Source organism: Lonchura striata, chromosome 3 (assembly GCF_050655825.1).
Source record: "Lonchura striata isolate lonStrDom1 chromosome 3, ASM5065582v1, whole genome shotgun sequence".
NCBI classification, from domain to species: Eukaryota; Metazoa; Chordata; class Aves; order Passeriformes; family Estrildidae; genus Lonchura; species Lonchura striata.
In genome coordinates, this window is record NC_140705.1 from 52,889,994 (window position 1) to 53,365,537 (window position 475,544).

At 37.1% G+C, this 475,544-nt stretch overlaps 2 protein-coding genes and 1 long non-coding RNA gene across 14 annotated transcripts; 1 reads left to right on the plus strand and 2 right to left on the minus strand.

The window, feature by feature from the left end:
- Positions 1-6,279: 6,279 nt before the first annotated feature.
- On the minus strand, positions 6,280-382,672 carry PTPRK (protein tyrosine phosphatase receptor type K). Of its 12 annotated transcripts, none has more exons than XM_077782214.2 (35): positions 382,424-382,672; positions 300,186-300,308; positions 255,329-255,600; positions 211,797-211,878; positions 209,862-209,977; positions 195,644-195,818; positions 164,315-164,608; positions 95,843-96,145; positions 87,327-87,436; positions 85,952-86,153; positions 82,997-83,102; positions 75,906-76,179; positions 73,429-73,465; positions 44,411-44,546; positions 43,258-43,299; positions 41,090-41,119; positions 37,298-37,458; positions 35,189-35,224; positions 32,734-32,745; positions 31,382-31,566; positions 29,572-29,659; positions 28,668-28,744; positions 28,458-28,475; positions 26,035-26,071; positions 24,123-24,220; positions 23,317-23,433; positions 22,432-22,586; positions 21,176-21,311; positions 17,806-17,955; positions 17,076-17,249; positions 14,367-14,498; positions 14,010-14,135; positions 11,883-12,046; positions 10,546-10,681; positions 6,280-8,182 (listed from the first exon to the last, which is right to left on the minus strand). In XM_077782214.2, exons 1-35 carry the CDS (start codon positions 382,533-382,535, stop codon positions 8,129-8,131), a joined length of 4,470 nt encoding a protein of 1,489 aa, XP_077638340.1. In that variant the 5' UTR covers positions 382,536-382,672; the 3' UTR covers positions 6,280-8,128. The 12 variants fall into 12 exon arrangements, with proteins under 12 accessions (XP_077638340.1, XP_021402837.2, XP_085432650.1 ...); XM_021547162.4 differs by having other exon boundaries at positions 44,411-44,549; positions 382,424-382,670; XM_085576524.1 differs by lacking the exon at positions 382,424-382,672 and adding an exon at positions 381,748-381,886 and having other exon boundaries at positions 44,411-44,549.
- On the plus strand, positions 381,984-426,637 carry LOC146767899 (uncharacterized). The gene is made up of 3 exons (XR_014954256.1): positions 381,984-382,119; positions 383,519-401,428; positions 405,779-426,637. It is a non-coding gene; the product is annotated as an uncharacterized LOC146767899 (long non-coding RNA).
- A 5,173-nt stretch (positions 426,638-431,810) lies between these two features.
- LOC110479693 (vesicular inhibitory amino acid transporter) lies at positions 431,811-457,273 on the minus strand. The gene is made up of 3 exons (XM_085576217.1): positions 456,965-457,273; positions 438,559-438,701; positions 431,811-433,142 (listed from the first exon to the last, which is right to left on the minus strand). Exons 1-3 carry the CDS (start codon positions 457,271-457,273, stop codon positions 431,951-431,953), a joined length of 1,644 nt encoding a protein of 547 aa, XP_085432343.1. The 3' UTR covers positions 431,811-431,950.
- Between the last annotated feature and the right edge of the window lie 18,271 nt (positions 457,274-475,544).

Sequence of the window (475,544 nt, forward strand, 5' to 3'; positions counted from 1 at the left end):
ACAAAGGCCACTGGAAGAAGCGGAAAAATGATCAGGTGACAGTATAAAATCTTGTCTGAAAAGCATATGGGCTTGAAAAGAGATGAGTGTCTTCCTTAAAGTGTGCCTGTGACACGTTCAGAATAGGCACCTCCTGGCAAACTCAAAGTAATGAGCAAGATCAGGACATCATGGTACTGTGAGGGTCTTTGCGGAACCATGCAGGTGTGTTACTTAAAGTCTTAAAAGTGAAGGTGAGGAAAATGCAGACTAGTAGGTGTATATCAACAAAATAATTGTCACATTCTAGTCTCTGTTTTTCCCAGGATCACCTGATAATTCAACTTTTATTTTGGCATGTAAACTCAGACCAACTTGCAGGACATGTGCCCCTCCCCAGTCCAATTTTTGTAGCTTTTCCAAATACCAAATCATGTAGGACTCTGAAGCTATTCATTCATCAAGGTAGCTTCTGTTTTCAAGACATTCAGAATTATTTGCACTCTGAAATCTTCCTTTACTTCCCTCCTCCCTAGAGGATATAGTAAAGTACCTACCTCTAAGAGTGACCTCCCATAAAGTGCTCTCCCCTCTCAAACCCCATCTCAGATATTGCTTGTCTCAGTAAAAATCTTTTTCTTCTAAGAAATGAAAATTATATATATATATAAAGATATATAATTATGCTAAAAAACAAGCATCAAAAAGAAGCCTGCAGTGTAGCATTTGGCTGTCACTTAGCAGTGAGGTGGGGGCTGAGACCATCCCTGTGAAATCTCACCTGAGCTATAACTTCCTGTCACATTTGCTTTACTTCTCATTTGTTGATTGTTCTCAGAACAAAGATGAATGACCATGTTCAATGTTGCAGCACTGTTCCTTTTTTTGGTCAGCATCAACCAATATGGTATCACAAAAATTGAACCTTGTGGCCTTCAAGCACAACTCCAGAAACATACTGGAGCTCATAGGTCATCAAATGAGGAATGTAACCAGATCCTCAAGTTTCTTGCCTGTGCTAAACCTGGTTTAGTGGCATTACTATTTTTTTAGTATTTCACAATACCTCTGCTGAAATGTCCTTTATTGAAGTATCTGCTCACTTAAATTGTCCATTTCTTTCTCCTTGGCACTGTCCCTTGCTCAGCATCTTTTATCGTCAGTGGCCTAAATTAATTTTTCAACCTTCCTTGATCACAAATATGACATTTACTCAGTATTTGAAACCTTTTCACTGACTGAAGCAGTCAGTGAAATTCCATATATTTCATAACTGCATGCTTTTTGGGAAGTTTCAATCTTGTCTAGATTTTTATATTTCCCATCCTGCCTATTCTTACATCCAAAACCAGTACTTTCTATGCTGTTGCCAAATAATGGGTGAACAAGATTCCTATCTTTGTGCTGATCCCAGTCAGTTCACTGACTATTTTATTCTCTGTCTCTTGCAAAAAGTTTATAAAACCCTCAGTGCAAAAGATAAAGGCCTCTGTCCATCATAATCCCCCTCTGAATATTCTATAGGACTCATCATACCTGTGCCTGCTACCTTTAATCCACACACCAACAGCTTACTTGTATTTAGAGATTGCTGCAAGCTGTGATTCTGAATACTTAAAGGACTATCATCTAAGAAGGGGTCTGTGTAAAGCAAGGCTAATATTTGAATTAAACAAAGTGCCTGAAAGGAAGGCACATTGAAGTAGAAACAAAGCCTGCACTTCTTCCCTATTTTTTAAAGAAATTTTTAGAAGCCTTTGCCACAGACAAAACCACACAGTTATTTTCTCACAGCTCTAATTACAGCTCACTGTCACACTAGCTGAACCACCTCATCTGGCTGGAAGAGTAATATTAGAAGAACCTATAACATGCCGAGTGCTTTTATATTTTATTTTACCCTCACCCCTGAAGAAGTCTGACTTATGAGAACTGCTGCTGTATTTCTAACTGCAAGGTAAACTGGAAACCTTGATCATTTCAGGAGATGAAACCAAGCAGCAACCGATTTATACAGTTTAAACCACACCAACCGAAGCTGCAATGACAGATTTTGTGTAATAGAAAAGCATCACAGCTTCCTATGATTTTCTACCTAGTTTAAAATGAACACATACACCCCTTGAGCAGGGGGTTTCAAGCATTTTCAGTACACAGAGGCAATTTTGCAATTTAATCTGGATTATCAGTGAGTTTCATAACAACTTCAACCTGAAAGTGAGGAAAGACACTACAGGACTGTAGAAGAGACTGCAGAAGACAGTTCAGACCATGGGTCCAGATGGGCTATTCATTGTACATGTTCATTGATACAGCAAGTGTGTGAGAAAGACTAACAGAATATTAAGTAGTTTAATGCCTTTGATCACAAACAATTATTTCAGATGCTGGGACTTAAGCAAAACAAATGTCTTCCAAAACTTTTCTGAAACTTACAGTTCAACTTTATGGCTGCTACAAAAACACAACTCACTCTGGTTATCTTGAGAGAGAAACCCCAAAGATACTGTAATTTTGGTTTCATGTTTGTTATTGGAATAAAAAAAGACATTCACTTTCTTCAACATTTCAGGACTGCAAAATATTGTGTTGTTTCAGATACTATTCTAGAAGCTTAAATACACAAAAGAAAGATTAAAGTTTTGCACTGAGAAATGGAAAGAACTCACACCAGTTTGCACCTGGCAGGAAAATGCAGAGATATTATCACAGTTTGGAGGTACTGTGTTTTGCCAGATGCCATTTCTGTGCTCATTACCGAAGAACTTCAGGATACACCAAAGCTTGCAAGAAAGATCAGGTTTTGCTTCCATGTCCAGCAGATGGATTTTTTTGCTTTTTTTTTTTTTTTTCCAACATAGATCTCATTTTTTTTCTCTTTTACTTAGAGGAAATTTGAAAACAATATCTGAGCACACATGGACTTCAAATTTATCTTGATGTAATTTGTGAAGTAAAGGACTATTTTCTGATCCAGATGGAAGCTAGAAGGCGTTACGAAAGACTATTGAAATCAAGCTGTTGTATCTCAACAAGGCACAAAAACATCTGTTCTTTGTTGGCCAAGACACAGCTAATAAACATTATTATTAGCTAAGCATCCTATTGTGCCTGTCATCATACATGCCAATCTCTGCATAAATTAGGACTCCAAACCCAACAGCAGGGAAAGAATTAATTTCTGAGAAGCGTGGGCCAAAATAACATTTATGTTTGTCAACCACCACCACAATCTCACATCATCCTTTTAGTCAGACAAAGAAAAATCATCCAGGAAGCTCAAAATAATTTAGAAACACTTCTCTATTCTCAGTATCTCAATGTTTGCTCAAACAGAGCCCCCAGTTAAAAAACAACCAAAGGTTTTTCTGCATAATGTTGAAGGAAAATGTATGGGACAAAACCTCTGCATATTCTGAAAGTCTTATGCTCAGTACACACTATCTGATCCCAGCAGATTTTTCAGCCCTAGAAAGTAATGGCATAGGTGAATATTCACAGATACCCTTGACTGTCTGGGATTTGCAGAGGTTACAAGATCTTTGACTGTTTAACAAAGTCTACTAGCAATAAATCACCACAAAGGTTCTTTTGTGAGATTAGGATCACTTTACTCAATTCAGACTGCTACGTGACACAGGAAGGTACAGCAGAAAATGAGTTACTTTTCTTTTCAGTACAGATCAGAGCACTATTAAAAGCAGCTTTTACATTTATTTCAAGATCTCAGGGTTTCTTCTGACACTGCAGCAGAGTGAAATTTAAAAGAGGCTCTTTATATAGTCATTTGTTAGTCCAGGTGGCCTGGCCAAGCAATGATTCTGCAATGTTTTTTCTCAGGCTGTCCCTTCCTTGTACTTCAATTCACACTCGAGGCTCAATGACAAAGTACTTGCCTACCATTTCTTCCCCAGTCTGCTTTTTCTAGACCTTTTGATTTAGAAATAGTTTGATTTTGCAAATTGTTAATCAGTTTGAAAGAGCAGGCTCTTGCAGAAGCTTTGGCTTTCATGTTTCTTGAAGGAATATTCTATTTTTTAGTGTAGTATGTATGACAGAGCATAAACTAAGTAAATATATTAACTGAGCAACTTCCCAAATCAAATAAGTCCCAGTAACTGCTTGCATACAATGAAAATACTAAGTTTCATGCTTCAAACTCCTATGCCAGTGACTGTTTCCCAGGAAGGTAATGTCTCTTTCCAAGTTGTTTCCCAATGGCATCATTTATCCAGGAAGCAGAAAATGTAAATGCTAGGATCTCATGGACCAGCTGGGTCTGATCTCTCAGGACTAAGATAAAAGGTCAAAATCTGAGTCTCTTCACACTTCCTTCTGCTGGAGTTAGGTGACTCTGAACAGGGAAGGAAGATTCAGAAGGCTAAAAGAAAAAAAGGAAGAAAGCCTCTCACTATATGGGTGCTGAGGTTTAGTAGGTATTCCATCTCAATGGCACTGCTTTAATCACTTCCAAGGTGTTTGATGCCTTTTATGGTTATTCAGTGTTGGATCCTAAGATCTGGTTATTCTGGGAAAATTTAGATAATTTCAACAATTATGTCTTTGATTACTGGCTTATAGAGAGTGAACCAAAATCATCCAAGTGACTCACAGAAATCCTTCCATTAACAACTATAGAGAGCAGGACACTGGTGCCATCACTTCTCAGTTTTAGAGCAAAGAAAAACCTCTTGCACATAGCAACCATGTTTTTGGGAGCTTGTGCATTCCTTTGGTTACTTTCACTATGTGGTATTAAACCACTTTCAGCTTCATTAACTTAAAATTTGAATAATTTCACGTACATCTCCATGGATGTAGCTTTTTGTGCTTCTTTGTACTCTGACTTGATGCTTTCTTTCTTCTTTGTACTCTGCTTTAATGCTTTGCCTTCTGTATTTACCACACGTGTAAGTCCAGCCTTTGTTTTTTGCTGTTGAGGAAAACAGAGACAATGCACTCTGCAGGCTTTAGCCACTTCACTGAGTCTGTGCAACTATTTCAGCAAGGATGATAGAAATCAGAAAGATTTTGAGGAGTCTTGAACCCTACAGACCAGTCCAGGTTAGGAGCTGCTGGCACATTATGATACTGGTGCCAGTGGGTTTTCACCACCTCAGGGAGTGAAACATTTCCGTATTCAAGTGTCCAAGGTCAGAAATACTTCTATTCTTCTACAGCTCACTCTTGTTGTGATAAGTACTTGTTTTCTGTCTGGGTCAGGTTTCAATCACCTCATTTCCCTTTCTTCTGTGTTGCATGGGCATAAGAAAAGGATAGTGGAGCAGCATTTATCTAGGGTAACAGAGCTGGTACCCTCAGAAAACAAAGATGGCATTTGCTTACAATGAGTGAGACAAGGGAAACAACTGCACAATGAAACAATGCATCTCTTCTGACTTTATACTAAAAATCACATTCTAATATTGTCTTTTGCCTAAGAGACCCTCAAAAGATACCATTACTGGAGAATATTTGTCATCTGCTTCTTACATACCACATTCCCTCTTTATACTTTTCCCTGACCTTGCCAGGAAGAATTTCCCAGAAATGTTTCAAGCATGAACTATTGCAAGAACTCTTTAGATCACCACAGTCATCAAGAGTTACAGAAATTATGAGACTCTCAGACTACTTGAACTCTAACAAAGTTCCCCCCCCACTGCAGAATGACCAGTGGCAGCTAGAATCTCTTCTAGCCAAGGGGGATGCTCCCAGGGAAGACTCTTGTAGGCTCAGTATGCTGCAATGCCAGGATAAATACTGGCACTTGCACCAGTCATGCTTAACATCCAGGGGAAACTGGACTCAAGGGTCTTAACCAGGATCATGAAATTCTGATGGGGATGGACCCCAATGTCCCAAACACAGCAGCTCTCTGTGAGAAAAACTTTACCCAAAACATAAATATCATACTGGGCAGTACAGAATGTGGCTTTTGCCTTCCACAACCCTAAGAGCTACTCATCTCACCTGTCACAAAATTAATCCAGACTTCTAGACTAGACTTCTCCACATCCTCTCAGACAACAGAGGAAGATTTTTCCACAGTCAAAATCATTTAGGGCTAGACAGATGTCTAACAGGCAGGATGCATCAGGCATGTTGTTTCCACAAAATGTGGTGACCAGACAGTCAGCTCTAGGTAACAGACCCACCACTTTCTCTGCCAAAGTTAGTTGAATGCCATTTCCTCACAAGGAAAGCACAGTGTTGCAAAGCATATAATTTATACTCCAGTTTCCATTACAGCAGATGAAAAAAAAAGGGGTAATTTGAGTATTAAGAAGCCAGACCCAGTACATGTTTCAAACCTTATTTATTTTCCTTGCCATTAATAACTAGGAATTAACAGTGGGTGACACAAAACAAAACAAAAAAACCAACCCCACAAACAAACAAACAAACAAAAAAAAACAACCCAAACCAAACAAAAGAAGTGGTGTAGATTTGAAAGAAGTGGAGCTATGTGGTACAGATGGAGGCACTGAAAAAAATCTGAGAAGCAGTGTTTCCCTGAACATTTTTCTGCTGTTTATAGTGTTGAATGGATAATTCCATGTATCTGAAGGAAGAAATTTTGGACATACAGATGACATGGAGTCTTAGGACATACTCCATGAAGCACCAGGGTGAAAAATAATACAATTTCCTTTTGAGATTTACCTTATCCAGGTATATTGATCTTCCAGACAAGAATGACTCCTTAAAGAGGACAGTAAATGAGAGGATATCAAATAGGAAAAAAAAAATCTTTAAATAAAAATTTAGTTCACTCTTACTTTACAGAATATTTAAAAGCACCATAGCATTTTTCTGCCCATTTTAAAAATGACCAAGAAGAGACTAGAATGATTTTCGCTGGTAACTTCAGAGGAAATTTTGTGAAGAAACGGATGCAAGCTAAGTAAAAGGAAAGTAATATTTTGTACACCACAACTATAATCAGAATCTGGCATTGGTTTATTCAAATTTTGCTTTCTTGGAAGCAAAGCTTACATGTTTGTAAACATCAAATTAAACATTGCTTAATTTTACAATTTCCTAAACAAATACTTTTTTACCCTGAAGGGCATATGCAGACCCATTTATTTGTGTCACAGTTCTCCTGTTGATCTGTGCTTCTATTTCTTTAAAACAATTGGTTCCTGTACAATTTTTAATGGATCTTAAAAATTTCTTCCAATATTGTGCAAGTCATAGGCAAGGCCATTTTTAAGTGTGCACTTCCTTACATTTCTTTTTTATCAGTACTTAACTAATGCAACTGTGAAAAACTATACATTTTCAGGAAAATGTTTATATTTTGGTCCTGTACTTAAAGACCTTCTATAATCAAGTTGTTTACATGAATTTGAACCACAAGCATGTACACAACAAAACCACTATACCAATGTTTCTTGGTCTATGCATAAAAAGTATGTCTTCTACTTACACTGAAACATACAAAAAATAAACTACAAAAATTGTTTACACTTGATTTCAGCAAAAAAAGCTTTCTTCAAGAAAAATGATTCTTCTTTTTTTCAGCCATCAAAAAAGGAATGCAAGTAAATAATAAATACATGTGCTTTCTCCATATAGACATATTTACACTTGAGTCTTTGGCTTATGTTTAAGTTTCTTTATAAAGATCTTTATGTGATCCAGCCATCATTGCACATTAAAACAAAATAAGCCAGTTTTTCTTTTACTATATATAATATATATATGCAACACTTGAAACGTATAAAGAATGAACCTTACTATCAATCTGCACTGTTATTGTACTTTAACAATGTATCAAAAAGAAAAAAATTAATACCATATAGGAAATATTGATACATGCAACAGATGGTCGCTCTACTGTATCTGAGAGACGGCTGCATATACACACACGAGAAGGTCCTAATCTGCGCAAATCTCTTCTGGTTTTCATTAAATAGTATTTATGTGGCACTAAATGTTGTTACTGTATACAAGCATAGAAACAGATTGAGTTCTTTTATTAAGATACACAACTTCATAAGAAAAATACTTTGCATTTAAAATTTAAAATCCCTCCCACCCCCCTCTTCCCCTAAAATCTTTCTTCACAGGATCAAGCACTGTTGTCAAAACAGCTTATTGAGATTCATATATTTGGTGAACTTCGTCACATCCTTTCCGACTAAGAGGATTCCAGGTACTCCAGTGCAACATCATAGCAGAAACGATATTGCTCCTTTAAGAGGAACAGAAACAGAAGTTACATTAAAATCTAAAATCTTAGCAGCAATATCTATAACCAAGAACATTCTTTGCTAATTAGTAAACCAGACAGGCTTGGATTTTCTATTTTTTTCCCCCTATTACACAAGTATATTTCCAGCTCTGATTTAAACATTCACCCTAAACAATGAAGGGGAAAAGGAGCCTGACCATGGAAAATAATGATGTGCTTCTTTGATTTTTTTCAGCTTCTGAACTGGTTTATCAAACATGAAAAGCTCTCCTCTCAGTCAGAGCATTCTTGCAGTGAAAGCACCTTGACTCTGATACACCACTTCTATTTGAGTTAGCTGATATTGAGCAGTAACTGGTGCAGGACCCCAAGCAGCTCTGTGTCTAGAGCCCATTGGTACAGTCCTGTTGATGTGGCATCCAAAAGATCAGACTAACATTTAAAAAGAAGTTCAAAACCTCATTGTGGTTATTATTTATCCTCAACAATACTGTTGTTGAGAGCTGATACTGGGAGACAGGGAGGAAGACAGAGAGAGAAGAGGGAAAGAGAAAGAAGAAATAAAGCCGAGGAAATGAATTTGATGTCTATTGTCTTTATGACTTGAAAAATGAAATCTGCCCTTGTGATTTATTTTTGTTTTCACAGGAAGACAGTGTGATGCATTAACAGGAAGTTGTGGGGATATCTTAAAGGCTTTATTGCACTTCTCGTTGTTATCTGATCATGTTGCCGAAAGTAGGGCACATGACACTGCTTTATAGTGGATTTCCTGGTTTGTTTTCTAACTAAAAACTCAACAGCTCGTGCTGTTCAAGAGTTCTGAATAAAAATTCATACAGCACAAATACATAACTAAAAAAATATAGCAACTTCAGTGTAAAGCTACAGTGGAATTCAGGACTATTTTGCAATTTATGTTTGCAGAGCATTTATCAGAAACAAACACAATCTACCTCAGCCTCCCTTTACAGAGATAGAGAAAATTTTTCATATGATCTGACCTGTTTTCTTGACAGCAGTGAACTGAAACCCAGGCAGCAATTCAATATGTTGTGTCTCAGATGTCTATGGCATGGGAGAATGCAAAGCATTTTCAGCAAAAGCAGCAATACCTAGACCAGCGTCACTGCTGCCACAGGATGTTCTATTTGTTAACATATTAACCACCTTCTTCTCATGTGGAGGCAAGGGATGGAAGTGATGCACTATGATTAAGAGAATTATGCCACAGAAGCTATTTGATATTAAGCAAACACTGACACTTGGAAAAAATGGGAATATGGGAAGAGGCAGATACAGCCATTTTGTACAATATGCAAGTTCACAGGGTCAGAAGCAATTTCCACTATGTGTTAACACTATGAGTTTATAATTTCAATTGGCATCCCTGATTTTTATGCTGTAGGCAGCCATCTGTCTGAAAAGTGACACTGGCAGCTGGCAGTGTGAGACTCAAATGGCAGGAACTCCCAAACACTATATAACCTGCCTTCATTCACCTACAAAAAAGAAAAACATCCATGTGGAAGAATTTTTTAAGGATCTTCCAGTCCTTAATGTTCAGTTTTTGCTGGAGAGGCAAATGTTTGAATGGGTAGGCACCCATATGGGTGCATAAAGATTAACCAGAAGATTTAAGGTCATTTTGAGTTCTGGCAATGTACACGCAGGTATTTAGTCTTGCAGTTTTGCTAATTCAGGCTCATATTGTTTCTATTAGTTTATTGTTTATTATTTAACTGTTGGATTCAATAATTAAGGATCTCTTAATTGAAGAGACACTTCAATTAAGTATCTCTTCCAACCTAAATAATTTTATATATTCATTTGCAAAATACTAGATCCAAATGCTTGATTTTAAAGTTCTGAGGTATCATTTTGACTCCCACAAATCTGAGAAACAAAGATTGTCAGTATTCAGTACAACTTCCAAAGCAGCAGTTTTTACTAAGGAGCAAAATATTCACAGATCCAGCTAGGAATCTGTATTTCACAGCTTCATCCTACCAAGGAGAAATGCCTCACTCTGTAAAATTTCAAGACAGCTTGTGCGAGTGCAGCCTGCTGCAACTTCCTTTCAAACAGACTGGGTTATTTTGGGAGATTAAAGTGTCTTCTGTTAACTCAGAATGCTTTCTGTGGAAAGCATACAACCACTACAAGAAAAGTAGTGTAAAATGCTAAGCCTGTCCTCTCATGATGCTGACTTGCATTTACACACAATAGATGTCCTTTCTTCTTCTGGCCCACGGTAGGTTTGCACAGTTTTTGTGAGCACAGGACTGAAAACACAGCTCACACAATGAGGCAGCCTCAGACTCCTTGGATGTTTGCAGCAACTCTGCAGGTGTGGTGCTTACCGGAGTTTCTACCATGTTGGGCTTGCTGTTCCGCAAGGTCTTCACGGCGTGGAAAACATCCACCACATTCTGCCTTTTCACCATCTCAACCACGATGCCGATGGCGCAGAACATCCCGCTCCGGCCACCGCCATTTCTGTACACAAAGAAAAGAGAGAGTTAAATGACACTGTGGCCTAAGACATCACCCAAAACACATTTATGTTCTTTCACTCTGTAAGCACGAGTGATTCCTGAGTCCCAGAGGCAGACCAGACTTTAACAATCTCTTTGCAGCTCCAGAGGGTTTGGTCTAAGACATTTTTTTTTCTGAGCTTCCTCTCAATTACTGCTTTTGAATTATGTCCTTACAGCCCATCATGCTGCCCAACTATGCTGTAAGTCTAAATTACATATGCATTAGAAATAAAAAGAAAAAAATGTAACCCAAGTTCAATGGCAAGTAGGACATTAGAAATAATAAAAACAAGTTCAATGCCAAGTACATTTTCCACTTACTTCTGGAAAGACACTCACTTAACTTATGATGTGAAGATTATTCAACCAAATATGCTAAGGCATCACTGATTTAATAACTTGTTGACCTTTGGGGACACGTCTGAATTATTATTTCAAAGAAATAAAGGTAGGTATTTCTTCTTATTAATTTTGAGGTGGTGTAGGCAGAAACAGGTCACTAGGTAATACTGAACATTTAAACTGAGGTCTTTTTTTCAGAGTAAGAAGACAGATTGATTACTCTCTGCTTAGGGAGAAGAAGATGCTGTCTTTTCAAAACTCCCAGTTCAGCTCCCATTAAAGTATCAGATAAGCAGCCAGCAGCCATTTACCAACAATAGTTTTAGTATCATGTACTGTAATAGAGCTTTTTTCAGATTTCCTATATCCATAGTTTTCAGTTTAAATCCCTCAAAATACTGTAGGTCTTTCTATTGGGAAAAAATATATCACATTCTTTGCAAAAAGGACACAAAAGCCCCCTATTTGGCACTCAGTATAGAAGACTTCCTTACTGAAACCAGGCAGAAGAAACAGATCTGAATATGTCTTGCACCTGAAAAAGACGCTATTATGTACAGATGACAGTACACGCGGTATCAATGTAGTATCACGCTCAAAATACTCATTCCTTCACCTGACACAGAAAAATCTAAAAGTTGAATAAAACTAACCTACAGTGGTAGGCACTGGTACTTCTTTATGTTTTTTTATTAAAAAAATAACAGGCACAGGTGCAAAAGAATGTATCCATAAGAATACTGCTTAAATTAAAGCCAATAATTAATTTATAAGAATTTATTTGAAGAGCAGCAATTGACTTTCTCCAAGTTACTCACAGGCAATGGATGATGGTTCGGCCCTCCCCTTCTTCACATTCCTCTTGCCATTTTTCAACCTGGAGAATCAACTTCAAGAAGGATCTCTTGGAAGCTGGTACATCTCTGTGAGAAGCCCATCCCAAATACTGGAATTGCTGCACCATCAGGTAGCCCTCTTGTGGCTGAGGGAAATCAAAGGGCTTTAGGTCAAAATGGCACCTTTACATCTTGGTTTAGGAAACCAAAATATAAAACTAATGTGAAACCTAGGTGTTTATATTATGGAGGTTCTAATGCGTATACACTGCATGGTAGGGCCTCCAGTAATTCCTACCACGTGAGTTCAAGGAAAATGTGAGAAAAGGTAAAAAAGGGAGCTACATAGAAGACCACATCACAGTTTATCAATCACAAATGTAACTTATACTGAATTCTAAATCAACAAATACCCTAGATTCTGTAGATTCTATGTGCCAAGGTTGCTTAGCAGCAGTAATAAATTTAAAACATCACTATTAAATTCTTAGAGTCGCAGAAATAGAGAGATACATTTGGCTCCTATTCATGAACTGACCCCATTATAAATGAACAATGAGTAATACTGGTGCACAAACATGACTACTGTCCTTGAAGTCTTCCCTTTGTGCCAGACTATGATAATCATGACAGCCTCACTGCCAGTCTCTGAGCCTTCCACGTGCTAGATGTGACACAGAGAAAGCTTTGAATAGAATTTGACTGTCACAAGAAAGGCCTCAATAACAGGAAGAATAAATACTCTCTCTAGTTTCTTGAAGCTGAAGATGACAACTAGGAATGTGGATTTTAGAAAAGTAACAACAGAGCAGAGAGATTTTTAAAAGCAAAGCTTATAAGCAAAAGGACATAGAAGACAAAGAGAAGTGGAAGAGTAATAAATCAGAGCATCATAAAAAAGGAAGAAATGGAAAAAATAAGAAAAAAAAAGGGAAAAAAAGGAGGAAGTCTCAAAATACAAGAAAAAAGCGCTGCAGCATAATATTTGCCAGTATGCCCACACCTTAGTTTCCTGTAGTTTCCAAAAAGAGCTGAAAATTTTTTTTTTTTTTAAATTCTGAATATAAGCAAGGAAAAAAAAAAACCAGAGTAAAATGCTAGCCACATGAAAACTGGTTTTTGCCCTCTGAAAAATGAAAATGTGACCAAAATAAAAGAAAACAAAAATAAAACAAAATACATGAAAGATCTTTGTGTACACAGTAATTAATTTCCCCCATAGTATCTTTCAAGATTAATGATAGTTAAACAAATACTCAAGATACACTAGAAATTGTGATAAATTGAATATTGGATGGAAGACAAAAAGCAGTCGTGGTAAGGAAATAGGGATTGTTGGTTAATTGCACATAGGTGACAGGTGGCACAAGTGTCTGTAACTCTTTTTGGTAGGCAATATAAACAAGCAATTCACAGAGGTGAGCTAAGGGGGAAACACTGTGTGGCAAGCAGGATTTAAGAAGACACTGCAAGAGGGTGGAACACTATGGGACACTAAAAAGATAAGATGGTCAAAGGTATGAAAGAGCTGACAAGAATGCAAGACTGACACTGCTACTGAAGCTGAGAAAAAGATGATAACTGTAGGTTGAGGCACAGTGGTGGCAGAACCCATTAGAGGCAGAGGAGTTTTCAGGGTTTTTTCACACCCTGCTTTGCAGGGTGCCACAGTCTGAGTTTCCTGTTGTGGTTTTCACATCTTAGGCTGAGAAGTGCTGGTTGTATAAGCAGCCTCAGTGTTTCTGTTCGTGATTCACCACAGAAAACATCTTACCAAAGCTATGAACTAAATACACGTTCATTACAGGGATATTTCTTTTACTGCACACCAAATCAAGAGAACACAGAATACTTCTCCCACATCAGGCAGAATGCCTCCGAACAACATCTAATCATCTTAAAACTCTCTCTGCTTATTGTAGAAAAGTACTGCAGCGGTAGAAAAGTACTAGAAATCGGTATTAGATACTGATGCTTAAGGAATCTTTTCTGAGTAATGTCTTATGAACATTAGTACTTTACTATTATTCAAAATTAAAAAGCACAAGAGCCTAGAAAGCATGAAAAACAAAATATTTTTCTGTCACATATTGCTAGAATAATCCTTACTCTTGTTAGATTGCATATCCTGAAAATTCTGTTTATGACGTCACAGTCCATTGAACATGACATGCATTCCACTTGGATGGGGCCGTACCGCAGTATCCCTTCCTCGGGCCAGTATTGTGGGCAACCCTGTACCAGAGCAAAACATGCATAATTAAAAGGCAAATTACAACCTGACATTGCCTTATTCCACTGCAGACATCTCACCTAACTTGAACTGAGCAACTAGTGTTGATTAGTCACTGTAAAACAGAGAACAATTGTAAAGTCACTGCACTGCTCTTCATTTTCATCATCTAGTAAATCCAGAGTGATTAAAGGAGTGTGATAGTACATTGAAAATTCAAGCTCCAAACTAACCTGTGCTAAGTCGACTTCATTTAACATCACAAGAGAAGTACAGCCATAGTCGTACACTAATCTCCAGAAATCTTTCACAGTGTTTGGTAAAGGATGTTGTGTGACGATAAAAGCTGCTGGCTGCCTGTAGCTCTGTAAAGGTAAACAATTTTATTAGTACCAGTATGGGAAATACTTAAATTCTACTGAAACAGAACAAAACATAAAAATAGAACAAAGGTGTGACATCAGTTACTTCATATATCACTGAGGATGTAAACGTTAAAAACACATTATCATGTCCAATAAGAACAAAGAGGTTACTCTGCTCAGGTCTGCCTTCTTCTTGGTTACAGAACAAGCCCTGCTTTTACACTCAGATATGCTCCAGGCACTGAAGATGTTCTTTGTCGCTCTGCTGAGCTGAGGCTCAGGCAACTCTGCTCTAGGGTCTGTGTCCAGGAGCCAAGCAGGGAATCTTCACCTCATGATACAGAGAGGGGTGCAGAGGTCTCAGATCACCCTCACCACAGTAGGTTTTATGTGAACTCTGCGATTGAACTGGGGACTAAGTTCAATCCCAAACTCTGTTTCATAGTGCACAGCCACAGGGACACCCACAGAACTGACTTTTGGGATCACAGGGACCCATTTCCAGCAGAAAGTATAAGTTCAACAGTAAAATCCTATTTCCTGCTATGACTGAAGGTTCCATTTTCTGTATGCTGTGTTATACACAACTGCAAATAGGGACTTTCAGCCTTGCAGAGTAACTGAGAGGCAACTAACAGTGGAGGGGCTCCTTTCCTGCTGCAGATGTTTTATGAGCAGCAAGCAGAAGAGAAGTGATTGGAAGTCTTTTGCACGCAATTTAAAATCATCCATGGAAAAGTCAATTAACCCAAGAGAAAGACCTGGTAGGGCAATAAAACACTTTTGCTATGAAAACTTGCTTATTTGAAGATTGATCTAAGTGATTGTTATGTGTAATATATCAACATACATTCCAATAACTTGTTGTTAATGTCTTTAGCATCAGTACTTGCTTGACAAGAGATTAAGGAAGTTGCCGATTTTTTTAACATGGATTTTTGTTACCTTTTCTAATGCAAGGATGTTGGGGTAGTAGCAGCTCATGTCCTACTTCCTAGAACTGTCCAGGGACAACCAATTTTGATTCTTCCCCTGTACTTTTAAGAAGTAAAAAAAGTCCTAACTAATGTTTTCCTACCCCTCTTTCCCATAATTTATTGTGTTTCTCAAGAGAAAGATAAGGGGTAAGTTCCTCTTTCTGTTTTGTTATTGAGAGTCCCTTTTTCTTGTCCAGGAGTCGTTCCTCTTCTCTGAATAAATCAGTCTTTAAAAAAATGTCCAGAAGAGAAAAGGCAAAAAAAAAAAAAAAGGTTGTTACCTAAAATGTTAACCTTTTATTTATAACCTTGTTATATGCCTTCACTGTAATATAATACCTTTTTATTTCTGCTGCTATTTTTCCTTTTATTACTACCATTTCTGCCTTTTCTAACTTGTCTCTGATTGCTGATCCATTAATATATTGCTTGGTTCATGTTCTACCTGCCACATGCTGTTGCACACTCAAGAGTCCTCCTGCCTCCCAGAGCCTGTGTTGCCTTTCTTTCACCCCAAACCACACTCCTCAATGCAGCTCTGTTGGTTTGTTCATAGCACATCAATTTTATCCAGGTGCTTAATGCCATTTTTACTGCAATTCTAAACAATTTTTGCTACCAGAATTCTATTTACTGCTCTAATTCATCTTTTCAGCCCCCAGTGACACCCTAATACATTGGTACTCCTCTATTTTTTTTTTGACACAATCAGTTGGTTATGAGATTAGGAGCTGCATTTTGCTATCAGTGTGTTTTCTGCACTACCTCAGGCAGAACTCAAGGATGACTATACCAATCAGTGTTGATGATTTCTGCTACTATTTGCCATTTTATTTCAGCATCTCTCCTTGACATGGCAGTTTCTGACAGCATTTCATTTTTGAAGAAGGGGAGATGCTCCTGAAAATCAGGCCACTTCAATAAGTATTTATTGTAAAAGTGGCTTTAGAGGCTTAACTTTGGAAATGCTAATGGGAGGCACAGGCAGGTATCTGGCAGCACATGAACTGCTTTATTGATCAGACACATATAAGCAGATTCAACTCTATTTTTCCCATTAATTCATCTTTCCCCCTGACAGTACTTCTGTTACTCAGACTTCAACTTTAAAGAGCTGCAACTCAAAACATAAACAACAAACTCCCCCATCCTATACTCTATACCCAAACATGCCAAGAAAACAATTTTTTCTTCCTCTGTTGCTTCTACCTCAGTATAGAAAGACTTTTTAATGAAATAGTGATAGTAACCTCATGTTCAGAAAGATAACATTTACTTCTTAACAAACAGCAGATTTTTAAAATCTTGCTGAGATTTGAGATTTGGAGGTCAGGACACTAGAGCTTTATATAATGCTGTTAAAAAGGTAAGATTTCCAGTGGGTCCCACAAAGATGCCAAAGACTAAAGATAACTAACCTTCTGAACAAAACCATAAGCTGGTGGGACTTCTTACCTTCTCCCCCCACCCTTCTTCATTAGGACTGTTTTATTAGGCACTGCAGTAACAGAATTACCCTTTTATAAATCAGCAAGTGCTCTCTCTCACATTACAGAGCTTTGCATGGCACACTATGCAGACAAAGAAGGTAGTCTCTTACGTCCATAAGAGCAGCATTGATGTAGTTGCTGCTCTCCCCATCAATAGTAATTAAGAAAGGCAGACATCTGTCAGGTGGCAGCATATCCATGAAGCGGTTCTTGTCGTGGTTCCTTGGCAAGCAGGCGATGCTGCAGTCCTCTGCCTGCAGGCGAGGGGTCACAGAATTCAGGGTCTAAGGGAAAAAGGACGCTTGTTTTAGCACACTGAGCTAACACACACAGGACTCGGAAGCCCTGAGCTTTACTGTAAAATACTGCAATATGAGAAAACATGAGGCATTAGCAAGAAGACATTAACAAATGCAAGATCCTATCTGTTGTAGGACATTCTGGGGCTTTGCAAGGTGGGTTAAGTTGCAGGCATTCTACATACCACTGAACACATTCCGCATTACACCACCCCTTCCAAAAGGAATAAGACAAAGAGGATCCTTTGGAGCTCTAAAAAGTTATGCCTTTTATGCAAATGCAAGCCAAAACTGTCTGGCTCCTACTCATTGGTCTTTTTTTCAGACAGTTATTTACTGCAATTTTATTAAAAGGAGGATATTCTGTATTTAAAACAATTTTGCAAAGCACATAAACATGGATGCTTTATTTTGTAGACAAAATGTTAAGGACCAATTGCTATAAAAGTCACATGAAAAACCTTCTCCTTAAAATAAATTAAATCTATCTAGAGGCAAAAAAATTGTTGTCACATCAAGAGTTAGGTGGAACTGTGAATACCTGAAACTCATCTTTGAGATGTGAAGAGTTTGTCTGAGAGTCTATTCTAATCATATCAAAATAAGCAGCTTTGAATTCACAGACAGGAATGGCAGTTTCTCCACACAAGCAAGCTTCTAGAATGGCATCGTGAATAAAGATGTACTGCTCCTGTCAAATTAGGAAAAGAAACAAAAATTGTAGCCATTTAAAACCAACAGATCTCTCCTTTTAGGATAAACAGACCTACTGCACACTCTTAAACCCATTCAAAGTACTCAATACATTAAATAATGTTTTAATACAAATAGTCTTGTTCTTATTGGGGTGCAGTGAACATGGATGTTTTCCTCAGGACCAATTTAAATTCAGTAAAACTTAACAGAACAGGGATAGTAATTTATTTAAGATGAGATTTTCAGTTTTCTTGTACTGCTTGCGAGTTTCTGTGCATATACCAAAGGCTTGTTTGCTTTATCAATTTTTTTTTAATAGCTTTCAATCTTCTGATGTTAGCAGAAATTTCAAGCACTACCAGTCTGATTAGCAAGTATTTGGCACGTTGCATTCTCCTTATGCATGTGCAAGCTAGTGCATCAGTTGCCTCCTACTTGGCTCTAGGCCAGTAATAAATTCCAGTGTGTGCCAATGGAAGCACCAATTTTTCCAATTTTTACTAACTTGTCTTAAGAGAGCCTGAATCCTAGATAACTGCGTTACTATTTCAGTCAGGCCTTCTGTCAGTTTTTACACAAAATGCCCATTATATTTACTCACCCTGAGAGTAATAGATGTAAACCTTTTCTAGAACTGTGCCAGCCTCACGTAGCTACTGTGAATACCAACAAGGTTCTTAAGAGCACAAAATTTAACATGTGCTGTAAAAGCAGCACATGTCCAGGGACCACAGTAATCTTCTGGCCCTACAGTCTTACTCATACAGCTATGGAGCTACTGGCATCACTGTTGACTGTATGACCATCACAAGAACTTGATGCAATGACAGCTTTGTTTTGCTATGCAAATATGAGCCTCTGAGAGAAGGTGAGACATAAGAGAGGTAAGAGGCAGAAGGGAGAGAAAGGAATAATAGTAGATATGTTAATTCACATGCAAGTGCAGATCAGACTGGGAGGGTTAAAGTTACACTGAAACACTCCACCCCATGCACTTTCCAAAGATTAGTGGGCTTGTAACAGGAGGAGTTGACCAGGACTGTTTATTGTTCAACTGGCAGAAGTTGCAGCATGTTATGGTTTGACACTGGTACAATGTTAGTGCTCTTATGAAAATGTGATTTCTCTCTTGAATGCTGTGAAGTGGAATTTAAAATAGAGCAAAGTAGGCTTAAGCTTAATAACAGGAAAAAAACTTTATTAAACTACTATTATAAAAGAAAAGAGAAAACTAAAGAAGGGAAAAAAAAAACACACAAAGATTAAATGAAAACTTTGTAAAACATTTCTCCTCCCTACCACCTAACTCTAACAAATCACAGTGAGACACAATCTAGACCTTAATCAGGTTTCTACCTTCTAAACAACTAATACTTAGTCTATTGAGGGAACAGAGTCTCTCCTGTGCCACAGACCCCCCAAGAAACACAGCTCTACATCCTGTGTTTCTATGTCACACATGGCACCGCCCGGAGAAAAAGTTTGCTATGGTGACTCTTCTCTTTTCTATGCACAGTGCTTTCACTACTAAATGCATGGATGGACAGACTACTTTTAAGATTTTTTTCTTTTTAAGGATGCCCTGCCAAGAGGGGAGAAAACAATAGTTTAGTTTTTATTGTTTGGGACCACAGTCCCCCCCCATTTTCCCCTGGGGCTAAGGGCTCAAGAATAGAGATATTTTTCTCTTTTTTTTCTTTTTCAAGACAAGGGGGCGCTACCACAAACTCCTTAACTTTTTCTCTGTTCACTCTAATTTTGTTTTTTTCCCAGCTGAAGCAGGTCTTTTGACTCACTGGCATCCTCTTAAAACACAGTTTTTCTTAAAAGAGAAGATTAGTTTAAGTTGTGGCTAACACGGAAAAGTTTAGCCAAAAGCTACTCTTTGTCCCCCTCCCATCCAGAATTCTTCCTTCCAACATCTCAGAGTTTAAAGTGTCCCTCTTCTTTTTTTTCAAACTAAGGAGGAAAAAGAAAAATTCACAAAGCTTTTATTTTTTAAAGAAAAGTTAAAAGTCTGAACTCCCAAGATAGCTCAATGCCTGGACATTTAGTAACTCTTACGTAACTGGGCACTTTAAAGCTCCCCCCCCTCCCCGCTCTTCCTTCCTCACAGCTTTCTCTCTCCCTCTCGGGACAGAAACTCTAGGGGGTTGGAATAGAGATATCTCAAATTTCTTTCACCCTTCCATTTGCAGAGGCCAGCTCAGTTCCAGTCCTACTACCCTTAAAGCTTACTTTTTAAGTTATAGGAGCTTCCCCTCCCCCCCCAGCTCGTAGCTGGGCAGGGGAGGTTTGCACTACACGCTAACCAGAACTAAAGAAAGCAAGTTCCCCTGAAAATTCTACTTTCAACCCCTCTGTGTTCTCAAAAGCGTGTCTACTTTCAATTAGTCAATATCTAAATTAACCTCTTCCTTCCAGAAAAAATTCTCTTTCCGTGTCAAACCACAACACAGCATGAAATAAAACTGCACCAAATTACACTGACATGTTTGGCTGGCAACTGTAGAGATTTTCATGAGGTCACAGGTGAAATAACATCTCAGGAACATGTCCTTATGGAGGGCAGGAGAGAGAAGTGGTGAACCACTTCAGGTAATCTGCCAATATAAAACCAATCAACTGTGTTTTTTGGAAGCTCAGTGGTACTCTGGTGGTAGAGTGGAAGCTATTAGAACTTCATTCCTAAGGCAATGATATTATTGTGAAACTGCTGAAGGTGTGTTGAAAGACTTAAGAGTAAAAATACGGAAAAGATTCACAGCAAGGTTAATAAAACAAACAAAAACAAAATTGAAAAGAGCACGTGAAATGGACATAAAGTTCACCAGTAAATTTATAGATAAAGTGACTGAAGACTGTCTAAAACAAGTGTCAGCCTGCTAAAATTCCACCTTTGGGATTCTGGGATTGCAAATACCAGAGCTGGGGAGACACATCCCAGACATGACCAATGTAAGGTCTTCCCTGAAAAAAATCCTTCTTTCTTTCCTTTTGTCACCTAGTTAGGGGGGCACTTGTTTCTGTGAAGACTACAAGAGTTGGCAGATTTGTTGCACCACCCTGGTTCTGAGTGCTTTTGCACTCAGCAATGGTCCCCAGTGGAGGCACCTCCTTGACAGGGCCACCACCTGCTCACTTTGCAGAGTCACAGTGAAATTCACCTGAACGTTTCAAAAAGCATCAGGTGCTTCAAAGGCAAACTGCTGTACCTCAGTTTGTACCATGTTGATGCGCCGGGACCGCAAAGCTTTGACACAGTTGTAGATATCCACAACACCTTCTCTTTCTGCCATATCCAACATAATATCAATCACGATATAACAGCCTGTCCGTCCAGCACCAGCACTGAAAAGAATCAGTAAATACTGTTAGGAATAGCCTCAGAAAAACTCTACAAACTTTATAACCGTTATTGAGAGCATTCTTATAAAATCATTCTGCTTTTTATCACAGCCACTATCTAATTTTTGTCTTCTCTCCTTCTCATCATAATGTCCTTTAAATCTTTTGATGTGTTCAAAACAACATTTTTCCATCACATTTGATCCACTAAGTAACAGCAAAAATAAATGTATTCTTTTTATCACCCAGATCAATACTTTAATTAAAAAAATAAGTTTGTTTAACTGATATCTGAAGACTGATTAAACTTATGCACTTCAGAATATTATAGATCTTGTTTTTCTTTAATAAGACTATGAATAATTTTTAAGTGATCTATTACAATAAGAAACTCAAATGTATGTTTTACCAGCCAAGTTCCAAGCGAGCTCAGACAGTACATTTAATGATACCTAGAAGATTCACTTATGATTTATTTTGGCTTTACATAAAGCTAGTGACAGTTTTTGCACAGTGAATTATTAAAATCTGTAAAGGCTGAGTAACTTCATCTACAAAATGTAATTAAGCATTTGACTAAAATACTTTGATAAATCACACATTTGTAGAAACCAAATTCTATCTATCAAAGGATAGTGTCCCAACAACATAACATTGCAAAATCTGCACAGGAGAAACATTCTGTATTTGTTGCCACTAACCTCATTCCATCTTTCTTCATCTACTTGCTTACTTTGCTTTAAATTAATAATCTGTTCAGACATTATATGCAACACCAAGCTATCAAAGCAGATGCATCTACACTCATTCTCAAATGCTGTCACAAAATTTGTTGAAGCTACCTAAAATGATAGCCTGGAGTATCATGATTTAGTATCATGGTTGCAACTGTTGTGGGAAAAGGAAAATCTCACATTATACTATGAAAGAAAAGTGTACAAGAATCTGGTTATTTTCAAACATTGCTGTAAACAGCCAAATCCTACTGCAGTGTGAATCAGGCAATTCAAAAAGGCAAGAAGAAAACAGGGCACTTCAAAATGATGGACGCTTCAGAAGAGACTGCTGTAAATAACCATATAAATAGTTGTGAAAAATACAAATCTACGCCTTTGGTACACACCTGCAATGGACAACAATAGGCCCTGCACTAGGAGGGTTGGATAATTTGACTCTCCGTATAAAGGAAAGCAGTCCTGTGGCATTGTAAGGAACTCCATGATCTGGCCAGCCAGTGAAATGAAACTGTTTAACTTCACGGATTTCATTGTAGCCCCTCTGTAAAAGGCAAAAAAAAGGTTATGAAATTCAAAGTATTTAATAGACTAGATATTATCTGTCTCAAATAATGATCACATATATTGATAGAATCTACATGCAGTTCTCATCAATTCATCAATTATTTAAAGCAACAACCCATAGGAAGCTTAGAGATGCCATTGGGTTATTTTAATTTTTAAGTTTGTAGTTTTTACTTTAGACATTAGTTTTGCTGCACTGAAGATTTTCTTAGTAGACTTTGATGCATTTCACATTGATTGTCGGAAGTTTTGCTAACTAGGGCAAGGGCCTGCTACATTTAAAGGCAAGTATGATTTAGCATATGACCACAGCTGTATCACATAAAGTATTCACAGAACTTGTCCTTTGATTGAGATTGACTCAGCAGCGGTCAGAACAGAGGGCTACGGGATGAACAGCAGGCATGACTCATAATCTGGTACTTGAGTTTAGCTCAGAAGTGTGGCTGTGGAGAAGAGGTGACTGTCAGAGAGGAGATGGCAGCAGTTAACATTTCTGGGGAAATTCAAAGTCCCACAGTGAGATGAATGCTTGGGTAGCGCTGATGCAATGCATAGCTCCCATGGTAAGCTAAGGCTGCCTACACTGCAGCCCAGCTAACAAGACAGAGGTACTTGGCATTCCACAGAAACATCAGTGTAGCCTCTTTCATCCTCCTTGCTACCAGGAAATAGTAGTTTGCTAAGCCCTTTCAAAATGTGCTCACCCTTCCCAGAGTGAAGGTCCTGACAACATATTCCGCGAGGGGCTCCATCTCTACACAAGTCACTTTGAAGTCCCCATAAACTTCAGTGTCGTCAGGCCAGTACTTGTAACATTTGACCTAAATAAAAAATTAGTATGATTTTACACAAAGGGAAAAGAAAAGCTTGAGGATACAGTGCTGCATGTAGTGCATTACACCACATTTATTTCCAAAATGACCGTGCATTCATGTGGCTTGTCACGGCTAGTGGCTGTTATGTCAAGTTAAGCACTAGCTACAAGGAATTTCCACTGTTTTACACAACTGCATTTAGGTGCCAAATTCACTTCTAAACGAGCATTTGTATTTTCTTTAGTGCTGAGCTGTGGAATATATTTCCACTTATGCTAAATTGTGATGCATTTTGCATGCATAATCAAACTGTTGCAAGTAATCCCAGATACTTTATAGACTTCCCTGAGGTATGTGTTACTGCTAAACTGTAAATTGCTAATTTCTAACCACTGATATAGAAGCACATTTCCTCTACTACTCTTCTTATTTGAGTAACACTATACAATCTATTCTGCTGAAGTATGAATTTTGGATTCAGACAATTTTCCACTGCGCATGAAAGAAACATAGAATCAGTTTTCAGAAGCTGCTTTTAGACAATACCATAACTGCAGCATTGCCTGGACTCCTTCCCTTGCCCTTTCAGGATGCAAGGCTGCCTTCACAAGACCCTTCTACATTCTGTATGTCTTGTCAGCAGTTATTTTCTTTACACTTGCAGCATTAAAAGAAAAACAAATCCAAAAACTTACTCTTCCAACTTCCACTAAATTTGTGACCATCACAACACAAGCTGACTGCTCCTGCCATATCATTCTCCAAAAATCATAAACAGTCTCATGAACTGGACCTGTAAAAACAAAAAATCCAGGTAATAGTCTGCAAAAAAATAACAGTCAAAGTGAATGCTAAGAAAAAAATCCAGTGGGTTTCAGAGCTTATGCATGTGAGCACATTTGCTCAGAGAAGAAAACTTTGTGAAACCACATCACTGTGCCATTGCGCCGGTTTCCAGATTATACTGTTACTTCTGACCAATGCTGGATATTCCCAATTTAACTGAATTATCCACTTGAAAGAAAATAATGGCAGGTGTTCCATGCGGCAAAATGACAGAAGTTGCTTGAGAACTACAAGGACACAGCAATGTGTAGTATAGTGCACAGCAATCTGCATATATAGTTACACTTCCAGTTTTGTTTTACATTTGTTAAATATAATGTGCTGAGAACGAGTTTCATCAGGTGCTCACCAAGGAGACGCCCATGCCAGAGTGAAGTATCAGGCAGGAGGGTGCTGGTACAGATACTCTGCACTTACTATCCACTTCCTGGCAAACATGGATGCACAAGCAGGCACTGAGCCAGACACTTCCCCCTGAAGTGTATTTCAACTAACTTAAGTACTTTTCTGTGAGGCAAATGAGAAGCACATGTTTACATTTTGCCTCTTGCTCTGCTGCAGAGACATGTTCAGCTGAGTGACAGGCATTTATCCTGTTACAATAATTTCCAAAACAGCTCCTTTTCCACCATCCAGCAGTGCTATAAATATTACTGTATATAACAGACATAGAATTACAGAATTATCTGGGAAAGACCTTTAGCATTATCAAGTCCAACTATAAACCTAATATTGCCAAGTACACCACTAACCTTAAGTGCCACATTTGAAGACTCAGACATGTTCTTTCATGTGCTAGATCAAAGGCTGCACACAAAAGCAGCAATAATTTTTTCTCTCCTTTCCACAGTACTATGTGCAATGATTTGCATAGTAAAACAGAAATAAAATACAAATGTAGACTTAATGCCATGTAGGCACCTATTTAGGCAGCACTTATACAAAAATGAAAAACAAATGTGGTCAAAATTCTAAGCATCCTGCTTTGAAATAAGTCTTTACTTTGACTTTCCTGTGTGCATCTACAATCAACTGAGGGACAAATAAGATATTTCCAGACAGCTATCTGATTATGCTGACAGATCAAATAATAGCACACCTAAATCTAATTATTTTTATTTTAAATCATATCCTCTGATATTTCAGTGCAATCTTAGACTAATCTATTTGGTTTTTCCTATTGTGAGGAGTTTTATCAGAAATACAAACCAAAAAACAATTTTTTTTTCTCTAGCACCTCTTTTTATTAGTAGGGTGTTAGATGATAAAGATTTGCCTCACTCCTTTGTACAAAAAGTCTTTGTCCTCTGGCCTTACTTTACCCAGGTTTTCTGAAAGAGTTTAATTTATCATTACTATCTTCACTGCATCCAGGACTAAGTTGTAGACAGCAAAATAAAACATTGTAATATGGAAAGAAAAATGCCTCAAGGCAGGTTGAAACCTTCTCTGTCCATGTCTCTTTTCTCTATTCATCTTCATAATTGGAAATCATGGTAGTAGGTTCTGACTTTATCAGCTGAATTTATCACTGACAGATTTGCTCAATAGCTAATTAACGATAATGATAATGATAAATTAGTACAATTTTTGAATTTATTCACAGTCTACCCAAACATACAATGTTAATTTACCATAACACAAAATGACAACTCCCAATACTGGGTACGCTTTATTTTCATCTGCTCCTATTTTATGAAAACACTATGGAACTCTACAGAGAACAATTGTCTGATTTGATTAAAGCTGGCAGATCCTTACCTTGGGTTGCAATGTAGTGACTTGGTCTCTGATATCCCTAAAACAGCAATATAAGTTGGTTTGAGTACCATATTAGTAACAGAGAGTGGAAAATAAAAGCAGAAGGATACTACAGAATCCTTATATCTAGACAACACTTTCAGAACAAACCAATATTTAAGAGCAGCATGAAGCTCAAAACCTAAAAAACCAGTTAATATTGAAAAGGCTTGAATGACAACAGATAAAATGAAAATAAGAACATCTGACTTGAACAGACATTGTAGTGTACCAGGAAGGAGTACTCTAGATTGGTCCCTTGCACCTAAAAATGAGTCCTCTATTGACATTATTTCCCTAGCTGTATATATTTGGGCTTTTATTTTAAATTTAATAAAAATTCTCTGCCACCATATTATCTCACAGCTGATCTGTGTTCCCAGTTTAGTCAATATGAAAAAAAAAAACATCTTTTGTCTTCTTCTAAACAGAGAATCACTGTAAGGCCCAAAGAGGAAAATGCCTCAGCCCTAACTAATGGGGACAAACACTCTGGTGTGTGCACAGAATCAAGGTCCTACTGCAGTGAAATCTGCTCGACTGCACAAAGTGTGCATCGGTTACAGTGGGCATGATACACACAAGTATATACACAGTCTTTTACATACACACACACACACATATATATATATATATATATATGCATAGGTAAACAGATAACCCTACACAGCCTAAGCCTTTCCAGATAGCTGGATCTATGCCAATTCTAGCAGTACTAATTGTCCACATAAAAGCTACAAGACAAAGAGTTACTGCTCTTGAGGAAATAATTCAGAATATATTTTGACCAGTGCCAGCAATTTAACTACAAAGAGGAAGGAAATTTTAGTGTTGTTGGTGAGAAGACAATACTGAGTTTCACAATGTGGAAATGTTCATAACTCCAATTATTCTCCAGGTTAAGTTTTATTAGGCCACTTGCTGGAAGTATTGCATTACAGGAGAGTACAAGGCCTAGGATTCCTGGTATTCACAAGATGCTACTAAAGTGAAGGATTTCAGTGTACCTAAGGACTTTATATTCTTTTCCATAGACTGCTTCATTATTCTATCTAGAGTGAGAGCGCCTTCCTCTGGGACTTCTAAAAAAATGTTTGAATATCTTATTCTTGGCTTTACAGGAGACCAAAATTGCATCAAATGACAAAAGAATTTCTCCTGATGTCCTTAATATCAAGTCAGCGCTTAAAATTGTGGAAGTAGAACCTGTGCCACATGGGTTTACACTCAGTAATGCTTTCGAGAAGAAGATAAAAGTGTCACTTTAAAATTGTAAAATGTCAATTTTAACTTGTAGCTTTCTTGCCTGCTTCTAATGAGATTCAATTCACTCCTAAATAAGAAAATCAATATCCTCAGGGAATTATTAAATATCTGTGAGAGTTTTTTTGTTTAAGGCCCCAGGCAAAATATCACAGGCCTATCATTTCACAGAGATTGACATGTTAAAACATCCAAATAAAAAAGACAGCTATATATCTGGAGCTAAATCTTTGTATCCTGGAAAGTCAAAAGGGTCTTAAATAACTCATCAACTAAAAGTGGTCAGGAAAAACTACTGTGGTGCAATTATAAAGAAAAGAAATCAAAGCCATGTATTTCAAAAACACTTGTCATAGCTATTCCACTACCTTTCAAATAGTTTTGGAATTAATTTGAATACAACAACTTGTTTATTCCTAAGGTGTTAATTAGAGAAAATTCATATTGTGTCAGTCAAATTGCCTGGTACAATTTGAATCAGTTTTTAAAATTTATAAACTACTTTGTATTCTAATTAAAGTATGGAATTTCAAATTTTAGAGATTTTTTGCAGAAGTGAAGAAATTTCTGTGTTAAAAAAAAAAAAATATATATATATATGTGTGTGTGTATATACTTTCTAATACCTAAATTAGCACCTTAAAGCAAATGCCAGCTAAATATTGCTTGTCTAAAACATTGTTAAAAACAAACAAACAAAAAACCCCAACCTATAAATATCATTATCCATCCTTTTTTTTACTAAATACATATTTATGACTACTTCACAGGTATATTTTCAAACAACTACAGTGCAGCATACTATCTAGTTTCTTATATATATGTGGGAAGGGGAAAAGAAAAGCTAGTGGCCAAAATGACCACTAAAAATGGGAACAGATAGGCTCACCGGAGTTACCTAACGTCCAATAATATTCAGGACTAAGCTAAAAGTTAAATTATCTTTTCAAAACAGGTACAAAAAATATTCACACAGAAAAGAAACTTTTTAAAGGAACAGATGAGATAAATTAGATGAGGCATGCATAGTTATCAACTGATAAAAATAGAAGTAATTAATAACAATATCTATATTAAATATTTACAATAGGATGCTGTTATTCACATATAGTGGTACTTACATCCCTGTACAGCCAAATCTACAGCCCAAACCAAAGTCAGATGTGAAAGAAAGCACAACAATGTCAGTGAGTACTAGGACGTAGAACAAGGAAAGTGTACATTTGTTCTTAATAAAATAAAGCTTTTAATAATTTTGTAGCATAACATGCAATAATTTCACAGAGAGAAGCTGGCAAATTGAGAGGGAGAAAGCTGTGCATTCCACTCACATCTATGTAGTTGGCATTAATGTAATCTGAAGATGGATCATCTTCAACAGGTTGCAAAATCACCCTGGAGTGGTCATCTGCAAAAACCAAGTGGTTACGGAGCCTTTTTGAAGTGTGATTTTTAAGATAGATATTAACGATAAGTCATCTAGAGAACCAAAACTGGCACAAGCGCCTCACAATTTACAGTCCTTAAATCCAAACTGTTTACACAGAAATACAAAGAACCATTTTGTCTGAGGTCTGCAATTACTTCAAAAAACCTTCACTACATTTCACTGAGTGCAGCTGAAAGGTATTGGCACTGTCACAAGTGGTTAAAAAGACACAAAGAAATCAGGTTACTTGCTCAAAGTCCCTTTCAACATCAGCTCCAGTGTTGGTAGTCTAGAAAACCAAAAATGCTGATTACTGTTTCCTCACTTCCAACCCAAGCCTGCTCAAGTTCATATTGAGACATTAATGAAATCAAGACGAAGGAGTTAGCAATGAACTTGGGATTCAATGAAGAGTTAATTCTACCCATTCAGGGACTTCTCCAGCACGGTGATTCCTGTGTGTTCAACTGCATGGGTAAAACAATACAAATTGCAAACAAACAGAATCAACATCCAAATGAGTGCCAGCGTCTTGCTTATATATGCTTACCACAGATTGTACAAAAGAGATGCAAACGAGAAATTCAGCCTGAGTTATAAAAGGGAGAAAGTTGAACTGTGAAGAAGAACAACAACAGCAAAAAAAAAAAAAAAAAAAAAAAAAGAAGCTGAAAAAGGCACTGTTCTGCTTCTCTGCTGCAGGTATTAAGCAGCTGTGCCGCCGGAGACTTGCAAAGGAAGAGAGAGCACTGCCCGAGTAACACACGAGTAGAGCAATTGCTCAAACCGAGGACACCGATACTCACATGCTATAATGTTTCCATAGCGGTTCTTTGTTCTGTTTTGATCCTTCTTAGCGACATCCCAAGAAGCTGACTGCCCCTCAAAGAAACTCTATAAATAAAAAATGTTCCGAAAGAAAACATTCTGACCATTAATTTATCTCCAGAAATAACAGTTTAAAAGAACTGCCCCACATAAAGTAAGTTCAGATTTGTTCGCCTGCCCTGGTCACCCAGGCAGTGCCATGGTACAGAAATATCTAGAGAAGAAGGGAGCCTCTGTCACTCTGACTGCTACCAGTAAATGGGCATCTCACTGAGGAACTCCACAGGGATTTCAAATCCTGTAATTGCCAGAAGGCTAAACTTGCTTACACATCCTTGCTATGGAGGAATGACAGTAAACTGAGAAAGTACAGAGAGACTGATCACTCTTTTTACAAGACAGTGTAATATATATCCTGTTTACTACAACATTACATTGCTTTCCACATATTACTTAGTAAAACATCTTTCCCTCCTACAGAGACACCAGGAACTCTCGTCTGCCAATGTTCATTGTTCTTTTTGTCTTTCCTCATATCCCTCCCTCTAGTCACTAGCAAAATTATTCTACAGTTTTGAACTCTTAAAACTTTGATCTCTCAGTATTGACAGAAGTAGTTTTTATTTCTCCTTGGCTTTCTCTTCATTGCCCGTAGATATTTTACTGCTGTTGTAGGTCTATGCTACTCCTTCCTTCCAGATGATCTCTTATCCTGGGTAAGTTATCTCCAGAAAATACACAGTAGTCATGGAATCAGAACTTTAATGCACAGTCAGAAGCCCAAAGCAGGAAATAGATGTCACATATAGAAACAGAAGAAGCAGCAAGCAGGAAAACACCTGATATGGCATCAGGGACCACCCTCCCCCCAGCAGTGGCTGACACTTGGTCTTAGCCTTGAAGTTAGGCAGAGCATAACAAAGCATGTTTAAGTAAAAGAGAGGAAAAGAGCATAATATTCTTTTAAAAACCACACATTTATTTATTCCAATTCTTATGTTTACAGTAGAGACAGCTGCAGAAAGGAGAGAAGGTTGAAAACTGTGTCAGAAGAGATTGCTTACTCAGAAAACTCATTATAAACCTAGCTGTACTGTGAGCAACTTTGGCAATCCCATTCCCATCTTTGCTGTGTGTCTTGCCTGACATTCTAATCCCAAAGAATCACAACAGATTCAGAGATCAGAGCCGAAATGAATCTGTAACCATCTTCTACCTCCAGGGCTGGGAATTTCTTGCTTCCATTTTAACATTAAAGTTGCAAGTAGATGTGCTCAGGGAGGTTTAATTAGAACTTCAAGATGTTTCTACCTTTATTATCTCTTTACTGCTTCTCAACTGGAGCTAAGTCCCAGTACTCCCCTACCAAGATGCTAAAATAAATCAGGAGAGTGCTTCCAGTCAATGTTTCTTGGAAAACCAGCAGCTTAAACTCTTTACTTCAACCTAATCCAGGAGATCTGCACTAAAAATAGCTCACATAACTTATTATAGCATTTCCACTAAAGATCAGCAACAAAAGAGTGACAACCTCCTACAATATGTCAAAAAAGGTTCTTTTTATACCCTAGGGAACACACAGGGATTTTTTACCAGGCAGTTGTAAAGGCCCAAACCATTGGACTCCATTTACTATTTCACTTTTGGGTTACATATATAAGAATCTTATGTCTGTTAGTTTTTCAAACCATGACATTTAGTTCCATCCTTCTGCAATACAATGCAAAAAAAAGGCTGCCCATTTCTAAGGGATTTTTCCTAGCAAAGCCCCACCACTGGAGATCTCACCTCATACTCCTCTTTAAATCCATAGCTGTCAGAGGTCTTCATTAGGTTAATATGCTGCAGGAGATCAGCCACCCTGATGGCAGGGTGCAGCTGCCCAGTCTGGTACGGGGATTCTGTGCCTTCGCAGAGATAACGAGGGACATCCAGGAGTCGGCTGGACTCTGCTGTTGCACTGTGATTTTCGTCTGTATTCACAAGAAATCAGTGCATTATGTACCCACAGAGCAGTAAAACCTGCTGCTATACATATCAACATCTATTTTGAACCTCTTCCTTCAAAAACATCTCTCATTTCTGAGAAGGCAAAGCACTTACTCTCCAGCACATAAATACTGTGAAGTACATAAAAGAATTTAACAGCAAACACATACAAAAGTTTGCAGTCCTTCATCCAATAATAAAGATGTCTGAGGGTCATTTTATTTGATGCTACAAAACTTTATGACATTAATGTACTTGGAAATTCCAGACTCTACCAACCAAAGTAACTTTTTAAGGGCTAATACATATCAATAGCAATATTACACCTTAAACAATAAATTAGAATAACTCCACAGTAGTAACAGCATGTAATTTGTCTAAAGCCAACTAAGAGTAAACTGAGAACCCAGTAAAAAAGAGAAGTAATTATGCCACCATTTCAGAACACCACCTTCACTTAGGAAGATGAATCAACACAGCAGAGTGGTCATTTTAAATCAGGTATTTTAGTAGAAAAATGAAACTTGAGTTCAGTGTGCTGTTTCAGTCACAACTTTTTGCCCTGTATAAGCAAAGAAAAGTTTCTTTTAATGCTCTCTGTGCTACAAGAATTCTCATATCAAAACCAAATGTCAGAGAGGTGATCATGCATGAAGTGATCACATTGTGTTAATCCCTTCTGTGAAATAGTAATTTTATTCAAATTAATAATTATCAGATCAAATGAATTTGAACAGAAAGCAAAATTCTAATCTAAGTAGCTACTGAAATGAAAAGTACGTAGTCAACCCTCCTAAACTTCTTTAAATCAGTTAACCATTTTCCTTGCAAGGATCTAGATTAGGAGGCAAAACACTCTATGAAACACTCTATGAAAAAATTAACTCCCCAAGGGTTGGATTTTGTACAATTATACCAAAATGTAAACACTATTAATGTCTTTTGAAATTAAATCTCCTGAGAAACCCGACTCTTTGAACTGTCACCTGAGTTACTAATTTCAGTACCAAATTTATGCCTCACTAACCTGCCTAACAAGATGAAAGACATGCTGCAGTCATTTTTTATTATAATATTACCCACACTAAATCACACACATTTCAAACCACTTCAGGATTTGTAGTTCTCCCCGTTGCTCATAGAATACTTACCAGTAATAGGCACTTTAACCCATTGAAGCAGCAAAAAACAATGAGCGAACAGAACATAAGAAATTTATTTCAGGACTATATTAGAAAATGGCTAAAAAGAAGTGACATTCAAAGTTGTTAAATCTTCTCAATAGGTAACAATGAAAGCCATTTAAAAAATGTAAGGGCTACATTATTATACTATCAGTGTAATAATAGGGACTTGGGAAAAGCAGAATTGTCATACCAACTTAGTGCTAATGTACACAGAATGAAGAGCAGCATTAATAACTTATACATGAAGAAAAAGAAAACTAGCAAAGCTACAAAGTAATAAGAGTTTTATATAAAAAAATATGTTCTATGATTTAGAACCCTTAAAATATTCCTCTTCTCTATATAAGGCAGAAGAAAACTGTTTTGTCATGCTGGGCCAAGAAAAGACTATATTAAAATGGAGTAGGCCAAATGTTGCAGTTCCAAAGGAACAAGGTTACAGATACCCACCTTTTACTATATGGTGTGCCCAAAAGCTTGTACACTTCTCTCCACTATTTCAGTCCACTCTATGAAAATTAGTACCTCTTCCAAGTATAAATAGTTCGCTTATATGAGGAAATTATCATGCCCAGAATATCATTACCAGTAGATGAAAAAGCAGACAGGAACTATTAAGCTGTTCTTCATTTAGTTCCTTGCCCTTGGTATTCACAGCTGTCTGTGACCATGTCTGCCACAGCAGAAAACACCATGGCAGTATGGCACTGAGTTCCTACTCATGGTACCATGAGCACTTCACAAGCACAGGATCAAATTCCAGAGTTATCTTGATTATTTGGGAGACCATGCAAAAATCAACAAGGTGAATTGAATGGTGAATGCAACAATAGTGTGTTTTGGAAAGGGAATCAAATATATAACTACAAAATGGAGTAATGGACTGGAAAATGACAACTGTGAATTTAACATGTAACTCAATGCAAAATGAACACAATAAAAAGGAGAAAATACAGTTCAGTTAACATAAACAGTAAAAGGGGGGTATGGGGGTACCTATTCCACTCAGCTCAGCATTAAGACTTCTTGCAAGAATGCTACCTGATTTGAGGCACTGCAATTTAAAATTCAACTTATGAGTTGGGAAGCTAGAAAACATTCAGAGGAAAATAATGACAACAAATTTAGAAAATGTCTCCTACATGATGATGAGTGAAAGAATTGGGTTAAATTCAACTAAAAGAGAAATAATTGAGGACATGAGCCTTTCAACATAAAAATGTCGGTTCTGAAAGGACAGAAATGTGCTACTTTTCCATATTTTTTATGAGTCTCTCAAAAGGAAATAGCTCAAGCCACAGCAATGAAAATTTAGTCTAGATTAGCCTAGTTAGGAAAAACTAGGGGTGAGCATTAATAATACTTAGTAGCAACACCCAATTAGTAGTAATTAATACTCAGAAGATTGACCTTTGGATCCCAAATATTACTAATATGAATCTAAATTTATTCTTATTAAGGAGGACTGAGGCACTGGAACATTCCACTGCAAGAGCAAAATTCTGTTTGCTACAGATTTTTAAAACATAATAAGACAATTCCCAGAATGAATCTGTATTATATGTATAATATCCCTCCTCAAAACAGAGAAGGGATTTCATTGCTCCCAGGTCCCTTTAAGATTTACTGCTAGGAATCTAATTTTCAGCATGTCTAATTCACATCTACTTTCTGATTTTTGTCTTTTATGCTAAAATAACAGCAGCAACTGACTGAAACTCAATACTGCACATTGAGTATCCAACCAAGAATTTGGGTACAAATTATATTTTTATCTTTTTATTTTTAAAAAACATCTGTAAAACCTGCATTCAGTATTATCTGAGCATAGACATATTCAGCCATTTCAATGTATGTTCTTCTTTTTAATATAAGTACAAAGCTGAAAAATTTACTTGTTAATGCCAATTGAATGATGTGATTTTATAGGTATACAGAAGTACTTGTTCAGAACATGCAAAGAAAGTTCTTGTTTCCTCTTAGATATTCTAAAAGTTTTTCTGTTTTCTGTTTTTCTTTTCATTCTTGTTACTTAGAAAATTGAACTTTAGGTGCCAAAAAATGTTAATGTGGACCTGAATTTTGTTTTTAATGATCTCTTAATAAAGCTCTAGTTTCACATGTCAGTTTATTGGAATTTAGTTTCAAAGCTCTGGGAAGAAAAATTTTAGTATTTTCCATTTACATATTTCCTCATTTAATCTTCAGTTAGCAATGACTAGGAATAACTTGTTAATGAGGACATAAAATAATTTTTACTCTAAAATTGTTGTCAGTCTAATTCTGAATTGATGAACTGAGTGTAGAAGTATTTTCTGGCAACAGCATAGTTTTACATAAAACAAGCTGTTTCAATGTTCAACCATGCAAGGAGACAGAACTCATGCAGGAACGGATAATGAAGGACTAGGGTCCTCACCTAACACAGCTGTCGGCACAAGTGGATCATTGGGCACTGTAGGAAAACAAAGCCCATGAAGAAACACATTACCCTTAATTTGTGTATTTTTAAGAACAAAACTTCAGAGTATGACCAAGTGATAACTAAACTCCATTAATTTTGTTACAAGAGAAAACCAGAATGAATACAGTTCCAGAAAACATCATCAATAAAAGAGGTATGCAAGGCAGTGATTTCAGACTGTAGAAATGTAATGATAAGAGCCAGGAGATCCTTACTGAAATGAAATAAAGAAGACATTACATGCAATTTAGTTTTTGAAAGGACTCCTCCTACACTATTGTTTTTTTTCACTTCACAATAAAGGTTCACTTTCATAGAACTCACTTCTTTCATTTTAAACCCATCCTCTCATGTAATACCTGAATAGCTACTCTCAAAATAAAATGGTATTTCTATAAAATTTTCCAGGTAATTAAAAAAATTATATATATTTCTGCTGTTAATATCTTTTTCAATGCTCAGTATCAAAGAGATTGCTCATAATGAATATAGGAAAATCACAGATACACAGATGCAGATGTCTGAATAAAATTAATATAATTTTATCTTGCGTTATCACAACTAGAACCATGCAGAGATAAATGCACTGCTTTGGACAGAAATGTCAGAATCCAGGATCTGTTTTGTTCCAGTCTGGAACAAAAAATTAAAACATCAAAGTGTCTGTTACAGAATTAAGCTCTAGTTCTCAAACAATCTGCCTGAAAGTTTGTCACATAGCAGGAAACCCTGAAAGCTTGGAAGACTTGTCTCAGCACAGACAATGGTCAGAAGAAACAAATCCTCCAATACACAAAAAATCACATTCCTAGGATGCTAGAAACTGGTGGTGTCCAACTTCTTTGCCAACCAACCAGGACAGCTGTGGTGACAGGGTTCTTGGAATCACATCAGGCCATCTGAAAGGCTGCCTGACTGCCTGGCAGCCCTGGATCACTAACAGCCATGTAAATTCCTGACAAATTCTTAGTCTGGGATCCACCATCACAAGCCACATCAAATTGTCTCTGCAATCCTGCCTCAACAAATTTCAATGCCAATAAAGCATCATACTTGGGAGACTTTTCAAGCTGTTCCAGCCAAAACTGTAGAAAAAACACCAGGTTGATATTCCCATTTATAACTGGTTACAAGACACTTAAAATGTTAGCACTTAGAAGTTTGGAAAGCTTCAACAAACCAATCAATAAACCCTTCTCTAAAACCCATTTTGCTTAGAACAACCAGAAAAGAGCTTAAGAGCCTTAATGGATGTATTTTGCTAAAGCATGGTGAGCAGTATGGGAGATGAGAAGAGACATGGAGTGTCATTCACAAAAGGTGGCAATTCAGAAGCAGCTTATACTGCTCAGATCTGTTTAAAGCCAAGTCCATGGAGCTGTGAGAAGCTCAGGTTCCTACCAGCTCCATGGCAGAATTGTATGCCCTTGCAATTTATAGACTAGTTTTGAAATATTCAGTCTGCCAGTGGAGTACCTTGCTTTTGGCAAGGTATAGTGATGATGTTGGGAGTCAAGAGTGCTAAACACTGGCAGCTATAACCCTTAACAGTCAGAAACCCAAACTTTTTCCAAACTAGACAGTCGGCATATCTACAAAAAATGAATACAAATATGAACCAATTTGCAGATATATTAACAAGCTTGTTCCTAAATTCACAAATAGCAATGAAAATTGTCAATGTTTCCTTCTGTTGTAATGTCCTTACTGCCAAAAAAATAGAAATTAATTTGGACCTCATATTATTACTTATTACAGACATGGTGTTGTGCAGCAATATTTAACATGCTGGCATTAAATAATCTCATGAGGGAAAACTCAATTTCAAGTTTTAGCTAAGGTATTCTGGAAGTATGATACTTTCCCTAAAACAAATATAATTATGAAAGCACATGCAAATATTTAATTAAATAATTTGCCACATTCCAATAATGACAACATACAAACATCCCTATTCAACCTTTTGCTTTACCATCATTCCTGGAAAACCCAGAGCATAAAACGATTTTTCTTAAAAAGCAGAATTGTTTTTACACTCTGGAGTATCTATCACTGCCTACTTACATCGGGGGCTGAAGTTATGTGAGTCCATGAACGTGATAGACAGAGGATCCTCTGCATGCAGAGTGCTCTGGTCGGCGTAACTCCTGTCCATGGCATTCACCATGTGGGTCATCTCCTGACGGGTGGTTCCCATGGCATCCTTGCGCTTCTTTGCAAGTTTGCTGCCCAGCCAAAAAAAAAAAAAAAGTAAACCACCTTAATATTAGATGAATGTTAGTGTCTACAGTAATCATTCTCTATAATCCTGAGTGACTGATAAGTTTGATTTACTTCCCTGTGTGCAATTTTTTCAGTGTATGATAAAACTGTGCACCCTGCTATGAAACAGTCATGGTCTTGTGTTTTCTGTACACACACAAATGCTGTCATGGAAGTGCTTACTTCTGTACTCTGGCAATGTTTTTTTTTTCCTGTGGAGTAATTACACTAATATACACAAATTAGAGAATATAATTACATTTTAACTGAAATGACAAATAAGAAGCATCGTGCATGCAGTTTTATCAACCATCTCCATTTAAATATCTATTTTGATTTTAAAAATGGATAATTCATTCCCCTTGCTTGTGTTGGGAAAGAGTCATGTAACCTGCTAAATTACTTTGTTAGCCAAAAAACTGATGAAGTAACAAAAGAAGCATAATCATTCAATACATATTTCTATTAAATATTTCTATTAAATATTTATATTACGTTTTATGTAAAAGGTTGTATTGCCCATTCAATACACAAGATACGAGAGGATACCACACTATGGTCCTGGTACTTTGGTTCTTTGAAAAACAAAACCGCTCATATCATTCTACCTTCTCATGCAGTTTGGGAACATTGCAATTTTGACATTAGCAGTCTTACACTCTGAATGTATCACAGTTAAAGATCAACCTAATCTGTACAACTAAGCCCCTCAAAGTAATAGCAAGTGCTCTTAAAGTGCATGTTTCGGAAATATCACTCAATTCATCCCTTTTGAGAAAGAGCAGGAAGTGATTTTCACTGTCTCCAGGAGTCAGATGGAAGCAGATAATATATTTTAATTGTAACTTCAAGCATATATCTCAAGTAGCAGGAAGTATGCAGAGCAGCATGAGGTGTGCCTTGGTTCTGCAGAAACCTGTAACATGTATCAAACTGCTCTGAAATCTCCCTGTTTTCAGCTGAAGCCATGACTATAGTACAGTAGGTAGCCAACCTGCTTAATTGGATAAATCTCACACCACATGGGAGAGACACAATCATCACTTAATATACTGAGTTCTTGAAAATGTATGTTTAAAACACAGCTTATCTTCATAAGGTTTTTCTGCATAGAATAACATCAAATGCCCTGGTAATTGTTTATATAGTGTTTGTCCTAAATTTCTCTTTACTAAAAGGATGGCCAACTTTAAATAGTCCATGCACATTCTAAGAGCAGACAAGGATAATATTAGGCACTTATTACATATTATAATATTAGATGTTAGGAAGAAATTCTTTACTGTCAAGGTGGTTCGACATTGACAGCAGCTGCCCAGAGAGGCTCCCCTCTTTAGATGTGTTCAAGGCCAGGTGGGATGGGGCTCTGAGAAATCTGATCTGGTGGAAGGTGTGTCCCTGCTTACAGCAGGGGGTTTGGAATTAGATGATCTTCAGGGTTCCTTCTAACAGAAACTGTTCTGGGATTCTGTGAAGAATATTAGTGTAAATTATCCATTAATTTACTTGTCGAGTCCTGGGATAATTCACACTGTTGCCTAGGGCAAGAAGTACTTCATGCTTTCACATATTTAAGAAAATCTTACAGGGCTGTTTCTTAAGTTAACCATCATGGTTCACAATGAGGTACCATGGTGCAGAATATGGATGGACAAAGCTCTCCTGTGAATAGTAGATTCTTCCACCAATCAGACTCAGTCCTTATTTTGTCAGATTCCTCCCCCTTTTGTTCCATCCTCTCCTTTGATGGAACAGTTGGAAAATTACTACTCAGTAACATTCTTACTACAAAAATCCCAAAGGTGGTCTCTAAACCTATCTTTGTTTTTCATGAAACTATTGTTTGATGGGTTCCTGTATCAATTGTTACATGAGAAATAAAAATCTGTTGGATGTCCCCCCTAAAATGGTTTATTTAATACATTTACTCCACACGTTCTTTTCAGCTTAAGAGACGCTGGTTTAAATGATGCTCTGGTTGAACAAATGAAGACCATAAGAACTTCCAAGAGTGAAACTGCTTGAGCTTTATAACTGGCTCCCAATGCTATCAAAGCCTTCACAAAACTAGGATTTCTAGTTCAAAGTAGTTTTTTAAGTTTCAAAGCCTTTCAAACCGTCTCTATACACTGAAGATCACCTTTTTCTAACGTCATCTCAGAAACAGAACAAAAAGACTATTACATCTCATCTCTTGATGATATTAAGTTTTTCTTTGAAGCATCACTTTGTAACAAAACCTGCTAGCCATGCTAAATAAATCAACAGCTATTAAGGCTTTCGTGTTATTAGCTTATTACAGTAGCTACTTTCTAATTCTTATTCTCTGCTTCAACTCCTAAAAAGGCCTATTGTGTTCTAGCACTGCAACCCAGAGCTGCTGGGAAATGGGAGGACAGCTTTATTGTTCAACAGCTCTGGGCTCCCTTGGGGTTTGACAACTTCTTTTTCCTTTCCTTTCCTTTTTTTTTATCTTCTCTCACTCAGTTAAAGCCACATGCAATCTATGCTTCGTGATAGTTAAGCGAATCATTAGGTTAAAGAACTTGAGGCTGACAGAAAGCATAAATGATTCTCATTATCTGCTAAAGGATTCTGTTAGATGAATCTGCTCAGGTGGGTGTTACAGTGGCTGGAGGGGAAAGGTTCTCCATCATTGGATGAAACTGTGTGGTTAATTATCTTGAGTAGAAGGAATTGCTATTTAACAAGGAAATTATAATTAGTCACAATAAATCAGAGAAAGGCAGTTAGCTAAACCAGATTATCTTTTTTAATTTATTTTTAAGGTTGTTTAAAGAAGTAAACTAATTCTGCTTAAAAATGTGGGAGAACATTATTATCAAACACCAGCAGTTCATCAAAGCACTCAAGTGCATCCTCAGAACTCCTCTGAAGTCAAGCATTTTATGCCTTTATTTGAAATGAAGGATGTGTGTAACTGCTTGCTCAATCACAGCCAAAATTGTCAGAATCCTCACAAAAACTCATTTGGTCAACAAGTATAAAAAAGCCAGTTTTGCTTCAATGAAGCAAAACTTTTATGCAAACCAATGCCATAAAGTAAGATCCACAATTTAAGATGTGTATGCAAAGCACCTGGAACTCAAAAGAGACAGACAGTAAACTATTTATAGAAGTTTGGCACCTGCCTACAACCTGCATAGGAAAATGGTACACAAGATCACTCCTGAACTGCTACTCCAAGAACATATAGTTTGTGATTTACTGGCACATTTCACTAACTAGGAAATGGGAAAAGATCTTTTTTTCCTTAGTGTGATGTGTTGCTGTGCATCATAATGCAAATTAAATTATGATCATAATAAATTAAAATGATAGTTATGGAAAAAACTGTAGCAAAAACCTAAGGTCTCAATATACAGTTAGAAATACAATATCCCTTTAAAAAAAGAAACAACAGGGTAAGAACAACAGCAACAATGATACAAGCAATTTTTCAAGCCTGAGAACAAGGAAAGATAACTATCAATAAAACTCTTTGGAAAAATTATAGAGACTCTTTTTCTTTTTAAAAAGGGATACTGCATCTTTAAAACAGATAAAATAGTAAGTCACCCATATTCTACTTACAGATAGTAGGAGTAAGAATAGTAGCTCCTCCTGGCAAGCAAATCATAGACAGTGGAAAAAGAGAAGCAATGGTGAATGAAAAGCGTGACTCTGTCACATCCAATAAAGCAGAGAAATGTGCGTTTAAAAAAAAAGTTGAAAAATTCATGTTTCTTTGGTTAGCATTTCAACTTGCTCATGCACAAACTAGCCTTACAGTGCCATGCAATTAAAAAAAAAAAAAAAAACCAAAATTAAAAAACCCTAGCGTATAAAAATAATTTGTTTTTTAGGAAGATCACTTGAGAAAATTACATGCTGATATTTCACTTATTGCCAAAAATTTTGAAAATTAAATGGATTGTGTAATTTCAACATGCAGTTCAGCATAATATAATGATTACCGCCTAGATGTCATGACAAATGAACAGCTGTGTACAAATCTTGTGCAGCAGATATGCTTTTTACTTTTCAGTCACAAAAAATAAGATTCCATCAATAGATACATTTAATCAGAGAACAATTTCTTGTCATTCACTTTAACATATTTGTCAGTACACAGTTGTATACATATATGTTTGTATGCGTACTATGTGTAGCTATATGAGTACACACATTTTAAAGAAAACTGCACATTTCCAGATATATGTGTACTGGCATATCCACTACACATTTTCTGAATGCAAACATATGCTTTTATTTTCAAATCTTACAATTGAAAATGCTGATGTAGTCATGCTAAGCATTAAAAACATGGAAGTTAAACAAATGGAAGGAAATGAAGGACATTTGGAAATAGTCCAACAATGATATAGGAAATAAAAATGGCATTGCTTGTTAAAGATGCAGTATCCCTTTTCTTAGCTGGTTTGATTACTCCAGTAGAAGTCTTTAAAAGCTGTTAAGAGCTTCATTCAGGAAAACTTCAAACCAATTTGTACAAAATGATCAGGCAAAGCCTAAAACATCTCAAGCTCATGAACAAAACTGCTTAGTACTCCATTTTTCAATAAAATGTAATGCTGTATTTAATCGGATTGAGATAGTGGTGGCTGTGCATATGACTTAATAAACCAATAAAAATGCAGAAACCATGGTTTTATTGACTTTTCCATCTAAGAAGCTGTGGTCAATTCGGGTACCAAAAGGGATACTACATAATGGATCACTGAATAGGTACACTACAGAGGGTGATTCAGACGGATCGGTTTTCAGTCCCACCACAACTAAGTGAAGTGTTTTTGTATGTGTGAATGTGTCAGAGTTTTTGCAGCTGTTTCTGCCTTCATTATATGAATTGACCTGGTTCACTAGACGGACTGATTTAACTCAGGAACACAGTTTTTCTATGCTTTTTGTAAGTGACCTTGACTAAAGCTGGTATAAAAAAGTGCCCATTTTCACTAAAGGCAGAGAGGGAGACACCTACAACATATGCAATAGACAATCAGTTAAACTATTGTAATGGAAAATTGCCAAATATTCAAGATTCATTAAGCAGGTTAATTTCTCACCTATTTAGAATAGAAAATAGTACAGAAGTTTAGAAATATTATGTGCTATAGAATGATGTTAATTTCTAAAAGGATACTACCTTCACAGGTTCTGAGGAGGGAAAGGGGGAAAAACGGAAATTTAAAAATATCACTTCACAGATATAATTAACTTACTTTGGTCAAACAATTCAATAGTGAGAATTTGAGACTAAAAGGACTCTGAATGGAAGAGGCAAAATTATAGGAAAAATGTGTACATGGATTTGTTTGTTTGTTTGTTTGTTATTTGCAAAACTAGTCAATCACATCTGGAAGTGACTGACACACTGTAGTGTTAGTTGGTCTCTCTCTCACACACAAACACAAGTGCACACAGAGAATTTTCTATGAAGCGTAAGGGAACCACTGTAACACTCAATAAGATGGTACTTCCCAGCACATACCATGCTACAAAGCTACAATATAGAGATTTCCTTCTAAAAGTTGAAAAACAACTTTACTTTTGTTTTTCGAGAGTCATGTAAATAAATAAAACTATAAAGGCTAACTGTATGTCTTTTCTGTACATGATGAGTTGGACCTTTTGCATATGTGCAAATTCTCAGCCACAGAGGTAAACAACAGAGAAAAGTAAAAGCACTTTTGGGAAAAATCACATATGTAGCTAACTAACACAGAACACTATAAGCATACCTAATGTTTCTAATGCAGACGTTTCTTCTCCAAGTTATATATCTCCAGGGATAATTGTAAAAAGGCAATAAATTAAAAAAATCTAATGCAAACCAGCAATGATAACATATAGAATGATCTTCATCTATAAAAATAATAGCAAGCTGCATTTCAGAGGAATATATGCAACAATCACGAAAATACTTTTTATTATAACTTCTGAAAAAGGCAAGGGAACACAATGCACACCATGGGAAGGCAAAGGGCTCATTCTATTCAAGAGAAATCAGCTTGTGCCACGTGAAGGGGAACTGCCAGGGAGAGGGTGCACAGAGAGAGAGGAATTAATTTCTATACAATAACTACGGAATTATAGAACATATTATGGACTTCTATGCCAGGTTAAAAGAGTTGCAACTACTGGGAAGGCTAGGCTTTGAAACACTGACCAAGCAATAGGATAGCACAAGTTACTACAGGTAGGAGGATTGGGATGCAGGGATAGCATTGAACAATGCCAGAAGATGGCGATATTGCTTACTGTCTAAGAAAGCACTGAAAAAAATTTAAATTCACTCAAATTAATACACTTTTAAACAATTTCATGCACTAAGGACTCACTAGATAATTTTACAGTGATGCAGTATGACTTTTAAGAAAAAAACTCCAGGTTTACAAGAGTATAAATAGAGGTATAAAATTACATTATTTTGCAAGTTGGGTAACATACAAATACAAATAATTCATTAGAGCTGCATAGAGAAAATAATATTCATTAAGTGGTTAAAACATGAAAAGTGCAATAAGCTATTAATTTTTCTTTACTTTAAAAAATAAAAAAGGCACCATGAATTTCAATTCCACCCACTTTAACAATCTGTATATTCTTCCATCTCCAACTTAAAAATCCTTGGAAATAAATAAGTATGAGAAAATTTATAGTTATCAAAATCTTAAATATAAAGAGATCCTGTCTTTAAAGATATCCTAAGAATCACAGCAAAACGGAAAGAAAACACAAGGAACTAATCCAAAAACCAACCAAATGGAACAAATCAACCTACCAGTCCCAAAACTTTTTTTTTTCCTAAAGACCTGTAAAAACCCATTTTTTAAAAATTGTTTATAGGTATGGAAAAAAAAAAAGACCATTCAGCACAGATAATTTTCTTACCTTTTTTTCACGATCAATATGACAACAAGAAGAAGTAGGATGAATACCAGAATCCCAGCACTTATTCCTGCTATTTTCACCACTCGATCTGTTTGTTTAGCGGGATCTGGAATCACCTCAGGTTCTTCTGTTGCTGCTGCTAAAATAATCAAAAAAATAAGTTACTTAAATGTGTAAGCACTAGAGACAAAGAAATAATTATTGATGATAATTTTAAAATATGTGTGTGTCTTAATAAAGTAGTCAAAATATAGATACAGGCATCATGTGTTTAAACATCTACACATATGTATGTAGACACTGTATAAATTTAACAGAACCATAGAATAAGCATAATCGGAAGGGACCCACAAAAATCATCGTGTCCAACTCTTGGCCTTGCACAGAACCATCCTCAAAAGTCACACCATGTGCCTGAGGGTTTTGTACTAACACTTGAGCTCTGTCAGGCTTGGCGCTGTGACCTCTCCCCTGGGGAGCCCATTCCAGTGCCCAACCAGCCTCTCGGAGAAGAACCTGTTACTAATAACCAACCTAACCCTCCCTTGACACAGCTTGAGGCCATTCCCTCACATCCTGTCACTGGGCACCAGAGAGGAGAAATCAGATCCTGCCCCTCTGCTTCACCTCACAAGAAGCTGTAACTGTAATGATGTCTCTCCTCCATCTCCTCTTCTCCAGGCTGAACAGACCAAGTGACCTCAGCTGCTCCTCATGTAGCTTCCCCTCAAGGCCATCACCATCTTTGTTGCCCTCCTTGCAAGTGTATGTATACAGCTGAATAAATATGTGTATGTATAGATATATATGTATATATACACACCTCTGCACAGGCAGAAGAAGTGTTTATGTACCTGAATTTCCAAATAAGTTACTGTATTAAAATGCAGAAGACAAAGCAGAGACAATCTATCAACTTACCACCATTATTTCATTTATTGTTATTTTTTTCAGATACTAAATATAGAATAATTAACACTGAATAGTAAGAGAACATTTACGCACAAATAGGAGAACACTTTTTTCCAAACTGCAGTGTGAACCTTAAGCTGCAGAGCTCCTGTGCTCCACGCAGTTTCAGTCCACCTTTGTACATTAATTCACCTTACAGCATCTGGTCTGAGATCTGCATTCTACTTGGAATTTTGATTCTCTAAATAAGGTCATTCACAAAGCCAAGCATAAAGTCAGCAGTAGTTTTATTTCTGTTTATAAGCCCTGAAAGATACCCCACAAACCACTGTTCTACAGAGAGATGAAACCAGTCCAGAACACAGCTGAGTGGGCTGAGGCTACAGGTTACAGCAGAGAGAAAAGTAGAATATACATGAAAGTGCACAGCCATTCAGTCTGCACCTCTTTACATAACAGCCCAGTGTAAAACGGGTCAAGAACAGGAGCTTTTCCAGCCTGGTAAAAATACGAAAAATAGAAATAGGTTTCTGCAAGGGGTGAAATCACTTGAGATGTTTACTTGTAGAATAGAAAGTGGCTTTCCAGTTCTCTAGTTCCTGCTTTCTAAGGCTGTGGCCTTTCCTCTACTCACTGGCATGAACGGGTACGTGTGCTTACTCTCCCTCTGGCCCTTCTTCTCTCACTCTCCACCCGGCCTGCAGCAGATGCCACTTAACCTCTCCCCTCACGGCATCTTCATGTGGAATAAGTTACAAGCTGTTGATACCACCATACTTATGTCATTACACAGAAAGTGTCCTTTGGTCTGAAACTAGGATGCTTCTCAACAGATCACCAAAAGCAGCAGAACAAAAACCAAAGTGAAGTCATATGAGAGAGAAGCTTCTGCTCCCTGAAAATAGACTTAATTCAGGAAGCTAGTCATTATCAGGGATAATTGGTAAATTATACTTTCTGGGTTTAGCCACGTTACACAGATCATTTCTATTCGTATTCCATGTGCACGAACCCATAGTACCTTTTGAGGGAAGGATAATGCTGTTGTTTAAAATTACTCTTTATTACTTATTTGTGCAACCTTCATCTCTGCAGTATCTGAACCACGTCCTAACAATTTGTCCTCAGAAAAACCTTCTGAGTTAGGAACGTGCTCTCTCCCAGACACCCACACAAGAGCTAGACAGACAGTGAGAGATCTGGCAGTGCTTTAATCATAAAACTTAATCATCATCATAAGAATTCATCATTATAATCATCTCTCTCACCTACAGCTTGAACTCTCTCTGCTGAGAAATACTCAATGTTTCCTTCTGTATGTAAATTCATGCCTGCATGCACACTTGCATACATAACCTGTGAGGACTGAATACTATACTTTTTGTTTGTATTATATGTGTTGTTGAGGTGTCAAGGGATAAAAGTAGGGATCAGGCAGGAGATGTCTGCATGTACAACACACACTAGCTAGAATTAATGTTGTATGCACATCTGATGTTGTCTAACAGAGGAAATGAGGGGCATGACTTTTGAGGCAGAACTGGAAGATGAAAGTATTCAACATTCTCAATCAACTCCAGTCCAGTATTAGTTGGGCTGGATGTGACAAATGTGAATGAACATTTGATAAGCAGTAGAGACAAAAGGCCAATCAGTAGAGTCAAAGGACAAATCTAAGATAAATATAAATGGCTTTATATGCCAATGGGGAAAAAAAAGTCAAGCTTGCTGTATGGAGTACTGAGAAAAAGCAGGGACATGGGAAGGGTAAAGAGGGAGAATGCAGGAACAGGATATTTCCTGTGTTTGGAATTGTACAGTGTGAGTGCAGCTGGACAGCTCTGACCTAGCAAAGGTAAGAACTACTCAATCTGCAAAATAACTAAGGCTGGAGCAAGAGATTTAGTTGTGTGGATGGAGATTTAAGGCCAAGTCTCTGAGAGATTTCAAAACATGAATGATAGGGATTTGACCTAAAGATACACTTCAAAACTTGAAGGCTAAAAATGCATCCAACAGTACAGGCTTTGAGCTTGGATCAGGACAGTGGTATTTCAAAGGAGTATTAGTGATGACAGAGTGAAGGGGAAAGAATGACAGACCTTTTTCACACTTCCTTGGAGAAACACAGGACCCTTATGACTTGATAGAACAAGCTGCAATATATGTGCTTCTCATAGTCATATTTAAAACTATTGCATGATCACAAACACAGCTGTTTCATTCAGAAGAGTTAAATTAGAAAAACAACCATCCACATCTCAGAAAATCTGAAGAAAAGGTTACCAAGGGTGTTTACATATTTGGCTAACTTAGGAACAGGTGTTTTATTATATACAGTCTAGGAAATAACTGGTTTGGATTATCAGTAACTTCAAGATGAAGCTCTCTGTCAAGTTTTTCGAGCAACAGTGGAAAGCCAGGAGGATATCTACTGCTTGACTATTTGTTCTTGTTTCCTTACATTAAGGGTTTTGAAGCAAGGGACAGTAACTCATTCCATGAACTTTAAGGCTACTTATGAGATAAAGCTGGTGCCCAATAGAAATGCACCACAGAGTCCTAAATTAGTTGAGGAAAATGTCATTGAATAGTCATACACTAACCAAGTGTATAATCAGTGGATGAGCCTCCTATACCCAAAATGCTAAAATCTACTGGCAAAATGATACCTATCTTGCCAATGTCAACAAAAAAAAAAAAAAAAAAAAAAAAAAAAAAAAAGCTATGAACTTAAATGAAGATTGGATTATTACACATATATTTCCAGCAACAGATAATCTATGCATTCTTTAGACTAAATGCTACATTTGAGGACTATATGAAAGTAGTCATAGATACAAATCACACTGTAATCTATGTGTATTGCATGCAATGATTATTTTGAGGGAGCTATTGAATGTAGCATAAAATAATTTAATGAAAGCTATGATTTTGAAAGCATTTCCTATTACATGTGTTTTAACTTTGATAGCTCAAAGTGTATTGTAATAACCATGTGTGATCTTACCTGTACATAACCAGAGACAAAAAAACAGAGAAACCTTGTGTCTACATGTTAAACCTACACATATACATGAATATCTCCTGGCTGCTGATTGCACAAGGATTACAGCAGCAAGTAAACTTCTGCTTACTCTGAGAACTTGTTTTCTCTACCCTCTACAAGGCAACCAGGATTTAGCTCTCTGAAGCAGCTCTTCTGCAGGCTGAGCTGCTGGTTTTGCCAAATAAAACAACTCAAGTAACCAGGGATTCACATGGAACAAATCTTGCCTAACCAATTGAGAGACCTTCTATGATGGAGTGACTACATCAGTAGGCAAGGGAAAAGTTACAGACGTCATCTATCTGGCCTTTTGTAAGCCTTTGACATGGTACATAACCACATCCTAACACAAAATCTCTAAATTGGAGAGATACAATCATTTTGACAATTGGAATTAACAAGTGTGTATTTCTAAAAAGGGCAAAAATGCTCTAAAATTATTTAAGTTATAAAAACACATGCTTTACTAACTTTTAATACTAATTTTTAGTAATGTAGTCCTGCAATGCTCTCTTATATCTTGAACATCAGACTCTATTAAAAAGTAATTTATTGATCTGAAAAAGAACCTTGCATGGTAACAGAATCATGATCATACAAAAATGAACTCTCTATTGACTACTAATTCCTTTGGCCAGCCTTACTCTTATAGATAATGAATTAAGTGTTAATTTTTACTATGACTTTGCCTTGCATATCAATATATGCATTTTGCATTTTGATCCTGTAAATCTGAGAGGAGATAACCCAACAGTTTTCAATCCATGCAAACTCATCTTCCATAAAATTTTCAAGAAGAGTTTCTGACCTGAAACAAAGCATTAACTACATGTTCCGCCTGTACAAAAATAGCTGCCTACACCAAGATTTATGAGCTAGACTGGGAGGTGAACACTGGATTTTAGCTATTTATCTACTTGTCTTTCTTCTGAACTAATCAACAGCAATGATAATCATATCCCACAGTCCCACTCACAAAGTTCATAAAATAACTTAATCCAGTGATTCTGACTCTGCACATAGCCAGTAACAGTTACCATATAAGAAGTTGTTCTTCTTGTTTTCATAGATAGTAGAGGAGAGTATTCAATCAGTCAACTTCCATGATTAATAGCATGAAGTTCAACTGTGAACAGCACTAAATTAGACTAGTATAGCTAACTCTCTCAGGGACAGTAAAATTCTGAACAGGTGAGGTAGAGTCCATCTTCTCACAATTGCCTGATGTACTTAATTACTCTAAATTTTTTAACCACATTTTTAATCAAATGCACACAAAAAAAATCAATATCTACTTCTAAAACTGAGCACATGCGTATTAGTTTCACTTAAGTTTTGAAGTATACTGTGGCATAAGTCATGGCATATATTTCTTTCCTGTCTTTTCCTTCCTTCTGTGGTTCAAAATTTACACAGAGCCTTGCAAAATTGTCAGAGAATTTATGACACTCAGCACAAAATCTATTCACCTATACCTTCCCAAGAAGATTGTGTAGGAATCGAGATAATGATATTCTACTTGCTCATCCAAACACAATTATTCAAGCAGAAAATTCTGGTAGGATTTTGCAGGGTTGTTTGCATGGTACCACTAAGAGAACAGCCAGCCTTCCAAATGACAGCTTTTAAATCAGAAGTTTTGAACAACATTTTTATACTTAACCTACTCACCATACAATTTGACTCTCTTAACATTCACAGCATTTTATTCTGGTTTTTTCTTTCTGTGAGCAAGGGAAGAAACTCAATTTTATGCATGATTAAAGCTGCTATTTTATTACACTGCATTTTCTTTGAATGTTAATTTCTGTTTATGGCAGATCTTTGAATTCTCACAAACTAGTGTTATTGCTGCATAGCTTGATATTCAAAATAGCTGTGCTCAAGATAATCTGTTCTGCACTTTTGTTATGTGACATTCAAAAACTTTTAATTAAATCCAGGAATGACATCTGAATGAGTTCAACAAGGTAACATCATGATAACATCAAATGAAACTGAAGGTATCTCTGGAGATGTCAGTCTACCACCTGAGAAAAGGGCTTGTTGAAAAACCAGGTGAGATTCTCTGACATATTTTTTTAGATTGGTCTGCCCTGTGTTTTAATCATCTGCCCAGAAAGCCTGTTCCATCTGCATCAGTCTTGTTTTTTTTTACTGCTTTGCTACAGTGATAATCATCGTGCAATTAAACAAATTTTCATAAGGCTTGAATTTAATGAATAAATTCAAGTTCAGTGAAAGATCCACAATCACTTTTAGCTTTATTAAGTTTAAAAAAAAAGCCTGAGCTGATTCTATTTGCTGAAAATATATTTTAATGTATATTTGCAAGGATCAGGGGACAGGATGTGCAACTTGTTCTAGCAGACTATGCACATGATTCATGAGGTCTTAGAGATATCCTCACATGGGTCACTTTGGCACAGCACTACTGATTTTTCTTTCTCAAGTTGAAAGCTGAAGATTTATTTAGTGGGAAAGGAATCTCCACAATTCTCCCTTCCCTATAGCTCCTAAAGAATTTCTCTTTTGGACTACAGCTTCTGGGAGATGAAGGCATGCTAGAAATTTACTGGGGTTTGGATTCATATAAGTTGTTGCTTCCAGGATTCTAAATTACAGATTTTTTAGATGGCATTATTAGAAAGAAAAATTGTACATGACTATGAACAGAAATTATGATTCCCTGAGCTGAAGTGTCTGGTTCATCCCAGTCACCATAGTAACCAGGCTCCTGACTGTCCCAAGGAAGAGAGTTTAACAGGCTCTGCCAGTGAAAAGGGGGATCCCAGCCACCACCAGCCTCTTCTCTGAACTTGTCCTGAAAGGAGAGAGTAGTGAGGTGATGCTTAGATAAAATCTGCTGTCTTACATTTGTGTTGCAACATACTGTGCAACACATGCATTATCCTCATGTGTCCCGTGCTGGGGGAAAGGGAGAGGTGTCACCACCTCCAGATGCTGCCAGCTGACCTAACAGAAGAAGCCCGAAAGGCCCCAAAGCTGTGTGATATTAAAAGTTAAACATTATATGGACAAAATGATATATGACTATATTCTCCACATAAAAGTTCATTGCTGCAAAAATTGATACAGACACTGTTTATGGGCCCCTTCTGATAGTTAATGTGCAAAATCAAAATTAATACAGCTTCAGGCTAAACTATGTTTAGTCAGATTTGGGATGGTGTAAGGAGCTGTAGAAGTTAGGCACCGGGAGACTCAAAGTTGCTGTGCATACAAATATGGTATCAAGTAAACAGGTTACACATCCTGCTTTCAGATAATGCAGAAAAATAGCCTAAGCTTATGCTACTGGATACTTTTAAAATTACGAACACGTAGCTTATAAATATTCATATACATTTTAATTAAATAGTCTAGCACAGCATCTCTTGTCCTACAATAATGATAATGCTCCCTGAAATTCCAGTATAATATGTACATTTATGTATAAAAGACCAGTTCCCGACTAGCATTGATAAGCCCCCTCAAATGTTGATAAATGTTGCTTTGATAAGTAATATACAATAAATAAAAAAACCAACCCCAAACACATATCTACAACTTTCCAAGACTTTCAGATCACTTAATTGATGGTACTACTTTGGTAGGAAACTAAGGAAAATGGAATCATGTGAACCAAGCCTCTGCTGCTATAATGGACTGAAATGAAAATTAATGAGGGCTCTGAAATCAGTAATGTCCATGAATTTATGACCAATTAGCAAAGAGTTTACCTTAATAGATTCAGAAGTATCAAGTGAAGAAAGTGCTGAATCTGTTTGCCTCAGGAGCTGAGAAAACTTGGACATGAGCAAATGAGGAGACACAGGAACAATGCTGAGGAGACAATGTTCCTGCAGTACTCTGCCCTGCTGTCCATGGGTCACATTGAAAGAGAAAATTAGTGCCATTAATGTATTTCTAATACATTTGCCACTAAGAGATTGCTTTTGGAGCTGTGTACTTTGCAGGTACTTTAATATCTTTAAAACTATGACAAGGATATGATTTGGTTATGGGGAATTAGGATGTTCAGTGAATGTCATAATCCACAGGTTTTACAGCTTTTGAATTGCAGGCTGATATCCTCTGCCAGAAAACAGCTGTTTGTGCAGAGATAAACCAAGTTAGCTTTAAGGGAGCTGGGTCAGTGATGCAACTGTGCCCCCCGGACATAAAAGCTCTGGGCCAATACTGACAAGGCATTTTACACAGAGGTGTAAACCGAAGTTACACTGTCAGCGTCTAGTTCAGCTGGGACAGGACACAAGATCAACATGTGGGCTAAGGCTTCTGAAATGGCACCTTTCAAAGAAAAGAGCAAACACAGAGGAACATGGCCTGTCCCCATCTCACAATATCACTGCCCAAGAGAATGGAGACTCCTCCTGGTCACAGCCCATGATGAAGCGCAGGTAGCTGAGCTACCTTTGGAACTTTCAACTCCAAAACATTCAGAACAAATTACTTTGCTGACTTTTTATGTGGATAAATTAGAGTCTAGTCATTAGTCTACTTGAGACCAGAAAATCCATGACACAATCTTTTTTCTCCCTTCCCATTCTGGACTGCCTTAGCTTCAAAACAAATAATAAATATTTGAAATGGATCAGGATACCATATTTCATGGGTCTGGTACTGTGTTTTTTCAAATTTTGATGTTCTCTTTCAGGTCACAACAACAGAGCAAAGTCTGGAGATTTACATTAAAAAATCTGTGTGTCAACCCTCATAAGGTTTTAGAATCCTATAGATCTTCTAAAATATAAACTATTGGGCATATTAAGTTCTTGTTATAAAACATCAGCTCTCATTGTGCAATAGCTGCATGTTTGAAATATTGAAAAATTCAGAGAAATTTTATTTTATTTTTTTGGAAATCTGGTTAGTTGTCTGTGCCTTGCCAAAAAAAAAAAAAAAAAAAAAAATTCAAAATAAGATTTTCTCAAGCAGTTTGATGTGTTTCTTTTAGTAGCCAATATGGAGAGATCTAAAAATTCAAACAAAATGTTTTCATGGCATGTGTACTAACAGACCTTGAAAAGGGTATGTAAAGAAACGAATGTAGAAATACATAACATGCATACTGTAAAGTATTGGACTGAAACAATGAAATACAAACAACTACTGCTCTCTGATTTTCTGGAAAGGGGTATCAGCTAAGAACGATCCTCTGATCTACCTCATCAACAAGCCATTTAAAAGTTGCTTGTTGGATGGACTGCTACCATTTCTTAAGGTCACTGGGATTATTTCCCTTTTAAGCACAATGGACTTGTTGTTAGATCTGTTGCAGCATTTTTTCTTGGGAACATATAAACGCAGTCAGCCTCCTGCTAATGAGATAATTTGTTAAGTTAGTGTTTGGCTACATTACAAATCAATCAACTTTCAAGTTTTACTCTAAACAAGCTGCCTTCAAAAACATGTGTTTTTAAAGATAAAATCTCTCTTGATGATATAAAATTTCAACTGTGCAAGACACTGCACTGAAAAGCTACCTATGCTGACAATTAGTCCTCTATGGCTTGTTAGCTCAGAATTAATTATGGCTTGTTAGCTCAGAATTAATTCTTAAAAAAAATTTATTTAAAAAGCAATGTTTGGTAACAAATATACAAAAATCCCTCATCTTTCCACCAGATAGCATTTAGGAAGTTAACAGAGAAAGTACATTATCATGATCATTATTACTTATATGACATGGTTTATGTGAAAAATATTACTCTCAAGTGCCTGAAGTTAAATTTTGCTATATTTATTGGAAATAACATTCTATGAATAACTTCTGCTAATTTAAGCAACTATAAAATTACAACTGAGAATTTACTGGTAGTGTAGGAGTTGCAGAGTTAATGCACAGCTGTGTAATTACACTGAGGGAAGTAAGAACAGCTTAACTCTTCTCCACCAGAAAAGTGCAAACTCTCACTCAGAACAATATCTCAAAATACAGAAAATGAGATGAAAAATTTTCTTATATCAAATGCAGTGCTAATAACATTGTAGATGGAATCAAAAGATGGAGGCAATGAAGAACAGAACACCTTTCCTTTATTCTTTCAAAAAACCCAAACCTATACAAATTAAAGCTTATATGGTACTAAATCTAGCCTTTGATAGCAGCCATCAGTTGTTATTTGCCATTCAGAATGGTGAAAGGTAAGAAAATAAACAGAAACCTTCCAAGAAAACAAGTGGTTAATTCTTCCTTTGGAGGTAGGTCCTAGTTTTTCCAAACATGCATAGATTAAATTTTATACATAGCATATATATATATATATATATATATGTATGTATAGTTTATATGAAATCTTTAATAGTACCCATCTGTTCTTAATATCCTAGATTATTACTGTCAGGACTGCCAGCCTTCAGTATATTTTTCCTGTAAATTTTGGTACTTTTTCAAATAGTGAAAAATAGAAAGAGAAAACACATATATATATATATATATGTGTGTGTGTGAGTGTGTATGCATATATAGATACATATATACTCTAAAAGAAGAAGAAATGCTTTCTTTCACAAGAGTTATATTCTCCCATTTAGAGAAAATTTTCACAACTTCTTCAGTTCTATAATACCTTAATGACATGGTGCAGTGTTTGTAGGAGTCCACCAGGCTGGCTGGTAAACAACTGCACCAGAAGTGCAACCGCCATGACAGAGAACCTTTTATTTTTTTTCCCTTTTAAAACCTTCCCATCTGAAGAGCATCCACTCACAGAAAGTTGCATGGGTCAAAACTCTTGAGGTTCTATGGAACCTTTTAGCACTAACAGGTGTCTTAAGCAGCTGGATGGCAGGGAGCATGAGGGAAAGGCAAATATCCTCTTCCAAACCAGTGGGGGGGTATCACCCAGCTGCACATCACAGCAGGCTGCAAGTACAATCTCAGCCATTACCCTAATTATGCAGTTGCTCCCAAATCTGCTTATCCAAATAAATCTGAAAGGTCTTATGTCAGCACTTTAAGCTCAGCCACCTGATTTTGGACTGAAACATCCAAAGCCATGGTGCTTATCCATGCTAGTCTACCAGCTGTGATGTGAGTGCAACAGCCTTTAGCTGGCTAAAAGCTTTGTCATCTTCTGCTACACCGCCATTTCCAACCCAAATATGTTACCTAAGCCTTAAACCCTGTGTAAGAAGTCAAGAGCCTGTCCACAGGCTTGTTTACCACATCTGACCTCTAGAAATGCAACCATAATGACACTGCAACAACATGCAGCAAATGCAATGACACCTGTATGAAAAACACATCAATAATCACAGCTGAGGCTTGACTGCCATTGACTACTGAGTTCAGATCAGGATTTGTAATGATACTAAAAGCCTTTCATACCATGTTGTTGCCTCTCTTTCTATATATTCCTACATTATTAATATGTCAAAGAAACTTTCAAGTGCAAAGAAGACATGGCAGTCCTGCAGACTACAGGACAAAACATGCCTGCAAGAAAACAGACTTAAAGTGTATTGCCACTTTCTGAACCTTTGGGCCTACATTTTCACATTTTTTCCTTTTAATACTGAAGTTTTGTTATCTTCAAATCTTAAACTCCAATTAATCTCCCTCATCTGAAAAAAAGAAAGAGTTTTTTTGTTATTTCTATTACTCAAGGAAATATTCATACAAGATGGTGATGGGGAACTAGATATAATAGAGAACTTCTATGATTAAAGACAGATGAACATTTTATATCTGTTGTTTTACTGGTTCATATAAAGTAAAGGAAAAGCAATTTTTAATTTCACAAAGCACAGAGTCTGGCAGAATACAGTGAGGCTGTAGGAAAAGTTGTAATGGGCTGTACAGTGTGCAAAACAAAAAGGTATCAGTTTGAAAATGACTTTGATGGCCTCTCAGGTGCTGATGTTTTACACAGGTATAGAGTGTTTGGTTGTTTTTATCCAGAGGATGAAATTACCAGCTCTGCATTGGATATGCCTTGGGCTGCTGCTTTCTCCACTAGTTTCTACAGGAAAATACAATTGTATCAAAGGAAAAAGCCCGAACCATATATTTAACACAAGTTTCAAATGCACATACAAGTCAAAATAAATGAAGCCAACTATAACATGCAATATTGTATTATGATTTATGTAATGGATTGTCAGCAAAGAAGATTACTGTTCTGGTATTTATGCTGTAAATCTGATTTTAGGGTTCTCAGTCAGTTGTGATCTGATTAAAATGTGACTGATTTGGAGGAGAAAATCACCTTAAACTGATGGAGTGCCAAGAACTCTTGCAGATGAGGTGGCAGAAATATCTATACAGAGGCCCTGAGCTATGTTTAACAATGACCAAAACCAAATTTGCATCTTAAAATGAGAACAAGGATTCTATTAAACAACTGACATCAAAACAATATGCTCTAGAGTTGAGCACACAAGCTACAACACATCTGTATATACCTCATTTACATTGTTCCTTTGGCAAAGGAATTGCATTTGTGAATTGCATTTTGAAACATACAGGCCACTCCATACTGTGAGTTCCCATTTATAACCAGGTATTCCTGGCCATTCATGGCAAAAATGGTCTTTCTTCCTTTCAAGGAAGGGCAAAATGGCTTTCTTCATTCACTAACTTGGTATGACTTTAATGAATGGTTCACTTCAGCTTCTTATTGCTTACAACCCAAGTAATGATATCAGCTTTCTTAGAGATAGATGGGCACAATTTTCAAACTTGGGTTGATATTCATCCTCATATATTCAGACAGCATCAATACAGGAGATGACTTCCAGATTGCTTGAACAGCTCTCATAAATCAGATGAATTGTCATAATTTAACTAATATGTAAAAAGAAACACCTGGGAATATGTAAAAAGTACACCTGGGAAATAAACTAGCCAATTAATGGAATGACAATATCTGGTAAGACCTTTTCTTGCCTGATTCTGGTGTAGTGATAAATCTAGTAAGTACTATATAAAAACATAATGCAATCTGATATGGTCACGCCTGTTATCTACCAAATACTCAAAAAGTAAAATTAAATACAAAATTGTTTGCATATTTCAAGCATTTAAGAAACACAAAGTGGAGAACAATAATTTATTTCTGAAGCAAATATTAAACAACTTGGGACTACATAAAACTTCCTCAGAAAACCATAAAAGCATTTTATATCACTGAAATACTTCAGCAGGACAAATGCTGAAAAAGAAAAGTAAGAAATGTAAATAAAATCAATGATTTGTGATTGTAAAATGATGGCTTAAATTGGACTGGAATTATATCCCTAGCTACATGAATCTGAGAGATATATGCCAATGAAAAGAGAAGCTAATCTGAATGTGGATCTCTGTGAGTGAAAGAGGTGGCCTATTTCTTTCCTTCTCTCCAAAGGCACAATCCGGACTTGCTACAGATATTATTTCACACACTCTAGAAAGTCCATCCCTTGTGCTGGTTAGCAGCGGGAACTCTTCTGTGCTGCTACCACAGAAAACTACTATTAATTCTGCATAAATTGCCTTCCTTTTTGTGAGACAGGTGGAACAGGAATGCAAATAGTGCTAGGAATCACGACTGAAAGGCACTATTAAATCTGCTTGGAGTCATTTACAGATCAGCCTCCTTGGGTCACTGCTAGTAAGCCATCACCTTTAGCTGGAGCAAGTACATCCTCTTTCCTACTGTGCAGATAGAAAAAACCAATCAACATCACTGAAATGAGGGAAGTGGTGTTACCTTCTACTTAACAGAAAATATCAACAAGGATCCTGTCATTCCCTTACCTTTGCCCCTGCTTCATAGTCAAACAATTACAGTCTCAAAGTACTGCACTGCTTTTAGTCTTGATGTTTCTTTTAAGGTTTTTAAGTCTGTACACCTCTTCCTAAGCTTAAAGAAATTACTTATAAAAGTACTCTACTGACCAAATGAATTAATCCAAATCAGATTAGATCTAAAGATAAGCACAGTAATGACTAAATTTCAGTGTCTGTTTACTATTAAAAAAAAATTATTAGCATTGTGGACTAGTGTAAACAGGTTTTTAACTAAAAAATGTTCCATTTTACTTAAAATATTTTAAATATTCATTACATTCAGTTACTCTCTTGAGACAAACATCTCCATATGCATTTGAGAGCAGGACTTCTACAGAAATCAAGGAGGTTATGCCAGGATGGACAAACAAGGAGTGGTTCAATCACTCTTAATGGAAACTACTAAAAGAAAAGCCTTATTTCAAGATTCTGTCTTTTGCTTCATGAAACATAGTGAACAAAGATGCCAATTTAAGGACTATCAGTTTACATAAAAGCAATACTTACTGAAACATTTTTCATCAATTAGTTAAATTCATTTACTCTGAGCTTCCAGCAGAATCATATGCAAAAAAAGTCTTATTTTCAGACATTTACAGCAAAATGTATTTATGCCCAATAACAAAAAAATGCCTTATTAAACATTCATAGACATTGCAGGTATTTATTAAATCAGTTTTTTCACCAGAAGGTATTTTTTTATATAATAGCAATTTTCACTCTGTTTATTGAACACTTGCAAAGACTCTTTTAAGAAACATGAAGTATTTTACTTAGCAACAATACACTAAATTTCATTCTCACTCAGCTCATTGACTTAACAATGTTCACTTAGTGAATGTGAATTTTAAACAACTTTCATCACATTGAACCATCTTACACTAATCTTGACTTTTGGCAAGGATATAAAGTACCATTAATATTCAAGAAATTTTAATTACAAATGCTGATTGGAAATCCACTGACAGCAACAGCCAAATTCAAACAAATTTTTTTGAAAAAGGCAAATAATTCTCATCCCATAACTCAAAAAGAAATAGCTGTCTATGCTGTTATGTACTTCCCCATTAGACCCAAATATCCTCCTCCCATAGCACTTCCACTACACCTGTGCTGCTGCAGGTGGGTAACAACTCTAAGGAACTCCTGCTCAGAGATTTTTCTCTCATGCTTGGCCCATCAAATAATCTAGTAACAGAATATGTCATCTTGGATTTCATTCCTGTCTTTAACACTGGATCAGGGAAGATTACAGCTGAGACTAAGCTGAGTTAGGTTAGAGCTGGGTTTTCCCTCCCTCTTCAAACTTTGTGCACAAGGGTCTGTTTCAACCACAATGAAATGAACAGAAATGGTTTGAGAATAATTTCTAAAGTTAAAAGAAGTTTTTTCACCTTAGCTAATACCTTAAAAGTTTCAAGAGGGATGTGGGCAAAACAGTAAGACAGAAGTAAACAGAGACTTTTCAGGGAGGCTGAACTCTAGGAATTTGGGGGAAATGCAGGTGTGAAGTAGCACAGACTGGGAATTAGAATTTTTCTCCTTTTCCCACAAAGGCCCTGTTCCTAAATTCCAGTTAGTTTCAGGTATCTGACAGGGAAAAATAAGCAGTTCATAATATGAATCATCACTGCAAACCTACAAAGGGGAAGAAATGTTACTGAAAATTTCTCCATTCTCAGTGGAAATATAATATGCTGAAAAGCATGACCATAAAGTCCAAGCACTGTTAAGGAATCTGTCTGTCTGAGGATGGAGTAAAGATAAGTCTGGCTAAGGTGAGGTGAGCTGTTGTTGAGCAGTGCTTGCACAGCAATGAGACTTCCTCATTTCTCACACTGCTGCAAGGGGTACCCCATGTCATATCATGCTCAAATAAAAACTAAGAATTCTATTTTTCCAAAACTTGGAGATGGTCAGGGTATGGGACTGGGTGTGGGAGGTAGTGAGTGACTGCCTTTGTATCCTTTTTTAAATAAAAAATTAATCATTTCTTCACTTATTAAACCATTCTTAGCTCACAGGTTTTCTTACTTTCCCCCTTCTGATTCTCTTTCCCATTCTGCTGGTGAACAGAGAAGCTGAGTGGGTGCTTAAATGCTGGCTGGGGTCAATTTTCTACCCTCCAAAAAGTACACAGAAATGAAAAAAAACAAAGCAACAATAAAAATTGTTCCAAACCTTAAAAAAAAACAACCCACAGAAGAAACCCAAAAGCTACTTATACTATTGTTCATTTATTTTCAGAATGGTTGTCTAAAAACAAGTAAGCCATTTCTTATTATTCAATTAACAAGACATATTTATAATGCTCGATTCAGTTAGTTACTGCACTGCAATTGGCATTGCATCTCTTCTCCTAGTTGAACCTTTACAAGTCCTTTCAGGTATTAATTTGAGACAAAGCACTCCTATTTAACAGCTAAAAGGGTGGAAATAGAAAATAAACAAGCCTGGGGGTAGCAATGATCTCACACTTGAGCTATAAGAGTTTTCAGATAATGTTTGGCATAAGTCTTACTTTCTACAGCATCTTTTTTTTCCTCCTTCCTCACTCTGCTGCTTTTACAACAAGGTAAGATAAGGTCCTACCATGTTTAGCAACCTTAATCAAAAAGCAGCCTATACTAACTGGCACTTTTTCACACTTTTTTTTTTTTTTTTTCTGTACCTCTCTTCCCACCCCCCTATTTTTTTTCATACAGTATTTAAGGCAGTTAAAGATTAAATTATTTGAATGTCAGACTTGAAAGGTAAAATACTCCAGTTTGCCACAATTTTTTTTTCTCTATAGCAAGAGAGGATGAATGAAAAGGAATAAATGACACAGTAGTCCTTTCATACCCCCCTTCATCTTTCAAGAGCATTCCTTTTTATTTCCCTCACTTTCAATTCAACCCATTCACAAAGGATTAGCATAACACATCTTTTTATGCTTGTAAGGGTTACAGCTGTAATCGCCTCACCTCATCCCTTTACTTAGAAATCCTGTCTCCAGAGGAGTAATTCGATTACTCACAACAACCCAACTTTTGCCTAACCAAATAGGAATTCATTATAATGCTGTGCTGCTTCATCAGTTTACTATGAGTGGATGGGAAAAAATATAGCAAAATGAATAGCTGGTGTGAAAGGAAGAAAGCAATTGTCGGCTAACAAAAGGCTACCAACAAAAGACAGGACGACAAGGAGAAATTCAAAGTCCCATGGGCAGGGTAGCCTCCAAGCTACAAATGACTTGTAGCTTTTAGAAGTCAGGTTTCAATTAGGTACGAAAACTTTGTAAATTGATGAGAACACCTGAGTGCTTCAGTGTGACTAGTCTTTAGCAGGTACTGGGCAAGTGTGTGTAAAACCTGAGGAGGTTTTCCATCTGCTGAAGAATCACCATCATCCTCTGTTGATGTAAAACATATTCATGCTAGTCCTTACAATGGCTTTTCTTGTCCTTTTCTTCTAAGATTCAAAAATGTACATGAAGTAATCTTGGCTGCATACTACTTCAAAGTAAAACTAGTGCTATCCTTAGCAACTGACAGTGGATAAGGATAAAAGAAAAATATAATAATGAGGGCAACTGGCATCTCCAAATGACTTCCAGTTGTCCATATGCCCACAAGCACAAATCTAAGAAAAGCTCATGCTGATTGTGGCACAGAAGGACAGCACTTGGGGCAGAAGCACAGATGCCAGGATCATGCCTTCTATTTAGAAGTAGAACATTTTATTTTGTTTTGTATTATTTCTGTAGAATGATTTAAAATGCTCAGATATAATTAGGTAAATTCTCAAGGGCAACATTTGTTTTGCCAAAGGTTTAGGAGCATTAGGATACAGCTGACAAATCTTTAGCTGCTAGACTGGCTTAGGTTGGTTTTCAGCTTCTGGAGCCCAAAACTGTCTTCTTGAATTTTATTTTTACAAATTCCTGAGGATTTCAACACAACATATGGGCAGCATTAAGGGCATTAAGGATTTATAAATTCACATCATAGTTATAAAAACATATGAAGTCCGAAATATACTTGGGGTTAAATGGAATACATGTATTACTCATGTCAAATTAAATATTGATAGGTTCCCATCTGCATAAAAAAGAACAAAAGAAAACATTGTTTTTACAGTAGCCATATGAAAAAAACATTCCAGACACGAAGAAAGCAGTTCACTGCATTTACTTTAGTCTGATTTCTTTTTAAGCTGGAATTTCTTTTTACTTAAAGTTGCTGCTCTTTTACATTCTTCTAGGAAGTTAACCTTTACTGCAATGTGTGTGTACTTTACAGTGACTGGAAATCAATAATAATTCTGATACCAAGCCCTTTTTGTCCTGAAAAACTTAAAATATCCCTAAGACAGCATATTTCTTCAATACTACTCATGGGAATTTACTAATAATTACATTGTTAGATGTGAATGGAGAAATTGAGTATGTGAAATAAAAACCAAACTTTAAAATGAAAAAAGTCCTCAGAGCATAGGAAAAATTGTCAGTTATTGTTATTATGCAGATTTTTGTTCAACATATACACAACTGCAATAACCATGTTCACTCTACATAGGCAAAGTATCTGTATTCTTTCTCTTTATTCCATAGTTAAAAATCCAGAGAGCAATTCCCCAACAAAGACCTCTTGCTCTGATCCTAATGAGACTTGCAGTTCCAAAAGAGAAATCTACAGCTTCTCAGAGAGATGGGGCAAGATACAGCATCCAGCCTTGAATCGATGACACCTCAAAAAATACAGCAAATTGTTCAGGTACAAGAGCACACATTTTGTTTTGCCTCCTGACAGTTTTTGATTCACCATGGTTTATTTGCTGCAACTGAATTTACAATACTAATTTTATTTGAGTATGTCATTTAAGAAATGAATTACCCTATTTGCAGAGAAGCAGCTCTGATACATTCTGCAGAGAGCTCAGGAATGGTTAGGCAATGCTGTATATCCCAATGGAAACTAGATATTTCTCTTCAATAGAGAATTCCCACCAGAAAAGTTGCAATACCTTACATTAAACTGGCCAGTAATAATAGTAAAATCGAAGAGAAAGTGGAAAGGCCTCAGCAGAAACATGAAACCATGCATTATTGCAAATGTCCTGCCCCAAACCAGAAAAACATCCTCCAAGTTCCTTAAACAAGATAAAAATATGTTGTGGGACTGTAAATATCACAAGGGAGCCATCATGCTTACAGATAGGGGACTGGATAGTGTTCATTAGGGTGATAACGTTTTTGTCTTTTTTGTAAAACAGCTAGTTAGACACTTAATCAGGAGTCAAAAATTACACAGTTTGCAAAACTAATGCAACACAAACACCAGAAGAGTACAAAAATAATCGAGAGTCTCTGATCTCATAAAAAATAAATTTAAAACACAATAGCCAGTTTCAAAGCTGACAAATGAAACGTATATCATAACTGTATTAGCTTCCAGTTTAGGAACGTTTTATTTATGCTTCTGTCTCAAACCCTTTTACCACAGTATAAATTGGTTCTAAGTACCTTAAGTAGCTACATCTTGAGAAAGAAGAGAAAAAGATCAAAGACTTACAGTCAGCTTATCCTGCATGACTGTATTTCCCCTTTAGCCTAACAAATGTTAAGACAATTTGTTGCTAATCCTACATGTCTTCTTATGTCATCTCCAGCTATGGCAATGACAAAATTCAGCTTGATTAAAATACTTCAGCATTGGGTAGGACTCCAGGCCTCCATACATGGCTGAGTGGAGTATGCAGTACAGCTGATATGTTTTGCTTTGACAAGAAGTCCAAGCAAGCAAGTCACATGTAGAAGGAGTTATATTAGAAGAAATTTTACCATTAGATAAAAAGAAGCTGCCACTTGATCTTAAGAGTTATGAGAAGCTAGTCAAGTGCCTTGTTCACCATAAGATGGTGGACATGTCCTCATTTGTAACAAATTTTGTAGCAATCAGGGCTCTCTTGCTCTGGCAGTATGACCCCACCTCAGCAGTGACATGGGCTACATCCTGCAGTCAGCTCCCTGACAGGTTCACAGGCCCTTCAGGATTAAATCTTTATGAACTACCAGAAATGAGAAACGATAAAGAACTGTGAGAGAATCTGTTTACATTTTCAGAAAATAATTACAGTATCTTCAATTACCAGTTCTGATAAAATTTGTTACAAAATTCTAGGGAATGCAGCAACATCATTTCAAAAAAGAAAAGGCAGACTCAATTCAGCAAAATCAGTGAAATTAGAAATAGATCAAAGATTTCAGATTTGCTTGGCTACAGGTTTTCTATTGTAATGGGCTAACGAAACAAGCAAATTCACACAATCTGGATGGTGCTAATGTATGTAAAAATTAAGATTCACATTAAAAATGCCTGTACTTGGGCAAATCAATGCCTTCCATAAGTTAAGGCAATTTGAATGCCAATTACAGTAATTGTAGAATCCTATCCCTTCTCTCTCTGATACAGAGAAAGGGTCATCTCTTGTTACAAGTATGGAAAAAATCTCTTTCAACGGTTCTAGCCAATAGTCAACAATTTGATTTTTCTGTCGTTACATAATGATCCCAAGAATAAGACATACAAGCAGGATACACATCTTTATAACAGAATAGTATTGGTTGAAAGGGACACTGTCACCTAGTGCAATTTGAGGCCACTATAGAACCTCGGGGGTCTCCCACTGGACCCTGTGCCACTGATTATGACCCTCTGGAATCTGCCATTCAGACAGTTCTCAATCCACATCACTGTCCACTCATCCAGTACACGCTTCCTGAGTTTGCCTATGAGGATACTGTGAGACAGTGTCGAGGTAGGTAATATCTGCTGCTCTCTCCTTAACCATCAATGTAGTTGCTTCACTGTAGAAGGTTGGTCAAGCATGATTTACCTTTAGTGAATCAATGTTTACTACTGATCATTCATCTTCTTGTCATTCATGTGGAGAGAGGTGGCCTCCAGAATGAGATGTTCCATCACCTTTCCAGGGACTGAGGTGAAGCTGACTAGAAAGTACTTCCCTGGGTCCTTCTCCTCGCTCTTTTTGAAGACTGGGATGACATTTGCTTCTTCCAGTCCTCAGATACCTCTCCATGACCTTTCAAAGATGATCATAAGTGACCTAGCCCTTCTTGTTGTCCTTAATACCCTTGACCAGATTTAATCCCTAGACCTTGGCTTTCCTTGTTTCATTTAAACTTGGACAGTTTATATATATTTATTCCAAGTGGCCTGACCACTTTTCCATCTCCTGTGTATTTTCTGCTTATGTTTAATGACAGGAGTTCTTTATTCATCCATGCAGGTCTCTTGCTCCCTTTGGCAGATTTCTTATTCATTAGGATGCATCATTCTTGAGCCTGGAGAAATGGCAAATTCAGAAACACAGTAGCACAAGGGATGGAAATAGTGATTATGACTCCTGTTTTCCATCAGTACAAAAAGACCTGGTTTCATTGTCCCAGGAAGACTCACATTTTCATTATTCTATGAAGTGTGCATATGTAACCTTTTTACTACCATATTCACTTTTACCATACACTGCCATTCTAATTTGATTTGAATGCTGTGATGGCATAAGTAGCCATTCTTCACCAGAGCAGGAAATCTTCCGATTTAATTTCCCACTCTGTGAAAATGATGACACATAAGTGAGGATTTGCCTTAAACTTACCCATTAGCCACTTCATTATGCTGCCTCTGAGCTTTACTCTGCATTTTAACTACCCATAGAAACCAGTTTTGGGCAATCTGTTTTCCAACATAAAAATCAGGTTTGGCATAACTGGGTGTCCTATAATTTTGCTTCAGTGCTGACAATGTGACATCAATTTAGGAATGTCTTCAGGGCAATATCCTGCAGTTTTATGGCAGGAAGGGCATGAGAGCAGAGCATCAGAATTGTTTTGGATGCTACATGTGGAGATGAGAAAATGTCTAAATTTTGTGGCTATACACTACAAAATTTGTAGTGCATAGCTACAAAATAGAGTGACAATAACTAATGTACAATAGATATTTACTTTTAGTTGAACCCCTTTAACATCCTAAATACTTCATTGGCATTTGCTCTTCTTCCCTGCATGCCTTTGATATTAACATCGGTGTTTTGAAAAAAGTATGCTGGTGAAGGTAGCACTGCTGTTCTCACAAATTTCAGTAGTGTAGCATCAGCACAGACTACTGCCTCAGGATATTTTCCACCACAGCAAGGTTAGAGCAGGACCTCTTTTTCCCCTGTACTAATGGCCTGGCTAACCTCTTGGCAGAGTAGCTGAAACAGTCAATAATATGTAGTCTGCTTACAAATGTTTGAGTAACCAATACTCAGTCAACAGCACAGAGCAAGTAACACAAGTTAGGAGATATAGAACCTCTGATTTAATGTTCAGTTTAAGTATTCTGGCATCTATATGGTACTGAAAGTGGTTATCTTTCCTGTTGACTCAACAAAGCAGATGTTAAACAGAAGTGTCAAAGAATGCAATTGTATTTTGTGACCTCTTTAACAGTAAAGGGTTCTGGAAGTTCATCCTGATCAAGAACCTTCATCACTGTGCAGATTGGAGTCTATTCCCAGTCCTTTCTGAACTGCTGAATTTGCACAAAAGTCTCAAGACACTTCCTAAGTAGACAGCATTGAAACCCACACGAGGATTGTATTTCTGTTCCCTATGCTTTGAATTCACCTAGCCACAAAAATTGTTTTAACACTGCCTGTAAATACCTCCTGCTGTGACAGACAGATGTGTGAGAACCACATTATTTCTAGAAGGATCATCCCACCTACAAGGTTCATCTGCAAGCACTTCCAGCTGGCATCTTTCCAAAAATAGCCTGGTTAGTACACAACTTCCCACTAGAGCAGACAGCAGCGTGAGCTCCTGAACTTCAGAGCCATCATCTCCTTATGCAGCTGACAAAGCATCAGTCTCCGTATTCGAATAATTTGGCAGCAGTGCCAATCAACCATACTGACTTGCTCTGCAACACATTGGAGTGTTTAGGAAGTGCTACTACACTTGGCAACGCTGCTCCTTGTTTCTAGATGACTCTGTAGAACTTCACTTAGAGTTCTGTCAGAGATGACATGCACATAGTATAATAAACCTTTGTAAAGTTCATGACAACAAAAGGTGGGACTTCTTTCCATTTAGTTAAAAGTGTTCAGTTAGATTCAGAGAAGCATGGTGATACTGATTTCAGGGTCTTAAACTGTATGTATGAAAGTAAATAAGCATATGTCTGATCTAGATGTTGCTGAATCTCTTCTGCATTATTTGTGCACCATTCTTTTCTGATATAAAGCTCTTGTGTCCTTCCTGTCCAGGTGCACAGTGATCAGTCTTACTGCTCAAATATATTTTGTCCTCTATTCAGAATATCTCAGTATTAGGCAGCTATTAATGCTAGAATGAATAATTGCACAGATTACTTCCTCTGTGGTTAGGTGTTGCATACTGTCTGTGCTGACATGCTTGCCAAAAGTCTTATTCTGGCTGAAGAATACTGTGTGCATATAAACACAATTTATAATTCCTAGAGACTCCTTTCTCCTTCTTTCTTGAAAACACTGCTGTCCCTTCAAAGGACTGCTCTTCATTACAGCACACGAGCCAAATTCTTGTTGCTGTGAAGTTGAACGTGCACATGAGATGCCTGTGGCAGGCTGATAGAGGTAGCAATCTCTGCTTGATCTTCCTCACACACTCTTCAACTTGAGGCATTGCAAGGGGCCATTTCAGCCAATGGAAGCGTTAATCACAATAGAAAATAAAAGTGTACACAGGCTGCCTGCATGAAAAGGGGTTAATGTGATCAGTCCTATCAGGGGATAATAGAGTTTACCTTCTCTAAACACTTGTAATTTTAAAATTACCCAAAGAAGGTAGACACATGAAAAAAGACAAATGGGAGATGGTGAAACAACAGTAAGAAAAGAGGAGCTGAAATATACCCCTGTCCCAGCAGTATTAGCAAAGGGTACTTTTAAATTCGTCTATTTATGTCTATTATATGTAGAATGAAGGAATTTCAATTGTGGTAAAAATATAATGAGCTTTGTAAAAACCTTTGATTTCTAGCTTTATGTCTCCATATTCTCTGCAATGGATGCAAAACAGACAATGATTCATGACCCACATTCTGATTCATGAAATAATATTCATAATAGGTGAAGAGACCTAATAAACCAAGCATAAAAAAATAAAAGAGCATATATATACTAAGATGTTAATCCTGGTAATACATCAGTATTTTTTATCTAATCTTTAAATATAAACTAAAATATTCTACCTGAATTCTTACTTCTAAAACTCATTTTTTTAGGAAATCTTTAAGGTCACTAAGATTTTGATCTTTGTCCTAACATGAAAACACTCACTTTACAGGTTTTGTGTCTGGGTATCTGGAGGTGTCCCTCACTTAACTGTTTTTTTAATAACCATCATCAAATATTCTATCAAGAGATCACACAATTTTTTATTTACAACCAAAGGTATTACTTATCAGAACTAGCAGATGTGGTTGCTCAGTGAGCTACTGCAATTTCATATACAAAAGAGAAAAATATGCCATGCTAATGTTCTTTTCCCATCTTTGGAAAGCTCAGCAAGTCAACTAAATTCTCCTCTTTCAGTGATAAAAGACATTATGCAAAAGACCACTGAAGTTTAAACATATTAAATGCTTTTCCTATGAATAAGTGAAAAAAATTGATATGACTTAGGAAACGCCTGCATTCTTCTCTATGTTTATATTGCCACTTGGGTCTCCAGTTCCTATTGTGATGGTACGGCTCAAAGTCATTGTAGCAGTATTGATACAAACACAAAAACAACAGTGAGAGAAAATTCCTTTCAGATACATTTAGCATCTGACATATTCCCTTCATTTGTGCATTAATTGGTAACAGACATTTTTGAGCATCCTGCAACAGGAGGTGATTTGACTTTCACAAATTTCCCTAAGAGCAGAAACATCATCAGGAGCAATTTCAAGGAAATAATTATGGTCTAGACAGATTTATGACTTCTAAAGACCTAATCCAAAGCACATTAATGTCAGTGGAAGGACTCCCATTGACATCAAAGGCCTTTGGATCAATCCCCAACTGCTGTGGGAATGAATTCAGAGCAGTAATGATGGTGGACTAAATGCACACTTGGAGTTGAAATGTTACCACCCAGACCTCTTTATTCCTCAAATCAGATTAAAAAGTAATTTTCTGCAATTTCACAATTACTTCCAGATGCGCATCATCTCAAATGGCATTTTCCTCCATCTGTATGAACCAAACATGCTTAGAGATAGAGAGGTTCTATATTGTCTGAACTAATAACACAAATGAAAACCACAAGGGAAAATAATGTTGGAATTGATGAAGTTCTTGTTTTAAATGTGGACTGAGAAACCCTGGACTTCATTTATTCCCTTTAACTATGTTGTGATAGAGCTGCCAGGCCCACCACTTCTTTATTTACTGCCACAGTAGATTTCTTCTAATTAAATTTTCAATATTTTTCTCTAGCCCACTAAGCAAAACAAAGGACTACACATGAATCAGTGTTAGCCTCAAACTTGGCAGCCTGAGAACTGTCAAAAATGTCAGCTTCATATACTCTGCTTAATAACAGTTCTGCTGTCCCTTCTGTCCTCTTAAATGTATATTTACATGCTAGATAATTTGAAGCATCACTCTTCTCTGACCGTGTTAATTCAGTTTCACTCCCTTAGCAGTCAGTAACATTTTAGACTGTAAAATGAAATGCCAATGTCGTGTGTGAGTGGAAACCCACTCAAAGTTTTACACAGTCAAACTGAGCTCCAGGATATCACAGATCACCCACCAACATCAAATATTACTCTGAAGCGCACACACCTTCTATTTACTTCAGTTTATCAATGCTTTGGTTAGGCTAGTTTGGTTATCATGTATTCATTCTGATATGTGCATTCTCAATGGTCTCAAGTTTTGCTGGGAGGTCTAAATTAGATATTAAGAAAAAATTCTTCATGGAAAGGATTGTAAAGGGGATTCAGCTTAACAAAGGAAGGAAGTATCAGTTAAAAGTGTCCAAGGAATTAAAACTGTTCATGGTTAATATATTTTCTGGGCTATATCTGTAACTGGAAATGGTGCTTTGGGTATGTTGCACTCACCATCTATGGTGCAAGGAGTTATTTTTAACATTGTTCCAACTTGATTTCCTCAAGAATCAAAGCTTGTGAGAGCAGTGTGTAACTTTTCATACTCTCTCATCACATCTAATAATCCAGCCTGGCCAATTCACTCCACTGTGCAGAAGGGCAAAAGTTAGTCATTAAGCTCCCAAAAGTGCCGTGGAAGTAGGTATCTAGAAAAAGGCGCAATCCTACTGTTAGTCTAATTAAGGGCCATCAAAGAGCATTCATCCGTTGGCCACAAGTACACAGGAACTGCTCAGGAAGCTACTTTTTAAACAGGTTCTGCTCCAGTATTTTCTACCATGAAAAATTTAACTCATTGTATTTCAATACACCAGACACTAGTATGTCTCTCTGTTTAATCAAAAGCATTTTTTCAAGGCACACCAAGAAGGAGCAGCAACATACTTTAGGCATGATTTGGCACCATCTCTCAGATGACTTGACACTTCAGTGTATTTGTTATCAGAAGCACATGACAGCACTGCACCTGGACTATACAGACCAAAAAAAGTAAAAGTGCTTCAATTTAAATTTGTTGGCTTTCAGTTTAATACTGATAAACAAGTACTCCATCAATTCTCAAATGTAGAAGACAACCTTGGAAATCATATGGGTGAAACCCATAATGCATTAAAATACATGTGAAGCATGCTGATAGGGAATTATCAAAAGAAAAATTAGTTAGGGATGAATTTCTCCAGCACATTGATGTCATATTTTTTCCATCTTTACATCTTATTAGTGTGAATATTCACAGTAGATAAACCAGATCCTTGAGATAGAACTAAGAAAGTAACTTTGCTGTAATACTGAACTTCACTATCAGGGAGATTTTGTCTTAACGTGTACCTTTTCTGTTGTTCCTCCCTACTCCCTTCCACCACAGCTTTTTAAAATTTTTAATGTCTTTTCAACACGTTCAAGGCAAAATTCAGTTCGCCTACCTGTAGGCTGCTTTAAGTCAGAGGACATGACATAGAACTACACTCTATATTCTTAATGGAATACACAGTTTAGACAATTTCCCAGATTTTAAGCAGGTATGTTTGTTTACTGGAGTGCATTAGGTGAGACAATCCCTTCTTTCCTATGAAAATATCAGAAATGCAACCAGACATCTCCTACACCAACAATTCAATGCACTCTTACACACTACAGAAAACCAAACAAACAAATCAGCTAACAAGTCAGGGTAACCAGAAAAGCATATACATAAACCAGTACATTAAATATACTTTTCTTCAAATACAACATATCATGGTATTACTATTATGATGAAAATATGGGAAAAAATCAGTATGAACTTTGAAAAAATATGTTAGAATAACAGTATAACTCATTTGAGAAATGTGAATTACATAATGTGTATACAATGTACACAATATGACTCTGAAGTGATGATTCCTTATAAAATGCATTCCTGCAGAGGAAAACATTTGCTCCTAACATTGCCTCCCGCTGCAATTCATAGCCAGCAATTAAAATAAGTCAGAGAAAACATTTTGGTTTTTAGGTCCACTTTCAAGGAATTTAGCACTGATATATCAGGCAACTCAGTTACTTCAGGAAAACCTGTCTTCAATCAGAGTGTCAAGGGCGATATATAAGGCACAAAGGTAAGAAAACTCATACTTCTTTTGCCTTTCTTTCAGACTACAGCCATCAGGAGGAATGTGACTGTGCAGCAGAGGAAGGTGTACAAGCTACCAGCAAGAAGCCTCTTGCTATCACGAACATTGCTTTGAGATTGGGGGAATGTGTGTGGTTAAGCAAAAATTAATTTCCTCATATGACAGGTGAATTCACCATCTGTTTTATTATTACTATCCAGAAAAATTATGATGAGAGAGACTATTGTTTTCCTCTTCCACAGTCCTGCAATATTTTAAGTTATTTCTGAGCCTTTCAAAACTCTCCCTAGACCCAAATAGTAGCAATACATGCTTGTGGTACATAAATATTTGTTTCTGCAAATATATTTTAATTCAAACATTTAATCTTGCCAGGTAAACATAAGAAACATAATGCTGATATACTTTTTACAGAAGACTTAGCTCATTGTTTTAATTTCCTGTTTATATTAGCTTACATCACTTGATGAAAATACTAACACATCTTAAGAAGTACATTTTTTCTGGTTTCTCAAGAAAACATTTGATTGCCACCATCTCATTAGAGACATCACCTTTTCATTTGAATGAGATTTAAATTGAGGGAAGCTATTGAAAAAATGGGGCTGATGTGCCTCTGCAGTACTGTAATACCTGATTCCTCATATCTAAAGCTGTTTTTATGCTGGATATCAATATGCAATTAGAAAGAGACAACATAAGTGCTGGGTCTCTGCAGAAGATTCTTTGGGCATTTGTAAGCTCCTTGCTTGTTTATGCTGCCAGAGTCCATCAAACAACTCTCATGTCGGCACAATCAAGCCACCAAAACGAATGGCTAAAAATACAGCCAAAGCAAAAGATAACAATAAGCAGAACAACTGAGTCCTCATTTGAAGATGAAACAATGTTTTTGAGTGAGCAGTATGTGATTAACCTGCTTTATATGGGGTCAACATGATTTATTCTCACAGCTATGCAGTCAGCCTTAGTCCTGGAACTCACTTGCTGTCAGAGGGAAGCTTTTCTCAAATCAACCCTCCCCTATGTCTCGCTAACACTTGGAGCTCATACTTAGGAAAATTAACTGTCATGTCCTTCATTTAAATTATTTCCACCCCTGCTTGAAAATAATTGTTAGTCTAACAGACAGTTTACCCATGTGCACTTTCTTCTTTCCTGTCCATCTATCTGCTGCCTGCAATGCTTCAGCACTCTAAAAGTAGATCTTGAAAGCTATTGACAGAAAGGGGGAAGAAAGTTGTCCTGATTTTGTAAAAATTCTGAGTATTGCTAGAACAGTACTCTCTTGGCTCAATACCAAAGAATAAAAAGCAGCAGACCATTACATTGTAACACAACTGTGTGGTTCAAAATAGAGGGATAGTAGTGGCTTTGCTTTGAACCTTTATTAGCAGCACCACAATTCATTTAAAAAGCTACTTTGTGTGTGGGGACGAACCTCTTACCTTTGGTAGCTATTCGAACACACTGAGTTTTGGTTTCCTGTTAAGGAAAGAAAAGTAAAGATAACAGTCAGTTCAAGGGATTTTTCTTGCCCTCTCCAGTCCACAAGTTCATCTTAGATCTACTGATCAGCTGGTACAACCCAATTAATTGGCTCAGGGCTCTGGGCTTATCAGGGCTGGAGGCTGGGGAATTTTGTCTTGATTGGACTGTGCTGTCCAGGATAATAATGGGGAGAAAAGGTGCAGGAGAGCCCAAATACAGCAGGAAGTTCAGGTTATTCAAATCAAATGGAAATCATGACATAAGAATACAAACAAAGGATGCAGCAGGAGGAAAAGGGAGGAGTGGTGCTCCTATTTATGTCACAGCACAAAAATCCTGAGCTTCTGTTGATCTGAAACAGCATTGTGCAGCAAAGATACATTTGCTCAGCACTGCCTCCAAAATTATGTCTTGCTGCATCCTCTTAAGGAATCACCTGAAGCACATGAGCAACATGCTCCCTCATCCTTCTGGGTGTGGAATAAGCACAGATGCAGCTTAGATATCCCTCTACATATGACACAGTTAATTTACAACCTATACTGTCTGCCCAGGAGACAGTGATTTGACAGCAGCGTGCTTCAGAAGATGCTGCACATGCAAAGCCAATTTGCATGTAATTTACTACTCTTTCCCCTCACTAGTTTGGTCAGCAATTAAAACAAATGAACAGAGAAATTACTTGGTTATGCAGAGTTTGGACAACTTTAACAGACAATGATCAATCATAAACGGGGTTTCTGACCTTACTGTACAATGTGCAGTCATTTTAAAGGAAAACATACTGTAATAGCATAAGTTTGTGTGAGCATAAGGTATTAGATCACTCTAAACAATATTAGCATGTAATTTGAAAATATAATAATGACAGTCTCACTCTTAAAATATGCTTATCCTCCATCCCTCAGCATTCCATCCCCGAATACATCCCCTGGCATCTGTCTCCTCTTGAAGATTCAAAACCAAAAGGTAAAATATGTCGATGCCAGTTTGTAAACACAGTTTGTAAAGAGCTAGCAAAACGCTAAATTGAGGCACTGTAGGTGTTCAGTAAGGACAATTTTTCAATCAAAATGAAAGCCCTGCAAAGTTTACTAACATAATCATACCCATTCTCCCTAGTTACTGGATTTACTTGTCTGTTTCAATATATCTGTGAGGATCACAGAGTAACCTCCTCTCAACCCTACCATGTACTTCAGAGCCTTTACTTCCCTCTGCCTATTTTGGATCCCACTGGTTTACAGCAAAGCATCTGTTTAAATATTCTGCAGTTCAGATGTTATCTTGCAACCACTAGATCTGTGTCCTGGAAGAATGCAGTACAGTTCCCCTCAAAACCTCCCCCTAAATCCCTGCAGGAACAGAAATTTGATCCAAAGTTTCAAACATAATGAAGAAATATGTTTTAGGATTAAAATCTCTCACAAACTGAAATCAAGTTTAAGCAAAAAATACTCCAAGGCAAGGCTGCCTATTAGCAAGGATTTGTTTAGTCACCAGAGTGACCCAAGCATAAGGAAGAATAAATGCCACTTCTGCTCCTTTCCAATGGTTCTTCTGGATATCAGTGATTATCAGTCTAGCCTTTCTAGTTCCTGTCTGAACTGCCTGGACACTTCCATTTTCTAAACTATATATCCAAATATTAAATTTTAAATACCTAAAGTTTCTCTGTCTACCACATTTTCCCTTCTCACCAATCCTTTCCCTCGCCCTCATTTTTCATTTACAAGAGGAAAAGCCATTCAAGAGCAACAGCCTGGGGCTTGCTGAGCCACAGTTGCTCTTTGCACCTGGAACCTTGAAACCTCTCCCTGACACTTCTCCTCCTTCCATATGCACACAGAGCCAGTAGCAGCACTCAGCAGCAGAGTTAAAAAGAAGCACCAAGGAGGTAATGAAGGTAAATGTTAGCCATAATTCTACTGCACAGCAGTGCTGCAAAACTGATGTACACTTTCTCAGAAAGACTTTCAAATTCGTGATGGCCCAGGGGTTACTTTTGCTCAAGAAAATGTTTCCTTTTTATTTGATGTCCAGTGTGATAGTCTTAAAATTTTGCAATGTTTTACTAGCCTACTGAGCAGCCCACATTCTCTTTATCCTGCAGTAATTTAATCTTCTGAAGAGTTAAGGTACTGAGAATTGGGCAAAGTACTGCAGATGTTATTTACTGAGGATACAGTCACAGTCCTGAAATTACTTCCCTCAGACAATTACTATGAGATGCATTAAACTCTCATCTAGTAGCAGTTTCTATGACACGAGGCCGATGTGAAATGTGAATGGCACACTGCCATGCTGTCACAGCACCAAGGGGATTTCAGCCACGCCACTGCCAACACCTCCCACGTCCGACTCCAGCAGCCCTAGCTGTCACCACAGGCACGTCTGTGCCTCCTTCCAGGAGAAAGGTGCTGTCAGCACTTGCCTTCTCGACGCTGCTCATGGCCTGGAAGTAGATGTTGTAGCCTTTCCGAGGAGCCAGTGGCGGGTTCCAGAAACCTTGGTACGTCCTGTTGTCACCCACAGTAAAGGGGGCTGGCTCTGGCAGGTTTCCTGGCGGCAGCTGAGCAGCAAAATAATATGGTGACCCTCCACTAAGGGCAGTCTGATAGGTGACAGGAATTTGGTAGCACTCCATGGCACCAGTTTCTCTCTTTGTTCGGTGTGGGTGCAGCTCTTCAACAACAATCTGGTAGGCACTGGTGAGACAGAGGAAAAAAGGACAAGACAGGAGATGGATGCAGAGAAGAAACAAAGGCCAGAAATACAGCAAAGCTATTTATTTCAGCTGATGGAAAGAAGCAGCATCCATTTTTTTCTTCATTAAAAACAGCAATACAAATCCATACATGACCTCTTATTATTACTTTCTTTTAAACCTTTTTTTTTTTTTTTTTTTTAAGAAACACAGGAAAAAATGTGTTAAACTACAACAGATTAAACTCTCGGCTGATCAGAAGCAATCTGAAGTTAGCATTTTCCTTTGAAACAGTATTAGAGAAAGCTGAGCTTCAAGACCCAACATAATGGCTGCCTCCAGGCTGTGCTTAAAGCACCAATTTGCAGTTGTCATATCATTAGAGACAGAATGTGCTGACAGGCTTCTCCACCTCTTGACCTTGCTGTGGCTTCTATCTTGGCTCAGAGCTATGCAGATCTAAAGTACAAGTGACATGCTGCAATACAAGCACAGATGGACAGAAATCTGTCCATTCCACTGAAATAGACTGCCTCATTCCTTTACAGTTGTCAATGATAAAATGTTATGAATTGCTGAAGCAGAGAGTATTCAGCCCATCAAAACACCATCTCAACCTCCCAATACCTCTGTTGAAATGGATCATGGCTTGGCCACTTTTCAAAATCACCTGCTCAAAATAGAACAGGTAATTATAATTCTTCTTTCTTCTTTAGGGGAACTACCTAACTGCAGGATGTTACCAACTCATTATCAGCTTCCTCTGCTTTTCAGAAGGACAGAATTTACATAGTGAGAGTAGAAGGCAATCCTTCATTTTATAAGAAAAAGAGGTTTGGGGATTTTAAGGCATGTAGTCAAGAAACCTGAAGCTTTTGAATTAAACTGGCAGACTTGTCTGTCTTGGGTTTGTTATAAAGCTTTCTGAACTGAAAAGGTAAAACTGAACCAAGTTCTCAAAGTGTCACTGCATTGCTGCAAGGACTCTGAAAGGCAAAGACAGTCCTCCTCCTTTCAGAAATTGTGCGGCAGCATTAAATTATTTTGTCAATTTTCTCTGCTACTGCTGCCTAGAAAACCCAATAACTGCAGTGGCAGAGATGAAGTATGATACTGGAGAATGGAAGAAAGAGGAGAAGAAATAAAATGGGAAATTAGTTTCACGTCTTTCTTAAGCTGAAAGAAGATGTTAGCATCCCCTTTTCCTAGCATATAAAAATTAAGCAGGAATGTCCCTTTCTTCCATTTCAATGTACTCAAGAAGAATGTAGAAAGTCATGTCAGTTTTGAAAGTCTAGGTAGAAAGGAGATTGTAAAAAAAAAAAAAAAAAAAAAAAAAAGTTAGATCTGGGGATATTTATTTCTCATAAACTGACCATGAACTGACCTCAGTTATACATCACCCTCTGTGGTAAACTCTATGTATTAACAACACTTTCCAGTTGATGGGAACTGTACCAACAAATCACCTACACAAAACCCCTGCATATCCAGCCTATTTCTTTATGCCTCAAAATAAATATACTTGCAAAAACCCCCAAAAGCACGGATATTTAAAAAACTTGACAGGATGAAAAATACTTTTAAAATTTTTATTTATAATGTCCCAAGCTAAGAAATTACTACTGGCATTCATTCCCTCTCTGGCCTGGCCCTGGACCCAGGCAGAGTAAAAACACTGTTTCAGAATTGGGCAGACAACCAACTGGAGAGCCTTGGGACACAAACACCATGTCTCTGCTGCCTGAATTCTGCAGACTTCTCTCATCAGCTGCCAGTGGTCTGGGACAGACACAAATTCTGCTCTCAGAAGTGACAGAGGAGAAGGAAACTTGTCTGTGGCACCCTGGGAGCTTCAAAGGAGAAAGACAGCAGGGAGAGAGGAAGGACAGTGCAATGCCTGCACGTGACGAATGCAACAGTCCCCCTGGAACAGCCTGGTTTGTCATACAGCTCCAAAAATGAGATGCACCACAGCTACCAAATCAACCCCTCTTTCCCCCTCCATTTTACAGAATAAGGGATAAATGGGGTATCTTAAGGCACATCTCTTTTTTAAGGGTCAAGTCTCTTTGTAGACCAAAACAAAAAATTTAAGGTGAAGGGCATGAGAATCAAACTGGTTTAAAAGTCTCATTTTATAGCATTCTTTAAAAGAACACTGATTTTTGAATGGGATATAAAAGATACAGCAAAATTTTAAGCATGAGACCACAATAAAATGTGAAGGTTCTGAAAATATTTCAAATAAATAAAAAAATGCTTTTTGGACCTCTACATATGAAAAGCCACAATACATGGAAAATAAGACATAGATATACATATTGTAGTCATCTACACTTACACAACAGAAAAAATAGGAAATGACAGAAACTGTTTTAAGTCTCCAACAAAGCTTTATTTTTATTTTTTTTAATGTAGTTCCAATAAGTACGTTTAAATAAAAAATTTGCCTATCCTCTTTAGATAGTTGATCTGGCAGTATTTTTCTTGCAGCATTATAAGACTAACAAGACATGGAGGAATACAGACATTTACCTCTGGGCCCTTTGTGATACCATCTGTTTAAAGCCATTTACAAAACACTGCAGTGGCTCCAGAACAACACTGTTACTCTATGTGCACACAACAATGTTCAGAAAGGACACCCTGCTGTAACATGCAACGAAACAAGTCAAAGCTAAATTTGCAATTTGAAAAGTGGGGTGTTCACTGGCTGCAAATGTGTTTTGATATCAGGTATTAGTGAAAATTTAACTATGTACTCTGCTTATTCCTGTGTCTTCACATATAATTAATCCTAGCCTCAATTATCTTAGGTTTTATATATAAAATATATATATATATATATATATATATATATTTTTTTTTTGTGCTGGTGAGAATTCAGTTATTGGGAGAGATTTTTTTGTGACGGGAACTGAGAGAATTCCTAAAATAGCATTTTTTTCCTGGTCTTTCCATACAGCAAAGAAGGATTAAAATAGGGAAATAAAGAGAGAGGAGTGGAAAGCTTAGACGACAATATTCCTTCTTTTTGATGACTAAAATAAACTCTGAGCTATTCTGAAGAGCAATAAAAATTTCAGAATCTGCTACATAAGTCATCAGGATCATAAAGGCCAAACAGTTGTCTGAGACAGCCAGGTAAGCAGAGAAATTTTGAAGATAGAGCAGCTGAAGATCTCCTCAGCTGAAATTTTCCATGAAGAAATTATTTGTCATGACAAAATCTTTTTTTGTTAACTTAAGAAAACCTGTACAGTACCTTGCTATTGACTAAGAAAATTGCAAAAAGGTGAAGGAGATCTCTGACAACATCCTCCTTTTTATCCCTGCCTAAAATTTCAGGCTCCCAAAGAGATATGGCAGTGGTGAATGTTGTTTGTACTTTAGCCCTATTCTGACTACACTTTAAATACCCACTAGACATTTCTCTCTATGTGTCTACTGAGATACATCTTCTCTCTTTGACAGGCACCAGACTGACTGACGAACCCAAGTTTTAGTTCCACCTCTTGGAATTCTAATTGACAGCGATTGTTTTAGTTGCTCTCCACCATGGTGCCCTTAATTAATCTTGCTGCAAAATGAAAGCAACCTAATTCACGTTATGGAAGCACAAGAAAAGCACTTTAACAATCAAATGAAATAAATTTAATCATTAAAAATGAACTCTGATTCCAATGTACACTCTTTGTAATCCTCATCTGCAGTAGGATTTGAAAACAAAAAATTGTTTTTCTGGTACTCAGTTAGGAACCTTCAGGAAAAGGTACAGCAACAAATCACATCTTCAAATGAATCACCAAAGCACCATTGATTCTACTGACTGGAATCTCATTCACAAGATTGATGGTGAAACTATACGTGCTTCAAAGTGAGCCTGAACCATCCAGCTCTTTGTCTCCCTTTGCATTTCTAGTTTGTAATTTTGTTTTAAAACTCCAGGAGGCCATAAAGAATGCTAGGGATTGCACAATAAAACCTGACAGTGAAGGTATGATTAGAGTCATGTTAAAACTGTGACAACTAGGGCAGACAGGCAGTGTCTTAAAGAAATACAGCACATAGATTATACTTAAGATATGGAACACCTGCTTGCTGAGGGGCTCAGTTTCACAGTGAGGGGCTGTGCTGATGGGGAGGCTATGATGGAAATCTGATTATAGAGTAAATCAATTTGTAAAAGCAAAAGAGTATCAGACTAAACTTTTTCCCTTTCCCTATTTTTTAACTTTTCCTATTATTTTAATGTTTTTAACATGAACCTACTGATCTGAAATGAAATTACCATCTACAGGTACAGAGACTACAGGACTGGGTAGAAAAAAAAAATTCAAAAAGCCAGCTGCATTCTTCAGGGTCAGGTTAAAGAACAGCATCCAAGTCTCTTCTACTCCATCACAACTGCAGGCACGGTGATCCATTTTTTCCCCACCTACCTAGTAACACTCATTATGGCAGTAATCCAGCTTCTAGAGGAAACAAAACTGCAGTATGGATGGAGTGAAGTTTCACTAAAATGTATCATAAAATTTAGAAAAATGCATTGAATCAATTCAGAATTTCAGTATGCTACATTTATCTCCCTATTAAGAAGCTGCTGAAAAGTGCCTGACTGCAACATGCATAGCTTCAGAAAAGGCAATAACACCCTGTCTTCTGCTTCCCCTGGAGAATGCTTCTCATTCCAAGTAAGGAATAAAACACCTGGTTGATTTTAAGAATAAAGCCCAGGTCTCCAGTTATGGTAAAGGACTTATTTCCTTGGCCTCTTGATGTTAGGTTTTAGAAATTAATTCAAGTGGAAAGGCAAGATGACAGAAAGGAAGGAAGAAAGAAGTATGTTTTTTGAGAACACAAAGAACAGTTATTATTACTCTGTGAAACTATCACTATCAAACCATCTATTAACATTTAGTACATGGGTCCTTTCTGCCATCTTCATAGGCCACAGTGACAAGCTCATGCCATTGAACTGACGATGCTGTGAGGAAAACCAACAGAATAAATGTGAGGTTTACTCTGTAGCAAGTTCCTCATCTGCAAGTACAGAGCAGAGAAACCAGAACTTCTTGAGCTAGGGTAATTTTCTAGCAGCATGAGTAATTCTCTAGCCACATCCCATCATGCTACCAGTTCACAAAAGAACCATCCCTCCAGGAGAGAAACCCAGCACCCAGGAATGACCTCCTGAAGATGTGTGGTGGGATTGAAGGTGGAAGCCCGCTGCTGTCAGCACAGGAGTGCCCTGGAGCAGCTTCCGCAACGAAGATGTGCACCAGTGCCATCAGTAGATCCCAGTGGTGTCCGGCAGGCGTGCTCTGGGCAAGAATCTGCCTCAGCTCCCTCAGGTGGCCAGACACAAGACTGAAAGGATGTGGCACGGATTACATGACAGACATATCACACTTCCTAAATAAGGGCAGCTTCATTAGGGCCAGCAGCAGGACACTCAGAAGTCTTTAAAAGCACCTACAAAGGCATATAGTGAAACAAGTTTAAGCACCTGCAGATTTGGGAGCATTTTCAGACCACAAGTCTGGAGTCCATGGTATTAATTAAAAAAAAATTTAAAAAAAAAATCCCTATTTTAAGAATCCAAGTCCCATATTGAAAGCAGCCCTGTTTGCCAAAAATCCTAGGTTTGCCCCAGAGCAATTTCTCAGAAATGAATGATATGTGGGATTACAATTTTAAACATAACACATCAAAATCTCCTACAAAGGGGATGAATCTGGATTATCATCTATGACAGAATATAAACAAATAACTTGATAATATCAATCATAAGAGTGACTATATGATAAGCACATAAAAATGTATATAGATATGTGACTCATCCACCCCCAATATTCATATAAAACATACATTCCTCTTAATGGAAATAGACTTAAGAAACAGTTAATTTTCCTCTGCTTTTAGGGCTTGGGCATGTGACTTGGCATCAGCTGAGCCTTGATAGCAGACTTAATGTAACACAGAATGAAATGCATTAGCCAGTGTTTCTCTAAAGTGTCACAAGGGTAATAGCATGAAAACCTTCTGATGCTCAGCAGCTAATTAACCCCCAATTAGTCAACCCTGCCCCTGAATATTGCTGATGCAGCCACATCAGTAAAATACAAATGGAATCAAATAATATCATAAAATTTTTACACTAACAAGTAGAAGTAAAGAGCAGGATGTGAACTAATCTTTGCAAACAAAATTAAATTATCTCTCAACAGAGAACAGAAAGGGAAAGACCCCTCAAAGTTAACATAAATGAAACATTTTAATATGATTAGAGGACATGCCAAATAAAATTTAATAGCTTGCTACATGATTCCTAGTAAGACACACTCTCATAAGAAAAAGGTCAAATAGTTTGTATTCATCACTATTATGCTCCCATTTCCCCATAGCTTACAATTTTCCAATCACACATACATGCTACAGAGTAGCTGACTTTGAAGCACTGGAGAGGAAGTGTTATTTTGAAATCTACCTTCTGACAAACACCTTTCAGCATCATATTTCAGAGGCACTGTGAGAAAGTAAAATGAAATTATAATGGCTAGAATGTGGTTCTGGGGACCCTATATCAAAAAGGTCAGGTAGCTGGATGATTCAAGTTGTGACTATCTTTGAAAAAAACCCTTCTAAATGCAGAATTTTTAAAATTACACATCTATTGGCAAACTAGGTGTAGGTAAGAAAAAAAATAGTGATGTTAAATGAATATCACTCAGAAATGAACAGCTCTATATACACAACAAATATTCAACTACTGATTTTTTATATATATATTTTGTTTTATTTTGTTTTTTTACCTGATAGGTGCACCTTTGGCCTGTGCAGGTCTCAAGAGTACAGTTATTGTAGTAGCAGTTTCATTGAGAGATGCATCCACTCCTTCATAGTCTGGTAAAGTGGGAGCTGATTAATGTAGAGCGGGGAGGAAAAGGACAGGAAAGAAATCAGTTAAAACATTTAGAATTTTTATGAGTTTGTGGCTGCTTGGATACAGAACAAAGCCACAATCTTTATCAGCCATGTGAGTATTTTTAAACAGTTGTTCCAGTCAGGCAAAATTTTTTACTGGGGCATGAACTCCCATCAAATCATGACACCTCTCAACTTGAAACAGTTTCATTCAAGAAGGACAGAAATGGAGGAGGTGAATGAGAAGAAACCCTAAACTACAAAAATCCCCACATTTTTGGCCTCAATTTTTCTACCCTGCAAATAACGACAGTCACCATGTCAAAGACTCAGCTTCTACCATCCTCCTTAAACAATTTAAGAAACTTCCATACTTCATCTTGAACAGCATGGGAAACAATGCTAATACCAGCCAGTGTGCAGGAAAGTTGGACTTTATATAGACATGCATCTGTGGGCTAGAACTGGATCAGGGAATCCATTCCCATGCCCATTCCTATCAATGGATGGCCAAGCTGCTCATTAATCAGCTTCAAAACCACTATGAAAGAACAAAATCAAAGTCAAAACCAGAAGTAGTTCAGGAATTGATTCACTAATGGACTGTCAGACTGTCACGCCTTCATGGCAGCAATATTTGTTGTGGGTGGGATGGCTTGTGTTGGGAATTACTTCAACCATCCAGCTTTAATCTGCTTCCTGTTACAGTCCTCACTGGTAATATTGCTGCTGACTTCAGCCCCAGTGCAAGAAAAGAAGCAGGATTTTCTGTGAATCAGAAAATAACAGATTTCTAATAATTACTAACTTTTCATAAGTTTGAAAACTATCTGCATGTTTGTGATTTTTTAAATTATATGGCTGTATCATTATGAAATCATTAATGAAGCCTGTATATTTCAAACTAAATTTTCAAAAAAAGATGTTTCCTAGCAGGATATGAATCATTTAAGTCATAATAATTTTACAGTACTATGCCAATAGATAGAAGAGCTCTGAAAGATTAAAAGCCTTGCTTCATTAGTCCTAGATCCTAGATGAACACAAAACATGCTCTTATTTCAGGAAATAATATTTTATAGAATTAATGTTCATTTAATGTTAATTTAAAAATTACTGCTTACACCATGTTCATTAGAATCACAGTAACCACTTGTAAGATTAGTTGAAAGGAATAATTTCAGCCCTCATTAAACTAAAGTTTGCATTTTCTGAAACATGCATTCCTTCGTGTTATGTACCAGCCATGCAGAGCAGAACTAGACAAAAGTTCAGCAACATAAAGCAAGATAGAAAGAACAGGCTGAAGTTCAGATACAAGGGTGTCACAGCTTGCCTTTGAGCTTTTCTAGCATTAACCATGTCTTGCCAATTAGCAAGATACATACTCTGTCTAGAAAGTTGTGCTATACTGGATTCGGGACATGATTCCCAAAATTTCTATTTGGAAAAAGAGGGCATATCTGAAGAAGTCTGAATTCACTGTAGTCTTAAAAAATCCAAACACATTAAGGAACTTTTTTCTCCTCAAAATACTGAAATATCAGACATGCTAGCAAGACATGTACCTCTTTTCTTTCCTTCTGCAAAGAGGTTAGAAGACAAGTATGCAAGTACTACACCATCATAAAATCTGAAAATTTATGAACTACAATTTGTTGTGAAAAAACACAAGGACCCTTAAAACAACCTAAATAAAATATCAGGCTTCAAAACAATCTAATAGCCATATAAATAGAACAGAACACATAATTTGGGTTTTCTTTCTGCACTGGTTGGGTTTTTTTGAAGGGACAGGGATATGAGGAGTGCTAGTGCTTATGTGCTGGGGTGGAATCCCACAAACTCTTCCAGTTAGCCATGACAACTATAGCATTTAATTTGCTACATAATTCAAGGCGTTCCGCCTTGAATTTTCTCACATCTTGATTAATGTGTGTGTTTTCATGTACTATTAGGAGACTACATGAACAGACAAAAATCATAGGTGCATTCCATTACATAATTAACTTCTCTTTACAGGACAATCTGAATTTAATCATGACAGATAACAAGGAAAATAGCCTGCTTTGTGTTCTTTAAATTTGTAAATTACTGACTTGCTTGATCTCTGCCAATCTCTAAAGTCATCATGTCACAAAATCAAGTTTTTCTGAATATAGCATTAACTTACGTTCCACTATCAACTGCATAAGCCACTATCTTATTTTTTGAGGATAACACTGAAATCTAAGAAAATAAAAATACCAAAACATTTCATTCGACATAACTGTCTTCTAGAGTTTACAGTGCATTATTAAGACAGATAATGTCTAAGTTGGTGCACTGAAGAAAATTAATAAAGGCAAAAGGAAGAAGACCTACATGAATCTGGCAAATGAAATTCACACACTGTCCCAACTGCCCTGACCCTGTTACAGCTGTGTGCTGCTAAGTAGTGTCACCTTCAGTAAGTCAGTAATTTTCTGCACCTGACTTTACTAACCTGCAAAACAGATGCAGTTCTTCGTGACCTGTGGAGTGTTGACATGCCTAATTAATTAAGGTTTACACAGCACTTCAAAATCTTTGGATGAAAGATTACACAGATTACACAGAAAAAACAGTTCACAACTACAGCCGAGCAATTTTCACCTCATGCAAGGATTAATCCCTGAACGTATGCTACCCTGTGGTGAGTACACCCAGAAACATTTTTAGTAACATAATTTCCTAACATGGTAGGATTTTTTGTGGGGGTTTTCTTAAGCATGTCGAAATTTCTTGAGTCATATAAAAATATTCAAAATACATTTCCCCCTTCCTCTTCCCTGTTTTGTCTTTATGCTGTTGTTGGTTTTTACCTGAGATGTTGGTTGTTACATTGATGGTAGTTGCTGGTCCAAACCCTTTGACGGTGCTTGCACGTATGAAGAACTGGTAAGTAGTCCCAGGGTGCAGGTGAGAAAAGACGTGGTGTGTGCTGTTCCACAGCTTGGATACTGTCTGTGGAGGTCCTGCCACTGGAACTGCAGGATCAAATGACTGTATACTGCTATAGCTGACCTAGGGAAACAACAATTTTTATGACAACTCTTAAAAGTTTTGGTGCAAGAGATTTAGGTTAGCTTGGCTGGAAAGGAAACAAAAGACACATGCTCATCTAGCTACACATTTATCTTGGGGATACCACAGAATCACATAATTATTTAGGTTGGAGAAGATGCTTAAGATCATTAATTCCAACCATTAACCCAACAATGCCAATCCAGCACTAAACCAATGAGGATTTCATGTGTACTACTGAAGAGTTTGCCTTACTTGAAAGGCTGTGCAGGCACCCTTCATCATTACTGTTGGATGACACACTCCCTTGCTGGTTATAAAACCCCCATCTAACATTTTGAGCAAAACAATTTGAATTCTCTGTAGCTGCTTTCTCAGGGTTAATGTCACTGTTAATCCACTGCCTTTTGCATCTGTTTCCAATTAAAAATTAAGGAAGCATTTATCTGCTTTAATCCTATTCATCAACTGCTTTTACATAGTTTATCTATGGAAAATTTCACTGTTACATTCCACTGAGCAGAATCCAGCAAATAACTGAGTGGGGCTGAGCTGCCCACCTGGTTTTACTCACACTATTTAGTGAATTTAGTCTACATTAAATAAATAAACAGATTTTTAAGGGGTTTTGATCTGTTGGTTTGCCTTCCTATAATTCAGTAGTACACAAAATTATATCTTTTGTTCCTTTAAAAGAGGAGTGCTGGAAAATGTGGTGTTTGTTGCTCAAATCAGATTGTGTTACCTGTTAACCTCCTGTGGAGGTCCTGTGGAGGTCTTTACTTTATGAGAAGGCTCATAAAGTAAACAGAATTTATAAGAAGATTATCTAAAGATCTAACAAAGCTAAAAAAAACATTGCTCCGAATTTATTAACCATCTTACTCTTCATATAACCTTTTCTTCTAATGAATAAAATTTTGCAGATCATGGCTATCATGGCTTTGGAATGGTGTCTAGTAACAATAAAATATTTTTAAGGCACTTGACAGGGATAGACAGTCATATGCACCATAATTACATATTTTGAGTATCTAACCACTCCAGAAAATTGTGTATTCAGTAAATGAAAGGAGCATACTATTGAATAACTGCTAAAAACACTCACTATCAGACACCTCTTGATGCACCTCCCTCACCCCGTCCTATGCTTGTTAGGTGTTTAATGATTACCTCATACTGAGTAATGATGCCATTTGGATCCACAGGTTCCTTCCAGTTGAGGAAGATTTTATCTTCAAAAGGAGTTCCTTTCACTGATTTGGCAGGTATAGGGCCTGGCACTACAAACAAAATGGAAGTTTTAAAAATAGGAAATTCAAGAGATAGAAAAACTAAAGAGATTACAGAACATCCTATTAAAACCAAAAGTGAGCATGGGCCTATTTTTATTAATATTCATTTGCATGCAAAAGGCAATAGTAGAATGTGTGAAAAAGCACTTCAAAGTATATTTTGTCATTTGCAGTGCAGAGAGAGCATGAAGTTGAAACATTAACATTATCCCCACATATGGTTTTCAAAACTCCATGCAAAGTCAAATTGTCTCACAGTATAGCCAGGGGAAACAGCTCAAGCTAGATTACAGCTTCAGGGAACATCACTGAACTCTGTAATAAGCGTATCTTAGGACAAGGACTACATGGTTCTAAAATTCTTTGAAATTGAAAAAAATCATTTTTCCAGGCAAGGAAGAGCTTCTGTTACACAGCTTCTTCCAAAGGAGAGAAATTCTTATGAAATAGTTCTCAATCACATCTTCTTATGATTTATTGTTTTAAAAGAAATCCTCATTTAAAAGAGAGGGTTAAACATGGGGAAACACACCAGCTCAGCTGCCATTTCTTTCAGCCTTTGACCTCCTCATGTGCAGAAGGATTAAGACTGCTTACTTCAAATCTTTCCAATAAGAGATGTTCTCAAAGCTTTGAACTGAACACCAAGATGACCCTACTTTCTTATTTGAAACTGAACTAATGTCCCTGGTATAATATCCTTGGTATAAGTCTGAAATGTCACCTCACCCCTCTTTGCCCAAGTGATTCACAGCACCTGGTAATCCCATCAAGACTGGGCAAATGCATTTTGTTATCTCCCATTACAGCTTACAAGGTATTTTTGCCTACGCATACAATTACTTTTTATCAGAGCAGCTCACCTAGATTTGAACACACACATACTGAAAGAAGCGGGTGAGCATAAGGGACTGCCTGAAGAAACTCTGAACCCAATGATACACCTTCCCCCCTCAAAGAGACAAGGTTGTTCAAATTTGCAGTCTTTCTATATAAAATGTCATTTCTATTTAATATATTGACATATATTTCTGTCTCCTAATAAGCCTATTTTCTTCAATGAAATTTTCAGTGAGCCTTATGCATGACACTCCTTGGATATTCATTATCAAAGCAGACTGAAGTTTTACAAAGAGCAGAAATAAATTAAAATCCAGTGGATCAAAGGAAGCATCAGGTGCTGTGCTAGCAGCAGAAAAGAGTGAGTGGTCTCTCATATCAGTGAAATTTATTTCAGTCTACATGCAAACTATAAATGATGATCTGACCCTCAGTACAAGCAACATAACTTGGCACATTAATAATAAATTCAGGTAGCCAAAAACGCCCAGAAATAGGTGAGAGCTTTGCAGAACATGTTCATCTAACTGTCATAAGAAGGCTTAGGAGAAGTTAACTAAAATCTCAGGCTGGTGCTTTTCTTCACAGTCCCAGGACATACCAGGCAGTGGATGAAGGCTGACATGCAGTGACAGCCCCTCTGTGCTGTTTGTGTCATTGAGAGACTTCCTGTATGCAATGTTTCATTTTTCATGGGAATACCCTACAGTATTTCTTTACATCTCAAAAGAGGTATGAATGTATCCTGCTGCACATGATATTTTCCTTAGAAGATGCATGCACTATTTTTTGTGTGTGCATGTATATCTTGTGTTTGGGAAAGAACACAGGTACACACCAGGACATGTACACAGTGTATGAAATTTGACATTAAACCACATCAAAGTATGTGAGGTAAAAAGAAAACAGATATGATTGCTTAATAACATGCAAAATACTTTTTGTGCGGTGCCTAAAAAAGGAAGTGTTTCATATTCAGTTGAAAATGGGTGTAGGGCTCTACATTTGATGGTTGCATGAATCCTCCTCCACCTTTGGTTTAAACATCAAGGTGGGAGAAGCCTCTAGGCTCATCTCATTACACGACTCTTTTCTTCTCCTGAAATACAAAATTTGATGCTTAAGGCAGCAGAAGCAATGTTAAAGTGACTTGAATTACGTGATCCCAGTATTCCCCCAATTCCTTCTCCCTCCCTTAGCTTTTACATCTGACCTGACATCATATGGCATGGAATTGCTCTTTGGTTAATTTGTGTCAACTTGCCTGGCTCTGTCTCTTCCCAGGATCTTGTGCACTCCCAGCCTCTTGCTGGGGGAAAATGCTGGGAGTCAGCCCTGACGCAGTGCCAGCCCTGCCCAGCAGCGCCAGAGCACCGATGTGTCACCAGCACCTTCCTGGGTACCAGTGCGAAGCACAGCAGTGTGAGGGCTGCTGAGGAAAAATGAGCTCCAGCTCAGCCAGACCCAATACACCTTTGTATGATATTTAGCAAGGACTTGGGTCAAAACTAGCCAGGTAAATGTCATCCCTGTGTTGATAATCTCTTTCAGAAAACTCACAAACAGCAGCAAAGGCTTTCTTCAGGCTTGTGTGAGCATTTCCAGAAGCTCCATCACTCACCACAACACATTTTTGCTGACTTGCAAGCTGCCATTCTTTTCCTACATGAGCTGTGACTCTTTCCTTTGCACTTACAGACAGTTTACACTTAAAACACACAAGACTATTGCAAGTTTGTTAAGGTGAAGCATGTTACTTAACATAATCATCTGACTAACTCAAAAAGTATAAATAGCTGCTAGAGGAGTAGAACTCAGACCTTTTAGCCTCTGCACCCACTCTTGAAAAAGATTCTGGTCTGCTGACCTTGCGAAGTGTGACCCCACCATCTCGCAGTGACAGCAACAGTAAACACACTTTCTTTCCCATGCATTATTCTATGCTAATCTTCCCACAACTCAGGATTTACACTTTTCTGAAGAAGTGAAATAATTTAGGTGTTTTAACTATATGGCTATCAGAAGAGATTTTGAATTTAAGCAAAAACAAGTCAAAACAAGCAAAACAAAAAACAGTAAAAAACGATACAAACATAAAATGCATATATATATTAAAAAGGAATATAAAACAAATTCAAAGGGAATCTCAGCAAGGATTTATAGTGCAAAAAACACAAGCTCTTCTTTAATGATTTACATGCATCTCCAGAACTCTTAATTAAAGTATATATTCATATAGTGAATAGCTGATAATCTTTTCTTCTATATGCATGTGAGATGATGGACTTTATAAATACTATGCATAATGAAAGTACAAACCATCAATCTGACATCACACTAATTCATTTTAGACAAAATATATTTACATTGAATTATTTCACAGTCACAAATAAATTGTTATTCACAAATAGTGTCACTTAAATGTTGTTTTACATGGACTTAGCAGGAAATTTATATTACAATACATTACTTCTGGAAAAACAATGTATTAACTGACAACAACCACTATAAAAATGAATTTATATTGCTTCAGTTTTCCTGCTACAAAATAATGAAAGTGCATGTAAACAGAGTATTTTTATTATTATTACTATACTCCATGAAAGCCATGCACAGTATTACTATGCTCAGTGGCAAAAGCAATGTGCAGAAATATGTAGGGTTATATTGGGAAAAATTTCTTTGTTGTAATCAAAAAGGGCAGCATATTAGCAGCAATCTTACAGCCTTTCCCTCAAGGTAGATGCTCATTTTCAGGAGATGTTGACAGTTAATCTCTCCTACTTTTCAAGTGTTACCAGAAATTAAAATGGCTCACCTTTCTATTGACTTTTTTCTGAGGGATTTGCCACTTTACTACAGCTGGAGTCTAAGTTTTAAATAAAAGCAAATTTTGTCTATTATAAAGAAAAAAACAAACCAGAACTGCTCTTACTGGTCTTTATCATAAGAGCTTTTGCAGAAAAGGTGATGACAAAAATTACTTCTTTGGAAATCCCTCAAGTTGGACTATTTGTAGAAAAAACCAAAATATTATTGAATGTTATTGGGAAAAAACCTGATTTTATATTGACAGTGTACATGCTCCACTTGACATTTCCTTTCCAGCCTCAGACAGCAACTAAGCTCCACCCAGCCAGTTGCTCACTCCTCTCTCAGCAGGTGGATGGGGCAGATAAAATGAAGAAAATATTAATAAGAACAATTATAAAAGAAATAGAATATATGTAACAAATTCTGTGCATTGCAATTTCTCACCACTCACAGACTGATGCCCAGCTGTTTTCCCAGCTGTGAACCCTGGTCAGGTTTCTCCCTAGTTTATACATTGAGCCTGATGTTCCATGGTATGGAATGTCACTTTGGACTATTTAGGTCAGTGTGCTGCTGGCTGCATCCCCTTCCAGCCTCTTGTGCCTTCTCACTGGCAGGACATGAGAAGCTAAAAAGTTCTCAACTCAGTATAAAAACCACTTAGGAACAACTCAAATATCAATGTTTTACCAACATTATTCTCATCCTAAATCCAAACCTCAGCACTGCACCAGCTACGAGGGAGAAAATTAACTCCATCCAAGCTGAAGTCAGGACACACATTTGGACTGTATGCAAAGCATCTCATTCTTCCTTTTTTTTTTTTTTTTTTTTTTTTTTTTTTTTTCCTTTTTCTTCTAATTATAACATTTCCTCTTTCTCTGCTGTTCCCCAGAGTGCTAGGCCTGCTGGAGTTCTTCCAGGAGCATGAGCAATGATTGTACAGTTGGTGTCTTAACCCTGCCTCATAGCTCTCAATATCTCTGCATGGGGCAGAATGAGCTAGAGCCTTCAAAAGATCAGGGGACCTCATTTGTGCCCAATGAGCACATGCTTTGCCCCAGACCAAAGCTCTCTTATACTTTAAGCCTCCAGATGGATACTTCTCCTATTCCAAGTGATCCTTTTCAATTAGTTGTTTGCCTACTGTTAGATGACACACTCCCTTTACTGGGTACAAAATCACCATCAAAAACGTTGAGCTTCACAATTTGCTTTCTCTGTAGCTGCTCCCTCAGGGCTAATGTCACTACTCCTGTTAATCCACTACCTTTTGCATCTGTTTCCAATTAAAAATTAAGGAAGCATTTAACTGCTTTAATACCATTCATCCACTGCTTTTACAAAGGGTCCCTGTGAGCTGGCAGCACTCTGGTCAACAGGCAGCTCCAAGAACATGTGTACGCTGATGATTGATGCTAAGTTACAAATTCACTGCTGGTTCTTGTACTTTGTCTCAAAGTGCCAAACACTGTCTTTGCCTAGCCCCAGGTTGCATGAACCTTCCTCTACTTCCTTCACCAAATTCTTCAATGTCCATCTTCTGTACAAGCCAGGAAAAGCAGCGAGTCCCTGTTGTAGCACAGATAATGCCAAGTGCCTGTGTACTCAGAAGGGCTTTCTTCCAAACCTAAGTAGCTGTGTGGTTTCTCCCCAAAGTGAAAGATGTTGTTTTGCTTTTAAAACACACACAAATTTCCTTGTTTTCATCATCTTTTTGCAAAACTTGTTTAACAGTGTCTCATTCGGGAATACAAGAGCAAAGCAGACTGCTTGGACATGGACCAAATACTGTCTCATGGAATACAACTTCCTGTAAGTACCAAGTTATACTTTAAAGGTTATTTTCATCTTCCTATGTTAAATAGAAATACTGAAACTACCAAGTATTCAGATCTAGCTTTGGTCAAAGAATTACTGTTTTCAGACGGTCATAGTATTCCTGGGTTTTGCTATCTTGCAGATTTTGAATTACAAGCTATTAAAATTTCTGTCATTTGTCAGCCATGGCTCCAAAGATCTGAAGAACAGCTTTTGAATCTTATGTCATTCTTCTGCTAATTGTTTCTGGAATTAATTCTGTTCCAGGTACCATATGCAACTGAGTTACCACTCAGACAGATCATTTCAGACCATTTCTGAAAGACCCCCAGCCCAGCTGCACAGCCTTATATAAATGTGAGCCTTTGTGAAAGACAACCAGAGATCCTCCCTGTCTCACAGAAGAGCCTCATAAAAGTCCAAAGTCCTCTCCTTTTAGAAAATCCTAGAAGTTCAGGAAAGTGTAAAGAGCTGGCAGAAGGAAGGAATTGACATGAAAGATGTAGTGAGATGAAAGGAAAGGTTAAAACATAACAGCAACTGAAGAAACAAAAGGGACAGCGTGGAAGCATGGGTAAGTATGACGAAAAACTGAAGATGAGGGCAAAATGGTGGAAGGGAAAAGAGACAGGAAAATGTGGTGTAGGCATCTCAAACTCCAAGAGTCTATGAAGTTTTTGCTTGTTTAGCAACAGTACCTTGTGAAAAAAAAAGCAGCATTGGAAAGAATCCCACACTATGGAAAAGCTAACAAAACATTAATTATCAGTTGTCAGCTGGAGTATTCGAAGTTTCTATTTATGAAAGGTATACAACATGAGTGCACAGTTTCAGATAATCATGTCGTCAGGGGCTATTTCTAAATAATGTTATTTGCAAAAATGCAGAGCAACCTTCTATTTCCTCTATATTCCTTCTCCAAAATGAATCACTGATAATGCCTGCATGATATAATTAAAATTCTGCTTACTCTAGAAATCTGCAAAAACCATGAAGACAATGCAGCTTCACCTGACCACATGTGAAATGTAGGGCACAGAATCACACACATAATTGGACTTATCTTCATAGTTCAAGTCCTCCTTTAGGCTTCAAACTGTGACTGGAAATAGTTTAAGATACTTGATCACTCAGATTGGAACTAAATTAGCATTGTACACATAAGCAGTCAGCCACAGGATTTAGTTTACTATTGCAATGAGAGCTCAAGGAAAGACTCAGGTGTGAACCTCTCAGTATTGTACACTGTCTGCAAGCCCTGAACTTTGAAGTCATGGCACACAGACTTTCAATCAGTCAGTAATACAAAATTAAAATCTCAATTTTTTCACACAGTAAAGCTCACAGGAGGCTATTTTCAGGTCACAAGTATTATTACCACCAGCGCAACTAAATATAAGATACCCTTTGAAACATATTAGTCCCTCTGTGAAAACAACATCTGCTTCAAGCAGTTTACCCTGGCAACTTCTGTTCACTGGGTGAGGCTCCTTGTACACTTGTGACACCAAAGCCAACTCGAGTTTGCTGACAGCACATTGGTCTGTTATATTGAGACCAGAACTTGCCTTACGTGCACCATCTTCCAAGAAAAATCCACAACAAAACCAGGAGACGAAGTTTTCACTTTACCCTTGACAAGTACTGCCACAGTGACCATCTGCCATCTCCACACATCTAACAAGACAAAGGCCATTGGAAACCACAACCTTTCTTGAAAGCCCAGGTAAAAAGAAAAGAAATCCATTTTCCATGGACTTAACAATATCACTACCACTCTTTCTAAGTCCAAGGAAAGTAGCAACCATACAGTATGTGTCAATAAGTCTTCATATGATGCATCTATGTGTCTATAGTTTTCTACAGCTCCTCACATTCTACCTATATAATTATTTTTTTTATTGCAACAGTAAATATATCCTTCATTTATTTCTCATAAAATTTAAAATATATGGAAAAACAGCACTACCAGACTTACTGACTGTTATATAAAGCTGTATTTCCCATTTATACATTTGGCAGGCAAGTAAACACACTACTTTTTTCAATTTTACATTTTTATTTATCTGCAGTCCCACATTAGTCCAAGTATTCTATTTTTGTTATCTATGGATGTTTCTATTTTCATTTTGTTGTTGTCAGTATTTTCACAAAATGTAAACATAAGAAAAATAAAAAAAAAATGGTTTTGTAATGACATTTTAAATATTAATAGGGAACAGTATCATTTTTATTTTCATATCTTTGATACCAAGATTCAGAGCCTAACCTCTGAATGTGTCACCATTAACATGTCTACATCTATTGTTTATTTTTTCACAACTGAGGTAAATTCAACTGTCTTGTTGAAACTTGGTTGAAAGCATTTTAAAGAAGAATCACAGAATATCTGGAGTTGGAAAGGACCCATACAGATCACTGAGTTAATTCCAAGTTGTCAAAATAATACTTTAATTTGATAGGGGGCTTTCAAATAGTAAACAGATACTATATTCTGTGATCTGCAACATAAATTATTGCTCAAATATATTTGCTATGGAGGTTTAAAATACTAAATAAAGTCTTTAAGCATTGAACTCAATATTTAAATATTTACAGAATTAACTTTCAAATACTACACCTAATACTGTGAAGATGTTTCTTGTTACCTGCATTAACACAGTATTAGAGAGACTGGGAAACCATCCCCCTTTTTCTGGAGAAAGAGATCCAGTTTGACTTGTGATGCATGGATAGTTTTAGCTACATATGTAGGGCGACAGCTATAATACGTTCACAGCTGCCATTTTGGGGCTAATTAATACATTAATAGAAGAGAACATCCACCCTTCGTGATACATATTGTAACACACAAAGTAATTTCCTTCCACCTGCCTAGAATGGACTTGGATGTAGTTTCAATAAGAACATTTAACTCACCATCTTCATCTGTCTGGATAATGGTCTCCTCGCTTTCCTTCCTCCCTTCTGGGTTGGTTAAGATCATCTTGAGGCTGACATTTGTGTAGGGAGGCAAACGATCCACAACATGCTGGGGTGCTTTGGGGTCCATGTCCAAGCAGTCTGCTTTGCTCTCGTTGTGTCCACAGAAGTAGTGGTAGCATATAGTGACATTGAAAGTATGGCAACGAGTGATGTTGTAACCCAGAGATTCCCAATCCACAGCGATGTGTCTGGCCTGGATCTCAGCAATCTTCAGTGTTTTTGGTGTTCTCATAGGTTCTAGAAAATAGAGCATAATGAAGAAAATACTGTTAACATTCTTCATCCAGCACTGAACTGTAGCTGGTAGATGGTGCATTCAGGAATGTGAGAGTAAAGGAAGCACCCAACAAACAGGCAAGTATCATCCTTTGTACAGGAGGAAAAGATCTCTTTAATTTTTTTACTTCATTCCACTTTGTCCTGTCTTTAGTCAGTGATGGAAACAGCAGTAGTGAGAAAAAGAACAGTTAATTATCAGTGGAGCAATTCAAAGCAATTGAGAATACAGGCAACAGATGCAAGAAGAGTGACCAAAAGCCACCCAGCTGTCACTACTGGCTTCCCTTCTTGATTTCCCCCTTACCCTTTCCATTTTTTTTACCTGTGTAAATTAGATAATACATCATAATGGTAAAGAGTGAACATTTACTAAATCATGATTTATCATGCCACCAAGCAACATTGTATACTAATTATACTAATTACCTTACTAAACTAGCAGTTACAAAAACGATGCAGATATTAATTAGTGTTTATTATTTTAGTAATGAAGTTCTTCATTCAAGCAAAACCCCTTGGAAATAGCACAAAAAAGTGCTTTTGGATATTCCCATTGTATCCTTATTCCTTCAAAACCCCAAAACCATGATTTCTCTGAGCAGGTAATCTCTGACCTGCTCCCCAAGCTCAGCTGCTCTCCCCACGTGCATTTCCACCAGCAGAGTACGTGATGCTCCCCAAGATGTCATCAATCTTTCGCTGTCTCTCTAGTGCATTCATTCCTCATGCACGAGTAACTTTTATTGTTGAACTTAATTAAAATGATTACACAATGAAAATCATGACCATGTCTGTATATACTAGAGTTTCACTGAAAATATACCCTGCTAGTATATGCTTCCTTACCAGAGAAAATAAAGGCTGTTGTTGATACAGCTTCAGCCTTGTGTCCTTGCTGGTTTAAGGTCAAAGCACTCAAAATTGTTCAAGGAAGTGAAATATAGTATTTCTCTTTCTGAGTATAACCGTTCTTTGTAACTTGCATTGATGAGTTCCAACGAGGCAAAAACCAGCCAAAAGCACAGATGGTATATTGAAATAAGGAAATGTGAATCAGTGTAATGTATTCATCATGCAGTTTGCCAGACAAACTGCAAACATTTCGTTTCAAACATCAAAACAATGGAATTCTAAATATAACGTAAAGGTATTCCTTGTAACAGGATGAGTGTTGAGGACTAAAAATTACACCTATTTGTTGCCATGATCTATCCTTTTTACATTTTGAACAAGCACATATATAACCTTTGCCATTAAGTACTGATTTATCATATACAGTGAAAAATGTAATTAAATATGAAGACTTCCTGGGTAGTAGCTCCCTGAACACACTGTGTACTGTAACAATGGAGATTTGAAACTGAAAGATAGCATTGAAAAGGTCCTTGAGAGATAAGAGACTTGAAGAAAGGGAGAAAAAACCAAGGTTTTATAGAGAAAACAGCGCCTTGTGCTTTAGCAAGTATAGAGAGGTGTGAGGTGGTCATCAAAAGAAAAAAAAGTGGCAACATAGTAGATCTCCTAAAGGAGCTGATAAGGGTCTTCAAAGAATGAGTATTCCCTCAGCTACTGCAAGCACTTGGGGAAAAACTGAACACACTCAAGTGCCATGTAGGAAGAGAACTGTTAAGACAAATACATAAGTACATATTTATGTGTGTGTATATATATATATATATACACACAAAAGATCAGCCCTTTTCTCATGAATGACAGTGTAAATGTCATGTATTCCTAAGAGTTATACATACTCTAATTTAGAGTTTGAGGCCTAGAAGAGTAAACATCTCCTTCACCAAGGAAATGTATTATAGGCTGCTGTCCTTCTGAAATGGAATGATTTTTCTCATTTTAGTCATTTCCTCTTTGTTCTCCTACTCCAGTTTGTGCCTCTAACCACTCTCACTAGAGATAGAATTCAAACCTGAATTCAAAACTTATTGGAATCAAAACAACATAACACCTGGTGTCTGACCATAACATCTGAAACTATTAATGTTTGAAGCCAACTAATCAGTAACAGAAAACATTTTCATTTTGGATCTCCCATGACAAGATTTAAACTGCATTTACACTATATAGCACAGCACTTTCAAGAGAGAAGAAAAAAAACTAAAAGCTTTGTTAAACTTAAAGAAAAATTATTTTACAATTCTATGCAAATTTTACAAATGTGTCACAGCATCAAAGGAGATAATGAAAAGCATCCTTTATTCACCTGTCAAAAAGGAAAGAATGAAAGACAGAGTGTGATCTCGCTTTTTCACAAGTATTCCCTTCTTTGGCAGAAATTAAACAACTTCTGCAATATTGAGATGGTAATTAAAGTCTGCAGAGTCTCTCAACAGCTTTAGTAAACTCTGCCAACTGTCCCACTGCTCCTAAAACGATGCTTTAAAAACACAATTTTACTCTTTCTTCTGGGCAATGTTCATCTTGGGAATCTCTAGAGGTAAAGACCAATTGTTTTAAACTACCACACCACAAAGTCTCCATCTGTAACACCTCAGTAAAAAGCAATCTTCGAATAATTACTTTTCTCAGATAAAGCGCTATTGAATTTTTGAGTAGGCTTCCCAAAGATCTCAACCATCTCATTAAGAATAGCCTTGATCATGATGGGAGCAAATAGTGTTCTTTTTTTTTTTTTAATTTCCCATCACAATTTAGGGTTTGTGTTTCACTGAAACATTTCTTTAGTCCTACAGGGATTTTATTTCAATTAGTGCATTCTCATTTATTGATACTCTTTGAGTACTGCTAATCTAAATAATTCAATTCACATCTTGTTTTCCCAGTTTTCTTCCCATCTTTCTTCTTCAAGTCACATCTAGAACTTTTATCCAAAATACAGGGAGACTTTCAAGCACATGAATTCTTACTTCTTTGTTGAATTACCCATGTCAAATAGGCACCGTATGACAAAGAGGGAAGAAATAAGATGCCCTCAAAATACCTTACACTCAATCCTTAAGCTGTCCACTGGAGTGTCAATAATGATGGCAGAAGGCACTTAATATTTTTCAAACATTAATTTAGCAATTACCCCTATGAGACATGTAAGTGGTGTTAAAACTTTTCTGTGAAGAGAAAGAGGCACAAAAAAAGTTAATAACTTGCTCAAAGCTACAGAGCAAATTACTGCCAGGGCCACAAGAAAATGGAACCCAGCTGCCAGGTCACTGGTGGCCATCAGACACCAGGCTGCAGCAATGCAAAAAGCTCATGTACAAAGCATGTGCCAATGCTTCCACATTCTAACTCCAATCCTACACTCCAGTCCTTTTTAAAAAACAGGCTTGGTGGGGTTTTTTTAAAGGTTTTCTTAGAACAAGTTTGAAAAAGCATAACAGTGCCCAGACACTAATTGAATATCTGAGCATAAGGACATGGTATTTGAAAAACAATAATTTGGCTTATTCTTTTAGAAAGATTTCTTGATTGAGAGCTTCAAATTTGAATGAAACAGCTTTTTTTTTTTTTCATTAAATCTTGTATTTCAAATTTAAATTTTTTTGGGAGGTGATATTCAGAATTTATTTATCTTTTTCAAGCCTTTTTCTCCATCAGATAAAAGGCTGGAGGGAGTTCTGTGGTGACAGCAGAAAGTATGCAGGACTTCTGTTGTTGCAGGAAATTCAATATCCTGTGACTGCATCAAGCTCTTAGAACATCCTGACTGGCAGAGTTAGATCTTCGAACAGAAACCCAACAACAAAGCATATGGAGGATTTGGTGGTGATGGTGGCAGTGGCAAGGTTGACCTTTAGAGTCTCATGAACACCTCTAATGATGACAGGCTCCCTTCTGCCAGACTTTGCCTGCCCACGGGATGCTGCTATGACCTCCACCCCATTTCTACCTCTACTTCCAGCCAGCTTCTCCCTCTGCCCTTTGCTTTTAACACCTGGCAATACCATCTCTGTTCTCCTCCTCACCCCTGCTTTGTGTCTTGGCACACAAATACTACCAAGTGCTTGCTGACTCATATTTATTATCCAATCTGACTGGTTTTAGCCTCATTGAGCCAATTAAAAACAGAGGCATTGAGGGAATATCAAAACAACAGAAAAAACAGAATGATAAGAGATCTGTACATTTGTACAGATTACTAAATCCTTAATCCTTATCCAGAAACAATGCAAAAGAATTACATGCATGTGGCACTCGATCACAACAATTTCTGGATCAAGAAGATTTAACCCAACATTATGTGATAAAATAAAGAACATTTTGGTAATTCACCAAAGCTAAACAATAGAGGGATAGATGGTGAAAGAGACAGAACCTGTTGACCCCATACAACCTTTCCAACTGCAGGATGATTTAATAAGACTCTCCAGATAGAAGATAAAATGAAATTCAATTTCTTTAGTGCTTGATAAGCAACACATGATATGACAGGTCAATATCAAGCCTCTTTGTAGAGATTATCTTCACTTACACAGAGATGGGAGTGAAAACAAAAACATTCACAGCTGTAGAAGCAGTAAGGTGAGAGCATGCATTTCATCTCAGAATCTCTTTTTAATGATTATATGTATTTGTCTGCTGTCAACCAGAGACAAACAGCTGTCCCAAAAGCTGTGAAAAAATCCCATACAAAGAGGCTAGCAAAGTGTGGCATGTGCTCTGCTGTTGCTGCCTTTTCTCAGAAATCCTAAATATTGACTGTAAGACAGTTTAATTTCCATGTACCTGGCAGAGGTAGGGAAATGAGATCTTCTGACAAGCAACCAGATTTGTTCATATGAAATGGAAAACAGTTGGACAAATTCTAAAGCACAAACATTTCAGATAAAGATAGCGCTTCTCAAAAACCAGCATATCCTGTTATACACTGTCTGTGTATTCAATCCTTTAACTGGGGATGGCTTTTGGATCCTTCCTCCCCATTGAACTCTTTCTAGTCTGTCATTACACTGAGGAGCCGACTTCCAATTTCTTCTTTAACCACATTGACTGAAATTCTTATCAAGTTTAAAAGCAACCCAGGTAGCCTTCATTGGTGACACTTCAGGTGAAAACTAACTGGACTTGGAAGCTGCAATAATGCACAAATTTTTGCATTTGAAGGAACTGAGGAGAGATGTGAGGCCTATGTTAAATGAAAACTCTCATATAGAAAAGCAAATCTATGACAATTGTTTTAAAAGTACAGGTAATAACCCTATACTTTAAAGCACACTGTTTCTTACCAAGACTCCTTTAATTATTTTGCTTTTTAACACAAAAACTACACAGACTAAAAAAAGCCCTTATATTTCTGCCAATATTCTCAGTCTGAACAGCCACTGGAATTTCCCCAACATTTGTTCTATTAGAACATGAGCCTCCTTGTCCTGTGGCTTCTCCTAATCTGTCCAGGGTAACTCTTTCCTTGGCATGTGGGAAATAAAAGAGGATTATTCTAAGATATCACCGTGGTTGTTGCTCCTTTTATAAGACCTTGCAGAACTTTCTCAGTTCATGCAAGGTCCTATAAAACCAAAATGTTCTCAAAACTTAAAGGGGAAAAAGAAAGTTACGGTCCTGTTGCTGTGAAGAATTATTCTGAAAGACCCCTGATAAGCACCTCGAAGAAAGGTAAGAGAGAAAAGCTGAAGAAAGCACAACCCACATAGGAATAGCTGTCAGAAGTGCAGTAAGGAAACAATAAACAAAAGATTTCTTGCTCATTTCAGCTGCTCTGCTCTCAATTATTACTTCTGTTATTAGCAAATGATGAATCAGAGAGAAAGGATTTTTTAATATAGCTACTAAACTCCTGACATCGTAAACTTGGTTAAGACTGCTGAACAGAGAAGTTTATGACTCATTAAAAAGGACCAAACTAGAATTAAATATTTCAAGACACAGCCATAGCCTCAGCAAGAACTATGCACATCAACTTCGATCACTTCTGCACTTCTGGGGGTAATGTGCTGTTGTCAAAGGAGCAAACTGTAATTAAGTTATGTTATGAACAAAGCTAACAAAAATCCCTAGGTAAGGTGAGCTGTACTAGAATATCCATGCTAAAGCCCCTGAGTTCCAAGGATTATTAACCTACAAGTCCAAGAGAATTTACTTCAGATTAACTCCCAATAACTCCATTATTTAACAATATGATGATAATACAGGCAGATCCTTCAGTCATCCCTAAAATGCCATGCATTTCAGACTGATTTCCATAAACCAGTCTGTATGACAAAATAAATCTTGCCAATTCTATTCAAGTTTCTTGTCTGTAAATGGCAGATTTTTGACCATTTCTAAGTAGGGTTAAAGACAGCTTAGAAGTAAAAGCATAAAATAATTATCAGCATTGGCCCCAATTTTTACTACATAGTGATAGTTCATGAACTACTTACCTTTAGTCAGGGATTGTCTTCTTCTTACTTGATCTGTATTCCAGCCCTAAACCACACCAGATTATATTATCAACTGGATCAGTATTGATGCAGGATGATATAAAGCATCAATATGCCTTTTTCATATGTTATTGGAATAAAATACTATCATACTGTTGGAGTACCTGAACTCCCTCATTCTCAGAACCTACAAAAACCAGGACATCTGTCACGTAGATAAATGCAAGTTGGAAAGCCTAACAGAGGTACTTGCTTGTAGGGCCTTTTGTTTGGTTGCATTGACTTCATTTGTTTTGGGTGGTTTTTTACGGTTGGTTTGTTGTTGTTTTTTTTTTTAAATCTTGTTACACATCAGCATATAAACATCTGGTTTTAGGCAGCCACATTTGAAAACTCAGCCTTTCAGTCTTTTTAAACTTAGAAGCATTAATAAATACCGAATACCAAAGGAAGAGAAGTTAATGAAGTTGACATAAGTAGTACAATTGGAAGTCTTTCCTGCAGTCTGACAAGAAAGAAAAAATTAACAGGTACTTATTCCCACAACAAAAGTCATAGGGATTGCTGGGCATCTCCCTTCTCAAATGTGTGACACATACATAATACAAAACAAATATTGATGCAAACATAGAAAGAATTAACTTTTTGTGTATTAGCATGTCCATCTGTTTGTCATGTGAAATATGAACCCAGAATAAATGAAACTAACATATTTATACTCTGTTAGCATTACAGATTTATTTTGGTGCAAACAAATGTTGTAATACAATTGCACGAAAATCTATGAGTTTTTTCTTCTTTCACTTCATCTAGTGACTGATTTATTAAGCCAGCTTACAAATTTCTTATTAACCACATACTTCACGGAGCTAAAGAAAATATCTGAATTATTACTTAGATAATCAGCTCTACTACACTAGTTTCAGTAGCAATGAGGGGATATTCAATATATTTTTAGAACATATCTTTTTGGATGCAAAACACAGTTGTCCCTGCATCATAGGTGTAGTAAACAGATAAATATAACTGCACTACTGACAATTATTTGCCCATTTTCTCTTGATAGTACATTTATTCTGTTGCCTCCATGCATGATTAACAGTTTATGCATCCTTAGCATGTAATCAATAGCTGCAAAGTCTTGTATTAGTTTGAGAGATTAGACATCCCTTGATAATAAATTCTATTGACTTCTCTAGTTTAGCTTAGCTCCAAAAATCCACTTTCTTTTTTCTTTTCTTTTTAAATCTGAGTTTAAATAAAAAGTAACTATAGCATCTAGGAGAGGAGAGGAAAAGCTGGCATGTTCTCTTTAATTTCATTCTTCCAAATGAACAAAACCTATCTGATAGTATAAAAAAAATCAGCATATCAACAAGCATCAGACTGCAAGAGTAAACACAGGGGAAGTCTGACAGTACAAAATGCCTAGGAAGCCTGTTCAGGACTACAATTATCAATAAACAAATTTACAAAACTATTACTGATAGGGGAAAAAGTGAACCTTTGACTTGAAATATCAGGGCATGATTATATTAAAGCAGAATGAAAGATAAAATCTAAAGCAATAATAGTTATATTATAAAGAACATGTAGTGTGTATTTATACACACATGTATACACTTTTTACCCATCTTAACAGTGAACCTAACTATTCAATGCTATGAAGAAAGCATTTACAAACATTTATTTGAACATAAATTGCTATTATTGCTCTAGGTGATATATTGTTAATTTCTCTCCAATACACATTCATAAACATGTTTTTTATGGTTTTGTTTACAAACTATATATTTGGGAGCTTAGGATGTAATGAGTATTAAGCAAAATGACTTAAGTTGGAGCAGTGTGAATAAGCTAAACAAGAATTTTCTATGGATAGAGTTTAAGCTTCAGTTCCTTTCTCCTGTGTAGAAAACTTTCAGTCCTCCAAGTTAGAAAGCATAAATACCATCACGTGAAATAAATTTAAAAATGTGGAATGCAGTCTATAATAAACAATAGTAAGCACAAAGTACTTAGACTAGGAAAAAAGGCCATATTCACCTCTGATAACTAAGAATTGAGAATTGCAGGCAATTCTTATGATACCCACTTAAAACCTGTATACAATTTGTATGTGTGCATGTACACTCAGACCTGTGCAGATAAATTCACCTCCTCACAGGCAGGTAAAACATCCACCAAAATTCACCCTCTTTGTCTCTTCACACCTACTGAAATGGTCTCAACCCGATTTTGTCCTGTTTCCCTATTGCCTCACCTGGTTCCTGCTGCCCCTGGGGTCTTGGTTGAAACCATCCATCCTCCATCCCACTGCCTGCAACCCACAAAGTCTTGAGTTTCTACCTTGGTCACAGCCCATGAACTAACACATCCAATGTTGTGCTTGTGTGGCAAAACCCAATAACAACTTTGTGTTGCACCTTAATCTAGCCCCTTTCACAAATTCAATAACACAAGACTACATATCATGCAATGTATATATTGTATAGTGAAAAACATCTTTATATAATGCATATTATAAACCTTGGATGAAACACAGATTCATTAAGTTGTTTAAAACCAAAAGTAACACTGTAATATACAATGCCTCTGTTGCATGTATTTTGTCCCATAAGTGAAAAATCCAGGTAATTTATTTTTAAATGTTGAATGACAACACCTGTAGCTTCTATTGTAAAGAAAAGTTTTCTATAAGCAGTTGGAAATTTATTTAATTAATTGTCTTCTTATTCTTCATTAGCTCATACAAATTTAAGAACACAAATTGATAGTATAAGCAAGTTGTTTTCTTCAGGGGGAAAAAAAATACAGAAACAAAGAATATTTCATCTAACACTAAAATTTTGAATAAGATCAGAAACCATTTTCAATGGTATGAAGAATTCTAAAAATGCTGGTAAGGGGCCACAGGGAAAATTATTTTCTAAGCTGGTTACTTGCCTACTGTGAAATGGTACAATTTTTTAATTTCAATGAAATTTTATTACTTAAGTCACACAGTCACCTGCCAAAGTTTGACTAAACATGACTAAGAAAACTCCTTAATCATTGGTCAATCACCACTGCCAAATGACTACCACAACTCAATACTTGTACCTGTATGAATAATCTTCTTAATACCTTAATTTTATATTTCTTTACAGATATCTTAGACAACCTTCTGTGCATTTTAAGTGTCCCAATTTCAATTCAACTGTCCCTTGACGCGATGTACGAGTGAGAAAAAATTGCATTCCTGCATCAGCAGGCAAAGTGTTGTCCATGATTTGCTAATGGAACAGTCATGACATTTTCATTAGAAGATACAGCCCTAAGTTGAAATTTGCAGAGAAGAGCCTTTTTTTCTGAAAAGTTCTTTAAAACTTTCTTATAAGAAAGGAAAAGAATGATGAAGGAATATTTCCTTTTCATATTGTCTTGCTGTCTGGGCAAAATTGACATGGTATCAATGCTCTTTCCTAATCCCATGTGGCTGCAAAATCTGCAAGACTATTTTGGGAAATGGGACTGAATCCTGCAACCCTTTTGCTCCTGGAGCTGCTTCAACATAAGCAGGGCTCTGCAGAAGTGAGCTCACAAGCACCTTTAGCCACTGTGAAAGAAGGTCCTTGCAAAAAGAACATAAAAGCAATGAAAAGGCCTTGCTGACAGAGGTTCTAGCAAGTTGGGGAAGCGTTTTCTAAAATAGGTCATGAAAGTCAAATAATACTTTTCCATTTAGCTGCATAAAATGCTCTCATGAAATTGCCCTGTTGCTTCATTTTCAGCCATTTAGTGTTCTACCAAGCTGCTCTTTCCTGTCTAAGCAGAAACTTGGAAAACATAAAATAATTCACCTACAGTAAAAGAAATTAATGCATTTTAGAAACAATTTTCTCTTTGCAAACTTCCTCTGAACACTTCTGGCTTCTTCATTAAAAAACAGTAATGAAAAATGATCCTAAAGAATTTTCTGTCAATAGTAAAGCTGGATGAGTTGCAATACAAAAAGGTGACAAACCCAGCAAATGAAAAACAACCCTAGATGCTGTGGATAATAACTTACTGTCTTTTCAAAATCAGGTGATTTTATAAAAAGTCAGTAATTAATGAGAAAACTATTTTACTTTATAAAGAACCGATGGTGTTGATAAATGCAAACAAAACAAATCTACTTTTCACTCACATGCAAATGTAAAAGATCAGCAGGAGTCATCACCATTTACTACGTGCTTTCTTGCTCTAGACACCCATCTAGAGAGCAACCTACTTCAAGCTGTCAATCATATTCAATAATTTTACCACATTCTGACTTTCAAAAAGATATTGTACTAGAACAGTTGTCTTGGCATCACTGTTACAGCAAAGCATGTGCCAACGTGCTCCCCCAACCAGCTCTATTGCAGCAGCCACCCAAGAGAGTGTCAATCACGCCTGCTGAGTAAGTGGAGCATTAAATTATTTTTTTATGCCTGTGTTGTACATGCTGAATCACTGTCATCATACCTTCACAACAGAATGCAAGGAAGAAAAGACAGCCAATTAGCCAAGTCAAGGCCGCACAGGCAAATGCAGTATTAATTTGGAAGTGCAGGTTAATTGCTGGACACCAGCATTATACTGTCACTTAAACCAGATTTATTGCTGAGTCTAATAAATGTTTAAAAATAAACATAAGAAAAATCCCTTTCTCTCACCTTATTACTGAAAGACTTAAAAATTCCCCTGGGTATCTGCCAGTTTTTTTTTTTTTTTTTTTTTTTTTTTTTTTTTTTTAATTTTTTGGCACCCCATTTTACTGCTAACCTTTTGGAGATCAACATAACAAGCACACATGCAATCTACTACCATCCCCTCTTGTCACCACGATCAAGCCACTAGCTCATAACCCTTATCAACAACAATAATAATTTGCAGAATTAAGCATCTACAGAATGCCTAAAAATAGACTAATGCCTAAAAAAGCTAAAATTCTTCAGAATTTGTTTAAAGGTTTTTATGACTAGCAATGGAAGTTTTGGGGTTTTTTTCCTGGCTTTTTGAGCTAATTCTATTTATATCCATATCCATATCCATATCCATAGCCTTATTCTCCTACTGGCCATATTCTCCATAACCACCTTCTTCCCCTCTCCTTGATTTGAAACTTGAAGTTATGGCTGCTCTTGCCTTCCAAATTTCCCTTGCTACTTTAATATTCAGGCAAAAATACAATATTACTGTTAACTTGAGCTGAAACAAGGACATGTGCTAACAGTCAAAAAAAAAAATAAATCAAAAAACACCAAGAATGTTTGTCTTTCCCAGCAGCCATTCATTCACTTGTTGCTTTTGACTTGGATATCTGGAAGGCAGATTAAATCATGGCACCACAGAACAATTCAGCTTGAAGGAGACCTCAGATGGTCATATAACTCCATCTCCTCCTCAAGGCAATTGTATCAGATTGCTCAGGAACTGATCCAGTCTGTTTCTGGATATCCCCAATGAGGTAAATTCAACATTCTCTCGGGACAGTAGTCATGTCAGAAGGAGAGGAGATATGAATGTGACTTCAAGGCTTGAGCTGATTTCCAAATATTTGGTGAAAGCAGAGAATTCCACAATTCCCTAAGAAAGCATCCGATTTTTTTTTTTTTTGATCTTGCTTCACAGTATTTGGCACTGACCTCTGTTAGATGACAAGGCTCTTCACTCATATTTCACCAAGCCTCACTTTCTTTGACACACAACTTTACAGTTCGCAGAATACAAGAAGCATCTTTTCCTATTAAAAATATTATTTTTAACTGCAGTATTTAAGATAAATGACCAAAATAAAGTTGAACAGAAGAATTCAGTTCTCCTCTTTGCAAACCACATGACTGTGGCACTTAGAGCTGTGGTTTTTATGGTAGACTTGTCAGTGTTAGGTTTATGGTAGGACTTCAGCAGCCTAAAAATCTTTTTCAATCTAAATGATTCTATGCTTTTATACTAGAGAACAGAGAAAATCACTGTACTTTAATCTGCATATTTTACACCACTATTTAAAGATATTTGGCAAGGGGCAGACATCTAAACAAAATGAGTAGGGGTTATCTTGTTTAATAATCCTTAGGCTATCATACCTATCTACTAGAAATTTGTTTTTGGATATTTTGTTTTGTTTGTTTAGAGGGTTTAGGTCAGATTTTACTTCTACTGAACATTATAATAGAGCCCAAGAAGAGAAGTGAATCATCATAAGTGTGCAGTAATGCATTTAAGTGCATTACTTTTACTTCTTAATCAAATTATAAGATGGAAGTGGCCAACAGTTATATGAATGTACATGGCATAGAAGCCCATTTTAACATCTAGGAAAAAATCAGGTATGTTAGAGTTCTATAAGAAATTGACTAATATCATTTTGCGAGCTGTGCTAACATTGCAATCACCAGTATGATTAGTGAAATTTATGCTTTCAGTCTTTTCTCACAGCTATAGCACCATGGTAGTACAGTACTTTTTCAACATTATGACAAAATTACTAATCTCTATTAATTGGTTTTGAGCAAAGGCTTTATACAGAGACTGAAGAGAGCAACAGAGTATACAATTTTCACAGCTAAGCATTTAAATCAAGTCATTTGCTAAGAGGGTGAACTTGTTTACTTAATAGTGAGGTCTATCTACCACTGGGTATTTCTGCCAGGGCTGCAGGACTGGCTTATCCAAGTGACACACAGTCTGCAGGAAAGGGGGCCATACAGTCTGAAAAGAGAGAATTCCAAGCCCAGCTCCTAAATGGTTTCAGAGAAAAGTCACCACAGCCATAGAAATTTCCAAGCAAAGAATGTAATCCATGCTCTACTTGCAGCTTGGCTCCTGAGGAATGTGTCCCTCAAGTAACAGTTCCAGTAGGCATTCAACCCAAAGGACAACAGACTGCTTGTCTTCTTTTGGACAAAAACACTACTGCCTAATTAAGCAGTGTGTATAAAATGAAATTTACTTTGGTTGCTGGGGAGTTTGGCAAGAGTTTTTTCTTCAAGCTGCTCTCCATTTAAATTCAGATTTTTTGTTTCAAGACTCAATAATTCTCAGAAAAAGGAAATTTATTTGAAATGTCTGGTTGATTTCTTTATTGTTGCTGGCTTTGAAGCCTCATTCTTGCTTAGCTATTTTGATCAGGCCATGACTGAATATCTTACTAGGAAAACTGCTATCTCTCTTAGAAAGGATTCAAAACACTCTGAGCTGGTTTTAATTCTTTTAAACAGAATTAATAGATCCTTCCTAAACATAAAATATTGGAAGAGGAAGTAATCTACAGATTTGTAAGAAATTAATTTAAATTACATAGTCCACAGAAAAAACAGCTTTGTCTTTAATAGTACTGGTTGGAAAGAAAGCTTTATGCAACCTGCTATTTTAGAAGCCTCATTATAACAATCAGCATTTGGCATTTGAGAAGGACATTTAATAAAACCAAAAGATACCAGCTTATATTGACAGCAAAATGATACTGAGTCCTTGCAAAAGTAAGTGAAGCTGTAGAATTTGTGTTTCCCTCATTTCCCTCTGAATATGAAAATCTAAAAACCTTAATTTCCTTAACATTCCTTGAAAAAAGACAATAGGATAACAAATCACCTTAATGATACTGTTATGAAGCAAAAACAAATGATGGAGCTGTAGCTATGTTTACAATTATGCCTTTGCTTTGGTATTACATAGCTGATAATATCCAGCCTTATGTGTCCTGTCTTACTTCTTGAGTTCAATTTCCTTCAGATAATGTATTTGGGTTCCATAATATGCCTCTCTGGTGAAACCAATAACTGAATCCTGTGGTAATTCCTCAGGAAGTTATAATTTATGGCAATTGTCTGTTCCCACCACTTTTCTCAGTAATTTGTTCCAATGATTAATAGCCCACTGTTAAAGACAGATAATTGTGCCTTACTTCTAATTCAAATCAGCCTGACTTCAGCATGCAGCCATTTGAGGTTCTCACATTTTACCTCCTGTAGAGGAAAGAGGTGTTTTGTACCACATAATATTATTCCCCTCTACAAATACTGTATAATTAACTCCTTCTCTCTGATAGACATGTATGATTGAGATCTTTAAGTCACCTTTTTTAAGTCTACATCTTAAGCCACAACTCTGTGGCATTTTTCTCCATTCCTCCCAAATCTGCAGCTGTGTATTGAAAGCATGGACACCAGATGTGCACCCAGTTATCAATATTGGTCATACTCACAAAATCACATCTTTTCTCCCAGTGCTGACCCTGATTTTTAGCCCTACCACTACACAAAGAACTTTTGGTGACTGCTGCTCAACATCCTCCTAAACTCTTTCTCTGTTTCTGTACTACCTCTTCTAAATGCATGTATTTATTTATATTCATGTGTAGACAGTAAGCCATGCTATCTATTATATCTCTAAACTATCAGAGGAGGAAAAAAGGTAAAAATGAAGCTTCAAATTTAAATCTCAAAGCAAGTACACAATTCTAAGTATAATGTCATAAACCTTTAATGTGAGATATCTTGCCTTTGCAGGTTCTCACTTCACAGCTCAGAAGTTTGATTGTATTATGTAATCAAAAGATGCAAAAAAATTAGATCTAAATATCACTGGTTAAAGGGTGATAAACTTTATCTGCAAACATATTTACTATTTCACTTTGCTCATGGCTCAAAATAAAGACTATGAATACACACATTAGTCTGTATTAAAATATTACAATTACGAGCAGCAGAGAAAAAGAAAACAAAACCAGAAAAGAATGCCAATGCAGGGAGAAAGAGTGCTATGACTTCTCCCTGTATAAACACTTTAAAAAATGCAGTCATGCTTGACTGCAAAAGACAATCATACAATTTTTTCTCAAAAACTTGTGCCTTGCTGAAAGTCACTGAAGATTCCCCAAGGAGAACTTGAATTAGAGTCAAAGGCCAAACATAAAGACACCTCTCTGAAACCTAATCCTCTTGCCCATTTAAAATGTTCCTGCAGCTTCTGACCAGAAAATCACAGCACTGGGGTTGTACTGTCAGTTTTACTTGTTTTACTTTTCAACCAAATAACTCAAATATCTGAACAAATATCAACACAACTAAAATAAAACCAGATAACCTACTCGTTTTACCACTCAATGTCAGATTGTTCCTCCCCTTCCAAATTACACTCTTCTGGCATTACCAACATAACAATGTTTAAACTACAAGTAGGCATTAGAAATTTTAGTGCTACTTAGTGGGTTTAAATGAAAGCTGATTGCTTTTCCACTGTCCTTCCAAGATATTCCAGTGGAAGCAAGGGTTTAGGTAGAAGAATGAGGCCTGTGTCTTTTCAGACTTAGGATGAGCCTGAAAGCATGGCACATTTGCTGACATCAGTAGCTATTAAAAAAACAGCCACATTTGTTCATAAATTAGCTCTAAAGAAAAATTTAAGCAGTAAGTAATAAGGGCAAAACAGGCATTTTTATGTTATCTGGATAAAACCAAGAAAGTGTTCATTCAGGAAGCTATTTTACCAGAGTCTTTGTCACAGAACAAGAGCTCCTCAGTGTCTATCTTGACAGATCTGACAGCTCACCAGGGCGTCCAGGAGGCTTCATGAGCTGCATCTCTCTGCTTTCTCCATAGACACTCCTCTTCCCCCATCCTACTCAGCTCTCTTAGATCTTAAAATCCAAACCTGCTCTATTTTAAAGCCTCAGGTGCATTGGATTCTCCTGTCACAGGTAAGAAAAATATCTTCCTGCTCTTTATTTGATCTAAGAATATCATCAGCAACTCCAAATACAGATACAGCAACATCAGGTACTTGATTTCAGCACCAAGGCAAAAACCTAAGGTATTTTGCATTTATTACTTGCAAACAAGAGATATAAAACTAGGGCACTCACTGTGAACATAAAGGTGACACAAAATGTGTTTATAGCCTTCAAATCAGAAAAGGATTTTAAAAATCAGGATTAACCTTCTCTAGAGCAATGCCAGGACTTGTCTTACTTGCTGTTTTTCCCGGGCTTCAATTTAAAAGGGGCATCTCTGAAGAGCTCAGGTTTTGTATGGAAAAAAACAGATGGGACACAACACCACCATAAATTACACCTGAGCTGCCAGCCTTCCATTACCCTCTCCCACCTCTCTTCCACATCAAACCAAGTCACACCAAAAGCAAGGAAACATCTTTGGTTAAGACAGGCTTGTGCCTATGCTGCGTGCAGGAGTGGATTGCCTCTTCATCTATTTTTCTTCAGTCTCGCACTTGAATACTATAAGTCACTAAACAAGCTGTTAAATTATTTTTTTTTTTTCTTTGGTCAAGACATTAGATGCTGAATTTACAAAGCCTGAAATAAAACTGAATTCTAGTAGAGGAAATTTCACAGTCTGAATTGAATTAACACAGTAAAAAAATTCCCTGAATTTTTCCCCTCTTCCACTTTACTCTAGGAGCTGGAGTCTAGGATTAGTAATACAACATCTGTAATAACAGCACACTAAAAACTTTCCAAACACCTCAGGGAAAATCCTATAAGTTATGGTTTTAGCTATTCATAACACAGTAAACAAGTATTTTAAACTATTCCTTGTACTTTATTCCCCCTCCTCAGAACTTCATTAGCTGATATACAGATAAACAACTAACATTTAAAGAAGCTTTTATAATTCTTGTGTAGATAATCAGTATATTGAACACTTATTATCACATTTATTAATTATCACATTTTAGATTTAACTGAGGTATGTATTTCCATCTGTATCTTTTAGCTATTTAACACATGTCTCCTGTCACAATTATCAAATGCCCTGGAAAGCCTCCTTCAATACACTTTGTATGCCACTGGCAACATCATCCCCTGGTTTGTGTACAAATATTATGCAGTTTGCTTCCTTTTCAACTCTGCTACACACAGGGTAATTCAGCAAATAAGGAAGATATCAGAATCACTTTTTTCTTCCCTCAACACACAGAACTAAATACACAAAACAATACTTTGTAAAATAGTATAAAAGGAATTATAGATTTTTTTTTCAAAAATGCAATCAAGTTTAAAGCACACTAAAATCAGCAAGGCACAGCATAGACATAGTAATCCATATTAAATAATTTTTACAGAAAATTAATTATTTCCTTGCAATGGTGCCAGAATTAATAAATCACTCTTAAAACCCTGATGCAGTATTTCTAAACTGGTTATGTTTTGCTAGCCAACTCTGTCTTTTACAAGCAGTCCAATAAACCCAAACAAGTAAAACTGTGAATGCTATTTTAAATTGCAACAAATCCCTACTTGAAATATTAAAAAAAAAAAATAAAACTACAGTCCATATGTGAAACATGCTCCAGTTCAATTCATATACAGAACTCAAAATTAGCTTCCCAACCCTTAAAATGGTTCCAGCAAACTGACTCAATATTAAAATTAGGGGAAACAGCTGTCACTTTGCACTGAAATACACAAAAATCCAAGTGTTTTAAACTAAGATTTAAGTGGTTAACTCTACAATGTACCCACTGCATACTGAACCACCTTCCCTTTCAGTTTATTATCACTTGTGATAATAATGAATAAAATTTTTAAAAAAATCCAAATATTTAATTTCATACCCTCCTAACAGAAAACAGAAAAAAAAGAGGGAAAAGATGGGATTTTTTTCTGGACTTTGAAAACTAAAATGTTTTGCTTTAAAGTAATTTCCTCATTCTTTCCTTCTTTTTAACATTGCCCTATACCTTTAAGCTTGCAGTACATAACACACAATTCCTTCCATTCCCTCAAACATATGGGATCGTTACCACAGCATTGTGCTATTTTCACATATATGACACTTCTGAAAGAAAATAGCAAAATCTCAACAATCCTGTTTGTCACTAATGCACAACTGGTAAGCCAAGCAGCATTTGTCAAAACTGCTTCAAGAAGATCTAATTCTCTATTCTCACAACAGACATTCAGTTTCAAAGTATGTCACATTATAAAACCATCTTGGTCTAGAACTTCTTTTTGCTGAAATGGTACATTTCCATACTCTTCCATCAGAATAAAAATTGAAAAAAAATTTTTGAAAGTTATAAAAGAAAGAAATTATGATATAATCAAGTCACACTTGCAGAGACTTCAAAACTGTCAGATATACATAATCAGAGATGGAAGAGATAAAACATCTGCTGTGGCAATACAGGGATTCAAAATGATTGAAGGAGCAAGAGCAACAAATCCACAAAGTGAAAAAAAAAAAAAGACCCAAACCCTTGCATTCCTTTCACATTGCATTTGTTTTGCATTTGATATTTACTTCCCAGCCACTCCACTGAACTATTATTAAATAAAAGCCTTCACATTTGATGTGCCATGAAACTGCTACAATTACTCTCTGATAATCTTGACAGCTACCATTGACCTTTTGCCATTTGCTGTGATTTTGCATAAGAAGAATAATGTGAGTGACATTTTTAATACAAGAAAACTCATGAAGGAGATAAACATTTTAATGATGAGGAATATTTCTTTGTGCTTCAGGTCCCAAGGTTTTAGCACTTATCAAGGTGGGCATGAGCCATGCCATGCCCAGCACAGGCAGCAGAGCCCATTGCTGGAGCACTGCAGCCCACCCAACTCTTGGAATCACCATAGCAGCTTTGATACAGCTCAAAGGTGTGTACCCTGTGCTTCAGCATCCAGCCAGCAGTGCTTACAAGCATTAACACTTTCCATTCTATTCAGGTTTATTCTGAGAGAAGTCTCTAGACTCAGTTCTTTCTGCTCTTCCACACCATTTCTGCTCCCTCTCCCCTAACATCTCTGAATTGTCTGAAGAGGATGATTGCTGTGCACCCTAGCAAACACTGCTGAAAACCATGATCAGCATCAATGCAGGAACCACCACTGTATATAAATATGATTTTCAATATAGACTTCCAATATTAAGTGTAGTCTTGGAAGCTAGTGTTTAAGCTGCCTAAATGATTTAATAAATAACAATCTCAACTGAACAGCCTTAATCAAATAATGCAATGCTGAAATAATAATATTATTGGTCTAAGGTTTAGCTCCTTTTGTTTAAATCAAATGCTAAATATAATGCATAAACCAAAGGAACTTCAAAAATTACAATTTACCATTTTACATATGCAAGTTATCATCTTTTGCAACCTTATTATATAAGACTTACAGTGAATAATCACTTTTGGGTTCTATTAAAAAAAAAGTTACAAAATGAGCATAAACTTACCACCTACTTATTCACTTTTACTTTTCTGGCTACAGGTTATCACAATCTGTACTAGAATCTAACCCAAATGACATGCAATTTACTCTTCTACACAAGGGGAAGAAAAAGTAATTTGGGGAAAAAACAAATAAAACCCAAGGAATTATTCCAGCAGATGTCTCTTCATCCCTGAACACCTATTTGGACTTTGTATTTCTCAAACATTAAAATGAATTTAAACCCATTGTATTTCTCAGTGACTTTTATCTACAAATCAGATTATTAATCTCCTTCCCTCCACCTTCTTAGGTTTGGTATTGGACTTAGGAGCTGAATTTAGCTTTACAACATCACGTGCAATAGGAAAGCCATTAACCTCCTTGTAAGTTCATAACCAGAAGTCACTTTGCTGAGTACCTTCAGTGTTTAGAGACACCTCATTTCACGATAAAGGGCAGTTAACACCTGTAAGGCAATTATATCTACCAAATGTTGTTGGCCTGAAATATGAATATATAATTGTTCCTGCCATCTGTTAATTATACTAGTAGAATCACTTATTTAATCATATACATTTACTTGACATCTACAAACTTTTTAATAGCTTTCACAAATGCTAACCTGGCTCTCAGGCAGAACTAAGGCACCATTCATGCGTCCCACAAGGAAATGACACCATTATATGAAAGACCAGATTTTGCAGCAGCTCTACAAGATGAGAAGGTGGTTTGTGCCAGGCATTTTCCCAGCCTGTCCATGCTGGCTAACAGCCTCAGCAACCAGTGGGGAATATTACTGCTTGAGGCAGGGACATTGTTTCCCAGCAACAAGAATAGTTGGATTTAAGACTGAGGGAAGAGAGCAGGAAGATGGTGGGTTCAGATATGGAGGGAGCAACAGTACAACCTGATTTACTAAGAAAGCTGCCCAAGTGCTCCTCAGGTTAATGAATGCTGCTTCTGAATCTCTAAAGATAAGGAATCCATGCTACCATATCACAGCTTTGGCACTGAGCTTGCTCTGTTTCCACTAGTACATCCTAAAATACCTACATTCAGTGAGGTTGCTTTCAACCATCACAGAACTGCAGACAGATTGGACGTTTGCCCTTCTCCAAGGATAAGAGGACATACAACTTACATTAGTCTTGCTGTAATGGTGGAGGTGATCTCTGATGAAAACGACTCCCACACCTCAGTGTTATTCCCCTTAGCCCTCCTACAGCTTACTGACACGTGTGTTCTGCAGCCCAAATTAGCTCCATCCTGCCTCCCTCTGATTCCCAATAGTACTAAAAGCATGAGCAGGGTAGCAGAAAGGAAAATAAGTCTGTGACCTGTTTCCCTCAGTCTAGGAGAGAGAAAGGACAAGAGTTTCCTGTCATTAATCCACCCAAACTCTCAGCCTTGGATGGAAGCTAAACCAGAAGTGGGAATGATGACAGTAAGTCCACGACCACATCAGGTTGGCAGACATCTCACCCAGCTTCCCAGTCTGCCTGCAGCCACCTGCTTGCTAGCAACTTCTGCCCAGATACAGTGAGTCTAGGAAAAGTGAAATAACTAAAGTGAAACAATTACTGGAACATGTAGCATGATTGCTTTAATGACAGGCTTGGGATTAAATGGTGCTGTGCATGCATATTTTGAAAATCAGCAACCTAAACTATTCTGAAACTTTTGATGAAAATTTCAGTGTCTCCAAGACTACTTCTCTGAATTTCTGTTGCAAATACAGAGCCATCTAAATGCAAAATAAAGCAGTGCTGCTAATCCAGCATTACAAGCAAAGATGTCCCTAAGTTAAAAAAAAAAAAGGTCAAAAGTTAAGGCTAGTTCTTATCATTTCCATATTTAAATGTCTATTTTAACAGCCAGTATTTTCATGCATCTGGACATACCCTCACTTCTTTCTGTCGTGGAGAAAAAAACCCTGAATTTTAATTAGGGAAAATATAACTTTTTTAAATAAAACCTCTTTGTATCAGTGTATCTTTAAAACTAATAGTAGGTAAGATTCATGCCTAAAAATTTATATAAGACTATAGCTGTCATCTCATACAAATAAATTTATTACCTGGTACAATAAAACCAGCCCCATTTTATCTCTCTATCTTCACCACTGGTTAATATCCGCATTGCTCAAAACTTTCCTAAAGCTGCCTGAAAACCTCCTCTGCTGCTTGAACATAAATCCAGAACTCACAGTGGAACCCTGCTGGTGACCAAGTTGAAAAAGCTATAATGATGTTACCAGCCCACCGTGGTGGTGGTAGGATGGCAGCTGCACAGGCACAGGGAATATAACCTGGTTGACTGTAGAAGCCTGGGAAACACTGGGAAAGATGCAACTTGTGGTCATCTCTACCCTACAAAACTGCAACTCTGCCTAACTGGGAAATAGTGAAATAATTGAGATATTCTTATAACATAAAGGTATTTTTTTCTAACAATTCAATTCAAAATCCAAACAATTTAATTCAGAGAAATTTGCTTTCTAATTTGCAGCTACTTTGCACATCTGCTGGTTGATGAATTAATCTATTGAATCCTCAAGAGAAAACACAGTGAATTATTTTATTGTCCCTAGTACCCAGAAATGGGCTACAAAACTCAGAATTTTGCTTAGATCAGGGCTGTAAATGGACAAACAAAAGTATGGGATGCCTCTTTCATTTCTTGTGAAGATCCTGCATTTATCAAGCTGTCCCCAGTTCTCCTGGGAAGCAGTTGCAATTCACCTTTGTGCTTGCCAGGCAGAAATGTGCACCTGGGGCTGGGGCCAAGGGTCAGTTGAGACATCCACACATCCAACCTTCCTCCAAGAGAAGGAAAAGGATGAGAAAAGGCAGGATGGGGGATGTTCTCTTTAAAAAAAAAAGTCAACAAAAAGCTGTCAGTGGTCCCATCAGGATGTTATGGGGTTTGGGGTCTGTCTGGGGGCTGGGAGCAGGAGAGAAGTCCTGTGGAGGGCTGGGCAGAGCCTCACAGTTTGGATCCCTAAGTACACAAATCCTATCCCTCTGCAAACACCATACAGACACCTTTGGAAACTTCTTCAGCTATGATAATGAAGTCTCTATAGAAATTAGGAGAAAATCAAGTATGCTTTATTTTAATTAGTTATTGTTAACTCAAATGTTGCAATTAGTAAAGAGGTCAGAAAATAACTGAAAAATATTTAAGGAATATGAAAAACAAAGCCCTAGACCATAGTTGTCTCTCCCCACTGCTCAGAGGTTCCCTATGTAAAGACAATTTGCTAGAACATGAAACATTCTCTACAGAATTAGGAAATAAATTGAAATCACACACTGTGACTTTTTCTAGCAAAGAGTAGAAAAATTAAGTAGATTTCATCTGGTTTCAAAATATATCACAAAAAGCTATGGGCTCAAGGTCTAATGTTCTAGCTATGCCTGTATTAACCTTGCTATTTATTTTGATACTAGTTTTCCCTTTTTCTTAATCAAGTGTCACTTTAAAAGCACGTGAATGGTATTTGGTGAGGACAAGCACTTCTGGGCAGTCTGCCAAAGACTATGAATGCTCAGAGACAGCTGAGAAAGAGAAAAAGGCAATGGTCTGAACTATGATTCAAAAGGAGAAAAAAGAAAACTAGACCGAAACTGGAGATTAAGGGGGAAAATTGGCAAAAATCAGTGTGGCATGGGTAGGGCCAAAGAATCTACTTAAATATACTTACAGTACACACAATCAGATCAAGTGCAAGCAGGCAAGGTTTCATTACCAATCACCATAGGAATATTTCATATTGTTAAAGACAATAAAACCGTAAATTAATTCAGGCAAAGATACTGAACTTAGAATTTAATTGCATTCTCTGCTTAGACATCTTGGTAATTAATAGTTGAATTTGATATTTATTTCCCTATGCCAAAGCAGGTAACAATGCATTATTATCACATTTGCCAGTCACACAGGCACATAACTAACCATATCAATAGTGTATTAAACACACTAGAGCAAAATGTATTAATTTTCTAAGTCAAAAACTCCCTTTTCTCTAGCAGAGGCCTCCCTTGCCTCTCACACAGGCTGAGCTCTGCCTCTTACCCAGCCTTGGAAGCTGTACACACAGTCCAGGGACTGTTCAGCAAACAGAGTCATTCATTCTCAGCACGAGCCCATATGCCCTAAAGTTTGCTTGCTTATTTTTCACGTGTACCACTGGGTCTAATAAATTATATCATTTCCCCCCATACAGCTACCTTCTTATATCATTGCCTGTCACAAACACAACAGTGCTACTATTCTTAAATATTTTGCAGGGCAAAATTACCACTCAATCCAGTTGTAGCTGAAAAAAATGAGCAGTTCTGTGGGTTGTTCCCCAGGACCCAGTGCAGGGGCCCAGCTTAAATTCTATCAATAGCCATTTGTGAAAGAACGGGTTTAATAAGACCTACCTAGAATCACTCAAAAATTTAATGAGAATCCAGGTTTTTGAGAGTGGAGCTCAATTTCTTCCATCAAAAAAGGTTTCTTTCCCTTCTTGAACTGTTTTGTCTTGTTTGACAAGGAGTTTTAACTTTCTGGAAATCCAGTAAGGGTCTTACTGCCTAGGAACCCCTTTACAAAATAACTGATTCTTTATGAGACACTTTGGAGTACAATCATCCTCTTCAATGAATGAGCTAAAGATTATTGCTAATGAGACAACTGCACATTATCTCAGCACGCACCCTGAAGAAGAACAAATAAGAGCCTGCACTGGCAATCAAAATCTGCATTTCTTAACTAAAAAAAACTTAACTTTCTGATGCCTGTGTGTAACTTTTCCTTCACCAACATTTTGTGCTATTATACAGAAAACTACCAGGATCATCAATAGCTTTTGTGCTTTCAAGTCCCCAGTGGAGACGACTGCAGCTTTGAGGCAATGGGGCAACCGGGAGGGATTGACAACCTAGCGACATCGAATATCATTTAGCAGGGATGACTTCGTTGTCACTTCTGCAGCTTTATGCTGGCACTTACAAAACAGTGAGATGCAGACTACATTTCAGGATCCCTTCTCAGGTTTCTCTAAATCTTATCCTTTCTTATCTATCCGGTAGGCTTTCTGTGACCCACATGTAATTTTCCCCTTACTTAACTCCCCTTGCCAGTATTACTTCTCACATATACTTTTTTGTTTTGTCTCCAGGCTTCTCATTAGAATGCTTGCATTCCAGTCTGCCCTAGTCACAGAATCACACAACAGCTGAGGTCAGAAGGCACCTCTGGAGATTGTCTAGACCAAACTTGCAGGCTAAAGTAGGGTCAGCAATTACAGCAGGCTGCTCAGGGCACAGTCAGGTACTGAATATTTCCATTGAGTGAAACTCCAGAGTCTGCCTGGGCAACCTCATTCAATGTTTGACCACCTCCTTTGTAAAGTTTCTTCTCCTGTATTTCAGATATTTCAGTTGTGCCCACTGCCTCTTTTGCTTTTTCAATAGGTATTTTTACATATGGATAATTTTCGTCTAAATCTTTTTTTGTCCAGACTAAACAGTGCCAGCTCTCTCAGTCTCTCCTCTTACGGCAGATATGCCAGTCTTTGTGGCACTAGTCATCCCACAAGCTTCCCCTTTTTAGTCCCATCTTTGCTGTCTGCCCCAGCTCTAAAAGCCCTTTTAGAGGGCTTGCTGCTCCCCTTGACTTTTGTCCAGTTATTTCCAGCCTCCATTCTTGTCTCCTCTGCACTGGTGCTTTACAGCTCCTATTCAACCTACACTCTGTCGAACTTTCTGTCTGTGCTCCTGCCTGTTTTCCCATTTTCCAGGTTCTTCTCTCCTTCCTTTTTTTTGCACTTCCTTCCTGTGACGCCAGATTACCAGACTTTGAAGAGCAGAGGAACACACACTTGTGTCCTACTCTGTTCTGTTGTCTAGATGGAAACTACTTTTGGCAATCCAGAACAACAGCAGAAAACATTCTCAACCTCCAACAGTATGGTCAGCTGTATTCTAATACAGTCAGAATCTATGGGGGTTAGACTTTGAGGTCTTAACAAGTCTCTGCTGAGATGTGATTTTTTTCAATGGCTTACAACTCCAACAGGATTCACACAGGAAAAGAAAAAAACACTCCCTTGACACAGATTTCTTGTGAAGAGTTAAATCCTTTCTTGAAAGTTTAGGGATATCATATTTGTTCTGTAGTTTTGATACAAACAAATATATAGCACTTAGTCCTTGCATCTAGAAATCTCCAAAGTCTTCTGATATTTTTTTCCCCATGCAAAAGACAACTAAAACTCCTAGCAACTGAGAACAGGGCAAGCACAGACAGTTCTGTAACTAAGGGTTAGTGGCAGTCAGCTTGGTAAACACAGTAAATCCCACAAAACTGTTCCTCCACGTTTTTTTCCTCCAGTAAATCCCACAAAACTGTTCCTCCATTAAGTTTTACTCTTAATCTGCTAAGGAAACAGTTTCAATTTATAAGATTGAGTTTTATCTAGTTCTCACAAGACTTATTGGCATTTTGGGCACAGACACCACCAAAAGCAACTATAAATTAAATTTCATAATCTTTAATAGAAGACTGAAATGCTAGGAAATGTCTGCAATTTTTTTTTAGGATCTCTTACACCTCTTTTGCCCATCACTCTCTTCCCTTTGTATTTATGTTTTCTGATATAAGACAAGTTAATAAAATACATTAATAAAGTTCACATACTGAAAGGAGAAGAAGACCCTCACTCAAAGGAAACAATGAAGCATTTCTTCATATCTTTTTATGTGTAAGGGTTTACTGAGTGTCAACAGTTAACTCCAAACCCAGAAAATTGGCACACCAATCCTGAATATATAGCTTGACACCAAATGCACTGTAAGAATTTTCAACAAATTCAGTGTTATTTTTCATCATAGTGAAGTTTTTAACTTAATTTTGCAGAATAGATTTCTAGAGTATATTTAGGATAGGAACTCTTTTTTGTCTGTCTGTTTTTCATTGCCACTAAGGATCCATTTCTATCAAACTCACATCACAGTTGAGAACGACTCTTTCTAAGTATAATCTGATCAGTGGGAAGATACTTTCCAGTATGACCATTTAAGAAAGTGTAGAATGGATTAGCCCACAATCTACTTTTTTAATTTAGTGTCAGAATAAACTGCAAGAAGCAAGGGAATGGAAGAAATTCAGAAGTGTGAGAATATATGCTTAAGAAATAACAAGGTTTTTATGAATATTTTGCTTATATAATCTCACAGATTCGTACATCTGTGTTATTCACAGGACTGTGGGTTGAAGTAGCATTTAAGAATAGATGTTAAAGTAACTTTCATTTTTTAGCTTCTTTCAAACTTGTATAAATAAATCCATTTATACTTTTACTAAAATGGATCACAGTAGAATCTTACTCACTCAGGCTACATTTTTGGGGATTTGATCCTAAAAATAATGAAACAGCAGGGAAATTCATCATAAAATGTACTGTTCTCACCGGACAGATATAACACAGCATAAAATTCCTAAGAAAGTTTCTAGCATATTTTGGAAGAGCCAGGAAATCTTGCAAAAATGGGAACTTTCATGTCAGTCATTCTCTATTAAATCTTTGTTCAGAGGTAAGGACAGATTGCTACTCTGCATGGATAAATTAGGAAATACAATGATGAGTAAGGCCTCCTCCTCTTTGGAGAAAGTCCATGATTCTACTTGAAAGTAGAATCTACAATGGATAAGCCATGCAAAGCATGAGGCAATTACAGCAGCCATTGCATAATTAAAAGCAGTTCTAATTCTGGCATTCTGTCAAGCCCTGGAAGACAAGTAAGTGTTTGTGATTGGGGCAGTTTTCCAAATTCAAGATGTGCATTACAGGAGCAACGCCTTGCCTTGGTAACTAAACATGAGCCACTAATGGAGGTCCTTTGAAAAGAAAATCTGACCTAATGGAGTTCAATAAGGAACTTTGGCAGATTAGGTATGCATTGTCCTCTGTGCCTGGACAGGGTGGAGAGACATTTAGATGCACAAAATTAATTAATTAGCCATCACATTTGAAATTCACTGGTTTTCTCCAGAAAGCTGCTTCCAACAGTGACCTCTGTAACAGATAATACTATTTCCATCTCATGGAAGCTGTAGTTGAAAAGCTTCCAGTTACTGAGAGATCAAAAAAAAAAAAAAAGAAAAAAAAAAAAGAAAAAAAGGGAATTTGACAGGAAACACAATGCACCCTTCGGTACAGTTTTATGATAAAAACTCTTATATAGGGATACATAAGAAATATCCATGCAAATAACTGAATTTTCTGACAGAGGTTTAACATCTGACAGTCTTAAACTGTAGCTTTTAAAATCATAACTGCATGGTTTTGGGTATGGTTAAGGAAAGACAGAGAGGAATGCTGGTTAACATTTATGTTCACCCACTGGTTAAACTCCATAAATGTGGTTTTCCTGCAAGTTAATGTTTGACACCAGACCATTCTATGACTAATGAAGAAGAAACAAGTCTATATGGGGACTCCAAGATATGCAGTCAACACAACAAGAACGTGCAGTGAAATGCCTGAAAAGCCTCTTGTTGATATTTACAGTGCAATTATAATGAGTCCAGGGATGATAGATATGCAAAAATAATATTTGTAATTATTTTGACCAGAGTGAACTTGCCTTATCATTCTTGAGAAAAAAGGCAGATTTTTTTTTAAAGGGGCAATTTAATTTTTCACCTTGGAGTTCCACCAGTCAGCTGAAAACTGAAATATTACTAAAATAACACAGAGCTAGGATACAGAGATATTAAGCAACAGGTCATAAGAAAGATGTTAAGATTTGACCCCATTCCTCTTCCTGCTGTTTAAAAGGCAAGCCTAGCATGCAACATTTGAAGTGCCTGTGGAGCTTTCCTTCTTGACAGAAATGATCAACAAATAGTACAGCTCTGCTACACTTTGAGAAGGTGAAATGCAGCCTTCAAAGGTCTTGTAATAGAATGATACAAATACAGTTCTTTTTAGTGAAAATGTGACTACAGAGAGAGAGAGAAACAGTGTTTCCTTTATTATCTTTCTTCTCATTTATTTACCAGGCAGAAAGATCTCTTTCAATACGAAACCGGCTCATCATGATGCCAACTATAAAATCGAGGTAATGCTAGGCAAAAAAGTCTAATGCTGGACATATTTCCATAGATGTTCCAAAAGGAGTCCTTTTTTATTCAAATACCTGCCATCTAAGCACGTTTGCATTCCTAAGAGAAAACATGTTGTCTCTTCAGGGAATAAGCAGGAGCGCACTGGGAAAGGCAGAAATCAGCCTGGACCTTCATTGTCAAGGCACATGCACAGCATTGCACAGCAGGTCAGAGGGCACACAACTTCTGATCAGGATTCTTGAATGTCGTGCCTGTGCAAATGATACACACCTGCCTGCAGCTGCCATCTGGCACTGGCCTGCCCAACCTGGGTTTACTGATTTTAAGTTCACTCTCTCAAAGTGCTGTATTTCTTTTTTTTTTTTTTTTTTTTTTTGAAGGCCAGAGAATTTTCGATATATTTTCAGTCTAGAAAAAAAAAAAAATCTTGTGACACCTTACCTGTGGCTTGTGTCACATCCAATTTATTTTACAAACATCTGTGGAATTTGTTCCCCAAATTCTACATATCTATTAGAAAGTGCAAGTCACAGGATTCAGAAATTAAGACCTAATACATTTTCTTCCAACTAATGTAAGGCATGGGAAGCAACTAGCAGCCAGTAGTCAAAACAAAAATAGAAGGGAAAAGAAGGTATCAATAAAGTCACATCACTACTGTGGACAGCTGGAAAAGTCATAATTCTGTCCACTTAATTTATTTAACTTTTGGAGAGTGTTTCCTTTTATAAACCTGTTTAAGTGCAGAGTGCACAGCTGTAAGCAAATCCTGTAACGCCTCTACTTTCCCTTCAGGCATGCTACATTCTGCCTAATCAGGATAAACAATTCACTCTAATGAAACTTAAACATATTAGTGACAGTCGAACATGTTTTGCATTATATAGCTAGGAAAATTACATATCTCTCCCATATAGGAATTAACTTCTGTAACCCCATGAACAATAATTACAATCAACTAACATGAAAACACAACATGACAAAATGCACCCTGCAATTTATCTCCTCAACAAAATTACGCTGTACAGAAGAGAAGGTATTCCATCACTTTACTCAGTACTGGTGCATCAAATGACTAATGCAGTTCCTTTACTTACTGCAGATTGCTCCAAATTCCTAGCCAGTTAAGATTAAACAATCATAGACATAGCTTCTTTTAGCTATTAACATGAATATAATCCAGCTGATCTCAAGACAGTGAATTGTTTCTTTCTGCTTTCTGCAATAGAAAAGAAAAACTCAGAACAAGATACCTGTTTTTCTTTTCTTTTTCACACCTCAAATTGAATGGTATGAGTTTCAAATGTGACGGAAAAGAAATAAATCCAAGCACACCTTTGAACACATTACTAGGACCAGTTAAAACAACAAGAAATATACATAAACTTCCAAGAAGAAAAACTTAGAAGGGCACCATCAAAAGAGTTAAGATTTCATTAATAGTGTTTGCTTTCATCTTGACATACCAAAAAAAAGTAAGAACATCACTGGTCATCGTATGTAAGTTTATCCATGACAGTAAACCAATTTAAATTGCTAAAAGAGATATGATTTGAGCAGTACAATGAAAAAGAATTAAAACATATGAAATTAAGATGGAAAATTCAAGGCTACATCCAAGAAACAAAAGCAATCTGTTCAAATTTTTAACAATTGTCTAGAAATGCCTTTCTTCTGCCTTTCCTGCAAGTACAAGTGGCATTAATTCCATTCATTCTAATAAAAAGACAGTAAAGTTACACTGCATGAAAACACCTTAGGTCATAGTCAGATCTCTATTTAATACAGCTTTGCCATGTTAAGAAATAAATACAGGTAATATAAAAACAAAAATATATTTCAAAATAAAGGATGCACTACTTAAGGAAACTGGAAATATTAAGCCATGAATTTTGCAGTGTCAAAATGTACTGGACAGAATATTTAAAGATAAAAATCACTTCTACCTAAATGAAAAAGCAATTATCTCTACCTCTGTATTTCATCAAGATATTACAATTCCCCATTAAAAGAACAGGATGATAACTATGCAGTCTTTATTTTTATTGTATATATTCTGCCTGCTCTCTCTGCCCCTTGTTTCATAAAGAGACTCCTAAAAAGAGATGATAAAAGTGTATTTTGTGACAAGGGAAATCAAAAGAATGGACTGAAGAAAATTTTCTACTTCAATATCATCCTGCTTTACATGACTTAAAATTTTTGTAGGAAGAAAAGCATCCTCTAGTCCACATAAGGAGGAATAGTTTGAAAATACTTCTTCTGATATTGAAAGGGTGGTGAGACACTGACAGAAGTTCCCCAGAGAAATTATAGAGGCCCCAGCACTGGAAATCTTCAAGTTCAGTTTGGATGGGGCTCTGAGCAACCTGGTGTATCACAGAATCATATCATAGGACTGACTGGGTTGTAAGGGACCTTAGAGACCAAGTTTGGCACCCTCGTCTCCAAATCAGTGAGACATTTGATGTGTGAACCACTTAATGGATAAGAAATTGGCTGGACAGTTGCACTCAAGGAGTTGGGATCAAGGGCTTGATATCCAAGTAGACCCCAGTGACTGGTGCCATTCCTCAGGGGTTGGGACCAGAGCTGTTTAACATCTTTGCTGGTGACATGGACTCTGGGATTGAGCACTTCCTCAAAACATTTGCTGCTGACAGCTGCCCGAGTGACGTAGACAACACACTGGAGGGAAGTGATCCACAGGCTTAAGATGTGGGCTGTGTGAACTTCATGGAGTTCAAGACAGCCAACTGCAGGGTCCTGCACAGGACCAGGACAATTCCAAGCACAATTCCAGGCTGGGTGGAGAATAGTGACAGGACAAGGGATAACGACTTCATACTGAAAGAGGGTGGATTTCAATTAAGATGCCAGGAAGAAATTCTTTCCTGTGAGGATGGTGAAGCACTAGCACAGGTTGCCCAGACAGGCTGTGGATGTCCCATCCCTGGAATCATTCACGGTGAGGCTGGATGGGGTCCCAAGCTACTCAGTCTAGTGGAAGGTGTCCCTGACCATGGCAGGTGATTTTTGCTGATTATTAGCTTGAGTGCATTGTGATACATCAACAAGTTAAAAGAAATTAATGCATTCATAAATTGAAACAGATATGATTTTTAAATCATCATACAGAAGATGTAGTAACTCAGGATTCCAAAAAGAATTTAAATTATATTCAACAACTTCTTAAACACCTACCTGTCATGAAATCCATGTGTGAGTTAACATTTTGTCTTAGAGGATGATGAAGTTGAATCATTTACATGAACAGTATTCCTACACTTGGGCCTAGACTTTGAGTCTATCTAAAATTGAAAGTATCAATTGCTCTTGTTCTCCCTGATGTCTTTATCCTAGCCAACAAATCTCAGACATTCTCCTAAGCGGAAAGAGGTGGAGAAGTGCAGAAGTAATAATGGTAGAAGTAGCTTCTGATCAGAATGAAATCATAAACCCTTCAGCCAAAATCAACAACACCCTGCAAGCTTGATATCCCTCAGTTATCACACCACTAGGAGGGTGCAAGGGTATCTCTGTGAGAAGTTGAAGAAGCAGCACAAATTCATTCATTTTCAGTTTTAAAATTCAAATTGAGCTGCCTGCAGAGAAGCTGATAAGCTCTCTAGTAGAGTATAAAGTATACACAGACCTTAAGATCTAGCACAGGTGGATTATGTGTAATGAAGTAAAAGGAATAAATATCATCTAGGGTGAACAAATCCATCACAACTGTTATCCATACAAGCAAAACAAAGCACAAAATGCAGCTAGGGTTATGAATATAAATATCTAGAAGAGTATGTAAATATTACATTTACAAAAATATGCCTTGGAGTTCCTAGTAAAGTGAGCTTCCATGGTACACAATATATTTTTAGGTGAACATAAAGCAGAAGGCAGGGAGCTTTCTCCTTCAACTGTTTGGTTAACAAAGAGTGATCAGAATCAAAAAGGAGATTTTTAAAAGGAGTTTCCTTCAAGCTAACAAAAAGACTTCATCACACTTTTGCTTGAATAAATGCTTATTTATTGCAACTCACATACACATTCAAGGTTGTTATGCACTATCTGCCATGCAGCATCTCCATCTCTTGATGGGGCCACAGCTGTCATGCAGGTAATAGTGCTACCCAAGTTCCTGGGTGCTTTCTTCTGTTGGGTTTGGGCCATTTTCCTTTCCTCCTTATTCCTTATCTAGAATCTCTCCTGAAAACAATGCCTCAAAAAAAGCCCAAAAACCAGCAAAACAAAGCAAAAAAAATCCCAAAAACCAACAAAACAAACCCATTCATGTAAAGTGGTTAAGCCAATAATTCCCCATGTTTCCCTGACTTTTAGTTTATGTCAGTGTCTTGTTTTTATATTTTCTTCCAACTTGTTTACAGCAAGGACTGATTTTTGTTTTTCCTTCAGACATGTACTGGGTCTATCAGAGAAGAGCCCTATGCTATTTCAGAGAAAAATGGATGATTTTCTGTAATACATAGGAGATAATTTTTTAATTTCCTAACACTGGAAGCAAATGAGTTAAAAGGCAAATAAGTGTGTAACTGCTTGGAATAAACATTAGTGAATGTTGTTCACCATGGTAATTCACAGTATATTAGCAAATATTCTAAAGCATTTTGATACTCAAACTATTTTGAAAATAGGAATATATTTCAGGAAAAAATTATATGGTAAGTGAGCCAGAGCACAAATTAGTATTGGCTGCAATTCTGTTCCATGTAATTTGTTCGTTTGGGCTCGCTACATATGGGCAAACTCTCAGAGATCTAGTGCTTCTTTACTGCTCCATTTGCAAGCATGAACTAGGGCAGTGACAAGTTGTAGAATTAATACTTCAATATTCTTTCTTACTAGTTTCATATCTTTTTTGCTAACTCTACACACAATGAGCAGTTGCTTTAAATATTAACATTTTTGCAATACAAATTAACATCCTAAAAAACATACACCAGGGGGGCACAATGGAAACATTCTCCTTGGGTTGTTGTAATTAGCAAATTATTTACTTTAGGTCAGTACCATTGTTAACTTTTGAGACCGTAGCTTCTACATTCCTTCCACATAAACCAAATTTTAACTCTTGCATACAAATGAGCAAACAAACCAGGAGGTTACTGAAAGATTTTTTTTTCAGACTGTCAGCTCTGAAGTAATTCTGGTTTAGCATATATTCACAATTTTCATTGCACTCATCAACTCCCCATTTCAAATTACATATAATGTAATGGTAAGGTAAAGGTACCAATAATATTAAATGTAAAGGTACCGATAATATTTAAAAATACCTGTTCTAACATTAAAATCACTAACTTAAGAACAGTCAATTAAAAGATTTAATGGCCAAGTAATAAATACTGAAAAAAAGAATAAAAGCAACAAATACCAAGATAATATTGGCATTAGAAAGCAAAATGTTAGTATTATAGAAAAGACTCTTTCAGAATTTGAAATTGTAGATGGAAGATTAACATTGTGAAATTTCTTTCAGAGTCTCAGGTTATCTCACTAGTTTTCATATAAAACACTGATGAGAGCTCATTTTTATTTGAAAGCTCAGATGACATTCATGCCACAGTTAACCAACCACATGATGCTGCTTGGCTACATCGTGGTTTTATGTCAGCAGCACAGGTACCTACACTGACATAAGACTGAGCTCAGAGCAGGCAGGGGCTCTTTGAGCTTGTTCAGGTACCTGGGTTGTTTTTTGGTTAGTTTATTTTTTTTTTTTTTTACTGCTGTCTGCTCCTACCAGTAGCTTAAGATGGCTAGTTTAAACTTGCCCAGGTTTACACATAGTCCAGCAAGATTTGACTCTGACTTGCATGTCTGCCAGGCAGATACAACCTGAATATGAAGTTGGAAATAAATCCCTGAATTCCACTTAAGTATGTGTATCACTCATTGATGCTTTAGCAAAACATTCATTTTAGCATGTTATAGTTACCTTTTCTATGCAGGTTAAGAATTTCTCTCTACTTAACACTCAATACTTCTAAGAGAGCCTGAAGGTTTGGTGATGCTTAAGTTACCCTGAAATATGTTGTGGTCAATAGGGGCACATAGTGTGCTTTGGATCCAGGCTTATCCTTTCTCTTTTCTCCCAGTGAGCTCAGTGATCTAAATTTTTTTTTTTTTATACCAAATTTTGGCTTAACTAACAGCTTTAGTCATGGTGAATACAGCTCTGCAGCTCACTTAGCAAGCACATCCATCCTCTTTGGCAGAGCAAATGACTTTCAGGTGCCTGTACTCTGCAGAGGGGCATTAGGGCTATGCTGACAACCTGGCAGCATTTCTCTGATTTCTGAGAGCAGCAATCCATCATGGCCTTTACTCACAGGACAGCTCTGGACTCCCACCTCCACATGCAAAATAGGGGTCAGGATATCCCAAATACTACTTGAAGGCATAAGCTCTGCTTTGCTCTGGCTGCCTGTATGTGACAGCTCATTCTCCCTAAAGTAACCTCAGTCTTGGTTTCTGCTTTCCCTTGAGAATCCAAGTCAGAAGATATTGATAAAGCAACTTAAAATGTAAACCTGAAACTCAAGTGACACAAAACTAGCAGAGTTACCACCCTGGTGTGATAGTGAGGCAAGACAGGTATTTCTGAAACTAAGGTGACGGGAAATCTCTGTTGGCCAACAGCAGCAGACCATGGAAGCTTTGGCCAAAGCTGGGTTGTGTGGTGGTCTGAGCTGCCATGCATAACTAGCCGAGGTTTCTTATACACAGCCATACAGAAAACTATAATTTACAATATAGGAAGGAAAAAGAAAGAATGCTAGACATCACAAAATTACTTAGTTGCTCCCCAAATGTTACAAACTTAACAAAATAGGAGGACATGCTTCTGCTGTGGAAAGGCTGTATTTTGTAAGGGATAATGAGAGGAAAGAAGGAGAGACTGCCCTATCACAGATATTTTGCAGTTGCAGTAACCATAATGAAAAACATCAACACTTCTGAACAAAGACTATGCCTGATTCCTCCCAGTGGGCCTATTTGTAACTACAAAGTCCAAAGCATGACCATAAACTGTATTCAAAAACAGCAAAGTGCAGGAGGGAAGATGCACTCAAATTATGAATCTCTGGTTAAGACAGACAAAATTCTCAGCAGTAAACCAACAAAATAGGTTAAATAATCTAAATATTCATTAAGTTCCATATTTCTTTCCCTCTTCTTATTCTTTCCGCTCTTTAAACAAACATATAAGGAAAGTCAATGTAAAACATAATGTTAAAATCCTTCATAAAATGTATTTTTCTGTGCCCAGTGGTATCTGAATTCAGCCAAATGGCATATTCAGTAACAACTGTACATACTAAAAAGGTAGTTTAGGTTTTATGTCTGAAAAAACTGTGATTCTATCCTTTATGGATCATCCAACCCCCTAACAAGAAAATTCATTCTGTTCTTGAACTCTATTGGAGCAGAAACTACCAAGCCTGCTGAACCTTAAGCCTGATCTACAGGGCTGTTAAATTATAACTGCAACCCAAGTCAGGCATGGCTCCAGTACAGGAAGTTCAGCCTTCCCTTGGGTCTCATTTCCTCCCCTCTTGCCACAACAGAAGCAGCTTGCTCATTCTCTGGACTCTCACTTCACAGAATCATTAGCCTATTAACCAGATGGAGCTGAGAAGCAGGCTCCAAAACTATGGAAAAGCCAAGGGCATGCTGAAGAAGAGGAGGCATGTTTCACCTTGTCCCTGCCAGTAGCCCTGCAACAGAGCTTTTCCAAATATCCAGTGGAAAGGATGAGGGGCACAGTGGAATGGATTCTGGACAGACTGAATAGACCAGAGGGGAGTTTCCGTCTCAACCCCACAGTACAATCCCTGCAAAGTCTGACATTGATGCTTCAAATTTACCTGGGCTACTTAAACCAATTTAGGAATAGCAGCTCAAAAGATACTTTAAAGTGCCAACGAGACATGTAATCTGGGGCAGAGGAGAAAGAAGGAAGCATGCCCTAATGCTCACTTCCAGCAAACCAAGCATCATATTGTATTTATCATCTTTTATACTTTCAAAATTTTATTTTATCCTATAAAGAGTTTAAAGACAATATTGAAATACCATGAAAATGTAATGAAATGAATACCATGAAAATATTGGCAAGCTCAGATGACCCTCCATTTCCTTTTCCCATGAAAACCTCACTAGAGGTATTCTGTCCTCTCGTAGTAGTAGGACAAGAGGAAATGAGAGGGAGAATTCCAGTGGGCTGCTCCTGTCCCTCTGAGACAAAGCTGTCCTGTCTCTCAAATACTACACGCTGTTAGAAAGGAACATCACAAAATACAGGGTTCGTGGAAGATGATACCAGTTAGTCACTGTTTTAAATAACTTCAGTCATCATTTCATGTGCAAAGCTGAACAGTGAATAAACTTGTCAGTTTGGCATGTAGGGGTGGCCAAGAAACAGAACAAAAAGCTAATGCTGCAGCATGAAAAATAGATTAGGAGCTAACTGCTAGTTAGCATCTACCCTTTCTTCTTTTCACTTGTTAAGCATGTCCATATTTTCTTCTTCTTTATCTAGGTTGTCATTCAGACAACCCTGACAGGATACTAAAAGGAGGCTTACCCTTTCAGAATCCATTCCTCAGTCTCCCTTCAACATGACTAGAAACATCTTCAGCCTCTTTGGGCTTAACTTTGGATGTGAACACAGTTCAGGCAAATTGCTGTAATTCTGCTGAGACTACTTAAATGAATAACTACAGACATTTTTATTTTCAGGGCTAGAATGTAATGATAATGCCACCTGAAGTTTTAGAATTATCAGGGCAAATGCTAGAGAAATTTTGACAGACATGAAAAAATATTTCAAAAGCAGTTCAAACACTTTGGGCTTTGGAGTCACTAAGGGTTTTTTTCATCGATCCTACAGCTTTTGTATTAAATTCTGTACTTTTTCTTTATATGAAAAAGACCACATCAAAGTTGCCCGCACTGTGAAAAACAGAATCAGTTAGCAACAGCTGAGATATTCAGTAACAAATAACACAAAAGATATGTCATATCCCTGTAGTCTGTATCACATTCTAACAGGCTTTGCAATGACTTTTTTGCAATATTCTTCAGAAGGTTGTCAAAAACACCACCCACTCAAGCTAACTCTTCATAATTAAGAAACATGAAGTAACCAGCTACCCTAGTTTCTCTAATATTAGCAAGCATTCAAACCACACTCAAGCCTCACTGTTAGTAGCCTTAGAAGCAGCCCATGACTGCCAAATAAATTACTAAGAGGTGTTTAAATCGCATTCAAAATCCTGCTAAATGCATTATAACTATTAACACTTAAGTAAGCGGGTTTTTTTGGGAATGGATTTCTTTTTTGTTTTGTGAAGGGTTTTTTTGGTGGGAGTATCTCTATTTATTTTTTTCTCTTTTTTGTTTTTTTAAACTTTTTTTTTAAACTGTTCAATTTAAACAAGAACTATTTATGTATTCTACTTTAATGACACAGTTTTTCAATGTCTCCTCAAAAGGTTCAACGGAGAGGTGTTACACATTTTTGTACCTCTAAAAGTTTGCTCAGCCAGAGGGGGTGCTAGAAGCAAGGAATTACAGGGCAATCACCCTTAATAAAGTTACAGATGGAAAGATAACAGAAGCCTGTTAGAAAATGAACAGCCACAGAAAGATTTGTAATTCAATTTGTTCAGGGATTTTCAGGGTTTGGAATAGCTGACAACCTGACAGGAGGATCTATCAACAGGACCAGATTTAAAAGTGAAAAACAACTTTTTAATTTTTACAAGGAGAAATTGAAGAGAGTGAAAGCAGCCCATACTGACATTCCAACAAAACCCGAAGACTTAATAAGGATGAAGAACACATTATAATTTTGAAAGACCGTTTGTTTCCAGGATCAGATTGCATGTATTGCAAATCACACAACAGGATATAATTAAGCAATAACACATGCCAGGCATAAGCTTCTGAACAGTCAAAAAACACTATAGATTTCAGTGCAAAAAAAATAACAAAAAAGAAACCAAAACAAAAAACCCCCACAGTTTACTTGTTACTCATCACAGTTTGTACAGCTTTCCTACTGCTGCACTCAGCACACACAATATATATATTCACTCTGGTGTACAGACACATGAAACTGTGTCTGATCATATCTCATAAATCCTTAATTAGTTCTTATTTATAAATCAAGGCCACTTCTGAAGACAATACAAAAGGCAGAATCTTATCTGTTGAAATCCCTGTAATCCTTTTATTAAGTGTTATGGATGATAAAAGTTAACCTTATCATGTACTGGCACATTTTTATGGTTAACTCCTCTGTCCTAGCCTGTAATCATTTTGTGATTTTACTAACAGCAGATGGCCAGCTGACCATGCCACACACAGGGGAAAACACCAGTGTTTTCTTCATAGGTCTAACTTCAAGGATGAAAATAACAATAAGACCTTTTCTTCATGAAGTGTGCTCAGCGTTATGCCATGGAGTTTCATTTGTTACAAGTGAGCAGCAGTTCATTATAACTCAAACAATTTATATTCATCTGCAAAGTTATTACTTTGTGTGTTGAAAATTAGATTTAAGCTTTCATAGCACTGGCATCTTCCTTAAGAAAAGTAACATCTTAGCAAAATGAGATCAAGCAGCAGCAACATAGCACCAACAGCTTGTAATGTGCTTGTAAGTAAGATCACACTGCTCTCAGAATAAGGACCTCTGAATAAAAGAAGAAAACAGTTTTGCACACAGTTTCACTGAGTATTTTGGTACATAATTGCTCTGCAGGGATGTACTAACAGTTCATTGTTCAGCTCAACTCTGAAGTCTTCAGTCACCTGAAAAAGGCATGAGGAGATATCCACTCCAGGAACACTGCTCCCAAAGTAGGTGATGGAATCCTTAAAACATACCAACCATCACAACAGAACAAACCATAGGTGAAAAACTTGTTCTTTATCTGCTCATTAGAAAGATCTCTCTTTTGACTTACAGCCCTCCACCTGACTTTGCCTGTTCTACATCAGAAATACAGGACTAACACAAATCAGTTTCTTAAAACTTCATTTGCTTTACAAGAAACCAACTGAATATGCAGGTCCCCTTCCCCCTCAGAGGAAGGATGAGCCCTGGAAAACCTCAAACCAATTCCACCTGGACAAGCACACAAAGCTCTGAGCAACATATTCCTTTGATTCTGGCTTATGCTAATAGGCAAGTTGCTGTCTTCCTGCTGAAAGTCAGGGATTTCGGGGGCAACTACCCATGGAGGGGACCCTATCAGACCATTCCAATAATTATTTACATCTCAGGAATCTGCTGGAAGCAGATAAGCTGAAGACTTCAGAATGATCAGTTAAGGGAACAGCACATGCCTATTTACAAATTACAAAGCCACTTCAAAAAAATATGGCTGGAAGCCTGAAACTCACCACAAGTTTTCCTTTGCTCAGCTCAAAATCAGCAGCCTTCCAAATACCCAAATATGATATATGCTCAGTATACTGTGCTGTTTATTAATAAGCTTCTCAGTTCCACAAGGGACCTCAGAAACAAAAATGTTGAGCTGCAGGAAAGACCCAACCTCAACCCCCCCCCCCCCCCCCCCCGCCCAAAATATGGGTTACAGCAATTGCTCTTGTGCAAACAATATGGGGTGCCTGCTAGCTATAAAACAATTTTAATAGTGGCACTCTGGTCTTAACTGATGTGAAGAATGGCTGCTTGCTGCTGCTACATCAAATATGTTGTTCACATGTACATAAAATACATCATGTGCCAAATGTTCATGGCAGGACTAAGAATAGAAAGTATATTCTATGTCTGGCTGATACATATTTTGCAGCAAGTGAATTTAATTTCCTTCCTTCTCTGCCTCCCACTCCTCCCCCTTCACTTCATACAACTAATCTAGTCCCTAACCTTCGAGTGCCTTTTTTCCGCTCCAAATGAGGAAAAGTTTTCATAAACACATCCTTTGGTCAAAAGCAATCAAACCCATGAGGACTTTTTTTAGAAAGAGGAAATGCAAAGGATTCTGAATTCCCCTGTCCAGCCAGGCATGGATGCAATCCCCGAAGTACCCATTGTAGATTGTGATCTGTGGATGAAAGATAACATCCACTTGCCAAATTCTATTATAAGTCCATGTTTTTATGTTAGAAACTTGCTCGAAGCTCAATTTCTGCTACATTTAGCCTTTATGTATCCTCTCTGAATAAGGAAAGAGGCAGGAAATACCTACTTGAGATTTCTCAAAAAAGGCAGCAGATTTCTACACTGTATCATCTCTGACCTTGCAAGCTCCCCACATGCATCTTATTCCTCAGGGCAGACATTTAGGGTAGAGCTCAGAAATCAAATACATTCAGTTTTGGAAAGAAGAAGCAACAGCATAGTCAAAATAGTACTTTTACAAGACTTAGTAACAGTAGTTTACAGAAGAGCTATGTTTCAGTCCTACTTTTAGAACTGAACAATCAAGACAAAAAAAATTTAAAAATGGAAGAAACCAAAGGAAAAAAAAAAAAAACCAAACAAACAAAAAACCAAACCCAAAACCTCCAAAGCAAATAAAGGAGAAAAATAAAAGATTAAAATGAAAGAAAAAAATAATCTGAGGGTGCCTCAGCATTATCAGTATAGTAATCCTGCCTTCTTGCTCAAGAAAAGGATAAGTCACTGTCACATAATTCTCCTTCAAATACTGGTTGTGCCCCCACCCATGTCTCATTCAGATTAACTTTTCAGGACAGAAGGTAGTTTTCCATTATCTCTCTTTATTTACACAGAGCATCTCTTGTGGGCAAAGCAAATTAGGTTCTCTTCTCTTATGACCCTTTATTCACAGCAATTCCCTGTCTGGATAGCAACAGGGATACACAATGACAAAAAGAACAGGGAGAGAAAGAGACCTGACCAGCACAAGACAGGCATTGGCTAGGAATGAAACAGCTTACTGAATGAAGTCAGCCTGGGAGCAGGTGCTGGTTCAGGAATATGTGCATCCAAAAAAATCACCACCCAGAGGTCTTCTACGCAATACTAATATCCCAGTGAAAGTAGCTGCTAAAGATTTATTTTTCTCTTTAGAAGTTAGTTCCAACATACATCTCATGACACTATCACCCCCAAGAACAGTTTCTCACAACTTACAGACTATTCCAGAAATTTCTGACTGAGGACACGGCCTGAATAAATGATCAGCAACTATTTGAGAGCTTTCTCTCAAATATTCTCTGTATTCCTCTGGATTTTAACTACTTTGGTTTTTTCCTAGCACTCATCATCAGAGCTTTCTTCCGCAAGTTTTGGTCCACTCACAGCATCCTATTTTGTTTGACACATTTGCTGTTTTATCTGGAGTTAATTGTAAGTCTTGCAACAGTTTACCCATGTAAACTGTCCGTGGTCTGTGGTTTCTATTCAAAACCTTTTTTCCTCCTGTGACATTCCTTTTTGTTCATCAGGAAAAAAAATAAAAAAGAAGTAGACAGCCAAATACAGCCAGATTTACCTTGTTTTTACCTTTCTCCTGAGCTCTCTTGTGGAGATGCAACACTTTTGATGTGAGTGCTGTGTACTTCATAATTCTGAAACACATATTTCCTCCATAATTCTCTGGCTTTTTTACAACAATTTTCTCCTGCAATTCTTCACTGCAGGTAAAGTGCTGGAAATGTCCCTATTTCCATTAGCTTTCAGCTGTGCTGGGCTTTTAAGATTTGAATTCTTCTATTCCTAACACTGAATTAGTTCATTCATATTTCCAATTCTATTTGAACAATGGGGGAGAAATAGACATCATTTAACGCTGAAGTTTAACTGAAGCCCTGTCTAACATACGACATTTTATAACATGACTTTTTCTAGTAGTTGTATTAAAAGCCAAACATCATTACAAGCCATTAATGTTTCTGCTGACTCAAATGCTGAATAGCAGTCAAATGCACTAGCAAAGTAGTTAATCACGTATTAAAAGTCACAAAGGAATCCAGAATTAATGCTGAAATTCGTCTATTAGCTCATGTGAAGAATAAAATTAAAAATAGTTAGAACTGGTATTACACAGAGCACTAAAAATCACATGTAGCATCTAAATGCAATGAACTTTTTAAGAATTAAAAATAGTCATCCTAAACCCAAACTTTTAACAATGTCTTTCCCTCCCCCCTCTTCTTCATAAGGGATGTTTGTATTGTTTGGGGTTTTTTCTACCATTTCTCCCATCTGAATCAGTCAACAAATGCATAAAGCAAGAATTTCTGGAATAGCCTTCATTTCCATAGCAATAGATTGAGAGATCAAACACAAGATTTTCAATTACCAGCTAAATTTATACAGTAGAAGAAACCATAGTACTCAAAAAATCCCTAATCAAACAAAACCACACAAAAATAATTTAAAAATAATCCACAAGGCCCCTTACTCAGATTCTGCATTGTGGAAAAACAGGATAAAAACACAAAGACTATGATAATCTAATCAACTTCTGATTTTCCTTTTCTGTGTGCATGAGCAGTAGGTCTTATGATAAAAGCTTTCTTTTGAAGGCTGACAATTTGTATGATATATTTTAGAAAGTCCTAGTTTGTAAAGAAATGGAAGCAAAAAATATTTTTCACAGTTCTCACTCACCCTACTTCTCCATATATGCCTGCTAGATAATTATGTGTTTTATGATTATAGCAGGAAGCAATTTAAAACACTACTTGAATTTTTATTTAAAATTATATAGTGTCCTCATTGCTTACTGGGTTGTGTTATAATTATTTAGCTTAGCACCAACCATTAAAAAAGTACATCTATTACTTACTGAATGACATGAGACAGATGATTTGCTTGTTAAATACTGTTTCTAACTTCTTCCTTTTTTGTTTGCATTTGTACTCACTGTCGTACTGCTCTTGAACACCAAAGTGTTTGTCTAAGCACCAAACAATACAGACTGGTGGGCCTGGCATTATAATTCAAATTAATGTATGTCTTCCTAGATAATAAGCAGATTTCCCCAAAGTTTCATAACTTCACAAAACAAAAAGCTTAAAAATAACATACAAGAAAGAACATTTTTAATAGGTCTTTACAACCCATCAAGAAGTAGTCAATAGCGAAATACATACTGCTTAAAACCACAGGATTTTTTTTTTTCATGCAGTGGCAATTTTTGAAGAAATCAATGATTAGGCAAAAGCAGATTTGAGATTTATGATGCAAATTTTCTTTCTGTAAATTTTCCTTTCCTTTCCAGACTACAATTCTGAAAATGGGCTTCAACTGTTCTTGCTTCATATGACTTTTTTTAGCATCTGTTAAAATAATAGCACTTAAAAATATGGCTTCTAACAGGCAACAGTCCTTCACAACTATTTAAAGTTGTAAAATTTCAGATAAAATACTTCATCCTCTGAGGGTGTCAGATCAAGCTACCAATTAGTTATCATGGAGGAAACTATTCCAGATCTACATGGAAGTGCCAGGTTTATACTATCAGGTAAAGAGTGGTTTGGTGGTCAGAAGCCACTGATGGACTGTCCTGAGCTGGCCTGCATACATTGTCTGGGAGTGCAGTAAGGTTTACAAACATAGAACAAGGAGGAAAATGAGTTGGTTGAGCATAAGCTGAATGCCTCAGTCTGTACGCACCTTTTCCCTGGGTACAGAGTCTCTGGTGCTGAAAAACCCTTTAAGATACAGAATGCCCAAGATTTCCCCAAGAAAGGGTCTTTCTTTTCCTACCGAAAGCACTGAAATTCAGTATCATGCAGGTCCCCAAGAAAGGGTCTTTCTTTTCCTACCGAAAGCACTGAAATTCAGTATCATGCAGGTACAAGCAGTGCCCCGAGCACACAACAGCAGGAGCAAACATCATGTGACTCCACAGTCAAGCTCAAGAATTCAAGGGCAAATCTCAACTTCTCATCCACAAAACTGAGGTGCTGGTGAGGGACCAAATAACTGGAAGAGCTGTTCTGCACTGGCAAGGTTTCCTGGGGATAATAAACCTCACAGAGCTCATGGCAAAGCTATGCAGGCACAAGCAAAACTTTGAATCTGAGGTGGAAGCCAACAGACTTGTGTAGCATTCCGTTAGGTCTCTTTTTGAAACACAATAGGTGATTTCTCAATTTCCTTTCAAAAAAATCTCAAAAGCCCTGCTTCCTACAAATTGATCTATGTAGGGCTTTTTATAGTAAGTTTCAGGTGACATCTTCAATCAGAAACATAGAGGACTGGGTTCCGAATGAGAGGAGAATGCTTTCCCCAGAGAAAAGTGCTCGTTCTCCTCCTCCGTATTTTCAGGTCCCCCGAAAATTATCAGTGGCAGTAAAGTGTTCCCTGGCTGTGCAACACAAGGGAAGAAAATAAGGTACTGAATGTAAAATGAAACAATTCTTTGTATGTTCCCAAGGGATGCCTACATACAGAGCTGTAAGGTATTTTCAGTTCAAAATAAGAATGATAAGAAAAAATAAAAGATGAAAGATAGGACAGAAAAATAGAAAAAGGAAAAATTAGTTTAGAAAAACTGAAGTAAAACTTTTTCTCCGGATGCCTCAATATAATTGTCGCCAGGTACTTTTTATCCTTTATACAAACCAGCTTAGCTCAATTTGAAAACAAAACATTGTGTCAAAATCAAAGAAGAGGAGCAATTTCATTTTGAAACCACTGAAATGAAATATTTAAGCTCCCAATATTTCTCCTCAGCAGAAACTACTGGATGAATTGCATCAAAACAAGCAAATAGCTTTGATCAATACTACACTGTGTCTTCCAGTTAATACACTATTTGCATAAGCAATTTCATAAAGCATTACCACGAGTGCAATTGAGACCACAGAAATAAGTCAATCTGCCTACTGGGTAATTTGCTGTGGGATGCAAACTATGCCATTGCTTACAGTCAAAGACAAGAGACAGAGTAGCCAAAGAAAAAATTACATTCCCACAGGTCCCCCCACATCTTCCCCCAGCCAGTGATGTGGCACTGCCATGCATATCTGCTGAAACAACAGGATGGAAAGCTTTTATGGCAAAATATCTGGGATGTATCTACTTTTCCTTCCAAGAGAAAGATAGAGCTAGAGCCTATGGGCAGGTGGTCCTGTTACTGAAGATTGCCCAGACTAGACATGAGGATCAAGGATAAGAGCAGATTGTCAGCCAGGAAAGGTTGAAAATGCACAAAGTCACAATGATTGCAATTCCCCAGAAGCATAACCCAACCTAAAACTGCATCATTATGTCCCAGTTTTGCATTCTTTCCCTTGGTACAAGCATTACCCCAAGAGAGCAGGCGAATCCAGATGAAGCCTGGTGAGGTAGCAGGGCTGCCCTTCAGCTGCACCACATGGAATGAGTTTCTGCAGGCAGTCAGCCACACCTTAATGGAAACAAATGCTGTGATGCAGCTATTCGACCACTTGCCATGAGGAACAACTCCATTTCACATGGAGGGCAACTTCACTCGAAAACAACAAAATGAGCTCTCCTTCCCCACAGACAAATGAGAGGAGCCTGCACACACCCCGGCATGGCGAGCAAGCGATGTGATTCTCAGATACCCGAGTCCAGGAACAAAGTGAAATTGTTCTGAAGCAATTGGTTTCTGTCATAAAATTTCTGCAGAGTAACAAATTGAGCTTGGTCTTATAATTAACAATTTCAGGGGCTTTCTAGAATATGAATCAGAAGGAAGCAAAATTTGAATATTGCATTAGGGAGAGTTCACGTTCTAGTAGCCCTATGTGGACTGTCAGTGTGCCTTCTAGTAGCTCCTTATGATTTATCTTCAACAGCCATGGGCTGAAATTACCAGACTCCAATTACTTTGCTTCCCATGTTCAAGAGAAAAAAGAAAAAAGTTACGTCAGGCCTACCACAGGAGATGGTTTAAAACGCCCGAGGTAGAGAAAGTAATCTACTGTTCTCTGACATTTGCTGCCTGAAAGTCATTCACATTAACAACCATTCAAACTTGTTTAGTGCAAAGCAATTGCTTCTATTTTCCTCTTGTCAGTAACATTAGCTTCAATTCAAATTTAACTCTTTGAAAATTTCCAAATGTAAAATGAAATTCAGTGAGGCTTGTCAGGGACATGTAAGGGTCTTGACAGAACATACTGTGACTGAATTTTTCTTCCTTAATCTGTTAATTTTGAAATGTCTATTTTTGAGGGAAAAAAACCTGATGATCTACACTTTTTTTACTGTCACAGGGTAGGGAATAGATTTATGATGATGTTTACCAGACTCACATTTTAATACCGCTCCTAACGTAACAAGGACTACGGAGGCAGAAAAATGGATGCGCTCAATTTAAACTAACAAATTAAGCGATTATTTATGAGAACAACTCGAGGTTTAGTTACATAGCAAAATACATTTAATAACTTAATATCCCATCACTGTGAGTAGACTTGTATAACAGGCCATTAACTTCTAAAGACTTTGGGCTTATAAGGTTAATATTTTCAGTGAGAAGGGGAAGTAGCTTAGATGGTTAAACAACAGTAGCTGTCACAGAAAGATCACATAGACACTAAGGACACTGGCTTTCATCAACATTCTTTCTTCATATGACACCCACTCAAAAAAAGCTTTTTTAGTTTCTTTGTAGTTAAATAAAATAAACAAACAGACAAAAAAACCCACAAGATATACACACAGCCTCAATACTATATTTTTGGCATAATGCTTTTAAGAATAAAATTCTCTAAAGTAGTATTACTGATGTGTCTTCTGAACATGCTCATATTGGCTGGGGAAGTAGGGACTGCAAGATCAGAGGGGAAAATTAGTTTTTATTTTGTTTTCTATTTGTGAAATCAGGAAAAAAAACCTGCGTGTAAGCTCATGTTGTCTATGATAAATTCAACCATATTTCAAGCAAATTAGCACTGTTAGAGTTCTTTATGGTACAGCATAATTCAAACCAAGAAAAAGCCAAATAATTTCTTACATGCTAGAAAATGAAAGTAATAAAGCTCAGTATTACATAGTTGATTGCTTCTAAGCACTGTACCTTCATTATTTTTAAACTAGTAGTAAAATAATTGTCAACAATAATTAACTTTGAACAGTTTGGGGGCAGTAGCTGGTTTATAGGCTAAATCAGATGGGCTGATATGAGTCTGATAACTACAACTTACACATCAGATTAGACATTACACAAACATGGCATTTCTTTACTCAAACAAACAATTTTCTGGGTTTGCAGTGCATGTCAAGATGCCAGCTCCCTTGGGAAGACTGGGCAGTTACTTGAAGGTAGGAGGCCAGACATCACTATAACTGATCAAGACCCCAACATGGCAGCTAATTGTTTTGAAAGAATTTGACCTACTGCCTTATATTAACAGTAATATCACTATCTTTACTGAGGGATTCAGCATGAAACTGGAAATGTTCCAGTTTTACTGTTTGTGCCACCTATGGCACATGGCCTATGTCACTGTAGACAGTTTGATCAGGGGTATCTTAAAATATTCACATTCTATGATCTAGGCAGAATATATTTTTGTAGATATACCTCCAAGGAAAGGACAGAGAGATAATCAAAATCCTGGTCCTGCCCTGAAAGCATTATCAGTGCAGCAGTTAGTTAATTAATGCCTGTCTGCTGGCAATTCTCTCCCCAAAAATCTCCACCAGTACAATGAGTAGATCTCATTTCCTACAGTGAAAAATTCAAGCAGTTCCAATTAAATTGGCAAAAAGGGTGACTCCCAGTCATGTGCATGGGTGACTTTGTGTGGCAGTAGGCAAAGGGGCCTTGTGTGATCTTTTCTGCTCTCTCTGGTGAAGGGAAGGCCAGATGGTAACATCCAGGAGATACACAATGATAAGAAGACAAAGGACAATAATGCCTCAAGCCATCTATATGCAAAGCAAAGTTTGCAGTCAGAACATACCAATAAAATTAGGTAGAATTACTGGAAGGAAGCTAAGTAATGCAAAACCTGGTTTGGTTTTAAGGAAAGAACTCACCCGTTCTTGGAACAATATTCTGTTGTAAAAACATATATAGGAATGCAATTGCATTTTCTGAAGTCTTAAGACAGATAATTCTAATTATGTCTATACAATTGATAGACCTTCAGACTTCTGGGGGAAAAAATCGTCACACTGAAGGCCTCTAGAATGATTTTATTGTCTTGTTCTTTTGTGTTAGTCTTTCTCAAGAAGTTGTGTGACAAATCCCACATTACTTCTTGCATTACAAAACTCAGGGACCATTTTATGTGACATAGATTGCTCTGCTGTCATAAAGCTTTGCATAAAACTCTTTGGGACTGTAAATGGAGAAAATGAAAAGAAAATATTGTTGATTAAAAAGCTCAGAATATTAGAGTATTTAAATTTTCAGACATCAGATACATCTGTACAATAATATAATACAGTATTTTATTGCTGATTTTCCACTTATTCTAGGGCATCAAATACTATTATTCTTATGCAGTGATAATACCTTGCAAGTTGATTATTCCAACTAATTTATTTTTATGATTCTTGATAATATACTTTTTTCATTTTTGACAAAAAAAAGGAGTATGAATTAAAGATGCTGTTTAATTTTTGCCATTTTTACTTTTCAAGAGAATGAGCAAACTTAGTCTTTCAAAAAGTAGATTTATTTCATAGAAAATGATTGCTTTCATTTATTAGCTATATCACATTTATAGTAATTCAATATGTTCTCTTTCAATCAATCTATACTGTTAGTTTCTTGAGATATCTGAACTTCAATGTTATTCTATTCTCTTTTTTCAGCTATTTTCCTTTGGAATTGCACTGTAGCTATAGGAAATTTAGAAAAAAATGAACTACCTATCTTTATGATTTTCTTTCAACTACATGAACTGAGCTATTAAGAGAGGCAAAACCAGTTTTGTGGAATTTGTCAGCTTGATACAAAGGTTTTACAATTATAAGCAGCAGAGACAAGGATTTTTCAGAAGCAAATTTTTTCAGTGTTTACAGAAGTAAAATTCATACCATTACAGAGTACCTTTTCTAACAGAAAACATAGGATAATACCATTCTAGAATAACCCTGGTGGTGTAGACTCTATGTTTTGAGAATTTACTCAATTTCCTGAGCTCAGGTTTGCATGCTGAAAGCTGAACTGCTGAACATTTTTGTATACTAAGTAATCAACTTGAATCATCAGCTCAACATTCTACCTAAGGAATGCAATATTCTCCAAATACTGAGTTTTCTAGCTAGTCAAATAAAAATGAGAACGTGTTTCAATTTTATTTATAAATACCAGTGGGTCATACCCCATGGCACTTTTATGCACTGAGGTTATTCCAATTAGCTAGAGCTTTGGTTCCACCAAAAATTCTGTGGCCACTGTGGAGCATAAAGTGCTTAACAGGTCTATGTCAGATTTTAAGCTGAGCATGTGGTTTCATTCTATTAATGCTTAAAGCAAAGGATAAAAATTATATAAAGTCCTGACAAAAGGTCAGAAACCTGTGACTTGGGAAGTCCCTTCTCTTCAGTTTCAACAAGTGCTGAACACATCCTTTAAAAATCACATAACCTAACAAAATTCCATAATAAACTGAAACAGTAAATCACTGTTCGTTGTCTTATTTTGGATATGTTAATTTCCTTGTTTCTTTTGGATCATTCAAGAGTCCAAGAACAAGAAATGAAAGGGCTGACTCCCTGTGGGAACCCAGGGCAAGGAGAATATCCCCCTATCTGCCCTGGGATGCTCTGACTCCCAGGAAAACACTGACTTTGACCTTCATTCATGGAGAAAACTTCCAAAGCCTCAAGGTAAACTAGAAACCACAAAAGTGTGAAATAGATTGTAGAGATTGTAGAGATTGTAGAGAGTAGTGCAGTATGTCACATGGGTGAATAATTTAGGTTTCAGGATTTTTAGTATGCTATAGATGGGTTCAAGATGGAGGACATAGGGTGCTGTTTCAAGTTCCTTTCTTCTTGCTTCTTCTTTCTCTTTCTTTTGGGTTTAGGTGGTATCTTGTAATTGGGTAGAAAAATCTGCATTGTGGGTCTTTAGGGGTCAGCTTTTGGGTTAGAAAGGGAAAGAATTTAGGTCTCACTTCTTAACTGGGTAACTTAGTTTTTGATTAGACTTAAAAAGACCTTGCAGCATGAGGTTGTTGGCCATTTTTGTGCTGTTTCCACGCATGCAAGGTCTGGGCACAGAAAGTGTGCTGATGTTTTGATAAGATAACAACAGAGGCTGAAGACCAAAAAAGTCCAATGTGTCTCTCATTCTTGACACAGAACTGCTCCAGAAGGGTCTCCCGTGCCAGGGGAGTCTCCAGGGAGTTGCCCAACTTGGGGCCTGCAAACTCAAAACTCCCCATCTTCTTCCAATAGTTTGTTTTTTTCTGCCTTGTCATCAGACAGCAAAACCCACATAAAACTAAAAAACCAAAACTGTAAGACTGTATTACAAAGGCAGTTGGGATTGGTGTTAAGGAGAAGAGTGACCACAAGGGAAATAAAAGCAGGCACTAATGCTTACAGGACAGAACTACAGCCTTCCTTTGATTCACAGTAGTTCACATGCCCAGACCTATTTAAATTTCCAGGTCCAGTATCTGATTCTTAACTGGAAATTGAAATACTGATATAAGAGAAAGGTGGAAACCAAATACCCCGGAGTTGAAGAGTGGATAAGAAAAATGAATGAAGTGGTAAAGCACATCCAACTCATTGCCATCAGCACTAGGGAAAATGTTTGAAAGGAAGAAGATTAGGAAAGTTCCATTGCATCCTATGCTATGGTTTATATTTTCTGAATAAAATTAAAAATTCAACTTCCCTCCAAAATCCACCAATCCATCCATCACAAAACACCTTTTATCATCCAGAAAAAAAAGAGACAAATGACTGCAAGTTGAAAAAGACCTTCTTAAAGATATACTTCTGTAATTTACTTCTAAAACTCAAATCTAAACTTACAAAGTGAATAAAACTACAATTAAAAAAAAAGACGTTTGAGGATGAGGAAAAGGCTGACTGATAAAATAAACACTTGAGAGGAGTAAATGGTGAAACAAAGTAGAGATGGTTTTATGTTATATCCCTTCCTTTTGGACCAGCAGAAGTTGAGTAATATTTCAAATGTAGGATATTCACAATGTTGTAATTTAAATTACAAGAACAAGGAAACAAAATCCATACAGAATTACTTCTACTTAATAATAAAATATGTAAAGCTAAATTTTTTTCTAGTGTCAATTATACTGGCATGCTTGGTAGCAAACATTTTTAAATTAAATGAGCTTTTCAACTTAAACAGTGTAAGAAAATGCAGCCTTATAGGCTGTCATAAGAAATAACTTGAAGTTAGCACTTTACTTAATTATACAAATGTGTAATATGAAATCGATTTCTTGTGCACTGTATTAGTGCCTTGTTTATTGCAAAATACTTTTGTATTGCTTTTGTCAACATAAATTAGACTTACACAATTTTTTCTAACACTGTTAAATTAAATTATGTGCTTTGCAAGTATAATATTAAACCAATGAATTAAGCCTCTAAATTCCATTAAATCATTGTATTTCCTTTATATTCTATAATGGAGCCTGAAAAATCAAAATAGTTCTTAAAAGATACCTTCCATAAACTGCACCAAGAGCAACTGAGCTTTCAAATTGAAATAAAAAAAATTAAAAGGGGAAATTTGCATCCCATCTATAAAAACTTTAAAATTTTCAGCAACTCTTTATTCATTAAAAATCAAACAGCAGAGAGACTGCTACCTGCAATTAATTTTCAGCACAGCTTGCATTATCATTCCAAGGTCAGGTTTCATTGGCCGTGCCTCAGTGGGAGCTTGGTTTTGAGATCACTAAACACTGCTCACAAGGGAAACATCATTAAACGTGTACTTGGAAAAGTGAAATTACTTGCAATAGAAACAACTGAAAAACTCTGCTATCCTGTCTAGACCCTTTTACCTTCCAGAGAGAAACAGGTGTCTTTCAGTAAGAATTCATGAGCTGCCAAATATACCTGTGATGGAATACTTGAATCTACCCTTAAGAACAGTTTGACCTTCTGACCACAGATCTAAATCCAGGTCTTATGACATCAGATGAAAACACAAAACCAGTGACCAATACTTTCAGGAAGGATTAAAAGTAGAACACCTAAGAGGCAAATTATGCACCTAGGGGGCTGGAGGGAAAAGAAAGAGCAGTGACTCTAGGGCACTGCAGAGATCAGCAGCAATCTTGACAGACAAAATTACTACACTGCATGCATCAGGCAAGGAAGTCCAACCTCTTCAATATCAGTGGTTGGGATACTGAAATATTCATGCCACAAGTTTAATGTCCATCTTCAACTGGAAAACCAAATTTTTCTACTTCTTGGATGCTTATATTTTTTTTCCAACTTTCAAACTGCATTTATTTATAATTTATATTGCTTTTCTATCCTTACTTTTATCTTTACCCCCTAATTTAATTTCTTAACATAACTTTTAAGATTAATAGTGCTTTCTCTCACCATAAGCAATCCTTACAACATAAGGACCTCCAAATAGTAAGATGAATTCAGGTTGCTGCAGACATCCAGGTAGCTGGTATCATTTATGTAACCCTCTCACATGACCGACTGAGACAAAAAGACTACTATGATGACAATGTAGAAAAATGTACTGAAAATAAGTGGCTGCTTCTTTGCAAATGATACCTTGGAGGAACATACAGTTTTGTCTATTTTTTCAAATTCAGAAAATACAACAGTTATGGATTTTTTTGCCTTTGTATCTATTGTAATACACTAGGAGAGAGAAAAATACTTCTAACCATCTGCCTGGTTATTAAAGACACTAGAATAATTTACAGAAAATGTTTCAGTATGTTGAAACTATTTTATTCTTTACAATACTATCAGAATATTTTTCCTGAAATTGATATATATTTCAACACATCTATGTGTTTATGTTCATATACACAGTTTTAAATCTCAAAACAAAGCTTTCTCTATTTCTTTCAAATACTTCTTCAGAAAATACAGCCAGCAACACCTATGAGTGGTGATGGACATTTGCTAGCAATTTCTGGATGTAATCAGGGACTGCAAGATTCCAATTCAGTGCTGCAGTCCAAACTAGTTAGATATTTTCCTTTCTTTGAACATAACAGAGAATATCAGTCTGTCTTTGCTTTTTCTTTTTTCCTCTGTAAAGCAGCTAAGCAAGAAAGACTGATTTTGAAGTATGTATTCCACCATGACTCATTCGGGAACTGTTGATGTTGGTTCTTCCATCTATGCCATGAAAAAATTCACTGCAAAAGGTAGACGAGAAAACATATGATCCCTCATTGTTCAATGCTGTTCCCTGACCCCAGCCTTCAAGGATGTCTTGCCTACTCCTACCACTCAGTTACAGCAGCACATGCCAGACTTTCAACAGCAGAAGTGCAGCAGGGATTTGCAAGGGACAGGTTGGTTCTTATGTCCTGCAGTGCCTCAATCTCTTCCCTAGCTTTACAGTACATTAGATCTCAACTGCTACATCGGTGTCTCACTACTTTCAGCTCTTTTGCTCCCTTAACCCACAGGAGGCTGCACACTATGCATTTTTCCCTGGAGGACACAGGAAGCCAGGAACAGCCTCTGCATGTGAGCAGCCTCATGGAGGAAGTAACAGAGTGCACCACCACCTTCCAGGCTACATGAGCTGAACAACATGGCCTAGAGGCAGCTGGGAGAGGAGAACATCAGTAGCTATTGTGGTGGTAAAGTTTTTCAACTAGCTCATTCCTAAGAAAATCTAAGATAGCTTTTCAAGCCCTCTCTTGCTTTCCCCTACTTTTTATTTTAAAATGAGAAATGGTCTCTTCTTGCATAAGGACTTAAGCTGTTTCCCTATAGTAGAGGATGGGGTGAAGGGGCTTTGGTAAGCAAATGTTGGCTTCATCACTTCTGGGATTTTCTCTGCCAGTGTGTAATTGTCAAGGCAGCAGCAGGATCCTTCAGAAAACCAAAAGGTCTGAGGGCCAGCAGCTAGAAAGGATGAAGTCAGCTAACTCTTGGCACACACAGTACCACAAACACAAATCAAGAAGTTACAGAATGTTAGAAAGAAATGGATTTTAGAGATGCTCTGTGAGCACCACAGAAACAGCAACAAAAAATGTATGGATCAATGAAAAGAACACTGATGGTGCAAGCCCTAAGGATAAGAACACACAGGAAAACAAATTTGGTAATGGCTGTCCTTACATCCAAGATCTTAAGTTGAAGGGGAAAGACATTAGATGACAAACAAAATTTTGTAGCCTTCTCAAGAGTTGAAGGGCTACTTCTAATGCAATTTCTACTTGCAATTTAGCTTGCAAGACAAAGGTGACGGTTGCTACAGAGAAAACTTCCACACAGGCAGATTTAGGAAATGTCACAGTAATGCTCCAAAATGTGCAAACTCAATTTAAGAGTTTGCATCTTTTATGCATTTTAAGGGAAATAATTCTCTTTTAAATGTCAAAACACATTTTTTATTAATTTTCTTTTTCTAGAACTGCCAGAAGAAACTTTCAAGTGAAAGAACTTGAAGGGTCTTCATGTCTACTGTTGTTGATTATAGCAAATTATATTCACAATAGTGAAATATTGCAGTAAAAGAGCAAAATAAAGTATTTAAAAGTTAAGAAATGCCACCTTTGAGATATCAGTAACAACATTCATTCAATTTCCTTATGCACATGCATCATATTATTATTGTCCTTGAGGCAAGATGGACAAATCTGTACATAAAAATACAATGTCAACCAATGTAGGTGGCACAAGATGAAAAAAAAAAAAAACAGACTATAAATAAAACTCTGTACTTCTGTACAGAGCTGTACTTCTGGCATAGAGCTTTTGAATAATCAAACTACATCACAAAAGGCACATCAAAGAATATCCCTTACTGAAAATTGTAGGCTCAACTAAATGCTGCAGCACTGGTGTCTTGCTGTACGAGCCTTCACACATATTTTGTACATAAAAGCACATGGTCCACCAGGCATTCATCAGAGAGCATACTGAAAGGTTTGCCTGGCCTGTAAGTTACTCATGTTTGCTAAATATGAGTTTAATAATCTACCATACGGTCCAGAATATTGTAGGGCAATTTATCAGTTTTCTGTACTGGTGCAGTCAGCTAAGGAAAAACTTACATTACGTAAATGACTGCTTTAAAATTAGAAAAACAGAAACAGAAGCATAATAAATAGATACTAAGTTACTAAAAAAGTTTATATGAATATGCATAAGATATCAAGTATTTAAAATGTTCTTATATTTGACTCAGATCAAGTATTTTAAATTTTCGGATACTTCAGTTATGGAATTAGTGGGTTGTCCATTATACCACAGATTAAGAAAAATCAGCAAGTTCCAGGATAGTACTAACAATAAAGAATGTTCTTTATTTTCCTCATTTTTATACATGATAACTTAATTCCTCCTTATAAGAATTCTAACCACTGCAACATAGTATTTATCTACTCATAATTAAGAGAAGTTTACTATAAAATATATTTCACCAATATGCAGAATACCATAACGACAGTGGATATTGTAATTGACAGGCAGGACCTGATTAATACAAAAGATGTAGAGATTATCAGCTACTGCAAGTACAGGTTCCCACTGAGAAAAAAAAAAAAAAAGAAAGAAAAACCAAAAAGAAGCACAAAATCCTGCCATAAAACCCAGCATGTGCTGGATTTCCACACTCCTGGGAAGACAGTTGAAAAAGAATGATTGCACCTCTCCAAGGTATTATGGGAGTTAGTACACAGCTAACAGGGTCAGACTGGAAAGGGACTGCAAAAGAGGAACCAGTTTGAAGAACTGCTTGTGGTTTCACTGATTTCCTAACTGGCAATATGTTACAGGCTACAAGAAACAAAGCCTCTCTCTTCTAGCGTATCCTCAGCACCTCTGCAGCCAGCAAAGGAAACTGGATAATTATTTCCCCATTTCAGTCAGTGTACAAAGCCCATTCACTACACATCAGCTGAGCTTGAGCAGAGAAACAACTTGACAAGACAAGCTGAAGCAATATGTGTCAAATAGATTGAATTCCAGTTTCATATTAGTACAGAAGAAGACAGTGCATGATTATTGCTTGGAGCGTGTGGTTGTTTAGGGGATAATGGTAGTACCTTAACACTGAGCAGTAATGGAAATTGTCTGTCTTGTTCTCATTCTTTCTGAGGCAGTCACTTGTGATATGTCTTGTTACACTGCCAGGTCATTTCTCTCTTCAGGGTCCTTAAATATCACCTGTCCAAGTTGACAATACATCTCTCCAGTGATGGCATTATGCTTTGTCCCTTGCTAAATATCTAGACACTCACTTTACTGAGGATGAAAAGTAACACATTACTTGCAGAAATTAAAATTAGAGGCTGGACACTATATTAGAGCTCTGTTTCCCAATGCTGCCTCTCTGCAAGGATGCTCAGACCTCAGTATCAAGACATCTCAATGTGCCCAGGCCAATCTCCTCCTTTATGCTCTTGTTTATCATAAAGGGGACTACTCCTAATGTTGCTAAATTCAAAACAATTGACCGAATTATTAAATTTTCAAACAACAAAATGTATATACAATGACTTTCATATGTTTTAAATGCCATCATGTTCACAGAGAGGAACTTCTATTACAGAAGCTGCAGTGCTTCCAGCACCAGAAACTGTTCTGTGCAGAAAACAACTCAGCAAACCCTGTTCCAGTAAACAGACCTTTAGCACCAGAGACAAAAGAGTTTCTTCATGAATTGTCTGTTCTATATTTAACTCCCACTAAAAGTCCACATCAGATGGAATAAGGCATAGCATGAAACACAGAAAGGATGGTGAGAATAAAAGGATATTTAAAGTCAGATTTTGTGCAATTCAAGGCTGAAAAAACAAGAGATTAGTTTTACGACAACAAAATGCACAACGAAGCATCTGATGTTTTCTAGTTTAAGTCTCTCCGTGAGGTAGACTTTCAGAGTGCCCTGTAAGATTATAACTTCCACAGAACCTGCACCCCATGGGATGCAGCAGCCCAGTTGAAGCTTCCCCCATGGGAACCCACATCATATCTATTTTTAACAAATTTTTAAATTACCTGGAGTCATTGCAGAAATTATTGTACAGACTTAGAATTCCCACCTTAAACTTGCAAATCCTTTCTTAAACACAGAGACAGTAAGCTGATTTGTGAAAGCAATATTGAAGAGTGATAGCACTTTTTTCCCCACTGTGGGACTGGATGAAATTAACACAGGAGAAAAAACCCTACATTTGTGAACTGCCTTAATTTAATGCACATGACAACTAGTAAATTCAGGACTAAATAATTCAAAGAAAGGCATAAACATCATGGCTTATTGATTTCTACACAATCATACTGTTGTATTTTTTCTCATTATATGAAGTACGTGTATATGCTCTAAATATGCCTCTCAGTAAAGTGACTATGAAAAATGTCACCATTTTAACTTGTCTTTCAAATACATATTCCCCACCTTTTCCAAGTACTGCTAGGCAAGATAAGCCACATCAAGAAAACTTTTTACTTGTTTCTTTTCTGTAGAGGTTCTTATACTATATTCATCACCATATGAACTGCAAACCTACAAGCATATTATGCCATATGAATAATTTCTACAACATATTATTCATTCCCTCATCCACTGTTTAGACAGAAGCATCCATATTTGCTTTAAATTTTTAAATTCTGTTTCAAGGCTGAAGGGAAAGAATAGCTGGGGTTGAAAAGGGAGGTATGGTCTTGTTAAAAAAGAAGCAAGAAAGACCAAACACAAAATGCTGAGCATCAGAAAAAGAAAACTTGGTAATGGCAACCTAAGAAGTCTTCGAGGTTAAGTGGCAGACACACACAGAAAAAAAGAACATGCTCAACTTTCATGATCCTTAATTATGGCTATTCAGCTGAAAACAGATAAGGGCTAAGGCAGAAAAAAACCCAAAACAATAACTTCAGGAATAAAATTATCTCCACTAATTTCAATACAGCATGTTTGTTGCATTCTTCCCACACTCTCCATCCACCCCTTATTATATCAACACTAAAAGTCAACTCTGCACAGGCAGACAAAGAGCTCCTGGTAACACTAAAAGTCGAATACAGACACTTTGCCAGTGATAAAACTTATCACAAAATGAATAAAAATTTCTCCCTTTACATATGATCTTCTTTGCATAAGATTCTCATTGCAAAATATTTAGCGTTCAGACAGATAAATCCAAGATCTCATTGCAGCTAGCACACAAAAGTAAGAAAAGTGCTTGCTCGGAAAAAAAAAAAATCATGTGAGGTAAATAAATTTGAGAAAAATTGCTGGGGAAACATTCATAGCCAACCCTGCTCTCCAAATAGCAATGAAACACCAAAGTGAACTTATTTGTCAAAGGTGATGCCAAAGGCCATAAACAAAGAGCAGGTTTCTTGAATTGCAGTTCTGTACTGTCTTCAAAGGTCATTACTTTAAGGAAACATGGTACAACTCAACTGATTATTTATTTGTAATCATCTAAGCTACTACAGGTTGTGAATTGTGAATAGAGCACATCATATTCCCAGTGGGTGGTCATACTCTAACATTTCAGCCTAATTGTTAGAGTTCATTTTGCAGACAAAAGAAGGTACATTGTCAAATATACTTTCACTAGTCCCTATCATTGAGCACAATTTCTCTAAAATAAAGGTAATAAACTGCAAAATATGTACTTATGGTACTGTTAGAGTATCTGAAATGTTTAATTATCTGAATGATAATTTAGCATGTTGCCTTTTCCAAGGGTAATGAAATAGCTTTTAGCAATTAATGACCTGAAAAACAGAATTCATAAAATGAAATAGTTTTCAAAGGTAACCTGAAATGAAGAATAATAGTATACAAAGAAATAAAAGGCTTATGCAGTTGGTTTGGAGATGCCAAACAAGGAAAATACATTTCAACACCATGAGGAATTACTTCCTAAATCACATCTGTATCTCTAAACTCAGTATTAATTCTGGTCACATCACACATAAAAACAAGATTTTTTTTCCAGATTTTAACTTTCTGCCAGCTTTTTTATTTTTGTTTTCTAATCCAGCTGAAAACAAACTCTTGCACAATGCTGTACCTTTAATTCCATAGAACTGGATGCTACACAGATTTGGAGAGAGGTTGGAGAGATGGGGATAAAAGAAATGGGTCAGAAGAAAAATAATTTGGCAAGCAGTTTCAAGATTAAAAAAGCTTTAAAACATACTCCAATGCTAAGGAAAGAGTGAGAAATTTTGTAGCCAAGGACTACAGGACTTCTAGTTCCAGTGCCTAAGTCTCAACCCTACTGGCCTAATGGTCCATGACTCTCACATCTCTTTTCCCTCTCTGTACATATAACCTACTTGTTTCTATTGCACTGCAAATGTTGTACTTGAAACATAGATAAGATTCAGCCAATTCAAACCACTGTAAATTGGAACTCAAGTCTTTTTTCAAGTGGCTTTTTTTCCTACAAGTTTCATAATATTCTGTAATTTGTCAACTTTATCATAGTTACATCTCCTTTATAAATTACATGGAACTGTTCCTGATAGGGCACAAACAGAAGTGTTTATTCAATTAATCCATAAAACCAATTTTAGATATATAAGCCAGTTCCTCTCCATTTGAGTTGATTTTATTTTGGTTTCTTAATCAAAATGCCTTATATCAAATTAAATGCATTAGAGAAGAACAATATCAGCTTTATTAACCAAAACTGTAATTTAATTTCTAAAAAATCAAGTTATTCTGACAAGAGCATTCTATAAATCTCTTGACTGTCACTAATTATATTACTTCCTTAATTCTTCATTAATCAAGTTTGGTATCGGCTGTTCCATTATTCTGTTCAGAATAAAAGTCAAGATGACAAGCTTTTAATTAGGTGAACCTGAGCCTTCATGTCAGTATTTTTAATGTTTTTTTTTCAAGTGATCTGGAGCTTTCTAGGACTGCTCCAGACCTTTATTTGAAAACAGCAAACAAAACCAGATAACATTAAGAGCCTTTAAAGGTCACTTTTAGGTTTCTGGACCTACTGATAATTTGAGGCGTAACTTGACATCATTGCTGCTTAATATGCTCCTCAACTCATTGTTAAAATGGAGGTTATTTCATTATAATTTCATACAAAAGCATCACATGGTCCATTCCCCCTCTCACTACCAGCAGAAGGATTTACTGAAAAATAAAGTGAAGAGAGTGAAATTCACTCAGTTCTGCTTCATGCAGTCTAGGTTCAAATTAAGTAAAAAGAATTATGCTGCTCACTATTAAAATGAAACAAAGTTTAAAAAAAATAAAAAAAGCAAACAAGAATTAAATAAAAACCAAATATTTATCTAACAGAAGAAAGACAAAAGAATTGACGCCTGTTGGAACCAGGGCTTTTGGGAAGAATGACATGATATCTCTTTGTAATGACTTTGGAGAGAGGGGGCACAGGAAAAATATTGAATGAAGGGGAGAGGAAAAATATTGAATGCATTTGGTAAATCTCATCAACATCCCGTGCCACAGCACAGACTGCTGGTACTGCTTTCCACTTCCACCCTTCCACTCCTGCTACTCACAGCCCTCCGTATCTAATCCACACTACTCTGCCAAAAGTGCCAAAATAACTTAAAAATTAGTATGCTTCAAAAACAGTTTAGTGCTGCAATGATCAGAGCAACTTAAAAAAATCTTATTAAAATTTTACCTGATTAATTTTTAATAGACTTATAAATGAAAATACATTAAAAACCAGTCCTATAAAAGTTTGTTTTATTTACATACTTACCAATTCTCAAATGCTATAAAATTAATATTGCATTCCTGAACAGTTGAGAGACCTTAATTATGAAACCAAACTGATGTATCAAACACACTAATCAATCATGATAAAAAAAATATTTATTTCAGCTGAAATTAAAACTAGAAGTCACAGTTCAAAAAAAGAAATGCAGTATTCTAAAAGGGAAAGACTATCTCAACCTGCAGTCATGTTTTTAAGAAACAGGCACAGATCAAAAATTTGTTGACATCAGTTCCCCAACTTTGCAGAAGCTCTAATCAGGCTATGAGTTATCTGGCCTGGGTGCACCCACAGCACTTTCAAGTGCTGCAATATGAATTATTGCCCATATCCATTCTTTTACAGCTGGAATGGGCACTGTGGATTAATGTACTGCAATATATTTTCTTGCCACAGACAGTGCTCCTCTTGGAAGTGTGATCTATTGACTAGTTACATGCACTTTGGATAAATCATGACTGTCTCAGTGTGCTGTGGCAGGCTCTGCTCTGGGAAAAGCCACCAAACAAACCAAGGTGAGGCAAGAGATGGAGAAATTGCTCCAGAGAGAGGGGAGCTCTGTGTGGTGTTGGTAGCTACTCCTATTCCTCCCCCTGCCTCACCACACCATGAAGGGATATCCTGACCTCATGTCCTTCACCAAAAAGAGAGCCAGTAACTTTAACCAAAGTCTTTGCACCAAACCCTTGACTGACCAGTGTGTCAAGTGCCAATGACCACAACCATGTCTTGCTGCAGGTTACTCATCCCTGCCCACTGCAAGAGACTTCAAAGAAGGGAAAAGTGGCCACTGCACACAACAGAGGCTTTGAAATGTTAGTGGCCATGTGAGAGGAGTCCCCCTACCCAGGTCTGCTAGCCTAACTCTTAAGCGAAGAGCATCAGAGTGATTTACTGCTGAATATGATACAACACTATAAAAAAATAGCCATGAACAAAATTATTCCCAAAAATGAAGCATGAGAGAATTCAGGGAACCCATATATTGTGTAATATGGCACTTGCAGTGATGCAGGAAGGTTTCCAGTTAGTGCAGAGGGAACTTGCAGATGCAAGTATCTTATAAATGATACTAAGCAAGGCTGAATACAGCAAACAAAAAAAAGTTGAAAACTAATTTAGGGGAGGTCAGTGTCTGAACTTGCAGTGTACTGCCAATTCAACTGAGTCATCAGCATTGCACTCCTTTGAAAAAGATAATACCATGCTTAATTTACACAATCTGACAAGAACTTGGCTGGGCAATCTGCTTGGTCTCTTGCCAGGTAAGTCAGATGAACTACAGTCCTTTCTTATGGATATAAGCATCATTAGGATTCTGTATGTGGTACGAATATCTCAGCAGTGGTAAGCAGAACAATAAGCAGAGCGTGGTTGCTGGTGCCAGGTGATGGTCCAAATCAGATGGCTCTTCTACAGGATGCCTTCTCAATAAGAATTCTAGTATTCAGTCTTAATGGGAATATGATGAAGTTCCTTAGTCCAGACTTTGTCCATTGTTTTAATATCTCCCTGCTCCACCTCCCCATATACAACCCGGTTGGTAAACCTATATGGAACAAGACTCTGGTGCATTTAGAATCTGATAGCAAGATCTTAAATGGTTCCAATTACTACCTGGCCAAAAGCTCAGAAACAGTCACAAGTGCCAAACATATTTGTAAAAGCAACAGCAACTTATAAATATTGGTGTAATGAGGGCTCTTCTGGAAAAACAAATGTAAAATAATTTTTTGAATATCATTAATTTAGTTTTATCTGTTCAGTGCTGTATATTGCAGGAGCCTCCTGTGATGTTGACTCTACCCAATTTTATAAACCCACTGCCTCATATTCCAGCATCCTAAATTCTCTTGTGCAGCGCATCACAAAGCCTACAGATCCAGATACCCACCCTGAACCCTCTGCCTTGGCTCTGCAAGTGTGAAAGGCAACAAACACTGAGTGAAGTAACACTGTGCACATCCCCCATCAGCACATGCAGATTCTATACAGCAATGTCCTTCTCACTCCATTCATTTAAAAAATAATTTACAATTTTTATGTAACTATAACAACATTTTAGTTCTCCAGATGGCCATGAAGGGTTACTTTCTCAATGGCAACCTCTCTGGGGTACCTCTGTTATAAATCCCAAAATTTATAACAATATCCCAATGATCAAAAGCTTTTGAGCTTCCTTTTGTTTTTCAATATTTTTCCATGCTTTGCTTTTTTTTGTTTGTTAGAGGAGAATTCAGCAGTATCCTGCACTCTGTGTATATTGTTTTTTAAATTAATACATGTGGAAACTATACACAAACATTCTGCACTTGAAAAGGCAGCAGAAAGCAGCCCAGCTCCCAAGCCTTCAAGTGCAGATGTTCATGTGCCAGAATTGCATCGCTGAACCAGCATCTCCTGCTCTGGTGCCTTGAGGCTGACTGCTACCAATAGCAGGTCTCTGTGACAGATAAAGATTTTGAACAATAAAATAACAATAATGACAACAGCAATAATAATAATAATATCATTGATAAATATTTTTCCTTTCTCAGCTCTGCTAAACCTATAAAGCTTCCCTTCTGTCCTTACTAATTTTATTATCAAGACCAAAAAAATGAAAACACATAGCACTCCGTTCTCTAACTGTTTTACAATTCTTCATGTTTTTCTGAAAAATCACACCCCTGTGCTGAACTTCAGTAAAGTAGGAGCAAGCAATTCCACTGTGTACATATATTAAGCTCTGGACAGGCTGAACTATTGACCTCCTTTGCTGCCAAAATATCAGTTAATCATAAAGCTGAGCTGTGAGCTGTTACTCAGAAGCAGCAGCCAACATTAAGAGAACAGCTTCTAATTTAGAGTTGAAAAAGCAGGCTAAGTGGACAATTTTAGATTATCACGTATTTTCTACACCCTGCCCCTCTCCCCTACCCCCTCAAGGGAAGAAAGGCGATAACAACTCAGAGGATAAGCTCAAAAAGACAACACACCAAAGCCACAGAAAACAGCCTTAAGGATTACTTCTGGTTAACGTGTTACTCTCTGCCTTTTGTTTTGGTGTTAGAGTCCTGGAGAAGTGAATAATCTGAGCAATGACCCCAGGCAAGAGGCGACGTCAGGATGAAATAAAGCTCAGGTGCCCTGTGAGGACCGAGGGGGAGGCAGTACCCTTCATCATCAGCCCGTGAGAACACAGTCCTTGGTTATACCATCATGGGTGGTGCTCAGAAGAGGAAATAACAAAGCATACACCTGGCTCTTACAGAGGGTAATGTAAGAAAATAGTGTTTTGCTTCAGATGTTTCAGGCTTCAGCCATTTAAAAAGACTCAGTGGTTTCATATATTTGATTGCTCAGCACTATCTTTAATCACAGACTGATAAAACAACACATCTAACAAAATGCTTTAGCTTCAGCACAGGAAAGATTACCTGGGAAATACCAGGTAGACAAACAGGCTGTCAGAGGACCTAACTAGTGGAAGAATTATCCCTTCATTAAAGAACAATTTTGTTTAGCATTAGTGGAAACATTTAGTAAATGAGTCACCAGACACTAGTTTTGCTATGAGGAAGACAGAAAATGATCTAAATACCTAATAATACAAGTGCATGTATGGCAATGAGGTAAGTATGATCATCATTCAAATCACTAAGGAGTAGAAATACATCTCCAGGAAAGCAGAGGACAACTGATCAATAATATGTTATTAAGGAATAGCATGAAATTATAAATACTGAATGAATTAAGAGGAAAAGGTATTATAAACTTCATTTGAAAACAATGCTGCTATTTGCTTAAGCATTAAACAGAGAGCAGAATAATAGCTTATTCTCATTGTTTTTTCAGCAAGTTTGCTGTTGCTGCTTGGAATGTAAACTTTAATCCTTACAATCTCATCAGATCAATGTTCACTAATGTATACTTTTAAATCTGTATAGAAAGCAGTCAAACTTCATGTTAAAAATCCATTTATTTTCCACCATTCCATATGATACTGAGCAGATAATCAATTATAACTTGTTCCAGAATTTGAACTAATATGTATAAAACTTGTAGAAAAAAAAAAAATTGAAAAAGAACATCGACAAAAAAGAGAGTACCTGTCTGAAAAATAAGTGAGCCTGTCAGAAATGAGAATTAGGAATAATTGAAGAAACTCCAGAAAGAAGATATTCCTGCAGAGATGTCATCTAATATAGCACAGTAAATCACCTGCCAGTCACTGGTACAATACCAGCAGCAGCAGATACTGCAGGGTGAGATATTCCATTATTACCTTTGCCTTTTCTTATAAATCTTCTCTTTGGAAGAGACTAATTTTGATGTTTATAATTTGTCTTTTTAAAGAAAAATATAAGTATATAAAACAAAAAAAAAAAATCATATTGATGAGCACTTGCAATTATCTATCAGAAGCCTTGGGAGAACACAGATAAAGAAGGTCTGTCTCATTTTCCAGACAGGTGAGGAGGCAGCAGGGCGTTCAATCTGGTTCTGTCCCTGACTCATCCCTGATGATGTGCACAATATTTCAGTCTTCACAAACCCTTGCTGACACACCTTATAACTGAAACTAGATAATAGTAATAATTATTTGCCTTCACTTTAATGAAATAGGAAGAATCAGTCTTACTGCAAGGTAAACAGCTTGAAATTTTATTATTATTAAAATAACGCTGTCACAGCAAGTTCAGAATTTTCTTCTCAAGTATTTTTTGATGTGCTTAATTTCATAGTGGATTAAATAGAGTTGATTTCTTTCCTCAAGCCAGACTAGATTTTGGAGCCTGACATGTGAGTGTTATATTAAAAAAAATTAAAATAAAAACCCACCCACAATAATATGATTTCCCCTACCAGGCTTTGAAAAATACGTCACATAATTGCTTCCTTTCCCACTAAAAATCTTACTTCTGCAACAACCTGGGTAAATTAAATTACATTTTTTCAAGTGTTAGGAAAACAATTTCAATTTGCTAGTCTCAGCTCAGTCTCTTTAAAACAGAAGCAGTTTTCCAACTCCTACCTTTTCAGACAACTGTCTAAGCCAATTCTGTGCAAAAACCAATGCTTTAACCTTATGCAGATGTCAAAGACCAACACCTTAACTGAGATAGACACGTAGGTGTTTCTACTTCACTGGAAAGACAGACAATTATAAATACAATCACCAACTCAAAAAAGGTGCCTTCAGCTAGATCTTAGTCTAGCTTCATGTATCAGCTTCTGACAGTACTGTGAGCAACTTTAAAACAGATTCTCTAATTTTCTGGAATTCATACCCACTGCCCTAGTCTACTGGAATTCCTGGTTTCTGGTCCAAACCCTGACACTCTTCCTTTAGTAAACAAAGTGAGTGTTCATCCATCAGACATCTGTCTTCAACTTGTGAAAAACCCTATTTCTATTTCTGATTCACATATGCACATATATACATGACACGTGGAAACCTGAGATTCCAGCTTGTCCTTCTGATTACTTTAATGTAATTTTGAATAAATGGCTATCAGCACTCTTTATGAAATCAAATACTGTGCCATCTTTAAAATACTGTCAGGCCCTAGGAGCCCTGAGACTAGGAGGGAAAAACCCACAATTTAATTTATGCTGATTTTCCTCACAGTCTGAGATTCAAATCTATAATCTTTCTTTCCTGCAACTATGAGACGTAGGTATTATCTTTCTTCTTGTGAAAGCTGAGATTAAAATAACTTTAAGTAGCTTTAGAAGGAACGGCATATAACACAAGTTGACAGTGCTTAGTCTTCTTGGTGCTGGCCACTCAGGGGCACTCCGAGAAGCAGGAAGCAGACTGCAGGGCTCAGCAGCACATGATTTTGGTAATAGAAGTCAAAAATTGAGAAAACATTCTATTTGTATTTTCAATTGTGTTCTCCAATTTAGAGACTCATAGAGTGTCTAAATTGTCCAGAGTTGGAAGGGACCCGCAATAATCACTGAGTCCGACTCCCAGTCCTGCACAAGAGAGCCCCAAGAGTCACCATGAGCCTGAGAGCTCAAGTGCTGTCCAAACACTTCTGGAACTCTGGCAGGCTTGCTGCTGTGACCACTTCCCTGGAGAGCAGTCATACCTATGGATTTTAGTATCTGTATTTTAGTTCTTGGAGATTCTGTCAGGCCATATGTAACTGCTTGGAAAAAGACAAATTATGCAAAAGTACACTACTTTTTTTTTTTCTCCCCACTATTCTATTTCTTAAACATAACATTTTTTCCCAGGCATTTTGCCTTATGTGCAAGTTAACTTAAAATGTAATTGAAAATATGAAGGTGAAAAAACAAGGTCAGGACTTTGCAGAAATCAAGAGGTCCTCTTCATTATGTGATGAAAAGTAAAATGTTTTCTTAGATTTCTAACTTCCCACCTCCTAATCTCCAAGGGTTAGCAATCTAGACAATGACCAGGCAAAGTGGAGGACACAGCAAATCCTTACTGATCCAGAAACCTGGGGATCCTGTGTGTGTGTAAAAGGGAATGCTTAAGTCCTGATACAAGTTAATTGGAGCCAACAGGCCTGCCGATCAATTAAACCACAAACTAAACAGTTTTTGATTTTTTGATAATTTTTCCAGGACAACACTCACCGGCACACTTGGTCCTGGTGATGAGCGGTGGTCCTGGCTGCCCTGTGCCGCCTTCGCCCGGGCGGGTGAGCAGGACCCGAATCTCATATTCGGTGTCAGGGTCCAGGTGCCAGAGCTTGTATGTTGGTGCATTGACAGCGTGGGTCTCGGTCCAAGTCCCGGACGTCATCCGGTACTCCACTTCTTTCAGGATAATGGGGCCATCCCCAATGATGGAGTTGGCATTCAGTTGGATGAGCAAGTACGTGGGCCCAACGCCCAGCAGCTGCGGGGGTGCTATAGGCCGAGGCGGCTCTGCAGGGGAGACAAAAAACAAACCATAGATAAAACAAAAGCTGGAAAACCCACTAAGAGGAGGGCTCTCTACACAGGAACTTGTCAGAGTTTGGTCAGCAAAGATTCCAAACCTCAGAAACAAATTCAAACTGACATCAGTGAAGAAGAGCTGAGGAGAATGTCAGAGGATGGAAGTGAGTGGTGCATTACTGGCATCTGCTCAATGCTGTATTTTCCTTTTAAAAATCTGAGACCACAAAATCCTGTCTGATTTATATATTGATGCTGCTTGAGACTTTTTTTTCTAAAAAAACTATGCCCATTTATATAATTTACTGTACCAATGACTTGAGATTTTATTTTATTGACTGAAGCCACATTTGCACTTTCCTTATAGAAAGAGCTGCAAGAGATGATACACTACCCCTGCACAGAATATTCTTAAAAATGAGTATCACTGCAGTTAATCTGAAACCCACTGGATGTAGTTAGGGAGAAGGATACAGACGCATATTACAGGCATTCAGAATACTCAGAACTGAGCAAAGCTGCCAGAAAAATGACAAAATAAAGACATATGGCTACAATGTGTAATATTTTATTCTTTAGTAAGTTACTACTGATTTTGAGACTTGAACAATAGGATGTGTGCTGTCTTTTGTCATCCCCTCTTCTCATCAGCTTCTGCCTGTCTACATATTTCAATGCAGCTGCAAAGTGAAAAAGGTAATGACAGACCAAATAGAAAGAGGTAGTCCCCCCTACCCTGAGAAATGTTAACATAGAAACATTGCCTCAGCATGATTTATTTTAAAAAACAATCACAAGCAACAAGTATATTTCTAATAAAATGAATTCACTGATAAACATGGAAGGTTCATTTTCATTCCAGATGGCTCATATTTCAGCTAATTTGTTTCAGTTAATTAGGCAACAATGCTAAATTCAGTGCACACAGGGGTTTCACATAGCAGTGATGCAGAACTAGCAAATCAGCAACTCTGAGCAGGTAGACAGGATCTCATGGCCAGTACATTAAAAATAACTTTTAACCCCAGACCATAAGATTTCCTTAACAGGGAACCCTTACATTCTACACAACAGAAGTTAAGATACATATACATTGCACCCAGGGATTTTACCTCCCAGGGATGATGCCACCAAGGCAGAACACATGGTGGGGAGTGGTGGACCTCCTTTGACATCCCATCCTCCCTGCATGATAAAGTTCCGGTTATGACTCCCTGGTTCTGTCTGCTTCTCAATTTCCAGCAGCAAAGCTTCCCTTCCAGGTACCACAGCTTGCTCCAAACAGTATATTTACCAGCTTTAAAAGCAACCAAGTTTCCCAGATTTTGGCACATATCTTGCAGGCCTTTTTCTAAATCAGCTGCTTCTCAAACCACTCAGTTTGGAAACCAGGGAGTCTGTAGCCATGCCATAGTGGCTGCAATAGGAGCTGATTTTTTCCTCCCAGAGTGAAAGGTGAGTGCTCCAAGGTATTTCCATTTCTGCTTCAGGACATATAAAACTATAAAAAGCACCTCAATTAATTATTAACCTTTTACCCTTCTTTGGCAATATATGTGCTTATGAATTAATTTAGATCCCTACCTGCATCAAAGCTCAGAAATGCAGATGGCCATAATGAGGGCAGTTTATTTGCTATGGAGCTAACATATTAAATGTCCAACTAATGTATTCTAAGGTCACTGCAGATTATAGCAGTGATCATCATCATCATTGATGAGCATGATGCACTACCAACTCCAAATTATAAACTTCTAAAACATATGGCTACGCTTAGAAGTAAACACTTTGATTAAGAGCTGGATTATCACAAATAAAACCTCACATTAATGAGAACGTTGCCTATTAAGTTTTTATGTTAAGAAGTAAAGCACATTCTTATATTAGCATACGCATTTTGTTTTTAAGCTCTTCAGGCCAAGGAGACTTATTTATAAAGTCTCTCCCAGTTCCAATAAATTATGCATGAATTTTAATCAGTTAGCAAATGAACAAGTAATTGTTCTGCAGCATTATTAATATTCTTCATAATATAATATACTATCAGAACTAGAGGTGAGGTGCAACCAGAAATCCCAAAAGTACACTAAGTATCAAGTGAAGCATGCAATCCCAATATACTAGGATAAACTTTTCTGATGTTACCCAATTAGCTTTCCATTAATTATTCCTATTCATTATTCTATAACCATATCTCCAATTATAATTCAAAATCACAATTTCCTTTTGTATATAAAGCAACCTGAAATTTTTACAGTTTAAAAATTGCCATTGATAGCTAAAAAAGATAGAACAAAGCCATTATTAATGTTTTGGGTTCCATTCACATAGAAAGTATCACACATATCAACAATACTTTTCTTTCAGTGAGTTTTAAAACACAATTTAAAACCTTCAAGGAAGTATATGTTGCTGGCTTTTTTACCCCAGCAATCTGGATCTACCTGTAGTAAATAATCCAGTTTCAGAGTGCCCTGAGAAGACAGTCTGCCAAAAATGAAAAACCTCTTACATGAGGCATGAGAAATAAAAGGAGATGCATGAAAAAGTACCCTAAAGAAAATCACTCTCTCAGAAGTTTGTTCTGGCTTATAAACAACATAAAAACTCAGCTTCAGCCAAGCCACGTGATGGCTTAGATGTTCAGAGCTTGGATTGGAAGTAGAATTGCAGGAAGTTGAGGCTCACCAGGTACCCACCACAGCAGCTTGCCTCCTGCCTGGCCCTGTCAATGTGCTCCAGTGCAGGTGGCCCCTGCTCAGATGCATTTTGTGGCTTCCAGTCACCCAAACCCAAAGCCAGGTGAGGCAGCATGGTGATGTCCCTCCACCCTTCCCTGCCTTGATCATTGCAACCCAACTGGCAAGCTGTGTCTTTTATTTCTGCCAAAAAGAATCAACCTTCTTCAATCATTATGAGTAGATAATGGCTAAGGTACACAGTATTCCCAGCAATCAATTTTCCTTGAGCTCAGTTCCCCTTTCCTCAGCCATGAACTCTCTGTGAAAAGCTATAAGATTCTAAACCATAACTTATGAAAAAATATTTCATTCCTTAGATGGTTTAACTCATCAGTAGAATCACAGTTTTAATAGGTATTTAAGATACACTAAGAAGTTTGATCAAAGACCCTGCAATGGTGAGTTTCATTTCTTCCTTTGCTAAGCACAAAATTAAAGATTCCTTATCCAATGTAGCCAGTTTAATTACTGGTTCATTTTCTGACTATATTTTTAGCCAATGTATAAAGGTGTTAAATCTGATTAAATCCTTTCTAGTTTTCACGGCCACTAACATCTCAGAAAGACTATATTGAAAGACCACTTGTACATCTGCAAGACATTAAATAAATGAAAATGTTTTCATGCATAGCATGTTGCAGTATTTGGTCAGCTCTTGTTTTGACATAAAATGCCCACAGCTAAGGCAATAAAAAATTAAGACTGACATTTCATCAGTACTAAGTCTTCATTCTGCTGAGCTACTAGCAGTACATTATGCTCACATCAGTATGTACATGACATTGTATATTAAATGTAGTGTGATATTTAGGCACCAATGACTAGAATAAGCATGCAACTTCAACCTCCTCTACCAGTCTTCCTACAGTTAAGTGGTTGTGTCATATTTTAATATGAAACATTGTATGCAAATAATTATGCATTCACAGGCAGAAAAAGCAACCAGAAAAGGTCATTAGTGTTATTAGTATAGTAACTAATATATATGCACACTATACTACATTGCCTTCCAAAATGAAACACTTCCTAAGTTTAAAACGAAGGTATTTTTATTTGTATCTTACTGGCAATCATATACTGTTAACGATCAGATCAAAGCAAAAAATAAAAATAAAACAGAATTCTACGTATTGTTCCATTTTGGAGGAAAAGATGATACTGGATGCATACCTGATAAAATCTTAGTTTCAAATCTTATTTACATGAGTCATGTTTTGCCAAGCATATCACGTACCACTCACAAGAGCCTCTTGCTACACGGCAGAAGGGTTTGGAGAGGTGGGGAGGAGAAGGCTGGTCAGCACATAGCCCAGACACTCAGAGCAGGTGCGTGCCTTTGTCCACGCTCATTTCACTTGTGCCTTGTGCAGGACCTGCACACATTGATGCTGGGCAGTAATAGCTTGCAAGTTCCCTCCACTCATGCACACACTGTGCCTTCCCTCTGAAAAGTATGTTCAGCTTGCTCTGTGAAATATCTCACACCAAGCCATACACTTGGTATGCTGATGAACATTAACTGCTTAACCCAATACAAACAGCAAAGGTAATCATAAAAAGTTTAATTTTTACAAGTATAACAAAGCATTAATTCATTATAAGAAGACCAACATCAGCCTCACCTCCCCAGAAGTTAAAATTGTTTTTTTTAATTACATCATAACTTATCAAGGAAATAGGTCAACCAAAAGAACATGAAGTTCCTTTAAAATTTGTCATAATTCAAAGAAACAAAAATATAAAGTCATGAAAATATAGCTAATACTGGATGTTCTAGGAAGTATAGCAAAAATGTCTCCACAAATTAGTCAAGATTGACTCAGTTCCCACCTAACTCACTTCCTCTTCTAGGGAAATTTCTTGCAAAGCTATTTAAGAATGTCTGCATATTTCTTACAAGCTCTCTGGTTTTCTAGTTGAATTCAGCTGAGGTTCAGTGCCTGACCCACACTGGCTATGCCTCGTTAGAGCACAATCTTTGTCATACGAAGCCCTGTGGAACCAGGGGCCCTAGGTATGAGACACCCAGGCAATCTGAGATACCCAAGGCATAGGGGGGTAAGGAGAAAATCCCTGTTTGCCAGGAGCTGGACCTGTGGAGAAGCATGCCTCTGTGCTGGGCTCCAGATTGCACATGGAGATATCATGGCAAAGTTGCATCAGAAGACCCATAGCATGGAGAAGCAGGTTGCCAATTCCTTGCAAGAGCTACTCTACTTCAGAACTCTTTGTGTACCTGAAGATTACATAGTGCTCTAGACATTCATGTGCTTTAAAAAGTATTGAAAACCAGAAGAAGTAGAAATATTTGTTTAAAATTTGGAAAACATGAATGACATTTAGAAGAAAAAGATGGCAAGGAAACAACATTCTTGGTCTTAAAAGCTGGTTAATCCTGAAGAAAAAAAAAGAATTAACAAGAAGTAGTAATCAAAAACTTAAATTTAAATAGAGTATTAAGCCACAAATGGAACAATGAGAATAGTAATTGAAGAAGAATAACAGTAGGAAATTCTGCATTCTATTAATTATAAATTGAGGGGAATATAGAAGATATTTCTCATACCTACAGCTCTGAAGAAGCATGACTGAAATAAATTATGTGGTCATGAAGGTGGTAACAAAATGAATTATGAAAGGTTTGAAAATAAAAACAAACCATGGAGGCTTTGAGCCCAAAGACTTTTTTTTTAAATTTATTTTTTCAAAAATCATTCTGCATGTGGCATATGTTTAATACAGACTTGAAATATTTCACTCAGCTCTCCAAAATTGTAAGGAAGTACTGTTCTGACAAGAAAAAGACCACCAGAATTTAAGACAAATAAGTTTATTTTGGACTTGGCCTGTCTGCAAGGACACCTGGCTGTCTCCTACACTGATAACAGCCTGACAAGACCTGCCACCCCTCAGTACCACTACAAAGTGTATTAACACAAACCACAAACAGGGGACTTTGTGAAAAGTCCTTTGTGGGAAAGCATTACAGCAAACAGTACCTGCCTGATAAGAAATTCTTCTGCTCAGTTAAAAATAAGGTTAAATGCAGAGGACTGAAGGATGCCAAGCTGAAAGCACAGACCTGGTGAACAGCAGAGGCATCATGAACCTTAAAGTCACAGAAAGCCTCTGCAGTTTATTTTAAAATTTCTAACACGATCTTAAGTTTTCTCTTTCTGTGCATGACAGACTACACTCACAGCTGACTCTACCACCCTATACACTCCATCTCTAATGAGTAGTTTGGTCCTTAGTGGTTTTGCTGATAACACATCGAAGACAAAATATGCCTCAAAAGTTTGTGCAACACATTGAGGACACTTCATTAATGGGAGATGAGCATTCTCCGTGACTTCTGAAAACTAGGAAATGCAAAAAGACTGAAAAAACCCCAAATAATAAAAAAAAAGCAAACCAAGAATGTGGCATATTTTCTTTTCCAGCATTATTAAAAACACACCTCTAGGTCTACACTGCTCCAAGACCTTCTAACCACTAATCAGACTTCACATAGTAAGTCCAATAAACAAAATTATATCAGGACAATATTAACTACCCAATTCATAGCTGGAGACACACAGCCAGCCTAAGGTGAGAAGTGTTGCCATGAGGGACTTAGTTAAAGAGATTCTTGCATGCACACCACATAGTGGTATTTGCTTTTCTCACCTCAGCAGCCCATCATATTCTTGTGACAAAAGAGAAGAACAAGTGCAAGCTTATTCTCAGCCGGACATACTATAGATCAGCTATATAGATTACTCCTGCCCAAAAGACACAATGCATCTGAAAAACATCAGCATAAAGGAGGATGAGCTCGACTGCTGGGCAGGGCACATTGCAGAGGCTGTAGGAAGGCATGCTTTCTTAAACCATCTGCAACCCTCAAAATACCTCACCTCAGAGAAGTTTTACAATCTCCTCCACTACTGCAGACCAAATGCTGAGAAATTAACACAATAAAAACTCAACCAGCTGCAAGTCCTTTGGAGCTCTCACAAACCATGGCCATTTAATTAATAATTCCCTAAGCCATCAGTTAGCTTTTCTATTTGGTCATAAACTTGTTTACCATTTTCTTAATAAATTTATTTGTTTCTTTCTTTTTTTTTTCCTCCCAGTGGATAAAAATGTCTCTCTGCTTATGAAGTTTAACTCATTTTAACAGGTGCTTTATTTTTCTACATTGTTAACAATCGTACATTGCCATTTTTTTTCTGATAGGAAAGTTTCTATTGCTCCCATCTTTGTCTTCTGCAGCTCACTTGGAGAAGGCACTGTACTGATAAGAAGGCAGACATTTTCATAAAAATAACTAACTTTGATATATTACACCACATAATGACTTCTTCATGCAGAAATCAGAAGGATTTTACGGTGAAGTGTTACATGTAGCTACGGGCCTGCTTTCATTTGAAAAAAAAAAAACAAAACCAAAAACTAAACAAAACAACAAAAATAATCCAAAGCCAAAACCAAACCAAACTCCAACACAATCAAAAACTAATTCTGACTTATCTCAGCTGCTGTCCTGTGACCGTAAGTGATGGTGGCTGCATGGAGAAACTGAAGCAGCTCATGATCTATGATTCTACTATAAAGGTTTTCCTCAAACTCTTTTGTTTTCTTTCTAATTTCACTTGTGCAGACTTTATTTCTGTGACTTCATAAAATTATTTCTGTGACTTTAAAATAAAATTTATCACAACTGCACAGTATTTGGAACTAGCCGCTAGTCTAGAGGTTGAGACACAATACCTACAAAATGTTACATTTTAATTAAGAGAGTTAGTTGTCTGGAACAAAAGAACTCATTCTATGTAATGGTGACCAGGTGTTATCAAGTGATTTATCCAAATCTCTTCTGAGAGTTTGCAAGACCATTGTCATTCCCTTTTATTAATTGAAATGGAAAAACTGAAAGTATCCATTTTAAATAAACATTAAAAATAAATATCTATGACATTGAAATTCAGGTAACTACCTAGAGAATCAGTCACTGGAGAAAAAGCAGCAACAAACAGAAATGGCAAACTGAATAGTGAGCTCACAATACTGGGTGAGGTAGGGTACTGACATATTTCAACATAATATCTCTAATTTGGGGTCTGTAAACAGGAATAGTATGTCACAAGCTCACTTCAAGCTAATGTTTTAGCTTTAAGCACCCAATATATAAAGTTTGTGTCTTAGATACAACAAAGTCTGCAAGCTCATGCAGCTAAAATGTATTTAATTTAGGTGACGTGGCAGTTAGTGACCACCTGAAGTGCTGAAATACGAATTATTTCAGCAGCAAAAACTGCTAACTTCTGCATAGTGGTGTTATATCCTATGCATCACCATGGCATTTTATTCACCTTGATTTGAAACACCACCACATTCTTTTTATTATCTTCCTTTAAAATAAAGGAACAGTGTGCAGCTTTAGCATTGTCAGCAGAAACTGTAAACAAGGTTAAGAACATGCCCAGCTCACATGTTAAAAAAAAAAAAAAAAGTCTAAAAATTGGAATATGTCATCTCTCTAAACAATTTATGATCAGGACACATGCCTAGTTTTTGAATGATAGTAGGCTATGTTACTATGGGAATCAATTACAAGATTATGACACATTTTGTCAAAAAGACTGTATTGTGTTAAAGACACAGATGCAGCACACTCCTAGAGGAAAAATGAATAAATGGAAGAAAAAGAGGTGCCTGTAATGAGAAGACATTCAAATTTTAAATAGAAAAAAAAAAAAAATCAAACCAGTCAGCTAAATGACTCAGCTGTAGAAATATCTCCAGCAAAGACCTGATTACAATGACTTCATTATCCACGTGTATCAGTAATGCCCTCGAGATCTCAATGTTGAAATTACTGTTGGAAAGAAATATTTTATCTGCTTCATTGTCAGGAACCAGCAGGTTGAGAACAAAATTGAATACCTTCTTCAAAATTGGTGCTTCCCAAGAAAGCTCAAAATTACTCTCAACTCTACAAGGCTTTGCAATTTGACAATACTTCAATTGCATGCACATCCCCATGCTGTCAGTGGTGAGAAGGAATAAAATTAGAGATTGCAGAAAGAATGCCTGAAGAAAAACAAAATATTGTTTTAGAGACTCCAATTTTTTTTTATTATTTTTTTTTTTTTACATGGAGATGCAACATGAAATGGCAATACATTTATTTTCTAAATACTTGAAATATTTTAATTTTTATTGAATATTAAATCTGAACTAGTCCTGTTGAGATTATGACGATTTTTGCTGTAGAGATGCTCACACAGTTTACTGCCTAAACAACCCAAATATAGAAACTTCCTGACAGACAAAAGTTACAATGACATATTTATAATCAAACTCAAAAAATTCAAACACCTGCAACAAAACCAGAGCATTTCAATAGAATTCAGTGAAGCAAAAATAAATCAATAAATAAATAAAAATGAAAGGGGGGCGGGGAGTGGGACAAAAGAAAAACGAACACAGATTTCCACCTCACTAGCTCTACCTGTCTACAAATCTTGAAAGCTAAAAAATTCACCCAGACAGCACTCTTGCCTGTCCTGGAATTCTCCTGTATATCTTATTTTGGAAGTCATATGCCAGTACTACCACAAATTTTTATCACTAGCTCTCCTGCATGCCTTTTAAATGGCAGGAAAAAAAAACGTGTCATGTGCTGTTGGGACAGTGAGACAGAATTCAAAACCAGATCATGCTCTATAAATGGAATGAGCTGTAAGTGTCCTTGTACCAGAAGGGTACTGAAGTCTAAAGTACCTGCAGATGAGAGGAAGAGCTGTCATGGCTTTGGCTTCCAAGCATTTACAGTTGCATTTAATACCAGTTACAGAAACTTAAGCGTGTAAGTGGTGAGACTAATTTTACTGTAACCATTAACTCAAACCATGGGTTAAATAATTGATGCACAAAGGTGGTGAAAAGAAAAGGAAAAGGAAAAGGGAAAGGGAAAAGGGAAAAGGGAAAAGGGAAAAGGGAAAAGGGAAAGGAAAAGGAAAAGGAAAAGGGGAAAAGGAAAATGGAAACAGGAAAAGGAAAATGGAAACAGGAAAAGGAAAATGGAAGTCACATACTTTTTATTAAGGCATGACCTTACAAATGAACAGGGGGCAGAGATAAATGGAAAACCTTCAGACTTGCAAGGCATTCTGCAAAGTTCTTTCTCAGGTATCCCATTTCAGGTATGGTAAAAGCTTTCTGTCAGCACTTGAATGCTACCATCAAAGGAAAAACTGATACAAGGTAATATAAGGGTTACACATCAATGATTATCTAGAGGGATTTTGTATGTGCTCAGCCTATGCAAATCTACAGGGAGAAATGACAGAATTCATCACCACTTTTGAGCAAACCTATTTTTGAGGGGCCCTTTTCTTGCTCAAATCCCCCTCTTTCTATTCATAATCTTTTCTAAGAGACATATAGATGTTCCCACCAGCAATGTCTTCACATTTCTTATTACAGCATGTCCAAATATTTCTTGCCAAAAATGCCAGAAGGCAGCCCACTGGAATGACAAAGAAGAGGACTATTTTAGGAAGCACTGAGACACTTCCTTCAATCTATGCACTGAACCAACAGACACCAAAATGGTTTTTACATCACAGTTTTACCTCAAAGATGTGAAATACACATAATCTAACATGCACCTCAGAGGGTAACCCTGCTCCTCCACTTCCCACCATCAGTGTTGATTACAGTGCCACTCCTCTACACTACATTCACAGAGGTTTAGGTTTAAAACTGATCTTGCAGGACTGTACATGGAGGTTCCCTGCTTTCCTAGGTCCCTGCAGCAACTTCCAGTTGTTTTCCGACAAAAACCAGTGTCAGCAGAGAAACAGAAACACAAGATCACCTTCTTGAGAGAGGAGAAAAGGGGCGGACAGCATTGAGACTACCTTTTAAGAAAGTGCTGGCTACTACATCTCCTTTTAACATGAAAGCCAGCCTCAGAAAGGGGAGGGGGATAGATGTGGCCAAAAGTAACCATTGTCCTTGCCTTAGCACCTGAACAGATGTTAAGAAATACCTGTGAAATGAGAGTAACAAAGCAGCTGCCATCTACTTCATTGCCAAATGGATTCTGAGTGTGATGAAAAGTCTGAAAGAAATTTCTAGAAAAACAAATCAGAACAGAAAACCCCACCAGTTCTGCATGCTAATAAGATCTTTATGAAATATGATTTTATATGAGTTGATAAAAACCTGTTTTCTTTGTTTTGTGGCAAAAAAGGTTCAAAGTTTCAATATGAATCTAGAATAGAAAATTCCTGAGTACAGTAAAAGAATCTAAATTTTTCATCTTATTTCAATTGACATAAACATTTAGTTTTTAAAAAAATCTGGTTTTTTTTGTTCCCTTATTTTAACCATTCTAAACTATCTTATAATTTTTTTGATGAGCAAACTTAACAGGAATACACAGTTTCTTATTCTGCTACTGCATATGTTAATTCTAGAATATGATACAAGGCAACATCTCCTTAAGCTGGGCTGGCACACTGAAAGTTCTGGAGCCATCCTTGTGTATTCATGAAAGAAAGGCAAAAAAAATCAACAAATCTACAGAAAAAATAAGAGAAGAAATTATTAGGCTAGAAATTGCATAGTACTGCTTTTCTCTCCAAATCCAAGATCCACTGGTAATAATATAGTATATAATAATATTCACCATCGTGGAAATTGTTACCTTCAAAGATTGCACAAGTAACCTATGTTGTTTGTTATGTTTAGATGGCTTTGTGCATAACAGACATTTTGTCGAAGGCTGGGCTTTTGTTGGTTCTGCATGTTGAACCAAGCACCTAAGAGCACATTACAAAAGATTTGGAGATAAAAATAAATCATTTGTCACCATATTACCAATTAAATAGACAGTAGCAATACCTTAAATTAGCCACATTTTACATAAGTGTTGATAACAAAAGCATGCCATCATGGGGAGAAAAACTTGTGCAATTTTACCAGCAAGCTCTGTTGGCCCTAGTACCCAAAGCTGGGAGCACTTTTTCAGAAATTTTAAGTACTGTTTTTGATGAAGATAAGGAAAGCCATGATTTTTACTGCTGAATTTTGAAGTTCTGCCACAAACTTTTAATGTGTGAGTGTTCTTTGAAGAATTTGGCTGGTTTGTTTGCTTTTAAATGACTGCAAGCACCAGGAAATTTCTCTCATGGGACTTTCTATTCCTCTGATAAATGTGAATTTGGGGCATATAAAAAAGCAGTTTTGTCAACTCAGTCAGAGGAATGGTGAAGCTGCCCCATGGAACTCCATTTAGGCTTCTACCTCTCAATACACATAATCTTGCCTGCTCTCAAGAAAGTCTTCACCAACTGTTCCCCTTTCTCCCCAGACTGTAATGGGAAAGGCAAGCTGGACTTATAGAAACATTCAGAATAGATGCATATAACTTTTTTTCCAAGCATAAGAAGCCACAACACAGCATTTTAACATTTTAAAAATTCCCTAAACCTTCTCCTTTTCATTTAGCATAGTGTTTTTCTTTCCAAAATTCACTGGAGTTTTACTCTAAGATGTTCTTCATCACTGTACCAAGAAGGTAATCAGCAAGATTTGTATCTCTAAGTTTCCCCCACTTGGCACAGCCTCTATTCCCAACTTCTGAGGCACATTCTCAGGGTGCAAATCCTTCTCCTTGGTACCCACATTCAGCCAGTGAAAATTCAGGGGCTAGGCAATCCTGAGCATGAAGTCGATTCGGACTTTTTTCCAGTGTTCAAATAATCCCTTTCTCAGGGCCACACAAGTACAGGAAACCTATTTTATAGTTAACTTTGGTTACAGTCAATAATATAGAGAGACCATAAACCAATCTCATGCACACATATTTTATACCTTCCTAAGAGCAGTGACTTATAAATTGAAAACAGAATAACTCCATATATGCACATAGAAAAAGAAAATCTTTCTCCTTTGGAAGGAAATGGGTTAGAGAGGCTGAGGTTGGGGCTGCATTTCTTTATGGAGAGGAAAGGGTGGGTGTGTATGTGTGAAGAAAAAAAGATGAGAAGGTTAAGATTAAAAAGTTCATCCAAATTCAGAAAACAGCTGCAAGAAAAAACATTTACATTAGCGTTTCCAAAATGGCATTTTGATTTTTCAGCCTAGTAGCATGTGAAGCACTAGATAAAGAAAAAGGACATTCAGAACATAATTCAGGATTATAGAGAAAACACTTAATCTCTCAGCATAAGGACATTCCACATCCATTCCTCTTGTCTGACTGGAGTAATAATTTGTTCAGAGCTTTTCCATTTCCAAGGACAGCACCTTACCATAAAGGTTCAGAGATTCCAAGAGGAGTCTCTACAACCCTCCTTATGAGGCTGGACCATTTTTCTAAACATTCACTAAGTCATATGTCTTACCTACAGTGACAGTAAGAAAACACGGGGTTTTAGTGATGGCTCCAATTAAAGCAGCAATAGCCTTATCTGCTGTGCTACATAGCTGCAGGTATTCTGTGAATAGTCACACCCAGCTTTTCTTGATTTCCTTAAGACACTGCAGAATTAAGAAATAAAATGGCAAATAAAGTCAAAGCTGATAAATGCAAAGTAGTGCATTGAGTCTTATGAATCCCTTATGGAGTTTAAATCACTATAATCGGACAGGAATAATATTTCTGCTGGGAATTTCAAGACCACATCAATTCAGACAAAAGGATAGCATATCAGTGATTATTCTGAACAGAACGCAAAGAAAGCATAGGATCTTGTGGGACTGTGTAAACTCATAATGTTCTCTCATCTAAAATAAATTATATAGGTTTGGTCTTCCTATCTCCTGCCAGATGAGCTAGAAGAGAAGACACAGAAAAGACCAAATAGAAGTTATTGAAGACCTAGGACAACTTCCTCTGCAGAGACATTTAATTGATCTGCAACACTCAACATGAAAAAGACATGATTGAAGGATCACACGCTAGATGTTTATGAAATGACAAGTGGCATGAAATTGATTAATATGGAATGACTTGCTATTTCTTGGAGTGAAAACACAGGGCAGCTATGGAGGGAAGTATGTTCTACCTTTAATAACTGGAGCTAACTGTGGGAACTCATTGCTCCCAACTTGGCAAAGACACAAGTGAAGAAATTATCTGACAAATTTGTAGAAGGTTTGTCATGGATATTACACACATGATTCATTGTTATAGTCTCTGGCTCGATAAATCATAAGCTATAGATTGCTAGATGCTCAGTGATGTATGGAGTGCCTCTCTCATTCTTACATCTCTCCCTAAGCCTATACATTAAATAAAGAATATTTTGACCCAGCAGCAATGTTTTCTGAAGTTACTATCATGTTCTCTAGAAGTAAAAAGAGCCAAGAAACTGCTGCTAGTTGTCAAGCTACTCATTGAATTTTGGACAGTACTGGAAATAACCCATAGGCTTCAGTCCATGTAATCTATATAGATGAGTGCCCTCTGCATAGAGCTACTAATGATTCAACTATACTCTTCTTTCAGAGTGTGGATGGTGCATCGCTGTGTGGTCACATTTCCTTCACATTTAATTATAAATTATCAAGGTTTCCTTTTTTTTTTTTTTCCTGATGCCTGAATGGAGAGCTCTAGGTTTCAAAACAAAAGCTACTTTGCAGAGCCACAGCAGTTGGTTCAGTTGGTTACAAGCTAACCAACTGAAAAGATAATAATTTTCTGTTGATTTACACCCCTGAATTGTTAATATAATATAGATGCAATAAGAAGACCATAATTATGTTGTACCTTCATTAAGTCATTCCACACACATCTTATGAAGCTTTTTTTTTCATATCCCATCATTGCTTTAATGTGTAAGGAAAATGATCAGCAAAGGTAAACAAAGTCAGCAAGTAAAATAGCTTGTTTGAACTCCCTCAATTTTTCTGACTGCAGGCCAATCCATGAGTAATACTAGGGCTTATAAACATTAAAATACCTTAAAAGAAGATAAAACTACCACTTTTCTACACAGCCTCTCCTTCCAAAGCAAAATATTTTGCCCTGCTGTCTGCCTTTGTTTCATAAGTAGTTAGAATATTTATCTGTACTTCTCCCACAGGTAAGTATTCTAACTCTGGTGTTTATACTTTCCTTGGCCTTCATAGTCTATAATTTCTTTCTCTTCAAAAAAATGGGTAATGGAAGCACGCCAGTAGCATTGCTGAAGCTCAAAGTACCCTTTCAAGCACTAAAGAGACCAAAACATTTTCCCTTTGATATGTTGCCTAATTTTTCTCAAGTTATTTAATGAAGCATTTCTCTTCATGCCCCATTTACACCATATAATAATCAATCATTAAAAAGCCACAAAACACCTGTTATTCTATCTACGAGTCCTCATGGCACTTTTCTCATCCAAGTTCATAATCTTTTGCTATTCAATATACTATTTTTGCCTTTGCGTTATCTTTTCTATTAATACCTTATAGTGCCCTCTGGTTGCATCACTCCTCTTAACAAGTCCTTTCGAGAAACTTGAATTATATCTGATATTGCAATTAAGTCACTTTTTCTTCAGTGAAAGAATATTTTTCATTTAAATTCAACAAATCCTTTAAAAAGAATGCATTTTGTCTTTTTTTCTCTGGGTGAAAATTTCAAATACTTTTCAGAACAGCACATTGATGCGTCCATTGCTGTCTATCTCATTATTCATTTAATACTGCTGATAAAACAACCACACTGATATGTTTGCTTTTCCATGCTTTAATTACACCTATACAAATAATAATAGTTTACTTCATTAGTATATTGCTGAAAAGCCACTCCAAGTGTTATTGTATTTATGTATTTAAATGGCCTGATTAGCATTCTGAAATTAAACTAAATGTCCAGTTAAAGATAAATATTTTACTTATCTTTATGTTCCTTTTTATTCACCTTTCTTTTTTCTCATCTATTTCTTCCTCTTCCATATCATGCCCAGCTGTTTTTTCCCATAACAATCCAAAGATGAGGTTTACTGTGGGTTTTTCTATTCAGGCCTAATACATTAGGGCCTATCATTCTGGTATCTGGTTATCTCGTCAGCTATGACAAGATAATGTGGGCTTGAGGGAACATGCTTGTATCCCCTGTCAGCCCCTTTCTGTTATATCAACTCCTCTAAAGGCACATTCATACAAGGAAGCTGCTACCAAAGAAAACCCCCAAGACAACACCGTTTATCTCAGGAACCATTCCGTGCCACAATTCCCTGTGGGCACAAAGATTTTTGCAGCACAGTGTAATCCACCTGCAAAGCAGACTGAGGATGCAGTTTAACATTATATCTAAGCCAATCCAAAATGACCACATCATTGTGGGGAGTGAAGCACCACCTCTTCTCTGGTCACTCCATTTTTTCCAGACCAGTGGTTCTACTACTTGTAAATTAGTCTGACACAAAAACACCCACTTCTTTCAACAATTAATTTTTTAAATTAAGCTTCCCAGTCAATTCATTGGAGAGAGGGCCAAGTATCCTTCTGAGGTAAAAGAAGAGGAAATAGTAAGTGAGATCAGGAGAGAGAAAAGAGAGGTAGGCCCACGCCTTTTGTTGCCTCTGCTGTAACATCAGATGCTGTTGCACATAAACAAGCATTGCCCATTATTACATATGTATCTTCAAGGAAGGGTCCAAGAAATAAATAAACAAATAAATAATTGGTGTATGAATCTGGTCATGAGGCGCAGAATCAAAAACAGGGCATGCAAGACATTCCTTTACAGATTAGGAAGCTTCAATAAATTATGGCAATATGGAGATGCATTTTCCAGAATTCAGGTTGAAAACAGACAAAATGGTGAGTGATAGGTTTCAGCTCTTTACTCAGTTCAAGTCCCTCTAAAAGGTTTCCTCCATAACATTATGCTATGAGTCAAAACAGGATTCTTGTCATGAAGAATTGCTTCAATTATTCCACTCAATCAATTAAAATTCCAGAATCCTGCGAAATTTTTAATCTACCACAGGAGTCCCGTGAGCTTTGGTAAGCAGGTGATAAATCCCAGAAAATTTCAATAAGGAAACCTCAGGTGCTAAACCCTGAAAGTCATCTGAGCTGGAAGTGCAGGAAGGGCAAGGACACTGAACTGACACCCACAGGAAACAGACTGTAGGTACCTGGTCCATTAATTTCTGTTAATTGCCTGAGAGATCAACTTAGCATCATTTGCTTCCACTTGGCATCTGCTTAGTCAGTTGGCCAGAAAGCTGTCTTCTTACTGAAATATAGTTCATCTTAATTATCAGAAGTCCTAATGATGCAAATGTCTTAGGGGATAGTCTCCTTAACAGGGTGACTGCACATACTGTTCCCCTGCCTGTCCCCTCCATTTTTTTATAACATAAGCAATAGCACCTGTACAAAACATTCTGTTTCAGAGTAAGAACACTGTCCTTCTTTCATGACACATTTCCACAAAATTCTTTGTTCCAGCCTGGAAGCACTGACATACCACTAAATTCCTGCTTTAGGGTTTGTTTTGGTAAAGGACATCAAAATCTGGACAAAACAAAACATCAATTAAGCTACCTTTATCTGTCTGCAGCTCCAGAAAGTTGCTTGGTCAACTTCTTGAAACATCACTTGATTTGGCCTGAATGAAAATCCACCCTGTGTTCTCTCTATCAGTTCTTTAACCTCTTATAGTATTATTCAAATAAGAGTCTAAAGCTGTTCCTGGAACAATTGAAAGTAAAAAAATGAGGAACACTGTGTTTCTAATTGTGAAAATGTCACTGATAATGACAGTAATTTGGAGGGGAAAGAAGTGTCACTAGAGCACAATTCTTTGTGTTGCATAGTCCACATACCTAGTTAGAGGTCAAGTAGATATTGGAGGTGTTCCCAGGAAAAATAAAACTAATTAAATATTTCTTTAGGCAGCCATGTTGAAAGAAAAATGCAAGAGGAAGGTCAAACAGATTCCTAAAATGGCATTAGGAGACAGCTGAAGATAAAGAACTTGAGCAACAAAAACTAAAAATTAAAAGGTGGAGGCAGCTTCCAACATAACACAAAGACAATTCTCAGGAAAGAAGTCTGTAAGCCTAGACTCAAAATACATCCTAAACATGTCTGCAGCCAGCCAGATTACAGACACAGTACAATTTTTTTCTTGAAGTTTCCAATTATATTTCTTTTACAAAATCTTTTGGAAAATGAGATACTCTTTCTAGTAAAACAGACCATTTTATCACCTTTCAATTACCTCATTGTCATTTATTGGCACATTCAACCCAACAGCATTTTCTCTGCTCCACTGATAGAAGTAGCAACCAACACGTAGGGCACAAAAGATGGTAGATTAAATCACATTGCAGAAAGTCCATAGGTGCAAAATAGGAAAAAAAAATATAAATAGAGAAGGCATTTGCAAAAGTGAGGATTGCAGCATGCTGTATTTGTAAGAACTTGCAGATGTCTTCTCCTCTTCAGTGCATGAAGATGGCCAAGTACCATGCTGCATACATTCAAATCAGAAGCTGTGCCTCAGTATCACACACTAAAAAAACAAAGTAAAACAAGCCACCCTGTAATTGTAACCTGAAAGTATCAAGCTGCTAAAATGAAGCTGTGCTTCATACACTGACAAACAGCTGCTCCTTTCTATCCCCAATAAAAAGAAGGGGGAAGTATTGCAGTGGCTGGTGATGCAGCCCATGGATCACAAGCATGATCACACTAAATGTATCTTGTTTATTCTAGGATATGCAGGTCATCCAGTCCAAGGGAAGTGGAAAGTTGAAGAATAAATCATTAGTCAAGACATTTCCAACTGCTGTCAACATAATTCAAAGTCAGAGTAAAGTTCAAAGCAAGCATTAAAAGTCATGAGACTTCAATCTCAATTTTTAAAGCCAAAGAAAAACATCTAGTTTACCCCATATCCCTTCAAAAGTGATAGCCTTTATATCTCCAGCTGTTAAAAAACACAATTTATGTTACCATGAGGATGTCAATAAATATGAGATTTTCACATAAACTCAGAACCACAACTTCAGGTAAAAAAGTAAAACAGAAAAAGAATATTTGAGACTTAATCCTGATTGGATGGCAAAATAGATCAGGTAAACCATACAATATACTATTCTTGATTTTCTCAGGAAATGAGTAAGCCAGTTTCCTAAAGTAAGATAGCTTTACTGAAAATATCTATGCCATTGACGCTTTGTAGTATTCTCCCTTGTGTCCACAAACAGGTACAGTTCCATATGGCTTAGGATCCACCACCAGATAGGCACAAGGAGCAAAAAGCTAATATAAAGATTGAAAAAAATGAATAAAAGATTCATCTATATTTCACAATCTATAAGATGCCTGGTACATTCAAGTAAAGTTCAAACTCATTTACCTTATAATCCATTTATTTATGGAAAATTCCAGACAAAAACTCTAAATTAGGCAAAGTATTTTCCCTGGCATTTATTTATTCCAATTAACAAATTCACACTAAGTTAGAACAATCATTATTAATAAAACTAGAACTCATTGAAAATTATCTCTGCTTTAAAAGCCTTGAACAAACACCATACCATGTCTGCACCTTTCAGACCACATTGATTAGGGAGTGTGTTCAGAAAAGAGCATCCAGGCTCATGAAAGGTCAAGAAAACATGTCTTATAAGGATCAGCTGAGGGAGCTGGGTTTGTTTAGTCTGGAGAAGAGGAAGCTCACAGGAGACTTCATCACTCCCTACAACTCCCTAAAAGGAGTTTACAGTGAGATGGGGACTGATCTCTCCTGCTGTGCCCGCAGTTAGAGGACCACAGGAAATGGCCTCAAGGTGAGACAGTGGAGATTCATATTAGATAGCAGAAAAAGGTTTTATCACTGTTCAGATGGTCAAGCATTAGAATAGGTGACCTGGGAAGGAGGTGCAGTCACCATCCCTGGAGGTGTTTAAAAAGTTGCCTGGATCTGTCACTGGGTGATGGTTCAGGGGTTACTGTGGTAGTGCTGAGTTGATGGTTGGACTTGATGGTCTTAAAGGTCTCTTCCAACCTTGAAAATTCTATAATTCTGTGATGTTTTGTACTTACATCCTCCTTTCTTGAAGGAAAAATGTAACTTTAAATTGACTGTAAAGAGGCTTTTCCCTACCATCCCTACTGACCATTACCCTTATTAGTCTGTAAGGTCAATATGTCAAAACTAAGCAATTTTTAATTCCTAAGAAGGTGCTCTCACTTTTTCCTAACACTGTTCACTGAGTTTTGTTTCTGTTTAGTCTACAAAACCATCAATAGAAATTTTCTTTTTTGTTTAATAGTAAAGAAGTCAGGAAAGTGAAAAATTTCACTTTTTACTGCATATAGACATCAACTGGGATGGTACACCCAAATCATTTGGCAGTACAAGACAAGCCAAAAGGCTAAGAAAATGGACACAGAATAACTATATGAAATGTTATATAGGAGGTCCTGGAAACAATGAACTTTAAAAAGAAGTAAAATAAAAATCTCAAAAAAATTAGGGAAGTCATGAAAATTCGAATTCTAATGCAACTTTGTCATTCTTCCTCATGGAGGAGGTAGGACACAGACTCTGCCATTAGCACTGTGAACATAGTTGGGGAACTGGGGAGAGAAACACATTCATTTTCCTTGTAACACTCCTTAAATGTTCTCCAAGACATGCCTGTTAGCAGCTCCATATCAATCTCAATGACAAGCTCTCTAGTAAACCGACACATCCAAATTCAACATTGCATCTCAGCAGGAAGAAATCTATCTTTCTGCATGTAGCTAACCTTCCCTCTTCTTCAGGAGAGGCAGATATGTTTCTCACCACTTTCTATATAATTCTGCAAATATTCCAGCAGTTAACACTGCAGAAAAAATTCTGCAATATGAATTATTAAACAGATAAATATTTAAAACTCTTTAGGAAAGAAAAAATCTTCTATCCAAACTACTCTGAGCAAACTTTTTGTAATCTTTTTAAAATTATCTTCAAATAACTCCCCAACCAAGATGATTAAAGGTCACTGGCACATTGCAAAGCATATTTTTATGAGATAAATTCCATTGTAATTGCAACAACTTTTCCAGCGACAATTTAGACATAGAATCAAATTATCCATTTCATTTTCATTTACACCTCATAAGCTAGATCATTTATCATGTTTCATAATAATGATCAGAGGGCACATAGAAAGTGATTTCTGGAGGTAACAAATTACCTATCATATTAGCACAGCTTACAAGATCCTGTCAACAGGTACCACACATAAATAAGAGGTAATTAAATTCACCATGTGCAGGAGCATTTGATATGCTGCTTGTTTTCCTAGAAGTTGGCAAAAAATCTAGGTTACTAAATTCAACATTCCAAACTAGCTGCTTAAGTACAATAGTTTAGCTCTTCATAACACATCAGGAATCATTCTGCCACTAGAACACCAACAGGTAGACAGCATGCAGTGGGCTTAAGATCTGGAGATGAATCTCTCATCAGTGGGTATTATTGCTTCTTGCCACTGAATCATCCATCATGTCTCTGAGACAGCTTGGAATGATAGCACCAGACCCTCACAGTACTGCTCCTTGAACTCTGTCTCATCCATCTTTTGCATCATTCCCCATTTGCAGCGAAGTATCATCTCCTTGCTGCAAAACTGACTGTGAACCTGTAATGCCTTTAACCTGCAGTGCCACTCTAATAGTAATTGATTTCTTTTTATTGCAGGGACAGGGCTCACTGAGGCTACGTACAGCTGCTGAGGATGAGAGATGGTCAGAAGGGTACAATGCAAGCACCTGTGTCTTTAGTACTATGACCTGTTTTCAAGGAAATAGTTATATTTTCATTGCTAGCCATTTTATAATGTGTGTACATTTATCAATATATAAAATTGGTATAGGAATATATATGCAGTTTGTTTTCCTGCAGTTCAACTACAATTTAATAGCAAGATTCACTCAAATGCAGCTGAAAAAAAATGTCGATGTGCCTTCATTTTGTATTTTTGTTAAGTGATTCAGCATTAGAACACTGTTAGATTTTTAAATACATACTAAAGCACACAGGTGCACCTGCATTAAAAAAGCAACTTAAATTAACTCCACATTGATCATGGCTAGACTTCACTAGCATGATGACTTGTGTACCATAAACCACCCAAGACTAAGCGTTTTAATTCAGCTTCGTCTGAATGCTGTTATAAAAGTTTAATAAATCAAAATGATCAAAATGCCCCCAGTGGCAGGTTGGGATTCAGTTTCCAATTCAAATTCCCTTTAATATATGGCTTCTCTGACATCCTGCATTTTCTGCCACCTATGTTGAATTCCAAATGCACTCCTTTCCATCATTACCATGCATCTACTCATCAGCCCCCTTTTTAACAACTCTGCACAATACAGAGATGTCAAACCTAGAGGGGTTTTCCCCTCCCCAAAACTGGAAAATGATGGCAAGTAAGGGAACTTTGTCTATATTTAAGTAAATATTTTAACCTCCGTGGTAATGTCAGTGGCATTTAAACTGAGAAAGACCATCCAGAGCTGCAGTATTCAAATGAAATATTTAATTTAAATAAATGTAGACAGACCAGATACTGGAAGGGAAATTATCCAAGTGAAATACAACAGTGATGTGGTGGGGCAGTCTGGAGACATCTCTAATTAAGATGAGAAAAATCACTTTACTGCAAATGATCTTCATGTCACTGTACTTGGATAAAACACAGATATTAGAAACAAAGAAACCTCTTATTTCCTCCCTGAAGTGACACCTGCCAAAAGCTTTTCCCTTGCCTCTTTTTTTCCTTTGCACTGACTCTTATCAAGCCTAAAGGCCAACAAGAATCCCACTATTCAAAGTGATTACATTTTAATTTCCTAAATGCTTTATTTTGTGTTTGGATTCACTTAAGTAATTTCACAATAAGGAGGCACAGGAGAAAATGGCAGAGGTATAGGAGAGCATCTAAACAGTCATGCAATCACTGATGATCTGTGGTATCACCAGCAACACCATTTTGAATCAGGCTGAGTGAAGCTGCATCGTGTCTCGGCTTTGCTGGATTAGGCAGAGCAGGTGATACCCAGTTTATGCTGCCTGTAAGGGGGCTGATAATACCTGGTCTGCCACAGAGGCAGGAAACCTGTGAGGAATATTACCTAGAGCCAGCACAAAGCCTGACAGCACAGAGCTGACTCCTCTGCAACTGTGAGCCCTTGACCAATCTCTCAGTCAAGATCATCCCAGGTCACCACCCATTACAGGCTCCCACTGATTTTCATTGACCGTGCAGCTGTATTTATTTTGCCAAGCCATGGCAAGATCTCCGCAAAAGCTGACAAGAACAAGTAGCAGTCCACTGCCTGGCAAGCAGGGAAGAGCCTTTTTCCTGGAGATTTGCTTTGAAAGCACATTCCTGCCTGAACATTTATGTAACATGGTCAAAGATGGCCATCAGAAAACCAGTCAGGCCTGCTACATGTTCATTCCTGGACACAAAGTAGTGTCACACCTAATGACACACAAAGTAGTGTCACACCTACTAATTAGAAATGACAGAAGAAAAGATATATGTAGTTCTAGATGTGATCAGATGCCTAAAAATGCAACAATATTGAAATATAGAAAAGCAGCTTTCAGAAAAGAGCAGAAATAGCTATGCAAACATCAATCCAGCTAATTGTCAGTGTTCCTAGCCTTCCTCCTCCTCTTTTTTCTTTTGTTCTGATTTCCACCCAGAGCATGTGAAAAGACTATTCCCATCATGCTTCTTGCCACTGAGAAGCAAGCAGAACAGACAGAAGAACTTCCACAGAAGCTATCCCATGTGCTCTCATGCAGGCAGCATGAAGCCTTGCAGAAAACACAAAAAGAATTCATGCTGCTTGGACTCGTGAATCAAAGTGCCATAAAGCATCAACATCCATCATGGATGTCAGGGAAAAACATACACCAGGCAATGAAAACTATAAATAGAAAAAGGCCCTCGCACCAAGCGAATTAGTTAATCATTAATCTGTTCTGGTTCCTGCATGCTTATGAGTGAGAAACTAAGGCACAATACTTATGTGCAGGCTGAGAGGGTATTGCCCTTCACTTAGACAACATCTGAACCGTGGACCCCTGGGAAAAACTCTTAAGTTGGCAAAGGATGCTTCTACATCCACTTTTCTCTGATACTCTGCCCAATGACTGGCTATTGGGGCAGGACACAGAACTATAGGACTTGGGTTTTTGCTCTGATCCAGACCAGTCATCTTTACATTCAGAGAACACATTAAGAAGATGCATATCAACACTGAAATTGCTAGTTTTTGCCTAATGAGAACATTAATTTAGCCTATATCAAGCAGTACAAAATTCATGTCTTGTGAAATAAAAGCAAAACGTGCTTTACCTTAAATGTTTCAGGTTTTCCTGAAGAACACATCAGAGCTACAATTGAAGAACACATCAGAGCTACAATAAAGCATCATCTCACAATACAAAAAATTTCAGAGAGTCAGCTGGAGATGAGATAGCTCGGGGGATATTGCCAATGTGTATGAACACCTGAAAGGAGGGTGCAAAGAGGACAGAGCCAAGCTCTTTTCAGTGGTGCCCAGTGACAGAAGAGGAGGCCCTGGGCACCAAGTGAACTACAGGAAGGTCCCTCTGAACAATAGGAAACACTTTTTCTAACTGTGAGGGTAAGAACTGACACAGGTTGCCCAAGGAGGCTACAGAATACCCACCCTTGGAGATTTTCAGAAGCCATCTGGAATGATCCCGGGCAACTGGCCCTAGGTGATTCTGCTTGAGCAGGGCAAGTTTGGTCCAGATGACCTCCAGAAGTCCCTTTCAATCTCAGCCATCCTGTGATTTTCATTTCAAATGTAAACCTGTGTAGCCAAGATTGCTCAACACAGAAAGATGGAATGGAGCCTATGCCAAATACCTGGAATTTCTGTTACCTCACGTGAATCAGTCTCTCTGGCTTCTTTGAAAAATCCTGTCAAAACTATTTTCTCCTGCTTCTCCAGCAAACACAGCTTTCCTGTACTTTCTGAAGAAAATGAGCAATGCACCCCTTAATTATATAAACCAGAGACAAATATTGCCTGAGCAACGGAGCTGAGCAGAGTTACTGCCACACAAGAGTTGCCTGAGCAGAAAGTGAAGCTGCTATGCTTTCTGATATTTAGATGAATGACGACATTGAGACTCCTATCTCATTCAATTTATTCATTATGAGCATGAAGACTTTCTGAGGCATTTCATTCTTTTTTATGTAAAGGAAGCAGGATTTGACTTCAGGGTGAAACCCTCTCTTTACCTGCTGTAAGAAACAGGATTGAAAAATAGGAAGATTCACATGTTAAATCTACTTAAAGAGGATAAGATCTTAATACAGGAGAGAAATTAAAACCAGAGAATGCCACAAAACTATCAAGTTAATTGGATCCCTGACTCTCTGATGAATGCTTATACCTAAATACACTCAAAACACAATTTGTGTTTTATTAGCAAGGTTTAGAAAAAGTTCACAAAGTAATTTCCTTCTTTTTCTAACTACTGCAAATTATGACATTGTCATCTGCTCTTGCCGGGATTCAGCCATGAGAGAACTAGGCTACGACTAATGAGGAAACTTAAGAGTATAAAGTAATTTTGAAGATGAGCTGAGTGTCTAAGAGAGTACCAGTATTAATATCAATATTCCAGGAATGCATCTTATGAACCAAGCACAACAGACACAGGGGTCTTCTGACACAAATTAAATATTTGCATACCTCTATTGAAGTCTGCTGATGATTCAAAAGGAAACTTAGCCAAGGATGTGGAGTTGCATTATTTGTATGTTTTATTATCCCTGTATTATGTATTGGTTTATTCCTTTGTACCCCCATGTACAACTTGGTTTATCCCCAGTTTTCCCGCCTTGTCCTCCCTTCCCGCCTTTCCAGTATCTATCCATCACCCTGGAAGAGGCACAGTCTTTCCCTTTACCCCTCCCAGGTGCCTTGTCTGTCACTCGGTGTTCCTTCCCATCCATCCAGAAGCTTCTACTCAGGGCAGCGGGTGATTGGGCGAGGACCTGGGGCCCCTCTCATATCCTTCCCCCATTAGACCACGTTATATCACCCCATCTCAGAGCCACCCCCTATCCCTATCCCCACTGGTTACTGGTCTTCCCCTCCCTTACAGTTTATAAGCCGGTGCACAAGGTATTGATGAAAAGCCCACAAATTTCAATAACTTGGACTGTAAAATCTCTCTCCTCAATTTCCTCTCTGGTCCGAAATTCAGTGAGTTCAGAAAAACACACACCAAAGGCCCTCCTCAAGACTTTTCAAAGATACAGTCCAAAGCCACTGTCTCTTCGAGACTGAACTTCTGAACACATTACAAAGCATCACTAATAACCCAAACTGTCTAATATTTATGATGGTGGGTAATATCACCAGAGAGGATTTTTTTTTTAAACAAATTTCCTATTTATCTGAGAACTTAATAATGGAGGACAGAAATATGGGGCATTTTGCAAAATTGGTATAAAAATACTTCAGTCCATTTGCAAGCAGGGAATATAAATTCATGCTACCTGATGTATTTACTTTTTACTTGCCACCTAGTGCTATCCTTGACATATTTTTAAGTCTGTTATTATACTGAACAAATAAACCAAGTCACAAAATTGAATACACACATCTGAAGCAAGCTTAGAGATTTCACTTATTTTTCCAGACAAAACAAGCACCAGCAAAATTTGGAAAGTGCATTTCAGTCCACAGCTTTCTCAAATGGAAATATTTCAAAGCTTTCTTATAAGAGAAAAAGATATAATGCTCCCATGAGAATTACTTGCCAGGGGCAAACTCCATCTTCACAGTGTTCTAGCATCACCAGTAACGAGCCAAATTACTAACTTTCCTATATAAAATCCCTAAAGACATTCAGACAGGAAGGGCAGAAAAACCACTGCCAGGCTTGCGCAACAGGAGCTGCTTCTGATGACAAACTCAGCCCAATAAGGCTAACAAAGTCAAACATAATCACAAATCCCACCAAAACTTGAACCTGATGACTTAGAAGAGAGACTGCTAGCAATGTCATATCAAACACAAGAAATAATGATATCCAAACAGGCCAGATGCCTAGAAATAGTCCAGTTCTTAGAACTTAGGATTTTTGGAAGAACATTCAGAAGACAGCAGAGGAAAACTGCTTTTGTCTGTTGTTACTAACTAGGACTTATCAGGTGCATGAAGACAATTCCATATTGAAACTATAATTCAAGGCAGAGACCTCCACTTGCTTTGAACCCAGCACAGATGTTTTGGTTGGATGAAGAAATGTTAAAAAGAAAAAAATCATGCAGTAAAAACCATTAAAAATTGCTGTAATTTATGGCTCGAATAAAACTTATAAACTTATCAGTAGAACCAGAACTCTCCACATTATTATTACTATTATTATTATGATTATTATTAACAAATGCTACATTTGACTTATACATTTCGAGGTTTTTATCCGTTATTCTACTACCTTATCTTTCATTCTAACAAACATTTTCTTCCAAATCATATGTGCAAGATCCACTCCATAAACTAAAATGGACATATTTCCTGCTGATTTTGAAGCATGTAATAGCACAATATCAAGTTGTGTACAATTATTTTTCTAACAATGTGCAGCTACTTTGCTAACTAACCATATGAGAATGCAACATCAGCTTCATCCCCATCTCACAGCCACTTTTAACACGCCATGCCAACTATGAAGTTGATCACAGCTGCTATGTTGGACACTGCCTCATCTCTTGATGCACAAGGTAACTTTTCTGGCAAATACTGACAACTTCAGAGAAAGATTCCAGTATATTTTTAAGAGCACAGAACAATGAAGCAGTACAAGAACTGATTATGGGGCAAATTTCTCTACTGATTGAAGATCAGAACATTTGTAACTCAGAAAGACTACACAGTTGTATATATCAAATAACACATGAGCCAGGGTACAGGCGATCTCTTTGGGCACTTCATTCCTACAATTGCACACTAAGCAGCAGAGACTTTGAGATACACTTGCTCTCAAAAGCCAGTAAGAAACAAGTAAAAAAGAAAGAAATGATCAGGGGCTTCTTGTTCACTCCTACCTATCACAAATACTACAAATACTGTTCCTTTCTCCCAGCATCTCCCTCAAGTTCCAGTGCAGACAACCCTGAAGACTTAAAGAAACTCCCTTCCCAGAAATTGCCAATTTACCAGGGAAAATATAAATAGACAATTAATCTGATGGACATATTCAGGAGGGTAAGTCAACTAACCGTAACGACAACTTCCTGTCATTACTGTAAACTACCAAACTTCCTGTAAAAGGAAGGGGAAAGGAAAAACTCCTTCTACATGCATCCAAGAATAATAGCAGGGCCATAGAAACCATGTAAAAAAAATCAATACAGTGCAGCCACTGAGCTGGAAGCTGAAGACCAGCTCTAAACAAAGGTGAGACTTTAAATCATTGACTGGAACTACTTTTGGTAAAATCTCATAATTTAATTACAAATCCTATCCTAGTTCAATTTTTCTTCAGAAAACTAATCAGAGTAATTGAGTTATCCCTTCCAGGGTCTTGAAATGTATACAATCCCTCCCAGGTAACTACATTTGTAATAGAGTTTAGAACTCCACTTAAAGTAATTCTTCTGCTAAAGCTCAGAATGAAATAAAGATGTTTCAACATAATGTACATTATAGAACTGAAAACTTTCATTACTCATCAAGACTAACTTAAGTTTGTTCATCAGGAAAGTATCAGATGCCTTTACACCTGTATTATAGTATCAGATATCTGTATAGACATGGGATACATACCAAGATATATCCATATCTTGGCCATGATTTTGAGTTACTGTGCAACAACTCCTGTTCCTCACCCTTCACTCCCTAATAAACAGTGTTGTCAATAAAGTTTGGCTTCTACAAACCAAAAACCCTATCGTTACTCAGAATTATCTGGAAGCAATACTAAAACCACGACAAAGTAAATTGTGTTTCATCCTTTTTTTCCCCTCCTCTGGCTGTGAGAACACACAGATCAATACTCTTCAGTATGAGAATTCTGCAGTGAAAGTTTCATTTGTTACAAACAGCAACAAAAGGGCCCCAAGCATGCCTTGTCACTTCCAGTTTAGAAGGAAACGCACTAATAAACTCTTCCCCCTGGGTCATCTTTGACAACGGGCAATACTATGCCAGCTCTTATTAAAGGCAATTCATATCAGTGGCCCAAAAATTTCTTCTAAAATTATCATCTTTTGTATCCATGTAGCAGGATGTCAGCTTTAAAGTGCCACTGAGATATAGGACCTGTCATTATGGTTAATTTTCAGTACAGTTTTAACACCAGGGTAGCTGATCCCTAAGGGTATGGCTATGCATTTTTGGCTAACAAGATTTATTTAGCGGTTATCCAGACAAACAAGAAAATATATTACTGTATATTGCTTTTCAAATACATCATCAAGCAATAAATCCAACTATAAAACATATACCTTTGTTCTCTACCATGATGTCAAATAGAAGAAAATGGTCTTGGATGATTTATCTTTGAGGGCATTTTTTAATACTTTTATTTATATATGTATGTATATGTCTGTATATATGTATATATAAAAAAAAAGTTTATATTCTTGGACTTCCAACAAAGAGCACACAAAAAGTAAAATTAATATCAAAATTAAAAAATGTCTATAGCTGCTATATATATATATATATACATATACATATATTATATATAACTAAATATAAAATTTATGTTTTGAGACATAAATATGGTGTTTTCTATGAAATTGCCTAAGTTTTTCAGCAGGACAATATGATGCATTTTAAAAGATGGTACTATGAAACTTTATATTCTTGTTGGGTTTTTTCTGAGACAAATACTATTCTTAATACCATTTTATTGCAGTTTTATACTAGGAAAAAAAAGAGGAACTTAATTTATTGGATAAATACATTGATTTGCCCTGCCTTTCTAACAATTGTCTGTTTTCATGCCTCAACAGGACTTATTTCAATTTATTAGGATGAAGACCATCTTGCAGTTTCCTAGACAAAAGGTGCATCTAACAGAGTACAAAGAAGCTCTTAACATGTTGTCTAAATCTTTTGTATAGTCAGCAAGGCCTATTTTTATTGATGTTTTATAGCAGCAATAAAACCTGGTTGACCTCAATCAACTGGTCTCCCAGGGAAAATACCTCTGCCAGCAAATACCAGACAAAAAATAGGTCAGGGCATTTCTGACACAGCTTTAATTTCTACAAGCTGAGGACAAGCTTACCTGCCTTGTCCCCGTTCCAGATGCAATGTCTGACTACAAGGTGCCAAATTGAGCACAGCCTGCTGCTCCACCAACGAACCGAGTGAGAGCCCACCAGGTATCGGAACCTTGCACCCACCTGGCCAAAACAAGCCCTCCACCAGGCAGCAGCCCCACAAACAGACTTTGTACACCACTCCTTTTTTCCCAGTTAAAAAACGAAACTTCACCACAACTAAGAATGAAACAGGCAGTTTTGGAGGTAACATAGTTAGGTAAGGAGTGGTTCAATAGCTTATTCTAGGCCATAGAGCCTGGAAGTGAGAACTGAACTTCTATGTTCAACCACATCCTTTGCCAGTCAAAATTGCATGTTTCCAAAACAAAATATTGCAAAACCAAAAAACTCTCCAACTTGATCACACCACAAACAAGCTATGGTTGGACACCAGCAGGCTTTTGAATTCATTTCAAACAAAAAAATATTTCAAGGTGGAACAGCAAATTTTCTTTTCTTTCCATTTATTTCTGTATTGGAAATCATCACAGAATATCTCCACGATGCTCCCAGTAGTCCTTGGGTAGGCAAAAGTTTACAAGTCTTTTAATCTACCTATCTCCCACGTAACAGACCAATGTATTATTTGCTCTACTAACAGTATGCTCAAGGCAATAGATTTTAAAAGGGAATGGTCATTATGTATTGGTGGAAGCTGATTAGCACTTTAAGTTCAACAAATTGTATTCCCAGAAAAGCATGCAGGCACATTCCACACACTGTGGGATCAGGGTTTTTCACAGGTGCATTCCATGGAAAGCAATTTTAAGAAGCTTTGCAAACCAGTCTTTCATCTTATGAGTTTCACTAGGCTGTTTTGTAGGATCGTTTCAGATCAAGGTATATGTAGGCTAAATAAAAAGTGTAAGCAGAAAGCACTGGTATTAAAAGCATTTAAATGTATAAAATGAAAATAAATAAAACTTTACCTCGAACAATAAGTTGAGCAAAGTTTGAGACTCCAGAACCTCTCTCTGACTGAGTTACACAGCGGTATAAATCCTGGTCGGTTTTTGTCACCTCTTGCAACTTAAAGGTAGCTGCAAATCTTCTGTGATTGATATTTTTAGTCTGAGCAACCGGAATATCTTCCCCATTTCTTCTCTGAAAATAAGAGTAGCCAAGGCAGAGTTAACTCAAAAGATATAAAAGACATTTATCATTACCATCATACAAAGAAGAAACAAAAACCCTCAACCCAAATGCATTCAGACCCTGCTACCATGCATTTCCATGGTGGAAGAGCTCAGTACTGAGGTCCCGTCAATAAACAAGCAGTACTCAATATAAAATCAAATTGGCAGTGCAAAGTATTATCAGGATTTTGCACTGGCACAAAAACATGACCATCACATACTCAACTGCAACCACATTACAGCTGGAATAATCCTAGGACAACCCAGCAGTAGCAGTTGTACTCCTAAGAAAATTCATTCAACTGTAAGCAGATTTACAACACATACAGTGGGTGCATTGTAAGATATATTTAAACAAACCTGGCATTGAGTTATTTCAAAGGTCTGCCAACAGCTCTTTTTCACCAACCAACCAATGTTTCCTTTTTACTGCTACCTTTTATCTGTCCAAGTTCAATACCTTCTAAAATTTTAGCTTTGTTATACTAAGCACCACATCTAAAGCTACCTGAAATAAAGAGTGGAGGGCAGGAAGGCATTAAAAGAGACATAACACAGATCTCATTTAAAGAAAGGAGCTTAGAGAGTTCTTAAAAAAAGCATAGATAGCACAAATCACTGAAAAATCTAATCTGTCTGGAGATGCAGGGCCAGGTGACAGGTCAGTAAGACAGAAACAGTTTGAGCTCTTGTGGGATCCTTTTTCCTTATTACCATTCACATTAAATTCTCAATGTTGATTTCAGTTGAAGAACAGACCCTCCTCCAAATGTCAGCATTAAAAACCACCCAGAAACATACACAAAGAAAACAATGTGACTGCTCTCTCCCACGGATCAACTGTATGTTATTTCCTGACCAGGATACAGTTTCTGAGCACTCAGCACTCCTCAGTCCCTGGAAAGATGGCAGCATTTGCTTGTAACCACTCACTCTGCTCAACACATAGCAAAGCGTGACCTCTGTGAACATTTTTAGCTCTAATCAACCCCTGGAATAGGAAACTTCATTGGGGTTTTAAACTCCAAGCTTTCTAACACCAAAAGTACTACTGCTGAGCCACACAATTTAATAACCTGAAAGCCTGTGGCAAAACACAAAGGGCAAAAAAATAAGGAGATGATTTAATGCTGCATGTGTATATCAGCCAGCCTCCTGTCACAGACAGGAGTACATCATAACATTTTACATTTACCCTTTGTCATCCTAGCATGGGCTAGTCACTTTAAAAGGTTTGTGGTAGATTAATCAGGGCTCCATCACCACTGAAACAAGCATTCACTCTAACTATTCAAATGTTTAAACAGATTATTTCTATTTACACCAAGCAGGCAGATTTCAGTCACTCACATTCCAGTACATGCCAGACCATGCCATTATCTTTACCAACTGTGGGTTTATTGGTGTGATTTTCTCATTGCAGGAAGACACCATCCACTTTCCCTCACCCAGCCACACTCTCTGTCATTTCCTCAGGTGTCAGCTCTGTCTGCATGACTGGGCCAAAAAAAACCCACAAGATACCAAGAGCAAAAACAGATTTCCAGAACAAAAAGGCACACGTGACACTTCCAAAAGGTGTAAGAATTGCTCCTTCCTAAAACTGTCATCATCTCGTAACAACCACAATCAATCACAGGGATGGTCTCTGAGAGGCTGTTCCCGGGACAAAAGCAATGGATGTTGGGCTGTAGGACACCTGGACCAGCTGTGGTGCAGCCAAGTCTCCCTGTGACAGACACAGGCTCCATCCTCCCCTCTGGGGATATTTGTCTCCAAGTTAGAAAAGCTAAGGAAGCTTTCTGATGCCTGCACATACTCCTGCACATGAAAAGCCTTATTGAACTTCAGGAGTCAATGAAATTATTAAATTCCAATATCAAACAAATGAGGGATGATGTTAAAGGCTTTATTTCAGTGATGCTTAAATAACAGGAAAATTATTTTGTGGGAAGTACACCTTCTCCTCCAGCTAGCTGGCTTCTTTTGATAGAAAATACTGGATCTGAAAACAGGCTTTTCAAGACTTGCACTCCCCACCCTCCTCCCCTCCTCAGCCCTTGCCCCCTCCCCAGTATCAACCAAAGGTTTGGACTGTCAGAAATTTGTTTTTAATTTGTTTATTTATTTAATATAAACCTTGGATCTAGTGCCTTGAAATAACCAAAATAAACAAAATTAATGGTATTTTCTTTCTCTCAAGCTTGTCCTGATGGCCTTGTCACATCATAGCCACCCAGCAGACAGAAGTCAAACTCCCCCCACTAAACACAAACTTGCCATATGATTGTCAAAATTACCAAGCAGCCAATAATAAACCAAAGGTGTATCTATAAACCTTATATGATAGCAGGCTTGACAAGAAAATCATGTCATGCAGTCATTCTTGTTCTGCTATGAAGGGAAAATACATATTAGGAAGTTCTCTAAAATGTAGGACTCCAGTAAGTCCACTGCTTTAAATTGGAATGCCAAATGCTTAGTCTGCAGCAGAGAAGCACATCCAAGCTACATTATATAAAATAATTTACACTCTAAAGATCAGAACTTGCTTACTTAAGCTCATCTGCATGCTTCAAGTTGAGAAACAAAGTGAATTTGTCTTCTATTTAAATGAAATATTAATTCACTTCCAGAAAAATTAATTAAAATAAAATTTTACAAGCTTTACAATTCTAGAGCAACATCTCAGATCTTCTTTTTTTATTTATATCAGTGATTTCCTATCATATTATCTTACAAGGCTTGGAGCAGTTGCTCTAATTTCTCTGTATTAGAATTTGTTTCTTCGGAAATAACTTCACAGCTACATTTTCACAGTCCTTCTTCATATATAGATTATCCATTAGACTATTTTTCCATCATTAAAATTATGAAAAGTTTGAACAGATGACAGTTCTCATTTAAAAAATGAATGTTAAAGAAAAAATCCTGCATTCATTTCAGCACATATCCCTTACACTGGTAACCCATTAGCCAGTCAGAGTTCAGATGCACTGTCACGATCTCTTAATTAAATTCTTCTTTTTAATGTCAGAACATTACTACTGATTTTAAAGGAGAGGAAAGAAAGGCAGCAGTGCTCTCTGCTTATTAAGAGTTCCTGGTACATACTGTTTCAATTTATGTCCTGCTCACACTGAACAGATCTTGAAAATGCTGCTCAATTAAGTTTTAAAAATTCAATTTAAAATTAATGTGGAGTTATACTAATGGGTAATGGCTGTACCCTGTGTGATCTTTGGTTCCTCCAGTCTCTTGCTGTCTGATTTGATAACCCTGAATTGCTCATTTAAGAGAGGTCATCACCAGGCAGTTCTCCTCTTTTGTGAAAATAACTCCGGGCTTCACAAAGAACTACTCTCTCTAAACACTTGATTAAAAGAAATATTAGCCTGTGAAAAAACCTCCTTAATTCTGGCATTCCAGGCATTTAAAATTACAATCTTAAATAAATCACTCTGACTTCAAGGTTATTTTTAATTTGATAGGAACATGATTTTATTAAACTTTCCTCAGGCAATGAAATTAGATCATCTATATTTTAAATAAAGTCAACAGCAAAGCCTACACAGCTTAAAAACAATCTTAGGTAAATTAACAATTAGTCTTAAATATCTCTCATTTGCCTTATGAAAGAAATCAAGCATTTAATAAATATGAAATGCAATTTTAGTAGATCTTTTAGAACCTGAGTGGAACGAAAAGAATCTAAACTCCAACATCATATTTAATTTGTAGAATTTAAGTGCATATCTTATACAAATTAAAAACTTATCAGTTTTTCTCCCTTAACTTTTCAGGTTGAAAAGTGGTAAGCTTTGCTTTTTTTGCTTACATAGCAATGAGATACCTCTCTGCAGTGATGCTCCCTCTAAATTTTCCAGAACCCTTGTTTTCACACCAGTGATTTTTATAAGCCTGGACAGTTCAACCTTACACATCCCCATCCTTTTTTTACTGTAAACACCTTAAAATAAGCCTGCTCTATTGCTAATAATTACAGTCAACTCTGGTTGCCTTCTCGGGCTCTCGGCTGGATGCTGGGATGCCTCCAGAGATCAGAGGATGTCAACGCTTCGGCTGCAGTGACACCCGCGTTACTCCAGCAGCACTGCCCTATCAGCTGCCCTGCACTTGCCCCTGCTCACCTTCCCTCCAGTGCTCATGCAAAAAAAAACAACCTGGGATATGAAAAATCTTGCTGAATACTCTCTCCCTGCCCATATATTATCATCACCAAACGGATCAGCTTGTGATCGGATTCACTGCACGGCCACTGGCAGCAGAGGAGAGGGCAAGTTATGCGTGGTAAGCGGGGCACAAGTCCACAGCTGGTCTGGGCAACCCAGTCCCCAAACTGCAATCAGAACTTCACCAGCAGCACAAGGGCTGCAAAGATAACCCCACCAGCCCAGGGCATTACAACCCCTGCTGCCTTGAGGAAAGGGCATTTGTAAACAACATGTTCCAAAACATTCCTGGGTTTATTCATTATGTAAAGAGAAAAATATCTCCTTTTTACGGGGAAAAAAAAGAGAGGGGGTTGACTGTGGATAGTTAGAATACCATCTATAATGCACAATCTCTGCCAGACGATATTTTCAAAAAATTAAAAAAAAAAATTAAAAAAAAAAGAGGGGAGTAAAAGACACAAATAGCTATAGCGTTTAAATTTACTTTATATGCACCTGTTTGTCCCTTTTCCACAGACATACATATTCTTTTAGAGCATTTATGACACAATTTAAAAATGCAGAAAAATCTAAAACCATTTATTATTATTACTATTATTATTGAATTTAAAATTTAAATTTTCTTTTACACAACTGAAAATAAAAGAAAATTACATTTTCTTTTACACAAATGTCTCAATATATTCTTGGCATTTTGAAATTTATTAACATACTAGGAACATAACAAAGCATGACATATATTTATTGTCTGAAATTATAAATAAAATTTTAATTTTTCCCCCTACAAAGGATTTAATTACTGAAGAAAGTGAGATTATTTTTCCAATTTTATTTATAAGTACAAAATTTAGACTAAGAAATCATTTTTTTCCAAGCAGTTAATGAATAAGAAATATAGTTTAAGTAATATGCCTAAATAGTCCTATCTTCTTAGAATAAAAGAAGGTGAACTAGCAATTTCTTTTGTTTGATTAATAAGGGGCAGAATTAAATATTATTTTAGTAGGAAATTAGTAGGATTTGCTTTAACTTTCTGGTCTCCTACATGGATAGCAAACCAGAATAAGATTCTACTTTCCAATGTGCACTCATTTATTAGCAAGAAAAGCCACTCAACTTTTCCCATGCCAACATACACCGAAGATCATGAACAAATGTAACAAGCCAAGCTTTATCCTGCATGCTGCCCTGCAGTACAGAAAAATCTTCAATTACTTAAAATGTCTTGGTATCATGCACTGCTATTACTCAAACTTGTTCCCTTTGAAGTAGGGGACAAATTTCTATCACACTGCACTGACCCTCCTACTGAAGAAATCAAGGGCTCTGATGAAATAATCAAACTAAGAGCCATCTGGCCCTTTAGAGGTGGCTCTTCTAATTTATTTTATTATAATAAGAGCCACCCAAGGCAAACTAGCAAAATTCCCAGTACCATGTCCCTAGCCATGCCACCACACAAATAAAAGCCAAACTCACTTTCTCTGAGCATTTTAAAGCCTCTTACTTTGAGCCTAATCAAACATATGTTGAACATTAAAAAAAAAAAAAAAGAGTTGTGTTTTTTTGTTGTTGTTTTTTTTGTTTTGGGTTTGTTTTTTTTTTAATTGAACTTTTCAGAAAGCTTTGGTTCTGGAATGCAGTGTTCTTGATTAAAAAAAAAAAAAAAACCAAAAAAAAACCCCAAAAAAACAACAAGCAACCAAAAACACGTAATTCACAAAAGTATGGATTCCAGACACAGTGATTTAAGGTCTATGCAACCTCGAGCAGTGCACAGTGAAATACAGTATTTATCCTGCAGCACAAAATATAAAAATCTGCTTAGAAGACAATGAAAGAAAAAAGATGCATAAAAACCCACCACTGAGGGCCAACATACCACAAGACAGCTCCTTAAAAATGTCTATGCAGACAATTTTACCCTATTCTAAAAGCATCCAAGCCTACCTTGGCTACTCTTATTCTTCTGTATTTCATTAAGTCCTGCAGTAATTTGAGAAAATTAGGGCCTGGGATATTAGGCTGCCTACCACACATCACACCACTGAGGAGAAGACAACCTGAATGCAGGTGGTAACAGACAAGAACCCCAGGACAGAATGGCCAAGGAATTTATAACTACACCTTTTATTTCAGCTGTCTCATTTACGTGGGTGTTTCAGACAGTGGCTGACTGAGGAGTGACTACCAGGACTACACAGAAGGACCAAACTTCCACGGCAGCTGTTCCACCTGTAAAGTACAAAAAGGCAGGAGGGGAAGGAGCCACCACTGAGGCCACAATCAGCATCACAGCCCCCAGCACCAGACGCTCCAGTCACCACAGGAGCCCAGGGAAGGCCTACAGGGAGGGCAGCTCCAAAGGCTGCTTTGCAAACTAAATGACTGTTAGCTATGCAGACCAGAGGACTTAGCTAACTGGGGCAGAATTAAATTAAGACCAGGAGGATTACAGTATTTCATGTTGTTGAAACCTAGGATGACCGGGCATCTAGGGGAAACTGCCATATTTATCCATGAAGCTGATAAATGAGGCAGGAGAGAGGGAGAAAGGTTCATTCAGGGTTAAATGACATAGATAGCATCAAAGGTGACTAGAAGGGGAAGAAAACAGAGGAATAAAAAAATATTTGTGAAACAAACAAGTTATGAATACTGTAATTTTCATAGGTTCAATATTCTGTATAACCATGTCTGAATCTGGAGTGTGTGATACAAAATAAACTACAAGTCAAGAAATTTACAAGGAGCCTTATAGATCACTTCAAGGCAGCTGTTCATACAAATTTGAAAAAAATGTTTGGGAAACCAGAATGTGTATCACAGACCATAAACACGATGAGGTGAAAGTGAAGGCAGAATAGATTCGTCATTGCAAAAGAGCCCACTATGCCTCCTTACACTGTCTTTTCCTTTCAAAAACATATTTTCCATAAGTAAAAGCAACCAATATGAAACAAATGAGGAAAGTGAGGTTTCTGTGCAAACCTGAAGCACAGCAAAAAAACACAAAAAAAAACCCCACCTTATACCCTGCCTAGCCACTGTCAGTAATCAAGATAAAGGTAAGATGATGTAGATTTGAACAGGATTTTACTGGCTGAGGAAAGAAGGTTTGGCACAAACAGCCCAGTTTGCTGTGCAGATTAGCACTTGCTTTAGGCAGATGATGCTGATAATCCAAAAAAGTCTTCTGTCTCCCCAGAGGCTCACCCACTGCTACCCAGGGAGAAGTGCAAAACCAGAGCCATAGGCCTTCTCTCTTCCTGCAGCCTCCACACAACTTCATAGCTCCCACTCCTCCTTAGGGCAAGCAGGCCTGACTGGCTTATTTCAGTTCAAAACCAAAAAGCATCAAACTTGACAGCTGACCAAAACCAAAAAGGGGATCAAAACTCTCCATCACAATTTCACGGCTGAAACCCTGCGGATGCTAGCAAGACATCTTCTCTGAACTGTCTCTAGGCAGCACTGAATTAAAAAGCAAAATAATAAAGCTTTTCCTAACATTCAGAGTATACTCAGCTCTCCTTAGCTTTCAGGGATCATAAAATTAGTGCAAACCAACAAAAAACATTCTTCCAATGCAATGAACATGGTGAATAGGCAGATGCACTGTAACAGCAAATGTTTTATCATCAAACTAAAGAAAGGGTATCTTAACCAGCTAATTAACTGTATCAAAATGCAATGTTATCTCAAAAGGCAAAGTTACATTAGAAAGCTCATAGAAAGTAACATGCAAACAAGGTAAAACAAAGCTAAATTGGACATGACTCTCCTATTAGAAATGCATTTTTTCTGAGACCAAAAGCAATCCTCCCAGCACTCACTGTTAGGTTAGCTAAATGGTTTACCCAATGACCCACGGCCCACACTCCAACCCTCCTGCTGAATGCTAATCCATGTCTTCACCTGGGAACAGCAGAAGGAATGGACTTCTATTGCACAACATCTCTCCTTTGAGAGGAAATAGCCCTTTCAGAAAGCAAAACAAAATAGTCAGTGTTTTGTCCCTCAACCCTTTGCCAGAGGCACAAATTCTTATACAGCCTTCCTAATCTAAATTCCCGGAATACTATGTCGGTCTTGCACAATGCATCATCACAGGATACCATCTGCAGTCCAAAGACTTGTTAAACAGTGCATATATGCAGTACCTAGCAAGAAAAATGAATGATAAATATAATATCCTATTCTGTGACAATCAGCACCAAAACCCAAGATGATGGTGAACAGGGCATTGGGGATTATGGCAGTTTCCTCTACAAAAGGATTGGGATGCAGCCAGTTGTTTGAGCCCGAACAGACGCTTGCTCATCCTCCACTAACAGTTGGTACCGCTGGGAGGTCAGCCTGACTCCATTGTTTTTACAGCAATTTGCATTTTATTTTCCATAATGCTGTTTAATTTCACTTTTTCAATTATTACTCTCAGGCAATTGCTTTAATTATCTGTTATTCCATGAGGAAAGACACTTTCCTCTGGCAGAGAGAAGGGCTGCATCAGACCGTATTAACGCTGACGAGCCTCTCCACGGGCGAGCGCGGGGCTGCCGCGCCAGCCTTGGCAGCCTGAGTGGAGGGCGGTTAGCCAGCACCCACAGCTATTGCTGACAGATTGGCCCGCTCGCCACCGCTCAGATGGCAAATCTGCCCAGGATTACAAGGCGCATATTAAACCTTTAAATGCGTGCAGCCGGTACCCCTTTGAATTTCAGATTCGCCAAGGCAAATGGTATCACCGCAGAGCGTGGCAAAGCACATCTGACTGCAAAGCCAGAAAAAGCCGCTTCCCCTAATCCAATGCTATGTTAATGCAAAGCTCAGCAATGATGGATGGACTCATTAGTGCCGCAGTTATCGCCATCTGAACCAGGTGCCAAGACATATGGTTTAACAGATGTTCCAGCAAAAAGCTCTACATGCTGCACTGTACGAGTGTCCAGCTAAACCGGACATCGATAAGACACTGAAAATTGTATTTGGCTTCTGGGAGCCACAATGATTCCCAGCTCGGGAAGCCATTAAACACAGCCCGATTATGCAAAAAACCCTATTGCTCTGATATCCCAATTAGATTGACAAAACAAATGCTGGACAATACATACACTGCTTTCTGGAGTCTTGGTGTACCCAAATGTTATTTAATCTCCCCATTCAATTCTATTTCTCTACTATCTTCGCAAAGAAATGAAGCTTTCTTTGAAGAGAAATTGTCAAATGAAATAAGCAAACTCCCCACTCTTGCATTTTCATGTCTAGAATGCCCTGTGTGCACTATTCTTTCAAAAATTTAATACATAACACATATCCATTCTGAGCAGAGGATTACCATGCAGAAGTAACTTGTTTGCATGCTTATTTACTGACACAACTCCAGTGGAATGCCTGACATTTCACAGGAAATAAAGAGAATAAAACTGGGGTCCTTCTTACACTAATTTAGCAAATCACTGTGCACAAAGCAGCAAGATGCATCAAATGTGAATAGAAGTAAAATTCCTTATTCTTTAAGCATCTTTTCAAAGAAAGAAAATTCATAGGCTTTAGAAAGAAAATCAGCAGTAAGTGGACAAAAACCGGTTAATCATTATATCTATCTATACACACTATATTAATTTATTTAAGACTACACACACAGTTATGGTCACTGCCTACAAGAAAGCATTTTTCAGCAGGAAATTCTGCTAATTCCTAAAGCTTAGAAATCAGAGCATACCAAAGCATTACAGATGGAAAACCTAGGTTACCACCTTGGGTTTAGGAACTCCTATCACACAACTCAACTGCTTCAGTGTGGACAATAAGACCAAACTACAGCTGTTGGTGTATTCTGTATTACAGTGGAACTTCTAAGAGAAGCTGGAAAATACTGGGGAAAAAAGCCCCCCAGCATTACATTCTGAAGGGAATGACTAGGAAAAAACATACTAAGCACTGTGAATGACTGAATGTATTTCAGAAAAAACATCAATGTTAACATGTTAACATTTAAACAAAACCTAAGGACTTTGAAAGCCTTTCAGAATTTGCTAATAATTGCAGGTCATAAAGATAATCCTTCAGCGCATAACCACAAAAGATTTGATAGCAGATCAGGTTGAAAAGGTGAAGAACAAAAGAATCTGAGCTGCATTTCTGTCCTGCTCCCACACCTACTATTCACACTGTCACAAAGGTGTGTTTCAGATCATCTTGTTCAACCAGTTAAATCTCTTTATCTGTGCAAATATTTATTCTCTATTAATGCAGCCTCAACTTTTGAAAACTTCTGTTATCTTTACTGCTTATCTTTCAATAACAGAGTTTCAACTGCCCCAAACATTGAGGCTGCAAAATACAAGGGTGGCAGGAAAGGGATATCAAAGGGGACAAGAGACCAGATACAATCCAAAAACAAACAAACAAGAGCAGCATCTGCAGCCATGAAAGTTAGGAGAAGTTCAATTCAGTGTTAATCCCTGTTTGTCTGAAATGTTTACAGACATATATTTATCGAAAATGGTGTTGATGAAAATACTGTCATTACAGCAGTAAACACATAGGAAACCGTGTATTGAAATGCTGTGCCTATTTTTGTCCATTTTTATTTTTAGGCACATAACACTATGTGCACTTAATTATATATACACTGGGAAAAAAATAAGCATGGAAATGTACTTGCAGATAGAACATCTAGTACACAATCAGGGCCCAATAACTAAAACAAAATTTAAGTTTACATAGGTCTACAAGGAGACACACTACCATAATCCCCACTTTTATATCATGTGGTTACAGTCTTTCCCTCTTCCCTGCTTCTAATCAAACATCCCAATCTTTTTCCACCTGCTGACATTATTCATATGGGTAATTTAGACATGAATCAAGCTGGGGAAAAAGACACACACAAAAAAAGCCAAAAAAACAAAAGAACATGCAAACAAATTAAAATAAAACAAAAACAAAATCACAAAAGCAGAAAAACATGAAGAAATCAACAAAACCCAAACATGAAGAAATCAAAAAACCCAAATAAAAAAATTCACAACAATACACAGTATCCTCAACCCTCCTCCCCACCAACACAAAAATCCAATTGGAGTCAAAGTCTTTTTCAGTCAGATCACTTTCCTGAACTGATTTACTGGAGAGCTGCAAAACTCCAGATCAGTACAGAGAGGGATCAAGAGTTGATACCAGAGCAGCTCAGACAGAGCCTGGCTGAAGCAGCCATGGTACTGCAGGACTTTGAACACAGAGCAGGGTGGCTGCTATTTTTTTGTATGTGCTGCTTAATTTACTTTAATTCTTCTCAAAACAGAAGACTGCACAAGTCAGAGAACACTGATAGAGTCTTCAACAAAATCTCTGCCTGCACATATTTACTACTTCAATGCAAGCATATGAAATCTTGGATCTCCTCAGATGCAAAAAAGCCTGATGTCCCAGATTGCTCCTCAAACTTTTCCTTATCAAAGAATGTGTTTTAATAGCAAATTCTTTGCTGGTTTTATTTTCTTTTTTTTTCTCTTCCTCCTCAGGAAATAATTTTTCTTTTTCAATAAGGACATAACCAAAAGCTATTTTCTCTAAAACTATGTGCTTGGCAAGTGTCTTCTTCCCCACCATCATCCACTTAGTTTTCATTTTTGCACTTTGTATTTTTTTTTTTTAATGGCCTTTCTTGTTATGAGAAAAATACATTCCTGGAATGCTTCAGCTTAAGGCTCTCAAAAACAATTACTTAGGCATTTGATTTGATCTGCCAGTTCTTCCTTTCAAGCTATTTGGGCTTTATGAATCCTGAGTTTGGTCAAAGGTTAAAGCAAACCTTTTCCAAGTTACACTCCAGTGTTTCATGAGGCCCATACATATCCATGCCAGTTTTTAAGGATATGGAGTAAATTCACTATTAGCTATGTACAACAACAGTGACTTTGAGTGCAATCTAAAGAAAATTATCCATATAGGGAAGGTTGCCAATTCACACATATTGGCAAAGCAGGATTTCAAGGTGGAATGATAAGTGAAAAAAGTCACCCTTAAATTGGTGAAAATTCAGTACTGTTTACAGGAGAAAAAGGAATAAAAGAGAAGCTCAAGTATCAAGGTATCTTCAAGAGTATCAGGGCACTTCACAAGCTGAGGCAAGCAGAGTTATAACCTCTAAAGTGCTTCATCTATCATACTGTGAGAAATTATCATATCTGTGATCCATATACACACACACAAAAATAAACTACCCATGAAGCATATGGAGGGACAAAACATATGTTTTCTGAGTTGATCTGGCTGCTAGTTGGGTTTCTCTGGGGAGTGAAAGTTAGAAGGGATAATCTGTCAGAGTTATCTGCCTCCAAGGAGCAAGTGAAAGGGAAGATTTCCAGCTGGCTGTCTCTACTGGGTCTTTCTGACCCACAATCAACTGAAAGTGGCGCTTCACAGGTTTGCTGGAATGCTCTTTGTGCTATTGTCTTGCCTTGGCTATAGCAAAGCCCAGGCCAGTTTCATTTTTTGTGCTTTGTGTGCTCCATTTGGCAAGTCTGAAATCAAGCTGCTTTTTCTGAATTAATGCATTACATGTCTACTCAATTTAAACAAATTACTGCTCAAAGACATTAAATACAAATCATTCCTACTGCTGTGATACCTTTTCACTAAATGCAATGCAGTTACTGCTTGTGTTCCTTTTTAATGTTGCAGCATATTTGTCTAATAATACATTTTGCATATCAGATTTTTAATAATCTTTTTTAAAAATCTCTTTACAGTTTCAAGCTTATCACATGCCTATATGCAGCAGTTAGCCAAGGTTCATCAGCTCCACTATTTAAACAGAAATCAGGTTGAAATAACTGATTATATATTACTTCAAAATACATTCGGCCAAAATTACATATTTTAAAGTTCTAACTATAAGTAATTTATAAGTGTTGTTTCCCAAAAGTTACATTGTTTTTAGTTCTGAAAGTAAACAGAACCATTCCAAATGGATGTTGGTGCTTAAGGTTTACATATAAACCAAAGAAAGCACAGAAGTTTTACATGTACCACTTAAATGATTTTTAAAAATCCTTTTGAAGTGGTAAAATTTAATTTTTTTAAGAGCAACTGGAAACTTTGCCATCATTCTACTCAAACAGTGGTCTTAAATGTAAGTACCCCATTGACATAATATAGAGGAGACTGGGTATTCTGGAGGTGGTGTTAATTTCTTTTTTTTCTTCTCTCATATTAAGAAGTGTTATATTCTAGTTATAGTCATATTTTAAATTCTGACATACATACTATTCACAATTAAACATGGGTAAAAGTTAAAGTTCCTCCTATTATGGAGACAGAGAAAAAAGATGTGCAGCAGTCCTTTTAGGATCTTCCAATTAATATGCTACTGAGTAAAACTGAAATGCACACAGAAATACAGCCACATCTCTCCAGACTGCTTGGACAGGTAATTTAGGTGATTAAAAAGTCTTCAAAATTCATGACAGCTGTGTTACAGCTCTGTATTACTAGATCCCAAATGCCAATTATTTGCATTTAATTATAGTAAATTTTTAAAAAGAGGAGTTGATTTACAAAGAGAGAAAGCACACAATGCCTTTAAGGGCCAACCTTATCCCAGCACCCACCCCAGTTCTTATTTTCAATTAAAGCTTTAGAACATTGGAAAACTGATTACAAGTTTCTCTATTGAACAGATATAAAACTCCATTTAAACTATATATTTTACATGCAGAAGAATAAAAGGCTTTGAATTTTAAACATTTCATCTCAAGAAAGCAGCTTGTCCTCTCACCAAATAGACTTGCATGAGTTAGCCTTACCTGGAGCCATAACTTGTTATTCACTGCATCTCTCCCTGTAGCAATGCACTGAAATGTAGCATTCTGGCCTGCATTGACCTCTACATCCCCCAGCCTCAGAAAATGTGGAGATTTATCTGTAGAGAAGGGAAATAAAAATTTCAAATAAAAGTCATTATAAAAAAATAAAGGTGCCAGAAGCATTATTATCTCCCTCAACCTCCCGGTTTTAGCAATCTTTGGCTAAAAAAGAAACAGAAGAGAGAATATTATCTGTCTCATCTGTGTTCAAGGAGTGCTTTCAGTACTTCCCCTTCTCCCCTGGTGATTCTACTAACTTTATGTTATACATGTGTTCTAATAAAGTCTTTTTAAAATAGAAGCCAAAAGAAGGAGATCAGATGCCAAAATGTCAGCAGCACTTGACAAGAATTGTCCCAAAGACTTCTGACTGTATGAAAGCCATCATACTGAAAAAAACCCAATTAGCAGCATACTGCTCAAGCAAATAGATACTCTTCATGTTATTTGCAATGCAACTCAGAGTTCTTGCTTTGGAAAACAAAATCATTTGTGGCATTGAATATAATATTTCAGGAGCTGACAAATCTATTTCCCACACTGAGAAAGGCTGTAGGAAATCTCAACCACCTGAAGGATTTACTAGACCTACAAAAGCCAACAGAAACAATTGAGGAATGGGTACATTACACAGCTCATCCACCCTTTTTTCAAGAACGACTAAAGAAAACTGTAGCTGAACTGTTTCTCCTTTGTGTTTACTAAAAAAACATGATGTGCAGGAAAAACCATTAAATCGGAACAAACAGGGTTTAAACATCAGTAACAAAAAGAGCTTGTCTGAATACTGTAACGTACTGATAATGCACTGGGGATGACTGTACCCAAGTGCTTTTTGTTTTGGCACTTCAAAACAAAAAAAAAGAAGGGGAAGAAAATACACATACAATCCAGATATCATATCCAAGCAGAGTACAGGCTGAGTACAGGCATCAGATAGCTGGGGTGGCTGAAATATTAAAAAGGTAACTCACTCAAATACCCTGTATTGGTAGCTCCCGAGAGCTACAATTTTAAAAGGTTTGGAGTAGAAGAAAATAAGATGTGAGGTAGCCATTGGAACGTTATTATTTGGCATAATTTTGCGAAGTTGGAGCAGGATATTGTTATGCTCTGGTCATTTCAGAATGCGATTAAATTATCAGCCATGTGGTACACTAGAATGAAATCATATTTTAGAGAGGGTATGTCTAGTGGAAGATGAGAAGAGTTTAAAGAAAGAAATTGAAAAAAAAAAATTATAACAAGTGCCAGAAATGCACAGTAACAATTTCTTCCTCACAACCTTTTATTAGCAGAATATTCTCATTGTCATAACTTGTGTTTGCATGTGTGCAATTATTCCCCAGGATTAGCAGGGAAAAGCAAACATAAATGCCTGAAGTCTGTCCACAAAAAAAATAAACAAGATGCAATCTCTCAGTAGTTCAATAGCCAGAGCCTTTTTTTCTTTTATTTTTTTAATCTATTTTGTCTGTTGAGAAAAATATTTTTAAAAAAGAGAAAAAAGAAAAGAGGTATAAAATCTGATGAACCTCCTACAAGCATCTGCCAATTCAGTTTACTTTAATCAGTGAGTATATACATTAGCATTAAAACCCATTTTGATTATACACACCAACTGCGTATGACCGAAAAGACTTTGAAGAATGTCCCCTTTTTTTTTTATCCCTGTATAATTTACTTCTGGCAGAAAAAGATTTCACCCAGGTAAATCACTATTGCAATCACATTTCTTCCTGGAAGCTGCAACAAAAATACTATTGAAAGAACAAAGAATATCAGTGATCAAGTGATGAAAACTGAGCAGTCCACAGCAATATCATATATGTCCTGAAAAGACAGAGAAAAATGCAGCTCTTAATCATTACTTACCGCAAGGGTAACTCAGGACCTGGATGTCATCAATGGCAATGTAGCCATTTCTTCCATCTGAGACTTCAGCTTCAAATATTACCTGTCAAAATAAAAGAAAAAATGTTCACAACACTCATTTCTACAGAATTCCCCCGGTGGCAAGTGTGCAGATATAAGACACATTGCCTTTTTCATTTAGTTGAAGTTCCTACAAGGTTTGACAACTGAATGGAATATTTATTACTCAGTTTGGTGCAGTTCCATACTATTCATGTACATGGCTTGCTTTGGATTTGCTGCTCATAGCACATCAGAAAAAAACATGTTTAACTGCATACTGCTTTATCTCAGATAAATGTGCAAACATGATTCAATTCTGAAAAAATGCCATTACTTTCAGGCAAGTTAGGCATCACAGCACACAAGTGATCAACCAATTTTAAGAACATTTGTTTTCTTCCTGGGGGTCACAATATAGTCTCCTGTAACCTTCTGCAGCACAGTTGCAGGGGAAAACACAGAAATATTGCGGCACTCCCCAGTGGCAACAAAAAGAACAGCTGTAGCATGAGATTTATGCAGTAGTCATTTGTTGGGAAGGATGAATAAATATAATTGCCTGGCAAAAGATTTACGATAATACAGCCAGGATGAAAACAATCCTCCCTACTGGCTGGACAATACCCTTACCTACAGATAGGTCCAAAAGTCAAGTGGACTGTTCCATCTCAACCCCCAAAATGTATGGTTCACCCCACACCTGTAACCCTCCCCTGAAACATCAGGTGTCTGTGACCCCATTGGCCCAAGTCTTGTTCCAGCCCACCTTGAAGCCCCTTTATAAGGCGTCTCTGAGGGGTCAGATGCCCTCTTAGATCTTCCCCTCTCTTGGAACCCCCACTCTCTTGGAACTTCCACCCTCTCCTGGAGCATCCTCTCTACCCCTTGTCTCTCCCCTCCCTCATCCCTCAGGCCTTGCCACGTGCTGCGTCTGGCAGCTCCAAGCAAGACCTTTCACCATCCCTAATAAACCATATATCCTAAGAGCACCCTTCAGAGATCTCTTGTCTCCATTCATCAAAGCCGTCCTGGAGCACAGCGTTCCCTACAGTCATTAACTTCATTCTTCCTTCTTTCAAGGCAGTGAGGAAATTCCTATGCATGAAGAAAAAGAAGACACTGTCTTCATATGCAGTGTCTTGTCCCACCCCAAATGGGCAGTTAAAAACAAAGAATTGCTTGGTGGTGCTTCAGAGAGTTCCTGAACTTGTGCTTTGACTGCAGAAAGAGGATGGCTGTGGGGAATATATATTTTGATAGCACTGGACTACAATCCATCTCCTAGTTTCTCCAGACATTCTTGCTAAGACTGCACTTCTAACCAATTTCTTTTTTTCCTCTAATTTTATTTGCAACCAAATGGAATTTAGTTACAAAACCCACTTCGTTCTCTGCCTTGGCCAACAACAGTGCGATGGAAATTAATTTAGTGTCTGGGAGTCCTACTTTCAAAGTGTGCCTTGTCCATTGACATTTCTGACTAGAGCATTGTTTGACAATGTCTACCCACTCCTCAGGCATTTTCAGAAAGCTGGCATTTGTTCCCAGTAATGAACATCAATATAAATATCTTGAATTCTTTAATAATTTCAATTATCACCTTTTTCTATTTAAATGGTTGCATGGTATGGAAGACAACTCAGTAAGAAATATTTATATTTTAATTATATTTAAAGTCCTTCTGACAGACTGGGGTTTTTACAACACAATACAACATGTGTATGTTCTATAACATACACAAACTCTGAAAACACATTGTTTCTCAAAATCTAGTTAAGAAATTTGAGCACCAATGCTAAGAACTGAGCTAAATTTGCACCTCACTCTAACTGGGTTGTTATGAATTCACCTGGAAATAACTTAGATCCAGTTTTTAGGAAAGCTCTGCCTATAAAAGTATTGATACCTTCTTACATCAGGAGTCAGAGAAGAGAAAGTTACATTTCTTGGGATACTGCTGGAAATTAATTTACTTCAGTTTTTTTTTTTTTTTACCTCTGCTAGATTAATTTTAGTACTCTCCACCCAACAGGTGTAGGAAGTCCAAGAAAAGGAGAAATCCACAGAAAATCGAAAGATAAAGACATGGAGAACCAAGAGAAGAAGAAAAGAAGAAAAATATTAAAAAAAAAAAAACCACAAAAAAGCCCCCAAAAAAAACAACAAAAAAAAAAAAAACCAGAAAACATGGAGAAATATGGAAAGGCAAGGAGTCTATGAAAAGTTATAAAGGACAAAGTTTACAAGGTAAGCAAAAGAAAATACCGTGATTAAAAAGACAGATATTAGAGAGCAATGATTTCATAGATATAGTATCATTTTTATATTCATAATTGGTACAAATGCAACTATGAAACATTCATAACTATAGATGTAACATAGCAAAAAGTGCTGCTCAGTTTAAAAAATTATCATGCTTTAATTTGAGAACATCTGTTCACATTTAAAATGGGAAATGGAAAAAGGGAATTGCAAATATATGTGAAAGCAGGAGTTCAAAATCCTGACAAGTTAAGAACCTGAGGTAGTTTTTTCTTCAAAAACACAAACTACTTGAGAAAAAAGAGACTACTGAGCCATTGCTTTCACCAGAGGAGGCTTATCCTAATAAGACACAAGTCTTTGGGAGTGAATCCTGCACTTCATCTGCACTGCTGTTCAGTTTACAGTCCTAGAAAGAATGGCTTCAATACTTTTGTTTAGCTGAAAAATAATTCAGATTATGACTCTCGTCAGAAAACATTAATTGTCTGTGCAACCATAAATGTCCTTCCACTTATTACAATTCAATTGCATGCCCATATAGTGTACTCCTGAGACATGCTCACTTTCTTTAATGGAGAAGAGAGAGAAACTGTTTCCAGGAAATGAATTGGGCTGGCACAGAGCAGGGTTATGGAGACAACTATCCTGTCTCATTTGTACTAGAACTGACACAATGAAGGAGAATGGGAAGTGCTCAATATCTCAGGTAATTCAAATGCTACTCAAGGGAATCAGACTCGATCCTAGAATTTTCTACATGGTTCCAAGATTATATACAAATAGCCATTTACTTCTCCAAATCAAATTGCATATTCTTGTTTATGAAGTACCTACATTCAATACCTACATTCTGATACAATGAAGATCCAGGGCCAGAACTCCCTGAACTGGACACACTCCTACATATTTAGCCATTCCTAACACATTTCTTGTCCATATAGCTGGCCATTTTCTCCCTAAAAACATGCAAGCTTTTAGTGAACACAGTCTCATTTGGAAAAATACACGGGCTTATTGTTGACAGCATTAAGAGACCTTTCCACTTTTATGGTTTATACCAGACTTCATTTAATGACCCAAATCAGTGATGAATTGATCCCAGATAGCCTTTTATATTATTCACAACTTTGTAAACCTCTAGCATGTATCCCAAATGTAAATGTACAAATAATTTTGTCTCAAATGTGAAGAGTCAAAGATTGTTCAGACAATCTCATATAAAAACCATTCCCTTTTCTTTGATTATGCTCATCCTTCTCTCTAAAGTTCTACCAACACTATATTCTTTGAAGATAATGGGAGCAGAGCTGGCACACAGTAATCAAAATATGGATGAGTCATAATTTATTCAACAGCTTAACACCATTACCTAATTTATACTGAACTTCTTTAACCATTCTTAACACTTCATTTGCTTCTTTTGGCCACCACTGGGTTCTATGCTGATGTTTTTATGAACCCCACAATTCTGTTGCAGAGTGGCAACAGCAAGCTTCAACTGAGTCCATCACTCTGTGTGTGAAATTTAGATTTTATGGAGTGTGCATTTTTTTTATATCTCATTATCAACACTAAAATGTGCCTGTCATTTTATTTCTCAATCACTCACAGTTGGTGAGTCCTTCTACAGAAGCTCATAATTACATACTGTCCTTGCAATTACAATGTAGTTTTTACCTACAAACTTCTGTACTTGCACTGTTTTTTGGCACCCACTCTGGTCCCATATGAACATGATGACACAATTCTGTATCTAAGGAACTATCTCAGAGAATGGCAGCTTAGCTTCACTAGAAGTTTGTAAAGAGGGACAGCTGGCAATCTAACTAGATTCTGTTAATCACATCACTCTTACCTATATACTTGTCAACCTGTAAAGGGCTCCAAGCTGAAAATTCGGTGGGAGGGAAGGAAGGCAGGCAGGCAGGAAGGAAGGCAGGCATGGAGGGAGGGAGGGAGGGAGGGAGGATGAAGGGAAGGGAAGGAAGGGTGAGCTGTTTTGATTTAGGTACTGGAAAATAACACATCCCTTTTCATATCCCAGCTCTAAAATCCAGAAGATGGCAATCACTATTTATCTAATATTATTCCAGAAATAAACATTTTGACTAATTTAAATACTCAACAGTGTTTGAATGCAATGGAAAAAGTCGTAATTATTACAGCAGAGACTCCTACAGACACTTAGTTATTGAAGTTTAATGCTTAAGAAGTACTTAAACCTCCACATTCCTTCACAGTCCTAACAATGCAACCTGTAATCACCATGAGCGTTAAGCCTGCACTTGCAGGAATATAAGAAATGTACTTCTTCAGGACTGGCCTCGCTGAATTTTTATATCTTGTCAGGATCCAAAAGTGTATGTATCATCACCAGAAGCTCATTTGAGGCACTGATCAAAATAAGCACTCCCAAAGCATACCTAGTAAATTTAAGCACAAAATGCAGCCAGGAAAGAGGGAAACAACTCTAGCCCAAAGCCTATCCTTAGGAATACAATTGTTCCTAGGTTTTGTAAATGCATTTTTCTTGTAAGCAATGCACCACCAGCAAGAATGGTCTTTTTAGTACAATGTGGAGACCTTCTTTGTCCTTTCTCCACTTGGCTAGTTCTGACCAGTCATGGTACTGAAGGAGACACAATCTCCCAGTTGTGACATCAGTCCTGCCACATCATCATATATAGAAAGCAATGTCTCAGTTAGATAACCTTTTACCATTAAAATGTTCAGTTAAAATAGAAATGTAGTGTTTTGCTGACAATTTTTTCTGCTAGGCTCTAATATGTATAATTAGAGAGAGGTGAAGAGTAATTGGAGATGAAAATATAAAAAAAAATTAAAGGAAAAATTTAGATACTGTAATTTCCATAAAGCATTCAACCTACAACATATTTTTGTTTAGGCATCATAGGGCTTCAGCTAGCCGAGTTATCTGAAATCCAACCTGTACATGGATGATTCCAGTGCTTGGTGGAAAGGTGTACTAGAGAGCTGTGTGCAGACAGAAGTTAACACATCTGTGATAAACCACAGTAAAACCACAGTACAGCACAAAAAAACCACCCCAAAAACACTGAAAAAAACCTACAAAAAGCCCAAACAAACTTCAAACCAAAAGAAGCCATGAAGTTATATCAACTAACTTCATCAGATGTGTTATATTAACCTCATCAGATATAAAACTTCAATCTTTCATAGGAATATAAAAAGAAAACTTTAAATTTTTTTTTTCAACTTCATACACACCTCTTTTCTTTCATTAATTTTCAGTTTGTAACAGCAGAGTAAGTTATTGCAGATATACTCAAACCTAGTACTTGCAATAGAATTGATAAAGGTTAAACAGTACATAGAAGAAAGTTTGTTTTACAGTAAAATAATTCTCTGAAGATGAAATGCCATGCAGAGCAAGACCAATTATATAGAAAACAGTAACAAATCCTATTCACTGACAAGTTTCCAGCCCTATTCAATGCTTTCACAGTGTTAAAGGTATTTTAAAACACTGAATCAAAGGTTATAATTACCAAGAAACTAAAAATTAATATAAACATGAAAACAGTGTCATGTTACAAAAGAAACACTTAATGGAAGCTAGCTGAAAGGGATAGTTAAAGAAATTTTATCTAATATACAAAAATTTTGTTGACATAATAAAAAACATTTCCCTTGTGACAGCTACAGACAATGTTGCTGAACTAATTTAGAAATCATGAAAACATAATTATTTCCACTCGAATGCTCAAGTAATGCTGTGAGGCAGTCTTTGCAGCTGACATGACCCAAGAGAACTTTAGCACAGCAAATCAAACACTTGGGTGAAAACTTTGTAATCTCAAGTCTGCCAGGCCAGCTAACACCCAATTACTTCTTTTTTCCTCAATAACACACCTCCTGACATTGGAAACCAAAGGAGTTAAGGCTATCTTCTCACTGGTATCCAGCTGAGCTGGTCATCTCAGATTCTTTGACCATTTCAGAGTCAGCTACAAGGAACCCTGACATTCACAACTGCTCTCATCCCTAAAGTTATATTCAAGTTTCACTTGACATAGGGAGATCTGTACGCCAAGATTCATCTCAGTATGTGCTCTCTGGTGAAGAATCACACACAAAAAACATGCCTTCAAAGGGTCCTATAGTGTGATCTTTTAGAGAATTTATTAGTGGCAAGTGACCTAGCTACATATTCAATCCCTGAAGAAAAAAATAAACCAAACAAAAAACAAAGCCACACCAAAAGTGTAAAATCCTCTCTTTATGTGAAAGCAACTGTGGGTTAGGTTTTGTTGAGCTAAACAATTCAAACATTTTGAGATCTAATAACAATATTTTATTTCCACAAAAAATATACATGTTTCAGCAAAACAGATAATTAACATGAAGCATAATAAGACTTTGGAAGGACCTGTATGACAATTGCCTGATGGCAGAAAAAGCTAGCAATTAAATTCAGTGACCCTGGAAACCACTGTGTTAGTAACACAGTGAACACCAGAAAAAAAAAAAAATCACATCTCTGCACTTATCTTTGCTTACTTCTTTCAAGTTGCTTATGTCAAATGTTTCTAGACTCCTGCCTAGAAAATGTCTGGATGAAGCACCACACATGGATGAGTTACAGCTACTCTGGCTGTGGAGCAGTAGTAGTTTATCATGTGGGAATACTTACAGTTTTGTAAAATCCCACCCTGCTCTTGACTGACTGAAGAACTTGAAGAAAAAACATCCTTATGTAGCCCATAAACTAAACCAAAAATCAAAATACCATACCACCCTTGTTTAAGGGTGAAAGCTCTTACATGATTGAGATTTTAAAATAGCAGTAACACCATGTACAAAGGCATGACTCTTAACCATGGGCAACAAAACACTGACAGAACTGTAAATCATGACATTTAAAGGCTAAAACTGGGAGACCAGCAATAACAGACAAGCTAAAAATCCATATGAAATACTCAATGCTTTGCTTATTTTTGCAATAGACTAAAATCTTAAGGAAACTCTCCCCAGTAGCACAGAAGCAGTTCCTTGGAACATGGGTAGCTACCTGAAAATGCAGCAATACAAGCGTGGCATAATGCCACCTCTTCAAACCTAGAGTAGAGGTCAGTCCTTTCTGACTTTCAATGACCTTGGGAATTCCCTATCATGTGGGAAAATTTTGAGCAGGACCTGATAACCCACAGAGGTGCCTTTCAACTTTGACCATTCTGATTTTCTCAAATTGTTGACCTACAAAATAGTTTTATTTCACTTACATTAAACAGAAGGGCTTAAGTTCACTTTTGACTATCTTCCAGATACTTGCTATGGGTTGGATTGAATACAACCCTTTTCTCTTTAGAAAGTGTTAATTGAAAACTTTTATATATGCATTTTTTACAGCTTTTAATATTTACTAGATGTATTCTGCCAGAATGCTGGCTACCAACTAACACCTGCTTGTTTTACGATGATTCCTGCCTATGAATCATTTGTGGGATGATGGAAGCACTATTTGTATAAGTCACCTGGAAAGGTTTGCTATCTCCTTACCCTAATTACCTAGTAAAAATATACTCTCATCCATGGAGCTGACTCCATAAATTGTCTTGTATGTTTTTTTGATACTTTCTTCTTATTATGGTCTTTTTAGTGATGACAGTTCATCAGCTGTAATTACAGATCCAGCAAATATATATATTTATCAAGAATGATCATAGGGCCCTAATTTACAGGTAAAACAATTGCATGGAAAAGGCAACATAAACAAGTTCTCCAGAAGCACATTACTGCAAAGAAATCAAGTATAAAATGGCTTTTGTCACAGTGAAGCAATGCAAGCTAAACTTTGTTAACCATTATTTATTGCTCCACATTAGCTTTGAACAAATCAGTTTGACAGGCTGCACCTTTACTTTAGTGTAAGCAAAATAAAATTCCACATAGGGTTAAAATAGAAGAACAACCCCAAGCCATGCCTAATAAGTGATTCAATTCCTTTATTTTTTATTCCTACTACAACTGAAAGAAATTAATTCCTCATGGTAGGTAAAGAGACAGCAAAGCTGACAAAATTCATATTTGTCAATGAAAATACTGAAGAACCAAGTGGTTCTCGAGAGCAAGACACATTGAAAATGAGACCCTGAAGAAGAAAGACCTTAAAGTTTTGCTTCTGTTGTATCATAAATTGATACATCTTAAAAAAAAAAAAAAAAAAAAATACAACCAGACTGCATTTCCATAGATACACAATGGTACCTACAGCTTTTCACACTAAAATTTAATTTTATAAACTAAAAAAAAAAAGAAAATAAAAAAAAAAAGGGCAAACCACAAAAACTAAACACAAAACCAAAACCATCCCACAAACCCCAAACAAAGAAAACTAACTGAATCTTTCAAAGTACATTAACTGACATCCTTGCACATGTCATGTCTAGTATGTGCACTTGGGACCAGGTTGCAGTGATTTTGCCTTCACTACCAAGAGACTACCAAGAGAGCTACAAAGAGAAAGACCTTGAAAAGGTCTCTAAATACACCAGATATGCTAGGCCTCCAGATACCAAGATGTAATTTCAACAAGTCTTTCTGAAAATTATCTTCTTACTTCTGAAAACATTAGACAAGGAACACTGTAACCATTTAAACTGTCACTACTACTTGGTTATACATAATATCACATGCCTTGCTTAATGAAATCAGACAAGTCAGATTAATTCCCTAATTTCCTACTTAGAGCAGAAACTTGCATTTGAGATTGTGACAGTGAAATATTTATTTTTCAGGGTACTTCTATGTTAGAAATGCATAGTAAAGAAGGTGAAGCAGCAAAAGTAATAGCTGTGGAATCTGTCTGTGATGTTTAGTAGATAAACATCAGTCAGGAATGATACCAGATCTACGCTTCCCCACCACTGGCAATGACCAATATGTTAAATAAACTGAGAAGGGATTCCCCAGGTACATTTTCCTGGGATATTTTTAGAGCTTTCATGCATTATATTATTAACACTAAAAGAATTAAATACAGAATTGCTGTCATTTCTTCCATTTATTTTGAGTAGAAATCTAAGGGTATTCAGCTTATATTCTCAGTTTTCAGGGAGCAGTATGAAAGAGGTACATACTATTAAAGGAGCTCAACAAATGAAACTGAATCAGAGCAGAGCAGACAAGTTACTGACAAGTCAAGTCAGTCACATCACCCAAAGATAAAAATTAACAAGACAGAGACTTGGGGGCAAAGAATTTCCTCTGCCCCCCTTAAAACCCTTAACTTCAATATATCCACTAAAATCTTATTAGTAGTTTTCCTTTCCACCTTTCCTCTATTATCAATCTGCAAAGACATCTGATACTTCAGCTAGCATTTGAACAAACAAGCTAAACTGAAAAGTCAAACAAAGGAATGATGAATCCTAAATTCAAGAGAAAAGGGTCTCTCTGTTCTCAAAACAAATCCATTTTCATTTTTTAAGTGCTGAAGATTAATACTGAGCAGACCTCCTTTGTTTCTTCTATAGGAGTACCACATAAGCTATTTCAGCAATTTTGTCTACCAAAATGAGTAATGTTTCTGGTCTCTGGTATTGCACTTGAATGTATCATTTTTCTCCACAGAAAAAGGAAGGCAGAAATACTTCCCAAATTAATATTGTCTCCTGAAAGAGAGAAATAACCAAGAATAATTCATAATCACATTCTTTGAACTTTTTCAAGATAATGCACCAACTTGTTTTTTCCTAATTGTTCAGAAAAATAGCTGTGAAACACCAAGCAATTACTATTCTTGAAACAGCTTAGGTTTCATAATGAGCAGAGCAAACTTACCATAGCTTCTTTTAATTTGAAACACATATTTTTAACATGCCTATAAAATAATTTTGTAACAGATGGATTATTAAATGGCAGGAAAAGATTGCATAGATGAGTACTAACCTTTCACCTCGTAAAATTACAAATTTATCTACAATGAGAAGATAAGAGAGAAGGACATCCTTACCAGTAACCTTCAGATAGGTTAAGATAAACTTAAAGCCCAAGACAAACAAATTTTAGAATCTCTGCTCTCAAGGTTCATTGTTCATTATTGTAAGTCATTGTAAGTTATTAAAGACTGTGCCACTGGCTATTAAAGGAAAGTCATAACCTATATTTAAACTGCCCTTTTTTCCACTGATGGGGCAGGGACATTATCCCACCAGTGGATCCAGTTGATATCTGTATCACAGCACTCTGCATTATATTCAACACAGTGCTTTTTCTACTTATATGACATTTTGTAAAAGACGACAAAGGCAATTCTTAAGTGGGAGTAAATTAGGGCTCACAATTGGAATGATGATTTCTCTCCTCACCAGACTGAGGCTTCTGCAGTCACAGCCAATTATCATCATGTTCAGTTCACAAAGGTTTGCAAAACACCACAGGCCACAAGAAATTCCCAACATTAAAATACAGCTTTAACAACCACAGACAAGTAGCAGGCAAAAGCCAAGAGTACATTGCTCCACCACAATAAATACTGAGAAGGCAGTGCCAGTATCTGTCACAAATTCTGTTTTGTTCCCTACTGGAAAATCCATGTAGATTTAAATTAGCAAAGTTCACCACAGAATATACATTTACTTTATGCTCATATTTTAAATACATGTGCAATAATATTTATTTTCCCAATTCTAAAGATGAGCTACAAAAATTATTCCAAATCCGTCTCTGTGTTAAAAACTACAGGCCTTGATCTGTTTGCACTACTTCTTCTGCATATCAATTCTCAAAACTCTTTGAAATAAAACCACAAGCCTAAATGTAGTAAAAGGTTCAATTATATATACACACATATAGATCTGGTAACATATACGTAACTTCCAAAGGAGACACTAGAGACACTAGAGACAAAAAAGTCATCCACTTATAGTATATCAAAGTATTTCTGCATTTACTAATTGATATAAAGATATGTGTATGAATGTGCTTACATGTGCCAATATATACTTTGAATTTGGATAAGGTATTGATTACACAGAATGAACAAGGCACTGTGTCTCAGCAAATATTAACTATGTTTTTATCCAAAGACTGCTGCCAGACTGTCAGACTCATCATGCCATTTTTAATTAGCAACATTTTCATATATTTTTATAAGTTCCACTTATCTACATAGAGTTACCAGATTCCTTTCTGCTTTCCCTTGCTTAACACAGACCCAGCTCTTTTCCGTGTAACTTTTAGGTTCTCCTTTCTACATTTCCTGGCAGCTTTGAACTAAGAATACTGATTGCAATGTGTAACACCTGTACCTGACATACAACACTGAGTAAGCTCTTGTCTTAAGTCAGTAAAAGAAACATTCTCTTAAGTCAAAGGTAACTTGTACAACACTACCAAAATAAACACGGAGATCCTAAAACAACTTTCAGTGTTTTTGCTCAATGTCAGACTTTCCAACACCCTTCTTAGGAAATAAAAATAATTTCAAGGGAAAATTAACATGTAACATTCTCCTTATGCAAACTTCATTTCTCCTCATTTTTCCTTTCCTCAACATAATGTTCCCTTCTATCAGGCATTTCTTGATAGCTTTGGGTGTTCCAGACCCTCTCCTTTGCCATCTTGCATTATCTTGCTCCCTTCACTCATTCCCAGAATACACTCAATTTGCACATGTGAAAACAAGGCTTCCTGCAGCTACAGCTGCATCTTCCTTAATTCTCTGTCTCTCTTTTCAATGTTGGCATGTCCAAAAGAATAATTTCTCTACTCCATTTCCTTGGTTCATCTTTCAAAGCAAAAGTACCAACACCAAGATGAATTCCTCAATAAAACTAAGATTCATTTCCATCCTCATCCTACAAGCTTAGTGTCTTCTCTTCAAAACTTGAGTACACTTAGCTTCCATAGCACAATTTTCTTTTAGGTCTTCTATTTAGATGTCACCTGAGGTTTCTCTTGCTCCTGTAAGCACTGAGGCTTCACAGAAGCTTTACAAAAAGCCTAAGTCTCATTCTCTGCTTCCTCATTGCTGACACCCTCAAACACTAAAATATTTATAAACCAAAATTTATTTCTATACTTTTGAAATACAAAGCTAAAATGGTGGGGAAACTTCTGGTGAGGTAAGCGTATTTTTTCCATCTAAGACAGCTGATTGAAAAGCCAGTGCACAAATAAAATAAACGAAACAATGAGACTGGAAATACAAGCATCTAGGCATCACAAGGCAACAAAAGCACCAAACTAATATTCAGTTGGTACAAATTCCAAACTCCAGATGATTACTTTGTCACAGCTGGTGTGATGGGCATGTCTGGTGGCACCCACTGTTGTCATGAAAGTGGGTATCACCAAATAGGGAGGAAAATCCACACACATAACGTCCCTAGATCACACTACACAGTCCTAGATTTTACCTCACTTCCAAAACATCTAGCAATACAAGAGGCAGTGCCCAAAGAATTTTGGAAATAAAATAGTCACAGATTTCATGAGTTGTTTGTATTGTTCAAATTCTTCAGATTTTCTTCCAATAATCTGTCTCTAATCAGTTTGGAAATTGGAGAGCTGTACTTTTTTTTGCTGCTGCTTTTGCAGCTGATAGTACTTTTCTAAGTTATTTTGCCTATTTCCATTTTATCCACAGATATAAATTGTGCTCACACACACAGAGAAGAAAATTCCACTCTTCCTTGATATGAACAGGCCGTATGTCTGTGGAGGCAAAACTTAACATGACAGAGAAATATGTAAAAAACCATTTCCTAAACAGAATTTTGTTTTGCTTTCAAGTGCCTCAGCCATGCATTTCAGACCTTCTCTTCCTGCAGTTTCAAGCCAGATATGCCAACCATGTCAGCCAAACCTCAGCCTGAGGTTTCGAGACTTTCCAATTACAACACCCAGCTCTTTGGATTCCAGAATTCTAAACAGATCTAATCTCCCCACAGTGTTCATACAGCACCAACAATTATATTCTCTCAGTGGAGTGTGTCGGCTACATTCAGGCAATCCCTGTCCTGTCACTAACCAAAGCTTGAGATGTGGCAATTGGAGAAAGCTGATAAAGTCCCCATTATTGGAAACTAGACACTAGAACATAAACACTCACATAAAAAACTTGCTGTCTCCTCCACTGCACTTTCTCCCCCACTATGGCCTGAACTGGCAACCATTAAATTTTGTATTTAATTGCTCAGGCAGGTAAGTTATACTTTGGCTAAGGATGCATAAGAAATAACATGAACTTATAAAATACTTATAAAATATTAAATAAGAAACACTTGTGATATTTAAGAAAATTGGTGTGATTAGAGCTTGTATCATGGTGGTGTAATACCCCAGAGAGGTTCAGTTAATCATGTGTCACCTAAAGCAGCAGATTATTTCTTTTAAAAAGCAAGCTGAAACAGCAAACCTGAACAGTAGCTTTAATTCAATGCCTATGTTTACTTTAGACCTCAACATGTGACATTTGAGCACAGAAGCTCTACCCAGATTTAATTATTTTAAAATAAACACCACACATAACCTATCCTTTTTAGTTTGCTTCATAACATTTGCTAAAATTACTTTTGCACACCTTGCTTAGAGAATCAGAAATATGATTCAGTAACTTTTATGGCCAGCTTCTTTATAGGCAGTAAAGAGAAAATGTTTCACTAACTAACACACCAAAATACTATAAAATATTCAAAGATCACAATTAATTTACCAGCATTTTCTGATAGCTACAATGACTGATATCCCAGTGAATGGCTTCTCCTCTGTAATAGGAATGGGAAATAAACAGTGTACCTTGGCAAAGCAGACTTCCATTTCGATCAAGGTAAACAGTGATAGGACAGGGCTATTCAAATAATTTCTGCTCCCCTCCCTTACAGTGATTACTGTTTAAAAATGGCAGGTAGGACAACATGAGTAATAGTCATTTTGTCCTTTGGCATATCTCGCTATCCTTGGCTTAAGTCAATCCTGTGCACAAAACCAAAGTCAAACATCACGGTCCTGACAAAAGTAAGTGATGAATAAGGACAATACAAACTAAAGAAAAAAACCTGTGTGATCCATCTCTGTGCTGCAAACAGGTCTCTGGATTGAAAAAATTCAAGGTATTTGTAGAACAATAAATTCAGTGGATGTCAGAATATCTAGGGAACTCGGGGGCTATTCATCTTGTCCCTGAGAGATATGGAGAACAATCCCTTACTAACAGTCATGCTTTCTTTTCCTCCTTCCTCTTCATCTTATGCTATCTCACTGTAAGGTACTGAATGCCTCAAAACTTGTATGCAAGATGGACTTCTGAGGACAAAATGCTTTCATTGTGAGCTAAGCAATTTATTATGGACATGTCAGGGTATTAACACACACCTGCATATGCACATAGGATTTTTTCCCCTTGCTGTCTTAATTGCCACTCTCCCTAGCAACATAAAAAATTTCAAGACACTGTGAGAGAGCTTCAATAAAAACTTCTGTTTGCTGTAGAAACTCCATCCACACACTATATACAGGTCCAGAGTAGAAAAGGAAATACGCTATTACCATGACAATTAACTCTGAGTATAAGGAAACATGAACAGATGGTTATAATATTCAAGCTGAATAATTTATTGTTTAGACATTTAGACATGTCTGATTTCAACATAGAAAATAATTTATATCTTATTTTCAAAGTAAACTTTTGATGAGAAGACTGAGGCACACAGTAACAAAAAAAAAAAGTCATTAGGTTCCAGGGTTTTAAAGCACAATTCTATGAAGTGCAAAACACAGAGATTCAGCAGCATCTTTCACTATGCCCCAAATACTTCCCAGCTACTATTATGAGTTAAACAAATACAAAAATAGATAAACTAGACATATGTTAAAATGCTATTTTAGATAATTTTGAAAGAAATAACCAAACATATCCTTACTACAAACTTGTGATAGTAGAATAGTCCTTAACTGAAATGGAAATACATATGACATACAAAAAAAATCTACTTTTTGATTATGAAACATTTTAATTTCCAAGGGGGGAAATCCAGAAGTACCATTAAAGGGAATGCTTTTGACCCTGACACAGGGTGCTTATTTCTAGACAGTTATCTTCAGGAGATCCTTGTGTCTCTGTGTGATTAAGTCACTACAGAACCTCATGACTTCACCAGCTTACAGACCCCTAACATATTAACTACCACACAAAAAACAGCTCATTCATTCTAAAAATGCTCTTTGAGGCACTTCCTCCATGCTCTTATACATCCATACATCAAAAACTCTGTTTACTTTGCAGTTTCAGTTGTTCAATTTTTATTTAGCTTCAAACTCTTCTTCTGCCCAGTGAATAGTGGAGAAGCTAATCAAGGGATAAGACAGAAAGAAACGATCAGGATTTGAGTTTGGTTGGTTTTATGTTTTTCCATTAAAAAAAAAAAAAAAAATCGCTGCTGCAAGAGTTCCTAAAATTGATGCAATGTGAAATTAAGCTCACAGCAGTTAGCTGAAATTAAATTTTTTAGTGCATGTAGCCTGAAGAAAGTGAAAATAAGGAATGGAATATTACACCTATAGAAACTTTCATGCCCTCTCTAAAACCTAACCAATGAGGGCTGTATTCCAATATTTACATGCGAGTAAGACTGTTACTGAGATGTCAGACAAGGGTAGCTAGACAAGCACATGCCATACTTCATACACAAACTCTTCCAGGTAAAAGTTGGGAAAGACACCATTTTAATAGCCCAATTTATAACAAAAGCTACCTTGGCAGGTCAATACAAATAATTTTATACTTAAACTAAACTACATGAAAGTAATGACTATAATTTCTTCTAAAGTTTAAATAAAATCTAGCACACTTAAAATTGAACATTTTAATACTGAGTTCACACCATTCTTAATAGACTGCCTCTTTTAACTTAACTGCCTTTTTGATCAGTTAGACTAAAGAAGGAAAAAAAAACCCCAAACCAACACAAACCTCCCCATCCAGGCCCTTAATGAATATATCAGACAACAAAATGAGGTCAAGTCAAAGTGTTTTTCACTGACAAACCAAAGGGTCGCATCCCTTTTCATAGATTATTAGCCAAACCAGTTGTAGGAAGTCACTTAATGAAAAAGACACTCCATTAAAAAATAAATGTAACACTGTTTCCAAGATGATGTCTTCATTTGTAAGTTTGCTCAGTTTATCAAGTCAGAGTACACAAAAAAAGATGTGCAATTTTTCTTTTTCAGGAAAATATTATTTCCCAAACAATCATCTTCTTTTTTTCCCCCCTCCAGTCTCTCTGACCATCTCTTCTTTCACTGTTTCTTGCCATTTCTGCAAAGGATAAAATGATTTTGCTATCTCCAAAAGGAGTTTCAAGGATAGTAATTTGATTCCTTTCATTTAAAGTGCTCCACTTCATTAATCAAAAGCCATGAAGCTTCTATTCAAGGGTATTAATATATTTTTCAAACAGCTACCTGAAAGCTTCCTACATAAACAATATCTTCATTTATGAGGTAGTACAGTAAAAATAAAGTCAGATGTTGAAAGTGTCCCATAGCTGGCAGCACAAGTCTGAAACAGAAATTTAAATTAGGTAAAGCAAAAAAAAAAAAAAAAAAAAAAAAAAAAAAAAAAAAAAAAAAAATAGAATCATAGAATCATTTAGGATTGAAAAGATCTTGAGATCTTGAGATCATCAACTCCACATATTCTTTATTCACATGCTTATACCTGTTAATGTCCTTTTAATTCACTCTTGCAGGAGTATGTGTATAGAAGTTAAGCATACTAGCGAGAAAAAAAATGCCTGAAATCTTGCTTCTTAACTACTATACACTATTTTCTCCCTGGGAGGTAGGAAAGTCTCTTAACTTATTTCAAAGTTGTCCCTGCCAGCAAAGCATATGCTTACTTTGATCCAACCAGCAAGATCAATTTACCTGAAAGCCACTTTTCTAAAACACCTATGGCTACATACTCCACTGAAACAAAAAATCTTCAGTGTTTACTAGGGCAAATTTGACCGATTCACCAACTGACTTCAGCAAATCCAACAATTACATACTTCCTTAAGAACAAAGCACTAAATTAACTTCTAAAAGACAAAATAAAATATATGTGAAACAAAAAGCTGTGTTCACACAGTATTTCTGAACAGCAGGCAAGCATTTCTTGGCCATTTCCCTGCGCTGTCAATAGAAGTTTCTTGCTAAGCATAAAAATCTTGTCCAACTACAACAAAGTCTCAAAGGATATGAAACCATGTTTTCCCCTTCTCTTACAGTGCTTGTTGTGTGCCACCAGCTAACACAAAAATTGTTCCTCCTCAGTGTTCTACAGTCACTTATTCACTTACCCATTTACAAGTCAAACCTTAGGATCCTTTGCCCATGTCTGGGATAAATTTGCAACCATCATTGGTTTGTTTTCTAGTCTTACCTTCTGGAACTACACACTTTTGTACATATAGGGCTTTTCTATCTCTTCTGATTTTGCATCTGTTTTTCATGTTCATATACAACAAATGTGGTAATCCTCCTTAAGAGAGGTCTGAAATCTGACTCTCAGCAGGACAGGAAGCAGTTTGCCAGGCTAAGGTTTGAAAATGCAGCCTCATACACTGCTGCTGATAGATGGGACAGTACTTGCTAAAGGAGCAGTTCTGCTGTTTTGCCCACAGACATAGCCAATGTACATGATCTGTACTAGGAAACATGAATCCAATTGTATTCATGGACCATGAAGCTTTACCAAAAGTACATAATTATTCTTGAAAACAAAGGATATTTTTATCACAGATTAATTCAAAATGTCTGTATCTAAGACAGCAGCTATTTTACCTGGTAACATTCACCTGTGTGATCTAATTTTTATGGTGCTATACATATGTGTATTAATGACTCGATTATCAGTTAGGTGACTGAAGTCTGTTCAGTTTTTGGTTTTCTTGAAATAGTAGTTCATAATCTGTCTGGCGTACCACCCTCCTAGAATGATTTCCCCTTACCCAAGAAGGTTCAATGCATATGCTTCAGCACATACTGAAAACAAACATATAAACATTTATTTTACTGACATATCAGACTGCTCACATTTCTAAAATTATTCTTTTGACTCACTGTCATTTGCATTACATATTCTCCCTTTGTAAATAGCTGCTTGCTGCTGTAAAAATGTGCTTGCTATGAATCAATAAAATATAAATCTATTTTATACAAATCAAAGACCCATCATACGTCAGTAACTGCAAAGAGCACTGTCTAGCAGTTATGTTTTCAGCCCACCCAGAAAGATCACACACAGCTTATACTCTGCAACCTCCTATGGTGATCAATTCAAACATATTTGTTGTAAACTTCTGCTTTTTAGGAGTCAGGAAGTGCTTTGCACTTGCCTCTTTTCCATACATAGAGAGGGGTTTCATTCCATACACGGAGAGGGGTTTTGCCTTCATAATTTTCCTCCTGCCTGACTATATTTCAATCCATCATGCCAGTGCAGAATTCATTCATTTCTTTTTCCTGAAAAGGTCCAAGTCATTCCTCTGCAACTAAGAGCAGCTGTTTTAGCCCACGTGTCAAGAGCTGACTCTTGGTTTCACAAGACAAGTAAGCTATGCTCATGAAATATCTACCAGTGATGTGCTCTATCCATAGAGTCAGGATGGTGTGGAAAGTGCAGACAGGGAAATTAATAAAGCTAACTATACAAATGTTGGTATGAATGGTAACACCAGTGCTTAAACACTCATTTTTTCCCTACATCCAGTCAGGTTTGTATCTGGTGCCTCTTACCTTGTTGCTGTGCATCCCTCAGAAGAATCCAGTTATGTATTCTCTTGAACATCTTCTAGGCAGTAGGCTCAAGGTCAACACTAGGAACTTAGATAGTTTTATCTATTTGGCTTGCAACTTGCTTTTCCACATTATTTTGAAAAATAGGTTGTGTATCTATATGCTTATTCACATACACATACAATTCATGAATGCCAGTCAGAGAAAGAAGAGGAAAGGATCAGAATGTGATTCTACCCACACAAAAAAAGGAAACCTGCTATCCAGAGGTTTCTAATTATTAGGAGGAGAGAGATCAAGCTCTAAAAATTCTTTAATACCATGTACCATTTTAAGCACAGTGATTGCCATCTCCTAGCTAATGTGATGTATGTTTCCTTAGACAGAAAATGCTGTCAACAAGAGGACGGTGAGAAAGATGATGCTAAATAATCCTTTTTTTTTCCTTCTCGGAAATGATTACTTATAGGACACTAAAGAATAAGAACTTCCAGTTTATTGTTTGCACTTTCAGAATGAAAGATGGTTAAAATGGAAGACCAAAAACTACAGCCCTCAAGAAGACATCTTCTTTAATGTACTAAAGAAAAACATCAGGAAGTAAGGGTGACACTTAGCAACATGAACACCATTTCATATCTGAAGAACCCTTTAGATTAGAACTTATTCTGAAGCATATGAAAGCTGAATGGGTTGAGAGTAGACAACTTTGCCTTTCCTCTAAATGGCTTAGAGCCAAAAAAGTACACTAAACTACTGTAACTTGTATCATTTTACTACCTACAGCATAGGTCTCTCTGGCCTCTGTAAAAATGCAAGAAGTTTATACAGGTGTCCTATTAGGTTCTCTCCAATACAGAAGCTCCAAAATTCTTGTACCTTTTACTTGCCACAAAATATAATTTTTCCTGTCAAAATGTGAGTTCGAAAATTAAATATGACTCTTAAATTGCTCTTTACATTTTGACCAACTTTACAAATTTTCATAAACATATGAATGAAATTGCTGTAAAGTTAACAAATATCATACAGACAGAAAAAAATCGAATCAAGTTGTTCTGCATTGTATAATACTACACCAAAAAATACTTACAAGAGTATTTACCTGATGTACCATAAATGGCAAGAAAATATCATTTTCTCCACTTGTTGTGAAATACATGTAATTAAAGCACATATTCACCATTTTCTCTGCTCTTGAAGGCTCTTTTCCTAAACTGACAGTTTAGGGAGTTGTTTTTCTCTTTTAAACTGCCTTTTTCTTTTATTTAACCACAGTTTACCTAGCTGTATGGCAGGCACCATTTCAGAACAGTCAAAAACTGATGCTATTAGGACTAATCACAAAAAGCTTTCTGCTTAATTCTTTTTGTATTAATTCTATCTTTGAAATTTTTAATGTTCTATTTTTCTTTATGATTACCTTTTTGAGCAATGATATTCCACAATCCCTCTATCAGCTTTTTCTTCCTGGCAAGTTCCTTTCCATCATCCATGATCATCATGAGATAGTAGTAGTTGGAATTTCTCCTCAAACACATCATCTATTCTGTAACATTTTTATCATTAAATTTATTTGGCTCAGTATTGTGAGTATCCCTTTCTCATCCTTTCAAAGGCAATTTGAGCTTTGACTATCTATCTAAAACAATGTTGAATTAACTGGAAAAAAATTACTCTTACTTAACCATCAATTTTTTAATTCATTTGTGAGGATGCTGAAGTGCAGAGCTTCCAGAAGGTTTCTTTTTGAAATTCATTATTGGGTTTTCCCTCATTTTCCTGATCTATGACCACAAATTTTGCTCCTACCCATGATTTCTTTTTTTATAGGCAAACAAACTGCACATTGTCTTTAATATATATATATATTTTTTCATAAGAAAATTTAGGCCTTGATAAAGAACCTTTACTCAAAACTTTTCTCACTGAATCTCAAAAAGTATCAACTGAATCATCCTTACACTTGTCCTCACATATTTCTTTTCCGTGAACTTAGAGGTCTAAGAGGAACAATTTATTCACATGAAGGGGATAAAGATCTCTTATACTCAATTTTTGTACATTTATTCATGTGCTGGTTTTAGAGAGGATGAAACTAATCTTCTTCATATGATGCTGCAATTTGGATTTGACTAAAACAGTGCTGAAACCACAGGGATGTTTTATCTATTGCTGAGCTGTGCTTGCACAGCATCGAGGCTTTCTTGCTGCCACGCTGCCCCAGCAGTGAGGAAGCTGCAGGTGGGCAGCAGGTTTGGAGAGGGCACGAGCAGGATGGCTGTACCCTAACTGGCCAGAGGGACACCCCATGTCATACTGCATTGTGCTCAGCATTAAAAGCTGGAGGAAATGAGGAAGGGAGAGAACCAGGTGGGGAGGGACAGGATGGGGGCAGGGGGAAGTGATTTTATTTTCATTTTGGTCATTAATGCTTTAAGCCTGGTGTGTTACTGTTTTACATTCTCACTCCCTTTTTTATTACTGTCATTAGGATTTGGCTTGCACTGTTTAAAAGACCTCCTCCTCCTTGTAATCACCATTGCTTTGGTCTTAAATCACAACAGCTTTTGGGTTCAGTGTTGTTGGGATATTCTTGGCCCTCTTACGCTTATCCTTCCAGACCCCTCTTACACAGGAGGGTAGGTCCATGTTAGCTGAAATTGCTTTAACCTTTCAGCTGTTCCTTTGGATGTACTTTTCTGTTTTGCCATAGAAAAATCTCACTCCTATGACTGCTCCTATGGAATGTGACAATATCACTCCTGTGAAATAGCTACCAAGAGTAGTAGTAGTAGTAGCAGTAGTAGTAGTAGTAATAATATTTTTTTTTTCCCAAAACTAGACAGAGATTTCGCTTTAGGTAAGTTTCCTAACTAGTTACCTAGACAAATAACCATTCATAGCAGTGAAACCTTGCTCTCCACATTGTTTCTTAACATTTACCCCACCAAAACCATATTACCCCACCAAAACCATATTACTGGCATAGTATATCCCACTAAGAGTAACCATCCCAGCAAGGCTGGTAGTATAGTTCTATCATAACACTTGTAGGACAGTTATATTAGTCATAGCATAACTGTTCACAGTATTCCACTTTTTCACAGGGGTTCACCAAAAAAATCACATTTTTCATTTTTTTTATGGGGCTGACTCAATTTTGAAGAGACTCCTTAAATGAGCTATTTGCTTAGGAGCAAAAGATTCTAAAACCTCCATAATGACAGGGAGAATAGTAGAGTATTTCTTAAAGAATTAATTTTTTTTCCTTCTGCATATCTTACCATTTATTAAAGGAAATAAAAAGTAGTAATGAACCTACATATTCAGCAGAATAGAAGATTCCAAGCTTGTTAGAAGACTCAGAGAAAAAAAAAAAACACTCATTTAAAGTCACACTAACTTTAAAAAAAATACCTAATTAAGTGTACTTTATTCTCATTTTAACAATAAAAAAAAAAATCTCCAATTAAGTCTACTTTATCTTCATTTTAACAAACCCCTTAGCAACAAAACATTGTATGGTTTGGTTGCTATGAGAAAAATTATTATAATTAATATGATTGGAAGCAAAATAAAAACTGCTGTGCACAGGAGAAGGTATAACAGGCCACAATGAGAAAAGGTCATTAGATACTATAGCTAATAATCATTAGCTGCTCTGAAAGGTCCCAAGAGAACCTTGTTTCAGTTTCTGTAGTCTCTAACATTCCTTGAATCACAAGTGAAGCTTAAGCTGAAGTATGGACTTGACATCTCATCTACCAGAAGCCAGACAAAACAGCTGTCTAGTGCAAAACTCTGGTTTTCAATCCTTCCAGTATCCTTCAAAGGGCAGTAATGCAATTTCCCCATATTTAACAAATTGGCTTAAGCAGTGGGAGTTGTCTCTTTTTAAATTCTAATATGAAAAACATACTTAAAGCTGTCTTTTGAAAACAGAAGCAGCTGTTAATTATAGCTTATTCCATATCAACTTTCCCATCTTTACTACATTGTAAGTGCTACTTTGAAATGCTTTTAAGGGTTTTCAGATTCTTAAAATTAATTTTACATACATAATTTTTTTAATAACCATCTTTAGATAGTCATGATTACTATTAGAGTAGTTACTAGAAGATAATGATAATTTGACTATCAAAGTGGAAAGTGAAGGCTATGTTTAGAAACCTACAGCAAAAATTACTTTTTCAGACCAATAAACAAAATTTGTTAACATTTTGACCCAGTAGATTTAAATTAAATTTTTTAAGTAACCGAACTGCTTTATAAAGCCCATTTAAACTGTGAGCAAAATATTAAAAGTGAGCACTCCGAGATAAATAGTGACTGACAGTGAATCATGAAAGGGCTCTCTGTAACACAGCTCATATAATAGTTGACTTTTTTTCCAATGGTAATGCAGAATGCTCAGTTTTTAATACATAAATCCATAAAAATTTCTTTTTATTTCACAGCTTCAAGAATAGATCGCTGCTTGTTTGGAAAACAAGGGTAAAAAATGCTGAAATCAACATAGTATATTCACAAGATTACTTTCAGATCCCCAAGTATTGCAGTAATTTGTAATTTCCAGCTTTTGATCATAAGAAACACTAGGGATTTACAGATATGTAAATATAAGTAAGTGCTTTAAATGAGCTAATAAATTCCAAACAAAAAAACTTCATGGACGAAAAAAAAAAGATTATTTTTCTGAAATTTGGATCGTTTTCACAACATATTAACAAGCAGCTGACAGTTTTAGCACTTTCCTATTAGCAAGGCTGTTTTCCTTCTTAGTCTCAGCTGCTCCTGCCTGCCCAGTGCTGCCTCTTAACAGCATCAAAGCCCATCCTTCCACAAGGCAAAGAAACTCTGCTGACTTTTACTGAAGGGTTAGGTTTTTCTGCCTGGCTCAGTGGTTAAGCCAGTGGGTTGGTCCAACGAGACCTAAAGCACACAGAGTGGGTGGAGTGGCCCTGCATACCCACAAACAGGAAGGAAAAAATTAAGTTAAATAAATATGAATTGTAGCAAGTTTTCTGGGCAGTAACAAAACTGAAATCACAGATGAAGCAGCCTCATACTTTCCTGTGGCCAGGTAGTGCTTTCCCTACGAAACCCTGGGACGCTGTGTGGAGCCAAGCTGATGCTGGCTGACCCGTGCTGGGAATAGTGGGGAGAGAAATGTTCCTAATCTCATGTGAAAATGCAGCCAGATTTAACAGCCTCATTTTACAATCATGCCCCAAGGACTCTCCTATGCGTCCAGTAAGTAAAGTTTCCAGTTCAAACTGCAGTTCCTCAGATTTTCAAATGTCAGTCTTCTGACAGCTTTAATCTGTCTGTACTGCTTGCTTGTAAAACCTGCCCACCAGATTTCTTGCTCTTTAGCTGGAAAAGTGGGTGAATGAAGTCTTCCAATGGAAAAAATAGTCAGTTCTCTGAAGGTGCTGTAATTCAGGCAACAAGCTGATCAGAGAAATCACTGAATGTTTCCTACCATTTTTATCCAGTATCATATCATAAACCCACTGTTAAAAGTTATAAAAGTTATCATGGGGAGAGAATAACAAGGTAATATAAAGCTGAAACACTTCAGAGAAAGCAAACAAATCTCCCAGTGCAGTAGAAAAACAAAAACTACATAGAAGCCACAGGATTCCCAAACTTCACTTCTGAGAGCTAACTCATGCATCCTGATTATCTGCACTTTAACATAACTTAACAAGAAGGCAATAAACATCAGAACTATTTGCCCTTTCAATTTCCTGTCACCATCAGTCACTTCCAAATATTTCCTATAAAAAAAAATAAGAACTTGCACTTCCAAAAGACCAATGGCCTTAGACATACTTCAAAAATAAAACAAAAATATTTCCCTAGATCATTCCTGGCATAAATATGACAAGGGAAAAAATAAAGGGAAACCAAGTATTCAAAATTGTTAGAGGATTCAATTTAACTACTGCAAGGTACAGAAAAAAGTGACCCTTTGATCAGTGTGACTAAGGAGAAGTCATATTGCTCAACACACTTCAAGGAAAAAAAGTTTCCTCTTCTTACAAAATCTAATTAGGGGCTCAAGATTCTGTAAGTCGCTGAAAATCATGTTGAAAACCAGCGTTCTGAACAGTAAGTTAAGTATTTTGAGATTTTATAACATCAGCAGAACTCAGTATTTCTCTATTCAAATGGACAAAAACACCCCACTTCAAATACTAACATTCTGTCTTGCAAATATCTATGTTCTGCTCTAAAGAAATGACAAGGAGTTGCTCTGATGTTTTTTTTTCCAAAACTGTTATTTAACATTTTCCAACTCTGCAAAGGCAGGAGAACATTAAAACTCTTTTGTTGGAAGCAGAGTGTTTGAAAGTTCATTGGCAGAGTAGTTACATCCACTTTTCAAGAACACATGATAATTCTCTCTTTGGTTTCCCCAAATAGAGGAGGGGGAAGAACATAGAAAGAAGGAGCAGCGCACACAATATGTTTTTACTTCCATCTGCCATCTGTTAACAGTTTCAGCTACTTGGATAAATATGTATTTATGCTCATCAGGAAAGACTGCAGTCTTGTCTACATGCAGTTACTCAGTACAGCTGCTCATTAACAAGTCCAAGGTGAGGGCATTCTGACAGAACCAGTAGCTAAGAGCAAACAGAAATATAATATTTTGAAACAAGAATAGCTACATAAAGATCTATTTAATAACAGGTGCTCACAAATTACTAAATATAAAGTAATCCCCACAATTCATCACAATAGGGTCTACTTACTTGTACACCATTATCTGCACAATGCAGAATTTGCCAGCACAGACTTGTCCTTCAGAAATCAGAGGGAGAGGAAAAAATTTCATGTTGAGCAAGTGTAGTTACATGGACAGATGCAGAAGCTTTTTACTGCTATGTTTCATATTATTTAGGAAGTTGAACTAAACCACACGTCTATCAAAAGCTTCTTTTATCTTGAGAAATATAATTGCTTTTCCACTGCAGTTCAGTTGCCTCTTTGGCACACAAAATGTAAAACCTTTGCAGCTTTGATGAGCTCACTTAGCACCACTGCCATCTCCCATCCTTCCCACCTAGGCCTCTTGAGTGAGTGAAAATAACCTGAACTAAGATGACATGATAGTAACTACACATGGGAAGTAATCATCTTTTATTTCTGATGGAAGTGATTTAAAGATAAAAGAGGGCAATTTAAGTCTTTTTCAGTTTTCCCCTGAATTGCCTGGTTTTCAGTTTTCCCCTGAAATAGAACTGTCCTGCAACAACAAAATCTGCACAACACAGGCTGCTGCTAAGGCAGACTTGTCATAAGCAGAAGCAAGTCAATATGGGCTCAACTTGCAAAGTCAGCTTCTTCTGAAAGCAGCCCAGAAATGCCTTACCTGTGCCAGGAGGCTGTTTTTAACATGTACATGTTCAAAAGCCACACGGGAATATGAGGCTTCATGTTAGTTTACAGTATACATCTGCTAAGTGTGAATACAATTTGTCTCAAATGTTCATAAATGGGGAACTTACTACTGGTAGTAGATTAATACAAACATATATAATTAAACTATTTTTTTAATCCTTGTATTAGAAATAACCACTGAAGACACCAAAAAAATGTTAAGCCTCAGCACTGTTAGCTGACATTAGATACAGCAGTATTGGCTTTGTTCCCCAGCTCCAGAGCCATAGAGAAGCTACATATACAAAACATAGTCATCATGTTATTTTGAAGTAATATATCTCATTAATTCTCAATGCTTACTGTATGAAATGCATGCTAAGCTAACACTGTGTCCATCACAAATCTTCCTCATGCAGACTGCCTTTGTAAAATTAATAATTTTTTTATTCTCCAGCTGCTCATTGCTCTCACTACATCTCTATTTGTGACCTTGGAAGGACTAAAATGGGCCCAGCATGGACTGTGTCTCTATCTCCACTGTGATGCCAGGCAAACTGGACCTGGTGATTGTTACAAATTTGAATGGGAGAGGCTGAAGTCAGTGGTACAGTGGACCTTCCCTGGGGATTTCTTGGACATGTTGTTCCATTGCACAGCATTAGTTGTCTATCAGCAATCACACTGTACTGCATTCTGGCTGCGTTTTAGTGCTGATTTGGGCTTCTATACACCTAAGTTGTCCACTTTGATTTCACAGGGAATGAACCAGAAGAACAGTTTTTTAACACACCCCATGCAAGTCATCTCTTACTATAGTTAAACATGCTCAGTTAACTGGCCTCAATCTCTTTTCTGTATAACACTGACAACCTAGAGCTGCCACAGTGACTCATAAATACTGCATGTGTGCTACCAAAAACTCTAAACAGGCTGATTTCAGTGATGGGTACATGCCTGCAAGACATGACAAAGATTAGTGTGCACAAAATATCTGTATCAGTTATCAAGGACCAGTTCTTAAAAACTGTTTACATTCCACTTCAGAAAATGCATGTCCTGAGATGCTGCTGCTGCTAATCAGAAGAGACAGAGCAATTCATGCTCAAACTGAGCATGAATTACTTTGTTACTTGTTTTCAGGACCAATGTTTCCTTTGGCCTGCACCATGCCTTAGCATGCCGGCTCAGCATCAATCATCCTTAGAAAAGGCAGCTTACAGCCAGCACAATACCAACAACTCATTTACAGGAAAGGAAACAACCATGAAGGAGCAAATTACTCCTTTGAGAAAAATCACAAAGATTCATTTATAAAATTAAAATACTAAATGCTGTAATATGGGTGATGAATTTTCAAATTAGGTAGAAGGTGATGATGGAATACAAGGTAGAAAAAAAGCTGCCAGAGGTTTGAATCTTAGGTAATTTGGTACTTTATGCTGCTGATATAAAGCTACCAATGAACTCGGTGGAAATGAAGGGATAACACAGCAACACACAATCAGTGGATGGAGCATAGAGGGGTATTTTTCATTTTAATTGGCTTGGGAGAGAAAACCTGAAGGAGAAACTAAAACACCATATTTAAAGATGCCTTTAATTACTGCTATCTGCCACAGTAATAAGAGCAAGAGGAAACACTATTCCCACATTTATATGGGAACTTGCCTCCAATGGCAGCCACCCGATACATCTTAATACTAAGAAAATCAAAGCTTAGGTACATTAGCTACCAACAGAAAAAAACAATAAGCAAAAACATATTAAAGCCCACTAACACCCACATCTGATTTTCCCAGTAAAACCCACAGATCTAAGTTTTATTTCAGCTAGGTTGTGTAAAAATTCTCCCTGGAGAATTTCAGAAGGATATTAATCCCTTCCTGAAAAAAATTATACCATAGTAGCATCTAGAATACAAACTTATTTAGCACTCTTTTTATATTGTACAAAAAAAAAAGCCAACAAAAACTTTCTAGAAAATATTCTTTGCTGAATATTTAGCATATTTCTGCAGGTAATCTTTATCAGTTTTGCAACCAAATTTTATTCCTATTCCCTACATAGCCAATTTAACTTTGTAATTGCATTAGAGCAGAAATACAGAAACTTCTATAGCCCTAATTGTTGATGTTTAATTATATATTAAATATCATCACTCTGGAACTAGAGGAGGACATACCTGTAAAAACTTCAACACTAAATAACATTGGTATAAATTACTTATCAACGTAAATTCACAATATTTACATGGAATTGAAGAATTTAGAAATGCAGAAATGCAATTAAGATCTGCAATAAGGCTCCTTTGTACACCATGAAAAAATACTACATTTAAAATTATAGTAATTGAACTGATAAAAATGAAGCAGTCAAATGAAACCAATTTTCGTGTAAACACAAACTGTGTCATCTTTTTTTATTAAACTCATCAGATTTGAAACTATATGGATGATACTAATGGAAGATCAGGGGTCCGCTTTCTGTGATTGACAAATTTTCCTGGATCATTTTTCAGATGTTCAGAGTTAGCTTCCTCTAGCACTTTCAGAGAAGTGTTCGGGAAAAAGTAATTTCATCTTGGAGCTTCTACAGAAATGAGTTCCATTTGCAGCTGCACACCTCCCCTATGTGATCTTCAGAGGCATCAAGTATATAGCCCTATTCTCACTCTGGAATTAATTGACTTGACCAGACAATACTGCAATTACTATAATTTACACAGTGATATGGCTTGAAATTGATCTGGTTTTACATTTTTACAAAAACTGCACTTGATATTTTTTTTCTTCCCATTTCAAAAGAAATTACTTTGGATTTTGCTTTGTTTTGCAAATAAGCACACTAAACTTATTGATTACATTTTAGGAAGTAGATTAAATTCTCACTTTGACATTATTTTCTGAAAGCAAATATTTAATCATTAATATTTTTTGTAAAAAAAAAAAAAAAAAAAACAAAAAGAAAAAAACAACTCTCCCTAGAACTACTGCTGGCATTCACTTCCTGCCACTATTGGCTCTTCAGAGGCAACTTAACTGGCCATTAAATGATGCCTCCAGAAAGATCTATGCCAAGTACTGATATCCGAGTTCTAGGAAGTTGCAGCTCAAGTGACAATTTTCCATTGTCCTCAACTTTCCATTATTCTCCCCACCTTTACCCTCTGGTGCTGACTGTTTCAGCAGCTTGTGCTCTGCATTTGGAGCCTTCCCTGCAATTTACCCCTTCATGATCAGCTGCAGATTTCTGGAAGAAAAAAAAAAAAAATAAAAAAAAAAATAAAGGCCTACAGGTATTTTGCATTTGTCATGGGTTCAGAGACTTCCTTTCCCCAACACAAAGGCTACAAACCTTCCTAAAGTAAAGCCAAGTCTCCAAACAGCACTGCAGCAAGATTTTGTGCCAGTCAGCCCTGAGAAAACAACCTCCCTGGTCTTAAATACAGCCTTTTGTTCCCAAAAATCAATAAGGACTGGTTTGCTGAGTGCAGGATCAAGTTAGAAGTCCCAGGTAGTTTTGACACAGCCCAGGTTAAGCAAACAAAGGTCTCAGCATTAAAAGCAGCACTGTGCTGACCCACAGGCTAAAAACCTCAAACCACTCCCCTGCATCCCCTCCTGCTCTGCTATGCAACCCTGCCCACCACACCCAGCAGGAAAGCGCCACATTTTTCAGCAAACTTAGGCTACTTACCAGCCCAGAATGCAAAGATTTGTTTTTTACTGTGTGATATAGTTAGGTTTTGTTTTGCAGAGCTTGCAATTTTTTAGTATGTAATAGATTTATTTTTTTTACAGCTACAGCATGAACCTGCTCAGAAAGGATGTAAACTGCACCAAGGAGGCTGCATTTGCAAAATAACAGCATTAACTTATTTTTTCATGTGCTATGCTTTGTTCCCATCATGGCACAAACTAAAGTAGCCTTCCCTCAAACTTTTCAGAAAAGATTGCTGAAAAAGTACAAGAATTTGGAATACATCAGGTACCAAGGTGCTTTCTGCAGAGTTTTGGTTGAAGGTCTTTCATAGCAGGGAAGCTGTCTTGAATCTCAGCCATACACAGGACTTGCAGAACCAGTTTTAATTTTGCAGTAGTCTTGCTGGACTATTCTGGATTTTAAAATGGAGAAACTTGTTTTCCCAATTTAAATAACAATCTAACTAAGATGGAGAAGAAAATTACTTACATTTGTTATGATTTTACTTCTGAGTAAAATTACAACCCACTACATGATTATTAAGAATATCTGTAAAAGAAACTAAGTTTATTGCTACTGATCCTATCACTTCTTTTTCAGAATAAGATATCACACTTGGTCAAAATAAAGCTCTCTCTTAACTTCAGAAGTGAAGGCACTTGTATTTCAGCAGACTTTGCCATTGCAGATTTGACCACAGCCAACAACGGTCTGAAGCAGCTGCACTTTTCAGTGCTATCTTAACACACACAATACCCATGACAAGGGGAGAGAGAGGGTGGAAGAAAATTTTAAAAAAAGAGGGGGAGAAAGAAAAAAAAAAGGGGGGGGGGGCAAGTGGGAGATAAATTCCATACTCTTACAATTTTAGAAGGGATAAAAAAATGGGGCGGGGGGGAAAAACCGTTTTAATTTGGGGGGCAGTTCTTCTTTATTCAAATGTGTTGAACCTAAACAATGGTTCTGTAAAGCTACAGACAGAAAAAGCTTGTGTCTGATTTAACTGTTTTGTTGTGACAAAATACCCACTTAACACATTTTTCTGTTTCAATGCGCTATGCCACATTTATCTAACATATGTAAACAAATAATACATTAAAATGCATGCCATGTTCCATTTCAGTAGGATTTCTGAAACAAGACAAACAAAACTGAAACTACTTGCATAGCATTTTAAAACATATTGGTTATGCTACACATTATACTTTGGACAAACAGTAGTAAATCAACACCCAGAAATGTAATTCAGATTGAATTCAACACTACCCAGATAAGTACATCTGACATTCCAGCTCTTTTTGGAAAACCAGACAGCTGCTGCTAATTTCCATTTCATTGTTCAAATACATGGTCTGTTAAGACCTCATAACTAAGTGCACAACTGATCTTCTGACTGTGACAGAAAACAATGTTTAGCAACCTGAAAATGCATTGCAAGCTGCTTGATATTTTAACCTGTATAAAAGCATAACCATATTTTGAAAACTTATCACAAATTTCACTACATTACAAATAGTTTAATAATCCAGTTCCTATAGGGATCAACGTGAAGGGCTCATCTCTCTCCCACAAAAAAAAAAAAACAAAAAACCAACAAAACAAACAAAAAAAACCCCAGATTGCTACTCTGCATTTAAGTTTTACATTAAAAAACATTATAAATATACAGGTATAGTAACAAAAACTTGTTATCCCCTTGGCTAACCATTATGGAAAAAGGGAAGGGTTTGATTAAGGTTTTTTGCTGCTTGCCTGAAGCTGTGGGTATAGCAGGAGGGGAAAGCAGGGAACAGAATTAGAGAAATCCCAATGTTCTGTTCATCAAAGTTAAACATGGCAATTCAGGTGTATCATGGGCTGATTTTCTTTTAACTACTAAACCTATGAAGGAGCAAACCAGTTGCCAGTGCAGACACACAACAAAGCTATTATATTGAATATAACAAGTAACAAAAAAAAAAAAAAAAAAAAAAAAAAAAAAAAAAAAAAAAAAAAGAAAAGGCAGGGGAAAGACAAACTATGCAGGTTGTAATTGTTTCTTAATTAATTAATTTACTGGAAGTTTGAAAGTTTACAGTAATCCCCCAGGCATGGTGAAAAAGAAAAGGGTGAGAAACAGGGGATCAACTCATGTGAGAGAGTGTGGACCTGAGCATGTGCATCTTTAAATTGTCACAAAGAAAGAAGGAAAAAAAAAAAAAATCAGACTAAGTGAAGGCTATCTTTCTATTCTTGCCTAGAAGTACACAAAGACAGAAAATGTTCATTTTTGAACTGTTTGGACATTGGGTTTGTTTCTTTGTTTCTTGGGGGCTTTTTTCATTTTCAGATGAAATCTACTTGTGAAGTGAACCAGTCAGCTGCAATACCTGAAGCTAATCTGGTCCAAGCAAATCAACCAATGCTCAAACCCACCAAAGTTACATGACATGAGCATAATGCTCACCCAAAGGGCAGACACATACACTAGATCAGTCTGACAACTGGAAGATGCAGTATCATCACTCATTCCATTCTCCTTGTTTTCTATGCCTTGCAAGGTGCACTGGCAATGCCCTAAGCATGCATTAATCCCTAAAACACTTTAGGTGTCTGCTGCTGGATCTGGCACAACTGCTGTTTCTTCTCCCTTCCACAAAACTCAGTCGTAGGATGATACCCCCAGAAAGCCATATCTCCACTGAGTTACAAAACCCTCTTGTTCTGTATGGTGCCTTAAGGCCACCACCAGTTGAGTGCTACCACAAATTCCCTAATATTTGATTTATCTTTCGGTAATTCAACAATGCACTATGAAGACTGGAATTACAGGACTTGTGTTATTTAATTTATTTAAAGGCTTATCATAGTCATTCACATTGAACAAATATGCTTTTCTTGCTTGTAAGTAATTTCATTCCATAGATAGCAGCAAACTGCTACTACCACTTCCAGGTGAGAATTATTTTCTTCTAACAACCACCACCTACTGAATAATGCACAACCTGTGAGATACATCAATTGCCTGGAGAACATAGCAAAGGCAGCAAAACTGACAATTATGGAAAAAAAAGTAACCCAAGCCAAAAAGCTGACTCTAGACTAACAATTTACATTATGAAATTTCTAAAGGTAAGTCACACACAACCACCAAACAGGCACACACAACTACCTCCAGTAAATATGATGTGCACACCACAGCAGGTTAGTAAAATAACACTGCAACAACCCCATTAATTCCTCTGCCCTGCATTAGTAGGGGTGCCCACACAATCAGTACATGAGCAGGGAAAACATGTCTTTGCTCTGCCTTGCAGCTGTCCAGCACTAACAGTGCTCTTGGGCTTCCATTTGCTGTTGCTTGTCTGTGACACAAGGAGACATGCAGTCATCTTGGCAAATGCGTCAGCAAAGCCACAAAGGTTTCCAGCTATAGGACACACTCCAGCAAATGAATAGTACATGAAAAAGTCTCATGGAAGGCATATAAAAGGCTTCAGAAGATACTGAGGCCACCAAAACCCAAAACAAATAAATCAAAAAAACAACAGGAAGAAAACAGCTTAGGTTGCACTTTTAGGTAGTTAGGATACTTTGCTGAAGGAATCCACTCCAAAATATTTTATAGCAATTCTTTAGCTCTTCTAGCACCTGGACATAAATATATTTAAAGAATATAGTGAAGGAGCTCCATAACTGACTAGGAAGAAGGGGAAGAATTCTCTAAGAGGAAAATAACATGTCTGTAAAGACACCAATGCAATCATTCCTGGCTTGGAGCCTGGAAAACTATGTCTGACTGTGCCATTGCTCTATCTCCCACAGGGCAATTGCCTGTTTGCAAATTTCCCATCACTATCTTAAGGCCAGAAAGTTGTTCTACTTCAGACAGTGTTTCAGAACTTCCAGAACAGGGGTATAATTTACTTCACTCTGGTAAGAGAAGCAAGGAGGGTGACTTTAAAATGCTTTGTAATATCTTCTGGACAAAACAGAAAATTCAATACCAGTTTGTTTAAATACATGGACCTTGTACATTTGATCAGAATGTGATTCTAGCACAAATAAATTTATACATTTCCCCCCATCTTTGAATTTTGATTATTTTCTCCTTCAGAGCAACTATGTCAGTTGTTTTTCCAATGTCACTTCAAACGAAGTATAAACTTCAGAAAATAAGCACATGCAGGGTAAAGAGACTTATAAAGGTATGAGGTACTTATTTCTCTCTGAGGAGGTCATATCACCAGTCAACATGGGATTCCTATTGCATACTAGTCTGGATGAAGAATACCTTTTGACTTTACTCCAAGCCTCAGGCTTGTTCACCATTTAGCATTAGAAAAAGAGAAAATATTTTAAATAAAACTATCAAAACAACCAATACATTATAGTATGATGTGCACATACTCAAAAAATTCTTCTTGAGCATTTCATCTTGCCCCAAATAAAAAGTCAGAAAAGGACAAAAGAAAGTTAAGGTGCTGCATAATTCTCAGTATTATTTTTTTTCTAACTGTACTGGTTTTGGCTGGGATAGAGCTCATGTTTTTTCATAGTAGCTCATTTTTTTCATACTAAGGTAATGTTTTGGATTTGTGCTGGAAACAGCGTTGATAACACAGGGATGTTTTAGTTACTGCTGAGCAGTGGCTGCACAGAGCCAAGGCTTTTTCTGCTTTTCACAGCACCCCTCCAGTGAGTAGGCTGGGGGTGCACAGGTTGGGAGGGGGCACACCCAAAACATCTGACTGCCCAACACACAAGTGACCAAAGGGATGCCCACACCACATCATCTCCCATCTTTATATGCTAGCATCATACTCAGCACATAAAGATGGGAGAAGAAGGAAAAAGAGGGGACATTCAGACTCATAACATTTGTCTTCCCAAGTCCTGTTACATGTGATGGAGCCCTGCCTTCCTGGAGGTGGCTGAACACCTGCCTGCCCATGGGAAATAGTGAATTAACTCCTTGTTTTGCTTTACTTGCACTCACAGCTTTTGCTTTACCTATTAATCTCTCTTTAGCTCAATGTACAAGTTTTCTTGGCTTTGCCATTCCAATTCTCTTCCCCATCCCACCAGGAAGGTGGAAGAGAGGAAGGGAATGTGTGGGGCTTCATTGCCAGCTGGGATTAAACCACAACACCAAAGAGGCCCTAGGGGTTGATCAGGGGAAATACAGACTACTGGCAGCATACAATGCTTCACAGCAAAAATTACCTAAAAATATATCTTATCAGTGTTGAATTGATGAGTTCATACTTTTAAACCCAAAACCCTGACTTTCAGGGCCCATGAATGTAGAGACTGACTGGTTTGCAACTTTGAAGTACAGAGATTTTAGTGAACTTTCTGATAATGATTCAATACTGCACTATTATATTTTTTCTTTTATTCTCTTTCACTTAGGGGTAGTCCGAAAACCCCTAGCAGAGCACAATTCATTACTCAATCTTTTCAGAACCCATATAATGAAATGAAAGTATTATCAATTTCTGCTTTCTTTTAACTATCTACTTCAAGCATATATCACTGATTTCTGCCATAATCCTCTTTCATTCATTTCACTTTTCATGTGAATAAAAGAGCCAAGTGGAAGAGTATATCATTGCCAGCTCCTTGATAGTGTGATATTCACAATTTTTCTTAGAAAGGGATAGGAACTTGCAGAAGCTGATAAAAATATGACAAAATCTGAGCTTCTTATGTAACAAGTAATTATGCTTTTCAATTATAGACTAAAATCCTAAAAAAGAATAATCTCTACAAAAGGAACCATATCCAGAACTTCTTTATTTACACACCATGATTTAAGTCAATCTTGTATTTTTGAAAAAAAAAATGAATCAGATGGCTGATTAGCAATACTGTGCTTTCCACTTCACTGCCTGACAGTGCTTGCAGTATGACAGGGAGGAGAATGCTACAGGCTTTTCATAGTCTTGGTAATCAAGGTTAATACAAAATTTGCATACCACCTTGCAGATGCAAGGAATGTTTTCTGAAAGAACACTGAGGTTAAAGTCACATATATCTCCTCAGTAATTAAGCACCAGCTAAAATTATTATATATTTACCTCAAAGTAAGTCCTCAGGAGTTTACAGCCAATAGTGCTCCACTTAAGATTTTTAGGTATTATTAAGGTAATTCATAAAACAGATTCATATGCCATACTAACCTCCAAATCATTCACTGCTTTGGAAAACACCTAGCATCTACTAAATTTTCATCACTTCACTCTGAAGATAATCACTATTTTGCAGGGAACAGTGAAAAAAGGTCAAAATCTTCATCAGCCTCATTGGCACTACATTATTTGATGGAAAGAGAATTGAAGAGTCTTGTATGTAGAGCTATGCAATTCCTTACAATACTTCAGTACTTCAAGTATAATATTTCTACTCTCCTTTAAGTGCAGATCAGGAAAGTGCAGCAAATGAAACCCAGAGCACAGTACAACAAAAGAAAGCTCCTCACAAATTGTAATATAACAAAGGAAAGCAGTGGAAAAGATAATAATGAAAATTTTAAGCAAAGGAAAAGGGAAGATGTAAACTGCTGACATTTCTTTTTTCAGAATACAAACTCTTCATCTTCTAAATTCTGTGAATTCAGTTTTTTTTTGTAGGACTAAGAATAGAGCCACAGAAACAACTGCTCAGCTTCTACAGTTCTCTAGCCTGTAACAACCAAAGTAATTTATTCTACACCCTACTGGAATGGAGTTCTAGGTGTTTTGTGGAGGCAGAGCCATCTCTGCTTACAATGATGAAGTACAGCTTGGATCACTGACCTAGACATGGCAGACACATTTCATCCTATGAACAGTAATTTCTGCTATTTTTAATTTTAATAATTCCTTGATACTAATTAATCAGCTTGGCTCTTATTTAATGCAGCAGACCCCAGAATAAATTAGGTCTCATAAAAATAGGCTAACAAAAGTCAAACCCACCAAGCTAGGAAAGTTATTATATACATCTCCTTAAGGCGATTTTAAAGTTCGTAAATAAAAAAAGAAAGGTGGTGGGCAGGAGGAGACAACACAATAGGTGGGGAAAAGGCCAACAGCATATATCATCATTTATCTGCTTTCCCACCACCACCATTCACCTATCCCTCAGGAATTTCCTGTGCCCATAAATGAGCTAACTCTGGAAGGAAAGAAAGCACATTGTGTCTGGCCTGCTGAAACAATGCCACAGAACTAACAGTCAAAGCCTGCTTGTTGTCTCAAAGGAAAAATAAAGAGTTTCCAAGAAGTCTCCAATGGTGTTATGGAAAACCTAGATGCTGGCACTTCAGCTGTGACAAGGCTTGTTTGGGCAAGGCTCACTTTCAACTCCGTGCACTGTGATTTCCCAGTTTGAATACTGGAATAAGTCAGTACTTGTACAAGCCCTTTGAGAGCTGTGAGTGCTTTGTGATCTGCAAAACTAAATTATTAAAATGGTTCTGGTAATCACTCTATTGGAAGTTATGTGGTTTGTTTGTCATCACCAAATCAATAAATATCTTGGAAGAACTGAGAGAGAAATGTGACAGATCTGCTTGCACGCATTCATGTTTATCCTAGCAGTTAAAAAAGCTGGTGTTTTGTTTGTACTAGCAAGCCTTGGAAAAGCAATAAGAAAGTTCATTATTTAAAAAGTATTTTGCTAACTAACTCTTCAATTAACTGTATAAAGAAGAAGTCTTCTTTTTAAGTGCTGCCTAGAAAGTAATAGGAGAACACTTAGGGGTTTAGAAAGTGTTTCTGATGAGAAAGCAACATCATTCCTCATTGGAGGTATTTTCAAACATTAGAGATAGTGATACATAGTGAGACAGTTAAAAGTGCTTTCATCTGGGGAAACACATGAAGGAAAGAAGGAAGACAAAGGAAACAAATCTATAAGCCATTTCATTGTGCAGTAATGAACAAGAGACAAAATAGTTTATTGTCACTCTAAATTCTTGAAAGCTACAAAGCATTCTCAATGGAGTTATTCCTCAAACAGAGTGCTAAAGGATGATGCACCTCACAAGGAATATTTCAGTGACTTGTACTACCTGCAAATACAACCTGTTCCAAGTTTAAGAAAAAAAAAAATCTCTCAGTTTATTAACTATTACCTCAGATTTCTTTAATTATATAGCTAACTCATCTTTCACAAATATTTTAAGAAACAATTTTTATATCTCTACTAGAATGAAATAGCAACCATCTTTCCAGAAGGTTCTAATTAATACTTTATTTTTAAGAATACTTAGAAACTTGAATAATTTAAAAGGCTTAATTTTAAATTTCAATTTAAAAAAGTATAAAATATTACGCTACTCTAAGTGAGATTGAAAGGAAATGGTGGTAGTGGCAGACAAAGCCAGGTCTTATTTCTACAGCCAGTCAAAAACTTACACAAAATATGACCAAACTGGTTTAAATAACCACAGAATAAAAAATTAGATTACATTTAGGAATCCAGAAAAAAGTTAAGCACACATCAACTTGTGGGGTGGAGAAGACTGGGCATCCATAGCAGGTATTTCTGTCAGGCACATTCATGGGTCTGAAGCCGGCAGTGTGACCAACCTCCACTCACTTTTTTCAGTCTGGTTTACCCACCAGACCAAAAAGGCCCCTAATTCTTGATCTGGAAGAGGATGTCCCTTCATATTAGTGAGAGTTTTGAGAATTCTATCATATGCCTCTAAATTAGGTCTTTTTCTAGGCCAGATAACTTAGCCTACTTCAGTATTGCCTCTCACACAGTGTTACAGATCTCTCTCCTCTGCCCCTGAATTCCTCCTCATGATGAGATTCCCATCAGAAAATTTTCACTGTCTTGCAACTGAGCATCCAATACTTATACAGAGAGTTGTAACATTAACTGGTTGGCTGCTTATCAGTGTTGCTCAAAATTTTCAGGAAAAGCACTTTCCATACTACATTGTTACATTCAAATACTCAAAAAACTTACACTAGCTCCAAGTTTTATTTTTAAAGTGTGTCTTTAGTATTATTATCAGTAATTTTCTGTATTCCAAAATATTCTAAATAAGGGCCTATGAAAATATCAGCCATTTGGAATGGTGCTGATTTTTTTAATATATTTTTGTACTTTCTTGATGTTAATATTTCAAGGGTAAAGCACATATATACAAACAGGACCTTTGCCTTGTAAGTAGAAAGATGGAGTTTGGGAGGGTGGCTTTCTTCTAAAATTAGCCTGTAACTCAGTTCTACACAGGTACTTTCCATTTCACTTGTATCTTTCCTTTCTTAGGTATATCAAATGACTGAATCACATCTAAGCCCCTGTCTTCCTAAATTTTTCTGCATGCAGCTTGTTTAGAGTCTCACATGTCTACAAGTTCAGAACAGTGATCTTATACCCAAAAAGGCAACAAATTCTCGTATTCCACAAGAAATCTGTTTCCTTCCTTATGTGGCATATGGCCTTACTTTATACACTATTACTCAATCCTCAGTCTACCATCCTCCTGTTATACTTCCATTACAGTTCCAAGACCTTTCAAGATCATAAAGGAAAGTAATTTTCCAAGACGTGTGAGCAATTTAAACTCTTGCAAATCCAATAAATCATCAGTATTATAATAAAGAACAAATTAATTATCCAAATCAGGATTCACAATTCTGCAAGAAAATTATTTGGCTTTCCAGCATGTTCCTGCAGTATTTCTGAACTGATTAAAGACCTGCTCAGTGCAGTTCAGTATCTTTACTTTGGCAGCTATACTTCCAAGTGCAACATCACTGCCCGCACATTTGCTAAACTACAGAGCACCACTACTGTATGGTGTTTTAAAGAACCATAAAGAAACCAAGTAATTGTTGTTTTATAAGTTTGAAACTTATGGTTCCAAGTCAAGAGTTTATTTACCAGTTTCTGATACAAACATCAGATATGTAATATAAAATCAAAACTGAAAAGCCCATGGTTCACATTTCAATAAGGACCTCATATGTGCGTGACCACAGACGTGATCCAGTGGAAGCAAAACTAATCTGCTGAGGGTGAGGGGGAGACCATACAAAAAATAGTAAACAGGGACTTTTGGGAGACAGTGTTAGAAAAACAAAATAAAACAAACCACAAACAAAATCAAACAATGAAGGGATGACATAGGTAGGAAGGAAAGTGGAGAAATGTCTGTGACAGAAGCAGAAAGGGACAGCCCTCAGCAGTCAGATAACCCCTACTGTGCAAAGCAGGAGAGAACTTGAGGAAATTAACAGAAGCATTAGATGAAACAATTCATCCAGACAGGAATAAGCATCTCAACTAAAATAAATTAATTATAGTAAAACCAAAAAAGAAAACAAAGAGATGAAACTCCTAGTCACTTAAAAAGTTTAAACAACAAAAATCCCAAAATAGTTTTATTTTGAAGCAAACTTGAAGCAGGTCAAAGGTAGTATATTTCCAACAGAGTGATAAGAAAAATATTCCAGAACTAACGTACCAAAATCATATCAACCTTGATCCCTAGGGATTGTCTAATCAAACCCTTTTCTTCAAGAGTCCATCCGCATGTTAAACAAGCAGAATAGTGGTTGCAGATGCCTTGCTAGCAGGAGACAGGAGACAGATTGCATCATTACAGGACTTCTGAAACTCCCCACATGCAAAATATGACAACTGAAGAATTACAGGCCCCAGGCTAGGCGAAATCCCCAGAAATAGTTCTAACATGGAATTTACATCAGAATTCCTTGTCATGTATACTGTAGACACTAGAAGCTTAAATCACTGCAAAAAAAACCCAAAAAAAACCCAACAACAACAACAACAAAAAAACCCCAAAAACAAAAACAAAACCAAAAAAAAACGAGGAATACAGAAACACAGAAGGGCACCGCTTAAATTCTTAAGCTCAAAGTGCCTGTTAAGGCTGGAAGTGCATTGTGGGGAAGGTATGACCATGAGTTTGTCCTGTTCCTGAACTCTTCTAGAAGCTTCCACTGCTATCTGCCAGCAGAGACAGGGTACAAAACTAGATAAAAACTTTTACCAGTAAAGCTATTACAATAAACTGTACTATGTTTTGTCAGAAAATAAATATATAAATAATTTCCCAGCAGAATACAGTTAAAGAAAGTTAAGGAAATGGATTATTTTAATAATATATTCCTGTAAATAAAAGGAAATGTTAAATTAATCCAAAAATGCATAAACTGAATAAACTACGGTGACATGCAAAACATGATAGTTTTGAACAGGAAGCAGTAATGTTTCAACAGAACACAGCAGAGTACACAAATGCTGTTTAAAAGCTAATTAGCCAAGGTGCAACACTTGTTATTACAGCCTACTTGGCCATGCTGCTACCTCCAGGTCACCACACAAGACTTGCTTTAGAGTACAACCTGTGTTATTCAGCTGCTGATAATCTCTACTCTCCTCTGTCACTTAAAAGCGAAGGAAACAGCAGTGAAGTTTACCTGATTGTAACAAAGTACATGCAAACAATTGTGCTCAGCAGTGATCTTTAATAGTGACCTTGCTTGTACAGGCAAGGATCCAATTCCAATTCTTGTTATAGAAACCAGTGCAAATTTTCCTCAGTGCTAGCTAAACTCATGGACCAGCAGGTAGATAAAAGTGCCAAGATCACAAGCTACAAGTGTACAGCATGGAACACATATGAGAAAAATCTCAACTGAAAAGTAAGGGGAAAAACCCCAAAAAACCCCAAAAATCTACCAAGAGTGATGTTAAACTAGAATCTTGAGAGCTGAAAGAACTGAAAGCACAAAAATTCCAACCACGTTTGTGCAAACAAGCAGCTGTGCATATACAGCACACAGATTTCCCTCCTGTTCATAAAAGCAATTGTGCAAGTTGGCCACAAATCACAGAAGGTTGCATTAGCAGTCCTCCTGCTCTACTCCAGGTTTATGTTTAATTTAAACATAAACTGGGTTACACATTATTTCAATATTCTGTTGGACGACCAAGCAAGGGAAAGAATGAATTTAAGCAGAGTCTATGGAGAGATAATGTGAAGGTTATAACTTAAGTGAAAAATGGCCACATTGCTAAGATAGGGCTCCAACCACCAATCTCATTGTCAAGCCTGGCCATCTGTCAGCAGAAACCTGATTTACTGCATATAATGCTGCTATACTTGATCACTACTGTTCTGTTATTAAAGGCTCCCGAGGTTTGTTTAAGGACACCAAATGGTTCTTTCTAGCAACATAAAAAGGGTTAATAAAACACCTCCTCAAAAGCCAAGTTTTTTGGAACCAGGCTTCAGAACTTTAAATCAAATTTTACCAGCTTCAATGCCACTGGTAGATGAAACAAACTTCTTTATAAATAAAAGCATTAAAACCGGGGAAACAAAACCCAAAAAGAAAAAAAAAAAAAAAACTAAACAAAAATGATCATAAATTACATAATTTTTATCATATATGCAAGGCTGCTTGCACAGAAGCTTGTTTATGGATGTTATTTTGATGGTAGGGAATTGCAACAAACTTGAGACAAAGGCACTTTAGGATACATTCCTATAATACCACTATTCAATAAAACCATTAATAAAGCAGCCACTTTCTTTCATTTAATAACTACTCTGGATATACAATCTGTTTGCAAGAACACTAATGACAAATATTTAGATAGGGGCCTGTAAGCACATTAACACCTCATGGTGTAACAATTCAGATGAGCACATGTAATCCAACGCTTCCCACTCTTAAACACCAGAACAAAAATGCCCATGTATGAGATGGGCATTCACACCATCCTTCACACCAAATACCCACTGAGTAAAACAGCTGCAGGTACTTTTTCAGGTTAATCAAACAAATGAAATAACAGCATCCAGTAATAACAAAACATTTTTTCCCTCCAAACAACAGGCCTACACTGCAGGTGGTTTTGTCCCATAGTAAGCAAACAGGGAAAAAACACATCCTGAACAGCTGCTCATTAGGTGAGCACCATTCTGCCTGCACAGCAAATGAAGCAAATGTCATGTGGAAAAAAACACAGTTACGGTCATGTAATTAGATACGGTAACAGAGGCATACACAAAAGAGGAGGGAAGACAAGTACAAATTACAACTGTACAGGCAATTTATTTCTGGGAGCTTATAATTTTTGATGTTCCTGGACCTTACCACTTCTTTTAACAAGGTTTTTTTCCAGCTAATTTTTTTTCCTATTGTACACTAACAGATAACTATGGACATCTGCTATAAAAACATATCCATTCCCATACAATTATTTATACTGAATGGAACACTTCACTTGAAGACACTGGGAAAATACTACATCAGAACAAATCAAAACAACACAAAGTGAATAGGACCTTGCAGTAAATACTATAAAGTGATGTAAATTTATTGTACGTTTACCTGATACTCATTGGGCCAGAAAGTGCTGACAGCCAACTCTGCTCGAAGCCAGTCTTTCCCAGTGGAACCAGTGACATTCCAGATGGGATTAGCCAGTGGTCCTTTGTTCACCCTAACAAGGATGTTCAAAGTGCCTGGGTTTCCTCCATTCTTGCTGTACAGGAGGTAGCTGAAATCGATGCAGTGAGTATCATTTTCTTTCATTGTTGGAAGCTGAAGTCGAGTCTTTTCTCCAGGGTCATGGTCTGATGAAATCACTATCATATATGATCCTAAGAAAGGGGGGGAGTGAGAAAGGAAGGGGGAAAAAAAGTGGTATTAAGGAAAAAGGTAAATATTGAGAAACTGATTGTTCACTGTGAAAAGTAATGAAATGCACATGTTTTCTTATCCCAGAAACTTCAAAATTCAAGTGGCATGAAATCTAAAAGGCTATATAATGGCTGGACACATGACAGAAGTAGTACCTACAGAAGATATCACATATCTCTGAAAACCCTTCTGGATGTTTCCACCTACAAACTTTTCTTACTCTGGTTTTAGGATCAGATAATTGGAAACAGGATCACAGATGGGAAAAATAACAAAAGTAAAGGATCATCATTATTCTGAGGTCACAGAGGCCAAAATTTTCTCAACATGCTCAGCAGATTTGCTGAAAACAAAACAAAAAATAAGGTCCACATTCCTCAATTCAGTTTTATCGCACCCTTTTTTACCCAAAAAAGAGGCAGACTTGAATTTGACATATATTAGCAATGGAAATAGCTGACTTAGGACACCAAGCCAAATTTATTTGGAAAAGTTTTGTTTGCTGCTCCATTTGCCAATGAATTTAAGAGGATAACAGAAGTTTCTACAGATAGAAGAGTGTCCATCTTGAAAATGTGTATGACAAATATACACAAGACAAAACAGGCTGTGCCTGTCTAGCTACAATGGCAGAAAGTGGAAATCATATGTTTCAACATGCTCTACAGGCTGTAATAATGAATCAGTCTGTCCTGCTGTCCTGCAGAATGGATGGTAAAGACAGGCTGCCATCTAACCTAGCCCAGAGCTAAATTATATCCATTCCTTCAACAGTGACAACTCAGACCAGGTACGAGCTAGTGAGTGAACCCCACAGAAGAAAACTTGCTAGACAGGGTATGCCAGGCTGAACTTCCCGACCAAGTGAGAAAATCCAATTCAACATACAATCTGAATCATTGCCACAGGAAAATTTCCTACCCTAAATATACCTACCCATCTGTTTAATGAGTCCAGAATCTTCCTGTTGACATATTTTTCTTTTACTTTCAGTCCTAAAGGGCATCACAATAAAGGGTCTTTACTTGTGAGGAAAGTTCAGGTTAAATCTATCAAAAATAGATTAAAAATTTAACCTAAACTTTAAAAAAAAAAAATGGATTTGTGAATGTTTGCCCAAATGAACAGTGTCACAGAAGTCCTGGGAGTATGTATATGAATACTGGTGAAAAATCTTCTATAAAGTATGTATATACAAATTATTATAAATTTATGTTGAATTTTATCCTTTGCTTTTTAGACAACAAGGAACTATTGTGTTCTACTATGTCCTAAACAGTTCTATTAGGCATCCTGAAAATTGTTCACAAGCTGTTCCTCAGGAAAAGACGAAAATTTATGTACATGGATTAAATGTACCAGCCTGTAAAGCAAGTCTGTGCTAAAAAATTTCAGAAAAAAGAGAGAAAGAAATACTATAGAATGAAAGCTGCTTTTATTAAAGCACAGTGCATGGAAATCTATATTTTTAATAGTCGTCTTTAAAAGAGGGTTTAAAGAAAACTACTAAAATGCAATGCAATTTAGAATTATATGTAGAATCCATTATTTATTTTTCTATTGAAGAACTTGATAAAGTAGCAATTCCTAGTTAGTTCTTCATTATTAAAAGCCATTTATTAAATCACAAAGGAATCCTATTATACTGTTTAGGTCTGCTGGTACTTTAAGTCTTTAAAGATTATCATCTAGATTCAGTTGATGACTGCCTGAGAAAGCATTTGTAAACCACATCCACTGGTGTGCAGTTTTTATGCCCCTTGACTCTAGAATAAACTTAATAATATGCTTGTTTGTAATCTCTATTTCAGTAATACATATGTTATTGTAAGCACCTGGTTATCAGACTAGAGAATAAGATTTTCAAAAGTTTTGTTACTGAATACTATGCATGTGGCAGGGGAAGGCTGTACTTCAGCAATTTGGGTTTTTTTCCTTACACATAAAGAGTTGGAAAACTAAAAAAGTTCAGCAAAAAGTTACAGACTGCTTCCCACAATTAGCACTAATTGTCCATGGCCATCTAAATTGCCTCTTTGCCTTTGTTACTTGTATCTTGCAAATATTTTTAAGCAATACGTGAAAAGCATTTCATTTTTTTTCTAAAAAAAAATATTTCTAATATTTCTAAAGCTAGGATACAGAAGATAAATCCTCCAACATTTTCTGAAAGTGAATTTTGGGGGAGAAGGGTGAAAAGGAAGAAATAGAATATGATAACTTTTGCAGATTTTTTAAAATGTTTCTCTCAACTTCTCTCACGATAAGACCATTGGAAGGAAAATCAAATCAAACTCAAATTTTAAATAAACTAGAAGTATTTAAAGATCTTGTTTCTATAGTAAGGGATTCTGCTATAGCCTTTGGAAGCTTCAACATACATTTTTAACATATCAACATATTTTATAGTACTCCACTTTCTCAACCTCATTTTTCATAATTTAAAAATACTTAGCAGTGAATTTGCATACATCTATCTACATGTTCGTCCTACAGCACTTCATAAAATGCTCCAGACAGCATTCATAGACCATGTATCACAAAGCCAAAGAATCTGTTCAGCTTCTTGGAAAATACTTCCCTTCTCCTTTTTTTAAACTTTAGCAGCTGTATTCCACAAAGGTACAGAACCCTGATACCTCCTCAGACACACACCTACTCCAAGAACATCAGAAGCCAATTCCAGAGTAAACTATACAGGAAAATTTTATCTTTGGAAAACATACAAAATATTTTCTTACACCTTTCAGAAGGAAGTCATTCTTTACTTGTAAAGAAATACAATAGGATTGAAAGAGTTAGGAGTTTTCTCCCATTTATCTTAATATCAGTTATTAATAATTATATTATTGCAAAATCTTAATAATATCTTAAGATATTATTGGACTTGGCAGAAATGCAAAGTATAAACAAGGGAACTGCTCACAATCTCATTAATTCCCAAGATTAACTAACTGTCTGAGATTTTCAGTGAGAGGTTAGAGCAAGTGTTACAGCTAACTATTCACAGTGGTGCTCCAGGCTGGAGCAGGGACACAGGGAGAGGAGGAAGGAGCAGTAGACACCAAGACTGACTGCAGTTCCCAGTTCCCATCTCCCTGTGCACGGTGGAAATTTGGTTAATTTTTTCCCCCAAGATGAACCTGTTTTGTCTTTGACAGTAACTGGTGATTTACAAAATTAGTGATCTCCTTATCTTCGTCTCAACCCATGAGCTTGCCCACACTATTTTCCCCCTTGTAATGCTGAGGAAAGGACAAAAAAACGGCAGGGTGAGGAGCTGGCTAAGGTCAACACATCAGAGTTGCCAGCAAGGTAAAGAGCAGCAGGTAGTGCTAGCTAACACTAGTACTAAGTGCTTTATTGAATCCCAGTAGAGCCAGGCTCCATGATTTTTCCCATTGTTACTGGCCTAACAAGGTCAGGCACAAGCAGATATAAAACAGTAGTTATACACCTACTTCCCTTGAAAACAAGGAAGGAAAAACACACTAAACTGTGTTGTTTCCCCTAAGATTTTACAAGAAATAAGTCAATTGCAAGTGAGTTACTCTATTAAATCCCAAAATGGTAAAAAAATTAAAACTTAAATTAAATTATTTAAAAAATGAAAAAGAAAAACTAAATCTACATATTTGGGGCAATGGAGAAAGAGAAGAAAGAAAGTTCATTTTTCTACTTAAAAGATAGAAAGGACAAATTTTGTCTTTGGATGATGTTGTAAAGAAATGAAAGAAGAAAAGTATCCAAAGGCATCATTTGTGCGTGGACAAAGATCCATTACTCTTAAATATTCCTTTTCACTCCCTATTTTTCACCATGCTCCAGTTTGATGTCTTCTGTTACTCTGGCAGTTAGTGCAGTTACAAAATGCACACAACTCATCAGTAACATTTTTCTTGAAAATTTTTCTTGTAGTTTGACAATCATTATGTTTCATCCTTCTTTCAGTAATTCCCAGAAGAATTTTCTCCATTCTTGTGAATTCACAATCTTTAAAATTCATAAATATATTCCCTTTCCCCCAAGAAGCTTAAGTGCTATTTTTTTCTACTTAAACGTAGTTTAGATTTCTCCAAATCAAACTCCATCGTCTCATTTAGCTTTTCTTCTCTGAAGTGCCTTCTATCTATTTGCCAGTTAATAGCTTCTAATGCTATTCATGATGTAAAAGTTCAATCCAATTCTCTCCTACACAAAATGGAAACATCAGATTATGAAACAGCTAAATGGCACTGCCTCTTAAGCTTTGACCAAGTTCATGCAAACAGTTCAATTTTAGGATCAATCTTTCAGGAAGATTTTGATGCTTACTTGGCATTTAAGTGATGATCTTGCTAAAAGGCATCTCCACAGCTGTGGAGTAAGAGCTACTACAATTTCCCTGAGCCATGTTATTAAACATAGCTGTACATACCTCAAATTTTTCACTGCCTTTTATTTATTTTGATAAGCATTAAACTTGATGTCCTAGTGGCAAGGACATATAATTTCAGAATAAATTAATTCTTTAACTAATTAATTGTGAAAAGTCTTAGATTTTATCCCCTACTGAAAACCAAGCTCTCTTATCACCTAGCAGTTAATCGAAGCTAAGAAATCATGCTAAGATTTTTAAAAAAAGTCCTTCTATAAAATAAAATGTGCCCACTGTAAGGTACCAATGTGACAAAGCAGTTTCCTGATCAAATTATTTTCTCTCACTTCCTTGCTTCCTGAAAAACGGGTTTGTATTTGAAGTGTGAAACTTGTAATTTTCAGCAGGCTGGTTTTCAGCTCCCACAAATCCTCTTTCCTCCAAAGAAGAACTAACTATCAAACCATCTCCATTTTGAGGACATACTATGGTAATTTCTCTGCCTGTGAATGGCAATGTCAATTACACAAACTGGAGGGTCCAGGCACTCATGGGCCTTATCCTGAAGCTTGAGACTACCTGACCTTTTTATCTTTTAATAATGACTGTGTAACACAGTCCCTGATTACATTTTGGGCAACATTTATGAGAGACTGCAGGCAAAGAACAGGCACTGAAACAGAGAAATACACTTGCAACTGGAAGCAGACTGCAAAGAAAAGTTCAGAAACATCTATATATTAATTCACGGAAAATTATATTTCACAAGCAGTAGTATTCATGCCTATTTTGTTCTTTGGAGAATGCCTTCCGCGTGACAGTTTGAGACAGCCCTTTACTTGTGTTTCTGTAATGTGCAAGAAGGCAAAAAATAAAGGCTAATTATAAAAAGTCAAAAGCTCTTAAATTTTTCTTCTTGCAGGGAGGATTCTCTTCTCAAAAGAAAAAAAACAAAGCCTATGAATACATTAAATATACTACGGGTAAATCCCCATGTGCTTGGGTTTAATAAAACCTCAAACCATTACAGCCTGATGCCCTCTGTTACCCAACATATAGTAAAGATCTGCAACCCTAGGGCACAAAAAAATAGGGAAAAAAAAAAAAAGAAATTATGAAAAAAAAAAAACCTATAGATATTGTTAGGGTTTTTAATTTTAGTGCCCTGCACCATCAGTTAAGAATACCCCTTAAGGAGTGTGTCTAGAGAAAAATGTTACTTTGTAACACTATAATATTACTTAAGATACATTATTTTATACACACGTAAAATATTCAACACAGTTATATCCTGATTTTACCTTCTTTCATTCTAAAATCTTCAAAAACAATGTTATTGGTGCAAACAACAAAAGATTTTTCAAAAATTTCTTTAGATGGCTACAATTCAGAGGTATCTTTCCACTTACTTCTCTTGTTTACAATATCATTCCCTATATAAGACGCAAACTGTTGAAAGCTTGTTTCAAGTTCTTTACAGATTGTCAAAGTGAAAGCGGGGGTGAATCAGGATCATGAATTTCAACTTCATTGCCTAGTTCAGTTCCAAGGCACCACAACTCAAATGCAAGTCAAGATAAGATTCTGAATTTACTACAAAGATTAAAAGTAGCAACAAAATACACAATACAGACGGGAAATTTTTCTGGAAAATGCAAATCATTTGGGGGGTTTCTGACTTCAAAGAGAAAATTAGAATTATTAAAAGAACAAACCCAAAGCAGGTTATTAAGCTACACTGTAGGAATAAAAGCAGAGCACTCAGTTTGAACAGAAACAGCCTCATAGACTGCAAAAACTCATCAATTCATCAATTTCACACTGACATTGCAATTTCACAGGAGGGGAAAAGGTGTCCTGCCCTCCAGGCTGTACTTGTCGATGCCAAAGCCTTGTTCTACAGCAAGGGTCACGCAACTGGGATTCCCCCATTAACCACACCCATGGGGATCAAGCAATAGGGACACAGCCTGACAACACTGATCCAGGCAGGGCAAATAAAAACAGCATCAAATCAGCCAAATAATTCATATTATAGTCAGTATGACATTTTACCAGCATTTATTTACAACTGTCATACTACTGGCTTGATACTAAAATCACTCATGACTAGTTCAATTCCATGAGAACATGAAAATGTTTGCAATTTAAAGGGAAAACAAGAAACAAAAAACCTCTATGCTTCAAAGGCATGCAGTATTTGCAACAAAGTTCATTATGAACTTCTGACTAAAAATTGTTCCTTGGGCTGGTTGTAGCTACAAAAGTTTTGTTCTCCATACTAACATTTTCAAAATGAATAAATATGAAATATCTACACTCTGGAAGTGTTGGAATTCGTAGTTTTCTTATACATAACACCAAAATCCTGTGGACTTCTCTGTAGTGAGGCAGAGAAAATAGACCATGATAACATACCAGTTTTTGAGGTATGATAATTTCCCCCCACTTTTTTCACGTGATGGACCTTTAGCTAACACATAGACATTAGGAACTCCAAAACCTGAGACAGAAAAAATTCAGCAACTGAAATTTGCATTGCAAGCTTGTAGTGTCTGTACAAGAGAACATTTATAGTGCACTGCGCTCCTTTGAATTGCCTCTTCTAGCAAAACATTCAGAAAATGATGTTTGATACGGTGTGTCAGGCTGGCTTATGAAAGGACAGTGTTACTGAACAGTAAGCTGCATTTCAGTGAGCAAAAGGCACATGGAACAGTTTCATATTCATTTAGGGATTAAGCGAGGTACTCTGTCATGAATTTTTTAACATCAGTGTCCATGAATGGATGGCTAAGACAAAAGTAACAGCAGCTCTGAACTGTGTGAATTTGTGCTGCAAACCCATAAATACCCCACGGATGGCAGTTTAGTGGCTCCAGGATGCTTCTCAGTCACCCAGGGGCTGACCTGGCTGCCCAAAGAGCAGCACACTTTGGCCAGCTTTCTGCCTGGAAGAAAATGTCTTTTCTAAGCAAATTTCTAAGAAACTCCCAACTCCAGATTAACATCAGCTCGGGATGAAGCTATCCAGTTGGGATATCGAATAACTGGGTACCATTTGTGCCTGTCCAGCCTAAAGCCAGTCAGATGTTTTAATCTGAAGCTGTTCCCAGAGCAGCAACTAAAGTTGCCAAACTCCAAGGAACTCCTGCACCTCCTGGAAAAATTTCAGTCTCGTGAAGACACCAACACCTAAAAACACTTGCAACAATTTTACTGCACGAAAAAAGCAGCTGCAGAGAAGAGTTTAAATCCATTTTCCTTCACCATTCCTGTTAGCTCCTCTGATATTACTTGACTAGATAAAGTGGGCAGTAAAGCACAGACATCTACCTCTGTGTTAGCTTTGTTCCACCTATTTTTGTGACAGACTCCCCAGGATGAAAGACCAGTGCTGGCCCTTTTGTATCCACCTACAGGTCTAGGATGCCACTGTTTCACTACCACTGCTGAACATTCAGCATTTAGATGTTTCAGATGCTGATAAAAGAGACATACATTACTGAGGATGTCACAACGGGTGGGGATCAAATTATCTGTATCTGTAGATATTATTCATTCGGATATAAACTAAAGTGAAAAATGAAAATATTTAAAGTAGTTTAGGGCAGACAGTCTTACAGAAAAGGTCAGTTCTGAGCAATTGCTTAAGACTTTGGTGTGCTGTTGTGTGTTTGCTGCAGTGCACAAAAACAAGTTCACACAGAATTCACAAATGTCAGCCAAGGCGGCCTGAAACCTCACAGCCACTGAAATTCACAGGACTTTTACTCCTACCCTATGCCCTCCTCCATCTATACTCATCAGACCCTTGCAAAGCAACACTCAAATCCCATAATAAAAGGCCTAGATCTCCGGCACCTTCCTCTTGAGAGAGACAAGGCGACAGAAATGTTTGATTTCTTCCTAGGTGAGGGAAATTAACTGACTCCTGGAAAAGTCCAACAAGAACCAGAGCCACATAAGAGAGAAAACTGAAGACAAGTGGAATTTTGCTCATTAAAAAACATAGTTATAAGTATCTTCTTTCAATTATTTTGAAAGTATTTATAAAAATGCATCTTTAAAATCTATCTTTATGACTATTTTCTGTTGTTGTTTCCAGATAAAAAATACTCTGCAAACACTCTAGGCTTTTTTCCCTTCCTAAGTATTGTGTCATTTAGATTTTAACTGAATGTGAAAAAATATAATTTTTGAATGTGCATTCATACTCAGAGTGTTCTTTAACACATTAGTCATTCTTTCAAAAACAACAATATTAAAAAGTGCATTGAGAAGACACTTACTCCTATCACTGAAACTGGAAACAGAAACAAAACTGGTCATTCACTGGACAAGCATGTGACAGGAAAAAATAAGAATCTGCTGAGAATACTACTCCCAAGTATCACCAACAGTTAAATAAAGGCTCATTACCAGACATGATAGCACATAACTGCTATTACAGACCTTTCAGAAGAGGAAATTAAGTGTCCTGTATTTTTTATAGCAGTCTTAGAATTTATTTAAAGCACAGGAGGTTCATAAAGCATTTTAGTTGGATTTTTTTAGGGTTTTTTTGGTAACAGGAAGAATATTCATTCCTTTATTTTCAATCACTTTTTCTTAACACCAAATATTAATGTTTTCTGTTATGAAATCAATTCTTCTCAGAACATTGCTTTATGCAACAGTGAGCTGAAGAATCTCTATTTCCAGGTTTTATTGCTTTTACAGGTGTAGGACCTACATTAAAGGAGTTCCTTGATTAAATGCAGAACATGAGTTAAGAACCAACTGCTGGGAAGGATTACCACTGACAGGAGTTTTGGAAAACAATTTAAAATAATATTTAAATAGTGGAAATAATATTCATCCTATGCATTCAGAAGACAGATTTAGTTGCTTTTCTTCAAAATATCATCTGACCTCCCGTCTGAATGATATACCTCACATTGTAGTGCCTCACACTCCAGTTTAGTATAACCATAAGTCAAGCTTTTGTCAATAAAACATCTCTACTCTCTAGTGAACTCAAGTACTTGCTTAAGGAAAAAAAGCTGGAAACCTTGAAATTTATTAAGTTCCAAGGAAGTCTTCCATCTGTCTTCCAGACCATCAACACATGGTTATGCATATTTGTAAAATAAAATCTTGAGCAATTTAGCAAGTGTGGTACATTGACACTGAATGCCCCACAAAGAGCTTAATATTACATAGATGGAAAGGAAGAGGCTAAAAAAGGATCATACACAGAAAGCTTCTTTTGAAATTATTTTGATTTTCCATTTACTGATGGTAATGTTGATCTCGCAAGTGCAAGCAGTCCTATAATGCAAATCTCTATGAGAATTGTAATAAATAATTTAACAACACCTAAAGAGAACAGTCAAAATCCATGAATCATACTTAAGCAAAAAATGCACTGAGGAATGCACTATCCAAGAATATGGGGATTCATACACCACTATATTAATTACCACAGAAACTAGATTAAAACCCCTAAATACACATTGCACACCAGAAAGAATTAATACAGACAATAAAAATAACAAAAATTGAGAAAAACCCATGCCAAAACACAGTTAAAACATTTGTCTTGATACCGAGGAAGGCTTACAGAATAGATTAAAACCTTAACTTCAGAAATTAGAATTCCTTGCTCTCCTAGACGCTGGAGCTTGCAGTTGAAACAAAGACATGGGGTTTATGGTGTGTGACAGCTCTTGTTGTCGCGCTACACATCGTGCTAACAGCCCTCTGCTCCACAGACATCAACTACTCTTCTCTCCCAAACACTGATTAGCATTAAGACATCACACCCAGAGCAAAGGCTGTAACCTGCACGTGGCTGGATGCAGCAGGCCTGCTGCATCTCCATCAGCCGTGGTGGAGCCTAGGATGCCTGAGAGGTCATCGTATTTTCCATCCAAACTGGCTGCTTTAAAGCAAATGGATAAATAAGCTCTCCCTATAAAACCCTTGCCTCTCAAGTTATATTATCAGCTCAACTGGTTTTACACTCTAGTACACACCAGCTTTCTTCTAGAGGAAAATACTCCTGAAATAGATGGAAACAACCCTATCTATTACAAAAATCACTCAGGCTAGCATACTAGCATTTTTTTATAGTGTTTTGAAGGAAATAATTTGTGTCAGTGTCCAGCAATATGAGAACAAGGAGAAAGACTGCAGATAAACTAGAACTGCTGTATCAGAGAAAACTTGAAGTTCCACAGATACGAACGGGATCTGGTCATTTTTCTTGTTGTTTCAGGGATTTTTGTTTTCATCTCAGAAAAAATCTCAATTTATGAAGATTCACATCTTTCCTCCTGACACCAAACTTTCCAATTCACAAAAATTTGAAATAGCTTTTTACTTCCAAATAACTAGTTTATATGTGCTGCTATTTAAATCCTCCTCTATTTTGAATACTAAAGTTCACAATGCCAACGAAATACTAAACATATTCATCACAATAGCTGGGAACTTCATGCAGGTGGAGCATTTTCTTGGCACCAACTAATGTGATTAACTTAAAGTTCTAAAAAATACAAAAAAACTGATACATCTACCCAAATATATACCATATGGAGGATGACAACCTTGCCTCCATTTCAGACAATTGGTGAACTTTTAACACCAATATTCATTACACAAACATGGTACTTAATTCTTAGGTCTGTTAGGACATCGAACCCATGCTCCACAAGTAACTTAATGCAAGTATCTCCTGTGATTTATTTCCCACTTCTGTTTTCTCCAGAGACACAGTACAGATATCAGAATACCCAGTCATCTAAAAGCAATTTTCTTTTCTTTTTTAAGCTGTAATTAGGCTTTTAAATAAAAGTCTTGCAGTTGTACTTTCTAAAGGAATGCATAACTCATTCTGAACTAACAATATAATTTCAGACACAAACTTTTCTTTCAAAATTAGAATTTGCTGAAACCATAAAGGAAAACTGAAGTTGTTAACAACCATGAATCATAATACTGCCTTCAAATGTTTTGAATGTCCAAATAAGATATTCAGGAATCAAGTAGCATCTCAGAAAATGAAGAGACATTAATCTTAAAGTATTGTCTTCTAACATTAAACTTTTCTTTTAAAAAAATCTCTGTGAAGGAAATATTAAACAAAGTTAGAAAATAAACACAGCTGTTAATCATGACAGAGTAGTTACTAAAAAAGTTGGTTTTTTTAGAAAAGATAGAATATTTTTTTCCTCCTATGTTTTACCTATCAACCCTCTTGAGACTGACCAAGAACTAACTAGAATTTCCCTATATAGAATGGAAATGCACAGCAATTAGGGGAAAAAAAAGAATTTTTATTCTTTCCAACTGAAAAAGATAAAAATAGGCAATAGATTCTGAGTACATTCTTTTCTCACAAACTGAAGACACAACTGTTCCTGGCATTTATGCACATAGAAACATTTCAGGACAAAAGACTGTGACGGTAGATAGCAGAACATTTCTGACTCTGGTAAGAGACAGTTATTAAGCACTCAATCCCAGAATTCAATTAACATTTTATCTAATCATGAACCTGAATCTCTCTTACTGCAATTTAAGATTATTACTGTTTAACCTATCACCAGCCAACATGAAGTTTAGTTACCCCTTTCTTTGCACCAACCTTTAACTTCTTGAAAATTTTTATTTCCTTCTTCAGTCCTGTAAAAGAGACAATCCTAATTTTCTTCAGACTTTGTCTGAATGACTGTCATTTCTGCTGCTTTCCTCTGAGATTTCCCAGAACAGGTATTCTCCTTCCATACTCCAAACGGAATAAAAGTGCCTATTCTTCTAACTGCACTAAGGGGAAAAAAAAAAAAGAAAAAGAAAAAACCCCACAACAACCACAAAAAAAAACCCACTGAAAATATTATTTAATGTATATTTACACAGAACATTGTTTGCAAACCAATTCTGTCTACCTTTTTCACAACAGCATAATAAACCTGAGCACTTTCGCCAAATAATTTCTTCTTCATTATTTTTCAATTCTTCTTGATGAGTACTGCCCCAATGCATCATCATAATTTCTGAACCCCAGATTACCCTGAAATTGGCTCACAGGAACAGCCTCAGCCAAAGAACATTTGTTACTCCATCATCCATGGCACTAACAAAAACAATAAGAAAGACTGATGCTATCAGTGTTTTCCAAGTGGTTTTTTACCCATCAAAAAGCCTTTTCCATTTCATCAAGATATTTCCTTCATAAGCTTAATAAAGAATAAATATACTGTCAGGATGAGGTTATGGAGCCAAAGGTCATCAGTTCTGGTGGACAGAAGACACTTCATTCCCATGCCTACTCCTAAGGTGCCCAGATCAGCAGCAAGAGCAGCTATTCCCTGGCCTACAGGGGTCAGAGAGGACAGGCACTCACAGATATCTCCATTCGGGCCATCCAGACAAGCCAGGCAGCCTCTGCACCCCTGAGTCCTGTGTGTCACCTACACATCTCTGAAACAGCCCTTTCCCATGCCACTGCCAGGTCTTTCTTAGTTCAAAATGATGGAAATAGGAAAAGAGAGGCAAGGCAGCACTTTCTGTAGCATAATGCCAAGGCTATTGATGGCTACCTCAGGCTAGACTTCTGGAAGGAGAAGACACAATGGAACACTGGTGGACAACACAAGGCATGAACTGGAAGACAGCACAGCACCAGTGCTGGTGGCCAAGCAGTGTCCAGGACTGCATCCCAAGGATTTGGGCATCAGGTGCACCTTCTTGAACTACAATGGTGTGCAAGCAAGCTCACAGTCCCACAGCTCTGGGAATGTTTTGCCCCTATTAATGCAAAGTTACCCATGACACAGCAATTTCTATTTAGAGTGTTAATTCATCAAGCAAAAATTAGACACAAACAACAGAAATCAGTTAAACATGTCCACATAATTACATAGGAATCAACTGTTTGGGTTGTGGGGGTTTTGGGTTTGCTGGTTTTGGGAAGGCTGCAAGTAACCAAGTGCATGATCACAGATAGTTGCGAGGTGGAAAAGAAATCCATCAGTTATCAGTGCAAGAAAGCATTCTGCCTCTATACAAATGCCATCTCACATTCCCTCCTCCAATGTTCTCATTATTACATAAAAGATACATAAACACATAAAGAAATGGATTCATAGACCCACAGGAACAAGTAGGCTGCTGCTTCATCTGAAGAAAAAGCAAAACATAAAACGAAATAAATACCTTCAAAAGCTGAAAATGCAGCTAATAAAACCCATTAATTTATTTTAATGCCAGGTACAAATTATGATTTTAGTTGGAAATTTACTGAGAAACTTAACAGAATAAAAATAATGCTTTGAGAGATGTAAGCTATATTTTGAAAGAAGCAGTATTTTCCTTTAATATTATCAAGCATTTTTGAAACACTCAACACAGCAAGGGCAAGGCAAGGCTTGAAGCAACCATATGGCTCAGTCATTTAGCAAAACAGGAATTAAGGCAGTGCAGGTGGCTATGGAAGTATTCAGTGATGTTTAATTTTAATGAACTAATTTGAACAATGTGTGATAAAATCAGCATATAAAATGATGCATATTTCTAGAATTATCAGGAGAAATGCCTCTCTCCTGCAAGGCTCACTTGTTCTACACAAAAGGCACCTTCAGACATTGTGGGTGTGCAGGGATATAGGAGGGTGAAGCCAAAAGAATTAAATGAAAGTATGTATCGAATACACATAATATTTACACATATGTAATACCAGACACCTATAGCCTATCTAAAACAATTACTCCAAACTCTGCCCTCTGTTTTGCACTTCTCTTTTGACAGAACTTAGTTCTGTATCATAGCAACGAATTGTCAGTTTACTTTTGCAATTTATATTCAGTGTATATATTAATTTTTGCAAATTAACATTTGCTTGAGATTGCTAATGCTTTCATATTACATGAGATCAAATTAATCAATAGTTTCCATGAAAAAAAGGAATTACAATATTATGTAAACCATGCTGCTGAAGTTTAAAATCACAGACAGGTATAACTTTTGGGAAGAAAAACTACCAGCAGGCCATAATTTTTAATATCTGCCACAATTTCTCCTTTAATTCAAAGGTCAGTAAGCACATTTGCTACTGTGAGTGATCAGTGCCTCACTGTCTTTATAAGGCACAATTACTCGGACAGCTATTAATCATTTCTAACAATTAGAAACATCGCTCCTGTCTTCAAAGAAGGGATGGTCATGAAGGTTCGCCTCCATTCAAAGCCTTAAAAATTGGACTACTTACTCTAAAGTGACAGGGGCATCACATTGGTATGAAAAGAGAATTCTATACTGATAAATCATAAAACAATTGAAAGTGCTGTGCTGCCAGAGAGACTCACTTTAAGCAACATACTGGAAAATTTCCATTTGATGTGAGTTATAACAAGGCTCTTCCTCTTACCCTTTCATTTTAAACTGAACACACATGAACCTGTGGTACCCAAAGTAATGAAAAGCACTGGAGTAATCCTGCACCACCTCCAGACATGCAATTTTTCCACTGTATTCAATAGAAACCACCTTTGCCTTCCATGAATCACTTTGGGTGGTGCATAATTCAGCTGAGAAAGGGGCAAGACAATAACATGTAAACCTAAGCACAATAAACTTCAATATTGCTCTGAATTATTTCTGAGAGTTAGCCAATAAACAGACTTAATACTACACAAGTCTCTGTTTGGTTTATTAATTTCTACTCAAGACCACTCATCACAAGGAGATAAGTAGGCAAAAACATTCTTCTTCACATTGAAGCTCTATACTGCTACCTAATTCACACTCCTATGACAAGAAACTTATTGCCCAGGAAGAAAGTAAATATAAGGAGGAAGAAAGTTTAAAAGAACCAAACAAAAAAAAAAATCTCATGTAAACAAAACAAAACAAAAAACCCAAAGGGTAAATTCAATAGAATATAACATATAATATGGATCACCCTGAAACTCCACATAAAAAAATCACATCAAATATGCTGGTAAAAAAAAAAGTACTACAAAACCAGATGGAACAGCAGAGATGAAAATTAATATAAGTGAATGGAAAGCATAGCTAGACATACACACATAAAAAAAACCCCAAAAAAAACCACAAACAGTTTTTAAAAGGCACCCACGGGGCTGCAGAGAGGTTAATGACAGAGTTCCACAGGATCAGCTCTAGAATACATCACAGTACAAAAAAGCAGTAATATTCTGCAAGACATCTTGTGGTACAAGGCTGTGAGACATCTCAAAGTAATGGAGAACAAGAGCATTACAAACAAAGGTGTATTAAAAGAAAGGAGAATAAAGGGCGAAATATAGTTGTAACACACAAAATGCAAGAAATTTAAGACTTTAGATGCAAGACTATGATAAGTGAAAAGACAGAGAAGCAGGAGCAGAGGGGTTCAAATGAAAGACAGCAATAGGCTAAATAAAGATAAGCAGTGTGGAACTTGACCAAGTCCAGCAGCACAGTATGGGCAGTTGAAAAATTAACCTCCCAAAGTCCAGTTAAAATAGAGCTTTAACTAAATTATTTTGTACATTAAACCTGTGAAATATATTTTTCCCAAAACAACACCTTGTAATATTATATTTCAAGAATTCCAGGATACGTCTTTCTTATACACAGGTCTTCTCCATGTTCAAAAAGTAAAACCTTCCACTTTTAGCCTACCAATTAAAAAAAAAAAAAAAAGATTGCTAATAGTAAACGTCTGGTAACACAGTTGTTCAGTGGATAGCTTGAATTTAGTGACCTCAACATACTTAAGGCCAGTATCTGCCTCATAAAAACCTCTCTATTACTTGAATTTCATAGACAGCATTAAGGGAACAAGCAGTAAAAATAAAGTACTTAAGGGTTTTGTTTCATCTAAGTAGGCACACAAGTAACAGAGAAGCCTAGATTGCAACTCTTCCAGTTCTTGTCTGTGGATAACTAGATAATTAGGCTTCCAGACTACAAAAAAACTTCAAATATTTTGTGAGCAATAAACATAGACTTAAAAGACCCAAACAAAGCCTGCTCAAGGCTCTCCTCTACCTTCCCCAAGGAAGGACTGAATGCACACATTGAGGCTGATGCAGGTTTTCTGAAGCTCTGTCCCTCTGTAAATCTCTGCAGAAAGGTTGTGGAAACCACTACTACAGGGCTACTTTGAAACATCTCATATGAAGATTTTTTTTCTTTCTTTTTCTCATGTGCTTGATCAGCTGCAAACAAATAAAGTCTGCAACATCCACATAGATTTATTTCAGAGGCACAAGTGCAAGAGAAAATTTTATTATTGATTCTACTTCTAGCTCCATTTTAGGGGAAAAAGAACCCAAATAATTTTCCATCTCTCATATTAATCAGTGCTATTATATATCTCTTAAAAGGGCTCAGCTCAGGTAGGACACTGAAACAAACTTCCCAGAGAAGCTATGGATGATCCATTCCTGGAAGTACTCAAGGTCAGGCTGGACAGGGCTTTGAAGAACCTGGTCTAGTGAAGGTGTTCCTGTCTGTTTGGAAAGTTTGGAAATAGATGATCATTAAAGTCTTTTCCAAATCAAACCATTCTATCATTCTATGATTCTATAGAGAATATAAAAATGAATGATGGTATGGCTACTTTTCAAAGGAGTAGGGAAGGAATAAAGGGTTTAAAATTGTGGAAGTAAAACCACAATAATACTCTTAAGTGTCTTGCTTCTCTTATTAATATATGATAATAGTACAAAATAAAACTAAGTCTAAAATGTAGAGGGACAGAGAAAAGAAATTATTTCTAAGGAGTAGAACAGGCTAGAAGAGAGAGCAGAGAACAAGAGTTAATTGGATGGTTGAAGATAAATTGTTACTTCATTCAAAAATAATTCTGAGCATTAGGGGAATTAATAATAATTCTGAAGTCTCAGAAAGACTAAGTGCCACTGGAAAATAACAACAACAAAACCACCCTTTTCTCATATATTTGATGCAGCAGTAATGTTCAGTATTAAGTAAATGGAATAAAGAAAATAGTATGCTTCTGTGTGATGACTATTTTCTTCAAAAACATGCAGTTTTAAATTCTTTATTTAAGACCCTATAATAAATCAGATTTTGATGAAATGCTTTCATTTACTGTGTTGAGGGGTAGGGGAATGACAGGGGTTATTTGTTCCAACTTTTTAAATTAAAATATGCCTCATATCTAACCCACATCCATAACAAACCCATATCAAGCTCTGAATGAGGATAGTGGTGATGAAAACACATTTTTATCAAACAGCCATACTGAAGTACTACCAACCATTTAAAATATGTCATTATTTACCTTCTACTAAAAAAAAAAATTCTCTGCAACTATGAGACCAGCACAATACTTGAGAACTGCAGCTGGAGAAATGGACAGTACAGCAAACACAGTCCTGGACCCCTTAACTCACTTTGTCACCAGACCTTTGACTCTTCATGCAACCTCTGTCACCTACTCCTACATTAACTTTTCATGAGACAGAGATGAAATCTCTTCCACCACTGACAAAGTGTCAGTTTTATCTTCCATCTTCTTGCTCTCCAGCATGTGTACTGTGGTGTCTCTGGTGCCAAGCAAGGTTTTGCCCCACTGCTGAAATGATTCAACCTACCACAGGCTCCTTTCTGGCTCATATCAATTCTGGGTCTCCCACAGAAATATTTTCCCCATGCACACTGTTTCCTTAATACAGTCTGCTTAATTTGCAGTGCTTCCCTTAGGCAGGGAAATGCAACATGGCACTAAAATGGGCCTAAATATCAACCTCAAATAAATCAAATTATTGAAATCTCTGGGAAAATGTGTTTCACAGAAAATGAAAAAAATTAGCCCTTGTCCATCCTAGCCATATAATTAATAGAAGACTACTTACATTAAACTAAGCTGCTTTGCCAAACCTAGCCTCACCTCTGAATTTCAAGTCCCTCTGAAAAATAGTTAAGAATTTACTAATCTCAAGAATATCTAAGAAATTACATCTCCTTAGGAAGTGGGAACAGAACAACACCAGAGGCTGGCAACAATGCAATGAAAACAATTTCAGTGTTTATTTCACGACACTCACCATTGATCAAGTCTATAAAACCTTTGAATCTAATAGAAGAACAGATTACCACTTAACTTTATTACTGGATAAAATCTTCTTGCAAAACCAGCAAAAACTAAGAACCTGTGAAATGAACACTTGTAACAAAACAATTCTTGTCTAGCATCAACACCCTCCAGACTACTACAAATGGCAAGGAACCGTAATGCTTAAGTTTTTCAAGTACTCACTGAACGCAAAAAGTGATGCAAGTTTTTTTAAAATTCAGTTTTCCATACAATTTAATTCTTCCCATTGACCAATGCATTTTAATAACTTAAGAAATTAGAAACGTCCTTCAAAACGTATACTCATATCTAAAAGCTGCTTGAACTTAGATGTTCCTGCAGAGGTCTACCAGAGAAACATCTCCAGTGAGTTACATGCAGCTTGCTGGTTCTACACTTTAGATTTTGGGAGACGCATAGTAAGGGAAAAAGCATGAATGGAGAACAAAAAGATAAAACAAAGAGATTAAATGTTCTTTAGGGAGACACTTTGTTTATTTTCTTAGTGCAAAAGAATAAGTAGTATATACACAAAAGACTTCACCATTTTTGGAAGCTTATAAAGGCAGATGCCTAGGACACATGAATGAGCCATGCACAGCTTCCTCGAAACTGGCTACCAGACTCCTCTCCCTTGCTACCACTCTATCACTAAAAATGGTGAGACTGAAAATGCGTTCCCCTCTGGCATTCCAATTTCAGAAGCTGCCTGTTGCTGCATAAATTTTCCACAGGAAGCAGAAGATATGGGCAAAAACAACATCTAGAATTTTTCCTGCATAAACTGAGACTATCAAATCAAATCTTCTGTGTAGTAGACAGGAATGTGAAAACATGGTTGGTCCAGTTGTCTGTTCACAGCTTGTCAACACTTTTGTTTGGGTTATTTCTTTATAGAATATTTTTATCTGAACTAAAATTCACACCTTAAATGAATGAAAACCAAAGCTGAATACTGCTTTCATACTTTCCAGTGCAGAAAGAGGATGGAAGGCAAAAAGAAAATGCTTTTAAATTTGTTTCAATTATACCCTGTATAAAAGTATATTTTCATAAAATATAAAATATATTTTCATAAAAGTATATTTTCATTCGCTTCTAGGCAGAAAACAGTATTCTTGACTATATAAATAACTTAATCAGTGATTCATACTTTTTCACTTACTCAACAAATATTCTCCCAGCTTCAAGACACCAAAGAAATATGTAACTCACCACTCAAAAAAAAACCCAGGTTGTTTCATCAAATGGTTGCAGACTTAGAGCTCCTCCTGAGCCACCCCCACTTCAAGAATCCCTAATCCAAGATGTTGAAGGTGTTATATAAATTAAAGAATCACTAAATGCAAAAAGGCCCCACACCTTTCAGAAAGTGTAACCAAATAACAACAGTGTTGCAATAAATCATGTTTTCTCAAAAGAGTAGAATGAGTCAATTCTCCTTGCCTACATGTAAAAGCCAATATTTTAAGCAATATCCACAACTACAAGCTAGTTCCCAAAACACCTCTTCCAGCTGCTACTAAGTCTTGCAGCATGAAACAGAATATTCAGCTCCTGTTATTACCCACCCCAGAAACAATCCAAAACAATCAGAGTTTTACAATAATATTCATCCCTATTGTTTGGAAAAAGGTCAGACTTTCAGGAAGGTATTTAGAAGAGCAACTTCACAAGCTACTTTAAAGCTGTCTTTCATACCCTTGGATCTATTTGTGAACCACTTCAAACCAGGTCCACTTCCTTCGAAATTTGAATACTAAACTGTCATGCCAATGCCCCTTCTTCCAAAAGGCAGCGAATAACCACTTTCTTTCCAAATCATGCCAGAATAGATCTGGAAAAAGCAGTAGGCAAGAGCTCCTGAAATAATCTCTCATAATATTTCATGAAACATTAAAATAATAATATTTGTGACCCTGGCCATTTGGGATGTTTAAGGAACAGCACAAGAAAAAAATCTAACTTTCTCCCATGTTCATTCTTCTAACAAGCAAGACAGAAATTACATAAGCCATTGTATATAACCAAACTCTCATGCTAAAAGGCCTACCATTCACAGGTTCATCCAGCACTTTCATCTGTCCAAAAAAATTTATTACACTCAAACACATCCTTCATTATGTTGTGCTGTTTGTTTTATAGTCACACCCTACTAAAGGTATTCTAAGAAAAACTATTCTGTTTTCATATACACTGTTTGGTTTTTGGTTGTATGCAATGTCTGAAAGCACACATGCTTTGCTTTCTAACTTCTCTTGCTCAAGCTCCCCTACACTTCATGCTGTTTTTCAAAATTCATCATCTTCAAGTAGAGGTAAAAACAAAGCCATCATTCTTTATCCCTTTTTCATTCTTTATTCTGCTTCTTTATTTTTTAGATTTTCTATATCCTTTTAGATAATACCCAACCCAGTCCTGATCATGTGAAGGCATGAAAGCACCATTGGTAAAGAAGATTCCATCAACCCAAGCCCACCAACTGAACACACTCTCTTTAATTACATAATACATCTCCTGTGTGCTTACAATAGCACTTCAAGTTAGTGAAATCAGATTGAACAGATTTGTACCAGCATGGCAATGTAGGTATGCAGAGGTAATGCTAGTAAAACTGAGTTGGACTGGAAGATCGTGTCACCTGCACAAACATCAACCACTGATGTATTCATAGAAGAACCACCTAAAATTGCCTAGGACAAAGAAGCACTAGTAAATATTGGTGTTTTCCCACTGCATTTTAACAAAGTAGGCCCTAATAAATGCAGTGTCTCTCTGTTGCATTCACATGCAGCATAAGACTGCAATTTTCTTGCAGCCTACAAATGCTTTCCACTTTCCCCTTCAAAGGTTTTCACAGTAACTCATTATTTGACTATTTGCCAGGCACTTCTTGCAGTAAGCAAAGACTTACTCCAAAGTTTGAATAACTAAATTGCAGCAAAATTGGTGTAGTGTGCTTCACACACTTTAGTATTTTGATATCATCCAGCTCTCTGGAATATGATGCAAGTTTCATGCTCCTAAATAATTTTATTTTACAAGGAAACCTTTTAGTCCCAGAACTTACCTCCTTTCACAAAATATTTCTGATGTGGAACAGCAAAGATCACAGGATATATTGTGGAAATCCTCCTGAGTGCTTTTCCCACTGTGATGACCGGCTATTTTTCCATCTTCCTACTCCAGCCCTTCGTAAAGGACGGCACCAAAGCTTTACACTTTGAACTGTCAGCAGTGGTCAGATTAATACTTCCACAATTTCAGACTTTCAGTTTCTTTTGAATTCCCAGAACATTATTCACTGCTCCCAGTGATTCCTTGCAGTGGACAGTACTCAAAGGCTTCCTGTTAACATAGCCATAGATGTTCTTATACAAAAATTCCTCTACTGTGTATATGCTTTTAAAATAACATGTTCATCTTCCCTGTAATAAAATGACCTGGAATTTTCTTTTTAATCCTTCAGTATCTGTTGTCCTCAACAGACCCCTCCAAGCTCTTAGCTTCTAACATCAAAAGCTTCTCACAAAAAAATTGGGGCTTCAATTAAATTTTAAGCTTTTAGCAAGTTCCTACTAAAATTCTGTCATGGACAGATGTGTTTGTAGAATTGCAATTAATATTCCAGGCTTTGTACTCTTTTCCATTTTCCTCATTGATACATAGTTCATGCTTCCAATATGTTTGATAGAGAAATAAGAGCTTGGGCATTTCTGGGAGCCTTATTCTTTCATTACAGCTGACAAAGCTTGAATTCACAACTCAGGCTGCCAGCCTTCTTTCCAGCTTAGTTCACTACTTCCCAAACAGCCAGAAAACATGAAACCACCGTTTTATGCACACATACCCACAGTGTATCAAACACCACACTTACCTACAGCAATTGTCTTCATCTTATTTTATATATGCCCTTACTAAAAAGGCACAAGAAGAAAGAGGTTTTACTATGTTAGACTAAATAAAACTTATACCCCTGAACTCAGGAGTGTTTAGCAAGTGCTTATGTTTGTCATGGTACAAATGAATAAAACCCAACCATTAGGTGACATTAGTGATGATCTTCACAAATCATAGAAGAACACAACCCAGTCTTCTTCAACACTACAATTACTTTATGCAACACCTGAACAATTTAAGGTTCACTGGTTTTCCAAGCTACCTGAACAAGCCTGTCTTTACACACGTGAAAAACTGAAGGGTTACAAATCTAAAAACACACCACCATGGAGTTATCTGATCTGGCAGAAGAATTAGCTCTACCTGCATAACTTGTTTCTTAGTCAAGAAAAACTTGTTAGCCAGTGAGTTTAATTAAGTTGGGAGGAAAATTTCAGTTTTTGAGATGGACAGAATAACACATTCCATAAATATCCAGTGCCTTACCACAGCTCCACCTGAAATTTAGAAAGCTGTACCTAAGCACATCTTTGGAGAAGTCTACTTTCTTTGAGTTGTCTTCCAAATTTCACAGTTTTTCCTAATAATTGAAGTTACTTCAGCTGACTTGATTAGAAAAATGGCAAGTCCTAGATTACAACTATCTCCTCTTATATATATCTCATCCCTCTTGCACAGATGATGCAGGAAGTACATACATCAGGAAAGGGTAAAAAAAAGGGTAGAATTCTGCTCCCTTCAAATTAAAAAAAATAAAAAGCCTAAAATGAGACCAATCTCAAGGTAGACTACAGGTTGCATTATGACCACTCCAAGGTAGCTTGCAATTAGTGAATGTGTGTTTGCCACTATAATTTTATTTTCATTTGAAAAGACTTGTGTTTATACAAAATCTTAAAATAGTGCTGTGGCATAGTTAAGTCCTCACAGGAGAAGACAATCCTGCTAAGAAAAAAATCCCATACTTAAAATTCTTCTTATCTCTTGGAAGATAAGAAGACAACTTTAAGCTTATTATATCTTATTTGTCATAACATCTACTACATAGGCTTTCTGAAAGAAAACTTGGATTCCAGGGGTAGAAAGAACAAATTAAATTTATTCCCCTTTGTGGGACAGTTAGGACAAATAATTAAACTATGCCTTCTGGTTAGCAATTGATTATTTATATATATTTTCAACGGTATTCCTACAAATTTTCATAGAGGAAAGAATACAGCATTATTATCTTGATTTTAAAAAGTTTGAAAAGTCCTTGATTTAAGTTTAAACTAACAAGTAATACTAGGTTTTATATCTTTATATCTGTTTTTCAGGTTTTAGGGGGTAAAAAATGTGTCAGTAACAAAATCAGACACAGCTTTCCCCTTCTTTTTTTTTAAGATTTATTCAATTAGGTTTTGGAGTTTTATTCAACATAGTTGTACAAAACAGAATGAAAATATGTAGACTTTCAATTGTCAGACAGCCTTTCAAAGACTGAATATTTTAGGCAATACTTCAAGATTTAAAAAAAATATATTGAAGAAAAACATGTAACAAAAATGCAATTTATGTAGGATTGGCAGCATTGTTAATAGGTAATTATAGGTCTAAAATGTTGGTTGCCATAACAACTTGGAACAGTTCTATATCCATTATAAATCTTTTGCTCTCTCTTCATATGTATGCTTATTTTTAACCCTGACTTCCTCCTGATGCACTTTTTGCTAAGCAACCTCATTACCTAAACTCCTACTGTGTCAGATTGGCAGATAAAATTGCAGGCATTCCCACAGCCAAACAAACATTTTATCTTCACACAAGCTGCCAGATGTGCCATATATCTTATAATAAATGTGGGTTTACACCTCCTTTAATTATGCTCTCTTCTCTTGGATAGCAAAAAATCTCCAAAATCTCTATCCCTTAATAGAGTGCTTAAAGATTTTAAACTACTATATCATGCCAGTTAAGGGCACAATGCACTGCAATTTATGCACGCACTTAATAACATATGGCAAGTCATAAACCTCAAACTTGAAAAACACTGAAATTATAACTACTTTCTGCAATTTTACAAACTTGTACTATCTCTGAGGAGATTAAGTCTTTAGAAATCATTAATTTTACAGCTATATTTTGATTTTTAAAAAAACAAACTTAGGCAAAGTTTGAAGAAAATTTGAACAAATCTACATTTGCCTGTTCTCTCCCTCATAAATCTCTAATATTGTCATGCATGCTATTTATTTGTAGAATTTTCAATATCATGAAAAGCCATAACAGTAATAAAACTATCTGTGTTGCCCCAGGAAACTGTATATAAATTAACACTGACAACATGAGAAATCCATCAGAAAAATCAAGCAAATATTGTTATTATTAAAAAAAATAAAGTGGCATAAGATTAAGATGTTGTGCCAAAGTTAAACTTACTCTGAGATCCAGTGCCAGTATCAGATAGAAAAAGTAACACAATCATCATAACAGCTGTGCAACACTTGAAAAGGAAATGTTTTCTGCAATGAACCTCCAGTCTGTTCCTAATAGAACTGTAGACAAAATCAAATCTGCTTTCAAATGCACAGAACACAACAATTAAACAGATGGACAATACCTTCACAGCAGGCAAAGCTCCTTTGTCTTGCTGTTCAGAAGCATTAAATCTTAATAAAATTATCCTACAGGTATAGAAAATAAGAAAACAAAATTCAGAGATTTCACAGAAAAAGAAAAGGTTGAGGTTGGAAGGGACTTCTGGAGGTCATCTAGTTCAAACATCCTGCTCAAGCAGGGTCACCTAGTAGGGTCACCAGGACAATGTGTCCAGCAGTTTCTGAGTATCTACAAGGATGGAGACTCCACAACTTCCCTGAGTAACCTGTGCTAGTGCTCAGTTATCTTAACATTAAAGCAAAGTTTTCAGATGTTCAGGAGGAATCTCCTTTGTTTCAGTTTGTGCCCATTGGTTCCTAAAAAGCCTGGCTCAGCCTTCTTTACACTCTCTCTACAGGTATTTAAATACATTGCTAAGATTCCCCAGTTTCCTAGTTCTGGGATGCAAGACTGTACATTTACTCAGATTTAGAAGCACCATTGCGCTAGTGTCAGGCATGGAGCCTACTGGATGAAAGCAAGCTCACAAGTAAAAATGAAGCATCTTGTAAGAACTGTGTATTAAAGCAGGCCTTCAAGAGAAAATACTTGGACAAAGGAACCCTTAAAATATCAGTTTTCCATAAAAACATCTAGCTATTCTTATTGCTGATATAGCCTTTCATTTCTGTCAGAAGCAGAAGATTGGCTGTCATTTTATGAAGCTCAAAGCATCAATAATTTGGTCTTCATCACAGCAATTTTACCCTAACAAAATGTGAGTCAAAGTAATTCACTTTCTCTTCTCCTACATTATGATAGAACCTCAAATTCCAAATCAAATACATTTGACCTAAATTTTGCCATTTACTATGGCAATAATAACTCTCTATATGCTCTGGCTTGTAAAGCAATGAGACCAATTCCCTAAACGTTATATGTTAAGTCAGCCTTCAGTAAATAAAAAGCAAACAAATCATCCTGCATACCCTAGGTCAATTTACATACTCCTTGTTTACACTGCGTTCCAACATACCCACCTACTCTAGAAGGGCTTAGCCTTCAGGACGTCTTTTCAGAAGAAATAATTTCGTGAATAACTCCTTGATTATATTTCAAAGGTCAATTAAGAATTCTGGAAACAGCTTGCATCTCATCAAATTGAGAGAAGATTAAAACTCGAGTCATTAATTTTTTTTGATAAGCAGTGCAAATATGTATGAAAAATGCTAGTTCTTTTGCCTCAGGCTTCCTTAGTGCATCACTTAGTCTCATTTAGCACATAGGAAGGTACTTGAGGGAGGGAGAGAAATGAAAGAAATAGCAAGATCCTTGGGATCTTGTGCATATGTATTAATGTAAGCAAACAAACTGATTGTGAAACACCCACATCATGTGTCTGCAGATTCAGATGTACTTTTATTTTATGACCTTGTGCCTATCTGTGCAAGGGTAGCTAAAAGCATTTCAGAAGAGTGGGAGAGAGATGGAGATAAGTCAGAGCAAAAAGGGGAAGGGATGACTATGAAATTACAAAGTACAAAATCAATGGTTTTCATCATTTTAGACAACGAAATAAAATGGTAAGTATCTGTAGTTCTTATTAACCTGTAAGGTCAAAGACAAATATCATTATGTGTAATTTTACTTTCTATCATAAATTTCAATAAAGTACAGAGGCATTAGGGAACCATGCAAATTACTGTATGTTTTTTAAAATACTAAAATTAACTTTCTTATTTAACACAAAAAAATATTCACTATCCTATCAAGTCTAAGGGAAAAAATTAATACATTTATTTCAAGTTCAGATCTTTGATCAAAGTTTTTTTTTTTTTTTCCAAGATATATAGTGGTTTAGATATTACAGGGAACTAATATGCTGATGATATTGCAGAACAAAGACTTTGCTGTGGTAAATGATAAATTAACAGCAACATTAGGTTTATGTTTCACATTAAACATTCCATAATATTTTTAAATTATCTGAGAGCAGACCAGTATAGTAGTCTACATTTAAAAATATTTGCATTTTAGATTAGATCATGCTTTTGGTTTTTTCCTCAAACTTTATTTTAAAATATGAACATTTAGACAAAATCATAAAATATTTACGAAACTTGCCATGTAATTTAAACATTCAGTCCCTTAGCTTACGATCTTATGCTTTTGTCAATAAACTTCCTTGACTACAACTTTCAGTTTTATATTAACAGTGGATTTTCTTTTTCTTTGTAACTGTACAATTGTAGAATTTTAAAGAGAAGCGAATCATGAGACAAAGAGCCTGTAGTCCCAGTTTACAGTTTATATTTGGAGGAAGGGATGGAAGGACACAAGAGATCTTATTTTCAGCTGACACTTTCAGTTCTTTCTTTTCCATTAAGTCAATTTTCTCGATTGTAATGCTCAACCACCCACAAAAGATTTCAGTACATTTCTAACAAGTCATGCTGAGTCTCACAGGGGAGGAAGACAAACAGGTAATGGGGATGTGGCACTCTCCACACCCCCAAAGCAGCTGTTTTACAACTTAGGGATGGTTGTTTCCATAAAAATCCATCTGCAACTGGACTAACACAGTGAAATATGTTCTATAATGATCCCTCTTGCAAACATGTTGAAGTATCTGGAGCACTTACCTAAAGGACCATGGGTAGGTAAATTATAAAAGCTTTTACACAAATCATTAAACAGGAATTTTCTAGGATATTTCAAATGTATTGTATGTTTTAGTTCCCCAATATTCCAGCATGCATAAGTTAATTTTGTCCAAGATACTAATTATTTTCTTCATTACTTTTACAACAAATATTTTTTTCTACTTTATTTAACTGTGTAAGTAAAAGCTAAATGCAGGACACATGAAAAAAAAAAAAAAAAACAATATAAACTACTCCACACTTGAACAACATCAAGATTACAGTAAAAAAACATTGTTTATCTGTTAAATTCAATCCTACACATTAAGGCAAGCATCAATTTTGTTGCATCTCACTCAACAGTGCTTTTGCTGAACTAGAGAAAAGGTGAAAAATACTTTCTGGTTCACTCTTTTACACACTTAACCATGAAATTTGATTCCCTGTACAGAACAAACTTCTATTAAGAAAAGAAACAAGTAAAATTTCAAATTTACCTTTTCAAATATTGCTGCAGAAATGTTAGATCCTATATAAGTGATACCACAGTTTCCTTGGGGAAAAATGATAAATGCTATCATAATTAGAATTTGAGTTAAGGATGAAAGAGATGGAGCAGATGGAATGCAAGAGATAAACATTTACATGCAAATATCTTTGTTAACAGGAAATGTTTTAGGAGAAGCTATCAAAGCACATGGAAGATAAATGTTCATCTATTTAAGTTAGATATATTTGAAAGTTTCTCCTAGCAGCAAAGTCAGCTAAAGTCTGCAAGCAATCCAGAAACAGCACATGACTCAAAAAAGAGCAGCAAAGATTTTTTTTCCCAGTTGCCTTCTCAGAAGTCGATAGGAAACAGCACAGATCTGAAAGAATACTGCTTCCCTCCTCTTGGTAAGGGAGCTTGGTGCCCAAGTTAAGCAGAATACATTGAATGGAGTGTTTGGATGTGTTGTCTCCCCATGACACCACTATTTCTGATTTAGTCACGGAAAAATTAAAGCATCTATTAATTCCTAATTTTCACTTGTTATCTTGTAACCAATCAGCTGACATCAGGAAGCCTACCTGAGGTATCTGTTCAAATCCCTGGCTTAACAAGGGCCTGTTCACGAAATACATACCTGCCACAGCTGTCGTGACAAAGAAAACACTCTCTTGCTCTCTATCTTAAAAGGCTGAAACTGTAGAACATTGCTAGCTCTAAAACAAGCTTTAAATAACACATGAAGTTTCACAACCAAGAAGCTGAAGGTACAGCTTGGGCAACTTTGTATCTTTGTATGCAATGCTTATTTCTGAAAATCTTATTGAAGCCTTCTTTAAATATATAAATGTTATATTAAAAATATGCAACAGTATACAAATACTGCAGGTCCCTCAAGGAGGCATTGATATGACTCTCCAGCAGTGCTAAGACCTCTCACATCTGGGGATCACACCTGCAATGGATCAATGGATCAAGGAGAAAGAGAGGCGAAAGAAGAACAAAGTTTCAAGGTACATATGGTTTCAAGAGTGACCACAGCCATGGCAGCAGGTCCCAGCTCCACTCTTCAGACCTGCTTGCTGGTGCACAGAGCAGGTGGGGTCAGCCCCTGAGATCTCAGATCTGAATGAGCCTTGGAGCAAAAAGAACCTGTCTCAAGGAAGTGGGGGAAGAACATAGAGAAGGTAATTGATTTTAGAAGATGGGAAGGACAGGTTAGCAGACTGGAGGAGCTCTGGGCTGGTGAGGGGAGATGGTGCCAAACTTTTGACCACACCACAACTTCCCAATTTACAAATCTGAAAATTTTGGCAATCTGTGGTACAAACTTTAAAATGCTGCCATACTCTGAAAATATGAAAATTAATAAGTAAATAAATCTTTCCACTGAGCAATTTCCTGGCTGAATAAACTACATTCTTCCCCAGAGACAGGCCTAGCTGCCTTCAGGGGTTTGTATTCCAGCTCATTACTCATTTTGCACCTTCATAACACACATTCATGCAATCATTTCTCCACTTCAGACTGAATAAATAGTTCTTTTTTCAGTTTCACTTGTGGAAACTAATAAATACATAAACAAGCTACAAAACCAGGATCTGAAGTAGGCCAATTACAGTCACTGAAAACCAAAAAGTGACAAAACAAGCAACAAGAAAATCTAAAGTAATCCAAATTGTTTTAATGTTAACTTCCCTCAGCAAAAAAAGAAATGTTTCAAATAGGGCAGAGAAGATTTTATATGACTTCTGCTTGCAGTCGCCAGACACAGTGTCTTTGGTGGCTGGGTACAATAGCCATCACCAATTAAACCTTTTTCTCATGCAGCCACTCTGGCCCTTCCCACAAGAGTTGAAATTTCTTCCAGGCTGACTCAACAGACTCCTTCTTCAGTCTCAACAAAAGGCACTTTCCAAATCCTTCACACTGTTGACTGCCCCCATTTCTCAGCATCTGGTTTTGAAACAGACAACATCACAAGGGCAAATGCTCTCTACAGACGCAATTACATCTGCCCACCAACAATTTATACTCCAACTGTATTTATGTCTGTACACAGCTGTAAAATTTCCTGTCACTCCCGAAACCTTTTAAGTCATGGTTTTTCAACCTGCAGTCCCAAAAACAGAGTTAGCCATAAATGGCTGAGCAGATACCAAAACAAAAATTACTCTGTGAATAAAACACTACCTTCATGAAACAATGACAAAATCTACTTATGCTACCGCCTTTAAGCCTCATTCATCCCTTGATATTACTCTACTGTCAATATCATATCAACTGCTTCCCAAGCAGATTATTTTAAAAAAGAACCAAAAGTTTTGGATAGTCTGGTCTTTAAAAAATCCTAGGTCATAAAATGACAACATCACGTCAACAAGCTCACCATCACATTGAAACATGAAAAGCACAAAAACTTGGAATAACGTCTTCAAAGTTATTAAAGTCTTTAAAAAGTTACTAAAGTCTTAAAAAAAAAAAAAATCTAGGTCATCTTAAATGACTCTTAAAACAAGGGTTTCATGCAAAATGTTCTGTATGGATATTGTCCTGTCCTGCCGATTTAACATGTATTTCTTTTTCAGCAGTTGCCATTTGGTATCCCAATTACCCGTGGGAGAAGAAGATACATTATCACCCAAAGCAAATACATTCTTGCTAGAATAAGGATTACTGCACATCTTCTATTCCTGAGTAGAACTTCCAGATCCTACTACTGATTTGTGGCAGGCAAAAACCCACACCATTTTCCATCTTGTTCAACTCACTCTATTTTTCCTATTTAGTTTTCATCATCTTAGTTTTCTAGTTCTTAATTTATATTAATTCCTAATCAACATGCTTATAAATGTTTTCATGAAGTCAGAGTGGTTCAAGTCAGAAGGCACCTCTGGAGGCCATTTTAGTCCAACACACTGCTCAGATCAGACTACGTAGCAGGCCTGTCATGCCTCTGGGCATCTCCTCTGATTTTATCACTCATTAAAAAGAACAAACCAAAATTTTCCATATTCTGACTTGTCCCCACTACCCCTCATCCCATCACCATGGGAAAAGTGCATGGCTCTACCTCTCCTGTATCTTCCAATGAGGCATTTCTTGACCACAAATAAGGTCCTCTTCAAGTCTTCTGTCCTCCAGGCTGAGCATACATAGATAGTCCTCTCAGTCTCTCCTTGAATGTCCTGCGATCCAGTCTTTGATTAGCTTGGTAGCCTTTTGCTGGACTCATTCCAGCATGTCCATGTCTTCCTCATCATGGGGAGCCCAGAACCAGGCACATCACTTCAGATGTGTCTCACCAGTGCTGAACAGGAGAGAAGGATTAGGCAATCCAGCACTCTAGCAAACTCAGGAGGCTGCTAGCCTTTCTTGTTGGGAAGATGTCCTGCTGGTTCAAGCTCCACCAGGACTCCCAGGTTCTGCAAAGCCATTGTTCAGCTACCTAGTCCAGGACTGTCAGTCTCATTCTTCAACCTGTCCATGACCCTTCAAGGCCTGCCCTGCCCTCCAGCACACTAAAGACATAAAACTGACCACCAGAAGGACTTTGCACCCCTGATCACAGCCTTGCATCTGGGAGTTCAGCCAACTTTGCACTTATTATCTATTTGCCGAGCTCATATATCCCCAGTTCAGAGAAAAGTAAACTATGAAAGACAGTGTTGCAGGCCTACTAAAGCCAAGATATGGGACACATGCTACCTGGTTCACTGCATACTACAGAGAACAATACCCACGTTGGCTGCTCCCTTTCTTGCCTTTCATGTGTTTGGAAACTGTTTCTATAATGATCCGTAGTTCCCTGTATCCTTTTTCTAATCCATTTTAAGAACTGATGTGATGCTGTCATTTCCCAGTCCTGCAAAGCTTCCCACAAGTGCCATGAATTTTTGAAGATAAGAGAAAGCTGTATCACAATATCTGCCTACCAATGGTTGCATTCCACCTGGTCCCACAGGCTAGTGAATGTCCAAGTGGTTAAGTGATCCCTCTGTCCACATCTCCTCAGATACAGTCTCACCCTCAAAGACCCTGAAAGGTTTGGTGATAAGTCCTTATCTCTGAAAACTGAAGCAAAGAAGGCATCAAGTACATCCTTTCTGTTTTGTCCCTAATCTCACTAATCAGTGGGTCTACACTCTCCTTAGCCTCCTTCTTGTTGCCAGTGTACCTATGGAGGAAAGCTTTCCTATTGTACTCCAGGTCCTTTTCTAGCTTGAATTCCAGCTGAGCTTTGGCTTTCCTGACTCCATCCCTATTATGAGCAGGCAATGTCTCCATATCCTTCAAAGTGGCCTCTCCCTGCTTCTGTCTCTGTGAACTCTTGATGCACAGGCTCTGTTCATCCATAATGCCATTCCGCCATGCCTGTTTAGCTCTCTGGAAGGCAACAGTCTATCCCTGTGCTTCAAGAAGTTGTCCTTGATCAACCAGCTTTCTTGAACCCTTTTGCCCTTCAGGGTATCTCCCAACAGGATCCTTCAAAGCAACTGCCTGAAGAGGTCAAAATCTGCTCCTCAAAATTCAAGTCTGTAATTCTGCTGTTAGCCCTGGGGACTTCTCTCAAACTCAAGCTCATGATTGTTTCAGCTGAAACTGCTGCTCTTAACCAGACTCAAACAGCTCTTCCTTGTTGGCGAAGGTAGCGTCCCTCAGCGTCTCTGACTGTGAGGCTTTCACCAACTGCATAAAGAGGGCTTCATCTGTTTCCTGCTCTTGGTAGAATGTACAAGACACTCATAGCAAAATCACCTGTGCTGATTTATTCTTTGATCCTTACCCATAAGCTACGTACACTGTTTAGCAACTTTGCTTCTTTCACACTCCTTAATCAAAAACTTCATATCAATTCCATATGAATATTACATGAATATAATTTTATATAAATATAAATTATATATGCAAAATAAATTGTGTACCTTGTGAGTAACATGAATTTCATACAATGTAAGTAAATTTACATAGTAATTTTAAGGATTTTTTTTCAAACTAGGTCAGCTGGTTGAGTTGCAAAATTCTATCTAGAGGGAATCAGACTTTTTGTCTAAGAAGTTAATTGTACACTTTTCCCATGGTTTCTTTAAGCCATTGCACAAATACCTCATTGTTGAATAAGCTTGATACAGCAGCTGTCTTCATGCAGTCATCTGCTCCCAGGTGGCCAATATTTCTCACTTGGTGGTAACCTCCTCCTCCTTATAAACTAAATGAATTCCAGCAGAGGATGTTTTCCAACAACGTGCAATCAACATATTTAAAAGTATGTACCTGTCTGAATCCTACAAAGAAGCTGCTTACATGGTTCTCCACATTTGGAGAGAGCACTTAGACACAAGTGTGAATATCCACTGTCTCATAACAGATTCTTTCTTGGTTCCAAGAAACAGACTCTTTCTTGGTTCCAGGATCTTTCTTGGTTCCAAGATCCAATACAAAGGCATCATGAAAGGAAAACCTTGGGGCTGACAGGGTGGAAATTAAGATTATATTTATCACAAAATTCACAACACAAACTGCTGTTTACAGCTTACAGGTGACATGACTTAACAACTCCATGTGTCTGCCTCTCCTCTTGTTTTTATGCCACTCATCCTTTCAGCTCCTTCATTCCCTTGTGCTGCTGGCTGTGATGTTTGTCAGACTTAAGTCAAGTCAATTCACTAAAACAGATGAATCCAGAAAAACAACAACATTTTCTCAGGGATAATGAGTTGTATCAGCTCTCCATGAGCTCTGACAAGTAAAGCTAGCTGAGGAAGCTAGCTGAAACATGAGGGCAAGGGAGGAGAGGGAGTAAAGATGAGCAGAATAATCCCTTTACTCAACAGTAAGGTATTAGGCTGGCTCACTGTGACCTGTGAAGCTGCAGCCTAATTGGAAACTTATACTGGCTTAATATCTACCTTCAACTGCAGTCTAATTGGAAAGCAGAGCTCTTACTGCCAGTCTGGAGGAAAGTGATAAGAGACCACCTACAAAGCCTGGAGCCAAGGCAACCTGCTCCCATGCACTGTAACCAGCAGACACAAGAAGCCATCTCTACTGCAAGTACAAGGGACACTTGCTAATGTCACTCAGCTGCATATTTTCTTTATTTCTTTCAAGGAAGTTCACAAGTTGGGACATTTCAAAGCCAGCCATAAGCCTGGCACACACAATGGAGAAGGTGATAGAAGGTAAAGGCTGTATTAGCAGATGTCAGCTATACCAAATAAGAAAAATTAATGACAACAGCTTCTTCTGTTTGTATGCCTTGTGCTTACTGATCCTTCATTCATGGGAATAAGTTGAGAACACAAATGTACGAGAAAGCTGCTTAGTTCATACTGTTTGTTGACTTTCTCTAAAAGAGTAGAGTATGTCTGGTTCATGTTTATACAAGGCTAGTTTTTTGAAGCTAAGAATAGTTCGATCCCAAACAGACTAAATAGCTGTCAAATCCTCAGAATTGTTCTTTAAAGAGATAGAAGAACACAAAAAGTTTGGCAGTTTTGCTAACTCAGCAACAGATGGAGAGCTGGGTCATCTCTCCCACCCGACGAACACAAGGTTAACTGGAATACCTTGGGGTAGTCCAGCACTCTACATTGTAAGCGTACTTCTAAGTTCCACATTTTTTCCCCTAAAGCTGCAGAATAGACTGGGAGCTCTAAAAGCTGTTTCCTCTGAAACAAATAAGAATCAAATGTTTCTTTTCTTCAAGAAATAAGAAGCAAAATCGCCACCAAAAAAAAAAAAAAAAATCACACCCTTGAGCTTTTATTACGTCAGAGTATTACTTAATTATAGCTCTCCAGCCTAGAAGAGTCTGAATAGAAGTAGGGTTCTGATAAAAGACAGGTGCTTTTCCAGTCTGCTGAGGTGATGGGGGCGGGGGGGATAGAGGGGATGGGGAAAATATGCTTTTTTTCTCTGCAAGATAGACAGTACGTAAAATGCCAAACAAATTAAAAATGTATGATCTAATTCAAGTTTTCCTGCTTGCTGATTTTGACTACAGTTTAAATCTGAGAAAAGTCCACCCCTCTTTGGACAGAAGCAACATGTTTTGGAATGAAATAACGTATTTCATTTTAAAAGTAATATTTTTCTACTGGGTCATGTACTTAATGGATTTCATTTCTTAGTAATATTTTAAACTTTACTCTAAAACATACTTAAATAAGATTGCTCTTTCAAGCCCAGGAGGAGATGAGACAAAAAATAAAAAAGACATCTTTGAATGTCGCTGTGAGTGTGGAAGCAACATTACACATGCTAATGATTAAACAAGATTCAGAAACAAACACAAACATCACATACAAGGCAAAGCAAAGCAACACAGCTGAATCTGTTCCTGTACCTGACACAAACCTGCTCCTTCCCTAATAAGCACCACCTCAGCAACTGCTTCTTCACAGCCTACATGCTCAGAAATGAGATTTGTGTAACCCCTCATAAGATAGATTTTCCTTTTCAAGATGTTTCTATGTAGCAAGGTGGGAAAGGGAAAAAATAATCCCAGCAAAGAGGCTCGGGTGTGGGAGAGAGTGACAGAGAAGAAAATAAAAAAGGAAGAAAAAAAAGGAAAAAGGGATTACACAAACCTTACTAACTAGCTCAAAAAATCAAACTGAACAAGTATCTACAAGTAATGATAGAAATGCACAAATTAAATATTTTGCAGTTTTCTGATAGTAATTTTCATTTGCTTACTACAACATAAGAAAAGTTTGAACCTTCTCAGTTGACTCAAAATCTGTTCTGTAAAATAATAATTTTATTAATACTGCACTTGTAGTCACTATTAACAAACATCAATGACTGCTGCATCAGCATCGACCTGCAGCAAAAGCACAAGGGAATATGGGAACATATATTACATGCTGAGCATGTAATATAAAAAAGGGAATATGGGAACATATATTACATGCTGGAGCTCAGAAATCAATATTTAAGCAGATAGGAAAATTTCAGGCACTGTACACAGAAAACATTCAGTAAAGCATCACTTCCCTTTGATTTTTTTGTTTGTTTGTTTTGGTTTGGGTTTTTTTGTTTGTTTGGGTTTTTTTGGTGGTTTTTTTTTTTGTTTGTTTTTTTTTTTTTTTGCTATTATTTGGCTTACTGAATTTTATCTCATCTTATTTACAGGTTTTTGTTTGTTTTAATAGGCATTGCTTCTTCTGTTGTTGGGATTGCCATTGCTCAGGTTATAGATTTGTAGGTAATTCAGATATTAGTTTACAGTTGCATAGCATATCCTGTACTAAATTGGGAATGCTCTTACTCTGCAGTGAATTCAAAGAATCCCACAGCTTCCCTTCCATGAAGACGCTTCGTATTTGCTGTGACCAAAGTCAGAAGTTAGCCCAGGGAAGGGGAAGTACCCATGCACAAAGGATTACCTCAGCACTCTAGCAACAGAAATACATGGCATTTCTTTCTGAAATTTACTGCTTTGGAATAATATGCATTAGCCACCATTGTACATTACTCATTCTATCACAGGGCTTTTTTCTGTCTTGTCTGAACACCAGTCTTTTTCATACATCAAGTCCTTCACTCTCCTCCCCAAATAGTTCCTATGTGCTGTTTTTACTTATCCTCTTCCAAGTAGTAAAATTATTTTACTTTTTTCCTCTACTTCTAATCTGGCTTCTTCTCCATCTCCTATAAGTCAAGATGTGGTATATTACTGCTAAAAAAATTACACACAGGTGAGTGGGAGCTGAATGCAGAGCAAAAAGGTTTCCAGCCAGGGCAATCTACAGAAATGTTAAAGCTAAAGAACAGGAGCAGACATAGACAGGGACAGAGAAGGATGCCACCTACACTTACAGCAAACAGAAGCAGCTATGCAAACATAAAATAACTTCACATATGCTAGTTGTCTGTTTTTTATCTTTTCTATGAGAGGGTCCAGCCAAAGGGTGCTAAACAGAGGTTTCAAAGTTACCAGATGTGCTGACCCTATGCCTTCTTCTGTAAACAGAAGCACACAAACATGCTCTGAACTGAATGAAGCCATGTGAAAAGCAGCAGTACATTAACTTGGGTCTGACCCTCCACTGCACTCCAAAATAGCCCAGAAAATTTGAAGGTGAGGCAACTGCTATCTTCAGGAGAAAAAAATAAATACATTTACACACACACACGAGCAGGCTGAGAGTGAAAATGATGGTAGGACAACTGTACAACAGGCAGATACAACAGTCAAAGTAGGGCTTGTTCCTCTCCATGCAGGTAAGCTGTGAGAAACCAAATAAGCACTTCTCCTTGCTGCGCTTTGGTCTTCTAGCTTTGCATAATCTGAATGCTTCTAAATGCTTCAAATAACCTGTAGCCCCTTCCAGGCTACCAATGTGCTATTCAACACTGTTTTTCCATCAATTCTGAAAGGCCAGCACAGCACCATATTGCTTTTTGTTCACCCTTCACATTGCTACCAAAATGGAAGTTCCAGGTAAAGCCTCTGACTGGCATTCACAAATATCGAAGCAGCAGCTGACTTTATACAAGCAATGAAACACTTCCACTTTACAGCCCAGGCTTCTGACCAAGAGTAGCAAGAGTTGACCAGAACTGGTCATTTCTCCCTGCCCACAGTGCTGACCAATCCCATTTGAAGTCCTTGAGATACAGATACCAGAAGCTAGAAAGCTGCAGCACTCAACAGAAAACTGCAACAAACAGGAAGACTGCTAAAAATGCTCAGGATGGCAAAGATAGATTTGTCCAAGATTGACCTACTACTTTGAAATTATCTATAACAAACAGATTTCTCCCTTTGTTTTAATTTAGTAGTCCAGACTCAGAGCAACATCCTAATATATTTCAAATATTGAACTAGGAAAAAAAGAACAGAAAAAGGAAAAAGAAGGAGCAGTTTCTCAGAAGGCTGAATTTTATACACTGGATGGAAGGGATAAGGCTGAACCAAATAGTATTGTAACTTAGAAAAGGAAAAGAAAAAGCAAATCCAACCAAATCAGTGTAGGTAAGCAGGTATAGTAGTTGGCCTTGAAGGTGAAGTAATTTATTTAGTGTAAATTCAGCAAGAAATCTGTGTCAATGAATGAAAACCCAACACATTTGTTACTCCTATGCCAAAGTTATTGCTATTACCACAAAAACTTTACTGTTACTAAACTCACACCTAAATTTTTTGACAAAAAAAATGGCTTATCTAAATGTACAAAAGTACTGATACACTGTGCAATATCTATAAATCCTTCCCTGTGCTCCTCCACTGTTCACTTTATACCAAGTGTATCTGCGAACAGGGAATCCTTGGAATTGGTCAATAGATGGATAGTGCACTGTACTGAATGAGCCAAATAGGATCAGGATGTTTACACGTGTTCTTTAGGCAGACATTAATTGCACTGGACTAACAAGGTAGGTTTCTTTCTGTTAAAGATGCTACTAACAGACAAAAAAAAAGCAAGCACAAAGCTTACTGAACAAGGAAGGCATGAAAATATGTTTTTCGGATGAAGGAAGTGCTTCAAATAAATTGAGCTCTGCAATGCATTGACAAGTTAAACAGAAAATAAATATCAGTCAACATTTGGGGTGAAGGAGAATATTAAGACTTAAGCGTCGAAGAAAAAAGAATAAAGCCACTTTAAATAAAACATATATATCCTATCACATAAAGAACTGTAAAAAGGAGAACGACAATCAGAATTTCTTAGCAGCCCCAAACACAGACCCAGGATTTTGGATTTATCTTACAATGTAATGACCCAGATAAGCTTTCAATTATCAAATTCTAAAACCACTACATTCCTGGATAGCATTTGCCAATCTATGATCTAGTCAAAAAATTCCCTTCCTCAGTTTCTCTGATCTTTACACCAACAATGCAAATCATAGGGCAACAAAATATTGAAAATTCAGTTCTCAGCTACTCAGTGGACTAGTAAACTTTGTTCACCTGCCTATTAAAAAAAAGGGATCCAGAAAGAGACCCTGCTTGAACTTCACCCTTCTGTAGCACAAAACAGCAAGCTGCCACATCATGTGTGGAGCAGCAGGGCTCGGTAACCCAGGACATGGTGAGGGCTCTCCTGCTGCTGAGATCTCAATCCTATCCATGCCTCAAGAAATACACTTTTTTTTTCACTAGACACTGCTTCATGGTTGGCTTTCGTCTGACTATACCCTTACACATCCACATAATTTAAATTTATTCATGGGTTAGTGGATTCATTTTTACGGGAGAAAAATTCAGGTTTAAGTGAAGTAAAAGGCCAGAAGTCTCATCTGTAGGACATTTACATTACAGCTTTCCTTCCTGAGCTACATCCATATGAAATCTATATTAAAACACAGATTTCATGACCTTTTGTCTCCCCTCTCTCAGTTATACATTTCATAAACGCTTACATTGGTCCTGTGCTGAAATTCATTTTGCATCATGCAGGTGACACAAAACTTATTTCCTTTCTGTACAAGGCAGAACTTAAATAGACCACAACTGACCTTTCAGATCACAACAAATACTCAACACTATTTGTACAGGAACATTTAATTTTCACGCAAATCTAAGGATGCAATTTTCATATTTCTTTCAGGTGCCTTAGAGGTTTACACAAGCCCTGTACCCACTCAAGCCACCAGGTCCTCATCAGCTGCAGGAGCATAGCAAATCTTTTTACAGATGCACAATGAACTAGATAACCAATAACTGCATACTTTTTTTATTTTTTTTCCAATCCACACAAGTACACAACCATATTCATAGCAAAACAACTGAGAGAAAGTAGAAACATGAGAATGCCTCTGGGTATGACAGGATGTGGTAATGAGCAGTCAGACATTCTACCTAAAAACCATAAAAAAAGGTTCATGTATCATGAAAGTACAGCCTAAGATTTTTTGTCAACACATTTCCTCCCATCTCCAATACATTTCACCATATACATGCTCCCTTCTGAAATAGCTGGGTAGGCTTGCCCCAAAATACCAGCCCAAACCAGAATGTGTTGTTTTACTTTTCAGGATTGTTTTGTTTCTTTTTCTTTTTTTCAGAGTAGTGAATTTAACTTTATTCTTCAATGGGAAGGCATAAAAGGTTATATACAATTTCTGTAAAATAAAAAAAATATTTCTGCAATCTTCTTCATTGTAACAAAGTTGTAATTTGCAAAACTCTATATTACTAAGGAACACCTTTAAAGATTTATTCTGGGTTTTTTTAGTCATGCTAGATGACAAGTGCAACTAAGACTTCCCTTGCTGCTGTTAATTTAGTTTACTCATATTTCTATAAAATCAGTTTTAAAAAATTAGCACACATCCAATCTAGGCACATTATCCATCTGAGAGATCAGAAATAAGATGTCCATCTCAGCACATCAGTATTTTCCACTATAATTTAGACATTCTTCAAAATGCTTCTGTAACCAGGAGGGTAACAGCCCTTACATTTAAAAAATCCTTCATTAAGTGGCTCCCATCACACAGCCCATTACAAGCTCTCATGCCCTGACCTTGCATAGCCTCAGAATAATGTTGCTTTTAACAGGCAAGGCAAACAGGGTAAATAAACTATCTCCTCTACCTAGGGGTAAAACCATCAGTAAATGTATTATTAATACAGATAAAATCCCTATTTGCACATCTCCAGTGGTATAAGAAAGTACTATTATTTACTCTGTCTACTGCAAAATTAAGTTATCCGCACACAATGAATAATCCCCTAAAATAACTGGAAAATATCCATAGACAAAATTGGATTTCTGCTTAAGAGCATTCTCCAATTTCTATCTTGTATAGCATAATATTAAAAAAAGCACACATGAAAACATAATACATGCTCTAAAGGGTTTGTTTGAACCTCTATAAGATGTCTTTCTTTAGATCGACAAAGAACACAAGGTAAATATTTGGACTTCATTTTTTGTCACCATGTCTACAAAAATACAACACTTTTTTACCAGCCCTGCCTCCCACAAAGTGCAAGTGTACAGCTGCAGAACCATTTTCACTTATGGAACATTTCAGTAGTCTTGGACTATTTGACCTGGAATGATGGCCTGGAGAAAAGTCTGTGTTTTATTTAAGAGGTATTTTTTTAAAAAATGAATGGTGGAGTAGACCACTAGTACTCAACTTTGCACATTTCCTGTTAATAAGATCAACAGGTTTGAAAGAGAAGTCACATGCAAGTCCAAAAGAAAAGAGGTGCATTTTCCCATGTTCCATAACAAAACCTGTTTTAGCCCAAAGCAGATACTAGAGCCTTCAAAGAGCCTACATACAGTAAGACAAGACTGACAGGGCAAAACCATAGCCTCCTTAAGAATATTATAAATAAGGACTGTTTCTAGTTGAGAATATTTCTAAATGCCAAACAGCTGGAAAGTACGAGAGCAGTCAGGGCATGGATCAGCACTTTTTTGTTACAACTTCTTGCCTAGGCAACTGCTAATGGCTACACTCAAAATCAGCAGATCTTTAGCTTGATCTAGCACTGTCGCTTTTATGTGCTCTCAGAAAGCTAATATGGGAAATCAGATGTTTTTCCAGGTCTTAATAAGTAATCCAAAGATTTTATCATGTACGCTGCAATTCAGACAGTTACAAGTTGGTATTTAAATCTGTACTCAAGCCCTGCTTTAGGTGTTCACTTTATTTTTAAACCATTTTGTACTGCATTTATTTTTCCCATAACAGAAGATAAGTGGCTTTTGCCTTTGCTCACAGCTTGAGAAATACAATGTAGGTCAGTCTAAAAAAAAAAAATCTGAAGTTGTGTTAATTACTCAGAGGTAATTACACTTGCTTTACCAATAGCATTTACTACTGTACACTGGTATAATGTTTTCCATTAGGAGAAGTTTTCATATTTTCATAGCACTCTGAAGCACATACCATTAGGTCTGAAATTTCCCATTATTCATCATCACTCTCCAAAGCACAACATTGATTTTAACTACCACCCCCCTTGAATCAAAAGTAAAACATTGGCGCTTTTCAATTTAGCACTTGCCATAACATTAGCAATTGTCAGTTTTCCCCCTATTACTATTTTTCACATGTCCTGTTCTCTCTTGCATGCTTTATTTTGGGGGGTCTTGTTGTTTGGGCTTTTTTTTTTTTATCTGAAGGTATTGAAGACTGCAAACTGTCATTTGAAAACTAAGTATAATCCTCTATAAATGCCATGATTCTCTGTGATTGTGGTGAAGTTAGAGCTGCATACTCACTCTTGTTATCACAGTGGTAAAACAGTGCTCCTCCCAAGACAAATCTGTACCTGGAGCCCCACTTTACTGTATTCAAAGAGATGTAAAAGACAAGGGCCCAAAACACTACAAAAATGTGCCATGTAAAGAAGGAGCCCATCAGAGGTTTATAGCTGAAGGACTATAGATTCTGAGAAGAAGAGATGGGGAGAAAACAGCCCCTACCCTACGACTTCAATTTCTTTGCTGCTTAGTTTTTCTGGGTACTCCTTCCCTTCTCTGCTATCTGTCACAGACGGAGCAGGACAAAGTGATCCCTAAGAGATTCCTACCTTCTTCTACAGGTTGTACAATAGAGCATTTTTCAATGTGAAAACTGCAGTGGTATTTCACCTATACTTTCATTAACACATCTAATTCTACTTCGGTAACTTCTTCATGAGCAGTAATCAGGGTCACCAATGTTAAAACACTGCACAGCAGATGACTGAATGAGTTATTTCTCTTATGCTTTCCCCTAAACCTCTTGTTGTTTGATTTCCTGCAGATCCACCAGAAGAATTTGACACTCATTCTAGACCCATGTTACCTTTTCAGACTTAATTTAAAACCATGGTATTTCAAACACAAATGAACCTGAATATTTATGCATGGGATACATCTTCACAATCTGAAGACTCTGAACTTCTTAAGGGGAAGCTCATCAGATCAGAACAGATTTGAGGCTTAGTTTCAGTCCATATCTCAGTCACCAAACATAAGCTTGATACAAGAATTCTAGCATTCTAACCAAGGGAAGAAAAAATAACCAGAATTTCTTCTGTATCTCTTTTGGTCTATCTTTGAAAAATTCCTTTATTCTGATAGATTTTATTGAGCAGCCACAATTTTGCATATAAATGAAAAAAAGAATACATGTGCTCTGAAAGAATACATGTGCTACTCTCAGAGAAAAAGGAGTCTATAGCAGAACTGAGAAGAAATCATATGCCAGAGAGCACTGTGTCATTTAACTCTGAGAACTCCCTAAGGATGACAGATATGTTATTTGGAATAAGCAAGAAGCTATCTTGTCATTTAGATTCATTCAAAATACAATTCCTCAAATTGCTCTTCTTCCTGTACAAGATGTGCCAAAGGTCTAAAAATACCAAATTTTTCTCAAAATGGTTAAGGTACCTCCAGCCTTTATAAAAAACATGTACATTCTGAAAAATGCAAACTGAATAGTAACTAATTTCAGCCTTACTAGGGGAGATATTGTTTTGAACTTTTTTTAATATGAGACCATCACAAATGTTGCAGTTCTTTAATTTATTCTTCCTTATGCAAAACTGAAGCACCAAGAAGTCCAGTAAATAAAGTGTGGGTCTTGCTTAATTAACCTATTTTGCAAATTATTGGGTATGGAAATACCTGCTCGTATCAGTGACTCCAAAGCAGGGGGAACCCACTAGTTAGCAGTTAAGAAGTAAAATTATATAGCTCAACCACCATTAATAATTCAAAACAGTACACAAAATGCAGGGAAAGGAATGGTGCAGAGGTGAGGTTACTTCTGTGTGGCAACATTTCTCATTCCTTCTCCACACATACCTCACTTCACAAAACCTTTTAGATACAAATAAAATAGCCATGACCTTTTTTCCTCCTCTGCATGATTAATTACTTAATGTATTATTAATTGGAAAATGTAGCTGAATTTCAAATGCTTTCATTCTCTCAGCATATCATGCTGTCTGGGAAGCGCCGATTAAGCTGTTCATCAAAGGTGAGCAGGCAAGGTCATGTAGGCTGTGCCTCTTCAGTTATTCATTACCTGTCCTAAATAGTAATTAACAACAGCAATATTTCCATAAATCAAGCTTTTCTGATTACCTGCAGATGATAGGAGGTTGAGGGGGGAGGGGAAAGAAGGAATCAGTGTCTGGGGTTTTTGCTTGTATCCCTTATTTCACCATTTCTTCTAGTGCCTACCTGAACAATTGAATCAATAGATTGGCTGTCATATAAAACACAGAATTTTACTTCAAGTCAACAGGAATTCCACACAGAATAAAGAGGAAATTATGGTTTCCTTTCTCCCTTTCCTATGCCTCACCCCAGCTTTAAAGGGGTATTTGGTCTAAGAAGGCTTCTCAATTACCAAGATTGCTATATTGACTATTTTTGTTCCTTTATATGATTTCCATCACCAAAGTTAAAGTGGGGATTTCAGACCATGGCCTTGAGGTCACATTCAATGAGGCTTTGAGTTTATAAAGAAATTTATCCTCCAGTATCTGTGAGGTTTCTCACCTTGAGGCATTTCAGGTGGCAAATAGTGAGGCTCTTGAGCACTGACATGAACCCAGTCAAAATCATCGTACAGGTCTTGGTGGTAGTCACAGGGCCCAGGACCATCATCGAACGTGCATCCTCCTAGAGAAGAAATTTGTTATTAGTTTATATAAAAACAGAGACCTTCCAAGAGTCAAGCAGAAGAAGTGTTTCTTTGGGGCCCACCACAACTGCAGTGCCCACGCAGCCTTGTACCACAGTTCACAGGCTTGCATTTACAAAGTTTAAACCTGCAAACAACTCGCCCATCAGTGTTCCCCCTCTCTTCACTAAAAACATCACTACTCCACACAACTAATTTCCCCCAAGAGCACCTTCTGTCAGAGCAAATCATAGCCTGAAGTCACTATTCAGATGAAACCTGTCTCAGAGTCTGTGTAACAAAAAGCAACATGCTATCCAAACCACAGAGGAAACTGAAAATAATAGACCAAGATCAAAGAGGAAAAACAAAAAAACTCTGAAAGCAAAAGCAGTCCAAACACTGACAACAAGGGTAAATACTGTGCCCAAAACAGTCAGAAAAATTAATTAAAATTACTTAGAAAATAAATAATTGCTCCAGAATGAATTGGGTAAACTTGATTTACTAAATCAATCTAGCATAACATAGCAAGGCATCTTTTCAGGGTCACACAAACAAAAGTTGTGAGAAGTGACAGAGAGAAAGAAAAAATGGAAGAAATGTAAATGATGTGAGGAAAAAAAGACAATTCCCATGTAGCACAGTAATGTCTGCCCTGTCTCACTCAGTAAGTTTTTTATTCCATTCTTAACTCAAGGCCATTAAGTAGGCTGGGAAAAGAGAGAAGAAAGCATGGCAATCTCAGAAAAAGATCAAGGTTTGAGAATTAAGAAACAAAGGAATCAAAAGAGCCTGGTCAAAAAAAAAAAAAAATCAGAGCATAAAGGCAAGAAAATACAGATGTCATGCATACAATTCTGCAGCAGCTGTTATCTCTATGCATGGCACACAGCCCTGAAGTTTGCTCCTCCTACTCAAAAACAAAACCCAATAGCAGGAGACAGTGAAAGTGCATTCAACATTACTTAGGTGGTATTCTTTAATCTAGAAAAGTTATATAAGAATTAGACTACAGACAATTAGTGAAAGTCAGGGGAGCTATTTCTTGCATGCTCTTCTCCCTCAGTAACTCTCAGTAACATGCTCTTCTCAATAAGTCAGGCACATCAATCCAAATAACAATGCTTATCACAACACAAGTTCCTTTTGCTAAGACACTTCTAGAATAACAGGGGCATTTGTATTGACTTTGTTGTCTGTTTTTTGAAATACAAAATATGGGACAAGTACTTCAAAAACAAACAAAAGCCCCTTATTACAATAGATTCCAGTGTTGCCCTATGATGAGTCACCACCACAGCACAAACAGCCAACACCCTTCCAGGCCTGCCAGGGTCTCACCAGCTCACACTGCACTCAGGAGGTGAATGGGTTGGAGGTGGAAAAGGGGAGATTGAGGCCACTAAGAGCTATAATCTGTGCTTATTTCCTGCCCTCTGTACAAGACATACATGGTGTGGAACTATGAAAGGCCAGAGAAAAAGGAAAGGGAAAATGTGCATGTATGTCACCAAACTGAGAATGAAAATGTTTATAATCCACCCAAAACAGAGTATTCAAGAATGACATACTAGACAGAGTTTGCACAGAGTTCATGTCTAGGGAAGAGAAAGTTCCTTTTGCAAAATTCCATAAGCAGATCTGCACGGTGTCCTACACCAAGAGATCATGCTGCATCTTAAATTAGGGATGATTCAAATACTTCCCACAAATCTGTAAAAGTATTTGTCATTTTGACTGAATGACAAAATCAAATTTTAGACACTCCTACGTCACCAAAACCCATTGCCAGATATGCATCCAGGTACTCCCAGAATTACCTTTAAACCAATGTTTCAGCTGGCAAGAACAACATCAGGACAGAAAGAAAATTCTACACTGAAGCAAAATTTGTGATCAATCCTTGTACCGTAAACCCTTAAAACTTCATATGCATCTCTGTATTAACAACACTTGCTCAAACATCACCCTGTGACAACATAAGCAGAGCATCAACAGCAGCAACAAAAGCACCACAACATTTTATTCCCTGTACTAAGTTGGTTACGTCATCAGTGTCACTGTCAAAGACTGCAAGGCACGAGAGAAATATTTGTGTGTCGGAGAAATATTTATACTTTTTAATGTCCCAACTCCAGCGCCCTCTGTTACCAGTGAGAGACTTTTCTAATTAACATCTATTATGATAAAGCCAAAAAGACTTAGAACATAAATCTTGCACTTTAACTTACGCTTCTATGATCACTCTACAGCAAAAAAATGTACATTTCCTTCAACGTTTTACTGATAAATGAATAGCAGTTTCCCTTAAAGGGAAGTTATCAGTCTGCTGTCCCAGCACCAAAATGACATATGGCTTTGAAGCACATACCTGCAGGGCAACCATTACCCTTTTAAATGGTTTGAGTGCCCTCAGTATATAAATTTAAACTACCAATGAATCTTTTAGACTCATTTGGAAGATGAATGTCCTTAATTGCTTGTCTTTGTACCCTCTATTAATTTTAGTTATCAGAGTTCTGATTAGCAATAACAATGCACCTGTTAATACACAGCAAGCAATCCCAACCTCCTCCTTGTGTGCACACCATGGCTGCACCCACAGAACAAGCAAATGTGCATTTATCATATGCACATGAGCAAAGTTTATCAGGACAGATTATCAACCCACTACAAAACCAACCCTGTAACACTGCTTGAACCAATGGCTTCCTCTCATGGAGCACACTGCCACCTTACTTCTTATCAACATACTGAGACATTTCAAGGCAAGTAAACATCCAATGCTGTAGTGTTTTATCTACCACAACACAAGACAAGCCGAGCATTTCAAACCCCCTGCAGACTACTCCTTAAGACTTAAAACATGAGCAGATTCAGACTTCTCCTTCTCTGTTTTAACAGCCAATTGCCTGCATGCTATTTTGATAACTCCAGGCAGTAAGAGACAAACCTAGTGCAACATGCTGTGTGGAAAACACAGGGAGAAGGGATGGTGGGTGGGTGAAACCTGCAGTGATATATTTCTTTCACAGCCATTTGTTCAAAACTGTCTACATTTTAAATCAAGTCTTAAATCACTCAAACATAAAACCACATCTGAAAAAAGTACCCAGAAGGTCAGGACTTATTAGCACCCTAATTCAAAATAATGTAACAGTATTGCCCAGGGAAAATAGTGGATTAGCTTGATCACTACCTTCTAAAGAAGTTCAGCAGCTGAACTCAAGTACTCATTCATATTTGTTGCCTAACATTTTGACAACAGTCTGCTAATATCCTACAAATGACAAGTCATAAATGTCCTACTAAGCCATCTGTAATTTCCCCCAAAACTCAATAAAACAGTATTATCAACCACTGTCCCATTACCTGTGACGACCACATTCCTTTAGCTACTGTTGATGCATAACTTAAAATTTTTCTTCAATACTACCCCACCACTGGAATTTGCCAATACCTGCCAATACATATGTCCTGCCACAGGGATTTGTACACCTCTGCTCTATCTCTGGGCTGGAAGCACAGTGCTGACATTCAAATGGTTTTGGATCTTGCACTACCTAAATCCACATTTACCTTAGATTTCTATTATGCTTCTGAAAAAAATGGCAACAGCAGCAGTGAGCAACAGTAATACACCAGACCAGTCTGACTTCAGTGGGCCCTGATGAGGGCTAAAGAACTGGGATGCAAGGCAGTCAGTAGTGTCCTCCTTTCAAACAATACTGCCATCAGGACACGGCCCAGAAGAGTTGGATGGGACAGCATCAACCACAGCGAAGAGCTGCCACACCTGCAGTGGTGGCAGCAGCCATCAAGTCATCCTCGACAATCAAAGACAAACAAAAAAGAAAAAAGCGGGTAGTCCATCAGAAACAAACACCTCACCAAACAGTTGGAATAGAAAACTAAGAAGACAGAATTTTAAGTATCTATTATTATTTTGTCAAACTACTAATTTTATTTTTGATCAATCAAATTTGCTCAGTTGTTTGTGAAGTATTTGGGAAACATTTACATTTGACTGAAATCAAGCAAAACAATGATTCCATTATCTTTTCTCATAAACTGCACTAGGTTATCAACATCAGCCTAAACAGACCGAGAACTCACACACTCCCCTTCAACGTCCTTCTAAAAGATACTTGATAAATCATACTAGCCTCAAAAAATTTCCTGCCTACATGTCCATTTTCATTTATGAAAGATAAAGAATCTTAAATGTTCATTATAAAAAGAAAGATTAATATTCCACACTGAACTCTCAGAAAATAAATTAAAGCTCTGCTTAATACCAAGGTCATCAAGATTAACCTAAATTTAATCTCAAAATTAATCATAAAATCCCCAAAATTTAATGAAGATTTAATAAAGATCATTTAGTCAAGAATTTACACATCATCTACTGTAGGGGCTTGACCCTGGCTCAAGACATATGCCCACCAAAGCTGCTGTATCAATCCCCTCCTCAGGGGAGAGAAAAATATTTTGAAGGACCTTTGGGTCACTCACCAATTACCAATATGGGCAAAATCACATTCAACTTAATTTATCACCAATCAAATTTGAGCAGTGTAATGAAAAATAATATCGAATCTTAAAAAACCTTTTGTCACACAGAAAATTTTTCTCCTTAAATCTGTTATCTCACAGGCACTACCACTGTCTCTGATAGGCTCAGCCCAGGTCTTTCTTGAAGTCTGGCATTGGCTTTATCAGACACAGGGGAAGCTTCTGGCAGTTCTTCACAGAAGCCACTCTTGACTTCACAGAACCCCCCCAGCCACCAAAACACAAACACAAAATACCTATAAAAGCTATTTCAAATAATTTCTTTATTTATATTTAAAGATAAATTATATTTTTAAAAATTATAATAATGATTCCTTAGCAGCAGCACTTAGTACTGACATTGACCTGTGATTTTGATTTATCCTACCTCCTTTTATAACAACCCAGATAAGAAGAGCTAAATAGATCTTTTCTCCACCCGGTTAAAATATAAATAAGCTTAAGACTAGAAGAAGCATGTGTCAATAACTGCCACTGGTAAATGGACGTCCACTTTACTGTGGACTCCCAGCTCATCAGCTTAGGATAAAAAGAAAGACTGATTCTGAATTTTAATAACTGATCTTTATCTGACAATTCCTAACCTATCACTTCACTCCCTAGAGATTATGTCACTTCTACTATTCTGAATATAAACATTCAGTTGCACAACAACATTAAATTTAATTTAAGATACTCATAGCATTTATTATGAATAGCATTATGGTGCACTGGAGATCTACTAATTTCTAGATAAAAGATACTATTCCCTAATAGCATGTAAAAAGTCTGTATGCCCATTTTAATATTTAGATTTTAGAATGTTCTTCATTACTTAGTCCTATAACCTATCAACATGGCAAAGGATTTTTTTCAGCCTCAGAATGGCACGTATAGAAAGACAGCTGAAAGCATCCAACTTTACAGTTTAGTTCTGAGATCTGTTTTTGCATCTGACCACTTCTGGTGTTATGCAATACTCAAAACACACTAATAATATCTTACTCATTCATGCTCCTCCATTTCAAGGAGTTGGTTGTAAGCCCAGAAACTCATCCACTAGGACCAGGCAGATCACCAATACAGGAGGGAAAAAAAATAACAAACAAGACACAAGAGAAGAACTGAACTAGAGGGACACAAGAATGTTCTGTCAGAACAACTTCTCCTATGCACACGGCTCAGTCACCAATGGTTTCTTTTGGAACTTCTGTGTATGAAGATGTTGCAGTAGGGATTAAATACTCTTTTCTCATTCAGCTCAAATGACTACTTGGAACAATCTGCTTGTTTTATTCAAGAGCATGTTTTTATTTTTCTCCACCACCTGCTGTAAAAGTGTAATGAATAGCTCTAAATCTATCAAAGTAGATAGCCCCATTGCAATAACCTAGTATAAAATGATGTTGATAAATGATGTCAGGTAAAAGTCCCGTGAATTTTTGTAGTGAATTCAAAAGTTGAAGATAAAGGTGCTATAGTCTTCTCTGTCATATACACCCAGGTACAATTTCTGCTTTTAAAAATCACACACTTTCCACATTAATTTACCTGTTTATATTACAGTACACCTTGAAGCACAGGATGTTTTCATCTTCTAAAGGCACTACATAATTTCTGTTATGAGCATTTTAAAACACCTTGACTGCAGAGCATTCAGACACCTGTTAAGACTATACTAAGAATTTATGTTAATGCAGTTTGAGAATAAATCTTAATGAATTATGTTAAAATGCTTATGTTAAGTATTACCTACTGAAATGTAACACTGAAACAACCTTAATTAACCTATGGCATCTAAAAAGACAGAAGATTAGCAGCAATATTTAATGTTAAAAAAATAACCATGAAAAGAGCTGCAATTAAATTACAGATTCTCCACTACAGGGAGAAGTCACACTAAATAATAAGAACAATTATCTTCCTTAGTAGATATCTTATTTTGTAGTACTGAAATTCATTACACAAAACAACTAATTTCAGGTAATAGCAATAAAAACCAGCTAAACTCAACTACCTGCAAATGTTTTTTTAATTCTTCTAGACTTGTTCTTAATATCAGGAAGTTCTAATCACCTTCTTAATTTAAAAACTTCAACATGGAACTCCAAGTCTTAAGAATGTAAACAACAAGAGCAAAATATTATATATGGCAAATTATTCCTAAATTAACATTATTGTATTTTAGTTGTAGGGCTTTTGTTGGTGTCATTATAACAGTCAAATAATCTAAACATCTCTACAAATATAATTTTTTCTAACAAGAAAGCAGAGAAATCTCTCCTATATCAGTATTTGCTATAAATCACTGTGAAATTAAAACCAAACCTACCCTCCAATAGTCATTACGTAGTGCCATAATTAAAGAGATGAATAGGGGACAAAATGCTAAACAGCTCACAGTCTAGTCTGATCTAAGTGCAAATTCCTCTTCATTGTCTGTCTTCCATATTTCTTATTAATAAATACCTAATTTTAGAATGGAAAGATAGGAACTGGATAATTATTAGGTGCAAGTTATGGAGAATGCATGAAGCCTCAGGTGGACATCCTTTCCTGTGCTCTTCAGGGCAAGATATCACTATTAATGCTAGCATTTATCCTAGCCTCAAATATTGGAAGAGCATGAAGACTTAGAATTAGATGTGGTGTATCTGACCATGCCATTTATTAAATTTGTTCTATTAAATTAGCCTCTCTCGCTCTTTATACCCAGGCTGGAAAAGGCTTGTACATCTCTGATGTCAAAAAGCTTCAGATTCATTGCCAAGAGGAATCTTTTCCATGGTTTACCAGCAGTGAACAGAATGGAAAAACAAAAGAGACGGAGACGAACAAAAGACACTATCTGTCTTTCAGTTTCCAAACTAAGCAAAACATAATCTAAACAAAAGTGTCTTTAAATTTCCTCTTGTTCTCCAGGGAAGAGGAGTTCTTCTGTTCTTTACTGGAGAGGTGACAACATGTAGCTGTGAAAAGTCACAATTGCTTAATGTCTTTTTCATCCTTCCTTGACATGGGCAAGACAGCAGAGAGAAAACAACCCTACATATGCAGATCACTTTTATATAACTGAAGTTGTCGAGGCAATTTTCATTTCAGTTCTCAAGATATTTCTGAAACCATGAGAAGAATTAACAGTTTCATGAAACAATGTACAGATTTTCATCAATATACAAGTTAAAACAGCCACAGAATGACAAAGCTATTTCATATTTCAGCTTAAAGGCTGCACGCTTCAGTATTCCTGCAGTACACTGAGCAAAATTCAGACCAATTGCACTGGTGACAAGAAGTTATACCATTATAATATAAAAAATTGGCATTTTGAGGGGTGGAATCATGCTCTTGAAATTAATAAATATTTTCACAACATTACCAATAGTAAAATGCCAGCAAACAAGTTCTGTGTCTTCAAGAATACAATTTGGAGTTCCAAAAATAAATTATTCACTTTGATGTTTTTAATGGCTATGTGGTCTTACAACACTGCTTCTGAAAATATCTTTACCAAGACACTGCTAGTGCTTATCTATGGAAAATCTAATGTAGATATCACAGTCTCTGGCATTTCTCCAAAACATTCTCACAATATACTGTTAAAAGGCAATGGATAAGAACAAGATTAAACTTAGCAGGAGTGCTAAATGAAGACAGCCCTACAAACAGTACATTAAATCACATAATTTTCTACATTGAGTGTTAGGTTATTTTGTAACTTACTCTCCAAGGGAAAAAAAAAAAAAAGATTAAACAAGTACTTGGAAGAAATAAGTTCACAGCTCAATTTCTGTCTCTATCTCTACTAATCATGCCACCAACTCAACCACAAAAACAGGCCTAACAGCTACACAGCTACACATCACTGAATAAGCTGAGTTGGAAGGGACCCATCAGGATCATTGAGCTCAACTCCTGGCCCTGCACAGCACCATTCCCAAGAGTCACACCATGTGCCTGAGAGCATTTTCCAAACACATCCTGAACTCTGTCAGGCTGGTGCTGTGACCACTTCCCTGGAGATCCTGTTCCAGTACCCAACCACCCTCTGGGTGAAAAATATTTTACCAATATCCAACCTAAATCTCCCCTGGTACAACTTCAGAGCATTCCTTTGGGTCATGTCACTGGTCACCACAGAGAAGAGATCAGTGTCTGCCCCTTCTCTTCCCCTTACAAGGATATTGAAGACCACAATGAAGTCTCTGCTCAGTCTCTCCTTTTCCAGGCCGAACAAACAAAATGACCTCAGCCACTCCCCGTAAGGCTTGCCCTCAAGGCCCTTCCTAATCTTTGTTGCTCTCCTTTGGACACTCTCTAACAAGTTAATCTCTTTTTTATATTGTGGTACCCAAAACTGCCCCCAGTACTCAAGGAGAGGCCACCCCAGCTCAGAGCAGAGCAGGACAATCCTTGCCCAGCTGCAATGCTGTGCCTGATACCCTCCAGGTATCCCTCCAGGACAACCCTCCGGGCTGCCAGGGCACTGCTGACTCATATTCAACCTTCTGCCAATGAGGCACTGCTTTTTAGCATCTCATCCCACCTTTCACAGTTTAGCCATAAAACAGTGTGACAGGGGACAATACAAGTTATTTAAAGTTTGTTCTAGAACTCATTTCTTTTTCTATTAGTTATTAAAACTTCTTTAACAAACAAAAAGAAAAAGCTTCCAGCTAGACAATAGGAGCAACTATTCAACTAGAAAAAAAGTCTCCTCTTTGAGAGCAACAAACAAGTTACCACAGCATTGGTGCAGAAACCAGAGAAATTAGTAAATGAGAGAAGAGTACAGGAGTTATACAGACTGAAGTTTAAAAGGAGCTCAAGGAACAGAGCTCAAAATGAACATGGACAACATGAAAGCTGAGGACTTCTTAAGAGGAGATGAGCATAAGACTGTGTATAAAATATTAAATTGTCATGCAGAAAGGACAATTTAATTAAATGCAAGGCAATGGAAGAGCTCTGACACTGAAAATGACAAAAGCTGTTATAAAAGGTCATTTCTCAAGTCTCAGAAGGAGGTAAGTCCAAGAAGGTAGAGAGATGATGGAAGAGTTTGGTCATCATATAAATCCAGAGTCTCAATAAGATGATAAGACCCTCTCAGAAGAGATCTTCTGAGATACAACATTAAGCTACATAAAGAATTAAGCTAGCAGTGAATCAATCACAAAACTTGGGCAAATGAATAGGAGGGGCAATGAGCAATACTGGGTTTAAAAATACACCTTCATACACACAGGCACTGACAAACTAAAAGCCAAATCCTTGTGTATCAGAAGTGAAGATACTGCTCTAGTTTCTTATTTTGTAGTAAGAAAAGTGGTAGGTACTTTAATATGAGGCATATCTTTTCACGGAATCCAGCAAGATGAAAGCAAGGTTAGAAAGAGCAACAGTGCAAATGTATTTTGAAAGATGTGAAGGTTTCTATACCCATGGGAAACAGCCAAGATTCCAAATTTAGCGAAGGATCCAATGAGATACAGATTGAGAAATAACAAATTCAAGATATAACAGGCCCCAGCCTACAAAATCAGAGAAAAGTTTAGTGTGGAAGTGACTACTGCAGGCCATCTGGTCCAACCACTCTGCTCAAGCAGAGCCACCTAGATAGTTTCCTAAGACCATGTCCAGATAATATCCCCAAGGATGGAGATTCCACAGTTTCCCTGAACAACCTGTGCCAGTGCGCAGTAACCCACACAGTTAAAAGAAAAACCAGAACACACAAAAAACCAAAATCAAACAAAACAAACAAAAAAAAAAATTTTTTTTAAAACATGTTTATAAGTGTTCCCTGGTGCTCAGTGTCACTCTCCCTGTTTGAAAGACAGCATCAAAAACCTCACTGATGTAAGCAGACAGTATTTGCTGATGTCCCTCACAGATCTGGAAATGACTTCAAGTATGAGCTGTTCCATCACCTTCCCAGAATCAAGGTTAAACAGAGGAGCCTAACCCTTCCCGTGTTCTCCTTGCATAACCTCCTATTAAAATGATGTCTTATCATAAACTTTTCTCAGTGTCTTGGCTTGAAATTGCAACCTAAGACACTAAGCAATGCTTCATACTTTCCCTGTGTCGAATTGAAGCTCTGCACTTCCTTACTGGCTTTAACACCTTTTATTTAATCACAAAGACAATTATAAGATTGCCTCCTGCAATGTTATGCTTAAAGATGGACTAAAGTATTACAGAAAATCTAAGATAAAAACCAGAATTATATGTAATTTTTTCATAATAAACAAGCTGAGAACAGCAAACACAAAGAAATAGAGATTTGTCTTTATCTTCTATCTTTGACCTTTCCTCTTTAGACTTACAAATCAGAGTCTTCCTCTACAGGTGCCCTACAGAATCAAGTAAATGTTAAATGGATGATTACTTCACACACTACTCTTTGTAGTGAGTGAGGAAATTGTGAGGAAAATATTTTAGGTAGATTACATTGGGAGAGAGAAATGTGACCGAAAAGCTCTTTAACACACTCAAAGAAAAATACACAATGCTAACAATTAAGTTTCTTCCTTTACATCTTGTAGCCAAATCACTACTTGCTATTGAACAGATTTAGAATATAAATTGTGTGACATATTTAGAATATAAATTATGTAAGCAAGTAATGTGTCTCTTCTCTCATCAGATTTGGTCCTCAGCAAGATCTCTGATGAACAGACAGCACAAATTATCAAACCATTTTGGACAAAACTTACTGATATGCCATCAAACTTAGGTTTATTTGTGCAATTTAAAAAATAAATTCTCAACAGGAAAATTACAATAGATGCATAAAGTTCTAGCAAGAAATCACTATTTTAGGGTAGAAATATTTACAATCAGAATAGCAGAAATACTACAATTTAACAAAAAAATTGTAATGTTATTTTATGGCTTCCCAGGGAATTGAGCTCAAGGACTTTAAACTTGTCGTTTTATCTGCAAATCTGCACTTGAGTTTCAATAAAACTAACTATTACAAGAATACTTAACTGTATTATAGTATTTTCAAGCAGATACAAGTTGTATTTAATCTCTCCACTTCTTAAATGGAAAAGCATTCTCCCTGGGTTGGCTTTTTAAAATAGCATAAGCCCGAAGGTTAGATCTACTTTAGACTGTGCAATGAAGCCGTTGCTTTTGAAATCAATCATCTATGCATGTCCTGAGGGCACAGTGCCCAAAGCACAGCAAGGAGAACAGAGAAACACTACCCTGACAATCTTACCACTTCAGCACACAAGTGAACACATATCCCTTCATGTTACATGTTGCAAAGAAGCTAAGTGCAAGAAAAGCTGTGGTGGAAAACTGTTGTGGTAGACACTGATGGACACTGCCAGGACTAGCTGGAGCATAAATTTGCCACTCGGTCTTTAGATTTTAAGGCTGAATTAAATATTTTCAGGAAAACATGAGCTTGACGCTAAATAATAGCTAAAAGATAATTCAAGAGTTAAAATAGAAAATTTAGAAAAGAATATTGAACATTTCTTCTCAAAATTATAAGTCACATCCAGAATTCTAGTGTGGTTATAGTTTTCCATCTCCCATCTCCTAAGGGTTATAATAGAAATAATAAAGGCTTAGAGAACATTTGAAAGGAAAAAAAGGAAAAGAAATCTCACACTTCACTATTGGACTAACTTTTCTTTTTTCAAATTAGACAATGCATTTACATATTGAACTAGAACTTGTACAAGTATTACATGCCTATGTTTTCACAATATCTTTTCAGTTATCATTTGGTAGCATACTCACAAAGGCGTATAATACAAAGTATTTTTTGGTATGCCATTACCTAAAACAGCATGCAATTTTCTAGGGAAAAGAAAGAAAAGATGCAGCAGGATAAGCTGCTAAAAGGTATCATTTTTTTATATTCCTACTATATCTCATCTGAGAATGAAAACTTCATAGAAGACGAAAATATTTGAAGAGTTTCACATTTGGGGTTTGGTTTGTTTTTTTAAAGCCAGAAGGAAAAATATGAACTGTTTTAGTGGACAATGTGTGTCCTAATGCTTTTATCACTTGTTACTATTAAATAAATTCTTTAGAAATTAAAAATTAAAATAAAAACACTAGCCTCTCCACAACAGTTGTAGTCTTCTCTGTTTCTTAATTTTCTCTATTAGAACTTAAATTTCAGAATTGGCTCTGCACTACCAAGTTATCATTTAAAGGTTAAAATACAGAACATAATGCAGAGCTACACATTAAGAAATACTTCATAGATACCAAAACCCAAGAAAAGTATACAATTTTTTAACACAATATAAAAATCAATATTTTATAGCCAACACATAATCTGGATGCAATGAATGAAGCAACAAACATAATAAAAATATTGCTGATTTTGAAATTAAACACTTCAGTAGCAGAGGGATATAAGCAATTTGTAATAAAACAGCCTCAAAGTATGACCAAAAGCTTCCTCCCTCATTTTTTGCCATATCACAATCCACAAGCATGGTGAAGTTCTGTCCTCTCCTTGCATACACTTTGAGGGAACAAAGACAGACACTAGGTCTTTTTGTTTGCGTCTCATCTCTGTGTGTTCTCATCTACAAATACATTTGCAAACCCTTTTTCTGTGGGGTTGATTCCATCATACCCCTCATCTAAAGTGGTCTCCCTCTGTCTAAACTGAACCTCAGCCTGCCTTTCTGACAATCTTAGAGAAGAGCCGCACAAGTTACACCCGCCCTTTTACTCTTTCCCTCCACACTTGATCTCAGGTGAGCACTTCTTTTCTCAAGAATCACAGGTACCATCATTCAACACTGACATGTTCCTTCAAGCCTCTTCGTGTCATTCACTCCTCCTATACCCAGTTTTTGAAGGATAACTAAAAAGCTTCTCTGAGACACACTCTCTTCCAGCTTTCATCTACCCTTAACCCGATCACTTTGGCATCTCTTCTCTGCCCTTGACAAATGAATCTTCTCCCACATTTATCTATTCACAGTACTGCTGAAAAGATTCTTTTTAAAGCCCATCACTTTGGCTGCATTCCACTTTCACTTCCTCTCTCTCCATGTTCAAAGAACAAACTTTATTTTGTTACCTTTCACTGTTTATGCCCACTTACAGAAAGCCAGCCAATTCAACTCAACAAAACTCATGGCAGCAACTGGCAGAAACCTATTCCTCTGGTGCTGTTGTTGGATTTGCTTTCCTCTGGTTTAGACAGTTAAAACAACACAGAGGGCTAGAGGGAAGAGGGAATGAGGGGTTAAATACACTCACACACACAAAAAAAAAAAAAAAACAAACAGGAAGATTACAAGACTAATTGCTGGAACAAGAAATAAGGCAGATGTGTTTAGACAGAGATGAGAAAGCACGGAGGCTTTGGAAAGCAAACCCTTTGATTGTCTACGCTTCCTCCTTTTAGTTGCCCATAGGTATCCAATGTGGGGAAGGGGAAATCTTACCATACTACTCATCTAAGTTGCCAACATCATCTTTTTAAGAGTCAGAATGGTCAACCTGGCAAAGGCACAAGAGTTGTGGATAGCTAAAAAAATGCAATGTTTCAGATTTTTTTTTAAGGTATTTTACTTGTAGCTGCCCTGATACCATCTCTGAAGCTGAGATTTAAGTGCAAGTACAACTCAAAGCTGATAGCCAGGCCAAGTGGCCAACAGCATTACTCTGCAGTCTTGCACTGCTTGCATCTCATACCACCTACAGAGCAAGGAGAGTTGAAAATGACTGACTTTCCCAGCACATACTTTACTATCCAAAGAAAAGAAGGAGACACTGTCAGCACCTTCTCTGTAGCGACTAGTGATCCACACACCACTGTGCTTTTGTCTTGATCTTTATCCAGATCAGTTATATGGAAACCACTCCTCATCATCCAGCCCAAATTAGTACCAGCTAGAGTTAACTTGGTAGACATCAAAACGCCATTACAGCTGCAAGCTCTGAAGGAGACAGCCTTCATTTTTGTGATCCAGGAACGGAGATATGCTGCAGGGGTTAGGAGAAAGTTGAGGCATATTAACACAATTAACACAATTTTGATCCCATCAGCTCAATGTCTTCCTTGTGTCCATAGCCCTCTCACTAAAGTGAACTATCACCTTTTGGTGGCAGAAACAATCACCTTCAAATCAGGATGAATCACAGAACAGGTCAGATTGGAAGGGACCACAGTGGATCATTTGGTCCAAACCCCCTGCTCAAGCAGGGTCAGCCTAGATCATGTTACTCAGAATGCTGTCCAGACAGTTCTTGCATATCTCCAGTGAAGGAGAATCCACAGCTTTTCTGGGAACCTGTTCCAGTGCATAGTCACCTACACAGTAAAGAAGTTCATCCTCATTTTCAGGTGGAACTTCCTGTGAATCAGATTCTGACATTGGTTGTATTGCTCAACTGAGAGCAATACTATTAAGAAAAGCCTAGGTCCATTGTCTTAACGCTTTCCCTTGAAATAATGAAACAAAATAAAATAAAAATTTAAAAAATCATTTTTATGGACAACCAGATCAGTTATATAAAGATGAGTTACATTTTGTAGCACAAAATCACCACTCAGAATTTGCTGCAAGACTCTCTAATAATCCTTCTCATAGACTAGCCAACATAGCAGAGCTAATTTTTAGCACTGGTTGTGTCCTGAGGTCCTAAGTTTGACACACCATTTTGTAGACTTATAGCAAAAAATGCTGGTGACTGATGCTGTTTAGAAGATACACTGAAGCAGTCCACTAACAAATCTATCCAGAATAATCCCTAAGTGATCTGTTCCTACTCTGCAAAACAATCAACTGTTTTCAGTCTATGCAAGAACAGTTCAATAGAACAGACCGTAAGAGTGGGTTTGAGGACTAGTGCTCCACATTTTCAAAGCTCTAATTGGTGCTACTCTTCAATCCACATAGCAGTTATCTATGCTGGTGTCTTCTGTCTGGATAACTACTGTTAATACTTCTTTAAATCCTGAGGGAAGAAGGAATTGCAAACTGGCATTTACAGCGTGCTTTTACTGCAATTGGCATATTTTCCATCTCTAGTAATGCTTTTGCGAGTCAGTGGCAGAGCATTTCCAAAAAAGAGCTCTAACAAAACAATCCACATCTGTTCTCTTTCAGCAACGCTCTCAGTAGGTCTCTGACTTACTACGGCCACCTGATAAAATTGGATGTGGCACCCTCCCTCTAAGCCCAAAAATCACAATAATAGCCTCCACAGCAGCAATTTTGGATCTACCCAGGGATCCCTCATATTCTCTGGACATCTGCTCTTCGGTGCTGCTACTCCACAGCCTGAATATCCTGCATCAGTCTGGGCTCACCTACCTTACATGTATCTGTTGTGCAACTCCACACTACTCTGAGTGTCATTTCAGACTACAGATGGTATCCCTATCCCAGCTGCCACTGCTGAGTCACACTGCTCTGCCATTTGCTCACTTTGAATACGGATTTGCTAAAACAGTCACAAAGACTGAAAGCTCACTTGACTTATTGTACCCAGATCTGTTTTGGTATCAGACATCACGTTTTATTTCTTACTTGCTGCCAGCTTTGTCACATCACAGTTGGTCAGTGGCAGCTCACTAGGAAAGGGTAAGAAACCACACAGAAAAGATGTTTTACTCAGCCTCACTACTTCAGGATGCTTCTGAAGCACCTGCATGCTGGCCAGAGAGGCCCTTGGTGCACACAGGCAGCCTGGGACCCAGCTGCATTACAGCTGAGTGGAGCACAGCTGCATGCAGATATGGCAAGCAAAAAACTCACAGAGCACAGGCTTCAACCCAGAGCAGTCACAGGCTAATACAGGAAATTTCCTTTCCAAAAACTGCTGTGGTTTGATTTTTACACACACATCAAGAGCAGCAGTAATGAAATAGGATAGCTGATTGCCAGAAATATTTTGCTACCAACCTTCTAATACACATTTACTTCAACCCACTCAATACTAATACATTCAATCCATAAATTAGAGAATTAGAAAATATTAAAGAGTTAAAGTGCTAGAAATAAATTAATTTGTTAGATAGCTGGCAACCCAACATGAAGGCGACTGACTGTCAGAAAATATTTTCATTCCTTCAGCATTCAGTTATAAACAGGCATGCAGGTCCAAATCCACTCTCATATTTTGTGCAGAAAATGTTAGGCAAAATAAGTGTTCTCAAATATTATTCAAGACAAGTGACTACCCACCACATGACAATTTTGCAATTAATACTTCTTAAAACAACAGAGGAGAGAATCTTCACTAACTCTGAATCAATTAGCAAATAAAAACCACGAAAAGATAGGATCCCACCTAATCCTCAAATCTCCTTTGCCAGAGTAGGAATAGCACTATCAGGATACAGTGGGTTTTAGAAAAGGAACTTTCACCATACTGATGAAGCAAGGCTATTTCCTCAGCTCACCCCATCATCCTTAAATCTGTACATTATAAAGAGGAAATGGAGAAGAATATATGACCTTTATACTACCAAATCCAATCATACTTGTTTAGAAATAGTGAAAGACTATTAGAAGCAGTTCAGCTAAAAGAAGACAAAAAGAACTAAAGACTGCTTTCTTTAGGCCAGAAGTTGTTATATGAATGCTACTCTGAAGAGGGTTGTCTTTTTTTACCATCAGTAACAAGTGGACATTTTCATTATTTGATACACTAATTTAATTCTTTGCTGCTTTTAGGTCTTGCAAACCAGAAATTCACAACTCTAATTTCAGAAAGCAGAGGAGGATCTAATTTGAATTAGTTTTAAATTATACAGCTATAAACAAATTAAGTTTATTCAATCAACATTTTCAGGTCACCTTTAAACCTCCTGCTACCAATTCATATGCTAGACTAATTGCTTCAGATTCATCTTTCTTTTCTCTGAAGAGGAAAATCATGAAAATTAAATGGTCTTACATTTCTACAAGATGCAAACACTGGTGCTTTAATCTGCAAGCAACTAGCTGACAGAAAGTAGTCAGAGCTTTGAATACACTGGATGTACAAATATACTAGTTGGCCTATGGGTGGGGGCAGTGAATATTGCTGCTGATGTAAAGAATTCAAGAAAAAGAAAGTGTCAGTTCAAGAAGAGAAAGAAGATGAGGAGAAGCACTGGCGTGACAGAGTTGTGCCCTAGGACATAACCCTGCCGAAGAGTCCTCTCGTCAGCTGTGCCTGAAATATGTATAATCAATGTGAAGTAAGCCTTAGTTGTTACTCAGTATTAAATATAGTAGGAATACGTAAGTGCAGATTGATGCTAAAATTACAAGAACTTTTTAACACAGATATTTGAGTTGAGATGTTATGCATACAGGGGCTATTTACACACATGGCAATGCTTCAAACACAGAAGCCTTCTTCAACTCAGGCTGTCAAAAATAGAAGGGAATGGGTAGGAGGAGAGGTGCTCCTCTTTATCAGCAGCATCTTAATTTAAATGGATAAGGTGAAAGGAAAAAGAAAGTATTAAAATGTGCAAGAGAAGGATAACAGTGAATAAGCATTAGGTGTTATACTTGATTTTTCCAAGAAAAAATATTTGATATCAAATTATCTTTATATAAGTCATCAATATAAATCAAACAGAATGAATACTTGGAAAAAATGAATAAAAATATTTCTAGTGAGAATCACTGTTGTTAATTACTTCATGATGAATTATCACAATAAATGTCAAATTCCCAATTAAGTGAGCAAGTCTTAAGTCAGTCAGTGCCTAAAGACACCAATTACAAAAGTAACAAGTAGCTTCAGTCTATTTTAGGTCTACTCATTTATAAAAGGAAGACTTCAGATACTGTTCTGAAGAAAAAAAATGCTTTATATATCCTTCTAATATAAGCAAGGATCAAATAGTGGTAAAACTTCTGCATTTCTATTTTTAATCAAATATGTAATATTTGATATTAGAATATTAGAATATTAGAATGAACAAAAATATACTTACAAGTAACGTTCTTAATAAAATGGAATTTACCCAGGGGCACTGGCAAGAAGACATTTTTCTCAGTGTTTCACTCCCCTTGCACTGACAGAGGGCTGATGATCAGAAGCAGTTACTGCATTGGTTCAATAGAGCATTACTCAATATAGCTTCATTGTAAAAAGCTTGGAGATTTTCACCTGCCCTATTTGAAATACTCTGTTTTAATTATTTCTAGTCCATTTTAATTTTGTGAGAACTAAGTCCTGTAAAAACTAGAATAATTTCAGCTTTTATTAAGAACTACCTGTACTACACTTGTATTTCTTCAACAATATAACATAGTGTTTAAAAAATCAGAAGTTATTCTTACATATGCATTTGCTTTCAAATTATTTCTTGAGAGATTAGTAGGTAGTATATGCTTTAGAGGAATCTCTAAAGACAGGGTGGATTAACAATTCCTAAACAATCAGTTTTGTTTCAGTTCATCTCAAAGCCTACAATGCATCCTGAGGTTTGATGACAAACTACTGCAACAGCTCCTTGCTGGGCCACTGCTGTTCATAATTAGCTTTTCTGGAGTGTCAGAACATGAAACTTCCAGAGATTATGGTCCTTACCATGCTTTTGGCTATGTATCAGTCACTCACTATAGCTTCACAACTTGCTAACTGATAAAAGAGCAGCAGTGAGCTTTAAATTGCTAGAAAAGAAAACAGGACCTTTTTTTTTTTTTTTTTTTAAACTTTTATCAAATTTACAGAATTTATTTCTATGTTCTAGATGCTGAGGATACTTCATTACTGAGTCACAAGTACAAAACTTCCCTGGAAGAAAGTGAGAGAGAACATGAACTTCCACTACATACAGGAGCTTTGATAGAACCACCTACTTGACCACCCACTCTCCTGGTTAGTAAGTGAAAGCAACTGAATGGTCATTAAATTGCTCCAATTCAATTTACTCTAAATTTAGCATTTCCTTCTTGCTTACTAAGCAGAGAGAGGAAAGCAAAAATTTGGAAGGGAAGGGAATTATGCTACAGAGGGTAAGAATTACTTTCTATCAAGGTTCCACAATTTTTCCTTCACAATGCATGACCTGACAGGGGACCAAATTGCTTTGATAGCATACAAATCCCTCTCACAGATTTCTCCTCAGTCTGACTTTCTTCCAAATGTAGCACTTGTGATTGTCTTCCATCTTATCTGTCTGCATGCTAAGAATTGTAATTTTATTTCTATAATTCATCTTTTATAGCAGCAACTAAAATGGAAAAAAATACAAAATAGAGAATACCAGTGGTGTGTTCTGTCCTACAAGCAAAATGTGGGCACACAGAACAGCAATTTTTCATCCTAGAGGACATTACCAGCAGTATTAGCTTTTGATTAAAAGGTCAGTATAGATTCAGCCTAGAAGTGAAGATACATTGACTTAGTGATAAAACATAGCAATGTGCAATAAAGAGTTCTCAGGTATGACAAAAAAAATGAATCTTATCCACACTATGTTTTTAAGATTTCTTGTGAACTATAAAAGTGTTTGTCCATGTTTATCCCTCCTCTCCAGGAGATATTTCTGTGCTTTGTCCGGTGATGGAAACCAAGTTCTGTCCTTCAGCAACATCATGTTAGTACTTTACAATTGGAAAAGTAAAGTATAACAGCTTTAGAGTTTTAGCAGAGTGAGGATTTTTTGGTGTTGCTTGCAGGAAAGGAGGGGATGCTCTAAAAAGCTGACAGAAAAAAAAAAAAAATTCTAAATATAAAGGCAACAAGAATAAAAGTGTCCAGTACAAGAACTGTAGCTATGGCTTAAAATATTTTGTCTCTAACAAGCAATGACTAGGGAATGAGACAGTCTGAATAGCTTAGCCATTTTGATTTCTAAGGCTAGGAATTTGGCTAATGGAGTAAAGAACACCAAGTCTAATTATGTCCTTTATTAATGAAAATGCATATGCAACTAAAGATTTGTCATCACCACCTGAAAACCATCTACTCTCATGTGCAAATCCCACTAATTACTGAAACCCAGAGTCTTTTTTTATTGAAGAGACAAAGCCAAGTCCAGGAAGAACAGTGAAATCTCTCTTAATGAGCACAAACATAAAAGATTTCCTTTTTTAATAAGAAAAACTGTGTTCCCATTATCAAGTAAGTGTTGCAGTTACAGCTTCCTAAGTAACACACACAAAACTAATCCACACTTCTCCAAAAGAAGGTGAGCTCCTCACAAACTACCTATCAAAGGGATGGAAGCATCACTGTCACTTCAGCCATGTGCCCACAGCCCTAAGGCCTCCCTGCATGTGCTCCTCCAAGGTCTGCCATCTGGTGCAACCACAGAACATCAGGTTATGGAAAGCAGTGATTTCCAGGCTCACTAAATACAGTCGGCACACCCACACTGAGCACACAGGGAGTTGCTCTGCCCCGGTTCTACAGCAGAAGCAAGTTTGCCCTGCCAGCACTCTGAGACACTATAACTATGTTACTAACATAGTGGCCAGCCTGAATATAAAGCCTAGACTGCAAAAAAATCGTATTAGCCTGGCCTGAGCTTTGCATTGGGTCAGCACAGCACCTGGATGAGAGCTGACGTGATGTTCCTCAGGCTTGGAGCATGCTCAGCCATATCTGATGCAAAACACTCTATGGGCATACCCAGTGTTAGTCATCTGTGTGGAAAAAAATGCAGCAGAAAGCTGTCATCACTTCTGGAAAATGGCTGTAACAGCTTATACTAGGAATTAAAGCAGGAAAAATGTTCAGTTAGGATTCAATATGTTAAACATTCAGGAAAACAAGACAACTTTCAGTGCATAAGATGAAATTGTAAATCCAGTAAACAACAATAGTTTTATACCACAGGCCAGTCAAAAATGTTTCCATCTGTGGTGACTTTTTGGGATTTATTTTCCATAGAGAAGAAGTGGAGAAGAAGTCTCGAACAAAAAGTCCTTGCCATGAGGACCTAATGGTAAGTTTTCCCCCACACAGGCAGGAGGCAAAACCTTAAAACATTTTGCTCAAAGTCATAAAGCATTCTGATGTAGTTTGCCACTTCTGAAAAAAATGAGTCGCACCGGAGCAAAAAGCCAACATAACACAGAGTAATGGCCAGATTTACATTAGCAATAATAACAGTGAAGTGAACCCTGACCTCCTAACACAGAGTACTGTGCTGCCAGCTAAATACCAAATTTATGAAGAAATCTTTGGTCAGAACAGTTTTTCAGGTTTGACCTAAATTTATACGCAAATCAAGACAATTCAAACTCAATTCAGAAGAAGATAAAAGTCTCAAATAGGTACATTCTACATTACTTTCCCTAATTAGTAAGCTCACATTCTTGCTCACACCTACAAATCCTCTTGACCTTTTAGAAGGCAAATTTGACAATATATTGTACTGAATCAAGAAGAAATAAAGGCAAAGTGATTTTGAATCTAGAATTATACAGGAACAGTTCTAAGTGGAACAAGAGATTCCCTATGTGTTTGAAGAGCAATAAGCAGCATATTAATACTGCAGTCTGGGGTCATTTTATTGAGCTATTTCAAGAGAAAACAGGTCAGACAATCCAGCATTGTTTGAAGAAGAGACAAGGATCTACACAAGTGTTCCAACCAGTTTTAAAACTGGTTAGAATATTTCCAGTGCATAGAGCCCCAAAGGCAACATGATCCATTTTTAGAGGAAATTAAACAGCAATATTCAAACTGTTGCTTCTATTGTCACCAGCCATATATTCCCAAATCCAGCCCTGCTGGATTCATGTCATGAATATAAAGTGACAAAATATTCTAATGAACAAAAATTACAAAATTAATGAACCTGTAAAAGTTCAATGGAAATGTTACCATAAAGCATATTAAGCATAGAGATATAAAACAGTACCTGAACACCTGAAAAATATATTTCATATTTAAAAACTAAATGTTACTTATATGTGTGAAAATAAGAGTTTATACGTGAGGATGTGGGGCAGGGGGAAAATAACGCAGGATATGATTGACAGCCCTTTACACTGAAATATTCAATTAACAGATTAAGAATGCCCTGCTGATAACAGAAAACTATGAAGCATACAATTTTTTGACATCCCTATGGCATTAAAAGCCTGTCTTTCCATACTTTTTCTAATGTTACTTAAATGACATGTCTAGAACTGCAGCACCTAAGAAACAGTTATTAGAGTGGAGTCTGCACAGTTCACAGTCTGTTGTCCAACTTACTGCCACACATCTCACAGCAAATTGTTTCAATGCAAAGACTACTTCTACAGCAGCTAATCAAATTTCAAAGAGCTGAAGTATTTGTATGGCCATGACATCACTTGAAGGATGCAGAGGAAAAAAAAATACAAAAAAAATCAAAGATCAAAGTACACTTCAACTATTTAATTAGTGCATTAGGCCACAATCAAGGTCCACTACATCTTTGTCTTCATACTTATGTGACTAAACCTTTCTAAATAAAATTATATTCTATTCCACTATGTTGAATCCCTTCCTTACCACTTCAATTTCTGCATAAACCAGACTTATTTCACATAAGTTAAGGAATCAGATAAGAAAGATTCAGATTAATCCATTAAAAAAGTTATGAAAGATAGTCCTCAGAGGTTAAATAAACAATAAGCAACTGATTGTTGACACAATAATCCAAAACAATAATCACTTTAGCACAACAAGTCTCTACATTTTAGCTGTGCCCCGTTTACATGATTAACATATGGTGGTATATGAAACTACTTCCAAAAGCAGCTGGAGAAGTTCAGAGTTAAATGATCATACAACAACATAGTATCACAAACAAAATTTGAGCAGAAGCAAAATTACAGCACAATTACACTAGCCATGCAAAAAGGTTCACAAAAAAAAAAAAAAAAGTCCAATCTAGAATCACAACAGGTTTGTACTACAGTTGTATCAAGCTCTACTTCATTCTGGTATCATTCTCTGTATTCACATCAAAAGCTTATCTCCTCACACAAAATTCAGTTTGTATAAACCTGCTTCCTTTATATATACACAGAAATGTTTTTCAAATTTATATCTATATTGCACATCATTTAGGTTATAAACAACATTCACATAAAGTCCCAAAGTTTGATTTACTAGGTATTTTCTTCTACAGATTTTTCAAAATACAAAGCTGATTGTACAACAGTTTCAACTACTCAATGCAGGTCTGCTAGGTTCATATAAACGAACTCTGGATTTTGAAATTACAAAAAGACAGGGAGCCAATAACTGATTGCTTGCTACAGAACTGACATGTTCCTTTCACATTTATTTGGGGTGTGTAGCTATATGCATCATCTCTTTCGTCTGTAATATAACATGCTTTCTTTAACTAGCCTAAGTCACTGAAAGTGGTTATCACATTTATTTAGGGATACAGAGATGCAACTTCTTAGTAATATTAAGAGATAGCAAGTACAGTCTCCAGTGCTATTGGTAGATATTACCATTCTAAAAATAAAACCTAAGAACACAAAAAAAACCAGTGACACATAATGTCTCCATCCAAAAAATATTTCAAATTCATAAGTTGCTGATAGATGCATTTAGTCTATGGCTGGGTCACAGTAAAGCATTTATTTTCATTTTAGAGAATAAACTCAATGATTCATTCAGAAGATGCAAACATTGGAAAAACCTAATTTCTAAAACCAACACACTCTTTGAAGCCTGCTTGTGAAATACCAGAATGCTTACTTCTGAATTCAAAGGGTAATCTGAAAAATGAAATATAGAAATAAAACTTTATTAACAATAAGCTGCTATACTATGAAGGTCATTTTTTCTTCTTAGCAGGGGACAGCAGTGGTTCAAGGAGACAGGTTGCCTGGAGGGATAAAAATGCATTCCCTATCTTCCATTAACATTTTTGCAAAACCTGCACTCTTATCAGCAGCTCTTGATACTGGCTGACTCCAAGGCCTCAAAATAATTGACTGGAAGCTATGTTGAAAGAGTCGTGTTGTGTCAGCTCTGTGATAACTGACCAAAGAGGGAAAGAGGGTTACACACACAGCACAGACTGGGTTGCAACCTATGACTCATTAAGAAGCTATTCAGCACTTCCAGAACAATCCACATTAGAGGGGAAGAAAATGGATGTCTTTTGAAAGCTAGGATTATACTGCCTTACTGCCCTATTGTCACTCGAGCCTTGTACCATAGCCAGCAATCTTCTTTCAAGTCTATTTGACCTGGAATTGTTGAAGATTTTTTTGGTAACTCTTAGCAATGATTCATAACGCTCTTAGCAATAAGAGGAAAAAAAAAAAAAAAAGTGCTCAGCAACCTAATGTGCAACCCTCTACACAAAACCTCTTTAGCTGCCCATGTGCCATGTGGCCACTGGCTCAGCAATTAGGATCCAGGTAAAAGCTAGGCTTTTTCAGCTACCTGTATTTTCAAGAGCAAGTTTATTACATTTACAGTCTTCTATCACTGAATGATTTCAACTTAAAACAGATTTTTTTTCTTTGATCCAGCTCAGTACTCTGGGGTTTTCCAGGAAGACACCTGACCTAGAAGATAAATGAGCCAAATAGGCTCACAGCAGGCTGAGTGCAAGCAACCACCTCCCACTGCCCATACCTTAGGATGCACCTGGAAAAAGAAAACAGCTTTGGTTTACAGAGTCAAATGGCACAGGTTGCTTAAGCAACACGTTTGTTTGTTGTTGTTGTTGTTGTTATTCTTGTTTACAAGCCACAGTACTAATCCTCTTACTGAATTTCAATTCCTTCAGTGAGATTCCATATTCTTGGTTCCGATTCCTGGAAGAAGGTTTTTAGTCTTGTCTCTGGAATATATCCTAAGTATTTAGGAGGAAAACTGCACACAGAATAGCATCCCTGATCATGTCTTATTGCTACTGCTCATATTTTGACTGGTTTCAATAAAATAGCTTCAACAACTATTCTGCAGCTTGAACCTTGATATAAATCCAATGCCTTACTGCTGAATTGCATATCTCAAGTCTAAAGTAAGAATTTTACATTTAAGCAGCATAAGAACAATAAAGCCAGGGCTTTAAATCTACATAAGCCTATATAGGAGTGCCTTTATATGTATCTAATTGACAGATGGGTATCAGCCAATCACACTGATACACACATTCATGTATTTCCAACTCACACTTTACCATCACTAATAGTGCTTTAAGAGCTATGGGGCAGAACCAAACAAGGTTCCACTCATTCAATAAAATCACCAACTCCAATTATCATCAAAAAGAACAGTTAATAGTAACAAGTTAAGAATAGCATTGAGTTCAATGACAAAATGTTTACAACCTGTCTCTCTAAACATTACTGAGGTGTGACTAAAATTCAGAAGACAAACTCTCAGAATATCTGAGACAATTCAGTGAAAAAGTAGAGAGTTCAAGATCCAACACACACATTCAATCATTGATTGACTAGTGCATTTGTGATGCACTCATTTTAGTAATTAGGGCGGGAAGCCCATTAATACACCACCCATTAAATAACAATCTGTAAGCCTAATGGTTAATTGGAATTTATAAAAAAGGAAAAAAAAAAAAAGATCTTTTGTGGATGGCATCAAAATTCAAGTGAGCATCAACAGGAAAAATACTGAACATGTTACATAGTTGAGATACATTTTATCACATGCAGTTTAGGATATAATAGTTTTGGGTTACTTTTCTCTTTTAAATGCATGCCTAGTGAAAAAACAGAATTCAAACTCAAGAGCTGCACTAACACCCAATAAAGCTATTTTTGAAAGCCCAAAATTGTCTTTAAATATTTAGGGCAAGTTCTATAAAACACAGCAAGATCACAAGATTCCTTTGTGGGTATTTAAATAGTCAGCCAGCATGCCAAACACTTTTACCAAAAAAGTGCTCAACAGTAACCAGTACAGATGTTCAGTATTCATTTTGCATTGATATGTCTTTATGCAATCTGCATTATAGATGAGAATTGGCACGAACAAGCAGAGTAAAGACAAAGCCAATAAACATTAACACTGTTTCCCGTACTGTGGGTGATTATACATCAATACCACAGTAGTAGTGTGATTCAGGAGGTAGAGGATAATGAGGATTTGCAGTGCTGCACAGCTGCATACAGCACCACTCTCTCAAACCCCTGCCCCTCAGGCCCCTGCCTGTGATTGTGCCCTTCCTCTTTTGGGCCCAAGGAACATCACAGTCTGGGGATAAGGGATGCTCACTGTCCACATCTCTGGAAAAAGTCCTGAAGCAAAGTACAGGCACTATACATATTGTCCCGGTGGTGAAGTTGCTGTGTGCAGGGACTGAAGACTATATTAGAATGGAAAATAGAGAAAAAAAAACCACAAGATTCCTCACAGCCTTACAGGGCTTCCACAGCCTCAAGGTTACCTCTCACATTCACCCAACTTCTATTGCCTCCTCACCCAGCAGGGATGGCAGCAGCTCAGCAGCATACATAGTATTAGCATTGTGGAATACTCTAACCGAAAAGACACCACTGTGGCCACACAACAACACCTCACGTACAATCAAAGGAGCCTGATAACAGCAACTGCACCTGGAAACCAATCAACCACTTCATTTGTTTGTGTGGTTGAATAATCAACATTCAACATTTACATTTAGCTCTGAAGAGCAATGGAGAAAAATGAAGGTGCATTTAAGCCAGCCTATTGTATCTAAGAATATTTACTGTCAATTAAAAGTTCATTGGAAGACTACCTCACAGCCCCTTAAAAGCATGAAGACCTTCCCAACAATCTCTGTTCTGTCCAGGTTCTCACAGGTTAGACTGTCTCTTTCCAACACACCAGCAAAGAAAGCCCTGTCAAAAGACTTCATCCAGTAGAAATCATTACAAAATAAATTACAGAAACAATTGAGAGCTTACTATTGGAGAAAAAAAAGGCTTAATAACAATAGCTACTTTGCTTACTGAAGAAGGCTCCATGATTCTCAATTAATGAAGTTTTAACTAGGGAAGAAAAGTTAATCCTCAGTTGCTAAAAGCAAAGAAGAACTAGAAGCACACCTAGAAAAACATCATCCTTAACTCCCTGGTAAAAGACACAACACATGCCAGACTACCTTTTCAAGTTAGACAACTGAGTCCACCCGACTGTTAAACAAAGAGGTCTATCTTGAAGACTCAGGATGAAATTAAGATAGATATGATTAACTCCAAATCAGACTTGGACAGCTATGTATCTGCTTTCCATATCACAGTGAGCAGGTCATGGAAGAGCAAGCAAAGCAAGCTATTTAAAATCTGTTGTACTTACATCAGGCATAATAGGGAGTAACAAATTTCTCAAGGGCCTATACAAAGCTTTACTAAGCTGAAATTTGAATTAAGGGCTCATATCATCATGCATATTTCTCCATCTTTCATTTGTACAGGATTAACATTCATTAAACACATACACATATTCAAACCCGAGAAGAAAGTCTTTCAAGTCAGAAGGGTCAAGTCATGAACTCTAAATGAGCACACCCATGCAAGGGCTGTGTCCCTCACAATCTAAACAAAGAGAAGGCTCCTTCGAGTGTTTTTCTTTGCATATATATATACAAAATAACCCATAATAAATAGCAAGTGTAACTATGTAACACTATGTATTTCATTTAGAATTTACAAAAAGAGAGAAGTGTTAGAAATTGCTACTCAAATATAAAATAGCATAGGAATAGACAAGCAAAGATGATAATCTGATAAAGTACTATGGGACAGAAAAACTATACAAGTCTGAATGCAATGAGAGGAAATACAGGGAAAGAGCACAAAGTACCAAAAAGACTATCTTTGTAACAAGGAGCAGAGTAAAGCCATTACTGCCAATGTGGACAAAAGGAGGGAAAAAGGCAGGGAGTGGGTGGTCAAACTCAGAGATTTTCAGTCTGTATAAAATCAGGACTGCTGTTTAGTCCAAGTCTGCTTTAAAATGATCAATTGGGAAAAAAAAAAAAAAAAACACACCCAAAACACACCTAATATGGATCTTGGAACTCTCAAGCTAAGTTCAAAGAAGGCATCCTTATTTTTATATGCAGGGAGAAAAAGCAATACTCAGAACATTCATGCCAACAGGGTACACCTGAACCTTTGCATTTTGCCACTCAAAATTATTTGAAAAGCTCACCATAGCTTCATATCTATTAGAAAATACTGCAAGAATATAGTGTGTAACACAGATGCAGCAAAGAAAATGTTCACTCTTCCAGCAAACATAAATATTAAGCTATAAGGCATAAGAATCTTTCATTCTGATTTTCAATATATCTGAATATACCTTTTTTTTAATCCAAAAAATAGCTAGAAGGAACGGCAACTGACAAAGTGCAATAGGCAGGAGTTGTTGAAAGAATATTAAGTAAAAAAAAATTTTTTTTCATATACTAAGCTTAAAATAGCGTATTTCTTAATTTAGAAAATCACCTTTGTTCTGAAAGTGCCCTCCTACTTGTCCTCACAGAGTAACAGATTAAATTTAAGGGAGGATGTAGACCTGAAACAAGGATAAGCAGTACTTGGGATCCAAGCCTCTTGGTTCTTAAGAAAACAGTTTTTCTGCATGATGAACCACTCCTTCCCCTACAGCAAGTTTCTACTGCCTCAGCACGATCTAGGGCAGCATTTTGCTTCACATTTCCTTCCCAATGACTGTGGAGCTCCATGTGGGTGAGCACCAATACACACTGGACACCTGTAATTTTTAATACTCTTTTTGGGGAGACTCCCTGGTCTAAGGTTGCAAGCACTGGAACTGTGCCAACAAAAACTCATGCAGAAATGCTGGTAACAGCTGCAGAGCCCTCCACAGTCTCACCAGGAGAATCCACAATTCCAAACTACCGAGAGAAACCAAGCCAGAAAGTTTCACCAGCCTCTTCTGCTGCTGTAATACCAATTCACAACCTGGGCTTCCCAAAGGCTTTCCAGATGCCTCTGTGCCAGGGAAGGCAACAGTGAGTGCACAACATCCCCCTGGCCTATCCTCAGTCACTCCCTCCACACTTTCCTTCACAAGGGACTGCCACCTCACACTAACTGGTAGAGAAAGCCCAAATTCCAGGTTACTGAAAGTGCATATACTTCACAGAGCTGCAAGCAAGGAGAGAGGCTGTAACCATGCAATGTTGCACTATGCCAGTCACATGCAATCTGACAAGCACAAGCATTGAGAAGGCTTTAATATAGACAATAAGTAGCAGAAGGCTGGTATGTCTGCATTAGAAAAAAAAAAAAACAACTTGCAGCCCATCTATTTAAATGCGGTTAAGTTTCAATTTAAACTGAATTACATGGTTTGAAATTAACCGCATTTCATGATCCTCAAGTTATGCCGTCACTTATTCATCACCTTTAATACCTGACTCAACTTGTAAATGATCAAAGGCAAACCAAGATAAGTATTAAGATCTTTCAGAGAAGCCTTATTTTACTTAACATACCAGATCCTATTCTACATTCAGATTGTAGAATCTGAATCACACAAATTTGGTAAAGATTTTCCACATCACTTCAAATGACTAGATTTGCCCATTCCCAATAAAGTTCTATAAGAACAGTCTTAGGCCACACAGAATGCATCAAATGACATGAAAAGTATCAAGAGGGCTGGCAGAGGAGAGCAGGTGTTTCTTAATCTTCATCGTCACTGAACACTAGTCTCTCAGCTTGTTCACCCAATTGAAATTATGATCTACAAAAAAAAAATTCTACACTATATTGTAAATTAAGTGGATGACCACACATCCACTTTTAGTGAATTATCACACTAACCTAAAGTTGTGAGAGCACCCAGTCTCAAGCATAGATTCACTCTGCTTCCATAATCCATATTGCAAACCATGGCCTCACCTGGATGGGTCCTTCTCCACAGTTTCTATAGTGCTGCTCCATGAACCTCATGTCTGTGGGTCCTATCTTTATACTTTGTGGCAAAATACACTCTTTTGGCCTATCATCAAGGACTGAGTTGAGCAGACTAATTCAGAATCCATATGAAGGCATCTGCATTAGATAAAGATCAAGGGATAATAAGAAGCTCTGTCCCAACAAAACAGACTGTGTTCTGGTAGTGCCTGAAGAGAGATCTGTTAGGGTGGGAGTTAGCCTGGTGCCAGAATGGATTCCACTTACAGCAGGAATATCTGGGGGCACCAGTTAAACTTTGAAGAAGTCGTTGCCTAGCAAACAATCTCCTTCAGTCATGAATCTGCTCTCCATTACATAGGAAGGATGAAGGATGCAAGACCTCAAACAAGACAAAAGCCTTCAACTGCTGCTATTAAAGTGAAGAATTCTACCGAAGAGTTTTCAAGACAGAGTCCTCATAAACCTCTCTGACACAAGCATCTTCCTCTCATCTGCCTTCTATCCAATTACCTCCCAGCTATGCTATTCAAAATTTAGGGTGGGCAGGAAAGATAATTAAAATTTTATGTGCTCCTGATAGCAGCACATGTAAATGTTTCTTTATCAGATTGTAGAGAGCCATGTAAATTTAAACTCAGTTTAAACTTCTCAGAAATATTTTCACTAAATTCATCACTAGGGGAAAAGAAAGAAAACATGTTCAACTGCACACCCAACAACACTTGCTACCTCCTTAGAAGGTTCCCAGGCATTACAAGAGCAATAAGACACTATGACTTTTAGATTACTCTAGAAACAGAAATATTCACTTACATCAGAGATATGCTCTGAGATACACACACATACACAAACAAGTTTTCAGGAACCAGAGACAAAAGGGCTGGCTAGACCCAAGGCCATTTAAACCAACATTGTCCTACCCCATCTCCACACAGAGTTTTCCTCAATCATCACTGTGCCTCCAAATAGCATTCTAGAGCAGTCCAAATGCAAGGAATCCAATTTCTGCCATTGAACCCTTCAGGAGAGACAGGGGAAAGCCTTCTGACCCACTGCCACCCACCACAGGAAAGGTGAAGCTCTTGCTGCAAACCATTTTCCCCTCAGTTCCTGCCAACTTCCTTGGCCTCCTCTGTTTACTTCCACTTCTCTAAAAATAAACAAATATATTGACTCACAAATACATCAGGAAACAGTGGTAACCAGATAGTCAAGAAGACTGTTTCTCCACCTGGGGAGGCAAAATCACTAGACTAGCATTAATGAGAAGGAAAATTGTTGATGAGGCACAGAGAAAACAAGCATACAGTGGCAAGTATGTAATCCCTTTTTCCATCATCAACTCAAATTTAAAGCAAGGCTGAAGTGGCTGAGTGTTCCACAATTCACTGAAATTTTAGCCACTTAATGAAGTCCATGCAGAGAACTAGTGAAAGTGCAGATACTGCTTCCTCTTTATGTGACCACATATGTTGGCTTAAGAGGTGGAGAAATCAATGTGAACCAATTCTAACTGGAAGGGTTTAGTGACTTACTTCCTCACAAGTTCCAAACAGCCGTGTGAAATTCTGCCAGGAAACACATATAGATGAACATTTGGCATGTTTGCTATTAATTCAATTTAAATTGTTGTGAAATGTTGTCTAAAAGCACTTTTTTAAGATTAAAAATCTTGAATAGTTAGGAACAGTTTTGTTTCCATGTTCCTCACAGAGATGAAGAGGGGAAGGAAGAATCACCACTAGGGCAGTCTCACTTCTAATTTTAACAAAAGCTAATGTAAGTCAAGACGAATTCACTGATGTGTTTAGACAATTTCAGGCCCTTCAAAACAGAAGGAAGATTTTTTTCTAAAGAGAATTTTGAATGAAACAGCTACGTAAAGATAATTTAAAATGTGCTTATTTGTTGAGTTGAATTAAATATCAGATTGCACTGCTGTATTCCTTTCCACCTCCTTCACTGTCTTTCTTCTCTGTTAATAAGTGAAACCAACAGATGGAAAAGAACTTTTAAAAATAGTTTTTCTACGTACTCTGGAAAAGGGCAAAAGCATTTGGTTTTGCGAGATAGAAGATGATATAAAAAGAATATGAAAAATGCAAAAAGCCTTCAAAATGTGAACATGTGCAATGTTGTGCTTTTAAGCCACTCTTACAGAAATCTGCCTCTGGCCAAAAATAGCAAGAACATCACTGTAAACTACAGCCATTCAAACCATGATTACTATACTCTACCCACCCATCAAGCTGCTCCAACCCAAAATATTTGGAAAATGGAATGCATAATTCTAAAGACAAATCTTAAATAAATTTAATCTGCACAGATACTTCCACAGGTTTAAAGTGGCCTTGGTTCACATATTAAACATTTGTTTAAGAAAGCCTATTAATACCAAGTGAGCACATGCAAGGTTAAAGTACTTCATTGTTTGTTCAGCCTGAAGCTAACACACATAAATTAAATTACAAACTTCCCTTTGTCAAGTCCTGAGAATATTTTAAGATTTCCATAAATAGATATACCCATTTTTAAGACACTATGAAATTGCTGTTAAAGTTCCTAAGGAAATACTGACATCCTGCCAGTGACTAAGGATGACTGGAAACTCAGCATGCAAAGGGAGCAGGGGCAGTGAGGGGAACAAGAGCAGGAGGTGGGGGGAAATGCTTATTTACTTTTCTGTGTTAGAAAACTAGGCAATATTTTACCCTGAGATCTTGCAAGACCAGATTCGTTCCTTACAGTTTCTCTTGGCAAAACCAGTGCTATATACCTGACACTTTTATATTACTTCCTCCCAGCCCAAACTTCTTTGTAATCCCTTTCACATTCACTGTAAAGCTGTGATCTCTGTAAACCTCATCGCTTTTCTTTTCCCTGCTGATTCATCCTTCTTTGTTCTCTATTCCAGACACCCTTGCCTATGAATTGTCCTCTTTCTATTTCTGTCTCAAAAAATTTTGTTGCCCCAGTTGTCCACAAATCTGGCTGGGATCTTCCCATAATGTAATTATCCCACTCCATTTCCTCAGGGCACAAGAAAGTACATGCACTACCTTATCACAAACTTTCCTTGCCACCCATCCGTTGTTCTTAATTTATGAAATTAAATTTATGAACACTTTAAAACCCAATTAAAATGAAGGATTGGGATATGCAGGTGCCCTGTGATATAATAATTCACTCAAGCCCACCCCTTCAGCAGTGTTTCTCAACATGTCACCCACAAAGTGATGGGGTTAGAAAGAAGAGTTCAATAGACTAATGAAGAACAAAATCACTTCCAACTACTTTCAGTAATGCAGAGATTAAAATCCACATGATCATCATCATTGTAATTAAGATGTTTTTAAACTCTAAGAATTAATTTCTTTACCCTACAGCTGACTGACTACATGTGTTTGAAACAGGCCAGATGTTGCACTGAAAGACTATGTCACATTTGTGTACCATAGAAAGTGTCAATGTCAAGGACAAAAGAAGGGCATCAACACACCTGGTGTGGCCTGATTTCCCCCTGATGCCTTAAAATGGCTACAGAGGAGGGGTGTTGGATGAAAATAACACCTTATGTAGAAAACATTAATTTGTTCTAAAACAGAAAAAAAAAAACAACCTCTTAAATATATTTTGTGTTTTAAAACCAGGACAAATCAGATGGCTCTGCCTATTTGGACCTTGTAGATTTTTTCAGACATCTACCTAAGATCACAAGCAGCTGGTTTCTTCCACATTTTTGCAACAATTCTTTTACCCTTTCCCATTCTCTTGCACTGTTACAGGTCCCCAGACAAGAGAACAGCACATAGCATTGACAGCTCCCCAAAATGAGAACTACTGTATTGTTTTAGACAAAAGGAGTTGTTGCAGATTAACACAACACCATCCCTGTTATCCTTGTGAAATACAATAATCCCAGAAGTTTATTAGCACAGTACATTAAGTGAATCAAAGCTGACTACTCAAAATTCTTAAAATATTTTGTCAGGGGACAACAGAAAGCAGAGTCTACAGCCTATTTGAGACATAATAACAACACAGCTTCCCTGTTTTTTTCTTTTGAGATACACCTTTAAGAGTAAATGAGAACATAAGGTATCTACCCCTAAAAAAGCCAGCATTCACTTTAAGTCTGAATCACATTTTAAAGACATGAGAGATGTATCACAAGTCTCTTAAAAACACCTTAAATAATCTCTTGGGCAGTTACTCACAGTCTATTGAGGAATTTCTGCCAAAGTAAATAATTCTGGTGGATTTCTAGAATGAGGACGTCTGTAAATTGAAATCTCCTAAATATTTTCAGCTCTCCATATGCTGATGTAAGGATGCTGTATAACACTAGAAAAAGCATATCCAAACCTGCCAGCTGCAGTAGATGACCTCCAAGTTTCTGAGGCTGCCCTGGCCTCCAAACACATCTCAGCTAACCTGAGCAAAACTTCACAGGGACACAGCAATTTCTATGAACTACACCAAGTATCACACTTAATTTAAATCACTTCCTCCACAGGCAAATAAATTTATCTAGAACGTAGCTATCATGACTGCAATTTTGTCTTCACATTAAGAGAAGTGGGGAGGAAGACTCAGTAAGCAGAGAAGCTAAGCAAGGTAAATGTATCAAAAGTAATTAAACAGAAATGTTTGTTCCAAAATAGCTTGTACACATATTAAGGAGTAAGCAATAGCTACTAAAAAGGAAATGCACCGTCTTCAGAAAAGGGCTAATACACAGATTCAGTGAATGTTTCCAGTAGTTATCTCACACACACACACTCTCCCCAAAATAATCTCCGTATTTAAAGATAAAAAAGACATTAAATAAAAGCAACTATGGAATTGCCCTTCAGTATCTCTAAACTCTTGTTACATTGTATTATTTACAAAGTGATGCATTTGTCTTTTGAAAAAGACAGCCAGGGTGTTTGTTCCCCACAAGCTGACAGTTGGTTTCACATTTGTGCCAGGGCAAAGAGCATGGCATGACAAAATGCAGAACAGATCAAATTCAGGACAGCACTTCCACCTTGAAAATTTGCCTAAATTTTTTTCAGTCTGTCAAAGCAGACATCAGAGGGTAGTTTACTGAATAAAAAAAATAGCACAGTTATATAATTTTTAAATCAAGAGATTCAATTAAGCTCAGATGGGTTTTCAAGGTGTGTTTAATCAATAGCCAAGGATTGATTCTGATCTCTTCAGCCCTTTGCATTTTGCCTCTCACTGAGCTCATTAACTCAACACATTAAACAACTTCTATAACCTTATTCAGCCTTGTTCAACAAGTAGTGGTGGAGAAAACACCATAATTCAAAAGCAGAAGTGCACCGTTGCACAGAACAACTCTGGTCCACAAAGTAGTTGTGTCTGCAACCAGATAAGCCTCTAGTCCATACACTGTCAAGCAGGAAAAGAAATGCCACTGAGCATACTCCTGTACGTATGAATATTTGAGAATTCAAGCTCAAAAATAACTTTTTTCCCAATCTAAAAGGGATCAAAAAATGACGGTCTTGTCAAATAAAACTATGTTTTTATTCATTAAAATCTTCACTTGAAAAATTACATTAGGGCAATAGAAAATAAAATACAATAACTGAAAGAGGGACACAATTTTTTATAAACTAATACATTCTAGTAAAAATATAGACATTCTGATTTTTTTCTGTAGTTTAAGAACAGACTGTTTGCAATACTGATGAAGTGAGAGGCACAGGTAACCTCCTTGAGATTCACCATAACCTATTAGGATAGTACCTGACAGGGAACAACTCTGTTATTCATCCTTCTCAATGCCAGAAGAAGATGCAATAAATATATCTTTTAATTTTCCAATAGACTTCTTACAAATAAAACTGAACATAATCACTATTTCTTAAGTTTCTATCCTCACAAAAGAAAGGCAAAAGAAATTTACATCCTCCCACACGTGATTTGTATTTACATAATTTTTTTATATGTACACTACCTAGAGCACAAGTATGGATATTTTAAAAATAGATATGCGCCCACATATGTATTTATGCACACACACGGACTCTTGTTAAACCAAAAGAGGAGCTGACAGGAATGATATTTAACCTAAATCCAACCATCTTTCTCTTTGATTAAAACTAGGTACCTAAATGTCAGGTACAGTGTTAAAACCTTTTTGAAAGGCAGGAATTAAGTGAACTTCATAAATATCCATAACATATTATTACCTTATATATAATTCCTTGGAAATGCAGGGTTTTTTATCTCCTGGAATACCATTCTTATCCTTTTTCCTCCTCCTTAATTTGTTTAATCCATAGTCCTTTTTGAAGGAATAATGGAGTCGAAATATAGATGAGAGGTAAATTCAAAAATCTTCTTCCATTGCCTTTGAGTGTTCTAACCTGCCACACCTGCCCAGTAACAAGGTGTTCAGGGAACACAGCCAAGCCAATGGCAGTAGGCAGCTGGCATCAGCGAGAGCAAGGAGCTGCAGTTCAACCCAAAGGCTGCTCCTGGGATCCTTTGGCCCTTTTGCCTGTTCAGGAGTACTCAGAACTAGATGAAATATTCTTAGTAAGTGGTGCTGAGAGGTTGTTTCCACTCAGGTTTGTGCTCATTCCTCATTACCCATGGCTGCAAGAGGAAATTAAGTTATGATGGTGGGAATTTCTGTAACAATGGCAGTCATCTAAAAGAAGTTATGACCTGCACTCACACAATGGACATCAAACTGATGTTCATAATGCAGAGACTTCATGAAAATTATTTATCACCAGGTTTTCTCAACCATTTTAAATGGAAAGTCTACTAAATCTTCTTAGGAAAAGCAACCAACACCCCCACCCCCCAAAAAAACCAACCAAACAAAACAATAACAAACATCCAAAAGCCACTCTGTATAAACTAGTGCCTTAATGGTTTCATTAACAACCAAACAATGTTTAGGAAAAGCCTTTTGCATTCCTTCATTGTTTTTATCCTCCCGCTCCTGCTTTCTTTCCCTCTGGATGTAGGTACATTCTTTGAATGAAGTGTATAAGCCACCTTGTAGATTATCATTAGCTTCTGGTGTCTTTCAAACTACAAACTGGGGCAAGGGTGGTGGTGCAGGGGGAGAGTAGTGGAAGTCAGAATCCTGTGGCTATTCCTGAAGCAGTGTTTTAATACAGACCACCATCAAAACAGAGCCCTCTCCAACCACCTCCTCTCCCAGGAAAGAGGATGCAAAAACAAGATTTGTGAAATAAGGCTCAAATTTCAATTTGAGGGATATTTGGTGTTTTTTTCATGAAAAGGAAAAAAAATCACAGCGTATTGGGAGATTTTATATACTCTCTCCTTCAAGTAAACAGGTAAATTAGATGCTCTGAACACAGGCAGAAGCTACCACTGCACAACAGAAAACAGCTTCTATCAACACAGGCAAATAAAACCAATGTACCAAACCTAACTGCTTCATGGGAAAAAAAGAAAAATATCAGAAAAAATAATCTTCAATGCAAATGCTTTTCCCACATTTTCTACTCACCAATATCAGGTCCTTTATCAAATATATCTAAAAAACCATTTTTAGCCAAACTATCAAAAAACCAGAATGACTAAGTCATTGATAGATGAGATCCTACTCATTTAGGGTCAAAACATGAAGACCTGGGATTAAAAAGCAATTATGCCTGTTATCTTTTCATAAGCAAGCAAAAGTAATTTAAAGGACTTACAAACTAATGAACAATAACTGAATGTTGATCCCAGTTGTGGATGTATTTTCTCCCAATATAACCATTTTTCCACTCTTCCTGATGCCATTCCTTCATTTTTCCACCGTTCTCATTTAGATGCTTTCTTTTCAAACTGTGCAAGCCATATTTAATCTTGTTTATTTCTTCTAACTTTTATTTATAATTGCTCCTGCCTTTTTAAAATATGCCAAACAAAAATAAGCCAGAAACAGAGATGAAAAGCCAACAAGTTCAAAACCCAGAACATGTGGAGGTCAGTCAAGAACAGACCTCCTACAGACCGTCAGCATCCTCCAACAGTCTCCCAAGTGCTCATCAAGGAAGGGAGATTTTTTCCCCCATCACTCCAAAAAGATATGATCACCATTAACCAAGAGAAGGGAATATCTGGTTTAATTCCTTCGGTCTTCCAGATCACCTTGGTAAAATTGTTGAAAAATAATTCAACAAAATATTTTTGCCCTTATAAGCCACACAACAAACAAAAATATAAAGAAAAAATAACTGCAATTGGGAAGGAACTATAAGACTCATACACTTCATACATTTGTATTAAAACATTCTAAGCCCTGCCAATTTAAGAGCCTCTTCTTCTACCACCTACAACTACTTCCTTTTATCTTATCAGAAAAATAGCTCTTCACCGCTGTAGGCTAATTACACCATCTGTTTAGCCCCAGTACAGTAACACTGAGACATGGCACATTAATTCCTTAACTTTCCCACATGGAACTGCCTTGTGTTACCCTCATACTCAAAAAGACATGGGCTGGGCAGAATGAAGCGGGGGAAGGAGGTGGAAATCAGCCTCACAGTTATTTGTATTCCCTCTTCCTCCACCACAGTTCTGCTGTCAGCCTTCACAGGGATTTAAGCAATCTGACAATTTCTCTCTACCTCACCTCAGTACAATAGTGCCACTTGTCAGGATCAGCAATGAAAAACATCAATCACAGGAGCACACACAAAGGAGGAGACAGAATCTATGCATCTACTCCTAGTGGTAGCAAGCAAGCTGCCTCTATTCACAGTGGTCAGAGATCACCAAATATCAAGTTAGAGCCTTCCTTGGGAAACCAGGAGATACACAGCCTTGCACTAAAAAGAAGGATTTATCCACTCTTTGAAAAATAGAACACCCCCTCCACCTCTCTAAAGCAATCATATCCTGTCCCATCCAACAGGAGACAGCATGCTAATTGGCAGCTGTACCCCACACTACCCAGTAGGGACCACACACACTGATGTGCTGGAAGGCATCATCACAAGATCCCTAAATCCCTCTCTTTTTCTTCCTTTTTCTTCCTTCCCCCAGCCCTTTAAAAAAGGCAGACAATTTATGAAAAAAATGCCATTTGGAATTCTTTACATATGTTAGTTGCCAACTAAAAATAAAACAGTGACTTTGGGGGGCAAATCCTGTTTGCACAACTGATTTGGACAAGTGGGCAAGGGCAAATGTATAGTGAGGGGAGGCAGAGGGCATGAGGGGAGTCACCTCTGCATGGCAGCAATTACAAGCAGCTACATACATCAGCCTTTTCAGCCAGAAAATCTTCAGCAGGAAGGGAACACTTCTCTGCATCCTCGCAACTTGTAAGAACTCTCTTGTATATCTCTTAAAGTTAGAAAACTTGTTCCTAGCTTTGATTGCATCTATAACTCTTCATATTTCCTTTCCCTCTTAGAAGCATTCCTATTTTCTAATGAGGTGATACAAAGCCCCTGTAAACTGACATGTTCCAGTTTAGAAACTATTTTCAATAGGAAAAATACTGCTACTGATAACCACTAAGATTACACCAAAGGTGAAAGGAAAAATCCTTTGACATTTAGCATAATTTTGCATTGCTTAGCCAGAGACATTTATTAACAGTTATTTATAGATTCATGTTTCTGCTCTGTGTCACAGGCTTGGGCTTTATCCTTTTTTTTTTTTTTTTAAACAAGGCACAGTGGGAGCTGTAAATGAAAGAGACAGAAATAAGGGAATGCTTCATCTTATAGATTGCTCAATAAGATACTTATATCCATTTATAGAGCACCAAGGGCACAGGTCACAGGGAAAAAATTGTGACACAGAGGAGGAGAAATAAGAGAAAGTGAATTGATTACAGTCAATATCTCTGCTCTTGGCTTACAATGAAAATGAACACCAGATGTGGATGGGATAGGGAGTAAAATAAACTACCATATCATTTTTTTTAGTAAAATACTATATTTTATCTTTGCTTATCATTTCAAAATTAGAAACAAAGTACACAGCTATTCTTCACATTGCACACAGAAATCAGAAAATTTTCATCACTGTATTTCTCCTGAACTTTTTAGTGACAAAGCTATTCAGAAATGGAGCAAAAAAATTTAAAAAAAAATTAAAAAAGGGAAAAAACTAAAAAACTAAAAAAAAAGAAAAAAAAGAAGTTACTTAAATTAGGTAATTTTGAGTAGGTAAGCCCTTAGTCAAAATCATACAGGTTTCATCCTACAATTCAGTAGTGCCTTACACCAATCCTGCCTATACAGAGTAAACCTTAGTGCAGGCACAGCTCAGGGAAACAATTTGAGGAGTGGGCTGGCTCAGATTCAGGACTCCTACAAAATAAGGTCAGGGATACACTGTGCAAGACACACTTCATGAAGCACTGTACTTGTTTCTATTCTCTGAGGCACTTTACTATCATGGAGATAAAAATTTAGAGTCAAGCATTCAGTGCTGTGACAGCCGCATCTCTGCTTCCAGCTAATGGAAAAGTACCAAACATAACACCAGCCGATGGAGGAGAGGATCTTGCATGACGGCTGTCACTCAACATGTTCCCTTCCCACTCACGGTCAACAGCAAGGCCACGATAAGTCACTAGGTAACTTTATTAACCAGGTCATCCATTAACTTAAATCATAGGGCAGAAAGTACAATCTGCAGAAAAGCAATTTATCAATTCTTTCCAAAGCCACTGTGATACCCTAAGCCTGAAAATTTTGCCAGACAAACTCCAACTGAAAGACAGTAAATTATGCCAAAAACAAGTGCATTCCATAACATAAGAGAAATTCTACTAACCAACCTATCACCTTCCCTTAGCTTTATTTAAAACACATATCTTTATGCTTAAGATGTGAGTGTAAACAAAATATCTGTATTTTACTAGTAAAGTAAGAGCTGTGTTTGCTTAAAAGGCAGGTCCCTGCAACAATGCACCTTTCCCATATGTACCGTTTATCTGCTTACATAAAGAGTGCACACACAATTCCTGTACTTCAATATAAACCTGGTATAAATCAGGTACCCCAATACTGGTAATGCAGGAAGGAGGGGAAAAATTCTATATTATCATTCAGATATAAGTGAATGAAGATGGGTTTGTCGTTGCAGAAACTGTAGCTCATTAAACCACAAACAAAAATAGCTTTCGTTTTATATGAAGAAAGGGATTTATGACTTGATGAGAAACAAATTGCCAAAAAACCCCACTGCAAACTTGCAACCTAATTAAACACCTTCTGTTGCACATAGCATGAAAATTACCACCACTGCTTTTTATGACTATAAAACCACTCTTCCTTCTAACTGTTATTTACCTCCTGTTGGCCAAGTGCAGTGTAATGCCAGCATGTACCCTCCAGAATTTCCTTAAATTCCAACAGACAGAATAGGTCTGTGCACTGCCAGCCTTGAACTGGCTTGCAAAGAAACATATCTATATCCCCAAAGAAAGGGGGATTGTTTCTGAGTGGCATACAACTTTGACATTAAAAAAGCATTGTCAATAACTTAATTGCCTTGTTGTGTCAAGTTCAATACATACAATCAAAGGTTAATGACATAGACAATTTCCCTCACCCCAGAAGCTCACTGGAGGAGTCAGACTTCAGAAAGATGTCTCCCTTGAAACATCTGGCAGTCACACAGTCAGATTAAGTAAGTATACATGGAATGCTGAACACCTCTTTAGTATTTCATTACCTCCCTGGCACATAGTACTATTGTATCACATACAGCACTTAATCTTGCACTTCTAAAGTATCAAAGCATCCACTAACATTTGAAGTTATTTAAAGCAGAACTGTAAACTCTTAAAGTAGGCAAAATATTTCAACTGTACATGAACACTGTAAAGAACCAGGAAACAGAAAACTAGAGTATACCAGCAGTCAAAACATTATAATGCTTGATGCTTTTGAAGATCCTGCACATAAACTAAACGTCTGACCATTTCAGTGGCAAATTTTCACTATCTGCCTGCTAGCACATCCCCCGATCATTCAGAAATATTCGTTTCAGAAAGGGTAGCTTAATTAACTGTAGGGTTCAAGGCAAAACACAAGGGAACACTCTCCTAATTTCACAAGTCCTTAACAGAATTCAACCACTTAATGTACAAATGCCTATCCCATTACATTTTCATATCTGAAAAACAACAGTGATCTTAGCTACTAGTCAGTAGTTTCAGTAAAGTGTCAGCTAAGACAAAATAGAAGGCACAGATTTCATACAAGCAACATAAAATTGACTGGAGATCAGTAAAGAATGGAAGAGTGGCATTGTTAACAAACAGCAATGAAAAATAATTCCATTTGCTATTGCTCTCTGAGGTTAGGTTAAATTTCTATGTAGAAAAAGTTTTCTAAACTTTTCCTACTGGCAGTAGTAACATAATTCCTAAGAATTAAAAGACCTTCTGAAGAAAATAAAACTGACTTTTCTTGCAATAGTCAAATGTATATACCCTAGTGAAACAGATTTGGTAACCTGATGGCAGTTAAACTAATCTAGTAACACATCCTGGCTCAGAAAGGCCCGATGAAAAATTTGTCTTTAACTGTTCTGAAAGTTTAAACTGTCAATTGGAGGGATAACAAAACCAGAAAAAAAAAATCATGACAGCTAAGCACAGTGTAGATTCTTCCAAGAAACAGTCAAAATCATATTTCAATAGCCTGATGGAAAAATAACATGAGAATCATGACAAAAATATTTGAATTTACACTCTGAAAGCAGATCCTCAAATGAAATAATGTCCACATACAAGGCAGTTTTAAATTTTCTTTTGAGAGGCTTAAATTTACATCACAGATATAGCTACACTAAGAAACTCTAACATCAAACTTATCAAACTTTTCCTACATGTTACAGGTTGCTCATGAGTCTAATTTTTACTTTTTAAGTCACACATTTCTGCTACCACCACCATGCTTATTTCTCCATAGTTTGCATTTTCTTACATAGGAGGAAGGAGAGCTCCTAGAGTTGCCTTATCCAAACACACTATTCAGTTTCAGAGCAGATTACAGGCAGCTACAAACAACGTGTTCATGATCACTTAATTATTTTCTCAGTGTTCTATGAGCCAGTCTTGTAAATACCTCATGCCTGCATATTTTCAGTACAAGAACACAGTTATAAGTGTTTCTATAGACATCTATAGCTATGACAAACTCAAACTATTTTTCTCCCCCTATATTCAACGTATCAGAGAACTTCAAAGATATTTTACCCAGATTATTCTGCTTTTCTCCAAACAATTTCCTTCGTAGACTGCAAAGGCTATATCATTTTATATTGCTGTTTCAAATAACCTTCATATCACAGCAGAAGTAATTGGAGATACAAATACTACTCCCTAATCAGAATCAGGAACAAGGACAGTCTCTCATTCCTTGCTGCTGTTATTCAGCTGCTCCGCTTCAAACTTGTGCAACATTACAAGGAAAGAAACAGTTCCCAGTTCTTCTCTTCCTGCTTCCTTGACTATCCCTTAAATCCTCTTTCAACACAACTTAGGCAATAGGTTATTTCCACAAGCACCACAGGATACACAAAGGAATACAATTGCTAGTCATTGGCATGCTTGAAGATCATGCCCTACATCAGCCTGTGAAAACTTGCTCAAATACCTACACCTTTATCTACACAGGGAAGTTGGACACAAACTGCTGCTAAGAAGGAAGAGGCTACAACTCCTGATTTTACTATTCATTTCATCTGAGGAAAGCATAAGAGAATGCAAGGGGGCATGGCAGATGCTGCCTTCTCCCACTGCACCACCTCTCAGCCCTTAGGACCACAAAAAAAAAAAAAAAAAAAAAGTGTAGAAAGCCTGATATGCTTTTCATCCAAGCCTACTTAGCAAGAAAAACTCTATTGACCTGCACTTCCCTGCCTGGGTACTGAAAGTAAAGTCAGTCAGGACAACACAAACACTCAAAACAGAAATCACCATGAACATTTAAAAGATTGGTCACAGCCTAACCTGCTCATATTCTGTCATGTCTAGAGTTACACATCAAATGCATCTCACACTAGCCTTATTTTCTTAAGATGTAAAAATTCAGAATTTCTTTCCATTTTCCAAAATGACATCAACAATAAAGAACACTGTATCTAGTACTACCACCACAGTTTATTAAATGTAACCACTTGTAATAACTGACATACTCATTCAACTGTAACAGCCAGAATACTTCAAAATTTTTTTAAAAAACTATGATTTTTAACAGCCTAAATTCATCCAGGAAGTCTCAAATTGACATTTCATCACAATAAGATCTTCTGTATATTAAATCATCTAAATTTTAAAAAATGCCATTAGAAGTTGTTTTTAAATATTTAGAACTGTACGATGATCTCAGTGATTTTGGTTCATTTGTGGTATCCCATGATAGCAGTGCAGCTCCTAAACATAATACATTACTTCTTAATAGCTCCATTAAACATGTTTCAAGATACAAAACAATTTTGCAAGGCCTGAGGGAATAAAAAAAGAAAGGGAAATTATGTTATGTGTGAGGCAATTGTTCTATCTGTGAGTCAACACTAGCTACTCTTCACTCTCTAAATATGTTCCACAACTGCCTTGGACTTTTTGACACCTCATGATCATTAATTGTTTCCTCCTTCTGGGCTCAAAAAGGAGAAAACTACAGTAAAAGCATCAGGTTTTAATAGTTAATGTTAGGTGGCATAAGAAAAATCTAATATATATTTGAATACTGATTTATTTCTATTATGAAAGTTTGTCATAAAGTTTGACATATCATTATCCACTAGCATCCAAATGGTTTTGTTTATGCAAGCAGCATTTTTATTGATTTATCCCAGTCATGAGGGTGACAGCCAGATTCATTTATTTAGCCCTTAAAATCTAAACCTACATGGGAACTCCAAGACAAAAGCCCCATGTGTGACCATGTTAATACCACTTATGGGAAAGGGTTATTTACAAAACCAAGATAATGGTTCATCCTCTGTGTGTATTTGTTCTTCCTTTCTTCTTTCTGCAATTGAACATAAATTTGGATTAACCATTCTGGGATCCTGCATTATCTCATTTCCCCCATCATATGCCACTGTTTTGACTACTGAGCCAGGACCACAAAAGCACTTGTGATCTCAAATCAAAAAGCCCAATATCCCATTACCTGAATCACAGAAATAAAGCCTTCATCATAATTTACTGCAAGTAAATTTCACAGAAATTCACAATAGCTTTGTCTAGCTGGTTTTGTTATTAAAAATAAGTCTCAGACTTCTACAAAATAACAAAGCAAGACTGCAAGTACCTTTTTATTTATCTACACTCATTAAGACTACGACATGTCCTAAACCTCTTGCAATACTTATTACAAAGAAAGTGTAAAGTACAAGGAAGAATAAGTAGCCTCATTATCAATTAGCCAATTTCACTCAGCAATCCCACAAGAGCACATAATTGGCTGTCAAGCTGAGCATCACACACCAATTCTCCTTTGAGACTACGCAGCAAAAGCAAAATACCTGCAGTGTGCAAAAACATCAGGTTTGCCTCACAAAGATTCTTTCCTGGAGTACTTGGCTTATACTCAATCAATTCCCCAACTTCCTTGAAGACACAAAACTGAGAAGCAATCAGATAAATTTAGACAATATTTTGTGTGCCACCAGATGATGAATAAGGGCATCAAAACCCAAATATCTACGACTTCCAATTTCCACTTCACAATACTTATCCAGAACACAAAATGGCCAATGGAAATAACACAGGTTAAACTTAACAATGACTACAGATCTAAATAATTACACAGCCCATTTTATCAGAAAAGTGTCAATATCTCATTTTTTATTTTCAGACTGAGACCACAGCTTAAATAATTTTTAATCTGAGACGTGATGAAAATATATCCACATTTACAACTATGATGTACACTCCTACAATCTGGCATTTAAACCACTGATAATGGCATCTCTCCCCCTAGGAGGCCTGCAACCAATCTGTCAAGCATATCCTATTTCAGCAAATCTTTCTAACCAAGCAAATACAAAACTCTCAATTAGGTGATCTGCCAGCATGTTTTTGAATGCATTAGATGCCAAATTTGAATAAAAGGAAAACAACACTGACAAGCATTCAAGCCTGTCAAGATCTATGCTAAAGCTGCATTAGCTCTGGTGAAGCCAGTGAGCATAAGCAGGCACTGTCCCTGAGAAAGTGTCTGAGGACAGGGCCACTCATCCTTCCACTGGCATCAGAGAAACAACACAAACGAGCAGAACTGAAGTCAAAACCCTCCCCTCTGGCAGTAATACATGCAGTATGTACAAACAAGTTTTTATTATAAAACAAGAATTGAAAGCATCCTTCAGGATCCTTCTCCATCAGTACCACCATGTCCCCAGTAAATTTCCTACTCCCATAAAACTTCCTGTGTTGGGGTTGTTGCCATAATAAAGAAGAAAGATCTACTTACAAACTACATCAATCTTTCCTTTCATAGCCCTACAAGTTCTTTCATGCTCTTCATTAAGGAAAATATACAAGTCCTGTACAGGCAAGTACAAAACAGAAAAATAATCCAGAATATAATCACTGGGAGTAGATGTGTCCAGGAAAAGATAGTGAGGAAGGTGGTCTGACTTCAGCGTACCTGTCTCCCTATACACCTGCATTGTAGACTGCCCATCCTGCTTTCATCACTGGCCTTTGCCTGACTGCTAGTAAATCACTTAAATCCCACTTCCTAATCTATGCCACAAGAACAACAAAAGTGTGAGACTACTTCCCTATGTCAGATTTTCTTTTTAAAAAACACACAAAAAAGGTTAACTAATTTTTTTTTCATCTATATTTCATAGGCTCAGTGAAAGAGCAGACAGGTAAAACTAAAGGATTTGAGAGCTGGAAGGTGGAACTAACAGCTGGAGATTGTATTCATCCAACTGTGATAAGTAGCAGCCAGACTACTCTCCCTGGCTCTTTTTTAATCCATCATGAGAATAGGTAGACCTCAGCCTAGGTGAGTATTCCACTAGAAGCATATATTAATTCCTTTCAGCAAATATTACATCTGTGTGGAACGATGCCACACTTCCTAATGCAAGGGACTTTTAACCTTTCCCCAAAGACCGTCTTTAGTCACAGCTATTTTACAAATGGAAACAGACAACTTCCTGGCTTAGATAAGCCAAGTATCAAAAGGTTTAAATGCATGGGTGACAGAATGTGTGAAGCTCCCTAACTCCTGCTAAGCGATGGGTTCAACAGCAGCAATGCTGTATTAAAGAGTCTATGAATTTTAAATATGCATTTTCAAAGCATCCATTCCAAGGACAAGCCCATTAATGTTATACTGAGAGATTATTCTTCAATCTCCTAAAATTTTATCTTGAGCAGAAAAAAAATAATCTGACTCACTAAACAAGGTAACATACGACTGAAAAGTACAACAAAATTCATTCTTTGATAGGACAATCAACAATATATCTCAGTTTATATTTTCTCCATTTCATATCAGACACATGAATCATGGACATAGTGTATTTAAATACATTTCTGACCTATATCTTTTGTAGTTAGAGGGAGAAAAATATGTCTGCACACTCAGGCAATTGCCACACATATTTCAATTTATTGAAACGCATTCTGCTAATTTTAATGGTTCGGTCATACTATGTTGGAGGAAAAAATCTGATTCTAAGCTGATTTAAAATGTTCTAAACACTATCTTTAAAAATAGGGGAAAGTTAAACATAGCTAGAAGCATATTCCATAAACAAATATATCATTATACCAATGTTATGAATAACTGGTGGGAAATGCTTTACTCTCTGTTAGCATCTTCAGTCAGTGGGACCAGTGCAAGAGAAGCAAGGGAAAAGAGACATAGTTTGGCAAGAAAAAAAGAAATCAGAGAGCTAACTGCTATGTTAGCCCTTAGCTATTAATAGAATAGCCATAGTTTAATAGTTAGCTACTCTTCAGCTATTCCTTGATTAACATAATTAAATAAAATTCAGAGAGAACAATTAAGAACCTCAACCCAGTTTGAAGATGACTTGAATATAAAACTTGATTTTAAAACTGAAAGTGATTTTTTTTCCAGGTGTCTTCCTCCTTCACTTTTTTCTGCATGAAGAATGTCTACTGCTTCATCACAACGAGAATGCTCTCTGCAAATCTGCACACAGTGATTAATTCTACATATTATCTTAATGAATAGAGACTAACCTGGGGGAGGGGCTGAGTGAGGGGCAAAGGTAAACATGAGGGAGAAAAAGGGGATTTTACTAAAAGAAGGCACCAAGGAAATGTCATTTTCTTAACACCTACATATCTGAAGATTCTTAAGATGCACAGTCTACAGTGATAAACATAATTGTTGAGGTGTTTCAATTCATATAGGTTTTAGAGTTTTTTGTTTTGTTCAAAAGAAGAAAAAAAAATCTGTTCAGAGATACAACCTAAATCAACAATTTAAAGCTCAGCCTTAATCTATAGATAAAAAGGGCTGCAATCTGTTCCAATGTACTTAAAAAAATATTTGACTCATGCATTCAGGGTAGAAAAGTACAAGACAAGTTATAGAAATTAGTATTCAAATACTTTTTTTTAATCTTTTTAAAATGCTTTTTAAATTAATTTTTTTTTAATTTTTCAAGTCTTTTTTTTAAGTCTTTCCCAAGACAAAAATTTTCCTAGGTTAAATGAACTTTTTAGAGTATCCAAAAACTAAACACGTAAGATCCTAACATTAGTCCACCATATTATTATAAAGTAGTATTTGGTCAATTATCAAATTTTCTATTAATTCCCATTTCACTTGCATTTTAAAAGATGGTTAACAGCTGCAATGGAAGGTCTCCTCTCAATTGCTAAAGCAACTGGTATGTCTGACTGTCTAATAAAAGTCTTTCAATCCCAGGGTGCCTGTAACTTATTGCACACCTCTATATTTACATATACTTAAAACTGACAAAAAAATCATCTCCTGTATATCACAATGAAATGTTTCCTACACCATAGCATGTCCTGCTGTACTGTGTGGTATACAACATTTTGATTTTCTGGGGAAAATAAAAACAAACCAGCAATTCCTGTTTTCCATTAGTTTGTAGACAGGAAAGCATCCCCTATGCTTACAGTGTCAACTGCTCACGATTCTTGGTCCAAGTTCAAAAATATTGTCGGCTCACTATGATTTAAATTTAAGTTCATCACTTGCCCTTTTCAAAGGGTAGTAACATTAACACAAATCTCTTGATATTTCCATGGTCTGAGACATAGCAGATCACAGAAAAGATATAGAGTTTTCAGCTATTTCATTATATTGCTTCCAATATCAGGTGAATAAAACAAATATTGCTGTCAATCCTTAAAGATTGTCTTTGGAATATGTCTAGTGCCTCTGGGATTAAGTTTTAAAAAAACTTTACTTCATTTCCTAGAACAATCAAATAGTTTATACAACAGGTCAAAGTACAAATAACAGAAGGTCAAATTTGTGTTGCTTGGCTACTAAGCATCATTTTTTTTTTATATCTTCACGGTGACTAGCAGAAGAATTTCAAGAACCCCTTCTTATGCTGATGCATGCTATCAGCCAACATTGAAAAGGGTTGGTATTTCCACCTGTTTACATGTTCTGCTATATGTAACAAGCATCTCAAAGAAATTCTTCTAAGAAATTCTTATCTGAAGGTGGCTAGCATTTCCCTCTTAATTCCATTGATTTCTTATCCTTCAAAGAAAACCAAATGGACAGCACACTCCACCAGTGCAAACACTGTTCTAACCACAGAACACCACAACACGACCAGCCACGGAACAGAGTAATTCTGCATTACAGGGACTGCATTATACATACATTCCTTGGATATATTTGGCAAGTAAAACAGTAGGTAACCCAAAAATGAAAGCCAACTTTAGGCAGTCAAGGCTTTCACCCTAGTGGCAACAATTTTGTAGCTAAATTGAAGATATCTTCTCAAAAACAACAAACTATATTTTTGCACTGAAAGAGTAGTTCAAGTGACAGATATATGCACAACCTGCTACCAGATGTACAAAGAGTATCTTTTCTAGGACTGCACTGCACCAACCTGCTCTGGGCCTTTTCTCTCAGAGGTGTCAAGTTATCACTACCCTGAATAGACACTATCACCAATTGCTGCTTCTTATTGTTCCTGCACAGCTGAACTCCAACAAAATCTGCAGTCATATTTCACTTAAATATGTAATTGAATTATGAGTCACTTGGGACTGCAGGCACCATGGGAAAAGCATCCTCTACTGATAATGTAATTTTCTAGGAGACTGGACACAGGTCTCCAAGTGCTCCACAACTGGTTTCAGGTATAACTCTGGCCCATTTAACTTATGCCTCATTAAAATTAGTGCAACCTGTTTTCAGCAGACTTGAAGATAGCACTGGTGACTAAAAGTGGACTAGCAGTGCAGCAAATGCTGCTGTGAAAACTCCCTGCAGGGGTTAAAAGTCTTTCAGTGTTCCCCACCTCAAAGTCAGTCACTTTGCTATTAAGGCTTTGAAACACACAGATGTGTGAGGCTGCTAACTACATACTGTCCTCATTTTCGTGGGAAAAAAAACTTTCTCATAGTCAGTCATAAGACTGAGACTCATACAAGAGAGTGATAAGAAGAAGAGACTCCAGCAACTCAGTTTACAGTAATCAAAAATGTGGGACATATCATAAAATCTTCTAAAAAAAAAAAAAAAGGGGAAAGGCAAAACAAAAACGTTATTCAAGTCATGCCAAAAAAATAAAACCATTGAATACAAAAAGATAACCTGAGTTGTTGCTTCGCTCCTCTCCTCATATTATCAAAACACTTCTAAGGGTATTCCAAATCTGAATAAATGAAAAAAACGGTAAATATTTTGCTCATTGCACTTTATGGAGCATGTTTCCAGTACAATGCTACCCAGATTTCTATCAGTCCACAGCCAATAGACATCAAAGTCTCAGAAGTACATGTGAATATAGTGAAAATTATTAAAGTAGGCTATCTTTGGTTTAATAGTTTTTCTTCACTCTCTGACTCCAGAAGGATGGTTAATGTGTTAAAGAGTCACCTTCCCCTCTTAAAGGACAGTGCAGCACTGCCCTTCACTGCACAGCTCAACCTCTTCATTTGTCTTTGAAAGCACTCTGTATAAGCAGCTGCTCTTCATGGTAACTACCTCCTTTGATTAGCTGCTATGAAAGCCTCTATCAATAGCATATCTTTTTATCTCATATCTTCTGACATACTTTGAAAATCCTATTACAGTGGACTCTACCCTCAAGGTCTGAGTTTAAGCTGCACCCTCCTCGTTAACTATATTATAATTGCTGTCAGCCTGAACCTGTTTTTCTCCAGAGCACCACTAGACAATGCTGACGAGGTATTTGAGGACTGAAACATCCTGGCAGGCTCACTCCAACGCTGTAATGCTTTAGAGGTATTATTGCACAGACCTGATTAGTTGGAAACACTGCACAAGTCTGTGTAGTGTCTCCCTGCAGGCACATCAGAGGTCACAAACACAGCCCTTCAAAGTCCAGGCTTGCCCTTATTAGCATGCAGCTCTGTGTCTCAATACCACACATTTGTTCTGCTTATACCCTATGACCTCTTGCATGCACTGGGTGAAATCCTCTCCTGATATAACCCTTGAAAGAGACAGTGCCACCATCAAGAGGAAAAAAAAAACATTCCAGAAGTTGCCCATTTCAATGACAACAGCTGGTATCGAAACCGGCTAATGTCTACAGCGCATTTATACACACGCACACACTTCCACACCTTGACTTTTTGGAAATTTTCCAGTCTTATATCAAAAGTAAACTCTTCCTTTTTGTTAGCAGCCACTGATAATAGCCCACAGTTCAAAATTTGTTACTGCTAAGACTTCTCTATGGGGCAGCATTGCCACCATAGACTTCCACCCTGTAAGTTTCAGGTGGCCTAGGAGCACTCAGGAGACTCTCGGACCGGACCCATAGAATTCTTTCCAGCAGCTTAAATGCAGGACGCCCATTTTTAGCAACTTCACTAAATCCCTTAAAGGATTTACAACTAGAGCCACAGTTAGTATTCAGATTTTTTCACTTTTATTAAAACTAATTTTAATTTCCCCACTTGAAATTTGGCATACCTGTAAAGAAAGCTTGTCTTCTTCTTTATAAAGATGTTGCAAATATCCCTTATCTATTGCCAAATTAAATTCCAATTTAAATTAACTAACGTCTCTTACAATATTCTTCAAAGCCTTGCCACTAGGCATTTGTTCCTCGCAGTTACATACTCAGCTAGTCCCAAGATACATGCAAAAAACTACAAGGTTTCCTTCCCCTGTTGTCTCCTAGCTTATTGCTATTTTGGTAACTGTAAAAGGACAGTGACTAATTCAAAGTAGTTGATGGTCCTTGTGAAATTATCAGAAAGATGCATATTTAGAAACTGCTAGAAACTTGGAAGTTTGGAAATTACAGTAAAAAAAAAAGTTAGCTGTTAGATGATATTCCTAATTCTGAAACATGTTTAATGAGGGGGTGATAAGCCCCTAAAAAAATCATAGGAGATTTTTTTATCCTGAATAGTCACTGCAGCTCAAAATACCTATGCAATATTCTCACTGCCTCCCTGAGCTTCCTTTTCTCCTCCTGACAAAGTGGATTCTACACAAGCAAGTCACCTGAAAAGACATAATAGAGATAAACAGCAAGTCCACAAAGAGGCCTGTCAGTCTAGCTTTACCACACAAAGTATAAGAAGTATTAATTGACACGATTTTGGGATGATAATTCAATTTTCCCTACGTTGTGGAAAACAAACAACAGAAATAACAATCAAGAAAATAAACTATATCAATTAACTGTTACAATACTCAGCACACTCTAACTTCTATTCCTTCCTACCTCAGGTTTCCCCTTAACAGAGGTGACAGGTAGTAATATAAATGTAGTAGCACTTTGGTTCTAAAATCCAAAGTGGCTGCAAGTTTACCAAGTAGAATATAAAATTAATTATCAAACTTCAACATCAGAACAGTTGTACAAGATTGGACATAAATTTCTGTGCACAAAATTGATAATCCTGAAACATACTTTCAAAAATATTAAACACTGAAAATGAACTTAAATCCCTTCCTCTTATAAGGAAGTTTCTCACTCTATTTTGCATTTCAGAAAATGCACAAATTCAACTGCAGCAGAGCATTCCAGAGCTGTGGGTACAAAGGACACACAGTGAGTGTTAAGCATTAAACCAACACAAACAGCAAATTGATTTTCCAGGAGAGCCTTTTAGAGCATTTCAAAAGTTCAAAATGGAGAGGAGGGAGCAGAAACAATAAACTACAAAAACTGAAGTGCTTTGTTCTTCATGTAAGCAATTCAACATATACAGATACAGATGACAGAAAACATAAGACATCACAATTATTAAATAACAAGTTATGCTAATTATAACTTTGAATAGGAAACTATTTTCAAAGTCCTAGAAGTCAAACAGAAAATGGCTCAACATATACAACTAACACTTCTATTCCAGTTAGCACTGAAGATACTGTTTGTTTACACTGTTTCTTGAATAGATTGCAAAATACTGAATCATACAATTTGATAAGTAAAATGCCCTAAAATTTAGTGTATGTAGCCCCATATAGTTAAGATAATTGAGAAGGATCTGGACAGCCAGAGGGGATCCCCTTGCAGTTCACCCACCAAAGGCTGTGGAGGTCAGCTCCAGCCTCCCCCATATTTTGGAGGTGTAGAGGGACACACCTAAGTCACTGGCCCTTGAAAAGGCTGTTGGCATCCAGTCTGCAGACAACAGCAGCCTTACACCACCATGGTCTCATTCCCTGTGCCCATCTCTAGACTGACAACAGAATTCAAAACCAGCAGGACATCGTGGTGCTCTCTGTTACCAAGCACACGTCTGATGTACCAGCCAAGGATCTCAGCCTGTACCAATGTGCAGAATGGCCTTCCCCAAACAGGCTGTGGGCTTGGGAAAGACAGGGTGTGAGAACTAGTACTCATATGGCACAAGTTACATGCACAGGCTTCTAAATTGGTCAAATAAAATTTACATTTTCGTGACAGCATGAAGACAGAAGTGGGAGGAGAGGAGGTACTTCACTGCTACGATTGCTCATTCAAACTCCCAACTGTTTCAGCTTTCCAATAAAACTAATGGGTTTTCCTTAACTTTTAACATTTCTCCAGTTTCACACCTCCAACTCATGAATTTCTACAAACCTGTGGGAAAAGAGGATGGCTGGTTAGACAAAATTCAAGCCATTCCAGTTTTGCAAGATGAGGAATAGATGAGAAGAGATCGGGAATTTAGCACAGGAAAAGTTCACAAAACCTTAAATAAGCCAGTCACTGTTTGTCTACGCTGTATTCTGGGTTAGGAGGAATATGTTTATTAACTTGTAGATGCTGTGCTACATCTCTTCTCCCTAGTTTGTGCTAATAAAATCTCCAAAGAAATAATTTTAAAAAAAAAACAAACAAAAGGCCAACCAAGCAAAAAGCCCGTCGTTACAGGCAGCGCTGCCACCCCGGGCTCCCGGAGCGGGGGAGGGCGCGGACCCCGTGCGGCACAGGGCCGGGCTCCGCGGCCGCGGGGACGAGCCGCGCCGGCCCGCGGCTCCCGCGAGTTCTCTGCCGCCACCTCCTGGCCCCGCCCGGCCCGCTGAGCCCGGAGCGCCGGCGGGAGATGCTGCCAAAGCCGGGAGAAGGGGCGTTGTTGGAGGTGGTCTCGAGAGAAACTCACTGGCAGGGAAAACCAAACCAAAACTAAACAAAATAAACTAAGCAAATAAACAAACATATCCAAACAAGCTACAAAAAACAAACTGGAAAAATACAGGAAATTAGAGGGTTTGGGGTTTTTTACCCTTTTTTTAAAGCTTCTTTTCCTTCCATCAACCAAAAGAGGAAAGAAAGGGTGGATCAAGGCAGAAGGAGAAACGAAAAAACTACGTACACTAAATTTTAGGAGACATGAAAACAGAGTATGACAAGCTCAAGCCAACTGAGCTTCCAACAGCAGCTTCCCCCAGACCATATTAGTTTTTAGTGAAGTGGGAAAAAACAGAGCAGCATTGTCTATGTCAAAAAATAAACCAGCAGGTATTGACTAAATGCCTGCTCCACAGCAAGTCTGAGAGCTTGCAAGATGAGGTCACCTGGATATTTATCCATCCACTATCTCTACTTGTCTCCTGCCTTCCTGAAGGTGTCCCCTAGAGAACAGGATCTTCATGGGTTGCAGTAGCAGAAGGAGAAACCACACACCACAGCTTTCAGTCAGTTTGCTTGCTACATGAGCTCTTCCAACAGAAAGTTTAAACTCTTCCACAGAAAGCAAGGCCTCCCCCATTTATTGTTCAGATAGGTCCCAGCTAGTTAGGAAAAGACAATATGGGAACACCAAAAATCCCTTTACACCCGCAATTAAATCGCTTGAGAAGAAAAAGACACTTTTGTGCAAGGTAGGGAGAAGCAAAGCACTCATCTCGAGTCTTTTCTTAAAGCTTCTTCTTGGATGATTTTTTTCTTTTTACTTCCTGGTTACTGATTACTGACAAGAGGGATTTGCTTCTGCAAATAAGTTGGACCCAGCTTTAAAGAAAATTGCTGTGCATATGAAGCTTGAAATTCCAAGATAAAGTTCAATCAAAAAATTAATATATGAAAATGCATGTGTTTGTATGAGAAAAAATATGTTCTTAGGTTTTGTGCATTTCTTGTGATTGTACCTAATTGTACCTAAGACTACTACCCAAGACTCTATCTCAACAAAAAAAAAAAGATAGTACACGTGCAATGCCTGCAAAAATAATACTACTTTAACATCTGGGAAAACATATTGATTTTGTGGTTAAATGTCAGGTTAATGCTGCATTTATATATAGTGCACATATAATTACACTTTTTTTCTTTCGTAAAAAAAAAAATTAACCACGATTCTCATAACAAAAAAAAAAAAAAAAAAAGGAAACAGAACCCAAGAGAAAACAAACATACAAAATAAGCCACCCACACACAACTTCTGTGATTTACAAATGTGACTTACAAGAATCTGAAATTGATGCTTTCCGCTATCTCAAACATAGGCTACTTATAGAAACAGATCTTGTAACAATATCACATGTAAAATAAAATGTGTCCAACTTTGTTTGTTAGAACAATTTGCATGCACTTGCGTGACACCACGCTATGAGCAACTCAACTCTACATTCCTGTCCAAACAAATCTAATCTCTTCCTTAAAACAACCGCTCCAGAGCCTTCAAGTTGATTTTACCCAAGAGTATTTCTGGGCTATCTTTGGAATGCTTGTGGGGTGGGGGGAGGGGTGAGGGACCAGGAAGGAGTGGAAGAAACACTAGCAATAAGCAAATACAGATGGAAATTAAACCTTACTTTGTGTGTTGACCAAAAAAAATTATGCCATTGCCTATAAATCACTGCTTGGCTAACACTGACCTCTGCTAAAATGTTTACAATGTTAATACTGTCCTGTAAATTCAATTTCCATGAAAAATGGCCCTTTTGCCTCCTCTACTAATTTATGTTATTCCATTCATATGTGCTTGCACATTGGATAACAAATTATGTGCTCATAGCCTGCTCTATGTTCAGCTATCCTGTTTCCCATAAAAATTACTGCTTAAAATAGGCAGGTTTTCTACTAAGCTTTGATTAAAAATACCTTTAAAATCTGAAAATAAAATAAGGAATTTTATCTCAACTCAGATGCAGATTATACATTAATTCCTGCTCATTCTTTTATCTCCTTGATTTAAACTACTGCTCCAGAGCTTCCCTTGTGTGTATAAGCTTTTTAGAGAAGGGAAATCACTTTTTTTTTTTTTTGGTAGGAAATGCCTACAAAAAAATGCCTACTCATATTTACAACTCTACAGAAACAACAAAAATATGCACACAAGCTCCCTCACAAATTTCTTTGTTAGAAATATTTGAAAGTTTAAACAAGTTCCAGGTTTAAATATGTGACAAAACTTAGTAGTTACATAGTTAAGGTTCTCTCTTTACTTTGATCACTGTTCACAGCAGAAGTCCTCAGACTTTGTACTAGTGCTCAGAAGTTATGAAATTTGGTAACTTCCAAACTTTACTCCACTACCTGCAAGAACAAAAGCCAAATGGAAGAGTGAAAGGACACAGAAAAATCAAGAGGAACCTATAAAAGCAAGTTCTCAAAGGGTTTCTTCCACAGATGAAGTGTAGCCGTCAGTGAAGAGGAAGAGTGCTGTGCTTCTTCACTGCTCCCAGTTTTCCCACTGCAGACCCAAACGAAAGAATAACTGCAGTGAAGTACAGTACCAGCCCATTAATCAGAATTAGGTATTTTAAAGTGACTACTTTTCAAAAAGGATAAACTGCCATTCCCCTAAATGTCAAAGTTTGTAACCTTACAACTTCTATTACCTCAAAGAGACACTGCATTTTTAACATGAGAGATTTCAAAATGCATTTCTCTGCATTATTCTCAACACTATTTCTCTTCTGTCATGCATTCTGCTACTCATTTGCAGACACTGTCTGAGAGAAATTATTAAATCCCACAAACCTTCTTTAAAAAACAGGGAAGTTATTGCACAAAATTTCATAGCTTTCATAAAGCATTCAGCTATTATATTGATGGTAATGGGAACATTATAAGTATTTTAAATAAATTCTACTAGTCTTGTTCTCCTTCCACAACTTGAATAAAGGGATCAACATTGAATTAATGACCAACAAAAATTAATTAAATGTGAAGGGTGAGAAAATGGAGGCATCTATTCTGATGTGTCCCAGAAACATTAAAATAATGCTTGACTTAGCACTAGCAGACAATATTGTAAAAATCTGTCTCTTAAAATATCTAGAACCAGCTTTAAATTTCCAAAGAGATTCCAGATAAGGACAGTCTAAAACTGTAACTCAAGAAGGCATTTTGTAGCAAAATTATTAGTTAAGAATGCCATATTCACAGAGCATGCTACTCTATCTATACAGACACCTCACCTTCTTCACAGACCCTTACATCAACTGCTGAAGACCAGAGAGCCCATTTTTTTGGGGAATACAACTGGTAGAACAGATAATGTTCCATTTACCACTGAGCTAACTAACTCTGAGTTAGTCTCCAGTGCATATTATAAGGACTAAACAACAACAAAAAAATGTTATCTTTGAATAATTACGGATAAAACAATCTTTATCATTACACATTAATGAATTTTGACATTTAACAACAAAATGAACTTTGGTATTTAACAACAAAATTTAACAATGAATGTTGCCAACATTGATTAGGTTGTCACAAACTCAACAAACACCTCACAGATACATCACAGTACTCTCTGTCCCTCCCGTAGAGAGAGTCAAAATCCAGACTGTACTGACAAGTACAGCAACCTCTCCAAGCTAGGTGCTTCTCTTTCCAGAGAACACCTTTATTTCCCAAACTGGACATGAATGACAACCATGAGAATAAGTCAACAGCACAGATTCTAGTTTTCCTGCACAACAGAGAACAATAATGCAAATCTGTTATTTCTCCTAGATATATCAAACCCTACTCAAACAAAACCAGAAAAAGCAAGGAGTTTCAAATCTGTGTGTGCAAATCTAGTTTCTGTTCGCAGTGTGATCACCATGATGTTTCAATACAGGGATTCTGTTCTAAATGCTGTTGAACTACAAAATGTGACTCAACATTTAGGCATAGAAAATGCTAGACATACACAATGCTAAAAATTCAGGTGATTAAGACAGGAAAAATATATTTTTAAAACGTAGTGTTTTCTAAGAAAAGTCTATCAAAATCAGATGCTTGTGTATTTACGTCATCAAGGTCGGTACTGAATATGACACAAGTTTCCTGTCTAATTTTCTACAAAGTAATTGTTTAAGACCACAGCAGCCCCTGGCAAGATTATTTTTTATTAAATAAATAAATAGAATTGCTAACAACAAAAAACCTTCAGTTCTAGTAAATGCAAATGTACAAATATGTTAATGGTAACACCAGTGCTGGTAACATAGAATGGCTGAATAGAGCAGGCCCTGACCACATATTTCTGTTAATCAGACTATCAAAATTAATTACTATTACTTCACTTCAGACATCTTCAAAAACCTAGAATGCCACAGTTAAAAATCCTAGAGAGAGTCACAATTTCTGTACAGTCCGGTTAATAAACTCTGGGGTTTTAGTTCTATAACACTTTCTCTTCTCGATTGCTAAAAGAAAAGTATATATCTGTGCAAAGCATTGCAGTTATAACCTGGTTTCCACCAAATGGCACATGGAACTTATAAAAGTGTAATTAGAAACAGCATACTTTACCTCCATGCAACATTGTCAAGACCAAGAAATCAGAAAACAGAGCCCTGAAACCACAATCTGAAGAATATATCTGCAATGTTTATCATTACATCTTTAATGCCACCTAATAATACTACACATGCAATTACAGTGGAAAAATATAATTAGGGTGATTCATTTAGAAGAGGTAGCACTTTCAGTCTTTTATGAAAAAGGACTTAGTATTTTGTAAAAGCAAACCTGTTGTTTGGCACTGTAGCTTACTATCTGGTTTCAAATTTATGAATCACTACAGAAACCTTCAGACAGGACTAATGTCATCCAGAAGGATGTCAAAGTCACCTTGAATAAAAAAAAATGAAATAGTTTCACTTCAACTGTTTCATTAGCCTGTCCTTTTCAAGTCTTTCAGCACAAAATTAGTAATATCATTAAAATAGGCTGCTTCCCTATTTTCCTAACCCTAAAAGAGGACTACTTAGGAAAAAATAAAAAAAATCCAACAGGAAAAATGTTTCCACCATGCTGGCACACTAATTCTAGAATGCTCATGCTTATAAAAGGTTTCCACATGCTATCCAAGGAAAGTTACAAACAGACTGACACAAAATAATTGGTAAAAGGGGAAGCATACATTCTAAGTTCAGTTCAGTAAGGAATGTAGATTTGATTACCAATTCTGACCTTTCACCACTTGAAATCACAGAAGAAAAACAACATCACAACTACAAGCCTGCAAAACCCTTTAAAGTCATATTGTAACCTTTTAGAGCAGTTGGAAACAGATATTAATAAAGTGTCAAAGAGGCCACAGGAGACATAACACAGGAGGCAGGAGGAGGTTCACCTAGAGTAGGCTTATGGAGAATACTGGCATTTGAGTTGGTTAAACCAGTATATGGCTGAATATGACAGAGCACAATTTATTGTTTTCCTTCTAGGACTTCTGGCAACAAGAATTGCACAGTGTTTCAGAATGAAATAAATTGCATCCTTTCCCCAGAAGTGGATAGAGAATTCTGGAGAATTTCCAACCTTTTAGCTGCAGCTGTAACTGCAGGGAGCCCAGGAAAACGGAGTGGACACTTCATCCTTTCCAACCAACAGCAAGCAATCAACCCAAATTAAAGCAAAACACACGGCCTTAACTCTGAAGCCCTAGAAAGCTACCCAGACATGTCTGATGGGGAAAAAATTGAAAGGGCTGCCAGTAAACTGGATAACAGATGAAGGAAAAACCTAGGGGCATGATTTAATATTCATCACCCTTACCTAGTGGCACACCGACTACAGCCTCCACCCTTTGTGCCCATCCTCCTGCTCACCCGAGCCACAAAGCCAAGGATGTGGAGCTCTCTCAGGTCGGGAATCAGCCCTGCACTGCTGCCTCCCTATGGCAACAGCCCCGCTCCTGGCCCTCCCTTCCACCTAAGCGGCACCTCAAGGAATGAGTTCCTGCTGGATTATCAGGCTGGACTGGCAAACCAGGAACAGTAAGGTTCATGCCAAGGAAAGGAGAAGAGAGAGACACCAAGAGAAATGCCAGTTCAGGTCAGCTGCCAAGGAACCTACTCCTAACCTTACCTTAAGAAAAACCAGAAAAAGAAAAACTGCTCATCATGTTAACCCAGATGCATTCACATTTTTGAGTTATCTAGACAACAATCAAAATCTACTCAAGCTTGGGGAGAAGATTAAAAACCCCTTACTTTTACATTCCATTTGTAGAAATGAAGTAGGATTGAAGACACAATTACCATAAACATGTACATTCCAGAGTACTAAACCTGTATGTAAAGTTCAGCTCAAAGTCTCATGACAGCCTAAAGCCACCATGAGTAATACCACCTTCCACAGCTCACAAATTAAGCTTCAGCCAGTCTCTTCCCACTTTCTTTCCAGCGTCTTCACATGGAAGTTGCTTACCACCCTCAGAGGAGGTTGAGCAGAAAGGTCACAGAAATACTAAAGGAGACAGGCAAAAGCACAAATCCCTGGTGCCAGGGCAGTCTAGTACCAGTTGAAGTTTCTGTTTCAGAGAAACTCCAAGATCCTCAAGATCACTCAAGGATCGTCTACCTGCCTCCAGATGCTGGAAAACTTCAGGCAGGCTGTATATATCCCAAAAATATACTGTAAAATCAGCTCTCCAAATTATACGTTAGGCCAGACAAATCTATAGCCCCAGGATGGAATCAAACTTGCAGATGATAATCCTAGAAAAATGCAGAAACACGGCACCTGAAAAAAATCTATTTCAATTTGCCAGCATGAAAAGTTATCATTTCAGTTGACTTATGGTTTCTCTCCTGGTTTCCCTTCTGTTTGCATTAGTGAAAGCAATGCAAATAATTAATAATTCAATAATTAGAAAAAATAATTAGAAAACAAAACAGAGTAGGAATAATAAACTAACATACAGAAAAGTAAAAATTACATAGGGATGCTCACATGCACCTTATTGTTAACTTTTAAAATGTTCCTTTTCTCATGTAAAAAGGGGAGTGAATAATTTTTAATCCACAAATTTGCTACAGGCAGTTATAGTTTCAGAGAAAACTGGTATAACAATTTTGCAGCATTGCTTCTGCAATGCTTGAAAGACTTCTTGTTTAATTAAGATGTTCCTAGAAAACTGAAGAGGAAATAAAATACCAATCTTCCTAAATGTAAGCAGATTTTTATTTTTTTCTTCCAACATTTCCAAATGCTGTATCAAATTACCTCTCTCTCTACATTATAAGCTAGCCTGAAAACAAAAACATTCAGACTTCTCATTGCTTTCCCTCCTTGTTCAAGCTAAGATGTAATATCCATAACACACATGGCTCCACGGTGAACGGTGAGTTCAAAATACTCACTTGACAATGAAGAAAGCCCCAAGGTCTGTATTTATAAGAATAAAGCAGATCATACTAATCTGGCTCTAGGAATTTCAAGACTGGTATCATATTGCAAGTGGCTACCCACTTGAACATAATTTCTCCTCAGGTTTTTCTTTCTACTTGAACTGCCAGCAGTGTTAACTCATTCAAGCAGCATATATTACTACTACAGAATCCTAGGAAAGCTCAAGATCCTACAAAGAATAATACCAATTCCAATACATGAAACCAAATGGAAATTAATTTAATTTGTTTTGACATTATTCTAAACAAACCAGTGTTCAGCTAGCAAATTGCAAGCCTACACACTATGTTTGAAATTATTTTACAAATGCAGTTTTGAAACCTTAGTTTTTCTTTTATTCAAAATAGCAAGCCAAAAATGGGATAGATTTTTCTTGTGAATAAGAAGTTTTAGCTGGAAACCAAAGTTTATCCTAATTGGTTTGGGTAGTTCTGAAGTAGTCTCTGAATAGGGTTGTTTAACTTTCCTAAGCACAGTCAGAATAATTAAGACAAACCCTTTAGAGTTGAATCATTTTCTCAGAAATTCCTGGAATCTAAAAATTTCAAGGATGTTCAATAAGATGTAACACTGCCAATATTTAAGAATAAGATTCAAAGGTGTAGACCAATAAGTAAGTGTTTTAACAGTTTCTTCATGCTCCTTTTAAATCACAGAGAGTGGGAAAAAAATACAGAATAATAATAAGAAAAATTAAAACAGCCACTTTACTAAACACAATCTCCTAATTTTGGTGCTTCAATTGTTTGTTGGCTTCTCATTCTTTCCTCATTTTCATTAATATTGTGGGGTTTCCTATTTAAAAAAGCATCTGAATCATCATTATTCCTGAAGTTTTGAATGGCAAGGATTGATCATCAATAATGTATTGTACAAAAAAAAAAAAAAAAAAAAAAGAAAACAATAAAACATATCTGGGTCAACAGTACTATCATTTTAATGGGAAATGCTACTAGCAACCAGTGGGAGAGAACATCTTCCACCTCCAAAGCAACTTAAGCTCCTGATGTTTCTTAAAGCAGAATTTCAAAGTAAACATTTTGTGATTATGTGCATATTTGCCCTCAGTATATATTTTCATGACAACAGGTTGCTAATCTTCTACAGTTTTCCAGAGCATACATCAAACTCTTCATCAGAATTAAAATACAGCATACAAAAAAGGAACAGAAAGTGACAAAGCAGGGTAGTACATAATAATGCACACATGAGATATAGAAATGGAAGTAAAATCCTACAGTCACAGCTGTCTCAAAGGTTAGTGTTATGTAACCTTGAACTGAATGCACTTTAAATGAGGGACTGTTCCTTCAAATATAGTAAAAGTGATATTAACTAACTGACACCGGGTGATCTTTACATGTAGCCTGCATCCCAGAACAGAAAGCACCTTGTTCACAGAAAATTGCTGAAGAATTCTGTGTTAGCTAAGTGAAAGAGAACTCGATCTGCTCTTTTAATTTTGTACTTAGGCACTTAGAAACACAATAGCCAATCAAAATTACTTACTTGGATATTAATATTTTACACTTAACCTACAGAAAATTACTAGAAAATTTTGCACTAATGTTCTACAAAACCAAAGCATCTATACTTCTGGAATGAAAAATTACTTCGATTTCAAATTCTAAATTCACAAAATTCATCACTCAATTTATCATACATTAAAACAAATACGAAAGGGTAACTACTTTTCCCAAATACCAAATAGTCTGAATATATTAGCTCAAAAAATTTTGACAATATGAACTAAGCTTGTTTCACAAATACCAATATACATCACATCAAACACATCATGCACGAAGGTGTTATTTTGTGGGTTGTTGGAGTTTGAGGGATTGGGAGAGAGGGCATGTTTTCCTTGGTAAGCAGGAGTTTGTTTCTTGATTTTTAACCATGAGAAGGTTGCCTGTAACAACTTCAGAGCACACAGCTTCAAGTAGACTTAAACTAATCCCTTTCAGAATCTGCCAACACAGCGTGCTCACTGCCCAAACTCCTGCTGGATTGGTTAAAGCTGCTGAAGGAGTTAAGTCCCCCTCTTGCTAAGCAGAAGCACAGCCCCCTTGGCAGAAGTAAGGCCATCCACTGTGGTCACAAAGGACTAAACACACTTCCCTCTCTATGATCTGCATGTTGGTTTCAAGCTCTGACCCGGATTATTGGAGCAGACAGTCATGGATAACAATTCCTTAAATTGCCCCAAAACAGATCACTAGATGCCCTGGGGACCTTAGCTATCTGAAGTATTTCTGAGGCTAAAGCCAAGCTTTCTCAAATAAAGCACTACCCAAATGATAAATCAGTCTCGCTGACAGACCTTAATGCCATAACTTTAGTTAAGACTGCTGTTTGTTGGGGACATCCCTTCATACACACTTCCTTTTTGATAACTTTAAAAAGAGCCTTGTACTAAAAGCTATGCAGTCTACACAGCTCAACTTGAATAAGCACAATATATCATCTGAGTACATGCTTCTTCTCAAGTAAATTCATTGGAGAACCTGAAAAATATACCTCCTTAATATGCTGAGGAGAAAGGTTTAACAGGGCGTTCAGAGAATTCCCAAAAGAGAAGTATAAAACGGGGGCCCAACATTAAAAAACAGATTTGATTGTTATCCTCAGCAGAGCAAGGAAGGGCTGAATCATGTACCTACTTTATTTTAATCTTGACAAAAGAGTGTTTATGTACCATAGGATGACACATTGGAACAATGAAAATTACTCTAAATTATCTCTAAATTCATTTTATTTCACATTGAATAATTTGTGTAGCTTCTTTTCCCAGAATTAGTCTACTTTAATCCAATTTACCGTAATCCATTCCTAAGGTGAATTATACTAAACTGAATTTTAATATGACATTTTAATACTGAATGAAAGCAACCCACACATAATTTTAACATGATTTAACTAAACTGTTTTAAATCAATTTTTAATTTGAATTGATTTTATTTGACCTTATTGTCACATATGGACACATCACCTTCACACATGCTTTGAGAAACAGTCTGACAACAGAGATAAATGTATCTAGAAACATTTCTGTGATAGGCAGAAAACTTCACATAAGGTGTTCTCTGTGTTGGAAAAGGAGTTTTTCATTTCACCACCTCATTTAAGAAGCCAAGGGTTAAACAGACTTGAGGGGTTTCACCTCAACAAGCATTGCATACAACTGTAAGATGCTTCTTTTGTGAAACAATGGAAATCACATGGAAGAACTTCCAGACATCCTCTTACTAGGAGAGATGTACTTTCCAATTAATAGTAGCAAGAAGCCAAACTCCAAACCTTTGCTGTCTTCATGCTAGACTTGCAGGGTGAATAAAGTTTATAAATGAGTTTGCATGCAGAAGCATAAATCTTGCCCAATTCACAAAGTTACAGGTTGGGGGGGTGAAAGAAAAAAAAAGCAAAGAAGTCCATGCATTTCTGCAAACCCATTCCTGGGTTATTTGTGAATGTATCATTTCACAAAAGAAAAAAAAAAAAAATCCAGTCTGACTGCTCAGAGTAGGAGCAAAGGTTATGAAAATGTCTCTCTGAAGCAGAGACCAACCAGCCATTCTGCCAGGCTGGAGCACTTTCAACCTGCATCGACCTGTTCCCACACCCCATGAAATTGCAGGTTACACTTCTACTAGAATCAAAGGAAGTGTTGCTTGTAAGACACCTCTGGAGGCCATCTAGGCCAAATACCCCCTTCAAAGTAGAATTATCACCAAGACTATAACATCAGCCACATCTTTGTCTAGCTGAGGACTGAAAGCCTCAGTGGACAGGGGTTGCCCTGGGCAGTCTGCTCTGCTCCACCACCCTCCTACCATGAGCAAAGTTTTATAGTATTCAAGCTGAGCCTCCCAAGCTGCAATTTGTGTCTACTGCCCCTTGCTGTATAATAATACAGAGATCCTCTCTGTCATCTTCATAAACACCCTTTAGTTCTTGCAACCTTCTGTTAAGATTATCCCCTTACTCTTCCTTCCTCTTGAGACTAAACAAGCCCAGCTCCCTTCAAGTTTCTCCATATCCTTCATGACCTGGGAGAAGGCAAGAGGCACAATTCCCAACAAAATACTCCAGACATACCTCACCAGCACCAAGTAGTGGAGCATAGCATCTTGCCACAACCTGCTGGCTACAATCCTCACAGTGCAGTCCAGTATGCCATTCACTTTGCTCAAAAAAACAAAAAATTAACTAAAAGCCCCACAGAAGTAAATAAACAAAAAAACCACATGCATACCCAGCCAGCTATCAACCACAAATCCATTTCTTGCAGGGCATCACCCAACCACTATCCAGCCTGTACCCACAGGTATTCCTGCTGCCAAGATTGGCCCATGCACCAATGTTCTTGGTCCAGATGGCCTTCACAGTCCATTCAAAATTAAATCATCAATCCAAAACTATTCTGGCTTGCAGAAATATCCCATGTGTCCTGATTACCACAGAAGAGACACCATGACTCACTTTGTAAACTGTGCCATTTCAACAAGAGACAGCTCCCAACAGAACCAGAAGCACTGGTCATCCTCCATTAAAAAACTAGCATTGAAAATGGAAAGATAGCAATAAGTGGTAGTGCAGGTATTGTAACTATAACATGAATTATAATTACGCTTTTCTTTTGAGTGCCTGGTGAAACACACACCTTTGATAGCTGACATCCACAGGACTTCTAGCCAAAGCAAACCTATACACCTGAAAGATGTGATGCTAAAAACTGGGGACGCAGGCAAAGATTTGAAATTTTTTTTTAACATCAGATATACCCAATGTGCAACCAAATATATTTAATCTGGATTTGTATTTTGAGATTACTAGCTTTATGTACTTCCACTTCCCTGACTTCTGTGAAAACAGTCACTAGGAGAACTCAAAAAAAAAAAAAAAAAAAAAGGGTGGGGGGGCAACTCAAGTGTTAAATACTGTATTTAACTGAACTGTTAAACAAAAACAAATCATATTCCACTGTTTTCTAACAGTTAAACTATGAAAATATTGCACTTGTCTACTTCTAAAGGGCAATCTCATCTCAAACTCCATGCTTTTGGGAGCTGTTGCACTAAGAGAGGTAGGAAAAAAACTTGTCTCGTCTGTCAGCAATGACATCTATCCCCCATTGCTTAATCAGAAATCTGATCTGCTAATTAGTTACTGTGCAAGGAAGAAAACTAAATATAAGAAGAGTGTACTTGCCACAATATGTTTTGCAACATTAATAAAACATTCAATAATTTGTTGCGTTCAATAGTTTCATTGCTAAGTCTGCTAAAGTAAAATGTTAAATGGCCTTGGAAAATCTATTTGACAACAGAGCATAAGTCTCTGACAGAAAGTCAAGGCTACTTCCTATCCAAGTCCTATAAGATGATCAGCTTGATATGGAGAATGCATGTTTATCTTCTTTGCAAATCACATTTTCCTTAGTCTGTGTGGTATTAATCTCCATGGGGGTGGACACCTCCAGGAAGGTGCAATGGTTCATCTCCTGGTTCTGGTCAATTCCTGTTTTAATCTCATTTCCATGTCGCACTCTTCACACATAGTGAGATATTAAACTCTATAGGGGTAGACATCTCAGCTGGCCTTAGAACACAGCTTCTCCCCTTCTGGCCAATTCTTATTTTAACTTTAATTTCCTATGATTTATATTCCATTTTCAAGTTTAATATATTCTGCTTCATTTTTATCAACAAGTCATCTCTCGCTTTCCCTCCCCTACCTCTTTTAAGAGATTTTCACAGGAAAAACTACCCATTTGGTCCTTTCTACTAACCATTTCCCTCAAAATCATTGTGATGTTATTGCCAGGTTGAGATGTTATTGGTGTCATTACCATCAATGCTACTTGCAAACACACTGACCATGCTTGCTTTATTAAGGACTAGTTCTCTCAGTGGGGTATAATTTTGTACAGCCTCGCTTCATGTAAAATTTCATTTACCTGTTGCAGGATGGGAAAACCCCACACCTAGGTAAGAAACTAGGATAAGTTAGAACATAAGAAATTAAAGCATAATGCCTTATTGTACATTCTCCAATTGACAGTCAAGTCTCTGTCCTAAATGAGGGGTGTAGTGCAACAGAAATCACAGGAACATCATGAGGCAAAAGTATTTCAGACCTCTCAAATATTAGTATCATAATGGGCTACACAATCACAGAGAGGAAAACAAAACCAGAGATCTTTAGCCTACATGATATCTGCCTCAAACATTTTGAGACCAATCTTTGCTCTTCCCAGAAAATATAAAGCACTGCTTGAATACAGTGTTTAATTTCACTATCTAAACATGCTTTCCATTTTCCTGCCAGGTTAGCTTGTCAGTCTTGAAAACACTCATCACGCATCATCATCATCTACATCTCTTATTTGTTCACCACTTGATAAACCTACTAGCCAAATATTTAAAACCTCAACAGAGAGGCATGTTTATGAAAAGGGCAAGAGACACAATTTCAAAAATATTGCTACTTTTTCAGAGCATGTTCTTCAATTTTTTGTCCCACTGATTTTTATACACTCTCTAGCAGAGAGTCTGTCTATTCTTTCTCTTTTTTTTTTTTTTTAATAAGCTATACCTGTATTGGGAATTTGGTTCAAAAGAGAATGAAAATAAATGTCTTATTGTCTTGATTGCCTCATTTACCATTTTGTTTCTCAGCACAGCTCTTGTACATCACCACCGAGACGAGCACACCAGAAGCTCCACATCTGAAATGCTCCAACAATTCTCAAGGAAGATTGATTCAAAGTTAGTAGACTATGTACCATGAGATCCTTAGGAACCCAGGAGCCTACAGGGGAAGACCATGAAATCTGAGGTAACCCTGCCTGGCTACAGCGCATGCAATGGTTCCAAGTGTCTCACTATCTGTAAGGCTTCAATTCAGCAACCAGTATCTATTGCACTAAATTGCTTGTCAATGCAGATACAGCTATAGTCTGTTTAAGACACAGCGAAACAGAATTGCCCTGACAGGTACTAGTGTCACAGATAAAACTGGCAAGATCCTGCTAACTTCTTGCTGTAGCAGCTCTAAGATTCCAAAAGCAAAATACAGTGCAGCTAAGTGTGTAAACAACTTTACTCAAACATAACCTTACTTTGCCATTGGAAATTTTTTTTTACTGTTTCTATTCACAGACATTGAAGTTATAAGCTTGAATTTAAAAAAGATTACTTCCTAGTTATCCAAGTCTTTCATTCCAAAGTTTTTGGAAAGCAAACTGAAATACACTTCAGAACATTTATCCAAGCTTTGACTTCATTTAATTTTACCATGCATTACATTTTCATATATGGTCGTTATTGTTGTCTGTCTGTTAAGCTGCTGTCTTTTGTAGTCCATTAGCCGGGCTTCAAACACTGATTGCAGTCCGCCATTAAGAATATCTTCTTTGCCCATGCATTTTATCTCCTACTATTATAGCATTTCATCATGCCAGAATCTGTAAATTGTGCCTGAGAACAAGCTAGTCTGTCTCTTAGGTAAACTGATCAATCATATATGAAAGAAACCAAAAATACTCCAGGGACCTAGATGTATTTATATATTTTACCATGTATAAACACATCCATCAAACAGCCACTGGGTCTATTTATGATCTATACATCAATTACTGAACATTTACATAGAAGATACAATCATTGGTAGTTTATCTTTTATACTGCTAAAGGCAAATCCTCCTAATTACAACTTATTTAGCCAGAAGTTTTTAATATGTGCAACTCTAATGTTCTTAATGTTGTTACACTTTTGTACTTTTCCCCCAGATTACAGAAATCCTGAGGTTCAATCTCTTTCTGAAATGTGTTCTGAACTGCAAAATTGTAACAACAGCAACTTCTCTGGGCCTAAACATAGCAAATGTAATCTTTTATATAAGGACCCATTTTGCTTAAGTACTGAGACCACATACTGCCTGCTCTTTCTTAATTCTTATACAAAGAAATGCAAATTTATTCAGATGTCTAATTACTGTAGTTGAGATATAGTAAACAAGTGGATAAGAGAGAATGTAAAAGAAGGACAGGAAGAATACTATGATAAACAATACACAGTCATCTTGGATGCAGAATGTCTCAAAAAAGGATTAGGAAATAAAAAGAAACCAGTTTTACCTGGATTCCTTCTTGACAGATCCTTTTACATATAGTAAATGTGAAGATAAAGGTGCCCTGATCTGGGAGTTTAAAAAAACCCACACCAATAAAGTAAAAGCTAAACAGACACTTGGAAGAAACTGGAGAATTATCACAAAAGTCACCAAAACCCCCTGCCTAACCATAACTCAGTCTTAACTAAGAAGGCATTCATCCCACAGGCAGGTAGGCTGGTTTGTTTTTCTGATCTCTTTCACTTGGCAATACACTCAACATACAGCATGAGCAGAGCAGTTTAGAATTTTATGTATTACTGCCCACAAACCTATTAGTGTAACAAGATAATGATAAAATATGAGTTATTCCTAAAGTACCAAAAGCTGAAGAGCAGGAACAAGGATGGGCTTATCATCCTTTCATTCTCAGTTCACATTTTGTGTCTTATAGACAAAAAAAGGCATCCTCCTCATTCATGGCACAGTACTGAAGAAACTCATCAACTTCAAGATTTCTGCAATGGGTTCAGAAATCCCTTTTACTCCTTCTTAATTTTACACTTTCTTCTTCAAATCTATTCTGTTTACACAGGTGAAATGCTGCCATCATGAAAGGACTCAATCCTCAACCACAAAACAGTAACTAATGTGTAATGACAGTAATGACTAATAACTAATGACAGTAACATGTAAGAGGACTAAGGATCATTGTGGTTTAAGGACTTATTTATTACAAAATTGCCATCCCAGTACTTAATGTTGTCCTCCAACAAATATGAAAGCAGTTGCTTTTCCTTTAAGGACAAAGGAGTAGTGCACTTTTGTCTCCCCTATATGTCACAAATGTTGATTTCCCATTTTCAAAGTATTATTCAAGGCAAGAAATTCAATAAATTCTCCAGAACTACTTTCCACTACAGCTTTGTTGCAAGCGGTGCCCAGGAAACAGCACTTGGTAAGAACTTAACAAAAGTGTCTATTAGGTAATCAACATCAGTACTGCTGTGCACTTCAAAAGTGAATAAAATTGCTATTTTATTAGGGAAATAAATAAGCATTTACGAACTTCATTCAATTGTGTGTCCTCTGGGGACTGCCTAATATACAAACTTAGTAAATTTGAGCATTTTCTTTGGCTTTTGTTTCCACTTGCTAATGCTGGGGTTTTTTTAGGTTTAGGTTCACAATGCAAATGCTTCATGTCCAGCTGCAGTGGGAGATTTTTTGTTGTTTTTTAATCACATATGCACTTCCACTGAAAGACAATTTTCTAATTCTTTCAACTTCATCACAGAATATGACTGGACCATTAATTATTTAAGGCTGCTTTTTACTTAATAGCTGTTTAAAGAGATGGATGGTCAAAACAATTTCCCAGAAACTCAAATTATCTATGCTTGTTTTCATTCCCATTTCCATGCTTAAGCAAACAGAGAGAGAGAGATGTTTATGCTTAGCATCTGGATACTATCACTATGCAAGCAAAGCAATCCAAAAGATTATTCCAGTATTCCTAGGGTCTGCAAATGTCATTATTAATCAGAAATGTTACTCTTTCAGGTTCACAGCCTCATCACATAGCCCATAAAGCTCAGACCAAGGATTTTAAAATACATGGTTTCTGTCAATCTGAAAGTAATGTACCGACTCCCCTCTTCTGAATACTCATAAAGAACATCTGTGCAGTCTCTCTAAACGAGAGCATAATCTTGCCCTTCCAAAATGCTGGTGATTTAACTCAGCTCCTTGATCAACATTTCACAGAAACACCAATAAATCACCAAAAGGTTTGAGCATTTGGAGTATAAACCCAAAAAATACAGGTAAGTGAGCCAGAGGGAACAACCACCACCCACCACCCCCCAAAAAGATGTTTAGTATATACATTTCAATGCCTTTAAAACAACCTCTAAACTGAGACTGGTAGTTAACTGCTGCTGTGCAGACAACAGGATACACAAACTGGCCAGGAACTCTCTCATCCCTGGAACAACTACAGACCTGGAAGCACTTCATACCTTCAACATGACTCAGGGAGCTGTTAACCTACCCTACAGTACTTAACCAAGTCAGCATACAGTCATTACAAATGAAAGGAGAAAGAAGGGGAGAAAAGAGGTGGGGGGGAGGAAAAAAACTACTGGGAATGACACACCACCTAGGAATGCAACACTTTCCCACTTATGTAAGAAGAATCAAAGCATTAAACAACTAAGCTAACTTTATCAAAGAAAAAAAAGTCAACCACAGTGGCTAATAACAGCACATAGAGTATATAACTACTAACAGAAGTAATTAAAAAATATTAAAAGTTAAAACAAAAACCAATTTGATTAACAATTTCTCACTTCCAGGTTTCAGCCACCTCAGTCAGACAAAAAAAACCCACCTTTATATCTTTACAAGCTGTGACATTACACCCATCTATTTAGCCTGTGTCTACCAGGAAAATTATAATCCCTTTCATTACCAAGCTGCCTTTCACCTGATTCAGAAATCCAAATCATTACACACTAAGGGTTTTGTTCTCACCTGGAAAATGTCTTCCCACCCTTACATATCTACTTACATTCTTCTAAGTAAGCAGGGCAAGGACATGAAGGATTTTGTTTGTGGTGGGGGTTGTGAATAGTTCGTCATGCTATCTGAAAGGAAAGGTAGCAAGAAAGTAAAGCCAATCCCGCAGAGATTTACAAATGCAAAAAAACTTAATATAAATAGACCTTTTGCACTAAACAAGGCCACACACACAAAGTATTCATATGCTGAAGAGCTGGCAAGCCTGTGGAAGGAATTAGCTTGCCATTTCTAGTATATTCACAAATTGAGTCAGGACTGATTGCAGGTAAAAACTAACTGCAAAAAGAATATTTGCTTGGCTTTTCTGAATTGACTAAGGAAAAGACTGAAAAGACCATTTTATTATACTTCTGCTGTGCAAGAGTGGAAAGCCTTTTTAACTGGAAATTTACTAGCCTGAAAAGTGAACATGAAATGAACCAAAAAACGTTGTCACATCAACAGACAGACACAGCTAACCAGCTAAGCAAAGGAGCACACAAATACTTCATGAAAAGTGATATTTATACTCAACTATTTATTTCTATTGTTTATACTTAACCATTCTGACTAAGGAATTTCATCGACCTTGCTTCCCTTTTGGCACAAAACTCTGACATTAAACTCTTCCAACAAAAACCAAGGAGAGCCAAGAAGATTCAAAACAGGAGCGGGAGGGAGATGCTCAAATGCGCGTTTAAGATTCACCGGCCTGGGGGAGGTGGGCGGTGGATGCACTACCACAGGGACAAGGAGCGTGAGAGCAGTGGGGAAAAATGACAATCCACTTCTTTCTTCAGGTATGGGGGAAGGGACTGTGCAACTAAGTGAACTGGGGGGGTTTGTTTATTTAACATTATCTTTAAATCAACACCATGATCTTCTCTGGAAAACTTATGACAAATAGCACTGAAGTTAACAGCAATGTTTTGGTATGTACTGTCTACTTAAAATGTATATGTATACTTGACGCTAATTGGAGAGATACCTGAAAAAAGTATTGTAAAAACGCATTTCTACTAAGGAAACATAAGTCAAAAAAAATATAAGACTGCCTTTGGTATTTTTATAAGAAATCCCTTCAAAGTATTTTAAACAGAGTGATGGCAGTCAGCACTGACAACTTATCTAGTCATGAACTCAGTCACATTTCTTCAGCACTCTCATGGCTGATAAGTGCTTTCACATTTACAAAGAACAGGCAAATAGGGTGACACTGGGAGAACCAAAACAACTGATAACATTTTGATCTTACTTCAGCCTAATACCACAGAGATATGATACAGATATAATGGAGTGTCAAAATATAAAATTACAGCATTTTTCTAATTAATAGCAACAGGTCAACTCTCTGCAAGATCTTGCAATTTTAATTTTTCACTGTAGTTTAGAAGACAAAAGCAGTCTAAAATATCATAAACCATACTACAGGACTCACAAAGAAACACAACTTCTATTTGAAAATAGTAATACAAAAAATAGTTCAAGAAGTCAGTTATCCAGTCAAATATTTAACTCTGAGCAGTTTTGAATTCATTTGAACTACAGCCACAATTATTCTTCGTAGTATTTTTCTCTTCTGGTTAATATTCATCAGTCATTTTTACAGTTACAGAGCAAGTGTTTACCCACAAAAGAAAGCATAAAACTCCACCTCAAAATAAATTGAGTAACCAGTGTGTAATAATTAGAATGAACATACCATAACTTAATTGCAACAGAATTTGGGTTTAAAGTATTCAACAGTGTCTCATAAGTCAGTAGAATTAATCTCATGACATGGTAGTTGAGAAATGGCTTCTTTTGCTACTCAATTAATAAACATAATCACATGTTTTTAGTAAGTGGCAACAAAAGTAAATGACTTTCTGACAAACTGAAAGGTCTAATCTTTCATACACTAGCTAACAAAAATAACCTCATATTACCTTAGTACTAGGCAAAGAATTGAATTTTTTCACAGCACCAATTCTCAAGAAATTAAATTCCTCAAATCTTTTACTGAAAATGCAAACACAACTTTCAACTACATGGCCTCCTAGGTAAAGCAGAACTACAAAATTGGTATGTACTATGGGTGACTTCAGCTGCGTAGTTTGCATAGTTTTAAACTACTGGTTTAAAGCCATCTGTAGTCAAGGCTCACCAGGAAGCAGCACAAGGTAATGACCTTTCTGACCTACAAAATTATGTGTAGGATTTCATTCTCAGCCAGATTTTACAAAATTGTCACCAGTGCCATTTACCGCTGCCCAGCCGGCTCATGCTGGCCTTTAGAAACCATGGCCATTTTTCCCTTTCAACCCACATTCATGTCTTATGAGCAATCCTATTTAAAAACCCCATAGGATGGTCAAGGACAGATCATGAATAGAAAGATATGAAATCACAGAAAGCAGCTTTAAACCAGTTTCTGCTGTGCCCCAAACTGGGTGTCACAACATCCTCTACTTCTAGCTGTGTATCAAGGTATCACCTCCACCAAGTCCTCTATTGCTTGACATCACAATTATCCTCTACTAAGAGCTATAAATAGTCCACTCCTTGTTTATACAATTATATAATAGACACGTTAGAGATGTATTATAACAAAAGAACACATTTAAGCCCAGTTTACTCAAAGCTGCATGTCAGAAACACTAGCATAATTCTGTCATCTGTTGGTGTGAAGTCAGCCAGAGCACATCCTCAAACATCTTCACCCAGTCTAACCCCTCCAGCTCCAGAGTGAACACCAGGCCTCTCTTCTCACCTAAATCCATGTCCTCCTGGCTTCTCTTTGTAGTTCCTTGGGTGGATGAAGCGCTGGCATGGTGAGCAGAGCATAGATCCAGTGTGACTCAAACCAGTGCCAGGTTCACTTCACATGAGCTGCACTGCAATTGCAGCCGTCAAAACAGCTGTCAAACCAAGCCTTCCCACCATCAACCCTCATCCTCCCTTATAAGTCAGGTTTAGGTGGCTGCACATCTGTCAGTGAGCTAATAGGAAACTTATCCTAAGCCCCATCTTCCCTTCAAGGAGATTCACATAAAGCTAAATCAACTCACCCACAGGCCACTTGGTGGCCACACCTAGCACAGCCGAAGACCTGAGAGCCACTCAAGTGATAGAAATGCTCCTCTCTGTGGCAGCAGTAATATAAACTACCTTAATAGCAGAGGCAGATTGCAAATGAAGCTCCAAATCGGAGCACACACTTCTGGGAGAGCAGCACTACAAAGGCATCTTTTCATGACAATGATAAGCTATGACAGATGGGATTCCATCGGCACCTGAAAACACAAGGTATGTCCTAATTGACTCAGCTAAGAGAATTTAAGTAGTTTTTTTTTTTTTGAAGCTTCCTATTACATTGACAGGATCTGTGTTGCAAAAGGAAGAATAGAGATTTCACCAAAACAGTTGCTGACACTCCGTCACATACCAGCTCCTGAGAGGCAAGATGACCTGGATGACTACCAGATAGAGATCATAAGGACTTGAGAGCAAGAAGCAATGCTACAGCAGTGCTGCACATAGTGCTGCACATCTCTTTGCATGTTAATCCAGGTACTGCCAATCTTTACATGTAAGAGGATGAACTCTTTTAAACTCACTTGTATTAACAAGAGCATATCAAGAAAGAGAAAGAGGCAACCCATGGTAATAAAACATAAAACTCTCTCAAACATTCAACATGAGGTCACAGGTTCTTCAAGAGACTTGCTCAAAACCTCTCCTTGCTCCAAAAGGGCTGGTTAAAGACTCTCTCTTTCCCAAGAGTCCTGCTGTCCACTGGCACAGCCACTCCACAGACTATCATTTAATGCAATATCTCAGCTCTTCAGTAATTAAATAGTTCCATAAAAGTGTCAGTTCACAACCACGAGTGAGAGAAATGGTCAAAAAAGCCAAGCAAATGACAGGAACGATCACACTACGGATAGGGAACAGAAATCATCATTAGGCACTATATAAATCCATCAGGCAGCTGTCTCATGGATGCTCTGAGCAATGTAGAACTGGAACAGAAAAAGAAGGCTGATAAAGAAGAAAAAGATTATATGAAATGATAGCTTCACAGAAGGTGGCTACAACTGGACTTTTCTGACTAGAAAAGGCATAGTTGAGATAGTTGAAAAACCCTATGTGGCATGAAGAAGATAAAATGGGAGAAATTATTATTCATCTTTTCATACAAGAACTAGGATATATGAAATATAAGCTATTTCAAAAAACAAAGGACCACAGCTTTTTCCACATAACTTATATATTCCTTACCACAAAGCAAGATAAATAATAAAAGCAATAGAGGCCGAAAATGTCATTAGGCACAATTATGGTTAGAGTATAAAATACCAGCACTTTGTCACTGTGGCAGTGACAGACAGTACTCAGAGGAAGTCACTGACCTTGCCAAAAATCCCTCTCCCCAGGTGTCCACCATCAGAGACTGGATAGGTGGACCTCTCACCTCATCATGTGCAGATTTCTTACCTCACCCCACCCTTGGGATTTTTCCATTTTTTATTTATTATTCTAAGCGGATCTTAAATAAGAGAAAGACATCTCCCTTATTTAAGGTGCCCTGTGCATATCACTAGCACACTAATCAAGCAGTACTGTGATTCTCAGACAAAAGGGACTAATTGGGACTTCCGGGGGTCATTGTGTTCTGGGTGCTTTCAATTTCACATGAATCAGTTAAGTTCCAATTAAAAAATTTATATCCACTGTGTTAAGTGTAATATGGCACCTGAAAATACAGATAGGCAAGTGATCTGTGAACTCCTAGTGCCATGGAAAGAGCTTCATATATAAAAGCGAAGAAAACATTTGAGAACGAGGTGATGAAAACAGGCAAATCATTTCACTTCTAATTTCACTCATTTTCCAAGTAAATTGCCAATACATTTGAACAGCTTGATGGGAAACAAAAAAGCTACTGGTAAGTTCCTTATACATGCACACCTATCTGCACTAGTGTCTCCTGTATATTATATCCTGCATATATGCAAACTGTAGTAGCTTCAAGATAAAATAAGACTGAAGCACCTTTTGCTGTTCTGGCAGCAAAGAGCTAATTTGAGTTTAATGACTTTAAAGTATTTTTAAATATTTTCAATGAGCTCTCTGTCTCTTCTACTACATGATTACAAACAGTAGATATGCTGGTTAACATTTTTGTATATTTCTCAATAAATGTATTTAATAAGAAATATATAAAACAAATATCTTCTACTTTATCATATCAAGTTTCTGAGTTAGATTCACTCCCAACTTTAACTATTTTATCAGAGTAAGGGAATATTATTAACTTAGAAATACTTATTCTTGCATGTTAATTTGTGACATTAACTACTTTGCATGCAAAAGTCTAAGGAATAACTATTCTAATAAATTATTTGAACTCATAAAACATATAGTGTTTTTTATGCTTAACTGTCCCCATGGTCTGAAGTATCACAGTTAAATAACCAGGTAAGCTGATGCATCTAAAGTTTTTATCTTCATATCTTTTATTTAGTAATTAAAAACCTCACAGTCTTGCACAGACACCATCAGACACAGTGCAATGCATATTTCTATCAGCCAGCTGACAAGCCAGCAGCATTCTATTTTTTTAAATATTCCTTTTTTTTTCTTCAAATTTGAAAATATGCAAATTGCTAAAAATAAAATTTAAAAAATATAAGTTTAAAGTGATTGAGTTGTGAAAACAAGCTGAACTTGTTCTTTATCAAACTGTAGGAGTTGCAGATGAAAGGAGGTGCTATATAAGGAATAGCTAGACTTCAACAGAGAACACACTGCCAAAACATTTTGGCCTAGATTCTGACAGGCACGCACCCAAGTTGAAGGGTCATGGAAAGCAGCGGTGTAAAGAAACAATCTACAGAGACCAGAAAACATTACACTGCGGATTAGGGCTGCGGCTGGGGGAAGGGGGCAGGGAAGGAGGGCAGAGAGAAGCTGCTTGGGGTTTTGTTTGCTTGGGGTTGTTTCACTTGAAATCTGGGGAGAAAAACAAAAGATACAATGTCTCGATTATGTGTGAAGGGGGTGGAGAAGATATACAAGCACAGTTTCTAAGACAGCAACGAATTATAAAATAAATCTTCCTCTTTTTCCTAAATTTCTGTAGCTCCTTCTCATTTGCTTTCACAGAATATGTTAGAAGGAGGAACAGACGGCAAACTATCACATGCAGCTCCCGAAGAAAGCCAACTTTCAAAAAAATCATATTCTGTAATTTGATTAGACCCTTAATAAACATCTCAAAGTTTTTATGAAGAATTTTATGAAGACTTCTGGATCATGCTATCATTCATGCTCAGGAGTAGTACAGAGCATCATAAAAAGAAAATAAAAATCAAATTACAATGAGATAGAGATTTGTGAAAGGTCCAGACTGACTTAATACCCTCATTAATGACAAAGGAAAATTAACAGTTTTCAATTCTTGCAATTCAGAGGAGAAGACTACTAAGAAAAAGGGAGCTGAGAATTAGCTAGGTTTAGTTTAACTTGGAAAACCACAGGCTGTTATATTACAGTGAGAATTGTGGAAGGCAGACAAATAAAGATGATTGCAAAACAATATTCATGTTAAACAATGGAGATGCCTAGGTATAAAAGAGATGCTCCAGTGTACACCAAACAGAGGAACTTCTCATTTAGCCCAGAGAAAGGCTCTTACTGGGACATATGAACTCAAACCTTTGTGTGTGCACCCACTAACACCAAAATAAAGAAGTTTCATCAACAGAATCACAAACACACATACACACTCCTGAGACTGGCTTAGAATAAGTAATGAAGCAAAGCTTGTGGCAATTATTAAATTCAGTAGGGCATAGATCCACTTGTGGATATCAAATGTATTTTAAAGGAGTGCAAGAACCATACCTTAAACCAAGCAGAATGACAGAACCAGCTACTAGCAGCTGTATTTCACCAAACCTGCAAAAAGGTCTGAATGTCTCCGATCAACAAACCTCTGACTGGTGCAACACATCAGTATTCTTGATACTTGGCAATAGAAACTAAAGTCTCCAGCTGCTGACATGCTATACACACCAAAAAAAAATTAATCTTGTGTTTCCTAGATACAATTGTTCAGCTCCTTGACAAGCTTCACCTACTCTGGTCAGAAGGATATTGAACATTCTTTTCCACTTACCTAACACATACCCCACAGTACCAACCTGACTGCTAGTACTTGCAATACAAAATGGGCTGCATGCCACATTTTCAGCATAAAATACCACAGACCATATAAGTTATCAGAACTTCCTACTCTCCTTACACCAGTGAACAAGCTTATAAAAAAATCTTTACGTAAGTGTTACCTTTGGTGTTAACATTAGTCTGATGAGTTAGAAGTAAAGCAAAAAATCCCCGGTCTAACTTAACTATGATTTTAATGAAAAGATATTACGCATGGGAATAATTTATTTTAGTTGTTCCTACAACATACCAGCTGTGTAGATGTTACATTTCCCTTCCCTTGGTAAAGGGCTCGTAGGTGCTTACGTAATTCTACAATTCCAATACATAGACATTGAATTATACACGCCAAAGTCAGACACAAGGATGGATGTAAGCTGCTCAGACCAGCACTCCTTCAACATATTTCTTAATCGATGACATTTCAAATGTCTCAATTAAAAACTAATTCATAGGAGGACCAGGAGGAAAAGAAGAAATACCGCTTACTACATATCAGTCCTTTAAAGTCTCAAGAGTGTACATACTTTTATTAATGGCAGTTTTCAAATCAGTATCGCATGATAAAGATCTCAATGACTGTCCAACTGATGCACCCGATGCAATTGCAAGCACTATTCAAACGAGGGTGCGAGGGAAGAAAGAAAAACGAGAGCCTTAAGTCTATTTCAGTCAGTCAGACCTTGGTGCAATACTTCACGCCGCAAACAGTAAGAGCACGTTCATAATAAAGCTTCACCCAAGCAAACGAAGGGCGCTACATAAACTACAGCGGAACAGGTGGGGGTGACGGTCCGGCACACGACTCCCCAGTGCCCCTCGCATTATCCCGTCACAGCACGGGAGATGCTGCCCCTCTTCCAGGAGCGGCCGCTCCAGCCCCAGGCTCTCTGCCCCGAGGCTCCCCCGGGGCCAACAACTCACCACCGCGCCGGCCGCAGCTCCCACCGCCCGGCCCCGCGGGCTTTAATTCCGCAAAACCCGCGGCGTTGGGCGGCCAGGGAGGAAGGAGCGAGAAATTCGCGGCTTTCACACAAAATAGACGCCGACCCTATCGGAGCTTTCCCTCTCGTTTGTCACCCATCACTCTTTTATTAATGTTGGGAGGAGGGGATCCCGGTGGCCGGCGGCAGCTCGTGTCTCCCCGCCCCACGCCGCGGGGCAGGGGGAGCGGCCGGGCTGCGCTCTCCACGCCAGGCAGGGAAACGCCGGGAAAAGTTTGAGCGGGGGAAGGGGCGACAAAAGCTCCAAGCCCGCTGGCACCTGGGAGGCCGGCCGGAGTTGAAGGAGGAGGAGGTGAGGAAGGGGAGTTTGTAAGCTGCCCGAAGCCCGCGCTCTGCCCGCCCCTGCGAGCCCCGCGCCGGCAGCCCGCGCACACGCGTGGTCGCCCACCGCGCCTCGCAGAGCGGAGGGGCTGGGGGCGTGGGGCAGCCCCTCCGCAGCCCCACCGCCGCTCCTCGGGCGGGAGCCGGGTCCTAGAGCAGCGCGACCCTTACCGACCCTCTCCCCTTCCTTCCCCTCCCTTTCCCAGCAGGCAGCCCGGCACGGCGCGACCCCGCCGCGCCGCCCGCCCTTACCTGGGCGCCGAGCAAGAACTCACCTGCCGAGAGCTGGGCCCGGGCCGCCCCGAGCAGGGCGGGCGAGCGGCCGGCCAGCAGGGCGAGCGCCGCCAGCAGCGGCAGCGAGGCGGCGGCGCCGGCCCCCCTGCCCATGCCGACTTGCGGAGAAGTTTCTGAAAGAGGCCGGCGCTGCCCCGGCCCGCGGCGGCGGGCGGAGCGCACCTCGACCGCCCCTCCCGCGGCGGCGCCTCGCCAGGAGACCCCCGCGCCGAGGGGCGCCCGCTGGCCCCGGGGCCGCCCGCTGGGGCAGCGTCTGCGGCGCGACGAGCGCGGCGGCGGTGGCACCGATTCGTACTCCGGAGTTACTTTGCTGCTGGGCGAGTGGGGCGGGAGGGAGGAGCCGAGAGCGCACGTCCAACCCCCGCTCCCCGGCACTTGGCACGGGGAATGTGGGACTCCGGCCCGCAGCCCGGCGCGGGCGCAGCGGCGCCCGGCAGCGCCTCCTGCTGCAGGCGCGGGGGCAGCACCGGCTCGGATCGGCGCTGCCCGGATCGCCTCCGCTCCGCTCCGCTCGGATCGGCTTCCCTGGCGCGGCGCGGCTTTCCCTGGCACAGTCCGGCTCGGCTCTTCTCCGCCCTCTCCGGCACGGCGAAGCCTGGCTCAGCGCGGCTCCGCTCGGCTCGGCTCAGCACGGCACAGGAGCAGCTACAGGCGGTTGTGCGAGCCCCCCGCTCTCACCTCCTGCCTAAGGGGAACCTGCTGCTTCTAGAGAAGGGCCGGAAGGGAGAGGGCGCCGGCGGAGCCGCCGGAGGGGTGGGAGGTCGGGGCAGGGAGCGCGGCCGGGGGCGGTGGGTCTCGGGCGCTGGTTTGGGGGACGGTCCCCACGCCTCGGGTGGGATCTTTTGGCTCATCCCGCTCGTAGAAACGCGGTATGGATCGAGTGGGGAGGGTGGTATTAGCGCGCATCAAACAGCCTGGCTGTATCCTCGAGTCAGGGTTCGCGTTTTTGCTTTCTTTGGCAACACTTGTCTGGCTCCTAACGCCAGTAAAGGCTCATTGTTCTCACTTGGAATGGTAATAAACAGTATTGCCATTATCCTATCATTTCCACGCGTGATCGCTATCTGACCTTTCAGACAGGTCTGCGTGCAGCCGTGCAACTCTGACACCCGTGGGTTGTGACAAAGGATACCCTCTCCTGATCCATTCCCCAGGTATGCCCTATAATAAAGGCCTTGTTCTCTGTTTCTAAAAGCACTGTGGGTCCCTATGCTTCCAGAGCTTAGAACTCCAAAAAGAATTTGGAATAACAGAAAAAGTCACCAGTGCTGGAATTTATGTTTAAATAAACATAATTTCCTCAAATTATTTTAACTTATTTTTTACTAGATTTTCTTTTTCGCATGGCAACTTGTAATTAGAGATGTTGTATAATGATTACAACTGAACCTGAAACCACTGGAAACTCACAGATTTTATTGCAAATTCGAAATTCAATCCGGGCTCATCAAAGGTTTGCTGTGATTTAAAATCCTTTCCAGCCATTGTCTGGCAATTGATAGGTTTACCTTTAAGCCCCACAAGGTTTTCACAACAGAAAAAAAGCGAATCACAGCATGTTATACAAAATACCATGTCATTCACACACACCCAACACTAAAATAACTCTACACCTGGAAAACCCTGTCCTTCCTTTGGGTGGAGTGGCTGAAAACCCGCTTGCATGCTTACCCTGAACTGTGAAATGATGTGCTTCAGTGAACACTGACTCTTTGTTTGAACTTCGAGAAGAATAGAAGCTGTGTGAGATGATCTAATGACACCCAGTATTTCAGGAAGGATGGGCCATGTACCAGATGGGAAATATTTCTGAGCAAGGTGAAAGAACAAAGTGTGTCTTGCCCAGCTTCTGATGCCTGAGGATACATGACCATTTCTGTTGATAATGAAAAAGATGTACCAAGTCATACTGGTGTGAGGGAGTACGTGGGTATCTGATGCCTGCCTTCATGCTGGGAGCTATACAACTAACACTGTAAAAGTGGCTTCAAGCCAGATAACTCGTGAGTTGTTTGGGAGGGAACAGGAGAGGAAGACTAATGTCTCCTTCCCCTTTACCTCCATGACAGGCTTGCAGCTACCTCCAGTGCTCAGCACTGCACATTGCCACTTCAGGAGGGGGGGAGAGGTTGTTAGGTGATGGTGAATGTGCAGCTCCAGGTTGTTGCTTCCTTCATTGCTCTGAGGTGATGGATCCACTGATGATGTACAATCATCTGGGCTTTATCCAGAAAGCTTACTTGTGTTCCAGTAGGAGTCTCTTGAGATTTCATCCTTTCCCATTATTCCATTACTATTAAAAAACAATGAAAGGTATTTTAATTGCAACTCTTTCCTTGACTAGAGAGTTCAGGCTTGAGAGGTAGAGGTGAGGTGTGCATGTGACTCCACTTCTCCCTCAGGTGTGTGTGCATCTGTTTAACTACTATGTGTAGTTCACTGTATGTGTCCTTCTAACGTGCTTAGCATCCTGACAAATACTGACACATTAGGTTTGAGATATTTTTGATGCTATATGACATGAATGGATTTATTTTTACTCCAGCTTTTATATTTTTAGAGTTCTAAATGTTTTACAGTTTTCACCTTTTCAATTAAGAGCAAGCAAATCTATAATAGCTGTCGTGTGTCTTTTAAAAACTGTCTGAGCTAACAAACTGTATGTTAAATGCAAGTCTAATATAATAGCAGAAAGATGGAGACAGCCCACAGTAAAATCTTTCCATCCAGCCTGAGGGCTATTTGGAACTTAAGGAAGGTATGGTCTTTATCTTAATAATTGCAATATCTAAATAAAGTGCCAAATAAATCTCTGTCAGTTTCAAGAAACTGGTTCTGAAACTCTACTAGATGCTTCTACCCTCTTTGCATTCCCAGTTAAAACTTTCCCATTATAGTTTTGGGTGTTGCTAAGCCTGTCATAACATATTTCTTTAACACAGGCTATCACTTAATTATATCTGTAGTGACTGACAGATGTCTAGCACAATATAACATTTCACAGCAAAATATCTTAAATTAGCAATATTTCAGTACTATATGCTAGAATCCACATTTTCCTATGGTATTTGAACAGTATGTAAAGTCTAGATATGTTATAGTAATTATATATTCCTAACCAGAAAAATATTTCCCTCTTCTTTCTTTTCTTTTTGAGGAACCTTTAACCATTGTCCTAGACTGCAAGGGGATTTGGAGAGATTTAAATGAAATTTTTCAAAAAAAGATAGTGAAGTATTCTCATTATCCTGCTGCTCCCATCCAACTTTCCACCCCTCTGCACATTTGCTTCCTTTGAGAAAATCTGCTCATTTATTTTGTGAGCCTTAGCAAGATCCCAAGCCTTGAAGTTCTGGCTCGTCGAGGTTGGAGATCCTAAAGAATATTGAGAATTGTATTGATCGAGGTTTTCTTGGTGTTATGCAACAATGCCCATGGCAGGTATTTCATTGTATTTTGACTTCTGAAAAGAATACCTCTATGAAATATACTTCAAATGTCAATTAAATGTGTTATTTTAAAGCCTAGTACTCACAGAGTCTATTTGAGAACATGCTAATTTGACAGACAATCAGCAGCCAACAATCTTGTCTTAAGAAACCATGAATATGTGGACTGAAAAGGAAGAGACAATGCTGAGAGTCTTACTGACTTCTTTCAACAACCTCCCCACATACAGCTGCTTCTTGAAGCAAATGTGGGGCAATCAGAGAGTCTAAAAAGTATGGGGATTCACTGATGTATATCGTGTGCACAGGTGGACCTGAATAACACTTTCCAATTAGGAGCATCCCATATTCATCCAGCTACTTGTGGTCCGCATACACACATGGTAGCAGGACATGCAACAGGTGAACTGCCCAGTGGCAACAGTATCTCTGCAGCTCTTGCTCACATTCTTCATTCCCCTGTCATCAAATATAGTGATAAACTTGTGTGACTACAGAGATTACTGTGTGGCATTTTGTTCAGTCAAACAGTGGGTTCAGTGATTCTGAAGTCTTTTCCAACTTTAATGATTCTATTATTCTATTCTATCATTCTATAATTTCCCATTCTCAATTGACCACCATATTTGGCAATGTTCACCTATCAGGGTAGAAGTTTCCATCATCTGTCCAGAGATGGGATATTTCTTGGGTGTACTTGTCATTTCTGAAGTTTTGATAAAATAGCCTGTGATTTTTTAAAAAAGAGCACACTCCCTGTTATTGACCAAATACTGTCTTATTTCTTCTTTGAGCAGACTAAATAGTTGACAACTGAAATATAGCATGGGAATAGCCTTCAAGAAGGAGCAAGGCATAGCCTTGTTCTGACATAAATTGTTTTACTTAATTCTATCCCCTCAAAATTACATCGTACTGTTCATTCCTCATGCAAGGGTACAGCCCAAAAAGAAACTGGTCCCTGAGTTTGTTTAAATATCAAAGAAAAAGTTCTGTTGTTCTGTACAAGTCTCTGTTATAGTAGGGGCTTGTTCTGTAAGACACTATTTGGCTAAAGCAAGGAACACCGAGAGCTGGTGTTTGGAAGAGAGATGATAGTTGAAACTCAGAATATCTGAGTGATTCATTGACTAGTGGTTATGAAGGCATTAAATTTCTCAGAACCGCTTGGTTTCAAACAAGTTCTTGCTACATGTTTTTTGTATGCATGTGTTTAAGAAAATGCACCTTTCCACATTGCCTATAAGCCTTTCACCAGTCGACTTCTACCCCCATTCCACTCATCACAGCTTCATGCTCATATTCCTTATTAGAAACATAGGAGAAAACATTGTTTTTTTCCCATTGGAGAAGACACCAGAAATACTTTAGAAGTTTCTGAGGACTTGCAAAAGTACATTGCCCTGCTGTACTCGTTGCCCAAATTTTTTAGATTATTTTACCTGTACCTGCTGCTTGCAGTGGTTTGAAAGCATGTAGAGCTTTAAAGTCCACAACACTAAAGCTGAGCTTGAACTCAGTTGAAGTTGTTCGCTCAGGTCTTGGAGCAGCTCCAAAAAGATACTCAATGTGCCCTGCACACAGATTTGTGAGAAACTGTGAAGAAAAATGGACAGATGACCTTAGAGCATTTGTTGCCAGTGAAGTGCAGTAGACAAAGGTATCCAACAGTAGAGAATGGTTGAGTTGGATGAGGTCTTGCAGGTGTTAATCTGCAAAAACAAGAAGCTGATAGAAAAATTAATATAAAAGGAAAATATATAGATGGGTTTTCTAGAGCTACCATTTTAGCAACAGCATTTGGGGCTAAATAGTTGTCTGTGATCAGGAGGATAAATCACAAAATTCTTCTGTTTCCTTATTAGGTAAACCTGCATATACTTGTAACTTAATTGAGTAAACATGCATATTAAAAATTCAGTGAATAAAATGTTTGTAAAAAGTTAACGGATGAAAGAAACAAAATCAGTATGATGCAAAATAAAGTTGTGCTTTTCATCCACCTTTAACTGAGGCTTAGCATGTTGTGATTAACACAAGAAACATGGAGATATTTTGTGCATAAAAAAGAAATGCAGAACTGGATAATTTTGTCTTGAGAACCTTTAAGGAGCATGCAGTTTGTAAACTGTAAAGTGATAGGCCTTGAAACAGTTTAAAATAATTTTGGGGATGCTGGTGGATGAGAGGCTGTCCATAACCCAGAAACATGTACTTGCAGCCCAGAAAGACAATTTGTGTCCTGGGCTGCATCCAAAGAAGTGTGGCCAGCAGGGCAAGGGAGGGGATTCTGCCCCTCTGCTCCTCCCTGGTGAGACCCCACCTGCAGGGCTGCATCCAGCTCTGAGGTCCCAGACACAGGCAGGACATGGACATGTTACACCGAGTCCAGAGAAGAGTCACTAAGATGTTTAGAGGGTTGGAGAACCACTCTTATGAGGACAGACTAAGAAAATTGGGCTTGTTCAGCCTGGAAAAGAGAAGGCTTTGGAGTGACCTAATTGTGGCCTTCCTTTACTGCAGGACAGTATACATGAAAGATGAAGAGAGACTACTTACAAGAGTATGTAGGGACAGGACAGGGGAAATGACTTCAAATTGCAAGAAAGTATGTTTAAATTAGATACTAGGAAGAAATTATTTACTGCGGTAGTGGTGAGGTGAGGAAAATACCACGCTCCAGCACGGTGTGGGTGGATGGAGGCAGAGATCTCTGAAGTTTGCTCTTGGGGAAAGAGGTTTATTGGGGGTGAAGAAGGTCCTGCCTCGTGCTCCCAGACGCAGCACGTGGCCGGGCCTGAGAGGGTGGGGAAGGGGAGAGACAAAAGGAGGGTCTAGGAGAGGGGAAGCTCCAAGGGAGGGGATGAGGTTCCAGGAGGGGAGGAAGTTCTAAGAGGGGGGAAGAGGTTCCAAGAGACCGCGTGGCCCCTCGAAGCCCCCTTATCAGGAGAGCTTCGAGGTGATTGGGATGAGGCATATCCAATGGGGTTGCATACACTAATGTTTTAGGGGAGGGTACAGAGGTGTGGGGTGAGCCATACATCTTTTGGGGGGTGGGATGGAACAGTCCATTTCACCCCAGGACTCATCCGAAGGCAGGGGTGTCATCTGGCTAGCGGGGAGAACTGTTCTCATCCTAGCTGTATTATTTATGAACAATCATATTTATCTATCATCTGCAACAGTGAGGCACTGGAACAGGTTGCCCAGAGAAACTCATCCCTGGAAGTGCTCAAGACTTGGATGGGTCCCTGATGATGGGAACCTTGTATGGTAGATGACATGCATGGTAGGGGTGTTAGAACAGGATGATCTTTAAGGTCCTTCCTATGATTCTATGATATCCTTTAATCCAGGTGCTTTTTTTTATTTTCCCAACATTTAAAAGATTTCGGGGTTGTAGAGGAGACATCTCATAGAAAGAGACATCTGAAATGTATTTGTAAATGTCGAATCATGAGTCCCTTTACTGACAAAAAAAATTCAACAACTTTATTTGAATGGTGTGATTTATCTAGGGAGAGTAACGGCATACAAGTAATCCATAGCCTCAAGGCCTCCCACAGTGCTGCTATGTCCAGTTGTGCTTCATTCAGTGATCAGTTTATTAAGGGGTCTTGAAGGTAAATTAATTATTTAAAAGTACAATAAATTGAGATTTTAGTCTTCCTTCCCTTAATGGATATAGCATTCTTGAAATTACCATTAAATCCCCAACAGCACATTGCAGATCTCTTATCTGAAAGAAAACATGTCAGAAAATCTTGAAGAGAAATCATTAAAGCTTATCAATCACAAATGACTTTTAAGTAATACAAAACTCTGTAGTGTTGAGCAGGTCTGATGGGATAGGTAGTAACTTTGTTTCACTTATCCAAGCATAAATGTCCTATACTGGTTACTGTAAGACCCATTACTAAGTTGAAAGAAAGCTGGGCTTGGCTTGGAGGCTAGCAATTAGTCTCCCTGTAATAACTGTTGGTTTTACAGTGGTGTGTTCCAAATTTCTGTGAGATCCAAATTTTTCTTTCGACCTCTTCTTGTTCATTGGAAATTGATATATATGAGAGTACTGAGAAGTCTGCCTGAATATAAAATGGTCTGAAGAAAGCAACCCTGAACATAAACCACAAGTGATAATATAAAAAACATTAACCAATGCTCTGGCACAATTATCAATTATAAAGGCATTAATTCAGGTTCATCCTGTTAACCAAGAGATGGCTATGATTTGAATAAGAAAGAGGCTGAAGAAGCACAGCATATGATTCAACCTTACCCTCAGTAATCTGCAATCAATCAGTCCACACTCAAGGGAACAGGAATATGATTAAAGATATTTTAAGTCCAGGACTGTACTCATATTTATTTTTGCAATCTCATTGGCTTCCAACTGAAAGCAAAACCAGGTCCCATCGATATGTACTTCATATCTGTGCCTGTACTGCTGATCAGTGACAGCCCACCAGAAAAGGAAAATTCACACCTGGCAGAGGTTTTCTGATATTACCCGGAGAGAAAAAGATATTTGGGCAGGGAAAGGTGCTAAATAAAATATAGCCCTCTCTTCTTCAGCCTGTGATGTAAATTTGTTAGCTGGGGTAGGAATGTATGACCTATCAAAGAAGGAGGAAGAGATATTGAATTATTTCCCCATCTCATATAAACCTGAGGAATACTTAATGCTATGAGATAACTTTTGCAGCAACAATTGCTAAAAAATCATGGTTGCCATCTTGTCTACAGTTTTAGGAAGATTTCATCCCCAAGGGAAATTAATCAAGACACATTAATACATACTCAGCAGACTCACAAGTCATAACTGATGTTTGGTATAGTGATTGCTCATGTCACTCCACAAAAGCCTTCTCTATTAGAACAGTCTTTCATAAGTCTGCTACTAAACTTCTCTTCAAAAGTGGAAAGTCTCATCAGGTAAATCTTACAGACTCATAAAGACTTTGTCTCTAGGGTCTGACAGCTATATTCTGGTTGTTCTTAGAATATTACTACCTCAGTTTTGAGTACTTTAATTCCAAGATTTCAGTGTGACTTTCAGCTATTTACCATAAGGCTCTAAGTTTCTGCTTTTATTTTCCTTCATTTTAGAGCTGAAGTTTTCAATTCTCAGTTTTTAAAATAAGCTACTAAAATGGAAAAGACTACCTACTCCAGGAATAGATGTGTATTTATCTTATCCAAAGTAGGCTACCTTCTGCCCAAAGAGTTTATCGGCAGTTGAATTACCATACTCTCTCTTTGCTGGATGGAAAGTGACTCACAATGAATTGCTGTATTTCAGGATGTTGAAGCGGTGTGTAAAGTTGTTCTATTCTTCTCTCTTTTTTTTCTCTTTTTTTTCCTTTTTTTTTTTTTTAGTTCTAAATTTAAAACTTACATTTCTTATATCCAGTTTTAGTTATGTAATACCTGGAGGATTTCTTCCTTCTCTAGAATAACTTCATAGGAACAAATCAGAAAAGTTGGAGAGAAAAGCATTGTGGAAGACAACGCTACCTGAAACAGGATACTGTAACACATTTAAACATTATTTTATTTGAGTCTGTAGAGTGTTGGAAAGTAAAAACTTTGTAGACCAGAATTAGTGGGGCTTACCTGGAAGTTTGTTACAGAAATTTTTGTATCTTGAAAAAAGGTTCTTTCAGGCATTTATGTGAGAAAATTGTTTTACCTGAAACAATTGTTTATTCTAGTTAAAAAAATATATCTCCAGTGGATTCTGAAACTCTCTTCCTTTCAATAAAGATAAAAGGAAAATTATTTTACATTTTATGTAGGATTATCTGGAAAATATTATAATGAACTTTGATGCTTTTTTTCTGTCTATGCTGGGATGATTATTTATTATTATGGCTTTTACTTACTCAGCTGAGTTGTATTACTGTCTGTTTTATCTCAACAATGACAGACTAGAGGACAGTAGAACAGTTCAAGAATACCTATGGCAAATGCAATGTCAGCCTGCATAATCTGTGACAAATATACTGTACATTACCATCATTTTATGTGCTGTAAATATGCCCACATCCTTGGTTTTGCCTTACACCTTCCAGATGCCACTTGCCTCACACAAACCTCAGTCCTCAGGTTCTCAGCAATATTTGCAGATTGAAATGTACTTATGGATCTTCCCTTGGCCTACAAGAAGGTGATTTCTCCAGGTTCGACAAACAGATCAAGACATTTTACTGTTGCACTCTGCATTATCCCATCCTATTCTTGAACTGCCATCTCTTCTAGGTGGGGACTTTTAGGATACAAATAGAAATCTTACATCTTTATAGTACTGCTGGCAGTAGTAACATTGATACAGTTTACAAGGTGGTGTTTCTGTATGAAGGATTACCTGTTTTTCACACTCAGTTTGGGATTTTTTGGGTGGCTTATTATCTTCCTAACTCAATATTGGTCCAGGAGACCTGAGGCAATGTGTAGGATCTCAGCCTGGTTGTCTCCACATTCCAGTCTATTCCTCTCCACTCATGGCTGCTCATACTCCAAAGAAGGACAGGGCTTTCTTTTAATCTCAGATCCCTCAAAGGTGGTATTATGAATGAATCTGAGCCCCTAAAAATTTTTCATAGTAACTTCTAGTGGACCTGATCTTCAGGTTCTCTCAGACAGGAATATTTCAGCCTTCAGGAAATGCCATAAAACTTGTTGGGTCCTGTTCATAATAATTTGGCATGTTGGCCTCATTTGGTGTCCCAATGAGAGAAGGTAGTTTGTTGTTTACTCCTTTTCCAGTGCCCACTTGAGTGCCAGCACTTAATGACTACTCACAATGTGGCACTAATATAATGATAGAACTAGTTATAACACTACTAAGACAACAATATCATTAAATCATTTTCCCAGAGGAAATAATAACAGACAATGATAAAGTAAAAAAAGAAAACTATAAATGTAAATTATGTTAGTCTTGGAGAAAATCACTAGCTTATTCAGTAGGAAGAAAAATAGAATTATCAGAAACACTTCAGTTCGTAAGAAGGAAGGGTTAAGATTCCCATGAACTCCATCTAACTACAGGTTTTATTTGGACAAAATATAAATTCAGAGAGAACCTGTCCTTGCACAGCTGAAATGCCCTTTCTGATGTTTCCTTTCCCACTGGAGTAATTAGCTATGGTAGCAGTTCAAAAGTGGTTCCTGGCATTTATGATTAGAATTGTTAATTCCAGAGTGCTAAATAATTCATTTATTAAGGAGTATAGTCTACTTAAAATCTCACTTCTGCCTACATTTTTGCATTTGAGGTTACAAGTAACATCTACACATATAAAGATTAGAGAATATATGTTCCTCTATTTTTCAAAGCATACAGATGATGCATTTTTTAGAGCTTCAGGTCTGGTTATTTGGTTGTTGTATAATCGATGACAGCTCTGTCCAGCAACAGACGTTCTCCACGTGGTACTGTGAACAGTCCCACTGAAATCAGAGCCTCATTCATCATGCCTGATGATAATAGTTTGATAGATTTGGCCAGATGTCATAATTCTCTGCCTTGACTCCCTGCTTTCCCCTGCACCCTTCCTAAGGGCATTTTCACACTATGTGGAAGAGAAAAATAAATATTAAATCACTCCAAATGGTAAAATTACTCCAAATGGTAAAAATGTTGAGATTTCAAAATTTAGCTTTTAAGGCCATTAGAATGGATATTTGTGAGCTTTATGTGTAACAGCATCAATAGTAGTGTCATCCAATGATACCCTCTTTTAAATGACCACACTTCTGCTCAGCTAAATTAAAGGCCTGAAGAAGATTTCAGTCTTTATTTTTTGTAGAGTCTACGTCTTTAACCAACACTTCACCTCATAATAGGTTTCAATGACTAATTGACTTAATTTTCAAAATGTTTCAACCTTTAAGTTCCAAAAATTGCTCTCGCTAATATCTCTCTAAATTAGTCTTTGCTTTTGCCTACACTAATTACTGTTTTATCTATATACTACAGATCTCAGAGAGGGTTGTCAGTAATAAAATTATTAAGAACATATTGTTAGCAAGCACTTAAGTTAAAATTATTTTACTGTAATTTTTTAATCATCAACTGTCAGGCATTTGTGTCATGCCTGATTTACAATGAAATTTGCATTTCTAACACCTGGAGGAGACAAGTTATTCCATTGGCTTATGCTTACAATGAGTGCTTCAGCAAGTCTTTGGGATCACAAAGTGGAAGTCTACCTATCCAGGCATAAATTATAAGCAGTCTCATTAATTTATTTCAGGTTAGGAAACATGGAGGGTTTTTTATAACCACTGTTGCTATAAGGCAGGTAGAGTGCCTAGCAGCATGCAGGGATTACAGAGAGGTTTGTGATCTACTCATCCTGCTGTGTTCAAAGTTTCAAGGATTGTCTTGAAGCAAATGTTTGATGGATAGCATACAGTGCTCCTCCATCAAGCACTGTGAGTCATCACATTGTGTATTGTACAAGTTTATTCAACTTCCACAGACCAGCATATCCCACACAGAGACCTAAGTGTTTCTTTTTCCTCTCTCTAAGGACAAACTTTCTGGCTCTACTTTATATTCTTTACCCACAGCTTGTGAAGTGGAATAGAGTTCCAAATGTGGAGATGGTGACTTGACTTTGCTTTTTTTTCCTTCACACAGAGAAATAAGCCTTGATTAATGATGAGTTTCTGTTCACAGTGTTCTTTCTTTAAAAGGCAAAACCTGTTCTCTGTGTGTCTAAGACGACAGATTGACAGCCCTGGGAAACTGAAAGCCCTCTGTTTATCCCCAGTACAGATACAGCACAACTAACACAAATGCAACTTTCCATCAGATATCTTACCAATGTATTTCTGCATGGCCAGGGAAACATACAGGATGCTAGAGGTTTAGTTATTCAGGTTATGCAATCATTTCTCTTTGCCAAAGCTACCCACCACAGCAATGGCAGTTTCTGCGATCTGGATGTCTGAAAGCATCAGCTTTTTGGTCTGAATTTCAGCTGTATTTCATAGACAAATGCCTCAATATCTTTTACCTAAGCCTTTCAGCTACTCTGAGTGTCCCCTGTTTGAAAGGAAAAGAAAGAAGTTATTTTCTGCATTTGTTTGTATGGGAAAAGCAATCTTGGCTGATGACACGTGGGACTGATCACATTCATTTCTGTGCTTTGTGCCTCTTTGAAATGGATGGGGATGAAACCATGAGTTTTTCATGACTCTTCTTGCATAAATAAAATTCAGTGAGTTCAGGAGTAGTGGGCAAAGCACCCTGAGCACGTGTGTTATTTGCACACTGATCATTGCGAAATATTTTCAAAGGTGTTGATTAGGCGGTTTAGAGATCATAAAAGGCTTTAGTACAATTTTGGGAAGTGGAACACCAGAAATGTAAACTATTTGTTTCTTAGCACATTTCTATTTCAAGGAAGCCAAAATTAAATCATCATTCTGGGGTGGGGGCAGTAAAGAGGAGAACATTGTCTGGGCATGCAGCAGGGACAGCAGGCATTGGTGAGGGAGAGGATGATTGAGGCTGGAGTAATCTTGGGATCAAAGATAAAGAGAAGTCAGGAAAAAACATGCCTCGGAATGGTTACCAGAGAAACTCCTCAAGACCTTTCTTTGTGCCCTATGCCTGATGCTTAGTACTCAGAAAGTGAGTATAAAATTATGTGACTGTTGTGAATTTTGGTCAGGGATCTGCTCAGGCCACCCAATTGAATTATACCTTTACATTTTTTCCCCCTGAAGATAAGGTTCTGTAGTAGTTTGGTGCAAGGTATTCAGCAGTTGTAGAAATTACTGACATTTGGTCTTGGACATGAGGTGACATGCTTCCTTGCATTACTACAGTGGTAATATATGATTAATACTGCAATTAATAGCTCGTGTTTCTCCCCTGTGCACCCAGATACTGAGCTGTCTGAAACCTAATTCAAGAGATCTTCCTACAGCAGCAGTGCTCTTGGCACAAGTCTCCTGTGCTTTTATAACACTGTAAATAATATTTCAATGCTACGCTATTCCCAAAGCCCCAAAATCTTATTTAATCTTGGAGGTTTTTTCTTTCTGTTTTTTCACTTTCTACAAATAACATTTGCTACAAGGATGTGAATATTGTCACCATGTCAATGAAGGTCAACCTAATGCTGAATTATCTTATTTCTGTATTTCCTCATTGAATTCTAGATCATGACAGAAATTCTGTTCTACGAGACAAGAAGAGAACTCGTACCATGAAAGATTGAAAGACACTAGGTTGTTGAAAGCCCTTTATAAAATCTTTTCATCCTGTTCCAGAACTGTACCAGCCCAAGCATTTCACATCTATGCCTGATGGAGAATTTTGAAACTGATTTCATGTCCTGTAGGGTTTTGAGAACATCAATGAACTTTCTGGAAGCACATTTATTTACTCACAGAAAGTGCAAATTCAGGCTAGCTTGGGGTTTTATTTGGCAAATTTTCTGAGGGTTTAAGTCAGATAAAGGGTTTTTTAATGTCTCCCTGAGAAATATGCAAGATTTAACCTGTGAGTTTTCTCTTCTACCATAAGGGGTTTTTCCCCCTCCTTGAATGGCCAGTACAAATATCTTCATGCCTCATCTATGAACTTCATGTCCTATCAGGAAAATCTCTTTTCCCAGTAACTGAGAAGAGTATGTGCTCTTTTGTGATTTCATGGGCTATCATGTGATAACAAGACTGTTATTTGGAAAAACTCTGTTGATTTACATTCTCATTATTACAGTGCTTACTTAGTCATCTGTTTAAATGTTCTTTGGTCCCCAAGGCCATTTTTAAATAAAGTCAAACTCTCTAACAAGTATTTTAATATTTTATTTGAAGTCCTTTTTACATAGGAAGCTTTTTGCTATTTGTAAACTTTTCTATCAGTTCAGTTAAAATTTCAAGCATAAATTTAGTTCAACTAGCATCATCTGAAGTGTATGTGCTTCATTTTTACATTCATTTTGTCAGCTATACATCCCCCATACCATATGGTATGATACTCTCAGAGAGAAGCTAAATGTTTTCTGCACAGTAATTGTTTTCATTTCTATTAAAAGAGAAAGGCACAAATAATAAGCACAGTGAAGGCATGCAATCTTTGGCATGTCACTAAATCCTTGATGTCTATTAAAACCCCACCTAAACTTGCAATTCCCTTGACAGAGCACATAGGAAGGCCTTTCTCCATCTGCTGTTTTTGCTGATGAGATGCCAAATGTCTTTACAGATACTCTCATAGAAAAGGAAGGAAATGCAATTACAGGAATCATGCTCTTAAAAGAACCATTCAAGGAGATAAAAAAAAGGTGAAGTGATTTTATATATATGAAATCACCTCAGAGACTGGCTACAAATTTTGTTCATTCACAGTATGACAGAGTGATAACTGATTTTTATGTATTGGTATTTATAAAAGATGGTGTTTGTATTGTTCATCATTCTCTGTTAATGCAGTTTTACTCTTTAAATTTCCACCTTTAAAATCGCTGTTTAGCACAGAATAAGAAAGTAGCTTTTAACAGGTTTAAACAAATCTAGTAGAAGTATCTGATTCTAAATATTTTAATGAGAGGACCAGTGCTTTAAATGCTGTGAAAATTTTAAATCTTAAAATCATCCTGAATATTTTTCTCAGCCTGATCTGTAACAGTTTTATACTGTGGCATTGTATTTTAGACATAGGCAAGCAGATGTGCTTTCAAAACAGCAGCAAATTGTTGCAGAAGGCACTACTTGCTTTGCTTGTTTATAATGTACGAATACAAATTTAGAGCATTTTCTTAGAGACTGAAATGATAATTATACCTTTTTTAGGTAACATATCTAAATTGAAATGTCCAGAATCAATCAGCTGACATATTTTGACATTTTAATTGACTTTTTCTTTTTTTTTTTAAGGGAAGGAAACATGATAAAAAGGATTCAAGCAATTTGAGATGGGAATTTCTTTCATATTCACAACTACTTGCTTTAATTGAACTATAATCCTAAAAACATCAAGTTGCTGAAAAAGTGTCTATGAAAATAAAAATGTCTTTGTGAACCATAGGTGATACATTCTCTGTGTTCTCAAATATAGGTGTAAATTGAAAAAGAGTAAAACTAGCAAGAGCAAACAGGAAAAGAATTAAAGCACTATGTCTTTGTTGTTTCATTTCCTTTATCATAGAGTGCAATCAATACTTTACAACAGGGTTAATGTGGTCTCTTCAAACATGCTATTATTCTTTCAAAATAGCACAATAACTTTATTAGTTATGCTGTCTGCAGTCTTTCCAATGTGACAAGATTGTGTGGGTGTTCCGATTGTAAGTAATTTTCTTGGTGCCCTCTATTGGAGTATTTTTCGTGAGTGCTAACAATAGCAGCTAACAGTACACAGCTGCTAGAAATTAGAGTGATGGAAGTTCTAATTCTAATTAATATAATTAACACAAAAAAAAAGTGTCCCACACTGAGAGACTTACTGTTTCTCCTTAGTAGTTATACTATTCAGACTCCACATCTGCCAGTTCTTTACTATTCAAGTGAGATTGCAATTGTTGATTTCTTTTTTTTTTTTTTTTTTGTTGCTTCGGCAACATTCAGGTACAGTGAAAGGTTATTTTAAAACATATCCTAGAGATTGATCTTGAAACTAGGTGTTCATGTTCCTTCTTGTACAGTATTTTTGGAAAGCATCTGTTTTGTAAATAAATGTGAGTAAGCAGTGGCCCCATTAGGTGTAGTAGTACCTCCTACTTTTTGTTTCAGATGAATTCTGGAGGCAAGAACAGAGATTTTTGCCTTTGCAAGAGAATTATGATGAGCAAGTTTAGAAATAGTCCTTGTGAGCAGCTTAAATAGTCCTTGTACCTCAGCTGGGTACCTCAGTCAGATGGTTAATGGCCAGCCTTTGGGGAGGAAAAAATATCAAATTACAGTTTGATGAAATTTGAATATACTAGAGACTTTTTTCAGAATTGGTTTAGTCCATACCATGGTCTGAGGGATTATCATCCTACACTATTTTGTTAATATCCTAACCCTGGGCAAAAATTCTTTTATTTTTTTTAAGCTTGGTATTCAAACTACCTGCTCATCACTGTTTCTGCTTGTAATCCAGGATGCCAGTATCCTGGCAGAAGAGTTCTTCATTTGCCTTTGAATATACATACATATTGCCTCAGTAAAAAGGTGGAAGTGTGAGGATCTTGCTGCCAATGAGAAATACCTTAGTTGCAAGTAGCTGCATGTGTGTAGCAGAGTGCTACTCAGCACTAGTTTGCCATGCAAAAGAATGATCAGTAGCTTCAGTGCCACTGAATATTAGTGTTACCTATGGTTGGTTCCAGTGGACAAAATAGGGCAGGAATCATAATCTGAGAGGGGATTAGTTAACACAGAAAGGATAAGCATGTTGGCTGGTGCTTGTGGAAAGGAAAGAACTGAGGAAAATGTTATCTTTTGCAATTAGGTTGGTGTTGGGCAATCTGTAGTGATTCACCTGCAAATCTGTAGTGATTCACCTGTGCCAAAGTCACAAGTGGTCCTATCTACACAAAGCAATAATTTTTCTATCCCTTTTCTTGTCAAGATTGAGTCATATGACAGACCACCCATGTGTAAAACGATATATGTCTGGCGGGAGCTGATATAGGACCTGCAGATGGGTGTAACTGGCTTTGAAAGGCAAGTAATTTTCTATTAATTCTTTCTGTAGAGGATGAGGCCCTGATACCTTTCAGATGAGCTGTAATTAGGCCAGTATTTGAGGTCTCAGATATTGCAGCTGATAACTATGTAAGTTATAGCCTTTTTCTAAATTGCCCTTTCATCTTTCAGTCTGGTTTTATGTCTGGCTACAACATTGCATGAATCACTCCTGTTAGTTAATAGTCAACATATTAGCTGCTTGAGTTGTTTGTAATTTCTTCTCTCTGCATTAGCCTCACCTCAGATATCCATTATTAAGTGTGAACTCTTTTATAAAAACAGCCACTTATAGTTAGGTATTGCGCAAATATGTATAAAAACCAAACCCACAAAGCATAGAAATTAAAGAAAGATAAAATTAATTACCTCATTACTCCAGTTTGAATCTCTGTACCAGCAGGTAATTCTCAACACTGGAATTTTGTTTCTGTAACTTACCTCTTCTTCAGAAGTTTCTCATTCTCTGTATTTGACTCAAACAACATGTATTTCTTCTAGTACTTTTAAATGAAACAAGTATAACATTTGTAGTAGCCCTTTTTACATAAGAGGATATAACTTTGGCACTTACATAATTACTAGATTTGATATGTCACAAATGTACATTGCTCAATTATAATATTCTGAAATATTCATTTTGGGTCCAGTAGTTCATAGGTACTTCTTTCCAGGTGTTTCTTACATGATCATTTTCCCTTAAGTAATTAGGAAGAATCAGATTATTTGAACTAAAATAAGTAGTTCTTGGCATGGATCTCATGAAAAATTAGATATTCCCCTGGAACTACAGAGCAACAAGAGAGTTAGATATACAGAAAGAAAGAATTAAACATACAGAAGAATTAAAAGTGCACAAGCATCAGTGAATTAATATGTTCTCATACCCACATTTTCTTATTAGAATTGTAAGGAACATGGGAGTAAGAGACTGAGATATTTACAAGTGTCCCAGAGGATGTAAATGGGGAAACCATAAAAACTGAGAATCAAGAGAAACAAAAAAAGCTTACCAGGTTTTCCAGAGTGTTGGAAGAAAATGCATGGCAGCCAAGAGCAGAAGTTGGAAAGGGTGCAGGAAGACCAGCAGGAAGGGTGCAGAGCAGCAGCCTCTTGCTTTTTGTCTATACTGTAGATGGATGTCCAGTAAGGATGGTGGGCCTCAGAGCAAAGAGTGTAATGAGATACTTCCCAAGGAGCAAAGTCTGGAGATGTTCACCTAGTATAAACAGAAAGGTAAATGACTGAAAAGGCATCTTATGATAGATCCTTTAGGAGTGGAGCAGAACATGTGGAAAGTGTGAATGCCCTATAGCTGAAGTCAATACTGTAGAGATGGAGGAGTACTGGATGGAGAATTTCCCTTCCAAAGCACTATGCAAAGTTTTTAAAAATAGTATTTTGTTTATAGTTGATCAAGGGAGTCACAAGCCAAGTTCTGACTGATTAATCCTGTCAGATACCTGGCTCTGTATGTCGAGTGTTTGCACTGCCTTAACCAACAGAAACATCCCAGCTGCACAGGCTATCCCAGCTGGAAATATCCTTGGTCCTGATGGGATAAAAGCATTGGGTGAGAAGGGTTAAAATGCATCTAATTACACTGAATTTGCACTTACAATTAGTCTGATAGGACTTGTACAGTTAAAAATATCCAACAAACAAAGAGAAAATATTCTCATGTTTTTTTGGGTTTTATTTTCCTTAAGTCACTGCTAACATGGACCTCTGTCAGGACATAGCTGAGTGGAGCACAAAGACATCACCGCTTCTCACTCTCTGCTACCAAACAGGAACAGAAGATGACTAAGTGTTCTCTACTTCACTCAGTATATGCAGGTAAGTCTTACCTGACAGTTACCTCAAGCAGACCACGTCTGCAGGGAAGCAGGTGAGGTGTGAACCTGTGATCCAAGCTAGAATTGTTGAACACCAGGGGTGTCTTAAAATACTTCATCCATTTGAAAGAGAGCATATCCCTGTGTCCTACGCAGCAATTGCTGTGGAATACTTTCTAGCTTGTTCCTCTTTCAGCCTTGCCAGCAATAACTTTAGACAGTAGCAGCAAAGATAGAAAAATAAAATTATACCTAGTATGCCATATGTTGATTTGCATTTAGGATGCAAACCCTGCTTTCAATAACATCTGTGTGAAACAGCCCTGCTATCCAGCTGCCATCACAGTTTTCTCTTTGGAAAAGGGAAAATGTTTCTATATCTGAGTTCATTTGAGGTACACACTCCAGGAGAGCCAGTCTAGCATTATGTTGCCTAAAAACTTATGCCAATCATCAGTAAAACTTCAGATATATCAGTAGAGCCTGCTACATAGAATGCCACTACTTGAAATATTTGGTCAGTGAAAAAAAAACGCTTAATTTTTGGCCCCTTAGGTATAGAAACAATAGATATGCCCCCAGCATAGACATACACCTTTCAATGAATATTTACAGTTGCATAAACCTGGCCAGTGAATTTAGTGGTTTCATAGATGGGAGAAATTCTTAACTAAGTAAATTAATTGACAAAGACTGTGAAAAGACATGAATTCTCCAAAATTGAGGAGTTTATGCTGGGAATTACTGTATTACAGGAAGTAGTGTTAGAATAACTGTAGAAGTAGGTGAGAAGTTGGGCTGGTCACAGCATTTCAGGCTTTTTTTTCCTGTTGACATGTGTTGTTTCATATGTCGACACAGCATTATGAGAGAATGTTCGCCCATCATCATTAGCACAAACAAGCATCACGAAGAGCTCTAAAGTCAGTTCTCTTTTCTGATGACTCATAGCAAAGCATTTCACACATCTGAATTTCACACATTCACAAATTCATAGACCTCTAAATAATCTGGTTATTAAACATATAGGAAATGTCCCTTGTTTCACGTTAGAGGCTTAGCAAATGGACTCAAACCTACTTTCAGAGTCAAAATGTACTTGACTAAGTCCAAACATCATACCAGTCACATGGAAATGTTCAGAAAGTGCTTCTGCCCTGTAGAGCTGGAATAGTATTTTTAAAATACAATCGTTACATTAAACTCATTTCATAAAACATGACTATTAGGAAAGTTAAGCGTATGTATGGATTGCCTCTTTTAAAAACACATGAAAAATTGCAGTAATTAGTGCCTCACTCTCCTCTTCCAGAAACAAACATATCCTGCTTTTCTGCCTGCTGCCTATGATCCTTATTGCAACCACTTACACCATGCATCTTTTTATGTCTCTCTCTGCATGTTGGTTTTTAGGATCATACAAAACAAGAAAACAAAACAAAAATCAACCTCAAACACAAGGAGTTGTTTGTTAAGCTAAACTCACCTCATGACACAGTTATTCTTCAGATATCCATTTATTTTAAATGGAGCTATGCAAGGGGTAATATTTATTTAGAAACTGCAGGTCAAACAAAATTGTATTGGTGTCATTTATGGGATGCATTAATAGCACTACAGCATCTCAGAGACTTGTTGTGAGTTAGAGCCATGTGGTGTTTCAGGCTGCATCTTCAGTGCATGAGAAAACAACACCTCCTTTAAAGATGAGTTGATCTAAAATGAAGAACACCAAACATGTATGAACATGTTCTGGAGGTAAAAAGAAATTGTGTTTCAGTGACTGAACACCAGACACCCAGATGATTTTGAGGATATCTTCCTATAAAAGGTACCATGTCTGGCATATAAAAGAAATATTAAAACTGCTTATGTACTTTGGGTTCTGGTTTCCACAATCTCTGGAGGGAAAAAATATCTCAGAATCCTTCTCTGTGCCCACAAATTCTTGATTATATTTAAGTCCTTTTGAAGACAAGAAGTATATATAAAACACTTCTTCCTTTCCCAATGTGAAGGGGAGATCTTTGCTTATGCTGCTATTCCTTATTTTGTACTTTGACACTGTGGTAGGTCTTGATTTGCATGGAATTTATAGTTGCTTTTAAAATACATTTTTTCCATTTAGAAATATCTTCAAACTGCCAAGGGGCTGCAAATTGTGGAGAAAAGCAAGCTGGCCTCTCAGTGTATTGCTGCTCCCACTGGTATTTGTGATGATATGCTAATGACAGGTTGGGTAAGGTCTGCAGTGCCCCTGCCCCCTCTTTCTGGTGATGCTGAAGCTGTAAGGGAACTCCCCAGCATGTCTGTGTGTTGTACAGGAACGTGCTGTCCCTACCCCTTTGCAGACTCAGCACCCCCCAAATGTACACGCGCAGATGGTCCCAGGCTCAGCTGGTGTAAATCAGTGCTGCCCATCCGGCAGATTGTATGTGCTTGCTGCTGTAAATAGATGCTGCAAGTTATAGATCTGTGTCAGTGTAAAATCACATTTCTGCAAAATTGGGACTGGGAACTTCAATCTGTAAAACCCAGGCAATTCAAATGAAAGCTGAAATAATTTCACAGAATCATAGAATGCTTTTAGTTGAAATAGACCTTAGGTATAATCAAATTACAATCCCCTCGACATGTGCAGGGACATCTTCTACACTAGGTTACTCAAAGTTCCATCCAACCTGTCCTTGAACACACTTCCAGGGATGGGGCATCCACAGCTTCCCTGGGCAACCTGTTCCATTGCCTCACCAGCCTCACAGGAAAGAATTTCTTCCTAATATCTAATCTAAACCTACTCGTTTTCATTTTGAAGCTATTATTCCTTGTCCTATCATTCCATGCTGCTGTAATTTGTTCTTCAGCTCTCTTGTAGCTGCTGGAAGGCTGCTGTAAGGTCTCCCCAAAGCCTTCTCTTCTCCAGGCTGAGCAACCCCAGCTCTTTCAGTCTGTCTTCAGAGGAAACATGCTTCATCTTCAGATCATTTTTATGGCCCTCCTCTAGACCTGCTCCAACAGGTCCATGTCCTTCTATTGTTGTGAGCCCAAGAGCTGGATGCAGTACTCCATATGAAGTCCACGGAGGGCAGACTAGAGTGGGAAAATTACCTCCTTTCACACGTGTTTTGATGCAGTCCAGGATGTGATTGGCTTTCTGAGCTGCAAACTCTCATTGCTAGCTCATGTTGAGCTTCTCATTAACCAACATCCAAAGTCCTTCTCCTCAGAACTGCTCTCAATCCATTCTATGCCTAGCTTGGGATTGCCCTGGCCCACATTCAGGACCTTACATTTGGCCTTATTCACTTGCTCCCCTTGACATACAAAATACAGTCTTACATGTTTATTTTTAGTGCATGTACAATGCAATGTGAGGGACTTAATGTTTCCATGGGAACCATGACTTTGAATTCCTGACATTTTTATACAATGTTTTATTCAAGAAAAAAGTCTATAGAAAGACCATGGACAAAAAATACTGGACAAAACTCAAGCCAGTGGTACTCAAATATGATTAGCATGAGTGGGAGAATAACAAACATAAGTCACTGCCAGTCTTAAATAGAAAATAGAATTTAAATTGGCTAAATGTGATGAGGTTGAATAAAATTAAATGGATCTGGCAACAGAATCCTATTCTGCTGCATATATATGTTTCAAATTTTATATATCTGGCCCAAATTTTATTGAACTAGCACTTGAAAGTTATTATTTTTCTGCCAGTCTGTCGCAAAACAAAAACACATAGCTATCAAAAGAAACAAAAAAAATGGATTTGTACTCCTGTGTGGAGATTCAGATATAGCTGTTGAACATGGTAAAAAGTTAATTTTTTATATGTGTTAATTCTTTTTTTCTCTCTCATATTTATCCTGAAGCCATTCTATGCTACCTGTTTTCATTGCACAGTCTACACTGTAGTCTGTAAAGAAAGCGTTATGACCGCTCTACCATTTTATAACTCTAGAAAGGTAAAGATACTGCAGCAGATAAGTTAATAGAGATTTTAAACTTGTTGTTGCTCAATAAGGAATAGATTCTTCTTTCAGCTGCACATTCAGACTGCCTGGAGAGATGAGATTTCTTGAGTATTCTGGGGGCTCCACAGAAAAAGTACCTGAGACTTACAACTAATCTCAAGTCTTTCCAAAGGAAGGGGCTTATACTGATGGAGAAGGTTCATTACTGTGCCTCTAATTTCCATCCAGCCATAATCCCTGCCTGAAATACTCCATGGGAATTTTATGCCCTATTCAGTTTACAGCAACATGAAGAAAGTCTGAGCAGAATCTCAGAAGCCTATCCTATTTATGGTTTTATTAACCATATTAATTTATTAATTTTTCTGCAGTGACATCCAAGGAATCAAAGATTGTCACGGGTGTTCTCCAGGAGTGTGAAATCCTGCATAGCAGAATTGCTGCAAAAGGTTCTTCTCAGACTGGTGCCCTGAAAGCTGGTCTGCTACTCTCTTGGTGATGCTACCAGTTTCCTTTATCCTTGCACACATCAAAATAATTTGAAGAAATCACATGGCCACTTTTAAAATCTGAATGCAAACATCCAATCCCTTGTGCTAGTTTCTGTTGATTAAAAAAAATGTTGGTTAAAATCCTTTTGAATTAGGCATTATTAGAGAGCTCAGAGTGTTTTAAAGGTTACAAGTGTTTTTTTCTGCACACTGTGATTCTCTTCCCTTGCATTCATCACCAGAGGTCTATCCTCTGCTACACTGTGGAGCCTAAGAGAAAATAGAACAAAACACTTCTTTGTGCTCTCTCTCTCCTTAGCCCTGTCTCTGCCCTCTGTTGAGGGCTCATGTTTGTACACAAAAGTATACACATCATTCATAGTGGCAAAAGAAAATCTGGATGAGCTGGGTCCCTTGTGGATGTGGAGCCAGAGGGCATGATTAAGCATGCAGCTGTTGACTGATGGCTCCTTGGTGTACAATATGAAACTGAAGTAATTCTTTCTACTAGATAGTTTAGCTTATGTTAGAAGAAAATTGCTTGGGTTCTATTTGGGTAATATGCCTGCTGGAGGGGTTTTGCATAAAAGTTTTTGCATCTGAGAGCACTGAGATGCATAATATTAGTGTGATCATGATGTCGTCTTATTAGTAAGACAACTTGTCCTTTTTTGTCTGTGAATTACAAAGATCTGTCAAGGCCCAGTTTAATCTACTCCCTGTAATAGGATTTGTCTGTAGCTTGAGGAAACAGAAGCTTGTAAAGCATAGGGTTATTAAGAAGAGGATGTAAGCTATTTGAGGATCTTTAATAAAATATAATATCAGTATATTCAATGAATATGGAAAGAAGGATCTAAATATTTCTTGTTACAACCTTCAAGTATCTCAGGAGAGGAGGATGATACCAATTAAAACAAGGGGGGGAAGCAATATCTCTCTGAATTCTAGCCTTCCTCAAAGTTAAATATTGATGAGAATGAGAGTTCAATTCAAGAATGTCATTGCTCCTGCAGTAACCATTAAAGTAAATCCCTGCCCCATTCCAAGGCAAGGTTAATGTATTTAGGGAACCTTGTGAATAGCAGCTTTACTTGCTTTCATGTACACCCATGCGTGGCCCTTCTGCAAACAAGACAGCTTTAAACAAGGAAAGATATTGCTGCCAGGAGTACAAAGTACTCTGCCCCGTGAATTGCCTCACTTCCTATGTAACAAGCTTTGAGACAGTTGAAAGTATTTGCAGTCCCAAACCTCACTCACCTCCCTCAGTGCCTTGACAGGAAACACAAAAGTCAAAAGATTTTACTGCCTCTTTTTAAGGGGAATTTTAGTATCCAGAGCAAGTAATCAACACAGAGTGATTGAATTTTTTGGGGGAATAGAGCCATTAGGAACAGGGTTCTGTTTCGCGTGAACAATAAGGTATACTGTGGTGGAAAGAGACTGCTTTAACAGAAGATTTATGATCCTCCTTCACAAATGTTTTACCCATCACATGTACACATATCCCTGTTACTGGAATTACTTGAACTGAGAGTGGCATCTTTTAGTCATTAATATTTTTGCAGAACCTATAGTAAGTCAAATTCACTGTTTACCTTGCTGATTAATATAACCTTGTCTGTGTTATATCTAGACAGGTTAAATACTTAAATTGTCAGTTGCTGCCAAAATGTCACTAAATCCATTGAAATGAAAATGCAAATAAATAACTTGGGACACTTCTAGTCACTTGAAGTATTCCACAAGTATTCGTTGACTGTGGTCCTCCAAAAGTACTGTAATGCAAAATATATGTCTTGAAACTAAATGTTCTGGTTCTCATAACTGGTTGCTTCTGAGTAGAAGATCTAGATTCAGATCTCTCAATGCCTGACTCACAAGTTGTCCAAAAAGCCAGTTACAAGTAGTCATCAGTCTGTGGAAACAGAAGGGGGAGGTGAAAGGGGCAAAATTCAGTTTGTTTGTTGGGACCAACGCTGATTTAGGGGTGGGTTTTGATACCTGCAGAGCTTTGCAGGAATGCATAAAGATAAGTATGACATGACTTTTTGGTTTTAGTCAAAAGAGAATTGTTTCAGGTTTGTCATTATGAAATGAAAATTCTCTCTAGACAATGATAAAAGAATGAGATTAAACAAAAGGGGATTTCTCCCTAAGGAATTATCCTTAATTTAATGACTAAGAATTTGTTATTAATTAACCTGAGTTAATCTTGAAAACCAGGAAGCTGAACTCCCTCTGTAAAGTTATTTGCTAAAGGAAATAAGCCTGGATATTATCCCAGACATACAGAAGGGAGAAGGAGCATAGGTCATTTTCTCAATAATTACATTTGAGACAAAATCATACAGTGAAAGCAATAGAGAGAAATTTAGTGCAGTCATGACTCAAATAAATTCCATTGAGGCTTTCCCCAGGTCAGGAGGAGTGTAGTGTACCTTCAAGGAGTCCAGGATCCCCAAAGAGTTTGTGAACTGGCTTGAGGAGAGACAGCAGATGGTTATTCTTGTGGCTTCACTCATCCTCTGTCAGGAAGCTTATTCACATTGGGAACTGCTGCAGTGGTACGACTGCTCTGGAGGCTTAAATTGGACTTTACCAAAAGTAGCAGCATGTCTCTGTACTCCTGTGCAAAGGGTCTCAGGTTACTCCACTGAATCCTTCTCTCCAAAGCAGATATTACCTTGTCTTTATTGAAGAGTGTGGAACATACAATGTCTTTTTTTATTGCTACTCTGTTTTGGGTCCCAAAGGTTTTGCTTATGATGAGCAACATGACATCCAAAACATTTCCTAACTTCCTGGAGAAATTTGAAGCCTGTAATTTTCAGTGACTTTTAACACAGCAGAGAATTGAGAGATTGAGAGCCCTGCTCACAGAGGGACTTGAGAAACACAGATCACGGGGGCATCCAGCAAAGTACAGTCAGTCCTTTACCTGAGCTGAAGTAAGGAATTTGAAGGTGGTTTCAGTTTCTCCAATAAATGTGTTTTACCACAGGCCATAGGGCAACCGAAGGAGCCTCCCAAGACTATGAGGTCTATGGGCACTATATTAGGCAAAATGCTCTCTGATTCACCATATTTCCATATCTGTGCACAAGAGAAAATCTCCAAAGAAGACAGTAGGAGACACCCAAACCCCTATAACCTAGTGAGAAATGTGTTTAGTGATAAATTAAGAGACCAACAGCCAAGCATGAACAAAAGGTCCCTGCACCTATTAAGCATGTTAACTTACTGGGCTGCAAGGGAAGGAGTTAGTAGTGGGAAATAGCTTCTTCTCTTGCTGCCAGGGGTATGGTGTATATCCTGGTATTGCCAAGTGCAGTAGTAGCTGCCAGTTCTCCATGCAGATCAAGATTGTCCCCAGGCCTGTGCCTACCTTCCAGGTAAGCACTCTGACAATGCTAATAATGTAATTAGAGGGATCAGTCTGTCTCTTCTTTGCCTTTTACTTGCATTAGACACAGTTCCAGAAAAGAAACATTATTTATAAAAGCCATAATAAGGGACAGGCAACATCTAACTTTCAGGTTCTGCTTAGTGTTGTGGAAAACAAGAGTTTTGCCAAAGATTTTAAGTGAGTAGTTTGAAAGAAATTTAGTGATCTTAATGCCTAAACAGGTATCCTTGGGCATCCTTAGTTGAACAAAAATGGCAGCCTTAATCAATAGATTACAAGAGAGATGAAGGTTTAAAACCTGGACATAAAAATAGATTAAAAAGCAGTGTTTTTTCCAAAAAAAGCAAAATACCTGTAATTAACTAATTTCCCACTTGAAATCTGAAGTACATCTCATCTCATAAAAACTCAAACTGTTGAAAAAACATAAGAAATGTGTTCCAGTAGTGTGAATTAAAACAAGGGCTGACAAGAGAAGGCATGACCAAGGTGGCAATGAAGTTCTGTCAGTGAAGCTAATTTTGGTTGCAAATTATTTTAATAAAACACACAAGAGAGAACCTGCTTCCAATATAATGGTGGAAAGTCACTCTAAACCTATTCTGTCTTACTAGAGCTAGAGACTGCTGAAAGATCTTTTGGAAAAGTCTTATGCTTACCAAGTTAATAAACAAAGGGCCTGCAAAATCAAGAGTCTTAAATCCAGAAGGTTAAAGTTTCTATTGGCTTCACCTTTCTAAATATTTCAGGACTAAATAAGAGTCTGTGGTCTATGCAGCTGCAGGGGAAGCAATGCTTCATGTGTATTTTTTTAAGCATATTTGAAACAGTAGATAAAATAGCCAGTCTTAATGCACACATACACACATGATAGGCACTCTGTTAGTGAGATATCACAGGCCATACATCAGACGCAGTAGTAACAATTCTAATAATATTGAACACAACTAAGTGAAATTAACCTGTGGGAAAAAAATCCTACATTGCAATCTATTATTCTGTTGACTAATCTGTCAAAGAAAGGAACACTTGTGCCATTTGAAACTGCACTTGCCTTCTTTTTCCCATATAGGATCAATATATATATAAATAGTGAGTTTACTGCTAGAAAATGAGTTTTAGATAAGAGAGCTGAAGCTTGAGAGTTGGGTTGTTGATACAGCAAGTGCCCAAGATTCTTTTAACCCACAGATACACTAAAAACTGCACAGCTCTGCAGAAAACAGTAAGAGGTGAGAAAATCTCTGTAACAGATACATTTCTCTGTAATGTTGGATCCCTTTAGCAACAGAGCTGCATTTTGTGAGTGGTGTTTGTGGCTGAATAAGAAGCTATTTCCTTCAGGATTTCTTCTTGAAAGCCTGAACTTTCCCTGTGGGAAATTTTTTATGCAAGCAGTAAATACTTTGCAGGCCATTGCACATTAGTTTTCCAGATTCTTCCCTCTTCTTAATTAAGATAAAATGAGATAAAAGGGTATTGGTGGTATTTTGAGTTGTAGCAGTTGTAGACCTTTTCACCCTCTACAGTGAATGTCAGGTACCTCTATTTGTATCTTCTTCAGACTGCTGCAGTTAGGAGGTAGACTGTGTCCAAAGCAGGAAAACTGTATTGTCTTGTAGACTACACTGGCCAACTGTTTGCTGTCTAAATTCTATGAAAAAAAAAATCTCTCAGAGTTTAAACTCAGTATAATAACCTGCCCCATTTTTGAAAAGCCCTTCATGTGGTGGACAAAAGCAATGTTTGCTTTCTCTTGGATTAAACTTTGTATTGTATCTCATACACATCATGGTAAAGAAACACATGAGAGATCACATCAGTGATGTGTGGTATCAGGGAAAAGTTGCCAAAAATATATGGTGTATATCACAGAGAACCAGAGTTGAAGTTTTAGTGCTAGGTCTCCAACATAGTTTAGAAGAATTTACAAAAAGAAGATAAAAGCATTTGTCTCCAAATCTAGGTGCACAGATGGTCCATTTTGATGCAGGTTTACAGGCAGCCTGCTATACAGCCATCTTCACCTTCATCCTGAAGAATTCAAAGAATGGTGAGAAAATTACACAATAGGATGTGATGGTCCATTAGCTTTCAGTAAAAGGGTGTGCACAATTGTCACTCTCAGGTGAAGCCTAATGTCTGAATCTTGAAATGATTATGTGGGGAAAGGGAAAATGAACATGGGAATAAAAGTTCTGCAGAGAAAACCTGATTTTTTGGAAATTAGAACAGAATACGTTGAACCGACTAGGAAAGAGATATTTGGACATGGCTATTAAACAAACATTGAATGACTCTATATTCTATACATTAAACAGGTATCTATTCCCACTGGTAAAAGGAGCACATTAATGGATGAACATCAGTCTCTTTAATTTTAATAGACCAGACTTAGAACCTCTTAAATCTGCTATGAAAAATAGGCTGTAGCTGAGAACTGAGAGTTGAGCTAAGGATCCCATGACACTTCTGGTAGAGATCAATAACTGTGCATAAAACCCTAAACATTCGTTTCTTCTGCAGATATTTACAGACATAGGGAAGAAAATTCCTGATACTTTTCATTAATTAAAGCTCTTGATTAACAAGCACTTATTTGTAATTCTGTACATTTTTTTTGCTTTTCATTTTTCAAAATAATAAGAAAAAAGCATGTACTCTTTTGACAGTTTTCATCCTAGGCAGTCAGGGCACTTCACAAGTATTAATTAGTCTAACACCCCATTTATTTATGAGGGGACTTTAAACCGACTCAAGTCATAGGTGGTGTTGTACCATCAGAGTAGTTTGCATTGGTGATCTTAGCCAGTGTAGCTGGGATTAATCATTCTGTTCCAAACAGGTCATGGTACAAAATTTGTTCTAATATATTTGCTCAACAAAGATGATATAAATTCATATTATTAATTATTTTAAGGCCTCCTAAAGGCAAGAAGCTTCCTTGTGCATTGTTATTTTGTTGTTTGGGGTTTTTTTAAATGAAATTACATTCAAGAAAATGAGGGTACAAATTATTTTTCATTATGTAAGATATCTTTTATTTTAACATGTAAGGAAAATATTTTATGAGTATCTGAAGAGTTATGGTCAAATTAAGCACATCCAAATTTTTCCCAGATTAGTGTCAAAGCAGTGAGATTAACAGACTAATTCAATAGTCACTGCTTTAGACAATATCCTTTTATACTGGTTTCAACCAGAGCAAAATGGGATCTATTGCAGTATATCCTCTAGTGAGCAAGCCAGTTGTTAACATGTACTTGAACCATGTTTCTTAAGAGTCCCTTTGAAGAGAGCTTGCCTTGAGAGCATGCCTAAGGTTTAGTGTGTGCTCAGGTACTTCAGTGCACTTCCATATTTTAAAGAACTTAAAACATTTTGTTGAGAGTCTGGAAATCAGAAAGTAAGTAATTGATTGTATTTTAAAAAAAAAGCTCACTCATGTAACCAACACAGGTCAATAAAAAGTAAAAAAATTATATTGATTTAGAAATCAAGGAGTACCAATATAGTAAAATTTTGTGTGATGGACAAAGAATAATCTTGAATCTAGACTGTAAATCAAGCCTTTGAGATTCCTGTTACATGGAGCTGTCTGGATAATGGATGGAGATAACTATGGAAAGTGAATAAGACCCAAATGAGAAAGATAGAGTTCAAAATCTTGTTTCAGAAAAGTTCCTATGCAGACTGCATCCTAATCTTTAAGTTCCATGCAATAGTGTGCCTTTCTGTGTTTGTGTTAGAGCTGGAAATAGTGTGGAGTCTTGTACATCTGCTCTGGAGCATCCCTGACCTGTGCCATGCAGAGTGAGCCCGGCTCCAGGTCAGAGGCTGCCTTAAGGTAGTTCTGGCAGGCTGGGAGTCTCCTGCAAAACTCCAAATCTCCCACTGATTCAGAAAGGAGGAAAGTGCCCTGGATCCTCTCCTGCCACTGCCTGTGTTTACCTCTCAGCTGCAGAGGACTGTGCTCCAGCCCCAGAGGAACCAAGTGACTCCTTGCACAGTGCCCCACTTCCATCAGCAGTCAAGGAGCAGTGCAAGGGACACACAGCCACCACAGCTGCACCGTCCAGGCTCTCTGTCCTGGTCAGAACGCTTCCCTGAGTGTGAGAGATGGAGGTCTGGAAACTCTCTCACTGAGGAGGTGTTGAAATAAATGTGTGCATTTCTTGAGAGAATGAGTTATTTAAAAAAACCCCAATAGGTAAATGCTGCATCTGGGGAAGTTTTGAGACTGTAAGTCCTGGTTAGATCCTGAACATTAGACAGGTGAATATTTAATGTACTCAGGGGGTTTTGGTGTTTAAGTAATTCCATGTTCAATGTATGACAGTTCTTAATAATCACTTGGGTTGTACAATGATCCTGTAGCCCGTAGGGAGTATGTGCATACATTCTAGGAACGTGTGCGTTATTTGCAGAGGCCTAAATACATTTTTATATCTAAGTGCCCAAACAAACCTTAACAAGGCAAGCCAAATTCAACTTCATATCACAAAAAACTGAAGAGGAAAAAAATCAACAAAATTAACTGTTAGAAGAAATTAAAGAAAAAGTGGAAAATCACCTATTGGAGAGATGGGGAGTATAAATAAAGATAATTCTTTGCTGAAGAAACTGAGACCATTTTATAAAAGTGTTCTGATGTGTCTTTGAAATGTCATTTCACATAGAGAGAGCAATCTTATCTCTCAGCTGGTATAAACTGTCAGGGATACATTGAAGCCAATTTCCTTCAGCTTCTGATCTGCTCCAGAGATATCATCTACTGCTATCTATACTGGTATCATCTAGTATCATCTATACTGGCATCAGGATGAAATGTACATGTCTGCATGTAGCTTTGTGTCTGGAAAAGAACTGTGCTAACTTAGAAGAGAAAAATAGCAAGTCTAGAATAAAATGGATACTGATGGCTAAAAAAATCTGTATACACACTAATGCACTGGCTGCTCTTTAGTTTCTGGTTTTATTTGTTTAGTAAGTGGTGTCTTCAAACTGGATGTTAATTATATCAGCTTCATTCATAGACTTTCCTATGCAACGCAAGGGCAAATTCTCTCTTACTGAAGGCAGATGTTGTTGCAATGTACCTAATGAACTGCTACTGTTTCATGCACAGAGGATATAAAACACAATGCAGTCAGGAAAATGGCAGTCAAGTGTGATCATTGCAATGGTTTTTGGCAACAAAAATTGCTATACTTTTCCTCCTTCACTAATCTGAAAATTTGTAACCGGTCAGTTAGAAGGTGAAGGGTAAAGTGTCTGAGGCTTATTTTGAAGCATTTTGCCAACTTTTTCATAGAGCTTCACAGACCTCAAGAGGTTTTGTATAGTTTTTCTCTCTTGCTGAAAGCACGCACATGAGCGTGTGTGTGTGTGTGTGTGTGTGTGTGAGATGTGTGCATGCATGCCTATTCTCCTAAGGCAGTTTTACAAGACTTCCACCTGTGGATTTAAGTTCAGTGATGCCAGTCTGCAGGAACGCAGGCCTGGGGGTGATACCAGCCACATTACTGCGTGAGATGAGAGATTCCAGCAATTTTCTTTCCTGTTATGGGAAATGCCATATGCAATTCCAGTTTTGACAGGTTTCTCTGTAACTTGTATTTGGCTATTGGACACACCTTTTGCTGGAACAAGACACCCCCTCAGGCGGTGATTTGATGACAGCAGCAGTGACGCTGCCTCAGCTCCTGGGCCAACTCTGAGGTCTGCATGGCTCTGCATGGGAACCATATATGGGACTGACCTGGATCAAAAAAAAAAAAAAAAAAAATCCCACCCCAGCATCAAAGGCCCGTCTTTTCTGTTGGAATCTGTGCTGAATTTGAGTGGCTGAAGAAATACTTGTACCAGCATGGCGCTGGGAGAGTCAAGGGGTTGGGACCAAGCACCTGGAGAGGAAGAGGAGGCAACTTCTTGAGGTGATTCAGCTGATATAAACTTACTCACTGCCCAGCTCTAGTAGTGTACTTGCACCACTGCTGCTCTGATTCATGTTTGTGCTCAATCCATTAGATTTAAATGACTGCATAGCACACGAGACAAAGGAGAATTTAACCTTTTCTTAAGGTCATAACTTATGAAATATACCATTGCCACTGGAATGCTAGAGCTCTCCTCCCACTGCCTCCAAGTCCAGTCAAGGTGTGGATGTGCCTAATGCAAAGATAGCACTGGCAGCATTGACACTGATTTGCCAATCAATTTGCCTAATGCATACATAACACCATATTTTTAACTTTTCTGCCACTATTTAGTGTATGTAGCGTGTTCTTATACACATTTTAAATGGCTGTGTCACCCCTGCATTAGTAGGTTGGCATTTTGATATATTTGACAGACTTGCAAGTGGGCAAACTCTGAAATTTGAAATTAATTCACCCTAAATAGATTTGGCCTGAGGCTGGTTGGAAATCTGAGCTGTAGCAGTTGACCATAGCTCGGCTTTAGCTCCTCAGGTACTTGCAGTCACACTCATTCTGGCATTAAGCAACCACAGTTCCTGCACCTGTGATACAAGAGCAATGTGTATAGGTGCTCCTTTAGTGTAATCTGACTCTTTAACAGGAAGGTTATAACTGGGAAACAATTTTCACTAGGAAAGTGAAGTTGAAAGTTTGATTCTTATACTCACCTATTCTTCTGAAAAGTAAGTTAATAATATTCTGACATGAGAATATGATTAACTGTATCCTTTGTATCTCATTTCAGGAAGTCCACAGTAGTGCCATGGAAGTGGAAGAGTATTATTTTACATAGCACAGAGATTTTATTTCAAGATGTATGCTGACAGCCTATGTTACTCTTTCTGTCATCAGAAAACATAGTAATTAAGTTTGAAAAATCTCAAATGCTCTTTTAACTTGATCTTTAAAACTGCTGAAAATACTTTTACAGTCAAAAATCCACTTTCTTTGCTTGTGCTGAGATAGTAGAGAGCTACCTCTCTTACAACTTTGTCCTAAATGGCTCCCAATGGCTCTGAAGTGGGTATTTAATCTTTTCATTAACACAGACTTAAACCATTTTTTATTCCAGCATGGTTATCCCTAAAGTTAAAGTATATATATATATTTTGTGAATAGGACTGATTAAATATGTCAGGAATAAGATCTGTAGTTTTTTATTGCCAAAAATGCACTCAATACTGTTAAGTATGTTACTGCTTCTCTCTCAGACTCTGTCTGCAGACTAACACAATAGCTCCACATTTTACTGTGTAAAACTCCTTCAGATTTTCTTTAAGTTCACAGCAATAACCATAATTTCAGGGTAGGATTACAAAAGCTTTGTTAATGAGTGACCTTTTCTTTCTAATTTATTTTCTTTTCTTGATCCTACAATGATGCAGAAATTCCTTTTTTGTATTGTAAAATTAAATTACAGCAAAGGCAAGGAAATACAAGCTGAAATGTACAACCTACTGAATCACCAAAAGGAAACCTCCTATGGAAATGTAGCTCAGAAATTATAAGCCTATTGATTTATTTCATGTGAAGTTCACTTTTCAAAGGATATCTAACACTGTGCTAAGTAATATGCTAGAAAAAAGATCCCTAAAACAGTGAAATTACCTTGATACCACCTTTTCGGTTATAGGGAAGATGTCCATCACAGCTCTGAGGCATCTCTGGAGCTGGTCTCCTTAGCTTCTGAGACAAGGATTGTGGTACCTATATTGTTTGGGATCTGCCATCCTGTCAGAACCTTCTCCCCCCATTAATGATCCCCAGCTCAGCTCGGTGTTTCACTGCCCCAAATTCTGCCTTCAGGTGACCTGAGAGGCCAGAAGGGCACACTGCCCTCAGCTTCAGGGTGCAGAGAAGACAAAGGCAGATCAACTTTGGACCTGACTTCTGACTTTGAGTAGGAGATTGGACAAGATGATCCTCATATGTCCCTTCCAACCTAGGTTCATGTCCTTGTATTTTTATTTTAAAAGTTCCCCAGAAAACCAACCCAATACCCATTCCTCCTCACCATCAAAAAAAAACCCAACCTAGTGTGATTGATTTGAAAAGCATTTAGCATTTCTTTCTATTTATTGAATACTCTCAATATTTAAAAGAAATTTCAGAGCATTTCTACCATTCAGTCCTTCAGCCTTGAATTGATGGCAAATATTTCCCTTTTGTCTTTTTCTATGAAAAATCTTCTTATTGTATTGAATTGGAAATCAGCTCCTGATGTCAGAATAAAGCATTGTGAAACCATGACAAATATGCATATCCTTCAGCAAGACCACAGTGCTCTTAAGTCACCTTTGTAACTTTAAAGCCTTTTTTTCCTGTTCTGCCAATAGCCAGATAAATATATGTAATGGAGAAAAAACATGGAAGTGTCGCAATCCAAGAATTAATAGTTTCAATGAACTAACACTAACATTAAAGAGGTGATTCTCCTGTAACAGACATATAGCAAGTACCTAGTAGAACATATATAGTGGCAACAAGTGTGTGACAAATAATCAAAGAAATGGAATTCTTTTCAAAGTAATAGTGTATTTAATGAGATTAATCCAGTTCAGAAACAAAAATAATTGCTTTAATTTGTCCTTTGAATTGTAGTTTAATAATAAAGACAAAAGTGGCTGAGCAAAGGAAGCAACCTATCAGAGAAATTATGATACCTTTACTTTCAAAAAACATTTTGTTTCACAAATAGCTCTATTAATTTGGTATAACACATAGGAGAATATCACAGTTCAGTCATGCAACTTCGAGATTGTAAGAGAGGACCTGAGGCAAGGTTGGTTTTAGTATCACAATTTTTTCAATTGGTAAGTCAGAAAGAAACACTGCCTGCTCTTAACAGAAACTGAGGAGAGCAGGATGTTATGTTTTATTGTGTATCCTGCCTTTTAGTCAGCTCAGTACTATTAAAAACTTGCAGTGTTTTCTGCAGGCTTTGTATGAACAGAAAATAGCCACAGAAAGCTATTCTTTTGCTTGCTGAAAATTAGTATCAAGCACTTCTACAATATAGTCTAGACAGGAAATTGCCTAGTCTTTCAGCAGAAAATTGATTAGGTAATTCATTATATCAGTCGTCTCAGACACTCCGTGCTTTGAAAATTTGTTTTTTGTGTTTTTGATAAAGGCAAGATCTAGAGGTCTTAGTATGTGAATCATCTTAGTCTGGGCATTTCATATATGTTTTCATAGGACAGCAATTCTTCTCTGTGGCTAAGCCACTTGAAGGAAAACATTAAATTTGCCTGATGCATATCTGTAGGAAGCTAAGGATACAGGACAGAATAAGCCTCCTAAAGGGAATTTTTAGAATTCTGTTTCTCTTCAGCTCTCAATCAATGGCTTTTTTTTTGTGTCTGAAATGTTTGCACTTCCCCAAGAGAATGCTCTCAGTAGAACCTGAGTCTCCCCGAGGTATTTTCACTTCATAGCTATCTATTGATTTTCATTTAAGTGCGTAGATTGCAGCATATCCTTTGTGTGCAGCAGTTCAGAAAAAAGTCTTGCTTACATGACACATTCTGTTTCTGATGCATTAATGGTTGCATGTTAATCACAATTATCTGACTTTAAGCATTCGCAATTAGCATGCGACATAGTTGAACCTAAAAATGTGCTCTGTGGATTCCAGCCAACAGAAAATAAAAAAGTCAAAGAGTAAAGAAATGCAGCAATTCATACCAAATTAAGAGTAGGAAATTTTCAGAGGGCAGGAAAGAATAAGCAGAAAAATAAACTAAATTACTGTGAATATATGACATGTCAAAAAAGGAAAACAACTAATAAAATAGTCCTTAAAAATTAGCAAAGAACGAAAAGTAATAGTAATGCATGGGGGGGGGGGGGGAGCTTAAAGACTTTTTAAAAATAATTATATACAAAAGGAACTTCTTTGGTTTTCCTACTTAAAGGTGTCATTTTACAGTCTTGATTTAGACAGAAATGAGTAAAAGAAGTGCTGAAAGAAGTACATATCCTTCAAAAAACTCAAGGCTATCCAAGAAAGCAAAAGGGAAGAAAACCTGAAAACTGGCAAATTAAACATACTGACACAAATCACAGGCCAGCAATTAATGTTTTAGGGACTATTTGCTGAATGCATAAAACTAAAAGCAAACCCTCAAAGCCCTGCGGCATGGGGATCCTCTCCTGGAGTCATTAAGGTCAATTGACATATCAATGAGAGGAGGAGTTACAGCAGAAAATCCAAAGGGATTCTTTCATCTTTCCTCAGCGTGGAAGATCCAAGAAATTCACACTCCAAAAGTCACTTTTACTAGGACGAGTCTGAAGATCTCTTTTGAACTGAATTGTCTGTGGAGGAGGTTGTAAAGCAAATTGTGGTGGTTTAACCCCAGCTGGCAAGTCAGCACTACATTTTCCCTGGGGAGCAAACTGCCAGGACCATATGGTATTTACTCAGATCTAAAGGAAATTGAGAATGAAATATAGCCAAAATACTATCTTCCTTAAAACTACCTCTATACAAAAGATACAGAAGATGGTGACTGTGACAATAACATTTTGCAATCATTTCAGTTAGGGATTCTCAGACTGCAGACCAGTTATTGTCAAAGAGGTAATAAGTAAGTTTGCTGAGGATGCTAAATTGTCAGAAAGACCCTGACAGGGTTCAGGAAGCATTTGGACAATGGCCTCAGAAGCATGGTGTGACTCCTGGAGTGTGGTGTACAGGGTCAGGAGTTGGATTCAATGATCCTGAGAGGGCCCTTTCAACTCAGCATATTTTATGATTCTATCATTCTATGGTTTTGATTTCTGGAAGTAACACACAATGTGGAAAAAATAATCCTAACTTATATGCAGGGTCATAAACTCTGTACTTCCTGCTGCAGCTCAACAAAACCCACATAATTCTGTGAAAATGTCAGTTTTATGTTCAGTAAAAGTCAAAGGAGCAAGTATAAAAGAAAACAATTTTTTGGTATTACACTTGATCATATTGATTATTATTCTTGATCATATGATCCCTTTTGTGAAACACATACCAAAAGTATCTTTTTTTTCTTTTCATTTGTTTTGATAAACGTATTACCTCCATTTCCAAGTTGCTTGCTTTGATATGTCCTTGGGCACCACAGCAGGAGCAATGCTACCAATAAAAGAGCAGGAAATGATTACTATACCAATAGTGAATAAAACAGCATGTCAGGTTGTGTACACTTTTAAAATATTGTGTTAGGTTTCTGGTCTTTTCTCCTGTCTCTCATGCTCAGAAGGGACAGGGCAGAGCTAGAAAAAGGTTCAAGGAAGGATGATAACAGTGATCAGAGATTAAATAGATTCCATAAGAAGAGCAAAAATGTTTAGGAATCTTCAGCCCAGAAGAGATAACTTAATTTTGTACAGTCATCATGGCCTGGACAAGACATTCAATAATATTTTTTTTCTGCTACAAAAGCAAGTGAGGGTTCAAGTGATATTTTTTAGAGGTAGGTTGAAAATTAACAAAATTAGTTATACTGTGGAACTCTTTCCCACAGTGTATTTTGATATTAAAATTGTACAGATGTTCAGAAAGCTAATTAACAGAAGAAAAATTCACCAGATAATACTCAAATAAAGATAATATCTCTCCTTCAGGAATTTGCTGAATCACTAACCACTGGAGATTGAAAAAGTAATGTTGATATAAGTGTTGGCATATTCTAGCTTTGTTTTGACATAGTTACCAAGATATCTGTATTTGGTCACTGACAAAGTCACATCCACACCTGGATGGACTTTTGATCCATACTATGGGCTATAGTTACAGTCCCTCATTTGCATGGGAATGTCTCATACAAAATTATAAGGGCTATCAAGGTTAATTTCTGAAGTCTCTTGTGCCTGTTTATGTGTGCAGACTCTCAGTCAGAATCTACCTTCTGTTTGTCTTAGGCTTAAATGTGGCTAGGTTTTAGGTATGAAGGCATGGCTACTGCTAATATTTGGTCTTCCAAGAATGTAAACTACTTCATCAGATCTTAAGAAAATGAAAAAAAAAAAAAATTAAGTGTTGGTCTATAATGAATTGCTGATTTGTTGTATGTTGTTATAGGACACGAAAAAGTATAACACGAGCCACTATGATGACAAGGTAAAAAGGAAGGTGTTTATTATTTTGACTTTAGGCTTTATACTTTTTTAAAGGTGACAGTGGATTGGAGAGTGAATGGGCCACCTCTCCAAAAACATTGGACAAATTACCAGTATAACAATTTCTTCCACCCCCACGAAGGAATGCAAAACAATATATTGTTTATAGAAAATGTGTGAGAAAGTTTTCTAACAAAATATAAACTCAGAAGGCTTTAAAAAATCTTAAAAATTAAGATAACAGTCATAATTGCATACAACAGTGTACCTCTGAGGAAGTTGTGTGTAAAAGTCTGTGTAATCAGGATAGTGCAAAAATAAAATATTCCAAAATATCCTAAAGGAATCATTTGACAGAGGGTGAAAAATAAAAAGAAGTGGAAAATGTTAAAGATTTTCTGTAGTTGTTTTGTGTTTCAATAAACAGCAAAATTAGATCTCCTTTAATGCTTAGTAGCTGTAAATATTACACAGCTATGAATTCCAACAGAAAATTTATTTATCTGTGCAACTCTATTGCCAAATTAGACTTTCTAATTGGAAAGAGGGTCTCATATCTTCAATGTGGCCACTTTCCACAGTTTATGATGAAGGCAGTAGGAATAAAATGCTCCTTTACAGTTTGTATTTGTTGATGCGTGCTTGAATTTCATGAAAACCCTTGCTTTTTTAAGGGTAAAATTAATAAAAGCTATTATCTTCTGCTGGTTGCTGGAAACCTTATAGGAATTAGCTAAATGCTTTCTTGGTTTCTAGAACCAACATCCAAATAAACAAAAAGCTTAATATGAATTGAAACTTTTCTAGCAGCCCCAAATTCCTATGAATCAAATAGCTGGAGTCTGATCTCACTTTTTTTGTTCAAAGACAATCAATTTCTAAAAAAAACCCATTTTTTAGGGGAATGAATAGAATATCTGGACAGGAAACAGAAAGACAAGCTTTCTTTCTCCAGTCTTGACCAATCTCAGGCCTCACCTGTTACTCTCTTTTTATTTGTCTGCCAGCAGATGTATCTTACCAGCAATGTACCTCCTTCTCTGCACTTTGAAATTTCCTGATAACTATGAGGATCCAGTGGCTCTAAATTAATTAATAATCCATATCAGTTGGCTGGACCTCACTGGTTCAGAGACAGTTTATCTTTCTGTAAGGTACTAGCCAGTTCTATGGCTTTGTTAGCCATTGTAACATCAAAATGGGAAAGTTTGAATCTTTCATTGTAGTTTAGGCATAGCTGGTGGCAGTAAACATCAGTGTGGTAACAGGGAGAAAAAGTTCCTCTCTCTTTGTTGGATTTTCAATTTGCTTAAAAAGGTGAAGAATTCTATGGAATTTTATTAGCTCTGGCAACAAGATAATTGAGAACATCCTGCTACTGACCAAAGTGTATGAGCCCTCACTTAACAATCTAACAGTTGTTCTCTGTGAGTATGATTGGATTATTTCATTGGATTATTTCCCAGATGGGCATTAATGTGTTTGTAGGGCACATTCAGTTAAAGGGTCAATGTTTATTTATTAAATGCAGATATTGCATTTGCTTCGGTATGTAATTAAAACAGCAGATTGCTCTCTGTTTTGCCTTTCATGTAGTATGCTGCATCATAAAACAGCCCTGGATGATTTTGTCAAAAACTTTAAAGGAAAATATATAATAGGCTTCCTATATGAAATGAAATACAATAGTGTTTTTCTAAAAAGCTAAGGTTTTCAAAGATTATGATTTATACTCTAGTCACAGAAACTCCATATTTTATCAAACATCTCTGTCTTTGTTTATGGATTTGTTGTACCTATCTCCCTCCAGAGGTCTCTGCTTCTGCTATTTAATTTGGGGGAGAAATCTTCAGAGAAATAAATATAACTTTGGTGTATTATTTCTAAATAGGTGATGCTGTACATATCCATTCTTGCATAAAAGCAAGATTCTGACAATATTGTGATTGAATCATACCTTTAAATGTGATCAATATTAGTTATTCTCATTTACAACTGCTTCTCCCTGCAATATCAATGGTATCTGTCTTCAGGAAGGTATAAAATTATTTTTTCTTAACCTATTTTGATTTATCCAATTTTATTTTGTGCTTTATCTTATATATTCTAGGATTATTTCAGTTCAATGGTAAATGAAATTGCGGTTTGTATATATAATATATTGTGTATCAGAAATTAATGACTGATATAAAGAAATCTTTTATCACTAGTTTTAATAACATTAAGCAGTAAAATACAGTGGTCCCAGGCATTAAAATGCTATTTTTCAGTGCTCCAATACACTATTCTATCACATAAAGTAAGTATTCAAAAGCTGTGCTTCCTTTCTTCAACCTTTAGAAGAAAGTCTCAGAACCACATTCCCAGGTCGAGTCCAGAAGAAATTGCATACCTGAAAACTGAAGTCAGAAAGACCTCTTGTTTTTCAAAGTAACCTTTTGACCATATGTCATTAAGAAGCTGTATCTCTTCTAAGACCTCTTCCAATTATACTGGCTTAGTGCTATTCCAGGAGCTTACCATATCCAATCACCCTAAAAGAATCCTAATCAGGCCTTAGGTTAAAATGCTGCATTGAAGGAAAAGCTGAACAGCAAGTAAGGTGCTGCATTTGCTTCAGCTGCGGGTCTTGTCAAATAAACACATGTCCAACTTCTAGAGTTAAAATAGAAGAGTCATTTAAAATCAAGATCATTTGGTTCCCAGGGACTGTACACAGGTTAGGCCTGCAAGTAAGTCTTACTTTGTAGTCTTGAGGCATAATTGAGGTGTTGGATCTTGAAGTTAAGCCTGGATGGAAAACAGCAGGGATAATGCTTTGCATTAGACATTTATTTAAGTGTCCTTCAGAGCTACTCATGCTGTCCATCCTAGGAGTATAAGACTTCTTTAGGACTTCTGATCCAGCCCTTCACACATTGAGATCTGTGGGCTTAACGACGCTCTGCACTCCTGCAATTTGTATCCTCTTGCCCTGTTTGGTGCTGCTCCGGGGCTCTGGAAACAGCTGTGCTGTACTCCAGACCCAATCAATACAATACACTCTGGCCTGGAGCACTCTGCATGGCTGCATTATGGCAAGTTTAATAATAACAATTCGGTGATGTTGATTTTTAAAATTTTTATTTGGTTGGGTAACAGATTTTCAGAGTACAATGCTTAACTGATTTGAATTGGTATTTTAGGACCTGATGGTTTCACATGATCCATGCATGGAGTCACTGTGACATGTAAACTATCAAGCTCAGATTTGGTTTACTCACAGTAAGTAAAGCATATATATTTTACTTGGTAGTACCTTGTTTTGTATGGCTTCCATTTCGAGAGTATTGTGGTTGGGCCCATAACAGCAAGCTGTGTAGCTGATACAATTAAAAACACTATGGGATGGTCCCTTTTTTTTTTTTTTAAAATTCAAATGACCATCCATGTTAGCCAGCCAATGCGCTTAGATACCTCTTTTTGGATTACCATGGAAAAGCAGCACAGTGAACCAGCACCATTGATTTAGGAGAGAAGGCTGCCTGCTTATGTTTCCCTTGCCCTGGCTGCTATACCAGGCCAAGAGCAGGCCACGGAGGTTTAGGGAAGTGGTTTGTTTCCTAAAAGGTGTTGAAAACACACAGAGGTGAGTTGCTTGTGATGTGCGAGTTGGAGAGGCACACAAGTGGAGAATGAGGACCTATTCAAGAAGAACAGGGAGCAGACGCCCCACTGGGCCTTAACTGTGATGGGAAAGCTTTTTCTGGGTAGCAAGGGGTAGCAGTGGCACAGTCAGTCTCTGACTGCTAATCCTAAGGGACTGAGGGTGAGACTGAAGAAAGGGGAAAAGTGTTTAAAAATAATCTGTTTCTGATCTGTTACACTATGTGCATTTGGAAGTTGTTCAGAAGTCAGTTGATGCACTTTGATTTGGATTATTTTTCATTCACCCATGTTTAAAATGTGACCCATTTCAGATTCCTCTCAGACCATTTGTAATAAAACTTTCTCCTGAAGTGTGATTAGCAAGTCTGTACCAATGAGATTAGTGTTGTCTAATAAAACTGATAACTTAATGCCTACCCTATGTTCCCATCTGACGTCTCAGCTGGCAAGGCATTCCCCTCTCTAGCCATCACTCCTAGGATTAATTAACAGCTGATTAAATCTCAGGAAAGCCCTTCTATCCTATGGATCAGGTGGCAGCCATGCACCCTGTGAGAAGGTGTGGGAGCAGATATATTCTGCTGATGGAGGGTTAGGCCTTTCCAACTCTGCAAGTCGTGGACAGTAGCAGCACCAGGAATGCAAGCCACAGATGGCAGCAGGGGGATGCAGCTGTCTGTAGGAGGCTTAATATCCCTGGAGCAGCTGCACTGGGAATTTGCTGGATGTAGCATGGCTTATGTATGCTGCATGCTCTCCTTTAATCCTTCTGCCTTCACCCCATCTTTGTTCATTACATCATTATTGCAAATTATTATCATTGCTAGAGTGCTAACAATATGGTGACCTGTTGACTTAGCTCTACATCCCTTGTTCTTTTGGCTCCTGGCCTAAGGTAGCCTACACTCAGCATTCATTGCTAATTATTACTTTTCTTGTATTTTTGGCTTTGTTTTCAACCCTGAGTAGGAACATTTTTATGGCTGTCAAGAGTCTTATCTAGAAAGAGTAAATAGCATTGTAGATGGTAGCCTATGACACAAGAACATTAATTATTTAACACAGTTCCTTTTGTATCTATCACTGAAGCCAGAAGATCAGGATAAAGGATAACCTTGATGAAATCCTTAAATTTTAGCTATGATTTAAATAATGTTCGGTTTTGCACACAGTAAGTTAAGATTAACTTTATACCTTTCAGTTTAATTTGTTACTTCTAATTTAATTTAATAAATCATCGGTTTCTTACAATTCTTTGTGCCATCATTAGCACCTTAGCACAGAAAGCATATAGTAAAACTCCTTTTAATGTAGGAGCAAAATCTTTGCTTTGAAGCGTCCATGCAGAATTTGGATCAGAAGTCATGCTGCATTCAAAGGTAGCCTGATGTCCTGCCGACCTATTACATACTCTCTGGAGAGAACTGGATCTTGCTCCTACACATTACTGATTTTGGGGAACTGTCTAAATAGGTCCCATTGTGAGAGTGAAGGAGCTCACAAGGATACTTTATTTTTATATGCTGGTACAATTTGCCATTTTACATTTTGAGTCACCTGAGGAGCAACAGGGGTACAGTACAATGACATCTCAGAGTTAGCTTTCCCAACTCCCACCTCACTGGAGTTTGCTGCCAGACACGTAAATCAATCTCAGCCATTTCCAGACAGGGATTTCTGTAGGGATATTAGCTGTGTTTCTGTCCAAGGTGCGAAAAAGCCTCTGTGGTGGTCATTCTGAAATATTTTTTACCCATTTTAAGACTTTTCTTTGCACTGGTTTTGGGGCTACAAGGCAATAGCTGCCTAGAAGCAGTGCATACCTCTGAATCATTGCTCTAGAAGAGGTCAAGAGGAGGAATAGATAAAGACACACAGAGAAAAAGAATTTGTTTATAATACTATTTATTTAACAAGTTTTCAAATTCCTTTGGGTAACAGAAAACATTAAATATGGAGGTTCCACACAAATTAGAATGACTTTATTTTAAATGTTTTGAGTTCATAAGAGTTATGGGGAAGTGAAAGAAAGGAAAACTGTTCACACACAGAATATATTTACTTATATTGCCTGGAATAGTTTGAATCACTGCTTGTGCAAAACTGTAGAAAATGTTTATAGATTATATTAAATCATACATTAAATGAATTCTCCCACTTTGCCTTGCCCTCCTCTTTTTCCAAGTTTTTAAACTTGTAATGTTTCTTTTCCTTTTTATTTCTTCTCAAATTTTTGCCAGTTTTCATTTTCCTCTTTCAGTCCTTTGCCACATTTCCCCCTCATCTCCCCTTTTGCTTTTTATGTTGCATTTACTCTGCCTTTAATTCCTCTCCCATGTGCTGCATCCCTCTATATATAATTTTTTAGCTATGTAATTTTATATTTCTATCTTAAAAGAAAAAAAAAACAGAGAAAGGCAGCTTTCAGTTAAAAATTTATGCTGCAAAATGGGCTGCTTGCCATGCTATTATCTTCATGTTATCCTGGCACAAACTGCCAAAGGAGACAAAAAGAAGGATGAACAAGAGAAAAAAAAAAAAACAATGTTGACAGGATCACCATGAAGGCATGGCATAATAACAAGTATTAACCCAGAGATTCCTTGGGACTCCTTCTTGGGTTAATCTCTGCTCTGAGAATTCACTTCAAAACTGTAAAATGAAGATCTGAGGACTCATCCCTCTAAGAGGGAGTGTGAAAAGAAATGTATTAGACATCTGAGGAGTGACCACATAAAGGTAATGGTGATAAGGAAGAATGAAGAACAGCTAATGTCAGTGTGTCAACAGCTTAACAAATACTTATGCTGAGAACAAAAATATTTAGATGGATTTTAGACTGTATTTTTACATTCATTGTCAGCAACTAAACAGTGCAATAAATTTTCCAACATTTTATATTCCATATTAACCCTTGGGACAACTAAAACTCAGAATGCTATAAAAATATTTCTGAGATAAATTTCTTTTTCTATTTCATTTTAGAAGATGAATATTTTTTAAGACCAATGTATCATCCAGATAATTATTAAGAATGAAGAAGAACTGAATAAATTACTTCTAGAAACCAGCTATCAGTTTTTAAAATATGGTAGTTCAGAAAACAAGTACTGAAAATTTTAACTTGACTTAATGAAGCATTTGCAGGACATCTTATTTGTTCCATTTTTATACAATCACTTTTTCAGAGTAACCAGTTACTGTGACATGCATTTTGTACATGAAGTACAGAATTCATAAAAAAAGAAAAATAAAGTGAGCAATCAAGGATGAAGAGGTAATGAAATAGTGTTAGCCTCAATAATTTTTTCTGTAGCTCTTCTGTCATCTCTGTCAGAAGACAGACATATTTTCTCACCATCAGGAAATATATTTATCTCACTGCTGGAAAAAGAGAAGCAATGGAATAAGATGGAAAAGAAACTACAGCAAGGAAGTAAAATGATGACCAAACTTTGGTGTAAAAGTAAATTAAATATTGTTAATGGATCTCAGGTGTTAGAACATTGTTCCATTTAAGTAAATTATTTTTCTCCCACTGAGTCAGTAGAGTGAGGTTTTCAGTCTAATTTCAGATTTCAGGTTTAAAAAACCTTCATAAATAAACACTTGATGCTCCTAAGATAACTTAGCTGAGCCTATATTTTAATTTTAGGGTAATCTGATTGACTTAAATCTCCATTACTACCGTCAGAAGTACAAATAGAGTGATGGGTGTTCCCTACAAAATGGGAGAAGAACTTTGGGCAATGCTCGTGCTATTGTTGCTGAAAGGGAGCAGGTCCCTTTACTCATACTTCTACTGGCAGAGGAAATGGAGCAGGAGTGTTTGAAAATGCTTTATTTCAGCACATATTTTTTTCCATAGCATTTTCTTCATGTTCACAACTTGCTTTCAGATTTAATTTTGATAAAGCACTATCATGCTACAATTAATAATCCAGGAGTGGCCAAAATAATACATTAATATTTAGTCAGTCTTTTACTTTCCTAGCTTCAGTGATTCTAATGATTGGTAGTATAAATTTAGTGACAAAAATTCTAAGTAGTCATTACTTAGATGAATGCAGATTCTCTTGGTTCATAATTTATGGTAACATTACCTTTCCAGATTCTCTAAACATATTCTATAGATCATATTTTAATGTCTAATACAGAAAGTTGCAAATGTTTTACGTATCCTATTAATAGAATTTTGCATTTGGAAAATGTTCAGAAATAAGTTTATATATAAAAATATGCAATTGTGTGTTTTAGGAAATGAAATCCAGTAAGTTAGTCTTACATCATGATTATTTGTCTTTATCATGTGCTGTGCACCACATTCAGGCTTAGTTCTGTAGGGTATATATATGCATCTCTGCCTTTCCAGGTTGGGAGTTTCACTTTAATCTTGAGCCCAGTAGACAGTTTCTCATCAAGATGTCTGGGCATGGCTTTAAAGCAAAGCTCATATATCTTGTGTCCCACAACAATGGCACTACTTCAAAATTGCTGAGTGCTGACCACAAAAAGTCTTGAACTTTTATGTTTCCCTCTTAATCTAGTGCCTTTTGTAAGTGACTTCTCGAGGCCTTGTACTTGGATGACTTTCAATTCTGTGCATTTACAGTTTTATTGACTTGTTAATCATAGCCCTTGCTTCTTCCCTGATGTTAACAGAAATTACATAAATTATTAAATAAGGACAATAATAGGACATATTTTATAAAGCAGGAAATATTTATCTTTGTAGAAAATATCTTACATAAGAGGGAGCATGATTAAGTGGGGATGACCATCTTTGGCTTGAAAGGACTGGGCACTGACTTCTTGAAAAGGCTAAGAAAAGAAATTAGAACTAATGCCAATTTTGAATCAGAGTGATGAGCTACCAAATGCCTAAAACTGCCACAAAATAAGTTTCTTATCTTGGTTTTCAAGCTTTCCCCAACAGCAAATGCACTGAGGCAATCCCAAGATTTTTTAAAGAGTTAGAGACAAAACACTTTAAATTAAAATAGGGGGTAGGAAAAGAGATTTTTTTTTTGAGGGTTCCTAAGCAAAGTAAGAGAAATAATTTTTACAAAATTCTTTGGACAACCTTCATCTGTCCTCAGAGATTTATACAGGATAAACAGAACAAATACTGTTCCTGCATGTTTGTTTATCTATGAAACTTCTCCACACAAAAAGTAATGAAATCCTTTGATTAATATCATCCAAGTAATAATATCTTTCTGACAACGTCACAGCAGTAATAATAAGCTTTCAACTCTTTCAATAGGCAATGTATTTTTATCATTTTACATAAAGATAAAAAGTGTCCTATTTGTTCCGGCACAAATTTTAATATAATTCAAATTGTTGTGGATTTGAGTGCAGAATTTGACCCATTGCAGGAAGAAGCGATAAAATTCTGAGATACTAATTATTTCCAGTTTTCTTGATAATGTTGTTGTAATGCAATTAATATGTTTTAATAACCTTTTCATCACTATTACATGCGGCATGCATACACGAACAGACAAGGAAGGAACAGGATGGCATACAAAGCTTTCCAGAACTCTCGTCCTTTTTTTTTTATCATTTAACAAATCAGCTTTGAGAGGCAACTCATGCAGAACAGAAGCATTAATGCTGAGAAACTACAGAGCAAAAATATCTCAGTTAAGCAGACACTGCTGGGCTCTTCATCACCCGGTCTTACTCTGACGTTCAAAGACTTTTCCATATGACGCAGTACATGGTTTTCTGAAATTGTTGATAACAAAAATGAATACTTTCTTCTTTGAAATAATTACTTTAATTATGTATTGTAACAGAGATTTAGTATGATAAGATAATATGTATTCATTAGAGCACTCTGATTAGATTGCTTCTTGTCATAATGTTTTATCACTAATGTGAAATACATTGCAGTGCTGATCTTTTTATTAAGCCGATATTTTTTTAAAGCTAAAGATCTATCAAATTGTACAGGAAGTTAAATGTGTGTCTGTTTGTTGAACTTGATTTACTCCATTGAGCTTTTAGTAGAATCAGATAAAATACACAGATCAAAGAAATTTCCTGCCTAAGAGTGAAAGTGAACTGCATAACTTTTTCATGTTGCCAGTGAGACCTCTAGTAACACAACCAATACAGTAGTTGCATTACAGAGACATGAATATTAGGAGTTAGACCTGCAGAAAAACTGCAGTCATTGGCTATACCTTATTTCAGAAAAAAAAAAAAAAAACTCTTTTCCATTACTTTGAACTGTTAGAATGCCCCTTTTACTGACTGTATTTCATTTGAAGTCATGATAAAAGCAGACTTTCAAAGCTGTTCTAAACTGAGCTCTCTTTTTACCTATTCATTTAGAAAACAAGTAATAGAATTTGTCTTACATAAAACCAAAATTCACTGATTTGTTCTTTTCACATGTTGAATTGCAGTCTGTCAATGAGGTGAAATAATATTTCATCCATTTTCAATAATAGATCTAACAATAGAATTCTGTGATTCTGTGATCTTTCTCACTCACATCCTGTAAGCTAGTTTTGATAGCTTTGAGACTGAACAGTATCTAACCCTAAGAAGAATTCTGCTTAAATTGGTGAAATCACTTGCAATAGTAATTTCAGGGTGTGCATGCCATGTATGACTAAAACCATGTAGGATTACTTACAATTATTTTAATGTTAAACCATTTCAAACATTTTTCTTTTTAATGTTTTAAAGAGGCCTAATTTTGTACTTTTTGGCTATGAATATTATTTTCCAGTTTGATTAGAGATATGTAATTATTCAGTTAAAGATTTGAATCTGCAAACATTTAATCAGATGTTTAATTCTACCTAGTGAAAAAAATTACATATACACTGACTAATGGGGTAAAACCACTTATAAGATTTGCTCCTTATTTGTATTTCAGGAAATATTTTACACTCCTCCAAATATTTTGAGCAGCCCTTTTACTGAGCAAACTATGCCTGCAAGGCTACAAAGGAAGCCCAAAATAAAAACAGAGATATCTGCACATTTCTCTAAGAAGGACAGTTTTTTCCATTTAAGTTTTAAATGGAAGAGAGAAGGAAGAAGAAAAGTCATAGCAGCACCTGTTACACTGCCTGACAAACCCATCAGCAGGGCAAAATGTGGTGTGAACATGGTCATCAACAGAGTTAACAAGAGAAATGAGCTTCTTACAGTCAGAGCAAGTAGTGGAGATCTGTAATTGGAATGGTTGTCTTTAGAAATACAAGAATACACAATTTCTGTTGCTGCAAAAAAGGGCAAAGGGTAAGAAAGAAGGGCCTTGGTTAAGAGACATAAATTTACTAGGGTTTCAAGAAATGATGGCAGGTTGTCAGTAATAACTTCCTTTGTCTTTTCACCCCAGGTCAAGAAAGCAATAAGTGCAAAGGTTGTTTTCAAGATACAGGCAAAAAAATGAGTCCAGTTTAGCATACACCTAAATTCCCCTGGATTATTCATATTACCTTCAAGTGTGGGAAGAAATATTTGTGAAGTGTAACTGAAAATGATCACCCCTACAGAGACTAAGAAGTCCTCAAATTCAAGGGAGAGTCTGAATTTTGTCCAGGACCATTGGTGCATTTGTGTGAGACAGTAAGTTATCACTACAAAGATGATAACAAAATGAACCAAAGAGCAAAGCTGGCTGAGTTTGGAAACAATTTTGAGAGTTCTGATAAATATACAAGGCAACAGAGTAACAAATGCAATTACAGACCAAGTTTTCTCAGTCACAGGTACATACGGGAAACTGTGTGACAGCAAGTTCCCACTAACAACCAGATACAAAATACATGTCATGATCAGTTCCACCACTTGGGTCACATTGACAACTATGCCACCTAGATTGTGAGACAGCTTTTTGCAGCAGGCATTTGCAATATCTTCATACGTGTCTCTCACTCTTATCAGTTGCCCATCTTCATTTTCCTCATACAAGCAAGCAATTAGAATTTTGCCTGTGTAACAGCATAATGCTGCAGCCAAGACAATAAGAAGTAGACCACTGTATCCACTGTGGAGGAGAGCATATGGCAATCCTAGGACAAATATTCCCTGAAGAGGAAGAAGAGAGAGAAAAGATAGCACAAAATCCCTTGGGCAAAATGTTTACGAGAAGTTGCACCCCCAAACCCATCCTTCAATGAACATTGCTTTCACCCACCTGCATGGTGATATTACTCCGTTCTGCTAAGTAACAACCATGAGAAATGTGTTTATTTATGATAAATGAAATTACCAGCAAAAGTAACTACTTCTATCAACACACATGTAAAGATAAGCTGGGAAAATGAGAATGTGACTGAATGATAGAGTCAGCTTTCTAGTTAATATTTAACGCTGATATAATTAGAAGCACATTTTAGAAAGTTCATAGTTAGTTATTCAGTCAACATGCATATTAATGAAACAGGTTCAGTATCAGTAAAATTAAGCATCTGTAGCATCATCTGTACAAGTTTCACTCCAATTAAAAATAGTAGCATAGATAGATTCAGTAATGACAATTCCCTTCAGTCTAAAAATTTTTAACAGACCTCTGGAGAGAAGATGGCATTAGAATGCATCAGACTATGCTTGTGCCTCCTCCACAGCTTCTGTCTGCCCCACAGGGCCTTGCTCTTGCTAAGTCCACTGATAAAGTGATTTTTCTAACTGGTGAGATTCTAGACTGTGCAAACTTATTTAGATGTTTAAAAATACATGCAAAACATTTTTTTTACTAAGCAGTTTTTTTAAAAGAACATAGTTTTACTTGTTGTATCTGGTAAAATAAAGAAGAAATTTTACTTTCACAGAACATTATGAACACTTCTTTGTCTTTTTCCTTTCTTCTCTGTATTAAGGGACAAATTAAACTTCTATGTGGTTTCATTAGGTTTCATCATTTTCATCAGCATAAACCCAACAAAACTCTTGATGAATAGTTATTAATAAAAACATCCAATTTAAAAAAAGATGCTTTTGTGACATTTCTCTTTTGGTGTTACAAACCTGAAATTAGGAATTGCACATGAGTCAGATTGGTTGGGCATTTTTATTCATGACAACTGAAGAAAGATGAGGAGGTAACAAAACACAGTTATGCAGAAATACAAGTAGTTCTGCAAAATTTTTACTTCAGTATTTCTTACTGTACCCATGACATGATAAAATCTGACTATTTTTGCTCATTTTTTTTATTCTGGCCTGACAGAACAAGTTGATTTGGAACACACACCTAGATTCTACTTTTGACCAAACCTGAGCAACCCTATCTGTTCTGCAAAACCTATGAACCCCTAAAGAAACCCCTCCCCACAGAAGGGGTGACCTACTCTTCTCTCACTTCCCAAGTGGGTAGTGCTGTTGACCTTCAGGAGCCAAAGCAGAAGTGTCACTATTGGACATGAAATAAGTACACAGAAGCTTGGTAAGTTTAAAAGAGAAAAAGAGCAAGTTTTAATTCTGACTTCACAACATATAGAGTTTCAAAAGTGACAGTGGATTGGAGGATGAAATTTCCACCTCTCCAACCACACTGGTCAAACCAACAGTCCCTCAATTCTCTCCTCCCACAAAAAGGAATGCAAAACAATCATTTACATGAACAGTGTGTGAGAACTCCAGTAGAAACATGTAAACATCAGAAGGCATGGAAAACTTTTAAAAGAATGTTAAAACTTTCAAAAGAATTATAAAACAAAACTTAACATTTTTAAAAATCAGGGCAAAACAGAAGAGGTGAGCTTAAAGGTCTAAATCTTAATCTTAGACTTTACCATCCACAATCATGATCATGAGGCCATGTGGGGAACCAGTTTCAGGCATGCTTCTGCCTTTGGTGTTTTCTATCAACTCCCTCAGGTTTTATGCCTATCAGACAGTTTCTGTGAAGGCAGTCTAGGAGCTCAACTCTGATGGAGCTCAGGTGTCTGGCAGGTGCCTGTCTCAGCTTTGTAGGGCTTATACCTAGCATCCCACTTCTAAGTGATTCTAGTATTCCCAAGCCTGATCCATAAGGAGAGCTCTGAACACAGGCCTTTTTTAAAGCTCTAAATAATCATCAACATATAAAAATATTCTTCTCCTCTACTAGCCACAAAATTGCTGTTCTTTTTCGGGCAGATTGTGGGGTGAGCATCAATCATGAAAGAAAGAAGTCTTTAAATTAGATCAATGTTTTTTCTCTAAGCCAATGAGAAAAACAGAGTACCTATTACATGAAAGAGAAGCATTGCATAATTCACCAGGCTTCACTCTAGAAGCAGGTATATTCAGCTTTCAATTGAATCAGAGATGGAAGAATTAAATACATGCATTAATATACTTCAGTTAGAAAGGTCTATGCCTTTATGTGTTGAAACAGAAGTACCTCAGTTATTATTTCTGAAATATTAATAAAGTCATTTACCAGATACATTTTATGATTGTTTTCCATGACTTCATTTACAGCATTGGTTTTTTATAAGTCACAGATGCCATTTCATTTAGGAGCTGGCACGTTCAACTACACAGCTTGTGGTACTTAGTCACCCAAATCTCTCCACTCAGTGTCTCCATTCTAATACACGTCTCATCACCCAGTTACCTTGCAGTGTAATTAGCATTTGTTTTGTACATGAACCTCACATAACTGTTCAAAATTCTGCCATTTTTGCCCTCAAGCAGTCTATTTTCTTAAAAAGATTAGATATCTGACTGTATCCAGGCTGCAGGTAGCACAGTAGCTTTTGATATGATGCCATTTTTAATCACAGCTTTCACTGACTGGAAAGTTACATTGCTCCCTAAAGAAATTATTTTCTTTCCTATGAAAACAGTGCTTGGAGAACATTTGCATAAGAGATTGAGTTTAAAAGCATCACAAATAAACCAAGTCTATGAAAAAATCAAGATGAAGCCACAGAGTCATCTTCCATATTGACATAAGAACAATGATTTATCATTCAGTGCAGTTTCTACCAACCTTATCTCATTTGGTCCATACTCAGATTGTTATTATTTGGCTGTCTAATCTGCAGCTGGGAGTTCAAACAGTATCTCTTGACCCTAAGGGTCGCTGTATAATTACGCTGCAGGTAAGTGTCAGCACAGGCCTTACCCACAATGGCTTCTCCCCTGCTGAATTCATCGTGTTAAGGACAACCAGCCTCAGCCTAAACCAAAGCAGAAGACTTTGAAAGATGTTATCACAGCCTTTTACAGCCCTCCCCACAGATGCCTGCTTTTCCTTGTTTAATTGTTAGTTTAATAAGAGCATAAAATAATTCTGACCTCTAACATCTCCTTGGTGTTGTTCATACTAAATAATTTAATTCAGTACCTAACAGAGACCAAAGGATGATAGAGGTGGGGGATTGAACATTATCAATTTTAAATAGTTTAGCTTAAAAAAAAGATATATTTAACAAATTATTTTACTGTCAATGTAATATAAGAGTTACAGGCATCAGTCTGGCTTGTAGCTGTTCAGCAACTTTAGAGCATTGCTAAAAGTGACTTTTATGTGGAAAATTCCTCCTCCATAAAGAAATCCTTCCATGGGTGTTGCTGAAGGTGCCTTTTGTGCCCCTCTCATAAGAAATGAGTGCATAGAGAATGCAGATAGAGCATGGCAATGTTTTGCTGATTCCTTGCTAGTGGAAAAGGGACTCAGGTAATTCTTGCACCACTTGTCATTGTACACGTTGTCCAGCCTGGCCCTAGCACTTGCATTTATTGAATGATCCTGTGTTCTCATGTCCAAATTATGGCACAGACGGCCTTAGCTGTGAGGCATCAGTTAAAAATGAGCAGCAAAAAGAACTGTTCCCTAAATTGCCTCATAACTCTTAGTTTCAGTATTCTGTCGGAGAAGTGTTCTAGTCTGAGTGATTTTATTTCCAACTGTTCTAGAGCAAAGTCAAATGTGTTACTTTTAAATATGCTCTTTTAAGGTGATCTGTTTATGGAATATACTATCACAAGGGAAAAGCACTCACACATCTGGGGACAGAGGAGATGGAATTTTGGAAACAATCCTCTGAAGTGGAGCATCTTGAGTGATTGTGTTATTTACCATCCACCCTGGGTGGGAAGGGAGCCCAAACCTGTCCAACAGGCTGCATCTTCCCTTGTGTCCCAAGACAAGTTTGCAAGACCTGGGTATTTTCGCCCTAGACTGAGGATGGAAGTGCACTGCTCTTTGTCAATCACTGTGTCTGGGTGGAGGTCCTTGTCAAACACCCAGAGCAGACTGAGCTGTAGGCAGCTGGGCCAATGCAGGAGAAAGGACTGAGGGCTCAGCTGGTGACCAGCCTTTGAAGAAATAGCAAGGAGAAGAGAAGAAAGGGTATGAAAGAAAAAGTCAGAATCAGCTAGCAGCTCATTACCTTGACAGAATACCCCCAAGCAGAAGCATCCAGGCATGACAGTGTCACCAGGAATCACCAACCCACTTACAATTGGTTTTGCAAAACCCCAAAGAGAACAGGAATTCCAAATTACAACTGCACATGAAAACACTTTGCTGATGTTGACTACAATGTTTGAACTACACATGTGTTTCCCACACCAGCAAGGCTGGCTGCTTATTTAAAAATGCCTGACATCTAGACCAGTACTGAATGCAAAAAATGGGCTTTCTGCTATTATTATAGCAGTATGATATGATATGATGATATGATATGATATGATATGATATTATTATATTATGATATATGATGTTGTACTCCTTTACCTCAGGGCAAGCACCTCTCCAAGGAATAAAATGTGTTTAAAAAAATTGAAAAGTGAGCATGGACATGCAACCAGAGAAAAATATCAAAATTCCTTAATATTCAGTTTTAATGCTTTTAGATCCAAGTAAAATATTCTGTTTCATAGGTTGTTTCACCTTGAAATACGACATTTTGAAAAACTAAAGCAAATTGAAAAGTAATTAAAAAATAAAGAAGATCAAATGATGGTCAGAGTTGAGGCATGCCAAAAGACAATGAAATTAAATGGAGTGAAAAGCAATGCTAAAAGAAAATAGAGAAAATTATTTCACTTTAAGACTTAATCATATGGAAAAAGAAATTAAGAAATGAAGAAGAATTTAACTGAAAATTATTCCATTAAGACAATTCTCCTATATGCAGAATGCATGCTGATATGTCACACTGCCAAATTACCTCTGATTGCCTTTCTCACCATCTGTAGTTACTCCACAGAATGGTTCATTTGAGTCTGACTATGGTCCCCAACTATGCATTTGATTCCTTGCAGGAACATGGGTTAGACATAGAAACTATACTAGAAAGTGTCCTACCTGAATTTTCTTGGAAGAGCAGGAAGATGAATTCAAGATCCCCGTTTCTCAGTGCAATTCCACAAAATATTTGTTTATGTTGTTTAACATTTGTTGCTATTTGAAAGAAATATTTTTCCTAAACAGATGCAAGCCTTGGTGGTTGTGGTATTTACACAGAGAAGGAACTTTGTTGGTAATAAATTAAATAACATAGCAAATCCCTTAAATCCCTCTGATGCCATGATAAGAAAGTTACTTGCTTGTTGACCTAAGTGGTGTTCCTTTCTCAGCCATCACCGTGATCGCCAGTGATTTTGTATCTTCTTCCACTGAATAATACTGAACCAGATGCTGATTATTCCCCCAGGTAACCTCGTAAACACTACTAGAAACTCTTTCCTTTGACAATACATACATATTGACAGTTATTTTTTGGGAACCTGTCACTTAGGCAGTTGTTAATCCATTTAAGATGTACCCTGTGGTTGCACTAATTTTTAAATCAGCATGTTGTGTATTAATGTGTCAAAATTCCTTTTAAAAGTATAAATATATTATTTGTCTTTCACTGCCTAAATTACAATGTCATAAAAGAATTATTTGAAGTGTGTTTAATAAGGACTGTAAGAACTATTTCTCCAGAAACATAATGATTGACACTAATTATATTTCTAGCTCTTTATTCTCAATCAATTAAAACCATAGTAATAATTGCATTCATTTTCTCAGCATTGTTGCCAGGTTTCACTAGTAAGGATTTCTATGGTTTTTAAAATATTGCGATGATATCCACAATCTCCTGAAAATTCCACATGTTGTAGCATGCATTGAGTAAGAATATTATCTGGTCAGATCTGTCTCTTGTTATGTCTCCCAAGTGAAAACTTACTGGGCATTCTGCCTTCAAGATTCTACTGAGATACATTTTAACATCCATTTTAAATGTGGTTATAGTTAATTGTCCAAGTCTAAGCTTGGAAAAATTAGGCACATCAATTTAAAATTCACACCTACCTTAAGATAGGTCATTAGCAGAGCTGAGATTAATTTCCTTTCAGAAATGTCTATGCTGAGAATGAGGTGTGCATACACTAGAAACTCTGAGCTTTAACTTTTCAATATCTTATGCAAAATAGCATAATGCCTATCCTGAAAAATTGCAAAATGACACACTCTTCTCTTGTATTATGAGCATGTCCTCCTGGTTCTCTCCAGGAACTACTTATCAGAACAGCTGCATCTTTTTCAGAATTACAAAGATCCTTAGAACCTCCTTTTACTAATGTAGAAAATCAGTGTTGGAAAATTCAGTGAGAGATCTCAGAGAAGATGAAGGTGATCTTACAGTAGAAAATCTCTAACTTAATTTTTCCCATTCTTACATCCACATATTCTGGTGTCTATGTCTCAGTGGCTTGACCAGGATCATTTGTGTGCACCAAGGGATGCTGTCAGTCCAGTGCTCATTATGTCTCTGGTGCTCATCTTGGATAGTGATGACAGATTTTTGATTTACTTTCTATACTCTTCTGGAACAGATGCAGTTTTAGATATTGTGCCTCATTATTTTGTCTCATTCCTCATAAATATTAGGTAAAATTCCTGACTTTTAACAGAAGTGTTGTTTATCTTATATGCATGTTTTATAAATACTATGTTCTGCTTGGTTCCTTTAACACTTATCTATAGGTGAGTTTTTTGACCTCTCCTTTTAAATGAAATCAATTGTATGCTACTCCCTAGCAGTTAACACATACCTTCCCTTTTCACTTTGTTCTGCTGTTATTGCTGGTACCTTCAGACAAACATAAATGGTCACACACTTCCATTTATACTTACATAATTTTTGCCATGCTTAGTATCTGTTTTATATTTTTTACACTAAACCTATCCTCTTCTTTTTTTCCTGATCCCTAAAAATTGTTTTCATATTGTCCTAATTACTGGGAGTTGCATTATTTCCTCTCTTTGTTACTGTTCATAACATATAATTATTATGCTCACCTTTTATTTCTCCCTTTTGCTATATATATATTTTGTAAAAAAATATTAATTGATACATCCACTTCACTCCTGAAGTGGGAGGGGTATAAGCATATTGGTATATTATTTCTTAATTATGAGATGTGGCTTCTGGACATCTCATAAATTCTTGTTAAATGACTTAAAAGTTTCTTTCCCAATGGGCTGTCTGTATTTATTCTTCCTAATCAATTATCTCTCATAATTTTATCCAGGTTTGAAAAATTCACTTTTGAAGTACCAATTAGATATATTACTGTCCTCTGTTTTCCCATAATTAATGTAATTAGATCCTCCAGTTTGTTCCTCTTTATCCAATTTAATGAGGCCCAAAAGAAAATTATCTTATGCTAGGTTCAATACCTTTTGTGTTACATAATTATCGTCTATAATTCTTAGAAACTTCAATGATGTTTTACTACATACTGCATACAATGTCTACCATAGGTCTTTAAAACTGAAGTCATGAAGAACAGTACAATTTTTCTTTCCAGACAATAGCTCTAACACAGATAATCATCTCTCTAATACAGAGTGTCACCGTCATTTCTTTTGCCTGTTCTTTTTAGGTAAACATGCTTTATGTAATTATTTTTAAATTCTGGCTGCATAAATCGTCCCATCATGTATTTGCACTATCAGTTATATCCTATTTCTTCTCTGCAGTAAGAATTTCCATTTCCCTGACTGGCTACCCAAACTCCTGCACAGCTTTACAGATGTCAGGAAAAGAATTAATCTACTTTCCCTCTCACTTCACAGTTTGTTCACAGCTCAGCTAAGTTTGGATTAAAAAATACTATGAGCTGTTCTGTGAAAAACTTCAAATATTGTCTATGGCCTGTCTGACCTTAGCAGCAGATCCATCTCCTCTAATGACAGTGAAAAATCTTCCTTTAACTTCAGGGATTGTTGAATTAGACTTCAGAAATTTTGTTTTTCCTGATTCTTCTTATTTCTTTCCTCTCTGCCAGTGCCAGCCTTTTTCAGCTGCAGAGAGGACAGTGACTAAGGTGTTTATTCTGTGATTAATGCCTTCAATTGCCTTATATACTGACAGAAGCTTTAGAAGTGCTTACCTGTCAATCCTTCAGGTACCATAAGTAGATGATAAGGCAGATATAGGCTGCTCATAAGATACTGTGATAAGGTAAGCAGGTAAAGAAGCTGCATGGTCTGCACAGCAAAATGCATGCGTCCATTTGAGTGACAGAAGCCACTGATTTTTTTTCTCTCTTTAGTGGACATTCTTAAGACATAATCTTAAGAATCTTCTAAAGATAAGTGGACAAAGGAAAGAAAATGGGAAAATAAGGGGGAAAAAATTGCTGCTATTAAATGTGACAGCTGCTCCCATAGGCTTTGCTATTGATTTAAATATTTGTTCCAAAACTGAAGTATGCCTGATGCTTAATTCCTCATGGTTTGATGGAAAATGTTAGTTTGCATTAATCCAGAGCTCTCTGCAAGAATGAACTGAATCACACAAAGAAAATTTCCCAAGCAAATTGCCTTTTAAGAAAACATTATATTGCTTGGTCCCAAAGGAAAAAGAAGGCTTTCATAAAAAGAATGAGGGTTCTTATTTTATGTTATGTATCAAGGAGGAAAAAGAAATGAAAAAATAAGGCAGTTAAAACTAAAACAAACATTATTCTGAAAGTCATTTGTGGTGAACAACATGGACTCCCTGGCTGCTCACTTATTTCTCTCATTCTAGACCAGGATTTCACCTGAAGGCAGGCAAGTGATCCAAACGTCCAGTACGGCCACATGCAAGTGAGTTCCATGAATGTATGGTCAAAAGAGCTTAAAGGGAAGCAGAAGGGGGCTTTGGGAGACTACAAGCAAAGCAAAACAGTGGGGAGTAAAATAACTACATTTGAATGTTCACTGACATAACAAAAGGAAGAATTAAAGTGCATAGAAAGTTCAAACTCAGGCTGTGAGAAAGCATTTGGTCCATTAGGAGTTTTCTTGAATGCTGCCTGGATGGGACAAGCCACAGTTCAGCAGTGCTGAAGAGGAAATGGAAAAAACCAACTCCATACTACAAAGAACTTTACATTGGGAAAAAACCTTATTCACCTCTGAGAGTTGAAAAGGAAGCCAGGTTACATCTACTAGAAGCTGAGTTACATTTTCTGAACACTGGCATAGGATTTGGTGTGAATAAAAAGAGTCTAAATCCTCCTCCCCTGGCTGATATTATCCTGTTCTTTCCTCTGCACAGACCTAACCACCAAATTTAGGTGGATTCTTACTCAAGCTATTATGACTTCTAGACTTCAGTATATAAAGGGGAAATTTGTCTTAGAGCACAACCTGGGGAGAATATAGTTAATAGTCTGTATGAAAGAAATAGTGGTATATAATTATGTTTGGTCTCCAGGAATCAGTAAAATGAGACAGAGTACCATACTGTATTCCTCTGGAATATATGAGAAAAAAATGCTGATTTACCATTAGGCTGGATATACACAACAAATTTCTACTGCTTTTCCTCTCTTAACCTCACTTAAACTTCAGTGGCACACCTGAAGGCTTCTACCTTTAGGATAAAAGAAGCAGCAACTCATTTTACTGCCTGATAATTCATCATGTACAGATACAGATAAAGTAGAGGTTGCAATTGAATCCACATAATGGAGGTGTCTCTGTCATACAAAGACATAATTCCTAATGTTTAACGAAGTAGAATAATTCCCCTAATTTAAAGTAGACTAGACAAACATTCCCAAACAGAACTAATTAATAACAAAGAATAAAAATAAAGGTCAGAAAATAAATATGAGTGAGTTTTATGGCATGCTGTGAGTAATCATCATAAAAGCAAATTAGGTAAACTCTCATTTAAATAAAAAAAAAAAATAATATGGTTTTGGATTGTGAAACCAGGCATATGAAATAAAAAATAGACATTGAAAACAACTTTTTAAGGTCTCTAGATGTAAAATACTTGAAGTATCACTATATGCAGAGGTATTTCTCATTGTGTTGCACAGAGTGTGATAGAGGTCCTTGACCTCTACTGACACATGAGAAAAAGGACTGGAGTTACAAAATAACTAATATTCCTTTTCTGTGTCTATTTTGTTTTAGTTTCCTCTTTTTTTTTCCTTTTTTTTTCATTTTTCTTAGTCTGCAGTTGCACTGGAAAGACAAAAGTTGAGGGAACAAACTGGTGACTTTGATTATTTTTGACACTTGATGAGGACCTCAGGTTTATTCTTCACTTTCACATACAAAAGCTGCCTGCATGGGATGAAATAAAAACACTTTCATTATTAAAACAAAGATAGCTAAGTATTTGCTGTAAAAGTTTGTATATAAGAAAAGACTTTTTGTTTTCCTTAACCTGAATTATTCTTATAGTGCAGAGAAAACTTTTCAGCCCTACTGGATCTCTCCTTTGTTCATACTTTGGTGCTGAGATCTGTAGTGATTTCATATTTGAGAAATTGATTTCAAGGCTCTGTTTCTGTTCCTTTATCCTAAATGACATTAATTTCTTACATTCAAAATTTTAGCAAAATCAGAATTTTTTCACTAAGTGTTATTGATGAATTTTAGGTGAAAACACAGGGGATATAATTGGAGTTACTAAAGTGACTACTTTCTTTACTTATCACTTCTTAGCATCTATGAATTGGGCTAATGTCACCCAACTTCTTAAATAGACATTCAATGAATGAGTGCACACAGCAGCAGAAGAGACACACATGACAAATCTGCCTGTTTTTATGCACTCTTACTAGGAATAGGATTCCTGACTTTTCCTTCCTAAGCATAGCAAAAAGTTAACTTAATCACAGAATCACAGAATATCTGAGTTGGGAATATCTGGTAACTCCAGAAAGGATGGATAGAAATAAGGATCACCAGGTGACTATTTGCTCCCACAGTGTAGGGCACTTGTTTTAGGTTTGGGAATCCATCAGAGATGCCTATGTCACTCTATCATCTCTGGAACCAGGTGAATTTCTTTACAAAGGCTGTGAGATGGTGGTGTGTCCTGGAAAAGTATAGAGAAAGAAGGTGGATAATTTGGTAACATGATTGCACCAGGGGAAGCAGGAAGAGGGCAAAAAAGGGCTGTTATGTCAAGTGCAGAACATTATAAAATAAGGCTGTGAACCACATGAGATAGAAACAAGGGGTAGGAGAATATGATGGGCAAGAGGCTGTGAGGAAAAATGACTGGATATAAAAAAACCTAACTCCAAGCATAAGACAGGAATAAGGAGAAAGCTAGAGGGAAAGTATGAATTATGCAGCTTTCTGATTAGAAAAAGAAACCTTCAGGGGTGGAATGGCAGCTCATCACAATTTAGAAGATAGTAAAGGGTCTCTGAAATCTCATCCACAGAGCAGAGGGAAGCCTACAGTTTTGAAAAGGTATTTTATTTTTAGGCTGAGATGACAACAACAAAAAGTATAAAAGGAAGAGCTCTGTCTGAGAGCAGTTGGTTTTCCAGCCAATGTGAAAGAAATCAGCAGGAAAGTAAAGGCAACAAGGGCAGGAGTGGAGAACTCATTTTAAACTCCAGATTCCAATTAAATCTTAGGAGATTTTCAAGTCCCTCAAGGGAAGGTGGCCAAGGAGATGTCATTTGGAGTCGCAGAAAATATGCAGACAATGAGACAAGAGAACAGGTTCAAAATGTATTGAGATAGAATAAACTTCAGAGACAACTTCTGGAGTGACAGTAAAATGAGAGCAATAACATGCATTGTAACAGAAAAAAATCCCACCATCTTCTTATAAACAAAATAAACAAATTCCCTATAAAAATAAGATGCACTGAGTCTATATTGCATATAATTCTTATTCTCAATCCATATTTTTTTCAAGCTTCAGTAGAACTACTCACAATTTCTGAAATATCCAGATTTAGTCTGAAATAATTAAAGCAGAATGGTTTTAAAACTGAAAAGAAAAAAGTTCTCTGCTTATCAGGGAGGAACTAGCCTGAATTAAATATGATTCTGGAGATGAAAACAGCAACAAAAACCATAATGAATAGAAATTTCTATGCAGAGTAAAGAAAAAGGCCTGAAATGGCCATTGCTACTGATAACATAAAACAATAAAAAATGTTTATTGTGGAGACTACAATATATTATCTACTGATACTGTTATTTGTGTTAATTCAAGAAATGGACTGAGAGAAACTGAAATGGATAGCAGTCTGTGTGCATGAGCTGAAGTGAATGTTTCCTCACTTTGACTCATATGTTTACATTTTTGAGAAGTAAATATTAAATTTCATTTTTTTGTTAGCTCTTTAGTAGCACAGCATTGTACATATGGCAAAACTAGTGCCACTGGCCAAGAATACAGAGAAGCATTGCCTTCCAAGAAACATGGTGTATGTGGGGAGAAGAGAATTTATTTTATTAAGCTTTGGGGATAAAATGTTTTATACAGTTCACTGTGCTAAAAATAGGATACAATATATCATATTCAATACTGTGGATAATCTGTGTTTAGTGCTTTTTATTTTCTCAAATAGCTCCATTTGCTCATTCAGACAGAGCTTGTACAATTTCAGTGAATCTACTGCTGTCAGGAATTATATACACTGAAGTGTGCATTAACCATCTATGGATTGTGTAGAAGAAGCTTTGCCATGTGGAAAGTCTGCTAGAGAAACATCACTATTTCTGATTCAACCAGCACATTTAATTATTCAGATGTCCTTTACTCTCAGCATTAAATTCTCATATGCCCTTATGAGTGCTGAGCTCACTTTTATTCCTTGATGAACCCTAGGGCTCACTCTTTTACTTAATAAAAAAATGAGTTCCCTTCTGCAAATTTGCTAATGGAAGTGAAGGAAATTTAGAAAAAACAGGAAAGGAATACCATATGACAAAATATTTTACTTTCTGCTGCCTGACACTCTGTTCTTGCTGTCTTGGGAGGAATAATATCCTAGGAGGAGTTATATGACTCAATATGGTTTATTAAAGCAAAATTGATGAAGTTGCATACATCATAAGTTTAAGAATAGGGGCAGAAAGAACATTTTAAAGAATATTTTCTAATAGTGATAGCTGGCCAATGGCATATGCTATAGAAAGGAACAAGTATACAAATTATCTCAGCCACAGAAATATGGTCAGTAATTATAATAGGTAATTTAGGCTTTGTTTGGAAAGTTAACTGTCAAATGCAACATCACAACAATGAACTATATGAACAACATCACAACAATGAACAAATATAACAGATACAGAAATTTAAAGTTGCCGAATAACAGTGTATTTAAATACCATGTGACCTGTCACGAATTTAAAAAAGAGAAGGAAAAATACACCATCTGTTTTAATTCAACTTGTTAAAAAGGCATGCAGGGATTGATGACACCAAAAAGTATGGTAGGTTAATTTGATTTTAGTATAGTGGCAAAATACATCAGCTATTCCCTTCACCTGAGGGAGCCAGAGATCCTTGTTCAGCAACAAGTTGTGGCACATTGGCTTCTTCCATGGAATAAAGGGACCCTTGCTTTCAACCAGCTGACAGTTACTTGATCCTTTGTTTTTGGTAACTTTTATTGTTTCAAAGAATATAATTTTCATAATGCCACTATCCATTTATCTTTGATATCATATTTCTGTCATTTTCTTTCTTGGCCATCTGGATTTTTAAGATAGAATGCCCAGTTTTATGGCTGAATATTCTAAAGGTACTCTTATCACATTCTTTTGCTGATTTATCTTGTGCTCAGCTCCTACAATGAGCCTCAATAGCTAGGAGAATCAATTCCTTATAGAGAAAAGAGAGGAAACTGAATCAAATGTCAAGCTGATTTATCACAGGCTACATTTAAACAATCATTATTTTGTAAAGAGTTTCTGTAAAATAGGAAACATTTTGAGACTCACTTTTAAAATTGCTTTTATTATTAGAGCACCTGGAAGGCCTTGAATGTAAAGGCCATTGTGTAAAGCAATGTGCAAACAAAGCACAAAAAGATGGTGCTTTCTCCAAAGTATTCAAAATACAGGGGTAAGATAACAAGAAACAAATTTTTCTAGGGGGACTTTATGATACTTGTATCCCCAGTTGTCTGTTCTGTTCATGCTGGGTATTAAGTTCTGGACCTCTAAGGCTGGTTCTGAGAGTGAAGGGGGGGAAAGAAGCGCGCAGTTTGTTTACAAAAACTTCAATTGCTCCCCCCACCCTTCTCCTGGACTGTGTTGCCTGCAGCACAGACAGTGGGAGACAGCTCTCCTTTGCTTTTTAGTAAGTTTTTTTTTTTTTATAGCTAGCTGAGGCAAAGAAGTTCCCCTGACTGTGGTTTTTCTTTTTCATGGAGCTGCTCAGACCTGCTTTATACTAAAAAATCCCAGAAAAAAACTGGGAATTCACCTGTGGCCCACCAGGGCCCAGGACATGGCATTGTCCAGCACAGGAGGGACTAACAAGAGATTGAGCGAGCTGAGCTACACCCCACAAAAAGGACTTTCTGAATTTGCCACCTCTTCAGAATAGCGAGAGGTTTTATTATTTAATATTATTAATTTTTAATGCTTGTGAATACTTTGCTTGTTAAATAAACAGGTTTTTCCACTTTTCTCCAAGGAAGTATTTTCCTGAAGCATTTAGGGGAGGGACCGCTTGAATCTGCTTTCTAGAGGGACCCCTTTGGAAGTTTCCTCCCAAATTTGCCCTAAGCCAGGACACAAATACAAGCAGAGGGAGGAGTCTAGAAAACCTTGAGTCAGTACCAGGTACTGTAAGTCAAGAGAGCAAATGGTGGTTTCAATGTAGCTTATAACTGCAATTTTCATCAAAAGGGCATTTCTAAGAGTATCAGGGGAATATCTTTATATAAATTATGAGGAATGCTTGTTTAAGTATTTACCAAATTGAAAATGGTAATTGTAACTAGAAGAAGAGAGATCAAATTCAATAGAAGCAGGAAGAATAATGCTAGATTATTATAGAAAAGATGAGCAACTTACATTTGATTTGATGGTTGAAGAGTTTCTTGCAAGAGCTAGTGGTCTCATGAGTTATGGAACTGCATCAGCTTTCCAGGTGGGTATGTATGGAGAGAGCTTAGAAAGTGTGGGTTCTCTGCTTGTTTTTTTTTTACTTTTGTTGAGGTTGGGATTGAAGGCACTTGAGATGGTATTTTTTGTTTGGACTTAGGTGTTTATTATTTCTTATCAGTGAAAAAGTCTCAGAGACATGAGCTCTGCAGCTTTTTATTAGTAAGGTACAAAATGGCTAACTATGTCTTGCTACAAGGTCTTTTAAGTCTAAACTATCTAATTAAAAAATGACACCTAGATTATTTTCCCTTTTATCCCAATAACTGATCCCTCAAAGTCCGCAATGCAGACCTTTTATCCAATCACAAAACAAGACCCAAACCCATGAAGAAGAAGGAAGAAGAAGGTGAAGAAGAACAACTTGCCTCTGCCTTAAAATCTCCATCTTGATTAATATTTATTTCTATATTCTAAACCCCCAGGTTTTCCACCCTGTGATATTACACACTTCTAACTAACTACATGCCTATAATGCCAGTCCTATTAATCAATTTTGGAAGTCTTCTCCACAGCCTCAGGTCAAATGCAGCTCTCTCTTGTGAGTCTGTGCCTTTCAGTAGAGAAAGTTTAAAATTCTCAGCATTCAGGATTACAGCAAGAAAGGTTAGGGAAAAGTGTGTTACTCTGGCCCAGAAGGGGAATTATACGTGCTCATATCAGTTTTAGCCTTGTGGATTGGTAAACCAGACTATGCTCTAGTGTGGTTTTACAGTAAAAATAAGCAGGACATGGATCTAGTCTGGATGTGAGGATGTAGAAAGAGGCCTGAAAGATGGTGCCAAATGGTAGCAAGGACAAGGACTTGGGCAGTGAAGAAATTCTGATGTGGGCAGACACTGGATAGAAGACAAGGAGCTCTGTTCAGCTGTTTGGCTGCTGGAAAGGCAGACAAGTATTTTATGTATGCAGCAGCAGGATCTAAATAAGATGCGAATTTGAACTGGCCCAGGAAAACACACTCCACTCCAGTTCCACACTCCCACTGGTGGGGAAGGATGTGGTGTCTATCAGCTGTGCCTGTGGAGCCCCAAGAGCCAGAGTCTGCTGCAGGCAATGACCTCAGGGAATTGGGCACAAGGCAGACATTCAGGAAAGACCACCAGCATTAGTTGTGTATCCCCATTAGGGACAGCAGTACAGAGAAAAGGAAGCTGGTTGTGATCTTATGTATTAATTCATGTAAGACTTTTCCCTATAAAAATTGTTTCAGTGAAAAGTAAAAAGAATGGTGTAGTGTGTGTATGTGCTTCTAAGTTATCTGTGCACCAGCACAAAGATTTTTTAGGCTTTAAAACCACCAGAGCTGGCCATCTCCAGGGTGCTTTGGAGGTTCCTTAATGATGAAATGAAAACAAAAATAGAGGCCTGGGAGCAGGAGGCACAATGTTCAGGTTTATAAAGTAATTACATGTACCATTTATTTTATATGCATTATGGGAGAAATGGAAATGAACACACCCTTTTTGCAAATATATGTAAAAGAGCATGTAAATAAAACTCTATCACTTGACAGACTGTCTATTAAGCTCTAGCAACACCACTAATAGTAGTTGGCCTTTGAATAATGGCAGGATTTAAAGCTCGTAGATGAAGTACTTAAGCTGAGTGTGATATAAAATACTGGCATTCTCCTCCAGTGCATCCACCCAAGGAATTCTGGCAAGTTGGAGGCAGTACTGCTCCTTGCAGTATTGGAGCAAGGTGTTGGACCCAAGGATGAGTCCTTATGGCTCCCTTTCATCTCAGGATCTTCTGTTATTCTGAGACTCTATGTCCTCACTAGGGACATCTGTTGGCAAGCTGAATTTGGCAGCATGCTGAAACAATTTGCAAACTACAATTAATTCAAAAATTCATGCTATTACTTGTTGGAAAATGCCTCTATAAGGAAAAGAGTTGAACTGGTCTCTCCCAGTTTACTTGCCACACTACTGTATACTTACTTGCTAGTTCTTTTGTCCTTTATATGCACACAATTTCTATTAACAGCTGCTTCATGTAGGAGGACTCACATCTATAAAATATGTATTCTAAAAGACTACTAGTAGTAGATTTTCCAGATGAAACAATTTTCAAATACATATGACAACAGAACAGTCAACGAGAAGTCTTCACTTACAAGAAATAGCCACTAGCAAACTCTCCAGCACTTTCTTTACCAGACTGTGACAAACTGAACATCAACCCCAGGGTAAGTACACTATGCATTGAAGTGACTTAATTGCTGTTAGGAGTAAACTGAAGATAATAGGATAACTTTGAAATTTAGATACTGAAATACAGAGATTTCAAAACTATAAAGCAAGAAGAGTTTCTGCTAAAGTTGTTGAAAATGATAGATTATTGACATTGCTAAAAATCAAGTGCCAAATATATACTTTCTTGAAATGTAAGGTTATATTTGAGGTTGTGAACAGAATTATTCATATTTCTTTAAGCTCAGCAGTGCTTCTGGCTACTGTTATCAAAGTAATGGAACATTAGACAGGTATATCTGTAAAACTCAGGTAAAAATCTGTTAAATATATAAAATAAGGTATTGGTTATAAATAAATATTTAAAAATATATCTGTCTTACACTCAGTGGAATCAAGATATTCAGATGTAAAACTGGGGTTGGGTTTTATGAGTATTATACTTTAGAATGTTTCCCTCTCATCCCATATGAGATAAAAATCACATATGCTAATTAGCTTAAAATAGATAAATATAATAAATTACATAATAAAGTATATCAGTTATAGCCAAAATACTGAGACTATTAGAATCATTTATGAAGGAGACACAGAGACATCTTCTGTGACTCTTGTGACTCATCTGTTAAGAAATGCAATTTTGAACACATGGTGAGGATAAGCATGATCTAAGTACTGCTTTAACTTCTAAAGATATTTTAATATGTCTTTTTAAATCCTAAAGGCCTAAAGAATTGCAATACTTTGTTATGTTGCTTATGCAACCCATGTATTTTTTTTTTCTGGGCTTCAACAACCAGTATGGTGTTTTCTGAACCAGTAGTCCATATGTTGGGACTACCTGTATGTACAAGGAATAATTTTGTGGACTACTTATGTTATATCACAGTTTCTACTTGATGGAAAATCTGGTATGGAGTGGCTTAGGAAAACTGATCTGATACTCCTAAAGTTTCCATAATAGCTACAGCAGACTATGCTGATGTAAATCCACTCAGCAGTCCCTCCTCCATACCTGATCATTCCCCAAATAATGTGATGACCTAAAAGTCAAAAGTTACAAATCAGCAACTTATATCCCATGAGAATTATCCACATATTTATTCTGGGAATAGAGTTTGATGAGCCACCTCTCTATATTTAGGAGTTTTGTCTTTGTTTGCAGCTGACCAAAGAAAAAACAGACTGATGGAGTGCTTTGTCTAATGCGATTTATGGGAATGGCAGTTAGTTAACTCAAAACCAGTCTGCTGCACTGTGCTTACATGTCAAATAAAGAGATTTCTCTGAATTAGATGTTATTTCTTTGTTGCAGGATAACACATTTTTGATATAGAACTTTTGTGATATGAAATAGGGTTGGGAATAGAGAAGATATATATCCTGAATGCAGCCTTCTCTGTACTATATGAATATGTGCACAAAAGAAGCCTACCACAGGGTCTGAGCTGAAATAAAACATTATACAAAGTAGTGATGTATGCCTGGAATCTTTTTTCCCCTCAAGAAAAAATCAGAAGGGAAAATCCGGGCGCAAACATTAGTTACATAGTCTCCTTCCCTAAATTATATATTTTATCAATTGCATTGCATAATGGTGACATTTTATCTATGGCTCTCACCAGACTTTTTTGGGGTCTTCAGTTCTGGCTATAAGGGTTTGTGGTTGCAAGCCCTGGAAAAATAAATTTACCAGTACTGCCAGTGCATTTCAGTTAAAATCATATTCATTATTTATAATTTTTGTGTGCACCGCAATAGTCCTAGTATCTTGAAATTTTACTTTGTGCTGTCATTTTTTGATGTTTCATTTGAAAACTTGAATTACTTTCTGGTCCTAGCTTAGATATCAGCATTGGGCATCTCCCTTCAATTCTCAGTACCACGTCTTGATAGGAAATGGAGAAGTTAGTCCCTCTCAGATGTCTATAATTCAGTTCAGAGCATGACTTAAGCTTAAATGCATATACTTTCAGCTTCAATATCTAATGTATAATTCAAGGAAGTTACTGTTTTGTGCTCAAGAAAAGATTGACCCTTGTTCTCACATCTGGAAAATAAATACTCAAGTGCTACAGTTAAAGTCCAAGTGGCTATTTATCCAAACATAACAAAATAATTTAAGGTTCAGGATGAGAGGACTTATATCATTGTACATCTAATGACCTGTTTTCTACGCACACAAGTATGTGCATATTTATATTTATAAAATGCTTAAATTTTGTGTCAGTAAAGCTTAATGTGAGGGGTGTTAAGACACTCCTAAGATGTTTGCCTTTATATCTTCAGAGTCATGTCTGCTAATTCTGTTCTTCAGCATTAATGTGTATTCCAGTTAAGTATTTAGGAGATGCAGTTACCTAAGTTAAAATGAATTAAATTGGAACCCAGTACAGAAATATGGTTAAAAAGTCATGCAGTGAAAGATATGTGGATATTCAGGTTTTAAAACTATCATTATTGAAGTCTTGAGTATTTTTTTCTTGAGTATAGTCTTTATACTAATGTATAATATACAGAATATAAATATAATAAGAATAGTTATGATTACTACTGCAATAATTGGTAATTTATTATTGACACATTGAAAAATAATGATTAATAATGCTAATTTAAGTACTGTTATTCCTAGAAGTTCTTACAGTAGTCAAGCACCCCATTGTGTTTCTCTGATCATGAAATAAGAAAATTTCACCTGCTGCAGGTATTTTTAATCTTTGCACAACCTAATTTTTGGCAAAAGGAAAGATATGAATGTTGGCAACATTAGGTATCAGGTGCATTGAATCAAAGAGAACATTCACTATGATTTCACAGTATCATTTTAGTTAGAAAATACCCTAAAATCAACAAATGCAGCCTTTGACTTGTCACCAAGACCATGACAGAAAGTGCCATGTCCAGCTGTTTCTTGAACACCTTCAGAGATGGTGACCCCATCACCTCCCTGGGCAGTCTGTTCTAAGGCTTACCAAGCCTTTCAAGTGAAGAAATAATCTCTAATGTTCAGCCTGAACCTCCCTGGTACAGCTTGAGGCTTGCACTCTCATTCTGTCACTGCTTGCCTGTGTAGCCTCACGAAGATACAACTGAATTTCATGTAGGTCTAGAAAGTCACAAAGTCTTCCCTGAGCCTCCTTTTCTGCAGGAAAAACACCCCTAGCTCCCTCAGCTGCTCTCACAGGACTTGTGCTCCAGACCCTTCTCCAGCTCTGATGCCCTTCTCTGAACATACTTAAGCACCTCAATGTCTGTCTTGTAGTGAGGAGCCCAGAACTGAACACAGGATTTGAGGTCTGGCTCACCCATGCCAAGTACAGAGGGACATCACTGGCCTGGTCCTGCTGGACACGCTGCTGCTTTTACAGCCTAGAAAGCCACTGGCCTTCTTGGCCACCTGGGCACAGCTGGCTCATGTTCAGCTGCCATTGATCAGCCCTCCTTGGTCCTTTTTTGCTGGACTGCTTTCCAGCCAGATTTGGTAAATCATGTTTTACCAAACACTGAGAGAAAAATTGTCTAATTATATTCATCCGTATTTTAAAGATTGTTCAGGTATCATAGTACAGAAAGTCACTGGAAGCTGGTAAAGTGGTTGACTTTTTTTCAGTGTTAGGTCCTCCCAACACCTAAGTGGAGATTGACTCACAATGGTATAAATTGCAGTTATAAATGACACAATATAAATTATAGGGGATATTAACATTATTTCACATCTTTCCATTATCTCACTTCTCTTTCTCCCTAGTTTTTTCTCCATGCTCTTGTGCCCCTTCATGACACAATATAATGAATGCTTTTTTTCTTTTGGTTTGGCTTAGTCCATAGTGTTTGCAAAAATCCTACTACATGTAACTGGGAAATAAATAGTCTTTATTGTCTTTTAGTTCTGCTGTGAAATACTGTACCATTAGAATTTAACTGCCTTCTTCTTTGTGACTATTGCTTTGCTTATCTATCCAACACCACTGTACAAGTCATTACAAATAATTTTGGCCTTTTACTGCTACATACAAACAAATGCAACTTGCATCACTCTGCCAGATGATGCTGTACATTTTCCCATTTGAATTAACTCAGCTTTATGGTCCCTGTCCTCACCCAGATTAACCAAACACAGGTTTTGATTTGCCTGTGCAGTGCTGGAATATGAAACATGTTTCCCTGGAAACTTAAATGTCTGAAGCAATCATTTACACACACAGTATCAGCACCAAAAGTGCATATTTTTTCAGTTCAAGTTAAGAACAAAATAAAAATCTCTTTTATGTTTGAAAAGACATATTTAAAACACTGTGAGGAATACCTGGTATTTAATTTCAGAGATCAAATATTTAATTGTTCCTATAATAAATCTGGATTGCAAAATACTTTCATTTTTAGACTAACTATTCACTAACTGAATAAATGTTCAGAACATTTCAAAATTCTGCTGAAATGTTTACCTCTAATTGCCATGCAAAACACTTCTGCCCTTTCCTCTGGGTAGGGGAAAACAACTGTCATTTTATCAAAGACTGTCTTCACCAGTCAAGAACATTTGGATTGTTTTAATCATTCTGTTCACAGTTCTGACTTTCTTTTCAAAGCTATTCATAGAAATTTCTTTAAACTGTTGTTTTCTACTGGCAAAAGCCCATTCAATATTCTCTCTTTTCTCCTCTCCTGCCTTTCCCTTCCCTTTCTCTGCTTTGTTCTAAATGAAGTTACTTGTTCCTAATCCCAGGTATTGGGAAATAGGAATGATACAAATGTGTGTACATAGATTCACATACGTGGTCGCACATGCACACAGTTTAACAATGTGTCATTAAGGCACTTTGGTTATATTATTAACAAAACTGCAGTGTCCAGGCTTTGCAACTTTCAGCCTACCTTAGGAAGAAACCTCAATAGAGCTGTAGACAACTGCTTTTTAATGCTAATTTCTAAAATATTTTACCAAATGAGAGCCATAGTAGGTAACATTCAGCATACTGAGAGTTTTGAGTAGGATCATAGTTACTGATCTGCTTGGATAATTTACCTTGAATTTGTAGTGATTTTAAAGAGGAAACTGCATATTTGATTGTGTTTTAAAATGTGTTATTAGTCTATTTTTTAACTGAAACCTATATTATTAATAATTAACGATAATTTTGTATCCAACAATATTTAGGATTTTTGGCACTTTCATGTATTTGCAGAAGCATTATTATTTTTTGTTTTCAGAAAGGACAACAATGGTTAAAGAATATGATTTTCTAAAATATCATACAGAAAATATTGACAAAACTGATTTCCAGAATGAAATCTTGGCTTTGGTGAAATCAAATGCAGAACTCACAGAGGCAATGGGCTCTCATCCCAGACTCCTATCCTGACTAGATGTTGCTGAGGGAGATTGAAGATAAAATGAGTTACTAGAATGCAGTTGGGTATTTTAGTACTTTCACACTTTTATTCGCAGCTGAACACTTTCAGAGTATGATATGCTTCAGTGCCCTGTTATTGCACTGGCTCTCATGTGGTGGTGCTCATGTTTGAAAATACACCAGGATTAGAAATATGTCCTTTTTCTCCTCCTTTGCAGAGCTGAGGGAAGAACTGAATACGTAAACAAATGTTCATCGGCATAATCAGATTTGTGTGACACTGGAAGGATTATTTTCCTATAATTGAAGTGGCATAAAAAAGTGTTTAAGCAACAGTTACTGGGACTTAGATGTGTCTGTGGATGCTGCTGTCTTCTTACTATGTCAGACAAAAAGTTAGAGGTAATGATAGAATTATATAAGGAAATGAATCATGAAAAGTGAGAAAAGGATTCTGAAACATTTAATTCTAAATTTAAGGATTTGGAAAGATACTCAAATTCCACACAGAATGCTGGGACCAAATGCTTTAAGTCTATCCAACCTATTTTCTTTAACACTGACAAGTATTATTACACTTCTTGTGCTTCGTGCTTCAATTTATTTCTAGTTTAACTTACATGTCAGTAAATTTATGTCTGACGTCAGTCTGGCTCTTACCATGCTCTTTTTATTAGATGTTTACCTCACATTTCTATCAAACACCTCTGTCCCTGAATTCAAATATGCTTATTAAAGATAATGTCGGCACTGCCAAAACAGGTGCAATCACCACCTTTTCAATTTCACCTAATTTAAACACTTTTTAAACTTCAGATAACATATGTACGGTTTTTCCCTTTGGAACCCTGTTTTATCAGAGTGCTAATCTTATGCAGAAAGATTCAAATATGTGAGTAATAAATTCACAGAAACCTTTTAGAATACACAAAATTATGGTACAGCTTAGTAAAATACAGCAGGCTAAGATGACCAGGTTTTTCAAATGAAGAGTGGAATAAGTGTGGAAATAAAAGGTTACCTGAATGGCATTTGTTACGTTCCATCCTGCTTCCCAGCTGGTGATCAGTTTGACCTGGGCATGTGGCAAGGGAGCTGAGGACTTGTATTCTGGATCCTGGTGACAAATATCAAGCTCAAATTTCAGGGGTCCATCTGGTTCCTCTCTATTCTCGCTGTGAGCTCTGTTCAGTTCATCGCTTTTAGCAAAATTCATGTGCTCTTCATCGGTGTCTAGGCAGCTGTCCCACCTCACCAGTCCCAAAAAGAGAGATGGCATTTCTCTAAAGCATTTGAAAATAGATGAAAAAGTCTCCTTCAGGTGAGCCATCCTCAATACCAAGTATAAAAGTAAAATCTTTCATTGCATGTCTTTATTTCTTTCAGCAGTTGTATGTTGTCAATCCTTTTGGTAGGTTAGCCTCAATAGTGTAGCTGTGATTAATGGAGTTTGTTGTCTTTGATTCATTTATTTGTGGCTGTTTCAAATGGCAGATAAAGAAATATCTCCGGGGTCTTCAACATACTGCCCGAAGCAGCATGCAGCAAGATTTAGTAGTCTGCAGGCTTCAATTTACAATTCAAATTGTTTTTCCTTTTACCTATGGCATCTATGTAGATCAGTCATTCATGAAGCGTCTACAGGTGGCTGCAAGAATCTTTTCCTGGAAATTATACATGTTTCTAATACAAATAAATAGTTCTGCCAAAAGGAAAGAAAATGCTTCATTAAAAACTAGAGCTGCGGGACTGACTGCTAAGAAAATGCATGTAAACAAGTTCGCTTTTCCAGATGTGAGACTTTTCTGCTGTGGTTTAGTGTCTACAGAGGTCAGTAGATATTTAAAAATGTTCTTAATAGGGCTTAAGTAGCATGGAAAAGAAAAGTAGCTTGTTTGTAACTCTATTTAGTTGTTACAAGCAACATTTAGGGGTTACACCTAGAGGCATGATGATACACTTACTTTATGGATGTGACTGATATATTATGATTACTCACACTGTAAAAATCCTAAAAATAATATTCATGAAAGTGTTCTCTTCCTTCTTGGCATGGCCCATGGAATTTGTGAAGATAGGTAAATAGAGACATAATGGGGTTACACTGTTGTAGGTTTATTTATACCCATTTTCTTTAGTAATTTGCTATACCTGCCCTACATTCCCTTTCTCTCATTCTTTCTAAAGACTACTGGATTTTAATAGCCAAGCTTTTCTTCATTAACAACTGAATAACTGGTACAACACTGCTGATCATGCTTAAAAAAAGTGTTCACTTATAAAAGGTTGGCATGAGGACCTTGGAGCATATGAGAGCAATGATAGTTCTTGCATGTCCTAGCATGTCCTTCCTGTTAGAAGAAATTTCAGGAATTCTCAAAACAATTTTAGAAGTTTATATTTCTAAACGAGAATTCTAAACCAATGAACTGCAGTCTCATTAGCAGCTCTCAGGACTTTACCATTTCCAAAATGAATCTTGCAGGCCTTGTCGTCTCCTTTTTCTTATGTGCTCAGGATTAAATAAACATGGAGACAATCTTCACTGATCTGTCTTTTACAAATTAAGTAAACCTGGCAATAGTATCTATAAAGTGAAAAAAATGTGAGAAATCACATGGGTAACTTTCTTAATACAGAGAAAATGGTCTGAGATGCACAAATGGAATCCTGGGAGCAGGTAAACATTATTACGAATTTTCAGTCTGTTCTGAAGCATTACTTCTGTTTACATTTTTGGAAAGGACCAAAAATGTAAATGGATGTTTACATTTCTGGAAAGGACCATTTTGTTGTCATTGGCTTTACCTAATGCAAAAGGCACAATGTCATGGAACAGATAATTAGCATTTTAAAAGATATTTTTATCAATTAAATGCAGTTAAGAACCATTTTAGCATCCTGAGGAACTGAATTCCATCAAATATAAATGTTGATTGCTACAAATGAAATATTACCAAAAAAATTGTATTGTTTATCTGATGTTAGTAGGATCTTTATTTTCTATTCAAAAGAATTATTGAGTCAGCTCTGTGGGTATTTGTTTTTCTTAGTTTTAGTCTTTATTTTATGTAATTTTTGTGTGTTTGTTTTTCCTTATAGATTAGTTAGGATTTCATGCAGCTATCTAAATCAAGTGAAGTGTAATCAAGTTTAGAAACAGAAAGATAAGTCTCGGTATAGAACCATTTGTTTTCACTGTACAGGCTTAGAGATGAATTATCCAGTTTTATCCAAGGCCCTCTTACAGCACTGGAAGGAATTCCATTTTCAGATCTCTTATCTGCCAGATGCATCATACCCAGAAGTCAGAAAAATTAAATAATAGTTAAAAATGTTTTCTTATGGCTACATAGAACATCAGAAGTAATGTAAAATCTCTTTTAATACCTTAAAATAGCTTTTAGTTGGTTTAAATTCACTGCTTCCCTACGGACCAAAACAAAGGCAAGTAAGTCTAACAGTTTCCAGAACTATCTGAATTTTAATAAAATACTTATATTAGCTAACCAAACTTGATATACTTTTTGCATAACTTGTTTCAAAGCAATATATGAATTCAATTAATTTCTGACATACAGCATAGCACAGGACAACCCCACTCATATTTATTATTATCTATGTTTAATGTTGGTTAGCAGCCACCTTTGGATTAAATGTCTTAAAATCATCTAGTAGGAGACAGCTTTTTTATGAAAGGTATGCAGTTTAACAAGTGAAGACAGACATGGCAGTCTAGGAGTCTATTCTTCATCTGCTGGACATGGGTTTTTCATCCTATATTTCATTCCCTGCAGCTTTGATTTTTCCAGCCAGTAGGGCAAATTGTGCTCTTAGTTACATCACTGTACATTTACTGTTTTTTTCACTGACATAAATAATGAACAAAGGAAGTTATATCAAAATCAGTTTTATTATTGCATTAAAAGCTGCTGTCTGGATGAATGCAGTAAATTTCATATTTATTGTGCTATATCCAAGCCATCAGTAATAAGCAGTAAAGGCAACAAATGAGAACTGGACTCAGTTGAAGGGTTTTTTACTTTTCCCATGCAGTAATCATACTAGACATTCTTTCTACAGATGTTCTTTATCCACACAAGTCAGTCTTTTAAGTTTAATTAAATGTTATCTTTCATCTTAGGAAAAACTTCCTGATTTATTGTAGGCCCATAAGTGTGGTTATCATTGTCCTTGGCACCTATTCACCTATTTCTATTTCAGTACTTAAACTAAGATTCAAATTTTCTTGGAAACCAGCAGGCTGTGACTGTGAATCATAATTTTGACAGGGCTGAATTTCAGGAACAGGAGGTGCACATGAATAGGCTTAGAAAAGACATCCCTCTTGGTCAGTAGAACTTTGTAGTGCAGTTGTTTATGTCCAAGGAAATAAGGTCTTCAGAGCTGCCATTTGTGCTGGCCATGGTTTTATTCAAAATTTGTTTGACTGTGGGGCACGCGTTTGGTTCAAGTATTGGGGTATTAAGAATATTGTTGCTACTTACCACAACTTTTCACAAGGGAGAAAAAAAATCTCTCCCCAAAAAAGGAATCCTCTTAGTTAGTCCTGAGGGTAGCTGGGGCAAACACAGGACTTCCAGGTATGTGAGATATTTTATCTAGAATAATAAATAAATGCTCAGAGGATAGATATTGTTATTACTTCCCATAATGGAATCAGTTTGCAGCTAAAGGGCTTTTTCAGTCTTTCCATGTCAATGTGCACTAGGCCTATGCATAAACTTGGGTCTGACAGCATGAAAATCTTAGGCAATGCTAGACCTGTGGTGTCTTCCCATGGAACTCCAAAGCTGTATGATGGAGCAACCAGGAACGGAGATGCACTGCTGTCTGTTACACAGTTTAGGTGCATCCCAGAAGCTCAATAGGGATCTTTTTGCTAAAGAAATTATTTAGATGTGTTATTCCAGCTTTTTGTGATGCCTGAATGGCTTTAAACTAAAATAGAGATGACTGTGCAAAATGAAAAAGTACCTGAAACAAAAGATTGTTCAGTGTGACAAATATATCCAGAAAAATAATTACAGACTATCCATATACTCTTTGACTGGTGAAGGTTTATGATGGCTGAGATGAGGAATTTTTTTGGTAGTGAAATAAGAATTCGATTTTTTGGTACTATGGGTCCCTAACATAAATATTTGCAACAGGTTTTTTTCACACTTTTAACTGATGATTCTTTGAATGCTCAGATTTCTTAGCAAAATTCATCTCCAGGTGTTTCTGCCACATATCCAAATTTGAAAAGCAGATGTAAAAAATGCACAACACATGATGAAAGATAACATTAGGAGTCGATTGCATGTGCTTGAAAAGGTTTCTTTGTGTTAACTTACGTTTATTTGTAAGCTTTTCTAAGGATTTCTTTGTATTGTGGAGTGCGCTTTCCATGTTACTCCGAAAACTCTTTAAAGAGTTATTCAAAATTATGTTCAAGCATGTGAATATATATAAGTATATGAGTGTAAATGCATGTGTCACTTTAGAGGGACATGAAAGATAGCCTCCCTGTCCTATGAGGATAAACTGTAATCCAGAGAAAAAGGGTTTATTGTGATGCCAACTTAAAACAAACGGGAAAGAATGGAGTGGTTACACTGAACAGATGAGTATTTGAAAGTTTCTTGAAAGACTTTGATTACTAACTAGAATTCGTAGAGGACCTCTCTTGTTAGAGAAAGAGAAGGCACTATTCAAAGCCTAAAGGACATAGAAAGAATTAAGCCCATAGAGGAAAAAGAAAGAAAAAGCAGGAAAGAAGATTTTAAGAAACATAGGTCTGCACGGTGTAAGAGAAGATAAGAACATACATTGAGACAGAAAGGAAACTGGAAAGATCAAGTGTTCAAGGACAGGATGTCATAGTATGAAGATTTTTGTTACTTTACATGGAATATTTTCTAAGACATGCCGCAAAATTTTCGTATGTAACTAGAATTGTGAATTATTCTCTGAGTTTCTCGAAGTTCCTACATTCTAATATTCTTTCTATTTCTTGCATTAGAGGGAAAGAGAATCAGTTCTGGCAATTTGCACAGTTAAGGATATTCTGTGGGAAAAAGAAATGCAATTTGTGAGGATCAGAGAAAATGCCAAGGAAAAAGACAGAAAGATACTTCATCATGAGTGGCTATTTAAACATATCCCAAGGATGATCCTTTAGGAATATTTGTGCTACAAATCAAACTCTCAAGAGATGCGCAAGCTAGAAGTAAGCATTGACCTTTATTCAGGCCATTGTACATATGTATCATGATGTAGTCCTTAAATGTCTAGAGGTTTATATTTTCCCATTGGCTAGTTCACTGAATAGTAATCACCATTATCTAGGAAAGGATTAGCATTATGGGGCTAAGATGGCTGATGATATCCAGAAGAGACAAAGCAGTCTTATAGCTCATGGGGAAATGTATTTTCTCTCTGTCTGCAACACTTAAGTTACAGTTTGGTGAGTTGCATCATGGTTTTTACATAAATTAATATGGATGGAATTCCTCTGAGCATCAGAGAAATTTTCTGAGCTACCCATTTAGGCCCCTTTCATATAATCAGTAAAATAAAAGAGATGCTGCTAAAAATTGTCTCAGCTTAAAGTTGGCATCAGAAGTTGGTTGGATGCCATAGGTCAGTGACATGAAATTGGCCATTTTCTCCCATTGTATATAAGGGAAATCCTGAGTTACTGGCTTTGAGTTCTATACTTGTCTGCATGTAGTCATGTGAAGTCAGGTGAAGTGAATCCCATACTATGCATTTCCTGAATGATCGATTTGTATCTGCTGCTGCAATGTAGCTCATCTTACTGCTCTCACCAGATACTGATTAAATTTGGCATTAGAATTTATCAATAATTTTGGCATTTTTTTGACAATAATCTATGCCAATAATTTGTTCAGACATGTAAATAAAAGTAAATTGAAATAATTCACCCTATTGCTAAATGTTATAGGAGAAAAATATTCACTCATTTTCCAAAGCAATAAGCACAATATTTCAAGCCTAATCTATTTGGAAGTAATTTGCTTTCATTGATTTAGGAAACTAGATGCTTACATTTCTTAAATTGTCACCTTATCACCTTATGGAGAGTAGGAATTTCATGGTTCTTGAGTGCAAGAATGTGGACTAAAAAGTGATTCTGAATAACTGTCTGCTATGGGGATTATGTGGTAAATTACTACTGTAATGATGCATGAAGGAGCTAAATTAAGATTACAATAGCAAATCATAGATAACGTTCACAGCTCTTCAGCACTGCCTTTTCATGTTGAGTTTTAAAACAGATACACCCTTCTGTAGAGGTGCACCTGTTTCATAGAACTGGGAAAGGATCTCAGGTTGTAGGAAATATCTGTCACACAGCACTGGCAGAAACTGTACATATACAGTGATTCAATGGCATAATTATTTTATTGGACTGATGAAATAATATGAATTTAAACTTAAACATAAGTGACAATGGTAGAAGGTATGTTAATTCAGTTTTGTTCTTGTTCTGCTAAATTTAAATGATAGTTTTACAAAAATATATACATATTTATATATGGTAAAAGAACTATCAGTCACAGCATATTGCCCTTTAATCCAGCAAGCCACATATTAATAGCACACACTACAACTAATAAATAGTCTATCATGTCTGAAAAAATTCCATGATGTAGGTAAGTGGACAGTGGATAGTGGGTACTAACATCGTCCTCCCCTTCCTTGTGAAATGAACTGTGAAGATGTGAAGATCAAGAGTTTACTGCCTGGAAACGTAACATTCAGATGAAGCAATCTGCCGCTTAAGGGAGAAGGATAGGAAAGCAATAAAGCCCATCAACAAATAACAGATGAAGTTGATGGATATGATTCAAGTTGAGAAAGTTGTTGAGAAACAAAATTGCCATGACAATGAAGAGCAGCACACAGCAGCAATTCTTTACATAGCACATAAAATTATTATTTCCACTTCTCCAGAAATAACTGAGATGTACAACATGAAAACCATGCTAGTTATTTTTGTACATATGTTCCACAGCATAATAGATTTTTTACTTTACTTTCAGGAAAGCAAATGTGTTTCCACCAGAGCTGAAATATTTTGGGTTTATTTGTAGTCTCTCAAGTCCAACTGTATTGCTTCATCAGCAAGCTCTGCTCCCTCAGTGCTCATCTATAGCATCTGCATTCAAGTATTCATTCTTTACAGGAAGAGTTTCTTCACTTATTTTATGTCTTCATTATAGGTATTATCTTCAAGGAATCAATAGGGGAAGACACAGGTGAAGCATACATGCATGGCATTATTTTCATCTGTCCATGCATTTGATTTAGTGTTATCCATAAAACCATAATTTTTAGGAGCAGTTGAAATAACAGAGATTACTTAGTGTTGTGATGCTTGCAGTCATTTGGAAACCAAATATTTTACTCTCATTCTTGATGAGATACATTTTAGACTTTCAAGGATGATTTTGCTCACAGTCTCCTACATTCATTTTTTTAATACAAAGTTCAAATATGTGGATAAATAATGAAATAGCATAGGTTCACAATACAGACATCCATAAACAAAAAAAAAAAAAAAAAAAAAAAGCTGCAAAACAAATTGTTTTCCTTTGCCGTGACAGTTAAAGAGATGCTCTGAGGTGCTAAACTTGCTTGTATTGTGCAACTGAAATTAAATATCAGCACTTACCCAGATTAAAATAAGCAGTATGGAGTAATTAAATCAAAATTATAGAAACTTTTACAGGTGGTTAAATGAGATTAAGGCAGAGAAAACAAAAGAAGCAGAAAACAGATGAATAGAACCTCTGCTGTTCCTGACTATAAAACTGCTGTGCTTTTCTCCCTAGGTTAGAAATGCATCGAGCTTCATAGGCAGTTTATCTCTACTGTTTTTCCCCTTTAGCAATGATCTTTCCTCAAGAACTCAATTAAAAAAACATGGCATTTTATTTCTTTTTGTCTCATCTTTTTGTCTTAATGACTTTTTTTAAACCACAGTTGCTTTGGGAAGTGACAGTGTCCAATTCCAAAACACATTTCTGATTAAAAATAAATACCAAATGTCACTCAAGTCCCTGTGGTTGAAGAATAACCATATGAAATCTTCATGATATTTTCACATTTTGTGCAGCTGCTGATAAGGGAACATGAAAGAGGAAATAGTTTATTCATAATAGGATCATATAGTAATTAAAACTAAAACTACATAAAAACGAAATTTTAGAATATATTTAAAGTTGCCAGGGAAGAGGAAAATCAGTCCATTCCATTTCTACCAGTGTGATTCTAGTACCACTAAGAGATGCCTAGCATCTGGAGAGGGATCAGGTCAGCATGAGAGCACCTGAAAAGCATCACAAAGGAATTTCAGCTACTCCCAGCAGGTAAGTCAGCCTCATGAGCTGTGAAATGGCATGTAATATGGGGCATAAACTAGAGGAGTTAGAGTTGTGCATACATTGGCAGGGCAATGGGCTTACTGGCATTGTGGAGACATTGTGGTGACACCAAAAAGGAGGGGCTGGTTGGAAATGTGAAGCCTTGGCCACAGAGACCATGAAATGGTCGAATTCGAGGTCCTTGGGGCAGTGCAGATGGCACACAGCAAGCTCACTACCCTGGATTTCAGGAGAGCAGACTTTGGCCTCTTCAGAGATCTGCTTGTTATAGTATCATGGGATAAAACCCTAGAGGGAGGAGTCCAATAAAGCTGGTTAATCTTCAAGATCACCTCCTCCACGCTTGGAATCAATTCATCTGAAGAAAGAGAAAGCCAGAAAAAAAAACCACTAGGAGGCCTGAAGGGATAAAAAAGAAGATCCTGGACAAAAACAAAAATAAAAAGGAAGCCTACAGAGGGTGTAGTACAGCAAGGTGACCTGGACAGAGAGATTGGCCAAACTGCCATGGCTCTGGTTAGGAAGCTTAGAGCTCTGATAGAAATAAATCCAGTCAGGGACATCGAGGGAAGCTTCTGTTGAAAAGAAAAGCTTCTGTAATGTTGGTAATAAAAGGAAGACTAGATAAAATGCCAGCTTTTGCTTCTCTTGTGCAGTGGATGATTTGAGCTTTTTTCTCTGCAGAATCATTGTGAAGATGCTGTTAATCTTGTTCACATTCTCTGACACCACTCATTCTGCTTGCTTTCTCCTGTTGGCAAGGCAGGTTCTGAGCCACAGCACATCCCCTGCAGGCAAGGACACCATCGTCTCCTGCTCCAGCCCAGGGAGAGGCACCTGGTGCTCCCTGAAGCCCCGGACCTGCATGGCCACGGCTGCCCTCCAGAGCTCTGAGCCAAGGGCTCTGCTGTGCCATTATTGCTTGGGCTGATGACAGGATCTGTGTCTTGTGGCACACGCCCAGGCTTGTCTTCCAGATCCATGCTGTTTTAAGCAGCTTTGCGACACCCTTCCCTAACTTCTCTGCACAAAACAATGTGCCCATTAGGTAGTACTTGATGCACCATAGGTGTGCTAGGTCGCTTGACAGCTGTAGCCCCGTGGGTGTTCGACATTCCATTAGCAGGAGTCAGGTTGCAAACAAAGCTCTAAGCACCTTTTGAGAAGGAGAGACTAGCAGATACTTTTATAAACTGCGTTTGCTAGATGCAAAAGCCTCTAGTACTCACACTTTTCCAGCAGCAGGAGGCATCTCAAAATTCTTAGACAAATTCCTGGAAGTTCTCCAACCAACCCAGGCAAGAAAAGAAGCCCAGAAATAGATGTGCAAAGTGTTATGGCTGTTAGCTGCCTCTGCTGCACCCTGGGCAAAAGGAGGTAAAGTTCACACAAATTAGCATTACTTAATATAGCTCCATAATGTCTATTTTTGGAGTGAGTCTTCTATTTTATAATTTAGTGGTTTATATACTATAAGACATCAAAAAATGTAAATAACTTTACCTGAAAGGAGTTTTATTTAAAGCTAATTAGCAAAAAGGAGTTTTGTATCTTCAACATGAGCAGAATGCCTGAACATTCTGCTTTTCTTAGCACTGTTATGAAAGTTGTGCAGAAGGAAATGTTGAAAAACTTCTCTCCCACATTAAACAACTAAGATGCTTTCTCTTAAGCAGACCATTATTAATTGTTTTCAGAACTATTTCAGAAGATTGATTCATGCATAAAAATGCATTTAGTCAGGGATTTCAGGTTTCAGCAACTCTGCTTAGAAAATCTTTATAATTTTCTTCTTGAAGAAAGATCTTTAATTACATTGGAGCAATAGAGTGGGATTTATGCATATATTCTAATTATGTACTAGTAAAACTGAAAAGCTCTTCGTTAAAACCATGTGGAGAAAAATCAGACACATGCCAGCACTTCATTACTGAGAGTTTAAGAGGAATTGTGTGGTGGCTTATTATCAGTACTACATAAATAGAAGGGCACTCTACATATTGCATATGTCTTTTAGATTAAAAAATAGGCTGATTTTGAGAAAAGAGTAGAAGGTGCAAATTAACTCAATTAAACAAAATCAATTTATTCTACATTAGCACCTTACTACCTGTTTAGTAGAGCAAGCATAATAATAAGCGTGTTATTTCTAAGTTAAATCTGTATAGATATCTCCATGTACAGAGGTATATGGAAAATATAAGGTAAAAGATCAAGATTCACTCAACCTCAACCTAATTAGATCTAAATAATTATCAAATAATATGATTAGGTCATATAATTTTTCATAAGAATTACATGCTTATAGCATGATCAGAATATATGGAATGCTTTCTGTTTAAACAAGAGCCTTTATGATGAAGGGTTTTCTCATGTTGTAAACAAGAACAGCTGGTGCACAGGCTGTGTTACAACACACTGGAATAGCAATACAGTAGATTTATTGTTACTTCTAAAATTGTGTATAAAGAAGTCATTCATATTTTAAGCACAGAATTACTGAGTACTTCTTGCCAAATCGCAGACCCTCATGAACAATTCCCTTTGAGCCACAAGCACATGACTTTTCACTTCTGAGGGTCAGTCCATAAGATGATAAAATAATTAGGACTCATGAAGGGGTTGAGTATGTACAAAATCCAGCTGCTGACTCCAATATCATAGAAAGGAGCTGAATAAACTAGGAATCTGAGCAGGGTAGAGAGGGGATAGCAGTAGAAGTTAGAAATGAGATTGGCAAAAACAATTTGTCTGTGAGTCTCTGCTGAAGCTCACATTTGGCCAACTCCTGCAGCTCTTTCTTTGTTATTGAGATCACTTATATTATACACCTATCCATAAAAAAGGATATTGCTGTACATTCTAAGTGAACCAGCTCATTAAATGTAAAGTGAGTTGAGAAAGTGGTTTGATTATGGGAAAGATTTTTTTGTGGCTGTGTGTGTAAAATACCTAGCTCATTACTTTTAAGTAAAAAAAGCAGGCTGAATTATGCATGACATACATATCATTGCATGATTAAACAACATAAATAATTTTATAATATTTAAAATATCTAATTTTTGCATCTATAAGTACATATTTTTAATGAAAAATTTTACTGAATTTTTTAGGGGTAACTTTAAAGTAGGACACACATGAATGAGAGATTTCCACTATCACCAGTTCTAGTATTGTCCTATTATGGACAAATTTCTCATGTAATTTGTTTCATACACTGATCAAATTTGATTTTAAGCTTCTAAGGTTTCTAGTCTAAATTACTCCTATGAGAAGAACCACTGAATTATAGAATGGTTGAGGTTGGAATGGAGCTATGGAACTCATCTGGTTGCAACCCCTCTGCTCAGGCAGAATCAGTTGGCCAAGAACGTGTCCAGACGGCTTCTGAATGAAAGGATGGAGACTCCACATCTGCCTGGGCAACCTGTGCCAATGCTTGTTGATTCACAGAGTAAAAAAGTGTTTCCTGATGTATTCACAGAACCTTTTGTGTTTCAGTTTGTGCTCATTGCCTCTGGTCCTGACACTGGGCACCACTGAATAGGGCCAGGATCCATTGACTTTGCACCCTGCCTTCAGGTACTTACATATATTAATAAGAGCCCACCTCATGCTTCTCTTCTCTGGGTTTAGCAGTCCCAGATCTCCAGGTTTGGCCTCACAAGTGTGGTCACCTGAGGTCAAAACCTCATCTAACACAGCTGAGGATATCCTTAGTCCAGGCAGACAGCACCCACTGCTCTCCCCTCATCTACTTGCACAGAAATTTCACTGTAAAAATGCATCAATTTGGTAAAACATTAATTTTACTTGGTGAAGCCATGCTGGCCATTTCGTATGATTTTCTTGTTCATGTGCTTGGAAATAGTCTCCAGGATTGCCTACTCCACTGCCTTTTCAGGGCTCAAGGTGAGGCTGATTGGCCTGTAGTTCCCTGGATCCTCCTTGCCCTTCTTCAAGATACCAATAACATTTGCTTTTCCTGCAAGGCTTCAGGTACTTCTTGCAGTTGTCAGGATTGCTCAGAGTTTATCTAGAGTGGCCTTGCAATGACATCAGCCAACTCCCTGGGCATCATGGGTGCATCCCATGGGCACCCACTGACTTATGCATGTCCAAACCATCAAGTTATTACTGCAGTTAGAGCAGCACTGAATTTGTTGTTGTGTTCCTCCCACATACAGTGTGTTGGAAGGGAAGGGAAGGGAAGGGAAGGGAAGGGAAGGGAAGGGAAGGGAAGGGGAAAAATTAAGGACAAATTAACACCTCTCATTCTGTGATACCCTTAAAAGTTATCTTCATCACTTTTCCCAACCAGAGATTGTTAGCTGCAACTGAGAGAAAAAGGGTTGAACAGCAATATTGGCTTTCACACAATGTTCCATATTAGCCAGAGGAGTGGCTATTTTGCCTGGAAGATAGTCTCAGTTTCTCAGACTTGTAATAATAATTATTGGCATATGCAGAAAATCTGTAATGAAAAGTTGTTAAAGTAAATTGCTGTTGATTTAAGGTAATACATCCACAGCACAGTTATTATCTGTATCATGGTTTTTCACAATAAATTATCAAAAGGACTCAGTCTTGAATGCTGAAAACACAACCCAGCTTCCATTTCCTAGGCAGAGACAAGGAAAATATTTACTTTTACTAAAAATGGTTGTGTTGGTATAGCTCATACAATGTCTGTTTTCTTTAGAGTCAATTTTGGCCTTCTGAGAGGGATTGTAAACCAAAATTTTTTCCCCTCTCTATCAGTCTCTGTGTGTTCTGCTCTTACTGTTCACCTCTTTGCAAGTCCTGTGCACCTACAGCACTCATTATGAACACACCTGGCTAAAGGTCTTCAGAGAGAGCCAGGGGTTAGCAATAAGATGTGTCTAGAGATAGTTCTAAATTCACACAATGTTATGTATATTGCATCTTGACACAAAGGTAAAGTTCATTGTATCATGATACAGAAGTAAAGTTCAGTTGCTCATTTCCTTAAGTCTAGTGTAAGTACACTTACACATTTTTAAAATCTTATCCTAACAAATAAAAGGGCTAGGAACTTTTCTTTTTAGAGAAGGATCAATATTCCCTTTACAGTATTATATCTAAAGAAAACTGGATCGTGGTAAACAAATCCTAGAATGATTCAGTTCATTCAACACATGAAAACAAGATGAAAGTCAGTTAAAAAGTAATATTCTTATATAAAACTGGTTTGTGATTCTTCATTCGTTTCCCACTGAGATTTTCTGATTTCACAAAATGAGCTAATTTTCCTTTCCTTGAAAAAATTATATGAGCTGACTCTGATGCCTAAAGAGGCTGCTGTGGACCAGAGGCTAGACAGAGTTAAAGGAACAAAGTAATAAAGGAATAAAGTTAAGTATTTATTAAAAGGCCTTCAAAGGATACACCCTGGGCAGTACAAGAGCCTGGCCATGGATCTACCCAAGATGAACCAAGATGGATGACTGGTCATGAGTTTTGACACTTTTATAAGTTTTGGGCCATTTACATATTGGGATTAATTGTCCAATTACAGCTTCAGGTTATGAAGTTCCATCCTCCCAGATTGCTCACCTCAATTTACTGTTGTTTATACTTTTTTGGGCCTGAAGCTGCAACTGTGTTCTTGGTTCTCAGGCTGGAAAAGGATTATTTTGTCTTACTAAACTGTGAAGAGAACTTGCTAACACTTTACATGAAGTTCACAGTCACGCACTAAAGCAGTACAGAATCTGGAAAACACGAAAGCTAAGACTTAAGATATCAACTCTACACAGGCTAATAATGTAGAGCTGTATTTCTATCTCAGAGTAGAAAAAACTCACTACTGATTTTTGCTTAAAATATCAACCCACAAGCGTAGTCCAGGCTAGTAGACACCTATTGTTGATCTGCACAGAAATCTGAGCCCCTGTTTAGACTCAGCCCATCCCCACACAGCCAGCTCTCTGTTTCTGACCTTTTTTCACAGTCCTCAATGGAGCTGTCTTCTGTCTTGGAAACCTGCATTTCTTCAACCCATTGTCAAGTAGGAGACCTTCTTGGCTTGCTGTGTAAGAGTGCCAGACCATCCCAGAAAGCAGTTAAAAGAAAGTATAGAGGTGCAAGGGACTGAATTCCTCAGACCTTCAGTCACCAGAAGTAATTCACTGTCAAATCAACAGCTAGAAATCCTGTTTCCAGCGTTATTGCTCTGCTAATACCCACTAAGGACAAGTGCCACCAGCCTGAAATTGAGCTTTCAGGCATGTAAATGTTTCCAATCCATCAGTGGGCCCCTGAGAGACAGTAAGGCGCCACTGCTGCATCTTGAGTTGCTGTCTCTTTTTCCAAATCACTCGACTGGTATGGAAAGTGGCTGGTTCTTCTCAGGAAACAAGTTTACTAAAAAGATTCTGTTCTGTGCTTTTGTAGAGAGGTACTATGAAACAAAACATTTGAAGGGGTAAAGAGAACATAAACCTGTTCTTGATGCATGGATGCCTCAAAGCCCATCTTTCTGTTCTCCTTTCTCCTTGCACTCCCTGCAGCAAGAGAGGTCTTCCACAGCTTTCTGCACATTCTAGTAGTTTTTAGTTGAGAGTAGAGACCTCAGAGAAGATGGTAAAAGAATAAAAGGTGGAGTAGTATGTCCTGACTCTAGGCTCCAGGTTCAGGATGGTATCAGGGGAGCAAGGGAAGATTGGGAAATGTGTGGGAAGCAGTCTGCAGACAGATTTTTGTACTTGTTGCATGTGTGGGCAGCCACCCACCATGCCTTATGTTATGCACTGAACAAAATGACGTTTTTCATTCAGCTCTCAGAGGACCCGGGCTTCTTTGAAAGGACTGGGCATACACAACAGCAGGATGCTACATATGGATGTGAGAGGGGCTTTGGGCTTGCTGGTGTGAAACTTAGTTTACAAGTAAAGCAGAAACTTACCATTTGGGATACAAGAAATATTCTTTCCCTACTCTAGTCAGCCAAGCCAATTTTCTGCCTGTAATAAGGAGAAGAAATAAAGAAATTATAAAGGACAGGAAGGATAGAAGTTCCTGAGTCACTGAATCATGAACTATAAAACATGCCAAGTTAGAAGGGACCCATCAGGACCATCCAGCCCAACTCCTGGTCCCACACATGACAGCCTGAGTCACACCATGTGCCTGAGAGCATTGTCCAAACACTTCTTGAACTTTGTCAGGCTTGGTGCTGCAACTACTTCCCTGGGGACCCTTTCCCAGTCCTCAAACACCTTCTGAGTGAAGAACCTTTTCCTAATATCCAACCTAAAACTCTCCTGACACAACTTCAGGCCATTCTCTCTAGATCTGTCACTGGGCACCACAGAGTAGGGATCAGTATCTGTCTCTCCTCTTCCCCACACCAGGAAGTTGTAACTGCAATAAGGTCTCCACTCAGTCTCCTTTTCTCCAGGTTAAACATCTCAAGGAAAAAGATATAAAGAGGAGAACTCTTTACATCAGGACAAATCAGAATAAATCAGGACAAGTGGAATCAGTGTAGCTGCAGATGCTATTAGATGCTAATAGATGATATTTTTCTCATGGAACCAGATCCACAAGGCTGTTAACACGGCATGAGGGGGGCAAAAGTCTAGGAAATGTTAATTCTTACTACAACTACATGAGTGAGATTCCTCATTTGCTTTATCTAGGTTGTAAAGGGTACACGTCATCAAACCAGTATCGCATGCAGTCCCGGTGGGCACTGTAAATGTTCAGCAATGGCAAATATGAATCAATGCTGGAAATGGAGGTAGGAACTGTCATGCAATGAGTATCAATACAGTAAGATAGTCTGTACGGCATTTCAAAAATATTGGGCATCATAAACATGGCTGATGTGTCTAATGCTGATAAGATGTGACAGAGAAACTAAAGTATTGTGAGCAGCTGTCTCTTCTTTCAGTTCCTTATATAAGTCAGGGATTTTTTTCCACGGATGTTGGAAGGAATGTGTATCTGCTTAAAGCCGAGAACAGCTGGGTATTTTTCCCTCTGGAACCTGATAATGTTGTCTTAGGTTTCAATGGACCAGAAATATCCACACCTAGTGTTAAGTCCTGGAAGAGGGACTTCAATATATTGAAAGTGATAGCTTACTGTGGATCATCTCAGAATATGGAGAATGAAATTATACTATCAGTAAATATTAATGCTTGAGTTCCTTTCAACCAGCACTGTGAAGTCACATGAGATCTTCAGAGATAGTCAGAGATGCCCCAGAAATTCAAAGCATGGATATGATTTAAACTGTGATGTCCCAAAAATATTCTTGTTCGGGCAGCCATTGGAACAGATCCAGGAGAACATGGTAAATGTAGGTATGGATCTGTGTGTTGCTGTTGTTCAAATGCCACAATCTAGTTATCAAGTACACCAGCACTCAGTCAAGAACTTTTGGGAGGTACCAACAGCAGACTGTGTCACAGTGGAAGGTGAGGTAGGAGCTCAATGTAGCAGAAACTGAGGTGAAATGCATCAAAAAGATGAGGGAATTCATGTTGCTTGGAAACACAGCTGAGTCTGTGCAAACTAATACCTGGTAGCAGAGATAAAGCAGTTTCTGCTTGGACCAGAACTGCAGCTCATTTCCTACATAAACCTCTATAGTTCAAATGATGTATTTAAAACATTTAAATTTAATTCCATGCTTAATATGCTAACTAGAATTAAGAAAAGAGCATTTAAAGGTTTGGAATTGCTAGGCTGGAACAAGAATGATCACTAATTAAAATATTAATTTTTCTTCATGAGTGATGAATCTTGAAAACCACAATGATTTGTCAAAATAATTAAATTCTGTTTGCTTTTCAGATATAAATGCCTACACAGCTTGCCAAAGTAATCCTTGCTTGCTACTCAGAAGACTAAACTTCCAAAAATGTACTTTCTTAACCATATTTTTTCTTCTTCCTTTATGAGGTAAGAGAAAAAAAAATCATTATTTTATTCATTCCGATTATAATCTTCAATGTTCATGCAAATCCTGCCAAAATAATTTATTTTTCAGAATCAGGTTCATATGTAGCACAGAGATAAAAAAGACCCATTTCCTCAATGGCTGACAGTGCTAATTTCACTCTGATTTGCTTTCATGTGTTTTAGCAACAATTCTGGCAACTAACCCAAATATATTTTGATTGAAAAAAAGGCTCAACTTGGTACTGAAAATTATAACCACCAAGCATTCTCTAACAAATCCCAAATTTATAAGAATCCAATACATTTTTAACATATCATTTTATTTTATTTTTTTTATTCCTTCAAATCAAGCACTTAGATCAAGTTTCCCTCTCCAATCAATATGCCTGCAAATTGTCGTTTTGTTTTAAAAGGAAGTTGATATTCACAGGAAATCAGCTGCCTCCAGGAAATGGAACTTCAAAGACAAAAAAAGAATATTTTGATACTTTGAATAATGTTTAGGCTACCTGAAGAGCTCTTACTGGGAGTTGAAGCTAAGATAGGCTGCACCAGATATTGGTAGCATTTGGCAAAATACAATATATTTTGGAATAAACCACTATAGTAGAAAACACATTTATTTAAAAATACTTCAAAAATATCAGCTATTAATCTAGTTTGCCAAAATGCAAGTCTTTTATTTCCTTCTCTTTTTCCTACTCCCTGCTTTTCTTAACCCTGCTGATCTTACCCTTTTTTGTTTATAAGGTCTACCAGGTCAAGGCTGTCTCTCATTAAAGCTGTACTTTTTACAACATTGCCTTCAATCATCATGCTGGAAAACACTCTCTATGCCAAGTAATGTAAATGGGTTTGTATGTATATTGTTTATAATTCAGGTCCTTTGGGACGAGGAGCTACATCCATTCCAGCAGGACACAGTGGCAAGAGAGAGAGCGCTGGGATTCAAGGACTGACTCATTTTCCCCTGCACCTCAACAACATGGGCCTTCCATCCATGGAAGGGGGTTACAACACGCTTTGAATCCTAACTTGGTGGTACAAATCTTCCTGGGACATCCCTGGAGAGCCATAGTGGGCTAAGCCTACTCAGGTCACTTTCCTGCTCCATATGGCACTGGAATCCCCATGCCCATTCTCCTGTCAGTGGTTGGGACCAGCATGAGGGAGCTGCTCTGTAAGCAGAGGCAAATCTGAAGCTGAGGACAACACCAAGGCAGGGAAAGCAGCAGCCCTGATACAAAG

Excerpts from the sequence above, each read along its gene's own strand:
- PTPRK (XM_021547162.4), bottom strand. The coding sequence starts at position 382,535 with ATGGGCAGGGGGGCCGGCGCCGCCGCCTCGCTGCCGCTGCTGGCGGCG. Across the intron at positions 86,154-87,326 it reads GCATCATTACTCAGTATGAG|GTCAGCTATAGCAGTATACA; the intron begins GTAATCATTAAA and ends TTGTTTCCCTAG. Across the intron at positions 73,466-75,905 it reads CCATGAGCAGCGTCGAGAAG|GAAACCAAAACTCAGTGTGT; the intron begins GCAAGTGCTGAC and ends TTTCCTTAACAG.
- LOC110479693 (XM_085576217.1), bottom strand. The coding sequence starts at position 457,273 with ATGGCTCACCTGAAGGAGACTTTTTCATCTATTTTCAAATGCTTTAGA. Across the intron at positions 438,702-456,964 it reads ACGTAACAAATGCCATTCAG|GAAAGAGTTTCTAGTAGTGT; the intron begins GTAACCTTTTAT and ends GTATTGTCAAAG. Across the intron at positions 433,143-438,558 it reads CCACTTAGGTCAACAAGCAA|GGATTTTGTGCTATCTTTTC; the intron begins GTAACTTTCTTA and ends ATTTTGCCCAAG.